Here is a 570,927-nt window from a genome sequence, read left to right as displayed (position 1 = left end):
TGAAGGGACTCAGCCATACATATACATGTATCCATTCTCCAGGCAGATGGATTCTTGACCACTGGACCACCTGGGAAGTCCCTGGAAGGCAATCTTATGAAAGAGATTGGATTTGTCATCTGGAGATGAACAAACTCTGTAGGTGTATTATCTCCTCTCCATCATCTTTAAAATAAAGATTTCACTCCACTGTCTCATATACTCCCCAGGCTACACCCTCAGATATCTGGTTAATAGAACTGAGTGATTTTTTTCTCTCTGCTTCTCTCTTTCCCCACACCACTCCCCACTTTGTGAAATGAATGTGCAATACTTTTGTAATTCAGACATCAACCTCCTTGCCTCTGAGGTGGAAGGAAGAATGGGTTGTGGAAGTCAAAGCCTTCCCTAAGATTTCTGCAAATTTCTCGGGGATTTATATTCTCATAAATCTTTCTGTCTCCAGGCTTCAGCTTCTGCGAGGCTGTTGCAGTCACAGTTCAGAAATGTAGAGATGAAACTCATCTCTTCCTGAGGACTGCCCAAACCTCTTCCCACACAAAACATTCATGGGTATAGATGGTATGATGCTCTGGGCCCTGGGGCAGGATCACATGACACATTGCAAATAGTTTAAACTCACACAGCTGACATTCTTCGTAAAGTTGAAGTTTTCTGATTGGCTCTTTTCCCCTTAGGGCCTGGCCTTTTCCCAAATTACTACCTCTCCTCCCTGCCCCACCATTCTCCCTTCTGCTCCACCATGTCCAGAGAAAAAAAACAAATCCCTCTGGCTTTCTAGGCACATCTCTTCATTGCTAGGGTTCCTGCCAACGTTCATGCCCTGAAGATCTCACTTCCTTCCTTTAAAAGACTCATTTCCCCTAAAGACAGCTCCTTCTCTAAAAGAAATTCTGGGAACACTGTTAAGATAGTACATTTTTTATTCCTTTTTTTTTTAACCTTGCCGTAAGTCATGTGGGATCCTGGTTCCCCCACCAGGGATCGAACCAGTATCCCTGACATTAAAAGCATGGAGTCCCAACCACTGGACCACCAGGGAAGTCCCAGAGATAGTACCTTTTAAACCTCACTTCATTTGTACTAAAAGGATGTGTATATATATATATATATATATATATATATATATATATATATGCTGCTGTCGCGTCAGTCGTGTCCGACTCTGTGCGACCCCATAGATGGCAGCCCACTAGGCTCCTCTGTCCCTGGGATTCTCCAGGCAAGAATACTGGAGTGGGTTGCCATTGCCTTCTCCATATATATGTATATATTCAACTAAATCAGTTAGCTTCTGTTGCTTGAGTCCAAAACAGACCAATATAGCTTCCCCAGATCTTCATTTTGACTAGATTTGCCCACAGGCACAGCTCAGAATGGGAAAATTTGGTTCCTGCCAAGCCTTTTCAGACCAGCCAGAGAGCTCAGCTACCAAAACCTGCTCTGATGCCCAGTTGCATTGTAACTAAATGGTAACTTACAGTGTGGAATAAGGCTAGACCTGCTTTGAATTGTTGGATCCGGTTGCCTCCACAGCCATTTCAAGATCCAGCCGGCAGGTGGAGTCCTCCTTGGCCTCCTGAAATTGGCCTCCTCAGCCCTTCTCTGTCCTTCTCAGCTACAGCAGGGGCCAGAGATGCATCACTGAGCTGGTGCCTCTTTGGCCCAGAGTGACACTGGGCTCGAGAAATTGGCGCTTTACATATCCTGACAACAGTTTGCAAAAAGCCTGTTACATTCCAGCCCTTCCAGTCCATTGCCCGACCTTCCTAACCCTCAGAGTGGTGATCTGGGGCAGCAATGACTGCACTTTGCGCGTGGCCCTGAGTTTATAGGTATCTTTGAAGGCATCAGAGATTGGATACACTCTCCTTTGTCCAGGATATTGGTAAGGTCAAGGGTGTTCTTTTCTAACCCTGCAATTAAAGACAGCAAAATATCTTAAAATATCCTAAAAATGTCCCTCAGGACTGACAGCTTCTCATGCCAGTCCCAGTTCAGGGTGGTCTTCTTTTCCCTGCCTCACCACAGCCAGCAACACCTCCTGTGTCCCATCATCAGGTCAGTTCAGTTCAGTTCAATTCGGTCCCTCAGTCATGTCCGACTCTTTGTGACCCCATGAATCACAGCACGCCAGGCCTCCCTGTCCATTACCAACTCCCGGAGTTCACTCAAACTCATGTCCATCAAGTCAGTGATGCCACCCAGCCATCTCATTCTCTGTCGTTCCCTTCTCCTCCTGCCCCCAGTCCCTCCCAGCATCAGAGTCTTTTCCAGTGAGTAAACTCTTCGCATGAGGTGGCCAAAGTATTGCAGTTTTAGCTTTAGCATCAGTCCTTCCAATGAACACCCAGGACTGATCTCCTTTAGAATGAACTGGTTGGATCCATCATAGAATGATGAAAAGCCAGGAATGGACTCTGTTTACAGGTGAGAAGACCGAGGTTTAGAGATTGTCCTGCCACCTCAAATCTAAACACTACCTGGCTTCCAAGAATGTCTAATCAGTTCCCATTCTCTTTCTAGTCACAGTCCTTCATAGTTAGTAGTCTTCATAATTTTTGCCCCTCTACCCCTAAAAGAATATATAAGAACTAATGCAGCTCCTTGCACATTCTTAAGGTGACAGCTAATGTTTTTCATATATGTTTCAAAGAGTTGCAGAGGATGGATGTAATTTCTACTAGTTTACAGACATTAACATTTTATTCTGAAACTACTATGTGCGGGCGTGTGTACTTAGTTGTGTCTGACTCTTTGCCGCCCCATGGACTGCAGGATATGAGGTTCTTCTGTCCATGGAATTTTCAAGAATATTGGAGTGGGTTTCCATTTCCTACTCCAGGGGATCTTCCCAACCCAAGGATCAAACAAGTGTCTCTTGTGTCTCCTGCATTGGCAGACGGGTTCTTTACCACTGTGCCACCTGGTGTACCCATAAAACTACGACATTACCCTTTTAAATGTGTTGAATTAGACTCAAATCCCATAGTGAACAAACAGATAAACAACAAGGACCTACGGTATAGCACAGGGAACTATATTCAATATCTTAACCTATAATGGAAAAGAATCTGAAAAAATATATATATATAATATATCTGAGTCACTTTGCTGTACACCTGAAATTAACACAACACTGTAAATGAACTGTACTTCAATTTCTTTAAATGGTAGAAAAAAGTATCAAGGTCAAGACGGTAAAAAAAAAAAAAAACAAACATGAACAAGCTCTTCTTCAGCAATCAAAAATTTTATATTGTCTCCTTTTCTCCTTATACTTGTATTTCCATTCCACTTTCCCATTAAAAATCTAACCTTAGGGAATTCCCTCGTGGTGCAGTGGTTAGGACCCTGCACGCTTACTGCCAAGGGCCCAGGTTCAATCCCAGGTGGAGGATACGAAGGCCTTAGCCATGGCAGTAACCATGGGGTTAGAGATGGAGGGATAAATATGAAACCATGAAGGAGACAGAATTGACTGGATTTGATGATGGATTTTTCATAAGGGGATGTCAGGGAAGGAGCAAGTTATCCTAGATTCCCAGATCTCTGTCTTAGGTAGTGAGGTAGGTAATCAGGCAATATGGGAAGGAACCAAGTCTGAGAGGTTTTAGGCAAGTTACCTGACCTCTCTGAGCCTCAATTTGCCCATGTGTAAAAAGAGAATAATAATATCCATCTCTCAGGGTTGCCGTGACAGATAACCTGATAAATTTCCAGACACAGAATATACGCTCGATAAACACTTTTGGGCTATATCAACAGTGGTGCTTTCTCATGTGCCAAACACTTAATCCTCAGAACAACCCTATAAGGGAAGCCCTATTATTTCCCCTATTTTATCAACATGGGAACTGAAGGACAGGGAAGTGAAGAAACTTGACCAAAGTCACCCAGTTGGTAAGTGGCAGAGTGGACTTTCCCAGCCACTGCATTATACCATATTCTTCCTGGGATCTATAACTGGACTTAAGAAGAGAGAAAATGGTAGGAGAGATAGACAACAAACCTGTTGCATAATTTATACCAACAGCAGTTTTTATTCAGAAATGTGCCTCCAAACTTGGTGGCAGTCGGGACAGGTGGTCCCTGGCTTGCTTGTTGACTCTCTTTCCCAGCCCAGGGCATAGGACCCTTGGAGTTAAGGCACAGGGTCAAGTTCTCAGGATCACCATCCCTGACAGCCTCAGTGGTCTGAGGCCTGGGGCTGGTGCAAAAATAAAAAACAAACCAGGTTCCAATCCGGGCTGTTTCATGGTCCGAGGGCCTGGGCCCTGGGCACCAGGGCTGCAGCTCCTTCTTCTGCAGAGGCTGGTGTCACCCACAGGCCAGCTGTGGCCAGGTCCTGGTAGGCATGAGATGGGGGTAAGAGGCTGGCAGAGGTTAGTTTTCTGGTGCTGGGTCCAGTTTATCTTCCTGAGGGGCAGAAGCTGAGCTGGGAACCTCTTCCCCACCATTGAGGGACTTCTGCTGGTCACTGCTGCTGGGTGAGGGGGTCTTGTTGTCGCGGGATCCCCAGCGAGTCAGGCGCTTTAGGGAGGAGTCGCGGCGGGCAAGTAGAGGGGCCTGAAAGCCTGTGAAGGAGCTGCTGGTGGTGGGACGTTTGTCTGGCAGAGAAAAGGCAGAGGAAGCAGCAAAGTGCGTGCAAAGGAGAGAAGTTGAGGGGCTTCACTTCAGCCCCCAGGGGAGAGGAGCACCCCCTGACCTGCAGTGCCCTGCTGGCTCTGCAGATGTGGGGATCTCCCCTCCTCCCTCCCTTGTCCCTCCCCATTCCATGGAAAGCTCCAAGGTCTAACCCTTCTCACCTCCAGGTTTAATTGGATGCATGAGCCGGTTCATCTGGACATTCCAGTGTTTCACGTTGGTACTAGCCTGGCGCAACTTCTGCTGAGCAGCCTGTGGGGACAGGACCAGTGGAGAGTGGTCAGAGCCACCCTCCAAGACAGCAAGTCTCAATCTTTTCAGGTTCACAGGCCCCTTAGCATCCGACAAAGAGTATTGATCATCTTCGCAGAAAAACTCATGTATGTTCATAAAGAGCTATGTGTATGAACAAAGTTGGCATCCAATTTCAGGGGACTCAAAGACCCTCAAATAGTCAAAAATAATCATAAGTATAGTTTCCCGGAGAAGGCAATGGCAAACCACTCCAGTACTCTTGCCTAGAAAATCCCATGGATGGAGGAACCTGGTAGGCTGCAGGCCATGGGATCGCTATGAGTCGCACATGACTGAGCGAATTCACTTTCACTTTTCACTTTCACACATTAGAGAAGGAAATGGCAACCCACTCCAGTGTTCTTGCCTGGAGAATCCCAGGGACAGGGGAGCCTGGTAGGCTGCCGTCTGTGGGGTCGCACAGAGTCGGACATGACTGAAGTGACTTAGCAGCAGCAGCAGTGGGGTGGGGAATCATAGAGGAATTTTCTCTTTTTATGATACTTATTTCTGTGTTTGAATTTTTTTTACAATGACCATGTATGCCAACAAAGCAAAATAAAATAATGAATACTAATAAAAATAAAACATCAAAAGTTTGTCTTTTTTTAAAAAAAATCTTCTATGGAGATTTGGGCTCCAAAGAGTGGAACCAAAGTGCAGGGATAGCAAAGTAGGGGCTGGAAGAGTAGGAGGAAAAAAATTTTGCCCAGATGAGTAACAATGATAAAAACAGCAGTTAATGTTTCTTCAGTGCTTACTGAATATTAAGTATCACGTGCTATCTTGCTTAATCTTCAGAGCAATGCAATTACCAGTCCCCTTTCTCAGATGAGGGACTTGGAGCTAAGAGAGGTTAGGCCATTTGTCAGAGGCCACACAGTCATGCGATAGTAGAGCCTGAGGGACAGAGCGCCAGGGAATGTTCCAGAGCCTGTGCCACATGCTCACCCTGCTGCCTGTGACCTGTTCCACCCCAGGCCTCACCTCCACATCCTCATCGGCCCTCTGCCGGTTCTGCCGCACCTCCTCCAGCTGCTGCTGGGCCTGCTGAAGAGAGCGGCTCTGCAGGGCCATCTCCTGCTGCAGCTCCTGCTTCTCCTGCTGCGCCCGCTCAATGTAGCGCTCCTGTTCCTCCTTCAGCTGCAGCAGCTGCTTCAGCTTCTCCTCCTCCTCCTCTAGCAGTCTGCGGGATGCCCAGTGTGTCACCTCTAGGGCCGAGGCACCTCACAGGTGCTTGACAGGTGGGAGAGTGGGGCATCAGGGAAGGGAAGCAGAAGGGGCTGCCTGGTCCTACCTGGTCTGGGCGAGGCGCACGGCCTCCTCATCCTGCCGAGCTTTCACCTCCAGCTGTAGGGCCTCCTGGAGCCTCTGCTGCATCTCTTCCAGCTCCTTGATGCGCTGCCGTTGCCGGGCAGCCTCCTCCTTCTTTAGCTCCATCTCAGCCTGCATGGAGGCCCGGGCCTGCACGGGGGACATGGAGCCAGGTCAGTGGGGGTCCGGTGGAGGAAAGCTGCGGGTGTGCTGCCCTTTCCCCAGGGCTTTGTTAGGCCAGCCCAGCTAGTTATCTCTGGATGAGGGGCTGGGGAGTTCCTTCATGTCAGGTTTTCCTGATCTGATCCCCTTCTGAAAACCTGACTAGGTCAGATAAGGATCAGTGAACCACACGGGGGAAAGGGGCTCAAGTCATCCCCTTTTTAGCACCAGCCTTAATAGTTATTATTATACGTTGTAATATAATGTTTTATAATTATAATTAGGCTAGTGCTAGCAAGGGAACGACTATAATTATAATTGTTAGAGCAATTATAACTCAAAAATATTTCCTTAGTTGATCCTTCTTTCCACACTCCTATAAACCAAGTTCTATTGGCATCAACATGTCACAGGTAACTGAGGCACAGAAAGGCCAAATGACTTACCTGAGATCACAAGGTTCCTAAGAGGCAGAGCCGGTATGGAACCCACAGTGTCTCGACTCCAGACCTAGATCTCTTAAATCTTAAATCTAATTGCCTCTACACCTCTAGTCCGTCTCCAGGTTCATCCCGTCTTCCTCCCATCCTACCTTCTCCAGACTGGCCTCATTATAAATTCAGATCAAGTCTAGTCCCACATAGTCCAACCTCGGTCCAAATTCATCCCCAGACACAAGGTCTTTAGCAGCTCCTCTGTCAAGGTCCCGCCCCCAGCCAGCCAAGGTCTCCCAACTTGGCTTCATTCTACACCTATCACTCCGCTCCATCCTTTCCCAATTCGTAGGCTCGGGCCCCGCCCCACACCATCTCTCCTCTCAAGCCACCCTTCTGCCAGGTCCCTTACCCCACAGGCCCTGTCCCCATCCCATACCTGTCCCCGCCAAAATCCCTCAAGACAAGCCCCACCTCCACGCTCATCCCTCAGTGCGTGGCCCCGCCCCGCGGCGCTCAGCACCCGGCGGGGCCCTCACCCCGCCGCCCCCCGCCTCCGCCCCGGTGCAGCCGCACCTGCTCCGCCTCGCGCAGCTGGACCTCGAGCGCCTGCTGGAGCTCCCGGTGCTGACTGCGGCGCCGCTCCTCCTCTTCCTGCATCAGGCGCTCCGCCTGCCGCTGCGCCTCCTGCAGCAGCTCCAGCTCCTGAAGCTTCCTCTCCTTCTCCTCCTGCAGCTGCTGCAGCCGCAGCATCTCCTCCTCCTTGGCAGCCCGGCGCCTCTCTCGCTGCTCCCGCTGCTCGCGCCGCTTCTGCTTCAGGTCCTTGTGTAGCGACGTCTTCCCCTCGGCCTGCAGCCGGATCGCCGTCTGGATGGCTGCGGAGGGAGCGGGAGGGGCCAGTCGGAGATGGGGGGCCGCGAGGGGGCCCACCTCCAGAAAGGGGCCTTTGGAGTGGCTCCTATCCAGCCTCCGGCCTACGGCCTCCTGCTGGGCAAAGGGCTCTCGCTCCCTTTTCACCGATGAGGCGACTGGGGCCCAGCCGGGTCCAGGCCACCCCGCGAGCACTCACCAGCTGTCCACTCCTGGCGCTGGCGCGTGTCGGAGGCGCTCATCTCATAGGTGCGGGAGGCAGTCTTCACACAGAACATGCAGCGCTTCCCCTCTCGGTCGGGCAGCACCTGGGAGAAGGCCCAGACAGGCTGGCTTCACTGGGGTCAAGGGCCACACCCTCCCCAGGGGGCTCCAGCTCCAACCCCTACCCCCTTGGCTGACCATCATCTCCTCCTGGCACCCCTTCCACCCAGTCTGCCAGGAGCCTGCGTGGCCTGGTTTGGAGGTTAGTGTCCCCACAACTCTTATAGCCTTTGCTCTTTGAAGATGGGACAGCTCTCCTATTACTCTCTCTCTGTGGGGCCTACACACAGTGACCACTCAGTGTTTATCCAGATCAGGGCTCAACATCTCTCATGACAGGGTCCTCACTACCTGCTGAGAAAGTTCTCCATTCATTCATCCCACAGATATTCTGTAGTGTCTGCAGGCCACTCATTGCTCTGGGCATATGGGATACTACTAAGATGTGCCTAACAGACCAAATCCCTGCCTTGCCTAAGCTTACATTCTAGTGGAAAATAATAGCTACCCACTGAGCTTCATGTGTTCTAGAGTCTGTACCAGGCATAGGTTATTAGCTCCATCTTAGAAAGAAACTGAGGCTTTAAGAGGTCCAAGAACCTGCCTGATTCATACTGCATGTTAGTGGTGGAGCTGGATTTCTGCCTAGATCTGTGCTCTTTGCACAATGATAGCTGTTTCCTTACATGACAAAGATGGACACAGCCTAGAATGGCTATAATAATGTTCTTCATGTAAAATAACAAGTGTTAGTGAGAAATTGGAGTTTTCATTTACTACTGGTAAGAATGTAAGATGGTGCAGCCACCATGGAAAAGAGTTTGGCTGCTCCTCAAAAATTAAACATAGAATTACTGTGTAATTCAGCAATTCTACTCCGAGGTATGTGCCTTGAGAAAAGAAAATATATATCCACCCAGAAACTTGTACATGGATATTCATAACAGCATTATGCATAATAGCAAAATGATGGAAACCACCCAACATCCACCAATGAATGAATAGATTAACAAAATATGGTCCATTCACACAGTGAAATATTATTCAGCCATTAAAAGGAATGAAGTCCTGATTCATGCCAAAACATGCTTGAAAATGTTATACTAAGTGAAAGAAGCCAGGCACAAAAGGACAAATGGTGTATGATTCCACTTATATGAGGCTCCTAGAATAGGCAAATTCCTAGAGATGGAAAGCAAAACAGAGGTTACCAGAGACTGGAGGGAAGGGAGAATGAGTTATTGCTTAATGGGTACGGAGCTGCTATTTAGGATGATAAAAAGAAAAAGCTTTGGAAATAGATAATTGGGATGGTTACATGTGAATGTACTTAATACTGCTGAATTGTAACACTTAAAATGGTTAAAATAGCAAATTTCATGTTATATATATATTTTTTTACTATAATTTTTTAAATTGTTGCTGTAAGCCTCTAAAATAATGGACAGAGTCAAAGCAGGAAAAGGAATAGAAAAGGAGAAAGAATAGGGAAATATAGAGTGGCCAAAGTAAAAGCGTTAGTCACTCAGTCACGTCTGCCTCTTTGCAACCCACAGACTGTCGCCAACAGGGTCTTCTGTCCATGGGATTCTCTGGGAAAGAATACTGGAGTGGGTTGCCATTTCCTTCTCCAGGGGCTCTTCCCAACCAGGGATCAAACTTGGGTCTCCTGCATTGCAGGCAGCTTCTTTACCATCTGAGCCACCAGGGAAGTCCCTATCTGGTTTGCTGCCAAAGGGAATAGAATTTGGGTGAAGGAGAAAGACCTTTAAAGAGGACTTTTAGAAAATTTTGCTGGATAGAGTAAGTCATAAGTTATCGCCTCTGAAATCTTTAGCAAAGTCCACATCATTCACCAATGACTTTAGTATTGGATTTGATTTGCAGTTGTTTTTTTTAAAGTGCTGACATAAGCAATCTAAAACAACAACAACAAATGAACAAACATAATGAAACCTAAATAGAGTTACAGTTTCAGAGAAAAAAACAGATTTGTTTGCCAGAGGGTAAGGGGTGTAGGAAGAGGGAAGAAAAAGTTGAGGGAGATGAAGTGGTGCAAACTTCCAGTTGCAAAATGTGAGTCATGGGTATAAAATGAATAGTGTGGGGAATATAGTCAATTATGATTACATAGTTATCTTTGCATGGTGACCTATCATAAGTAGAACTATCGTGGAGATCAGTTTGAAATACATAGAAATATTGAATTATTATGCTGTGTAACAGGAATTAACATAGTGTTGCAGGTCAATTATACTTCAAAAACGAACAAACATATCCATAGAAAGAGAGATCAGATTTGTGGTTACCGGAGAGGAGGGACGAGGGGGCTGTTGAGGAGATAGGGGAGGAGGAGTTGGATGAAGGCAGTCAAAAGGTACAAACTTCCAGATAGAAAATAAGAAAGTTTTACTAGGGATGTAACATGCAACATGAAAAATATAATTAACGCTGCTGTAGGTAACAGTAAAATACGAGGCTTCTCTGGTGGCTCAGTGGTAAAGAATCTGCCTGCCAATGCAGGAGACTCAGGTTCTGTCCCTGGGCTGGGAAGATCCCCTGGAGAAGGAAGTGGCAACCCAGTCCAGTATTCTTGCCTGGGAAATCCCATGGAGAGAGGAGCCTGGTGGGCTACAGTCCACGGGGCCACAAAAGAGTCAGACGCAACTTAGCGACTGCGTGTATGCTAAGTCACTTCAGTCGTGTCCCACTCTGTACGACGCTGTGGACTGTAGCCTGCCAGTATCTTCTGTCCATGGGGATTCTCAAGGCAAGAATACTGGAGTGGGTTGCCATGCCCTCCTCCAGAGGATCTTCCCAACCCAGAGACTGAACCTGCATCTCCCGTGGCTCCTGCATTGGGGGGTGAGTCCTTTATGGATAAGTCACCGGGGAAGCTTAAACAACAACAAATGTTATATATAAAAGTTGTTGAGAGAGTAAATCCTAAGATTACTCATCACAGAAAAAATGTTTTCTTCTATTTTATTTTGTACCTATATGAGGTGACAGATGTTCACTAAACTTACTGTGCTAATCAGTTTATGATATGTTTAAGTCAAATCACTATGCTGTACACCTTAAACTTACACAGTGCTGTATGTGAATAATATCTCAATGAAACTGGAAGGAAAAAATAAAGTGTGTTACTTTTCTAAAAGAAAAAAAAAGTGCGGACATGGCTGAGAATGGCCTTGAGGCATTCAGGTATACAGTTGACCCTTGAACAGCTCACGGGTTAGGGGTACCAAACCTCTGCCCAGTCGATAAGTTATCCACTTATAACTTTAAAGTCAGCCTGGTGGCTCAGACTGTAAAGAATCTGCCTGCAATGCAAGAGACCTGGGTTCGATCCCGGGGTTGGGAAGATCCCCTGGAGAAGGGAATGGCTACCCACTCCAGTATTCTTGCCTGGAGAATTCCAGGGACAGAGGAGCCTGGTAGGCTATAGTCCATGGGGCAAAGAGTCAGACACAACTGAGTGACTTTCAGTATCCCAGTTATCCCATTTGCAGTTTCAGCCAACTGTGGATGGTGCAGTACTGTACGTATTTATTGAAAAAAAAATCCACGTATAAGTAGACCCACCAAGTTCCAAGTCACCTAAGCAGAAATCTTAGGTGGGGAAGTCACTGGGGCTTCCCACCTTGCCCTCCTCCTGACCCCTTGCCCTCAGGCTACACCAGAGCCCCTCTGGGCCTCGCTCCAATACACGCTCCACCCCTTCACCTGCTGCCCTCACCTCCACGCAGCACTGCGCATCCAACGGGATCACACCCCTCTTCTCCTTGCACTCTTCACTCCCGAAATAGCAGAGGCAGCTGGGCTGCAGCTGGAACCAGCGTTCTGCCCAGTTCCTCCGCAGGTGCCCTCGCTTCCACAGGTAGCCCTGCCAGAGCCAGAGCCAAGTCAGAGGCGTCCTAGGCCCGGCCCCCACCCTCCTCGGGGTCCGCCCCTGGTCCCCAGCCAGGCCTGACCTGCTTCAGGACGTCTTGGATGAGCTCCTGGTAGACCTCGTGGATGGCCATGCTGAGTGCGTCCTGCCCCACGCCTCGCAGACAGCGGCCTGAGTTGAAGAGCTCCAGGAACTGCCAGACGCTGAGCCCCCCGCTGCTCTGGGCTGCCTGGGCCTCCTGAGCCAGCAGCTCCTCCAGCTCCCCCAAGCCCACCTCCAAGCTCATGCTGCTGAGCACCTTCTTCAGCAGGTATTCCACCTGGAGGGAAGGAGGGAAGGAGGGAAGGCTTGGTGGCCACAGTAGGTGGTGTTTCTGGTGTTGACACCAGGGGTCGCTACCATCAGTCTCCCAGAGCTAGGGCAGAAGTGACCACGGACGGGGGTTGGCAGGTTCAGGGGGTGGATGCGTATCAGAGGACTAAATGACTAAACACAGGTGGACTCCTGAGTTGAGATTTGGGAGGGGATCCTGGGGCCCCAACTTCAATTCAGACATCCTCTCCCCAAGCTCCAGTCCTTCCTGCCTTGAATTAAGGGCACGGTGAGGTGTGAGCTGAGGACTGGGGGCCAGGCAGAGACAGCAAGTCATAGAAAACGTCAGCGGGGGATAAGGGCCCTCTTGTTCAATCTCCTCACTCTGAAGATGACAAAACTGAGGTTCAAGCCGGGGGAAGGGGGAAGTGACTTGTTTTGAATTGCACAGCAAGTTGGTAGCAGGCAAAGCTCAATTCAGGTCGACACCCCATGAGTCCTTATTCCAAGCCCCCAGCCCCAGCCCTGGGGATCGTTCCCTTGTCAGCGGGCAAGGGGATGGGAGGTGGGAGCAAGCAGGGCAGGGACAGGAAACCTGTTGCAGAGGAACAGGAAGTGGTGGTTGGGGTACATCCTGCTGCAGTTTGTTCACACTGCGTGTTGATCACAAAAGCGAACAGCTTTCTGGCCTCAGAGAGGCCACCTCACCCTGCTGGCAGGGGTCTGACAAAGGTACCCAGCCAGGCGTCTGTGTCTGTGAAGACAGGCACACGTCCTTCTGCTGCCCCAACAGCTTCTTGGAAAACTCTCTGTAGGACTTTCACTCTTGGGGTTACTGGGTCTTGGTTGGGAGTGGGGTGGGGGCACCCTCACTCTTCCCAAAGACAGAAGCAAGGGCATGAACCTGAGTGCAGTTAGACAGACCAAGACCTCTCGTAAATACAGTGGACCCCCCACCACCACATTGTGCCCTACTTGAAAGACCTAAATTCGCCCTGGGATCTTTACCACCACCAGAGGGCAGAAAGGGTCAGGAGAAGGCTGAGTGGACAGCGGAGTGGGGAGTGGAGGAAGGGGGCAGGTTGGCTGCCAAAGGGGTCACCTGCCCCAGCTTCACCCATGAATTGAGAAGGTGGAAGCTGGGTTCTAGGCTGGTGTTCCCAATATGCCCTCTCTCTGGGGTCTGAGCTGAGTCCATCCTGGCTCCCTGCTATATTGTAGGAGACAGGAAGAGAAAATCTGGAACCAGGGCCAGACTTGGTTGCCCACTTGGGAGTGACTGGAGAGATGTCCCTGGGAGGTCTCCATTCCCCTAAAATAGCACCCTTCTCAGTTTGCCACAGTGCCTGAAATCCTGCCACTTAATTTTAAATGTTTTCATTTCAAAATGCTCAGCAATGTATCAGGCATTCACACCTCTGTGTAAACAGAGTTTGCAGAATCATTTCCCTGCTGTGAGAGCGAGCAGAGCCTTGAAGGAGGTGTAGTTTTGGACCTCCTGGGAGAAGGCATCATTGCTCTGACATGGGCAGTTCTAAGTGTCTGGAGATGAGTGGGTGTGACAGGTAGCCAGTGGAGAGATAAAGAAGACAGAGGATGTGGGGAAGTCGAGAGACAATTTGGCCTCCTTCATGGTTTTGTTGAGGCCTGTCCCTAAGTGATAAAGTCCCTGGGGCTCACCTCATCAGGAACCATGATCAGAGGGTACTTGTCCTCAGACAGGAAGTTGAAGAGGCACCAGAGGCGGAAGGCATCCTGATTGGAGAGCATGCTGTTCCCGTTGCTATCCACCTGATAGTTCTTCTTCGCAGTCAGGGTCCAGCACAGCTCATCAAAGTGCTCCTTAACAAAAGCCCCCTCTTCCACCTGCCACCAGGCCTGCAAGTCAGCTGCGAAGGCTGCCTCGCCCCAGCTCCACCACCCAACTAGGCTCCAGCTGGCTTCTCAGGGTCATCTGTTTCCCTGCTCCCCACCCTGCCACGCCGGGACTCTCACCTGAGTAATCCCTGAGCTGATGATCAGGGAGCTGTTTACCCAACCAGCCTGACCCCCAAACCCCCAGCCCTGCCACACGCATCACTTCCCTGCATCCACCTCCACCCAAGTTCCCGATCCATAGAGAAGCTCAGTCCCTCAGGCCGGGAAGAAAAAAGGGGAAGCTCAGGAGGAAATGAACAGTCAAGAAGAACCTGAGAAGACAGTGACAGCTAGGAGGAGTGGAGGGGACAGACTTAGCGGAGAGCTGGAAAGCACTTGTACAATGACAGCTGAAAGCTAGGCAGGAAGGGTGAAGATCATGGGGAAGGTGGAGGCTAGGATAGAGAGCAGGGAATTGGAGTGAGTTTTAAGGGGGGCAAAGAAGGGGCGAGTGACAGAGATGTGAAGGGTGGAGATGGGGGCATGGGTGGACAGAGGGGACAGACATGGGGTTCATGGAGGGAGGAGTTGGGGGGAAGGAATTAGGGTGCTGGCCAGGTTGGGAAGTGGAGAGAGGTGAAAGGGGCTTCACCTTGTCCAGGATGTACTTGTTGAGGTAGGGCATGTATCCCTGGCTGGACACAGGGCCATCGTCATCATCGCGGAAGTGCTCCTCCAGGGCCACAGGGTCATGAGGGATGTGCAGGACCGTGTACAGGTTGTGGGACAGCACCTGAGACAGAGGGGCGCTTACCTTCCTGAGCCCCAGCCTGAGCTGGGCCACAGGGCTGCTCCCGCCTGTTGTCCTCACCCCCATCCTGGCTGAGTCTTCTACACACACTATTTAGCTCAATCATAACTAAAACTTCTCTCTCTCCCCTCTCTCTTTATATATATACACACACACACATATGCATATATACACATATACACATACAATAAATAAAATTAAAAGTCCATCTAGTCAAGGCTATGGCTTTTCCAGTAGTCACATATGGATGTGAGAGTTGGACTATAAAGACAGCTGAGCACTGAAGAATTGATGCTTTTGACCTGCAGTGTTGGAGAAGACTCTTGAGAGTCCCTTGGACTGCAAGGAGATCCAACCAATCCATCCTAAAGGAAATCAGTCCTGAATAGTCACTGGAAGGACTGATGCTGAAGCTGAACTCCAATACTTTGGCCACCTGATGAGAAGACCTGACTCTTTTGAAAAGACCCTGATGCTGGGAAAGATTGAAGGCAGGAGGAGAAGGGGACGACAGAGAATGAGATGGCTGGATGGCATCGCCGACTCAATGGACATGAGTTTGAGTAAGCTCCGGGAGCTGGTGATGGACAGGGAAGCCTGGCGTGCTGCAGTCCATGGGGTCGCAAAGAGTCAGACATGACTGAGTGACTGAACTGAACTGAACACTTACAATGGAAGGCAATTCAGTTGTGAAAAACTGAATGAAATCTTGTGCAACAACATGAATGGACCTTGAGATCATTATGCCAGGTGAAATAATCTGACAGAGAAAGACAAATACAGTATGATCTCATTTATATGTAGAATTTTCTAAAAAGGGAAAAGAAGGGATTCACAGATACAGAGAACAGATTGGTGGTAGCAAGAGGTATGGGGTGGTGAGTGAAACAGGTGAAGGTGCTCGAAAGCTACAAACTTCCAGTTTTTAAATATGTCATGGGAACATAATATATAGCATGGTGACCATAATGAATAATACTGTATGCATCTGAAAGTAGCTAAGAGAGTAGGTCTTAAAAACTCTCATTGCAAGAAAAACAATTTTTTTAAACCATGCATGGCAATGGATGTTAACTAGGCTTCTCGTGACCATTTCACAATGTATACAAATAAAGAATCATTACATTGTACACCTGAAATTAAAATGTCAATTATACCTCAATAAAAAACAAAAAAGTAAAAACATATGCACTTGCTATGCAATAAGAATTGTGCTCAGTACTTTGCATATATTTCCCTCAACGCCCAGAACAAATGTTAACATCCTCATCTGACAGATGAAAAAACCCCCTAGACTCTGAGATGTTAAGTAATTCACCCAAAGGCACAGAGCTGGCAGGGCTGGGATTCAAACCCAGGCAGCCATGCTTTTTGGCACTCATTAGGCAGGTGTGTCCCCTTTCTGCAGATGGGGACACGGAGGTTCAAGGGACTCAGTTACTTGCGCGAGGACTCAGTGAACAACAGCCTAAGATTCCAATCCAGCTCAGCAGATCCCAAGACTCAGGAGCAGAAACCTGACATCTACCGTCAGAGACTCGGGGTCAGGCTGAATTGTGCCTGGAGCCCAGTGAGCCTGCTCCAGGAAAGGTGTGTTCAGTTTCAGTAATTTCCTTTCTAAAGGTGGAAGAGAGCTGGAGAGGGCGCAAAGAAGGGGCATAAGAAATGGTCCATGGGGTGCTGGATGGCCAAAAGGGATAATGACGGGAGAAACAGGTAGGTTAACAAACCCATCATATTAGCACAAAGAGGCTGAAGCTTGAACAAGGAGATCAGGGAAAAAAATAAAACTGTCTTGGTATAATTCTGTGATAGCACAGAAAGTGTGAATGAGGAAATAGTCACCTGCTCTGTGCCAGCCACTGTATGAGGTGCTTTCTATACCCTATATCTAATCTTGGTGACCATGATATACAGACCGCAGTGCCCCTGTTTTCCAGATGAAGATGCTTAGGCTTGGAGAAGTTGATAAGTGGCAGAGGGACTTCCCTGGGGGTCCAGAGGCTAAGACTAAGACTCCACAGTTCCAGCACAGGGGGCCTGGTCAGAGAAGTAGATCCTACATGCCACAACTAAGATCCAAGATCTCCTCACCCCATGCCACAACTAGGACTTGGCATAGCCAAATAAACAAATATTTTAAAAAAGTAAACAGCAGAGCTGAGGTTGGAAACAGGTGTTCCTGACTCTGAAGGCAGCTTCCCTATTAAAATATTGACCTCACCTTCATCCCCCAACTATATAGTAAACTCTGGAGACGAGGTCTCTGGGATCTTCCTGTCTCACAGCACCATGTCTAGTCTGCACACCCAAGGTAGTCAATCAACGCTGTATTCAAGGGCTGCTTCACCACCAGCAGTTCACCTTGGAACCAGCTCCTCTGAGGCAGGAGCTGGCAACACCTCTAAGCTGGCATGCCTACTGTCTTGATTTCTTTATTCTCTTTTGTGAGAGGAGAGGGACAAGGGTTTGAGATTTCTCTCCAATGTTTTCCTGAGCCTCGTGTTCAACTCAGCAAAGTGGGAAGTTGGGGGGCCCATTGAGGGGATCAGTATGTCTCTTTTCCCTCACCCCACCTGGGCAGTCATCTGTGGCCCCCACCCCAACCCTCATTCCCATGATCGTCAAATTATCTCATGTCTATAGTTTTATAGACATGAACTATAGCCGTCTATAGTTTTGCTTTTCTCTTATTCTAAAGGACATCCGGAGTTTCTTCCTGATGAACTCTGCCCTCTTTCCTTCTTTTGGTAATGGAGCCTTGATTTTCCTTTGAGAAATACGTCTCCATTTTCAGTATCTGTGGTATTAGCCATTTGCACCCCTACCCCATCTGGTTGCAGGGGTGGGCACTTTTAAGTCACGGTGTTTGGTTTGAGAATGCACATGACCAATTCCAGGCCACTGAGAAGCAGTCCTGGGATTTTTGCTTCCTCTAGTGGAGAAGAGGTATATTCTTTCTGTGGGTAAACCTGGAAAGAGTTAAGGTGCTAGATGACAGATGCAGCTGACATCTTGGTCCACCCTGAATATTCACTGGGAGCACTGACACTGAAGCTCCAAAACTTTGGACATCTGATGCATAGAGCTGACTCACTGGAAAAGACCCTGATGTCGGTAAGGACTGAGGGCATGAAGAGAATGGGGCGGCAGAGGATGAGGTGGTTGTATGGCATCACTGACTCAATGGACATGAGTTTGAGCAATCTCCGGAGACAGTGAAGGACAGGGAAGCCTGGCATGCTGCAGTCCATGGGATCACAGAGAATTGGACATGACTAAGCGACTGAACAACAATAACGACGACAGAGAATACTATCAAGCTGTCAAGTCAAGGAATAAAGAGAGTCACCATCTGAGGACCTAGATCCAGCCAAGCCTGAAGCCAATACTGTGCTTGGAGTCTAGTTTATGTGAGCCAAGATATAACATCTCCCTTAAGCTATTTAGAGTTTGGTTTCCACCACCTATAATCAGAGAAGACATGATTAACACGTCTATGGTCATAGGATACTAATCCACACTCCAAGAGGTGCCACTGCTAAATGCCAAGCACTTAAAATCCAGAGTGACCAACACGAGAGAAATACCCACTTCTGAAGAGACAGGTGTTATTCTAAGCTTCACACACTTCTACTCGCTGTCTCCTGGCCTCTTTTCAAATTACCCATGTCCTTATGTTTATTCGAGTTTCCTAGAGCACCTCTTTGAGGAAGCTTCCTGCACAGCCCAGCCAAATGCTACACTCCATTGAAGGGGGAAACATGGAAGGCCAGAGACCTTCACTTTCTAGTTATGAGGCCTTGAAGAAACTTCTTTGCTCCCTGAGCCTCAGTTTCATTGTCAGTAAAATGAGGTAATACCCACCACGCAGAAGGGCCGTGAGGGCAGAGTAAGATCATATATAGATACAGTGCCAGAGCAAATATAAGTTCCCTCCTGGTTATAGTAATTGTGATTTTTTTTTAACCTAACAAATTAGCAAAGATGCAAAAGGCTGATACTATCAAGTATTGAGGAGATTGTGGATAAACAGGGATTCAAATGCCCTACTGTCAAGTTGTGAATTGGTAGTCTTTCTGGAGGGCAAGACTCTATCGGATGTAAAATTGGGCATGACCCCAGCATTTTCAATCATCCAACCTACAGATGCTCAAGGGAACAGAGATACCTGTACAAGAATGCTCACTGAAGCATTGTTTAGAATATAAGGCATTGGGTAATGCCTGGCAGTTCAGTGACTGGGGCTCCGAGCTTCCAGTGAGTGGGGCACAGGTTTGACTCCTTATCAAAGAACTAAGATCTTACATGCCCTGGCACAATCTGCCAATGCCCCCCGCCAAAAAAAGAGTATATAAGACATTGGAGACAGCTTGGGTCTCCGTCGGGAGGGGACAGGTATACCACATCATGGACCTGTTGAAAAATTTTACTTCTGCCACATGTGTGCTTATGGGCAAGTGATTTTTAACTTCCCCAAGACTTTAGTCTCCTCTTTGAGGAAAATAAGGGGGCCTGCTCCACGGGGTGTTTTAGAACAAAGCGCTCAGCAAAGCACCTCGTACACAGTGCAATAAAAGGTATTGCTTAATAAAAGTTTTGAGCTATTTTTATTATTATGTTTGTGTGAACAGACATGGAAAGATATGTCTACTATACTGGCAGGTGGAAAAAAGCATGCTCTAGAATGAAATATCTCTAGAATAATATGTGTGCAAATATTAGGTGGAACCATTTTAAACTGCTATTTGAGTAGGCCAAAACAATCCAATGTCAGCAATTTCATATAGTTCAATCTAATGTGTTTATTTGTACATAGAAAAAAAATCTAGAAGACTCAGCAACTGTTAACAACTATCACCCTACCACACTCCCAAGGGAGGGGAGGGACTTTCACCTTCTTTAACACTATTTTTGAATTTTTTTTTTAACCAGTAAAACATATTTTACTTTTTTAACAAATTTCAACTTTTTAAAAAGCACAATTTTCTGTGCCGGGAGCATATATTGTTTTTATGACAAAAAATTTAAACTCTAGTGATAAAAAACAAAGGGTGCCATTAACCACTGTTATTAATGTACCCTGCTATTAAGTCGCTTTGTAATAATGTTCTTTTGCTGTTTCTTGTTTGTGTGAGCATTTCTGGCTGTTCTACATCCCTTGAGGGCAGCAAGGACTCTCATCTTAACCTTGACTCCAGAGCTCAGCACCATGACCCATACACGCTCAAGGTTTTTGATTAAACTCCCCTTAAGTCTAACGTAAGTGCTGCAGTGGTTTTCCAAGGTTCTCAGGGTGAACTCTTGGAGTCCTTCCAGAGATTTCATTCTATACCTTCTCTGACCTCATCCCTCCTGCTCCCTTCTGTCCAGCGACTCTGACCCCTTAGACGTTCCCCAGACATGCCAGGCATGCCCTTGTCTCAGGGCCCTGGCACTTGCTATTCCTTCAGCCTGAAACATTCTTCATCCTGGCCACGGCACAGCTCACACCCTCTCCACCTTCTCCGGCAAGGGGGTGGGGGTGGTGGTGCTTCTCCAACCACCTTAATTAAATCTGTGATGCCATCCCATCTACTCCCCACACTCCCTATCCTCACTTCTGCTTTATTTTCCCTCCATGTCACGTATCACGAGTTCTGACTTATTGTGTTTATTCATCTGCGTTCTCTGACTAGAATGGTCAACACAAGGGTAAGGGTTTTTTTGTCTGTTTTATTTTATTCACTGCTGTACTGCTGGGTCTGGCATAATGGATACTAAATAAATATCTATTGAATGAACTTAAGTGCTTCAAGAGAAGAAGTGGGAAAAACACAAAATTCAGATGGATGTGGACTGAATCTCTTTACACTAACCTCCCTGGGCTTTAGTTTTCACACCTCTAAAAATGGAGTTCAAGGAGACTTTGCAGAACTCCTCTCCCACCCCAGGACAGGAGCTGCCACCCGGCAGCACACAGCTGTCTGAACTGCTCCTCTCCTCAGTTCACTGGCCCACGCTGTCCTCTGTCACTTGTACCTTGTGCCAGGGGAATTTGAGGAGCCCCAGGCACTGGCTCTGACTCTTGCGAGCTATCAGGACAAAGGCTCCAGACTCTGAGGGTTCAGGGCCTCTCCCTGGAGAAATCAGCTGACCTTGGTTTGCCAGGCTTCCTGTGCCTGGGCGCGGTGGGGGGGGGGGGGTTGGGGGGGGTGAGGGAAGGGGCTGGGGGCGGGCAGAGGGCGTCACCAGAGGAGGGTACTGCTGGAAAGGAAACGGCTGGCTGCGGGAGAGTTCGCAGCAGTCACCTGCCGATTTCAATCACTCCTTAGCCCTGGAGGCGGGGACACTCCTTATCCTGCTTTTACAGAGGAGGAAACCGATGCTCAGAGAGGTGAAGTGTCTTCTTTAAAGTCAAGGTCTGACCCTAAAGCCCTACGCTAGATCTCTATGCTACGTGGGCTCAGATTAAGCATCAGAATCACCTGGGGAGCTGGTTGAAACTGAAATCTGCCAGGGCCCGCCCAGACCTACTGACTCAGAGTTTCCAGGGGTGGGGTCCAGGTGTCTGCAGTTTTCACAAGTTCTCATTCGGGCTCCCCCAGAGAGGGCTCTCTGTCTCCCCCACCCACCCAGGCAGCCCCTGACCTCTGGGTTGGCAGCCATTGACCTTTGAGAGACATCATTTATTCACTGTTTCCTCTGTAGGCGTGTGGGGGAGTGGTTCTCCCCTGGGGGCATTTTGTGTCTGTGTGGGGGGCAGTGGTTCTCCCCTGGGGGCATGTGTGTGTGTGTGTCTGTGTGTGTGTGTGGTGTGCAGCTCAGTCATGTCCGACTCTTTGTGACCCCATGGACTGTAGCCCACCAGGCTTCTCTGTCTATAGGATTTTCCAGGCAAGATACTAGAGTGGGTCGCCGTTTCCTTCTCCAGGGGATCTTCCCAATCCAGGGATCGAACTTGTGTCTCTTCAGTCTCCTGCATTGGCAGGCAGGTTCTTTACCACTGGCGCTACCTGGGAAGTTCCCTAAAAACTCAAGTGCAGCAATGCAATGGGTGTCAGGCCCATGATCCTGTAGTTCTTAGACTTCAGTAGTAGATGAGGATACAGAGCATTTGGACATCCTTAAAAGTACCAATCACTAACTGCAAAGAGAATGGCTAATTCCTCTCTTTTACACAGTCAGTAGTCTTTAAATGTATCCAGGTGCTAAGTGATCCTTTTAAACTTTATAGATTCTTTTTAAGAGTCACTGAATATATTTTTCTCAACCAGTGGGTACTAAAGCAAAACTACTATCATGAGGGAGGAGCACCAGGAATTTTAAAAGGGGAGAATCTCTGGATTGGCTGTGCGTCTGTTGAGAGCAAGAAGGGGCTGGAGAGATTGGTGTAGGCATCAAAGGGAAGATGGAGGCTCAGAGAAGGAAGCAGGGAGGAGAGGCTGTGTCAGGATCAGTCTCAACTACCTGATACACTTTGTTAAAATCTACTTTCCTAGGCTAGCGGGAGAGCTTGGTGATCCCCAGTTCAGCCCTTGGGCTTTATAGCTCAGAGCTGGTCAGTGACTTGCCTAAGGTCACCCTGCTGGGGAGCAATATAGGTATTGGCCTGTATGGCTCTGAGTCAAGGGCTCTGTATCACTGAATCATCCTTCCCTCCTTCACACTCTAGACTGAGAAGACCACAGCAGGCAGAGGTCAGGGCAAAGCTGAGGACCTGTCATCAGATTCCTGAACTGGAGTTGTTATTAACTTCCCTTCACCTAGAGGAGGGCTTCCCTGGTGGGCTCAGTGGTAGAGAATCTTGCCTGCGATGCAGGAGACCCGGGGTTGATCCCTGGGTCACGAAGTTCCCCTGGAGAAGGCAATGGCATCCCACTCCAGTAATATTGCCTGGAGAATCCTGGGGACAGAGGAGCCTGGCGGGCTGCAGTTCATAGGGTTGCACCGAGTTGGACATGCCTGTGGGGTCACACAGAGTCGGACACGACTGAAGTGACTTAGCAGCAGCAGCAGCAAAGCAGCAGCGGCACCTAGGGGAAGGCTGTTGTCCCTCTCCAGAGGAGGCAGAGCCCGAAACTCAGAGGATATCGGTGGGCACAACTCCTCCCTGGGCCCCGGGACTGCCCTGAGTGCCAACTAGAGGCTCAGGATTCTGGGACCCCACAGAGTCAAGTAGGAAAGGCCCTAGTTCACCCTCCCTGCCTTGCCTCTGCTCCTGCTGGTCAAGGGGAAGTGGTAGGCCTCCTAGGATTCTCATCGACACACACTGCTCTAACCATACACCCAGGTCAGGCCCCTCAGAGAAGACAATCCTGACTCTTTCGGGGTACTTCTCAGAGGACTTGCTGTTCTTCCTCCTCCTTCTGGCCCCATCTGGGCTCTGCCCAGGATGGCCGGTGGCAGCCTTTCTGCCAACATGTTGGAGAGAAGTGGGTGACTGTCCCAGCTTGCTCTGGGCTGGTGCAGGTCCCCCAGCCTTTTCCCAAGAGAGGACGCCAAGGCCAGGGACAGTTTTGGTAAGGACAGGCTGACCCCAAGGTCTTTTCCCTTCTCACCCAGTCTTTCCGGGGAGGGAGTGTGCCCTGCTGGTCTCTATTTGTCGTCTGCTTCTTCCTCTGCCTTCTGACCACTTCTCTATTGCTCTTTTGCCTTTCCGGCATCCCCGCCCCCAGCACTATTACTTCCTCCCCTCCCGGGCTCCAGTATCACAGGCTGGTGGGAGAACTGCCTTCCTCATCTTTCTCTCCTATGACGTGGGCCCTGCAGTTTCTGGTCCACCTGCTGCTGGGCCTGAGACTCCCACTGCTACTCGAGTTCCCAGACACGTTTTCTGTTGATGGGTTGAAATCTGCCACTAATCCTGTGTGACCGCAGAAGCTGCTGGCAGTAGGCTCATTGTGAGCTGTGAGGTGGTACAAAGACAGTGGATGGATGGTTCGATTATGCATCCTGCCCATGCAATCTTTCTTGTAAATACTCACCAGGTGGGGGTGGGGGCACAGGCATCTGCCCAGTCAGAGGCCAAGACAGAAGGTCCATCTAAGAAGCCTTACTGCCTGGTGGGCTCAGGAAATCTAAGTGCAGTACCTTCCATTTATGAGGGAAATAGAGAGCCTGGAGGTGTCACAGGAGCCACAACTAATGGAGCGGTGGTAAATGGAGACAACAAACTATGGAGGTTGGGATTTTTCCTGAAAGATAATAAACGGGCAACATGGGAGGCAGATATAGGACGTGGAGTTTCTGCAAGGATAGGGTTTGGATGATCTGCTTTTCCTCTGTCTGCCCTGCAGAGCTCACTACATAACCTGCAATAAGAGGATTTAAGTAGAATGTGAGGAAGAATCTGCCTCTTGGGAGATTCTCTCAGATGATCAAAGGTGGTTGTGGACTCTCTTTCCTGGGAGAGCCAAGAATCATTTACTAGATGCTCACAAGTCTGGCTAAGGGGTCAATTACGGGATAGGACCAGTTTGGGATGTCCAAGTTCAGCAAAGAGGGAGGGGAAACAATGCCTATCTTGTCCCATTCGTCTCTAGGGTTTCCAGGCACCTCCTGCTCAGTCATTTAGAATGGAGGTTTCCTTGAGATTATACTCCTCCTTTGGGGGTGGGGGGAGGGCGGCAGGAAAGGAAGTCTGTGGCCTAGCCTCGTGCCAGGCGCATACCTGGTGCTCAGTAATATTTGTAGAGTGAATGAATGAACCCCTAAGGCAGATCCCAGAGGGCTGAGGCCTCCCTCATCCTGTCTCCCTGTGTCCCCTGGCGCCAGTGGCCTAGGGCCTTGCTTCTTGCCCACTAACAAGGGTGAAGGCAGCACTAACCCAGGAGTGCAGGAGAGAAACTTTTTGGTCTCCCAGGAATTATCTAGGACCAAGCGATAAACTGCAGGGCAATCACTGATGGGGCTCTTCCTGGACTCAGATTCTATTCCTTCCCTGCTAGAGGTCTCAAGGCCTAAGGTAAGTTTCCCAACCTGGTGGGAGTGAGGGGGTTGGTGAATGGCAGTACGATGGGGTCTTTAGTCCTTACTCCTTCCCAGTTCTGTCCCACCTAGGAGGCAGGGTGCAGAGTAGATGCTCTCCGGCCAAGGGTGACTGAGCCGCCTGGTTTGGGGCCGCGAGAGGCTCTTGTACCCTCTCTCTCAGCTCCGGGAGGAAGTGACTGACAAGTACTAGCTAACTGTCTCTCTTCAAAGCCAGGAGGAAGCAGCAGGAAGGAGGAAGCAGCAGGAAGGAGTAAGGTGCATGCCCAAGCTTGACTCTGGGGAGACGTGTGCTCATCACATGGAATCTGGGATGTAGCTTGGCTCGTGGCCCTCAGAACCCCATGATGCCACCTCTGCTCTCCTGAGAGTTTGGGTCGGGGCTCTGGACCATGGCCCTGCACACACCTCACTGGGGCCTCTGGATGGTGGGCAGCAGCATCCACCAGGCCATGTCACCCCAGTTACCCAGCACCAGCCCCGCCACCCTCCCTGGGCCCCTGGCTAGCTGGGGTGCCCCTGGAGGAGCGCAGGGTTCGCGCCGAGCTCCCAGGAAGCAGGGGCTGCTGAGACGCTTCTGCCGGCCTCCGCTGTGCCCCGGGTGCCCCTCACCTTGAGCTGGGACTTGGAGACCTTGCCGCTCTTCTCCACGTCCAGTGCAGTGAACGCGTACCAGATGGACTTAAGCAGCTCCTTGCGCAGGGCCATGGCTGAGGCGCCCGCCAGGCCCAGGGGCGGCTCTGACACCAAGATCCGGTTTCAGGAAATGCAAACGGCAGCAGAGACCGCAGCAGGGCCGCAGCGCGGTCGGAGAGCTCCACCTGCCTGCTCTCGAGGGCTCCCGCGCTGGCAGGACCCAGCCTGTTGCTCAGCGGCCCCGCTCCCTGCTTGGAACAGGGGACCAAGCCCTGGGGAGCTATGGCCCCAGCTCTGTTCAACCTGGTTCCCTGGGCGTGAGGCCCTTTGGGAGCCGCAGCCCCCGAACCTCCTGGGCCCCCAGAGGCAGCTTGCTGAAGGAAAAGCGAGCCCATCCTGAGTTTGGAGCCAGACAGCAAGGGGCAGGTCTTGTACCAATCCCACACTTACCAGGTGGGAGGCTTTGGATGAACAATGTAACCTCTTCAAGCAGCTTCTCATTGGTAAAGCAGGAGAAATGCTCACCTCATAGGTTGTAAAGAGGTCTGAGGATGGATGTAAAGCTGGATTAGGCTCTGGATAAAGCATTTCTTTTAAGGCCATCTAAGAAGGCAATGGCAAGCCACTCCAGTACTCTTGCCTAGAAAATCGCATGGACAGAGGAGCCTGGTAGGCTGCAGTCCATGGGGTCGCTACTAGTCGGACATGACTGAGCGACTTCACTTTCACTTTTCACTTTCACACATTGGAGAAGGAAATGGCAACCCACTCCAGTGTTCTTGCCTGGAGAATTCCAGGGACGGTGGAGCCTGGTCGGCTGCCGTCTATGGGGTCACACAGAGTCGGACACGACTGAAGCGACTTAGCAGCAGCAGCAGCAGCAACACTACTGTTGTTTTCCTCTATTTCTTTGCATTGATCACTGAGGAAGGCTTTCTTATCTCTCCTTGCTATTCTTTGGAACTCTGCATTCAGATGCTTATATCTTTCCTTTGCTCCTTTGCTTTTCGCTTCTCTTCTTTTCACAGCTATTTGTAAGGCCTCCTCAGATAGCCATTTTGCTTTTTTGCATTTCTTTTCCATGGGGATGGTCTTGGTCCCTGTCTCCTGTACAATGTTACGAACCTCCATCCAGAGTTCATCAGGCACTCTATCTATCAGATCTAGACCCTTAAATCATTTCTTACTTCCACTGTATAATCATAAGGGATTTGATTTAGGTCATATCTGAATGGTCTAATGGTTTTCCCTACTTTCTTCAATTTAAGTCTGAATTTGGCAATAAGGAGTTCATGATCTGAGCCACAGTGAGCTCCTGGTCTTGTTTTTGCTAACTGTATAGAGCTTCTCCATCTTTGGCTGCAAAGAATATAATCAATCTGATTTCAGTGTTGACCATCTGGTGATGTCCATGTGTAGAGTTTCTCTTGTGTTGTTGGAAGAGGGTGTTTGCTATGACCAGTGCATTCTCTTGGCAAAACTCTATTAGCCTTTGCCCTGCTTCATTCCGTGCTCCAAGGCCAAATTTGCCTGTTACTCCAGGTGTTTCTTGACTTCCTACTTTTGCATTCCAGTCCCCTATGATGAAAAGGACATCTTTTTTGGGTGTTAGTTCTAAAAGGTCTTATAGGTCTTCATAGAACTGTTCAACTTCGGCTTCTTCAGCATCACTGGTTGGGGCATAGACTTGGATTACTGTAATATTGAATGGTTTGCCTTGGAAACGAGCAGAAATCATTCTGTCGTTTTTAAGATTGCATCCAAGTACTGCATTTCGGACTCTTGTTGACCATGATGGCTACTCCATTTCTTCTAAGGGATCCTGCCCACAATAGTAGACATAATGGTCATCTGAGTTAAATTCACCCATTCCAGTTCATTTTAGTTCACTGATTCCCAGAATGTCGATGTTCACTCTTGCCATCTCCTGTTTGACCACTTCCAATTTGCCTTGATTCATGGACCTAACATTCCAGGTTCCTATGCAGTATTGCTCTTTACAGCATCAGACCTTGCTTCTATCACCAGTCACATCCACAACTGGGTATTTGTTTCGCTTGGGCTCCATCCCTTCATACTGGGCAACTACCGACCTAGGGAATTCCTCATTCAGTATCCTATCATTTTGCCTTTTGATACTGTTCATGGGGTTCTCAAGGCAAGTATACTGAAGTGGTTTGCCATTCCCTTCTCCAGTGGACCACATTCTGTCAGACCTCTCCACCATGACCCGTCCGTCTTGGGTGGCCCCACACGGCATGGCTTAGTTTCATTGAGTTAGACAGGGCTGTGGTCCATATGATCAGATCAACTAGTTTTTTGTGATTATGATTTCAGTGTGTCTGCCCTCTAATACCCCCTCCCAATACCTACCGTCTTATTTGGGTTTCACTTACCTTGGTCGTGGAGTATCTCTTCACAGCTGCTCCAAGAAAGCGCAGCCGCTGTACGTTACCTTGGATGAGGGGTATCTCCTCAAGGCCGCCCCTCCTGACCTTGAATGTGAAAGTGCTGCACTCAATATGCCAGCAAATTTGGAAAACTCAGCAATGGCCACAGGACTGGAAAAGGTCAGTCTTCATTCCAATCCCAAAGAAAGGGAATGCCAAAGAATGCTCAAACTACCGCACAATTGCACTCATCTCACACGCTAGTAAAGTCATGCTCAAAATCCTCCAAGCTAGGCTTCAGCAATATGTGAATCATGAACTTCCAGATGTTCAAGCAGGTTTTAGAAAAGGCAGAGGAACCAGAGATCAAATTGCCAACATCCGCTGGATCATGAAGAAAGCAAGAGAGTTCCAGAAAAACATCTATTTCTCCTTTATTGACTATGCCAAAGCCTTTGACTGTGTGGATCACAATAAACTGTGGAACATTCTGAAAGAGATGGGAATACCAGACCACCTGACCTGCCTCTTGAGAAACCTGTATGCAGGTCAGGAAGCAACAGTTAGAACTGGACATGGAACAACAGACTGGTTCCAAATAGGAAAAGGAATACGTCAAGGTTGTATATTGTCACCCTGCTTATTTAACTTATATGCAGAGTACATCATGAGGAACGCTGGGCTGGAAGAAGCACAAGCTGGAATCAAGATTGTCGGGAGAAATATCAATAACCTCAGATATGCAGATGACACCACCCTTATGGCAGAAAGTGAAGAGGAACTCAAAGGCCTTTTGATGAAAGTGAAAGAGGAGAGTGAAAAGGTTGGCTTGAAGCTCAACATTCAGAAAACAAAGATCATGGCATCTGGTCCCATCACTTCATGGGAAATAGATGGGGAAACAGTGGAAACAGTGTCAGACTTTATGTTTTTGGGCTCCAAAATCACTTCGGATGCTGATTGCAGCCATGAAATTAAAAGATGCTTGCTCCTTGGAAGGAAAGTTATGACCAGCCTAGATAGCATATTAAAAAGCAGAGACATTACTTTGCCAACAAAGGTCCGTCTAGTCAAGGCTATGGTTTTTCCCGTGGTCATGTATGGATGTGAGAGTGGGACTGTGAAGAAAGCTGAGCGCCGAAGAATTGATGCTTTTGAACTGTGGTGCTGGAGAAGACTCTTGAGAGTCCCTTGGACTGCAAGGAAATCCAACCAGTCCATTCTAAAAGAGATCAATCCTGGGTGTTCATTGGAAGGACTTATGCTAAAGCTGAAACTCCAATACTTTGGCCACCTCATGCGACGAGGTGACTCACTGGAAAAGTCTGATGCTAGAAGGAATTGGGGGTAGGAGATGGGGACGGCAGAGAATGAGATGGCTGGATGGCATCACCGACTTGATGGATATGAGTTTGAGTGAACTCTGGGAGTTGGTGATGGACAGGGAGGCCTGGCGTGCTGTGGTTCACGGGGTCGCAAAGAGTCGGACACGACTAAGCGACTGAACTGAACACTATTGTGGTGGTGGGGCTCCTCCCACCACCACCAATACGAACTTGGAGGAACTGGGCCAGAGCACCTCTCTAGGTCGGGAGGACTTGGCACGTGATTGGCTACTTCCTTATCCCCTGGCCTTGGCTCTAACAAGGCACCCAGAGGACTGCCTGCTCTGGGGCCCAGTGGCTCTGACCCAGACTCTGACGCTCACGGGGTGAGCTCTGTGGTGGGGCCCAGCTGCCAGGGCGCTGGGAGCAGGAGGGTGGGGACCCAGGGCCCTCCACATCAGTGTTTCTGTTTCTTTAGACTCAGTACCTGTGAGAGCTGGCACATACTCTTGCCACTAACAGTGGCCTTGGATGTTGAAGGTAACTGAAGCACCCCTACCGGGGGCATGCCCCAGCACCTGTCCTTCCAAGGAGCAGGTGCAAAAGAGAGTTTGCTAGGCATCCTAGGAGAGGATGCCCGTGTTGGGGGAGAGGGGGGCACATCCGTGACAGTGGAGAAGAGAGGTAAAGAGACACCTCCACCTCCAATCCCTGTGATGCTCCCAAGCAGGAGGGGTCAAACCCACGAGTTCTTTCCATCACCTCCCTTTCCTGCATTCCATCCTTCCCGCCGGGGCTGGTCTGATCCTACCACATACTTTTCAGTAGACTCCAACTGTGTCTTCAGACTTCCACAGCATGATTTCAGGCACCTAGGTGGGTACCCCCAGAGTTGGGTATCGAAGCTGGCACTTCAGCACCAGGGCAGCTGAGTCATCAGAGATTTTGGGTGCCTTGGCAAGGGTACCCCTAGTCCGTGGGGCTTTGCTCACTTGGAGCAGTGGACTGTGTGCTTTGTGTAGAGAACCGGTTGGGTCTGGAGGGGCTGTGATGACGTATCACAAGGCAAGGTAGGAAAAAAAGAGTTCCTGCAGCCTACTCATCTTGAGGCTTGCGATCCAACCAGAGCATGGAAGCAGCGGTCACACTGGCCTTGTCTGGTTGCCTGGAGCCCTGCTCAGCTACGGGCAGGAAGCCACCAGCCACTCCTTGGGGCTTCTCATATTAGGGCCTCCTTCCCCGGGACCCCTGGGAGGGCAGGCCCTCCAGTCCGACACTGAGGCTGAGTGAGGTCTGTGCCTGGGATACAGGGCCAGGAGCCTGATATGACCAGCCCTGGTACCAGGGCCCAAAGCTGAAAGGAGGGAGGAAAGACCCTGGTGGAAACTGGCAACTTTTATTAAATACTCACTCACCCATTTGCCACCACCATCCAGAGCAGGAAACAAATATCAAAATGGAATTAAAAAAAATAAAACAAAGTACACCCGATCCCCAGTATGTACAGGTCGTTCCTGGCCTCTCTGCCACAGCTGCGGAGATGCTGGGGAGCGGCTGGGGTGGGCGTGGGGCTGCGCACCGTTCTCCAGCCATGGGCCCCTGAGCGATTCTGACTGTGGTGGCAGAAAGTCCCTGCTGCCAAGGGGCCAGACACCTCGGCTGGCCTCCGGGGAGGTGTTTATTGCTGGGAAGGGCAGGGCTGGGCCCGCTCTGCCCCTACTGGGCGGAAGAGCTGTCTGGCTGCTCCCGGGGTGGGCAAGGACCAGTTGGGAGTGAGGACCAGTCCCAACAGCAGCCCCAGTTGCCACCTGAGAGGGGATGGGCCGAGGGCAGGATGCATGTTTTGTGTTTCCAGAGAGGAGAGAGGGTGCTCAGCTGATTCCGGGGGGAGGACGCCCCGTGTAGCCTGCGGATCAAGCTTGTCCTCCTTAACTCCTGAGGATGGCGCACCCCCCGATTCCAGCTGCCTGGCCCTCCTCGGGGGCAGGGCTCCCGTGCCCTTCGGGCCGTTCTCCTGCTGCCTCCTTGCGCTGGAGGCCTGTGTGGCCACCTGCGCGCCAGCCACAGCCTGGGCCCTTGGAGGCAAGGATGCCTGTGCGGCCCGGCACCTCCTCCACCGCGGCGGGACCCAGCCCTCGGGCTCAGCAGCCGCTCTCTGACTCTGCGGTCTCCAGGGTCACCGCCCCCTGCTGCATGGCAGCGGTGGCCACGCTGATGGCTTCCTCTAAGGTCTGCTGCTCCTCCAGCTGTGGAGAAGGAAGGAGAGAGTGAGACCCTCCCTCCCAGGTCCCAGTGGTAGGGTATGTGGTCTACTTTTCTGAATGTCCTCCACCCACCCAGTGTCACACACACCTGAGCACTCAATAGGGCCCCAGTAAACAGGAAGTTCACTGATAGAACCCTATTAGGCTAGGCATGGTGAGGAGCCATGGAACGGTCCAGGGTCAGACAGAGCAGCTTGCTCATGGAAGGGGAATGGCGGGCTGGAATAATCATCCATTTCAGCCCCCTTATTTTCCAGATGAAGGAACAGGGCCATGAAGAAATGAAGGGTTGAGACTGCAAGGCAGACTGCCATGAAAGTTACCGTGAAGGTCAGAAGGGGTCCCCACTCTGCCTCAGTGAAGGAAGAGCCTAGGCCTGATACAGGTGTGTGGATGCGGGCAGAAAGGGATTTGTCCTCTGAAATGGGCACCATCAGACCCAAATGCTGTCCTCTTCTAGTCCTCCACCAAGTTCCCCTGCTCTTCATGCTTCTTTCTCCAGCCACCAGAGTCTCCTCACCTGCACCGCAATGTGAGTTCCGTTGGCTGTGGCCAGCAGTGCCACCTGTTGATGATGAAGGGATGCTACACTTGAGTCCTCAGCCACCACAGTCCCAGAGGTAATGATTGTGACCTGAAATATACATTAAGAATGAGGTTTTCCAACCTACCTACATTATTCTCCCAATCCCCAATCCAAAAAAATCCCTTCAAGCAAGGTGGCTGGGAACAACTCAGAAGAAAATGAATAAAATCATTATGAGTCAGGTTAATGAGCTAGCTTGGGGCTCAGAGCTAAGTGGGGGTTGTGGCGGTGGCAGTGGTGGTTTAGTTGCTAAGTTGTGTCCGACTTGAGACCCCATGCACTATAACCCACCAGGCTTCTCCTTCCATGGAATTTTCCAGGCAAGAATACTGGAGTGTGTTGCTATTTCCTTTTCCAGGGGATCTTCCCAACCCAGGAATTGAACCTGGGTCTTCTGCATTGCAGGCCGTTTTCTTTTACTGACTGAGCTACCAGGTAAGCCTGAAGTGGGGGCTGTATGTTTCTTTACCTTACAGCCAACTTAATTTATGAATTTTGAGCCACAGAAGAACAGAGCTGTAAAAGGCCCCACAGGTAATTTAATACCCTCATTTGAAAATGGACTAAAGCTCATGGAAAAGTAACATGCAACATTCCTATGGCAGCAAGCAAACTGCCTCTTGACTCTCAGAGCAATGCTTGTCAACAAAGGAGAGCTGCTGATGACCCAGAGGAGTTGTAGGGAAGACGCTTTATCTGTGGGAATCTTGGTCCTCCTAAGAAGGCTGGACTAATTTAGCCCACACTTTTAAGGCCCGATATCATAAGGCGGAGAAGGCAATGGCACCCCACTCCAGTACTCTTGCCTGGAGAATCCCATGGACGGAGGAGCCTGGTAGGCTGCAGTCCATGGGGTCGTGAAGAGTCGGACATGACTGAGCGACTTCACTTCACTTCACTTTAAGGCCCGTCCCACAGAAAGGAAGAACAAGAGAGGAAGAACCCCAAGCAAACCGCCTGGTCGTACGGGCTGCGTCTGGGTGCCGTCGGCGCTGACCATGGCTACTGTGTGTGTGCCAGAGGTGGCAAGGTCATCGTCATGACTGGGGATGGCGAGGGTGGTACTGCCATGCTGGGTCACCATACTGATGGCACTCCCCAGGGCCTGCAGGTCTTCTGGGGACAGGCTGACCTGCCAATAGGAAGGAGGAAGTTGAGCTAGGAGTGGAGGGGAGGGTTGTCTGAAAGCCCCTAGGCAGATGAACCTGCTCTTTCATGTTTGCTTATTGGTAGACTAGAGGATTAGCTTCTTGTCACAGGGTGGAGGGATCAGGACAAGCAAGTGAAATAGGCCCTGGTTGCAAAGAGAGGCTACACTGGAAGAACTCTGCTGACCATGTCTATTCACCACCACTGTGCCTCAGGGCTCTGTTCCATGCAATTCAGGGTCTCTACCCAATTTCATCCTCGTATCAACTCTAAAAGTCACAGGTGCACTTGACAGTGAGAGTGCAAAGGTCAGGTTATACTGCTGGCGAGAAAGCCCAGGTTTCCAGAGGCCACACCATGCTCTGGCCTGTACGCCAACATGCCTCTCTGGAGGAGGACATCCAAGTGTTTCACTCAAACAGGACCTGTCAGCCTTCAAATTAAAAAGGGAAACTACTAGCTGTGCTCCAGAAGCCCCAGAGACTGAGCTGGAAGCACGAGCAGGAGGACAGTATTATGGGGAGTTGGGAGCCTTGGCCTCAGCTCTTGAGATCCACAAGGGTAAAAGGAGAACCTGCATGAAGGTGGGGCTATTAGGACCTGGGGCTCCCCAGAGACGGCTCCCCAGAGAGGGAGGGAGGGGGCGCCAGCCAGAGGGGCCCATCCCACCCCTCGCCCCCTGGCCTGTACCTGCTGGGCACCATCCTGAGTGATCAGAGCCACCTGGGGGGCCCCGTCCTCCTCCGTCACCATAGCCACTTGGGTAGGGAGGTCATCGCCCTCTTCCTTCACCTCTGACACATAAGCAATGCGGGATCGCTTGGGTGGCGGGCTCTCCTCGACTGGAGAGGCAGCTGGGAAAGGAGAGTCCGGGCTGACACCTGCCCCCAGGTGGTCATGGGGAAGCCTGGCTTGTCCCCTCTCACCTCCTGCCCACACCTCTCACCCTCGAGCTGCTGCTGCTCGTAAAGGGCCTGCTCGCTCTCCTCTGTGGCCTCCAGCTCGCCGTGGGCGCTGCGCTTGTGCATGGCCAGGGTGGAGGTCTGCCGGTAGGTCTTGCCGCAGGTGCTGCAGGTGTAGGGCTTGCAGTGTGTGTGCACCACATGGTGCTTATATAGGCTTGAGTACTCGGTGAAGCGCTTCCCGCAGCCTGGCACCGTGCAAACGTATGGCTTCTCCCCTGGGGACACTGGGCTGTGAGGAGGGTGGGACCTGGGGCTGGCAAGGGGGAATCTAAGGGAGCAGGAGGGAGGGACAGGGTTGGCAGACAGGGCCAGAGGGAGGAAGGGGGACTGAGATCTGGGACTCTGAAGGGACAGAGCTGGGGAAGGTGGCCGGCGGCAGAGAGAGGAAGTGAGTGTGGGCCTGCAGACACGGTGGAGAGCTGACGGGGGTGTGGGCAAGGCTGAGGCTGGAGAAGGGGCTGGTGAGGGGCACCAGGGCCGTGTGAACAGAAGCAGCAGCAGACAGAGGGACGACTGACGGGGACGTGCCAGGGATGACAGCAGAGGGAGGGGACATGTGCGTCTGGGAGATGACACAGAAGCCGGACAGGGGCGTAACACTGGGGGAGGGGAGGGTACACGGGAGTCACATGGACAGTGGACGACGTGAGGAGCCGAAGACATTTTACCCTGCTTTCTCCCCGCTGTGCCTGACCCTGGCCTTTATATGGGAGCTCAGCTGGAGGGGGCAGATTTCAGGTGGGTATAGGTGGGGGCAGGGGGCTGATAAGGCCAGCAGTGCCCATCAGATCAGCCCCAACTGGGAATGGAGGAACTGCTTGCTCACTGCAAGTGAAAGAGCGGTTCTGGGGGCACAGCTGGAAGCTCGGGACCCTGTGCCCCGCCCGCGGACCAGCCTGCAATGACCCTCTGGGCTGGGTGTTGAGGTGTCTCAGGTCAGAAGCCTTCGGTAGAGGGGCTGGGGCCTCAGAGGGGGAGGCCCGCGCATGCCAGCTGGCCCACCTGTGTGGATGCGCACGTGATTCTTGTAGTTGGTGGCGCTGGTGAAGCCGCGGCCACAGTGGGGCTCGGGGCAGGTGTAGGGCCGCTCGCCTGTGTGGGTGCGCACATGTACCTTGCGGATGTTAGATGTAGTGAAGGAGCGGCCACAGCCCTCAAAGGGGCACCGGAAGGGGCGTTCACCTGTGGAGACCCGCTGTGTGAGGGCGGCTCAGCAAGGGGTCCCGCAGAGCGGGGTGAGCCCCAGGCTTTGGGCCAGGCCTTAACTGGGCTGGGCGGGCAGGGCCCGGCCTACCAGTGTGGGTCCGGACGTGCTTCTGCAAGTCTCCTGAAGTCTTGAAGGCCTTGCTGCACAGCTCCTCTGGGCACTTGTATGGCTTCTCACCAGTGTGGGTGCGCATGTGGCTCTTCAGCCCATATCCTGTCCCGGGGGAGGGGGAGGGGTGAGAAGAGCCCTGGGCGGGGCCTTGTCTTCACCAGCTGCCTTCCTAAGGCAGAGGTGCTCTCGCTTAAGGTGTGCCCCGTGAGGCTCTGGGCCTCCTTTGGCATAAAGCGCCCGTGTCTGCCTCCGTCCCACTGCTGCCTGGACAGAGAAGTGGGGCTGGGGCAGCAGTCCCTGCTCCCTGCCCTGTCCAGTGCCAGCTGGCGCCATTCCAGAACCCGTGGAAGAGGAGACCCAGAGAACCCATGACCTCAGGGCCTCAACTGAGAGGGAAACTGAAGTCCAGAGGGAGGCAACCCCTCCCACCACTGGCACCCCTGCTGGTCTGTGTCAGGGCTGCTTCTTGCCCCATGACAGGGTTTCCTCCAGTGACAGTGCCATGCAGCTGCAGCACTAAGACAGCAGTTTCTTCCAGAAGGCAGCCTGGTGCCTAGCTCCCTTGAGGGAACATTCAGAGCTAATCCAGAGCCCTCTACCCTCAACTGGAAGCAGTCCACCGTGGTCTCCATCCAGGCAGGTTACCTGTGGCAAAGGCCTTTCCGCAGCTGGGGAAATCACACCTGTATGGACGGTCACCGGTATGAGCTCTCTCGTGAACCTGTGAGGACAAGCAACCATGTCATTCAGAGGGGAGAGGGTATGAATGGGCTCTTTGGTTTCTTTAGGGCCCGGAGTATCAGCATTGGCCACCTCCTTTATTTTGTTTCCTCTTCAGCAGAGATGCCACCTCCAGGGAGCCTTCCCTGATTCTCTTCCCTCCTGCACTCTTCATGTGTGTCACAGCCCCCTGTGCTGACATTTCTGTACACTCATCTCTTCCTTCCAGGAGGCAATGAGCAACTTGAAGTCAGGGGCCAGTTCCAGTCAAAGCAGGAAGGCAGGATTACAGCCTGCTGGGAAGACGGCAAGGCTGAGAGCTCTTTGCAGCCACCTTACCTTTAAGTGATGCGCGGTGGTATAGAGACGCCCACAGCCCTTGTAGCCGCAGCGGAATGCTCTGTCCCCAACCTGTTGTCCTTTGCCATTATGAGGAGCCTGGCTCTCATGCAGAACCTGAGGGAAAAAAATCTTGGGGTCCCTATATATATTCTCCTCAAAGGAAGGAAGGGAAGAGGTGGGACACAGGGCCCAGCTGGCAGCTTAAGACCCAGTAAACAGGGTTAAACCTACTAAGGGGGAGAACAGACACTGAGCCTGCTCCAGAAGGAACAGGGCTGGCCAGTGGAGTCACCACCAGCTCTGATGGACAGAGAGATGACTAAACATCATTGGGGCTCTGACATCTTGGGAAGAGAGGGCATCTCTTAGGGGGCAGGAGTGGTCGCAACGGCCACACACAAGCTGGGCTGAGGGCCAGCTGCCCCCCTTCTGACCATGGAGGCTGCCGCTCTGGACATGTCTATCCTCTGATGTGAAGAGATCCCTTCCTCCCTGGGGAAACCTGTGTTCGGAAGGGGCAATGCCAAGGGGCTGGCTACGGGGACAAGCTCACCAGAAGCAAGGTGGCCACAACTGACAAAGCGCACAGGTGCCCAGGGCAGGGCCTGCGAGCCCCACCAGAGCCCAGCTCTGCCTGCAGCCCCTGGCTACTGACAGCCCTCCCTCACCTTCTCTCCGCCAAAACCGTTCCACACCAGCCTCTGCTTCAGGGATCCTTGCTGCTCTGCTTTCCCGGGCAGAGTCCTGCTAGGGTGTCCCTCAGCCTTTGTTTCTGGGACACTGGCCTTCCCAGGAGCTCTTGAAACTGAACTCTGGAAGGCGTGGTGAGCAGGAGTCAAAGGAGGGAGGCCAAATCCACAGTGGGTCTGTCTAGTCAGCTCCAGGTCAAGGGGTCAGGCAGCTGACAAAGTTTCCTGGACACTCGAGTAGCCGGGGGGTGGCAGGAGAGGGTCACAGGCAGCTGGGCCTGCTTGGCAGGTGAGCCTGGTCAGGCGTTCAGATCCACTCCCGTGTCCCACTGGTGCTTGAGGGAATCAAACACTTCAGGGCTGGAAGCAGCCCTCTGAGATCATCTGGCCCCAACTCATCATATGGGATGGGAACAAGTTGAGGCCTTGGAGGGAGTGACTGAGGCAGCACACGGCAGAGGCATAGCCCACACAGATGTCAGGGCTCACAATTAAAGCTTGGTTGTCTTTCCAACAGCATTAAGCTTCTAAAATACACCTTACAAAATGAGGGTGGGAATGAGCATAGCCCAGAGGGGCCTACTGCCAAGTTTTGTAGTGTCTTTTCAACTTGAAAAGACACAAGGACTTCCTCTTCTCTTCTATAATATAGCCATACTAGTTTAATTATAAAAACAACTCCCCCAGTCCCTGGGTAAAATGCGCGCTCCAGGAGGCCCTGCCACATCCACCCTGAGGCACTGCAGTTTGGCCTGGGGAGAGAGGACCCTGGTCTGGAAGGCTCTCAGATCTCTGAACCGGTTTCCCCTACAGGCAGGACCACGGCCCCGGCAGAGAGAGCCTAGACTGACTAATGTTTGGAAAGCCAAGATCCTTTTCCTTTGCAGCTGAGCTACCGTGCAAGCCCTGGGTTCCAAGAATTTCAGCTGCTCTGCTACATCTGCTCTCATCAGTGCCTACTGAGGTTATTTTCCCAAATGACTTAATGAGTCGCAGAGAAGAAATAAACACAAGAACATCTGACCTCAGTGGACTGTAAAACTAATAAAAGTCACTGGCAAAGGTTTTCTCAGACAGCGCAGCCAAAGTGAAGCTGGGCCTAAATTTCCACCGTACGGGTATCACTGTTTCTTACAGCTGTCTTCCCTCTGCAGAGACGCACAAACAAGCGCGAGTGTACACAGCTGTTGGCGGTCCCAGCCGGGCCATGATGCTTGCTCAAGAAGATGACACGTGAGAGAGGAGTCGGGGGAGCCAGGCTGGGGGTCACAGGGAGTAGCCCTGGTCATGTGCAGGCACAGGACTAACCCTGTCCTCTGGAGAGCTCACCTTGCTGGCGTACTGCTCCAGGGCCACCACTGTGTCTGCGCTGAAGCCCTCGTCATCCTCTGCGGCCGGGTCCTCCAGGCCCACCTCTGTCTGCACAGCCAGGATGGTGCCATCTGACGGCATGGCCACAGGGTGGTGAATGTAGGCAGTGGAGCCGTCTTCCAGCTGGACGGCTTCCAGGGCACTGGGGTCATAGCCCTCTGCAGGGAACATGCGGTTAGCCGAGACGCTGCACAAGGGCAAGAGACGCGGCTGGGACCTGGGCATTGAGGTAACGAGAGGTACATATACCGAGGAGGGTCTTAGCCTCGGGTTTCTCCTGCTCCGTCACCTTGGTGGCCCGCTCTGGCTGGCCCTCCCTCTGGGGCCACCTCTCCTAAGGATGAGGTCTCCTACGGAGTACTGACTGGAAACGCACAAACTCGGTGAGGACCTGAGAGGACCATCATCTTGGCCGAGATGACCATGAGAACCTCCTGACTAGCGGCCCCTCACCCTGTCTAGTTCCCTCCAGGCAGCACAGCATCCAGAGGGAGCTTTGCAGGACACACGTGCGGTCTTGTTACCTGACAGCCTAAGCAGTTCAACCGTGTCCATTGGCCTCAGGATAAAAACCCAAACCCTTATTCTGCAGCCCCAGTGCTCTGGCTCCTGTCCTCTCTGTTTGGCTTCACTTTACCCACTCTGCCTTCCCCTCCAAGACTCAAGCTCCTGGCAGTTCCCTGAATGTGCCCTTCTTTCTCCCTGCCCACGTCCACCCCCGTTTCCGGGTCACACATGCTGTTCCTTCCGTCTAGAGTACTGAACCCTTCTTGCCATTGCTCTTCCCCAGCTAGGCCCACTCCATCCTCCAGCTCCCAGCCCAAGCATCACTTTCTCAGAAAAGCCCTCCCTGAGTCTGAACCCCATCTGCAGTGATCAGTTCAGGATGGTTCACTTCAAGCCCTTTCCCCCACTGGATTCTAGGAGAGCAGGGACTCTGTCCGATCCTGTTCTCTTTTGTAGACTCCATACCTAGTGCCTGGCATGCAGTAATGGCTCAAAAAACTACTTGTGGAAGAAATAAACCATTATTCTTCAGTACCTTAAAAGCTTCATTCTTAAAAAATGTGACTTAAGTGTGTAGTCCTGGTCTTGGATGGTATTATTGGATCCTATTTAGAGCCTTAAGACTTTGTGGCTGTGCTGGAGCCAGAGCCGCCAGGCCCAGGCCATGCACTCCCATGCTCAGGCTCCTAGGGGCAGAAGCAGCTGCTCCTGTGGCCCACACCAGGAAAGGCAGGGGTGCCTGCCAATCTAGGTGAGCGTGGGGCCCACGGCTCCATGTCTCTGCCCCAGCTCCCAGGGCACACAACACTATCCCCCAACCACAGCCAGTTCTGCCTCCCTTCCTTCTCACCAGTCAAGAGGACTGTGACCCCACCTCTGGGTGTGCGGTGTATGTAGGCCATGCTGCCATCTTCCAGCTGCACGGGCTGTCCATCCTCAAAGGAAAGCGGTTCTGTAATGAGAGCAACGCCTGCCTGTCTCTGGAGCTTGGGGTCAGAGCGGGGCTCCTTCAGCGGAGGCTGCCTGGCCTCCCTCATATGGCAGGGGTGTCCTGGGATGCCCTCACCTTTCTGCACTGTCACTTGGTGAATGTATGCAGTGGTCCCATCCTCAAGCTGGATCACTTGCCCTTCAAGAAGCTTGTCTCCTGTCAGGGCAGAAATGGAGAGAAGTGGGCCAGGCCCATAAGAGGGCTGAGGAACACTTGCCTGCTTTAGTAGAGGCCTGTTGGAGGCACAGTCTGCGTGTCTAAGCACAGCTTAGCCACTCTCCATGTTACCTCACTCCCTGCCTCCCAGGTCTGGGCCTCAGAGGTACCGAGGTAGAGACATCCTGCCATGAAGAACCCTACAGCTCCCAGAAGACTCCCCTTCCGTCACTCACAGGAGGAGCAACTTCATTTGTTATTCTACCCATACCACACAAAGCAGGGACTTCCAACCTGGCAGTAAGTTGCTGAGATTGAGCTAAATGGCAAACAAAGGATTCCCTGAAATCTGGAAAGGCCCCAAATGGATCCAAATTCAGATCTGACTCAAATTAACTAAATCAAAATATGTTCCCTTGTCTCCCACTGTGGCAGTATGCCAAGACCGAGACCCTCTGATAAGGCAGTATAACTTACAGGTTAAAAGCAATGGGCTCTGGGGCTTCCCTGGTGGCTCAATGGTAAAGAATCCCTCTGCCAATGCAGGAGAAACAGGTTTGATCCCTGGTCCAAGAAGATCCCATATGCCATGGAGCAACTAGGCCCGTGTGTCACAACTACTGAGCCTGTGTTGTAGAGCCAGGAGCCGCAAATGAGCCCACATGCAGCAACTACTGAAGCCTGAGTGCCCTAGAGCCCTGCAACAAGAGAAGTTACTCCAACTAGAGAGTAGTCCCCACTCACTGCAACTAGAGAAAAGTCTGTGCGGCAGCCAAGACCCAGCACAGCACCCCCACCCACACAAGAAAGCAAATGGCTCTACAACCAGTCCAGACCGCCTGGGTTTGAACTTCAGCTCTACCTCTTACTAGCTGTGTGATCTTAGACAACTTATTTAACTTCTCTGTGCCTCCTCTAAGAGCAAAAGGCTCTTAGATTAAGAATTAGAATTATATAGGCCTCTCCTTTGTCCAGGGAGTTTGAGAGGGAGAAGGGGTAAAGGCAGTGAGAAAGGGAAGAAGGGAGACTGAAGACTCAATGACAAGTGGTTTCTTTGTTCATTTACTTACAAGTTTCAAGACCAGACAGTTACTTCTGGCTCACCTCTGCTGATGTCTACCCCTCAGAAGAATTTTCAAACTTGTTCCCAAACTGAGTTTTCTTGGGTCTGTAACTAGCAGTTCTACAACCCAGCCAGAGTAGGTAAGGTGGGGACAGAGGTAGGAAGTAGGAGAGAAACGCAGCTGAGACAAGGGGAGAGCTTCCTCTCTTCCCTCCTGCCCAGCAAGCAGAAGGCTACCCTGCCTTTTAACACTTTAGCTGCCCAGCCAAGGGCACTAGTACTCGGGGATCTGAAAGTGTCAGCAGAGCTTCTGCTAGGAGTGTGGGTACTGCTGCAAGACAGGAAACAAGATGCTGAGAAGAGTTATTAAGGGAACATTCTCAACCTAGAATTCTTCTAACAAGCAGAGACGACAATGGGGAGAGGCGCGGGGTGCTGGTGGTGGGGAGAAGAGCTGACTGTCAGGGCCCTCATACCCCTGCAGAGGTGACTGCAGGTTCTGTTTTGCCTGGAATGATCCCGGTGCCTTTATTCATAGCATGTTCTTCCACTCTCCAAAGTGTCAGCTTTGAATAACACATTTCATGCTTACCCTGTTTATAGGTAAGTCTCATAACATTTTAGGGCTTCCGGCTGGCTAAGCTGGGCCCAGACAAAGCTGCCTGCTGACAGAGATGAAAGTGCACTGGTTGAGAGCATCAAAGGAGCTCACCTGCAACAGGGCGGCCTTTCAGGACAGTGAAGTTCTTGTTCCTCAAGGCCAGCTCTACTCTAAGCAGTATAAAATCTGCTGGGTGTGAGTGTGTGTGTGCATGCATGTAAGGACACACTATAGCACCATGGAAGAAGAGAAGAGAGCCAGGAAGAGTGACAAGAGAAAGATATACATGGGGAGGTGGGGGAGGTAAAGAGATCATCAGACACAAGAAGGGAAGGCATAAGAAAAGAGAGTGGCTTTCCAAGGCCAATCATAGCCACTTTTTTTTTTTTTTCATTCATTCAACCATTAATTCGTAACAGAAGACTGAGGCAAGGGGAATACCCAGGTCCATAGAGAAACGCAGCCCAATCGACACGTCCTGAGTTCTTCCATCCCACTGAGACTGCTGTGAGAGGGCAAAGACCTCTGATGGGAAGGCTGCAGGCTTCACAAGTGTTCTAGAGAAGTCCATTCTCAAGAAAACAAAGCCAGCCAGCTCCACATGTCATCATATGGAAAGAGCCTATCGATGCTATTAAGGAGCCTCTTTGTTGTCATCAGGAAGCAGCCAATTTAAAATGAAATCAACAAACAGTTTATAAGCTTGGGACCTGAAATACATTTTGACAATGTGTTGAAATGAAGGAAGGCAATGTTGCAATGACAGTGGAGATGTGAGGATGCCGGTGCTCCCAGAGCGCAGAAAAGGCCAAATGAAGAGAAGGAACGAGGCAGTGTTTGGCCAGTGCCGCCCAAGAACGACAGCATGCCATTTGGCAGGCCTGTAAATGCTGGCGAAAAGAAGGCGCTTGTCAGGACAGTGAGTGTCCTAGCCAGAAGGCCCTGCTCTTCAACAATGCTCTCTTCTGACTCCCTGCCCCCTTGAATTTAAGCCCCTTGAGAATTTGAACTTCAGGTAAATCTGAATTGCAGATAAACAGTGAAGGCTTTTTTTTTTTTTAGTACTTGGTGTTACTATGTTATTGCTTTTAGTATTTAATCTTATGTTTATACATAGCTTTCTCATGCAGTATTTGGAACATACTTAAACTACAAAATTATTCATTGTTTATCTGTAATTAAAATTTAACTATGTGCCCTGTACATTTTTTCTGGTCACCCTAGTGGGGCCACCCACCCCAAACCTAAATAGTATGTTGTACATGCTCAGAAGATAGTTTGATTGCTTAAATTAAAATGAACTGCTTCTAGAAAGAACTGAGAAAACTGGATAGGGAATATTTGAAAAGCAGGAAGTCACAAGCAGCACTGTGTTCATCCATGCCAGAAATATTTATGAACTTCTTACCACACATAGGGGAATCTTGGCTCCTGTAGCTAGACTAATCTGATTTTCTAGCCTCCCTAGGTGGCATTATATTTTAGAGTTACTTTTTCATCAATCACCTTGAGATATTCTCATGCAGAGCAAGTTGTGGCAAGCAGGCAAGAGGGCAGGGTGGTCGTGAGACTCTTGGACCGGGACAGGGCAGGATTCTGCAGTCCGCGGAAATACCTTTGACAGCTTGCTGGACATAGGCCGTCGTCCCATCACTGAGGGTCACCGTCTGCAGCCCCAAGCTCTCCATGGCAAACTCCTGCCCGTGCACTCAGACATGAAGTTGGCTTCTTCCCAGCACTGGAGCCACAGCTGAGGTTAGAGATTTCCTTTTGCGTCACAAATCTGAGAAAATGGACAGTGTCATATTATGAGCTGCATGGCTTCCTTCTGCCGCAAGGACACACAGGGAGAGTGAATGAGGCCAGCCAAGAAGAAGAAAAAGAGATGAATTCTTCAAAGTAGAGAACTATGTTGGCTTTTATTAAAAGAGTTCGAAATACATGCATTTAAGAATTCTAAAGACTGAGCATTCAAGAGAAACATGCCAGCCAAATTGGTTGTAAAGTAAGATTTCATTAATCAAAACCCACTTTTAGGGACTTCCCTGGTGGGCCAGTGGCTAAGACTGTGCTCCCAAAGCAGAGGGCCGGGGTTTGAACCCTGGTCAGGGAACTAGAAACCACATGCCACAACTAAAGATCCTGCATACCACAACCAAGACCCAGTGCAGTCAAATAAATAAGTAAATAAACAAGTCAATTGTTTATAAAACCCACTTTTAAATTCACTGCCCCAGAAGGGAGACCCACTGAAGGCAGGAGGCCAACTCCGCTGTTGCTGGTTCTCTGTGACCATTCTGACGTCTCTCCTATGCTCAGATCCATCTGTTCACCCAGAATCAGTAGGGTCATTCTTTTTTCGGGGGCCATGCAGCTTGTAGGATCTTAGTTGCTTGACTGGGGATTGATCCTAGGCCCTTTGCTGTGAAAGTACAGAGTCCTAACCACTGGACCACCAGGGAATTCCCACTGGGGTCATTCTTGATTCCTCCTTTATCCTCAGAAGTCTAGGAATACCACCATCTTATACCATATACAAAATTAATTCAAATGGATTAAAGACTTGAATTTAAAACCAGAAACCATAAAGCTCCTAGAAGAAAACATAGGTGGTAAGCTCTTTGACATCAGTCTTGGCAATGATTTCTTTATGGAATCTGTGACCAAAAGCAGAGGAAACAAAAATAAACAATTGGGACTAAAAAACTAAAAAGTTTCTGCACAGCAAAGGATACCATCAATAAAATGAAAAAGCAACCTATTAAATGGGAAAAATATTTGCAAATCCTGTATTTGATAAGGGGCTAATATGCAAAATACACAAAGAACTCAAATGACTCAGTAGCAAAAAGCCAAATACTCCAACTGAAAAAACAGGCAGATGATATGAAGAGACAGCTTTCTATGGCCAGTAGGTACATGAAAAGATGCTCAACATCCCAAATCACCAGTGGAATGCAAGTCAAAACCATAATGAGATATCACCTCATATCTATCAGAATGTTTTATCACCAAAAAGAAAGAAAAAATAAGTTTTGGCAAGGATGTGGAGAAAAGGGAACCCTGTGTGCTACTGGTGGGAATGTAAACTGGTGTAGCTACTATAGAAAACAGAATGGAGATTCTTCAAAAAATTTAAAGTAGAATTACCATTTAGTCGAGCAATCCCACTTTCGTGCATTTATCCAAAGAAAACAAAAACCTTAACTTGAAAAGATACATGCACACACACAGGAATATTATTCAGCCACAAAAAGAATGGAATCTTGCCATTTCAACAACATGGATGCACCTTGAGGACATGACGCTAAGTGAAATAAGTCAGGCGGAGAAAAAATAAGCACCTTATGATCTCATTTATATGTGGAATCCTTAAATAGATTCATAGATACAGGAAACAGATTGGTGACTGCCAAAGGCAGGGGTTGGGGGTAGGTGAAAAGAGTAAAGGGAGTGAAAAGGTACACACTTCCAGTTATAAAATCAGTCCCGGGGGATGCAAGGTACAGCATGATGACTACAGTTAATAAAACTGTATTGCATATTTGAAAGTTGCCAAGAGAACAAAAGTTTTATCACAAGAAAAAAATTCCGTAAGTGCACATGGTGCTGGCTGTTAGCTGACTATGGTGATCATTTCACAATATGCAGATACTGCCTCGTGTTGTACACCTGAAACGAATATAATGTTGCATGTCAATTATACCTCAATTTAAATAATTAAAAGACAGACAAGAAAGTCAAGGTACCTAATTCCAGGTGAGTATCACCTCTCACCTGGTGACTAATTTAAGAACCTCCTAATATGTGTCAATAAATTCTTGCCTGTTTCTCACTCAAATTTTGTGTCAGAATGCCTTTTTTGTTTTTAAAGTACAAATCTAAACCTACTACTTCCTTGATTAAAACTCATCAGTGGCTTCCTATCACCCTAGGAGTTCATTCACCTTGCAGGCAAGGCTGGTCCCCTCAGAAGTCCCTGCAGCCCTGGCCACCATGTTTTCCTGGCACCCACAGTCCCAGGGTCACATGCCTATCTCTTCCTCTTTAGCACGTGTTGCCTGCACAAGACTTCAGGCTCCAAACCCAGATCCTGGTTCACTGCGGGCTCGCCACAAATCCTCGAGCTGTGACTTGCCGGTCCTTGTGCCAGTAGGGAAGCACGGACGCGTCCGACTGGCAGCACTCACTGTGCTTCTGCCGTGGGACGGAGTGTCCCGGAGCCCTGCTCCAGGGCAAGGTTCTCTTTGCCACCCATCCTTAGGATTCGCCTGGACTCACAGTCTGCACGGCCTACTGGATTCTTACTAGCTGCCAGCTCATCTTCTCAGTCAGTGCTGCCCCACCTGTTAGCAGATCAGGGCACCCAGAGAGGACATTCATCTGTCACTTTGGGTGCTGGTGCTGGAAGTCATGAGCAGCCAGCTGGAGCTCTGGCAGTTCACAGGGCTGAGTGGGTGAGTGCCCTGACATAGCTATAGCCCATGTGTGACACACTGGTGGGGACGTTCCATGCTAGACTTGGCCTCTCCCCTAGAATGATGTATTCCTTCTGTCCATAAACATTTACTGAATGGGCTAAGCTCTGGGACAGCAACGCTACCACCACTGATAGTGAATACAGCCAGAGAGCTAACCATGTACGAGGCATTTAAATGTGGTAACCTGTTTAATCCTCACAATGACCCTTTAACTAAACACTATTATTATCCTTATCTTACAGTTGAGGGAGTTGAAGCTCTACTCAAGGTTGCAGAGCTAGTAAGTGAAAGAAAAGGATCTGAATCCAGGCCACCTGGCACCAGAGCAGTGCTCCTAAGCAGTCTACTCTGCTGCCAAATACGGAGATTTTTAGCTGGAGTTTACGAACCCAGAAGCCACCTGATAACACGTTTTTGGTTTGTGAGCTTGCACATTTTTCTGAAGAGGGGAGAGTCATGACTGTCATCGGAGTTTTACAGGGATTGAAGGAGGTAAGGAACCATTAGTCTAGGTGGGAATTCAGATATATGACTCATCTTTTCTGGTCTACTCGGATCCTGGCAGTGACCCCAGTGTTGCCCAGAGTCCTGATGACCCCCAACATGGTCCCTACCTCATGAAAGCCCTGGGTCTGGCCTCTACTGGACTGCTCCAGGACCTTCGACTTTCATTCTCTTAACCAGGGAGAGAAGTTCTTTTGGTGAACTGATTTCATATTAACAGCACTGTATCAGAGATAATACACCTGAGAGACCTATGTCTGAAAACAAAGCAGACTACAGGTTGAAAAGGGATTACAAAACAGCCTCAGATCTTTATGGCTGGGCCCTGTGGCTGCTGAGGCAATGGTTGGTTTAACTTAGCTCATCTGCATTCTACTGAGATTTTCTGAGGAAAATCTGTGCCATGGTTAACAACACAGGCTCTGCTGTCAGTCTCGGTTCTAACTCAGACTTTGCCTCTTTCAAGCTGTGTGTCCTTGGAAAGTAACTGGACCTCTCTGAAATTTAGATGATACATCTTAAAAACAAAATGAGGATAACAGTGGCATCTTCGTCACATGTTGCTGTCAGGATGAAATGAGGTCACATATGTCAGCATTTAGCACAGTGAAGGCACACAGGAATTACTCGAGAAACGCTGGCTCTGGGGAAGGGGATGAAAGGGTAACCTAAAGGGATATGGTCTTGAAGCAATGAGTATTTCTGTAACAGCTAGGAGTACTGACAACAGCCTGGGATCTACAGAAAGGCTTGTAACCTCAATTTCACCTCCTGTTATTGCCTCTTAATCTGTAAAAATGAACTGTTGGCCCAAATGACCCTAAAATCCTTGCCACCATTCATGTAATTACATTAATTAAATATACAGATCTTAATACATGTCACCTGCTGTTTAAAGTACTCTCTCTATACTATCTCTTTTAATCTTAAAAACAATCCTATGAGGAAGTGAGTACACTATCCCCATTTTACAGCTGAGATGACTGAAGCTTATAGGTGGAGTAATTTGCTCAAGGTCCTAGAACAAGTTAGTGCTGAAGCCAGGATCTAAGCCAGGCTGGCCGGCCCCGGAGTCCATACCTCTTAATATTTGGTTTACTTCCTCCTTTTGCTAATCCACTGTAATACAACATCAGCTCTTAGAACACTTGAATACTGGTTTTTTAACTTTCATCTCACTCACTGCAACTTAATCCTGGTTCTTCTCGACCTGACCACATAGAAGGAGGGAACAGCTAGCAGCCACATTTCCCAAAATAACGCTTTTCAGACTCAAAGAAAACAAATCCCCACTCTTTTACATGTTCTCATGTCCAGGCTAAATATTCAGTTTTCCTCCTTAAGCCTCATAACATAAACCTTTAATAAAACAGTCCGCTCTTGCTCTCTAGCTCTTCTGGATCGCTGAACCCGCCTTCCAACAGTGCCTGACTGCGGATGGTGAGAAGTTGCTTCTTGGCTGCCAGGCACATACTAGTGTCTGATTGCCATTTTTCTCCCTTTCTTTTGTTAAATAATGGTCAACTCCAACGCCTCCTGTGCCAGTACTACGTCAACCGCAGGGACACTGGCAGAGCCGAAGAGGGCTTGTCACTGCCCGAGGATGGCTGGGTCTGAGCAGTTCCTGCCTGTACTGGACATTTCAGATTATTAACTGCCGTGGCCCTCTGACAAAGGGCAGGGGTGAGCTGGGGGTGGGGTAGGGGAGCAGGAGTAGCTGCTATGTTTTCTCTTTGGAGGGTGTAATTTTTACCAGCTCCCTAATGACCTGAGCTGAATGGAGAGCTAGTCTAGGGGGAGGAATAAGAGCCATGACAAAAGGTAGGGATGAAAAGGGAGACTGACACACCCAGAATTAGCAGCAAGTCCAGTTCCTGTTTGTTGCATTTTTAAATGAACTTTACCTATTGTTGGTTCCTGTGCAGGAAACAGCTCTATGACTTCATAATAAATACATGTGTTTCCTCTTGTAAACATAAGTTATAGTTACCAGCAAGATAGCATTTAGAAAAACTTTTGAGATACATTGAATCTTTCTCTGTGAAAAAAGATGGGCTTAAATTGTCTCCTCAAAGCAGAAAAATAAGAGGTATATCAGATGGGAAATGAAAGAGGAGCCACGTGCTTCTCCACTATGTCATGGTTCAGATTTAATCTGATCCACACCTAAGCAGGGCTTTGCCTGGACTGCAGGCACCTGTTTGCTAGTCTATCATTTCCTGCAAACCTGAATTCTGGGTACATTTAAAATAAGGGTTTCTGGACTCTGTCAGCCCAGAGGGTACTGAGGAGCCAAAAAAGAAAAAAAGAAAACGTTCGCTTGGAAACAGAGAAATGATCAACTTTGGGGAAAAAATGACAATTTTCACTCAGATAATTACTAACGTGGAAATTCAGAAAACTTCTCAGAAAGGACAAAGCGACATTAGGTCGGAAGGGACAAAGACTGAGGGAGTCAAGTGGCAAACAAATGAGAAGCAGACTTGGAAGGGCTGTAGTAAAATGATTCAGTGTTTGTTATTATAGAAAAAGACTCCAATGCACACACAAAACCCGTAGCGAAACAGGCTTGGTTCTGTGGGTTTCCAAAAACTAAAGAGAAAACAGGAAATTAATAACAGAAACACATTTAAGACACCAGCTAAACATCTCTTTCCAAAAGGCACACTGATGTTAAAAGCCCGAACTACTTTTTAGTATGGTTCCTATTTGGCTACTGAAATTTTACAGGTTTGAATTAGTCACAGAAAAGGGAGTAATTGGGGAAAATGGATTATTTTTAATTCCAAAAAAGTCAATGAAAATACAGTCTCCTTTACTGCAGAATGGCATTCATTTAAACTAAAACAGATAACTTAAAAACCTAATTTTCAGACAAATGTTTAAGTGAATTTAACAGCTCAGTTTGTAAACACTCAACAGAGCAATCATGGCTTAGTTTCAAACTCACCTTTAGTCCATGAAAAGAAAAGTCCAGAAAAAAAGGGAATTTGGAAGGAACTGAACTGAACTGATTCCAAAGATATCACTTTATATCAACAAACAAATTAATACAGATATGAGGAGGTTACATTTGAATTGTTACTGGAATTCAGCTTGGGGTCACCACGTGCTTGAGAAGGGCTATTTGACAGTTTCAGAAGGGACTGGATCATCACAGTTATTTGGAAACATCATATCATTTAAAACATCACTCTGGGACAAAAACGTTAAATTTATATTATCAGCTCATCAAAATGGAATAATATCCAGATCTCAAACAGGAAGAGAAGGTAGTTTTGGCCCTTTGAAGCATAAAAAATCTAAGTCAGAAGAGTTGGCTTTAAAAAAACCCTCAGCATTAGGGAGAAATATTAAAGAAATAATATATAAGGCATGATATTAAAAACACATGTAATTTATAAACAACTAATAAGGACCTATTGTATAGCATAGGGAACTAAATAATCTGTAATGACCTATGTGGGAAAAGAATCTAAAAAAGTGCGGACATATGCACATGTATAACTGATTCACTTTGTTGTTCGGCAGAAACTAACACAACATTGTAAATCAACTATACTCCAATAAAATTTAAAAAAAACCACACATGTAACTGAACTGTACACTTAAAAATGGTTAAGATGGCAAATTTTATGTTCTGTGTATTTTACCACAATAAAAAAAACTGGGCAGATAAAAAGCCACATGTAGACACTTACAAACCTCGAAGAATAACACCAAATTTCCCCTGGATAAATAAGGCTACGATATGAATTCACACAAGCAAAAAAACACTAATATTAAGTAAACAACACACAAAAAAGGTTCATTATCATTAATAATTAAAGAACAAGAAAGAATAATCATGATGATATGATACTTATTGAATTACCAAAAATCAAAGTGAAAGTATTCACAGCCAATAAACAATGACATACCACTACACACCGACTACAGGAGCTGAAAATTCAAAGACTGAAAACTCCAAATGCTGGTGGGGATGCAAAACGGCATAGCAAAATGGTACTCTGGAAGACAGTTTGGCAGGTTCTTACAAAGCTAAACATCTTCTTACAATAATACCCAGAAATCTTATTCCTAGGTATTTACCCAAATGAGTTGAAAACTTATGTCTACAGAAAAACCTGCACATGGATATTCAGAGCAGCTTTACTCATAATTGCCCCAAACTGGAAGCAATCAAGACACCCTTCAATAAACAAACTGTGATACATTCATACTATGGAACATTATTCAGCAATAAAAAGAAAAGTTATTAAGTCACGAAAAGACATAGAGGAACCTCAAAATGCACTTTGCTAAGTCAAAGAAGCCAATTTGAAAAGGTTACATACAGTATCATTCTGCTGCTGCTGCTAAGTCACTTCAGTCATGTCCGACTCTCTGCGACCCCATAGACGGTAGCCCACCAGGCTCCCCCGTCCCTGGGATTCTCCAGGCAAGAATACTGGAGTGGGTTGCCATTTCCTTCTCCAGTATCATTCTAATGAATGATATTCTGGAAAAGAAAAAACTTAAAGAGACAGTGAAATGATCAGTGGTTGTCAAAGGAGAAGGGGAAGGAGGGGAGTGATGAATAGGCAGAGCATAAGACGTTTTCAGAGTAGTGAGACTATTCTGCATAAGTCTATAATGGTGGATACTTGACATTGTATACCTGTCAAAATCCAGTGTACAACACAAAGAGTGAACCATAATGTAAACTATAGCCCTAATTAATATTAATGCCTCCACGTTGGTTCACCAATTGTAGCAGATACACCCCATCAATGTAAGATACTAACTGGGGGTAACTGGGAGGGTTAGGGTAGGGGGTGCATAAAAATACACAGGAACTCTCTGTACTTCCTGTTTTTCTGTAAATCTTAAACTGCTCTAAGATATAGTCTATTAATTAAAAAAAAAAGAAAGAAATATCCAAACATGGATGCTGGCAAGGCCAGGAGAGGTGGGCACAAGTGTGCACTGCTGTGGCACTGCAGGGGCTCCAGGCTCTCCCCCACCAGAAAAGGTTCAGGTGCTGAGGCCTAACATTCATCCCAGAAAAAGACAGGACAGAAAACAAGAGCTACTTGCACAAGATCCTGGTTACATACCCACTCTCATTTTCTGAGTGACTTGTTCATTGAAAGTTGAAAGTGTTAGTCCCTCAGTCGTGTCCGATTCTTTGGGACCCTATGGACTATAGCCCGCCAGGCTCCTCTGTCCATGGGATTCTCCAGGCAAGAATACTGGAGTGGGTTGCCACTCCCTTCTCCAGGGATCCTGTTCAATAAGATGGGCTATATCTTGTATTTTTTAAAAATATATTATTATTCACTGTGCCACAAGGTATACAGAATGCAGGATCTTAGTTCCCTGACCAGGGATTGAACCTGTGCCCCCTGCAACAGAAGCACAGAGTCCTAACCTGTCCTAACCAAAAAGTCCTTATATCTTATATTCTTGTTTAGTTGGTCAGAGACTCTCCTTAAATAGAAACATAAACATCTAAACCAGATGCAGTGAAGGGAATTACTCTGCCAGTTATATTATTTTTCCCTCAAACTTAACTCTTTGGGGATGAAAATAACACACTCCTACTGAACTTACTGTTAAACTGCTTATAATTCAGGTTCTTAGAGAGCAAGCATTTCGGCTTAATCAGCACCTTACAAAGAATGTGCCCACAAATACTAAATGAATAACACTCCTAGGTCACATAGCTAACTGAGCTCTTTAGCTCAAATTTGAATCCTGAATCGGCTCCACTTATTGTGAATCAGATCTGACTGAAACTTCTGAGATTGGCTTTGAAACCCTTCATCTACCGCAGAGACATAAATTCCCTAGAAGAAGTTCCTGGCAGAAGAGTAAATGCTGAGTGAAGTAATGAAAGAGGGAAGGAACTGAATCCCACCATCCCCGCTCTTTCTCCAGCCCCAGATAGGATGCCCACTTTTTCCTCACTTGCCTCATCTATGACAGCCACAAAGTTTTCTCCGAGACCCAGTTCAAGACCAAGATTTCCCTGGCCAACACCACACCAGACCGTCAGACCCCAGCCACTTCTTCCGCACTCAGGAATGAAGTTACTACACCAGGTGGCTCGTCTGCAGTGTTCCATGAGGGCACGGATATATCTCCCTGTCATTGGATCCTCTGTGTCCAGAGCCCAGAACATGGCAGGCATTCACTGGGTATTGCTTTAGTGAAGGAAGGGAGGACTCAGCACCAATAACATTACCCTGTGTAGAGCTCAGCAGTTTCCAACATGCTCTCAGATATACAGATACATTATCTTGCTTGCTCTAAGCACTGCTTCATCAGCTCTCACAGCGGGAGGGGCTGAGAAGACAGCTCATTTCTAGTCTAAAGCAGTCATTCTGCAGATGAAGAGACAGAGGCCAGAACTGCCAGAGAAGTCCCAAAGGATCACATGGCTACCTGGGGGCAGAGCTGAGTCTCACACCAGAGCCGTCAGTGTTCTTCCACTCTACTCCTTTGTCTCTGGCCCAGTAACAGTGCTCTTTCAGTTCCCAGAAGGGCAGACATTCACTAACAAGTCGAAGAGAGTTGTATATCTAGCTGCTTACTCAATATTTCCATGTCCCAAAACATCTCAAACTTGACATATTCAAAAGTGAATACCTTAGCTCCCTTTCTCACCATGTGCCCTTCTTCCAGGCTCCCCCATTTCAGTAAATGGGAACTCCACTGTTAAACTGCTCAGGCCAAAAATGAAGGAGCAATCCTCAACTTCTCTATTTCTTTCGCATGCCACTTCCAATCCTTCAGCAAATCCTACTGGCTCCTCTTTCAAAACATATCCAGAATTCAAGCACTTCTCACTCTTTGGCTTTTTACTTTGGGTCCAAGCTACCCACTTTTCTTGCCTGAACTATAGCAGTAGTTTCCTAATCAGTTTCCTTCCTTCCACTCTTGCCCACTACAACTTATTCTCAACACAGAAGCCAGAATGATCCTTTATGTCAGATCACGTCACTCATGTGCCTCGAACCCTCCAATGGCTCCCACCTCATTCACAAGTCACAAAAAATCCAGGGGCCTATAAGGCCTAATACAATTTACCACAAATCTACTCCCACCCACATCTCTTGCTATGTTTCTCCTCTCTCAACCTACTGCAGCCATAATGACTGGTGTCCTCACGTTTCTTGAACATATGAAGCATACTCTTGCCTCAGGGCCTTTGCACTTGCTCTCTGACAGCAGAGGGAATATACTTCCCTCAGATAAATGCCTGGCTCACCCCTTAACTTCCTTTGGGTCTTTGCTTAGATGTTACCCTTTCAGTGAGAACTTCCTTGATCACCCTAATAAAATTTTAATACCCTGACTTCTGGTACTCTTCATCTTCCTTCTCTGCTTAATTTTCTCAATATATATTTACTTGTTTATCATATGCTTCTGCTTCATCCCAACAGGTGAGCTCCTTAAATCCTGGAGCTTTGTTTTATTCACTACTCTAACCCCAGGCACTACAAAAGTACCTGGCTTCTAGCAGATATTCAGCAAACATTAGTGGAATGAATGAATGAGTAAATTAATGAATGAACATCCTCACCTTTAGAATCTCCCAGCAATCTAAAGGGTTCAGGCCAGAAGGGGAAGACCCTGGTTGAGCTCTGACCTCTCCCTCACTCCCTGCACAGCTTCTCCTTCTTCTTAGGTCCAGCCCAGTCCCTTACTACAAGAAACCACATCTGGGCTGGGAAGCAAGGCAGGACCAGGGCAACAGGTGCTTGTTGCCAGGATGGTACAATTCTACATAGTGCTAATTTTTGGCTTTGGCATCCTGATACCTCGTAAACAGAAGAGGTCAAAAATAGGTTGGGACTAGATAGTAGTACTGACTCAGTTTAATGGCAACTCATCTGCTTTGAGATGTCTTTCAAGGAACAGTGCTAAACTTGCACGTGTTCACCTAGCTGTCCTCTTTTTTCTCAAACTCTTTCTTATGGATTTCAAACATGCAGAATAGTAGAAAGAATACTATAGTGAACTCCATGACCACATTACCCAAAGCAACAATTACCAACATTATGTCAATTTGGTTTGTTCTATTCTCTGTCTCTGCAACCCCCACTAAATATTCCATGAAGCTGTTTTCTTGAGAACTGATCTACATATGACAGACTCTGGTCTTGTTAACATGGTATTTTAGCAACTATGTCAACCAATTTCTCTAGTCTTACCAGAAATACAGTTTAAAAAAAAAAAAAGCACTTACACCCATTCTCTCACCAAAGCAATGACTAAAAACGGAAGTATCTAAATTCCAGACTGTTTAAATCAAGGGACTTGCCAATTATTTGGAGGGATTTGGGGAGAAGGGTTTTGTAGCTACAAAATAGATGTAGACATGAGCTGTTTTCACTTGTTTGTATCTGAGGCAGAATTTCTGAATGAGCTTGTTCAATCCAGTAAGTATTTACTGACTACCTGCTACATATGAGGGACACGATTAAGATGACAGAAGATAAGAAAACCCAGCCTCTGTTCTTAAGGAAATCACAGTTGGCGGGTGGAGGATGGGTGTTGGGTGAGAAGAGTGTAGTAGTAATAACTAACATCCAAGGCAGAATACATTCTGTAGCCTGAGAGATGAACAAACCCAAGGTGAAAGTTCCTTTCAAAAATCAATCCACAGATTTTTCAGACCCCAAGATTTACCTCTTCCTTAACTCTAATTTTGCCTTCTGCTGAATTTATTGCTCTACAGCCAATACGTATATTATATGGGATCAGAGAATTCAGTGACCCACAGAACGGACTTTTGGAAGTGGATCTTTCATGTCACATGTTACCATCCAGTCTTACCATCCAGTCTTCTGGTGGCAGAGAACTGGAAAGTCCTCCCAGGGTTTGGAAAACAATGGGGCTACCTCAGGGCCGACACTCAAAGTGTTCTACTCTTTGAGAGCATATACTGCAAGCAGCTTCATAAACAGAAGAGACTGTGTCAAGGAGACATGGCTAGATGGATTCAGAAGGACTTCCAAGAACTCTCTCCCGGCTACCTAAAGGACTGTGATCTTAGTGATCCATTATCAGAAGAGTGCAGCTCTTTGGACAAACCGATGAGGTTTGGTTGGCCAGGTTGTGTAGGAAGGAGAAAGTGCATGGTCATTCATATGCCCCTGGAATTAGATGCACAGGAGAGTGGAAGAAGGGCAGAATTAAGATGGAAGAAAGGTTTACATCATAATCAATGTTACCAAGATTTATGAGGTGAGGATGCATGAGAGAAAAAGAGTAGGGTAGGAAACAGGCACTGTGGAATGGATGGGGCACAGGAACAGGGATAAGGAAAAGGACGATTCTGGTTTGAAAAGATCACTGATGGAAGTGAGAAAGATGCCGCGTGATCCAAGAATCATGAGAGGCAGGATCTCACAAGATACTGAAGAGCGTGTGACAAGGAGGGACCTTTGAATGGGAGGGTGTACAGATTATGAAGGATGGGTTCCCACTGGAATGGAAGGGGGTCACTTCACTGAAGCTGGGTGAAGTGGTCACTAGATAAAGGTTTTGGGTAATAGGATGTAGCTATGGATGGCAGAAGGGAGACAGCTGGAACACTCAGATTGGAAATCTCTTATTTATATGATTTCCTGGGAGTAAGAAGACTGAGGATGAGAGGATTTGGGGTAAAGTGCCAGTGAGATGGGAGACACCTTAGGATAAGCAGGAGTTCCAAGGACTCATGGGGTGAGAGGATATTTGGACAAAGGATAAAGAGAGGTACTAAGGTGCAGGGGTCTCAGGACACGTGGGGTCAGAAGTTATGAATAATGGGTTGAGGAAGACACCAAGCCATGTGGCAACGGTTAATATTAATAAAAACCTTGGAGGTCATAGCAAGTGTTGATGTTGGGCTTAGAAAATATTAGAAAATAGGGAACAAGGGGCTGAGGGTAACCTGGAAACCCAGGTAGGTTTAGGAGCAAGAGAAGCTATGGATCAAAAGAGTTTTGAAGATCGTGGGTTCAGATGACAGCTCTGCTACTCATCTGTGTAAGTTTCAGGTTCGTCACTTGTTTAAAACTAATTTGTTTAAAACCCAAACAAACAAAATATGGGAAATAGTGGTAGATATAGGAAGAATCACATCTTGGGTTTGTGAAGGGAAAACTTAATTCACACATACAAAGCGTGGTACACAGTAGGTGCTCAGCACTAAGTGCTAATCTTCATTAAGGAAATAGCAGAGTCAAGAGCCAAAGAAGTGAGGAGGCCATAGGAGACAAAAGAGAACAGGGATTCCAAGAGCTTAGGGGTACAAAGATAATGCAAAGTGTGGGCCCTGCATTCATTATCTGCTGACTCCCTAGCACCCAGGATGGAGTTAAGACCTGTAAGAGCTTCTCAGCATATACTTAAGGGCTCCCTTAGCTTGGTGCCAAGTGCTTGAATACATTACCTCAAGCACTACTATCATCCTCCAGGAGGAGAGGTGACAAGTGAAGCTAAAAGATATGCCCAAGGCACCATAGCTTAAGGGTCAGAGTCAAACCAGAGCAGGTCTCTAATCACATCAATACCCCAAGCTGAAGCACTCTTATCCTGCTTTGCAGACATGTTAACTGATGAGGCTTGATCAAGGGAAATGGGTACAGCCTATTGTGTAGGGAGTCACAGGAGTGAAGGAATAAGGTTAAGAAGTGAGTGGACCCTGGGGTGAGGTTACAACAGTAAACTTCTAGCTAGGAATACAAAAACGATTGCAAACAAATATTATCTTGATTGAGAATTGTGGAACTCCACAGCTGGAAGGAAACTGAGGTCATTTAACCCAACCTTATCATAATAGAGATGAGAAACTGAGGTCCAGAGAGAGGAGAGGACTTCTAGTGGCAGAGCTAGGACTTGAATCTGGGACCACATACTCAATCCAGATTCTCTGATGCCTCCAACTACATCTACTTCATATTCATCTCTATAATTTCCTGGGCACCAGCTCTGTGCTAGGGCACTTAAGTCATGTGCTGGTTGACACTGGGGGGCTGAAGTGCAGACAGGGACGTCAGTGGAGATGACTTTTGCACGGAGGGGGAACATGGAACGAGGATCATGAAGTTACAGGGTAAAGAATGGATTATCAGATATTGAGGGTTACCTAGAAGATGACTGAGAAACTATTTTAGACGGCTGAGTTTAGGAGTTAACCAGAAAAGGTTTGAGGGGAGTCACCAAGTTTGTGTGTGCGGGGGAATACAGGGTAGAACTTTGAGCGGATGTGGGGATGTCGGGTCGTCAGTCACTGGTTCAGAGCTGGGGGAGTCACTGTGTTGGTGGGCTCGCGGTGGGGAAGTTCCTGGATTGGCAGAGTCAATGAGTAAGAAGTGAGGATTATCTGGTGAGGTCTTAGGGTCAGTGTGTGTGGGGTCAGAGTTGGGGGCGGGCGCAGTCACACGGTGGGGTGTGGGAGTCACGGGGCAGGAGTCGCAGGGCGGAACTGGGGGGCAGGGAGGGGGGCCGGGACCCGAGGTGCGGGAGGGCCAGGCCGCCGACCAGCCGTCCGGCCCCCGAGCTACAGGGCCAGAGGGTGGGCACACCAGGCTCGGGACCTTCCCGGGACCCTGCGCCAGCCCGGCCTCCCACCTGGGCACGGTGGACCCACTCTTCCCGCAGCCACCAACCTGACAGCCCCCGAGGGCGACTCCGCCGACAGACCGCCAAGCACCGGGCCCCGCCACCAGCGCCGGCCCCGCAACCCGCCTGCGCCATAGCCCGCCCGCCCGCGAGCCGCTTGCCTCGCGCGATATCCAGGTTCCAGGGCCGCCGCACTTCTCCTCTCCTCTCGGCGGGCCTCCACCGGGCCCCGGAACCCGTATAGAAAGTACAGGGCAGGCTCCACCCCGCACCCCGAGGCGCGGCGGCCGCCGTCTCACGTATCCCGGTTCCCGGGCCGCCGGAGCCCGGGCGGCCGGGGTCTCGAACGGTGCCCCTCCGAACCCCGCCCCGCCCCCCGACCCGGGTGACGCACCGCCCGCCGGCCTGGGAGCCCGGGGAGGGCGTGATGACGTCACGACGCCCCGGTCAGGGCCTGGGCGCGGCTCGCGAGCCGGGTCGTCTCTATAGCAATGAGGAGCCGCCACCTGTTCCTGAAGAGGGGATTCGGTCACCTGAGGCCTGAGGCGGGCGCGGGGAGGAGTCCGAGGCCCCGCGGGCTCTGCGCCGTCTCGTCGGCCGCCTGCGGGCGAGAAGGTGCGCTCCTGGTGCCGGGGAGGGCCGGAGGGGCAGATTGCGAGGGAAGCCGTGCCTCCCCTCAGGGCTCAGAGCCGCCAGGCGGCCTCCTGCGCCTTTAGGGTCCTGAGGCGCTTTGCTGTGCGCAGTCCGCACGCACTGCCTGCGATCTTCGACCCACCCCCTGAAGGAAGCAACTGCAGGTATTACGAGCACCTTATTGAAAAGGACGACGTCGAGGAGCCGTGAGGGACTCGCCTGTTTACGAGTGCGCCCTGACGGTCCTCTCGGGTTCTCTCACTCTCATTCCCCCGTCAGTCCCACCCCCAGCCTCCAAACCGGCTACTACTGACCCTCGTAGGTTCGTTTCGGGGTGAACAAAGCCAGGTCCTTTTACGGTTTCCCCCTCTCACCAGGAGGGACTGTGATTGGAGGATTTTCAGACAAAGTAAAAGAGAGTGAGCTTTTGGTAAAAATAAATAAAAGAGAAGTTAGATGAGGAACTGGTAAAGGTTGCCTCTTAGAAGAGGAATTGGGTGACTGGAGGAATGAGGTGAGAAGCTTTACCCTCTCTGTCCTTTTAGACTTTAACTCCTTTCTTTCGTCTCCTCTCTCCCCTCCCCCCAAAAATAATTTAACTTAAAAAAATTTTTTTGAAGGGAGTATTCCAATAAACTAGAAACGTTTACAAAGTACTGTGTTTGGGGTCTGTGGTAGCTAAAGATGCCATAGGAGGCATGGGTGACTGCTTTCCTCCCTTGTCTATACAAAGCTTAACCACAAAGCCTCCCTTGCAGTTTTAGACATTCTCTGTTCCGTATCTTCCTAGTTTGGGCACCGCAGTTCCAGAGGTGGATCTGGGGCTATAGTTCCCATCAAGTTCTCAGCTTAGGGGGCAGTGAGTGAAATTGATGGCCTATTCTTGTGGTTAATAATTAATCCTTTCTATGTGCTGTGTGCTAAGTTGCTTCACTCGTATTCGACTCTCTGCGACCCTATGGGGGACAGAGGAGCCAGGCTCCTCTGTCCATGGGATTCTCCAGGCAAGAGTACTGGATTTGGTGGCTGTGGCCTCCTCCAGGGGATTTTCCCTTCCGGGGATCGAACACCCATCTCTTATCTCCTGCACTGGCATGCAGATTCTTTACCACCAGCACCACCTGGGAAGCCCCAATCCTTTCTATACCTCCTGGTACAGAAATAAGCAGCCTGACCTTTAAGGTGCCCCCTCCCTGTTCCTTTTTGGTGGAAGTTTAACAAGTTACTTTATTAATACCTAGATAGAGAATATAGTAGCTTGTCCTGTAGCATAAACTTCTGGATAGACATAGAGCAGAGACTAATACTCCGGTGTCCTAATTTGTACCCCCACCACCTTTTTCCATAATAAAAAATACATCTATCCTTTCTCATATTCCTTGCAGATCCTAATCTGTTTGGTAATCACCTCTCCTCTTACACAACAAAAACTGTGGGAAACCAGTGCCTGAATTTGAAGTATTAGTATTCTGATGATGGGTAATTTCAGGAACTCAGGAGAACTGGGGAGGGATATAATTTGGAATGCAGTATCGAAGATCATTTCTAGCAGCTTCTGTTCGACCTTTGAACCCCATCTCCACAATATACCCTATAGGCTGGTGGTCTTCAGACATTTTTTAAAATGGACTCTAAAAGAATTTTAAACAACTATGTATCTCCTTGTTCATTCCTAAGTTGACACCTAAATTTTCCATCATATAAATACTTGTAGAGGATATAATTTCTGACTTACTGCAAATTTTGATGTTTTAAACTAAAACCATTATATCATTCTTAAATGTATCTAGTGGACTCCAAATACCCTAAATATTTGATGCTCACCAGCATCCATTTAATAATATATGAACAAGTTCTTCTTTAACAGAAATTTTAGATGGTTCCCTTTATTTACAATTTATTTAAACTTTATATGGTTCCTTTTCTTGTTGAACTCCTAATTCACTTCTCCTAGAAATTTATCCTGATTAGTATATTTGTATGCTTTAAAGTCTTTTATTGATCACTGTTACCTTCTTTGCAACAAAATTGAGTGTATATTTAAGTTTGTTGCTTATGACATAGGCTTTGTTGTAAAGTCTCTTGTGAATCAAATTGTTAGTACACAATTTTTTAAGAAACATAAATGTATTACACATTTTTATAACTTGTGAAACTGAAAAAAGTACAATTTTTATTAAAAATGTGTCTCTTAATGAGAAATATGGTGTTTCTCCTCAATTAGTTCAGGAGTTCCTGGAATAATATTACCTAATGGTGGAGGGAGATAAAGTGCAATAACAGTTCTCTGTGTGTGCTCAGTCATGTCCAACTCTTTGAGAACCAATGGACTATAGCCTGCTAGGCTCCTCTGCCCATGGAATTTTCCAGGCAAGAATACTGTAGTAGATTGCCATTTTCTACTCCAGGGAATCATCCTGACCCAGGGATTGAACTCATATCTCTTGGGTCCCCTGCATTGGCAAGTGGATTCCTTAGTGCTGTGCCACCAGGGAAGCCCAACAATTCTCTACCTGTTTTTTATTTTTATAGACATAAATGTTGAGGAATGTTCACATTGGGAAAGGAAGAGACTGTTAAAATGATATCCCTAAAGCCTTTGAAGGAAATGGCAACCCACTCCAGTGTTCTTGCCTGGAGAATCCCAGGGACGGGGGAGCCTGGTGGGCTTCCGTCTATGGGGTCACACAGAGTCGGACATGACTGAAGTGACTTAGCAGCAGCAAAGCCTTTGAACTACTTCTAAATTACATGCCAACAATCACAATTCCTCAGAAGTGTCACATTACCAAATAGACTCCTCCTTTAATTTTATTAGATTTTTTATTTAATTAAAAGAATTGGAAACCACAGATCTTGCAAAAGGATTTGTTAGTCATTTGAGTATTGATTTCAGTCTTATCAAAATAATTATGTCATCTTTTCACTCAGGCAGCTAGTTAATCAGATACTGATTTTCATATTTCTTTGTCAATACAATTTTTTGGATAAAATTCTTTTTTTTTAAAGGTGTTTAAGTCTCAATTTTATTAAGATCCTCTATAAATACATTTATTCACTGCTGAAAATTGAAACAGCACATCAAAAATTTTTATTACATTTCAACATGCTAACAATGCTCTGGCCAAGCCAACCAATATTTTCTTTACATTCCTTCCACAAGTTAATTTGTTTCAAATTCTTGATACTGAGTTTCATCTTACAGCGAACTTCAGGCTTATGAAACAGACATTACCTGAGATTTACTCAGTTCAGTTCAGTCGCTCAGTCCTGTCCGACTCTTTGTGACCCCATGAACCGCAGCACTCCAGTCCTCCCTGTCCATCACCAACTCCTGGAGTCCACCCAAACCCATGTCCTTTGAGTCGGTGATGACATCCAATCATCTTATCCTCTGTCATCCCCTTCTCCTCCTGCCCTCAATCTTTCCCAGCATCAGGGTCTTTTCAAAAGAGTCAGCTCTTCACATCAGGTGGCCAAAGTATTGGAGTTTCAGCTTCAGCATCAGTCCTTCCAATGAACACCCAGGACTGATCTCCTTTAGGATGGACTGGTTGGATCTCCTTGCCACCCAAGGGACTCTCAAGAGTCTTCTCCAACACCACAGTTCAAAAGCATCAATTCTTCGGTGCTCAGCTTTCTTTATAGTCCAACTCTCACATCCATACATGACCACTGGAAAAACCATAGCCTTGACTAGACGGACCTTTGTTGGCAAAGTAATGTCTCTGCTTTTAATACGCTGTCTAGGTTGGTCATAACTTTCCTTCCAAGGAGTAAGCATCTTTTAATTTCATGGCTACAGTCACCATCTACTGTGATTTTGAAGCCCAGAAAAATAAAGTCAGCCACTGTTTCCACTGTTTCCCATCTATTTGCCATGAAGTGATGGGACCAGATGCCATGATCTTAGTTTTCTGAATGTTTAGCTTTAAGCCAACTTTTTCACTCTCCTCTTTCACTTTCATCAAGAGGCTCTTTAGTTCTTTGTTTTCTGCCATAAGGGTGGTATCATCTGCTTATCTGAGGTTATTGATATTTCTCCCAGCAATCTTGATTCCAGCTCGTGCTTCCTCCATTCCAGTGTTTCTCATGATGTACTCTGCATATAAGTTAAATAAGCAGGGTGACGATATACAGCCTTGACGTACTCCTTTTCCTATTTGAAACCAGTCTGTTGTTCCATGTCCAGTTCTAACTGTTGCTTCCTGACCTGCATACAGATTTCTCAGGAGGCAGGTCAGGTGGTCTGGTATTCCCATCTCTTTCAGAATTTTCCACAGTTTATTGTGATCCACACAGTCAAAGGCTTTGGCATAGTAAATAAAGCAGAAATAGATGTTTTTCTGGAACTCTTGTGCTTTTTCGATGATCCAGCAGATGTTGGCAATTTGATCTCTGGTTCCTCTTTCTAAAACTAGCTTGAACGTCTGAAAGTTCACAGTTCACATATTGTTGAAGCCTGACTTGGAGAATTTTGAGCATTATTTTGCTAGCGTGTGAGATGAGTACAATTGTGTGGTAGCTTGAGCATTCTTTGGCATTGCCCTTCTTAGGGATTGGAATGAAAACTGACCTTTTCCAGAAGAACTATAGAGCTGAGAAAGAGAAATAAAAATCCAGGCTGACACGCTGTGGTGAGAGAAGAATTCACCAGTAAATTCTTTTATCATTACATGCTTTCAGTATCGTTTTATTAAAATATTGAAGTGCAGATTCACATCCATATGGAAAATACCTAGCATTTGTAGAATCAGCAAAGCCAGTCTTCATTTCAAATCAATCTTACTTTCTGTTAGGAAAAGATCTGACTTTATTCTTCAATTTAAATAAATAATTAATACTTATTTTAAAAAATATAAAATCACCAGGAAATAAATTATTAACTGTAGTTTATAAAATAGGTTATTAAAAGTCAGTCATGATTAAAATTATATAGACCTAATATTAATATAAAAACTGTAAAACCAAAATGGTACTTGTTCTCATTGTATAATTTGTAATAATGCCATAAAATGTATAACTAAATCTATTAGTTAACTTATTAAATGAAAAGTAGGATAGAAGGTGTGTTAGTTCCTTGGCAAATATAGATGTGTTGAACTCTCATGTTTGGCTTTTGGGAACAATTAAAGAATCATGTAACAGAAGAAAGAAAGAACTCTAATAATTTTGTTACACTTCAAGATCAATCTTATGTATTTAATTAAAAAAAGGGTTTTGGTAGGAAATAATGGTTTGAACAGCTAACAGTTTCAATTTTTGTTAGCAGGTGGTAGAAAATAGGAAACATTTTCTAAGATGAAATAAGAGTACTGATTGTAATGGGAATATTTTGTTATGAAGGGAAAAAACAACTCCTTCCTTCTACTCCCTAGGTTTTTACACTCTGGGCCATGCGTCAAGATTGAGTGTAGGTGAGGGAAACACCTTTCTTTTGTAAAGTAAGACAAGGATTATGGTGAAAGAGGAGGTGGAATGGATATAACATGAATATATTTATATATGCTGGCTGGATCTCAAACAGATTAGTTTTAGGGAAGATCTCTTACAGAAGTTGAGAAACTGGAGTGTTTTTGCTTAAAACTCTCGTCAGATTGATTTCCTTCCCCAGGTATCCCTTGGAAAGTCTTCATATACTTTAGGAAGATTTCCTTGGAAAGTCTTCATGTGCCTCACTTTAAAGATTGCTTGATATAGACAGACCCATACCTCACTGGTCCTGAATATACATTATTCTAGGCCATAATTGCAAGTGTCCTAGAGAGGAGGAGTAGGCTTGGTGTGTTTGGAATAGTAGAGGGTTAGGAAAGAACTCAGAGGAGATGAACCCAAGTTGGTGTAGCCATTCACTATGATCCTGGATATAGTCCTCAGCTTTGCAATTTTAAAAATGTGATTTTTGTCAGTCACACAAAGGTATGAATCAAACTTACAGGAAGTTAACGTGTGAAATAGAATGCCATTGAATTAATTTGTACTCATAATCACCAAGTAGACTGGATTCTTTCTCCTGGTGGCAGATCCATGTGGAAAGGTCCGTTGTAATCAGTCTTACATGAGGAATGCAGATCTTGAGCATGGCTGTTATTATCCAGCTATGATAGCCTAATACTCGATAATAGGCAGATAATAGGACCTCAGTAACTGTGCAAGAGAATGCATCCATGTACTTTATTGATGTGTTTTTTTTAGATGCATAGTTTTTGATTGGGTTGATTTTTCCTTGTTCCTCTTAAATGGCTATATCACAGAACTGTTAAATCCAATAAAATTTCATGTCATGGAATTATATAATTGCAACAATCATCTCTGAGCCTAGAAATTGAGACTGTTCATTTTTAAGAGATTAGAGATTACTTTCCCATGACCTATGTACTAATGTTGGGAGTGGCCAAATGATCTGTATTTCCGAATATTGTTTGTGACCAAGAGTGTACTGCATAAAAAGAAAACCCTGGTGACTCTGTGTTGGTGCTTTGCTAGAGATGGGACATCTAAACTAGGAAGGTGAACCATGGTTAGATTTTTGTTGTTTTTAATGTGGTCAATGTTTAAAGTCTTTATTGAATTTGTTACAATATTGCTTTTGTTTTACATTTTGGGTTTTTGGCCCTTAGCTCCCTAACCAGGGATGGAACCTGCATTGCCTGCACTGAAAAGTGAAGCCATAACCACTGGATAGCTAGGGAAGTCTTATGGTTAGATTTTGGGTCCTGTACTATGATGAGCGATGATACTCCAAATTTCTTGCACTCAGGATAATTCTCAGTACTGCTTTTTAAAACAGACAAGCCTTTTCAGATTCTAAAATCATTATGAATAAGAAGGATAAATGAAAAATTGGGGTAAGTCCTGTCTGAAAGCCAGAAGACACATTTTTTCCTCAAAGTTTTTTTCAGCTCTAGGGTAAACTATTGAGACAGGAAAAGATGCCTGGCTGAGAAGTTTCATTTAGTATTTTAATAATAATTATAAAAAGGACAATACAAAATCCAAACATTTCTTTTTACAAGTTCAGATACATTTTTTTCCCCAAGTGCAAAATACTCTATGAACTGCATCATTTATTGTTGTGTAGGAGATGCTTACTATATTGGCAGCAGTGGAAGGTAGATATAAATACAAATATTTTGAGATTTCTTCTGCATTAAAAAACAAAGTCTCCCACATGGTAATGATTATTTTCTGTAACTGAAGTTCAGCTCACACAGAAGAATGTTTTCGGTTTGTCTAAATGGTTATAATCTGTGTTGTCTAGATAAGCTGATAACAGAACTGGGGGTTATAGTCCCTGTTATCATATATTTTTGTAGAGGGTTCCTAGTCCAAATAATGGCCCAAGGACAGAGTATGCTACCTCTGAGACAAGTCAAATTTAAGGATATCCTTGTGTTGTTTGCTTCCACTTTTCTCTTACAATGCTTAAGAAAGAAGCCAAGCAGGTTAACATTATTTTCTGCTTATGGTCAGTTATACTTTGTCTCCCTTTCTCTAGTTTGAGCCTGTTATATTGAGGTTAAGCAGCAAATACAGAAGTTTCAGCACTCTATGTTTTCTGACATTTTGAGATATGGCCCCCTAATCTCCAGTCACCTCAAACATGCGTATGGAGAGAACTTCTTAGATACAAACACTTTCATTAGGGCTAAAGACCAGGGCTATACTACTGAACTTTCAGCAATGAATTTGAACTTCCAGCACCTCAAACTAATCCAGTCCTGAGGGAGTCAGAACAGTCACAGCTTGATGTCAGCCTCTGCGAATTTGTAGGCCTGGGGCAGGGCAGTTCAAGTCCAGGCTCTGGTCAGTTTTCTCCTGACTTTGTTCCTCTAGGTTTCGGGAATGGGCCTGGCCCAATAATACAAAAAGATGGAGGAAGAGAAGTAAAAAGAGATTGCCATGTTGCTGAAGTCATAAGTGCCTTTCTGATATGCATCACTTGGTGCTTGGAGCCCTTGCAGGAATGGCTTCCCATTCCGAGACTCAAATCAGGACAGGTTTTGTACTAAGATAAATGAGGCCTCAGTTATGTAGGGTCAATACTGTGACCCTACAATACCTCTTGGCTTATTCATGAAGGGTTCCCATTTACACCGTCTTCCTACTTCCCTACACTGATAAAAACCTCTTTTTCTGACCTGTAAAGGCCTAGAGAGTCTCTGAATATGGACCCCTCAGTCTACTAACTCTTAGTTTAATGCCCCTGGGCCTACAGAAGCAACTTTGTCTGGATTCTTAACTCCCAACTTTGACAACCTAAATTAAAAATCAAATTTGGTGGACATTAGTAGGTCTTCATCTGGTCTCCAGGATCTGTCTTGACATTAGTTAAGAAGCTTGGTGGTCTGTACTTTCCATACTGTGGAAATCATTTGTAAGCCCCAGAAACCATGGAATAAATGGTTAGAGAAAGTGTGTTTCTGTGTATGGGGTGACAGGAAAGGAAAGAAGAGCAAGGAGCCAGGCCCTGAAGGCATGCATTGGGAAGCACTCTGGCTTTGAGAGAGATGCAAAATGTTAGGGAGAGAGGAATCAGAAAGTTATCCTAGCTTCCGGTGGAAAATGAGGATGGTCAAAGTTGGTTAAAGCAATTTTCATGGCATTTCCTGCAAAGTGTGGATCCTTCTACTAAATGACCATTTACCTGCTTGGAAGCAACCATTTTGTATCTCTATAGCAGAGCCTTCTTTGGCCCAGAGAGACAAAGGCAGCCAGATACTCCACCCCCAGGCCATGGTGTTGGCTAATGGATTTCAGTGGATCTAGCTGTGACATTGGTTACCTACTGCCTAAGGTTGGTGAATGCTACTAACTTGGGGCGGAAGTGGGGGTGGGGCAAAGGGGAGCGCATGCTGGTTCCTTTATTCATTGTTGAGCCTCTTTGAGGAACAAGTAGCTTGAGATAGTCATTAGAAGTGAGCCCTAGGAGTCAACTGTTAGCTTTTGATTGAATAGGGGTACAGCTTTGGGGGAACCTAGGAGGAGCAAATGGAAAATAATTTTACAGGCCGCACTGACTGAAGGTGGAGTATGTGAAGGATCTGGACTTGGGCATGGACTTGATTCTTCTTCCTTTTGAAAAGCAGTAGTTGAGGAAGCTAGGCTTGAAGTCAGCTCCAAGAGGAAATGGCAAACGGGTAGGCAGAATGGCCAAGGTCAGGCAGACATCTCCATGCCTGGATAACTGTCCTATTCTTGGCTCCCACAGCCTTGTCTCTGGCCTCAGGGCCCTGAGTCAGCCTATCCCCAGGGGGTTTGTCCTGGTCCTCTTCCACGTGCGCATCAGGGGAAAGCGGATGAGAGCAGGGAAAAGATGGAGGCTTTCCCTACGTGGGGTGGAGGATCACTAACCAGTTCCATCGGCCTCTACAGTCTTGAGGTCCATGCTGAATCCATGGAGGCATAGGGATGGTGGGATTGGTTTAGCAAACACAGGTCCCTCTCCTTACTGCTCCACCAAGTCCCCATAGTTACTGTCCTACACATCAGGTGTCTCTGCTGGCGGAGCAGAGACAGATCAGATGCTGCAGCACTCAAGGCTCATGAGATTCAAAACCTTTTTTCTTCCACTCCAAACATACACTCTTCTCTCTTGGGCAGCTATAAATAGGGTTGTTCTAATAGAGGAGAAACAAAAACAAAAAACAAGACCAGAAAACAAAAACCCCTCCCTCTAGTCAACATAGAAAGACTCAAAATGATTGCACTTATTAGATGTGGACAAGGTGGGCAGAAGGCTCGCCAAGTGCACACATTCCTCTTGCTGCCCATGGCCTGGGGCCAGAGGTAGGTGGCTCTGGGCTGGCTACAGAGCGGGGTCCTCTTTGGTGGAGCCCACAGGCCATCCAGGACTGCAGGGGAAAGACAACTCTGGGGGCAAGGCCCAGACTGGCTTTTGGTCAGCAGTCATGTTTCTTTAAGGGCAACACTTAGCATGGGGAGTGGGGCTCCCCCAGGGAGCACTCAGGTGGGAGTAAGGGAATGGCTGGGCCAGGGAAAACAAGTAAGAAAAGTGATTAGTGTTTGAAGCTGACTTCCAGTTCTGTAGTCTAGTCCTTTAAAGGACACATTTTCTTTTTGTTTTCTTTTTTGGGCTTGATGCTTGAAAACTTGGTTTCTGTCCTGCAGAGAGAGTCTTTGTCTTAGGGAGCAACAGCCGCATATTCAACATGGTAATTCCTGCTGCTCTTCTTCATTCAGTTGGTGTCCACTAGCCAGTGGTGTGGGCCTTTTGGAAGCCCTCATGGACTGGACCCCAGGCAGACTTGGGCCACGAAGGAGAGGAGCTGCACATAGACAGGAAAGTTGGCTGTGTGGGCAGTCCAGGGCTCAAACCAGGGGTCCCAGAGGATGAGTGCTGGTATTAAGCCTGTAAGTCAAAGGCTTCTTTGGCAGAACCCTGGGCTGTTAGAATATCCCTGGGGGGGCACAGTCAGGGGACATTTTGGCTCCTGACTAGCAAGGCACAGCCTCAAACAGCAGAAGCCCCTCCTCCCCCTCCCCCAGTAGACCCACCTCCTCCGCCCTTCCAAGCTGACAGGGCCGAGGATGTGGGCTGGTGAAATGGGCAGTGTGGCTAGGGAGGGGAGCCCAGTACCATCCCTCCCCCGCTCGGGAGAATGGAGCCAGCACTGAATGGCTTTTCCAGGAGCGCAGGAAGTGAGAAAGGAAAGAGAAGGAGCGAGGCCCAAGGAGACAGGAAAGGAAGCCGGAGGAACAGAAAGGGAGAGCGCGTCGTCCATGTGGAGATGTCCTTTCCTCTCCAGAAAGAGAGACCAGAAGGGGTCCCTCATCTGAGGGTGGGGCTGCTGGCTCTGAAGGCTAAAGAGTCTGGGGGCTTCAAAACCTGGGTCTTGGGCCTAGGGGCACTATTTGTAGGGCCTCAGGAAGCTGGAAACTTTGGAGCGGAGCAGCTTGATGAAGGATTTTGGCAGCATCTCCTTGTGCTTCTCTGTGTACTTAAAGTAGTTCTGGGGGTGGGCCAGCACCTCAAAGAAGGCCTTAATGAGCTTCTTGTCCTGCAGAGGATGGCAAGTGGCAATATCAGCATCAATGTCAGTGGTGGGAAAGAGTACCACCCAGTAGCAGCCCCTCTTGATGCCTAATAGGCATATCCAGAAGTAAACTAGGATCCCATCCCACCATCTGTTGCTCCTTAAAATTCTACGACTCAAGTCAGTGGCAGCTCCATCCTTCCGTTGCTTAGTCTCAGTCTTTAGAGCCATCCTTGACTCCTCTCTCTTACTCACAACAACAGCAAAACCTGTTGAGTCTACCTTTAAGATATATCTGGGGTCCGACCACTTCTCACTATTTCCACAGCTACCACCCTGTCCAAGACCATCATTTCATTTGGGAATGGCCTCCTAACTGGTCGCCATACTTCCACCTACCTTTGTTCTTCTACAGACTGTTCTTCCTCCCTATCCCCAGCAGCAGCAGAATGACTTTTGTTTTTTAATTAGATCCTGTCCTTTTTCTATTCTAAACACTTCTCTGGGTTCTTTATGACTCAGCAAAGCTGAATCCCTTGCATGCCCCATCGATGGGATGTGATCTGTGCCCTGTTGTCCTTCCCGTATCCCCCCTTGATTCTTCCTTGCTCTGCTGAGCCAGACTGGCCTCAAGGTTCTTGAACATGCTGTATGGCTGTATGCTGTATGGCTCCCATGCTCCTGAGTTTGGAATGATCCTCTCTTGATCTTCTGTGTAGCCTTTTACCTCATTTAGGTCTCTTCTCAGAGGCCTTTCCTGACCACCCTGTCTGAAAAAGCAATATGATGTGTGGAGAGCCTACTGGGTGCCAAGCACTGTGCATTAGGACTCAGCTCTTCTGGCTTTTGGGCTAGTGTTCTTCACATTGCATCAGGAGATTTTTTAAAACAGGAGGTGAAGCTTCTAGCCTTTTATCTCCACTTTAATCAAAATGGTACATTTTATGCATTGGAGTTCACAGCACATTTGAAATAAGGTTTCAGATGCTCTAAAAATTTTTGAGAAGCATTCCTGAGATATTCAGAGAAGGAAATGGCAACCCACTCCAGTACTCTTGCCTGGAGAATCCCAGGGATGGGAGAGCCTGGTGGGCTGCCGTCTATGGGGTCGCACAGAGTCGGACACGACTGAAGTGACTTAGCAGCAGCAGCAGCTGAGATATTCTTTGCAGTCAGCCAGTTCTAGGAGATTTTTGTTATTGTGTCTCATTTTGATAATAATAAAAAATTATTTTATCATAAAATAACATTTTTTGCATTGATAGTTTATGAAGGCTAATACTGTGACTAGGACTCTAGTTTTTTCAGTAAGATATTCTCAAACTGGGATCCATGAACCTGAGTATCCAGACCACCCTTCAATGTTGGAAACATTTCTTTTCCTTTAAAAGAGGTCTATACCTGGCACCCCCCTCCAGTACTCTTGCCTGGGAAATCCCATGGACGGAGGAGCCTGGTAGGCTGCAGTCCGTGGGGTCGCTGAGGGTTAGACACGACTGAGCAACTTCACTTTCACTTTTCACTTTCATGCATTGGAGAAGGAAATGGCAACCCACTCCAGTGTTCCTGCCTAATCCCAGGGATGGGGGAGCCTGGTGGGCTGCCGTCTAGGGGGTCGCACAGAATTGGACACGACTGAAGCGACTTAGCAGCAGCAGCATACTGAATTAACCCTGAGAAACACTGTACAGGAGCACTGTTTTTCTCTGGGAACTGAGGAAGGAGCTCCCTGCCAGGGAAATCCCAAAAGCGTCTTCCTAAACCTCATTTTCCATATATTTCATGGTGGAAGAGGCAGAGGACATTTCATCTCCTCATCTTCCCTTTCTCCTCCCCCAGAGTGTAAGATAGTATGGCTGACAGTGCAGTCAGAGGGGTTTGGGCTCAAATTCCAGCTTTACCACTGGGCCACGTTCTCTAATTCTCTGTGCCTCAGCTTTCTCACTGGTAAAGATGAAAGGCTTTTTATTAGGAATGATGAAAGTACCTACTCCATAGACCTGTTGTGTATTTCAAAGAGAATATTCAAGTAAGCACTTAGCATATTGCCTGCCCATTGTTACATGCTCATTAAACACTGGCTGTCATTATTGTTAATATTCACTCGCCTTTAAAATTTCCTGGTGGTTTTCAGATGCATAGAGCCGGCCGTCTCGAACAATGTCTTCTACCAGCTGTTCGTAGTCCTCTGTAAAGTCCATGAAGGGGAGGGGCTGATGAGTGAGAACTCTTCCTCCTCCCTTTGAGACCCTGGAGCCTCTCCTTCCTCACCCACCTCCCTGGTTCTCCTGCCTTTTCTCACCATCATAAGTAACATAGGGGATCTGGAAGCCACGGGCGCTGTTGGCTTCACTTGTCTTGAAGTTGATCCAGAGCTTCCTGGAGCGGGCTGTGAAGGCGATGGGGCGCTCGTAGGTCTGGCAGGTCTCATAGGTGGTAATGGAGGATGGGGAAGCTGGGAAGGTAAGCAGCAGGTCAGGAGAGAGCAGGGCAAGCTCCCCAAGTCCTCCTAGAGCGAGGACTCAGGCTGACAGAGGCCCTTCTCATATGTGTAGCTCCCCTAGCCCCCTCCATACACCCACACACATATCCTTTCTCACAGCCCTGGGCCTATTCTTTGACACCCAGGCACTCACACAGTGTGAAAAGTTTAACATTTAAATGAATGGAACTGTAAAAATACTAGAATAGGAAAGTAACACTTGGAATTCGACTCCCAAAGCTGGCTTTCTTAACTGCCCTCCATTGGACATGTAGCATTCATTGCTATTTTCCTTTGCTCCCAAGGCCTTACTCATCATTGCCCCAATTCTTCCACCACCAATTTGCTCTCTCTCTCCCCGCCCGCCCCCCCGACCAGATATGGATTGCCCTTCCCTGGCCCAGCTCTGCAGCCACCCACAGTTCTTTCTCATGACGAGGACATCCCCACACTCATCCTCAGATGGCAGGAAGATCTCGGGTACCACGATGAGAATCTTGCGCTTGGGTGGGGGGTTGATGTTCCAGATGCACTCCACACCAGCTGGGTAGTTGCCTGGGTAGTTGGGTGACTCGATATAGCCAGTGAACTCACCCAGCTCCCCACCACACTGGCGATCTGTAGCCAAGCCCAGTGGACAAAGCAAGAAAGAGAAGGGAAGTCAGTGGGTAAACAGGTTGGGGAAATGGAAGAGTTCTGAAGTGGAAGTCAGACACGTGGAGTTCATCTTCTCCTCCAAGTTCTGGGTTCCCCTTTCCTTCCTGCCCTTTTAGTGCCTCTTGCCTCACTTTACCTGTCTGTACCTCCCTCCTGACTGTCTCCTTCCCCTGCAGGGAGAGGGCGCTTCAGGGCCCAGCCCAATAACAGGCCGTGAGTGTAGGTGGGCTGGGGAGAGAGGGAGGGTGGGACTTGCCTGCCTAGCCACCCCCCAGCCCTGCTCCCTGCTGGTTCACTGCCTTGCCCACCTCCCACTTGGTCCCAGCCCACGGCTCCCGGGCCTCTCCACCCGTGTCCCACAGCCTGGCCTGCCACGTACTCTTGCACTGGGTCACACTGGTGGAGCCATCAAAGTCAGTGCTTGTGTTTCCTGGGCAGCGGGTGCAGAAGTTCTGACGGAAGTCAGGCTGATAGGAGCCCAGGGCACAGCGGATACAGCGGTGGATGCTGGTGTTGTAGTAGTGCCCAGGGGAGCACTGGACTGCAGGCAGGGGGGAGGAGCAGGAGGGGTTAAGATGGCAGGCAAGCAGGAATTCTGGGGCAGGGACACGTTCATCATAGAGAATAAACAAAAGACACCGGAGTTCCTTCTGGAGTCCCAGCCTACCCTAGGCACGCCAGAATTTAAGCCCAGGGGAAAACAAACTAGACAGAGTGGTTGGTTACAGTGTCAGTCCTGTTCTTTCAGGCACTGAGCACAGCCACACACCTATAGAGAAACTCATTTGTAGCTTTGAGGGGAATGTGGCACCACTTTTCCAAAGCAGAGGGTTAAGTGGAACTGTTACTTATTCCCCAGTTCCCAGGCTTAGGACTGGTGGAGAGTCAGGATGGGTCCTGTGAGTAGGATGGTGGGGTTGGTCATGCAGCTGGGCCTTTAGTGATGTGGGGAAGATGGTAGGCAGCATACTTAGATCTACTCTGGGGACCTGGAGAGAATTTGGGAGGTAGTTGGGGCTGGGGATCCTACCAGGGTGAGTAGCCCACTCACCTTTGGTGTCACAGTCTTGGAAGGAGATGGCTCCCTCATGCTTAGTGGTGAGGCCCCCACCGCATGGGAAGCACAGGGTCCGTCCTGCTTCAGGTTGGTAGGTGCCACGTGGGCATGGCTGGCAGGGCTTGAACCCATCTGCAGAGTGTTGGCCAGGTGAGCACTGACCTGCAATGAGCCAAGGGCCCGACTCTGATGGGGGTGGTCCTGGTTATCCCCACAGGGTCACCCAGTCTCGGGACAGAGGCACACACAGGATGTTGACGGGAGAGCGGCCTGGAGCCTGGGCCTGCCCTTGGGAAGCCCTGTGCCCCCGCCCTGCCCCACTCTGCACTGTTTGTTCCCCCGGCACCTGCACATGTGGTGACGTTGGTGGCTCCGAGAGGCCCGTGGGCATCACTCCCAGGGCAAAGGTCGCAGGAGAGCTGCCCTTCTCTCTCCTGGAAGGTGCCCGCTGGGCATGGCACACACTGCTCCGTCTGGCCGTGGTAATACGTTCCCTGCGGGCAGCTGACTGAGGGAGAGTCGGCCGCGCTAGCCACCCACCCCCACCTATTTCCCACCACCCGGGTCTGGGGCTCCCCTTCCCTCTCCCCCAGATTCAAGGAGAACCTCTTGGTGTGGGATCAGACAGAATCCTGCTGGGGAGACTCAGGGGCCAAAGCCATGTGCAGGAGGGTTGGTAGCTCCACATGATGGCCCTCTAGATCTCAGTCTGGGACCAAGGAGGGGAGGATGATGGGCAGGAGGGTCTTGGCTGCCTCACACCTTGAGAGATGTAAAGTGTCCTGCTCTGAACCAGACCCAAGCTGAGCCTTCCCTACTCCCCTGCTCCCCAGCAAGCTCCCTTACCACACTTGGCCCCAGAGCGGTGCTGCCCAGGCCTACAGGCCTCCACTGGTTCAACTCGCTCCCCAGCTACTGGGCCTGGCTTGTGGGCCAACTCATAATCAAGGCCTGCCAGGCGCAGTAGGAAGCGGTCCTGGTTGATGGACTTTCTAAGCATCTTCAGGGATCCTTTTAGCCGCCGTTCCATCCGCTGTCGGAGGCAGGACAGCCCACAGCCAGCTGGTGATGGATGGTGTTATGAGTTGGAGAAGAAAGAGAAAGAGAGTGGTTGTGAGCAGGAGGGCGAGGCAGCAAAGCGAGGAGCTAGGAGGGGCTTGGGGAGAGGGACCGGGTCCTCGACTTAGCTTTAGGCAGGCTCTGCCCTTTGACAGGCTCTGCCCTACCCTTCGCTGCCGAGACCTGCTGTTTGCCCACCTTTGCCCTCCCCTTTCCATCCTCCTCCCAACGGAGTCCCACCTGTGGTCTCTTCGGCCCTGACTTCTGCCTCCAGTTCCAGGGTGAGTCGAGTGACTTCCTTGCCTGGAGGGGTCCGGGCCCGCCGGCCCTTGCCCTTCCGAGAGGAGTCACATTTGAGGTGGATGAAGGTGACCTGGCAGTCAGAGCAGGGGGCGCCACCTAGGGAAGAGGTCTTGTCAACCTCAGGGGCACCCCCTGGAGACAGTGTTCTCACTCCTGGCTTTCATTTTTCCATCCCAAACCAGACAGATCTCACCAGATCTTTGACTGTCCTTTTAGTCTAGGATAGTAATTAGTTTGTGGGGAGTATCCTAGGACTTCCTTGGACCCTATGCCTGCAACCACGTCTTCCCCTGCTCTGTCCAGCGTTCAGGGTATCAGTGGGTTTTGGAGTTCTCACTAAGCTGAGGAGTTGAGGGGTGGGAAGGGTTTGGTGGCCAGATAGCCCACTGGAGTGGGGTCCCCAGTCCAGACCTGGCCCTGTGATTCTGCTGGTCTCTTCCGTTTTGCCTTTGTTTCGCAGGTGCAAATGGCATTTGGCATCTTTGATCTTGAAGGAAGCCCGCTGTTTAACCGTCAGCACTGTAGCCTCTAGAGGGATGGCAGAAGCTCAGCACAGCCTGGGGGCCCCGTGAGGGTGGGGCGGCTATAGAGGGTATTGGGAAGCTGGGGCCGGGGTCTTGGCTGGAGGAGAGTGGTTACAAAAGCCAAGAGCATCAGATATCAAGGGCAGAGGGAGCAAGGCAGCAGGGCTGGACAAATACAGAGTAAAGAAGGGGATCCAGGAAAAAATAAGGCCAGGAGGATTAATAAGGAAGGGAAATTGGGGTTAATAAGCCAGAGAGTAGCATGAGACAGGGGGTCTGGGCTGGTGCTCACCATGGCAGTGGTTGGAGTTTGTGCTGTTCCCGGCATGGCTAGCTCGGGCTGGAGCAGCCCTGGGGCTGGGGATGCCACAGCTCACGGTGAAGCCATTCTCAGACTCTGAGAGAAGGGGGCTGTCACAGCTCTGACCTGCCCCCTTCCCCTCACTGGTTTAAGGAACCCAAGGGGAACAGAGGAGCTGCCTAAACAGCCAGCCTTCCTCCCTGCCAGCCCTCCAGCAACCTCCTCTATGTACCTGGCAAAAACCGGGCCCGGGATGGGCAGGTCAGGGCACAGGTGTCCTTCTTCCCAGACCGGTTGCAGCTGAGCATGGCTTTTGAGGCACCAGGACTACTCTGACACTTCACTGGCTCTAGGAACGGGAGAGAAACCTGAGGAAGAGAGGCTCTTCCTCTCCTACCCGCTCTGGTCTGTCAGTCAGGTGTGTACTTGGAGGAAGAGAATGAGCTACGTGCAGAATTGCAGTTGTACATGGAAATGGACCAAGGAGTTATTTACCGGGAACTCCATGTCTCAAACGGCTACATTCTCCATCCCCTACTCCTTCATACCCTAACTCCAGGATTTCCAGGACCCCAGCGACCCCCTAACCTGAAACTGCAGTGCAAGCTTCTGCCAGCAGAGGGCGCCGCCCACCTGTACAGTCTTTCCCGTTCCAGTGCAGCCGGCCCTGGCCTGCTGGGCAGGTACACTGGTAGCTGCCAGGAGTGTTGACGCAGCCAAAGCGGCAGCCTCCCCGGTTGATGCTGCACTCATCCACATCTGGGGAAGGAGGCAGGAGACACAAACAATGGGGGGAGCAGGAGCCAGGACGTGGGCAGTGAATGGGGGACCTTTGGTTAGAGTTCCAGGTACCCTAAGATGATTCCCAGTCTGAGAAGAGGTCAAACCTAGGACCTCCTTCCCTGGTCTCTGTTCTCAGTCCAAAGAAGGATTGAGAAGGGACCAAGCTAACAAAGTTTTTAAAGCTTTCCATGCCTACCTAGCAGAGGAGTTGTAAGCTTGGGGCTAAGGATGGGAGTCAAGGGGCAGTGATGGGGATGGGAGATAGAAATTTTGGAAACAGGATGCTGTTCCCTGATACCCCAATGTCTCCACTGTCTTCATTTCTCCCATTTCCTTATGATGGATGTAGACATGCCACATGCACCTGGGGACCGCCCACAGACACAAGCCACCTCAGGGGCGTGTTCAGCTGAAAGGCGAGGAGGTGAGGGGCTGAGGGTCAAAGGTGCCGGCTTACCCCCACAGTGGGTGACGCCATACAGGAGGTAGCCATGACGGCAGAGGCACTGGAAGCTCCCTGGAGTGTTCACACAGATGTGGTCACAGGTCCGATCAAAGGAACACTCGTCTATATCTGGAAGAGCAAGGTTTCAAGCCACTGCATCTGTCTTGGGGCCACTTGACCCTGTGACTCCTTACTCAGGTGAAGGGCCCCAGGGCAGGGCCTTGGCTCTCTCCCTCAAACTGAAGAGGTCCTACCTCTGGCCCAGCCCTAAGATCAGTGACTCAGCAATGCCTACCCACCCGCCTAAGCCCCTCCACTTGGAGTCTTTGAAGTCAGGAACTTTGAGATCTGTGCCTGTGGATTAGGGCCGCCATGTGGGGTTAGGCTGGTCAGATCCTGCCAAGGATGTAAACTGGGGTGAAATCCACCCCTCCCTCCTTGTCAAGCCATGCACCCCAGAAGGGCTGGTTTGCCAAGAGGAAGAAGCATGTTTGCTCGGTCACAGCATGACACTGCCTATGGAGACTCCCCACAGTGTCCTTTGCGCTTCTCAGACTCTGGCCCTCTGGCCTCTTTGAAGCTCTCCTACCCTAGAAACTCTCCAGAAGCTTTTCCCTTGGCCCAGGTCTGCTCACCCTGGCAGTTCCTCTCGTTGATGAGAAGCTTATAGCCCTTCTTGCAGCTGCATTCGAAGCTGCCCACTGTGTTGCGGCAAATGTGGTCACAGCCCCCGTTGTTCAAGCGGCACTCATCTATGTCTTGAGAAGCAGGACAAAATAGAACGAAAGGTAATACTGAAGGCTAGGGACAAATAAGGAGACAAGACCCTCCCTCCTTCACAGAGACAGGGAACATCAAGGAGAGCCCTGGATCTGCCTCTGCTGACTTTTTTCTCTCTCCCATCTCTGTTTCTTCCCTCTTCAGGATATCTGTGGCCCTTAGGCACACCTTGTTTCTTGGATCTGAGTCCTCTTAGAACGGCAGAGATGGGAACCAGTGTCAGACCCTCAGGGATTGGCCTAGAAGTAGGTGGGCATCTGACCTACGGGGCTAGTCTCTGCCCCTCATTCTGCCACTGATGGCCCCTCTCCAAAAAAGCTGGTGGACAGGGTTTATCCCTTCACTCTCCCCCACCCCTGCCTGTTGTAAAAGCCTTCGGGGGTGGGGGCGGCAAAGAGGTGGAGACCCAAAGGGGCAGCGCGTCAGAGAGGAGGAACGGGAAGAGAGGCCAGGCAGGAGGACCTCCAGGAAAGCCAGTAAGGCTAGGGAGCTGCTGGGGGAGGGCGGAGGCCGGGCAGGGGCCTGGACTGGGGAGGTCTGGAGAGACTCAGGCCCGAGGCAGCTTTCAGCACTGGGAAGGGAAGGGAAGGAGGGGGTGCGTGAGTGGCTTCCTTCCTGAGGTCAAGTTCCCCAAGCTGGTGGCAGACAGGACCCAGGCTACTCACCCTGACTTGGGGGAGGGGGCCGAGAGGGCAGTCTTCCACTTTACTCTCAGCATACCTGTCAGCAGTCCTTCCTAGCAGCAAACTTCTCAACTCTGGCTGTCTGACCTGCTGCCCCAGCCACATACGCCCCCGCCCCAGCCCGGCCCCAACCTCCTCCCTGGTCTGTTTGCCAGCTGCTGGGCCGAGAGGCACAAAGAGCACGCCCGGCCTTCCTCCAGTCCCTGCACCTTGTGACCGAGGGACACAGATCTGATGAATCGTTTTCAGTATGGCCACCCTCCCGTTTTCCTCCCCTGTTGCACCTTTCCCCTAAACTGGGCTAATCAAAAGGAGAGGGAAATAGAATGGACAGTGTGGGAAATTCTATCATAACAGTAGCTAACACAGTGTTACCATTTGCCAGGCACTGTTCTAAGACTTTACATACAGTTTATATGTACTTTGTTTAATCCTTGTAGCGTTTCTGTGAGGCACTGAACCTTCATGGTGGTGAAACTGAGGCACAGAGCTACCAAAGAACTCGCCCAGGATCACAGAGCCAGTAAGAGGCCGAGCTGGAATCTGGACCCAGGGGCCCAGGCTCTAACGTCAGTGCTCCTACCTGCTCCCCTAATCTCCCTCTGAGCAGGAGAGCCTTTCCACGGGGAAGGTCTGGGGACTGTGGGCTGAGAAGGAACACACCTGTGACCTTGTGCATACATAATCAGGGTACAAACACCCTTCTAGACTCAGGAACAAACGTGAATGGCATGTTCATTAACTAAGAGGGTTAGGGACCCGCAGGGAGAATAGGAATGAGAGTAAGGAAAACAAAGCAGGGCAGGGGCACCAAGGAACTGGCTGGACTTTTGTGCCCCTTGGACTGAGATGGGGAAGGCGGACAGGAGACAAGCCTTCTTCACAGCCTCAGTTCTTTAGAGTCAGGATAACTTCTGGGGGTTGAGGAGGTCCCACAATGAGGTACCCTGTCTCTGGTCACAGTCTCGGCTCCTTATCTTTACGCTCCTGCCCTCTGAAAACGCTTACCTTTGCAGGTCTTCCTGTCTGGCTGCAGCATGAAGCCCACGGGGCAGCTGCAGTGGACGCCCGTCGCTGCATCGTGGCACTTGCTGTCGCAGCCCCCGTTGTTGACAGCACAGGTCTCTGTTTAGGAGGGAGGTGGGGGATGGTCACCTGGCTATCAGCATGGAGGAGTCCCAGAGGAGAGGGCAGAGAAGGGGCGCAGAGGCCCAAGAGGAGGCCCCGCTGCCTCCCTGTGCTTTGGAAGGAGCATCAAGTGGAGGCTCCCAGCCCCCTTCCTCCCATCACTCCCAGCCCCCAGCCCCTCACAAGTGCAGCCAAGCAGTCCACTTCCCTGCCCCCTACTTGATTGAAACAAGGTGGACAGCAGTGAGGCAGGTACAAGCCAGAGCTGTCAGGCAGGAATGTGCTGAGGGGGTGGAGGAGGTGGAGAGGGGAGGGTGCAGGGAGGGAAAGCTAAGTAAGGGTGGTTCTCACTGCCAGGGAGCAAACAAGAAGGGGCAACAGGAGTTTCCTTCTCTTTCCCCCAACTGTCTTGTTGGTGGGTGGGGTCACAGTGGGACAGTCTTGAGAAGAGTGAGCCTGTTGATTCCTAAGACAGCTGAGAGATGACCATCAATTCATCTTCCCCTTCCTCTCTGCTCAGCTATCTTAAGAAAGATCCCAGAGGAGACAGCTCCTACTCCATCATTCCCCAGCCCCTTCCTGGCTACCTCCAACTCCTCCCGACTCCTCTTAGTTCCAGATAGAGATAAGCTGGCTGTTCTGTTGTTATTTTACTTTCCTAATGGGGAGATACTGTCTAGGCAAGGGGAAGGGCAAAAGGAGAAGAATCCAGAGGGGAAGGAAGGACATAAGAAAGTAAGTGAGAGTTAGAGAACCTCAGAGCCTCTCTTCTGCTGCTCCCCTCTTGCCTGAAGCTTTCCCTTTGCTCAGAGGTTGGAGTTTGGGGGAATATAGATGGGCCACACTACCTATTTTCTGAATTCAAAGCAGGAGAAAAATAGGTTTAAACTGCAGCTCAGGAGAGTGAGATGAGCCCAGGAAAAAAAACATTAGCTCAAAAAGTGCAAGGCCCTGACACAGGGACTGTGAGGGAGGTGTGGGCCATCCTCTGGGGGGGGGGGGGGGCGCTTAGAATTCTCCCGTTAGAGAAAAGGCTTCTGCTGTTTAAGAGAGAAGAGAGGATCTCAGAATCGAGAACCGAGGGAGAAAAGCACTGGAGAGCGCCGTCATTCTGAATCTCTGACTCCCGAAACGCAGCCCAACCCGTGTCACCGAGGAGAAGAGCAAAGCCAGGGCTCAGAAGAAGCCCACCTCTATCTGTGGGTCCCGGCCACGCCCTGGTCCCAATGGGATCTCCTGTGTGCCACTCCCACCTCAGTCTCCTTAGGTTTCCAAGACCATGGGAGGAACCTGGGAGGGAACCCTGACTTCAGGTTCCAAGCCCAGCCACCCCCACAAGAGTGTTCTTAGCATGAGAAGCCCTCTAAGCCCTGGAGCCGGGAGAGGGGAACAGAGATCCTGCACCAAGTCTAGTCACTTCTGGGGGGGGTCCCCAGTGGGGAGCAGTAGAGCTGGCATGGGATCATCCCTGGACCAGGAAGCTGGGCAAACCTGCCTGCCACCCCAGGGCAGAGCTCTCCAGAGTGGCCTCTCTGGCTGCCTCAAACCTTTGCTCCTCAGGTCGTGTATTAAAATCATGGTTTAATCTGTGCTTACTCTGTGTCAGGCCCTTAGTAGGCGCTTTAGTGCGCTATCTGCATTATCACAGGAACACTAGGAGAGGACTCTCGCTCTCCTCTTTTATAGACGCGTAAACTGAGGACCAGAGAGGAAGGGAGCTTGCTTAAGGAGGCACACTTAGAAGGAGGCAGAGCCAGGACTCAAGCTCAGGCCCGTCTGAACTCAGATGTCGTGCACTGAAGCGTTATGGTGGGAGAGAAGGACATGAGGTGCTGGGACTGTGAGCTGACACGGGTGAGAACCCAAGAAAGAGACCCTAAGGAGGGGATGGCGCCTAACGCTATCCCACCCTGATCGCAGGTGGCACAGTGGGCATGCTGTCTGCGTGGAGCTGGCACGGTCTTCAGCTGTGTAGAAGGAGGGGTGGGAAATGGGGAGGTGTTAGAAGCTGGGTGAGGAAGAAGGTGGGACAAAGGAACGTGAGAGGAAGGAGAGAAGGAGAGTGACAGCATCACAGAAAGAAAACCAACACGGAGGCTTCTGGGCCAGCTCCTGGGGACTCAGGTTTCCTGTCACTCGATGGGCCCAGCGCTCAGGCTGCCGGGGAGCCCAGTCAGGCTGGGCCCAGTGGGCATGCAGTTAGTGGGAGCCCCAGCGGGTTAGCCCTTCCCCTAGCAAGCCAGTGAGAGCAAGCGGAGAGAGCAGACATATTTACCATTAGAAACGGCCTGAGGGGGGACGTGCTGCTCTAGCCGCCTTTCCCCTGTTTGACATTGTAAAAAAGCGTTTAGATGCTGGGCAGAGCTTCTGTGGCCCTCTGCGCCCCAAGCCCCTCCCACCCTCCTCCTCCGCCCTGCAGGCCCAAACCACTGGCCCCGAATGATGAGCTCTGAGACTCCTACACTTCATTCCCCAGCCTCGCCCTGCCTGTTACCCTCAAAGAAGCCAGGCTCCCACCAAGCAACTGGTGGGAAACGGAATCTCAGGGAGGGGCAGTCATGGTCCCAGCACTACACAGCATCCCAGAGGCAGAGCTGGGATGCAACCTCCAGCCTTACAAGCTGCCGAATCCCAAATCCCAGAGGGCGCCCACCCTTACTGCTAAACTACTGCCCTCTCAGTCTCCCCACTAAATCTGAACGCCCGATGGCCCCAAATGATGACGTTTCCTCCTACCAGGGCTGGGGAGAAAAATGAGATACAGGTCAAAGTAAAATAAGTTCTTCTGGAGAAGAGGGAGAGGAACTTGAAAAAGACATAGAACCTTAGAACAGCCTCATTTGCTCTCTTCTGCCTCCCTTGGCCATGGCCCAGAGGGTGGATGGGTCTTGCATTATAGCAGAGCTCAAGCTTAATGGGAGTATGTTCAAAGCAGCCATGCCCGGGACTATCTAAACAGAGAGAACATCAGAGAGGGACCGGCCTCCCATCCATGGCCCCGTCATGACACATGCAGCTTTTCTTTGGGGGCTGCATGCAGTTTCTTCTGGGAGTCTCTAAGGGTGTGTAAGTGCGTCCAGGGCACCGCAGGAGGTTTGGAAAGCAGAAGAATTAGACTTACGAGGGAAAAAATGAATGGAGCTGGAACAAACCAGCCTCGAGAAGGCAACATGAGGACCCGAAAATGTTCCAGGATTTAAGAGAGTTAGTTCGGAGGGAAACATGTAGCAAGAGAGAGTTTAATTAAAGAACTTTAGAACTGTGTGTGCAAGTCTCTGGAGCAGGTACCTGAGGGAGGCCTTGAAGAGCCCCACCTGCTCAGTCCTTGTGTCTGGGGGAAAGGCTGTGCTCTCTGCAGAGACAGAGGGGTTTCTGGAGTGAGTTGGGAGACAGTCTGGTTCTGAAACAGAATGTCTTGTCTCTGATAAACACACCCAATGACTCTGTTCACACCTTCCCATCCCTAGCATGTTGCATTCCATGAGATGAATGGCCATTCATGGACAAGCCCACAGGACAAGCTTGCCTCTGCCCGGCTCAAGACAAAGCCTTTCCCCTGCCCAGACTCCCTACTTTCATTTCCACTTTGCCAAGGGGACACCTTGTCCCATCATTTTTCTCAGCATTCTGTAAGCACATATCACACACACACAAAAACCCCTGAAGATTTAGGGAATTAGGAATCAAAGAACTGAACTCATCTATGGACCTAAAGATATGTGAGATAAAGCCTAGGAATTCAGGAAAAGGGGTCCAGGTATTAAGAAGACCCCAAGTCAGGGTGAAAGGGTGGGATTCTAGAGTTGGGGAAGAAATGGGAGGACCCCAGGCAGAGCTCCACTCGATTATGAAGGAGAGAGGAGAATTTGGGGGCCTGGTGGGGAGGACTGGAAAGGAGATTTGTAGGAGGAGAGCAAGGAGAGACAGAGGAAGATGCTGGAGCCAGGCCGCCACCCGTCTTGTCCCAGGAGAGGGCACTCTGTCCCACCCTTGAGTGTGGACCGTGGGCTGCGACAGCTCGCATCTCACCACCCTGCTCGACCAGGGCCTCTGGTCAGGCTTAATTCACCGACTGCCCCATCTTTTCTCCCCGTTCTCGACCACAGCCTGGGGTCAGCAAGCACCTCAGCTGACAGCTCCCAGCCTGTCAACACTTTATCCTGCGTTAGGAGGACGGCAAGGCTGGAGCAGAGTGGGGGCGGTGCAGAACCAAGGTGTGGGGACAGGAGGAAGGTGGGTGAGCCCTTCGCTCTCACTAGACCTGCCACCATCTGGGAGCTTCAGCCCACTCCCCAGTGCTTCTGTGCTCAGCACCTGAGCCCCACCTCGGTGCTCCCTGCTCCCCTGGTTCCCCAGGGCCCTCACCCCCACCCCCATCGCAAGTGGACTGAGTTCTCCACTGGCCTCACCCACCGATGCACGTCTTCCCGTCGGTGTGGAGCACAAACTTGACGTGGCAGCCGCACCGGGGACCCTGCTCCGTGTCATCGCACGTGTGCTGGCAGCCACCGTTGCCATAGTTGCACGTCACTGTGCAGAGAGGGCAGGAGGCCTGTCAGCTTGCCTCCCCCAGGCACTCCGGCTCTCCGTAAGGCAGAAACTGGCCCTCGAAGCTAGCTGCCTCTCCCGCACGCCCGTCTCTTCCCACTCCTGCTGCCGAGGCCCCCCACCCCTCCTCCCTCACTGCCATCCCAATCATCTCACATTTACAGTCCCGTTGGTTCTTGGTGAGCTCGAAGCCAGGGCGGCATTCACAGGCAATACCCCCTTTGGGTGTCTCCCGGCAGATGTGAGCACAGCCGTGGTTCTTGTTCATGCAGTTCATTCCTTCTAAAAGGGAAGAGGAGGGCGGGCTGAATGTGCTGTGCTCCTGGGCACCTAGAGGAAGAGAAACTAGAAGGGAAGCCGTGAGCCTCGGGAACTGGGACAGTTTCACAGAGGCTGCAGCAGAGAGACCGACTCTCCCCTTCACAGGTCCCTGGTCCTGGCCACCGAGCTGGTGCTAATGAGCAGAGCTCACAGCTATTCTGAATGATGCATCCAGGCCCCCTAAACTCTACATGATTACCCTCTCCTTCAAGCAACTAAAAAATAGTGTCTAATAGTTGCCCAGCACTGTGCTTATACTGGGTAGATGTAGGAGGGACCCAGAAATACATAAGACATGATCTCTTTTCTCAAAGAGTTTATAGTCAAACTGGGAAGAAGATACATTTATCATGTGAGTGAGGAGTAATTAGCACAGGTCATTATTATACATTTTATTCAACAAATATTTATTAAGCTCCTACTACAAGCAGGCAGTCTATTAGGTTTGGAGGACACAAAGATGCATTAGGCTTCGTCTTTGCCCTTGGGGGTGGGCAGGGTGGGAGGGCGATGGCGGAGTCACAGAAGCAGATAACATGTGCGCCAGCATTGCCGCCTGACGCTCCAGTCCAGCCCAGGTGATGAGGCACGGGTGAGGCCAGGCGACCTCGGTGTAGGGTTCGGCCATCTGTTGGGCTTGGCAGGAAAGTTCATTCGGGTCTTTCTGTAGCATCTTATGGAAAAGCCCAAGTGAACTTTCTGGTCAATGCTCTACAGTGAGGAGCAAACCCACCTTAGATCTGGACACAGAGGATGTCCCAGGGTAGCCTCTATCCCACCGTGACCCCCAGCGCCAGATGAATTCTCCCAGATTTCACTCTAACCCAGAATATCTGTCCACGGAACCCTCAGGATATGACTGGGTTCAGGGACAAAAAGAGCAGCGGAGGGTAGACCTGGGGGGACTGAGGGAGGGCTCCTGAGCAGACGGAGAGAGAAGCACGGGAGTTCGGGGCTGGGTCCTGCCCTGGCCACAGGCTGACCTTCTGGCCGCTGGATGCAGGTGTGCTGGTTGTCGCTGAGGAAGAAGCCTTCCCGGCAGTGGCACTCGTAGCTGCCCATCATGTTGACACAGCTTTGCTGACAGCCGCCGTTGCCCTCGGCACACTCGTCCACATCTGCGCAGGACAGGCAGGCCTTCCCTGAAACCCAGCACCCAGCCGGAAGCCAGGCAGTTCTCACATCCCACTGCCACCCTCAGGGGGTGGTGAGTGGGGAGGGGACATGTGAGAATGGCTCACTCAGGGGAAGACATGCCTCTCTCCCTCACCTGTTGAAACTGATTCTGAAGGCAGAGGAGATCAGGAAAGGAGGCAGAGCAAGAGGAGCAGAGATGAGGACAAGGATGAAGGTTGGTCAGGGGCAAGACCTGTGAGCAGCTGGTTGTGATGAGCAGCCAGGGAGTCAGGGTTCTGTGTGCAGGGAGAGCTCTGGCAATGGTGCTGAGGTTGGAGGGGCGGGTGGGGAAAGGTAGTGAGCCTCAACTCACTGCGGGGCAGGGACCATTCTGTGGAGGGACCATGGCCCTGTCCTTCCTCCCCTTCTCCCATGCCTGGGCTTGCTGCCACATTCCCTAGCCTTTCTCCTATTTTGGTTTAACAAAACAAAGTCTGGTAGCTTGGCGGAGAGGGATGGGGAAAGAGCTGCCAGACCACACCCTAATTACCAACCCCAAATCACCATCCCCAGGCTCATCCCGGGGCTCCTGCTTCAATGCCCTGACTCCATCTCATGCTCCTTACTACCCTCCCAAGTTCATAGTCCTCCGTTTTCCTTGGTGCAGGAGGCATCAGAGAGGGACCCAAATGGACCAATCTAGCTCCAAAGGAATCCGACTTCTTAGGGCCTTCTCTTCCCCTTCTCTCTGCTGAGCCCTGAAACCCTGTCCTTCACTCTTCTGGCCAAGGGCAGAGGGGCCCAGACCTAGCAGGCTCCTGAGAAGTGCACCTGGAGGAAAAGCCAAGGAGGTGTCCCTGGTTTTGCCTTGTTCCCGTCCCACCTCCTACACCCCTGACTTCTCCCCATCCCTGTCTTCCTACTGTTACCCTGTCCTACATTCCATCCTTCTGTTTGCTCCCTTCTAGTCCAACCTTGTGATTTTGTGACTGTAGCCAAGTTCTTTCCTACAATTTGCAGTGGAGAAACTGAGGCCCAGGGCACGGATGACTTAAAAGCTAAAGGTTAATAAGACTTGGAACCCTAACCCTAAGGTTAGGGAAGCAGCATCATCAATGACATTCCTCCTGTTTTCTGGGCACTTACCATGTCCTAAGGATGGCACAGGGCTCTTTACACACATTGTGTCATCACACTGCAGCCCTTTAGGTGGTTATTACCTTCCCTGTTTCCCAAGTCTGCACGGCGAGTAAGAAGCAGAGCCAGGATCTGTCTGGAGCCAAACCACCTTCCCACCATGCTCCACCCACTGTGACTAAGCCCACTGTTGTCGTCTCCTGGCCCTTCCCCTGAGAACACTTTCTAGCAGCATCTCTTTAATGTTTTTCATTCAGAAGGATTTTTTCATCCTCAGCATCTTGTCTCAAAGGGGAGGCTGACCTTGTTTTCTATTTTGTGGGAATGCAGCTTTTCGTTTACTTTTCCTCTCCGTGCCTGAGAATGGGAAATGCTGAAAACATCTCCTTCTCCACAAGACACCCCTGCCCACATCCCTGCAACCCTTGCTCACCCAGACAGTTGTGTCCGTCATGTGCCAGGTGGAATCCATCATAGCAGGTGCATCGGTAATTGCCAGGGATGTTGACACAGTCGTGCACACAACCTGCATTATCCTCCCGTTCGCACTCATCCACATCTGTGGGCAAATAGTTGAGGCAGCTGGACCCACCTGCGTGCCCCTGACTGTCCATCCCTGGGCTCAGCTTTATGGTGGTTTTTTAAAAAATATAAAACCTCTGTGTATGTGTGTGTGCTTGTGTGTATCTCTGTTTCCATAATTACTTTCATAGCCTACAAACCATTTTGCATTTAGCTGCTGCCGCTGCTAAGTCACTTCAGTCGTGTCCGACTCTGTGTGACCCCATAGACGGAAGCCCACCAGGCTCCCCCGTCCTTGGGGATTCTCCAGGCAAGAACACTGGAGTGCATTTAGCTATTGTCATCTAAACTTCAGTCACAAACATTTTTACACTTCCATCAGGTCTTTCCAATTATCACTGTACATGGTTGCAAAATATTCCATTATGTTGCTACATCATAATTTATTAATCCCTTTTTTCTATTGTTAGATTCCTTCCATTTCTTTTTCTCTCATAAATGCATCAAAAACATCTCTCATATATTGTTTCTTTGAATTTCCTTTAAATAAGTTCCTAAATATGAAATTCCTGAGTTGGTATAAATGACTTCAAGATTCCTGCTAGGAATGACAAAATCACTTTTCAATTTATGTCACCGGGAATTAATGAGTATACCTTGTCTATTGAAGTCTTAACCAACACAGAAGGTCATAAATTTAAAATAACATCTCAAGACTGCTTTAATTTGCATTGCTTTAATTATGAGGAGATGTGTTTGTTTATAGTATGAATTTGCCCTAGGGTAAATTGTCTGTTCTCATTCTATTTGGGCATGGTGTAAGGGTCTAAAGACAGAGGTTCCAATAGCAGGGAACCTGAGGCCTTAGTCCTGTGATCCTGATCCCCTCACCCAGTCGGGTTGTATGGCTGTGAACTATTCCCACCCGGGCCTGAACGTGTATATATGGTGTCTTTGTGCAAATTAGAAAACGATACCCTCTGTGGGAAGGAGCTGCTTTCCTCTAGCCCTGTCCCCACGCCAGCAGGGAGTGCAGGGCTTCGTGCACAGTGTGGCCAGCTGAGAGTGGGGGCACGGTTTCCGCCTCTGGGGAAACTCTTCTCCAGGTACCCTCCCAGCCTCACCTTTGCAGTGTTTACCATCCCCCGTGTAGCCAGACTTGCAGATGCACTTGTACGACCGTGGGGTGTTCTGGCAGATGGCGTCGATGTGGCAGTTGTCGGTCCCTTCCACACACTCGTCCACATCTGGCAGGGGCAGAAGGGACATGTGAGACCCTCTCTTGGTGCCTTCCAAGGGGTGTCTTGAAGGTGGTTCCTTGGAGCAAAATCCCCTCTCCTCTACAATAGACAGCAACCCCTCCAGAAGCAGGTGGCCTCCCACACCTCTCTGATTTCAGAGTGGGCTGACCCTGTAATTTCAGGAATTCAGAAAGAACCCCCACTCCCCTCAAAAATACTTAATCCACAATGACAGCTGAAATTCCATCATTTGAAACACTCCTCTTTGATTTAAAAACAAACAAAAAACCCTTGGACTGGTAGGTAGCACACTTAACTTGATTAGAAACTTTCAACCTAGGGTGAATTAGTTTGCCTTTCTGAGGAGCAGGCTTAGAGGGAGGGGAAGAGAGAGGCATGAGGACATGGCCTCTGGGCAAGTGGCAGTGTCCAGTGAGTGCAGGTGACTCGAGGAGGAGGGGAGGGAGACTGGCATCTGAGGAGTCTTCCTCTGCCTCACAGTTCTGTTTGAGACCAGGCCTGCTCCCACTTGCCCACCACGGCGCCAAGAATCTTTAAAGGAAAGAAGCTCCATCCCGGAAGATTTGCCGAGGCCCCTGTGCTGTCAACAGTGGAGGGACTAGGAGCTGGCAGGGGCTGGCACCAGCAACCCAAAGCCTGATAAGTGCAGTCTTTGCAGCTCTCCAGCTGACTCATCCAGGCCCATCCATCCCGCCACCCTGAGTGCTTTCATCTAACCCCAGGTGCCGCTCGCTCTGACACGAGGTGCTACTCACAGAGCTACGCTGAAGAAGGGGCCACCCAAGACCTGGCAGAAAAAGACGATGTTCAGGAAGGACACAGGAAAGAGAATAATTTATCACCTTTGGGCAAAAGACTGCAGCTTCTGGGGCAATGTTATGATGCCCATAAAGCTGAACTGAAATAGGGGGAAATGTTTCAGCTGAAATGCTTTATGACTAAAGGCTGTGGCGGTTCAGAGATGACTCAGCCCAGCCAAGAGGAGAAACACTTGAGTAACATGAAGCAGTATACGTTTGAGTGCCGCGAGGGCATTAGAATAAGGAAGGGGGCTCCTCAGCCAGGGCTGCGTATCAGTCAACTCCCCTGGGAGATGCCCAAGCACCACTCCCAGAAATGCTGGTTAGCTGGTCTGGGCGGAAACGTGGTCATCAGTAGGCTTCTAAAGCTACCCAGGTGAGTCTAATATGCAGCCAGGCTTGAGAATCTCCACTACAGAGAAGATCAGAAGAGGAAGAGGCCACTTCCAGCTGTGAACTGGAAAAACCCAGGATAGTGTAGCAACCTGCAAGAAAAAGAAATTTTTTTTTCTTTTACTTGCCAAAAATGATCATAACTTCCACAGAATTGCTTAGCTTTTGTTAAAATGCAGATTCTCAGGCTCGATTGCTGACCTACTGAATCTAAATCCTTAAGGTGCTTGATATTTTTACTGAATGAATGAATGGACCAGTAATTGCTTCAATGTGTAGACACCCATGAGTCCTAGCTTGAAACAGTTACCTGTTCTCTTTTATTTAAAGTACTTCAGGGGCAAGACTGAGGCTTCCTAGGGCTAAGAAGAGAACTGAAATTTGGAAGAGTGCTCTCAAATACCTGCCTCAAGTCTTCTGGGCTTCTGTTCAGCTGTGCACACTATCCTCCAACTCCCTTTGACCCCTCTGCACAGCCCACCATGCCCAGTGATTTAATTGCTGTAATTCACATTTATTTATTCTTTACCTCCCTCAGGCTCTGCAGTGATGGTGTCTGCCTGCTGGTCCACCCTAGGAAGTTGCCCCAAAGTGAGTGGATGGAGAGGAGGCGGGCACAGGGTTCTAGCTCATGGGAGAGGGCAAGAGGGGCCTCTGTAGACAGCAAGAGGCTGCACGGAGAATCAGTCTGCCCAGCTAATGAAGACAACATGGAACTAAGAAACACCGTATTGTAGAAAGAGCCTAAACTCTGGAATTAGTTGAGTCCCAAATTCAAATTCAGCCCTGCCACTCAATAGGGTTTTCCGATTCTCTTATTTCTTCATCTTTAATGTAGGGCTGCCTTCTCATGAGAGGCTGTGAAGAGTTGATGAGATAATTTGTATAAAGTACCTAATAAAGTATTTAGTAAATATTATGTTCCTAACACATGGAAGCTTGAGATGATAAGTATAAAATCACTGGTTCAGACAATAGGTGCTCTAAAACTATGTTGTCTCAGATAGCCACTAGGTACATGGGGATATTTTAAATTTAATTTAAAATTTGGCCGCAGGCCAAATGCTCAATAGCTATATATGGCTAAAGGCTACCCTAGTGGACAGCACAGGTATGGAACGTTTCCAACAGCACAGGAAGTTCTATTGGAACCTCATTCAGCTCTAGGAGTTCTGAATGAGAAATACCCTGGGCCAAAAAAACTCTTTGGAGTGGGACTCAAGTTTGAGTTTTGGAAGCTGGGTAAGTGTTAGAAGGGGAAATGAAATTTCCAGTGTAGTTAGATGTGTGAAGAAAGACAAGGCACTCTGAGGTCCAAGTCCTTATTCTCTGTCCCCACATTTATTTGCACGTGCCCCCATGGTGGGGAAAATATCTTTTAACAACTAATTCCAATCTTGAAATGGAATCCAGAGTTTGAGATGTTCTTGTCAGTCCCCTCTCTGTGGTGACCCCTGTGAGTCTCAGAGGCAGGTGCAGAGCACAGGGCAATCCCAGGGACTGATAACCATCCTGTTATCCTGCTTTGAGCCCTCTTCCCCTCGTGTGCCTCTCCATCCCTTCCCCAACAGCCAGCGGGGCACCTTGGAAACTCATGGGGACGCTCCTCCTCTGGGGCCATCTTAGAGGCGCCCGCCTGTCTCTGAATCGGGCTTTACAACAGTCCACATCCGCTCCTGGTTCTCTCCTCCGCTGCCGGTTCACTGCTCGCAGGTACTAGAGTGGATCCTGATGCTGACCGCAGCAAACCCGGGCCTCCTGGAAGCGCCTTTAGACCCTTCGGGCAGCTGGGCTTTTCCTGCCGTCTCAACCACCCCCACCCACTCTCGGCTCATGATACTTGCCCTCGCCAACACCAAACCTTTGGATTCCTTTCCACACATTGCACTTCTCATTTTTACATTTGCGATGCAGTCCTTTTTTTTTTTTTCTTGTAGACGCACTGTTCCCAACTTTCCAAACCTAGCTCAAAAATTGTCTTTCCAAAAGCTCTTCCTGCTGCTGTTGCTAAGTCACTTCAGTCGTGTCCGACTTTGTGCGACCCCATAGACGGCAGCCCACCAGGCTCCCCCGTCCCTGGGATTCTCCAGGCAAGAACACTGGAGTGGGTTGCCATTTCCTTCTCCAACGCATGAAAGTAAAAAGTGAAAGGGAAGTCGCTCAGTCATGTCCGACTCTTAGCGACCCCATGGACTGCAGCCCACCAGGCTCCTCTGTCCATGGGATTTTCCAGGCAAGAGTACTGGAGTGGGGTGCCATTGCTTTCTCCGAAAGCTCTTCCTAGTAAGCCCTATTCCCAGTGAGTCCTAGGTCTGAGGAGACTTGGTTTGCCTCAGCTCACTCATCTTGTGTGGCGTGTTCAGCTCTCCTCACTTGACTGGTTACTGACTAAGGAAGGTACCCTTCAACTATTTGGATGGAATCTTTTGCAGCAGAACAATCCTAAAACAGAGTTCTGAAGTAGGGCCCCAAATCATATCCAGTGTCTCCATTTGCCAGCCCATTCTTTCAAGGCTCCCTCCCCCACATCTACCCACTCATCACCTGTCCTGCAGGGATCCCTTCAGCAACCGTGGGCACAGTCTCATCTTAGTTCATCCTCTCAGGATGCCGGTGTTTATGAGCTGGCCTGACAAACCAGGGGATGCTGTCACGTGGGGATTGGTTTAGACCAGTGGCTGCACCCTGGGGTTCCCCTTTTAAAAATGTGGTCACTCTCTTAGACCAGTTGCATCGGGATCTCCAGGATGAGGCTGGACCACTGTCTGTCTTCCTTTCCCAACTCAGATAACGCGGTAGACTATTTGCCCAAGCCGGCAAGAGAGCAGGGGCAACAACACGGCAGGGTGTTTGAGAAACCGGGTTCTGGGGTGAGGCCGCGTCTGTTCAGGTGCCCACTGCATGCATATCTGTGTGGTCCTGGGCCAGCCCCTGAACTCACCTGCTCCTTCCTCTGGAGATGGGAGTAATGATGTAGCGTCTGGTCAGGGGCCACCAGGAACATCAAGGGAGTTAATACCTGACAAGTACTTAGTACTGCAGTGCAGTCATGCAGTAAGTGCTCAGGAAAGGCTTGTTATTTTTATTACTGCTCTCCAACCTTCCCCACAGTATCCTTTCTGAACCCTTGCCTCTCCCCCAGTCCCCTTATCAAAGCCCCATTGGAGGCCTGTTGTGGGGAGATGCAGCCCCAGGGGAACAGGAGATGGAACAGGGAATCTGGGGAGACATATCCTTGGGGGCAACTGCCTGCTCTGCCTGTGATGGTTTGGGAGTAGGGTGAAGTGGATGAGAGGCCATCTGGGAAGCACAAAGCTGTCCTCCACAGTCCTCTGTGAAGGTAATTCTTTTGTGCCCTTACCCCAACTTCAGGCACTGGGCTGGCTCACAAGCTGATTTAGGGGAGAAAGGCAGCTGCAGAGACACCATAGACGAGCCAAGACCTCCCTGTCTCACCCTCTCCCGGCATGAACGCACAGGTCTGTAACGGCAGCAGCTTTTCCCAGCACCATCTGACGTCTCTTCTGGATTTGCTTCAGCACCTAGCAGAGCACTCCATAAATTCTGATAAATGTAGGCAGGAGAGATGGGATGAGGCAGGGAATACGAGGGTTAGAGCAGACTAGAAAAGATGAAGTATTATGACACGGGCAGCCCTAAAATTCCCTTCTGAGGATGGGGAAATGTACCCTAAAAGGCAAGCAGGAGGACCCCAAGGAAACACTTTGTCTGCTTCAAAATTTTGCCCAGGTCCAGCTCTGGAATAACCACCACTGAAATAAGCAGGAATGCAGGCTGCAGATAAGCAGATGCCTGTAGGTAGAGCCTACCCCACCTTTAGGTTACTACCATGGTCACCTTGCTATACTCAGAGGGGCTGGGGTAGTTGTGGACAAATGTACTAGGCCCAGTGAGAAGGTTCAGAGCAGCTTGCTTGATGCCCTCAAGTGCTCACATGGCTGTGGCATCCTTCATGCCCAGCCAGGATAGCCCAAGATGTGTGCCGGGTCTTCCTCATCCCTCTATTTTCCTCTCCTGAGACGCCTTCGAACCTCACTCATCACTGAGGACCCAGTACAGGCGCCCCTGCTGGGAAGCCGCCTTTAACTGTGGTAGCCTTCTCTAATTTATCCTTTCTCTTAACTCCGGAGATTTTACTGTCTGGCTCTTGCATCCTCTGACCAATCGCTGTCTTGTACAGATACCTCTTATATGCTACTGCTGCTGCTGCTAAGTCGCTTCAGTCGTGTCCGACTCTGTGTGACCCCATAGACGGCAGCCCACCAGGCTGCCCAGTCCCTGGGATTCTCCAGGCAAGAACACTGGAGTGGGTTGCCATTGCCTTCTCCATCTTATATGCTACCATATACCATTATTTAACTTTTGGTTTCTGTATATTATCTTCCAAAGGAAGCTGTGAGCTCCCTGAGGCCATGGCTTCTGAATCTCTGAAACCTGTACAGCAGCTAGAACAGAGCTGAGCATATTCATGCAACAGTTCAACAAACAGTATTCGCAACATGCCAAGCACCGGTGCTGGGTGCTGGGCATTCAGCAGCGAACAAGACAAACTAATACATTGAAAGCACTTAGTGAATATTTGCTAAACAGATGTGTAGATGGATGGATAGATGAATGGGTTGTGGGTGAGTGGATGAGGTCTATATTTTGGCATATTTTCTGTTTCTGTAGAGAAAAAATTCATTTCTTTTTTCTTCTGTAACCCTGCAACTGTTCTGGGTAGAAGACAATCCCAAGGAATTTAGTCCTAAGTTAAGGGTAGGTAGACAGGAAACTCAGGGAAGGGAAGATACCCACTTAAAGGCATCTATGTGGTTGTGCTGAGGTAAGAAGAGATCGGGACTGACAAAGTTAAGAGGATTTCTAGGGAATCCTACAGAATTCACAGGACCGTAGGGTTTTCAGATGTTACCTGGGGCTTCTCAAACATCTCTTCAGTGCATCCCTGTTAGACAGATGTTCCCTAGCCTCCGTGCTAACACCCGATGACGGTACCAAGGGCCACGGTTCCACTGCTTCCTGTCATTTCTCTTACCCTTTCCTCCATGTTGCCTCCCATGTCCAAGTAACATTCAAAGTAGAACGAGCCGAGGTATCGCCCATGATACCCTAACCTGCGGCGTGTGCACATCTGCTCCACCTCTAGATCAGCTGGAAAAACTGGGCGAGCCCAGCTCCCCAGCTCTGGCTTATCAGGCCATCTTCCCAATTTGGAACTGGGATGTGACTACAGCTGGAGCCTGGGCCCATCCTCGGCCTGGAAAGAGCCCAGAAACCACACAGATGACCCCACGGGCAGAGAGGACAGAGCACTTTCTTCTTTTTAAAAAGTACACTTCCCTCTTATCCAAGCTCAGCCTGCTCAACTGAAGAGCCAGGAAAAGCAGTTGGTGCTTGGCAACTAGAGGGGTGCAGGGCTGAACCCGGCAGTGTCCTCCCTGATCCCCAACCCAGCTCCTTGCTTATCTGAATATGCCCCAAAATGGACAAGAATTTTCTCCCTTTCTGTGTGGACTAAGCCCACCACCCTGAGTCAGAGGTCTTTAGAGGATGTAGAGCAGAGGGGAGCGGGAGTGGAGAGGAAAGAACAGAACACTGGAGAGGGAGTCAGGCAGCGGGCAGAGTCCCTGTGTCATAACGATCTGTCTTATCTCTTCAGATTGATGTGGAAAATAACAAGATAAATGATGATGTCAGATGATGTTTAATTCCAGTAAAGGCTTTTCACTTAGGTCATTTCATGTGATCGTCAAAACAGTCCTGTCTGTCACTGGCTAGATGAGAAACAAGCCCAGAGATGATAACTTGGGGAAGAGAAAACAGCCAGTGTCAGAAAACCCAGGTTTCCTGGCCCCCAGTCTGGTGTTCTCTCACTGCACAGTGCCTTTCATAAACACATGAGAGAGACGCATGCCTTAGCTGTCACTGTGGCCTCCCCCACCGCCACTCCAACTCAGCACTTGGTTCAGCATGAAGCAAGCGTCCACTCCAGAAGCATGGAATGGCCTGGAACTGTTACTAGGATGCTCCTGGGGGAGGTCAGCAGTAGGCATGCAGGTCCCTCCCGGCTTTGGGCGCGGGGCAGCCGGGAGGAGGGCAGGGCTGAGTGCAGGCAGGGAGGGCACTGGCTGCAGTGTGGTGGGCGCAGACGGCGTTGCCGTGAAGAGGGGTGGGCGACACGGCCGTGGGCAGGTGTCTCCTGCCCTCGGAGTCACCAGACCCGGCCAAGCAGCTGGTTAGAAACAAAAACAAACAGCAGGGGTACAGGCTCCTGCTGTTAACAGCTTCAGACCGCCAGAGGAGAGCTCCAAATAAATACAATTAGAAACTTGTAAAACATCCTCTCTGTAAACCTGATCCCCAGGGTCTACGCTTTAAGCACCCTGCTTCTTCCCCCTCCCTGCCAAGCCCACATATCCTGACACTCCACCTTCTTCCAGGGATCCCTCAGATCTGTTTCCTTATTTTGGATCTCTTCTCCAGCCCAGCAGCTCCCGCTCAGGTCTGTCCTCAGCTTGTTACCATCAGTGACCGGATGCAGACAGCCCCTGGCCCGGGGCTCTGAAACCCAAACCCCACAGCTCTCTAGGGTCCTGGTTCCAGCCACAGGGAAAGCACAGGCAAGAGTGTGGGCCACAGTTCCCTATTTCAGGGGCATCCGTCCACCTGCAGAGCCAAAGTGCAAACCCAATGGCAACTACAAACAGTGCCGTGGCCTGAAAAGGGGAGATATCTAGGCTGGAGAAGTACAGAGGGGGCTAGTCTTGGAACTGAGAATACAGGGTGTGGGACCAAGGACTGGGGCGGCAGGGCCTTGCCCAGCTGGTCTTCAGTTCCCAGAACAGAAACATTTCAGCTCTACTTCCCAATGCTATTGGAGACACACACACATTTACACACAGAGAGGTGCACACTTGTGCTGCAGGGGCTGTTTCCAAGGGGAAGTACCCCACTTAAGGACACAGTAAGAACAGCAGGTACATGGGGCCCCAGGAAACTGGGCTGGAGGACACAGACTTGGCAGGGGACCATGAAGCAGGACTTGGGGAGAAAGCGGCATGAGGTTCAGGAGAGGAGCCTGGGGAGGCCTGGCTGCAGGACCGGGGCTTGCCATAGTGTCTTCTATCGTCAGCAGGAAGCATTTTGAAGAGATGCATAATCTCAGAGATGAAAAGAACCCTACTGATACTCTCGTCCATTTTATATGTGAGGAGGAGAATTTCAGTTATCTCCTAAAAGGGCCCAATTCCGGGCTCTGCATTTACCTAAACCCACTGGTATCTGCCATAGTCCCCACCCCGTGCCTTGTGGGGTTGGCAGTACGTGGGCATGAAACGAACAGAATGGGCAGTCTGGTGACAAGAGGGGCCAAAGGGGGCAAGGGGAGGGTCCACGTTCCCTTCTGGCACAGGCACCTATTTCCCCCACCCTTCAAACAGCTTCTGGGCTGGCAGCTGTATCACTCCCCCCAACAAGGATCGGGAGTCCCTCTGTTTCCAGACTCCTGTCTAATAGCCGAGCCCGAAGAAGTTGTCCCCAGGTCTGGGCCTCTTGCGGGCACTGCCAGCCTCAGAGCAGCTCCGCAGTTTCCAGCCCTGACAGGGACTCTTTCTTATTAGCGGTCATGTGCTAGGGGTATGGGCCGTCAACGGAGGCCCACACCCTGACACGAGGGGACTGGCGCCGGGGGCAGTGCCTGGGGTGAGTTCAGGCAGCAACTCTTCACCTCCATCTTCACAGGAGGGTCTGAAGCCATCTGCTCCCTTCCCCCACACCCAGTTCAAGGCACGGGACCAAGCCATTCCACTTCTTCACTTCTCCAATGAAAACAAAATGCACGTTGCCTGCTTCCTTTTTCCTCTCACTGGAGCACTGCGCGTGTGCACACACACACACACACACACACACACACACCCTGAGTCATGCACAGGCACACTCACACGCCCTAGTGAGTGCACACCATGCATTCTCAAACTCACACCCAGGGTTGGCTCCTTTTACAACAGGTCCCAGCCATTCACATCTCAAACCGGTTCTCATGCTCTCAGATTCCTGAAGGTTTCAGGAAACACTCACTGAGGGGTTGCCGATAACTTTCTTTCTCTGCCAGTAGAGATTCTGGCTTCTGTGTCTTCTTGTCCCCTCTCACTCTACCCCGCAGAGACTCGGGAGATGAGAGGAAGGAAGGGGAAAAGTTCTCCCCTGGCTGTGGGCTTTCCCCATCCCCCTAGGGGACATGTCACTGAGAGAAGAGAGGTCAAAGGGATTCCTGAGGAATTTCTAAGCAGTCCACCCCCCTTCTCCACCCTCTGGAAAAATGAGGGGTGGGGGTCAGGCTTAAAGGGACGATCAGGCTCCAAGGGCTGGGGCTGACTCTCCCTTTTTCTCCCCCGCATGGCCTGGCTGGGGCCCGGGCAACAGCCAGTGGCTCACGGGGCCACCCTCACCCCCTGACATGGTTATAGTTTTCATTTTGTATTTTGGAGGGAGGGGCTAGGAGGAACAGTCCCCTCACTGTGAGAGCCAGCCACAGGAGCCCAGGGAAGCAGGGAGGAGAGGAAACAGCCACATTAAAGAGGAAGAGCGGGGTGGGGGGAGGAAAGAGAGAGACACACTTACACCCCGACAGAGACTTGGAGAGACGCGCCGAGACAGAGAGACACTGTTTGCTGCCAGGTGAGCGCTCCCAGTCCCAGGGACGGTGTTACTTGGAAACTCTAAATATACGACTTTATCAAAATTCTGTCCCTAATGAGGAGAGAAAACAACCAGGTAAACTAAATGTCCAGGCTGGCGGGCCCTGCCGCCCTGGGGACAAGTCTTCCCCGGGAGACCTTTTCATTCAGCTGTAACCTGAGCCCCATGCAAGGATTAGGTCTTTTTTAACCACTGCTGCACACCACCCCCCTTAAAAAAAAAAAAAAAAAAAAAGCAAAGCAAATTAATGCTTTTAAGTTAACAATTATCCTGGTTATCCAGTCTGTCTACTTTAAAATACACAGACAGGCACTTGAAAAACACTCAAAACCATGTACCCTCATGTTCACTCATTCCTAGTCACAGAAGCTTACCCACCCACTCATCCATACCAGCTCTCAAAGACACTAAAACATCTGTATACATGCTTAAAAACGAAGTCACAGCGGACACATACACCCAACGATGTCACCTGTGGGTAATCGTGGTAAACCTCACACGCATGCACGCACGCACGCACACACGCACACACACACGTTCACCTGGACACTCAGGACTCCCTTCTGTGTCTCCCCTCCTTTCCAGTCCACGCCACTTTGGCTCTCCCCCTGGTGACTCTCTCAAGAATAGGGACAGAGGCCCAGATATCCCCAGTGCTACAGTAACTCTTGACAAGATACTTGCCAAGGTTATTTGTAGTTTAAAGACCCACTAGCACTTCATTTGAAAGCACGTGGCATTCAAGGCGTGCCTTCTGGCACTGGTGAGATCTTGGAGGTAGGTTTGAGAGCCGGGGATGGCCACAGCTCTGCCTATGGGTAAGGCTGCCCTGCCCGCCCAGTAACCGTCCTTCCTGCAACACTGGCGTGCAGATCTGGGACCAAAGATGTCCCACTAACCCAGCAAACCTGTCGTTAGGCAACTCTAGCAGACCAGGTTGACAAATGTCCTGAATAGTAAGGTTAAAGGTGACTGGCTTGGAATCTATGCCCAGCTAGACTCTGGGGTCAGGAGGAAGGAAGATGCCAAGCTAACTGCAGTGCAGACAGAGCAAGCGTGGCCGAATGTGAGCTCAGCAGTGGGCCACACTAGTCTCTAAGTCCCTTGAGGGCAGGGGTCTCCACCCTGGCTGCATTTCCCACTGCAGCAGCAGCCGGATAAAATCTCGGAGACATTCCGAGTCCCTCTGTCCCTAAAGGACAGTTGATCTCCCAGGCTTGAAAGCCTTGGCCTGAGGGCACCTGTTCCTTCTCAGACTCTCCATCTGCCCCAAGAACCCCCTTGAGGATACTGCTTGCTCCCCGTTTTGGCTCCAGTCTCACGAGGCCACTATAGACACTGGCTCTAACTTGAAAGAGGCCCTTATCTTGTCTCTAGATTACTGCATGAAATCTGTTTCTTCCTTCAGACTAAACTCCCTAGCTAGTTCCATGTTATGAGTAAGTCAGCATGCACTACAAAAGCCAGCTTTGTTTATGAAAACACAAGCAAATCCACAGTGGAAGAAGGGCTGCTCCCAGGCTGGGGGTGGCAGTGGTAGTGGGCTGTCTGGGACCAGGACTAGGGAAGAGAGGTAGTTTGGGGTTGGAAGGGGTGGGGATGGGGTCTGGTATTTGACAGCAGAGGGTCTCTCGTGTTTTGTTTCTGTTAAAGAACAGGTTGGAGGAGGAAAAGGGTAGTTGAAGAGGCAGTGCTTGGGGAGAAGAGGGTGCACTGATACAGCACCTTCCTTTCAATGGAGTAGGAGTCCATCCAGGACACAGAGCAGCCTAAGAGCCAAGTGCTCAGGCTCCAGGACGCAGCAACCCCACCGCCAGAGACTCAGGCTTCCCCAACTCCCAAGTTCAACTTTCCCTTCTGGCCCAGCCACCTCCACACCCCAGCCCGGCTTCAAGGAGCCCCTAGGACAATAGGCAGAATCATATCCTCCTGGGTGAAGCTTTGCTCGGAGGAATTTTCTTTTTGTCCATATAAATCTCTTCCTGGGTGAGGACTTGATGGGGGAAGGGTGCAGCAGGAGGTCAAGGGGGAGGGGAGGCTGTCCTGTAGCCCACCAGCCTGGTTTCTCCCAGCACAGCCTTGGGACTGACCAGGCAAGGAGCCTGGGGTCAGAGATGGGGGCGGGAGGGCCTCCCTCTCTCTCTTTCCCTAATTCCTAGAGGGATCTGTCAGAGCTCCCCAGCCTGGAATTTTACTTTGTTATTTTAATGCAATTCTGACCTGGATTTAAATGGAATTGGAAACCCGAGGCCTTAATAAATAAATATTATGATAAGAAATGAAAGCCATGCAAGACGAAAAAGATTTCCCCCAAAGAGGCAGAAATGCGACATTCTCTCTGGGAGCCAGAATCACAGAAATTTTCTTCACTTCTTCAGCCCTCTTCCATCCAGAGGGAGACAAGTTGATTTTTTTTTTTTTTAGTTTTCCATAAAAGATTCTATTTTTCCTTAATTTTTTTTTTCTGATAAGACAACTACGAAATTTCTAACTTTGAGGAGAATTGGGGGCAAGGGGAACAAATGTATGGCATAGCTGAAAAAGTTTTCATTCTTTCAGTCTCTCCAGGCCAAAACTTAAGGTTCTGGCAATGTTTGGGAGAAGAGAAGATTCTCTCTCATACTTTTGGAAGGCAGGAAGTCTTTGGAAGATGCTGGGGTGGCAGTGAAGTCGGGCAGCATTCGGAGGCGCGTGGTCACTTCTGCCCAGGGCGCCCCAAACTTCTTATTCATCCGTGCTGCCCCTGTCTCCTGCAGCCTTTCGCCCGGGCCGTAGTGCCCAGAGGTCAGGTTCCCTGCCGAGGAGGGTGGGTGCACGGTGCCCGGTCCTGACAGGAGCACGCTTCCCAGCACCTGCCCTGCCCCTCGGAAATCGCACCCCCGCCCTCGGACCCTGAAGCCCCGGCGGCCCCGCGCCCCTCCTTCCTTACCTTGCACGGCTTTGCTGTGCTGGGCGGCGCGGGCGTGGGCCAGCAGGACAAGTAGGCAGAGCCCGGGCACGCGCCCCGAGCCCATGGCTGGAGCTACGGGCGGCCGGGCGGCCGGGGCCGGTCTCGCAGCCCAGGGAGGGCGGAAGCGGGCCGGGCCCCCGCGAGCCGAAGGGGAAAGGGGCGGGGGCGCCCGGCCGGGGCCGGGCCGGGGTCTGTGGGCGCGGGGCGCGGACAGCGGCGCCCTCGGCGGGAGGCTCCCAATGCTGCCGGCTTCTCCCGGCGCGACGCCCGGGGGAGCGAGGCGGAGGAGGGCGCGACGGGGCTGGGGGCGCCCGGCGCCGCTGACGGAGGGGAGCCCCCGCCCTCTCCAAGGCCGGCTCCGCTAGCGGCGGCGGCGGGGCTGCGCCGTACAATCCCACCCAATTCCCAGCTCCGCCGGGAGAGAGCTGCGGCGGAGAGCGCGCAGAGCCCGGGCGAGGGACCTGGGAAAGGGGAGGAGAAACGCAGCGCCAGAAACACGCCCTTTCTGCCTCTCTTTCTTCCTCCCTCTCTCTTTCTCCGTCTCTCGGGCTCCGTCTCTTTTTCTTCGCCTCTCTCCTCCTCCTCTTTCTCCTCCTCTCCTCGCTCCTTTTCGTTTTCTTCCTCCTCCCCCCTCCTCCTCCTCCACCTCCTTTTCCGTGCCCTTTTTTCTTTCAAATGGGGCCTCGGCGCGGCGGCCGCTCCCCCTGCGCGCCCGGGCGCGGCGCCCCCTCCCCAGGCTGCCGGGCCGCTGCCTGCAGGAATTTACAATCCGGCGCTGGGGGAGCGGGCCCGGTCTCCATGGAGACGGCTTCCCCGGGAGCAGGGAGGTCAGGCGCAGACCGCGCACAATCAATGGATCAATGCAAGCCCCGCTCGGCTCCAGACCAAACAGCACCGGGCTCCGGCTAGTCCCGTCTACCGGCGGAAAGCGCGGGGGAGCCAGGGTGCGCCCCCGCGTTCGCACGCGACGAGGGCTGTGCGACGCAGGTTTACACGCACACCTACAGAGCAGACAAAGAGAGGGAAGGGTGTCGGGGAGGCCGGGGCAGACCGAATCGCACCGGCACTCCGGGACGCCCGCCGACACAGCCCTATACGCGGGGCACAACCACATAGGATCTCGGAAAGCCGAGAGCGGCTCCGACAGCGGCCGGGTTACTGCCCTCCTAACTCACCTCCACCACACCCCCCACGCCCTCGGGACTCAGTTCCCATTCCTAGTGCCTAGTCCACTTTAATCGAGGACCAAAGAGAAAGTAGCCTTTCCCCAGCTGAAACTGCTAGCTCTAGGGCAGACTGCCCTGCAGTTACTGTCTCGGAGGTAGCCCGCTCAGCATTCTCCCCGTAGAGACCTGGACTCATGTGTAAAAAACACTCTCACGCTCAGCACGAGGGCAAAAGCTAACCCGCAGAAACCTGACTATGTGTATAAACACAGAGATCCCCAAAATATGCGCAACTCTCTTCTCCAAACCTGCCCTCCCACCTTCAAGATGTGGTCCTCACCAGAACATTCTTAACCTTCATCCTTCCAACTTGCAGGGGCAGAAAAGGGAAGATAAAACGATATCTTAAAAAATAGGGGCAAAGTGTGCCGACGGAGCAGTGTCCCTGAAGCAGTGACAACACCACCTGATGCATGTACCAGCTCTGCCTCTTCTTCCATCCTAGGGGAAAGATGAAAGACTTCTGGATAGTGGTGAGAGCTTTTCTGAAGGTTGGAGCTTTGTTCTGTCGGAATAAGACTGCCAGGCCGTAGACAGTCATTTATGCTTCAGAGCCAAACTTCTGGAGGAAAGAGACCTTTGGGACCCAGACTAACCTTAAAGAGTCTGTCTTCAGGGTACCCTGGAGGAAGGGATAATGATCAGGGTCCCCCTGAAAATAACTCAGTTCTTAGACCCTTCACACTGGCAGCCCATATCAGCTCGGGTGACAGGTATGCTTTGTCAGAGGTTTCCTTAACCCCCAGGGAGAAGAAGGAAGGTGTTCCTCCCCTAGGGACTGAGTGGAAAAGTGGGAGGATGCGGACTCAGGCATCTGGGTTTCCTGTCCTGGCTCTATCCCGGGACGAAGATTACCTTTGGTCAAATCATACCTCAGTGTACCTCAGTGTCGCCACTGAAAAGGCTGGGTTAGCTCAGTGGTTGGAAGGAGTTAGTGCCCTTAGGAAGCCTAAGGGAGGAGGTCTTGAGAATTCCCTGCATGACATGAGAGATGGCGGTTGGGATGGGAGCACACAGAACATGGGAATGGAGTGAAGGCCACAAACGTTTGGGTCAGATGATCTCCAAGGTCCCTTTCAGCCCCATCACTCTAGGGCTCTCTCCCTCCTTCATTCCATTGGCAAACCCCTCCCCCTGAAACAGCTTTGCCTGCTGCCACCAATTATGTGTAGGACTAGAGGACAAGTGCAAACCTGCCATCCTCTCTGCCCCAAACAGGAGAGTGGTTTAAAAAAAAAAGAATCAGAAGTTGCCAGAGGGTGCCTATCCACTTGGGGGCACAGAGGGTTGATTAGCGCCCCCCAGGCAGGGAAGGGAGATTGCACTGTGCTTGCTTTGTCTCTGCCTTGATTTGGACACTGGTGTGAGCTCCTCTGGGTCTCTAGGGAGGAGGGCCCCCACCCACCCTCTAAAGCACAGGTGAGATGGGCACGGATGGTTCTGTATGAGCAGATTAAGAGGTTAGCTCAGACCGTTTCTCCAGGGCAGTGTGATTTCCTGATCCTCTGAGTGTGGACATTGCCCTGACTTTGCGGGGAGGGAAGAGTGGGTGGCCCCACCTTAGCTGCTATATCTCTGGGAAGCTCAGTGCCTTTTACTCATTTCCTTTTTTCCTCCTTACTTTCCTCTGTTTGTTCCTCTAGGAAGGTGAGCTTTCTCCACCTCTGGGCAGAAGAGGCAGTTCCCTGCCCTGCTCCCCACCTTCCATTCTAGTCCCCGCCTACCCTCAGCCCTTCAGAGGAGTCTGTAGGAGCGGGGTGTGGGTCACATTGCCCTCTGTCCTGTCCACTTCTGCAGGGACTCACAATGGGAGAGTTACTCAGGACGGTGACAAGGAAGGAATAAGGAGATGGCTCTTGCAAGTGCTTCTACAAAGCAGCAGCACATGCCATGCCCTCAAGGGGGCAGCGGGTGGGGGGTGCGGGGTGCGGTGCGGGTGGAGTGGGGTGGGTAAAATGTCCCTGCATTCTCTGGGGTCTCCTACACTCGCCTCAGGTGGCACTTTGCTTTTGGGTGCCTCTCTCCTTCAGGGATACTGACGCCTCTGACATTCACTTCTTTATAATTTCTCTTGCAAATGTCAAGGGAGAAGGGTGGGGCTGGGGGACCACAGCTAATACCTCTCAGTTCTCATCCTGCTTCCAAGGATACCTCTGCCAGGTCTCTGCCACCTTCAGGGACTTAACCTCCCCTGCCAAGTCTCTTTCCATGAGTTTTTGCTTTTTCTCTCTCTGCTCCTGAGCTACCCTATCTGTTAAATGAATCCGGTGCCTCTATCTTGACAGAAGATATAGTCTTAATGGAGAATATGCAGGTACTGAAACAACAGTACCCCAAGGTCAAAGTCAGGCCCTATCATTTCCCAGCCATCTATTTTGGGTAATTTATTTCATTTCGCTGAGCCTCGGCTTCCTCATTATAAAATGGTTATGCTCCTACAACTGCATAGCTGAGGCATATATCACACCAGCCCTAGAGTGAAATAAAACTGCAGTTCAGATCTCAGCTGTGTGACTCAGATAAATTAATTTCAGCAAGCTTCAGTTTTATGACAAAGAGAATAGAAACCTCATCGGGTTATGGTGTTAATTGAATGAGCTAATGAATGGAAAAACCCTGACACACAGTAGGCATTCAATAGGTGGTGGCTATTGCTGTTATTTCGACTACTTCTCAGAAGGAACAAGGACCACAAGTGTTTGATAGTAAAGGTATAGTAGTGCCTGGGAAGGAGCAGTCTTGTTGCAGGCCAGACTCTGACGCAGCTGAGTATGAGTGCACCCAACTGGGCTCAAGCCTCACCACCCTCCATAGATTCCTGTCTGTCACACATTCCTTCTGAGAAGGTTCCAAAAATGCCATGCATTCCAGCACACTGCCCTTTTCAGCAGCACTTCCAAATTGGAAGGTTGGAAGGAAACTTACCTACCAGGTAGAGTAGCTCTTTCCCCACCACCTTGTACCTCCTACCCAGCCTTCAGAAGGCACAGACACTCTAATGAGAGCTCATGGTAACCATCAACTCAGAGCTTTCCTGTGTGCCAGGCGCTCCACCACAGACTCATCAGGCAAGAACTGCTAGCCTCATTCTGCTGGTGGGAAAACCGAAGCAAAGAAACATCAGCCTGCCCAGATGACTGACTAAGAATGGATGAAGCCAGGATCTGGGACGCAGGCTTGACTCTGAAATGTGTATGGCCTCTCCATTCTCTTTTCTGCCTCCTCTGAAAACATAGCGACTCAACATCTTCCTGCCACTGTTACAATTTTATCACTCGGGGTAGATCAGCCCCTTTCCATACAAGAGATAGCAGGGCAGTACCCTTGTCCCAGAGGATCACACAGGGGTAGGATTTCAGAAGACTGAGTGGTCACATGACTGCCCTAGGTCACACGACATATTAAAGAGGCAAAGCTAGAAGCAAGATCCATGTCTCCCCTGACGTCTTTTTTTTTTTTTTATTGTTTTTCTTGTCTATTTGGCTGTGCCAGGTCTTAGCTGTGGCATGTGGGATCAGTGATCTTTGCTGTGGCATGGGGGAATCTTAGTTGGGGCACGTGAACTCTTAGTGGCATGTGGGATCTGGTTCCCTGACCAGGGATTGGACCAGGGCCCCCTGCCATGGGAGCATGGCGTCTTAGTCACTGAACCACTAAGGAAGTCCCTGCTCTGACTTCTGACTCCTGGATCAGTGCTCCTTAGTCTGTACCCTGAGAGCTGCCCATCTCCCCTCTTCCAGGTCTCACTTTTCCTTTTCCTCATGATCTGATCGGTCACAAATCCTTCTGTCAAGTGGCGTATGGTACTTATTGCTCATCCTTCTCCCCAGTACACACTGTCTGAGGCCCTCTAGAATGTACAAAAGAAATAGAAAATGTGATCCCCAATCAAAGAGGTGTATTAGGGACGTCCCTGGCAATCCAGTGGATGAGAGTCCACCTGCCAATGCAGGGGACACAGGTTCCACCCCTGGTCTGGGAATATCCCATGTGCCACGGAGCAACTGAGCCCGAGCCCCAACTGCGGAAGCCCCCGTGCCCTAGAGACTGTGCACCTCAGGGAAGAGTAGACACCCACTCGCTGCAACTAGAGAAAGCCCACACTGCAGCAACGAAGACCCAGCACAGCCAAAACTTAATTAAATTTAAAAAGAGGTGTGTCAGCACCAGTGTATGCTTTCAGACCCCTTTGCACCATAAGCCAAAACCCCAAATGCCCTGAGTCTCACCAGGAAGGCAAGGTTTGTATATGCAAAATAATATCTGAATGCAACATCAAGCAATCCAGACAGAGAGTGCCAGAGGAAATAGGAGTCGATCATCCAAGTAGGTTCCGTGGACATTAGGAGGGACTTGAGGTACATCTTAATGACACTTAGAAAGAGAGGGACAAGAGAGGAATATAAACAAAAGACTCAGGGACAGAGATAAAGAACAGTCAGAACAACAACAGTAAAAGAAATAGACAAAAGGAGTGGGGCGCATGCCGGGTCAGTGTACAGGTCGACCCTGGTCAGTCCTTGTTTCCCACCTGTCCAGGATGGCTGAGCAGCCGTTTGGACAGATAAGTAAAAGACTGGAGGTAATGCTCGCTCAAAATGTGTTCTGGCCCTGGGATTCTAGGAGTAACTTGTTCCCCAAGGCCCCTGGTCTTGTCTCTGTGCAGAGGTCTGCTGGCAATCCTGCCAAGACCTGCTGGGGCGGGGAGAGCCTGGTCTGAGCTGCTCACCCCTCCCCACTTGGGCAGCCTCCTTGGCCTCTCATCCCAGGGTCCCCTCCAGCCCTTCCTCCCTGCCCACCCCCACACCTGAGTCACTTTGCCACCTGCTTCCTCCCCACCTGCTCCCTGGTTGCTTTCATGAAGGAAGCAAAAATCTCCAACCTGCCAATTGGCATGAGCACTGATGTGTGGTTCCAGACTCCTCCACATCACAAGGCAAGTCTCCAAACTGCCCCAAGCCTTCGCCCAGTCACCTCCTACACAGCTGCTCTTCCACACTTCGGGCGCCCCTCCACCAGGCTCAGCCCCCTTACATCCCCAGTCAGTGCTCTCAACTCCTGTTTCCTTGAGAAGCCAGAAGCCACCTAGCATGCACTTCCTATCTCCCACCTCCCTCTCCCGCCACTGCTAGGAGAGGGTCCCTCCTTTTGACCAAGGCCAACCCCCACATGCATGTACAAGGATCCCACCCCCTCTTGCCTCGACAGGGAGCTGCTGCTGTTACCCCCTCCCTTTCCCGAATCCCTCACCTGGGCTCCTTCTCCTGTAAACACAGTGTAACCTGCAGCATCCCACAGGAGCAACCAGAAGCTCCCCTAGACCCTGACGCCTCTTGTCCTTCCAGTCTTCTGAACTTCTAGGTGGAGGGCTCCTGCTCTCCATCTCCCCTGCTTCCTTCACCCCCTGCCCTTGTACAATCCACCCCAGGCCCTCTCTAACCCCTCTGCCAGGCCTCCAACTTCCCCACCTCCATGTCTGAGGATGCCTGCTGGTCCTTACCTATCTTGACCTCTCTGTATCATCAGAAGCCTCTGAATGTTTTCCTTTCCCTTCCTGGGTCCTTTCTTTCCCCCGGTATCCTACCAGTCACTCCCCCTTCACTGGCCTCTTAAGTGCTTCTAGCTTGGCTCTTTTCACTCCTCACCCTAAGTGACCTCCTCGGGGACTCTAATCCAGGGACAGCAAGGGTGGAGGGAAGAATACTGGCTCTGAAGTCAGATGGTTCTAGGTTTCAATCCCAGTCCCAACAAAGGGTGAGTTTGAGCAAGTTTCTTTACCTCTCGGAGTGTAAACTTTCTCATCTAGAAAATGGGAGGATGAAATTCTGACCTTGCTGGTTGTTGGAGGGCACAGATAGATCATGTGGGAGGTCCAGCACAAGTGAGGGGGGCAGTCTGCCCCCCACTGTGGGACATTACGGCTCCAACTATCACCAGTGTGATGACCCCCAAATCTATATGTCTAGCCCCACTTTTCTTGTAACTCTAATTCTGTGTGTCCAGTTTTCAGGCCCGTATGTCTAGCTCTCTTCCCTCTTTTCTAACTTGCCCTATATTTTTGCCTGAGAGATATTTCCATTGGTATTTTTCAAGATCTCAAGCTGAACCGACCCCAGCTGAACGTTGTCCCTCTCCGCACTCACCCCTGACCTGTCCTCTTCTTGACCTCCATATGACCACTCAGCGGCCCCAGCTGGCTTTCTCAGAGTCTGAAAAGATTCTCTCTTCCTCTCCCATCTGAGAGGTCACTGTATCCTGAGGGTGAAACGTCCGAAACCTCCCTCAATTCTAGGCCTCCTCTCCACCTCCGTTGCTGCTGCCTTAGCCTCTAGGCACTCAGCATGTCTCCCATGGACACACGGACCTCTGTGCCAGCCCTGAGCCCTCTTCCCCAAAGACACTTGGTGTCTCTCTTCTGATCTCACCGTCAGTACACCCGAGCCACACCATGCCTGCCCCATACCATGGCCTTGACAGCTGGGAAACCGCAACTGACCTTCAAGATCTGGTTTAGATGTACCTTGTTTATGAGATTGTCTTACCGCCCCCGCAGGCGTGGTGCTCAGTGGTCCTTGAAACCTACCCTGATGGCCCTGGGTGTGCTGCGCTGTACTGGTTTCTCTTCAGTAGTCTGTCAGACGTTTGAGGGCAGGACCATTGTGTCCACAGCCCCGAACATATGCCTGGCACATAGTCATACTCAGCGAGTGTTTGCCAAGTGAATGGAGGAATGGCGAGCTCTTGGGAATCCTCAGGAGGGAGAACCCTCGTCGTCTCTACCCCTTCATCAGAGATCTTTCATACTGATGCTTCAAATGTCATCATTAGAAGATAACTCCTTTGAGCTAAACTTGTATTTCTTGGGTCCCAAATACAAATATCCCTGTGAGAGATCACTCCTTTGTGAGTTAAAGTGTTAGTTATCAGCTGAAGCTCTAACAATGCCGTGGCAAAGGAGGGGCTACAGGGACACTGGCTGGACTTCTGGACTGGGCTGAGCACTGGTTTGGCTTTTGCTCCGCCTGCCCCATTTCCTCATGGCTCTGCTCCCCCAGGTCTCCCCAGAGGAGAAGGTGGGGAGACAGAGGAGGACTTGCCACAGGTAACCTGGATTAAAGCAAGGATGAGTGCAGGTGGAGGTACTGGGGCAAAGTTCGAGATACTCACGAACCAGCTTATAAAGTGAATTGCTGTAAAGCAAAACTCGGTTCCCCCAGTAACTTCTATTGTTCTATTTCCCAAGAAGGGCCCTTAGAGGACTGAGAATCCGTTTAGAAGAAGCCGAAAACCCGTAGCGAGGAAGGGGTTGACATCTCTGCCGCCTGTGTGCTCATGCTGAGCATTGAGGCCCTCACAAAGGGCGCCTCCCATGTTTGGTGACAGGCTTTCCCTTCTTCATGCCACCGCTTCTCCTCTGTCCTGGGCATTTGGCGAGCTTGCAGCCAGGCTGGGATTCCTTGGTGTCTCACCCTGGGCCTGCAACAGTCAGTCTGCAGGAGCCTGAAGAATAAGTCTTGACCTTGACTTGGGCCTCAGGGCTCTTGAGGAGAGAGGGGAACTCATTCTAGTCCTCTCCTGCCCTTACCGGCCTGTCCCCACCCGGGTCAGGTCCTGCTGGGATTGACCGAACTCCCTTGCTTCTCTCTTCGCCAGACCCAAGCTGTAATGTTACTCTTCACCAGTAGGTGCCGCCGTCTAACATACCATCCTCCAGTCTTTGGTGAAGTCCCGAAGCCAAACCTTGAGGAGCCTACCCAAAGCACCCAGCGCTTCAGACAATCTGCAAATGAAATTTTTATAAATGAGATGCTCCCACATCAATGAAATTAAAATGTGGAGTTAATTGCTTTTCTGAATAACCACAGATTTCGATTTTTAATCAGTTTGACATTCATTGCACACTTGCTACGTGCCAGGAACTTAAAGGATACGGGCGTTCAAAGATGGCGTGGTTTTTCTTTAGTTCATAGTTACGTAGGAGAGAGAAATTTGCATCTAAATAAGTAGAATATAAGGTAGAATATGGGGCTTCCCTGGTGGTCCTTTGGTTAAGAATCTCCCTGTCAATGGAGGGGACGTGGGTTCGATCCCTGCTCTGGGAAGATTCCACATGCTGGCAACTGAGCCTGCGAGCCGCCACTACGGAGCTCATGTGCCCCAACCACTGAGCCCGCACCCTGGAGCCTGTGCTCTGCAACAAAAGAAGCCACTGCAGTGAGAAGCCCCCACTCCCCGCAACTAGAGAAAGCCCTTGCACGGCAACAAAAGACGGGCAGCCAGCACAAAATAGATTTTTTTTTTTAAAGGCAGAACATGGTAAATACCCAAATACGGAGGTGCCAACATAAAATTCTAATGAAAGCGCTAAAAGAGACAGATTAATTCCAGCTGGAAGCTTGGGAAACGACTCAGACGAGGAGAGGGTTTAAAGACGACCCCAAAGAATACTTGCTGCTGCTAAGTCACTTCAGTCGTGTCCGACTCTGTGTGACCCCATAGACGGAAGCCCACCAGGCTCCCCCGTCCCTGGGATTCTCCAGGCAAGAACACTGGAGTGGGTTGCCATTTCCTTCTCCAATGTGTGAAAGTGAAAAGTGAAAGTGAAGTCGCTCAGTCGTGTCCGACCTTTAGCGACCCCACGGACTGCAGCCTACCAGGCTCCTCCATCCATGGGATTTTCTAGGCAAGAGTACTGGAGTGGCTTGCCATTGCTATACAGGGAGTTGGGCGAAGACGGTGAGGGCTTTCCAGGTGGCGGGAAGAAGGTGAGCAAGGACTTGAGGGGGAATGTCTACCAGGAATTAATAATGTGGTTTGACAAGGGTTTAAGGGGCTGGAGGGGAAGATCTGAAAGGTGGGGTGGGGAAGAGCCTGTTCCCAGCGGTGCTAAGGGGTCAATCTTCTTGTCCTGGCTCGGGGAACCCGAAGGACTTTAAGCAAGGCAGCAGCAGGGCTGGCTCCTGTCATGAGCTACCTTTCCATACCCTGGACTTGATGTGCTCTGCGGGCCTTCTTCAGTGTTCAGCGACTTGATTTCATCAAGGATGCAGGAAGAGAACAGAGAGCAGAAAGGCAGAAAGGAGGCACAGAAAGGAGAGAAAGGGAGGGAAATGATGGGTAGAAGGGAAGAAAGGATGGAGGAGGACGGCAGCAGAGGAGGAGGAAGGCAGAGCCTGCCCTGGGAGGAGGCTCAGCCTGGTGCTGGGCTCAGGGAGCTGTCTGGGCTTTTCCAGGCCAGCGGCCTCTGGCTCCCAGCCCCGGCAACCACAGAGGACAATGTGAGGCGGGCTTGCTTGGTGATGTGTTTGCTGCTGGCCCTGTTTGTTTGTTTTCCATTATTATTATTTTTTTTTCCTGGCAGTGGACACATCTGGGGTGGAGAAGAAGGAGGAGATCAGCACCGCGGCTCACAGTGACAGTGGTCCCCAGGTCAGGCTCTGGGCCGCTGGGACTCTTCAAGTGGGGGCTGGTGGGCATTGGAGCTGGACTTTGGATGTTCCTGGGAGAGGCCTCTGTGTGGGCACCCAGAGCCAGGTGGTAGCTGGCCCAGGCTCAGAGACGGTTTGCATCCAGCTCTTTGTCCTTGTCTTTCTTTACCCCGACAGGAAAGAATTAAAAGTCCTTGAGGCCTGGGCTTCTTGCCTGTGTGGCCAGGATGTCGTGCTGGGCTGGGGAGCCTGTAGGGGTCCAAAGAGCAGCCACTTTCAGCTCGGCACTGGGGCCGAAGGGGGAGTCCACTCGAGCCCGCCTGCTCTCAAGCCCTGATGATGAGTCTGGCCTTCTCTCTCCTGTCCCACAGCCCTTGGAAGCCAACCTAACGAGCACTATTAAAGTTAATGAAACACAATGAGTCCTCCGTTTGCTCGGTTATGACTCTTTACGAGATTGCTCCCTCTTGCAGAGGAGATTCATTTGAGCTGCCAGGGCTTAGCCTTTGTCCCCCTAATTTTTATTGGCCCATTAACAAGATCAGTTGCCCTGGGCTGACCAGGAATATCTGGTGTGGGTTCCCAACAAGCCCCACTGGGTCCAGTCTCAGGTGGCCTTTGATTCCAAATTAGCTTAAGAACGGCCCCTGTTTCCCTTCTTCCCTCTGTTCCTTCTCCTCCTCCAAACCCAGTTTTCTATGTCGGTACAGCAGGGATTCGGGAAGAATTCAGAAGCTAGGAGATGCCTCCCATCTGCTTTAGAATGTGTCTCAACCCACTGATGGAGCAGCTCCCCTCGTAAGAAATCCAGTGTGGCTTAAGGGCTTTACTCCCCATTAAAATGGAAATATACTGAACCTTGTTAGTCATTTGCATTTTGGTGTGAATCAGTTCATAAGGTCATGGATTGGCTGCAAAGGGATCTGGGAATCTCCTGTACTGTACATGGGTTTTTATCCCCATTGTTCATTTTTCCAGAGAGAGGTTTTCTATAGCTTTCTTCAAAGTTTTCATGACACTCCCGCCCCCTCGCACAAGACAGAAAACCTCTCTGGAAGTGGGAGAAGAGTGGTTCATAACTGGGACCCAGAAGACAAACTCTCCTACCTGCTTGGCCAGTCCCATCCCTGAGGAGGAACTGTCCCCCCCACCCCCCGCCGCCCCGCTCTCTGGAGATACTTCTTCCACAGACCTCCCACGGTCACCACCGCTCAGTCATGCCTCTCTGAAATCTTAAAACCAACCTCAAACTGGGGGCAGGGGCAAGAGCAGAGCCCTTTAACTCTACTGATTTACATGGCAAGGCTGTAAATGATAGGTTCTCATGCCTGGTGTAAATACTCATAAACTTCACTGTAAGTGCTGGGCATCACATGTCTTGGGCACCCAGACCCTCTGCAAACCCCGTATAGGCCTGCCCGGCATTCAGGAGGTCAGGGAGGAGGGGAACGCTGAGCTGGCTGCGGCTGTCACGACAAGGTCACAGCTGGGGAGAGGGCGTGGAAGCTAGTCTCTGCGACGCCATGTCCTCCCAGACAGAGCAGACGGCCCCGCACAGTGATGCCTCAGAACGCTCCTCTCCTGCTCAGCTAAGGCTGACTGTTCTCACAGGTTATGGCATTGCCATCAGAAAGCCCCTGTTAAAATGCAAAGGGCCTTCTTGGGAAGATGAGTAGGGCTGGTTGGCTGGCCATCACCCAACAGAAAGCAGAGTCCCCAGACCCCAGAGGATGAGGTTTGGCATACATGGAGAGAAGTTTCCAGCAGATCAGTGCAATAGTTGTATGAAGTTAAGTGGCCTTTCAAGTAGTCTCTAATTCCACTCTTGGGGTCTGAGAGCCTGTTCTTCACATGGCAGCCAGAGTCAACTTAAAACAGAGTTTCACAACCTCAGCACTCTTGACATGTGTTGGGGGGGTTGTCCTGTGCATTGTTGGACATTCAGCAGTATCCTGGCCTCTACCTGCTGGATGCCAGGAGCACCTCGCCCAAGCTGTGACAACCAAAAACGTCTCCAGGTACTGTCAAGTGTCCCTCAGGAAAGGGGGTCGAGATTGCCCCTCCCCATCCCCATCCCATTGAGGATTTCTGTCATTAAGTATAAATCAGATCATGTCACTCCCTGCAATCCTGCAATGCCTTCCCACTGCTCTGAGAATGAAATCCAGCTACTCAGCATGGCCCTCAAGGCCTCCATGAGCTTGTCTTGCCTCAGATGTGCCTCTCTGCTCTTGGCCACCATCAATCACCCTCTAGCCAAGGGAAGCTTTTTTAAAAGATTTACTTTTATTTAGAACTTTTATTCAAACATATACACACTCAAGTGTGTGTGTATAGTAGAGTGAAAGAAAAACCAATTATTCTTAGTTTATAAGTTAAGTTGTAGAAAGAAACTCCAACTCAAACTGCATGAACCAATCTTAAGAGTTAGACCGTATTTATCATATATTTTCATTTTGTACTTTTTTGGTTTCACTAAAATGCTATTATTGTGCAAACCTGAGACTTTTCTTTCATGTTGTCTCTGATACATGGAGTTTTCTGATGTACCTAGATAAACCGAGCTTTTTCTTGGACACAACAGAAGATGGAGAGACACTGGCAAGTATTGGATATGTTTGGGAAGCCTTTTCATACACCCTTACGACAATTCATAAATGTTTGACGTACAGAGTTCCTGACTTTTGTCTGTGGCTTGCTCACTGTTGTATCTGCATTACCTCCCCTGGTGCCCACCACATATCAGGCTCTGAATAATTATCGGTAGAGTGAATAATAAGGATGGCAGGAGATCAGAGAGGGAGAGGGACCCCTCTGGAAAATCACAGGGAGTCTTCTTGGGTAGGAAGACTAGCAGGCAGGATGCGGGAAATGTCTTCTAGGACAGGGCTTAGAGGGTGGCAGAAGCAAAAGCCCGAAGAAAGCGCAGTGGGCAACAGGTACTGCAACTGACCCAAAGAACATGCAGCCCGCAGACATTGCACCAGGGGCAGAAGGACAAATGCAGTGTGACTACAATGTCTGGTTTGAATGGATCCAGGGGTAAAGTGTTTGTGTCCCTTGATGGAGAAGTCAGGAAAGAAGTCAGCTGAGTTGGAGCCTAGTGAAACTGGAGATAAACCAGGGAGGATTTTGATTGCTGAGCTTGGAGTCTAGACTTGGCTGAGCCTATGAAAAGTAATGGTTATTCCTCTTGTGGTATCTGATGTCCACGACTCCAATGGCTCTGATCCCCTACGACCCTGGAACCAGATCTGTGGCCACAAAGGAAGTCGAGGGGACTGACCAGACAAGGGAGCCTAGACCAGTGCAGAGAACCCTGGGACCCCAATGCAAGCGGCCTGGGGCCTGCTTCCTTTTTCCCTCCCTCTCTTGATGTGTGGCCTTGCTCAAGGCGTTGGACTGCAATGGACCTCCACATCCTCCTTTAGGAAAACAGAGTTAACAATACCTGCTCCATTCAGAGGAGAAATGAGGTCATGTTTGTGCAGTGTTATGAGCTCACTGGAGACAATGAGTGGATTCTTCTTAACAGTAACAATAATAATCATTACTGTAAATCTAACCAGTAAATATATCTCCTCAAAGCTGGAGTTGGGCCTCAGTAGGATAGCAATTAAAGCTTTAAAAAAAATCTCTAGATGGGGGCATTTTCTGGCCCACTTTGATTTTTGGGGTTTGCAGAGTTGATATCGTTGTGGGAGGGAGAGGGGCCTGCAGCAATCCTTCATTTCATTTCCATTCAGTTGCACATATTGCATCTCTCTTGTCCTTGAGTTATCCTCAGAGGGTTTTGTAACTTCTCACCCTCCTTCAGTTCAAGGAGGAAGAGGTTCCTTATGTTCTCCATCTCTGCCCACACGCAGTGCCCCATTCACTTCCAGAAACAGTCATTTGACTAGGAGAGGTCCTGGCCATTTGGGCATTGGACACAAACTAGCCTGCAAAGTAGGTGGCCTTTCTCCAGGATTTAAGCCTCGTTTCCACCCATCCCACTAAGTATGCTGAAGCTTCCCACTGTGAGCTATGCATTCAAATCCCCAAAGAGTGGGACCCACAGATTCTCAGGCGATTCTAATGCAACCAGCATCTGTCTGAATTTGGGAACCCCAAGTTTAGGGAAGTATTATTTATGAAATGGGTCTACAAAGAGCAAAATGATGCTGATACAAAGGCATTGTTAAAGTTTGGGTCAACCTGGCAGAAGACCCTTTCTCCTGCCCCAATCCACAGAACAACAGGAAGCTACAAGAAAACAAACAAACTATGTGATAGTGTGAGAAAACAAAAAGAGAACCCTCAGCCTATCAGACATGTTGGGTACCAGGAACATAAAGAACAAATAGCATCAAAGTATGAAGGAATAAAATTAGCTGGAGGAAGCCAAGCTAATATATATGAAGGAGAAGGCCATGAAGGAGGGAAAAGTGGTTTGGGAGACAGGGGTCAGAGAGGAGCTCTAAGCCTGAGACAACAGACTCAAAATAACCAGAGGAGGTCCCAGAAGTGTTCCTTGCTGCTCCCTGACCTGTGTTTAGTAGTTCGCAGTAGAGGATTTGCCCCAGGTTGCTGGGGTTAGAGAGGCAGAGCAACGTTTCAAGCAGCTACTGACACTCTGAAAGGGAAGTAGGGAGTCCTCATTCAGAAGAAAAGCTGTTGGCGGGCCACACCTCTCTCTCCCACCCTCAATAACAAGGCTATAGTGAACAAAAAACTGGCAAACAGATATTCTCAAACACAAAAATGAGCAAAACACCAAGAATCTCTAAGGGGAAAGGAAAACTAAAACCGTGGTACAGAGAATATTGCACAGCCAGTACTGCCCAACAGCACCTTCTGTCTTGATGCAAGTGTTCTGGATGTGGGCTGTCCAGCGTGTAGCTGTACACCACATGTGGCTAGTGACCACTTGAAATGTGGCTGCTTCAACTGAGGAACCGAATTCTTTGTTTAATTTTATCTTAATTTAAATTTAAATAGAAAGCAGATATTGGAGAAGGAAATGGCAACCCACTCCAGTACTCTTGCCTGGAGAACCCCAGGGATGGCAGAGCCTGGTGGGCTGCCATCTATGGGGTCACACAGAGTTGGACACGACTGAAGTGACTTAGTAGTAGAAAGCAGATACTGTATTGGATAGCAAAGCCCTGAACTCAACACATAGAAGAGTTAACACCCAAAGAAATAGAGATAACAGGACAAAAAACTGTGGGTTTTGCTTTTTTAACTGTCTTTGTTAAGATCACTTGAATTGAAGAATAGTTATTTTCAAGAGATGAAAAATAATAATAAAGTCCGTATTTTTTAGAAATTTTAAAACTGATCATCAGAATTTGAATCTCAGTAGATGGTGTGAGATAAATTTAATGATCTGATTATTAGAAAGACTGAGCTGAAGACGTCTTAAACACAGTGAAAAACATAAAGAGATGGAAACTCTGAGAGAAAAGTTAAGAGCCATTTGTCTAATAGGCATTACAAAAAGATATAACTTGAGAGAATAGAAGAGAGAAAGTAATTGAAGAACTAATAAAAGAAAATTTTCCGGTTGTTGAAGAAAGAAATTAATTACTTGATTGACTGTTCCTAAGGGGGTGGGGTGCGGGGGGAAGACTCATACCTAGACACATTTTGGTGAAATTTCAGATCACCAAAGATAAAGAAAAAATATCTGGAAGCTTCCAGAGAGGAAAAAGCAGGTCATTAACACAATAATATTATATTGGCATGAGGCTGGATGTTAAAAGACAATAGAGCACTATCTCCAAGTTCCAAAGGGAAATGAAGTATTCAAGTGGTAGGGAAGTTTAACACATTTTTTGTTTTATAAGGAGAAAGTTTGCCACCCTCAATTTTCTTTAAAGAATTCCTAGGGGAGATGCTTCAATTACGATAAGTGAACACAAGAAACAGGCAGACGTGGGATGCTGAAACTGTGGTGAGCAAAGAAATTAGTGAAATTTTTAGTGAAGTCTGAATTATTGAGGCATACTGTAAACATTTCAAAAACAACAATTTGGATCCATAATCTACCCGGAATATCTAAATATGGGGGAGGAAAAAGAATGTTAATGTGTATTAATGGGGAAAGAATCTCCTAATTATCTCTAGACATTGATAGAAAATTGTGAGTTAAAGAACATAGGATTTGGGACTTCCCTGGTGGTCCAGTGGTTAAGAATCTACCTTCCAATGCAGAGGACCCAGGTTCAATCTCTGGTTGGGGAGCCCTCACACAGCAATTACTGAGCCTGCACGCCCCAACTAAAAAGCCCCTGGGCCACAGCAAAGATTCTGTGTGCCACAGCTAACACCAAAAATTTAAAAAAAAAAAAATTTTTTAAGAATATAGGATTCAAATTCAAGAACAGAAAATGGGATATTGGAAAATCAACTTCCAAATCACAAGAGTGAATGAAAAGGGCAAAAAACTTAATCTAAGATAAATCATGAAGAAAAGATTTTTTAAAAATAAAAAGCATGGTAAAGGGGAAGCATAGAATGACAGGGTAAGTCTGCAACTATCATTAATATTACAAGAAAAAAGAGACAGTTCTATTAAAGGGCAAAATCCAGCTATATACTGTTTACACAGATGTGTTTGAAACCAAGTGGCAGAACATTTTGAATATGAACAGATGAGGGAAATATACCAAGCAAATGATCGCCAAAGTAGAACAAGTATAGTAGCATTAGATAATTTGGAATTCAAGGCAAAAAGCCCTAAAAGAAACAAGAGTCACTGAAAAAAATTAAAGTCTTAACAAAAATTTAAAGTCTATGATTTTTAACAATCAAGTTTAAAAATATATAAAGCAAATGTTACTGGAAATCAAGGATAAATGAATAAATCTATTGCCATGGATGAAATCTCCAAAATCGGCAATTGAAGTAGAAAAAAGTCATAATGAAAACAATAGAGGATTTGAGTGACAAAGTTAACAAGCTTTAACTAATATATGTTGTACCCTAAGGTTGGGGGCGGGAGGAGAAGGGGACGACCGAGAATGAGATGGCTGGATGGCATCACCGACTCTGTGGACATGAGTTTGAGTGAACTCCGGGAGTTGGTGATGGACAGGGAGGCCTGGCGTGCTGTGATTCATGGGGTTGCGGAGAGTCGGACACGACTGAGCGACTGAACTGAACTGAACACACTAAGAACACTTTTTTTTTCAAATACATGTTTAGAATTCACATACAGTAAACTCCCCCCAAATTCTAAACCACCCTCCATTGTACCAGCCATTTTCTCTGCACATCAGTTCAGTTCAGTTCAGTTCAGTAGCTCAGTCATGTCCGACTCTTTGCGACCCCGGCCTCCCTGTCCATCACCAACTCCCAGAGTTTACCCAAACCCATGTCCATTGAGTCAGTGATGCCATCCAGCCATCTCATCCTCTGTGGTCCCCTTCTCCCCCCACCCCCAATCCCTCTCAGCATCAGGGTCTTTTCCAATGAGTCAGCTCTTCGCATGAGGTGGCCAAAGTATTGGAGTTTCAGCTTCAGCATCAGTCCTTCCAATGAACACCCAGGACTGATCTCCTTTAGGATGGACTGGTTGGATCTCCTTGCAGTCCAAGGGACTCTCAAAGAGTCTTCTCCAGCACCACAGTTCAAAAGCATCAATTCTTCGGTGCTCAGCTTTCTTCACAGTCCAACTCTCACATCCATACATGACCACTGGAAAACCATAGCCTTGACTAGATGGACCTTTGTTGGCAAAGTAATGTCTCTGCTTTTTAATATGCTATCTAGGTTGGTCATAACTTTCCTTTTCAAGGAGTAAGCGTCTTTTAAATGTCATGACTGCAGTCACCATCTCCAGTGATTTTGGAGCCCCCCAAAATAAAGTCAGCCACTGTTTCCCCATCTATTTCCCATGAAGTGATAGGACTAGATGCCATGATCTTAGTTTTCTGAATGTTGAGCTTTAAGCTAACTTTTTCACTTTTATCAAGAGGCTCTTCAGTTCTTCACTTTCTGCCATAAGAGTGGTGTCATCTGCATATCTGAGGTTATTGATATTTCTCCCGGCAATCTTGATTCCAGCTTGTGCTTCTTCCAGCCCAGCATTTCTCATGATGTACTCTGCATATAAGTTAAATAAGCAGGGTGACAATATACAACCTTGACGTACTCCTTTTTCTATTTGGAACCAGTCTGTTGTTCCATGTCCAGTTCAAAACTGTTACTTCCTGACCTGCATACAGATTTCTCAAGAGGCAGGTCAGGTGGTCTGGTATTCCCATTTCTTTCAGAATTTTCCACAGTGTATTGTGATCCACACAGTCAAAGGCTTTGGCATAGTAAATAAAGCAGAAATAGATGTTTTTCTGGAACTCTTGTGCTTTTTCGATGATCCAGCAGATGTTGGCAATTTGATCTCTGGTTCCTCTGCCTTTTCTAAAACCAGCTAGAACATCTGGAAGTTCATGGTTCATGTATTACTGAAGCCTGGCTTGGAGAATTTTGAGCATTACTTTGTTAGCGTGTGAGATGAGTGCAACTGTGCGGTAGTTTGAGCATTCTTTGGCATTACCTTTCTTGGGGATTGGAATGAAAACTGACCTTTTCCAGTCCTGTGGCCACTGCTGAGTTTTCCAAATTTGCTGGCATATTGAGTGCAACACTTTCACCGCATCATCTTTCAGGATTTGAAATAGCTCAACTGGAATTCCATCACCTCCACTAGCTTTGTTTGTAGTGATGCTTCCTAAGGCCCACTTGACTTTGCATTCCAGGATGTCTATAACACATGAAAATAAGCAATTAACATTAAAATGGGGGGGTGGGATGAGGTGGGACTTTATATCTACTTGGAAATGTATACTCATTCACAGGGAATTCTTTGGAACTCAAAGCCTCCTTTTAAAGTCTCACATATGAAAGTCACCTATCATGCGATCCCAAAGTGGGGTATACTATTGTGAACCTCTGGTCCTGAGAGTAAAGTTTAAATAAAGTCAGATCAGGCTTCTAGAATCTAACCCTAGTCGGCCTTTCCTCTCTCATCCCTCACTCATCCTCAACACGCAAACGCCACAAACTCAGAATATTCACCACCTAATGAAAGCTCCTTAGTCTTGGACACTCATCCTGTTACTCAAGTCCTGTGACTTAATTGTTCCACCTGTTTAAATCTTACTTCCTCAACCTGATTGTGCACTTTAGCACACTCTTGCCTGGAAAATCCCATGGATGGAGGAGCCTGGTAGGCTGCAGTCCATGGGGTCGCTAAGAGTCGGACACAACTGAGTGACTTAACTTTCACTTTTCACTTTCATGCATTGGAGAAGGAAATGGCAACTCACTCCAGTGTTCTAGCCTGGAGAATCCCAGGGACGGGGGAGCCTGGTGGGCTGCCGTCTATGGGGTCGCACAGAGTTGGACACGACTGAAGCGACTTAGCAGCAGCAGCAGCAGCAGCAGCTCAGGCCATCATTTAGTAAATAGAGTTTTTTGCTTTTCACTTTTTTTCTGGGGTCAGCAAGTAATTGGGACTCACTCTACCCAAGTGAAGGAAATTGAAAGTGAAGTCGCTCAGTTGTGTCCCACTCTTTGCGACCCCATGGACTGTAGCCTACCAGGCTCCTCTGTCCATGGGGTTTTCCAGGCAAGAGTACCGGAGTGGGTTGCCATTTCCTTCTCCAGGGGATCTTCCCGACCAGGGGATCAAACCCAGGTCCTCCGCATTGCAGGCAGACGCTTTACCCTCTGAGCCACCAGGAAAGCCCCTTGGAGGGAGTGAAAATTATATTTGTCTTGTTTTTAAAAATATTGTGTTTATTTGGGTGTGATGCATCTTAGCAGTGGCATGCAGGATCTTTTAGTTATGGCTTGTGGTATCTAGTTCCCCAACCAGGGATCAAACCCAGGCCCCCTACATTGGGAGTGTGGAGTCGTAGCCATAGGACCACTAGGGAAGTTCCTACGTTTGTCTATAAAATGTGGAAATAGGAGCAAAGGAAGATTAAAATGTTTATCCAGTGTATACACTGGCAAAATTGGAATTAGTCAGCACTATCTCGTGATGTATGTCCTAATTGTTGCTGTTTTTTCTTTCTCTTGGATGTCTCCTTTATTTAACAGAAGTTTATAATGTGCTTCCCATGAGTCAGGCATTCTTTTATAAAATTTTCACTCAGCTGAGTCTCAGCCCAGGCTTAGGAGTTAGATTCTGCTGTTGTTATCCAATTGTATAGGTGAAGGAACTGAGAGAGGCGAAGTAACTTGTGTGAGGACACATTCTTAGTATGTGGCTCTGGAGTCTCTACTTAACCCCTGTCTTATACAGCCTTTCATCTTCAGATGTGACTTGCCTTTTCCCTCTAAGTCAAAAACACATCAAATAACGTCTAATATGTGCACTCTGTGATCTATGGAGATTCTACTCTATTTAACATTGGATCAGTCACCAAGCAGGCTACAAATAGAGAATCTGAAGCATTCCCATTGAAACCATTTACCTCAGACTGGGACTCAAACCCAGCCAAAACCCAGTTTGGCACTCGAACCCACATGGCTGGGACTCAAACACATGTGGCTAGGACTTGAACCTGGCCAAAACCTATAGTACCTGGTTTCAGGACCTAATAAAGTTCAGGTTCTTGATGTCTCATCGCAAAAAAAACTCAGTGAGAGACAAACTGATAGGTAAGAAGTGGATTTATTCAGATTCGTAGAGAAGCACACTCCACAGACAGTGTGTGGGCCATTACAGAGGGTGAGTGCGGCTGTGAAATGCGGCTGGTTAGTTTTTATAGGCGGGGTAATTTCGTATGCTAATGAGTGGGAGGATTATTCCAACTACTTTGGGGAAGGGGTGGAGATTTCCAGGATTTGGGCCACCGCCCCCTCCTTGGTCTTTCGACAGTGCCTTGGAACTGTCATGACGCCTCTGGCTGAGTCATTTCACTTGCTGATTGAGGATCAAGGTCTGGTCTTGTATGCCATCTTGGTCCCCTTTGATTCTGATCAGTTTATGTTGTGTCCTTGGGTTCCGTCATTCTTTCAAAAGTTGTGCCCTGCCCCTTTCCCTCCTGTTACACCATCACCTGGAATGGTGTCTGATACAAGAAAGTGCTCAACAAAAAAGAACAAATAAACGGTCAGATGAGTAGACTGAATAGATGGATAAATGTATGGATTACATATGTTTGTAAATGAGGTCTTATTGAAACACAGCCACACACAGTTATTTACATGTTTATGGCTCTCCAGAGGTCGAGTGGCCTGCAAAACCTGAAGTATTCACTATATGGCACTTCACAGAACAACTTTGCGGGGCCCTGCTCAGAGGTTAAAGCGTCTGCCTCCAATGCGGGAGACCCGGGTTCGATCCCTGGGTCGGGAAGATCCCCTAGAGAAGGAAACGGTAACCCACTCCAGTATTCTTGCCTGGAGAATCCCATGGACGGAGAAGCCTGGTAGGCTACAGTCCACAGGGTCGCAAAGAGTCGGACACGACTGAGTGACGGAATGGAACGGAACAGAGTGTAAAGACACTTTCTTCCTGGAAGCTGTCATCATCGAGGCAACTTCAAGTGCTGGAGAGGAAGCCCTATCACTACTTGTTGCATGAAAAATGGTCAAGAATGGTCTGTGCAGGCAATTGCCAGGATGCTCTTTGAGCCGAAAAAGTGCCCTTATGGGGAAGAGGAGGCAGTATTAGCAGATGACTGTTACCCTTGCAGAAGTGGTTGAAAGACAGGCTTTGGAGCCTGGGTTGACTTGGGTTTAATTCCGAGCTCTGAGGCTTACTAGCTGTGCGACTTTAGATAGGTTCCATGTTCTCTCTAAACTTTCATTGGCTTCTCTGTAAACTGGATGATAAGATCTGCCTCTAGGGTAGTTCAAGGCTCAAACAAGATATTACAAAGAAACTATCTAGGATCTAGGAGCCCTGGCAAATGGTCATTCTGTTTCAATGTGGATACCAAATGTGATTCAGGGTTCAATTCAGTTCAGTCACTCAGTCTTGTCTGACTCTTTGTGACCCCGTGGACTTCAGCACACCATGGACTTCAGCACACCAGGCCTCCCTGTCCATCGCCAACTCCCAGAGCTTGCTCAAACTCATGTCCATTGAGTCGGTGATGCCATCCAACCATCTCATCCTCTGTCATCCCCTTCTCCTGCCACCTTCAATCTTTCCTAGCATCAGGGCCTTTTCAAATGAGTCAGTTCTTTGCATCAGGTGGTCAGCCAAATTACTGGAGTTTCAGCTTCAGCATCAGACCTTCCAAATCAGGGTTGATTTCCTTAGGATGGACTGGTTGGATCTCCTTGCAGTCCAAGGGACTCTCAAGAGTCTTCTCCAACACCACAGTTCAAAAGCATCAATTCTTCAGCACTCAGCTTTCTTTATAGTCCAGCTCTCACATCCATACATGACTATTGGAAAAGCCATAGCTTTGACTAGACAGACCTTTGTTGGCAAAGTAATGTCTCTGCTTTTTAATATGCTGTCTAGGTTGGTCATAACTTTTCTTCTAAGGAGCAAGTGTCTTTTAATTTCATGGTTGCAGTCACCATCTGCAGTGATTTTGGAGCCCAAAATAAAGTCTGTCACTGTTTCTATTGTTTCCCCATCTATTTGCCATGAAGCGATGGGACCAGATGCCATGATCTTAGTTTTCTAAATGTTGAGTTTTAAGACAACTTTTTCCACTCTCCTCTTTCACTTTCATCATTAGGCTTTTTAGTTCTTCTTCATTTCCTGCCATAAGGGTGGTGTCATCTGCATATCTGAGGTTATTGATATTTCTCCCGGCAATCTTGTTTCCAGCTTGTGCTTCTTCTAGCCCAGTGTTTCACATGATGTACTTTGCATGTTAGTTAAATAAGCAGGGTGACAATATACAGCCTTAATGTACTCCTTCCCCAATTTGGAGCCAGTCTGTTGTTGCATGTCCAGTTCTAACTGTTGCTTCCTGACCTGCGTACAGATTTCTCAGGAGGCAGGTCAGGTGGTCTGGTATTCGCATCTCTTGAAGAATTTTCCACAGTTTGTTGTGATCCACACAGTCATAAGGCTTTGGCATAGTCAACAAATCATAAGTAGATGTTTTTCTGGAACTCTTTTGCTTTTTCAATGATCCAACAGATGTTGGCAATTTGATTCAGGGTTGGTCTCCAATTATTACTGGCCAATTTCAAATGTGTTTGTGTGCTCAGGTAGCCCTTTGTGGAGAAGACCACTGTCCCCACCCGCTTCTTCCTGCAGTTACCGTCTGTGGCCTTCCGAGTTCCACGCTGGCGCTCATCCTGTCCCAACCGTTCCCCATCCCAGCCCACCCTCTGCACTTACACTCTCCCTCCCTCTGTTTTTCGAGTCTTTGTTGTTTTCTGGGTGTCTCTTGTGAACCCAGACACCTGCCCAAATAGATCTGCCCCCACAAGGGGTCCAATGAACCGCTGAGGGCCTGTTGGGTGATTTGACAATAGCTCTGGGTTGAACGGGCACACACTGACCCATGGGTGGCCCCTTCATTTCCAGCCACACTAGACAGCATCACATGCCTGGCATCACAGGGTTTGACATTCCTGCCACTAGAGAGGCATTCCTTTGTGATTATTCTTACCCTCAGGACATTCCTCTGTTAAAATGCAGGTAATTCCTGGGAGGAGATCACCTGTGTCCAGGTTCTTATCTTGAGTCACTGCCTCTGAGGTCTTAACTTACCAATGGTCAACTAATTCCTGAACTGTTACAGTCCCAAGTGGGATCCTGTATCTGAAAATGATTTCAACTTTGTGAAGACAAATATGTAAGCAAAGCATCATTTTTAATGTTAAAAAGGGTTAGCAGCTATCCTCTCTATTTTACTGAAATGGGTGTTGCAATAAGCCCAGAGGAGTGAATCTCTAAGGGTGGAATTACAAACTACAAAATAAGTTTTAAAATATTTAAGGTGGGGACTTCCCTGGGGGTCCAGTGGCCAAGACTCCCAATGCAGAGACCTGGGTTCGATTCCTAGTTGGGGAACTAGATCCTACTTGCCACAGTTAAGAGTTCACCTGCCTCACACACCCTGAGACTAAAGATTTTGCATGTGCAACTAAAGATCCCGCCTGCCACAGCTCAAATCAGAGATCCTGAGGGCTGCAACCAAGACCTAGCGTGGTCAAATAAATAAATATTAGTGAAATAAAAAAACTTAGTGAAGATGCCAGGGGAACATCCTTTCCCTCCCTAAGCCCATTGCCCACGTGACCATCAACTCAGCCAAGGGGCCAGCTCCCACCCCTGGAATCTTGGAGTAGAGAAAGTACTGTTGGTATGACTGAGCTGTTGATGCTGAAGCTGAGAACCAGGAAGAATCTTAGAAGCCACTTAACATTGCACGCAAGGAAGTCGAGGCCCAGAGAGAGAGAAAGCTGCTCTCTCATCTCAATTGGGGAAGCCTAAGTAGAAAAGTCAGAGAAGGCAATAGCAAGCCACTCCAGTACTATTGCCTAGAAAATCCCATGGATGGAGGAGCCTGGTAGGCTGTAGTCCATGGGGTCGCTAAGGGTCGGACACGACTGAGCGACTTCACTTTCACTTTCACACATTGGAGAAGGAAATGGCAACCCACTCCAGTGTTCTTGCCTGGAGAATCCCAGGGACGGGGGAGCCTGGTGGACTTACGTCTATGGGGTCACACAGAGTCGAACATGGCTGAAGTGACTTAGCAGCAGCAGCAGCAAGTAGAAAAGTAAGCAAGGGCTAGTTTCTCGGGCAAGGAGAGGGGTGGCCAGGATGGGTCAAGAGGCATAGGAAGCAAAGCTGTGTTGGGGACTCTGCCCGCCTGGTGATGCTGGCCCCTCCTGGCCTTCCCTGTGCCCACACAGCACACAGAGATCAGTCCACTCAGCCCTGACTCAGGCCACCCCTCCTTGCCCGGGGCCAATCTGCGAAGGGGAGGCCTCCCATCCCTGCCTCGGCCTGCAGAGAGAAAGTCCGAAACAATGCCACTAAACTGAAAACATCTCTGTCTTTCTCACGGAACAATAGCCATTAATAACCATGGAACTGGAGCAGAAATGGAACGTGAACCCCAGGGGCCTGGGAGCCTGGAGGGTTGCGGGGGCGCAGATGAGGGACCAAGCCTCTCCCCACCGCCTCCTCCCACCACCCACCCGCAACTCTGAGGCACTCCTGGTGGCACCTGACTTTCCCACTTGGAACATTGCTGAAGCCCCCACCCACACCCCGCGCTCTGGTGGGGCTGAGGGGTTGCCCAGATGATCCTCCTACCCACTCCGGCAGCGCCCTGGATGCTCACCACACACCAGGAAACTGGGAACCGCACCCAGGGGATGGCTTAAATGCCCCCTCCAACACCCCAAACTGGGCATCCCCCTGTTCCCTGCGAAGCCCTGCAAGCCCCTAGCTGGGGAGTGGGCAGGGCTGCATGGGTGACCTGGAGGCCAGTGACCGCCCTGACCTCGGTTCCTCACTGCGGGCACCCCCAGCGTGGGCTCTTTTGGGGGTGGCTGAGGCAATGAGCCCCGCAGAGAGCAGGAGATGACGCATTTTTCTGAGGCCACAAGCCGCTTCTGACGGATCCACCCCATCGGGGAGCAACCGAATCCTCATCCCACCCAGCACGGCTTTTGTCTGCACCACATATTTGTCTTGTTTGGAAGATTTTTGTGGGTTTTCCCGTCTTTCTCCAGCACTCACTGCCTGAAGGGGATGGAGGCCATGGTGGGGCTGAGGGAAGGTGACCTGGGGGCTCTGTCTGGTGGTCTGCGGCACAGTTGGAGGTGGGGGAGCAGTGTGGTGCCCCCCACAACGTTCCCTGTGCCCCAAATGGGCACTCTGGGCCCAGGCTACACGTCTCTTCCCTGAGGGTGTGTGCCTCTCCTGGTCTGTCCCTGGATGCATCCTCTCTATCTTTTTTAGCCTCCTCAGTTCCAGGCCCAGCATCCCTTTTTAATCCCATCATGTCCCCTTCCACCAGCCAGCCTGACCCTCGAGATTTCCTGCCTTCTGGCAGCTGTGCATACCTTTCCTCCCCCTCAGAGCACCCTCCCCGTTTTTTCCTACCTGTCTGAATTCTGAAGTTGCCGTCTCTCCTCCTCCTTGGTGCCACCTGGACTACCTTACCCTGCAGCAGGTTCCCCTCCTTCTGAACTCCAGCAGTGTGTGTTTTTCATCCCTCTGGTGATGCGAACACACCCCCACCTCGATCCCATCAGCCACAGGGAAGACTGAGGGCCATGGCTTTCATGGTTTGGTTTGTCCCCATCATGCCTTGTATAAAGTGATTGCTCAGTTAATATGAGTTTGTGGCTTCTCAACAGTTGGCCATGGACTAAGTTAGAGAATCTCAGTGATGGAAGAGACCGAATCCAATGACCCACTCAGAACTCGAATTCCTGCCGAAAGGTGTCTGGCTTCAGCTCACACGCCTGTAGTGACAGAGATCTCACTATTTCCTGGGGTCACTCATTTCCTCTTCTGATAGCTCTGACCATAAGAAAGTTCTTTCTCATATTGAACTGATACCTGCCACCTCTGGCTTTCCTCACCCTATTCCAAGTTAGACTGCAAAAACCATTCCAGCCCTCTTGACTCACAGTTACCCTTCAGACATTTGAAGGCAGAAATCTCCTACCTCGGCAGTCTTTTCCATGGAGAAACACCTTTCGTCCTAACCCCTGGGGCCCCTATGCTTCGATGACCACAGACTTCAGCCTCAGGCTGAGCCTCTCCCCAAACCCTTGCTGAATTGTCATTCTCCTGACAAAATTTCCCCTCTTCCTAGATCAAAACGGATGTCCTAACCTTTCGGATGGGGCTTGACTCCATGTGGTAATTTGAGATGTCTGAAAGGAAGGAGTCCACTTTCTCACCAACTTAGAACCGCGATTAGAGGGAGCTGACCAGTTGCTTTGTCTGTTTCCCCATTTGTCTTGGCGCAGCCCTACCCACTCCTGAGGAGGTAACTGGAAAACCTGACAACTGTTTCCACGTGTCAGTGAAGGACTGGTTTTCCACACACCTCAAAGGCTGTCTCTTAGGTCATTTATATGCATTTTAATATAGGTATTTCAGAGGGAATACCAAATGTTCTAAACCAGAGAGGTGACTCACTTGTGGCATTTCAGGCCGTTGAGATATTTTGGGACAAGTGAGCCCTGTGGTGCCTGGCCTGCCTCTCCCTGATCCTCTGCGGGTGATGGAGAATCTCCAGGGCCCAAGGACATTTGCATCAGGACCAGGCACTTCCCAAGGGGTTGTTCCCTCCAGCCCCCAGCTCCCTTAACCTGAATCAATTATTAGAACTTATGCTTTGCTGCTTGTATGGTTCACATCTTTCTTAAGTATCTGTGTCTGGTAGCAAATGAAGGACTCCTCGAGGAAAACAACAGGGATCTTAACATATTTTTATCTGTGTTCCGTATCTTGATCGTAGTGATACGTACACAAATGTATGCATTTATTGAAACTCATCAAACTGAATACTTAAAATGGTTGCATCTTGTTGGTGAATTATACTTGGACAAAGGTGGTTTTTATGTTTTTATTTTGGCAGCGCTGGATCTCCATGGTGGGGCGTGGGCTTTCTCTAGTGGCAGTGTGTGGGCTTCTCTTGTGGCACATGGACTCTCTAGTTGCGGCACTCAGGCTTAGCTGCCCCAAGGCATGGGGAATCTTAGTTCCCTGGCCAGGGATCGAACCCACGTCCTATTGGAATGTGGATTCTTAACAACTGCACCACCAGGGAAGTCCCTGAAAGTGTTCATGTCCCTTACAGAGTCTAGAGTCACATCCTACTCATACCTCTATTCATGGGCATTTGTGTAGTGATTCACTAAGTTAGGCTGTACCTAGAGCTATAGCCAAAGAAGGCAATGGCAAGCCACTCCAGTACTCTTGCCTAGAAAATCCCATGGATGGAGGAGCCTGGTAGGCTGCAGTCCGTGGGGTCGCTAAGGGTCGGACACGACTGAGCGACTTCACTTTCACACATTGGAGAAGGAAATGGCAACCTACTCCAGTGTTCTTGCCTGGAGAATCCCAGGGATGGGGGAGCCTGGTGGGCTTCCATCTATGGGGTCACACAGAGTTGGACATGACTGAAGTGACTTAGCAGCAGCAGCAGCAGAGCTATAGCCAAGGGCCGTCTTAGCTTGCCTACCCAACCACCAGCTTTATGTGTCTCCTCAAACACTGTGACTGAAATAAAACTCTGCATTCTCTGGTCTTTCTTCCAACTGGTCCTTCCACCCAGTGACTCAGGCCCAAATTAAGGAGACACACCTAATTCCTCACCCAGCCTATCTTGCAGGATTGTTTCAATATGACTGTTACCATTACTGGTATGGCTATATTACAGGTCCTTTGTACACCAGATCCCTCACCAGTCTTGTCAATCACTCACTTTGAGAGTTTAAGGTTCCTCCCCGAACCCTTGAATGTGGGATCAGTCACCCAAGGTCGATTCACCAGACCATGGCTGTTGCTCAGAGCCTTCCAGCCACCCTGTTCTGGAAGTCAGGTGGCAGTGGTCCTGCCTAATGGGCTATTGCACCTGGGCCAGGGTTCTAGTTATCTTGCCTGAGTCAGGGCTTAAGGTGTCCAGGCACCTTGGATGCTGGGCCCTGTTTTACCCAAGTGCCTGGTTTCTTTGTGTTGTCCAGAGCTCATGAGCGTTTCCTTAGAAAGGAAGATAGCAGTCCCCTGTGGGTAGCAAGATGAGGTGATTTTTATTTGCCTCTTTATGTTTTCCAGTCTATTCTAATGATTCCCAAGTGTGTCTGTCTTGCCTACCAGACTGCAAGCTCCACGAGGGCAGGGTCTGAGTCCCTCTTCATTATCCTTCACTCTTAGCTGTGTACCTGGCATATATCTGGTGTTCAAGAAATATTTATGGGCTGACTAATGACTTCAGTTTCATGAAAACTATGTGGGAAGTGTTCTGCACTCATCACACAGTATCAGGTGTTGATGAGGCTGCAGAGAGGCCAGGAGGCTTCTGTGGAGCGTGACCTCATCCAGCCTTTTTGGAGGGCTATTTGGCAATATCCCGCTAAGTGGAAAAAGCCCTCCAAAGTCTTTACTCTGGAGATACTGTCGGTTGCTTGTGCCTCAGAATGTTCATGGCAGTGCTGTACAGAATCACAAAAAGCTAGAGATGACCTATATGTTCATCCACAATGGACATTGTGGGAGTCACACAATGGACTATATACAGCATGGAATCAAACACAGCTTCACACAATGTCATGGATTACTCTCAGAAACATAAAGTAGGCCAAAACAAGAAAATTGCAAATAGATATGTACAGTATATTAAAAAGCAGAGACATTACTTTGGCAACAAAGGTCCGTCTAGTCAAGGCTATGGTTTTTCCCGTGGTCATGTATGGATGTGAGAGTTGGACTGTGAAGAAAGCTGATCGCCGAAGAATTGATGCTTTTGAACTGTGGTGCTGGAGAAGACTCTTGAGAGTCCCTTGGACTGCAAGGAGATCCAACCAGTCCATTCTAAAGGAGATCAATCCTGGGTGTTCATTGGAAGGACTGATGCTAAAGCTGAAACTGCAATACTTTGGCCACCTCATGCGATGAGTTGACTCACTGGAAAAGACTCTGATGCTAGGAAAGTTTGGGGGCGGGAGGAGAAGGGGACGACAGAGAATGAGATGGCTGGATGGCATCACCGACTCTGTGGACATGAGTTTGAGTGAACTCCGGGAGTTGGTGATGGACAGGGAGGCCTGGTGTGCTGTGATTCATGGGGTCATGGAGAGTCGGACACGACTGAGCGACTGAACTGAACTGAACTGATGTACAGTATGATACCATTTATATGGCCTTTAAATAAATGTAAAACAACACTCTATGTTGTTAATTATATACAGAAGGTCTCAGGAAAGGCTGAGTGGAGACTCAGGGCCCAGTTCACCCCTCTGCAAAGGGAATATATAATATGAATATAGTAAGATACAGAGATATTTGATAAACATCGAATTCAGGAGAATCGTTACTGTGGTGGCAGGGAGCAGAGAGATGTACTTGTGTCAAGTACACAGAGGGTTTCACCAGTACTGGCAAAGTGGTATTTTCCAGGTTGGGTGGTGGTGGGCACATGGTGTTTGTGATGTAATTCTGTCTTTTGTGGTCAAATTATTGTTGTTCACCAGACATTTGTGGCTCCTTCTCTTCTGAGCACATAGTGGTTTGCACTTTCTGGTGCTCTGTGGTTGAGAGTGACCCCATGACCAGTTCTGGCCAAGGAGTTGTGAGCTAGACCATTAAATTGCTTTTTCAAGATCCTCCAGCTCTCTCTTTTGCTCCTGACAATGTCTGAGATGTTGGCTGTTCCATCCGCCTGAATTCCTGAGTGATTTCAGTGAGCAGAGCCCTCTGCTCACACTTGAAGGATGTGGAGAAGAAGCAGGAAGCAGCAAGTAGCAGAAGTGTGTTAAGCCCCTGAGATATGGGGGTTGTTTGTTACTGTAACATACTCTGTATTATTCTGACTGATACATACATTTTGGGTGCTTGAATGTTTCAATTAAAAAATGAAAGGAGGGCAAACATCCATGCCTTTTGGGCAAGCCCCAAAATTTGACAAGGAAAGGGAGCAGAGGAGAGAAGAAGGCCTGCAAGATTTCATTTCCATTTCTGTTTCCTTTAAAAAAAAAAGTCATTTCCTCATATCCTTTTGCCCCTTGAGTGGTAGCAATGGACAAGCTCATCAATGAATCAGGAAGGCTTCAGGCTGGAGTGCCCCTGGCATCTCCTTACACCTTCCTTAGAAACTCATTTAGCTGCCACTGTGCTTTCCCTTGGCCAGGCCTCAGCGTCAGGAAACAAGCCCAGCCGTCGCTGGGCATCAGACACCTGCAGGGCAGACTTGGCTTGGCATGTTCTCCAGGCTTCCAAGCGCCCTCCCCTCCCCGAAGCTGCGGGAACATCAGCCAGAGCAGATACCTGAGATCAGAGCAGACAGGATGTGAGGAAGTTCTTGCCTTAGGTGACTGGCAAGAGTGGGAGCCTGGGTTCCCAGGCGCGTGGGGCCGGATGGCTCCGTCACACAGTCTGGAGCCCACTGACACTTCAAACGGGAGCCTCCTGTCTTCTGGCCTCCGCCTCCGGAGGAAGTGTTCCTGGATTACCTTCACTAGAGGGAGAGGAGGAGCTGCAGGTAATACCTGGATTTCTATGGTGCTTTTCTTGCTGAAGCTTCAAAAGACTTCCCCTTCTCTGATCTCCCGTGACCTCCCCCAGCAACAGGGCAAGAGGAAGATTTCCCAGTTCAGGTGGGGAAATGGGGGGGGTGGTGGGCAGAGAGAGGAAGCAAACAGTCTGCAGTCACAGAGCAGGACAAGGATGTGATTCTGGTGGGCGAGGGTGTCATCCTCAGACCTCAAAACCCCAGCGCTGGTCCCAGGCCCGTCCTGCTGGGCGGCTGATCTGTGTGGGCGGCAGCCTCCATGCTCCCCAGCTGCCCTTGCAGAGGGGTGAGTTGGGCCCGGGGGTCCCCACTCAGCCTGTCCTGTGGTCTGAGCACAGAGGAGGAGGATCCCGGACAGGCTCAGGTCAGCCCCCCCCGCCCACAGAGCAGTGATGACAGGTTGGCCCTGAGCCCTGTGGTCCCGCCGCTGGGCGGTCAGGCTAGGGAGGCTGCCAGAACACCAGGGCTGAAGAAGGTCCAGATAACGCAACTGGGGCAGCCTCTGTGGGTGGAAATGACATTTCTTGGCTTTAAATAGCTCCATCTCCGGAGCCCCGGAGCCTCAGCGGGGCTATTAATTCCTGGACTCCCGGGGCTGCCCGGCCCCGTCATTCTGTTTGCACAAGTTGTGTAAGATCTCAGGCATTTTTCCTGCCACCCGTCTCCCCCACCTCCCTTCAGTTCTCCTGCGCGAATTCAACAAGGGGTTAGTTTATTTCTAGTAGCGGGCCTGGGTTTCAAGCTGACCACATACATATTTTGTCCCTCTTACAAGTGACGCGGCTCAAGTCAACAGCAAACTCTTGAGGGTTTTCTTTGTAACCTGGTGTCTCCATCATGAAAGGTAATGTGTATATACGTGAAAGGTGAAAGTAGAGGCCCTATCAACGCAGGTACGCATGTGTATGTCAAGTTAATTAATCATTTAACCCTTCACCATCATATCAATCCCCCAGCTATTTGTTTGAGTGCCTACTATGTGTCAGGCACTGGGCTAGTTCTGGATGCATAGGGCAAACCAGAGTCCTCCGTGATGAAACGGCTGTTAGCACCTCCACGCATGTTGCCAGGGGTGACTCCTGCCTAGTTAGGCGTCCCAGTCACGAGTCCTATGTGTCTCTGAATTCTCTGAATCCTGCTCGGCATCACCAGACCTCTAGCTTAGAACACATGCTGAGAAAGATGAAAAGAAAAAGACAGATAGATGCAGCAGGTACCCAGTGTAGAAAATTGGCAGGCCATGGTGGCTGGCTGGCTGGAGGTGTAGGAATTGATGACAGTTCCAAAGCATTCAGCCTAAGGACAGGGGAGACTTGGTAAAAGGCAAGGACAGATGCGTGGCCCTGGGGAGGGCCCTTTGCCTCAGTTAGGAATTGTATTTGATTGCTGATTAAAGTCCGTTCACAGTGGCCTAAGCACATGGAGTTTCTTCTCTCACATAGAAGTCCACAGCTCTAGGGCTGGTGCAGCAGCTCCAATCACTGGGATCCTTCTATCTTTCTGCTCTGGCATCCTCACATTCTCCTCATGGCCCCAAATAGCTACTGGAGTTCCACTCATTACATCTGAATTCCAGAAAGAGAGAAGGAAGGAGGACAGAAAGACAAAAAAGGTGTATGCCCTTCACCCTTCTAAGGAACCTACCTAGAAATCCTCTGTCACCCTCTGCTTGCCTCTCATTAACCAAAACTTAGTCACCTGGCTACATCAAGCATCAAGGGAGATGGAGAAATGTAATGTTTTAGCAGGGCGTGTTGCTCAGGGCTCTGTTACCAGTGAAGGAGGGAAGGACTGACATTGGGAAGCACCCAGCAGTTTAAGCAATGGCACTCAACAAATATGTGTTGACTTGAAATTGAGTTAGGAGGAAAGATAAGGAATTGTGTTTAGGGGCATGAAGAGTCTACAGTGAGGATGAAACATCCTATTCCAAACAGAGGACTGGAACATATATGAAGGGAGGACTGAATACACAGGTTCTCCAATCAGCCACAGAGAGAAAAGAAAACTGTGGCTCAGGTGAAAGCCCACAGCTGATCCTGGGTCAAGAATATAGCATGAGGGAAAGAGAACAAAGAGCAGCTTGCAAAAGAAAACAAATTACAGACCATCATTTGTCCATTCTCACCGCATGACGTCATCTAGGCTCCCCCAGTGTCCCAGTCAGTCTGGAGGGTCTTTGAGGGCACACACGGAAGTTCTGACCTTGGGGGAGCTTTGGGTACCTGTTAAATACAAATACAGCCTGGTTCTGTCCGGCGCCCAGGTTGAGCATTTCACGGACACCCACAGGGAAGACACCTCCATCTGCTCCTCTTCCCTCGGATGCACCCTGCTCAGACCTGGCTGACATTTAGACCCTATTTGGGGAGTTTTGCAACTGAAGAGTGGGGGGCTGCCCTGTGGCGAGGGAGCAGGGAAACAGGAGGTACCTCTCCTCATGCTATGTAAACCCTCAAGAAGTTTCTCCCAGAGGATTTAGATCCGTGGTTCTCAACCACATGGGCAATTTTTGCCCTGCAGGGGACATGTGACCAGGCCTGAGAACATTTTTGATTGTTATGACTGGGGGGGTAGGATGTGCTATTGACATTTAGTGGGTAGAGGCCACAGATACTGCTAAACATTCCGCAAAGCACAGGACAGCCCCCCACAACAAAGAATGATCCTATTCTTTGAGAATAGTGATGAGGCTGCAAAACCTCCGTTTATATGTGTCTGATTACTGGGCCCACAGGAAATTTAAATAATCCCAGTTTCACCCAGACCCACGCAATGTTGATTGACATTGAAGCTAAACCTAGGCCTCTGAAAGTCCTACTTAACCACTGGAGGAAAAATTAAAGTTATGCTTATCATAATTGACTACCATTTACTGACCATCCACTATGCCCCAGGTTCTTTAGATAAATTACTGTCAAGCTTTTCAACAATTATAAAAGAACCATCATTATCTCTGTTTCACAGATGAGCTAACTGAGGCTCAGGGGGGTTAGCTGACTTGTCAATAGCACACTGCTAGCAAGTGACCCCAAAGCCCACTCACTTTCCTTTCCCAGCATGCCTCTCATATTTGTTACCATCCTATTACTACATATGTCTGCTTATGGTCACATCTTATGGAAGCTCACAATTGGATGTGAGGGAACTGTCTACTAACTAGTACATTCATGCTCAGTCGCTCAGCTGTGTTTGACTCTGCGACCCAGTGGACTGTAGCCGATCAAGCTCCTCTGTCCATGGAATTTCTCAGGCAAGAATACCGGAGCGGGTTGCCGTTTGCTCCTCCAGGGGATCTTCCCCACCCAGCGATGGAACCCACATCTTTTGCATTGGCAGGCAGATTCTTCACCCCCGCGCCACCTGGGAAGCCCCTCTACTAACTAGACCATTCCATTAATCCTAGCACATCCTTCTCCAGCCTTTCCAGGCAAACGGGATTTTCTGTGCTTAAAGCATATCAAGATGTACCAAGAGGATGCAGTTCTTGGCAAAACAAAGCAAGTGGCTGCCAAGCAGCTGAAAATAAGCTCATTTTCAGCTCATTAAGGAGCTCATTAAGGAGCCAGGCAGGTAGAAATGAAAGTAACAGGCAGATACTTCAGGATGGTCCCAGGCAACTGAGGAAATCACCAGGAGCCATCCACCTATTACTGCTGGGTATGGGGAAAGGGCATCCTCATTCATTGTTGATGGGGATGCTGGGTGTTTGTTAGGCATTTTGCAAAAGCAGTCTTCCACATTTTCTAAAATTAAAACCAGGGGCACATCATTGCAGCAATCCCGCTTCTGGGCACATGCAGATATATAACATTAGTTTAAACACATCACCGCTCACAGCAGCAGAAAGCAGAAAACAGAGGATGACTGTCAGAAGGGGGTGGTCTGATACATTAGTAAAGGTGAGTTTTATTGTAGGTAAATAACAACAATAATAATTTAAAAAAAAAACTGCTGCAACCACTACAGCTCCTATGATATAGAAAAATATATTCAACAAGATGCTATTTACATGCATTCGTGTGCACATAAATATATATATATAGAGAGAGAGATATCTGCATAGGCTCCCTCGCTGAGGTCGCAGTTGTGTCTGCCACTTTGCGACCCCATGAATTGTAGCCTGCCAGGCTCCTCTGGCCATGGAATTTTCCAGGCAAGAATATTGGAGTGGGTTGCCCTCTCCTACTCCAGGGGATCTTCCCCAACCAGGGATGGAACCCAAGTCTGCTGCACTGACAGGCAGATTCTTTACCACTGAGCCACCTGGAAAGCCCGATGCTTATATGAACAGGGAGAAGACTATAGAAAGGTCCGTTTTAGGTTCTTGATACGGGTTTCCTGGGGATGAAGATGCTTCTAGGGTGGGGACCAATGAAGAGTCAAGAAAAAAAGGAAAAGAAAAAAAAAGCAGACTTGAACATAATGTGTGATACGACCAAACAGTATATGCACTTAATTGCAACATTCATAAATGTAGAGGTACGCGTCTGTTTAAATAAAACTTAAAAATGTTTAATTCTCCAGCGGGCTGAGCTGCGGAGGAGGCAGCGGACTTCCAGCCGCGGAGTTCTTGGCTCGGCTCCCCGCGGGCGGGCGGCGGAGGCTGCGCGCGCCCGGGCGGCGAGCGGCTGGCGGCCCGGCGGGTCCCGGCGCCTGCGGGCGCGCTGCCCCGGCCCCGCGTCGGGGACGCGGAATCCCTCACCTGGAGGCCGGCAGAGGCCGCCCGCCCCGGAGACCGCGCGGGGATTTTCCAGTGGGGGCAGAGGCTCCTGAAAGGCGCCTTGTCGGCCTGCGAGGGGCAGAGACGGTGCGGACAGCGAGGCCCGGGGGAGGGGGACCCCGGCTGGCCACCCCCAGGGCCGCGCCTCGGACCTCCCGGCCGCTCGTCCTCCCTCAAGGTCGGCAAGAGACGGGAAGCTGAGCGCTGGGGCGAGCGGTACCTGCAAGGGGGCTGGGAGCTTACGCCCAGCTCTCCGCAGAATTTGTGCACAGAATCGTGCGTTATTGTAGAGACCAAGAGTGGCTTGGACCCGCCCTGGGAGTTGTCCGTGTTCGTGGTGCCCCCTCCCTGGGGCCTAACACTGTGCCTGGCACTTTACATGGCGTGTAAAAAAGCACCGTTTGCACGGTGAACGACAGGGCCTCAGCAGGCACTGTTAGGAAGCGCCCCCCTGACTCAAACAGCCACGTACTTCCTCCAGAACCCTGGGGCTTTCCTGTTCTGGCGGCTGCTTCTCTCAGCCTGTGTCCTGCCCCTCCTCGCCCACCCCACCCTGGGGCTGCCCTGAGCACAGGGATCTAAGGGACAAGTTTGACCACTTGCTGTCCAACACCTGGTAGGTTATCTATCACCGAAATTTACTCAGCAGGGCAGAGGAAGGGGACATTTGGGTGAGTGGTTCTCCCCATGTCCTGTGAATGGAAAATCCGATTAGGTCTTAGATGTTCTGCTGTCCTTACCAGGAGAGGAACGAGAAATAGAGCCTGAGCTCTGGGCCTGGGGGCAGGATGTGATGTGACAAAACTTATAGCTTAAAAAAAAAAAACCCAAAAACTACAGAACAAAGTTTAAAGGTATTAGAGTCAAGGGGGCCAAGAAGCCTCTCCCATTCCCTTGCCCTGGGCTGTTTGCCAGGAGAAAGGAAAATGCTTCCAGAAAGCCCAACTTGGGGTTTAGCAGCTCCAAGGGAAAAATTTTCTACCTGGAAATAAAGCAAGAACTAGGCTGCAACTCAAAGTCTTCTAACTTCCAATGTAACTAGAGAATTGCAAGAGAGACACAACAGGAAGGTGTGTGGGAGGGTGGGGTGGGTGGGGGTAGGGATGGGAATAACACTGGACTTGGGGTCACGGTCTGGACTGAGCCCTGGTCTCAGCTACGTGGTGGCACAGTGGTAAAGAATCCACATGGCAATGCAGGGGATGCAAGAGACAGGTTGAATCCTTGGTTTTGGAAGATCTCCTGGAGGAGGAAATGGCAATCCACTCCAGTATTCTTGCCTGGAGAATTATATGGACAGAGGAGCCTGGCGGGCTGCAGTCCATGGGGTCGCATGGAGTTGGACACGACTCAGCGACTGAGCACACGTATGCACACACCCATTCAGCCACTTAGATTAGCCCCTTAGCCTTGGGAAAGGTCCTTGACTTCTCTGAACCTCAGTTTCCTCATCTCTAGCCTAAAAATAATAACCCATTTGATTCATGTGACAATCTACTATGGGATGGATGAGTACCCATTACAGTTCTCTGTATGCAGCAGGTCCTCAGCTAAAGGCTTCAGGTCAAAAAGATATTTGTATCGCAATGTTCATTGCAGCATTATTTACAACAGTCAAAGGTGGAAACAACCCAAATGTCTATCAACAGATGAATGTTTAAACAAAACGTGATATAGCCATACAATGGAATATTATTCAGTCATCAAAAGGAACACAATTCTGATCCGTACTGCAACACGGATGAACCTTGAAAAGATTATGCCAAGTAAAAGATGCCAGGCACAAAAGGATAAATCCTGTGTGATTCCACTTGTACGAGGCACCAAGGGGAGACAAATTCATAGAGACAAAAAGTATTAATAGAACAGAAGTTACCAGGGGCTGAGGGCAGGAGAAATGGATAGTTCTGTTCATGTTCAGGTGTATCTGACTCCCTATGGACTGTAGCCCTCCAGGCTCCTCTGTCCATGGAATTTTTGAGACAAGAATACTGGAGTGAGTTGCCATTTCCTCCTCCAGGGGATCTTCCCAACTTAGAGATCAAACCCACATCTCTTGCGTCTCCTACATTGGCAGGTGGATTCTTTACCTCTAGCGCCACCTGGAAAAAGTGAAAGTCACTCAGTCGTGTTGGATTCTTTGCGACCCCATGGACTATACAGTCCATGGAATTCTCCAGGCCAGAATACAGGAGTGGGTAGCCTTTCCCTTCTCCAGGGGATCTTCCTAACCCAGGGATCGAACCCAGGTCTCCCTCATGGCAGGTGGATTCTTTACCAGCTGAGCCACAAGGGAAGCCCAGTTATTGCTCTGGGTACAGATTTTCTGTTTGAGATGATGAAAACCTTTTGGAAACAGATAGTGGTGATGGTTGCACAGCAGTGTGATGATACTTCATGCCAATGAGTTGCTGCTGCTGCTGCTAAGTCACTTCAGTCGTGTCCGACTCTGTGTGACCCCATAGATGGAAGCCCACCAGGCTCCCCCATCCCTGGGACTCTCCAGGCAAGAACACTGGAGTGGGTTGCCATTTCCTTCTCCAATGTGTGAAAGTGAAAAGTGAAAGTGAAGTCACTCAGTCGTGTCCGACCCTTAGCGACCCCACGAACTGCAGCCTACCAGGCTCCTCCATCCATGGGATTTTCCAGGCAAGAGTACCGGAGTGGCTTGCCATTGCCTTCTCCGGGCCAATGAGTTATGCACTTAAAAATAGTTAAAATGGCAAATATTATACATATTTTACCACAGTAAAGATCTTTTTTTAAAAAGGGGGGATGAGGGGAACCTATTTGTGAAAATTCTGCTTTTAGCAGCACTTTTGAGATAGTTCCCAACTGGACACAGCTCAAATGTCCGTCTACAGAAGAATGGGTGAAGTATTGTCTGCTCACACACTGGTTCGCCAGGCAGTCTTCAGAATAAATGACAACCACTCACAACAGTCCGGGTGCATCTGACAGACGTGATGTTGAGTGCAAGAAGCCAGACACGAGAGAGAATGTCCTGCGTGATTCCATTCATGCAAAGTTCAAAAACAGGCAAAACGAATCTGTGGTGCTAGAGGTCAGGATAGGGTTCCCCTTGGGGAGCGATTATTGGAGAGGGCACAAGCGGGCTTCTGGGGGCTGGCAGTGAACTTGGTAACTGATCTAGATGCCTGATTGTGGTCACCTTGGGAAAATTCTCCAGGCTATTTTACACTTATCATGCATGTTCTTTTCTATGTATATTTACTTCAACAAAACATTAAAAAAAAAAAATCCTTGTTCATGTCCTGAATGGTGAATGGGAATGGTGAACCAGAAAGTCAAGCTACAGAAGCCTGATTTATACGCTTAATCTGTGCCAAGCCAGGGAGACTACGAAGCCAGATTTGTAATTCTCTACGCTGCTTGCAATTTGTACTGCTCCCACCTCCCCCTCCCCACCCCCAGGCCCCATGAGCTGTAACCAATTAGTTTTGAAATCTAAATAGCCGACTTTCCACAGCTCACACTGCCAGGGACCTGGAGGGGAAGGAGGTACACCCCAGCAACAAGGAGAGGCCCTGATCCTCAAGCTCACAGCCTGTGGAGCGGAACCCACCAGCCCCGCCCCGTCCTGGACTTGCAGGTATACAGTAGGCAGCCAGTAAATACTTGTGGATGGGCTGTGTGTCATCAGAATTCTTCAAGTGCACCCCTGAGATCTGACTGCCCCCAATATCAGGGAAGGGCAGTTGACAGTCCCTTGGGGAGTTGCCTGCGAGGACTTGGGGCCTGGGGGGTCTAGAGGAAAGGTTGCCCCTTCCTCCAGCATCGGGAGCCCACTGCCGAGCTGTCCTCCCGGACGCTGTAAGGAGAGCTGATACAAACGCCTGACTTGGCCCTGGCTGACCCGAGGTGACTCCCGACACCAAACAACATGGCAGTTGGGGTCTGGGGGAGGGGATAATTTATATTTATGCCTGGTGACAAATTGCTAAATAATAGATCTGACTGGGGTTTCGGTTTCTCTCCCCAGCAGCTTGACCAATGTGTTGGCCTGTTGACTCAATCAGCAAGCTATTTTGGCCCTGTGGGGACCCAGAACTTGGTTTCTGCTCCGGGAGGCCTTCCCCTTTCTCCCGTGTATTTGGGCTTCCCCCAGGTTCGTGTTTGTGTTTGTTTGTCTGCCTGTCTGGGGCCCTGAGGGTTGAAGGCAGCCTGGGCCTCTGCCAGACTCCAGGTTTTTCCATGGCCTGGGGCACGTGGCCCTGGGGAAGCAGACTCCTGCTTGCATGGTTGTATCTCCTCTGTGTTTGGTGAACAAAGCAGCTGCATCTCTTTCTCTTTGTCCCAGTAAATTCTGTCCTCCTGGTCCTTCCGGCCCCATCTGCCTTTCTCCCCACAGAAAACAGTCAGCCGCTCTTGGCATTAACGACAGCAGTAGCGGCAACATAAGTCCTCATGTGGGAATAGTGTTTATGGTTTATGAAACCCTTTCACAGCATCATATCATTTGACCCTCCCGTAGTCCTTGGTTTGGGGCTGAGGCTCAGGGAGGTTTGGGGATTTACCTAAGGTCATGTACTCATAAGAGTCTATGTGGCGCAATCGGTTAGCTTGTTCGGCTGTTAACCGAAAGGTTGGTGGTTGGAGCCCACCGAGGGATGACTGCCCCTGTGATCTTTTGGGCTATCCTGATAGCTCAGTTGGTAAAGAATCTGCCTGCTATGCAGGAGACCCTGGTTCAGTTCCTGGGTCGGGAAGACCTGCTGGAGAAGGGATAGGTAACCACTCTAGTATTCTTGGGCTTCCCTTGTGGCTCAGCTGGTAAAGAATCCACTTGCAATGTGGGAGACCTGGGTTTGATTCCTGGGTTGGGAAGATCCCCTGGAGAAGGGAAAGGCTACCCACTCCAGTATCTTGGCCTGGAGAATTCCATGGATTGCTTAGTCCACAGGGTCGCAAAGAGTCAGACACAACTGAGCAATTTTCACTCAAGGTCAGAGCATATCTTTTGATTTCTGGTCCCATCTTCTCTTTCTTGATCCAAGTGGCCCCCTTGCTTTTGGAGACTGGGGCAGAGGCTGCTAACTGCTACCATAAATCCATTCCCCCTTCTTCCTTAGCAAGAAAACCTCCATTTTATTCAAGGTAACATCGTGCTCAGGCAAAAGAAACATTCCTAGCCTCACTTACAGCTGTGGTTTGTAGGCAGGAACTTCAGGAAAACTCCTTAAAAAGGGGGCATGGGCCCTTTTTACCTTATCTCACTGCCTGGAATTCAGTGATAATGGCTGGAGCTCAGTGGCCATTCTGGACAATGAGGTGACCTGGAAGGTAAAAGCTATGTACTACGACAGTAAAGCAGAAATAGAGACGGGTCCTGGGTCTTAGATCACCAGAGAACTCCAGTGCCAACCCAGACTTCCTTCAGATTTATTTTACACAAGAGAAATTAGCTTCTATTTTGTTTAAGCCACTGCTGTAGGTTTTCTGTTTGCAGCCAAGTTGAATCACTCCAGATTCAGGGACCCCATTTCTGGTGATACACAGTCTCTCCTGCACCCTTTCCTGCTTACTCACTTGGAGTGTAGAGGGCTCTCTCTTCACGGCTCTCAGCTCTCATCGTTTGTATATGCTGGGCCTGGGTCATGAGAGCCACCCCAGGCAGGCACCTCTCTTGTCCCTTGAACCGGCTGAGAATCCTAGAGAACAAACACATTGCCAAGTTTCTTCTGTTAGTTCTATCGCTGAGTGAAACCACTGAAGGAGGAGAACCCCTGAAAATTCCGAGCGCCTGGCAAATTGCCTGGATTGGATTCTTCTGAGGGCCAGTTGACAAACATGCTTCCAACTACCCTTCATCCCTCCAGGCTTCCAGAGGGTGGAACAGAGAGTTCATCATTTGGCCCCTACTCCTCATCTGCACCCCTGCCCTCCGAGAACCATAGAGTGCACGCATGCATGGTCCCTGTCACGTGACTCTCTACCAGTAAAACGTTTTGAGTGTCCGCTCCTAGTAGATGAGTGTTTGTTGACTCAAGAATTACAGCCTCATGCCTATTAGTCTGCATGTGTGGAGCTGCGTGTAACTGAAAGCCTAGGCAGCAATGGCTGACTCGAGCACCTTGACTGGTTGGGGAGGGTGGGCTGAGCTTGATGCGGCAGATCCCGGATGTCATTAAGGGCTGGGCTCCGTCCGGCTTCCTGAAGTTCCACTATCCTTATTGTGTTGGCATTTGTCCTCAAGTCTGCCTCTTCAAGGTCATGTGTTAACATGGTGTCTGCCTTCTCAGTAGGACAAGGGGGGCAGGGGCAGTGCCAGCCTGCCACGCTCTGGCACCTTCCCCTTTCTAAGAAACAAAGTGTCTTTTCCAGAAACCTCTGGTGAAGGTGTCCTTACGCCTCCTTGTCCAGCATTGGGTCACATGGCTTCGTGGGTAACAGAGGAGTACGGGAAGTTATCAGGTGACAAGGGAAAAGGGAGGTGGGAATGGAATGGCTGATGGGTGGTCACCCCATAGGGTCTGCAACACATGTGTACTACTGGGTTAATGTATTAGCTATATGATAAGATCTACGTTAAAAACAGGGATTTTAAAAGCTTGAGATAGGGGCTTCCCTGGTTTTCCAGTGGTTAGGACTCTGCCTTCCACTGCAGGGTAAATGGGTTCAATCCCTGTTTGGGGAACTAAGATCCCGAAAGCTATGAAGCTCAGCCAAAAAAATTAAAAAAAAAAAAAAGAAGCATGAGATTAAAAAAATAGACATTCTAATGTTAATTCCCACACAATTCCTGGGGCACAAGCACCCACTTTGGAAACCGTCTCTGCAGCCAGAAAGACCTGAGTTAAATCCTGGCTCTGCTACTTATTAACTGCAACCTTGGCAAATTCCTTAATCTTGTTAAACCTCACTTTACCCACCTGTAAGATGGGGATAGTAATGGAACCCATCTGATAGGGTTTTGTAACAGTGCCGGGTACCTTTTAAGAAAACAGTATTAGAATAATAAGATGTCTTCCTTCGACATCAGCTTCCCGTTTATGGGCAAGGGATGGTGGTGGGGAGAGTTAAAATTCTGAAACTATTGAAAGCAACGGTGAGTCCTCAAAGAACATTTTGATTATGCCCATCATTTAAGTATCCAGGTGTTTTTCATTTCTAAAGCTTTGAGCCACATTCTGAGGATTCCTACCTACCAGGGCACAGGACCAGAGTCCTGCCAATATTTTCCTAGCATTGCCACTCCCTGCTTCAAGCCCCTGGTTTCTTGATTTCACTCTCTTGGCCTCAGTTTTCTCAGCTGCAGGCTGGGAAGATTGGGCTAGAGGTGTCACACCTGTGCCTTCTCCTTCAGTTTAGGGCATCCCCTTTGTCAGTTCTGGCTCCTGTGGCATCTCTCTGCCTGGTCTGCCCCACTCCCACTACAGTCCGAAGCCCCGAGGTCCTGCCTCTTGCGGCTTGCCCTCCCCTTCCCTGGCCTCTGGTAATTCTGCCCTTTTGAAAGTGCTCTCTATCCCAGCGTCCTATGAGATTCCAAGTCCCTCTAGGCAGAAGGCAGCATGAAGGTCTGGTCTCTGCTAGAGATGAGACCTGGTTTCGAGTTATTTTCTGCCCTAGATTCAGAGTACTTTCAGTGTGCAAGGTCATGTCCTAAGGTCTTATATGTGTTAACACACATAATGCTCGGAGGTGGCTACTCTCATCATCATCATCATCAGCAGCAGCAGCAGCAACCCCACTTTTAAAACGAGAATAATGTGGCACAGAGAGGTTAAATAACTTGCCCAAGGTTACCCAGCTGGCAGCGGGCACAGCTGCATGTTTCCCCAGGCACTCTGGCTCTGGAGCCCATGCTCTTAACCACTGTGTTAGACAATATCTGATTTCTTTGTCTCTTGTGATTTTGGGTTATTTAACCTTGTCATTTTTGTAAATGTGGAACCATTTGAGAGTATATTACAGACATCATGTCACTTCACCCTAAACATTTCAGTGTGTCTCTACCTGGCATTTTTCAGTATGACCTCAGCACCTCATCAATTTAGGAAATTTGACACTGATACAAAGCTATCATCTAATGTAATGTTTATCTTCAAATGTCCCTGTCTCAATAATGTCCTTTGTAGCTTTTCATTTTTTCAATCTAGAGTCCAGTCAGGACCACACACTGGGGGAATTCCCTGGCTGTCCAATAGGGTTAGGACACTGTACGTTTACTGCCGAGAGCATGGGTTCAATCCCTGGCCGGGGAACTAAGATCTCTCAAGTCACATGGCGCAGCCAAAACAAAACAAAACAAATCCAAAGACTTAGCATTGTATTCAGTTATACTGTTTTAAAAACTTTTTTTTTAATTGAGATAATTCATATGCCATAAAACTCACCCTTTTAAAAAGTGATTTTATTTGTTTGGCTGTGTTGGGTCTTTGTTTCTGTCATGGCTTTTACTTGTGGTGAGCAGGGGCTGTACTCTAGTTTTTGGGGGTGGGTTTCTCACTGCGATGGTTTCTCTTGCTCCAGAGCAGGGGCTCTAGGAGCACACGCTTCGGTAGTTACAGTGCGTGGGCCCATTATTTGCAGCTCCCGGGCTCTAGAGCACAGGCTCAGTAGTGTGGCTCATGGCTTAGTTGCTCCTTGGCATGTGGAATCTTCCTGGACCAGGGATTGAACCTGTGTCTCCTGCATTGGCAGGCAGATTCTTTACCACTGAGCCACCGGGTAAGCCCTAAAATTCACCCTTTTAAAGTGTACAACTCAGAGGGTTTTTTTTTTGTTTTTTTTAAAGTATATTCACCAAGTTGTGAAACTGTTACTATTTTCTAATTCCAAAAAATTTTCATCATTCCCCAAAGAAACTCTGTACCCACTAGCAGTCACTCCCCATTCCCCTGTAGCAACCACTAATCTATTTTATGTCTCTATGAATTTATCTATTCTGGACATTTCATATACATGGAATCATATCATCTGTAGCCTTTTGTGTCTTGTTTTTCTCAGCATGTTTTCAAGGTTCATTCATGTGATAGAATGGATCAGAACTTCCTTTTAAAGGCTGAATAATATTCCCTTGTATGGATATACCATATTTTGTTTATCCATTTATTTGTTGATGGACACTTGTGTTGTTTCTACTCGTTGGCTGTTATGAACGTTTTTGGGGTCCAGGCTGTTATTGTGCAGAATGTTCCTCCATTTGGATTGTCTGATTAGTTTCAGATTCACTGTATCTGTTTCCATAGCCTAACAAATGACTTTCTCTCTCTGCTGAGCTCAGCCAGGGCCTCCATCTCTGCCCAGCCATGTTGCTGGCAGGTGGAACAGCCTGTTGGAGGCAGAGTTCCTCGCCTCCCCAACAAAGTGGTGCTGTGCTCATGCCCACTGCCCACAGTCCCTGCCACTGCCCTCCCTGCCCTGTGGGCACAGAACCTCAGAGTTATTTCAGGCCCTTTCGTGGTAGACCTGGCCTGGGAAAATCTGAGGTCCTGGCGGCTGGACACAACTGCCTTCCTCAGAAGCGTGAAGGTCATTCCCTGGGCTTGGCTTCTTTGGTCTGGTGGCCCAGCCCCTTGCTTCTGGTTCCCACTGACCCCCAGCAGTCACCCCCTGGCAACCAGTGCGAGGGAGCAGAATACACATCACTGGGATGGGCTTCCTGTTGACAAACGCCGGCTTGTGGCATCGGGTGTGGTTAAGGCTCAAAAGAGCATCTATCTAAAAATGGGCCCTTTCTGCTCAATGGACTCAGAGCACGTGTGTCTTTGAGTCATTGCTGTTTCCTTCACACGGGCAAAAATGACCTTTCTTCCCCTGCTGGTTTCCTCTGTGCAGCCCCAGCAGTCCCACAGCTATGAAAATCTGGAGTCTCTTCCCTCCTGGACCTCTTCCCCAGATTAACAGCTCAGCTTTCCTGGCAGGATCCACAGGCTAGCTGGGTCTGGTGCTCTGTAGCTGTTTGTTTCTCTCTTTAAGGGCAGAATGAGGCGGGACTTCTGAGTCGCCTCCTGACTCGCTGTGTGGCTTTGAGCAAGCCACCTGATCGCTCTGTGCTCCTGTTTTCCCAGTTGGAAATGAGAGAATGGGCAATGCCCTTCTCTGCGGCGTGTGAACACAGACTGAGGTTTGTTTATGGGTGAGGCCATGGAGCAAGTGACCAGGATGGGGCGAACCTCCTTCCTTAGAGATGCAGATATTTAACAATAGGTCAGATCCCCATTTGGCCATCCTGGTAGATAAAGAGGTGGTTGTAGAAAGAGCATGAGCTTTAGGGACAGATATTCCCAAGGCCAAAACTTATCTCTTGGTATCCTGCTAGCTGTGTGGCCTCGAGCAAGTTAATCTCTCTGACCCTTTGTATCATAGGGATAATAGTAGCTTTACCCGGAGTTGATGGAGAGCTCAAGGGTGGTGACATCTGGAAAGTGCTAAGGACAGTTTCTAGTATGTTGCAGAAGCCCAATAAACCATTGATATTGAGAAAGTACAGTCAAATAGGTAGCAGTGCGGTAATTCCTTAGGATACATCCAAATCCTTAATCCTCTCTGTTGGCCAGTTTCTTATGCTGAGTTTTAAGGCAGGTTAGTTAGTGTTGTTGGACAAATACTGGGGTATCTTCCCTGAAAATTAAGGCCCCTTATCTCTCACCCTTTTTGCTCAGCCCAGTTTTCACCTGCTTGGAAAACAGAAGCAATCAGAAATGGGTGGCAGAAGGTCCAAAGTTATCTCAAGGAAAATCTTCCGGAGGGGGAGATACTGCAGGGCGAGGCTGTGAACCAAATTCCACCTGTGGGGTCCTGGCTCCCTGGGAGGCTCTTGGGTTCCAACCTCCCTGGTGGCCTAGCTCTGGGTGGACCACCCAGGGGGTGAGATTTAAGGGCTGTCCAGACGCAAATCCTCCCCATCTTGTGGGCTAATTCTTGATAGTCCTCTAAGCCCCATGGACTTAAAGCTTTGATCCCTGCTGGAGAGAGATCCACCTGGGAAAAGATATTATTTAATCCTCTTCAATCATGTGATCCTCAGTGTATGTGACTCCAGCAGAAATTGTAGGTTGTCCTCCTGTTTCATTGCCCTCCATCTCCATTTTGTAATAGAACCCCCAAGTTCTGGCCGTCCGGTCACAGCAGGGTTTCTCAGCTGTGGTGCTTTAATATTTTGGGCTGGATGATTCTTTCTTGTTGCGGGGGGGGAGGGGCAGGGTATTCTGTGCTTTGTAAGACATTTAGCAGCATCCGTGGCCTCTACCAATGATGCACCCCCAGACACTGACAAGTGTCCCCCTGGGAGTGGGGACAAAATCTCCTCTGTTGAGAATGCCTGAGCCATAGACTACATTTCCCAGCCTCCCTTGCAGCTAGGTGTGGCTATGTGATGCCATTCTGGCCAATGACACGTGACTTGACATAGATGCTGTATCCATGTGAGTAACTGCCAGTTTTTCTTAAAGGGGAGCATGCTAGAGTGAGAACACAGTGTTAGAAGCTGGGAGATGGAAGCTGAAGGTCAAGGGGGGCAGAGCAGCTACAGAGAAGGAACCGGGATGCCCAGCCTGGGAACTGTCATATCCACCCAGCTGCCTATGCTTAAACAGCCGTGTGAGAGAAAAATAACCTTCCGTCTTGTTGGCCATTGGAGCCACTGTGATTTTGACCTTTGTAACAACTCCTGAAACTACATGCCAATTGACATAAGGGATTTGTCGCCTCCTTTCCTGACTGCAGAGTGTGAGAGAGGAAGTGAGAACATGAACGCAGGAACAAAGGAATGAATGACTAAAGCTGCCTCTATGCTGCTGCTGCTGCTGCTGCTAAGTCACTTCAGTCGTGTCCGACTCTGTGTGACCCCATAGACGGAAGCCCACCAGGCTCCCCCGTCCCTGGGATTCTCCAGGCAAGAACACTGGAGTGGGTTGCCATTTCCTTCTCCAATGTGTGAAAGTGGAAAGTGAAAAGTGAAAGTGAAGTCGCTCAGTCGTGTCCGACCCTTAGCGACCCCACGGACTGCAGCCTACCAGGCTCCTCCATCCATGGGATTTCTAGGCAACAGTACTGGAGTGGCTTGCCATTGCTGCCTCTATGGAACCCCCTCTAAGTTCCAGGCACTGTGCCAGGGGTTTTCGTGAATGCTACTTTTATTTAGTTAGTTCTCCGGTGATTCTACAGGAGAGGCACTGTTATCCCTGTATTTCTGACAGAGGAGGCCAAGGCTCAGAGAGGTTGAATGACTTGTCCACATTACACAATCAGCCAGGGACACAACTAGGATTCAGCTCTGTTCCTGAAAGCCCCACCCCCACCCCCACCCTGGCCACATGCTGCTCCTTTGATTGAGAAACTCTGCAGACATGAGGCTCCAGTAAGGACGCCTAACCTTGTCACACAAAGCCTTGTTCCTGTCTCCACCCCAATACTTTGCCTACTCCTCTCACACACCTCACAGCCACGTTCAACGTTGCTCATCTCCAAGTAGACTTCAGGCTTGCCTGCCCTTTTCTGCTTCTCTACCTTTATTCAGGCCAAGCTTACTTAGCCCCCTTGGTCTAGGATGCTGTTAATACCCTTCCAAATCCCTACCCCCCAAATCTGCTGACTCAGAGCCCTTTGGCAGGACTCCGCTCAGACATTGCCTCCTACAAGAAGCCTTCCTTGACTACACCCTTCTCAGTCAGACGAAGTCCCTCTCTTGTGAGCTCCCTTCACACTGTACCCCCTATGATGGCACATACCATTGTGCAAAGTATAGACTTCTCCAGGGCCGAACTCTGTTTCCTCTGTCTCTTCACAGATCAACGTGATATCTGTGAAACTTAGTACTTGTTCAAGAATGGGGAGCGAGGGAGGTGTGCTAGAATACTAGAATGGTGCAAAACGAGGAATCCAGCCCACAGTTTCATCCCTGTGTGTGTCCACAATAAAAACCAGTTGCTGGTTACTGTGAGGAGTTTCAGAGAAAGGAAGTGTGTACTGAGAGCTCAGACTCTGAGAAGAAGCTGTGTGTATGTGTGTGCTCAGTCGTGTCTGACTCTTTGTGACCCCCTGGATGGTAGCCCACCAGGCTCCTCAGTCCATGGAATTTTCCAGGCATGAATACTGGAGCAGGTTGCCATTTCCTATTCTAGGGGAATCTTCCCAACACAGGAATTGAACCTGCGTCTCTCACATCTCCTTCATTGGGAGGTGGATTCTCTACCACTGCGTCAAAGAAATCAGAAAACATACAAAAGGGTAAACTATGGACACTGCACTTGTGCATCATCTGTGGGGCGGGTGCCTCGAGGCCCCCAGGAGAATCTTGGGCTCTCTCTCCACCCCATCAGTCTCTAGGAATGCCAGCTCCTTCTAACAGCAGTTAGACATCATTGGGAGGAACAATCTGCCACTCGAGAGCTGCACACTGAGAGTCCGAGGCTGTAAAGAAAGACTGCGTCTCCCTGCCTCCTGTCCTGACTCACCCAGCTCCTGGGAATCATGTCCTGTTGTCCTATTCTGGGAGCGTGGCTGGCAGTGAGGGCTGGGGGAGCCCTTCTCCAGGCCTTGGCTCCTGAGAAGCCTTCCCAGAGACCAGGAAGTGGGGATGCATAGTACAAGATCCCTTCCTCAGATGCTCTGAAAGCTGGGGGGTTGGAGGCAGCTGGAGAGCCGGAGGTCAGGCCGGACCCTGCAGAGCAGAGCATGCGGCCGGGCTTCCGCCATCGTGGGGGCCACTCACCCTCTCAGAGTTCCCCTGGGACGCTCCAGTGGCCTCCGGTCAGTGGGTTTGGAAGCGTGGGCCCAGCTACGAGTCCAGCCTTTGCCACAGGAGCCCTCCTTTTCTCTCCGGGAGAGGGAAGGGGAACCCGGCCCCACTGGGAGAATCAGCTCTGAGGGTGGATGGGAGTGGCAGACGTCCTGATGGTGGTGGTGAGCTTGATGAACACGTAGCGGCCGGGCGCTCTTCTAAGCTCCCATTTATTCCTCATAACCACCTCATGAGATCTGAGTCTCCTAGCTCTGCCCCTGTTCATCATCCAAGTGACCTTAAAGCCCTTTTCCAGGGCAATATGTCCCCTCAGCAGCGCCTGCCCTGTGCGGCCTTGAGCAGGTCCCTTCGCCTGTCAGCAAGATGCCAACCCAGACGAGACCAGCGTATGAGACCAACGATGCAGCCGTGCTTTGAAGAAGCTGTGGGTGTTAACCAGGCTTAGCTGTGATTCCTTCCAATGTCGGCCCGCCTGGCTGGCGTGCAGATGCCAGGGTCTGCCAGCCTTCCCCAGGGAGGGAGCCTGATCCTTCCCTACGTGCGTTGTCCTCTGCATTCTTTTTTGTCACTGACCACCCACCATTTTGAATAGCCCGAGGAAAGCCTGGCTGGTATGGACAAGGGTCCCAGCACTGACTCTGCCCCTCACCAGCTGTGTGACCTCAGGCAAGTCGCTTCTCCTCTCTGGGCCTCAGTTTCCCCATCTGGAAAACAAGGAGGTCAGAACTGAACTATTGCTTTGCGCACAAGTATCCTAATGTCCTGTGATCAAAGGCCAGGGGACGGGCTGGCGGACCCAGACGAAAAGTTCAGCCCCAGCTCAGCTTCCCATGTTAATGGCTTTGCCGAAAGGAGGCCCCTGGCCATGGAAACTGCTTTATCAAAACGGGTTCCAGCTCACTTAGATTACACTTCACTCCACTGAACTTCAAAAGGGGCACAAGGGCTCCTCTGTAGACAATTGCCGGCAGAACGTCGACACGGTTGGTCAGGCTTGAAGGGGTCACCTCGCTGGGCAGCTAGGCAGGCTTTTATGGACCCTTGATAGGAGAAAGAAAAACGGGGTGGGCTGGAGCCTCACGTGGTTGAGCCTTTGTGGTTTTCACAGGATTATCATCTTCCTCAGTCTCCAAATCTCAGATCCAGAGAGAGTCCTGATGGCCAGAAAGATAGGCAGCCTCTAATAGGATGAAATATAATCTGAGGAGCTGCAAGCCTCATGCTTGGAGGGAGGGAACAAAGCAAATTTGTGAGGGTGACAGTTTATGGGCAAAACGTGTTAGCAGTTTTGTGTGTGAAAAGGGCACCTGGGTATTAATTGATGATGAAAGTCATGCGATGTAGCTTCCAAAGGAACTAAAGCCTTGCCACTGCCTTTAGAGAAATGCAGTATGAAGTTGGAGAAAAACAAGAATATTGTTATCGTTTGTAAGTGCTGGCTGTGCTGGACGCAGGCCCTCATCAGTTATATGGATTATCTCACATATAATCGATCGTCACAGCTCCCAAAGAAGTAAATACTGCCATGATCTCTCTGTTTCCAGTGAGCAGATTGAAGTTCAGAGCGGTTAAGTGACTTGCCCATGGTCAACAGCAGATAAAAGGCAGAGGTGGGCTTCAGTGTTAGGTCTCTCCACCTATTTTGCCACCAAAACAACATCATGAGAGCAAACAATCCAAAGAGCAGCGGTTGTTGAGTCTTCAACTATTTTGAGAATGCGTGGGAGAAGGGGGCGTCAAACGTGCCTTGCAGCGGGGCGTTGGGAGGAACTAAGAGTGACGGGTGAACGAAACCATCTCCCACTGAGTGCAAAGATGACGTTTTCAGCAGCCAGCTGCCTGGAGACAGCAGGCAGTGTCAGGGGTGGCGATTTCTTTGATATTGGGGATGTTTGTGTATAACCACCAGGCAGGAAGGCAAGCAAATAGACTCAGTAGGTGGTTGAATGAAGGCCCTGCTACTAACCTTGAGTTTTGGCAGGTTCAAGGGTGGAGGGGCCGGGTCAAGCAGATGCACCTTGGCCTCTGGAGTCCAACAAGTCTCATCATGCAAAGGATTTCTCCAGGTGTTACTGGAAGTAACTCGCAACGGGCAACCTCAGGCTAAACTGAGAAAGAACCTGGCTTGAAAGAACCCTGACCTCAGGGTGAGGAGACCTGGTCTTTTGACTTCGGTTTTTAGCTCTGTGCCTTCGGGCAAGTTGCTTGACTTCGCTGGCCCTTGGTTTCCTCACTGGTACAAAGGAGCTTGGATTAGATCAGTTCTGAGGCCCTGAAACATAAATAGATATTACCTGTGAACCAGGGATGGCACAAACCCTCTGTGTCTGAGAGGTAGGGGTGGAGAAACACAGCAGTGGAAGGCAGGCTGAGGATGGCCCCAGTGGGCTGGGCTAGGCAATCCTCCCTTGGAGGTCAGGATGCGGGAGCTGGGCTAGTGGCCCAAACTTGAAGTCAGCTCTTGCATTTTTATCGTGGAGGAGGTGGGAGAAACGCACTCAGTAGACAAAACAAACACAGCGAGGGGGGTTGTTGGTGAAGGTGTATGTTTTGTCTGCTGGGCACTTTCCTGCCCAGAGGCCCATCAGACAGGCTCGGGGAGGCCCTGAGTGAGCGAGAGGAGCGGGTGCAGGCAGGCAGCTCCAAAAGGCTGTTTGTGCTCTGCAGTCGATGCCCCGACAGTCTTTGTTATTGTGAATGGGGGGGAACTCCCCCAGTGTCTGCTTTTTGAACTTAGAAAAACCTAGGTTCAAATCCCAACTCTGCCACTCACTAGCTGAGTGATTTGGAAGCAATTCATTTAACTTAGCGTGTCCATGTATGACTTGTTATCTAAATGGAGGCATCTTTGCGAATGGAGGGAAAAGCTATTATTAATTATGCTGGTTCAACTGCATGAACCGAGACTGTTTGGAGCGAAACCGGGACACCTTGTCTGACTTGCCCAGGCCCATTTCCACACTGAGAACACGGCCACTGTGCTACTCACGTGCTTCACGCGGCTGGACTGAAGCTGCGGTGAACAGACACAGCATTTACTGGGCACTCAGGGAGAGAAGGCTCCACGCTGCCCTTCCCTTCTTCTCGCATTCTGCGTGTCTAAAGAGGGCTCTGAACCTGGGGTCCCGGAGAAGCTGTGCCAGGGCCTCCTTCGAGTCTGTGTGTGCTTTCCTGGAGGGCCTGTGCCCAACACCAGCTAGAACGCGGGCCTCCCTTTGGGATCTGTTTGCCTTTTCATAAACACAGACACAGGGTTTTTCTTGGCCAGGCCCTTCTGCTCACAGCTCAGGGATTGTACCTTGAAGCGTTTGCTCCCAAGTGATTTGAATCAGGATCTACCAGGAAGTTTGTTTTCCAAGGCATTAGTCAACATGTGGGTGTGGAAACACCAACCAATTGCAATGTAGAGTCAACTTCTTTTTAAATAGGGACTTTCACATTAGTCAGACTTTTCAAAACAACATAATGTTTAAATAAAATTCCATTTCCATCTTTCCATCACTAGGAGCCATTGCTGAAGATATTTCTGTTCCGCCCAGAGGCTTCCCCAGCCCACGTCTTAGCTGCTTCTCTTACTGTGTCAGAGTCCAGGCTATGATGTCATGTGCTGGGGGCACGAAATTGTTTCTTCTTTGGGCCTCAGTTTTCTCTTCTGACTCTTCACATGGACTCGAACGGCTTGGGCCAGAATCTTATTTTGCTTCATTCTGATTCTTTGCTTTGTTATTGCCTGGACTAGCTGCAATTCAGCCCACACCTTCCAAGGTACCTCCTCCTTAAGCACCGGCACAATCCCAGGGGTTCCCACATTTTAGCGTTCGAAGCTCATAGCTCAGGCTACCAGGATTTGGTGTGAAATACTTTTGACAGAGTCTCATGGGTCCCAAATGTGATCACCCTGAGCAGGCCCAGACACACTCCTTACCAAACCTGCAGGTTGGCTGGGTGCACACACACCCAGCCTCTTCCCATAGCTCTGGGCCCCCATCAGGGTCATCTACACTGATCCCCTCCTTCCTGGCTCCTACATTCCCAGGACCTGGCTGAGTCACAACCCCATGGAGCTCTCTGCTGGTTTGGCAAATTAGGCAGAGTCTGAGAGTTCCTCAACCTGTTGGTTGTGGACTTACCATGTGTCCAGCACTCTGCTAAGGGTCATATGCAGTATTTCACTTCATGATCAATGCTCCAGCCTGTGTTTGGAACTTAGGGCTCATGTAAGCTACCAAGTAGCCCCTCTGTGCCCCAGTTTTTTCACCTGTAGAATGGGGATGATAACAGTAGCTCCTCCCTCACTGGGTTGGTGTGCAAATTCAGTAAGCTCAAGAGTATAAAGTGCTCAGAGCCTGGCTGACATGTAGCCAGTGCTCCATTGCTGCTGGCTATGTTTATGATAAATCCTCACCACCATCCTGTGAGAAGGGGGACTCTCATTATCCCCATGGGCAGACGAGGAACTGAGATTTGGAAAGGTTAAGTAACTGCCCAAGCCATGTGCTAGAAAGACAGGCAGTAAGCATGCTTTGCGAAGTCTGGGGCCCTCCTCTCTGTGACATGAGAATCTGGGTTAAATCCCAGTTCAGTTGCTTTTGCGTGTATTTATAGACACCAACGTGCCAGGCCCTGTGCCAGGAGCCAGGAAGCCAGCAGGGAGCTCCACCCTGTTTTCAGCCCAGCCTGAGCAGGCCAGCTCTGGACTAGGCACAGTTAATCTCCAGCCATCCCCTCTGGCTTCACCTGGCTCATTAAAACCAGACACATTACGAGTTTACTTAGCATCTGCAGAGAGCGTCTTTCATCTTCAAAGGTTTCCCGAAGCACCAACCAATTAATCCTTACAACACCCTCATCTTACGGACAAATATTTATCCTCACTTCATACCCAGGAAAACGAAGGCACGGAGAGGAGTACAGACTGGGCGGGAGGAGGAAGAATGAGTGGCAGAGCTAAGCAGAGAATTCCGGAGCGCCAGACCCTGCCTGCTGCCCCGTCCTTCCGAAGGCTGCAGGGAAATTCTTCCCGTAATGCCTTTTTTTTTTTTTTTAAATGGAAGCAGAACCTTTTGCAAGTTCAGAAGAATTAGATTTCTTTAATAGTAACCTGCAGGAAATACATTAAAAACACATTCTATCAGTTACAAATCTTAATGTCACCAGCCAAGGATGAGGGAATTAATGCTGGGCCCAAAAATACATATAGTCAGCAACTCCAGGGCAAGGGCAGAGACGATTTATAGAGTGCGAGGTCTGGATGTCTGGAGCAGGCAGGCTGAACTCAGTGGTGAAATTGAAACAGGGCTGTTCTCAGATGGGGTGGAGTGGGGGGAGGCTGCTGAGGGCGGCTTTGATTCAATCATTGTTCACCATTTCTTCTCAATGTAAAAAAAAAATATTTTTAATGCTATAAAGGCCGGGTTCTGATCTGTCATGAGAAAACTGCTTTCATTAACATAGGCTCCTGTCTTAACAGGAGCTGGCCCCTACAAGGTGCCCCCAACCAGAAAAATTGCAGCTCTGATCCTCTCGCCTGTCTACCTGAGTCAGACAAAGGGGGAATCCAAGCAGTGGTTCGACTGGAGAATCTATGCAACAAAGATAAAACCTATGTATAATTAATGTGGTTTTACTCTGTTAGCAGAGAGTATTTTTCTTTACCTTTATATTATAAAATAAAATACCATTATAGAAACCACAGCAAGAAAAGGTGTCGCTCAGTAAACCAGGGTAAGGGAAACAGCCCTGGTCTTTTAGATTGTTTTCGTTTTTGGACTCAGCGCTCCATTTCGCCAAACTTGAATCTTAACGTGACCTTGGAGAAAGTTTGAATCTCAGGGGTATAATGTGCTAAAGTGACCTAAAGAGCTATGTGGAGCTCTCAGCTGTTAGTTTAGGGCCGCCACATTCCCAGCCACGTGCTTGCTGCTCAGAGAAAGGGTATTAAAGGACTCCTAGTGAACATCAGGAGCTGAAAGCCACAGCAGAAGTGGACATGGGTCCCTGGCACATCCCCACCACGTGCCTTTCTTGTTGAAAACCACACAGCATCCCCTGTGGGGCTGGGCTAATTAGCGGGCAGGTGTCTGTGTCCTTTTCTCCTGGAGGAAAAGTTGAGAAGGAATTGCATCGTGTCCCCTCTCTTTACAGGTGAGGAAACTGAGGCCATAGCTCTGATCTGAGGTCGATGGGAGCAGAACCGGGTCGTAAGGTCCCAGGGCGCTTCTGCCCCGCGTGGCTGTGCTTCTTTTTCCATGATACGCTACGGTGGGGGTGGTGTTCAGTCGCCCAGTCGTGTCTAGCTCTTTGCGACCCCATGGACTGCAGCATGCCAGGCCTCCCTAATGAGTCAATAGCCTGGTTAGCATGCAATGCTGCTGCTGCTGCTAAGTCGCTTCAGTCGTGTCCAACTCTGTGCGACCCCATAGACGTTAGCCCAACAGGCTCCCCCGTCCCTGGGATTTTCCAGGCAAGAACACAGGAGTGGGTTGCCATTGCCTTCTCCGTAGCATGCCATAGTGAATCAATTGTCAGGAACTGGTAACCAGAACTTCCTAACCAGCCCGAGTTGCCAGTCGGATGACTGACCATCCTGGTTTGCCCAGGGTTGGGGGCAAGAATTCCAGTGCTGAACCTGGGACAGTCCCAGGCACACCAGGCCAGCTGGTCACCCTGTGGGCTGTGTCCATGTCACTGATGCCCGATCATCTTGACTAGTTAGTGGGCACTCAATCCGTGGGGGCAAATCAAAACTTAGAGAAGAGGAAGGGGTTTCTTACACTGAATGAGTTGACTTGGGGTACAATTATCCAAATTACTGAGATTTTTAAAAAGTTACTGAAGGAAATGTAGAGGTTTGTCCTGAATTATAGTAGCTAACACTTTGAGCATGCTTTATAAGTTTAATGCACTTTCACATTCCAAATCTTAATTATTTGGGCCCTTCAGGCAAGGATGTCTGATTAAAATCATTTTTATGGAGTAGGAGACTAAGCTGGCCCAGCAACCTAGGCCGGCACACCTAGCTGTGAGTGATGGAGCTCAAAAAGCCCCCTCGTTCTCTGACCCTTGGCCCATGCTCTTCACCGCCCCCTCTCTGGTCTGGAACCTTGGCTGGAGGCCAGATCTTGAGTTCTCTCTCTATTTAATTGTTGGGAAGCAGGAAGCCAGAAACTAGGGGTTTCTAAATTCAAAACCAAGGACCTTGGATTAACACCAAAATTATTCCCTTACTGGAGACTTGCTATTAGAAAAGAACCTTAGTGGGGCCAAAGAATGGTCTTGGTTTGATCAAGCAAGGCTATTTGTTTACCTTTACCTCCACTGAAAGCCGAGTGCCTTCTGAGACAGTATTAAGGCTCTCCTTTCCCAAATGCCAGTCACACGCCCCCAGCCCCGGACACTGCTTCCCACTCACGCTGGAGTGGCGGACTCTGGGCTTCTGAAATTAGAGCTGAAGGTGAAATGCTTTGCTGAGCTTTGCCTTTCAATGCTTTTCTTCTCTCTTGGGTTTTAACTGCTTTTTCTGACCTCAGGGAATCCCTTGGAAGTTAATAAAACTTACTACATCAAAGGGCTCTACAACCATTACCCTATTAAAACCTCACAGCCCTCCTGCAGCAGGTAAGCATTATTAACCCCATTTTACAGATCGGGAAACTGAGGTTAATTGGTTTGCCTCGGGCTACTGAGGAAATGAGGGTCTCAGCTGGCTTTAGAACTGGGTGGTTTGTTTGGATTACTCGGGGGGCGGGGGGAGGGGTGGGTTCTGCCAAAATCTGTTTTTCAAAGCACCTTGATTCTTAAAGATTTCTTTCTCTTTCATGAAACTGATGCCTCACTGGCTGCACTGGTGATGAGGAATTTCTCCAAAGCTGGCTCGTCAGAAAGCAGCAGCCCCTGCCTTCCACCAGGAGAGGTGCCATAAAAATAGATGAAAGCTAACAGTTCAGTGCAGCAATTTAGGAAACAATTTGGGCCTTTCAGAAATTAATGTTATTTAAAGATGCAGATTCATCCACCCCAGGGGCCTCCTGGGAGTGCTTGCTGAACCATCTGTTCAATCAGCTCATTTTCTTTCCCCCTAATCCTCCTGGCTCTCCTGTGTGTATGTACAGTGAAGGTTCCTGGGGAACTCGCAGCATGAATAAAAAGCAAAGACCTTTCTCTTTCACCAGCCACCTCTCCTCTTTTCCAAACAGCATTAAATTCCTAATCCTGTTTATTCTTAGTGGGGGTATAAAATTCATGTTCCAACAGACAATGAGGAGATCTGTAGAGGCCTTCACCCCAGGGCTCATGTCCTCTCAGTTTGGGTCCAGCCAAGATGGTTGAGGTGTCTTTACCCCATTCTCTGAGAGGAACTACAAAACCTGTTAATATTTGGGAATACATTTGCCCAGGCCTGCTGAAGGAAGAAGCCAAAAAAAAAAAAATAATAATCTGGGGGAGGGAGTGGTGGTGGTGTCTGGTTAAAGCTATCCATGAACCACAGGGAAGATTTCAAAGGCTCAGGTAAGTGTTTTCAAAAGGAGGGTTTCAGCACCATCCCAACTGTGTAAGTCCCCGCTTTTTGCCGTTCAAGTCCAATTATAATCCACAAAGGCAGGATGCTGTGTTTACATAAATAATTACCAGATTTCGGATAGCCAGACGTGTTGGAGCACACAGAAGACAAACCCATAAATTACATTTGGGGAATTAAGGGTCAGATTGATCTTATCTCTCTAAATCCGGCCAGATTCCGGCAAGCTATAGGCACATCCGGTTGCCTGAACCCTGGGAGGCATAGGCCCCAGAAATCAGTGATCCTGAGGATGTCACTCCTCTCAACCTCGTCCCCCAAACCTCCCTTTTCTGCTCTCCCTGCTCAACTTTGCTGACTGGCTCTGAGACTAGGGGGTGGCAGAAAGAACTGTCCCAACTTGCTCTTTTGCCCAACCTGCAAGGGAGGAAGGCAGGAGAGGGGTGTAGGCTCACTTCTCACTTCTCTCCTCTCTGTTTCCTTCTGGACCACACAGGATCTCATTCCTGAAACAGCAGCAGTGATGTGGGAGTAGTGATGGTAAACATTCAAGCGATGACAGTAATACAACAGGGCTCCTGGTGGAGATTTCCCTCCTGCACAGGCAGACCTCTGTGTTTTCATTCATTCAGCACCTACTGTACCGCCAGGGGCCATGCACTGTGCAGTGGTGAGGGGCTCTGGCTCGGAGTCACAATGCTAGATTTGAATCCTGGCTTTGCCAGCCACCCTGGGCAAGTGACCTAACCCTCCTGGCCTCAGCTTCTTTATCTAGAAAATGATGTAATGATAACACCACACCCTAAGAATAAGGTGAGGATTAACTAAGTCATTCATAAAGAGGTCTTAGAACAAGATCTGGCACACAGTCTGTTGTTTATTGCTATTATTATTATTATGACTCTGCTAAGCACATGTGGGCCTCTGTTCTGAAAGTGGTTACAAGCTGGTTGAGACAGAATTCCCACATAAACACAAAGGGTATGACAAGGCAGTATGGTTGATTAGGTACCAAGTGAATGGAAAAGACAATTAAGTTCTAGGGAGCAGGCTGAAGGGTGAGATCGCTGTGACACGAGACGGCTTCACGGAAGAAGGAAGGCTAAAACTGGGCAAGATTTGGCTGAGCCACAGAAGTGCATGACAGATGTGGGGAGGGCTCAAAGCACAGCGGGGTGATGGAGCCCCAAGAATCCACAAGAATTAAACTAGTAGAGTGTTATGCAAGTTTGATGCTTCTTAAGAGTTTAAGCCAAACCTCTTCAATTAAGATTTCCAAATCCAAATCCAAAGCCTCTCTTGTAGAGAAAGATATATCGATTTGTGTTAACTTCTTCTGACAAAACAATGTTATGAACTTGGGCAACAGAGTGTGTTGTGAAGAGACCAGAAGAGGCTTGGATAAATAGAGCCTAAATTTTTTAAATGGGGGGATAGGTATATTGCTAGAGTTGTTGTTGAAATAAAATAATATTGTTTGGTGAAGTAGAAAGTATTCTGTACAAAACAGTGTTCTATTCATTCCATCATTCTTTCAATATTGAGTGTTTACTATGTGCCATACATTCAGGGTAACTCTGGTAGTGAAAATAAATATGATTTCTGAGATCCATATGTATTGATCTCATCTCGTATTTGTCATTTTCTATAAGTTATAAAATAATTTAAAATAAATAAGTAAAAGCAGGTACATAGAAAACAAGCATCTAAAAAACATTTCTATATAGTGTGTTTCTAAAAAATTTTTTATCTGCCTCCATGCAGTTACTTAAATGAATTTGGTCTTCATTTGAGTAAGAATTATAATAATTTATTATTGAACATTTAAAAAATTAACCCAATCATTGACAATTGAATTTCTGAAAAACTTTTGCTTGGATGTCACTACTGACAAAGATGAATTAATTCAAGAAGCATTTAGTGAATGAACCAACCATGTGCCTAAAGCCGTTCTACCTGCAACAAAGGATAAGAAAGGATTTGAAGGGAAAGAAGGATTTTCATTTCCAGCCAAGGAGCAATAGGAACTGGATATACTTTCTTCTGTGAAACAACCAAAATGACAGACAGATAGACAGACACAATATACGAAACAGTGGTTTTCAAACCATTTCAGGCAATGAAAGACAGTTACTGAAAGCAAAACACACATACTCTTCCATTTCCCAAGCTTTCTGCCATACAAGGGCTTCCAGGCTGTAACACAGGAAGAGAAAACCCAGGCAGAGCTCAGCCAATTCTCTGGGTTGAGAATTCTCTGCCTGAGGACAGAGTTAAAAATCTGGGGAGAACAAGGTGGCCAGAATTTGCAGGACAGAGTACCAAAGGAGAGAGAGGCTACACACCGGATCTGGATATCTGCAGAAGGTCTCCCTCAAGTATGCAGCATAACTGACCTACGAGTGTGAGGAAACTAACCAAGGCCAGGGAAATAAACATCTGGAAAGATTAGAGAAGATAATAGGTGTTAACTCAGAGCTGGGAACAATGTCTATCACCACCAACCAGACTGGAAAACTTTGTAAGTCTTGGGGCTTTGGGTAGAATACTCAAAAGGGTACTGTTTCAGTTCAGTTCAGTTCAGTTCAGTTCAGTCGCTCAGTCGTGTCCGACTCTCTGCGACCCCATGAATCACAGCACGCCAGGCCTCCCTGTCCATCACCAACTCCCGGAGTTCACTCAAACTCATGTCCATCGAGTCGGTGATGCCATCCAGCCATCTCATTCTCCCTCGTCCCCGTCTCCTCCCGCCCCCAATCCTTCCCAGCATCAGAGTCTTTTCCAGTGAGTCAACTCGTCGCATGAGGTGGCCAAAGTATTGGAGTTTCAGCTTTAGCATCAGTCCTTCCAATGAACACCCAGGATTGATCTCCTTTAGAATGGACTGGTTGGATCTCCTTGCAGTCCAAGGGACTCTCAAGGGTCTTCTCCAGCACCACAGTTCAATGGGGGATAATTAACCCTATATTAAACATGGTTCTGTTCTTACCTAACAATTCTTAACAGTAAGACCAAAAGGATTGAACTCTGTCCGAGTAATCTAGCTCCCATACAAATCTCAAGAATATTTGTAGAAATATCAAAATATCCAGCACCCAGTGAGGTAAAATTCACAATGTCTGGCATGCAAACAAAGATTATCAGACATGTAAAATGTGACCCATAATGAGAAGGAAAGTAAATCTATCAAAATTGACCCAGAACTAAAATATACTGTAACTAGCCACCAAGGATGTTAAACCAGCTATTATAACTGTATTTCATTTGTTCAAAAACATGTATGTTATAAAAAAGATTTAAACCAAACTCTTAGAGGTGAAAACTAAGTGAGTGAGATAAAAACCACCCTGGCTAAGATTAATAGCAAATTAGACATTGCAGAAGAAAATTTTAGGAACAGGAAGACATAACAATGGAAATTATTCAAAGTTAAGCATACAGAAAAAAAGTTTATAAACAGCAAACAGTGTCCATGCACTATTAGACAACATCAAGCAGCCTAATGTACACAATTGGAGTCCTTGAAAAAGAGGTTAGAGGACGGAAAATTTACTTGAAAAAGTGATGGCCAAAATTTTTCTAAATTTGATGAAAACTAAACTCACAGATCCAAGAAGCTCAATGAGCCCCATGTACAAGAAACCCGAAAGAGAACTACACCAATGCATGTATGACCCAAATGCTCAAAACCTGTGATAAAGAGGACATCTTTGAAGCAACTGGAGGAAAAAAAACACATTATATAGAGAAAAACAAACATAAAGATAGCTGCAGATTTCTCACTGGAAACACTGCAAGTGAGAAGACAGTGGAGCAAAATATTTTAAGTCCTGAAAGAAAACAAAACTGTCAATCTAAATCCTATACGCAGAAAAAGTGTCTTCAGAAATGAAGATACTATACAGATCTTTTCAGACATACAAAAATGGAAAGAATGTATCACCAGCAGAAAAGAACTCAGAAATGTTAAAGGAAGTCCTTCAGGCTGAAGGAAATGATACCAGGTGGAAATATGGATCTAGCCAAAGGAATGAAGAGCACTGGAAAAGGTAACCATGTTGGTAAATGCATGTGTTTTTGGGGGTGGGAGGGTAGGGGAGGCCACACAGCCCTTGAAGCCCTTGGAGAAGCCCAGCCTTTAGAAACAATTTTTTTATTCAGTCACTGTTTTTGACTGCCCTGGGTCTTTGTTGCTACACGAGGGGTTTCTCTAGTTGTGGCAAGTAGGGGCGTCTCTCTAGTTGCTGTGTGCAAGCTTGTCATTGCAGTGGCTCCTTTTGCCGAAGAACATGGACTCTAGGGTGTGTGGGTTTCAGTAGTTGTGGCACATGGGCTCAGTAGTTGTGATGCATGGGCTTAGTTGCCTCGGAGCATGGAGAATCTTCCTGGAAAAAGAGTTGAACCCGTGACCCCAGTATTGACGAGTGGACTCTACCACTGGATCACTAGGGAAGTCCTAAATACATGTTTGTTTGTTTTTTAACCAAGTATATATCTTTCAAAGATAATTGCTTAAACAACAACAACAAAAATTATGATGTATTGTGTGGTTTATTTCACACGTATAAGTAAAAAGTGAGACAGTAAAAGCTTAAAGGCCAAGAAGGGAGAAATGGACATATTCCATAGTAGGTTTCTTGTACTACATGTGAAGTGGTATAATATCAATTAAAGGCAGACTGTATTAAGATATATATACCATAAACCTCAAAGTAGCCACTAAAATAAAACAAAAATTTACAGCCACTAAGCCAACAAAGGAAATAAAATGGAATCATAAAGAATACTTAATCCATGGGATTTCCCTGGTGGTCCAGTGGTTATGACTTCACTTTCCAATAGAAGGGGTGCAGGTTTGATCCCTGATCTGGGAGCTGAGACCCCACATGTCTCAGAACCAACAGAAGCAATTTATTGTAACAAATTCAATAAAAACTTAGAAAATTCAAAAAAACAAAAAGAGAAAAAAGGAACAAAAAAGAAATGGAACAACTGTAAAACACATTGCAAAATGGTAGACTTACACTTAACAATCTCAATAATCCCATTAAAAGTAAATGGTCTGTACTGTATAATTTCATTTACATGAGGTAACTAGAATAGCCAAACTCATCGAAACAGAAAGTAGAATGATTGTTACCAGGGACTGGGGAGGGGGACAAGGAGTTACTGTTTATAGGTATAGGGTTTCAGTTTCGCAAGATGAAAAAATCCTAAAGATTGTTTGTACAACAATGTGAATATGCTTAACACTACTAAACTGTATACTTAAAATGGTTAAGATGGTGATTTTTATGTTGTATGGTATATTTTATCACAATTAAAACCAAACCAAACAAAAATATTCACATATTTCTTTGAGGTTAAAAATGAAAAAAAGTAAATGGTCTAAATGCTCTAATTAGAAGGCAGAGATTGTTAGGCTGGATAAAAAAGAAAGACCAAATTATGTGGTGCTTATAAGAAATACACTTTAGTTATTTTTTCAGTTATATATATACATTTTTTATTTTTTATATTCTTTTCCATTATGGTTTATCACAGGACATTGAATATAGTTCTCTGTGCTGTACAGTAGCACCTTGTTATCCATTCTATACATAAAAGCTTATATCTGCTAACCCCAAACTCCCACTCCATCGTTCCCTCAACACCCCTTGGCAACCACCAGTCTGTTCTTTATATCCATGACTCTGCTTCTGTTTCATAGGTTCATTTGTGTCATATTTTAGATTCCACATATAAGTGATAGCATATGGTATTTGTCTTTCTCTTTCTGACTTTCTTAGTATTATCATCAATAGTTGCATTCATGTTGCTACAAATGGCATTGTTTCATTCTTTTGTTTGGCTGACTGGTATTCCATTGCATATACGTACTACATCTTCTTTATACATTCATCTGTCAGTGAACATTTAGGTTGCGTCCATGTCTTGGCTATTATGAATAATGCTGCTATGAACATAGAGGTACATGTATCTTTTTGAATAATAGTTTTGTCTGGATATACACCCAGGAGTGGGATTGCTCAATTGGATGGTAATTCAATTTTTAGTTTTCTGAGGAACCTCCATACTGTTTTCCACAGTGGAAAACTTTCCAACTTACATTCTCACCAACAGTGTAGAAGTGTTCCCTATTCTCCACATCATAAGATATGCACTTTAAATATAAAAACACAGATATGTCAAAATAAAAAAGTTCAAAAAGATATATCATGCTCAGTTCAGTTCAGTTCAGTCACTCAGTCGTGTCTGACTCTTTGCGACCCCATGAGTCACAGCACGCCAGACCTCCCTGTCCATCACCAACTCCCGGAGTTCACCCAAACTCATGTCCATTGAGTCAGTGATGCTAACACTAGTCAAAAGAAAGATGAACCTGGGGATGTGATGTGCATAATCAATAATACTGCATTGTATATTTGAAAGTTGATAAGAGAGTAGATCTTAAAAGTTATCATCATAAGAAAGAAAATTTATAACTATGTGTGGTAATGGATGTTAACTAGACTTATTGTGGTGATAATTTTGCCATAAATGTGTGTGCATGCTAAGTCACTTCAGTTATGTCCAACTGTTTGTGGACCAGAGCCCACCAGGTTCCTCTGTCCATGGGATTTTCCAGGCAAGAATACTGAAGTGGGTTGCCATGCCCTCCTCCAGGGAATCTTCCCGACCCAGGGGTTGAACTGGCATCTCTTACATATCCTACATTGGCAGGTACATTCTTTGCTACTACTGCCATATATTAAATTAAAATGTTGTATGCCTGAAACTAATATAATGTTATATGTCAATTATATCTTTAAAATGTCTATGTTTTGGAAAGGTGTCTATGATATATTATTAGATTGAAAATAGTTATGAAACAAACAAAGAAACCCATAGTAGCTGTATTAATGTCAAAGTAAATTTCAGGACAAAGAATGTTGTCAGGAATAAAGAAGATCATTTTATAATTATAAAGTGGCCAATTCATCAAGATAACCTCATTCTAAAAGTCTATTCACCTAGGGACTTCCCTGGTGGTCCAGTGGCTAAGACTCCACACTCCCAATGCAGGGGGCCCTCGTTCGATTCTTGGTCAGGAAACTAGATTCTGCATGCCACAACTAAGACCTGGAGCAGCCAAACACATAAATAAATGGAAGAATAAACAAATGAAGTCAAGTTTATGTACCTAATAACAGCTTCAAAATATATGACTCAAAAAACAGTAGAACTGCAAGGAGAATTAGCCAAGTCACAATTACAAAAGGAGACTTCAACGTTCTCTCATTAACTGATATACAAGTAGATAGAAAATAATCAAGGGTACAGAAGACTAGCACCATCAATCAACTTGATCTAATTGACATTTATAAATATTCCATCCAACAACAGCAGAATGTTTACATTCTTTTCAAATGTACATGGAACATTTACCAAAATAGGCCATATTCTGGACTATATAAGGCTCAATATATCTGAAAAGATTCGAGTTATAATGAAACATGTCCTCTCATCACAATGCAATTATAAGTCAATAACAGAAAGACTCTTGAAAAATCTCCAGATATTTGGAAACTAGATAACACACTAGTAAATCACTATGGGTCAAATAAAAAATACAAAAGGGAAGCTAGAATGTATTTTGAATGGAATGAAAAAAAAACAACATATCAAAATTTGTTGGCTGCTACTAATTTAGTACTTGAAAGATCTCAAAAGTCTCAGCTTCCACCTTGAGGACCTAGAAAAAGAAGAGCAATTGAAACTCACAATAAGCAGAAGAAAGGAAGTAATAAAGATCAGAGCAGAAATAAATGAAACAATACAGCCAAACAATGAAGGCAAAAGGAAGATCAATAATCTTGATAAACCTTTAACCACATAGATCTGGAAAAAAGAGAGGGGATACAAATTATTGATATCATCATGAGAGTGGTGATCTCACTACAGATTTTTACTACAGGTAAAAAAAGATAATAAAAGAATATTTTGAACAATTTTGCCAATGGCAACAATAAAGAATAAATTAGACAACTTACATGTAACAGAAAGAAATTGTCAGATGAACTATCAAAACTCAGTAAGAATAGGTAACCTGAAAAACCCAGTATCTATTAAAGAAATTGGGTTTGCAGCTTAACACCTTCCCAAAAAGAAATCTCCAAGCCTAACTAGCTTCACTGGACAATTCTGCGAATATTTAAAGGAGAAAATAAATACCAATTATATACAAACTCAGAAAACTGAAGAGGAGAAAAATTTTACAACTCATTCCGAGGCCAGTATTATCCTGATACTAAAACCAGACAAAAATTTATAAGAAAATAAAACTACAGACTAATATTCCTTATGAATGTAGATGCAAAACTTCCAAACAAAATTTTAGTAAATAAAATCAACATGTAGAGAGAACGCATCATGATCAAGTGAGATTTACTCCAGGAAGACAAGATTGACTTAACATTAGAAAATCAATATAATTCATGTTATTAATAAAGAAAGAAAGAAAAGCCATCAGTTCAGTTCAGTTAATAGGATCATCTTAATGGATGCAGAGAACAATTCTGACAAAAATATAACATCTATTCCTCATTAAAAACTCTAAGCAAACTAGTAGCAGAAAGGAGATTCTTCAACAGATAAAGAACATCTGTGAAAAACTTACAGCTAACATCATACTTAATGGTGAAACTGAATGCTTTCCCTCTCAGTTCAGTTGCTCAGTAGTGTCCAACTCTTTGCAACCCCATGGACCCCATGGACTGCCAGGCTTCCTTGTCCATCTCTTGGAGCGTATCCAAACTCATGTCCATCAAGTCAGTGATGCCATCCAACCATCTCATCCTCTGTCATCCCCTTTTCCTCCTGCCTTCAATCTTTCCCAGCATCAGCATCTTTTCCAAAGAGTCAGTTCTTCCCATCAGGTGGCCAAAGTATTGGAACTTCAGCTTCAACATCAGTCCTTCCAGTGAATATGCAGGACCAGTTTCCTTTAGGATGGACTGTTGGATCTCCTTGCAGTCCAAGGGACACTCAAGAGTCTTCTCCAACACCACTATTCAAAAGCATCAATTCTTCAGCGCTCAGCTTTCTTTATAGTCCAACTCTCACATCCATACATAACTACTGGAAAAACCATAGTTCTGATAAGATAGACCTTTGTTGGCAAAGTAATATCTCTGCTTTTCAATATGTTGTCTAAGTTGGCCATAGCTTTTCTTCCAAGAAGCAAGTGTCTTTTAATTTCATGGCTGCAGTTACCATCTGCAGTGATTTTGGAGTCCAAGAAAATAAAGTCTGTCACTGTTTCCACTGTTTTCCATCTCTTTGCCATGAAGAGATGGGGCCGGATGCCGTGATATTCATTTTCTGAATGTTGAGTTTTTAAGCCAACTTTTTCACTCTCCTCTTTTACTTTCATCAAGAGGCTCTTTAGTTCTTCGCTTTCTGCCATAAGGATGGTGTCATCTGCATATCTAAGGTTATTGATATTTCTCCCAGCAATCTTGATTCCATCTTGTGCTTTATCTAGCCTGGCATTTTGCATGGTGTACTCTGCATATAAGTTAAATAAGTAGGGTGACAACATACAGCCTTGATGTACTTCTTTCCCAATTTGGAACCGGTCTGTTGTTCCATGTCAGGTTCTAACTGTTGCTTCTTGACCTACATACAGATTTCTCAGGAGGCAGGTGAGGTGTTCTGGTATTTCCATCTCTAAGAATTTTCCAGTTTGTTGTGATCCACACAGTCAAAGACTTTTGTATAGTCAATAAAGCAGAAGTATTTCTGCTTTCCCTCTTAGATGAGCAAAACCAGGGATACTTCCTTTTACCACTTCTAGTTAATACTGTACTAAAGGTTTTAGCTAATGCAATAAGGCAAGAAAAAAATAGGCATCCATGTTGGTAAGGAAGAAGTAAGACTCTTTATTCAAGACAACATGAGAGTGACTTCCTCGGTTGTACAGTGGTTAAGAATCCTCCTGCCAGTGCAGGGGATACAGGTTTGACCCTTGGTCTGGGAAGAGTCCACATTCTGTGGAGCAACTAAGCTCATGTGCCACAGCCACTGAGCCTGTCTGCCTAGAGCCTGTGCTCTGCAACAAGAGAAGCCCCTGCAATGAGAAGCTGGTGCGCATCAGTGAAGAGCAGCCCCTGCTTGCTGCAACGAGAGAAAGCCTGTGTGCAACAACAAAGGCCCAGTGCAACCAAAAATAAAGAATGTATTAAAAAAGGTAACATGGTAGCAAAAGCATGACCCAGAAAGAAATAATACGAGACTAGACTTAAGGAAAAGGAAAAATTTCCACCGTATGAAAGACACTGTTAGGAGGATGAAAGTCTCAGAGTTGGAGAAAAATATTTGCAAAGCATATACCTGATAAAGGAGCTGTATTCAGAGCATGTAAAGAACTCTTACAACTCAGCAGTAAGAAAACCACCCAGGTTTTAAAATTAGCGAGAGATTTGAATTGATACTTCACCAGAGGAGGCATCTGCATGACAAATAGCACAAGAAAAGATCCTTAGTGTTATTAGTCATCAAGGAGATGCAAATTAAAACCACGGTGAGAAAACACTACATGGTTACTGGAACGGCTTATAGAAAAAGGAAAAAGACGGACAATACCACGCGTTGGTGAGTGTGTGGAACAACTGAAACTTCATAAACTATTGGTGAAACGTAAAATCAGACAACCCCTTTAGAGAAATATTTGACAGCTTCTTATAAAATTAAACATACCATATTGTCCAGCAGTTCACTCCTAGGTATTTACCCAAGAGAAATTAAAACATATGTCCACAAAAAGACACACTAGAATATTTATAGGAGTTTTGTTCATAAAGTGAAAGGCTAGAAATAACCCAAATATCCACCAATAGATACATGGATAAACAAACTGTAGTATATTCATAGAATGGACTAATACTCTGAAATAAAAAGGAAAAAACTGCTGATAAATGCCACAGAAGTGGATGACTCACACTGGCATTGTGCTGAGTCATAGACGTTAAATACAAAAGACCACTATTACAGACTGAATTGTGTCCCCAAATTCATATGTTGAAGCCCTAACCAATGTGACTTTATTTGGAGACTGGGCCTTTAAAGAGGCAATTAAGGTTAAATGAGGTCATAATGGTGGTGGGGCCCTAATCCAATAGGACTGGTGTCCTTGTAAAAAGTAGAGGAGACACAGGAGATGCATCCACAGAGAGAAAGGCCATGTCAGGACACAGAGAGAAGGAAGTTATCTGAATGTCAGAGAGGGTTTAGGAGAAACCAAGCCTGTCAACACCTTGATCTTGGTCTTCCAGCCTCTAGAACTATGAGAAAATAAATTTCTGTTGTTTTAGTAGCCTCCCAGTATGCAGTATTTTATGGGAGCCTTAGACAACTAATACAACTGTATATTGTATAACTCCATTTATATGAAATTTAGAACAAGTAAAATTAAGCTATAGTGACAGAAAGCAGATCCATGGTTGCCTGGGACCTGTTCTGGGATTAGGAGATGGGTATTGACTACAGAGTTGCACAAGTAAATTTTTGGATATGAGGGAAGTATTCTATTTAACTGTGGTGGTGGTTCCCTGGCATATATATCAAAGCTTATCAAAATGTATGCTTAAAATTGGTGAATTTCATTCACGGAAATGATACCTCAGTAACGTTGGTTTTAAAAGAAACAAAATATTATGTAAAAAGTATAGACAAGAATTCTGGAATGCTATGGAAGGGAGTTATGAAGTCCACCAATGCTTCATGGCTTTCATTTTGTTATTTTGAATTTTTAGAGTTGTCTCCCCAGCTGTGGGTAGATTCAGCCCTACATACAAAGAGGGATGCAGACGGAGTGCTCCATGTTGAAGTCCTGTAGAGTTATAACCATGCATTTCCTTTAATTTATTCATGACAAACAGCCAGCATTAAACATCAACCAACTATTACACTCGAAGGTATTTTGTACTTGAAAAATTCTTAATATAAAAATTTGTGAGCTTTTGCTTTCATTCGTTTGGGGCTTTTTTGGTTTTATTTTTTCCCTACCAAGTCCCCATTTCTATCCTCAACTGATGATGAAGTTTTGCTTAGCCTGGGGACCTATCTCTTCCTGGTCTAGTTCTCCAAATTGGACCGAGTAAAACATCAAAGCCCCTGCAGTGTGCTTGTCTCACAGGGACTGAAGATCCTCGCTATGGGTGCTAGAGTGCCTGTCCTAATTAGAGGGACAACTGTTAACCTTTCTAACACAGCAACTCTTGCTTTCCTCACCATAGAGAAGAAAAGAGAGAAGACTTGGATTAGATGATTTTAGAAGTGCTTGCCAGCTACATTATCCTCTGAGTCTTTATTTGGTTCATGTTTCTCTCACTCAACTATAATGAGTTCTCTCTTGGTGCTTAATTCTATATAGTCAGGGCTCGGGACACAGCAGAGAAGCAGACAGACATGGTTTGTGCCTTCATGCTGCTTGTATTCCAGTGGGAGTTTGGGGCTGCAAGCACTCCAAGTTGAACGGGCGTAAAGGATAAGGAATGTATTGACTTCATGCTTGGGAATCAGGCAGCAGACTGGGTTACAGGGGTACTTCGAGACTGTCTGTGCAGTGAGGCTGTCATTAAGATGGCCATCAGGGACAGTTCCTACCCTGGGAAGACAAAGTCAAAATCCAGGAGAGACAGGCTCTCTTCCCAAAGGGAGTGTGATGAAACAGACTGATGGGAAACTTGGCAAGAAACCTCTAGCCATGTCTCCTTGCGCTTTATTTAATCTGATTCGTGTCACATGCTCCCTCTGAACCAATCACTTTAATGGAGGTGGGATTTCCCATTAGACCAATCAGGCTTCTCCATGGAACTGGATGCTAGAAATGAAAGTGAAAGTGTTAATCACTCAATCCTTTTCGACTCTTTGCCACCGCATGCACTGTAGCATACTAGGCTCCTCTGTCCATGAAATTCTCCAGGCAAGAATACTGGAGTGGATTGCCATTCTTGTCTCCAGGAGAGCTTCCTTACCCAGGGATCTAACTGGGGTTTCCTGCATTGCAGGCAGATTCTTTACTGTCTGAGCCACCAGGGAAGACTAGGAATGAACTGGGTGTGTTTCAGAGACCAGAAATAAGAGGCAATGCTTCATTCTAGTTGGGTTGTATTAACTGGAATATTCACTTAGTAAATCTCAACATTGGTTCAAGGCAGCTGATAACCCTTTGGTAACTTCTGGAAGCACTGACTTCAAATACTGGTTTCAACTATTAACTGTTTCAAGGGAGTCACCTTATACAAAACATATCAGAACTATTCAGAGGTTTCACTGCGTGACTGTTGAGGGGCAATTGGGAAAGACTGCTTTGGGGAGGCAACTCTAGAGCCAGCTGCCTGCGCACACAGCTTGGCTTTGAGTTTCTGTCTCCGGTATTATAGCTGGATAAGTCCCTTAAGCTCTTGGAGCCTCAGTTTCTGTTCCTGTAGAATGGGCACCTTCTTTATAGGATTTGTGAGAGGACTAAATGAGAATGTATGTGATGCCCATTAGAACAGTGCCTGGCACATAGTTTTTATTTATTATTATTTATTATTAGTGTTATTATTGACATGTGCAGAGCCAGTCTAATCCACCACATTACTAGGTACACCTGGGTTGTTTGGTTTTTGATGCACCAGGTCTTTGTTGTGGCATGTGGGATCTTTAGTTGCAGCCCAAGAACTTTTAGTCAAGGTATGCGGGGTCTAGTTCCTTGACCAGGCATTGAACTGGGGCTCCCTGCACGGGGAGCAGAGTCTTAACCACTGGACCACCAGGGAAGCCCCACTTGGGTTGTTTTTGACCCACACCTTCATCTGCTCAGTCTGATTTTAGGTCCCAGCTGAATAGGAGCACCACTCACAGGCATCTGTCAAGGTTCTGTCCTCCATCTGCACTGCTTTTCTTGTGTGCTCCAATACCTCCACTTTTCTGGAGGTGATAAAAAAAAAGACTGATCAAAGGTTCTGAGGTCAGACTCCCTGGGTTCAAGTCCCTGCCTTACTGCTTATTCACTGTGTGACCCTGTGCAAGATACTTAGATTCTCATCTACTAAGTGGGTGTAAAAGCAACATCTTTGTCATGAGGGTGTTGTGAGGATGATGGCTGTGCATCTGTGTGAAGGGCTCCCTGAGGGCCTGACAACATCGTAAGAACTTGATATGTGTTGCCTCATTATTATGACTGTTTCATCTAGCAACTATAACTCCTGACACCATTCTTTTTTAAGCAATTTTTTTATGGCTGTGCAGGATATTTGTTGCTGCGTGAGCTTTTTTCTAGTTGCAGCGAGTGGTAGCTACTCTCTAGTTGTGGTGTATGGGCTTCTGATTGTGGTGGCATCTCTTGTTGCAGAGCACAGGGTCTACAGCCCGAGGGCTTAAGTGTCCCTCGGCAGGTGGGATCTTCCCAGATCAGGGATTGAACCCTTGCCTCTTGCATTGGCAGGCGGATTCTCCGCCACTGAGCCACCAGGGAAGCCCTCTGACGCCATTCTTGTTATCAGTTAGTCTCAATCTCTCTCCTTAATTCTGCCTGCTTATTTCCACCTGCCTGCTGAATATCTTCTCACCAAGATCCAACCAAAACTTCATTCTCAACCTGTCCCTAAATCTAAAATATACCATCGACTTCCTCCTTTCCCCAGATTTCCTCCTCTGCCTCTCTGCTGCCCTTCTTTTCATTAATATCAGCACCTATGGGAAACAAAGAGTCTTATTTCCTGTTTCAAGAATCCGAGCTATCAGAAAGCCTTGCTTCTCTTCCACTTGCTGCAAATTCTCATAACTGGGGGGCACTTCCACCCAGCTTCCAAGAAGTGAGGCCAGAGCTGTGAAGTGACCTGCCCAGGGTCACCAGAATGTGGGCAGCAGAAGGCCGCCTGCTTTTGTGGGGATTCCCCTTCCACCTCCTGGTGGCTCACTGTTCTCTGTGGCCATGGAACCACTTCTCCCCAGTTGTCCCAAGGACCTCTGGCAGGCTCTCAGTCCCAGGCTTGGTGAGGCAAGGCTCTGTGTAGTTCTTGAAACAATTAAAATCAGATTTCATAAATCAAGTCTCCTGTTATCCTGAGTTGTGCGCTGGGGAAGGGCAGGAGGTGGGGGGTGGGCAGTGGGCAGAGGTAAGGAGGCTCACTCCTTTGAGAGTTTCCAAGCCTCATGAGCAAAGGAGCACCCAAACTGGTGGATGTGAGTCATTCTGAGTGTGCCACTGTCAGTCACAGATGGGTACAAGAGATGTAGGGTCTGCAGGGGTTATGAGTGGTTTAGCCAGTGTTTTTCAGTTTGAGAAGTTTCATGGCATAGAATTTGAGGGTGTCTGAGGGAGCCCTCCGTGGCTCTTCTTGCATTTCCATCTCCCTGAGCCTGAGCTCTGAGGGATCTCAGGTACTAACTCTGTGGCTGACAGGCACTGAACGTGGCTGCATGCCGGCTCCAAGCAGGCTTCAGACACCAAAACAGCCGTCTACTTCCTCAGACTATTGAAGTCAGAAAATTCTTGCCATTCCTGAGCTTGTAACAGAGACTCAGACCCGGTGACCTCTTTTTGTTCCCACAGGGGGCTGCAGCCCCTTTGCAAGTTTAAACTGTTCAAATGAGCTCCGGCTTCATCTAGTAGACACTGTCGGTGGAGGAACAGCGAGGAGGGAGGCAGAGCTGGGAAGAGTCCCCAAGGTGAAAAAGAGGATGGCCATGGTTTCCCCATTTGCCCTGCCGGCCATGGGAAGAAAACACGTCCTGAAGTAAAACTGAAGATTAAAACTGTTCTGTTCCTAGAGACAAAAAGTAGGATACAGACTACCATGACCTGAGGGAGGGGGTTTTGGAGGAGAGAAGTTACTGTTTAATGGGTACAGAGTTTTTGTTGGGGATGATGAAAGTTTGGGGAGGTAATGGTGAAGGTTACACAACATTGTGGATCTAATTTATTTGATGCCACTGAATTGTACACATAACAAATGGTTAAAATAATAAATATTATGCTATGTATTCTACCACACACACAAACCCCCATGACAATAACTTAAAAAAAAAAAAAAGAAGCAAAACCTTGTTTTCTGCATTTCTTTTGAAACTGACTTCAAATAGACTGGCCTTCAAATCTGCAGCTGGATTCTTTGTCAAGAGATCATTATACTTTGCTTTAGGCTGGCGGTTCTAAAGAATTATGGATGACGGGAATGATTGAAACTGATTTATTTCTCAAGTGTTTGAGATTCCTTCATCCCGGTCCAATAACATCTACTCAGGAAGAGCTTGTCTTTAGCAAAGTCAGAAAAATAAAAGAAAATGCACAGGCCACCATCTAAAGACGGCCTGGTTTAAGAAAATCTCTTGTGTGAAATCTCAGATTTGGAGAACAAATTGGTGGCTGATGATTTGCTTTACAAAAGACTGATTCACTTAACAAAAGAGTTTTCCTCAAAGGTTCCTTTAAGGAGAGAGCCCCCTGGTGCATTTAATGATATTATTAGATTAAAAAAAAATCATCCTGACCGTTCAAGGACATTGCACTGTAAATATGTGAATGCATTGTATTGTGTTGTAAGAGTGGAAATAAAGAAGTCAGGACTCTTTGACAAATGGACCGTTTTTTGGCCCAAAGTAACACAAGGAGGAAGCAAGATGAGTGTTCTTGGCCTAAAATCCTGGCAGCTTTCTGGGAAGGCTTTGGAAGTTTGTGATTTATTTCAGACCAGCTAAGCCCGAGGCCCACGATATGTCCATTTTGAGAACTTAGGGTCCACGTTCTAACTCTGCTCACGCTGACCCCCATCACCTGCCCTAATCACAAAGGCCCTCAGACATGAGCTCAACTCTGTCCTGCGATGGCAGAAAAATATATCTGTTGCCAGAAAGTGGATTCTCTCCGGTGACGAAGAATGATCCTTATTTATGTCTGCATAGGTACATTCTGGGGCCCATAAAGGTTTAATTGTCCCTCTAACTAGTTTTTAAAAAAAACCCACAAAGAGGCTGCCAGCTTTCCCCAGAGTTTAAAACCCACTGAATGCGGTTCAGTGGAAACTGCTTTAAGTGTGTAACTCGCGCCGTGTCCCGGGCACAAGGCACGATTGTTGGGGGAGTCGAAAGATGCAGCTCTTAGGAGGGCTTTGAAAGTCAGTTTTTGTGGCTTTGGGCTGCTGCTGACCCTGGCTTACTCTAGAGAGAGAGAGAAGCCTGCCTCTGGAAGTTACTCCCAAGGTGCCACTGCCCCCTGCTGCCACCTCCCAGTTCAGGGGGATACCCCCACACACACCGTCACAGGACCCTCTTCTCTCTGATGTTGCCTTTGCTGGTTTAAAAGGCTCACAGGACCCTAAAGACAGAGGAGACACATAAAAAGAGGAAACATGTCTGTGAGACAAAAAGAGAAAGATGAGCACCGTTGACGAACCCACTGGACCCAGAGAGACACTCTGCCTGACCCCCCAGCACCGCTGCCTCCCCTGCTTGTGCCTGTGCGTTCTCAGAGAACTCAAAGTCTCCGGGTGGAGTTAGACAATCCATCAGGGTTCATCATGCACAACCGTGTAAGGACAAACTGCAGTGACTGCTATGCAGAAAAAGGAATAGGTGTTGACAGAAGCTAACAGAGTTTGACATATATACATACGTATATTGACATATATACAAATGTCTCTTTGCAAGACAATTATTATTAAGTTAACCTTAAAAATGCATTCCAGTATACAGGAGATGCAGTCAAATGCTGTTTGATTCCACTTATATGAGATACTTAGAATAGTCAAATTCATAGAGGCCAAAGGTCCATACATAGATGCCAGGGGCTAGGGGGTGGGGAGGGGCAATGGGGACTTAGTATTTAATGGTGACAGAGTTACGAAGGTGAAAAATATGGGAGATGGATGATGGTGAGGGTTGCACAATGCAAATGTGCTTAGTGCGTCTGTACTATACACATAAATATGGTTAAATGTGTTTTCTATTATGTGACTTTTACCACATTAAAAAAAGAGAAGAAACTAACGGAGGGCCATGGGAGGTTCTCTGAGAGAGTTATGCCTTGTGAGCTAGACCTGAAGAAGGAGAGGGAGTGGGCAGAGTGAACAGGGGTCAGAGGAAGTAGCGGGGTGTGCAAAGACCCTGGTGCAGGGAGGAACAGGACTGGAGAAGGAGGTCCCCAGCATGGCTGCTTTGTCTTCTCTTGGAACCCCTGTCCTGAAAAGATCTGTGATGAGTTCCCATCCATCACACTTCCATGTGAGTTTCGAAGGGCCTCGTCCAGACTCGCCCCAGATCACCTCGACCCTTCTCACACTCCTCCTGGGTTCTGTGAAGAAAACACATTTGTCAAGAGACTAACGCAAATAGTTTTGACGTGCGGTTCTGTACCATAAGGGAGGCTATAATGAAGTCGATCCCAGTTTACATGACTCCAAATGGTTCCATTTAAAAGTCCCACTCTGTATTTATGTGTCCCCACCACTTCAGTTGACTGTTTATCTTCTACTATACTCCACACTGCTTGCAGCCTGGGCCTCCAGTTGACATCATCCCTCACTATTTTCATTCCATGGCCTATCATTTACATTTTTCTTTAGAAAATGTCAATATTTATTTACCATATTAGCTTTTACTCTTACTTAGCTCTATATAGTATGGAATAAACAGACTGTGATATGGGTTCTAGTCCTAAATTTTCTGTAAACTGGTGGTGACCTTAGACGAGTCATTTAACCTCACTGAACCTAAGATGCTTTTTTGTAAAATGAGGCGTGTTTTGTTATTTTGTTTTAGCTAGCAGATCCAATATTCAGGATTCTTCTTAAATTCTGTGGTCCTCTACTTCTTACGGACATCCTTCTCTATACCACCCCTCTTTCAGAATGTCTTTGTGGTAGGATCAACTTTCTGTACAACTTGCTCTTGTGGGATAGTGTACCCAGGATCGTATTTAATGAATGAGGATAGGTCATACTCTTGGGCTTGTGTTAAAGCACACATATGGGGGGAAGTGGTTGAAAAGTAGGAAGATTCTAGCTGCTGGCCTGAAATTCCCTTAGGCTACTTCTCAAGCTGGGGTATCTGCACCCATAGGGGTACAAAGGTGCGCCTAAGTATAGGAAGCCCTTCCTCTTTGAACAAGAATTCTACTCAAAGATTTGCCAAGAACAAATAGTGTTAAAATAAACATATGACATCTTAGTTTAAAACGGCATCCCTAGGGTGGACAGCTTTGGGCACATTGCAGCGTGAGAGGAAACAGGGCTTCTACTTCTGTCTTTGGGCTGTGTGAGAAATATTTGCCTTATGGGTCTTTTGAAATATGTGCACTTTAATAGGGTAAAGGTGTTGAGTTACTCGGGAGGGGCACTCCCACCAAAGGACAGACATATATGGAAAATCCATTTTCACCCATTATGAGAATTTAAAGAGGGGTCCTGAGGTTGAAGGAGAGCCAGGCTGAACAAGAAACCCATTTCTAAAGACCAAATTGGTTACACAATCTTGCTTAGGATTCTGGCTCATGGCTGGGTTTGAACTGATCCCAACCTTTTTCTGACCTCCAATAGCAAATCTTCTACGCACTCCATTCTGGGACTTACCATACCATTACACGTTAGTTGTATTTTCTTGTTTATACAGCTTCTCAGCCAGAGTCAGGTGGCACGAATTATTAAAAAATATATGATCAAGAGTCAAGACCTTGCTTGCCGTGTGACTTTGGGAAACGCCCTGAAATCTCTCTGATCCGCAGTTTGCTCATCTATTAAATGGTCCAATATAACACCTACTGAACAGACAGAATTGTGTGCAGAGCACATGGATTTACAATGTAAAAGCATTTTGTAGATCATTAAACAAAAATCAGTTATTATTAACTAAGACCCCAAAGGGAAAGAGAGTTTATCTTTCACATCATCTTTCTATTCTCCTCAACTTCTAACTTTTGCCTAGTTGGTTCTGATAACTATTCAAGATAAGATCATGAAATGCTGTCCCCACGCTGACCCTGAGAAAACTCCAATTTGTCATCCTCTCCTACCTCCATCCTTTCTTTCTCTTCTAGCCAGGCTCCTCTCCCATCCACATGTTCCCCCACTGCTATTTCCTCCCACTGCCCCTTCCCGATAGCTTGGGTAAGAAGAGGATAAAAGGGGCCTCGTGATACATATAAATGTAATTTCAGGCATCACTAGGAAGAGTCATGGCAATACCATTTTTGTGGGAAAACAAACTGGTGTCATTCTGAAAACTTTCTCCCATAAATAAAAATGCACAAACAGAATTCTGGGGAAAAATTAAAAAAAAGGGAAATCAACAACCTAACCTCCTTATCTCCCTGTAATAATGAAAAATATTTTCATTGAACTTGGCTGAAATCATGCAACTTCCTCCCACTTCTCCAGGTTTTGGGGAGTAGGCCAGCCTGCTTCACAGTTGACATCCCGGAGGGAAACACCAGGAAAAGGTGATGAGGAGGAAGGGGCAGGTTTAGTATGTACTGGTTTGAGATACTCTGGCTAAACAGTAACTTTGCCAGGCCATTCCCCTCCTTTCTGCCTGGGCCTCAGAGCGAAGTGGATTTTCTTAAGCAGAAATGTTCTTGGATCTCTTCATAATTTTCCCCTTCAAAATGTAGGAGTTGTGCAAGAAAAATCCACATTCCACACTAACAAGGCAAGGGTTATAATGAGAACGTGGTTTCTTACAGGCAATACTTTCATGTTTTGTTTTATTTATTTATTTTCAAAGTAAGCTTTTGTGGTAAGAAATCAAGTCAGAGTAATAAAGAACGATGGGAGCGTGTGGAGTGGAAAATTTCCTTTTCATCCCCCGCCCCCAAAGTACAGGGAACTGGAGAAGAGGGGGAGGGGTCACCTCAGGTCCTCACATCACTTCAGGGGCAGCAGGAACCCAGAAAGGCTGGCGATGTGCTCCCTGGAGCTCAGGGATCCGACCCCAAGACCCACATGAGCCGCAGGGCACCGCCGTCCCAGTCCCCACGCCTGCTCCGACCAGCAGCCGGCAGGGTTCTCGGCTTCCACACCTGGAGAATGGGAGAAGGGCGCTCCTCTTGCAACGGGCCCAGGGCTAAGGAAACCACCTGCCTGGCTGTGGACCTCTGCGTCTCAAGCTTTCTGACCAGGCTGAAGAAACACAACAGTGCGCCTTCCCTTCCTCAGTCGTTCCAGGTGATCGTTTTCGTGGAGGGCGGGAAATGCCCGGCACGGACGTACCTGCTCAGTAGGCCTCAAGCCCTCAAGGACTGAGGCCCTGGGCCCGCGGCTTCAGCACGTGCCCGGCGCCGTTGCCCCGGAGACGGGCGGGGTTTGTGCTCAAAGCCCGGCCTGTGCCACCCTGACGCAGGCGCGGGGGGTGAGCCCGGGCTTGGCCCTCCTGCCTGCACGCCGCCTCTCGGACCCTGCCGGCTGCCGCCCCCCCGCCACCCTCCGCGGTGGTACGGCCCGCGCTTAGCTGAGGGCCTCCGCCCCACCGTCGCAAGAGTGGCTTCGGGCCTCGTGGGAGAGGTGAGGGCCCCGGAGCTGCCTGAGCCCTGGTGGGGGCCGGGGGCCGACGGGGAAGGCCGCCCCGCTCTGGCCGCAGTGTCCCGCTTGTGGAGGCAGCGGTCACTCCTCGGGTTCCCCTTCCTCCGGGCCCTTCTGCCCGCATCCCTCCCTGAAGCTGCCCGCCCAGCTCCCTCAGTGGGGTCCACTTCGGGCGCGACGGCCCGGCCCCCACCCCCCCCCCGCCCCGCGGTAGTTGAAGCGCCCTCTTCCCCGCCGCCCACAGCGCCCCCGTTTACTTCCCCACCCAGATTCCATCAGCAGGATGACGGACATGGAGGAAAACGTGCCCGGGAAGGACCCTGGCGACACAGAGAGCAGACCCTGTAAGCCCGAAAGCTCAGGACCGACCCGGGAAGACAAGAGCAGCCTCAAGGACCACCCTTCCCGTAGGTCCAGCTCCGGCCTCGGCCCTGGCCCTCCGGGTGTGCTCAGTGAGGGTCGGGTGGGAAGCGCCACACTCCTCTCGTCCCCTCTTTCCTTACCTCCTCCAACCCCAGCCTCTTCCTTTCAGGCCAGAGGCACCCTATTGAACCGAAGATCTGCAGAGAGTTTGGGGTCCTGGAGAAAAGACGTGTCCCAGGAGCGATTTCTTGAATCTGACAAGATTGAGGCTCAGTTCAGAGCCCTGTTTGTGTTCTGTTACCTTGAATTCGTAGGTGGAACATGGCAGACACCTGGGGTAGAGTTTAAAGACCCGAAATGATCCCAGAGGGGCCCTGTGTTCTCTCTATTTGGTGGACTGCATTAGCAGTGCTCCTCTGACCTCACTCTTCTAGAGAGGGCATGAGATGAGGATGACAGAGGATAAGACGGTTGGATAGCATCACCCAGTCGATGGACATGCTGCTGCTGCTGCTAAGTCGCTTCACTCGTCTCCAACTCTGTGTGACCCCGTAGACGGCAACCCACTAGGCTACCCGGTCCCTGGTATTCTCCAGGCAAGAACACTGGAGTGGGTTGCCATTTCCTTCTCCAATGCATGAAAGTGAAAAGTAAAAGTGAAGTCGCTCAGTCGTGTCTGACCCTCAGCGACCCCATGGACTGCAGCCTTCCAGGCTCCTCCGTCCATGGGATTTTCCAGCCAAGAGTACTGGAGTCTGAGCAAACTCCAGGAGATAGTGAAGGACTGGGAAGCCTGGTGTCCATGGGGTCGCAAAGAGTGACTCTACATTGAACAGCAACAATAGTACAGTGCTCTTTTATGTTCCTATTGGGTCACAAAGTCTCTTCCACTGTTTAGATCTGATCTCATTGGGATTCATCCAGCATTTCTTTTATAATAATCACCAGATAATTTAAGTAGTCCTCAATCTGAAGGCCTGCCCACGTGCCTTAACCTCCTGAGTTAAATTCTTCAAATTCAGTCCCATTTCTTTCTCTTGTAGCCACACGGGGTCGCTCCTGGTTAAGGAAAAGTAGCAAATTGGGTGCTTTGGAATCCTCCCTTGGCATAGGTACTTTTCAATAGATAAGAACATGATGTGGGGTGGCACTTCACGTTTTTGGTAGAAACAGTTTAGGCTATTTAAGTTCTTGAGGGTTTTTTTTAAATGAATCCATAGACAAGACAGCTCTAACCTGAATAACCAAATTCCTCTTTTTAAAAAATTTCAAAATTTTGTATATCAGGGTGACTTGGTTAAGTTACTTACAAGTTATTTTGAAAATGTCTTTGTCCTTGGGATCTGGATTTTAAAAATCTGTTAGTTTCTTTTTATGTCTAATTTCTCTTTGAGCCCTCCCCGTTCCTGAATTTTGCAGTTGTAGCAGTTGCATAGCACTGTGGTACTGTGGACAACAGACCAGTGTTGTTGAAGCAGGTTCTGAAGTTGGGAAGTGTTTCTGTGTATGTTTTCCTCGGTTCTTCAATATACTACTAGAAGCAGCTCAATCTCCCTCTGAAGATTTTCTTAGTTTTGATTTTGTGTTTGGTGAATTAGCAGCAAGTCTGTTTGCATATTTGACTGTATTTTGCCTGAAACTAAAGACTTTAAAGAGGCTGATGAAATAGAGACCTTCCTGTCACCCACGGTTAAGTTCACCTTTATGTTTGCCTAAACTGAAATGCCATCTGTGGCTTTTTGATAAATTTTACAGTCACCTTTTATCCTTATCTTTTTATTTTGAAGTATTTCAATCCTGTTGAAAAAACAATGAATGCCCGCATTGTTAATATTCTGCCATACTGGTTTTTTTCTCTTATACATAAGTATTATTTCTTGAAGTTATAGGGTCATGACTTTAAATACTTCATCTATCTGCTAAGAACAAAGGCATTCTCCTATGAAACCTTTTTTCTGAGATAATTTTATTTTTCCTTTTTATATTTTTAAACCTTTTTACTTATAGAAAACAAACATACACAGAAATACAGAGACTGGAATGATGAACCCCCATTTAGTCACCGCCCAATTTCAACAATTATCAACTAATGGTTAATCTTAGTGCTTTTATAACCCCTCCACATCTTGGAGCCAAATACTTTTCTGTGAACAAATTAAGAAGCTTTATTGAAAGATCGTGAGAAGATGATTTACTGTGTATGGCTCTTTTAATACCAAGTAATCATAATTACCATGTACGCCTGTTACATGAGAATGCTATCAACTAGGTCTGTACTAAGAACAGTGGTTCCCAAATGCTAGTGCTCAGTTCAGTTCAGTCACTCAGTTGTGTCCGACACTTTGCGACCCCATGGACTTCAGCACGCCAGGCCTCCCTGTCCATCACCAACTCCTGGAGTTTACCCAAACTCATGTCCATTGAGTCGGTGATGCCATCCAACCATCTCGTCCTCTGTTATCCCCTTCTTCTCCTGCTTTCAATCTTCCCCAGCATCAGGGTCTTTTCAAATGAGTCAGCTCTTCTCATCAGGTGGCCAAAGTATTGGAGTTTCAGCTTCAGCATCAGTCCTTCCAATGAACACCCAAGACTGATCTCCTTTAGGATGGACTGGTTGGATCTTCTTGCAGTCCAAGGGACTCAAGAGTCCTCTCCAACACCACAATTCAAAAGTGTCAATTCTTCAGCGTTCAGCTTTCTTTATAGTCCAACTCTTACATCCATACATGACTACTGGAAAAACCATAGCCTTGACTAGATGGACCTTTGTTGGCAAAATAATGTCTCTGCCTTTTAATATGCTGTCTAGGTTGGTCATAACTTTCCTTCCAAGGAGTAAGCGTCTTTTAATTTCATGGCTGCAGTCACCATCTGCAGTGATTTTGGAGCCCCCAAAAATAAAGTCAGCCACTGTTTCCACTGTTTCCCCATCTATTTCCAATGAAGTGATGGGACCGGATGCCATGATCTTAGTTTTCTGAATGTTGAGCTTCAAGCCAACTTTTTCACTCTCTTTCACTTTCATCAAGAGGCTCTCTAGTTCTTCTTCACTTTCTGGCATAGGGTGGTGTCATCTGCATATCTGAGGTTATTGATATTTCTCCTGGCAATCTTGATTCCACCTTGTGCTTCATCCAGCCCAGTGTTCCTCATGATGTACTCTGCATATAAGTTAAATAAGCAGGGTGACAATATACAGCCTTGATGTACTCCTTTTCTTGTTTGGAACCAGTCTGTTGTTCTATGTCCAGTTCTGACTGTTGCTTCCTGACCTGCATACAGGTTTCAAAGGAGGCAGGTCAGGTGGTCTGGTATTCCCATCTCTTTCAGAATGTTCCACAGTTTATTGTGATCCACACAGTCAAAGGCTTTGGCATAGTCAATGAAGCAGAAATAGATGTTTTTCTGGAACTCTCTTGCTTTCTCCATGATCCAGTGGATGTTGGCAATTTGATCTCTGGTTCCTCTGCCTTTTCTAAAACCTGCTTGAACATCTGGAAGTTCACGGTTCACGTATTGCTGAAGCCTGGCTTGGAGAATTTTGAGCATTACTTTGTTAGCGTGTGAGCTGAGTGCAATTGTGCAGTAGTTTGAGCATTATTTGGCATTGCCTTTCTTAGGTATTGGAATGAAAACTGACCTTTTCCAGTCCTGTGGCCACTGCTGAGTTTTCCAAATTTGCTGGCATATTGAGTGCAGCACTTTCACAGCATCATCTTTTAGGGTTTGAAATAGCTTAACTGGAATTCCATCACCTCCACTAGCTTTGTTGGTAGTGATGCTTCCTTTTGTGACAAAATTCCTAGCAAGATTTAGTGGAATGAATTAAAGATACCGGGAGAAGGAAATGGCAACCCACTCCAGTGTTCTTGCCTGGAGAATCCCAGGGATGGGGGAGCCTGATGGGCTGCCGTCTATGGGGTCACACAGAGTCGGACACGACTGAAGTGACTTAGCAGCAGCAATGAGTTTTTCCGAAAGCTAAAGTTGATTCTTTTTAATGACTAGTCTTTATTCCGACCCTTCCTGCATTTTTGGAGGTTAAACTTTTTCTTTTATGAAATGATGGTTTTGGTGGTAGAGTGGTTTCTTTATTTGCTGTTTTCATACTGTCCATACTTGACAAAACAGAAAGTTGGCAAGTTATTGTCCCTTGCTCAAAATCATTTTGGAAATTTACTAGTCTGTGAAATCCTAAATTCTAGAAACTGCTTTAGAAGACCAAGTGAAATTGACACCTTTCAGTACTTCTGTGTGGAGAATTTAACGTCCATCAAAGACAGGAAGAAGAGAGTGTAGTCATAATACCCTTAGATAAATGTTTATTTTTGAAAATTACTTTTGCTGCTTTATTATTTTACTTTGTAAGAGTTTCTTTTTAATTTAGTTTTTAAATTTTTTTGGCTATGCCACGCAGAAGGCATCTCATTGCCATGTCTGCGCTCTTAGTTGCAGCATATGGGATCTATCCCTGACCAGGGATGGAACCTGGGCTGCCTACTTTGGCAGCATGAAGTCTTAGCCACTGGACTGCCAGGGAAATCCCAGGAGAAAGGTTTTTAATCAGTTTCATTTTCTGTTTTTTTTTTTTAATAGTTTCTTTGTCTTCCCTTATCCCCACAGTGGGCTACTAAGAGGCTCTGTCATGTGGCCTCGAGTTCAGAAAACATAATTGGCTAGAATGGTTGAAGGAGTGTGTATTAGGTCACTGGGATGAATCTCAATTTGGAGCCTACTCACAGTGAATCTCTGAATAAAATAGCCATTCAGACTTGTGTGAGTTCACTGGTGTCCACCTTGCATTCTCTTTTTTCAGATGGGATATAATTAACATAGAACGTTAGTTTTTCGGGTGTACCTCATACCTTCTTTCTGTCACAGGCCTGAGAGATACAGTTAATGATGTTTCCAAGCTGAGCAGCGAGATTGTGGTGAATCGTGATTTCCGCATGGAAGAGAAGGTTTTGCCTCCTGGAAGGTATAGGTTCTTCTGATTTTCCCATTTTATTCATCCTGCTATGGGTATTTAGCACAAATGCCTTCTGACTAGACTTGAAGCATTTTTGTTTAAGAATACAATCTGTGTTTGCATCTAAGCCATAAGAGGTCTCAACAACTTGAACAGAAGAGTAGTAAATTATATTAGTACCAGAGGGTCATGAAGCAAATGTTATTTAACCAGGGACTAAACCCAAGCAGTTATTGGGATGTTCACTTTGCGTGCGTGCTAAGTCGAGCTTCAGTCATATCTGACTCCTTGTGACCCTGTGGACTGTAGTCCACCAGGCTCCTCTGTCCGTGGGATTCTCCAGGCAGGAATACTGGAGGGGACTTTCGAAGTGAAGTTGCTTAGTTGTGTGCAACTCTTTGTGATCCTATGGACTGTAGCCTACCAGGCTCCTCCATCCGTGGAATTTTCCAGCAAGAGTACTGGAGTGGGTTGTCATTTCCTTCAGGGGATCTTCCCGACCCGGGGATCGAACTCAGGTCTCCCGCATTGCAGGCAGACGCTTTACCCTCTGTGCTACCAGGGGACTTTAGGACCTCAATTAATAGTAAGAGTTGAGGTGCATTTCAGATCTTCTCTGACAGATGTGGAGGAATTAGCCTGTAGTAGCTGTCTATTGCTGCATGATAAATTACCCCAAAACTTAGCAGCTAAAACAGTGTTCTCTCCCAGTTTCTGTGTGGGTTGGGGATCTGGGCGTGGCTTCACTGACACAGCCTCTGTCAGGCTGTTGAGGTTGGCCTGAACCGCCCTCAGCTTCTTGCCTCCTGGGCTCCACCGTGGAGCAGCTCACAACATGGCAGCTGCCTTCCCTCACCTAGCATGAGAAAGTGGGTAGGTGGGTGAGAGACGGTGCCCATGACAGAAACCTAATCTCAGCAGAGATGTCCAAGGCCTCTGCTACATTTTGTTTTCTAAAAATGAACCCTCAAATCCAGGCGACACTTGAGGGTACAGGATCACACCAGAGTGTGAATACTGGGGATCTGGATCTTTGGAGTCTTATGGATATTGGTTGCCTACCACATGGCTTCTATTACTTTTATGTGGTCACAGATTTAAATAGGCAAAGATAAAAAGATTAATTTTTATAATCGTGGTGTTTTCAACTGTCCCCTCACCCCCACCCTGCTTCATAAATCAACTTAATTTGTGAATCAGGATCAGAATGCTGTTGATAAACAATGCTCCCCATCCCCATCAAGCTTTATTTTTCATTCTTCTTAGTAATATAGACATTGCAATAAATAAATAAGAACCATTGTAAGTATTAATATGACTTGCTAGTTTATTGGCAGTTCAGTGGGTAAATTCAGTGTCAGATTTTTACATTTTAAAACAGTTCTGATTTCCCACCAGTGGACAGATACACAATGGCAGCTTGTGACTCTTCAGTTTCCTTAAATGCTTTTGTTATTTGTCAGCTTCAGGAGATGTTCTACGCCCCAAGTTGCTGCCCTGGTTTTCATGCTCTGATCTGCTCTCACCAACAGGTGGCCACGCCAAGCACAGCTTCTCTGGGAACAGGTTTTCACCAAAGCCCAGATCTTCTCGCATCTCTCTCACTGCTTAGATATGTTTGTTGCTGTCAGGAGAGGAGAAAACAATGAGTAGAAGAAATGAAAGAGAGAAATGAAGCAGGGAAATAGTACTATTCAGAGCTGGGTTCTCAAGTAAGGTAGTACAAATTTATATCAGGAAAAAGGTTGAAATCAAGGGTGTTTTTTTTTTTTCATTTTCCACCATTTATTCTTGGTATCAAAACTAGTTCAACTCTTCTTACAAAACAAAATCAAAATACTGGAGACATATATCACATTTTTCTCCCTGTGGCTTTAGCCCATCCCTGAAACTGCAATACTTTGGCCACCTCATGTGACGAGTTGACTCACTGGAAAAGACTCTGATGCTGGGAAAGGTTGGGGGCGGGAGGAGAAGGGGACGACAGAGAGTGAGATGGCTAGATGGCATCGCCGATTCTATGGACATGAGTTTGAGTGAACTCCGGGAGTTGGTGATGGACAGGGAGGCCTGGCGTGCTGTGATTCATGTGGTCGCAGAGAGTCGGACACGACTGAGCGACTGAACTGAACTGAACCCCATCAAAAGAGATAAAAATAAAAAAAACCCAGAGCTCAACAACAAAACCAACTCTACCTGACTACATTCACAAAAAATGACACCAGGATACACTGCAAAACAGAAAGAGGTCATCTTCTGTGTGTCCAAAGGATTCTCCATCGTGTCTTGTGCTAGGTGAGAAACCATCATTGAACATGCTACGTGTCAAATGCAAACATACCTTCAACGTATGTCAGGTTTCAGGAGAGATGGTGAACATGGCAGAAGCTGAAACTCTCCCTGCAGTATTTATCTTTAAGCAGTGTCAAAGCAGCAACTCTTAAATCACAAGTTCATTTCTTTTCAACCTAGTCAGTTCTTGTTTTATTTGGGCTGTGTTCTTTCAAGCAACTGACTAGATTTCCCTTCAACAGAATGTGTTTGGCTCACTTATCTCTCCCATAAAAATTTCAGGGAAGAAGTGTGCTTTACGTGCAAAAGAGTATTCTAAACAAAATCCTCCTAGCTTCAAACCTTCCTAAGTGCACAGGCTTCATACAAATGTATTTTTATTAGGCCTCTAGGAAGAGGTCTCCATAATGAATAGCACCCCCCAAAGAAAAAGCATATTCAAAATAAAGACTCAGGCAAACTATTAGAGGAAACACAAAATCACTTTGAAGTGGCTAGTGGCAATAGATATAATGCATAAACCAAGTCACTCCTTATTGGCAGTTGACTTGACTTTGGTCAAATAGGATGATGTTACCTCAGTTCAGTTCAGTCGCTCAGTTGTGTCCAACTCTTTGCAACCCCATGTACTGCAGCACGCCAGGTTTCCCTGTCCATCACCAACTCCTGGAGTATACTCAAACTCATGTCCATTGAGTTGGTGATGCCATCCAACCATCTCATCTTCTGTTGTCCCCTTCTCCCATCTTCAATCTTTCCCAGCATCAGGGTCTTTTCAAATGAGTCAGTTCTTTGCATCAGGTGGCCAAATTATTGGGAGTTTCAGCTTCAGCATCAGACCTTCCAATGAATATTCAGGACTGATTTTCTTTAGGATGGACTGGTTGGATCTCCTTGCAGTCCAAGGGACTCTCAAGAGTCTTCTCCAACACCACAGTTCAAAAGCATCAGTTCTTTGGCTCTCAGCTTTCTTTATAGTCCAACTCTCACATCCATACATGACTACTAGAAAAACCATAGCTTTGACTAGACGGACCTTTGTTGGCCAAGTAATGTCTCTGCTTTTTAATATGCTGTCTAGGTTGTTCATAACTTTTCTTTGAAGGAGCAAGCGTTTTTTAATTTCATGGCTGCAGTCACTATCTGCAGTGATTTTGGAGTCCCAAAAATAAAGTCTGTCACTGTTTCCATTGTTTCCCCATCTATTTCCCATGAAGTGATGGGACTGGATGCCATGATCTAAGTTTTCTGAATGTTGAATTTTAAGCCAACTTTTTCACTCTCCTCTTTCACTCTCATCAAGAGGCTCTTTAGTTCTTCTTCACTTTCTGCCATAAGGGTGGTGTCATCTGCACATCTGAGGTTATTGATATTTCTCCCAGGAATCTTGATTCCAGCTTGTACTTCATCCAGTGTAGCATTTCTCATGATGTACTCTGCATCATTAAATAAGCAGGGTGACAATATACAGCCTTGATGTACTCCTTTCCCGATTTGGAACCAGTCCATTGTTCCATGCCCAGTTCTAACTGTTGCTTCATGACCTGCACACAGATTTCCCAGGAGGCAGGTCAGGTGATCTGTTATTCCCATCTCTGAGAATTTTCCACAGTTTATTGTGATCCACATAGTTGAAGGCTTTGGCATAGTCAATAAAGCAAGAGTAGAATGTTACCTACAGTTGTATTAATTGGGAAATCCCTTATTTGGGCCATTCATTCATCAGGCATTTGTTGAGTCCTTATTATGTGACAGGAAAAATTGCTGACTTCTGGAGATAGAGGTAACTATAGCTGTGAACAAGTAAGGCACTGTCTTTTCTGTCAAGATACTTTTGTAGGAGAGACAGTTGAATTAGAAAGTGACTGCTAAGTTCACTTAGAGCTGTGTATAGAGTTTAAAGTTCTCAGCTGCCTAAGAAACAAGGTTTACCTATGATGACTTGAGTCTCAGAGGTGGTCCGGGTGGGAAGGAATGCTCCTGGCAGAGGACACGGGTTGGAGGCACAGTGTAGTGAACTGAATGAGTGTCTTGGTGTGGTTGAGCCTGAAGTGTTATGAAGTAGGAGGAGAGAAGTTAGACAGGGAGGCAGAGCAGTATCAGGAGGGTCATATGGGCCGTTTGTGCTGCTGATGCTGAGAAGCCCCTAATGGACTCTGAGCATGACCTCATAATCAGGATTGCATCTTAGAAAAGTCATTGAGTTTAGAATGAATTTGTGGGGAGCAGATTAAAAGGGGCAAGACTGAGGCAGAGGGACCAGTTAATGGCCCTTTGTAGCAGTCTAGGTAAGAGATGATGGTAGGAGCAGATGATTTCAGAGACATCCAACAGTTTATGGAACTTGCAAGTGGATTGGATGAATGGGATGAGGAGAAAAGCTTTAAGACCAATTCCAGTGCACAATCGACTGTTAGATTATAGTTGGTTACCGTTGCTGATTGAGATTGCAATGTTGGGAGAGGAATTTTGATTTTTGTTTTATTCATCTTTGCATTGTTTCTTTTTTGTTTTACAAGGAGCATGCATTACTAAGAAGGGATGTTTGAGTCCAGAAAACCAATCACTATTGGCAATGACTAGGTGCAGCCTCAGAATTTTCAAATGGTTCTTTTTCTTCTTATTAGCCTAAGTGTATTGGTCAGAGGAGTCATTTAAATAAGCATTCAGAGGAAAGTAAATTCCTTTAAAAAAGTAATAGACAATTTTTTAGCATAGTTTTATTTTATGGACAATAGTTCTCACATTCCCTCCTTTCTCCTACATACAGTTTCCTTTGTTTACATCTTGTATTAGTGTGGTTTATTTGTTATAATTTATGATCCAGTATTAATACATTATTATTAATTCAAGTTTACAGGGGTATTCACTTTTTGTGACATGTATTCTGTGGGTTTTGGAAAATGTATGATGACGTTTATTCACCATTTCCATATCACACAGAGTAATTTCACTGCCCTAAAATTCCCTATGTTCTATCTATTCACTCTTCCCTCCCTCCCCCTGAAACCTTTGGCAACCACTGATCTTTTTACAATCTCTGTAGGTTTTCTGAATTTCTTACACTTGGAATCATACAGTATGTAGCCTTTTCAGATTGTATTCTTTCAATAGCAATATACACTTAAGGGACTTCCCTGGTGGTCCAGTTGTTAAGGTTCTGTGCTTCCAGTGCAGGGGGCATGGGTTTGATCCCTGATTGGGGAACTAAGATCCTACACGGTATGGCCAAAAAACAAAAGCAAAACAAAACATTTAAGTTTCCTCCATGTCTTTTGAGGGCTTGATAGTGCATTTCTTTTTTGTGTTGAATAATATTCTATTGGATTTCCTGGTGGCTCAGTGGAGAGAATCCTCCTGCCTGTGCAGGAGATGCAGGTTTGATCCCTGGGTCGGGAAAATCCCCTGGAGAAGGAAGTGGCAACCCACTCCAGTATTGTTGCCTGGGAAATCCCATAGACAGAGGAGCATGGCAGGCTACAGTCCATGGGGCCACAGAGAGTCAGACTCTACTTAGCAACTAAATAAAAACAAATACTCCATTGTCTGGATATACCACAGTTTATTTATCCATCATGTACAGAATGACATCTTGGTTGCTTCCAAGCTTTGGCAAAAAAATAAAGCTACGATAAATGTCCATGTTTAGGTTTTTGTGTGGATATAAGCTTTCAACTCCTTTGAGTAAGTCCCAGGGAGCACAATGGTTGGATTGTATGGAAAGAGTGTGTTTAGTTCTGTAGGAAACTGTGGAACTATCCTCCAGAGTGGTGGTCTTCCACTTTGCATTCCTACGAGCAGTGAATGAGAGTTCCTGTTGCTCCCTGTCCTTGTCAGCATTTGGTGTTGTCAGTGTTTTGGATTTTGGCCATTTTAATAGGTGTGTAGTGATATCTCATTGTGTAGTGATATCTCATTGTTATTTTACAATTCCCTACTGGTGACTTCAGCCATGAAATTAGAAGATGATTACTTCTTGGCAGGAAAGCTATGACAAACCTAGACAGTGTATTAAAAAGCAAAGGCATCATTTGCCGACAAAGGTTTGTATGGTCAAGGTTTTGGTCTTTCCAGTAGTCATGTACAGATGTGAGAGTTGGACCATAAAGAAGGCAGAGCACTGAAGAATTGATGCATTTGAAGTGAGGGGCTGGAGAAGACTCTGGAGAGGCCCTTGGACAGTAAGGAGATCAAACCAGTCAATCCTAAAAAGGAAATCAGCCCTGAATACTCACTGGAAGGACTTGATGCTGAAGCTTAAACTCCAGTAATTTGGCCACCTGATGTGAAGAGCTGACTCACTAGAAAAGACCCTGATGCTGGGAAAAATCGAAGGCAGGATGACAAGAAGGTGACAGAAGATGAGATGATCGAATGGTATCACTGATTCAATGGACATGAACTTGGGCAAACTCTGAGACATGGTGAGGGACAGGGAGGCCTGGCGTGCTGCAGTCCATGGGGTCTCAGTCACACAACTTGGCGACTGAAAACAGCAATGAGACACGAGGTTGAGCATGTGCTTATTTGCCATCTCTCTATATCCTTTGGTGAGGTGTCTGTTCAGACCTTTTCCTGTTTTAAAATTGGGTTGTTCTGTAATGACCTACATGGGAAAAGAATTTTTAAAAAAGAGCAGATATATGTAAATGTATAACTGACTCACTTTGCTGTATAGAAGAAACTAACACAGTGCTATAAACCAACTATACTCCAGTAGATTGATTTGAAAAAAACAAAATTGGGTTATTTTCTTATTCTTGAATTTTAAGAGTTCTTCGTATGTTTTGGATACTAGTTCTTTATCAGATATGTGCTTTGCAAAGATTGGAGCTTGTCTTTTCCTTCTCTTAATAGTGACTTTCACGGAGCAATTTTTAATTTTAATGAAGTCCAGTTTACCAGTTTTTTTTTCTTTCATGGATCTTGCTTTTGGTGGCATATCTAAAAGGTCATTGCCAAACCCAAGGTCACATAGATTTCTTCTGTTCCAGAAGTTTTAGAGTTTGTTTTTTACATTGAGGTCTATGTTCTATTTGTGGAAGGTATTGATTAAAAGTCTGTGTCTAGGTTCATTTTTCTTCCATGTGGATGTCCAGTTGTTCTAGCATCATTTGTTGACAAGATTATCCTTTTTAATTGAATTGCCTTTGCTGCTGCTTTTTTTTGGAAGGGGAAAAAAGACTGATATTCTGGCTTCCATGACTGGTTACATGGTAGTGACATTGAGATTAGGAATACAGGAGGAACAGGTTTGGATGGGAAAGATAGTGAATTCAGTTTTAGATGTGCTGATTTGGAAGTATCTATAGATAGTTCAGTCGCTCAGTCATGTCCGACTCTTTCCAACCCCATGAATCGCAGGACGCCAGGGCTCCCTGTCCATCACCAACTCCTGGAGTTCACTCAAACTCATGTCCATAGAGTCGGTGATGCCATCCAGCCATCTCACTCTCTGTAGTCCTCTTCTCCTCCCGCCCCCAATCTTTCCCAGCATCAGAGTCTTTTCCAGTAGTCAACTGTTCACATGAGGTGGCCAGAGTATTGGAGTTTCAGCTTCAGCATCAGTCCTTCCAATGAACACCCAGGACTGATCTCCTTTAGGATGGACTGGTTGGATCTCCTTGCAGTCCAAGGGACTCTCAAGAGTCTTCTCCAACACCACAGTTCAAAAGCATCAATTCTTCGGTGCTCAGTTTTCTTTATAGTCCAACTCTCACATCCATACATGACCACTGGAAAAACGATAGCCTTGACTAGATGGACCTTTGTTGGCAAAGTAATGTCTCTTTTTAATATGCCGTCTAGGTTGATCATAACTTTCCTTCCAAGGAGTAAGCGTCTTTTAATTTCATGGCTGCAGTCACCATCTGCAGTGATTTTGGAGCCCCAAAAAATAAAGTCAGCCACTGTTTCCACCGTTTCCCCATCTATTTCCCATGAAGTGATGGAATCAGATGCCATGATCTTAGTTTTCTGAATGTTGAGCTTTAAGCCAACTTTTTCACTCTTCTCTTTTACTTTCATCAAGAGGCTGTTTAGTTCCTCTTTACTTTTTGCCATAAGGGTGGTGTCATCTGCTTATCTGAGGTAATTGATATTTCTCCCAGCAATAGATAGTCAGATGTTGTTAAAGAAGGAAAATCCTTTTCTAGATTTAAGTCTATAAGAAAATGAAGGATCACTTAGTTCTTTGCTGTATGTTTACGCTAGGGAAACTAAGTCACATCTTTTCTATGCTAAATGCAGAATCAGTGTTAACGTTCAGCCTGACCTCTGTTCAGGGTTCTTCCTACTGCAGAGAGTGGCTGCACCAGACTGTGAGGAGCCCTTCTGAGAGGTTGTGCCGGTGCCCTTGACATCCAAGTCTAAAACCCCAGCTTGTTCAGCTCTGCTGCCCTCCATACTTAGTTCCTGGCCTTCCCTTGTCTGTATAATTTTTTTAAATCAAATATTGTTTGGGGCTTAGTAAATAATGACCTTATGGCAGTTTTTGAGTGGATAAAATAATTTGTTCATTTAATCCTCTTACAGTCTGGAAGGCAGGATCAGGGAGACCATGCATGATGCTTTTTGGGATCATCTGAAAGAGAGACTATCAGCTACTCCGCCAGACTTCAACTGTGCTCTTGAACTTCTAAAGGAAATCAAAGAGGTGAGTGATAAACCTTGCCTTTGCAGATGTAAAGTTTCTGGACAGCTCCTGCTCACTGGAATGTCAGTGGCCAGCAAATCCCAACTGAACATGGTCCATGAATCAGTCAGAGTCTATGATCAATAGGCAGAAATCACTCAGTAATTTCAACAAAGAAGTTTTAATATAAAAATTATTATAACAGGGAATTGGAGGAATGGAGGCTTTGGGCTAGTAAGAAGCAGAGAAAACTCTGCTGGAATATAAGATAAAAGGAGAGTCCTGTTTCAGCCCTAGGGTAGGGGGAACACCCAAGGACTCAGTTACTCATTTGAGGGCACGGCTGTGCCAGGGGAGCTCTCTGGCCTGTGTGTGCTGTTGACCACCATGCATGGCAGGAGCTGGTTGCCAGAGTGGTTGCCTGTGCCCCAGGAGCCTAGTCCTGGAGAAGCAGCCACTTGCTCTGCAGGAGTCCAGTACTCGAGAAACCTCTCAGCTGCAGGAACCAGCTGCCTGTAGAGCCACATGAACTATAGGAGCCTGCTGTGAGAGCTTCCAGAACCAGGAAGACTAATAGTACCTTCTGACATACACCCCAGTGTTCACAACAGCACTGTTTACAGTAGCCCAAATGTGGAAACAGCCTAAATGCCCATCAGCAGAGGAATGGGTAAAGAAGATGGGGCGTACGTATACATAGTGGAATATTACTCAGCCTCAAAGAGAATGAAATAATGCCATTTGCCACAGCATAGGGCGACCTAGAGGTTATCGTACTAAGCAAAGTGAGTGAGAAAGACAAATATGAGATCACTTATATGTGGAATCTGAAATATGCTACCCATGAATTTATTCACCAAACAAACTTATGATTACTAAAGGGGAAAGGGGAAGGGGATAAATTAGGAGTTTGGGATCAGCAGATACAAACTGCTATATATAAAATGGATAACAGGGTCCTATTGTATTGCACATGAACTATATTCAATATCCTGTTATAAATCATGTGTGTGCTTGTGCGCTAAGTCACTTCAGTCATGTCCAACTCTTTGCGACCCCATGGACTGTAGGCCACCAGACTCCTCTGTCCATGGGATTTCCCAGGCAAGAATCCTGGAGTGGGATGCCGTGCCTTCCTCCAGGGGATCTTCCTGACCCAGGGATCGAACCCATGTGTCTTACATCTCTTGCACTGGTAGGCAGGTTCTTTACCACTAGCACCATCTGGAAAGCCCAACATAATGGAGAAGAATATGAAAAAGAATTTTGTTATACGTGTATCTGTAGTCTGAATCACTTTGCTGTACAATGAGAATTAACACAACATTGTAAATCCAGAAAAAAATGTGCAATCTACAGATGAAACAAAATTGTTCCATCTGGTAAAGGAAAAATATTGAAAGGACTTCATTTTCTCAGAGCAGAGAAAGGAAGGGTGGATTTGGAGAGGATTTGAGTGGCAATAAATTGATAAATGTCACATTCCATTCCTTTGGTTACTCAGCTTCCATATATACCCTTCTGCTACTGCTGCTGCTGCTAAGTCACTTCAGTCGTGTCCGACTCTGTGCGACCCCATAGACGGCAGCCAACCAGGTTCCGCTGTCCCTGGAATTTTCCAGGCAAGAACACTGGAGTGGGTTGCCATTTCCATTAAAATTCCTGAAAACAATTCTGTTTTTACCTAATAAGACATAGCTATCCAGGGAATTTCCTGGTGGTCCAGTGGTTAGGACTTCTCATTTTCACTACCAAGGGCCCAGGTTCAATTTCTGGTTGGGTAACTAAGATCCCACAAGTTGCAAGGCAAGGCCAAAAAAAAAAAGACAAAAGACATAGCTGTGCCTTTTACAAGTTCTTATCCTTTTCCCCAAATGAAGAAACTCACAGTCCCAATGGTTGTTACGTCTATCGCTGTAGATATCTTCAGTCACTGTCCCACTGAATATTCTTTTCAGTTCAGTTGCTCAGTCATGTCCAGCTATTTGTGATCCCATGGACTGCAGCATGCCAGGCCTCACTGTCCAACACCAACTCCCGGAGCTTGGTCAAACTCATGTCTATAGAGTAGGTGATGCCATCCAACCGTCTCATTCTCTGTCGTCCCCTTCTCCTCCTGCCTTCTATCTTTCCCAGCATCAGCGAAGTGAGTGAGAAAGTTCTTCACAGGGAGATGAGTCAGTTCTTCACAGTATTGCAGCTTCAGCATCAGTTCTTCCAATGAATGTTCAGGACTGATCTCCTCTAGAATGGACTAGTTGGATCTCCTTGCAGTTCAAGGGACTCTCAATAGTTTTCACCAACACCACAGTTCAAAAGCATCAATTCTTTAGCACTCAGCTTTCTTTATGGTCTAACTCTCACATCCATACATGACTACTGGAAAAACAATATCTTTGACTAGATGGACCTTTGTTGGCAGAGTAATGTCTCTGCTTTTTAATATGCTGTCTAGGTTGGTCATAGCTTATCTTACAAGGAGCAAGCGCCTTTTAATTTCACGGCTGTAGTCACCATCTGCAGTGATTTTGGAGCCCAAGAAAATAAAATCTGTCACTGTTTCCATTGTTTCCCCATCTCTTTGCCGTGAAGTTATGGGATGAAGTGACGGGACCGGATGCTGTGATTGTTTTTTAAATGTTGAGTTTTAAGCCAGCTTTTCACTCTCCTCTTTCTCTTGCATCAAGAGGCTCTTTAGTTCTTCTTTGCTTTCTGCCATAAGATGGTGTCATCTGCATATCTGAGGCTGATATTTCTCCCAGCAATCTTGATTCCAGCTTGTGCTTTATCCAGCCTGGCTCTCATAATGTACTCTGCATATACAGTGAAATAAGCAGGGTGACAACATATAGCCTTGATGTACTCCTTTCCCAATTTGGAACCAGTCTGTTGTTCCATGTCTGGTTCTAACTGTTGCTTCTTGACCTGCATACAGATTTCTCAGGAGGTATGTCTGGTATTTCCATCTCTAAGAATTTTCTGCAGTTTGTTGTAATCCACACAGTCAAAGGCCTTAGTTTAGTCAATAAAGCAGAAGTAGATGTTTTTCTGGAACTCTCCTGCTTTTTCAACGATCCAGTGGATGTTGGCAGTTTGATCTCTGGTTCCTCTGCCTTTACTAAATCCAGCTTAAACATCTGGAAGTTCTCGGTTCATGTACTGATGAAGCCTGGCTTGGAGAATTTTGAGCATTACTTTGCTAGCGAGTGAGATGAGTGCAATTGTGCAGTAGTTTGAACATTTTTTGGCATGGCCTTTCTTTGGGATTGTAATAAAGGCTGACCTTTTCGAATCCTGTGGCCACTGCTGTGTTTTCGAAATTTGCTGACATATTGAGTTATTTTGGCATATTTTTATGTTGGCATATTGAGAACATTCTGTTACCTATAGGCTAAACCGTAAAATTTAACTTCCAACAACCTATCTATAAAATAATAATGAGGTTCCTTAAAAAACTAAAAACAGAGCTACTGTATGATCCAGCAATCCTACTTCTGGGCATATATCTAGAGAAAACCATAATTCAAAAGATACATGTGCCCCAGTATTCATTGCAGCACTACTTACTGCAGCTAAGACATGGAAGCACCCTAAATGTCCTTAGATGAATGGATAGAGAAGATATGGTACATATGCACAATGGGATATTACTCAGCCATAAAAAGAATGAAGTAATGCCATTTGCGGCAATATGTACGCACTACGGTGTATATAATCTGGGAGTTCCCTGGTGGTCCAGAGGCTGACACCGTGCTCCCAATGCAGGAGACCTGGGTTCGATTCCTGATCAGGGAACTAGGTCCCACATGCTGCATGCAACTAAGACCTGGCACAGCAAAATAAATAAATTAATAAATATGAAAAAGTAGATAATCAGTAAGGACTTACTGTAAAGCACAACAAACTACTCGATATTCTGTAATAACCTACATGGGAAAAGAATCTGAAAAGGATAACTGAAATCTCTTTGCTGTACACCTGAAACTAACACGACATTGTAAATCAATTATACTTCAATATGAAATAAAAATTAGTAATGGGAGAGAGAAGAAAGTGGTTAGCATATGCAAATAACCTGTGCTTACAAGAAGTGGAGAGAAACTGTATGGTCTTTGTTTCTGTAATGGTCACAGGGCTGTAGTTGGTATCTGCGGTTTCATTTTACTTTTCATTCCATATTTCCCTTGTCTTCGGGTGTTGGGGTTCTTTATCTGACAGAGTGACCCAAACCTTCATTGCCAAAGAGTCTGAGTGCTCAGGCATTGTTCTTTTGTTGTTTGTATGCTGTGGTTTCCCCTTGACCTTTATTATTGGGTATGGAAATACCAAGAAGTACCTCAGTACCTTCTAGATTCCAGACACAGTCCTTGCCCCCAGAGTGTAGCAGCAACCCAGCTTCCTCTTGGTACTCAGGATCAATTATTTTAGTCCAGAGAGGAACTCCTTTTTTACCTTGTTGGCTCAGTGATATTGTTGTTGTTCAGTTGCTAAGTTGTGTCCAGCTCTTTGTGACCCCATGGACTGTAGCACACCAGGCTCCTCTGTCCTTCACTGTCTCCTGGAATTCGCTCAAATTCATGTCCATTGAGTTGGTGATGCTATCTAACCATCTCATCCTCTGCCGCCCCTTCTTTTGTCTTCCATCTTTCCCAGCATCAGAGTCTTTTCCAATGAGTCAGCTCTTTGCATCAGGTGGCCAAAGTATTGGAGCTTCAGCATCAGTCCTTCCAATGAATATTCAGGGTTGATTTCCTTTAGGACTGACTGGTTTGATCTTCCTTGCAGTCCAAGGGACTCTCAAGAGTCTTCTCCAACACCACAGTTCAAAAGCATCAATTCTTCAGTACTCAGCCTTCTTTATGGTCCAACTCTCACATCCATACACAACTACTGGAAAAACCATAGCTTAGACTAGATGGACCTTTGTCAGCAAAGTGATGTCTCTGCTTTCTAATACACTGTCTAGGGGGCTGTCTTACCTTATAATTCAGTGGAACCAATGCAAGCATTCCTCCCAAATCTGCAGGGCCCGAAGTTGGCAGGATGGGAAACAAAAGTTCTGCAAGTAGGTTTTTAGATACAATAGTGAGAGCAACCAGTCTTGCTTCCATCCCCTGATTCTGGGACCATGCCTTGTCACTTTAGGGAACAGCACTGCATAATAGTTCTTTTTTAAAATTTTTATTTAATAAATGGTACAAAGCACAATGCCAAAAACATTAACAGTTAAAATTTCACCAAATGAAAAAATACTATAGAATACACAGTTGTAAAAAGCTACATTAAGTTATTTTACAACTGCCTCAAGCTGCAAAAAGAAAAAAAACCCAATACCATACCTAAGTTATCCCTCTCTCAAAATAATGCCATTTATGTTATAAACCATAAGCACCCCATCAAAAGATGGGAACTGCTTTTGTTAATTCATATATATATATATATATGACTGTATCACTTCACTATAAAATAAAAATAAGTAACAGACCTTTGGGGCTTTACAGTGAGTTAGAGTTCCTGTCAGAGGGATAACAGCACCACAGCCGTACTGAATCCCCATGAAGGAGGCACACGAATGACTGGATTACAAGAGTTACAGGAATGAAAGCTGCTCACTTCCGAGAAACTACAGCTCACAGAAAACCAACAAAGGCACGAGATACAGACCATTTACTTATGAATGTGTGAAACTCAAGAAAGTCCACATTATTCCTACAACATGATGAAAGTGCTTCAGAATTCACACAATACTAATTTTCTTATGGTTCTAGTTAAATTATATATACCAGTTTATAACAAATGGTAAAATCTGTAACTCTGTTCAAAGTTTTAAAAGATTACTTAAGAATAGTTTCTTGTATTTCTATGCCACCTTTATAGTTCTGGTTTCTCATTTCTTAATTAGTAAATTCAGCGTACAGGTTCTATCCCAGGCTAATTTATACACTTCCGGAAGGAACGGCCTCTTAAATCCACAGAGTGTTGAGGTGGGGAACCCCCAACCACGTCAGATTTGTTTCACATATGATAATATACATGTTTCAATCCATTCTCCCAAATTATCCCACCCTCGCCCTCTCCCACAGAGTCCAAAAGACTGCTCCACACATCCGTGTCTCTGCTGTTGTCTCGTATACAGGGTTATCGTTATCCTCTTGCTATATTCCATATATATGTGTTAATATACTATATACTATTTTGTTTCTGGCTTACTTCACTCTATATAATAGACTCCAGTTTCATCCACCTCATTAGAACTGATTCAAATGTATTCTTTTTAATTGCTGAGTAGTACTCCATTGTGTAAATGTACCACAGCTTTCTTATCCATTCATCTGCTGATGGACATCTAGGTTGCTTCCATGTCCTCGCTATTATAAACAGTGCTGCGGTGAACATTGGGGTACACGTGTCTCTTTCAATTCTGGTTTCCTCAGTGTGTATGCCCAGGAGTGTGATTGCTGGGTCATATGGCAGTTCTATTTCCAGTTTTTTAAGGAGTCTCCACACTGTTCTCCATAGTGGTTGTACTAGTTTGCATTCCCACCAATAGTGTAAGAGGGTTCCCTTTTCTCCACACCCTCTCCAGCATTTATTGCTTGTATACTTTTGGATAGCAGCCATTCTGACTGGCGTGAAATGGTACCTCACTGTGGTTTTGATTTGCATTTCTCTGATTATGAGTGATATTGAGCATCTTTTCATGTGTTTGTTAGCCATCTGTATGTCTTCTTTGGAGAAATGTCTGTTTAGTTCTTTGGCTCATTTTTTGATTGGGTCGTTTATTTTTCTGGAATTAAGCTGCAGGAGTTGCTTGTATATTTTTGAGATTAATCCTTTATCAGTTGCTTCATTTGCTATTATTTTCTCCCATTCTGAAGGCTGTCTTTTCACCTTGCTTATAGTTTCCTTTGCTGTGCAGAAGCTTTTAATTTTAATTAGGTCCCATTTGTTTATTTTTGCTTTTATTTCCAATATTCTGGGAGGTGGGTCAAGGAGGATCCTGCTGTGGGTCATGGAGGATCCTGCGGAGAATGTTTTGCCTATGTTCTCCTCTAGGAGTTTTATAGTTTCTGGTCTTACATTCAGATCTTTGATCCATTTTGAGTTAATTTTTGTGTATGGTGTTAGGGAGTGTTCTAGTTTCATTCTTTTACAAGTGGTTGACCAGTTTTCCCAGCACCACTTGTTAAAGAGATTGTCTTTTCTCCATTGAATATTCTTGCCTCCCTTGTCAAAGATAAGGTGTCCATAGGTACATGGATTTATCTCTGGGCTTTCTATTTTGTTCCATTGATCTATATTTCTGTCTTTATGCCAGTACCATACTGTCTTGATGACTGTGGCTTTGTAGTAGAGCCTGAAGTCCGGCAGGTTGATTCCCCCAGTTCCGTTCTTCTTTCTCAAGATTGCTTTGGATATGCGAGGTTTTTTGTATTTCCATACAAATTGTGAAATTATTTGTTCTAGCTCTGTGAAAAACACCATTGGTAGCTTGATAGGGATTGCATTGAACTTATAAATTACTTTGGGTAATATATTCATTTTCACAATATTTATTCTTCCAATCCATGAACATGGTATATTTCTCCATCTATTAGTGGCCTCTCTGATTTCTTTCACCAATGTTTTATAGTTTTCTATATATAGGTCTTTTGTTTCTTTAGGTAAATATATTCCTAAGTATTTTATTCTTTTCGTTGCAATGGTGAATGGAATTGTTTCCTTAATTTCTCTATTTTCTCATTATTAGTGTATAGGAATGCAAGGGATTTCTGTGTGTTGATTTTATATCCTGCAACTTTACTATATTCATTGATTAGCTCTAGTAATTTTCTGGTAGAGTCTTTAGGGTTTTCTGTGTAGAGGATCATGTCATCTGCAAACTGAGAGTTTTACTTCTTCTTTTCCAATTTGAATTCCTTTTATGTCTTTTTCTGCTCTGATTGCTATGGCCAAAACTTCCAAAACTATGTGGAATAGTAGTGGTGAGAGCAGGCACCCTTGTCTTGTTCCTGACTTTAGGGGAAACGCTTTCAATTTTTCACCATTGAAGATAATGTTTGCTGTGGGTTTGTCATATATAGCTTTTTTTACGTTGAGGAATGTTCCTTCTATTCCCGCCTTCTGGAGGGTTTTGATCATAAATGGATGTTGAATTTTGTCAAAGGCTTTCTCTGCATCTATTGAAATAATCATATGGTTTTTATTTTTCAATTTGTTAATGAGGTGTATTACATTGATTGATTTGCAGATATTGAAGAATCCTTGCATCCCTGGGATAAAGCCCACTTGGTCATGATGTATGATCTTTTTAATGTGTTGTTGGATTCTGATTGCTAGAATTTTGTTAAGGACTTTTGCATCTATGTTCACCAGTGATATTGGCCTCTTTTTTTGTGGCATCGTCAGGTTTTGGTATTAGGATAATGGTGGCCTCATAGAATGAGTTAGGAAGTTTACCTTCCTCTGCAATTTTCTGGAAGAGTTTGAGTAGGATAGATGTTAGCTCGTCTCTAAATTTTTGATAGAATTCAGCTGTGAAGCCATCTGGATCTAGGCTTTTGTTTGCTGGAAGATTTCTGATGACAGTTTCAATTTCCATGCTTGTGATGGGTCTATTAAGATTTTCTATATCTTCCTGGTTCAGTTTTGGAAAGTTATACTTTTGTAAGAATTTGTCCATTTCTTGCAAGTTGTCCATTTTATTGGCATATAATTGCTGATAGTCTCAGCAGTGGCCACAGGACTGGAAAAGGTCAGTCTTCATTCCAAGACTTCATGCCAAAGAATGCTCAAACTACCACACAATTGCACTCATCTCACACACTAGTAAAGTCATGCTCAAAATTCTCCAAGCCAGGCTTCAGCAATATGTGAACCGTGCACTTCCAGATGTTCAAGCAGGTTTTAGAAAAGGCAGAGGAACCAGAGATCAAATTGCCAATGTCTGCTGGATCATGGAGAAAGCAAGAGAGTTCCAGAAAAACATCTATTTCTGCTTCATTGACTATGCCAAACCTTTGACTGTGTGGATCACAATAAACTGTGGAACATTCTGAAAAAGATGGGAATACCAGACCACCTGACCTGCCTCTTGAGAAATCTGTATGCAGGTCAGGAGGCAACAGTTAGAACTGGACATGGAACAACAGACTGGTTCCAAATAGGAAAAGGAGTATGTCAAGGTTGTATATTGTCACCCTGATTATTTAACTTATATGCAGAGTACATCATGAGGAACGCTGGGCTGGAAGAAGCACAAGCTGGAATCAAGATTGCTGGGAGAAATATCAATAACCTCAGATCTGCAGATGACACTACCCTTATGGCAGAAAGTGAAGAGGAACTAAAAAGCCTCTTGAGGAAAGTGAAAGAGGAGAGTGAAAAGGTTGGCTTGAAGCTCAACACTCAGAAAACAAAGATCATGGCATCTGGTCCCATCACTTCATTGGAAATAGATGGGGTAACAGTGGAAACAGTGTCAGACTTTATTTTTTGGGGCTCCAAAATCACTGCAGATGCTGATTGCAGCCAGGAAATTAAAAGACGCTTACTCCTTGGAAGGAAAGTTATGACCAACCTAGACAGCATATTAAAAAGCAGAGACATTACTTTGCCAATCAAGGTCCGCCTAGTCAAGGCTATGGTTTTTCCCATGGTCATATATGGAAGTGAGAGTTGGACTGTGAAGAAAGCTGATCGCCGAAGAATTGATGCTTTTGAACTGTGGTGCTGGAGAAGACTCTTGAGAGTCCCTTGGACTGCAAGGAGATCCAATCAGTCCATTCTAAAGGAGATCAATCCTGGGTGTTCATTGGAAGGACTGATGCTAAAGCTGAAATTTGGCCACCTCATGCGACGAGTTGACTCACTGGAAAAGACCCTGATGCTGGGAGGGATTGGGGGTGGGAGGAGACGGGGACGACAGAGAATGAGATGGCTGGATGGCATCACCGACTCGATGGACATGAGTTTGCGTGAACTCCGGGAGTTGGTGATGGACAAGGTGGCCTGGCGTGCTGTGATTCATGGGGTCGCAGAGTCGGACACGACTGAGCGACTGAACGGAACTGAACTGAATAGTCTCTTATGATCCTTTGTATTTCTGTGTTGTCTGTTGTGATCTCTCCCTTTTCATGTCTAATTTTATTGATTTGGTTTTTCTTCCTTTGTTTCTTGATGAGTCTGGCTAGTGGTTTGTCAATTTTATTTACCCTCTCAAAGAACCAGCTTTTGGCTTTGTTGATTTTTGCTATGGTCTCTTTTGTTTCTTTTGTATTTATTTCTGCCCTAATTTTTAAGATCTCTTTCCTTCTACTGACCCTAGGGTTCTTCATTTCTTCCTTTTCTAGTTGCTTTAGGTATAGGGTTAGGTTATTTAGTTGGCTTTTTTCTTGTTTCTTGAGATATGCCTGTATTGCTATGAACCTTCCCCTTAGCACTGCTTTTACAGTGTCCCACAGGTTTTGGGTTGTTGTGTTTTCATTTTCATTTGTTTCAGTGCATATTTTGATTTATTTTTTGATTTGTTCAATGATTTGTTCGTTATTCAGCAGCGTGTTGTTCAGCCTCCATATGTTGGAATTTTTAATAGTTTTTCTCCTGTAATTGAGATCTAGTCTTACTGCATTGTGGTCAGAAAAGATGCTTGGAATGATTCCAATTTTTTTGAATTTACCAAGGCTAGATTTATGGCCCAGGATGTGATCTATCCTGGAGAAGGTTCCATGTGCGCTTGAGAAGAAGGTGAAATTCATTATTTTGGGGTGAAATGTCCTATAGATATCTATTAGGTCTAACTGGTCTATTGTATCGTTTAACGTTTGTGTTTCCTTATTAATTCTCTGTTTAGTTGATCTATCCATAGGCATGAGTGGGGTATTAAAATCTCCCACTATTATTGTGTTATTGTTGATTTCCCCTTTCATACTTGTTAGCATTAGTCTTACATATTGTGGTGCTCCTATGTTGGGTGCATATATATTTATAATTGTTATTTCTTCTTCTTGGATTGAGCCTTTGATCATTATGTAGTGTCCTTCATTGTCTCTTTTCACAGCCTTTGTCTTAAAGTCTATTTTATCTGAGTATTGCTACTCCTGCTTTCTTTTCGTCTCTATTTGTGTGCAATATCTTTTTCCAGCCCTTCACTTTCAGTCTCTATGTGTCCCTTGTTACGAGGTGGGTCTCTTGCAGACACATATATGGGGTCTTGTTTTTGTGTCCACTCAGCCAGTCTTTGTCTTTTGTTTGGGGCATTCAACCCATTTACATTTAAGGTGATTATTGATAAGTGTGATCCTAATGCCATTTTCTTTATTGTTTTGGGTTTGAGTTTATACACTCTTTCTGTGTTTCCTGTCTAGAGAAGGTCCATTAGCATTTGTTGGAGAGCTGGTTTGGTGATGCTGAATTCTCTCAGCTTTTGCCTGTCTGTAAAGCTTTTGATTTCGCCTTCATATTTGAATGAGATCCTTGCTGGGTACAGTAATCTGGGCTGTAGGTTATTTTCTTTCATCACTTTAAGTATGCCCTGCCATTCCCTCCTGGCCTGAAGAGTTTCTATTGAAAGATCAGCTGTTATCCTTATGGGGATCCCCTCATGTGTTATTTGTTGCTTTTCCCTTGCTGCTTTTAATATTTGTTCTTTGTGTTTGATCTTTGTTAATTTGATTAATACGTGTCTTGGGGTATTTCGCCTTGGGTTTATCCTGTTTGGGACTCTCTGGGATTCTTGGACTTGGGTGATTATTTCCTTCCCCATTTTAGGGAAATTTTCAACTATTACCTCCTCAAGTATTTTCTCATGGTCTTTCTTCTTGTCTTCTTCTTCTGGGACTCCTATGATTCGGATGTTGGGGCGTTTAACATTGTCCCAGAGGTCTCTGAGATTATCCTCATTTCTTTTAATTAGTTTTTCTTTTTTCCTCTCTGCTTCATTTATTACTACCATTCTATCTTCTAACTCACTTATTCTGTCTTCTGCCTCCGTTATTCTACTGTTGGTTCCCTCCAGAGTGTTTTTGATCTCATCTATTGCATTATTCATTGTATATTGACTCTTTTTTATTTCTTCTAGATCCTTATTAAACCTTTCTTGCATCTTCTCAATCCTCGTCTCCAGATTATTTATCTGTAGACTCCAATTTGCTGTCAAGATTTTGGATCAATTTCACTATCATTATTTGGAATTCTTCATCACGTAGATTCCCTATCTCTTCCTCTTTTGTTTGGGTTGGTGGGCATTTATCCTGTTCTTTATTTGCTGGGTATTTCTCTGCCTCTTCATCTTGCTTATATTGCTGTGTTTGGGGTGGCCTTTCCGTCTTCTGGCAGTTTGTGGAGTTCTCTTTATTGTGGAGTTTCCTTGCTATGGGTGAGGTTGGACGGGTGGCTTGTCAAGGTTCCCTGGTTAGGGAAGCTTGTGTCAGTGTTCTGGTGGGTAGAGCTGTATTTCTTCTCTCTGGAATGCAGTGAAGTGACCAGTAATGAGTTATGAGATGTCATTAGGTTTGGAGTGACTTTGGACAACCTGTATAGTCACTTCCAAGGTGGTTCCCTCTGTTTTAGCTTCTGTTTGCTGGTCTCTTCAGTGTCTAATTTCCTCCCTAACACTAGGGGGCGGTGTTGGACACTTTTTAAGGCTCACTTGTTCAGTCCTGTTCTGGGAAGGGAGGAACACTGCAGAGAAATATCTCTGGCGTCTGTGGGGAGTGCTCGCAGTGTCCCGGCCACACTGGGTTTGCCCCTGCTCACGGTGTGTGTGCTGTCCCAGTCTACACTGCACAGGCTCTAATTTGCTCTGCTGATAACTGTCTGAGGCCAGTGCTGGGTTGCATGCACGTCCCAGGTCTAAGCCACTCAGGTTCAGGTACTCGGGTACTCCACAAAGGCGCAGACTTGGTTGGGCCTGCATTTTGTGCCTTCCCCGGACCGAGCAGCTCAAGTGACCAGGTGTTTGGCGAGTGCAGTCACTGTGACTTATCACCTCTCTGGTCCCTCCCGCTCGGTTTTCTGTGTATACAACCGGCTCACCTTCTCAGGCGGATGTTAACCAGCCAGAAACCCAAAAAGTCTTGGTTAACACTGAAGCCTGCCTGCAGTTTGGTATCGGATGCCTCTCTGGGGCCGCGATTGCCCCCTTCCAGTTCTGGCTGCCCTCCCCTGCCTGTCTCGGTGGGGGATGGGCCATCCGCAGCCGGCTAGCTCTGCTCAGTCCTTTGTTCTGTGAGCGGGGCTGGCAGAGTCTTAAGTTAGGGCTTTTCGCCTTTTTGCGGGGTAGCTACCCCACAATCTGTTCTGCTATCTCCAGTCAGCTCCCCCAGACTGCCCTCGCGGCATTCAGGCCCAGTCCTCTCTCTAAGCAGTTCAGCCGGCTCCTCCCTGCCCAGGCCCTGCTTGCTAATGGCAGATGCAGGCGTCTGCACTGCTTCTCCACTGGGAGTTACCGTTGGACTCGTAATTAAACTATGAGGTTTAATTATTTATTTTTCTCCCGGTTGTGTTGCCCTCTGAGGTTCCAAGGCTCTCCACAGACTCGCCAGTGAGAGTGTTTCCTGGTTTCGGAAACTTCTCTCTTTTTTATGCCTCCCTTCCCGGGACGGAGCTCCGTCCCTACTTCTTTTGTCTCTCTTTTTATCTTTTATGTTTTTTCCTACCTCCTTTTGAAGACAATGGGCTGCTTTTCTGGGTGCCTGATGTCCTCTGCCAGCATTCAGAAGTTGTTTTATGGACTTTACTCAGTGTTCAAATGTTCTTTTGATGAATTTGTGGGGGAGAAAGTGGTCTCACCATCCTATTCCTCCACCATCTTGTTTCAGCCTCCTGCATAATAGTTTTGATTCAAAGCATATACTGCATCTTGCAAGACAGAACTTCTTCAGTTCAGGATATTATCTCTCAACTAATGCTATAACTGAGTCTTCAATAAGCCATTCCACTTTTCAGTTAAGATGAGTCAGCTTTCCATGAGGGGGCATGTGGGCATGAACCCATTGCTGTACTTTCTTGGCTGTAAAAGGAGTTCCTTGATCAGATGCAATGCTGTGGGCCATGCCAGAACCCAGACAGTGGATAAGGCCTTCTGTGAAATTCTGTGAGTACATGGGTGTTGGTGCTTAACAGAGGTAGAGAAGACAGCTTTATATTCAGAATGTGTTTGCTCCATTGAGGGTGAGTCTTTGCCCCCTCAATGAAGGAAGAGGTCCAGAAAGGTCCTAAACAAATCGTCTGCTACCAGGTGCCTAGCTGACCCTCCCTGGGGTAGCAGTGCCACATTACAGACTTAGTTGTTTGTGTTTTGGGGGATTTTTTTTATTATGATAAACATAAAATTTTTGCCATTTTAATAATGTTAAGGATTACAGTTCAGTGCCATTTACAATGTTATGCAACCATCACCATTATCCATTTCCAAAATGTTTCCATCTTCGCAAACAAAATTAAACAGTAACTCCTCATATACCTCTTCCCTCAGTGCCTGGTAGCTTCTGTTTTATCTTCGGTCTCTGTGAATTTGACTGCTGTAAGTACCTCATATAAGTGGAATCATACAATATTTGTCCTTATGCATATGGCAGGTTTTACTTAGCATAATGTTTTCAAGGTTGATCCTCATGGATCAGAGCTTCATCTCTTTTTGTGGCTGAAAATACTCCATTGTATGGATAATACTACATTTTGTTTATCCATGCATCTGTTGTTGGACATTTGTGTTGTTTTCACATTTTTGCTATTGTGAATAGTGCTGCTGGGGGAACATTTGTGTACAAGTCTTTGTTTGAGCATCTCTTTTCCAGTCTTTGGAATATATACCCAGGAGTGGAATTGCAGAGTCACATGATAATGCTATGTTTAATTTATTGAGAAACCACTAGACTGTTTTCCACGGTGGCTTTCCACCATTTTACATTCCCACCAGAAATGTAGGAGGGTTCCTATTTCTCAACATTCTCACTTACTTTTCAGCATGTATTTTTCCTTTTTAAAAACATTAGACATCTTCCCCTGGTGCAGCCACATCTGACGTGGAGTCTTGTTGTGGTTTTGACTTGCATTTCCCTTGTGGCCAGTGGTGATGAGCATCTCCCTGTGCTTGGTGCTGTCTTCTGCATTGTCTTTGGAGAAATGTTTACTCAGGTCCTTTGCCCATTTTAAAATTGAGTTGTCTTTTTGTTGTTGAGTTGTTAAAGTTCCTTAAACATTCTGCATCCTTGACCCTTGTCAGATAAATGATTTGCAGATATTTTTTTCCATTCTGTGGGTAGTTCCCCCCCCCCCGACTTTTCTTGATGTTTCCCTTGATGCACAAATGTTTTAATTTTAACGAAGCCCAATTCATCTAGTCTGTGGTAACTTCTGCTTTTGGTGTCATATCTTGTGAAATCCAAAATTGTGAAGATTTGCTCCTGTTTTCTTCTGAGAATTTCAGAACTTAAGCTCTATGTTTAAGTCTTCTACCCAGCTTGAGTTATATTTTATTTGGTGTAGGTACGGTTCAGCTGCACTCTTCTGTATGTGTATCCAGTTTTCCCCAGTACCATTTGTTGAAAAGACTGTCCTTTCCCCGTTGAATGGCCTTGGCATTGTTTTCAAACATCATTTGACCATACATCCAGGTTTTATTTCTGGGCTGTGTTCCAGTGTGCTTTGTGTGTCTCTCCTTACACCAGTATATGCTTGGTCTCTTATGGGCCATTTTCATCTGATGATAGGTGGCTGTGTGCATGTCCAGTCTTGTGCCTAAGTCAGTCAGGCAACGCCTAATGGGACACTCAGGCCTCATCTCAGCCATTGTCCTGTGTTAAGGTGTTTGCTTTCTCCCAAGGGTCAAGAGCGAGCCAGAAAGGATTTCTCCAAAGCAAATAGTTATCCCCAGAAGAGGGCATCGATTTGCTCCCAAATTCTAGAAGTCTGTGCTGTGCTGCTCCTGTCGGTACTTGCCCAGAGGGTGTGTACAGCATCCTCACCTCACCAGGGACACTTCAGGTATCATTGAGTCTCCTGGATTGGGCTGGGCTTGCTGCAGAGCCTAAGTTTTGCTTTGTTCCACTTGAAACTGGCAGCCTTGTGAGTGACTCTAAATGAATGTCACAGTAGCAGTCTCAAATGTGGTGTATGTTACCTTGAAAATCCACAAAGTTCGACAAGTGTTTTGCCTTTTTTCACGATGGGTTGTTTGATGTGCAGCAGCTTATCTTTCATCTTGGAGTGGATCGCTTGACAGGCTCAGATCACTGAAACTCTAAGTCACTTCCCTGAGGTCATGGGCTGCCCATTCTTACAGGGATTATCTGCCAGGCTCTAGCTTGCATGTTTTTTTGACATTTTAAGTACTTGCTGCTTTCTGCTCATCAGATACACTGGATGTGTGGCCATTTGAGCTCAAACCTCACTCATTGTGCAGATTTTGTATCAGTCAGGGTCCAGTCAGGCCAAAGAAACCACAGGGTGATTTGAACAAGGAGACGCTGCTGTGCTGCAGGAACTTGCTGGGAGGACCACCCGGAGCCAGGAAAGAGAGCCTCTGCCTCTTGCCGTGTCTCTTTAGCACCCTCTGCCGGCAGAACAGCCCGCAAAGGAAAACGAAAGGGCCCAGCGCGTTTTCCCAGAGTAGGCACTGATGGGCAGATTTGGAACTGAGAGGGTCCGGATGCATAACTGGCATAGTTTGTCATTTAAATGGACAGCGTGGAGCAAGTTTTACTTGTTCAAGATGAAGCTAAATAGTTGGGACCTTGCCGTGACAATACGGTATTCCATTAAATTATTAATAACTAACCCTATTCCTCACCATCACCAATATCTGTATGTTACCAAGGCACAGACAGTGCCTGTCCACAGGGAACTTATATATTTTTCTGTTAATAAGTTATTTTGAGGGACTTTTAACAGTTCCTTTGCCTATTTCATTCTTTGAGGTAAAATTTAAACCTCAAAAATGCTTGCTTTGGTAAATTAAGAGTACCTCATCAGATTTCCCTAGTGGTGCAGTGGATAGGAGTCCGCCTGCTGTGCAGGGGACACAGGTTCAATCCCTGGTCCAAAAAGATCCCACATGGTGCAGAGCAGCTAAGCCCATGTGCGACAACAGAGTGCACGCTCTGAAGCCCATGTGCTGCAGCTGCTGAAGCCTGCGCACCTAGAGCCTGTGCTCTGCAGCAGGGGAAGCCCCCGCAACGGAGCGTAGCTACCACTGGATGCAGCCAGAGAAAGCCTATGCAGAAGCAGCCAAGACTCAGTGCCCCAAAATAAGTAAATAAATAAAATAAAGATTAAAACAGATTTTTAGAGTCCTTTAGCACCAAGTGATGGTGTGTATTTTATATCTGTGCACCTTGCGTTTCTTTGTTACTATACCCCTTGATTTTACTTATCTCTTTATCTCAATCTGTGTATGTAGAAAATGATATACTGCTACTATCATTGATCCCCTAAACCCTTGAACTATCACTGGTCCCTAAACAAAGATAAATAATATTCTTCAGGAAACTGAAGGACATAACCTCTTTTTTTAAAAAAAAATTTTTTTTTGGATTATAGTTGATTTACAATATTGCGTTAATTTCTGCTGTGCAACAAAATATTCAGTTATACATATAACCACTCTTTTTTTAGATTATTTTTCTATATGGGTCATAGACTATTGAGAAGAGTTCCCTGTGCTATGAAGTAGGTCCTTATTAGTTATCTGTTTTATATGTAATAGTGTATATTGTCTATCCCAGTCTCCCAATTTATACCTTTCCTCTCCCCGCTGCTTTCCACCCTGGTAACCATAAGTTTGTTTTCTACATCTGTGGCTCTATTTCTGTTTTGTAAATAAATTCATTTGTACCATTGTTTTAGATTGCATATGTCAGTTCAGTTCAGTCATTCAGTCGTGTCTGACTCTTTTCGACCCCATGGACTGCAGCACAGCAGGCCTCCTTGTCCATCACCAACTCCGGGAGTTTACTCAAATTTGTGTCCATGGAGTCGGTGATGCCATCCAACCATCTCATCCTCTGTTGTCCCCTTCTCCTCCCACCTTCAGTCTTTCCCAGCATCAGGGTCTTTTTTAATGAATGAGTCAATTCTTCGCATCAGGTGGCCAAAGTATTGGAGTTTAAGCTTCAGCATCAGTCCTTCCAGTGAATATTTAGGACTGATCTCCTTTAGAATGGACTGGTTGGATCTCCTTGCAGTCCAAGGGACTCTCAAGAGTCACCTCCAACACCACAGTACAAAAGCATCAATTCTTCGATGCTCAGCTTTTTTTATAGTCCAACTCTCACATTCATACATGACTACAGGAAAAACCATAGCCTTGACTTGATGGACCTTTGTTGGCAAAGTAATGTCTCTGCTTTTAAATACGCTGTCTAGGTTGGTCATAACTTTTCTTTCAAGGAGCAAGCGTCTTTTAATTTCATGGCTGTAGTCACCATCTGCAGTGATTTGGAGCCCCCCAAAATAAAGTCAGCCACTGTTTCCCCATCTATTTGCCATGAAGTGATGGGAACAGATGCCATGATCTTAGTTTTCTGAATGTTGAGTTTTAAGCCAACTTTTTCACTCTTCTCTTTCACTTTCATCAAGAGGCTCTTTAGTTCCTCTTTGCTTTCTGCCATAGCGTGGTGTCATCTGCATATCTGAGGTTATTGATATTTCTCCCAGCAATCTTGATTCCAGCTTGTGCTTCACCCATTCCAGCGTTCCTCATGATGTACTCTGCATAGAAGTTAAATAAGCAGGGTGACAATATACAGCCTTCACATACTTCTTTCCCAATTTGGAACCAGTCTGTTGTTCCGTATCCGGTTCTAACTGTTGCTTCTTGACCTGCATACAGGTTTCTCAGACACCTTTCGCAGGTAAGATGTCTGATATTCCCATCTCTTGAAGAATTTTCCACAGTTTGTTGTGATCCACATAGTCAAAGTCTTTAGCAGAAGTCAATAAAGCAGAAGTAGATGTTTTTTTGGAACTCTCTTGCTTTTCGATGATCCAGCGGATGTTGGCAATTTGATCTCTGGTTCCTCTGCCTTTTTCTAAATCCAGCTGGAACATCTGGAAGTTCACAGTTCACGTACTATTGAAGCCTGGCGTGGAGAATTTTGAGCATTACTTTACTAGCGTGTGAGATGAGTGCAATTGTGCAGTAGTTTGAACCTTCTTTGGCACTGCCTTTCTTTGGGATCGGAATGAAAACTGACCTTTTCCAGTCCTGTGGCCACTGCTGAGTTTTCCAAATTTGCTGGCATACTGAGTGCAGCACTTTCACAGCATCATCTTTTAGGATTTAAAATAGCTCAACTGGAATTCCATCGTCTTCACTAGCTTTGTTCGTAGTGATGCTTCCTAAGGCCCACTTGACTTTGCATTCTAGGATGTCTGGCTCTGGGTGAATGATCACACCATCATGGTTATCTGGGTCATGAAGATCTTTTTTGTATAGTTCTTCTGTGTATTCTTGCCACCTCTTCTTAATATCTTTTGCTTCTGTTAGGTCCATACCATTTCTGTCCTTTATTGAGCCCATCTTTGCATGAAATATTCCCTTGGTATCTGTAATTTTCTTGAAGAGATCTCTATTCTTTCCCATTCTATTGTTTTCCTCTATTTCTTTGCACTGATTACCGAGGAAGGCTTTCTCATCTCTCCTTGCTATTCTTTGGAACTCTGCATTCAAATGGGTATATCTTTCCTTTTCTCCTTTGCCTTTTGCTTCTCTTCTTTTCAGAGATATTTGTAAGCCCTCTTCAGACAACCATTTTGCCTTTTTGCATTTCTTTTTCTTGGGGGTGGTCTCGATCACTGTATAGCGTCACAAACCTCCATCCATAGTTCTTCAGGCACTCTGATCAGATCTAATCCCTTGAATCTATATGTCACTTCCACTGTATAATCGTAAGGGATTTGCTTTAGGTCATATCTGAATGGTCTAGTGGTTTTCCCTACTTCTTTCAATTTAAGTCTGAACTTGGCAATAAGGAGTTCATGATCTGAGCCAGTGTCAGCTCCCAGTCTTGTTTTTGCTGACTGTATAGAGCTTGTCCATCTTTGCCGCAAAGAATATAATCAGTCTGATTTCTGTATTGACCATCTGGTGATGTCCATGTGTAGAGTCTTCTCTTGTGTTGTTGGAAGAGGATGTTTGCTATGACCAGTGCATTCTCTTTCAAAACTCTGTTAGCCTTTGGCCTGTTATTCCAGGTGTTTCTTGACTTCCTACTTTTGCATTCCAGTCCGCTATAATGAAAAGGATATCTGTTTTGGGTGTTAGTTCTAGAAGGTCTTGTAGGTCTTCCTAGAACTGTTCAACTTCAGCTTCTTCAGCATTACTGGTCAGAGCATAGACTTAGATTACTGTGATATTGAATGGTTTGCCTTGGAAACGAACAGAGATCATTCTATCATTTTTGAGATTGCATCCAAGTACTGCATTTCGAACTCTTTTGTTGATTATGAGGGCAACTCCATTTCTTCTAAGGGATTCTTGCCCACAGTAGTAGATATGATGGTCATCTGAGTTAAATTCGCCCATTCTGGTCCATTTTAGTTCACTGATTCCCAAAATGTCAATGTTCACTCTTGCCATCTCCTGTTTGACCATTTCCAATTTGCCTTGATTCATGGACCTAACATTCCAGGTTCCTATGCAAGATTGCTCTTTACAGCATTGGACTTTACTTCCATCACCAATCACATCCACAGCTGGGTATTGTTTTTGCTATGGCTCCATCTCTTCATTCTTTCTCGAGTTTCCATATGTAAGTGATAGCATATATTTGTGTTTCTCTGTCTGACTTCACTCAGTATGACAGTCTGTAGGTCCATCTATGCAAATGGCATTCTTTCTTTCTTTTTTATGACTAATATTCCATTGTATATATGTATGACATCATCTTTATCCATTCCTCTGTTGATGAACTTTAGGTTGTTTCCAATAGTCCCAGCTATTGTAAATAGTGTTGCAGTGAACACTGGAGTGCATGTATTATTTCAAATTATGGTGTTCTCTGGATATATGCCAAGGAATGGGAGTGTAGGGGTGTATTGTAGCCCTGTTTTTAGTTTTATATTGTTCTCCGCAGTGGACGTACCAGTTTATATGCCCACCAACCATATAGAGGGGTTTCCTTTTCTCCACACCTTCTCCAGCTTTTATTGTTTATAGATTTTTGATGGCCATTCTGACCATAGTTCTGATTTGCATTTCTCTAATAATAAGTGATTATTGAGCATCTTTTCATGTGCTTTTTGTAAGGGACCTAACTTCTTGATCCTTAAAAGACATAGGCTGGGATATCTCTGGCTGAAGCGATTGTCCATTAGAGAGAGTTGGGGGCTCTGAACAGAAAGCATCTCATCCTCTGACTTTCTTTCCTGGGCAGATCCTGCTGTCACTGCTATTACCACGCCAGAATCGCCTAAGAAATGAGATTGAAGAGGCCCTGGACATGGACCTCCTTAAGCAGGAAGCAGAATACGGGTCCCTGAATGTCCCTCATCTCTCTAAGTACATTCTCAACATGATGATTCTGCTGTGTGCACCGGTTCGCGATGAGGCAGTGCAGAAACTGGAGAACATCTCAGACCCTGTTCTGTTACTGAGGTGTGAAGCTTGACCACTGGGCCAGGCACAGCTGGGTGGGACACTGGCTCACAGCCGCTGTCTCTTCCCCACTGAAGACCTGACTGACTCCTCTTTTCTGTGGTCCATTAGCTTTTCTTTTCTGAAGATGGCCTTAGATTGATTTGGCCCCCTGTATACCATCCTACCATAGGTCACTGGAATATGTAATCCTTTCTTCCAAGGAACTCAGACACCCCTATGCCAGGTTTTCTCATTGCAGTTCACACAATGTGAAGATAGAGATTGGAGACTATCCCTTTTTCAGAGTTATAGAAACCAAGACCCAGAAAGTTAAAAAAAGTGAATTGTCCAAAAATAGCACCAGAAATAACAGCAGCTGTAATCTTACTGTTCAGAGAGATTTGTTGTCAATCTGATGTATTTCCTTCTACTGACTCCTTTTTTTTTTTTCAAAGAGACATAGAATGACTGGTGTGGAAAAGTCCAAAGGCTGTAACATCCAGAGACTTACTTGTTCCTAGTTCTGCCAGTCATTCACTCTGGGCCTTGGGCCCTGGGCCACAGTGCCATCTTTTGTAAATTTCAGAGGCGAGACCTAAAGCCCCTCCCACCTCTAGAATACAGTGATTTAATGATATCTTGTGTAGGTTCCCCCACCCCCCCAGGCCTGCCACCACTGGAGAAACGAAGGAAACATCCTTTCATAGTATAAATACTCTGTTTTCTCCTGTGTTAGAGGGATCTTCCAGGTTCTGGGTCTGATGAAAATGGACATGGTGAACTACACTATCCAGAGTGTTCAGCCCCAACTGCAGGAACATTCCATCCAGCACGAGCGAGCGAAATTTCAGGACCTGCTCAACAAGCAGCCCGGTAAGCATATGAACGTGAGGGAAAGCGGGGGCGGGGCGGTGGGGGGAAGTATGACCTTGGGTTTTGACTTTATGATGTGAGAGGGAACTCTGCCTCTGTTTAGGAACAGAAAGTTTCTCGCTCAAACTAGGGGCAGCAGAAGGCACAGTTATCTAAGCCAGAAAGACTCCCCCAGCCAAAACATTTCCCTACTGAGGGGGAGGAGATCTCGACCCGCGGTTCCGAGGCGCGGGGGTGGTGCTGAGGGTGCCTCTGCTCTGCGCAGGCTTCCTGGATCACACCACCCGGTGGCTGACCCGCGCGGCCACAGAGCTGTCCGCGCCGCTACCCAGCGGCCCCGACGCTGCCGATGCCACCAGCTTGGCCTGCTCCTCCCCCAGCGAGGCGGCCAACAGCCCGGAGCCCCTCAGCCCCACCATGGTGCTGTCCCAGGGCTTCCTGAACCTCCTCCTCTGGGACCCTGAAGACGACGAGTTCCCTGAGGTAGGAGGGGGCGCCTGGACCTGTGGTGCGGCCGCAGGGCCTTCCCGGGCCGCCCCCCTGACGGCCCACCCCGCCTGCTCCCCCAGACCCTGCTGACGGACAGAGCGCGGCTGCAGGAGCTGGAGGCACAGCTGCGCCAGCTAACCATCCTGGCCTCCGTCTTGCTGGTTTCCAGCAGCTTCTCTGGCAGTGTCCTGTTTGGCTCGCCTCAGTTTGTGGATAAGCTGAAACGTGTAACCAAAGCCCTGTTGGTGGTGGAATTCAAGTCCAGGTGAGCTGCAGAGTTCTATTTTAGACTGTAATGGTGTGAGGACACGGACACTGAGGCGAGATGCCTCACGTCCCGGCGAACCGGAGGGCCCTGTGGACTCAGCCAGAGATGTGGGCATCTTTCCTTAAGTGCTCTTGAGGCTTCTCTTTGTAAATTTTTATGGAGGTGTAACTGATTTACTGTTCATGGTGTTCTCAAGGCAAGTATACTGAAGTGGTTTGCCATTCCCTTCTCCAGTGGACCACATTCTGTCAGACCTCTCCACCATGACCCGCCCGTCTTGGGTGGCCCTACACGGCATGGCTTAGTTTCATTGAGTTAGACAAGGCTGTGGTCCGAGTGATCAGATCGACTAGCTTTCTGTGATTATGATTTCAGTGTGTCTGCCCTCTAATGCCCTCTTGCAATACCTACTGTCTTATTTGGGTTTCTCTTACCTTGGACGAGGGGTATCTCCTCACAGCCACCCCTCCTGACCTTAAACGTGGAGTAGCTCCTCTCGTTCCTTCTGCACCTGCACAACCCCTGCCACTTGGACGTGGGGTTGCTCCTCTCAGGGTAGCTCGGACTTGGGGTAGCAAGAGAGTTCCAGAAAAACATCTATTTCTGCTTTATTGACTGTGCCAAAGCCTTTGACTGTGGATCACAATAAGCTGTGGAAAATTCTGAAAGAGATGGGAATACCAGACCACCTGACCTGCCTCCTGAGAAACCTGTATGCAGGTCAGGAAGCAACAGTTAGAACTGGATATGGAACAACAGACTGGTTCCAAATAGGAAAAGGAGTACATAAAGGTTGTATATTGTCACCCTGCTTATTTAACTTATATGCAGAGTACATCCAGAGAAGGCAATGGCAAGCCACTCCAGTACTCTTGCCTAGAAAATCACATGGACAGAGGAGCCTGGTGGGCTGCAGTCCATTGGGTCGCTACTAGTCGGACACAACTGAGCGACTTCACTTTCACTTTTCACTTTCACACATTGGAGAAGGAAATGGCAACCCACTCCAGTGTTCTTGCCTGGAGAATCCCAGGGATGGCGGAGCCTGGTGGGCTGCCGTCTAGGGGGTCGCACAGAGTTGGACACTACTGAAGCGACTTAGCAGCAGTAGCAGCAGCAGAGTACATCATGAGGAACGCTGGGCTGGAAGAAGCACAAACTGGAATCAAGATTGCTGGGAGAAATATCAATAACCTCAGATAGGCAGATGACACCACCCTTATGGCAGAAAATGAAGAGGAACTAAAGAGCCTCTTGATGAAAGTGAAAGAGGAGAGTGAAAAAGTTGGCTTGAAGCTCAACATTCAGAAAACTAAGATCATGGCATGTGGTCCCATCACTTCATGGGAAATAGATGGGGAAAAAGTGGAAACAGTGTCAGACTTTATTTTTTTGGGCTCCAAAATCACTGCGGATGCTGATTGCAGCCATGAAATTAAAAGACGCTTACTCCTTGGAAGGAAAGTTATGACCAACCTAGATAGCGTATTAAAAAGCAGAGACATTACTTTGCCAACAAGGGTCTGTCTAGTCAAGGCTATGGTTTTTCCCGTGGTCATGTGTGGATGTGAGAGTTGGACTGTGAAGAGAGCTGATCTCCGAAGAATTGATGCTTTTGAACAGTGGTGCTGGAGAAGACTCTTGAGAGTCCCTTGGACTGCAAGGACATCCAACCAGTCCATTCTAAAGGAGATCAGTCCTGGGTGTTCATTGGAAGGACTGATGCTAAAGCTGAAACTCCAATACTTTGGCCACCTCATGCGACGAGTTGACTCACTGGCAAAGACCCTGATGCTGGGAGGGATTGGGGGCGGGAGGAGAAGGAGATGACAGAGAATGAGATGGCTGGATGGCATCACTGACTTGATGGAGATGAGTTTGAGTGAACTCAGGGAGTTGGTGATGGACAGGGAGGCCTGGCGTGCAGTGGTTCATGGGGTTCCAAAAAGTTGGACATGACTGAGCGACTGAACTGAACTGATTTACAGTGTTGTGTTAGTTTCGGATGCACAGCAGTGTAAATTGGTCATACAATGATCCTCTCTTTTTTATATTCTTTTCCCACACGGGCCATTACAGAGCATTGAGTAGAGTTCCCTGTGCCGCATCAGTTCAGTTCAGTCGCTCAGTCGTGACTGACTCTTTGTGACCCCATGAATCACAGCACACCAGGCCTCCCTGTCCATCACCAACTCCTGGAGTTCACTCAAACTCATGTCCATCGAGTCGATGATGCCATCCAGCCATCTCATTCTGTGTCATCCCCTTCTCCTTCCCCCAATCCTTCCCAGCATCAGAGTCTTTTCCAGTGAGTCCTTATTAGTGATCTGCTTTATATGCATCAATCTCAATCTTCCAATTTATCTCCCTCCTCTGCTTGAGACTTCTAACAAAGAAAAATAAAACTTTCTTCCAGCAGGGCAGTATGGAGGATTGTTTACTATAAAATGATTCATTGTGTTGTTGCTACAGAGGAATCTTTCTCTAGCTGTGTGGGCTGGTCTTACCTAACTCCAGGAGCCAGTCAGCAGTGTTGACTGAGCATCCACTGAGTGCAGGGTGACACACCCTGGAAAAGGAGAAAGTGAAATCAGAAGGCCAGGTTTGTCTTTGTAATTGGTGAGAGTAGGACAGATGGCCATGGAAAATGTCCAAGAAAGTCTTAAAAAAAGTGTACATATATAAATTACATGGAGTTGAAATGTACTGCGTGGATATGCAACCCCTGTCCAGAGTTGATTTTATAGTTTATATTGTTTTCCAAGAAGAACGTGGTATTGTACAGAGAAGACTGGAGGGTAATGGTGGAAACACTGCCCTGCCCACTGGGCTCAAGCTCCCAGGGTCTGGGGTGAGGGTGGCAGGGTGGCTGGGCGTTTCCCTGGCACAGGCCCGACTTAAGGTGTGGAGCTTTGGGGCTCGTGGCCACCCCCAGGTCCCAGCTCGCTATCCTCCATGGTCTAGGCCTGAGGAGGAGGCTATGCTGACTGTGAGCGAACAGGTGGCTCAGGAGATCCACCAGAGCCTCAAGAACATGGGCCTGGCTGCTCTGAGCAGCGACAACACGGCCTCTCTGATAGGGCAGCTCCAGAACGTCGCCAGGAAGGAGAACTGTGTCCGCAGTGTCATTGGTGAGTGTGCCCATCGGGGTGAGAATGGTGAGGGGAGAGGCTGATCCCGACCCTTGGACATTGCTCACTGAGCCATTTAACAATAAAAAGCATGATGACTGGGCAAGTCGCTGGGTCGACTTTAGTTTTTGCAAAATGCTGGGTTGAAAATATATCCCTTTTAGTTTAAAGATTGCCCCTATGAGGTTTCCCTGGTGGTCCAGTGGTTAAGAGCCCACGCTTCCACTGCAGGGGGCTTGGGTTTGATCCTTGGTCGGGGAAGTTCTGCATGCTGTGAGGTGCAACCAAAAATTTTTTAAAAAGACAAAAAATAAAGGCTGACTCTGTTGGTTCTAAGGGAGATTTGCACCAGCAATTCATGGCTTCTCAGTGTGGCATACTGTCCAACTTGGTTAAGTCATCCTTGGTTTTCTGTGTCATTTCTGATAGGGGCTTCCAGGTAGCTCAGTGGCAAAGAATCTGCCCACCAAAGCAAGAGCCACAGGAGCTGTGGGTTCGATCCCTGGGTCAGGAAAATCCCATGGACAGAGGAGCCTGGCAGGGCTCACAAAGATTCGGCATACTGTCCAACTTGGTTAAGTCATCCTTGACTTTCTGGGTCATTTCTGGCTACAGTCCAAGACATGTGACACCCACTCCCCTGCCAACAAGAAATTGATGCTGAATTAGGTTGGGGGACATGTCCCCAAAGCAGGGATTTCCCCTTTCCCATGTTGAATTGGCAGCTGTGAACTTGACTTTGCTCTTAACCTCAGCCAACTGAAGGGTCAGTCAAAGATCCTCCTATTGTATCAGACATTAGGATCTATCTGATGGATACTTAAGGAATCTTTTGAATAGAAATGTACTACTAGCCCAGTAGTTTTGGATCTTTGCTCTGTCCTTAGGAGCTGGGTCCCTTTCCAAACAAAACAGATGTTCTTCTTTCCAGATGAGTGAGTGGGTCAGTGCGTATCTCATTTAACTTTGAAGTTAGGAGTGTGGTGGGCAGTGTTTCTCCCTGAAGGTTATTTGCCTTCTCCCTTCTCACTGTCTTTCCCTGTTCACAGATCAGCGGATCCACTTGTTCCTCAAATGCTGTTTGGTTCTTGGTGTGCAGCGGTCTCTGCTGGACCTCCCTGGAGGCCTCACCCTTATTGAGGCAGAGCTGGCAGAACTGGGCCAGAAGTTCGTCAGCCTCACATACCACAATCAGCAGGTGTTCGGCCCCTACTACACGGAGATCTTAAAGAGCCTCCTCCCCCCAGCTCAGGTGCTGGAGACAGAAGTGGCGTCTCTCTGATGGCGCTGGCTCCAGGCCCTGGCTCCTTGGACCCAGCAGCGAAGCCTGCCACCAAGCAGCATGCCCTCTCCTCGTCTGCAGCCAGCACACGACGCTGCAGTGACCTAGTGTGTGAACTCAAGCTGGCCCAAATGCATCCACTAATAAACCTCTGAACTGCAAGCAAACCCCCTGCTTTGTGTGCTGCAGCCGTGGCCAGGCCCTGTGTCCTCAGCCGCCCACTAGTCGAGCAGCCAGCAGGCCCTGGTTTTTCTTCCAGGTGCCGCCTTAAGCACACGGAGTGGAGAAGCTAAGACACCCAGTACTAACACTGTTCTCTGAGGGTAAAGTTATTTCTCTAAGGGCTCTGAGAACTCTGTGGAATTACCTAAAATGTGAGTATATTTCTGGAATTTAGGAGTTTGTTTTGTCTAATTCAGTTCAGATTTGGGGATGATTGAAAAAAAATTACTGGAAACCTCATTTCCAGGACCAAATTCCCCTAAAGGTGTCATTCTTGTTTTTTTTTTAAAAAAAGTTTTATTTGGCTACACTGGGTCTTAGCTGTGGAATGTTTGGTTGTGGCAGGCTGACTCCCAGTTGTGGCATGTGGGATCTAGTTCCCTGACCAGAGATCAAACCTAGGCCCCCTGCTTTGGGAGCTGAGAGTCTTAGCCACCAGACCACCAGGAACGTTCCCCAGCTGAAGGTTTCAAATGACACAGTAAGGGGTCCGGAGGAGTAAGCGCCTCAGCTCCCTCTGCTGGGGCCTGTCCTGAAGCAGGGTGCCAGCTGGGGCCAGGCGAGCTTGGGTGTTGACTGCTCGAGGCGTCCTGTTGAGCACCCGTCTGATCATGGGATCTGCCTGGCCAATGTCCAGAGTCCAGCTTGGCCAGTTGGGGTGATGACTGGTCTGGTCAGGTTTATTCTTGGTCCTGTTCGCAGCTGAGGGGCGGAGCGAGTCTCCTGTCCCCTCCTCTCTAAGCTTAGACACCCCCTATTCTTCCCTGCAGAGGCCCCGTGGGCATCCTGGGTGGATGAACCTCCTCCCTTCTCCCCACTTGCAGGCTGGGACTCTCCCTGGCAGCTCTGCTGTTGACATCACAAACAAGAGCTGTTCTAGGAAGGACTTGGGCTTGTTGAGATCCAGCCCCTCATTGCCGTGCTGACTGTGGCTGGTCAGCCCTGACCTAGGATGGCTGGAATGAGGAACTGTTCCCTTCAGGTTTGGCCCTTTTCTTGGCAGAGGACAAGAGCGCAAACGGGGGTTTACCTGTGTGCTCTCAAGGTACTGTGACGACAGCCACTATTCTCACCGTTTTGGGAGACGGGGGGAGCTCAATATAGCACACTTAGAACATCCAAAGGGGCATTTGAGTTCCATTAGCCCAGGGTTTCTCCTGATTGACTTCTTAAAAACAATGGACTTACTGACTGAGCCGGGCCTTAGTTGCGGCACTCGGGGTCCTTGGTTGTAGTGTGCGAACTCTTCGTCTGGGCGTGGGGGATCTAATTTCCTGATCACGGCTCAAACTGGGACCCCTGTATTGGGAAGGTTAGCCCCTGGACCACCAGGGAAGTCCCTGATTGCCGTTTTAGAGTAGAGCCTAGTTAGTGACAGAACCAGGCCACCAGTGGACTCTTGCTGTGACCAGAAAAGCTGGAGGTCCTGGGTCGTTTCAGTTTCCAGTCTTGTAGCTAGACAGCCTCAGGATGGGGAAGCCCAGGCTCAGGGGTGTGTTTAAATAAACAGCCAGTCTTGCCTAGATAGCTTCTCTGATATGTAACTGTTACAGTTTGTTGAAAATCTGTATTTTGGAAGCCTCATTATCTTAGAGGCTGAAGTGCTCCGAAGGGGTTTCTGAGAAGAGGACTGCCTGATTGGTGGGCGCAGATGCTGGGCTGGCCGTGAGAACTGCTTTGTACTTAAGATCTAGAATGATCGATTTTTTAGAAATGTTGAGTTTATTTTCCTGTGCTTCCATGTGGAGGAGACAGGGATCCTGAACTCAGCAAGGACAGACAGCTCCATTCAACCCTGCCCACAGTTTGAGGACACATACTTCAGTTTCTCATTTCCCCTTCCCCAGCCCTGGTGGCACTAATCTGCTATTTCAGTGGATTTTCTGACTCCAGGCAAATGGAATCATAGTATGAGGTCTTTTGTGACAGACTTCTTTCACTTAGTGTGTTTTTAAGACTCATCATATTGTAGTGTATTTCAGAAGTTAATTCCTTTTAATGGCTAAATAGTATTCCATTATACAGATACATTGGGGGCTTCCCTGGTGACTCAGATGTGAATGCTTGTGTGCAAGTTTTTGTTTGGACACTTGTTTTCAACGCTTTTGAGGATATACCCATATATCCAAGCGTAGCATTGGTGGGCCACATGGTGATTCTGTAGAATTATTTAGAAACTACTAAACTGTTTCCACAGCAGCTGTGCCACTTTATATTCCCATGAGGGTTCTGATTTATCCACATTTTCACCAAAACTTGTTTGCTTTTTTCTTTTTTTAACTTATAGACATCTTAGTGGGTGTGAAGTAGAATCTCATTGTGGCTTTGACTTGCATTTCCCTAACAGCTAGTGATGTCGAGCATTTTTTCATGGTAATTGGGCGTTTGTATATCTTTGGAGAAACGTCCATTTTAGTCATTTGCCCATGTTTGAATTGGGTTGTTTTGTTATTGAGTTGTAAGAGTTCTTTATGTATTTTGGATACTAGACCGTTGTCAGATACGTAATTTGAAAATATCTTCTTTCATTCTGTGTGTAGTCTTTTCACTTTCTTCATCATATCCTTTGCACAGAATTTTTAAAATATTTATTTGGCTGCCCCAGGTTTTAGTTGCAGCATGTGGGATCTAGGTCCCTGACCAGGGATTGAACCTGGGCCCCCCCGCATTGGGAGTGTAGAGTCTTAGCCACTGGACCCCCAGTTTTAATTTTGATGAAGTCTAGTTTACCAGGTTTTCTTTTTATGAATTGTGCTTTGGGTGTCAAGTCTAAGAACTGTTTGTCCAGGCCTAGGTCCCAAAGATTTTCTCTTGTGTTTTTCTGCCAAAAGTGTTATAGTTTTATGTTTGAAGTTAATTTTTATGTAAGATGTGAGACTTAGGTTAAGATACTATTTTTTTCTTTTAATTATGGATATCCAATTGCTCCAGCATCATTTGTTGACAAGGCACTATTTTCCTACATTGAATTTCTTTTGCACCTTTGTTAAAAAAATATTAGGCATTTTTGCATGGGTCTCTCTTCTGTTCCATTGATCTGTGTATTTTTCCTTCTTCCATACCACACAATATTGATTGTTATAGCTATATAATAAGTCTTGAAAATTGGGTAGCCTGATTCCTCAGACTTTATTCTTTTTCAAAGTTATTTTGGCTCTTCTAATTCCTTTGCCTTCTATAGACTAATCTTGCCTATGTCTATTAAAAAAAAAACATGCTGGGGTTTTGATAGGTATTATGTTAACCTGTGTATCAGTTTCCAAAGACTTGACATCTTTACTCTGTTGACTGTTCCAATCCATGGATAGTGTCTGTCTCTCCAGTTACTTCAACTTTCTTTGAGTTCTTTAATTAGCATTCTGTAGTTTTCATCATACAGGTCCTGAACGTGTTATTAGATTTGTGCCTAATAATTTTATTTTGTTAAGTGATTATAAGTGGTGTCTTATTTTTAACTGTGGTATCCACATGTTCATTTCTAGTATACAGAAATACAACTGATTTGTTTGTTTTGGCTGCACCATCTATGGTTTGTGGGATCTTAGTTCCCTGACCAAGGGTTGAATTTTAAACCCAGGCCCTCAATGTGAAGTCCTAATCACTGGACTGCCAGGGCGTTCCCTTGAGTCACTTATTCCAACATTTTTTGGGGTAGGTTCCTTGGAATTTTCTTCATAGACAATCATGTGATCTGGAAATAGGCACAGTTTTATTTCTTCCTTTCTGTTAGGAATGCTTTTTATTTTCTTAGCTTATTGTACTGGTTAGAACTCTTATTTTAAGACTGGTAATAGTGGAGTCCTTTCCTTTTTCCCAGTCTTAGGGGGGAAACACTGTATTTCACCATTAAACACAAATGTTGTAGGTTTCTTTAAAAAATGTATTTATTTGGCTGTGCTGGGTCTTAGTTGTGGCATGTGGGGTCTAGTTCCATGACCAGGGGTTTAACCCAGGCCCCCCACATTGGACATACTGAGTCTTAGCCTCTGGACCATGAGGGAAATCCCCAGTGTGGTAGATTTTTGTGGATGTTCTTTATCAGGTTGAAAAAGTTCTCCTCTGTATTAGTTTTCTATTGCTACTGTAACAAAGTCCTACAAGTTTAGTGCCTTGGGACAATGCACATCTGTTATCCTACAGTTCTGAATGTGAGAAGTTCACAGTGGGCGTTAGGGACTAAAATGAAGGTGTAGGCAGAGCTGCATGAGGCTTAGGGACGTGTTGGTTTCCTGTGGCCACTACAGCAGATGACCACAAATGTATAGTCCATTCTAAAGGAGATCAGTCCTGGGTGTTCATTGGAAGGACTGATGCTAGAGGTGAAACTCCAATACTTTGGCCACCTCATGCGAAGAGTTGACTCACTGGAAAAGACTTTAATGCTGGGGGGGGATTGGGGGCAGGAGGAGAAGGGGATAATAGAGAATGAGATGGCTGGATGGCATCACCGACTCGATGGACATGAGTTTGAGTGAACTCCAGGAGTTGGTGATAGACAGGGAGGCCTGGCGTGCTGTGATTCATGGGGTCGCGAAGAGTCGGACACGACTGAGCGACTGAACTGAACTGAATAGCTTTGGGTCGCCATTATTTGGTCTCCCACCAAGGAAGAACTTATTTCCTTGACTTTTTCCAGTTCTAGAGACAGTGCACATTCCTTGGCTGGTAGCCGCTTCCTCCAGCTTCTAAGCAGTTGCTAAACCATCACTTCCATCGTATCACCTCTCTCACTTTGACCCTCCTCCCCTCTTTTTTAATAGTCCTGGTGATTACACTGGGCTGTTGTAGATAATCCAGGATAACCTCCCCATCTCACGACCCTTGATCTTGATCACATTAGCAAAGTATCTTCTGCTACATAAGGTAACATATTCACAAGTTCTGTTAATTAGGATGTGGGCATCTTTGTTGTTGTTGCTGAACCACTCAGTCTTATCCAACTCTCTTGTGACTCCATGGACTGTAGTCTTCCAGGCTCCTCTGTCCATGGAATCTCCTAGACAAGAATACTGGAGTGGGTTGCCATTTCCTTCTCCAGGAGATCTACCTGACTGAGGGATTGAACCTGAGTCTCCTGCATTGGGAAGAGGATTCTTTACCACTGAATAACCAGAGAAGCCTGGGGACATCTTTAGGGATCTCTTGTTCACCCTCTATTTCCATTTTTATAAACCTTTTAAAAATCGTGTATGGGTATTGAATTTTGTTAAGTATTTTTCTGCAACAATTGAAGTGATTTTTCTTCTTTAGCTCATTAATATGCCTTATTACATTGCTTGATCTTCAAATATTGATCAGCCTTGCACCCCTGGAATGAACATCATTTGGTTATGATGTAAAATTCTTTTTATATGTATCTCAATTCTATTGGCTAATATTTTGTTACCGATTTTTTTATGCCTCTATTCTTGAGAGTGGTATTAGTGTTATAGCTCTCTTTTTTGTATCTCTTTTGTTGGTTTTGGCATCAGGATAATATTAGCTCATAGAACGAATGAATTAGGAGCCATTCCTCCTCTTCTGTTTTCTGAAACAAATTGTGTAGAATTGGTATTAATTCTTCTTTAAACATTTGGTAGAATTCTTCAGTGAAATCATCTGGGCTTAGGTTTTTTTTAAATTATGGATTCAGTTTTTAATGATGATTAAAATTATTTGTTTCACATGGTGAGTTGTGATTGTTTTTTGAGGAATTGGTCTGTAGTCTGAGTGGTTAAATTTATGTGTTTAGAGTTATGATAACTTTCATTTATTATTCCTTCTGATGTCTGCAGGGTCTGTAGCAACAGCCATTGTTTCATCCCTGATGTTGGTAGTCTTTTTTTTTTTCTTTTTTCTCCTCTCTTAGTTTCTGCTACAAAACTACAGATTTGTCCATTTTATTGATCATTTCATAAAACAAGTTCTTTGTTTCATTGATACTTTCCTGTTTTCTGTTTTCATTTATTATTTCTTTCTTGCTTTAGGTTTATATTGTCTTATTTTTTTTATTTATTTATTTTTTGAGGTTCTTGAGGATAGAAGCGTAGATTATCAATTTAAGCCTTTTCCTTTTCCCCAGTGTATGCATTTACTGCTGTGAATGTCCTTTTCAGCACTTCATTATCTTCCCCACAAATTTGGATGTGTTGTATGGTCATATTCATTCAATTTAATTTTTATTTTGATTTCCCTGGAGATTTCTCTTTGACTCTTAGATTACTTAAATTGTGTTATTTCCAAGTGTTTTAGAGAATTTTCTGTTATCTTTCTGTTACTGATTTTCTATTTTGATTCTGTTGTGTTTCAGGAACACACTCTTTATTATTTTAGTTCTTTTAAATATGTTGAGCTTTATTTTATGGCCCAGGATATGGTCTGTCTTGGTATATGTTCCAAGAGCACTTGAAAAAAAAGTTCATCCTGCTGTTACTGGTCCGAATATTCTGTATTGTCAGTGAGATCCTGTTGGTTGATGGTGTTGTGTTCTGTATCATTGCTGATTTTCTCTCTAGTTGTTCTACCAGCTGTTGAGTTTCCAACTGAGTTGAGTCTTCAACTCTGTATTTGTTGTATTAGTCTGCTCAGGCTGCTATAACAATGTGCCATAGAAATTTAGTTTTCACAGTTCTAAAGGCTGCAGAGTTCCAGATCAAGGTCTGGAGGTCATTTTCTGGTGAGGACTCTCTTCCTGATTTGTAGACAGTCACCCTCTTGCTGTTTTCACATGGCCATTCCTTGGCGCCTGTGTGCATCTTTATGCTATGTTAGGGCTTAAGTCTGCCAGTTAATTTTTTATTTTTTAGTTATTCTGTTTTCCTTTTTCTGTTTTTTCCTATCTCCCTGTGAGTTTCTTGAAAACATTTAAAAATTCCATTTCTGTTTCTCTCTTTCTCTGTCTTCCTCTTCTTGTAAGGCCAGTAATCCTACTGAATTAAGATCCCACCCTTATGACCTAACTTAACTTTAATTACCTCCTAAAAGCCCTATCTCCAAATGCAGTAAATTGAGAGTTAAGGCTTCAACATACAAATTTTGGAGGGACACAGTTCAGCCCAGAGCATTTGTGAATTTGTTTCCCTTTTCAACTCGGTTTTTACTTCACATATTTTACTGCTATGTTGTTTGGTACACATACATTTAGGGTTGATATGTCTTCTTGGTGCACTGAGCTTTTATGATTATATAGTACCCTCTTCTCTCTTATGATTTTCTTTGCTCTTGAAAGGTTGTTGCTGAGCCGTGAAAAATGCCGGGATCCTTGGCCTCCAGGGGAGAGGAATTCAATCCAGGGGACTTCCCTGGTGGCTCAGACGGTAAAGTGTCTGCCTACAACGTGGGCGACCCGGGTTCGATCGCTGGGTCAGGAAGACCCCCTGCAGAAGGAAATGGCAACCCACTTCAGTATTCTTGCCTGGAAAATCCCATGGATGTAGTAACGTGATAGGCTACAGTCCATGGGGTCGCAAAGAGTCGGACACTACTGAGCGACTTTGCTTTTGTGTAGTTCATTAACATAGCTTAAGAAAAACATTTCCATAAGAAAAACCACATTGGTTAGCTCAAGGTTTGAGAAAAGTTAAGTTCAGGTGGAACCAGGTGTCATCATGGCAACACAGGATTTTAAAAGAAACCTTTTAATTTTGTATAGAGAAGGGAAAAAAACTCTGACACTTGTAGATTGTTTCCTCCTGCCGCTTAAGAGAGAGAGAAAAAAATGTCTGACACTTGCAGCCTGTTTCCTCAGTTTGGAGACCCCCTAGCCTTCCTGCCTGTTACCCTCTGTCTGAAGTCTACTTTATAAGATAGCAACATAGCCACTATTTTCTTTTGATTTAATGTTTGTATTATATATCTTTTTCTATCCTTTTTTGTTAACCTGACTATATTATTGTTATTTGAAGTGGGTTTCTTATGTAGTTGGTTCATTTTAAAAAATCTCCTCCAGTCTTTTAATTGATGTTTTTAGACCATTTAAATTTAGTGTAATTATGATATGTAAGGGCTTAAGTCTGCCAATTAATTTTTAATTTTATAGTTATTGTTTTCATTTTCTTGTTCTTTTTCCTATCTCCCTGTGAGTTTCTTGAAAACATTAGAAAAATTCCATTTCTGTTTCTCTTATAGTGTTTATGAGTTTATCTCCTTGAATAACTTTTTTAGTGTTTGCTCCAGCTATTATATATATACATAACTGTCCATAGTCTATTGGTGTCATTGTTTACCAGTTCAACTAAAGTACAGAAATCTTGTTTTATATCTCACCCTCATTTATAAAATTGTTTTAAATACTTCCTCTACTTGCATTTAGAACATTAAACAGTGCTAGGATTTTGCTTCAACCATCAAACATAATTTAGAAAGCTCAGTAGGAGAGGGAAAGTCCATTGTATTTACCCATATTTTTGCTTAATGTTTATCCTTCCTGATGTTTCAAGGTTCACTTTTTTTTTTTCCTTTTTCATTTCCTTTCTAATTAGAGAAGTTTCATCATTCTTTTAGGGTAGGTCTGCTGGTGAATAAGTTCCTCAGTTTTCCTTCATCTGAGAATGTCTTGATTTTTCTTCACTCCTGAAGGATATTTTTGCTGGGTATAGAATTCTGGGTTCACAGTTCTCTTCTTTCAGCACTGGAAAAATATACTACTTCCTCCTGGGCTCCACAGTCCTGCTGACAAGTCAGCTCTGTCATTCAAATTATTTTTCCCCAATAGGTAAGATGTCATTTTTCTCTTGCTGCTTTTAAGAATTTTTCTTTTGTCTTTCATATTCAGAAAATTGTGATGACATGGATTTCTTTTTGTCTGGTTTGGTGTGTGCTCAGCTTCTTGATTCTGTAGGTTTATGAGAAGTTTTCAGCCATTATGGCATGGAGGTCTCTTTCAGCCCCACCCACTTTCTCTCCTTCTGGGATTCTGCTGACATATGTGTTTGATCTTTTGTTAGGTCCCTGAGACTCGTTTGTTTTTTTTTAGTCTATTTTCTCTGTTCTTCTAATTGGGTAATTTCTATTGTTCTGTTCTCTAGTTTGTGGATTCTTCTCTTTCTTGTTTATTCTGCTCTTGATTCCCATCGACTGAGATCTTTATTTTGGTTCTTGTTGTTAAGAGCAACCACCTAATTGCTGGGTGATTGCAAGTTCCCAGCTAGGCCTCCTCTAATGCCACCCCAGTGGGTGTTAGGGCACCTTGATATGTGGTGAGGAGGGACGTCTGGGCTCACCACTTGGCCTTTGTTGGCCTGTGGAAGGAGGGGCCAATTTTTTTTCTGTGATGCTTGAATGAATTAGAGCAGTTCATGTCTAAAAGCTGTCTTGCCAAGCTGCCTTTTAATTATACTTGCAAGAAGAACAGGAGAAAGTTCGTCTACTTGATCTTCCTGGAAGTGGAAGTTGATTTACTTTTGATAGCTGTTGTCAAGTTGTCCTTCGTTACATGTGGTGCAAAGACTGTTCTCAGTTGTTTTTATAATGATGCATTGTGCTTTGCAGAAATGTTTGATTTTTATATAGTTGAATATATAAATCCTTAAGAAAGTGAACACAGTTATGTAACATGTTTGGAAAGACCTTTCTCATACCAAGATTATGAAAATAATCTTGAAAATAATCTCTTTTTCTTCTAGCTTTGTTGGGTTTTTGTTTTTAACATTTAAACATGAAAACCATCTGGGATTAATTTTGGTATAAGTAGCAATATAAATCTCCCTGCTCATTCCCACCACCCCCATGGCTACCCACTTGTCCCAGCTCCATTTATTAAATAATATTTTATGGTGTTAAGGAGATTCTTTAATTTGGTACATACTTGTTTGTAACTGCTTGTAATAGCCAGTCCTAAGAAAAGCAGTCACAGAGCTTCAGGGGCTGTGCTGGGCAGTGGAGTTGAGACCCCCGCGGCTGCTGGTTGTGATGGTCAATGCTGTGAGCTGAGAAGGTCCGCTGGCCCGCCCACTGGGTTTTGGGGGACCTGGACCCTTGTGGGGTTGGAGGCCAGAGGCACCGAGGCCAACAAGAGGGCGTCTAGACCAGCCCCCTGGTCACTGCACCTTCCGCCCCGCAGCCTGGGTCCACGCCACTTCTGTGAGAGGGGGAACCAGTGAGGATGGGGAGTGGGGCATGTGGAGGCCTGGTCTGGGGTCCACAATGCAAGCACGGGCATTGGAGGCAGTGCCCAATTCCTGGCCCCTGCTTCTGCTTCCAGGCCCTGAGGAGCAGGGGGTAGAGATGGGAGCATGAACCAATGCGTTGTGGGATGTGTCCCTCCACCCCCATTGTGAGGCCACCCCACCACCCTCCTGCCTCTCTCTGTAGTCCAGCTCTGGCTCCTCCTCTGTCAAGTGCAGTGTGGTCTGTGGCCTGGCAGGCCTGGGTGCCCGACACGAACTAGGACAGCTGGACATCACTGGACTAGAGGGTTTCTGGGCTCCTCTCTGGCTGGCCCTGGGTGGGCATTTGACCTCTCTGAGCTTCAGCTTCCTTTTCTGTAGAGATGGTGATACCCAGGCAGGGGTGAGGGCTGATGGGATGGTTGTTGGGGTCGTCAGTGTTGTCTGTGTCATTCCAATGCTCTCTAGATTGGCAGCCCAGGCGCCAGCTGGCTTGGTGAGTGTCCCTCCCATCCCCACAGCTCAGGACATCTGGAGAGCCTCAGCATGTGGCCTTGGGCCGGTAGCTAGTGTCTGTGTAAAACTTTGCCTCCACAATCGAATGTATTCCTGAAGGAGACTCTCCTTCCAGAGCTCTCGACTCCCATTGGCCTGATAACCCCGACATTCAGTCATGTCTGTGGGTGACCAGCCCAGGCCCTGCTCGGCATTCAGATCAGCCGAACCTGAGGAAGGGAAGGTGACCGCAGGGCCCTCACACCAGAGCAGGGTCAACACCCTTCCTGTTGGGAGAGTGCCGGGTGAAGCCGGTTCCCCAGATTGGTGCCAGCCAAGCAGAGTGGATCCTCGTTAGCACCCTGAGCCAGCGGCTGGCCTGTGTCCGCACTTCTGCTGGAAAACCGTCAGGAAACGTTCCAACTCAGACTCCACAACGTAAGGCTGGTTTCATGTCACTTCTCATTTATTAATTCAGTCTGTTCTAAGTTGTACAGTTACGAAAATAACAGAACCAAAGCCAAAAGCCCAGGAATATTTACACTCTCTCATGTAGTGAGGTCAGTCTATGCTGTCGCACAGGTTGGTTATGCTTGGTACCACAAGATGTTCGTAATTTAGACAAAATCGGACAGGTTAACAATTATATGTACAGTAAAATAGAAGGGGAAGTCATTCAAGTATCAAAATACAGAGACAAAGATTAAATAACATTTTATTACAATTCAGTCCCATTGCCACCCCATTAGCAACACTTTGTGAACTGCGTATGACAGTCATCCTGTAGGCCTGGGTCCCCCTACACAGGCTGAGGGGAGACCGGCCTGCTCAGCCCCAGGCTTCTCAAGGGACTCTCCAGAGCTGCAGCTGGAGGCCCTGGAGGGGTGTGAGCATCGCAGAGGCAGAGCCTGTCTGGAAGGAAGCCCTGCTCACTCGGAGCAGCTGCAAGGAGGAGGGTGGAGCAGAGAGCACCCCTATCTCGAGTCATGCCTGAAGGGCCTGCATGGTTCAAAACGGGGCTGCGCTCGCGTGCAGAAGCGAGGCTTCTCCGTGTGAAGCCTGTCCTCAATGTTATAATATTTCTTTCTAGGGAAGGGAGAGTACCTGTCCCAGAGGAGGAGTAAAAAGATCTAGCCCCTCCCTTTTTGACTACTGAGAAATAAACCAATCTCAAAATCCAGAGCAGATTAGCCAAGGCTTTCCAATATGAAACACCCTGAATAAATAAAGATATAGCAGCTTCAAGAGGAGGAGACACCTACCTAGGACATAAAAACAAAAACAGCTTGAGGAACTTACCGTAGTGTCTACAGTTTTCTTTGTGGATCCACCGCCCACCACGAGGGGCCTACTTAGAGGAGACCAGCCTTCTTCAGGAGGAAGAGGGCACAGCACGTGTGCTGTGGCTGGACCTGCAGTCTCCCCACCCAGCTTGGGCTCCTTGTCCATCCCTGGAAGGAGGGGCTGAATACTGCACAGTAGAACCGGCAGGCCCTGGGAGCAGCAGGCAAGAAGTCAGACTTCCGGTGTTGAGGTCCTTGTTTAGTACCGAAAGGGCAAGACTACCTGTCTCCATCCCAGAGTAAGGGCGACCCCCTGGGCCTGTGGTGTGGACAGTGCAGGGAACCCACCAGGGTCTCAGATCAGCAGAACACGTGGTCCCACTCCCCCCTCCCCCGCCGCCTGCAGCTCCTGACTGGGGGGTGGGGTGCTGCTACTTTGTCCTACTGACCCCAGGAACGACTGCACCATGCCAGCAAAGCAGGGGGGCCTGCTTGGGGAGGAAAGGCTCTGCTCTGGAAGCTGCTAGACAAGCAGCTGACCTTGTCCAGCCGCAAGGAACGAGACCCTCCCATTCTAACACCTCCAGGAGGAGCGATGCAACCAAAGGCGCCAAGCCAGCCAGCAGGATGGCTCGTGCGGCAGCACTGCCAGCCCTGGAGGCCACACTGGGGAAGCAAACTACCTCCGCTCAGCCTTTTCTGCCCTCAGAGCCTGGGGTGAGCCTAGAGCTGAAAGGACGACATTTAGACCAAAGAGGTCCTAATCACACACCCCCAATGAGATAAATCACACACCTGCAGGCAGCAGCCTCAGCTGACCTACTCGCTAATGCCCAAGACAAACACAGCTGCTTCCTCTCCTTTCTGATCAGACTGGGATGGCCTGAGGTCACTGGAGGGCCCGTGCCCTGCAGCCCAGGGTGGCAGTCTGACCACGGCAGCCCGGGGCTTGATCATCCTTTGCCCGGCCCGAACTCCACGCTCTGCCTGCCGGGGAAGAGTGGAAGCTCGGCTCCAGGCGGGGACAAGAAGCCGCCTGTGCGGCTCAGAAAGGAGCAGCGGCTGATGGGGGCGGCTGTTGGACCACTCGGTTCACCCAGCGCCTCCTCTCGGAGCTGCCCAAGCGCGCCCACGCCCCGGCCTGAGGACGGAGACCCGCTACCCTTTGTATGGCCACTGGTCTAAAGATTGGCAGTTTAACCTAGAGGTTTGAGCCAAGTGTTAAAAGTTGACTTTATAAAAAAATTTTTCCTATTAAAAAACGTTTTTTGGACAAGTCATTTCTAGGGCCTCTGGAGTCCCAGTCTCATCTGCTAGAGGCTGGTGGGCTGCTCGGCACCGGGGCAGGGCTCCCTCTACGAGGCCTGGCGGCAGGCCGGGCCCACAACCGGGAGGAGTCCTGCGGGCGGACGTGGGCCTGGGTCTCCAATGCAGGTGAGGCGGCGGTGGCAGCGGCGGTGGCGGGAGCCTGCGCTACGCACGGCTGTTTCTGCAGCACAGTCGGTTCCTCGGTGGCTCAGCTTGGCAGAAGCAAACACAACGAGGGAGGAAAAGGTTAACCACAGGGGCTGCACAGAGCGGAGAAGACGGAGAGGAAGCAGGGAGGCAGAACGGAAGGCCCCTCGCGGCCTCCCCGAGCACCCTCCGCGGCTCAGGCGTCTGCTCGGAAGGCACGAGGGCAGGAGGCAGGAGACCCACCTTGGCTTGTCCACTGCGTTTCGGCTCTGAAGGAAGAGCCGCCACTGAGCAGCGGTACTCCCGGGTCGCGCTCCGGGCTGTGCTTCCCCCACAGAACCGCGGCTCTCCTCCCGCCACCTGAGCTACCCGCTCCGCCTCCAAGGGCGCCGGGCCTCCACAGCCTCCGCGCTGCCTTCCCGCTGCCTACTGCCCTGATCCCCACACCACGGAGAAGCGTCACCAAGCACTGCCCGGCCCGGTCCCCGTCCTCGAGCGGCGCCGTCCTGAGGGGAGAAGGTGCAGGGCACTGACCCCCCTTCCTGCGGGTCCCACAGGGCGGCCTTCCTCTTCCGCCCGCCTGTCACCCCCCCGGCCAAGGCGTGAGGAGCCATCCCACTCCATGCAGCTCAAGACCCCCCGAGACAAAGACTCCAGGCGCGTGGAGCCAGCCTGTGGGTGTCTAGGCGCTCAGAGCCCCAGGCTTTGAAGCAAGACATGTGCCCTAGGGCCCTCAGAGGGCAGGCTGACCCCGGTCCAGCCGCATTGCTGAGCTGAGGGTCTCACGGCAGGAAGACAGGCGGCTGGCCAGCGTGAGCGGCGCGCAGGGGCTCTGGCCCCAGGCGGTCACAGTGGTTGGTTGTGTCGGGAGAGGCGTGGCGAGCAGCGTGTGACGCGGAAGCTGGCAGAGGAGCCGGCAGGAAGCCCCACCCCGTTGGGGGGGCGCTGCTTGGAGACGGCCTCCTTGGGGATCCAGCGTGCCCGCCTGCCGACGCCCTCCCTCCCCGCTGCCCCACCTCAAAGGCAACTCGCACCCCCGCCAAGCCGGCCTCGAACAAGGGGGGATTCACAGTGTCCGGTGGCGGGGGTGAGGCCTCGGCCTCAGCGGGCAGGAGAGCTGAGAAGAGCAGAGGCGGCCGGAAGGCACGTGAGACTAGTGGAGGCGGGGCGGGTGCTTAGAAGATAGTGGTCTCGTACTTGGTGCTGAGGCTCCGCTTAGAGTCTGGCTTGGGGTCCACGACCCAGGAGACGCTGGCGTGGGACTGGGCGTCGGGGTCCGTGTCAGGTGGTTCCAGCTGCCAAGGAGGAGGGGGCAGGGTCAGAGGGGCTGCACTGGCATCCGAGTCCCCGGGGGTGCCCTATTCTCCGCCAGAGAGCTGGCCCCCGGGGTGGGGAGCAGAGGGGCACCTTGCGGGAGCGTCCCAGGAGGCTGTCTCCTGGGGGCGTGGAACGGCTGGGGTCCCTGGGCCTGCCCGAGGATCGGGCCCTCGGTCCAGGGCGGTTCCTGGCGCAGGATGCGGGGAAGGGGTTTGGAAAACCCAAACCGTGGGGCCAGAGAGCTCCCCCGGGCAAGACCACAGCAGGGACCCCTGATCTCTGGAGAGAGGAGGACACACAGCAGAGAGGCCACAGCACAGAGGGGGCGGTGCGGGAGCAGCTCAGGAAAGATGGGCACGCGGGGGCGGGGTGCCAGAGTCTCCAGGAGCTCACAGTCACGCAGGGAGACTGACACACACAGCAGGTGTAGAGACCTTGACTCCAGGACTAACAGACGGCAGCGGGAGGTAAGAAGGACGGTGGGTGGGGCGGGTGTGACAGTGACAACAGCGACTATCGGGGGACGGCGGCACCTGGGGCGCAGAGCAAAGCAGACATACACGGGCAGGGTTATGGGGCTGCATCCTGCAGCGCCTGGAGCCGGAGGAGACCCTCCACACCCGATCCTCCCTGAGCCCTGGGCCCCGAGGCCCACGTACCGCTGACTTCCTCACGCCCACCCGGGGCTTTGGCACTGGCTTGGAAGATCTGGTCTCGATCACCTCAGTGGCAGAGGCCCCCATCGGCCTGGACTTCTGGGCCTGCAGGGCCAGCTGGTAGGCCACCTCGAACGCCTGGCCCAGCGTCAGGATGATCTCATAGGTCAGGTTCTGGGAGGAGGCAGGACACAGGGTGAGAGGAGGGAGGGGGCACCGCCCCGACGCCCCCGGGACCCCGCACAGGCTGGGCAGCAGCGCACACGGGCAGGGAACGATTGCCCCGAAAGCGAAGTGTGTCCCGGGGAACAGTCTGAACAAAGTGCACATTTTGTTTCCTTGTGGGGTGATTTCACTCGCGAGATGAGCCCTGGGGGTCCCTGTGGCTTCAGGGCGTGGTACCCAGAAATGACAGGGAAGGTGAGCTGTAGGAACTGGGACGGGCACCTTCTTGGGGGACTTCCTCTTCAGAACAAGCCCTGAAATAGTTACACTCTGTCCACTCCAGTACTCTTCAGAACAAGCCCTGAAATAGTTACACTCTGTCCACTCCAGTACTCTTGCCTAGAAAATCCCATGGATGGAGGAGCCTGGTAGGCTGCAGTCCGTGGGGTCGCTAAGGGTCGGACTCGACTGAGCGACTTCACTTTCACTTTTCACACAATGGAGAAGGAAATGGCAACCCACTCCAGTGTTCTTGCCTGGAGAATCCCAGGGACGGGGGAGCCTGGTGGGCTTCCGTCTGTGGGGTCACACAGAGTCGGACACGACTGAAGTGACTTAGCAGCAGCAGCAGTCCTGCTCTGCAGGTGAGGAGCAGGGAGGGGAGCTCCTAGCTCACAAGCCAGCGTGTGTCCAAGCCAAGAGGCCGTGGCCCGGCCCAGAGCACCGACGGAGGTCCCAGGCGGGGCCCTTAAAACCCAGGGGCAGCAGGGACCGGACACAGGCCCCGTCTCGTCGGGGCCACCAACGGGGTCATGCATCCACTCCCTGGGGGCAGCGCGCGAACACCTCCCATCAGCCCAGCGGCGCTAGGGCGCAGCCCAAGCTGGGCTCTGAGGGAAGGAGACTCACTGTCTCCAACAGGGAGGCGGAGGGCTTTTCAGGCAGATGGCCCTGCGGGAGGGTCAGCCACAGCCAGGGGAGGTGCAGCTCTGGCCCGGGAACACACACACGGCCAGAAGCAGGGAAACTGCTGTCGTTAGAACCCTGGTCGAGCCACTGAGCTCCTCTGTGCATTAGTCTCAGTGCCGGACAGAGGGGCGGTGCTGGGCGTTCACTCCTGAACAGACGCAGCTCAGTGCCCGCCAGGCGCCAGCACCCAATGCACGGGCCGCGTGGCCTTCACCTACCACGTCCACCGTGCTGAAGACGTGGCAATAGTGGTGGCTGGTCTGCAGGTCCTTAGTGATGTAGGCAAAGGTACATAGGTCCTCTGGGTCCTGGGCCGCACAGGAAATGTTGCGGATCTCGTGCTCTGCGATGACATTCTGCAGAGAAAGCGGCTCTGGAATGCCCCATCATCAGCACTACTTTTTTGTCCCAGCCCAGGGCATCGGCCAAACGCCACTTCCTTGTCTGTTCTCTAGGGGGAGGGGGTCTAAGGTGGTGCCTAATCTCGTCTGATTTAGGTTTAGGGTCTCCACCCCTGACCACAGCAGCTGAGGGAGTAAATGTTCACATCCAGCCCCCTCTGCCCTCCAGGGCCCGAGCACGGGGCCTGGGGTGTCTTGGGCTAAGCGCTTCACAGCCTTAAAGGCCTGTGAGCAGCGAAGTGGCCAGTGGAGCCCATGCTACGGAAGAGAAGCTGTCCCCTGGGACCCAGGTAAGGGGGTGCAGGAGAGACTGACCCGGCAGGGGGTGGAGGTGGTAACAGGCGGGGACGCTCTAAGGCGCCCCGCTGGCAGGGGGTAAGGGATGGGGATGGGGGACACACCTTGTTGGAGGCGTCGATGAACTTGACCCCTCTGTACGTGATGGACAGGATGATGGTGGGGATCTTCTTCATGTGCTCTGTGGATTTCTACAGCAAACGGGAGGCCTGTCAACACCGCTCCTCAGGGCAGGACCCCACAGCAGCAGCTGGTGCCACCATTTGCTGCCTGCCATCCTAGCCACGCCCAATACACCACTGCCTGTGACAGCCTACCCGCATCTTGGCACAGGCGTCCTGTGTGGATTCTGTCCCTCGCAGATCTTTGATCAACATGGAGCCCAGATACTGTGGGAGCAAGCAGTGGGCGCGTTCAGGTGTCCCGTGTCACCACTCAGGGATTGCCCAGCGAATCTGGGCCATCTCCCATGACTCCCCTCCCCGCAATGCCGGGACGGCTGAAGAGCTGAGAATAGCATGGGGGCCCTGGGCTGGAGGGAGGGGTTACTCGCATTGGCTTCATAACCGCAGGATTCGAAGATGAGCTTCTCCGGCTGGTGTTGCCAGCTCTGCACAGGGGCGCAGGGGGCGGCCAGGCTTGGGGGTCGGAGGGTCAGCTTGGCCTCTCGGTGTTCCTCCTGCAGAACATGTGGGGCCCCAGGTCAGCCTGCTGCTCGAGGGGCTCCCAAGCACCCTGCCGGGCTCTGGCTTGCCAGCCACCTCCGGGAACTACACGGCAGAGGTAGACTAGCCCTTCAGATGGGCTGGGGCAGAGGCGAGGCCTGTCCAGGCTGAGAACAGGTAGGGAAGCTGGGACCTCAGCCACCCATCCGTGAGCAGCTCTGCGTGGAAGGCTCTGTGGTGTTGGAGACGATCTGATCCTGGCATAATGGAGGGGCAAGGATGTCTCCATGGCCACAGATGTGCTTAATAGGGGTCCTCGTGACATGAGTCGGGGTGCGGGAGGAGGGTGGGAGGCCACCGCGGGCCAGATGACAGAATCCTCAACTAGGGCACGGGTAGAAGGCATGGGGACGAAGGGAAATTCAGGACTCCTAGCAATATGGAAAGTCTTGATACAGAGTCACCAAGACTGCCAGACAACGTGCTTTTTGAATCTTGTAAAATTCACAGCTGTGCCGGTGCAAAGGTGCGGGGACTCCCCAGAGGCCAAAACCAAGATGAGTGAGGTACAGAAGCAGCAGCGGGTCAGAGATGCGGAGCGAAGGCTCGCCTGTGGGGGATGAGGGCCAGGCCACAGCTGGGGGCGGGATGAAGCCTGCAGCCTGTGCCAGGCAGGGGGAGCCCTGTCCTGCCGGGAGGGGTGCAGGGACCCCGTCTGGACTCCCCGCCCACCTGGGTTCTGAAGCGCTCCGCCCGAGAGGGCGCGGCAGGCTCATGCAGGCTGTCGTGCGGCCTCCTGCCCGTGTCCCCAGGAGGCAGCAGCAGGTCAGCCGACCGCCCGGCGCAGGAGTCGTTCTGGCTCAGCGGGGAAGACGTCTGCGAGAACAGGTCCTGGCACTGCGGCGGGGAGAGCAGCGAGTCTGGGGGCTGCCCGACCGGGCCTCAGGCTGACGGTATCGGGGCCCAGCCCCGGGGGGATTGGTGAGAAACCGGTATTGGGGCCCAGCTCCGGGGGAGAGTCGGAGAGAAAGGGCAGGAGCTGGCGTCAGCAGCCGGACTCCTCCAGCCAGAAAACCCTGATAGCCAGGCCCTGCAGGTGGGTGGCTGGTCCCAAGCACAGCCTGCAGCCCAGAGCGCGCAGGGAGGAGGGGTAGTTGTAGGGCTGGGAAGCGCGCTCCACCTTCTCAAAGAGAAAACTGTCTGCCACCGCTGATCGCAGGTCCTGGGGACACGTGACTCAGTCTAAGGGTCCCTCCTGAGAAAACACTGTGCTCCCGATGGGCACCCTGTCTCCTCGGTTTCCTGTCTGAATGTCAGCGGAGCGTCTGGTCTCGGAACCAGCCTGGGCCCTGGCTTCCTCACGTGTGAAAGGGTGAAACCATGCCCACTTTGAGGCTGAGGCTCTAGCCCAGGGCCCACCCACTACCCACTGGCAGTCTTGCAGGTCTGGGGAGAATCATCCTGAACCACAGGCTCACAGTCTAACCTGCTTTTAAGTCAGAAATTACCTGCACTGAGCAACAAAACATCTGTGAGGTTTTAAAAATCACAGGGATCTCCTTCAAAAGCTGAGGACGGCCCAGCCCTGCCGTGTTCCAGGCTTTGTCTCTGGCTCATGTCAGGCTGCCCGAGGGGACTCCAATCCCCGGACAGCTGAACGTGACATTCAGACATGGCCCTAGCCGTTTGGGATTCGGTATTTGTTTTCCCACCTTTCCCAACACTCGACCCCAACACTGGGAGAGGGATCAGCTCAGCTGCTCCTTTCCTACAGAGGTGACACTGTCTCTGAGAAAAGGATTCTTTGCAATTCCTGACAACACAAAGCACACACACCTCCCTCTCTACCCACCCCACTCACTCTCAGCTGGGAGAACCGTGGGGGCTTCTGGGGCGGCTCCTCATAGGGTCTGTCCGCCAGGGAGGCGATGATGCGCTTGCGATGGCCGAGCAGGTGCACCTTCAGGACCTGGCGTGGGGGCGGGGAGCGGTCAGGGGACAACTGGGCCTCCAGTGCCCTGACAGGGGCAGCCAGGGACACTCACAGCTCAGGACTGACCAGCCGGGCCTGAGCAGAACTGTACTCACGTTGACAAGCTCCAGCTCCCAGAGGTTCTTCACAGTGTCAATGGAGCTGTAGCCACTCGACAGGAAGGAATGGACGTAGTCCTGAAGCCCCAATGAGTCCAGCCAGGAGGGCACTGATGGGGGGCTGTTCCCGTCACAGCCCAGCGCCTTCACCTGTGCAGCGAGGACAGGAGGAAGGCTGATGAGGACCTCGGACACCCCGGGGACACGGGGGGCGAGGCTGGAGGCTGGGGATGGAGTGGGATGGTGTCTGGGAGCTCAGCACCCGAGTCCCTCGGCTCACACAGCCGTCTCTGCCTCAGCTCTGGTCTCTGGCCTCACATGGGACCACCTGGGCACCCCAGGTCTGCCGAATCAGGGCCCAGCTGAGGCAGGAAGTCAGTGAGAAAGGCAGGTGCCCTGTCAGGTGAGGCTAGATGGGGAGGAGGGTCTGTGAGGCCCCTTCTATGCCCCACACGGTCATGGGCCTGGCGGGACAAGGAGATGATGTGTGTCCGTGGGGCAGGAGCTGGCCTCCCTGCTGGGACTCATCTGTGCGTCAGACCTTGGCGGTAGAAGGGACCAGAGACTCTGCTCCAGCAGAGCTGAGGAGAGGCTCAGGCCTACCGCCCACAACTCCCCAGGTGATGGGCCACACCTGCGGGCACCAGGCTCCATGCCAGACGACCTGTCCCTCGGGCTCTGCTGGCCTCGGAACGTGGCAGTGGTGAACATGACACTGAGCTCCCCGTGGGGCTCCCAGGATGGGGCAGACCCCCCTTGGTGGCCCCCAAGCCCGCCCTGCCCCTCGCTGAGGCCGAGGTGCTGCAGGTGGCACCTTGGGCAGGGACCGTGCGGCCTGGAGCAGCTTCCGCCTGTGCTGCGCGTCACTGATGCCGATTTCCCGCAGGTCCTGGTCTTCCATCACGTTAGGCCCCTGAGAGCAGAAAGGAGAACGTGAGGACCTCCCGTGAGGCCAGCCTGTTGTGGCCCCTTGCCACGTTCTTCTTCACCACCAGCACCATGGAGGCGTGAGCCCGGGCGCCCTGCCAGGCCAGGCTGGGCTGCACGGGGCCTCGAGTAGCAGGAAGACAAACCTGCCCGGCTGCCCACCTGTCCTGAGCGGCTCCAGGGCACTGACCCGGGCCACAGCAGGCAGCGCACAGGCCGTCGCCCACCTGAGCCCATGTGCGTTTACCCGGGGGTAGATCTGACAGCTCCCCAAGGTGAAGTGAAAGTCGCTCAGTCGTATCTGACTCTTTGCAACCCCATGGACCCAGGTCTCCCACACTGCAGGCGGATTCTTTACTAGCTGAGCTCCAAGGGAGGCCCTCCCACCAAGGTGAAGAACAAGATTAATTTCCAGGTTCCTTACAGACACGATTTTGTGATTTTTAAGTTAAAATGCCACCCTGGGTGGGTGGCAGGGGCAGGCACCCAAGGAGGAGTCTCAGCAGAGACCTGCCTGGGACAGGAGGGAGGGGCAGTGGGGGCGACGCAGAGGGTGGCTGGTGTTTGCCGTGTCCTTGCTGTGGGACAGGGACCGGAAGCTTTCACGTGCACCTGCCCACTTCAGGCTCACAACCCGGTTTTAGGTTCTGTTTGCATCCTCACTTTACAGAGAAGGAAACTGAGGCACATAGAGGTCAGAAACTCTTCCGAAGTCACACGTCTCATAGTGGAGCTAGGATCTGAGATGGTCTGACTGCACTCACCACTCCTAACCCCTATCATGCTGTCTTTAATTTTCACAGTGGTGTCACAAGGTAGGATTTTTTTGAAGATTGATACACGAAAAGTCATGGGTTCTGCCTGTCTCTCAGCTACAGAGCCCCAACCGCCAAAAGCAACGGTTCCCACTTTCCTGGATATCCCTCTAGACCCCAGACTTTATTCCTGCATAAATATGATTCTTGTACACACTGTTCAATACCTTATTCTTAACTACTTAGTATATATAGGAGATCACTCTGCATCAGTGTATGGAGACCTGTCCTTTCTTTGTAAGCTGCATAATCATCCAGGTCATGGATGATTATAAATTTATTAAACTGTGAATATTATAAATTTTTACACCAGTTCTGTGCTGAAGGATGACTGCTTCCAATTTCTGCTTTTACAAGCAGTGTGCACAAGCCCCCTCCATGTGCATCGTTCCATGGTGGTTATCAAGAAGAGAGATTGCTGCCAAACCATTCTTGAGAAAGAAGAACAAAGCTGGAGGTATCACTCCCTGTCTTCAGACCATACTACAAAGTTGCAGTAATCAAAACAGTATGGCACTGACACAAAAACAGACTCACACATCGATGGAACAGAATACCACACCCAGAAATAAACCCACACTTATATGGTCATGTAATCTATGGCAAAGGAGGCAAGAATATACAGTGGGGAAAAGACAGTCTCTTCAATAAATGGTCCAGAAAACTGGACAGCTACCTACAAAATAATCAAAACTGATGTTTTCTCATATCATATACAAAAATAAAATTTAAATGGATTAAAGACTCAAATATACGATCTGAAACCATAAAACTCCCAGAAGAAAACAGGGAGCACACTCTGACATCAGATTTAGCCATATTTTTTAGATCTGTCTTCTCAAAGTAAACAAAAGCAAAAATAAACAAATTGGACTATATCAAACTGAAAAACTTTCAGACAGTGAAAGAAACTATCAACAAAATGAAAGGGCAATCTACTGAATGGGAGAAGATATTTTCAAACAGTGTATCAGATAAAGGTTGTTAATATCCAAAATATACAAAGAACTCATATAATCAATATTTAAAAAGCCAAATAACCCGACTGGAAAATTTTCTATTCAGATCCTCTACTCATTTTTTAAAGACATACAGATGACCAAGAGACACATGAAAAGATGCTCAACATCACTAATTGTTCAGTTCAGTTCAGTTGCTCAGTCGTGTCTGACTCTTTGTGACCCCATGAATCACAGCACGCCAGGCCTCCCTGTCCATCACCAACTCCTGGAGTTCACTCGAACTCATGTCCATCAAGTCGGTGATGCCATCCAGCCATCTCATTCTCTGTCGTCCCCGTCTCCTCCCGCCCTCAATCCTTCCCAGCATCAGACTCTTTTCCAGTTGAGTCAGCTTGTCACATGAGGTGGCCAAAGTAATGGAGTTTCAGCTTTAGCATCAGTCTTTCCAATGAACACACAGGACTGATCTCGTTTAGGATGGACTGGTTGGATCTCCTTGCAGTCCAAGGGACTCTCAAGAGTCTTCTGCAGCACCACAGTTCAAAAGCATCAATTCTTCGGCGCTCAGCTTTCTTCACAGTCCAACTCTCACATCCATACATGACCACTAGCCTTGACTAGATGGACCTTGATTGGCAAAGTAATGTCTCTGCTTTTTAATATGCTATCTAGGTTGGTCATAACTTTCCTTCCAAGGAGTGTCTTTTAATTTCATGGCTGCAATCAGCATCCGCAGTGATTTTGGAGCCCCCCAAAATAAAATCTGACATTGTTTCCACTGTTACCCCATCTATTTCCCATGAAGTGATGGGACCAGATGCCATGATCTTCGTTTTCTGAATGTTGAGCTTCAAGCCAACCTTTTCACTCTCCTCTTTCACTCTCATCAAGAGGCTTTTTAGTTCCTCTTCACTTTCTGCCATAAGGGTGGTGTCATCTGCATATCTGAGGTTATTGATATTTCTCCCAGCAATCTTGATTCCAGCTTGTGCTTCTTCCAGCCCAGCATTCCTCATGATGTACTCTGCATATAAGTTAAATAAGCAGGGTGACAATATACAACCTTGACGTACTCCTTTTCCTATTTGGAACCAGTCTGTTGTTCCATGTACAGTTCTCACTGTTGCTTCCTGACCTGCATACAGGTTTCTCAATAGGCAGGTCAGGTGGTCTAGTATTCCCATTTCTTTCAGAATGTTCCACAGTTTATTGTGATCCACACAGTCAAAGGCTTTGGCATAGTCAATGAAGCAGAAATAGATGTTTTTCTGGAACTCTCTTGCTTTCTCCATGATCCAGCAGATGTTGGCAATTTGATCTCTGGTGCCTCTGCCTTTTCTAAAACCTGCTTGAACATCTGGGAGTTCACCGTTCACATATTGCTGAAGCTTGACTTGGAGAATTTTGAGCATGACTTTACTAGCGTGTGAGATGAGTGCAATTGTGCAGTAGTTTGAGCATTCTTTGGCATTGCCTTTGGGATTGGAATGAAGACTGACCTTCTGTTCCATCGATGTGTGAGTCTGTTTTTGTGTCAGTGCCATACTGTTTTGATTACTGCAACTTTGTAGTATGGTCTGAAGACAGGGAGTGATACCTCCAGCTTTGTTCTTCTTTCTCAAGAATGGTTTGGCAGCAATCTCTCTTCTTGATAACCACCATGGAACGATGCACATGGAGGGGGCTTGTGCACACTGCTTGTAAAAGCAGAAATTGGAAGCAGTCATCCTTCAGCACAGAACTGGTGTAAAAATTTATAATATTCACTAATTGTTAGGAAAATGCAAATTAAAACCACAATGAGATATCACTTTACACCTGTCAGAATGGCTGTTATCAAAAGACAACAAATAAGTATTGGCAAGGATGTGGACAAAAGGGAAATCTCATGCACTGCTGGTGAGACTGTAAATTGGTGCACTGACAGATGAATAGTGTGGTGTACACACACAGAGGACTACTACTCAGCCAAAAAAAGAATGGGACTTCCCTGGTGGTTCAGCGGGTAAACGAACTTGCCTGCAAATGCAGGGCACACAGGTTTGGTTCCTGGTCTGGGGAGATGCCACACGCCGCAGGGCAACTAAACCTGTGAGCCACAACTCCTGAGCCTGTGCTCTGGGGGCCTTGCACCACACCTCCTGCAGCCTGGGTGCCCCACAGGTCGGACCCCACATGGGGAGAGCAGCCCCCTCTCCACAACTGGGGAAAGCCTGTGCACCACAACCAACCAGCATGGCCAAAATAAATGAAACCACACTTTAAAAAAAGAATGATATCTTGGCATCTGTGACAGTGTGGATGGGGTCCAGAGTGCACTATGCTGAAACAGACAAACATGGTATGATCTCACTTATATGTGGAATCTAAAAAATGAACAAGCAAACCAAAACGGAGAGACACTCATGAAGCGAAAAAACAGGTGGTTGCCAGAGGGGAATCAGCTGAGGTGGAGGGGAACGGGTAAAGGGGATTAAGAGGTCCAGACCTCCAGTTACAAAATAAATAAGCCATGGGGATATAACACACAGCCTAAGGAATATGGTCAATAATATTGTAATAACTTTGCATGGTGACAGGCGGTTACTAGACTTACTGTGATCATTTCATAATGTATCAGATGTCAAATCATCATGCAGTACACCTGAAACTAATATAATATCACATGTCAACTATATTTCGATTTTAAATATTCAAAAAAGGGTGAAAGATAAATTGCTTGGGCAAGGGTATGTGTGTTTAGAAGGCTGACAGACAGGTACACTCTCGTCAATGCAACTGTTCAGAAATGGCTTCTCACTGCATGTCTTAACACAAGATCAGCCTACTTGTAGGTGAGCTCAAGCATCCTTTCACATTTTATCTGTCAAGTACATACGCAGCACTTACTGCCCCCCTCCATGTGAGACATGCTTTGCACTTGCTGAACTACCGAATAATGGGGACTACTGTTACCCCGTTTTACAGCTCAGGAAGCTAAGGCCCGGAGAGCACCGGTGACCTGTGGGGCAGAGTTCAGCCCAATGTTTGTGTCCATGCAGCTCTTGGCTGGGTGCTGGGAGCAGCCACTGCTGCTGCTTCTGAACTGTTGTCTCTGAACTGTTGTGCTGGCTTTGTTCAGGCAGAACCTGTCTGCTTGCACTGGAACACACCCACTTTTCTCATGGAGCTTCTCTAAAGTTCCATCAGGCTTAGAAAATCCTTTCCAGGATTTTAAAAACAATTCTTCCACAATTTTTTCCCTGTAACTTCACAGTTTCATTTTTTACAATCCAATCTTTAATCTACCTCAAATTTATTTTGACATAAGGTTTAAGGGTCCACTTAATATTTTTTTCCAGGCAGAAGATTGTCTATTTCTTGAATAAGTTATCTTTTCTCCACCAATCTGAAATGACTTCTGATGTGTCCTAAATTCCTCTTTCCAGGATTTTTTCTGGACTCTTTATTCTGTTGAGGTGGATATTATTTATGCCCGCTTTACAGAGAGAAAATTAGTAACTTGGGCCAGCTCATGCAGACCATTACCTGGTGGTTTCACCTATGTGCCCAAGCTGCAGTGACTGCTGGTGTGGGAGCCTCCCGAGAGCCTGTGCCTGGTGACAGAAATCTTGCCTCACAGAGGACAGGCCGTAAGCAAGACAGCTCTGAAGCTGGACTACCCTGCTCAGGCTGCAGGGCACACCCCTCTGCTGGGACCCTAGAGATCCCTGGGCCTGCAGACAATCCCCTGGGCCCTGGCACCACTCCAGGTCTGACCAGCTCCCAAGTCACCCCTGAATCCAAGAGGCGCCACGCTGAGTTCCTGTTGTCACTCTGGGCCCAAGTCTAGGGTGTGCTGGCAGGGGAAAAGCAGAGGCAGGCAGGCTTTCCGCGTGACGACGAGGGCCCCTCGGTGAGGACCTGACAGTGAGCCTCTGAGAGGGCGGTGCCGCAGCGACACTGTGAAAGCCCACTGCAACCCCCACGCTCCCTCAGAAGCCTTCACAAGTGTTTCAGTTCAGTTCAGTCGCTCAGTCATGTCCGACTCTCTGCAACCCCATGAATCACAGCACGCCAGGCCTCCCTGTCCATCACCAACTCCCGGAGTTCACTCAAACTCATGTCCACAGAGTCGCTGATGCCATCCAGCCATCTCATTCTCTGTCGTCCCCGTCTCCTCCCGCCCTCAACCTTTCCCAGCATCAGAGTCTTTTCCAGTGAGTCAACTCGTCGCATGAGGTGGCCAAAGTATTGCAGTTTCAGCTTTAGCATCAGTCCTTCCAATGAACACCCAGGCTTGATCTCCTTTAGAATAGACTGGTTGGATCTCCTTGCAGTCCAAGGGACTCTCAAGAGTCTTCTCCAGCACCACAGTTCAAAAGCATCAATTCTTTGGCGATCAGCTTTCTTCACAGTCCAACTATCACATCCATTCATGACCACTGGAAAAACCATAGCCTTGACTAGACGGACCTTTGTTGGCAAAGTAATGTCTCTGCTTTTTAATATACTATCAAGGTTGGTCGTAACTTTCCTTCCAAGGAGTAAGCGTCTTTTAATTTCATGGCTGCAATCAGCATCTGCAGTGATTTTGGAGCCCCCAAAATAAAGTCTGACACTGTTTCCACTGTTTTTCCATCTATTTCCCATGAAGTGACGGGACCAGATGCCATGATCTTTGTTTCCTGAGTGCTGAGCTTCAAGCCAACCTTTTCACTCTCCTCTTTCACTTTCATCACAAGTGTTTAGGGTACCGCTAATACTGGGGGTGGGAGGAGACGGGGATGACAGAGAATGAGATGGCTGGATGGCATCACCGACTCAATGGACATGAGCTTGAGTGAACTCCGGGAATTGGTGATGGACAGGGAGGCCTGGCGTGCTGTGATTCATGGGGTCGCAAAGAGTCGGACACGACTGAGCAACTGAACTGAACTGAATACTAAACTGAAGCCTGACCACCAGGAAACCAGATCCAACTGGAGACACCGCTGTCATGGCCTAAGGGAGAGGGGACAGGTGGGAGCGACGTCCCGGCGCCTCCTTGTGGAGAGGCGTGTGCACGCAGCGTGCCAGCGTGTCGAAAGGCAGGCTGGGAGGTGGCACACCTGGGCTCTGCCCCCCTTGCCCCACCATGGCCAGTGTCAGCCCTGGCAGGACTCAACCTCTGCTCCAACAATGGCCTGTGAGCTCTGATGGAAGAGGGCCCGCTGCGCAGAGCTGCCCTAGACTGGATTCCTCGGGAGGGGTTTTGTCCCTCAGCAGTGGTTCCAGACTCTCCACTCGGCCTGCCCCCTCCAGCCTAATTTCCATATTCTGAATGGCCTCTCTCTCTTCTCAGACAATCACTCAGCCATTTCTCCTGCCAGGAGTCATTAAAAAACAAACAAACAAACAAACAGGCTGAAACCCTCTCTCAGGGGAGAAAGAATGAGACCGAGCTACTGTCCCCAGCCTGACTGGGTCTCCGGGGAAAAGCCTGTCAATGATGCTTCTCCCCCTCCCTGCACCACCCCCCCAAGTCTTTCTTGGGCCTCGAGGAACAGGGATGGTGGGAAGAGCTGCTCCAGAAGGGTAAGTGTGCTGGGGTGAGGGGTGGGGGCTCGCCTTGATGCACACAGAATGCAGATGAAGACCTTAGGAGCAGATTTCTCAAGTTAGGGGAGGGTAGGGTGGAAGGATGAGGGAAGAGCCGGCTGAGTGTGCTGAGCGGCTGACAGTCACCACACCTCTGGCTGTACTGATCTGTGGGGCCTGCCTGAGCCGCTAAGAAGGCTCCTTAACACCTGAGCAGCTAGGTCAGCGACCACATCACCGGGGCCCCTGGCCTCCTCCAGAGCCGCTGGGCACCAAGAGGGTGGCTCAGCGCTTCCTTGGGCCGTGGCTGGTTCAATGTGACATTTATGCTCTCTCTGCCTTCCAGGATTTTGTAGATTTCCACTGGGTCCTGCTTCAATCTCTCCTTCATATTAAAGGAGAAAAAAATTTTTCTAAGTAGAAAAGTTATACAAGTTTATTTTTGAAAATTCTGAAAATAAAAAAGAAAAATGTAAAAGCCACTTATAAATCCATTGCCTTTGGTGGGGGTGGGGGACCATTTGGGTGAAGTCTTTTCAGTGACAATATTTTGGCAAAACTGGGACTGTGGTCTATATATTATTTACTTAACCTGCTTTTTCACATGCTGACACACTTTTACACACTTAACCGTCTTCATGGACTCCCAACAACGACTGCATGCTTTCCAGTTCGTGTGCATCCTGTAATTTCACCCGCCACTGGACATCTTGGCTCCTCCTCTGCACACAGTTTTCTGCAGTCCCCAGAATGTGTTAGGCCACAGCAACAGAGCTGTTGGGGGCACAGTCATCTGGGCGCAGGTCACTGAGCATGGAACAGGACAGGACCCTGGTCTGCGCCAGGACCGCCTTCCCCCGCCGAGTGACCACAGGCACGTGGTGGTGGGTGGGCTAGGAGGGAGAGGGAGGAGAGCACACGTCTCTCCCAAACCACAGCCCAGACCCAGGGTGCTCAGGGAGCGGGGGGCTGGCCCAGGGAGAGCGGGAAGGACCACTGGGAGAAGGAAGAGGAAGCAAAGAGAGGCAGGGCTCTGCTGCCCACCTCTGCGGCCTACAAGTCTGAACAATGATGGAAAATAGAAGCCATGCTCCCTGAGCATCATGTGTCCATTCATCCAGGGGTCAAGGGCTTTCTGTGCTCTGCCCACTGAGCGAGGCAGCCGTGGTATTAAAGAGGAAGACCTGGGTTCTGGGCTCCCCAGAGGTCCAGGTAGTTGGGAATCCACTGTGCGGAGCAGGGACACCAGTTCGATCCCTGGTCCAGGAATGACAATCCCACATGCTGCAGACAAACTAAACCTGTGTGCCACAACTGCGGAAGCCCACACGCCCTCGAGCCCAAGCTCCACAACAAGAGAGGCCACTGCAATGAGAGGCCCACACACCGGAACTCGAGAGAAGCCCCCTCTCACTGCTAGAAAAAGCCCACACGGAACAACAAGACCCAGTGCAGCCAAAGAAGTGGGTTCAAGTCCCTTACAGAGTCAGAACTTTATACAGGAACAAAGCCACCCGCCCGTGCAGGTTAAGCAACGAATCCCTGGCGCTGAGCGCCAACCTGCCGGCAGGAACCAGCACTCAGCAGCTCTTCCTGTGCGCACCTGCTTGCCACTGCCTGGCCTCCCCAACCCCTGCCTCCCTGGGGCGTGCTCACAGGACTTCCCAGACTGACGTCGTCCCCAGTTCACGGGTACCCTACGAAAAGCTCGGCATCCTCGGCAGCAGGAGCAGCTCAGCCTTGACTCCCATCCCACCCTGCCCAGCCCTGTCCTCACCTGGAGACACAGAATGCCGAGGGTGGCCGGGAGCAACCAGTTCTGAGATGAGGACGAAGCGCAACAGCTACCAGCTCCTAGACCTGGAGGCCAGAGCCCGTCTCCCCTGGCTGGTCTCCAGGGTGGGCTGGCAGGGATGGCTCTCCTCCCCAGTGGAGGGAAGCCACACCCCCTGATGGCCCCTGTTCTCCCAGGAAGGCCCACGGGGCCCCCCTTCTCTCTGTTCCAGGCACAGTATCCTCCTGCCCATCTGCTGCCCATCGCCCCTGAATGTCTGCCTTTCCGAGGCCTTATCTGATGTCAAGATGCCATAGTCACTCCAAGTCACCAGTGTAGGCCCAGGTCAGTGAGAATCAAGAGGCCTAGATCCAAGACCACCCAAAGCAGGTTTCACCTCACGTGTCTGACGACAAAGCTATCTCTGCTCCCACCACCTTCCCACCTCATGTTCTCACACTCGGCCATGGCCAGTCCCAGTGGCTGCTCTGGGTGACCACAGCTAACGCTGTGCGGTCTTCAGAGCTTATGTCCAGATGGAAGCAGTCAAATGAGATCCCGTGGGAAGGGATGGGGCAGGGATACAGAATAACCTGCGTGAAATCAAGCAGGGGACCTGGAGGAAACCCAAGTCTCCTAACTCCCAGCTACTTCTCAGGGCAGGTGATTCGGCGCCACGTTTTCTCCTAAGCTTTTCTCTGTCCAGTTTCCTCAACTGTGACCTCAGCCAGCTGCCCGAAGCCCTGGAGCTTCCCTGAGGGTGGAGGTCCAGAGGGCTAAGGTGGGCCTCAAGCCAGTGCCAAGAGGTTCCCAGGGCCTGAGCGCCACCAGCTCCTATCCCAGCCTTTTGCAGAATGGCCCCTGACACAGAGTGCGGATAGAATGGTCTGTCTGGCCCAGACAGGCGCCTCGCACTGGCCGAGCCTGCTGGCTCCACCTTTGGGGAATGTGCTGACCTGTGGTCCAGTCACAGCATCTGCCTGGGAGAGGGGCTGCACGGGACCAGAGTGGGAGGTGAGGGCACTGCTCTGGGCCCAGGAGACCTGGCTTCAGCACAGCTCAGCTGCTGCTTGAGGAGCAGCCTGGATCAAGTGACACTCCCGGGGTCCTGGGTGTGCAGTCCGTGGAGCCTGGAGTTGAGACGGGCCTCAGGGACACCTGACTCACAGCTGATGTCTGCCAGGGCACACGGGCCCTACTGCTCTGCCCGCTGCACTCCTGCACATGCACCCTAGGGGGTCGACTAACAGAACACAGAGACACGCTGAGATGCCAGACAGCCCCCAGTGGCTGCTCACCCCGAGATCCCGGACCCGGAAGCTACAGGACAGGATGTGTTCACCGCTCCAACTCCATCCTAAGTGCAGTTAGTTAAATTAACAGACATGAAAACAGCTCTCAAACTCCACTATGAAGGGGACGGGAGCAGGCCAGTGCCACACGGGGGCACGCGGAGCTGGATGCTAAGTAACTGCGATTGCTGGCCCTCTGGGTAACTCCAGGGGGAGCAAGAGAGCACACACGCTGGGAAGGGGCCCAAAGGGAGCCTGGCTCTGGTCTCAAGGCTCAAGGGCTCTGCAGAGACAAGGAAGCAGCAACCCCTGGGACACCGAGGAGCTAAGTTCTTAAGTGACCACAGAACTGAGTTAGCACAGGAGGCAGGATCCGCACTTGCCTAAGAATATTCCTTCCAAAGGAGTAAGCTCCAGGAGTTGGTAATGGACAGGGAGGCCTGGCGTGCTGCAGTAATGGCATCGCAGAGTTGGACAGGACTGAGCGACTGAACTGAACTGATTCCTTCCAAAACTTTAGCTCCACACCCCTCCAATGACCCAGGTGAGGAAACTCTCCCTCTCGGGCCCTGCTACACACGGGGGCACAGAAACGCCCCGCCCCGGAGCCGTCAGCTCCCCGAGTGCTCTGAGGAGACGAGCCAGGCTGGTTGGAGAGACATCGAGGCGGGGAGGCAGCCTAACAGCAGGGCAGGGAGAGGCAAAGGCAGGGATGTCAGATGTGGGGTGAGGAGCTGCGGGGGGAGTCTGGGTGGGAACCCAAGGGCACAGCCTGGCTTCCGGGGTGAACAGTGAGGCTGATTTGGGGGTACAGCAAGAAGGGGGGCTCGAGGGTCTGTGAACCTGGCTGGGAAGCTTCACAGAGGCCAGTACTGAAGGAGCCCCTGGCCAAGCTCATGCCTTGAGCGTTCAGAGGGGCTGGTCCTGTTCACCTGCCATCTCTCCCCTACACGTGGGACCAGCTGGCACATAAACAGAAAGCAAAACACGGGCAGAGGGGAGAAATAAACTGACGGGAGGCACACAAGGCCTCCCCAGCACTGCCCTGGAGAGGCACAGGCCTGCCGCTCAGCCTCCGTTTCCAGCCCAGCCTGAGCTGCTGCCAACTCCTTCCCGTTTTCTGCTTGTCCAAACTCCCTGCCTCAATCACCTGCCACATGCCCGCTCCCCACTCCACCATGCTGTCCAGTGGGCACCTTGACTCCCTGGTGCCCTGCCTGGTGAAGGCATACCCACAGGATCCCGCCCCCTATACCCAGAGCTCAGAGATCCTGGGGGCCGCCCAGAGCGTGGCTACTGAGGCCCCTCAACATCAGGCCCAGCCCCCCTCGCTGCCCTCTTTGGGCCCTGCCCGTCTCTGCCCTTGAGCTGGCCCCGAGCTCAGCACAGACAGTGGGGGCCTCTCCCTAGCTTCTTTCCAGCTCCTGCAGCCTCTACAAACCCCCCAGGACAGCACAGGGAATGTAGGGGTTGAAAGTCAGACAGCTCTGGGCAAGTGTCTCGGCTCTGCCACTTCCTGGCAGTGCCTCCACCCTCTGGGCCCAGGGCCCTGTTTGTGACTTGATGGGCACCTGCCTCAGGGCTGGGCGCCAGCTCGGTGCCCAGCAGGTGGTGAACCCTGGGTGAGCGAGGCGCCTCCTCCACACCCAGCACTTAGCACTTGCCGCTGCTACAAGGGCTCTGTGTGTGCGTTTCCCCCAGCTAGACGGTCAAACTCGTTAAGATGCCCACAGTATCTGCTTAGCTGATTGCAGGCCCATTCCTTGCAGGAAATGCAGAAAATCTATTTCACTCTCAAAAGGAAAACAAAGCCGTAATCCGCCTGAGAAAACGAACAGTGGAATAATACATTTTTGGCTTACTCCCTGCATTTCGAGAGGCTTCCTATTTTGAAATTAAGATCATGTTGCACAGTTTTTTGTGTCTCAGTTTCTTCACTCGGCACTTCAGGGTGAATGTTTCCGCACATCAGACAGTCTTGAGAACCTTTCTGAACGTCCACCTGACCCCAGCATGAGGTGCACCGCCGCTGACTCCACGACACTTAAGTGAGGGGAGGTCAGGCCGAGTCCCAGAAACCGGACCTGCACCAGCCTGCTTGAGCTGCACACTCGCCAACCACCAATTACCTTTCCGTGCTGATTAAATGCATTTCCTCCCTTCTCCTGAAAAAGCCCATTTCCTATGGGCAAGATTTGTGGTAAAACAAATGGAACTGTCTACGATGCAGGAGCCAGTGCGGTGGGCGGGCCGGCAGATGTGTGAGCTGGACTTTCCGCCCTGGCTCCAGCGTCGGAGTCAGCCCCGTCACCCTGGGGGCGCCTGGCAGCCCCGGCTGCCCTGCCACTGCCCGCTGTGGGCAAGAGAGAGTGAATCAAATTCAAATTGCAGCACTCAAGCGTCCCACTCAGGTCTCACAGCACAGGAGGAAGAGCCAAAACAAAGAGAGAGTTGGGCTTAGACAAGACAGGACCCAGGAGGCCGTGACAGAGCTCTTCCATTTTCTCACGGCCTAAGCATGCTCTGTGTGGCCCCCAAAAGTGAACCTGGGCCCAGGGACAGAAGTCACAAGGAAACAGATTTGGCTCAATATAAAGAATGGTCTAAACCAGCCTGAGTGATGCAGACCATGAAAGGGCTGTACCTCTGCAAGGTGGAGGGCCCGTCACTGGGAAAAGGGGAGAGCTCATTTGGAAGGACCTCGAGCACAGAGGAGAGGATGATACCACGTGGTGTTAAGGTCCCCTCTACCCTGAGAGGGAGCCGAGTGACTCTCACAAACGCCCTAGACTCCTCCCACAACTCAGAGGACCCCATCACAGGGAGATTCCATAGCAGCCCTTGGTCTCAGACATTCCTATTACATCTAGAGCCTGGCTGGCTTCCTGGGAGCCACTTGTGCATCTTGTAGAAGAGTCTCCAGGGCATTTCACAACAAAGGGAAACATTTACAACCTACTGAAAACCAAACCACATGGGGATAATGCCACCAGCTAACACGGTGTAAGTTGTACCGTATGCAACGAGGGAATGTTTCTAAACAAAACGCCCCCTTCTTATGTGTTCTCTTCCTCTCTTTTCTGGTTACTAAAACTTAATTAGCCTTGCAGCCCATCTGGCAACTTACATGCAATTACCCAGGATACTGTGCATGGCCACTCAGGCCACTGAAGGCCTGACAAGTGACACGCTAGATTGAGGTGCAATCAGCCTTCCTGCCTGCCAGCCGCCCCTCTGGAACCGAGAGGACAGAGGGGAACAGCTCGCCCCCAGGGCAGCAGGAGAGGCCTGGAAGGCCCTGGAAGAACTGAGTGAGCTGCGGGCCTCCCTCAATGAGCCCCTTCCCAAACAGAACGGACGCGTTCCAACAGAGGCCCTGCATAGTGCGTGGATGTCTGGCCCAGAGCCAGACCTTCCCCAGGTGCCCACCCAGCTACTTTCTGGTTGGAGAACAAGGAGGGGCAGAGAAGCAGTTTTGAAGGAGTCTTTATACTCAAGGAATGGGGACCTTAGCCTTTCCAGACCAGCAGAAGGAGGGGTGAGAAGTCAGGAGCTCAGCCTCCCAGCACAGGGAGGGGACACCCACGGCCACCCTCCCTCGCCCACCTGACGGCCAGTCTGAGGAAGGGCCGTGCTCAGAGGCGGAAGGCCCCTCACCGGCCGGCACCGAGGGCCCAGTGCCCTCACTCACTGGCTGAACACTCACCTCCGTTTTGGGTTTGCTGGCCTTCCCCAAGGAACCTGGTAAGTCAGGGATTAGGTTATAAGAACCATAAATATACTCAGTTCAATTTAAAAAAAAAAAACCTATTTTAAAACCCAGTATTTTTAAAAGCTGAAAAATCACTGGCCTCAAGTTGGCTTGGGAAGGGTGGCATGCAGCAGCCTTCGCTATCTGTCCTGGGACACAGACAGTCTGGTGAGGTAAGCTATCCCAGTCAGGGTCCCCCGCGGTGCCTTGGGCCAGCTCCCTGGGTGGCCCACTACTTGGGAGGTGCCCAATGCCACCCCGTCAGTGACAGCCCCACAGAGACCCACGCTGGACAGGAAAGGGCAGGGGGAGCCCTGGGTCCGCTGACCACCACCCTCAATCACAGCAGCCGAGAGGGCAGCATGGTCAGGGATCTGCTTCAGGGAGTGGAGGCACCTCAGTGTCCACTCGGGACTGCACCCCGGAAATCGTGAGAGGCGGGACAGGCCCACCAGGAAGGAAGGAACCTCAAACCAGCTCCCAACACAGAGTGGGCAAGAAGACAACTTCAAGCATATAAAAGGTACCACTCCTACTCCCCTCAGCCACCAGTAAGAAACAGGCTGTGTGCATGGCAGCGAAGCAGGACCCTCAGACCCGGAGTGCCAGGCTCGTGTCCTAGCCCCACCCAGTTCCCAGAGACGTGAGTGCACACCTCAGGGCTGCTGGGAGAGTCAGTGAGCGCCTGCCTGCACCCAGAGTGCTAACAGGATGCATCAGCTCTGTCCCCACCACTGTGCTCGACGGGCACGCCGAGGACCTGAGCCGAAGCCCCCACCCGACCCGCCTGTGAGCACATTTGGGGAGGGTTTCCCGAGGAGGGTCAGGCATGGGCAGCCCGCCCACAGCTGCTTCCTGGACCTACACAGGGAGCCCTGGTCTGGACCCAGGGTCCTGGTGGGCCCCTGCTCCACGGAGAGGACACTTGGCTTTTTCTTTCTTTCTGGGCTGTTGTGTTTTGCAAGAAGAGTGCAAAGTTATGCCTCAGTATAGCAGCCGATCCTTCCCACCCTGACTCAGCCTCCCGTCTGGGCCACCCATGAGGCCACCAGCCCGCCTCCAGGCCTTCCTGCCAGAGACCTTCTGACTTCAGTGACCACAGGCTTGACAGTAGTTTTAGGGAACAAAGGGAGCTTCTGGCGTCTGGCTGGGATCTGAGACCCGGGATCTGAGAGGGAGACAGGGGTGGACCAAGGGATGTGTCAGGACACTACTTCTCCGACATGAACTTGTAAAGAGCTCTCCCGACAGGGTGTGCCCAGAGCAGTGCGGACAATGCCGCGCCACGCTGGCCACTGCCGGGTCTCAGCCGCGCGGCCCCTCTTGCCTGGGACACAGGTCTACGTACAGTTGGGGTGCGGGAGCGGCCTCACCCGGGGCTGGGCACTCACCAGGAAGCGGACATCGTCAAAGCCATTGAGAAGCAGCCTGCTCTCATACTGCTGCAGCCCCACTGCCTCCAGCCACTCCCCGACGCTCTGTTCCAGCGGCCGCGCACCTGACGAGAGAGGAATCGGCAGACGCTTGAAAAGGGAAAAACCATTGAGGCGGTAGCAGCGGCACTCGGAGGAAGACAGATGGCACTGCCACACCATCGTCATTACCACGAAGCAGCCACACTCGGGACCGGCGGAAGGCGAGCGCCGGGCCCGCGGCCCCTCCTCCGCGGGTGGCGCAAGGGCACCGGGTGGCCGCCGCCCACTCCCACGCCCCCCGGGGTCTGGCTGCCCGGGGGGCCGCGCGGCACCTGCACGGCCGCAGCCCAGGGGCCAGGGGAGCCGCGCCCCCAGGCTCTCCGGGTCGGCGCTTGTCCGCCTGCACGCAGGAATTTCACAAAGTCCGTCCCCACGGGCCCCAGAAGGGGCGGGGGACGAGGGGCCAGTCCCACGACCTTGCAGCCCAGGCCAGTCAGGGGCGAGCGCGCCTCTTCATGCAGCGGATGGACACAGGCACAGCGAGGGCTCGGCGCCCGGCCCCGGGCAGCCAGCGCATGCAGCCCAAGAAGCAGGACCCCGGCCCGCGGAGAAAGGAGACTTTTACTTGTCTTCCCCCAGCAGTCCCGGAACAAGCAAACCATGGCCACCGGCCTTTCGTGTGCAGAGGCTCTGGGCAGCGCGGGACGGGCGGCGTATGGGCCAGGGCTGGGGGCCAGGACCCCACTACACTCTGGCCGCCGGCGAGCGGGCCGTCTCCCGGGCCAGGTCGCTGTCCGCAGGGCTGCCTTCCAGGGCGGGGCTGGGCGGCGGGGGGTGGGCGTTCATCTTCCTCTTCCGACGGAGGCTGTTCCCGTGACTAGCCTGCTTGGGTGGAAAGCAGCCGGGCAGATCCAGTTCTCAGCTAAAGAAGACAAAACCCAGCCCAACACAACAGAGAAAGGCAGCGGTCCTCTGTCATCTGAGTGGCTCGAGCCTATTTCCCGTTCGGCGCTGCTCTCTCTCTGGCCGAGTGATAAAGGCGGCAGCTGTCTTCCCAGCGTCTCTGGGGCTTGCCCCCCTCCTCTGAGGATGAACATGAAAGGGAGGACCTCATTTGCTCTGCTCCTCGGGTAGGACCGGGAGCCTGCGAGTGCAGGGAGGAAAAAAGTTCAGCCCTTCCTGGAAGACCGTGGATGCTGGGAGCTGATCACCTTAACCCCATCCACTTCGGTTCTCATGGGCAAGAGGAGATGCAAGAAGGAAAAAGAACCAACTACAAAAATGTCACCTCCGGAGAAGTCTTGACCCGGTGAAAGTCATTCTGGTGTTCCCAGCACTCTCTGCCCCTGCGGGCAGGCCAAGGGGCGTGGTTTAGGTAGGAGACCCTGGTGACCCACTGTCCCAGGCTCCCCCTCCTCTGTCCTCTGCAGAACAGATGGTGGTCAGGGCCCTGGCGGCCGGTCTCCCGATGCACACAGTAGCAGCTCTGCGAGATGCTGAGTCTGGGGGCAGCCTGGGCCCCCCTGCCCCAGAGAGGGGCCGTCTGCTCCAGGAACCTCAGCAGTGGGCTTCTGTGGCACGCAGAAATCAAGTGTCCCCTGGCCGGTGACTCATTCCTGCTCGTAATCCCCTGGACAGGCAGCCGTAGTCCCGCCTGCTGCTGGTGGCTGTGCACGCGTCCAGAACCGCAGCAGAATGCTTTGTCTAAAGGCTCCTGGGCTCCACGCTGCCCGCTGCCAGCTCCACAGTCCTTGCTCACTCTCCTAATGTCTGGCCCTCCCCCTCCTCCCCGCCCCTCCCCCCGCCCCGCCACGCTCAGGAAAATACATCAGGGATCGGACATCGCGGCAGACGCTGCTGCTGCTGCTGCCACCAAGGGAGAAGGAGACAGCAGCTACCAGCACGGGAGCAAAAGGACGGATTCTCCAACAGATTCTCCAGTATCGGCTGTTGGCCAACGTGCACAGGTACGAAAGCCAGAGACGGCCGAACTTTACCTCCAGCTCCAGGGGCTGCAGACAGCTGATCAGGGAGAACCGAGAAGAAACGTCCTACAGTTTTGGCCAACAGTTTCTAGGACAGCCAGACAGGGGACAGAGGAGTGACACTCTCCTGAGGGCACAGCCTATAGATGAAGTCACATCTCCCCCCCATCACTTCAGGAATGACTGTGCCTCTCTGCCAAGAAGATAAGCCATGAGGTATGACCGAAACAGGTGACAAAATAAGGACAGGACAACTGAGAGTTCTCAGGTGTGTGACCAAACAACTTAAAAAACCCAGCAGAGAAGCGCCAGGCCCACAGCGGGCTGGTCAAAGTCAGGGGGAGGAGGACCCGACACAGGGGCACCAAGGACAAGTGGAAACTGGGACCAAACCCCCAGTCCAGCCGCAGAGACAGAAACAGTAACATGGACGGAGACCCAAGCCCGGGGACCACACACCACCCTCTAAACGTGCTGGGAGACACCTGCCCCCCAGCAGGCTGGCCCACTGCTCTCCCGGGACACAGGGCCCCTGGAGCAGCCCGCCTTGAACACCTACTCAACCACTGAAACGGCTGACTGCAGCAGAAGAAAGTCAAGCGTTTTCTTTCACTGCCTGGACATCACAGGCCCTTGGTGAAAGCAGCCAGAGTGGGCTGGGCCGGGGAAAGGCCCGCCCTCCCTGGACTCCTGACAGTGGGACGAGCTGGCAAACAGGCCTATCAGGGATTCAGGTCACCAGCTCCAGTGCCAGCCACTCAGGGGCCCACGGCCCAAAATAAGAGTGAGATTCAAGCACCATCTTGGGGTCTCAGCTTTCAGGACTCGATCCCCTGCAAAACCAGTCACAGCGGGCAACGCCCTGCTCAGCTAAGGGCTGCCTGCCTGTGAGTCTGCTCCTCCTCCTGGAATGGAGACCCCTGAGCCCAGGTCTCCTCTCCTAGATCCAGAAACCAAGGACAGTTTGAAATCTGACGCTGACCATTCAAAATGAACAAGAAATCTACTTGGGGCTTAGCTGAAGGCTGGTGCTCCCTGAAGTCCTGGGGAAAGTTCCCCCCTGACACATCGGACAGAAGTTACAGGCAGGCCAGAGCCCCACTCCATCCTTCAGTCTGGCCACCCCATCCTTCAGTCTGGCCACCCCATGGACACTGCAAGCTGGGACTCTGCAGTGTGGGTGGATGCACCCTCTGCTCAGGTGGCCACCTTTGTGTACTCACCCTCAACTTTCCTAAGCTGGGGTCTGGAGGATGCTACTCAGTGCTACTAAAAACACTGTGTGTTGGGACCCAGAAACCTAGTGGGGTAGCCGGACCATCTCTTGCCATTCATGTGGGTTCATGGGGGGTGAGATTTGGAGGGTGGGGCCCACAGGGCAAGGAAAGGGCTCACTGTCACCAAGTCTAAGAAGAAGGTCTCTTCCAAAAGAGTGTTTTCCAGAAGGGCTGTCGCGTCTCCTGATTCACCAAAGCAAAGCCTGCTTCTGTGCCAACCTCTCGAGCACACACAACTGATGTAAGCTCCTCAGACGCAGAGGGGCACAGGGAAGCGGACAGCGGCCTCAACTGAACTGACTGCAGCCAAGCCATCCCCGCTGCCCCTAGAGCACAGATTTGAAAATGGCTACAGCATCTGTCTCAGTCCTAAACATTATCCCCAATAAACACTTGCTCCTGGCAAAGCCTGAAGACCACCGTTAAGCTCCCCGGACTGTATGTATTAAAGTGCCACGAAACAGAGCCACAAACTCTTAGCCAGAAGAGCCACGTGTGCAGACCTCCCGCATGACTGGTAATCATGACTGGTAAAGATGAACCCAACCCAATCAGGCCTTTTCTGCTAGAGCCCAGGGGAAACAGGGCTGCTGAACGGAGGGTGGCTCGAGGAACCCAATGGATTTCTCAATATGAGGAAGTAACTGTTTCATGGACAAAAACAAGCACCGCTTTACCTCAAGTATTTGTATGTATTGCTGCTGCTACTGCTAAGTCACTTCAGTCGTGTCCGACTCTGTGTGACCCCACAGACGGCAGCCCACCAGGCTCCCCCGTCCCTGGGATTCTCCAGGCAAGAACACTGGAGTGGGTTGCCATTTCCTTCTCCAATGTGTGAAAGTGAAAAGGGAAATTGTATGTATTACTTATCCTTAACAAATGAAAAGAGGTTAAGTACTACTATCCAAATGCCGTAGATAGGAAACTGTGGGCTCAGAGGGAGTGAGTACCTTGCCCTGGACACACATGCATCTGCAATCAGGCTTTGAGACAGGGCCGAGGCTCCCCACAAGGCCTGTGGCCTCAGCAGCAGCTTCCTCGCTGAGGGGCACGCTTGCCCCATCATCTACCAGACTTCCTGCCAGGGCCAGGGGCCCATGTGGGGACGGCCCATTCCACTCTGGGCTCACAGGTTAGTCTTGGATAGAGACTCCCGACTGAACAAGGAAGCCGCCCCTTAAGTGCAGAGGGAGCCTTCCCTGATCATGGGAAGGGGCCAGCTCCTAAGCTGCTGTCCGCCCAGGTGTCCTGGTGGCAAAAGCGCCTTCAGAGGCTTAAGGGGAGGCTGTGAGAGATGCTGAGAGGCACCGTCAGAATGCCACCTCACCTGAGCAAGCTGCGTAACCATAACTCCATCACCAGGAAAACAGCTCAGGTAGGGCCTCCCTAGTGCCTCTGTTTCAAACAAAGGAAACAGACGTAGAGCTCACCTGTAGGGCTTTGAAATGAAAAGAATACCCCAAGTAACAGTGCTCTGAAGTAAACATGACGAATAAATGGAAAAATGGAGAAACAGACACGAGGAGGGAGCAGCAAATCCAGCCCTTCCAGGCCATGTAGGTGAAGAGCCCACGCCAGGGCACTGCCACCATCATGGGTCAGGAGGGCCCGAGCCACGTTCCCGGGGAGAGGCAGAGCTGCCCGGGAGGCTGGGACCAACTCAAGGAGCACCCTCAGTGAGCCAACCAGAGAAAGCCCATGGTTAGAAAATAATAGTGACGGTCGTTCCCTTTTTAAAATTGAGCTTCCTCACAGACAGCCTAAGATGCCTCTGTCCACTCTCCCCTCCTCTATGCAAAAGGAGTCACGGCTCCTAAAATCACAGCTGGCTGGGTGGTGTAGACGCGAGCATGACGTGGTCTGGGCTGACCTCTCTCACCCCTAAACGTCTGTCCTCTGGGTCAGAGAAATGTCTGAGCCAGAAGGGGGTGAGAGGGCTGCATCCCGCGGGGGGAAGTGGCTGTGTGGTACGGTACCTGAGATCCTCTGCTGTTCCTGAGAAAAGTCGATCCCTTCTCCAATAGAGCTCATGATCTTTTCAATCTGAGATGGGAGAGAGAGGAACAAGACAGGCTGTGAGGCTCAAGTCAGACACTGCCAGCTCACCAGCAGCGTGCGCAGGGGCAGGCCTCCCGGACTCTTCAGATGATGCCAAGGTCCAGCACCGACCTGTGAGGTTTCAGAGCTCACACTCAGGTCAAGAAAGGCTCTTCTCTGGCCCCTGCCCCCGAGGGTCTAAAGACGTGCTCTGAAGGGAGTGAGAGGGTAACAATCCGGGCTCAGCTGCTGGAAACTCCCAAGAGCCTCCCTTCTGAGGCAATTTATACATCACTTCCCCCACCCTCCAGCCTTTCCAGACCCAGTGGAGACCGGGTAGAGGGTGCAAGAGCAGGCCAGGGCAGGCACCCCTCCACTGCTCCTGTTAGAATCTAAATTCCATGAAGACGAAGGCTGTGCCAGCTCTGTTCCGGGCTGTACCCCCAGCACCTGGGGCAGGGCCTGGCAATTCGTAAGCACCGAACAGATAATTGCTACTGTGTGACCACCAGCTCTGAGGTGTGGGGACATTTTCTAGAGCTCAGACCAGCAGACCCCTGGAATGGGCACATAACCCTGAACGGAGGAGCTTTTGCTCCCTGGAGGTGGGCAATCCTGCACACAGCTCCGTGCTAGGGGGAGAAGAGGGCAGACAGTTGTCCTTCCCCCGGACCACAGCACAGAGCTGGTCTCTGAGCAGCCAGATGTCTCTAGCATCGTTCCCCCATGCGGACCACCTGTCCCAGCCATCTGGCTTTGGTCACCCGGAGCCAGATCCAAGCCCCCTCCCAGCTCCGGGAAACCTGGCCAGGGGCAGGACCAGGCGGAGGAGCCCCCCCCACCGCCCCGCCCCCAGCATAGTGGTGATAATGAGCTCATTCACCACTCTTTTTCTAAAGAAAGGAAAAAAGACCTTCTGTACCAGGGTGTGGATGCTTTTTCCTCTAAGTGCAAGTAAAGAGCCTTAGGTCTGACAGTCAGAAAAATAACAACTCTCCAGCCAGCCTCCAGCTGGCAGACAAAGGCAGCACATTTGAGCCTGGCTGAACAACACGGGATAAGCACCTCCTCTACCGGGCAGCCAGAGAACAGGAAGGTCTTTCCTCCACCACAGAAACGCCTGCTGGCTCAGGCAGGCACGCAGTCCCCTGACTGCTTGTTAATGCGCACATGAACTCCAGCCACGAGCTCTACGAAAGCAGAGGAAACACTTCTCACCGGGGCGGCAAACCTCATCGACCGGGCGGCCCAGAGGCTGGCATGGGAAGCAGGTCTACCGCGCCCCTCCAAGAGAAGGCCCCTCCCACCCAGCGCTCCCCAGAGCACCCCTTTCTCTGGCCCTGCCTGTTCCAAGTGCATCTGGCTCAAGACCTGGCTCTCAGTAGACGCTCAATGAAAATTAGCTTGCTCTCCACTTCCTTCTGTTGTCCACAGCGCTCTGATCTAGCAAAGTTTTAAAACATAGTTTTACTTATTTTTGTACAAGTAATAATTTGCATGATTCAAAATTCAAAAGAAGCAAAAGGTTACTCAAAGAAAGGCTTCTTTCTGACCCCCGTGTCTGAGCTGCCTACAGTTCTCTCTGGAGGCAACCGGCATAACCAGCTTCTCAAGCATCTCCTAGGTCGACCCACAAGTAAGCAATTATGTGACTGTACTCCACACCAGCCCAACACTACAGAGCTGTTCCAAGTGTGCAGCTCCGCAGCTCGGTGTTTCCACTTAATAATACATTTTGGAATTCTTGCCACAGTTCAAAAAGAACACTTCTTTCGTTTTTTAAACAGATGCGGTATAGTCAGCCAGTGTTCACTAGTCTTCGGAGAGGAGGCACGCGTATGGCATTCCCAATTGTCTCTCTTTCTAAACAGGACAGCGCTACAATGAATACTGCTCCGCACACACCTTTGAACCCAAGCACGTCTGTAAGGTAATTCCTTGTTATTTCCTGAGAGCTCTTCCAGACACAGAATCTGGAGTTAGCCGCAGGGACCTCACAGCTCATACAATCCCAGCTCTAGTCTTTAGTCTAATGGGACCAAAGACCTCCCAGGGAGGGGCCCTGGCTAACTCTCCCAGTCAGTTTGCCCCTTTTGCAGAAAGCACCAAGATATATAACATTTGTCTTTCTACAGATTTAAACTTTTTTCCCTAATGTCATCTCCTCTTCCATAGAAAACGCTTAGGGATATGTGAAGACAGTTCTTACCTTCCAGATAAACTGCTCTCCTATTCCCAGGCGTTAAGGCCCAACCTGGCATTTAATGACACACCGATCATTAGACTGCAGAAGCCTCAAACCTGAGCAAAGAGCAGGCACTCAATAGAGATCTGCCAAGGTGCCTTCTTTTTCCTTTTCTGCATTTACAGGAGAAAAGGAGGCTGCTAAGGTGAGGAAACCTCCTTCCATGAGGTGTTGGGTCCTTATCTGTGGAATGGGCCTACCAGCCGGGATCCCTGAGCGGGTGAATGTGGGAGAACCACCACAGCAAACACCAGGTGGGATGGAATCCAGAGTGTTCTATCTGCCCTTCCACCCACCAGGCCCGGCTCATGGTGAGAGAGGCAACCGACTGTTGAGAAAAGCCAGGTGTCCACTTAGCTAATACCAACAATGAAAAGCTATTTTCCCAAGGCCACACAGTCAGGGCGGGAAAAACTCAAGTGGAAGGTGACTCCAAGGTGTCTTTTGAAATAAAGTCAAGTCACCTACATCACATATTTCATGATTATCATATAATCAATCACCTAACACCAAAGCCCCAACTGGCTTGTACAGTCAGTGTCTCCTGGTCGCCCAGTTCACGACATTCTGCCACAGGACCTTCTGAAGTCAGGGAGAGCAGAGCTGGATACCTCTCTGCTTTGTTTCCTCCTGCATGCCCCAGGGGTCGCCCTCAGGACAACTACATGTGGCCAGGAAAAGTCCAGCCTCCCCAGCTGCTGGGTGCTTCAGTCTGCAAGCAGGTGCACAGGGTACTCTCAGAACCACGCCATCCAACCTAGAAAGTGCGCTTTGTTTTTCGTGAACTGCGGTAGCTGAGGCCAGCTGAGAAGATTCCAGTTTACAGAGGATCTGAGAGTTCTCCCAACAACTTGCAGCCCAGGAGCCCTTCCAGCCTTGGTGAGAGCACAGGGCGAGGAGGGAAGTGGCCGTGACGTCCGTGCGGGCAGAGACTGGCACAGCCCTGCCCAGGCCCTCAGCCCGGGCTGTGAGGAGGAGCCGGACCTCATCACCTCCCCCTGCCATAGCCCCGGGGCCCCAGGACCAGCAAAGGGGGAATGTGGTCATTTCCAGACAAAGAGGAGCAGCCACAGAAGACAGATACCGCTCTGATCCTCACACTTTGGGTAGTTTAACTATTTAGGCTTGAGTTAAAAAACAATCTGATTAGAATGTTTTCCCAGAAACATTCTGCACCTCGGAGGAATGTCAGGGGAAGAGGCTGGCAGAGTAGAACAGAACAGTTCAACATTCTCTGGTTTTTTCTATTGCTTCGGATCCGTGACATTTTTGGAGAGAGGTGGGAAATGGCCACGCTTTAATAGTGCACTTCATGTCACCTCTATAAAGAGCTTGTATCTGTGTTTAGTAAAGCCTGAAAGTTATCACCATAACGGACTCATCTATTCAAAAATGCTTGCCAATTTTCTGAGGCTTTATTTTCCTCCTATCTGGGCTGTATGAAATATGTTCCCTGTATGTCTGCAAACAACCAAAACCACACACTAGGGACCCTGCTGCCAAGGCCGTCTCCCATCTGCTGGTTCAGAACACAGGACCCTGGTGCCCACAGGCTGGTAATAGGAAGACACACTCTATATACAGAGGTTCACTCTCCCGTCACCGCCACCATCGCCTGGCTGCCAGGAGCAACTCAGATCATGCCAGGCTTTTCCATGGACACTGGGAGTGAGGGGAGGGAGAAGACAGCGCTGGGAGGTGGGGGGTGGGAAAGGACTTCCTGGGCTTTGCTGGGTCTTCTATGCCCCAGAGGTGAGTTGGGCACAGGCAGTCCGAGGAGGACCACAGCCTCAGGACAGCGAGGCTCCCTTCTAGGAGGCGGCACAGGTGAGAAGCAAAGGCAATGTGTATGGGCTCCATGTGCAAAAACGTCGGGGCCCAGGAATCAGTCTGGTCATAAGATGAGCCTCACCGAGAGCGGGAAGGCAAAGGGATCGCCTTTCTTCTACCTTTTGGGGCAAACGGGAACATGACAGGAGGTGTTTCTGGAACTGAATTTGGCTCCTAATGTCAGACACATCCCCCCAACCCCCACTCCCGTCTATTGCCCAGGGAGCTGTCAGCTCCCAAGGACCCTCTCATGAGTGACAGCTCCTCAGGGCCCTCCAGTGAGATGGAAACACACAGTCCCGCTGGGCCTGTACCACCAGGACTGGGGACGCCGTCTCTCTCTTTTGCTGCCCCGAAGACTGACTCCTTTACTGGCCTGGAGACACCCCATGCTTGCACTGTAACTTCCCCACTAGCTGTTTTATGGTGTGTCCCGGGGACACAAGAGGCCCAATAAAGGCGAGGACCCTGGCTCTAACTGTTTCTTCTAGAGGCCACACGGCGCCTTGCCCAGAGCTGGTACACGAAGGCACCCGGTGACAAACAAGTTACCACTTGTTAAATGCCCAGGCCAGCCTCGTTGCCTCACTAACACGGTAAGAGGGGAAAGGCACCTGACACCTCTGGACCTCAGTCTGGATTCTCTAACTCCCCTCCGCATTTTTATCTTTTCCCCACCTCCCTGGGTCGCTGGCACAGGGACCTCACACCCCACGACTACCAGCTGGCCCCTTCCCTCAACAGTCCTGCCCAGCCTAGCTCACTGCCAAGTGGACTCGCCACCCCATTTCTCAGGGGAGGACGCTGCAGTTCTGCCCACAGGTCGACGCCGGCGCCCACCCCATCCCCCACCGACAGCACCACCCTGAGGGGCCGAGGCTGCTCTCTGTGGGAGGAACCAGGGGCAGACCCCCTCCCCAGGCCAGACGGCCCTGCCCCCCATTTCCAGCAGCACAGGCGGAGTCCTCCCCTCCCCGGACGCCCAAGCCCCTGCCACCAGATGACCAACGATGCCAGACTGAATGCTCCGCGGGGCGAGGTTCCCTGATGCTGCCGCCGCCGCCTCCCAGCCCAGAGAGCACATAAGAATTAATCGCCATCTCTTGTCTTCCGCCCTCAGCAGCAGACAGGGCTCCTCCGCCTGGAGCGGGCTTTGATTCGCCACATTTGATAAAGGGTCACCGACCAGGGTCTGAGTTATTTTTTCCCCTCTCCCCCCCAGACTGAATCACACCAGGCCTTGGAAAGACAAGGATGGACTGAAGTAAATTATTTGTCCTGATTTTCTAACTTTATCAACTGTGTTTAGGGAAGGGAGACAAGACTGGAGGGGGAGGGGAGCAGCGGCCGGCAGTGGATGAATGCGTATCTGCAGTGGCGGGGGGGGCGGGGCCCTGTCCCTCCCCAGGCAGCCCCACGAACAATGAGTCACTTCTTCTCCACGGACCACAGCTAGTCTCCTGCTCATGTGGGGGGTTTTGGACCTTTGCCGTATTTATAGTATCCCCATCTGAATCCCTTTTACATTGTCACCCCCTTCTTCAATCTCACTTTCCCTGTGAGGCTGAGACCACAGAGCTGTTACATTTCTGAAGTCCCTGTCCTTTGGTCTGGGACACAGGCTCAGATGAAAGCCTGTGTGTGTCTAACCCCCATCTAAGCCTCCAACTCCCCTTCCCCTTCTCATCTTTATTCTTTACACACCTCTTGGGTGGCTGATACCCACCTTGCTCCCCAAAGTATCGTGCACCCCGCAACTACCAGCTGGCCCTTTCCTTGACCAATGCCCATGCCCCAGACCGGCCACCTGGCGGAAAGTAAAGGAGACTTGCCAAGTGACCTTCTAGTGCTAGGACAGCCTCCTCTACAAGCACTCTTTCAACTAAAAAGCTCCAAGAAACTGCTGAAAGAAGAAAAAAGGTGGGAGACCTAGTTTCCAATTAACTTTATTATTGCTGCCACAGAACTCTGGGTTATGCGCCAACTACGGGCTTTAATAAGTGGGACAAGACTCTAAAAGATTAATGAGGATTATGTATTGAGTTCCTGTCCAATTTACGCAATCTACTTTCTATCCAGGAGCAGGAAGCCGCTCAGAGAGGCGCAGTCCTCTCAAGACAGCTGGAAACCTGTCTCTTGGCCCTTCTTTGGTTTTTCTTTTCCCACCAGCAACCTTCCCTTGTTGGTCCCGCTCTTCCACAGCTTGAATTCCACTGCAGCGCGCTGCACTGTGGGTCTGGCTACGAATTAAAGTGGCCCAAAGCAAACACCATACGCGCCCACTCAGGATTGATTTCCTCAGCACTGTGGCCAGGGAGAGAAAGGAGTTCTTCTGTATCCATCAGCTACTCAGACCCTGCAGGGGAACACTTGCTGTGTAACATCAGAGGAGACGAATGTGGAATTCTGAGCACCAAATTATATACACCGACAAAGTAAAAAAAAAAAAAATTATATATACTTAATACAAATATACTACCAATATCCATCAGATGCCCTGAGACCTCCTACAGTCTGCCACTCCTAGTTATCTCTGTGAAATAGAAGTTGAATGAAGTCAATAGAGTCTTCAAAATTCATTTTAAAGCACTAAGTAAAATCTTTCAGATAAGCTTTACACAAAAGAACACATACTGCATAATTCCATTTATATAATGTTCCAGAAAAGGCAGAATGAACATCCAATATTAGGAAGAGTAGTTGCTGGTGGGGTAGGAAAGGGTAAAGATTGACTGGGCAGGGACATGAGGGAACTTCCTGGTGAGATGGTAATATCCCATATCTTGAAAGGAATTTGGGTCACACAGATATATGTATTTATCAAAACTCAGGGAAAGGTGGACTCATGGTTTAAGTCTTTCGTTTGCATTAACCTCCCCTCAAATTGATAAATACCAAACTCTAGATAATGACATACATGTTAAAATGTTTAGTGATGACATGTACTGATGTCTGCAAGTTATTTTGAAATGCATCACAATATAACATCTATTTTTCAGTGGACTGAGGGCTTAACAGATAGGAGATAAAGCAAGAACAGCAAAATCTAATTGCAATCTAGGCTGTAGGTGGTGAATATACAGGCATCCACTCACTCTTCAAAAGTCTCTTTCAAGTTTTTTGTATGTTAGAAGTTTTTCAGAATAAAATACTGGGATAAAGATCTCTTTCAAGATCAAATCTTTCAGAGAATAATAAATGGTAAGACCAATGCTGGTCTGAGTTTCCTCATTTGTAATGAGCTCTGCTCAACATGCTAATGAGCAGAAACATGCCCAACAGGCAAAGGAAACAAAGAGAAAGAAATGTGGGAACTCCGACTGACTTCACCATTATTCCGAGTCACAAAGCTTCAGGGTTAAAGGCTGTCAGCCCTGCTCCTCTGCAGTGTGGCGTTCTCTCTTCTGGAACTCAGGCTAACCCCAGTCTTGCCGGACTAAAAACTCAATTATCAGCGTTCCCAGGGATGAACAGGCCCTGGGAAACTGGTTCTTATTAATCAGACTCAAAAGACACTGATCCCTCCTTTGGTGGGCTGCTTTAGCACGATAAGCAGCATGTTAGGATACTTAGCTAGGATCCTCTACTGCCTGAAATCAATCAAATGGGATCAAAGCCACCCTCAGAATACTGCACGGGCAAGAAGTGTGCACCATGCCAAGAGCTTGTTCAGTGACCCCCATCCTACTTCAGGAGGTCATCCTGGAAATCAGGACAGGTGCTCACAGCAAGCAAGGTACCCTTCTCCTTGGAAAGTACTTAGATCAACGCTGTTAACACTCCAGCTTTCCAGGGTGGACAGGTTCCAGGGCTAGGTTCCCTCAGGGGGGTGCTGTGCCCTCTGTGTTACCAGCTGGGGCAGGGGTGTGGGCAGGGGGAGTACAAGCCATCCCATTTAAAGCTTTTAAATTTTAATGTGTCTGTTTTTGGTTGCATTGGGTCTTTGTCGGGGTTCACAGGCGTTCTCTAGTTGCAGTGAGCGGGGGCTACCCCTAGTTGCTGTGTGCAGGCTTTTCCCTGCGGTGGCTTCTCTCGTTTCAGAGCACCAGCTTTAGGCGTGTGGGCTTCAGTAGTTGTAGCACACAGGCTTATTTGCCCTGTGGCCTGTGGAATGTTTCTGGATCAGGACAGGGATTGAACCAGGGTCCCCTGTCTTGTAAGGCACAGTCTTCACCACTGGTCCACCAGGGAAGTCCCCTCCCATTTTAATGATGAGGAAACCAAACATCAGAAAAGTTAAATAACTTTTAGCTTAAAGAACATGATCACAGAGCTAGAAATATGTGGCCAGTGCCTGATTATCTTTCTAATTCAACTTATTTAGGGCCTAGCTTCTACTCTAGGAAAACGCAAGAGTACAATTTTAAATACGTGGGACTGAGGACACTGTAACAAGAAACCTGAGTTCAAAATCCACTTAAGGGACTTCCCTGGTGGTCCAGTGGTTAAGATTCTGTGCCCCCATTGCAAACGGCATGGGTTCAATCCCTGGTTAGGGAACTAGAATCCCCTATGCTGCCCAGTGAAGCCAAAAAAAAAAAAAAAAAAAAATCCACTTATTTAGTTGTGGAATCTTGGATAAGTCATTTAACATTTCTTTCAATTTCTCTTTCTATAAAATATGAACAAAAAAATTCATCATCATTCAGGCAATCACTGTTACAGGCAAATTACTTGACTTCTCATCCTTACCCTGTGGCTCAGCTGGCAAAGAATCCGCCTGCAAGGCGGGAGACCTGGGTTCGATCTCTGTGTTGGAAAGATCCCCTGGAGAAGGGCATGGCTACCCACTCCAGTATTCTGGCCTGGAGAATTCCGTGGACTGTCCAGTCCATGGGGTTGCAAAGAGTCAGACAGGACTGAGCGACTTTCACTTTCTCATTCTTAAGCCTCAGTTTCCACAAAGGCAAATGGAGACCTCAATAAGAGACTGCTGTCAAGATCTGAGACAGCACATGAGGAGTCTTAGTCAAGTGTTTGGTTTCCAAACTGAGCTGCAATGCGGAGTTAATTTACCGTGACACGAGTCTGAGCAAGCTCTGCACTGCCTGAAAGATGTGGGCTTCCCTGGATGATGTCACCCTGGGAGGAAAGACAAGGTCCTCTCGGCTGCAAGCACAGATGGCGAGACCTGCTCCTGCTCCAGAGGCAGTGTTTGTCTATCCCGGTCCTGGGGAGACTCGGGGCCTGCCATGTCCCGGGGCCCCGGCAGGAGGTACTACAGTGCCTTCTTAAATTAAGTCCTTGGGAAAATAGGGTTGAGCCTAAGAGCCGTTTAGTTTTTGCTCTGTAACCCACTTGAGCAGATGTCAGCCTCCCTCATGCAGAGAAACATCTGCAGTCCTTGTGAAACCACAGAGGCTGGTGGAGAGTCCACGCAGGCCCTTCCTCACCCGCTTCAGCTTACAGAGCTTAGATGGTGCTTGTGCATGTGAGTCACAGTCATCTGGCTCCAGAGGAAACAGAATTCCACCTAAAAACAAGTTAATCAAAATCCAGATTCCTTTGTTTAAAAAAAAAACAAAAAAAAACGACTGACCAGCGGGAAAGGGGTTCTTCCTTCTGGCAGAAACTGTTTGGAACATGCTGCGTGAACAATAGCTCACATCCTGGACGCTCAGCTGGAGGCTGCTTCTCCATTCAGGACAAAATGTTTCATGTGAGGGAGGTGACGCCTTTCTACCAGGCAAGAGACGGAGGACCAGGGACAATACTCAGCAGAGGAGAGCGAGGAGAGGGAGAAGAGGGAGGAGGGCTACAGGCACCAACCCTTACCTCAGAGAAATCTGGGGGAAACAGGTGGACGTGGGGAAATCACATGGTCACCTGTGATGAGGTGACACCTACCCTGCAAGCCTGTTAATGATTTTGCTTAACCATCGGAGAAGGCAATGGCAAGCCACTCCAGTACTCTTGCCTAGAAAATCCCATGGATGGAGGAGCCTGGTAGGTTGTAGTCCGTGGGGTCGCTAAGGGTCGGACACGACTGAGCGACTTCACTTTCACTTTTCACTTTCACACATTGGAGAAGGAAATGGCAACCCACTCCAGTGTTCTTGCCTGGAGAATCCCAGGGACGGGGGGCTTCTGTCTATGGGGTCACACAGAGTCGGACATGACTGAAGTGACGCAGCAGCAGCATGGTTTTTCCAGTAGTCATGTATGGATGTGAGAGCTGGATCATAAAGAAGGCTGAGTGCTGAAGCATTCATACTTTCAAACTGTGGTGCTGGACAAAACTCTTGAGAGTCCCTTGGACTGCAAGGAGATCCAACCAGTCCATCCTAAAGGAAATCAACGTTGAATACGCACTGGAAGGACTGAAGGTGAAGCTCCAATACTTTGGCCACCTGACGCGAAGAGCTGACTCACTGGATAAGACCCTGACTCTGGGAAAGATTGAGGGCAGGGGGAGAAGGGGGAACTGAGGATGAGGAGGTTGGATGGCAGCACTGACAAAATGGACACGAATTTGAGAGAACTCTTGAGAGATGGTGGAGGACAGAGGAGCCTGGTTCGCTGCAGTCCGTGGGGTCACCAAGAGTCAGACATGACTTAGCAACTGAACACACACACAACTGAGCAACAAATTAGCAACTCATTAATCAACCAATGCTGCCCACAACCACAGGGGCAGGAGTCTCTCAAGCACATCTGGAGTCTTCTGCTTCCACTGGCTGAGGGTTCTGCTCACTAAGAACCAGTTGGGATCATTTCCAAAAATGTTTAAAATGGTTATATGTGTGGATGGAAATAGGCAATTAAATCAAGCGCTATAGAAATAATGAAACAAGTGCAAAAAGCTGTTTCAGTGATGACCAGGTAGATGTTTCCAAGAGACTCATTTTTTAAAATGTGTTCTTGAATTGTGTTGTTGGAGAAACAAACTGTAAAAATTTCTAAAAGGATTCTGTACTCAGAGGGTTTCACAAGTAGCTGAATGCTTGCCTCACTTTTGAGAAACTCAGTCTAAAGTCTGAATCAATCCTCTATTGTAGATGTGATCCATGTAATAAAGAGGACAGAGAATTCCAAATGAGCAGATCCACACAGAAAGAAAAAGCCCCAGCATCACAAAGACTAGTCTACACACCTATGCATTGGGGTTAAATTACAACATTTGTATTCTTTTTAAGATGACTTCCTCCTTTAACAGAGTTCTGTGATTAACCAAACAACCATCGTCCTGACTGGCCACACAAACAGCCTCCTGGGTGGAGCTGGCACCACTGTCTGATAGATTCTAGCCTCTGCTATCAATACCCTGAGCTCTGCACGTAGGAATTCTCAGACCACTGTCATTATCAAGTAAGCCTAGACTCCCACACAGAACCCTTCTCTGGCTGCTTCCTCCAAAAGGCTTCTCTGCAGAGGCCTAGGAAACAGTCCCAGGTGACTGGAGCATACTTCCAGCCCTTCCTTTTTCCGCACTGAGGTTCCTGTTTGAGCAGAGCCTTACCCACCGCCGTGGTTCAGGGCCAAGCAGCCTGGGCTGTATGACTGCATCTGGTTACAGATCAAAGTCCTGGGTTCTTACATACTACCAACTCAGAGACCACCTCACACAAGTCAAACTTCCAGCTTCTACTCATGGCATCGGGCACGTGGTGAATGTGAACCACCCTCGGGCCACCCGGATCTCCAGCTGGGAGCACAGGGACAGCAGGGCACTTTAACTGAGACAGGTCCCCTGATGTCCACCTGCTCCCCTTCCCTTCCCCCGGCAGACCATGGGACATGGAGGCAAAGCAACTAGAGTCCTCTAAATCTCAGAGACATGTTCTAAAGTTCAAGGGCATCCAAGGTCATCCTAAGCAAAAAACCTGTGCTAGGAACTAGTCTGTGTCCTGCCCCAACCCCAATCCCAAAAGGCAGTGCAAAAAAAAATCAGGAAAGTATCATCCTTATATCTCCTAAATATAATCAGGGAAGATAAGACACGTGGAAATCCTCCGCAGGAGGGACAGGTGCGTGGAGGATAACTGGCGTGCGGCTGGGAAGCAGCGCTCAGCGGCACGGACAACAGCGAACCTGAGATGCCTGGCCCTGGCTGGGGGCTGATGTGGGGCCTGCCTCTCAGCCCACTGTTCTCACCACCCCACGTCCCACTCAAGAACCCCACTGCGGGGCCCAGCCTCTGGCCGCTGCCGCCCCTGAATCTTCACCCTACTACTCCCTTCAGGTCCAGCTCGAGTCGCCTGGGCTCTTCCACGCCGTGTGGTCTAATAGAGCAAAGTATTCCGAATCAGAACAAGGCTTTATCCTTGGTCTGCGACTTTGGCAAAACACATGAACCTACCTGACCTTGTCTGTAAATGGAGAAACACCTGCTTCGAGGAACGAGATGGGGATTAGATGCGATAACAGAGGGAGGGTGCCCGGCACAGAGCAGGCATCTGATAGCTTTGCTGCTCTGCCAGCACCCTTTGGGGACTGAACGCATCTGAGGTTTCTGTCTTCAGATTCTTGTGGCAGAGGCAGCCTGGCCGTCCTTATGCAAATGTGTCCATGTAAATACAGTCCAAGGAGGTTCCTGGTCCTTTGACATAAGCCTACCACACCTCTTCCCCTTCTCTCGTATTTCGCACGGGTGCTCCTAGCAAGTACTGAGCGCTGGCCGGGCTGAGTCAATACCCCGTGGAAAACACACAAGGGATTTTAAAGTGGTTGCACCTTAACAGGTTCTTAGGAATTTGTTCAGGACATACATCTTTCTTCCACCTGAGACTTCCCCTGAAGAGGACTGAGAGGGGGAAAGCGACGGCATTCCCCACAGCCATGCGGCTTCTTGCCTCCTAATCCCTCCACTGCTTCCTCACTGCATCCCTGCAGGTTCCCGCCGACATCCTCTTGCATCTCAGCCCCGTGCTGACCTCAACCACAAGGGAATGTGACCGATCCTCTTCAAAAAAACAAAAACTGAACTATTTCTTAAATTCCAGACAGTATATTTTATAACACTGTAATTTCAACACTAATAATAAATGACCCACCCACAACCTCCCCACCTGGTTCAGGAAACAGAATACAGCCAATACAATACCGCCCTTCCCGGGTCCCAGCCGCCCTTCCCTGCCCCTGAGGCCACTAGCCTCCTGCAGTAAATGCGGTCATCCTCCTGCTTTTCCTTATTGTTGGTCATCCACATCTGTGCTCCTCAGGAACATGGGTTCCTGTCGCTCTTTCCTGACCACATGGACAGGAGCACAACTTGATGTCCCCAAAGGAGCACTTCAAGTTCTGGGACCAGAGCTCAGGCACAGGGCTCCCTCTGGCTGGTGAGGAAATGGGAGGCCATGGAAAGGCCCAGCATCTGAAGACACACCAACACGCCCCCGCTTCTCATCAGGCTGGCAGGGTGAAGTCACGTGCCTTCTGGGACTCCTGAGAAAACCCACTCCCTACATGGGCAGCAGCATGAAACGACTGTGGATTAAATGCCATGTTCAAGTACATAACCACACCGGCCAACCAGAAAGAACATTGCCTTTCCCAAGCATTCTCAGTGGGGACCGCCCGCCCTGGGAAAGCCCTGGGGACCTGTACTCTTGGGCCTGTTGGCATGGGACTCTGGTGCGTTGCGATGAGAGTACTGGACTTTCTCAGGAAGAACATGAAAGGCTGCACTTGGGAGAGGAAAGGCAGAAGTTACACTGCCTTCTCCACACTGTGAGGCACTGGGAGACCCCTGGGCCCCCCACTCTGCAAAGACCATCTCTCGCCTTGGCTCGCACCAAGATTCCAGAGCGAACACAACCCACCAGTCCCAACTGTTCCGCAAGTATTTATCAAGGCCAAGACAGTTCCCCAGGGGCTGGGGTGTGTGTCTAGGAGGGAGGGCCTTTGGAAAATGAGTGGGAGCTACAGCCTCAAGACAACACCACGAAGGAGAGGTTGTCAGAGGAGCCAAAGAAAGACCAAGTGTATTCCTGCTAGTGTGAGACCCAGGGCAGTCATTACTTAAAAATATTTCTCTACCGTCTCTACTGTTGGCTCTTTCTGCCAGTCTGTTTCCCATGCTCGTCTTGTTTGATAAGCAATAACAATTTAAAAGGGGGCTGCATGTAGAGTTCTGGAATAAGAGGAAAGAGGGAGGAGAAAGGATGGGGGGAAGGCTTGCCGATGCCCCCAAGGGTCCTGGATCAAAGGTCAGGGGTCCCAAGCTGGGCTTCCCAGCTCCACTGTTAACGAGTTACAGAACCTTGTCTAAGATTCTACCTCTTACAGAATCCAATGCTCGAGTGACAGATAACTCAGAGAGAGAGCGCAAGTTCAGGCTGAAGGAGTTTAGTGCGGCAACCGAGATCAACAAGATTTGTTTTTCTCAAGTATCTTTGAGCTCAGGCTGTGTGTGTGTGGTTGTACACACACACACCAGAATCTCAGATATGCTCTTACACTGTTGAAAATAAACAGGATAGCTTTAGTCAAAACTGTGAGTACGAAACCTCTAACTTCCTTTTTTTCTTTTTATACTTTGCTTCCAGAAGTGGGAATAAGTAAGTACAGCTGGTTTAGGGATTAACAAACTCAGCCCTTGGGCCCTCACCACTGTGTTGATGGCAACAGAGGCCAGGAAGGCTGGACCAGGTGAGGCAGGAAGCCACAGACCTGGCCAGCGGGGGCCTCAGAGAGGATCCAGATGAGCCCATTTTGCAGGTAAGGAAACTGAGGCTCAGAGTCATCCCAGTCTGACTTCACCAAGGCCATGAGAGAGGCTACACAAGGCTGATCCTTGCTTTCTGCCTCTCTATTGAGACGCCCCACTGACCTGGCAGTTGAGCAGGTGGCAGAATACAGAGTACCCCTTGGTGAATACACTTGAGCCTCCAGAGGGCTGAGTCCTGAAAGAAAAAGACCCAATGCAAAAATAAGCTTCTCTACATCCTGGGACACTTGCCTCTTTTTAGAAGGCTTCTGTGCAGAGCACCATGTTGTCTTGCTTCAACAGGGAGACACGGGGCAGTGGTCCTTAAACTCAGCAAACGTGTGGGCCATTTTCCCCTAAACTGGGATAATGGGAATATTACAAGGTTGCCTTTTCATCACGACACATAAGGACTTTAAAAACGAGCAGGATGGAAGTACGAAGGAGATTTGTGATGACAGGACAATTCGGCATCTTGACTACGGTGATGGCTATGCGAACCCACACACAAAAACTGCACAGAATCACAGCCCTCCCAGACTGGTGAAATGAGAACAGGGTCTGTGGACTGGATCAAAGTCAGCTTCCTGACTCTGACATTGTGCAAGAGTTATGTAACGCATTATACTATTGGCAGAAACTGGGTGACGAGTCCCAAATAAAGGACCGCTCTGTACTATTTCTGCAACTCTCTGTGAATCTATAATTATTTAAAAACAAAAAATATGAATAAAGGAAAAAAATCTTACCATGAAAATTTCCTTGTTTTATAAAAGGACACGTGAAGTACAAAGGATGAACATATTTAAAATAAAGGCAGCTGGCAAAAAAACTACCAGCAGCACCACCATGACACTCCTCACTGTTCCTCATTTTCTCCTTTTATCATGGACCAGTCAAAATTGGTGAGGACTATCTTAGTAAGAATGCAAGATTCCAGTCCTCCATCCTCACCAGCCTAACAAGCAAACTCACTGTGCCAGCAGACCCACTTGAAGGGAGGCCTGGTATTCCCAGCCCGTTCGGCTTCAGACAGTCCTCTGCAGCCGTGAGACCGGAACACAGAAGTGGGACAAGATGGGATGCGGTCTGAGGCTGAGGGGAAAGGGCACCAGGGGGCAGGCGGAGTTTCTGGCAACAAACTGAAGCTTCTCTTCTGCCTTCTCCTCTTCTGACCGGCACCCAGAACCTTCTGCCTTCCCTCCTCTTCTCCTCCACCAGAGCAGAGAGACTCACCGTCTACCATTCACAATGCCAGGACTTCATCATTTGCACCACCTGCCCCTCACTGGCTCAGACTCTGAGATCCAGGGTCCGTTCTCACAGCACACGCTCCTTTCCTCCTGCCGCCACCCTTGGCAGCTGCTCTTAGAGCCCTGAGGACTTGCCTGTCACATTCCCGGCAGCCCCAGACCCCAAGATAGGATCTGTCTGAGCACCACGGTGGGAGTCCCCACAGACTTCCAGGCTGGGGGAGGGGTGTAGCCAAGAGAGCTTGGGAAACCTTAGCCCTGGGCTACTGACAAGGTAGTATCAGCATTTATCATGTCTGTGCCCGACAAGCCTACAGTTTCCAACTACAAACACCTGCAGCTCTCTGCGGGTTCTTGCCGGCTGCCAGGGCCCTTGAGCCTGGACCCTGGCTGGACTGGAAGTGGGCTGGAAGTCAATGTCCTGCTCAGAGAGCAGCACGCACTTAGACTGAGGGGCTCCTTCCACCCAGGTGCTCTGGCAGGTCTGAGCCCAGGCCCAGGTAACAAACCCCTTAGTAGTTCCCTTTCTTTCTCACACTCTTGCTCCCCAAGGAGTGCTTCCTAGGATCCCCTCCCAGATAAATCTTTTGCATCTAGATACTGCTTTGGGGGAAATCTACCTAAGATAGATGATCACAGGGAAGACCAACAGTGGAGAGACGAGAGCCAAATTCCCGCCATGAACAAGCGTATCTCTGCGAGTGTCTCAAGGATGTATTTGGCATAAGGAGGGAAATTGCCAGCAGCGTGGCCACTATCAGATATGAGAAAGCTAATAAGGGGGAGAAAACGATAAAAACTTGATTTGCCTCAGTAATACTCATTACAGCCATTCATATAAACTGCTTTTCATTTGCCTAATTACCACTAGCATAATAATTATCATGGGTATATTAAACGTGCCCAATAAAACTGGTATTAAATTTTACTTTCTTTCTAGTGTTATGCATCCCTACATTTGGTTCTTCGATGTTCTTAACTGCGTGCTCTGTTCACTGTCTGTTCACAACTGGAGGAAACACGCCCGAGACTTACCTCCTACAACAGAGGCTGTCAGACTTCGGCATGCGTGGATCGCCCGGAGAGCAGAGCCTGTTACAACCTTGGTTGCTGGGCTTCCCGCAGAGCGGCTAATTCACCAGGTCTGGGGAGGAGCTAACAATTTGCATTCCAGCAAGTTCCCAGGTGAAGCTGCTGCTGCTGCTCTGAAATCATACTCTGAGACTCACTGCCTTAAAGTGCAATAAGGGAAACAGCGAACTATAAGGTCAAACTTTTCAGCTGGCATCTGCAACATGAAAGACTGGTAGTCTCTTTCAAGAAAACAAATGGAATTTTCTAACACTCTAGGTCAGTCACTCAACCAAAATCAGATTTGGTATGCTGGTACCGTTACCAAAAAGGGTAAAATTAACTCTGTTGTTCAAACAAGTCCCAGGAGATCTGGGTTTGCTCCTTTGTTCAACCAGTGGGAGTGCCCCTCTGTGCCAAAGATGTTGCTAAGCAACAGAGGCCTGGGTACTGTCAAAGGTCTCGTGAGACACTGGGTAGGTCACATTCTCTACGGGCCGAAGTCTACTAACCTGTAAAGGAGATAACTCATATTTACGGAACCTTCCAGCTCTGATATTTTACAATGAATCATAGTAGTATTGCGGCTCAGAGCAAAAATATCCTGCCTGGCTGTGTGGGCAGTGTGATGAGAAATGTGGATAAGATCTGAGCTGTTCCAACAGGGTGACTGTGAAAGAGCAGGTGACGCCCTGGCAGCAGTCCTGGCCCTGCTCAGTCCAATCTGAGTCAACGAAGACCCCCAGTTAAAGGCGCTGCCAAGGTAGGTCAGTGCTATGCCCAATACCAATCAAAGAATGTGAACGCAACCAGCATGAAATGCATGCTCATAACTGGCACTCCCCTGATATGTTATGACATTTAATCACTCCAACTGCTCAAGAGAAGGCTGGAGCCACTCGCTAGCATTAAGGATGCTATGCTAACCTCCTCAACTGGGATTTTAAATGAGCCTCGTGCTAACAGCTTTCCTGCTCTGAATGCAAAGCAGGCACCATGCAGAGAGGCGGGGCGGCCACCTGTGAAGGGCAGCCGCTCGTGACACTGCTTGGTGTTTCTAAGATGCCTGGCTTCCAAATAATCTCCTGATGCGTCCCAGGCGAGGGACTGACCTTCCAGATTTCACAGGGAACCTGTAGGAAACATTCTTGTTTTATGCTCCTTTACAGACAGAGAAACTCATACCCAGAGATGACCACAATTTGCTTGAAATCACCAAGGAATCAACCGTGGAACTGAGGAGAGGAGTGGGGCTGTCCGATTTCTGCCCAACCCAGGCTGGCAACATCCAATCAGCACAAGGCGAGGCGCGAGGGTGAAAGGAACTCAGTTAAAACAAACACCAGCCCTAAGACCCATATGACAAAGTGGCGTTAAGGTGAAAGAGGTGAAAAAAGAATCTGGCCACGACAGGATCAAGGAGGGGCACCATGGGCTGGGGCACACTCACTGCCGTCAAGCCAACCCAGAAAAACACACAGTTCTTTTACAGACAAACAGCTAACGTTTTCTTAGTCTCACATAAGGTATAAACCAAAGCATATTTAGGAAGCTGTTTTTGTTGAACACATAAAACTTAAGTAAAAACACTAAAGTGCATCATTAAGACCAGCCCCTAGCCCCTACTTTCAGTCAGACCACTGCCCTGAAACTCTCCTCACACAAAATCCAGGAGCCAGACTCCCTTCAGAAAAGCTCCCGAAGACAAGGAGCGAGGTCCTTTAGCTGTGTACCCTGCACTCAGAGCCGGCACCGAGTAAGTACCTGCTGGTACGGTGGACGGTGTCAGCTTGCCTGGACAGCCACTGACAGTAGACTCCAGGGAGACCAGCCAGCGCCTCTGCACCCACTACTCATGGCGAGACGGTTCCTGAGCCAATGTCTGCCACCGACTCATAGGACAAAGAGCCCCATGGGCTTACAATGGCTGTGTGAAGTGAGCTGCTCTCTTGATCTGGTCTAGTACAATACCTTTAAGTGTCTGTATCTTCGTTTCATCTCGTTACGCTGGGATTTCGGGGCAAGACTGTGCTCAGCCTATTTAGTCCTGCAGATTTCACAGGTGTCAATCATATTCTTGGCTCCGGCTTCGTTTCTTTGGACACGGAACCCTCACCCTTGGAGAGCTGACTGCCTCTAACCAAGGTGGCTTTGAATTTATGATGCTGTATTTCCTTTTGTAGCTCAAAACTGAGAAAATATAGACATAATTACCATATTACATAGAATTGAGCCAACAATGCAATGATACTGGCCTGAATAATGCTAAGCACACGAAGGCCTGGAAGTGTATTTTGATTAACACCAGTAGGAAGCATCTGTCTAAACTAAATCAAGGAAAGGGCACAGTGGCAAACTCGGTAGAGGTACACAAATGCTCCCCAAAGCAGCTCTTGATCGGCACGACTACAGAAGATATTCAGGGACTGTCAAATGAGATTCACTCTTCCCACTGTTGGAAATGTTACAGGGCAGGTGCACCTCATTTTCCACAAGCCAGGCTGAGACCCAGCAAATGCTGCTCTGTGTAATGACTTAGGTGTGACCACTAGTGATGATGTCACATAAAGTTCTCAGTGACACACGATGGAGCTCTTGTCCAGGAATGGGGCCCAAAGAGGCTGCAACATCCAGCCTGCTCGGGTCCATCTGGGCAGCTGAAACCCTTCTGAGACATGCCTGCATCTCTACATGAGGACCAACAGATGAGTTCTTCACTGAGATCAGTCTCTGGTGCCATCCTCAAGGGTCCGGGAGATTTGACATAGAAATCTCTATCAGCAGTGAAACAAATGCATCCATCACTGGGCTCTGGCCTTAGAAACTGGCAGCTCTCAAATGGCTGCCCAGGATGAAAACAGGCCAAACCTAATTGAACCTTCAGAAGAAATTCAGCCTAGAGAAACAGCATGATCTGAGCTGAAACACAGCCAGACCTCTGTGTTAACCCAACAGAGGAAACTCATCAAGGACCTTCATTCTGGATCAGCGGCAATATTGTTATTTTTTTAAAAAGGGCTTTGGAAAATTCCCTTTTCCGACAAATCAATTCTACCTGCACCACAGATGTCAGAGATGCGAACGCTTCCACTCTATCAAGTAAGTACCTGTGAAGCCTTTAAATACATGGAGGATTTCTTTGGTTCTGCGTTCACTCCACTACAAGTCCTTCTGGACACCGACAGGGATGGATGGAGCTACCTGGGCAGGAGCTGATATTTTAACTGAAATGGACCTGAAACATACCATATCTGGTTTGGTTCTTTTCTCCTCTCAATCTAATTGAACAGATTAGGGGCCAAGAACTGGCCAAACCTATTTCTAGTCTTTACTTCAACGTATGATGTGCTAAGTCGATTCAATCATGTCCAACTCTACGACCCTATGGACCCTCTGTCCGTGGGATTCTCCAGGCAAGAATACTGGAGTGGGCTGCCATTAAAGCAGAAAGAGTTATAACACCTACTGTGACATTTGCAAGGGGGGACTTTTATTTTCAAATCCTTTGTAACTCTTAACTATTTTATGTATGAGGGGCAAGCAGTAAATGGAGTCAGCTTAAAACTGATATCGGCATTTAAATGTAAAATTTAATGTTCCCTCTCCAAATTAGAATGTTTTCATAAAGCATTTTTGGCTTTAAAAAAAAATGGAGGGAGGGGAACTAATCTATCAAATTAAGTGAGAAATCCATAAAACACTGGCAATAAACCTCTTCTGAAATCCATAAATTTCTATGCTCCCATCTATAAAGCCAATTATTCTGCATATTCTCTAGAATCCCTTGTTGTGATATAAAAGAGCTATTACTTATTACTAGCGAATGAGTAAGAAAATAAAATTCAAGATTGAAGGGTGAAAAAAAAAAGATTGAAGGGTGAGCTGGAGAAGGACTTAATTATTCTATCTCCCTCAGGAACAAAAAGAAAGCTCTCTCTGCTCAAGCCTGGCAAGGTCCTCAGCCATCCAAGCCTTGAGTCCTTAGACTCAGGACCTCCACCATCCTTCTGAGGTCCTTAACCACTGACACATTTCTAAGTGTCCCTTTTGTAAAATGAACTGTGATTACTATCCTTGAAATGTCTCTAATCTTGTTAGGGAAACAGGCCATGCACAAAAAGACAAGATCAGCAATGTCCAGCGTGCCAAATTAGTGCCTAAGGAGAGAGTGCCCAGCGAGAGGTCTCTGCACCCCCGGGCTGCGAGGGGCAGGTCCTGGGGCCGACAGAGGCTTGGCCTCCTCTCCGTGACTGGGCTCCTGTCCTCACTGCGCCCTGCTCCCCACCTTCGACCTCCACAGTACTTTCTTCAAGAGCACTTATCTTTGTCTGTGAAGATTTTTGTACTTATTTAATATAATCTCTCCCTTTTGGCTGTAATCTCTCAAAAGATGGGTGTATCTATTCTGTTTACTATTTCACTTCTCTACTTTGCCCAGCACCTAGAACAATGAGCACATGGCAGGCTCGCAATGATTGTGAATGAAAGAGCAAGCTTTTGGCATTTCAACAAGAAGAAATGGAGAAAGGCACTCCAACAGGAACAAAGGGATAAACCAAAGTGTAGAGGAAAACAGTGGGTGAAGGAATTGACAGGAACCAGAAAAATGGAGGGCAAGATGAGACAGAAAGCCATGTGCAGAAGCTGGAATTGGGTTACTCTCTGCAGAACCATGAATCCAGGCCAAGAAATTTCAACTTTGTGCTATAGCAATAGGGCACTGGGGAGCTTCTCAGTCAGGGGAGATGATACAAAATATTTAGGACTATGTCAAGGCAGTCACAAGTAACACAGACTAGAGGAGAGGCCCTGGGGAAAGCAGAACACTGAGGTGGCGGCTGTCGAGCTGACACCAGGAGGGCAGGTGGGGACGGACAGCAAGGGGGAGATTCTGAGAGAAAACCTTGGTGACTGACACAGGATGGGGAGGAGAGGAAGCACTCGGGGTCAAGGGCACATGAGGGATGGAGACGCCTTTACAGAGCCAGCATGGGGTCATTTATACCACACAGGCTTCCCCAAATCTCATCCAGCCTACTGCTTAAAAAAAAAAAGAACTGCTACAGAATCATCTCTGCCTCTAAATAAGGCCACAGTGAGAGCCCTACAGATGCCACACACTGCCTGAGCAGGCCTGTCAGGAGGAGAGCAGATGTAGTCATACCTCCGTGCCAGGGGAAAGACCTACATTGATTTTGCCAAAAAGCACAACAGGGGAGAGGCTGAACTCTGCCTCAGGCGGGAAGCGCGGGCAGAAGCTTCACAAGGCAACCAGGAGCCATCAGTCACTTGACAGAGCAGCTCTCTGTATGGCCTCCTAAGGCGGAAGAAGGGGCTCTGGAAGGGTCACACACATGGCCCTGGATTTGGGTTCAATGATAAATGGGTTCCTGTGATTTTTCAGGAGAGTAGGAGGTTCATCAAACTCCTTGATGAGGTGTTACCGGGTGGTATGTGACAAGTAAAACTCCATCAGAATATATAATGCAATCTGTGGTGACATCCTACAGCTCTGAGAGGACCTGAAGACCTGAACGCAGCCAGGGAAGAGCTGGGGCAGAAGCGGTGTGAGAACAGCCACCCGAGTTGAGGGAGAAGGAGCTGGATTTCCTGGCAAGGAAATGAGAAGGTCTGAGGGTGGGAGGACAGACTCGCAGTGTCAAACATCTGCAGGACTGCTAGGCAGGACAGCATGCAGGGCCCAGAGCCGATGGGGTGGCAGTCACAGATCCCAACCGGAAATGAGGGGGGCGTGTTCGCAATTCCACACAGGTAACAGCGGGCGGGAGAGGGGGTCACTTTGGGTTTCCCAGCAAAAGCTTGATCACCACCTCAGGAAACGCGGAGGTGACTGTGTTCAGATTCCTTCTGATCTCCTGATTTAAAAATTTGCTAGAAATCATTGTATCAGTCTGTGAGTCACAAAAGAAAATACCCAACAGTCTTCTGTTTGGGACATCAATAGAGGGAGGAGACGCTCTGAACTGTAATAGTGAAAAGAGAAACTCATGAATTTTCCCAGGATTCCCTCTTCCAAATTACTTTCCTTTGTATACCTAGACAAAAAAACAATTCTTTTTCTGGAGTTGGGGAGAAAAGTAAAATAGGGCTGCAATAAATTGGGGTTAAATAAGAACTGAAAACTGCTAATTAATACCAAAATGACATTTCAACTCACCTATATGCTATTAATAACTACAATCTCATTAAGACTTAGAAGCTCCAATTGGTCTCCCTCATTTAACAACACCAACATCTTTGGCAAGTCATTTCAGCTTGCAAACTTTAGTTTCCTCATTTGGAAAACTGAATCAAATAGTGGACAAGATCAAATAGTTGCTATAAAAATCACCAGGATGCTTGGTCTTGGCAGCCATTTTCTGGATTTGACACCAAAAGCAAAAGCCAACAGAAGCAAAAATAAACAAGTAGGATTGCATCAAATTAAAAAGCATCTGCACAAGCAAAGGAAATGAGTAACAAAATGAAAAGGTAACCAGTGGAATGGGAGAAAACATTTGTAAACCACATATCCAAATAAGGAGTTAATATCCAAAACATACAAGGAATTCAACTCAGTATTTTTAAAAGTATGTATATATATCAAATAATTTTAAAATGGGCTGCTGCTGCTGCTAAGTCACTCCAGTCGTGTCCGACTCTGTGCGACCCCACAGACAGAAGCCCACTAGGCTCCCCCGTCCCTGGAATTCTCCAGGCAAGAACACTGGAGTCAAAGGACCTAAATTTTTAGACATTTTTCTAAATTAGACAATCAGGGCTTCCCTGGTGGTCCAGTGCTTTAGAATCCACCTTGCAATGCAGGGAACACCAGTTCAATCCCTGGTCCAAGATTCCACATGCCATGGGGCAACTAAGCCCGAGCGCCACAACTACTGAACCTAAGTGCCGCAATTACTGAAGCCTGCATGCCTAGAGTCTGGGCTGCACAAGAGAAGCTACTGCAATGAGAAAACCACACACTGCAGCGAGAGAGTAGCCCCTGCTCACTGCAACTAGAAAAAGCCCATGTGCAACAACGAAGACCCAGCAAGGCCAAAAATAAATAAAGAAGACAAACAAGTGGCCAACAGGTACATGAAAAGATGCTCAGCATTATTAAGCAACTTGGAAATGCAAATCAAAACCATAATGCGCTGTCACCTCACACCTGTCAGAATGGCTGTTCTCTCCGGTCCTACAAGCCAGCACAGAGCTATTCGCCCAGCAGCAGACCCCAGGACGGCATGCCCAAACGCACAGCAGATACAAGGCACCACCCTGGTTTTCTTTGGAGGGTCTGTTGAAAATAGCTCCAAAGCAGAAAGGAACTGGAACATTTATACAAACCACACCACTTCCACTGAGTTTACAATGGCTTCCTGGTTGTTTAAATCAGGGCAGGCAAGAACAGACTGTCAGACAAATTGTCATTTGTAGGCTCCTAGTGAGCTCAGGCAGTTTTCCACCTGTCCAGAGAGATAAACAGGCCGCTCTGAGTTATGGACAGGTGGGCCCTGTGGCGCGAAGACTGGCTCATTCGAGCTCCTGAGCAGGACAGAGCGGAATGCCTGGGGTAGAGTCCTCAGCATCGTGGCCCTGCCCAGAATCTTCAGGCCACAAGCACTCCTGTTCCCCACTGGCTATTCCCCTGGGGGCACCAACAAGGGACATCGCTGGGGAAGAAAGCAGGACAAAGGAAAGTAAAGGAGCCCCAGGCGGGTCGGGCAGTGTTCCATGAAAACAAAGAGCAGAGACAGCATCACATCTCTGAGGGCGAGAGCACAACACTGGCATCCAGAAAAGAGCTCTGTGTCATTGCTGAGGGTCATAGATTTCAAAGGAAGTCCACGTGCAGTCCACACTGTTTTCACAGGGTCTATATAAATAAAAAGCCCATACCACGAGTACTAAGATGTTCTGTAGAATATAAAAATATTTAACAAAAATTAGAAAACCCCTGGCAGAGAAGGCTGAGAATGAAAGGCTGTTGGCAAAGCCTCTCCTTGATTCTACCAGTAAAAATAAGAATGAAGAGAAAAAAAAAAAAGAGGAAAGAGGAAGAAAGTAAAAAGACAGGAAAGAGCACAGATGAAAATGAGAGAAAGAGCAAAGGGGTGAGAAAAAACAGAGAGAGAAAAATAAAGAAGCGGAGCTTCCCTGGTGGTCCAGTAGATAAGAATCTACCTGCCAATGCAGGGGTCACGGGTTTGATCCCTCGCTGGGAAACTAAGATCCCATATGTTGCGGGGCAACTAAGCCCATGAGCCACGACTCCTGAGCCCTCACACCAGAGTCCGTGCTCAGCAACGAGAGAGAGAAGCTTCCAGAGTGAGAAGCCCATGAACCCCAAGTAGAGAGTAGCCCCTGCTCACCGTAACTAGAGAACACCCACTCACAGCAACTAAGACCCAGGGAGGACAAAAGTAAGTAAGTAAATAAAAGAAAAGGACAGAATAAGTAAAAAGATAGAAAAAACACAATGAGGAAATCTGGAGATGCAGGCAGGGTCTCATCACTGGCCTACTGCAGAGCCAGGACCAGCTCTGGCTTATTCACAATGCACCAGGCCATGGAGATGCCCACATTTACATACATATTTAATCTGGACTAAGAAAATCACATGGATTTGTCAGACAAAAAGGCCAAAACTGGACTCTATACTCTGTAGCTCAGATGGTAAAGAATCTGCTCGCGATGCAGGAGACCCAGGTTCAATCCCTGGGTCGGAAAGATCTTCTGGAGAAGGGAATGGCAATCCACTCCAGTATTCTTGCCTGGAGAATCCCCATGGACAGAGGAGCCTGGCAGGCCACAGTCCATGGGGTCACAAAGAGTCAGACATGACTGAGCGACTAACACTAATACTACTATTCAGTAAATGAGCTTATTTTTAAAATAGGAAAACAAAAATACCCTCCACCCTACCAGACCACTTAAAACCAAAGGGGAATGTAGAGATTGTAGGATAAAAGTTGTGACTCCTGAATAAACCTAGAAGCAACGTAAATAGTCACTCGAGGCTCCAATCTGTCCCCAGAGGTAGGAGGGTCACATTCTTGCTTCAAGTGGGAGGGCTGTGCTCAGCAGAAAGGACTTGTTTACATAATAAAGAACAATACACACTGCAGAACAGTAGTGTGGGAAGTTCAGCCATGGTCAGCGGAAACTCAAGCCCAAATCTCTGGGTTTAAGATCTAAGGTATTTTCTTGCACACCTGACCCTCAAGGGTTAAAAGCAAGCACGGCCTCTGTGGAGTTGAACCAATCAGCATTTCTCTGGATGACATCATGCCTCCAACTGGACAGCCTGCTGGAAAAGCGTCTGGGACCTGGCTCGGGAGGGTGCCCTCCTGGCTGCTGCCCCTTCACTCCACGTGGACGGACTCAAGGTCCCTGCAGCTACCATTTCAGTCAAAACCAGGACACTCCCCAAACCCCTGGCCAGAGATTACTCTGTTTGCGCAAAATGTATGCAAAGCATGTCCCTATTCTTCACCCATCTCTCACTAGTTTAATATTGATGAAAGCTGATTATAAAACACGGATTCATCACTTAAGCCTTTAGCTAAGTTCTAAATGACTCCAATGTTTATGCTAAGTAGACAAGTGGCCTTCTGTGGCTTTTCCTTTCCAGAGCTTCAATCCCATTCAAAGGCAGGTATGAATGAGACCTATTTGATCCCTTAGGACTTTTTATATATTCAAACTACTATCTGACCAGACACCAACTGATGTTGTTGACACTGCCAACCACGTGGTAAGGAGAACAGGTTTCTTCCCTAGAGTTGGAAGCGGGAAAGGCTTCCAGTTGAACGATGAATTTCTCCTGCTTCCCAGCTCCCTGAACATCCACGCCTTCTGGTTCATCTGCAAATGAAGATTAATTTACAATTTACATGCAAGAGCCATGTTGACTGCTCCAGCACACAGCCACCTATGGTGGTTTAGACTTGACAGAAACCATGCTAGAAACGTTTGTATCACTCATGTCCCTGCAGGAAAAAGAAGGCACATTCGAACTGGGGAACTGAAGCAGCTAAATAAAGGGATTATTGGTACAGGTTTGTGTTGCGGACAGAGAAAGGAACAAGGGTGGAGCCCCAGACCTAGAGGGCCTGGGGGAGGAATGTTACCAAAATGCACACAGGACAGCTACTGAGACAGGGTCTCCCACAGCGCTGGGCAGGGCAGCCCAGCCAACCCAAGCTTTCCTCGGCCGAGTGATGCAGTTCACAAGGGTCGGCCTCCAGGGGCACACAGGCAGATAAGAGGGTGGAGAACACACTGAAGGGAAGATGGAAGATGCCATGCACCACGTCTAACAACCAGAGAACAGCCAGAAGAACAAACTAACTGACCTGATGATACAAGCAGAGAAAGGATACTGTGCTTTTCAGAATGAGGACCTGAATCCAGATCTTACTGACACGGCCACAGCAAGCCATCCCCAATATGCAATTAGGTAAGAAAAGCAAAATATAAACCAGCAAATGTACTAAGAGCTCAAATCTGGATATATATCAAACGTTAACAGAGACTAACTATGTAGAGAGCTGAAGGTGATCTTCCCAATCCTTATCTGTATCTTTTACAGTTTTATTCATGAGCAGCCTCTCAGTTTACCTTCTATAATGCCACAAGGGATTGTTAAGGCAAAGAAGGTGCTGATTTGACTGGAGAACACAGACAGTGTCTACTGAAGCTGCGATTTAGAGCGCCTCTCAGACTGAGCACTCTTAAAAGCAAACTCTTATTAGTTCTTTGTTACCAGAAACATAACAGAAAATAGGGAGAATACAAGCATCACTACTGTCCACTGTCTCAGAGGTTGCCCTTAACTAGGCTAACTTCCAGAATCCTCGGTCCAGGGCCATCAATAGGGCCCACAGTAACACTTGTGAGGAAGAGGCTGCATGTGAAAACAGTGACCGTCCACTGCGCATGTGCCCAACATACATCACCCCCACACCCAGCCAATCAAGTGGCCACACAGGCCCGGATGCAAAAGGGACATCGGAACAATAAAGGGGAGAGAGGCTGCGGGTTGCTCTCTAACCTCTTCCCTCTCAGGGAATCAGGCAGAAAAGCTCATTAATTTCTCAGAGAACAATGTGGGGCACCTGCCCTCTTCTCCGAGGCGGGGTGGGCTCTTCCGTCTTGGGTGGGGCAGAGTCAGGCAGGAGACTGAAGCACTTGAATTTCCCAGTTTCCACCAACCCTTCCCCCAAAGCTCTGCCTTTCTCAAATTCTGAAGACGCTCCAGGCTGCAGTTCTCTCCCTCCAAAGCTGTAGGCACAATAACAGTATTAACATCTATTGTTCACTCAACACCTTATGCCTACTGGGAACTGTGCTGAGTGCTGAAACATATCTAATTGGTAAAAACACTTCTGAAACACAGATTTGACCGCCTCTGTTCCACAAATGAGGGTAACCACTCAGGCTTCCTACAGCCTCCCACACGGAGGTGAAGCTGACGAAATCAGGTCTACTGACTCCGAAGCGGGGCCCCTGTGCTGCCCTGCGCTGCCTGCCAGGATCAGCCCGGCCGACCCACGGGCAACCCCATCTGCGCTGGGGTCGCAGCCGCCCTGCCCCAAAGCCTCCCTCTTCCTCCTGGTCCCCCTGGTGAAGAGCTGAGCTGGGCCCAAGCACCTTCAGGGCAGCCTTCCAGACCCCTTCGAGAGCTAAAGATGACAAAGAAAATAAAATTGTCAAGCACAGGATACAGGCAAAGCAGCCTTCAGGCAGGGGTCATGGTGGGTGGCGAGCAGCCATTACTTAATGCCCTGTTCTAGGGAAGTCTGCCAAGCCCTGCGTTTAGGGCCAAACAGGGTGGGAAACACTCCTCAAGTTTCTCTTTAGATAGAGATATCCCCTAAAACCAAGTATAATATGGCTCAAAACAATACTGAAGGGTTAAACGTAAAGCGCTCTGTTAATGTTTACTATGCAAGCACAGCTTCATCTTCTGAATGCTTTCCAACAAGACCTCAATTGCCTTTAGTTTTTTCACACTTAAAATCTAACAGTCCTTCTGGTGGTTAGCCTCACCACAGACTGGCCCAGGAGCCCCTGGGTTCCCTGTATCCACCTGCAATCTCCACCCAAGACAGCATCAGCATATGCACCTCCTTTCATTAGGATGTCAGGAGACCCAACAGGCAACTTCAGTTAAGCCTGGCTGTGCCTCGGTGATTTTATGTTTCTTTTCCAAGAGGAAATGGTGGAGCCCATAACACTGCCTGGCAGTGCTGTACACCAAGAGGGCCTGGACAGTCTGTGAAGAACCGTCCAGCACTGCTGACCGCTTGGCGTGGAGGATGTGCTCAGGGTGAGACATAAGAAGGGCTGATTCATCAGGCTGGTACAGCAGCCCATGCGAGGAATTCTGAGGCACGCGGTGATACCAAATCTCTCCCTCCCTTCTCAGCCTCACGTTCAAAGTCCTCTCACTCTCTGGTCCAGTCTCACCTTCTGCCCTCCCTTTTTCCTCTCCCTGTATACTCTGCCCTCTACAGGAGCCACGTGACCTGAGCTCCCGCAGACCCTCGCCCTCGCTGACCTGCTCTCTCCGCCTCGATGGGCTTTCTCCATCCCATGGCTCCAATCTGGTTCTAACCAGAACGCCTGGCTCTTGAATTCCATGTCCAACTCCACTTCTCTGTGATCTTTCCTGAAGCTCCCTTTCTGCCCTCTCATACGCCTCATCTCTGCCCACCCCACTGCCACTGATGTTTTTCTCTGTTGATTTCTCCTGCCACTTCAGAGAATATTGCCTCTTACTCTTAAACTGCCTTATCCTATACTGGACCATGAGTTAGAAAAACTCTGTTTTGGAAAACAAAGGTAGAGTACACATCCCTACAAACCCCTACTCTCCTGTGTGTCATCTCTTGGGCACAGGCGCTCTCGAATACCAACTACCTTTCCTTAAGTGGCCTGGCATCTAGCACAGGCTCACCACCAAATCCTGGTTTGCTAAACAGTAAAGATTTTCTCTGGCACAGTCAGTCCTGTCCTGACTAAATAGAGTCCTAAACCTCATCTTATCTGGAGATGAGTGCTGGAGGAATTGGCCCCGCCCTGTTCCCATACTGGGAATGGGATTAGCTTTGGTTTACATAACTTTTACAGCTGCAACCCGGATGGGCTGGGTAGGGCATTTAGTCTACAGAATGTACAAATGGACATGCCAGCTGCAGTGGTCCCCTCCTCTTCGAGAGCTAAATTCATCTCGTGAAAATGTTCTGGGGAGACAAATCCAGTCCGCTTCAAAGTCAGCTTCCTCCCAGCTAGAAGCCTGCGAGGGTAGTACTTGAACATTCCCTGCATGTTTACCAAGCTTTGAGAAACACATTCTTCTGCCCAGGAAGACATGTCACAGGTCACTGCAAAATACTTGGGCACATATTTCTATTCTATAACAATGGCTCTGAAAGGAACCTGGGCCCCAGATTCCAAATGTGTTCTCCTCACTAATCACTTTTGTTTCCTGAACCACCTAGCCCTCTGCCCTACCAACCCAGGAATGTGGGATGGGCAGAAGGTTCTGCCCGGAGAGCATGTGGTCTTCCTGGGAAAAACAGGAGATTCACACGTGGCGGAAAACAGAAAATCCCCCTCTAGTCTCCTTTCATCAGCTTCTCCCAAAGCCCCGTCCCCCCAGCCCTGCATGTCCCCTCTTCCTCCTGAAGGCTCACAGGAAGTCCTCTACTTCTTCCGCAGCATCTTTAGGGTGAGCCTAGCTCCCTCAGTTAGGCCGATGGGATCCAAATATTTCCAAACAGCATGTCACTTCTAGGAACCGCTTCTCCTCAGTCCTGCTCTGCTGGGCCTCCGCCCTGTAGATTAACCATAAGAGGACCTGTCCTCTGCCATGCAGGCACGAAGACCCCTGTCCTGGCTCCAGGGCACCTGCTCCCTCCCAGCTGTCAGAAACACTCTGGAGGAAGTGTGAAAGAAGCTGGCAGCCACAGCCCCATGCTGGTCCTGGGCATCGGCACCCGGGTGAGCACGGGGGGCTCGGCCAGCCTGGCTCTCTTCCCTGAGACAACACGCAGCCTTACCTCGTCCCACTCGGAGGCGAAGGAGGGCGACTTCTCCAGCCTCTTCTTCCCAATGCTGCAGTTGGACAGGGACTCACTCCGGCTCCCCATCGTGGTGTCCTCCGTCGGGGAGCAGGTCAGGAGATCAGAGTCAGACTTGGACAAGCTGCGGCTGAGTTTGAGCTCAGCCTTGGGTCTGCTGGTGGGAGGGGCTCGGCTCCTGGCCCCGCTCAGGTCACCTTCCTCCTCGGCACCCCCAGGGCGTGGAGAGGCCGTGCGTGTCAAAGTTTTGGGGTGCGTCTGGCTGTGGGCGGGGGGCAGGCTTGCCGGGTAGCCAGCTCTCCTACTCTGGTCCAGCATGCGGGGCAGGGAGGCTCCGGACGCACGCCTGCCTGTCTGCTCCAGCTGCATCTCCTCGGGGCAGGCGCCCTGCGCGGGGGACCCTTCTCGATGGTTCTGGCCAGGGGCAGGGAGCAGCTGGAGAGGGTCCTGCCCCGCCTCACACACTGGGGAGGAGCCGTGGAGGAGACCTGAGAACTGCTCCGGGACCTGCCCGTCCTGCTCCTCCGCAGAGTCCTGGCTCCGGCCGCCGCTGCTCCGCCTGTGGTCTTGGAGTGGACGGAGAGACAGAGAAATAACAAAATTAAACGCGGCAAAAACCAACAAAGTTCCAATGCAGCGAGCACACGGTCGAGCAGAGGAATTCAGAAGCAGGGGAAAAGGAGAGAAGCTGGATGGCTGGGGAGCAGGCAGAGGGACAGAAGAGGAGAGAGGAAGTCAGAAAACACAGTTTTGTATTGTTCTTAATGTCCAATTTGTACCCAAAGTCAGAGCATTTATGAAATTCCAAACACTGGCCTGATTAATGCTATCTGGCAGCCTTCCTTGTTGTCAGATTTCTGTTAACATTAACGACCAGACCTTGCTATATAAGGCGACAGGAGGTGCTAACTATATCCTACAGAAAGGACACAAGTTGAGGAGAGAACGAGTGAACGCAGAGTAAAAGTGAGGGCGGGAGAGAGCGCGCACCAACAAGCAAGCAGGAGCAAGCCAGACTCACTCCTGGAACATCTGATACATTTCCATAAAGGCCAAAGTGTTATTTAGAGCCACCCGCCCTCCCTTCCTCTGGCAAGCAGCAATAGTGGCGGGGGTTGGGGGGGGTTTATGGAGGTCATATCCACAACCTGCAACTTCTGGAATTCCTTAACTGAAAGTGCAAAACAAAACAGCAGAGAACTAACTGCTTCCTTCCTCGGATTTGGTGGGGGGGGCAGCGATTCAGAGTTCCACGCCTCATCCTTCCTTCCTCAGGGAACACAGATTTTCTTTTTTTTTTTCCTTTGAGAATGTGCACATCTCACTCCTTGCAAAGCCTCCCAGCTGCTCCTATTTGTTTAAGTTTAACCTTAGCTGATCCACTGAAATCAAAAGGGTCTGATTTGTCAGTGCCAAGAGACATGTGTCGTGCTCCTGAGACAGCCCTAACATCCCGGAAACCTGACACTACCAGGCACTACTGTGTGCTTCCCCGAGGGACCAAATACCTCTGCCCTGAGGTAGCCTAAATAATCGACCAAATCAGAGTCCAACATCAGTATCACGCCAGGACACTGAACAGCCTCTCCCTGCATGAACTCAGACCTATTAGCGATTTTAACCCACATTAGCAGGGCAGATGACAACCCTGTGCTGAGCACTAGTTCACACTCCATGGCTAATGTTCAACTTCACTTTCCTGTAAGTGGAAATGTTTGGCACCGACACCAAACGATTCCCTAGTCAGCACAAAGCTCTCCAAACTGTTCAGGAGATCAGAGGATCTTGGAACCCAAAGGGTCAAGCTCAACTATTTTTACAGATGAGAAATCTAAGGCCCTTAGGCCTCCGGTGGTTGGTCTGGAGAGGTTGGGGAGACCCAGGCATCAGCACACCTGGCTCTGGTCCTGCTATCTGCTCTCTCTCTGTGTGGCCTTGGCAGTGATCTCATCTTGCTGGGCTTCAAGATCTAAAATAAGCAGGTTGCCTGCATGGTCCTTAAAAATCCCTTTTATGTTCTGATAGTGATGAGAAGGCACGTCTTCCCCACACTGCGATGGCACACTTCCCCTCGGGGTTGGCAGAGCCCCACTGGGAGGCCTCTCCTGGGCCTGCCTGCACAGCACGCCCCCCTCATCAGCAGGCCTGCAGTCCCAAGGCTGTCAGGTGAGGAGGGCCGCATTACACACACACAACCCTGCACTGCTCAAGCCCAGCGCCAGGGTCCCACAAGCCTAGGTCCACGCTTCAGGAAGGACCCCGAAAACCAGCTCTCCAAACGTTGAGCCCGTCACCCTGAGGTCTGAGCAGGGATATGGCTCCAAGCACCCTGCCCCACCCGAAGGATGTTTTGGTCTCTACAGCCGGCTCAGCTTTTGGCAGGTCTGCAGAGGCCGTGGAGGGGTTGCCAAGGAGCTCCACTTCATGGATCTGATGACTGACCCACAGGAGCCCAGAAGCATGAACTCTGGCATCTCCTTCCTCTACTCTTGACTGCTTTGGGACTTTCACACCCCAACCCCCAAAGGTCAAGTCCAGAGCGCTGAACAAGCCCTGAACAGCCTGGATCGTATCTCCAGGGAAGAAGTGCTGCATATATGGAGTTCTGCATGGCTTCATTCAGGCCTCAGGAAGCCCTGACTTTTGGGGTATGAACACCACGTGAGTCAACTGCCAGTGTGCATGAAGCTGTCCATGAGGCTGATGGCAGGGCCAAATAAGCCTCTAATGGTGATTCGGGCCAATGGGACTTCCGAGGGAAGTGGGAGTCAACCAGAGTGGAAAACTGGCCATCTCCAGGACCATATCCTAATGGCCAGCTTCCTCTAGGTCCTGGCCCAGGGGGCAGTGACCCCTGACCGCATCTGAATGTGAAGGAGGGAGCTGGTAAAGGCTTCTCTTCCTTGGCACCAGCTTCTAGCTCCTTACTTAACAGCTCTTTTGAGGAGATGGAAGTCCAACAACTAAAGAAAAACACCAGTCCAGAACTGGGAGCCAGCCAGGTTCACGCTGCCTGGGTGGACCTTGGAACCCAGGCCATAGAGCATGTTTCTGACTGCTGCTGGCATCACCAACAATGAAGGCCCTGTCCAACAGCCATGCACTCATGCCGGCTATCAATGCAGAAAGAGAGACAGATGCCAAGAGCTCCCTAACAGACAGATGCTGGAGGAAGGAAGTGGGCGGAAAAAGGAATGGAACCTTATGGCAGGAGGAAATATGTGAAGAGTAAGCATTTCTGAGGGTCATAATCCCATTAGAGAAACCACAGTCCACCAGAGTAGGGGAAATCATGGGAAGGGATTCTTATGTGACACGACTCACCCAGGAATTCCCAAGGAAAGGCACTTTGGCATCTGAAAAGCTTGTCAAGATCTAAGAACCTGAGGATCTTAACAAGCTGGCATTCTCTTTCCCATAAAATTCTATATCCAAGGCTAAGCTAGATTTCCTGGCAAATCAATGAGTGGGAAAGACCTACTCAATGATCCCTTCCTTCAGTAAAGTCAGGATAATATTAGATCTCTTAGGGACAAGGTGTTAACAATATAATACACCGATCAAAAGCCAGATACCCTCCAAGCCCCAACACCAAAAGCCAGCTCTTAAAAAAATTACTGAACGTCTTTGTGCCTGGCAATCTCATCTATAATTCTGGGATCTTAATAGGGCTTATTTCATAGGATTGTTACGGGAATTTTATGTGCGGAGCATTTAGACCATGCCTGGCACATGCCAGCTCCAAACAGATGTTAACACCTGTTCTTTTTCATATTTTCTTCACAGATGAGACCTACTACTTCTCTGTCCCTCAAAGGTTGTCACAAGGCCTGTCAACACTGCACATGCAAGTACTAACATCATCCTTATATGTCTCGACATAGGAGGAGGTGATCAAAGGTAAGACAGTGAGAAGTGAGAAACTGAGCCCAGTGAGAAATAGGGCCCAGCACTGTCACTGTGATCCCTCCTTCCATCAATACACGTGTGCAAAATATCCATCTTCAGGGAGCACCCGAAGATATAAAGACGAAGACATGGCCTCTGCTCCATCAACCTACCAGCTATTGGAAGAGACCAGTATATAAAGAAATGACTAGAATTCAAAGCAAAGATTAAAGAAAAGTATAAACCAAATGCACAGTATAGTGAGTAGCAACGAGTGTGTGATAACTTTGAAACCAGAGGCTTCTCAGAGGAGGTAGATTTAGAGTTGGACATTGAAGGAGAAGAAAGGCCTTGACAGGCCTCAGAAAAAGTGGAAATACATTAGAAAAATCATAGACAGGACCCTTGTGCCCAGGGCTCATGGACTCCAGAAGAGAACCCTGGGGCCCAAGGCCTTCCTTTGACTGAGAATCACTGTGCTCCTGCCCTGGGAGCTCCACAGCTTCTCAAACACTTGTCCTCCACTGCCCACGGCATTCCTCCCACCTGCCCTTCCAGGAGAGGAACAGAGGGAACAGGACACGGGGAGGGCTGTGTCCTCACTCGCCCCATATATCAAGGCCCGCTGCTCCACTGAATAGCAGGACATACCAGCATGTTAATTTCCCAGTTCCTTCAACTTTCCATTTTTATTCATTCTGGGTGTGCATTTTCCTTTTGCCCTGTGAGCTGCTGAAGCAAGGGGTCTTCTCTGCTGCATTTTAATTACTATGATGATTCATGGGGATTCTCAAGAGTTTTTGACATTTTAACATTTACACATTTCCAGTCACCCTTGCCGGTTTAAATGAGGGATGAAAAACGCAGCGTGTGAGAGGACTTGCTATGTTAAAACAATCCTCAGGCTCAGAGGAGAAGGCTGGGGTACTCCAGTTTCCTGGGCTGTTCTACTTTCTTTGTGCCCTTAGGATTAGAACCTTCCAAACGCTTAGTCACAGTGGTGAGCGTCAGAAACTGTGTGTGTCCAGGGAACTCCCAAGTACATGGATGCTTTTGGAGGGTCACTGTGCTGCCCTCAGAAAGAAGGTACTGAGTAGGTTATCCAGACATTTGCTGGAGACCATGATCTGACAAGACAAACAGACTGAGAGTCCACACTGTTCCATGACAACCTGAGAAACAGAACAAGAGCTGGACTGGGATTCAGGAGGCCCAAGTTGGAGCTGCAGCCCTGTGCCTTTTCCTTTCTGGGTCTCTCTCAAAAATTAATGGCTGGGATGCATTCTCCAAAGCTTTGATATTTAGTATGGTTTGAATCTGTGATTAGATGACCTAAGTTCCCTTCCAGCTCTGTGACATTAAAACATGAATAGTAGCAGGGCTTCAGGGGAAATGATTTAACCTCATGGTTAAACAAGCTTTGGATTTGGCTATGTTAGGGTTTAAGGGCCAGTTCTAACACCTAACTTTTTCTTCCTCATCTATTAAACAGGGATAAAAATAGCCTCTACTTGGAAGATTTGTCTGGAGATATGCAATGACCTAATCAGTGTAAATGAACCCAGAGCACGGCTGGCCCATAAGAAGCGTTCAGTTAATGGAAGCTGCCATCATTTTTCATTTACAACGGTTTCCAAACTGTTCTTCATGCTAACACAGCGCCGAGTCTGGCTTCCTTTTTCCCCAGCTCAACAGAGAAGACTGGTTTCTTCTAAGTGGCCCTGTGAACCAGGCAGAATAAAACTCAAATGCCAGGGCAGGTCTGGCCGTCTTGCAAGTTTAGTACAGAGCTGTGTGTGACAGCACGGTGGAGAACACTCAGGTCAGGAACCACGTCCTCCCAAGACAGCGCCCACAGGCACAGCTCGGCTATGAGACTCAGGACCGTTCTGCTAAGCTTGGTCCTGATTACCTGACATCTCCCCGTTTCCCTGAACTCTTCCCTAAGAGTCTGTTCACGGGCTGTTGTTGGACCTCTGGCCCCTCACACTTCCCTGTCCAGCATCACCAGTTCTGCCTGGATCAGCTTCCACTCGGCCATGATATTTAACCAGGCCTGCTTTAATAGCACACTTGCCATCTCCGTTTCCCTTGATCTTCTGCCAGTTCCAATACTGGATATTCACAGCCATTTGCTTTCTCTTCTCCAGTTGCTGGAATGTTGAGCCCTGCTGAATACTCAAGAAACAACTGACTGAGTCCTCTACCAATTTAACTCAGCTGTCTTCCAACAGCTACCAAGTATTAGGTACTAGCTCTTCTGTGCCAGACACTGTGCTAAGCGTGTTCTCGTTTAATATTCACAACACCCATGAGGGAAGAAACTGTATCCCAACTTTACCCATAGAAACTGAGGCTTAAAGAGGTTACACGGCTTCCTCAAAGATGCCAACCAAGAAGTGGGAGAGAAGGAATTCAAATGCAAGCCTCACTACCAGGCTCAGTCATGCTTTTATTCACCTCGTGAAAACTATGATTTCGCCGTAAGATCAATTCCTCACCTCTTTCCTTGGTGCCTATACTCTTGGGAAGATAATTGCACCAATTTACTTAGATGATTTAGATCAAACCTTCTTATTTTCAACATCATGTCAAAATCTGGGGATAATTTCATCTCTTCCCACTTGAGAAGTATGTCTTCTCATCTAGGATTTACCAAAGGCCATCTCATTGCCCAGTGATTTTCCTAGTCTTTATCCTTCTAGCTCTTACTGTATTATGTGACACTGTTTACTAGTCGTCTCAGTTCTCTCCTCCTTCCTTGGTCACGGGACTTTTTTAGACTGGCTCACAGACACCTAGAATAAAGACATTTCTCATCTCAGTTGCTAGGTATAGCCACGTGACCAAGCTCTGGCCCATGGGTTATTAGTGAGAGTGGTTTGTGCAGCTTTTGAGAACTGCCTTTAAAGTGCTCTTCTTCTTTTCCTTCTGGCCTGTGTTGATAGCTTGAACTTGAATAGTTATCTTGAACTGTAAGATGGCAGAAGGAAACCGGGTCCTTGACCACCGTGAACTGCCATATACTGGCTCTAGACTTCTTACTTCTGGACTATCTTATTTAAGACAGACAGTTATCTGGGGGTTTTTGGAAGTTCAGCCTGGCTTCTAAGATACTGCATGATCCTGGCTATCTTCCCATGTTTTTCCTCTCTGCCGCTAAATGTAAGTTCTATTCTTGACATCTTCAATCTCTCTAATCTTTCCCTCAGCAATTGATTTTCTCTTACGTTATCTATCACTTCAACACGGATGATTCATGAATCTGTATTTTAATCATTACATCTTTCTTGAATATCAGACCCACATTTCCAAGAGTTTATGGAGTACTTCTAGCTGGATATTTTGGTAACTGAAACACCTCAAATTTAACATAATCCAGAATTGGACTTATTTCCTCAAATGTGACCCTCCTTCAATCCCGTTTCTGTTAGATGCACAATACTTCCCCAGTTCAGTTCAGTTCAGTTCAGTCGCTCAGTTGTGTCCAACTCTCCGCGAGCCCATGAATCACAGCACGCCAGGCCTCCCTGTCCATCACCAACTCCCGGAGTTCACTCAAACTCATGTCCACAGAGTCGGTGATGCCATCCAGCCATCTCATTCTCTGTCGTCGCCTTCTCCTCCCGCCCCCAACCTTTCCCAGCATCAGAGTCTTTTCCAGTGAGTCAACCTGTCGCACGAGGCGGCCAAACTTCCCCAGTTAACCAGGCTCAAAACCTTGGACTCATCCTCAATGCCTTCTCCTCCTCATTCATCCATATTTGGATGAATGAGATCCTGTTAATGCTGCCTGTTCAAAACCTCTGCTACCAAGTTCTCCTTCCAGTCCCTTCCCACCATCCCCCTAGCCTGAGCTCTAACTTCTTTTAAGAGATTCCTTGAGCTCTCTCGACTTCAAGGTATCCCTAACTCCAGTCTCTCCCAACCTCAATCTAAGATTCTACAATTACACATACACTCAGCCCTCCATATCCATGGGTTCTGCATTGGTGGATTCAACCAGTCACAGATCTAAAATACTCAGAAAGAAAAAAAAAATTCCAGAAAGTTCCAAAAAGCAAAATTTCTACTTACTATGGGCCAGCAACTACTTACCAGTATTTACATTGTATTAGGAATCAAAAGTAATTCAGATGATTTAAAGTATCTGGGAAGCTACATAGAGCTTATACACAGAAAACTATGCCCTTTTACATAAGGGACTTGAGCGTCCAGGGATTCTGCTGTGTGGGGGGAGGAGGGGGAGGGTATCCAGGGGGAGGGTATCCAGGAACAAATCCCCTGAGGACACCGAGTGATGACTGTTCTTTAAGTGTGGCTTCTATCCTGTCACCTCATTCAAAAGCTTCAACAACACGTCACTGTCTGAGGAACAGACCGCCATCGGAGATCCAGTATTCTGCAACCAGTCCTTGGTCCCAGCCACACTGGACTTTACCATTCTCCAAACATACTGTCGTGCCCACCATCTCACTGCTGCTGACGCCACACCCTCCGCCTGGGAAGGCCCTCTTCTTCCTCCCTTCTGCTCAGCAAGTACCATTCTCTATTTTGGGGTTCAGCTCAAATGCACTTCCTTCATAAAGTCACCTCTGATCTCTTACACTGACATAATTTATCCCTTTTTGAAGTCTAAAACTACTTTTACATCACTTTAACATATTTTGACCTTTTATGATTATTTTACATATGTCTCATGTATACATATGTATATAAATGGCTGTTGATACATTTGGTGGAAGAAAATAGAGATGCATAGCTTACAAAGCTCGAACTTATTCCATAATGGAAAGAAAAGTGAACTGCTCCAACTCAGAAATATAAATTGAAAAGATACAATAGGGCTCCTCTGATGTAAGGGGTGAGAGAAGAGGAAGCTGCTGAAGATGAGGCTGAACTGTTACACTCTCTCATTTACAATTTTTGCTTTTGGGAAAAGCACCCAAAAAAAGAAAAGCTGGCCTGGACTTCCATGTTAAGATGGCTGACTGAATACAGGTACTTACTTAAATCTTCTTCCCATAGTCTCGCTAAACTAAAAGTGGGCCTTCTACTAAAAGGTGTGCAAATGAAAGCACACCTGACAAAACTCAATCCCAGGCTGCCAAAAGGAAAAGCCAAACTTCACACTGTAGAATTCCCCAAAGGCTTGGAAATTGGCAGCACTTTGGACGTGTGAGTAGAGAGAGAAGCTAAAATAACATTTTTCCTCCACTTCAAAAAGATTAAGGTCTTCACGAACTTCACACAGACCAAAATGCACAGCTCTCAGGAGTAATGACTTAATTGCATCTTAAGACCTCAGAGGTGTAGCATGTGCCAAGGACTCCCCATGTATCACTGTCTTCTGGTAATCGTGCATCACTGTCCTAAGCTAAGTAACCACTTCACCTGGGCCGAAACACTATTAGTGGATGCTGCAGAAAAGCTCCACAGGGAACAATGACTTTTAGAGGTCCGCTACTATCCCATTTGCTAACAAACTTATCCACTGCTTCTCTGAGCAGGAGGATGCCCCCAGTGTTCAGGGGGCAGAGAGTTAAACTCTAGAGAGAAATAAATGACTGTGCTAAACAAAACAGGAAGCATTGTTCTGCTATGCCAGTCCTGTATAAAGATTTCAGAAGACGTTTTCTACATTTGAAACAACTGAAATAACAGAGGAATATCTAGTTGGATAAAACCGTCATAAAACCATCTGAGTCTAGTGCCTTTACTGGGGAGGGAGGATGGGCTTTCCACTTCATGGATCTATTAAAGTTTTCTCCTTCTGTCAGTTTTTGTCGTCTCTACAGACACAATTGCTTCCTTGGTGGCTCAGACGGTAAAGCGTCTGCCTCTAATGCGGGAGACCCAGGTTCGATCCCTGGGTCGGGAAGATCCCTGGAGAAGGAAATGGCACCCCACTCCAGTACTCTTGCTGGGAAAATCCCATGGACAGAGGAGCCTGGTATGCGACAGTCCATGGGGTCGCAAAGAGTCGGACACGACTGAGCAAGCAACTTCAGCTTCACAGACACAACTGGCATTTCTGGAGATTCTTCACTGTGAAGGTCTGTCCTGCATGCTTAGCATTCCTGGTCACTGGGCACCAAATGCCAGTATGAACCCCTCCTCAACTAGTCATCGTGATGAATCAATAACTCACCCAGACAACTCTTTCCAGGAGGATGGGAGCAACTCTAGCCAAATAAAATTTATTCTTATTAATTCTCTTTCTATTAATTTTTTAAATCTCTAAATTTGTGGTTACATATATTTCTTATATTTTTCCTAAATGCTGTGTTCCCCTTTTCTTGATCAGAAATGTTGAGATATTTTGAAAAACAGACAAGTTTTCATTCTAATTATCAAACCTATTGCTTTTTGCTTTGTTTTTAAAATTTCATTTCTGCTTTCCTTTTTTCTTTCTGTGTTTAACTGAAGTGTAAATGCACACCATAAAGTAGGTGACCTGTTGTATCTGCTTTTATCTTTATTAATTGCTCTCTGAAACTTTCTCCTGCTTAAGTTCTAGTCTTTCTTGTTTTTAACAAATGAATTTAAGAAGAAAAACTTTATGCTGACTACCACTTTGGCCAAATATTATCAGTGCTTAAACGAAGTATTTCTACTACCATTAATTTCTAAGTTGGAAAATGATAGAAAAGAAAAAAGATAGGCAACTCACAGACTAAACATATAATCCTAATCAATAAGATAAGATGCTCTGTTTCACTGGATCAGGGAAATGCCAAATTCAAAAGTAACTTCCTTTGCTTACTATGGGGAAAAACATTAAAAAGTGATAATATTCTGTGTTGGAAAAGGTATAGGGAAAAGAACACATTCATTCACTGTTAAGTAGGGGCCAAGTGGCTCCACTAACAGATCTAGACATGCATCTACATTCTGATCTGCTAATTCTACTTTCTGTCAATGTCTTTTAGAGAAACACTCTTATAAGCATGTAAGAATGTCTGTATGGAATGTTCACAGCAGCATAATTTATAACAGAGAAGTAATACTGAAGACAACTTAAAATCCATCAGTTAGTGAATAGAAAAATGAGTTATGGAAGGACTTCTCTGGTGGTTCAGTGGCTGAGACTCCGTGCTCCTCACGTGGGGGGCCCAGGCTGAGTCCCTGGTTGGAGAACTGGATCCTACACGCTGCAGCTAGGAGTTCTCACGTTGCAACTAAGACTTGGTACAGCCAAATATATACATATGATGAATTTCTAAATAAAATAAAACATTTTTTTAAATGAGTTATGGGCTGTTTAACAATTTTAAAATAATAAGGTAGACTTTTAGAACTGTGACAAAAGTTATTTATGATCTATGAACAAATTAAAAAAAAATTTACAAAATAGTTTGTAAAATATGATCCTATTTTAGGTTAAAAACAAACAAAACAATTTCATATGATCACTTTTATAAAAAGATAGCACATGGCCTGAAGTAAAAAATCAGATCAGATCAGATCAGTCGCTCAGTCGTGTCCGACTCTCCGCAACCCCATGAATCACAGCACGCCAGGCCTCCCTGTCCATCACCAACTCCCGGAGTACACTCAAACTCATGTCCACAGAGTCGGTGATGCCATCCAGCTATCTCATTCTCCATCGTCCCGTTCTCCTCCCGCCCCCAACCTTTCCCAGCATCAGAGTCTTTTCCAGTGAGTCAACTCGTCACATGAGGTGGCCAAAGTATTGCAGTTTCAGCTTTAGCATCAGTCCCTCCAATGAACATCCAGGATTGATCTCCTTTAGAATGGACTGGTTGGATCTCCTTGCAGTATAAGGGACTCTCAAGAGTCTTCTCCAACACCACAGTTCAAAAGCATCGATTCTTCGGCGATCAGCCTTCTTCACAGTCCAACTCTCACATCCATACATGACCACAGGAAAAACCATTGCCTTGACTAGACGGACCTTGGTTGGCAAAGTAATGTCTCTGCTTTTTAATATACTATCAAGGTTGGTCATAACTTTCCTTCCAAGGAGCAAGCGTCTTTTAATTTCATGGCTGCAATCAGCATCTGCAGTGATTTTGGAGCCCCAAAAAATAAAGTCTGACACTGTTTCCACTGCTTTTCCATCTATTTCCCATGAAGTGATGGGACCAGATGCCATGATCTTTGTTTTCTGAATGTTGAGCTTCAAGCCAACCTTTTCACTCTCCTCTTTCACTTTCATCAAGAGGCTTTTGAGTTCCCCTTCACTGTCTGCCATAAGGATGGTGTCATCTGCATATCTGAGGTTATTGATATTTCTCCCAGCAATCTTGATTCCAGCTTGTGCTTCTTCCAGCCCAATGTTCCTCATGATGTACTCTGCATATAAGTTAAATAAGCAAGGTGACAATATACAACCTTAATGTACACCTTTTCCTATTTGGAACCAGTCTGTTGTTCCATGTACAGTTCTAACTGTTGCTTCCTGACCTGCATACAGGTTTCTCAAGAGGCAGGTCAGGTTGTCTGGGATTCCCATCTCTTTCAGAATGTTCCACAGTTTATTGTGATCGACACAGTCAAAGGCTTTGGCATAGTCAATGAAGCAGAAATAGATGTTTTTCTGGAACTCTCTTGCTTTCTCCATGATCCAGCGGATGTTGGCAATTTGATCTCTGGTGCCTCTGCCTTTTCTAAAACCTGCTTGAACATCTGGGAGTTCACGGTTCACATACTGCTGAAGCCTGGCTTGGAGAATTTTGAGCATGACTTTACTAGCGTGTGAGATGAGTGCAATTGTGCGGTAGTTTGAGCATTCTTTGGCATTCCCTTTCTTTGGGATTGGAATGAAGACTGACCTCTTCCAGTCCTGTGGCCACTGCTGAGTTTTCCAAATCTGCTGGCATATTGAGTGCAGCACTTTCACAGCATCATCTTTCAAGACTTGAAATAGCTCAACTGGAATTCCATCACCTCCACTAGCTTTTTTCGTAGTGATGCTTTCTAAGGCCCACTTGACTTCACATTCCAAGATGTCTGGCTCTAGGTCAGTGAGCACGTTATCGTGACTATCTTGGTCATGAAGATCTTTTTTGTACAGTTCTTCTGTGTATTCCTGCCACCTCTTCTTAATATCTTCTGCTTCTGTTAGGTCCATACCATTTCTGTCCTTTATCGAGCCCATCTTTGCATGAAATGTTCCCTTGGAATCTCTAATTTTCTTGAAGGGGTCTCTTGTTTTTCCTATTCTGTTGTTTTTCTCTATTTCTTTGCATTGATCACTGAGGAAGTCTTTCTTATCTCTCCTTGCTATTCTTTGGAACTCTGCATTCAGATGCTTAAATCTTTCCTTTTCTCCTTTGCTTTTCGCCTCTCTTCTTTTCACAGCTATTTGTAAGGCCTCCTCAGACAGCCATTTCGCTCTTTTGCATTATGGTCATCTCTGGTAATGGAGTAGCAGGGAGGTGAGAAAAATCTGAGCATTTTATTCATATTCACTTTTATATTGTTTGAAATTTTTCCTTCCAGTGAGCTAAAATAAATGTAATTTTAAAATGTAATTAAAAGTAACTCCTACCCGACCCCTCACATTGTAGTTTCTAGCATTATAAAGGAGGAGCTGAAAGCTCTGGTAGTCTCATTAACACGGCCTTTTAAAAAACTGATGAATTAATTCATAAAAGCTGCCTAAGATAATGACATAAGTGGAAAAGCAGGGAAAATTTAATATGCAGTAACACACGACATCATCTGCTGACTTGCCTCACTCTGACCAATCCTAGCAGGCGTTTCTTCCAGGCTACTGAGAAATTGGCAGAGCCTATTTTCATATTTAATGTCGCCACTCCTTTGTCTGAAAGCTCTTTGAGTGATCTAAGCAGCTTGCCTGGAGGCAGGCACACTTCTCATGCTGCGGTTCAATTAAATCTGCTTCCAGCACCACCCACTCTCAACAGTTAGCCCAATATTGCAGAGCTGGAAGAAACCAAAGCAAAGGAGGATGAGATCAGAAGTCCTCCTGGGTAGCTCTCTCCTGAACCTAGAGATTTCTTAACCTGAGGGCAGAAATTTCCTATCAAGGTCACTTGGCCCCATTTGCGAAGTTCATCTGACTTTCCCCTTTCCTTCCTTTCAAAGGTTGAGTCAGCTGACCTTATAGTGGTTCCAGATCAGATCTTTGAAAGAAAGAATTGGAATCTCATTCCTCCATGATGCTAAAGATTCTTCCCTCACTAAGAACTCCTTTCAAGGGACTTTTCTGGTGGTCCAGTGGTTAAGACTTTCTATTTCCAATGCAGAGGGTTCCGGTTTAATCCCTGATCAAGGAACTAAAATTCTATGTACCTTGCGGCCAAAAACTTAAAAAATAAATTTGAAAAGTTAAAAAAAAAAAACAAACAACCCCACCCTTTTCAAACAGAGCGTTAAATTCATTAAGGGTTAGATTTCAGCATGATTTATTACTAGACAACTAGTAATTGGTGCTCCACCCACTCTGCAGCACTATTCACAATAGCCAAGACATGGAAGCAACCTAGATGTCCACTGCCAGATGAATGGATAAAGAAGATGTGGTATGTATATTCAATGGAATACTAGTCAGCCATAAAAAGGAAGAAAATAATATCACCTGCAGCAACATGGGTGCAACTAAAGATGCTCATACTAAGTGAAATAAGTCAGAATGAGAAAGACAAATACCATATATCACTTAGGTGGTGGTTGTTTAGTCACTAAGTCGTGTCCAGCTCTTTTGTAACCCCACGGGCTATAGCCTGCCAGTCTCCCCTGTCCATGAGACTTTCCAGGCAAGAATCCTGGAGTGGCTTGCCATTTCCTTCTCCAGGGAATCTTCCCAACCCAGGGACTGAACCTGAGTCTCTGCATTGGCAGGAAAATTCTATCACCGAGCCATCAAGGGAGGCCCACATTACTTACACATGAAATCTAAAATATGGCACAAATGAACCTACAAAACAGAGAGAGACTCGTGGACATACAGAACAGACTTGTAGCTGCCAAGAGGGAGCAGGGGAGGCAAGGGATCAGCTGGGAGTCTGGGGTAGGCAGATGCAAACTATTATAAACAAGGTCCTAATGTGCACCTCAGGGAACTATACTCAACATCCTGAACCATAACAGTCTTACATTAAAAAAGAATGCATATATATGCATAACTGAGTCACTTTGCTTACAGCAAAGACTGACACAACATTGTAAATCAACTATACTTCAGTCAAAAAATGTGAAGAAAAAAATAAATCCTAGGTCTAAATGTATACCAAAAGCTGTAACATTTCTAGAAGAAAATACAGGGAGAAAACATTAGTGGCCTTATCCATTAGAAAAATTAAAAAAAAAAAAAAAGGGTAAACTGAATTTTAGCAAAATCAAGAAACTTTTGTTCTTCAAACGACATGGTTAAGGGGATAAAAAGACAAGTTACAGACTAGGAGAAAGTAAGCTATTTGATAAAGAACTTAAATCCAAAATATATAAAAAATCCTTACAACTCAATAATAAGCAACAACCTAACTTTTTTTAATGAGCCAAAGATCCGAACAGACCATTCATTAGATACAAGGATGCCAAAGAATCTCATTAATAGATGTTCAATACCATTAGTCATTAGGGAAATGTAAATTAAAGCCAGAGTGAAATATCACTACATACCTATTTGAATGGCTAAAATTTTTAAAAACTAACAATATTAAATGCCAGGGAACAAACATAGCAATTGTAACTCTGATGGGACGTAAAATGGTAGAACCATTCTGGAAAATGGTTTGGCATTTCCTTATAAACTTAAGCATTTATTTATAAAGCACCCAGCAGTCTCATTTCTAGTGTTTACCTCAGAGAAATGAAAACTATGTTCACAGAAATGCCTTTATGCAAATGTTTACAGTAACTTTATTTGCAGCTGCCAAAAATTGAAAATGGCCCAAATGGCCCTCAACTGGAGAATGGATAAATTGTGATACATCCATTCAATGGAATACTACTCAGAGATGAAAAGGAACAGATTACTAATACATGCAACAACAAGGATGAGTCCCAGTGAATTATGGTAAGTGAAAGGGTCAGACTCAAAAGGGTACTGGAATATTGTGATTTATAGGAAATATATACTTGGTCATTGAGATGACCAAAATATATTTCTTAGCTATATTTGGCCTTTATTCATAGTTCCTGGCTCATATCTCCCAAAACAAAAGGAATTTTCTGATTAAGATATTAATGAAGGTGACTTCTGGATCCTACCCCAGGGTGGGGGATGGTTGCCAGGGGAACCAGTCATGTGTTGAGAGGGTTGAACGTCTGGTCCCATCCCCTGATTTCCTGAGGAAGGGAGAAGGGGTCTGAGGCTGAGCCAATGCCACTGGAGGATGATTCAGTTAATCATGACTAGGCAATGAAGCCTCCGTTAAAACCAAAAAGGACAGTTTTTCAGTCAGTCCCACTTTTTCCAACAGCTTCCATGCTAGGGAAACCAGAACACTTCTGCATGCCAACAGGCCGGGCCCCAAGCTCGAGGAGGACAGAAGCTCTGTTCACTGGGACCTTGCCCTATGTATCCCTTCATGTGGCTATTGCTTTGTATCCTTTAATATCCTTTTATGGTAAATTGGTAATCTGGTGAGTATGTGGGCTTCCCTCAGTTCTGTGAGGCATGAGGCATTTAATCTTTAATTTACAGCCAGTCAGTCAGAAGTCCAGGTAGAACTGGCATCCTGAGCTGGAGGGGGTCACTGGAGCCTCCAGTGTGTAGCCAGTTGGTCAGATGCACAAACCTGGGCTTATGACTGGTGTCTCAAATGGAGGACAGTCTCATGGGACTGAGCCCTTTATGGTGAAATCTGATTCTAGCCCTGGGCAGACAACCTCAGAGACAAGATTGAGTCTCAGAGACCCCAGTGACATCAGAGAATTGCTTCTTGGTGTGGGGAAGCCTACACACCTACACACACACACACACACAGGAACTGGGTCTGGGAACCCTTTGTAGGTATGTACTACAAGATTCCCTTTATACAATGTTCTGGAAAAGGCAAAAATCATAGGGACAGACACTGGAGCTAAGACTGTAAGGGAGGGGCAGGACTGACAACAGAGGGACACAGAAGAACCTTCTGGTGAGGAAACTGTGCTTTATCTTAATTGTGGTGGCAGCAGTCAAACAACTGTATTTGCCAAAACTCACAAAACTGTATACAGAAAGGCTGAAGTTTGCTGTTTCTGAATAACTTTTTAAAAAAAAAATCTCCAAATGGAAACCATAAAAACAAATCAAAACTACTATGAAAATAACCACAAACTTTACGCACTTAAGGAGAAACCTTTTACACAGGACTGTTAAAAATAAGGTCGGCAGTATCAGACACATCCACACACGTTCTCTTAGCCACCGCTACCCTGACAGGCCTCGTAGAGGGTACTTTCAAAGGCACCACTGCATCCCCCGCTCTTACCTGCACCCTGGGCTGTCAGAGGATGGAAGGAGGCACTAACGGCGCCTGTGAAGGGCCCCAGGCCGGTGGGCTATAGGGAGCTGGGAGAGGCCGTGGGGGTTCCTTCACCTGCAGTGGGAATTGCACCACCCTTCTTGTTCTTCCTTAGGAGACAGAGGTCGTCACAAACGCCCCAGAGGGGCACACTCACTCTGGTGGGGACCGCAAACACACCGCCTGGCCGGTTCTCAGTCCTGCAGCCCTCACCCTTCACAGAGGAAGCTGGATTTCGCAGAGGCAATGAAAGTAGGCCAAGGCAACTGAGCACTCCAGTTACCGGGTGGCAGCCAATCACGGGCCCCTCCCCAGGAGTGGCTCACTCTGAGGTCAGGCCTCAAAGCGGAGTCTGTGCCGTCAGCCTGAACCCAAGGGGAATGACTTGTTGGGCTTGTTTTTCCACCGCAGGAACTTGAGGGTTTGTGATTTGAGACCCCAAATCAATCCTGGCCATAAGGCTGCCAGCCTCCCCTCCCTCGGCACTCACCTAGTCTGACCTGACCTTTTCCTTGCTTCACATGCTCAAAGGTGACAAGTCCACTCCAGCCCAGGGTATTGAAAGTGAAAGGCCATAATACACCCACCAACCAGAATGCCCTGAAACCCAACTTGCCCAGTCCAAGGAACACCATCATCTCCTTCAGCCCTTCTGGAGCTGCTTCTGCCAGGAGCAGGGGTGGGAGCTCTACCTTTTGCCTTTCCATCCACAGACACCAGCTTCTTCGTCTCTGCTGTCAGCAGCAGCTCATAAGGGTGTTCATCCTCCTCCTTGGCTGCGCTCCCCTGAATCCAGGGTCTCATGGCCAAGACCTGAGAGAGAAAGCATGTACTTCTCAGGCGAGGGGCTAACACCCAGACAGGTTATGTCAAACAAATTTGAGATTATCGGCTCTTTTTTCTTCAGAGAGGAAGAGAGGAGGGGAAGAGAAGGTAAATAAGTCGAGTGTCACAGGGAATTACAACCGCTCTCCTGCCTATACCTCTGGGCCTCAAACCTCAATGGCCTTTTATTAAAACACTTCCCTTTCCTTCCCTCATTTCATCCTCCAAAATGCCATAAATAAAGTCCAAGCCACCCCCTCCGCTGACTCGCCCCTCTCTGTGTGGTCTCTTTTCCGCGGAGAGCACCCCCGAGTGGTTTTCAGTCACCATGCGCCATAAGACCTCTCTCTCCAAATCTCTTTTCTAGTATTTAACACTCACACGGCACCCCAAAGGTGGGAATCCTCCCCTCTTCTCAAGAGGGGTTTAAAACGATTTCTAACCAACCCTGACTGACATACATTTACGAGGAACAAAGCTGTCTGTAAATCCTCTATTTCTGTGAGCCCTTCTTCATAGGCCCCAGGGTTATAGATGAGGATTTTCCCAAAGCTGGCTTCCTACCACACTTAGGAGAACACGATCTTAAATCAATTCTACCAATCTCTGTTCTGAAGAGAGGCAAGGATGAATTTCAGTGGAGAAAAAGCGGCTCTGTCTCCTGAGAAACCCCTAATCCAGGCAGCCAAGTGTCTCTGATGAAATGACTGGCCGGAGCTGGCCCCGACATCTGCCAACTGGCTTGAGTCAGCTGGAGGCCTGTGGCCAGAGCCAGTCACTGTACCAGAGAAGCCAAGCATCTCTACACAAGCCAGAAACACGACGGTTCATGCCACAATCACACTGAAAGAGAGGATGGAGATTACTTGCTATAGAGGGTAATTCTGGCTCATCGGTGCTAAGAATCCAACATGTTTCACAGCCAAATTAAATATAATACTGGCTATTATGAAAGCAAACCAAAGCACAAAATCTCTGACTGAGGAGTTTGGCTGGAACAAGGGCTATATTACGAAGGAGGGTGTGAGAGGGATTCAAGAGTCAATCTCATAAACAAGGGGACCCTACACGTCAGGCGTTCTGGCGCACCCAGAAACCTCCTCCTTTATTGACATGTCCCACGGCTCACTGGAAACAAATCAGGTTTGTGATTCATCAGGATCTGGCTTCTTGGAGGCACAGCTCACAGCGTTACAGACTAATGAGATAACAGATCCTAGCAGCCTCAGATTCAACGAGAGACTGCAGCTTCCTGTCTGCTAACAAGGCTGCCACTCCAAAGACAGTGACGGTCTCTCCAAAGTTCTGCTGAGTGCAGCAGGCACCTCCACTTACTGAGGGCCACCTGATAGCTAAAAACTATTTCATCACAGGGAGCCATCTGCCTGGATTACTTATTCCTTTCGCCTCATCACAGGAACACAATTAAGGGAACAAAGAGGGGCCACGAAGCAGTTCAGACAGCGCCAACTTAACACCACAGGGTTCACAGACAGGAACATGTGTTCTGCAACTTTACACACCCAGGGCCATCATTTAGGCAGAGCCCTGGAAATCTGACTCTGTGAGTGTTCTGCACGCAGTCAGCGCTCTCACACAGCCCCAGGCAGTCTTCTCTGTGAGGTATTTGACAGCCTGGGTGCCTGGCCTATAATATCCTTTCTTCCCAAGCAGGACAGGGCTGATGACTTCCTTCTGGAAAATCAGGCCACTGGACCTGCATTCACTCCCTGCCTGGCTCCTGTGCAGGACAACCAGAAGCAGAGAACCAGCAATGGCAGAGCTGGAGGGGCCCGAACCATTACAGCCACAGCTAGGGAGCACCTGGTTCCAGCTCATTCCTTCAGCAAATGACAAAACCCAGTTCCCAGAGAGGTCCCGGGACTTGCTCAAGGTTACACAGAAAGCTTCCAGCAGAGCCAGGGCCAAAAAAATTCACCCCTCCTCCAGATTCTGGACTGAGTTGGACTCTATTTTTTTCTGTGAAGTATGGTTTCTCCACTCAACTCGAAACCCTCTCCCCACTTCAGATGTCTAATGAGGGTCCCTTGCTCAGACCCACACAATCGTAGGGTGATCTTTTCCTCTTGGTCCTGGCCTCTGCTAGCTATGGGATTAAAATCTCATGAAAAAGCAATAAACTGCTTTTCTGCAAGTCTTCCCAGTTCCCATTCAAGAAGCCCTGTGTCACAGAGAATAAGGCAATAACTGATTTTCAACAGAAAGGATTCCGCTTTTTACTAAATTATTCCTTAATCTTTTTTTCACCTTTCTTCCAGGGCTTGCAATAAATCAAAAACAACAACCAAAAAAACCCCACAAAAAACAAAAACGCATCCTCTGCTCTATAGAGAGTGACATTTTAGCTGCAGAGAAAAGCAACTACCAGTCGCCACCTAACTGTGACCATGGGATGGCCCACCCGGGTGTGGGCAGCTTTCTGGAAAGAGATATCACAAGAGCTGCAGCTTCCCATGAACGTTCAGCACATCTAAGCAGAGAGAAAACACACATCAGTCCGATGCAGTTGGCAGCCCATCTGGTGGGGTGAAAACATCTGAATAGCTGAATATATGTGTGTGTGTGTATGTTTGATTTTTTTTAAGGCAGTTTCATGATCTGGTCATTAGATCAGTTTTCCTGGAGTCAGGTACACTCAGTTTCTCTTAAAGGCTTCCATGGATGATCTGACACCTCAGGAACGGGAAACAAGTGCCAGGGCAGAGTGCTCACCTCCTACAACATGAGGTTTGGGGTAATAAAGCTTTGAGTGTATAAGAAATGAAGATGGTGAAGGCCAGAGTCCAAATTTTTCTCTTAAAGCCCACTGTTGGAGAAGATCCATCCACTCAAACTACAGTGAACAGAATCTGTCTGGATCATTAAAAGGATAATGACCGAGACCATATCATCTCTGTATTCATGCACTTATAATCATTGCTTCGGAAGCAAAGCCAGGGTTCTCAGGGTCTTCCAAATGTTGACTATGGTGGCCCAATGGATCCAGAATTTCAGGCTATTGGAATATGTATCTCAGTCTCCAATCCAGAAGAGTTGGGAGGGAAATTTCTCCTCCTACAATTTCTTGATACAGTATTATTATCAAACTGTATGCCCTAGAAAGTCCTGGGAGAAGAGAAAGTGCTGGTCATCCAATATTTCTTTAAGAGTCTTCCCCTTACCCCTGGACTTCAGAAACTTTACTCCAAGTCCTTATTAAGGAGGCAGCATAAGGCATTTACAGAGACCCAGCCCTGACTGAAGACCTATTGCTAGGTTTCTCCTTGTAAAAAGGGAGTAATAAAGCTAACCTCTACATAAAAACAAGTAGGGATTTACTACATGCACGTGTATCTGCTGGCAATGTATTATTACCCTAGAGCCTGTAATTCTAGAGACCCCTTAATCGAGACATAATAATAAGTATTTTGTAATTAAGGGATAGAAAAAAATAAGGACAGAATTTGTACCTAGCACGGAAATCAGCCTCTACCTCCAACACTGACTTATACATTCTTAAAAGGATTTCCTTGTATTTATACACATTGTTAAACTGAAGTCATCCTTATGGCTGCAGCTGTTTATATTAAAATAAAAGAACCTGTCTCACTGGATGGTCCATGGCAGTAAAAAAAAAAGTTAACTCTGACTTCTGGCAACTAAGTAATGAGATTTAATTGATTAATGTATGTTAGCTGCTTTTTAAGTTAAAGAATAATAGGGCATTGAATGAGCTATAAAAGGTTACTGAAATTATATAATATTTTGAATAAACAATAAATATATTCTCTGAATGATGGGAAGTGTTAAAGGAGCATTAGGAAGATGCAAGATTAAGGAAAATAGGATTTTCTTCATATACCTAAGTTAGAAGATTGAACTATTTGCCCATGACAATATTTCTTGATTTAAAAAGTGAACTATTCTTTCCAAATAGCCTTCTTTGATGTCCCCTACCTATCCCCTGACTCCTATTTCTCCTCTAGTTGAGTTTTCATGACATTTTCCATGTTTGCCCTGGTGCAAGATACTTCATGGGAAATGAAAAGGGAAAATGCAAAAATGGAAACAAGACCTTTGGGCCAGAAGCAAAGCTTGCTAATCTGGGCCTTCTTTGGTGGCTCAGTGGTAAAGAATCTGCCTGCCAATGCATAGGACACAGGTTCAATCCCTGGTCTGGGATGATCCCACATGCCACAGGGCAACTAAGCCTGTGCCCTAGAGCCATGAGCCACTACTACTGAAGCCCACGCACCTAGAGTACATGCTCTGAAACAAGAGAATCACGACAAAGAGAAGCATGCCCACTGCAACTAGAGAGTAGTCCCTGTAACTGAAGAAGGCCTGTGCACAGCAAGGAAGACCCAGTGCAGTCATAAATAAATAATATATTTTTTTAAAATGGTTGCCAATCTGTTCCAGTGTAGAAAACAGTGATTGGGGGGGGCATACTACACTTTGTATGAAAAGAAAACACAGGTACAAAAGCCAAAAGACAGACTGTTTAGCCTAATGGAATCAGGAGAAAATGTGGATGTTTGGCTTTCCATGTGGCATGGTAGATCAATAATTGCCCTGCCTGCTAGACAGCCCTGGTAAAATTCCTTGCTTAGTACTTTTGGGTGAGTTTGAAAGGTCTTGTTCTGGATTAATGATACAACAGAAATTTACTAACCCAAAGAGGTGAAAAGAAAATGAGATAGCAAAGTCTTAAGTACACACTGGATGCACTTAGCAAAAAATCATATTTCAAGGATGGGAATAAATCCTCAACTCTCTACCTCAGAAGCTGTCAAGGGAAAATACTTCTTATCTATATGGTCGTCTTCCTCTTCATCGGGTGGTGGTTTTGCTGGAGGCGGAGGACGTTCCCTCTGTAGAAAAGAAAAATAAGTATTTTACTATCTCTTTTTTCAAGAACCTAACTTTTTTGGTTTACTCTTATCTTAGCCTTTGGGAATGAAAAAGAATAATGTACAGAATTCCCCTGACAGACTAAACTCAAGGTTTAGTATCTGAACAGATGGAGAACTCTACACACACACACACACAATTCAATTACTGTTACTTTGTTTTTTGATCTTTATAGCAGAGATTACAAACACGTCTGTCATATCCTTGGCCACACTGAGAAATATCAGCACTAAAAACACAACTGCCTCATCAGAAAATGTCCTTCATGACAGCAATACACAAACTCCAGGGTAGGAGAACCAGTGGCTCAACCTCCAATCTACTGGAGAAAAGGAAACAGTAAATCAAAAGAACCAGATTGTCAGAGTTCTAACAAACCAAAGTTATTAAGGAAATACTGAGGAAAGCAATCCAGGACAACAAAAACATCAATTCTGCTCAAAGGGCAAGTGCTAGTCGCTCAGTCATGTCTGACTCTCTGCAACCACACGAACTGTAGCCCACCAGGTTCCTCTGTCCGCAAAATTCTCCAGGCAAGAATACTGGAGAGGCGCGCCATTCCTTTTTCCAGGAAATCTTCCTACTCCAGGGTTCAAACCAGGTCTTCTGCATTATAGGCAGATTCTTCACCAACTGAGCCACCAAACTTAATGCTACTCCTATTTATTAGCAGAGCTCAGAACTGGTCTCTTATCCTTGGTCACTTGAAAGTGCTGCACTCAATATGCCAGCTAATTTGGAAAACTCAGCAGTGGCCATAGGACTGGAAAAGGTCAGTCTTCATTCCAATCCCAAAGAAAGCTCAAACTACCGCACAATTGCACTCATCTCACACGCTAGTAAAGTCATGCTCAAAATTCTCCAAGCCAGGCTTCAGCAATACGTGAACCGTGAACTTCCAAATGGTCAAGCTAGTTTTAGAAAAGGCAGAGGAACCAGAGATCAAATTGCCAACATCTGCTGGATCATGGAAAAAGCAAGAGAGTTCCAGAAAAACATCTATTTCTGCTTCATTGACTATGCCAAAGCCTTTGACTGTGTGGATCATAATAAACTGTGGAACATTCTGAAAGAGATGGGAATACCAGACCATCTGACCTGCCTCTTGAGAAACCTGTATGCAGGTCAGGAAGCAACAGTTAGAACTGGACGTGGAACAACAGACTGGTTCCAAATAGGAAAAGGAGGACGTCAAGGTTGTACATTGTCACCCTGCTTATTTAACTTATATGCAGAGTACATCATGAGGAATGCTGGGCTGGAAGAAGCACAAGCTGGAATCAAGATTGCTGGGAGAAATATCAATAACCTCAGATATGCAGATGACACCACCTTTATGGCAGAAAGTGAAGAGGAACTAAAAAGCCTCTTGATGAAAGTGAAAAAGGAGAGTGAAAAAGTTGGCTTGAAGCTCAATATTCAGAAAATTAAGATCATGGCATCTGGTCCCATCACTTCATGGGAAACAGATGGGGAAACAGTGGAAACAGTGTCAGACTTTATTTTTTTGGGCTCCAAAATCACTGTGGATGCTGACTGCAGCCATGAAGTTAAGACGCTTACTCCTTGGAAGGAAAGTTATGACCAACCTAGATAGCATATTAAAAAGCAGAGACATTACTTTGCCAACCAAGGTCCGTCTAGTCAAGGCTACGGTTTTTCTAGTGGTCATGTATGGATGTGAGAGTTGGACTGTGAAGAAAGCTGATCGCCGAAGAATTGATGCTTTTGAACTATGGTGCTGGAGAAGACTCTTGAGAGTCCCTTGGACTGCAAGGAGATCCAACCAGTCCATTCTAAAGGAGATCAGTCCTGGGTGTTCATTGAAAGGACTGATGCTAAAGCCGAAGCTCCAATACTTTGGCCACCTCATGTGAAGAGTTGACTCACTGGAAAAGACTCTGATGCTGGGAGGGATTGGGAGCAGGAGGAGAAGGGGACGACAGAGAATGAGATGGCTGGATGGCATCACGGACTCAATAGAGATGAGTCTGAGTGAACTCCGGGAGTTGGTGATGGACAGGGAGGCCTGGCGTGCTATGACTCACGGGGTCACAAAGAGTTGGACACGACTGAGCAACTGAACTATTATGTATCATTAATATATGAAAATCCTATTTCATCTCAGACCACTTAAAAAAAGAAAAGAGTTGTTAGTTATCTGCCCTCCCAGGGGTTGGCCAGCTTTTTCTTAAAGGGCTACACAGTAAATATTTTAGGCTTTGCGGTCAGGTCTGCCACAGGGACATGTAAGCAGCCATAGAGGATATGTAAATGAGTGGGTGTGGTTATGTTCCAAATACAACTTTATTCCCAAAAACAGGCAGCTGTTTGTGGGCCTCAGTTCACCAGTCTCTACCCTCAAGCAAGAAACTTACTGAAGAAGGGATTATCAAGATCATGGTAGACAGTTTCAGGAACACACAGAACGATCATTGGTGAAAGAAAGCTGAAGAGAGTTCTGCCATTGTCCCTGCTGGACTCTCAGCGTCTTCATATCCCAAAGTCCTATTCATGCCTGAGAGCTCATGTTCCTTCAGGGAAGGAAGAAGCTGGCCTGCAGGCCCCTTCCTTGGCTTGTAGGTTAGCTCACTGTGTTGCTAGAACAAGAGTATTTCTAAATATCTGGGTGGAGGTGAATGTTGAATTAAGTGACAGCCTCCAAGAAACCTGCAAGGAAAGACACTTCTGTTTTAGGAGCCACCGCGTTAGTTAGCACTCGGCATCCGTGATCCCTCTGTTAAACACACTTTACTGGCTAGTATTATATCTTGATAATCTGGTCATTCCCATAGTCCCTGCCACCAGATGGGTGCCCAGTGGCAATAACTCCAATGTGGTCAAGCCAAGTAAAGCTATTTAGGTCACATTTCCCACTAAGTCCACTTTCCCCAGCCTTCTTGCTCCAGAAGTACAGGGACAGACCTGGTCCCAGTGACACCCTGTAAGGAGGGGAACAGCAAACGGAGCAGGCCCATCGTCTCACTAGTTATCCAACTGAAGGACACAATAACTGAGGAAAACCAGAATGCAGCTCGATAACAATGACTCATCCTAGATGCCTTTTCAAGGCGAGAGACACCTGGAAAGAACAGTGTGAAAGGTTTCTATGGAAGTGGTGATCAGCAGGGACCCTGGAAGGAAAGAAAAGCATGAGTCTCTCTTTTCTACCATGAAAACTTTGGCCAAGGGGCTACAAAACTGACTCATACATAACTACCCGCTGTGTTTACAAGATAGGGAACAGTCCCTTGGCCAGAGTTAATTATCAAGGGCCAGGAAGGCAGCACAGCGACAACATCCTCAAGTAAAACTGGCAAAGCACGCATCCCAAGATGCATCAGTTTCTACTTAGGAGGACCACAGGAGGCAAGATTCCTAGGGTGGGATGAACAAAGAGCCCATGTAAGTCAGTGGCTAAGCCCACAGGAACTTGGTCATTCAAAGCTGACTTCAGCAACCCTGTGTTCTTCTTGCAAAGCCTCCAGCTCCCTCTAATGGGCATCACTGGTAAGTGCCACAGATGGCAGTGTCTCCTCCACAGGTTGGATTGGCCTATTTGTACCTAACAGTGAAAGAAGTGAGAAAACAAACAAAAACAAACTAGCTCTGTCTGCAGAAGCACTTTGTGAGTGATGCCTGGCATACAAGCTTGCTTTCACCACCAACAAGGAGTTTATCACACTCCCTGATAACACCCACTCTGGGGGTGCTGCCACAAGGTCAGCAGGCCTTTCCAAAATCCATATGGAAATGCTGGGACAGGGCAGGGCCAGAAGTCTAACAAAAGAGAACACCAAAACCATCTGGCCATTCCCAGGGCACTAATGAAAAGTCCGAGGATCACCAGGCAGCCAAAGGATCATCAAAACGGTCATAAGCCATAAGGGAAGGGCCAGCCTCTCCAACAGGAAGATGTAATATACACCTGAAAATATGCCCCAAGGTGGGATTATCACTGGAATCCCATTAGAGCGGCGCCTGTTTATGAGGAGCACAATGCTCAAAGCCTCAAACTGCGGCGCTGCCAGAGCAGGGAGGAAGGGCCATGGGACCACTGACTCAGGCCTAGACTCACAGCAAAGCCCCAGGGGAGACAGTGCGGGTAAAGAGTCTGCAGAACAATGTTCAAGGCTAGGAGAAGCAAGTACTAGAGAAAGAACCAGTCAGATGGGAAGGTTGACCTTTTGAGGGAAAAATTCAGAGTTGTCCTCCTTCCACCATTTCAAAGCCTGGAGGGTTATAACTATGGGAAAAATGGGAAGGCATATGCTAACATATCCCCACATCTTGCTACAACCCTGCTGAACATAGACTCTGTCCAAATCCAAGGGGGTAACTTTTCAAGGGCAAATGGAAGGTCAACATGTACTCAGGGCAGACAGGTATTTAGTGAGCTCTTCCATTGATGGATCTGCTCTCTGGAAAGAAACAAACAATACATAGCAAAGAACCCAAACACAGAAGCAGCGCTGAGCTTAACACAAATAAAATGCTTCAATCTGCTCTAAGGACAACCAAGTAACAGAAAGATGCCAATGGGTTATACTGAAACTGAAAAACTAAAATTATACCTCAACATGACCTGCATAGTTAGACCACACTAAGCAAGAGGGAGAAAGGCAGAGGGGGAGTGCCAGGAGAATAGGTGGAGGTGGACTATGCCTCCGAGATGCAGCTGGCATAGGGGCCACACTTCCCCTCCCCCGTTCCCCAGCAGAGCAGAGGTGACAACGGAACCCCGGCCACATACAGGCCTCACTCCAGCAGCTTTCCCTCCGGCCGCCTCAGCCTCCTTGCTCACAGAGTCCCGGTCGGATGAGCGTCCGCTGGCCGTGCTGTCCAGGGACTGGCAGGAGACAGCGTTGTACAGCGCCTCATAGGGACCCTCCTCTTCTGTGCTGGTATTAAAATCGATGATCAGTTCAGTCACTGCTTTCTCCAGGTCACCTAAAGAGGGGTGGGAAGGCAAGAATAGGTGAGAGGAGGGCACAGTCTCAGACTTCCCACCATGGCAACAATCCAAAGCCCCTCCGGTCACCTGAACTTGACCAGTGTTAATCCAGAGCAGGAAAATAAATCACGGCTCTCTCCATGAACAAGACTAAATGCAGAGTTTCATCTGCACTACATACTCTGAGAACTGAACAAAAGTTTGTCTAGTTCAAGATGGAACATTTGACACCAATGAAAGACATCTCCCAAGACTGTCATAAATTCCGAAATACCTCAGTGTCATGACAGCATGAACATAAGCCAGAAGATATAGCAAAGTACAACTGAAAAAAGGTCAGTAATTCCTTTAAGTTCTTAACAAGAACCTCCATTTACTCAAGCAAAACAGAGGACGGTGAAGTCTCTCTGAGATGGGGATGCTGTGTGGCTGTGAGACTCACTTGCTAGGTAACCTCAAACCTCAGGGTGCCTGTGATCCAAATGTGTGACTCTGTCTGCAAAGTAACCAGGGATCTGGTTATAGACCGGAGATCTCTGGGTCACTTGCAAAGAGTCAAAACTTTAACTGTAAAATCCTCGAAAGCTAAGAGCTTAGTGAACTACTAATCCCATTACCAGCAGATTATAAGGTCAAGAAAAAAAATGTGACTGGGGAGGGGAACAGGGACTCCACAGTAAAGACAGGCTGGAAGCCCTGAACCCTTGCATTTCTGCAGTCCTCTGAAAAATCTCTATCTTTTTTTAGTATATGGCTTTGCTCTGTTTCTCTAGCCTTCCGCATTGTGATCTGCATCTGGGGGAGGTGTCAGCCCGTGTTCTGTCTTTCTCATCCATCGGACCTAGGACCCAAAAGGGCTGCTCAATCAATCTGAAGAGGTGGATCCTGGCTAGTGATGGAGAGGCTGGACTGCCCACGCTAGCAGCCAGACCACATTTGTTGGACAAATGATACATTACTGAAACCTGCCATATATACAGCTATCAGCCAGATGACACTCATTAAATGTTTACTGTGGGCCAGCTACGTTCAAGGCACTACAGTTTATGCTGGGGGAAAAAAAAGGTTTCACTGAGATTTGAGTTCATCCTGAGATCATCCTATCTGTCACACATCCCAGGATAGCTCTCAAAAGCCAACTCTAAAAGTAGAGAATAAAGTATGAAAGAAGACATCCACAGTTAAGGCCTAAGCTTTGCCCAAGAAAGCTTCATACAGTAGCTGGGAAAAAATGAATTTGAATATGAACTTATTAAGTACTCCCAATCCCCCAAATTATAATTTAAATGAAGGTTTTTCCATTCTGTCAAAGAATGTTCAATATTCAACCTTTTTCGAGCTGAGACCCCCTCCCTGTAGGCAGAGAAGGGCTGACTCACCCTGAGACTTCTGGGATATCGAGTCCAGGTTGGAGATGAGAAGTGGCTGGGGTGTAAGGGTTTTGTCTACCTCTTTTGCACTTCTTTTTCCAGTCATGTGATCTACATGGAAAGACCGAAAAAAAAAAAGCTGTACCAAATACCAACGTCTTGGTTCACCCAGCTGGTCCTCTGGTTGGCCAGGCAGGGAGATGGACCCATACCTTCGATAAGTGCCGCTATCTGCTGGCTCTTCTGAGACGGCAGCTCCCGGACGGTGTCCAGTGCAGTCAGTCCACGGTTATCCTTTATGTTGACATCAATTCCTAGAAAGGCACACCAGGTGGACCAGGGGAGTGAGAATTTTCAAGCAAGGGTCAAACTCCAGGACACCTAATGCTCCCAAGAGGCACAACCAACATTTTCATCCAAAGCCATTTTATCCAGCTATTCAAAGAAATTCATACATTTGCAATCAACCAGTGGAGATATACACATTGTGTTCAAAGGCAGCCAGCAAAAATCCCCCTCTGGAGATCCTAGCGGGGAGCAATCCCCACCCAGGCATGCTGTGTAGACAAGAGCGCTGCCGACCTCTCACCTGCAGCCAGCAGGATTTGCACCACATCGGTCTTGCCAAACAAAGCAGCCTCATGCAAAGCACTGCCCTTCTCCGTCTGGAAAGCAAACGAGAGCGCAGAGCAGGATGTCATCAGACAGTGACTCAGGTTTGGCGTGGCTTCACATGACAAACGGGACACAGACGAGAAGGGACGGGAAAATAAAATAAACCACACAAAGTTCTCTGTCATTATCTTTCCCACTTTTCGGGTCTGGATTCCAAAACCACGATCGTGGCCGACACTTGGTAGAGGGTGTTTGATGCACTACCAGGAGACCACACACAAATAATGGCATAGTCACCCTCGGAGCCACCCACAGGTGACACTCTCCAAAGCCCCACCTTCCTGGGGGAAACGAATGATGAGAAGCAAAGGACAAGGGGGTGAAAACGCCATAAATTCCATTGTGGTCTGGTGGCTGTCAAGCCTAAGGAATGGCTGTCCTGAGGGAGAAAGCTACCAGCAAAGGGGAAGGCTGTGTCCTGCCGGCAACACCAAGGTGATGGGACTTTGGAGGTGCGAATGGTGCAGCAGGAGCACAGGTAGAGGAAGGTAATGAAAGCTTTCTAATTTCAAGAGGGCGTCCGTAAGCACATCTTTTCAGGGTATAACGCCAGGTATTACCCCTGAAAAGAAACGAAAAATAACAGACTCACTGGAGGAGTTTGTCTCTAAAGTTTCGTGTTACAATGAGTCAGCAGCTGGAAGCATCTGACAAGGTGATATAAACCGTGCTAAACAGGAACACAGCCCAGCAGCACGGAGCTCGTGCCTTCTCCAACAGGACTAGGTCCCCAGCCCTGGGAGGTCTGTCCGCCCTGCTACCTGGTAGCTGCTATCCATGCCGGCGTCCAGGAGGACCTGTACCACGGCTTTGTGGCCGTTTCTTGCTGCCAGGTGCAGAGGGGTGTGCTTCTTAGTGTTGCAGCTCAGGAGGTTAGGGTGTGCATTGAGGAGCATCTTCACCACCTCCAGCCTCCCGTAGAGTGCGGCCAGGTCCAGAGGCGTCTCGAACTTGTTGTTGCGCATGGTGGGGTCAGTCAGCTCCTCTAAGAGAACCTTCACCACCTCAGTGTGGCCATACTGCGCTGCACAGTGCAGGGCCGTCTCGTTGTCATTGTTCTAAAGAGTTAACAGGCGGATGACCATCAGAAAGGTGACCAGGAGGCAGATGGGCACACACTGGGATAATCACATGTAAAACCATTGAATTTTAAATGAGAAAAATAGCAGCAATACTCAGGGACTAGTAGAACTACATCAGAATCCAGACAGACTCTGCTGCCAGCATGGCCAACTGCTTTATCAGCCTCAGTTACCGCCAGAGGGGAGCAGTCGGCTCCTTAGCCTTTGCAGTCTCCTCTATGCCATGTGAATGCGTCTCCAGACGGCATGGAGCGCCACCTTGGGAACACGGCACGCCGTGGGGAGCAGCCCTGGCACAGATGAACACCCATGATATCACTGCCATTGACTCATTTTAAACTTCGACTGGTTTTACAATTTCTATTGAGCCAACCCCATGGTCCTGATTTTGGATCTACTGACCATCCACTGCCTCGCACACAAGCTTTCTGGAAAGAGCTTGTCATCTGCATAGCTTCTTACATGCAAATCAATCGGCCAACAACGAAAGTAGCAGAGCAGAGCACCCAAGATCCCTTCCAACATATCAGCCAACAGCCACTGCCAAGGGACAGCAGCGCCCGAGCACAGTCTCAGAGAAATGCAGGACCCAAAGGCTGCCCCGAGCCTGCTCCGGAATTCTGCCCCAACCACTGCATGCAGGATCTGCAGCTGTGCCGGGGAGGATTTCTTAGATAGGAAAGATACAATCAGACACTGGAATATTTTGTGTGAGAGGTGCAAAATATTCAAGATTGGAACATTGCCATTAATTCAAATTCACAGCCCCATGGTCCTCTAATGCCAATTTTGTTTCAGACTAAAGGCAGAACCTGAGATAAAACAGGACAAGTGTGTGCTTTATCAACCATCAGAAGCAAAATGTTAATCACTGCTCTTTCTTTTACTACTATTGACAACGTATAACTAGCATAGACAGAGAGAAATTTCCATGACCTCTCCTTTCTTAGAGGCATGAACAAAAATGATAATTCTCTCACAGGATTTTGAGATTCCTGAATTTATCCAGGAGACTTCTGCCATTTGGGGGAAACAAAACTTCCAGGGGTGTGTGTCCTTCAGATCAATATTATGCACCTTTCAGTGGTCAAAAGGTAAAAATTAAATGTTTCCACAAAAGCTTTAAATCTATTAATATATTCAAAGTAATAAACTAGGAGTTACCCAAACATGCATGCAATTCCATCTGCTTTTGATCTGGCATTTGACTGCATCATTTTTTCCAGCTACTCCAAGTGTATCAGAAAGATCCAGGGCTACTAGGAGCAGGGCCCCCAAAGGCCAGAATGACAGCCAAGAAATTTTTAAAAATGAAACAAGGACAGAAAGGGTGGTAGCAGGAGCAACATGCAAAGACAAATGCACACAGATAAACACAGGGAGCAGCACTGAGCGGCAACACAGCTCTAGGAGCGCGGCCGCTGAGAAGGTAGACAGACAAGACTTCTCTGGCCACAGAATTCAGCCAGTTAGCAATGGTCTCCTGTGACACAACTGTGTCCAAGGGGCCAATCCATGTCAACCCGTAAGTCTAGAGAGCAGGAGAAACGCTGGGCCAGAGGTAAATCCTTGGGGCTCCTGTGTCAAACACACCATTCAGGCCACCCATGCGCCTATTTCCTATTAGGCTATGGCATGAATAAAACTTAGAGCTGTCACTTCACTTGCTAACTTGAAGCAAGGACAGCTACAGCAATGAAAACCCACAGGAGCTTCCTGTACAGGGATCCTGGGGCAGAGCTGCAACCCGAGTTTAAGAGGACTCTCCGCGTTTTATATCTCAAGCTTAGCATGACAGCAAGGGCCAAGAAACTCAGCTTATTCTTATTAAAACTCCAGTCCAGGAAAACTCATTTACTCTAAAGTAGACACTGCTGTCTCTTTTATATCCAAGTTGTCTCTCAACAACCAGAATAATCTGTAAAAAGTATGTCATTAGGGCCTGAAGAACCATAAAACTCTGAACTATCTAGCGGAGCGGGGAAAAAGCCTTTTCTGGGTTTCTGCAGAACTAAAGCAGCTACTACAAAGCTGTCTCACTAAAGGCACAGTCTTGATCCCCACCAGGCAAACTGTCTTGCCTGTCTATGTTAAACATGGCCTAACCACAGCTCTGCAGTTTACTTTCAGAGTGTAGGAAGCATCTTGTTTATGCTTCAGTCTTGCAGAAATGGTCTGGTAACGACAGTACTAGAGTTTATGTCTGTGGTGACCACATATCTTGACTATTGAACACAGGCCATACCGCTTCCCCTTGGAGCCTGACAATTTTCAGGGCAAGAAGTCACTAAGTTTTGGATTCACGGACCCACAGAAAGGGGTGGGGGGACTCCAAGGAGGGTACAGACTCCCAACCACCTGGAAGCTTTCTTTTTCACACCTTTCAAGCCACACTTTGGGTGGATACCCCAAGAAATCTGGACTAAGTAAGGGGACTGAGATGAAATACCCAACTTTTCCCCAAAGGCTTTGCACAAACTCTCCACTCCTGCTTATCTTGAGGTCCACTTTCATTTTTCCCTTGCTAGGTCATTACTTTAAAAAGTCCCAGTACCCTTTACACCTGGAGACCCCACTCAATGCATAAATCCATTACTTATGTGTTTTACACACACAATACAAGTGGCAGAAAACCATCTAGAAACATTTCCATGGCCTTTTCTCTCTGGGAACTATTCAAAACTATCACCTCTCAGTGCTTGGATCATAGTCCAACTGCACTCTTGTCCACTGAAGACAGATCTAAGTTAGAGACACTGGGGCCACAGCTCCCAGGTCTCACGATGGTACAGCCCCTGGAAATATACCCACATTGTAACAAAAGGATGAAGTGAGTCTACGGAGGTTTAGGAGACAGGGGAAAAGCATAAGGACGAAGCCCATCATGTGGACCATGGGAAGAGGAGTCAGACTTATTCTGCAAAGCTCTTAAGGCACTACTCTGACCAACAGATGGAAGGTTTAGGAAAACAGACATCAGCAAGCACAAAAAACCAAAATCAATGGAATCCAAAAGAAGGCTGCCAAGAGTGATTCTGTTTACTATAAAGAGAAACAAATAAGGCCCATTTTTTAGATGAGAAATGAGAAATCCTACTCTGGTGGGAAGGTAGCCTAGATCAGTGGTTCTTAAACAAGCTCTGTTTTAGAATTACGTGAAAGCTTAAAGGGAACTAATACTGAGCCCCACCCCAGGACTGCCAAGGTAGCACCTTGAGGGTGAAGCCCAGGAAAACTATTATTAAACAAGTGCCAACCTAGCAGACACCAAATTAACCAGGCAACCATTCATCGTGACCAAGAACAAAACACACTGACATCACATGCCCTGTGATGTGATACACTAAGAAGGAAGCACAGAACATCAGTCTTGTGGTGTTCCTGCCAAGAATGTACAACCTCAACCTAAGCACGAGGAACTACCAGCCAAACTCAGAGTGAGGGACATTCTACAAAACTACTTGCCTATGCTCTTCAAGAATGTCAATGTCATGAATGACTAGAAAAGGCTGAGGATAACTGTTCCAGATTATGTATGATCCTGGACTGTATTTTGGACCAGAAAAAGAAATCGCTCTAAAGGACATTATTGAGACACTTGGTGAAATCCAGATAATGGTATTGTATCAATGCTGAATTTTATGAATTTGATCATCGTATTCTGGTTATACCAAGTGAATGTCCTTATTGTTAGAGGAGATATATGCTGAAGAATTTGGGATTAAAGGGTCAGGAAATCTATGACTTAATCTCAAATGGAAGCTGGAAGTAAAGTCACTCAGTCATGTCCAACTTTTTGCGACCCCATAGATTGTAGCCTACCAGGCTCCTCCATCCATGGGATTTTCCAGGCAAGAATACTGGAGTGGGTTGTCATTTCCTTCTCCAGGAGATCTTCCCAACCCAGGGAATCTCAAATAATTCATCATCAACTACAACAATTACATATATTACACACATATATATGTGCACACACACACACGAGAGCACAGAAAGTGTGTACACGAGAAGAAAGATGGCACAAGCACGCACAGTGTCACAAAGTGTCAACAACTGGAGAACCTAGCAGAAGAGTACAATGCAGTTCAGGGCATTATTCTTGCGACTTTTTGTACGCTAGGAATTTTTTCAAAATAAAAAAATGTTATAAAAGCTTGCTGGTGATTCTGATGCAGCCAGACAAGCTGATGAACTGCTGGAGACAACTAGTCTAGAGAACGTCCAGATCTCTTCCAGCTCTAAAACCGTGGATTACTTTTAAGTGTCTGGAAAAAAACAGATCTTCCATAAAATTAATTTGACTAATGCTCATCTTATGCTATTTAGACAAAGTCAAAATTGTCTTAAAAGGGAGTAAGTAAACAACTTTAATAGCTTCACCTTTGCTAAGGATGATATACATTTGGACTGGTTTATGTTGACTTGACAAAACAGGAAAGGCTCTGTAGAGTGAAGAAGAAGATAAAAGCTCATGAAAACTACCTCTGCTCCCAGGAAGGGCATCTACAACTTCTTATGTCTACAGGTGCCTGACAGGACTCAGCATACAAATGGATTTTAGCAAAAACAATTCTTAGACACACCAGGTCAATAAAAACCCACTGAGTCAGGAATAAAACCTAGCGAGGTTAGAATCTTATCAGCCCAGGAAGAGTCTGCATTCCTAGCACAACCCAAACAGCTTTATCCTTTAATGGAGTTTACATCCTTTGGCCTTTGAGGGGTTGGTGGGTGGGGTAGAGGCCAAGGGTAACACAGCTGGCCCTCCCATCCATGAGTTCTTCATCGGAGGAGTTAACCAACAATGGGTCAAAAATATTCAGTGCATGTAAAGTAATTAGCCTCCAATTAAAATAAATAAATTTTTTAAAAAATTCAGGGCAGGGAGGGAGTCCAGAAAGTTCCAAAAAGCAAAACTTTACTTTTCCACATGGCAACTAGTCTTTTTTCAGCCACACCCCACAGCACATGGGATCTTTGTTCCCCAACTAGGGATCGACCCACACCCCTTGCATTGGAAAGGCAGAGTCTTAGCCAGTGGATTGCTAGCAAAGTCCCCATGTGGCAACTATTTACACAGCACTTACAGCATATTATTGTATTACACTGTAATGTTAGGTATCATAAGTAATCTAGAGAGGATTTAAGGTGTGCAGGACAGAAGCAGGTTACATGCAAACACTACACCATTTTATTATAAGGACTTGAGTACAGTATCCTCACGGGTCCTAGAACCAATATCCTCGTGAATACTGAAGGAAGACTACTTCCAAAGAGAGAAGTAGGTTCTTATTCCATTTAGACTAAGTTTCTTTTATGTGTGTAAAATCAAGGGATAGGAAAATCTGCTTTAAAGAACCAAAGTCTTACCCTTTAATCAGAGCTTTATAAGCTAACTAACCAGCCACCAAGTGGGAAACAATCACTTCAAGGTGCCTCCCTGCAAAACACGACCTTGAACGGACCAATGGAGCAATGTTGCATTAAGTGTCCCCCTCTAGTAACAGAGAACAAATTCCAAAATGGCCTTTCAGAAATGCCACATGATGTATACCTCTTAAAATCAGAAACTCAAATACTACTGCTGATCAGATATTTTTACTTCATGTACATGATCTTATTTGAACTCTAACCAGTCCATTCTAAAGGAGATCAATCCTGGGTGTTCATTGGAGGGACTGATGCTAAAGCTGAAACTGCAATACTTTGGCCACCTCATGCGACAAGTTGACTCACTGGAAAAGACTCTGATGCTGGGAAAGGTTGGGGGTGGGAGGAGAAGGGGACGACAGAGAATGAGATGGCTGGATGGCATCACCGACTCTGTGGACATGAGTTTGAGTGAACTCCGGGAGTTGGTGATGGACAGGGAGGCCTGGTGTGCGGTGATTCATGGGGTCGCGGAGAGTTGGACACGACTGAGCGACTGAACTGAACTGAACTGAATCCAGCCAATTAGATGATAAACCCCATTTTACAGAAGAGGAAACTAAAGCTCAGAGAAATAAAGTAACTTGTTCAAGTCAACACCAGTAAGTGGCACCACAGAATTCAAACTTGGATCTGACTTAAAAAGAAAGACCTTGATCAATGAGGGTTTTCCACTATGCCACACTACCTCCAAAAAAAAGAAGACAGAGTACCTTCCCCTCTGGAAGATCAGAAGACAGAATTGAAAGTGTGGGCAAGAACAAAAGCTACCATGTTTCACCACCCCAGATCAAACTGTTTCTCCACCATTAGGGCTCAAGAGCTGAGGGCAATCTCCCATAGAGTCTTCTGAGGTCCAGCCCATAGGGAGCTCATTTGCTAAATCAGTGTCTCTTAGTGAAAACCGTGAAATATCTGCCTTGCATTTGGAAACACACAGAAGGACCTCACGTATACCTTCCCAGCAGCTGCTGAACAAGCAAGTGAAAGGGAACTGATATGAACAATGCAGTGACTCAACCAGACTCCAGATTGTTGCCAAAATGCAAACCTCATCTGAACAAAAACTTGAGTCAAAAACAGCAGGTGAGAGCACAGAGAGGAGAGGCTAACATCATCACCCAACCCACCAGCTCTGCTTCCAGAGGCAGTAGAGGCCGGCGGCTGGATGTTCATCACTACATCAGCCCATTATCTGTCCCAGCCTCAGGGAGGGAGACTCAAGGCTAGTGCCCTGCTTGGCAGTGCAACTTCATTTCCTACTTCTGAGCTGTTCTAAGAGCCAAGAGTGTCCAAGCACAGAGAGAAGCTATGGCTAGGGGAAGAGACTGGGGCTTTAAATAAAGATTCAGGAGCAAACTCAAAGAAAAGAAAGGGAAACCACATCAGCAGCTTTTAACGGTAAGAGTCACCCATGCCCCTCTGCCACACCTTCACCACGAGCTACGGAAAATCAGGTTCCATGTCAAAAGAAATATAAAAAGCAAACTTTAAAAAAAGTTAATCTAGGAAGTACAATTAAATCATTTTCTGACATCTTTTAATTGCATTTTTCTTTTTTGAATTTAAATGATTTTAGAAATCATGGTAGTAAATTATGCCTATATACGGTCCCTTCTATTTCCCCATTTCTGCCACTTCGAAGCTTTTCAGACATTCCAGAAAAAACACCCAACCCTTCCAGAACTGGTATGGGTTTTAAAAACGAAAACAAAACCCACTGAAGCTGTGTTTTCCCATTCCCAGGCAAGCCAGAAGCAGATGGGCAGAAGCGGACAAACGTCAGGATGATGAAGAAGAGTCTGAGCGGACAAGAGTGGAAGCTAGAGAGGACCGAACAGAAAGTGCAGCTTGGAGAAATGATGCAGAGAAATCCTGGCAGCAAAGTACACACCTTGGCATTGATATAAGGGTCAAAGGGGCCGTACTTTTTGAGTTCTTTGATCTCAAGAGCATTCTATAAAAAGGAGAGGAAAAGAAAATGTGATGATAAAATGGATGAAATACATCAATGCAATGCACAGCCCTGAGGGGCCCCAATACTACACCAACTCGGATCTGTCCTCTGGGTGCCTCAAAAGGAAGTTAACGGAAGAAGACAACCTCCAGGTCATCTGTCATCACCCCTCTTGCCCAAGCTTCCAACTGGAGCAATATTAATGGTTTTTAATAAATCAGTGAAGTACTTGTAACCACTGCCTAGACATTAGTTTCTTCGAGCTCTTGCAGAGGTTGTGCCCAGCCCCTGCCCCACCCACCTGCCTGCCAGATATGCAAAGCACAGGGGCCAGGGCCCCACCTATCAACAGACACTCCAGGCGGGAGGTGGCTGTGAGCAGGACAAGCTAGCACACTCCAGTGGCTCAAAAACCCAAGCAGCTGTGTTCCAAGGCAAAAGTGAGCAAAGACAGGATTAGGAATGGTGGCTGAAAATTCCTTCAAAGAAGAGGACTTTAGTGTGTGATTTTTCAACTTTGAGGGATACTGGTTAATAGCAAACCTCTTTAAAATATTTCCTCCAAGTAAAAGCAATCACCATCATGTTAGCCAGGAGGAGTAAAACTGCATTTAGGTTAAGAGGCAGGCTTAAAGAGATGATTTTCCTTCCTAATGTTGTAAAGCAACCATCATCAACAATCTGGAATGTCTGTTGCTTACCTATCCAGAAAATATAGCCTGCAGGGGGAAGGGAAGCTGATGAACAGCTACACACATACTCTCTCTCCAAATGGAGGGCTGGGAGCACCGCAGTAGTCTTCTCGAACCTCTCAGTGACTCAAGCCCACTCTGCTCTCAACAGCTCACTGAGAATGCACGTGGTCCTGCTGCCGGAGGGACTTCAAGAACGGCTTCCTGGTTTTTTTGAGGAATAAGCCTGATCTAATCCCAGAGGCCACTGAACAACCTCCTCTCATCAACGTCATTAGGAAAAGAATCCTAAGTTTATCGAGAAAGGGCAGCATCTCTCTCATTCAAGCACCTACTTCAGTTCAGAGCAGAGAGAGAAAGAGGAGAATGGCTTTTCATAGAGAGAGGGCCCATCTCCTCTCAAATTGACACCATCTCAGACCCAAACTATAGGGAGTTACACTTCATGAGAGGCTGGTCTAGAACTTCATAATTCAAATATAACTTTCCCAAAGGACTACATATAAAGAAGAGGAGGTACAGTCAAAGGGCAACTGAATCCATGGCCAGTGTATGGGGTTTCTGCTCAAAAGCTGCCTTTTTTATTTTTTAAGAATATTCTCTGCTTTGTCAAAGAATGTGCTTTTATTTTTTACTTAAAAAAACCCATGTATTTGGAAATTAAATGTTCACTTTTAAATGATGGGTATATCTAAGATGCCACAACAAGAAAAATTAGAAAATATTTTTAACAGCATAAGAATGAAAAGAAAATCTACCAGCATTTGTTGCAGGCAGCTGAAGCTACTCGATGTAACGAAATACACTATGGAATCTTGAATAAGGTATGAAAACAAATAATGGACACTAGCATAAAATTTTGTGAAAACAAACAAAATCTATACTTTGGTTAATAATACTGGATCACATGTTAATTTAAGAATGGTCAGTCTTAAGTGAACATTAGAGGACACCATTGAAACGATCTTCATTCCGCTGTGTCACCTCTGGCCTCCACTTATGTGTCTTTGTGAGTTTGTTTTTCAGCTACAGCATGCATTCCTCCACTTCTGAGAGTTCTGATGCACACAAAACAATATGGTCTCCACAGCCCTCACACATGCTGGAGTGTTTTGGTTTACCAGCTCAAGCTGCACTGCCACGTTGATGGCGTGAACCCACCAGTTTAAAATGAGCCCTGGGCAATTGTGCAGGATGTGCGTTATTTACAGTCTTGTGCTCTGTTACAGTACGATTCCAAATCTGCATAATTCAAATGCATACGAAATACACCCTTCATGGTACAAGGTCTCTCTGATTCACTAAAAGGAGTGGCATTGGGAAAAGAGGAATTACTCTTAGGCCAGGGAGGAGCTGGTTCCCTTAGATCTGAGCTGTGGGCCTGAGGTGGCTGCCAAGGTCTGGCTGGAGCTGTGTGGAGAAAGCATCCCTTCCTTCCAACCTGTTCATTGACTTTGGTGTGTGAGGGCCCTTGATGGATGAGCAACCGCACTATCTGGGCGTCTCCTTTCCAGGCTGCCAAGTGCAGCGGATAACAGCCTTTAGAGTCAGCCACGTTGGTCAGCGCGTCGTTCCTCAGAAGAACCTCGACCACATCCCTAAAAGGCAAAAATCGACTGTGAGTTGCAGAACCCACAAGTCTTTCCTACCAACAGCTCTGCATGTCTGTGCAGCAGGAAGCCCTTTCACAGAGAGGAGCTCACCTGGCTCCCATCTCTACCTGAGCTTATCACCTGATTCTTCCTTTTAATTCCCTGACTACTTGAACAGCTGTTGACAAGTGGCTGAGTCATCTTGAACCACACCCTACTGACTCTTCACCTCCTGGTTTATGTATTTTCTAGATAATTCATTTATTTTCCAATATCTTGAAAAAGTCTGGTTTCCTTGTTTGTGATGTTGAAACAGCATTCAGGGACAGAATTTACATAAAAGTAGTCATGCAAAACAAATACCATTATTCACCACATTATTCAAAGCATTTGGTGAGGTGGGAGCTGGAAATAAGACAGGCAGAGCACACTTAGAGTGGTTACAAACATAAACCGTTATTAACCTTATGCAAACATAAACATAAACCTTCTGCAAGCAGAAGACACATATGGTATCACTTGATAGATCCAGAAAGGAAGACTTGGCTTCCTTCTTGGTGACACCACTAATTAAGCAGATAAAAATGTATAATTATCCCCATGCACACGAGGCCCAAGAAAATCCCCACTGCAAATAAAAACAGAATATGGAGGTGAACTTGGCTAACAAGCTACAGTCATTTAAGTCCAAGATCCACTTTAACTCCAGCTACCCCACTATTTAAGGGGGAGGGAGTCTCTATACAGATTATCTGTTAGCTTTTGTCTAAGATGGTTACAGAAAAGACCGCACTACAGAAAATGATCACATTCAACATATCTTAGGGCTCTCCTGATAGCTCAGCTGGTAAAGAATCCACCTGCATTGCAGGAGACCCCGGTTTGATTCCTGGGTTGGGAAGATCCCCTGCAGAAGGGAATGGCTACCTACTCCAGTATTCTGACCTGGAGAATTTCATAGACTGTATAGTCCATGGGGTCGCAAAGAGTTGGTCAGAACTGAGCGACTTTCACTTCACTTTAGAAAAACATACTGGAGTCATTTTGTTGCTGTCATTGTTTAGTCACTAAGTAATGTCTGACTCTTTTGTGACTCTGTGGACTGTAGCCACTGAGGCTTCTCTGTCCAGGGGATTTCCCAGGCAAGAATAGAGGAGTGGGTTGCCATTTCTTCCGCTAGGGGATGTTTCCCATTCAGGGATTGAATCCAAGTCTCCTGCATCAGCAGGTGGAATCTTTGCTACTGAGCCACCAGGGAAGCCCACTGGAGTCAGTTAGGCTGGGCCAAATATTGCCAAAGTGATACAGAATACCACAAGGTGGCAGGGCCCGGCTCCCTGCTCAGAAAAGTCTAAACGGTCCCAATAAACTGTCTCTTCTAAAAACTAAACTTCTACTGCTTATCTTCTCTAGTATTAGGTCTCAAACTCTCGCCAGCGCCCTCTCTTCTGTTACACTCTGGTTTTCATTCTTCCAGCAAATCTACCCACTGCACCTGCACTCCCCCACAGGGCCTGCCCCTGCTCTGGGCCTTCCCCTTCTCCTTCAGTGAAGGGCAGGGCCCGCTTCAGGCCGCTAGAGCACACCTCCAGAAAAGCTTCCACACAAATCCCACTAACAAATCCAAATAACTTCTCTACACTTAAGAGAATTAAATAGGCCATATTACTTGTGTATTTTTCCCTCAAGAATGGTTCTTGTTGTGTACAAGGCTACTTTTATGAGGAAAGAGTGGCAAGCAGAAAGATAAAGTAAACAGAAAGATTCTCCCGACCACTCGACCTCTTTTCAGCTTATAAAGAGGCTGGTTACCTGGTAGATTATCCAGCCCCATTACGATCTAGAGTCCCTGAATGTGAGCTTCTTATTCAGATCACTGTATGGCGCTGATCCACTTCAGAGGGGAAAAGAAGAAGCTTTCAACGTTATTTTGGAGCAAGGGTTAGGGAACGAGGTTTAAAGTATACACTAAACAGAGACTCAAGAATTCTGGACAGACTAAATTTAGTTTTTCTCTGGTTTTCAGCATCCCTGCTTAGTACATCTTGAAAGGAAGGAAAAAAAAGAAAAAAGACAACCTGAGGCCTGAGTTCTGAAGACTGGGGCAGGAAGATAGCACATTAATACTTACTTATGGCCATTCAAAGCAGCATGGTGCAGAGGTGTATACCCAGTGCTGTCAACACAGTTCACATTTGGCCCTCTCCAAATGCTACAAGAAAAAAAAAAAAAAAGACTGAAGTCACAAACCAAATCTGGAGACAGCTAGCTGCTTGGGAAAAAATTCAGTGTGGTGTTTAACCCAACAGGTTACTTCCATATGACTCCTGATACAGGACAGCAGCTGTGTCCTATAGAAACACAGAGCACTGAGGGCACACCAGTGGTTTCCTGAACAAGGAGTCAAGTGTCAAGACAACACTGTCATCATGTGAGAGTTTGTCTTCCTGCATCCTTCTCCCCACTGGTAACTTCTTTATTCATTCAGTCTGGGACGTGTGCCTCCAAAAACTGTCAGGCTTGTAAGAAATGGCCTCTTTGAAAGGTCATCAAAAATATCACTGAATCAAACCACTGGTCAGTTATAGGTACTGGGCACTCACCTCTAAGGCTGGTGACTGAAGGCTGGAGAGACCTCAGCATAGACCAGACAGATTATCAGGATCATTTGACCACAAGGACCAAAAACAAAGAACCCATGTTCAAAAAAGCACCCAGATACATGTGTTAAGATGCAAGGGACAATTTTGCCTTTCCTTTGTGAATATGTCTTATTGGTAATAAAAAGAATAACAACAGAATCTACAATGAGCACCTTATTTGAATCAAAAATACCATACTAAGAAGGTTGAAATGTCACCTCATTTAATCCTTAAAGTCTTAATTATGACTCCTGTTTCAGACCTTACTACACTGGCCGGAACTTCTAATATTAAGTACTAGAGGGCAGCCTTGTTTTGTCCTTGCTTTTGATGAGAACGCCTCTAATGTTGTTGACAGCTGACCTGAGGTAGACACTACATAACATGTAAAGGAAGTATCTTATTTTTTTTTCCTTTTAAAAATGTATTAGAAATACTGTTTCAATGTTTTTACCTTTATGGATAAAATCATAGTTTTTCACAATGAACCAACTAAAATGTTATCAATAGCTTCCTTAATACTGAGTCATTCTTTCATTCCTGAAATAAACCTTATTTGGCACTTATCCATTAGGGTCATGTCAATGAATTCTACTTGAGAGCATTTTACTTAGGATTAGGATGTTCACATTTGCATTCTTAAGTGAAGCTGGTCTAGTTTTTTATCTTTGTGCTCTCATTATTGGGTATATCAGTGTTAGATTTAAGTCACAGATCACCTGGGCAGCTATCTACCTGTTTCTATATTCAGGAATCTCTGACATAGAGCACTAAAATGATAAAGAATCACCAGTAAAACCATCTGGGCCCAGAGACTTGACACACAGATGTTGGAAGCAGCATTATTTATAACAATAAAATATTAGAAACAGTCCAAAAGTCCACCAATAGAGAAATAACTATAATAATTAAGGTGTAGACACATAGAATTAAGTACCATTTATACTGCTCTCAGGTAAGACAGAACAGAGATTACAATATAATGCTAAGGAGAAAAAAGAAACAACACTGTAAATACTACAGAGGAAAAATATATATGAGAGATTTATCAGGATAGTGGATTGGGTACACAAGCTCACTCCATGTCCCATCTAAAGTTGTGTGAAGTGAAACAATTTCTACCCTATACCACAGATAACTGACAGACATAAAATAGATAGATTCAACCCAAGAAAATTAAAAAAAAAATGTTATCAAGTAACTGGCAACACTGAGGGATTTCTAAAAGAAATCAGAAAGCCTAGATCTACAGAAACACAATGTAGAAGAATGCAAATTAAAATAATCACATACTTCTTTCTGCCTATCAGCCTGACAAAAATAATGAGATTATAAAACACTTGTAAAGATCAGGGAAACAAACTCTTAAATTCAACTAGTATGAGTTTAAACTGGTGAATTCCTCTGGGAATACAATTTGGCAGCATCCACCAAAGCCAAAAATAGGCATTCACTTTGGGCCAGCATCTCCACTTCAGGCAGCTATCCAACAGAAACACTTGTACACGTGCGCAAAGACACATCCTTCTACAGGACTGCTTCACTGGAGAGTAAGAACTACAGACTTAATGACCACCTACAGATGGGCAGTTAAACATCAGGTACACCCATAAAATAAATCATTACTTAACAGTTAACAACAACAAAGGAAAGACAAGAAAACAAGTTGGACTATGTGTCCTGGCAAGGAGAGATTTTGTAAGATGCACTGTGTTACTGTGAAGTGAAAAAAACAAGTCATTGTATAATATATAAAAGATGAGGCCTCATTTTATACACAGGCACAGACACACACACACCCACCCATGGATGGCAATGCAGAGAGTGCTCACCGAGTGTGGACAGTAGTTACACATACACACACCCATGCACACACACACACACCCCCATGCATGGCAATGCAAAGTGCTCACCGAGTGTGGACAGTGGCTGCCTCTGGGAAGGAGGTGTGTGCTGGGGAGGCACTGCAGCACAGTGAAGGGGGACTCAGATTCTACTCTATATTCTACCACAATATTGAGAGCACACTGATGAGAAGGCATTCACGTAGTGGTCTTTTTATAATGTTTTTTAAATGATGGGAAGGAACCCATGCACAGGGAAAAGAAGAGTAAAAAATCAAAATAGTAACAATAAATGGTTGTATATGTGTGACAGGAGTCACTTTAATAAGTACATAGGTATTTGGCTTAAAAGCTCAAGATAAATTTTAAGTGAAAAGAGAGGACATGTGTACTCTGATAGCTAAGTTATTTGTCACTGTCAGTTAAGGAAGCTCGTGACAAGGTCAGGAACTTGAGGGATTTCCTGGTGTCCTCATCCTCCATTAAGCTTGGATTCCTCTAGCATCTTCCAAACAAAGAGCTAAAAGCAATTATATCTCTTTGTCACATTTACATCTCATTTCCTAAACCAAAAATTATAAACCCATGCCTGACAATGAATAGAACGTTGGAAAGCGAAACAGATCTAGAAAGTTTAGGAGGTAGACTTTTCATATTTAGAGTCAATTTGCCCCACAAAACAAAACATCAATTTTCTATTACAAAATAGGTGACACTGAAATCCAAAAACAAATTATTTGCCCCAAATTATAAGCCAAATCAGTGGCTGATCCAAAACTCTCATTTAAGGCACTCTTGGTCTTTGGCTAACAGGGACTTTTGCCGTGATCGGACGGCAAGATGAAGTGAAATGTAGTCACACAAGGCTGCACACAACAGCAAGGTGACTGGAATAAAGAGGAGGAGCTGGGAAAGAGGAAATCCTCACACGGGTTAGAGCAGCTGGGACACCAGATTTGTAGGCTCCTGGTAGCATATTAGCATATTTTCAACTTTCTCAATTCAGGTCCCACAGTAACCTTAAAACTAAGGTTTAGGGACCTCCCTGGTGGTCCAATGGTTAAGAATGCGCCTTCCAATGCAGGGGATGTGGGTTCAACCCCTGGTCAGGTAACTAAGATCCCACATGCCACAGGGGCAACTAAGCCCATGCACCGTCCACATGCTGAAACAAAGATCCAGTGCAGCCAAAAAAAAAAACCCCAAAAAACAAAACAAAAAACCCCTGACATTTAAATGGCCCTTGCTTTTAATGACAAAGCAGAACTGAGCAATTCCTCTGTCATTTTCTAACTTTTCCCTCCATGTCTCTGGTTTAGAGGTGGTTAAGTCTGGATATCCCATTCCAGCACTAGAACTATCTCAAAACAATAAGAAAAGACAAGGCAGAGAGATAAGGAATTTCCTGCAAGAAGCTGCAGCTTTCCCAACTTGGTAAGACCTTTCTCCCTCCTTTTTCTCTAACCAGCATTTCCTCTAAATGCCTATCTAGAAGGAATGGGGAATATATTAAATAAAACCTAAATGAAAATGGAGAACTGTCAGCTCTCTGTTTGGAATCTTAGCTTCAGACAGGATGGTAGTAACATCCCCCTCCACCCAAGTTGCTTCCTTTTTGGAAGCCCAAGAAAAGAGTTATTTACAGTCTAGCTCTTCCTCTCTATCGCAGATGTTCTATTAGGTTTTTCTAAAGCAGCACCAAAGGGCCACTCACTAACAGACAAGAGCAGAACACAAGGCACTAAGAGAACCGAGGGAAAACAAAACCAGAACCTAAAACTGGTGCCGGAGACGCCTGAACTTCCAGCGCACCGTCACCACAGCACTGATCAGACCTGGCCTGAAACCACAGGGGAAATCTTTACCCTGTGCTTTCACGCCAAATACTTTATGCCCTATTTAAGGGGATCCTTCATGTTTCTGAGAGCACAGCAATGTCCAAGACCTGCCCAAGGGCCACCAGTTTGCAACTTCTAACATTTGGTTTTTCCTAACCTGCGACTGATGCTAAAGCTGAAACTGCAATACTTTGGCCACCTCATGCGACAAGTTGACTCACTGGAAAAAGACTCTGATGCTGGGAAAGGTTGGGGGTGGGAGGAGAAGGGGATGACAGAGAATGAGATGGCTGGATGGCATCACCGACTCAATGGACATGAGTTTGAGTGAACTCCGGGTGATGGACAGGGAGGCCTGGCGTGCTGTGATTCATGGGGTCGCGGAGAGTCGAACACGACTGAGCGACTGAACTGAACTGAACCTGCGACCCCAGTGTGACATGATTTCCATGCAACATAACAAACCTGCTGCTTCATATCCATTAAAAACGGCCACAATCTCTTGATGGGACATGTAAAAATTCTGCATTTGAGATGTTTTTACATAAAACAGAGACAGAAAAACTGTAAGTTGAAACCAAAGTGGCCAGACCACCTTCATCGGTGACTACTCTATGGGATCAGGATCAAATGGTGTCCCGTTCAGTGGCTCCTAGCTGACAGCAAGCTTGCTTCATGTGGTCCAGTCACCTAACTGCTTACTTTACAGAAACAAGTAATGGTATCTCAACAGGCTGGCAGGGTCCAATCCAGTTTAACCGAGTATATGTTCAGGCCCCATCCTGCATAGGCCAGAGTGCCACATAGTCTCCACCCTAGAGGAGAGTGAGGAAGTCCCACAAGTAAACAAATGACAACACCGTGCATGACATTCTGGAAAGTATGCAAAGTGCAGCTGATGGGGAAATGGAAATAAGGGGGGCCCTGCAGAAAAGGAAGACATCTGAGCTGAGCCTTTAGAGCTTAGACGGAATCAGCTCAGCAGAAGCAAAGAGGAAACAGCCATCAGGTACTAGAAATCCAAAAGAGGGGACACACACATATCTGATTCACTTTGCTGTACAGTAGAAACTAACACAACATTTTAAAGCAACTATACTCAAAACAAAAAAAAAAATTTTTTTTTTTTTTTTTTTAAGAGGAAACTCAAATTCAAGGTCTCCTTAGTAGTCCTAGCAAACTGGGGCAAATGCAATTATCAATACTTTTGAGTGGCTGGAGCATGATAGTGAATGTGTGGATGGACAGTTAGGAGGAGCCAGGTCATGAAGGCTCCTATGTGCCACTGGAAAGTTTCAAGCAGGGAATGATTAGATGTGTATTTTAGAAAAATCCTTCTGTTGACAGCTGGGAAGTAACCTAGATGGGAACCTAATAAATCTGTTATTCACCATACTGTTGTGATGGTCTGATATACATCACAATTGGGGAAAAAATCCTTATGCTAAGCATTTGCAGAGATGATGGAGTCCAGACTAACTTCCAAATTAGTGATTTGGGCATGAAGTGGGGACTTGAACAAAGGGCATGGTAGGGAAGATGGAGAAAAAAGAATAGATTCAATAGAAAAGACAGGATCTGGGGACTAAATGGGGAGGGGGCAGTAAACAATTCAGTGGCTAATGAGAGAGTAAATTAAGGAGGAAAAGTACTGTTGATGTGTTTTGTGATTGTGACAGGGTGTGCTGGGGGGCAGGCAGAGGGAGTTTTGTTTTGGGTTAGTTGAGGCTAAAATGAATCTGACTCCCACGTGTAGATGTCCAGTCAGTCAGTAGAAAGATATGATGGTCTAGGCTACCCACTCCAGTATTCTTGGGCTTACCTAGTGGCTCAGATGGGAAAGAATCTGTGTGCAGTGCAGGAGACCTGCGTTCGATCCCTGGGTCAGGGACATCCTCTGAAGGAGGGCATGGCAACCTACTCCAGTATTCTTGCCTGGAGAATCCCCACGGACAGAGGAGCCTGGTGGGCTACAGTTCATGGGATCGCAAAGAGCCAGACACGACTGTGAGACAAGGCACAGCAGAGCACATGATGGTAGGGAATGCTATGGTTACATGATTAGTTTAAATGACAACACTCAAATGCTGACAGGCCTGTGTGCTGCCCATGTTCAACCCTTATAACCATATTATGGCATAGGAAAGTATCAGCACATTATTTCCATCTTATAGGTAAGAAAACTGAAATCCAAATGCCTTAGTGATTGTCATACAGCTAATTAATGTGGAATGGAAAGAAAATCCCATGTCTGACTTCTAATGCATGTTCCTTCCAGTTTATTCAGGCTCTCGACCTTGACTGTTGAGACAAAACAACTTGGGCCATGATGCGTCTCCTCCTGCATTAGTTCTCAGGAAGTCGCAGACTCTCTGAGCACCAAGGCACAACAGGGCCTGCTCCATCACCGGTTCTTTGAAGAGGAAGCAATGGCAGTGAACTTGAGGGGGAAGAGAGGCTCTCAGCAGCTCTCCATCAGGTCTTCATTAAATCATTAAGGTCTAAACAGGAGTTTGTCTCATCAGTCTTTTTCTGCCAAAGGCGTTCGCTGTTTCCCTCTTTTGGTCATCCTTGCAAAGGCAAACTTATCTCTCTGAACCTCAGAAAGGACTGGCAGTTTTCCAACACAATGAAACACTGTCCAAAGTCCATTTAATTTTACAAAAACTTCATCTCACTCAAATGAATTTGACATATCCTTAATAAAATGCTTTCCACATACTTAACTCTTGAAAGGAAGCCACTCTCATTGTAAGAGAAGTTAGTGATCTTTGGAGAAAGACGAAACTTACACATATGAAACAATCATACAAAAAACCCAAAACAATTTTAGCTAACTGGGAAACACTGAGTGTATATTTTTATTTCTGCTCAATCCTCATTAAAATGAGGGTAAAAACAAAAAGAATAGGAGAAAAATAACAGTGAACATAAAATGGCAGTGTTTTTAGAAGATGAAAAGTAGAGAAATTAGCAAAGCTAAAATAATGACTCCCTGCAGCTTGAGAAGGAGAGGCCAACTGATAAGGGAAGGCTCAGAGATTAGAGGCCCCTGGTGGCACAGGAGCCCAGGGATGAGGAAGAGCTGGAAACGAGGACCCAATACAAATTCTATATAAGGCAGCGACAGGCCACCAGGTCCCCAGTCACAGCCAGGGCAGTCAGAAGACTATCATTTCTGCACCCAGGCAGGAGTGCTCGGATGCTCAGTCGTGTCCAGCTCTTTGTGACCCATGGACTGTAGCCCACCAGGCTCCTCTGTCCAAGGGATTCTCCAGGCAAGAATACTGGAGTGGGTTGCCATGCCCTCCTCCAGGGGACCTTCCCAACCCAGGGATCAAACCCAAGTCTCCTGCATTGCAGGCAGATTCTTTACCATCTGAGCCACAGGGAAGCTTAAATAAAAATGACAGCCAAGGATCCTGATACATTTGAGGAAAGCAAACATGAAAAGGGAGAACACAAAACAAACTAAAGGGACTCAAAGGAACAGAAATAAGAAACCAAATAAAACCGCAACCAAAAAAACTATCATCACACAAGAACAGGATTAGAAAAAATTACATCAGTGTCAAGCTTTTGGAAATTAAAAACATGATAGTAGAAATATAAATATAAACAAAGAGCTTGATGATAAAGCTGTGTAAATCTTTCAGAAAGTGGAACCAAAAGAAGAGATGGGGAAATTCCAGAGAAAAGGTAAGAAAATTAGAGAATCAAAAGTTTCAGAGAAAAGAAAAGAGGAGAAAATTATCAAAGAAATAACTTGAGAAGTATTCCTAGAACTGAAGAATGTGAACTTCCAGTTTAAATAGTTCATCCTATATTCAGTACAAAGAATAATTTTTAGAAAGACCCATTCCCCACAAGGCACACTGAAATTTTTAAACACATGGGATAAAAACAATAATATACTTTCCAGAGAGAAAAAATAGTTTGCATACAAAGGATTGAGGGCATCAAATTTTCAATAATTTCAAGATTTTCACAAAGTCTTACGGCTTTCATTTCTGGAAGCTATAAGACAGAAAAGCAGTGCTTTCAAAATTCAAAAGTGAAATGATTTCCAACCTAGAATTCTATAGCAGACCAAAAATCAGTCAAGTATAAAAAGAGAATAAAGATATTTTTAGACATGCAGAGTCTTAAATTTTACCTCCCACACACCCTTTTATCAGGAAGTGACTGGAGGATATGCACTACCAAATAAATGAGCAAATCAAGGAAGAGGAAGACAGGCATTCAGGAAACTGAACAACAACACAAAAAAGGCAAAGGGAATAAAGCATGGAGTGGAGTGAGTCTCAAGAATACCCAGCCATCCTGGAGGATGCGGGGCTTTGGGTATGCAGGGGAACGTGAAACTGATGAGACCAACTGGCGTGTCTGCGTGGGACTTGGAAAAGAATATTCAGGGATTTAACATTTACAGCTGTAGTTTAGGAATTAAGAGAGAGCTGGATAAGTATGGCTGAATGCCTTTACTGTTCACCTGAAATCATCAAAACATTGTTAAGCGGCTATACCCCAATATAAAATAAGAAGTTTTAAACAATCCCCTCTCAGCCCTCCCTTGCTGCATCCCACACATAGTGATAGCATTTTCATTTAGTTCAGTTATTTTTTTAATTTCCCTGAGACTTTTTAACTCATGGATTATTTAGAAGTGTGTCGTTTAGATTTTAAGCATTTGGAGATTTTCCTGTTGTCTAATGTTACTGATTTCTAGTTTGATTCCACTGTGATCAGAAAACACATACCAACTTTTCTCTTATGTAGCTTAGCATATGGTCTATCTTGGTATATGTTCTATAGGCAATTGAAAAAAATAATATGTATTCTGCCAGAGTTATATGGAATGTTTTATAAATGCCTACTAGATCTTACTAAAAAAAAAGAAGTGAGCTAGATATAGGAAACTCAGAAAACCACCAAGACAGGTAATACAAGAAAAAGAGAGAGAGACAGAGAGGCTTGTAGTGTACTAACTGGTTTGGCAGGTAAATAATACTAATAGCCATAATAATATAAACATTATAATAGCCACGACATGGAAACAACCTAGATGTCAATCTGCAGAAGAATGGATAAGAAAGCTGTGGTACATATACGCAATGGAATATTACTCAGCCATTAAAAGAATACATTTGAATCAGTTCTAAAGCGGTGGATGCAACTGGAGCCTATTATACAGAGTGAAGTAAGCCAAAAAGAAAAATACCAATACTACACTAACACATATACATGGAATTTAGAAAGATGGTAACAATAACCCTGTATGCGAGACAGCAAAAGAGACACAGATGTATTGAACAGTCTTTTGGATTCTGTGGGAGAGGGAAAGGGCAGGATGATATGGGAGAATGGCATTGAAACATGTATATTATCATATGTGAAACAAATCGCCAGTCCAGGTTCGATCCATGATACAGGGTGCTCGGGGCTGGTGCACTGGGATGACCCAGAGGGATGGGATGGGGAGGGAGGTGGGAGGGGGGTTCAGGATGGGGAATACATGTACACTCATGGCGGATTCAAGTCAATGTATATGGCAAAACCAATACAATATTGTAAAGTAAAATAAATTAATTAAATTTTTTAAAAAAGGGTTTATCTGTACCAAATATAAAGTCAATAAAGTTTATCTTTAACATAAAAAAAATAATAATAATATAAACATTAGATACTGGTGTAACTAAAAACTGTCATATATCTGAAGGATGAAGGGGGAGGCAGTGGACCTAGCGAGTGAAAGAAAGCTAAACCCTGCTCTTCCTTAACAAAGACAGATAAAAATTCTAAAATCAAGAAAGCAGCAAAAGCATAGTAATAAAAAATACAGAGCAAACACCTGAAACTCAGAGCCAAGAGCTGGAAGTGGCTGCTTTCCCAAAAAAGAACTCAAGTGGGCATAAATGGCTCCCTGTTAAGGATGGTGCAGAAACAATTCTGACAACACACGTCAAGGTGAACAAGTCCTTGTCAGCTGTGAAATGTATATTTCTGGTCACCTTGGCTTTTGTGGCCATGTGTTTTGTGTTCCAAATGTGTGATGAAAGGCAGTGACTTTGAAGGGTTTATTCCCTTGCGAGAGATAAACACAGTGGAAAGGCAACACCCCATTTTAAACTTACAGGTGATACAACTCACACAAACAACTTGGAAGGATGTTCCTGTTCCACAATGCCAGCAAGGAGCTCTCCCCTCTCCTGCCAAGGACAACAGTCTCCTGTTCTAGTGAGTTAATTGCGCACAGCCACATCACACCACACACACATCGGCAACTTTCCGGAGAGCAAGGGCTGTTAGAAACCTTATACATTCACTCCAGTAACTGCTAGTTTCAGTCACTGTACCCAGAAGGGGGAATGGGAATGGAGGCAGGAGGAAAGACAGAGTCTCTGCATGTCTGTGGACGTGAGCACCACTATGGGAGCGATCTGCTCTGACCACGACGAAGTCATGAGGAATAATGCAAATATAACCACTTTTTTACAAGCCATATTTCCCTTACCGTTTATGCAATTACTTTGGGGGCCCTTAATTTTTATTTGATTCAGTTGACTTTAGCCTGGCGTCTCAACACTTAAGCATACCATTTCTGTTCCACAACTGCAAGAAAGCACAGGAGTGCTGAACTGCATGAGAATGGTCTCTGGAGTTCAAAATCCTGATTGCTGCCACACTGCATCCTCTATGACAGTTGAGACTGTGCCACATTCCCAAGCAACAAGCACACAGGAAATATGCAAATATTTATGGGGAGGGGGAAAGAAGGGGAAAGCTGCTATGCTCTTCTAGGTTCCAAAACCAAGCCACTGCCCTAAAGAACCTCAATGGCACAGAAACAAAAAATTATAATGCAATGTTAAAGCAAAAGTGAAAGTCACTCCGACATCTCCGACTCTTTGCAACCCCATGGACTATCCAGTCCATGGAATTCTCCAGGCCAGAATACTGAAGTGGGTAAGCCTTTCCCTTCTCCAGAGGATCTTCCCAACCCAGGGATCTAATCCAGGTCTCCAGCATTGCGGGCAGATTCTTTACCAGCTGAGCCACGAGGGAAGCCTAAAAATACTGCAGTGGGTAACCTAGCCCTTCTCCAGCAGATCTTCCTGACCCAGGAATCGAACCAGGGTCTCCTGCATTGCAGGCAGACCAACTGAGCTATGAGGAAAGCTCATAATGCAATGCAGTTCATGCTATAAAAGAACTGTGCAGATGCTAAGGGAACACAGGGACCACCAGGATGAATGGCATCAGTTCTCAAGAAAAAAGGATGAAAAGGCTTTGCAACCAGGGAGAAAGGTACGCGATCACACTGCAGCCAAGGTGACCTTTTAAGGGCAAACGCTTCCTAGAAGGCCATGCCCCCACATCCTTCCTCCCCAAGCCCCCAGTCCATCCTGCCTCTTCAGCACTGAGCAAAGTTCTCAAAGAACTCCTTCTTTTTTTCCCTCAGCCAGGCAGGATTCTTCATGAGCTACTTTAGAGCTCCTTGTACTCTGCCCTGATGACAGTGAGCTCAGTTCAGAACTCTATGTTTGTCCCTATTTGACTGCCTTTCTTACTAGACCCCAAGCAACTTCCAGGCAGATCGGAGTATGTTATGTTTACCACCATATCCTCGCTGCCAAGAAAGCACTGCACCGGGCACATGGGGAGCTCCAGGAGTAAGAGACACCTACACATAAAGGCAAGAGGGGGCCTGCCTCTTTCAAGACAGCTATGGTAAATTACTTTAGATCATGAAAATTATTTCTAAGAACTCATATCCTCTAACTAGTAATTTCTTGAGTAAAATCTACTATACAAATATCTCTAAATATATGTGCAGATTCATTCTACCGTAAGGTAACATGTTACTCAAGAAGAAAAAGCAATGTTCCTTCTATTGTTTAGTGTGGCTATGGGGGGTGGGGGGAGGAGAACGTGTGAGTGTGTGTACAGAAAAGCTTTTAAGGATGGTTTGTTCCTTGGCTTGTCAAAGTCCACAGGCTGAACTGAGCTGGGCAGGAAGGCAAGATGCCTTTGTCAGTCACTTTTGGGAGCAAAGATTTCTCCACCTCAGGGAAGTCATAAATTCTGGCTTATATCTGTTGTCCCAGCATAATTATTAACAGCATCCTGGCCTGGACAATAAATTATATGGTCACTTTACTCCATCCAGACTTTGAGACCCTTTTCTTGAAATTTTGAGTCTAAAAGGTCTGAAAGTAACAGGCAGTATTAAATGTTTACTATGAGCCAAGTATACTTTCAGTGGATTAAATAACTCACTATTTACTTCCTATCAGAACCATATAAATGAACCCGAGGAAGCTGGCAGTATGGGGTGAATAATTTACCCACTGTCCCAGATCTGGAATGGGTGACACTGGGTTTAACTCTAAAATCTTATCACTGTGCTATATACAACTTCTTAAAAACCACTCTCTTGGCTGTTTTTCTCATTCCTGAGTGAGACAAACTCCCCACAGTTCATACACTTTCATTTCCGCCCAGCTTTACACTGCCCGATTCTCATTCATTCTGCCTTACTCTTTTTTTCTCTCTAAGGGTATAGGAAACCAATAAAGAGTCTTGAGAGAGGCACTATATCCTAGATAGGAACCAGACCCCAGAGGGAAATGATTAGAGGTAGTTAACCAAAAGACTACCATTAACATTTCCAGAAATCCAATTAGCTGACAAACCTTGTTACTTAGAGGTAACTATTGAGAGCATCATTATGAGAGCTACAAGCTGACTGAATTCATTTAATCTTAACGTATTTAAGATGATTATTTTGTTGTTTTGAGGAAATTAAAATGACCAAAAAATTTCAATATAGAAATTAATAATGCAAAAGTGTACATCTAATGTATACCTCAAATGAAATTTATTATCAGATTCTAGGTCCTACGTACACCACAAATATTTCCTAAACGTACCAAGCACCACAACACAGTGTTCTGAATGTTCCTAATTTGTAGGCTGAATGTCAAAGGTCTAAATTCTTTTTCACACAAGCAACTTAGCCATATGAGTGAATCCTGGACTTGACATGTTGGATCAGCTAAAGGACCTCTAGGAGATCACCTAAACTTTATGTAAAACAGAGATGTCACTTGTCCGACCCCTACCCTGAGAGAGCTATTTTATGGAATAAATAGGATAATGCATGTGAAAAAATACTGTAAACCGGAATCTAAAATATAGTTTGGCATCAATATCTGAAGTGAAGCAAAACATTCTAAAGAATGAGACCAGTGTGCTGACGTGAAACAACCTGTAAGATATATGAAGTGGGAAATACACCTGCATAACAGTATGTAGAGTATGATGTCATTTCAGTAAGAACAGTGCATTTTTCTACACCTACACTAACATATGGAAGGCTATATACCAAACTGTTAAGACTGATTGGTTCTAAGGGTGAAGCCTGAATTACTTTTGTAATAACACACACACACACACAGACTCTCTCCTTGACCAAACTTTATTATGGTTCCTCTGAACATTCTTTTCAACTAGGCCTTGATTTTGGTTCCCATCCTATCTTTGACTTCCCCAGCCCAGTTTTAGCAAGAATTCTGTTAAGTAAGTTTATCAAAAGTTCTCCCACCTTTGATATCTGATGAAGTTCCCCATCCCTCCTCTTTGATGTCTAAGAAGTCCTTCACCTGCCTTTAGCAAGAATCCTGTTGGGTCAGTTTAGCAAGAATCCCCCTACCCTTGATGTCTCCTCTGAATAATTTTCCATCCACTGACTCATTCATCCTTTTTGCCAAAAGTGGTCCTTGCTGTATCTGAAGACGAGCCTCTCTCCCCTGGGGCAGTACTCCTACTACAGCAGTCTCAAAGTCTTCCTTACTGTTTTACAAGTGTCAGAACAACTTTTTCTTTAACAACACACATACACCACTTTTTCTTTTTTAAGTGAAGCCAGATCTATTCCAGAGAGATGGGCTTCCAGTTATAAGATTCTCACTTAAAAGAGTTCTTTTAAGAAGGGGTTCTGGAGTAAATTTATTTCTGGGTTTGGCCTCCTTTTTAAAAAAACTCCCATGGTCTTTGATTTTTCCAGTCTCTGGAGGATGAAAATCAATTATTCCCATTTGCTTCTGAATGGAGCTCTTCAATCACAGAGTCTATGAATAAGCTTGGCAAACAACTGCAGTACCAGTCCCCAGGGGAGGGTACCAAATAGGTCAGTGATTTCAAAGGCTGGGGGATTTTAGAAGACATTATTGGAAATGTACAAAACGGTAACATGCTGCTGGTTTAGGTGACGGTGAGATAAGGGAGATGAAAGAGTCAACAGAGGGTTACCAAATCCCAGAGAGCCTACCTTCTAAAGCAGCTTACAAATTCATCCCCATCTCCCCATTTTCAACGAATTCCCTAACGTCTCAGATGGTAAAGAATCCACCTACAATGCAGGAGACCCAGATTTGATCCTGGATCAGGAAGATGCCCTGGAAAAGGGAATGGTTACCCACTCCGGTATTCTTCCCTGGAGACAGAGGAGCCTGGAGGAGGGCTAGCAGGTCACAAAGAGTAGGACACAACTGAGACTAACACTGTCACTTTCTTCGTTTCCAAAGTCACTGGTTTATGCCAGAAATAACTTCCCAAAAGATCTTCACTGCCTTAAGTCTCTCTATTGACAAAATCAAACATACTGTTTCCGAAATGCAGCACCCCAACCTGCTCAGGAGTGAGTCTATGGCAAAAGACTTCTGAGTCAAATATCATCATTTACTCTGAACCAAGAGAGCTATGACACAAGCTACCACCCCCTTCTCAGAATCATTGTATTAAGAATCTCTTCTTTGCTTTAGTTCTGTGTAGCCAAGGTGACTTCTGTAAGCTGATTATTTCCTTTATAACAATCACATCCTGTTCTTGAAAGACACATGGCAATTATTTCTGAAAATAATACTTACATTTTGCTGCCTTAAGCTTTTTTGCTTAAACTAAATTTTAAAGTTATTTTTCCATAATTTAGTAGCACTATAACCACTTCCATTAGTGAAAAAACAAGGCATATTACTTTGGAAAATTTAAGAAAAACACACATACAACAACAGAAAGTTGGTTTTAACTAAGTCCAGGTTTTCTCACTTTCTTTGTCCCTATTTGTAATGTTTAATTTAATTCCAGAGCCTGTCCCAGGGACTCTACTGAGGTCTGTATTTTAATCAGCCTCCCAAATCTGCTCTATTTGCCAAATTCCTTTTCTAGCGTTCCCAAAAGGCACTCAGTATCCTGTCCTTGGAGTCAATCCAAAAATAAGCACTCATTTTGGATGACTAAGAACCTTGGCAAACACCTGGCTAAAAAGCAAAGCCATGCTATGTGTAGCATTTACCAACTGAGGAATATGAGACTTGATCATGAAGGTTACAAAGAAAACACTTTCCAAGACTGGAAGGCTTTCCCATGAATAGCTTTTTGCTTCTCAAATTTTAAATGTACCTAAGTCAAGAGGCAGCCAATTACAACAACCAAACCTCCATATGGGAAGAAATACAGCTTCACATATCAAAGAACAAGAGGAAAGTCATATCATCTGCTGATGGCCAAGAAAATGAAGGTCCAAGAAGTCTTCACTGAGTCTAACAGATGAACTAAGTATCGTGCTAGACACCTAACATGTGTCCGCTCTATTTTTCATACTAAATAGTAAAATAAGAACCTGCATTTTATAAGCTTTAACATGCTCAGAGATGAAACTAGAGAGAGAGGTGAAGTCACTTGCCCCAGGACACAGGGAGCACGGGCAGCCAGCGTGCGGACTTGTCCTGTCTGACCCGTAAATCTATGTTACTCTATGTTGTTGCTGTTGCTGCTGTTTAGTTGTCGTGTCCAACTCTCTGTGACCCCATGGACTGCAGCACACCAGTGTTCCCCGTCCTTCACCATCTCCCGGAGTTTGCTCAAACTCATGACCATTGAGTCAGTGATGGCATCCAACCATCTCATCCTCTGCCACCCTCTGTCTTTTTGCCTTCGATCGTTCCCTGCATCTGGGTCTTTTCCACCCAGCTCTTCACATCAGATGGCCAAAGTACTGGAGCTTCAGCTTCAGCATCAGTCCTTTCAATGAATATTCAGGACTGATTTTCTTAAGTATTGACTGGTTTGATCTCCTTGCTGTCCAAGGGACTCTCAAGGGTCTTCTCCAACACCACAGTTCAAAAGCATCAATTCTTGGGTGTGTGGCCTTCCTTATGCTCCAACTGTCACAACCACACATGACTACTGGAAAAACCATGGCTTTGACTACACAGACCTTTGTCAGCAAAGTGATGTCTCCACTTTTTAATATGCTGTCTAGGTTTAATATGCTGTCATAGTTTTTCTTCCAAGGAGTGTCTTTTAATTTTATGGCTGCAGTCACCACTGACAGTGATTTTGGAGCCCAAAAAATAAAGTGTCACCGCTCCCATTTTTTCCCCATCTATTTGTCACGATGTGATGGGACTGGATACCGTGATCTTCATTTTTTGAATGCTGAGTTTTAAGCCAGTTTTTTCAGTCTCCTCTTTCACCTTCACCAAGAAGCTCTTTAGTTCCTCTTCACTTTCTGCCATTAGAGTGGTATCATCTGTATAAGTGAGGTTGCTGATATTTCTCCCAGCAGAGTTGATTCCAGTTTGTGATTCATCCAGCCTGGCTTTTCACATGATGTACTCTGCATATAAGTTAAATAAGCAGAGTGACATTATACAGCCTTGACGTACTCCATTTCCAATTTTGAACCAGTCTGTTGTTTCACGTCCAGTTCTGTTTCTTCTTGACTTATATACAGATTTTTCAGGAGATATGTAAGATGGTCTGATATTTCCATTTCTTTAAGAATTTTCCATAATTTGCTGTGATCTACACAAAGACTTCAGTGTAGTCAATGAAGCAGAAAGATGTTTTTCTGGACTTCTCTTGCTTTTTCTATGATCCAACAGATGTTGGTAATTTGATCTCTGGTTCCTCTGCTTTGTCTAAAGCCAGCTTTTACATCTGGAAGTTCTCTGTCCATGTACTTCTAAAGTCTAACTTAAAGAATGAACATAACCTAACTAGCATGTGAAATGAGGGAAATTGTATGGTAGTTTGAACATTCTTTGGCATTGCCCTTCTTTGAAACTGGAATGAAAACAGACCTTTTTCAGTCCTGTTGAAAGAACTGTTGAGCTTTCCAAATTTGCTAATACACTGAGTGTAGCACCTTCACAGCATCATCTTTGAGGATTTTAAATAGCTCAGCTGGAACTCCATCACCTTCAGTAGCTTTGTTCGGAGCAATGTTTCTTCCTAAGGCCCACTTGACTTCAAACTCCAGGACGTCTGGCTCTAGGTGAGTGGCCACACTATCGTGGTTATTCGGGTCATTAAGATCTTTTCATATAGTTCTTCTGTGTGTTCTTGTCACCTCTTAACCTCTTTGCCTCTGTTAGGTCCTTACCATTTCTGTCCTTCACTGTGCCCATTCTTGCATGAAATGTTCCCTTGATCTCTCAAATGTCCTTGAAGCTGAATTTGACCAATTCTATGAAGATCTACAAGACCTTTCTAGAACTGACACCCAAAAAAGATGTCCTTTTCATCATAGGGGACTGGAATGCAAAAGTAAAAAGTCAAGAGATACCTGGGGTAATAGGCAAGTTTGACCTTGGTGCACAAAACAAAGCAGCGCAAAGGCTAACAGTTTTGTCAAGAGCACACATTGGTCATGGCAAACACCCTCTTCCAACAACACAAGAGATGACTCGACACATGGACGTCACCATATGGTCAATAATGAAGTCAGACTGATTATATTCTTTGCAGCTGAAGATGGAGAAGCTCAACACAGTCAGCAACAACAAGACCCAGAGAAGACTGTGGCTCTGATCATTAGCTTCTTATTGCAAGATTCAAGCTTAAATAGAAGAAAGTAGGGAAAACCACTAGGTCATTCAAGTATGACCTAAAACAAATCCCTTATGATTATATAGTGGAGGTAACAAATAGATCGAAGGGATAAATCTGGTAGATAGAGTACCTGAAGAACTATGGATGGAGGCTTGTAACAGTGTACCAGAGGTGGTGACCAAAACCATACCAAAGAAAATGAAACGAAAGAAGGCAATTTACCACCTATCAAAATCAATAGTCTGATAGATTTAAACAGTTCATATAACCATTCTGTTAATAATGAAAGCCTTAGAAAGTCTATGGACTCCAAAAATTTCTAACACTATCTCTGGGTTGACTCCTAATACGTATGCCTTTGTGCACACACATGCTTAGCAATTACTGACTCAAAGCCAAGACTAATATGGCTCTAAACTTTAATATGAACTAAAAATACCACACTCTAAGCTGGTTCTTTGGAAACATTAACACAAATAATAAATGTCTAGCTAAGGGGGTGGGAGGAGAAGGGGACAACACAGAATGAGATGGCTGGATGGCATCACCGACTCGATGGACATGAGTTTGAGTGAACTCCGGGAGTTGGTGATGGACAGGGAGGCCTGGCGTGCTGTGATTCATGGGGTCACAAAGAGTCGGACACGACTGAGCGACTGAACTGAACTGAACTGATACACTAATAACAAACTATCAGAAAGAGAAATTAAGAAAACAATCTCATTTATAATTGCATCAAAAAGAATAAAATATCTAGGAATAAATTTAACCAAGGGAGTGAAAGACCCCTACACTGAAAGTTATTTTAAAACTCAATAGCAAAAAACCCCAAACAATCCAATTTAAAAATAAACAGACTTTCCTGGTGGTCCAGGGGCTAAGACAATGCACTTTCCCTGAGGTGGGGGGGGATATAGGGGGTGCCAAGGGGTGGCGTAGACCAAAAAGAAAAAAAAACACATAAGCTCTGAACAGACATTTTTTTCCAAAGAAGACATACAGATGGCCAACAGACAAATGGAAAGATGCTCAAATTACGAATCATGAGGGAAATGCAAATCAAAACCACAATGAGATACCAACCACCTCATATCTGTCAGAATGGTTATTACCAACAAGACAAAAAATATCAAATGCTGGCAAGGAAGCAGTGAAAAGGGAACCCTTGTGTACTGCTGGTGAGAATGGAAACTGATTCAGCCACCATGGAAAACAGTACAGAGGTTCCTCAAAACTCACCGTGGTGATCATTTCACAATGTATACAAGTATTGAATTATCGTGTGTACATACACCCAGGGCGGATTCATGTTAATGTATGGCAAAACCAACCAATATAATATTGTAAAATAATTAGCCTCCAATAAAAATTAAAAAATTTAATAAACAAAAGAGAGAACAAACAAAAAAAACCCTAATATTGAATATCAACTATATCTCAATTTAAAAACAAAGAAAGATGGACTTTTCTGCTGGAATATTGGCTAAGATTCCACACTCCCAATGCAGGGAGCTGGAGTTCAATCCCTAATCAGGGAACTGGATTCCACATGCTGCAACTAAAGACGGAAGAGCCTGAGTGCTGCGACTAAGACTGGTGCAGCCAAATAAATAACATTAAAGGAGATCGATCCTGGGTGTTCACTGGAAGGACTGATGCTAAAGCTGAAACTGCAATACTCTGGCCACCTCATGCGAAGAGTTGACTCACTGGAAAAGACTCTGATGCTGGAAGGGATTGGGGGCGGGAGGAGACGGGGACGACAGAGAATGAGATGGCTGGATGGCATCACCGACTCTATGGACATGAGTTTGAGTGAACTCCGGGAGTCGGTGATGGACAAGGAGGCCTGGCGTGCTGTGACTCATGGGGTCGCAAAGAGTCGGACACGACTGAGCAACTGAACTGAACTGAACTGACTGAAAAAAGAAACAAAACAAAAAGTCACAATTTACAAATGGGCAGAAGATCTGAACACCTTACCAAAGATTTACAGACAACAAAGAAGCATATGAAAAGTTGTTCGACATCCCGTCATTGCTGCTGCTGCTGCTAAATCGCTTCAGTCGTGTCCGACCCTGAGCGACCCCACAGACTGCAGCCTACCAGGCTCCTCCGTCCATGGGAGTTTCCAGGCAAGAGTACTGGAGTGGGCTGCTATTTCCTTCTCCGCATATGTCATTAGGGAAGTGCAAATTAAAACAGCAATGAGGAGTTCATGTCTTTCATGCATGATCTGCCCATTCTCCTCGAGGGGCCCCTGGAATAAACCTTTCTCTGCTCCAAGTAAATAAAATATAAAATAAAACAACAATGAAACACAAGTATGGACCAATTAGAATGGCTAAAATCCAAAACACAACACCAAGTGCTGGCAAGCATATGGAGCAATGAGACTCACTATTGGTAGAAACACAAAGTGAAAACAGCCAGTTTGAAATCTCACTTGGCAGCTTCCTTCAAAGCTAAATGTAAGTAATTTACCATGTGATCCAGTAAACAATCCTAGGAATTTACTCATGAGCTGAAAATTGATGTCCACACAAACACCTGCATGTGAAAGTCTATAGCAGCTTTACTCATAACTGCCAAAACTTGGAAGCCATCAAGACAACCTTCAGTAGGTGAATGAATAAACTGTGGTATATCCAGATAACGAAATATTCTTCTGCAACAAGAGGAAATGAGCTAACAAGACAAAAGACATGGAGGAACCTTAAACACGTATTACTAAATGAAAGAAAACAATTTGAAAAGGCTACGGACTGTATGATTCCAACAATATAACGTTCCCTTAAACTAGAGATAATAGAAAGATCAGCTGTCAGGGGTTTAGGAGGTTTCCAGAAAGGATGAACAGATGAAATACAGACGATTTTTAGGTCAGTGAAACTATCTTGTATGATACTGTAATGGTGGATGCATAACACTATGCATTTGTCAAAACTCCCAGAACTGCACAATACGAAGAGTGAACCCTAACAGATTTTCAGTTCAGTTCAGTCACTCAGTCGTGTCTGACTCTTTACGACCCCACAGACTGTAGTACATCAGGCTTCCCTTTCCATCACCAACTCCCGGAGCTTACTCAAACTCAGGTCCATTGGGTCAGTGATGCCACCCAACCATCTCATCCTCTGTTGTCCCCTTCTCCTCTCGCCTTCAATCATTCCCAGCATCAGTCTTTTCAAATGAGTCAGCTCTTCACATCAGGTGGCCAAAGTATTGGCGTTTCAGCTTCAGCATCAGTCCTTCCAGTGAATATTCAGGACTGATCTCCCCTAGGATGGACTGGTTGGATCTCCTTGCAGTCCAAGGGACTCTCAAGAGTCTTCTCCAACACCACAGTTCAAAAGCATCAATTCTTCAGCGCTCAGCTTTCTTTATAGTCCAACTCTCACATCTATACATGACCACTGGAAAAACCAAAGCTTTGACTAGATGGACCTTTGCTGGTAAAGTAATGTCTCTGTTTTTTAATATGCTGTCTAGGTTGGTCATAACTTTTCTTCCAAGGAGCAAGTGTCTTTTAATTTCATGGCTGCAATCATCATCTGCAGTGATTTTGGAGCCCCAGAAAATAAAGTCTGTCACTGTTTCCATTGTTTCCCCATCTATTAGCCATAAAGTGATGGGACCAGATGCCATGATCTTAGTTTTAACAGATATTAGTTAACAATAACATATCAATATTGGTTCCACTGGGGCTTCCCAGGTGGCACTAATGGTAAAGAACCCACCTGCCAGTGCAGGTAGATGTAAGGGACACAGGTTTGATCCCTGGGTTGGGAAGATCTCCTGGAGGAGGGCACAACAACCCACTCCAATAATCTTGCCTAGAGAATCCCATGGACAGAGGAGCCTAGTGGGCTATGGTCCACAGGTTCATAAAGAGTCGGACACGACTGAAGCGACTTAGCACACACACACACATCGGTTCCATTACAACAAATGTACCACACAGTAAAGATGTTAATACCACATACACACATGGTAACTGGGGAAACTGTGGGGGGTGGTGAGAGAGAGAAGGAGCATAGAACTGTCTGTACTTTCTATTTTTTTTCCTATAAACCTAAACCTGCTCTAAAAAATGAAGTCTATTAAAATATCCCCCACTCTCCAAAAATGAACACTCATGTCGGAAGTAATGATGTACAATGTATAATCCAAAACATGGGAAGAAAAGAATCAGTATCAGGATGAGTCAACAAGGGTGGCAAAATTTAAAAGCAAATCAGGATCCTAACTTTCCATCAGCTACCTGCAGGTTTCAGTTCTTAACTGAGAGATCAGTCTAAAAAACATAGATGCAATTACACAAAATCAAAATATTACAGAGAAACTGTAGAGATCACCTACCCCACTAACTCACTTTTTAGACTGAGAGCATGAAACCTAAATGTTTAAGTTCCTGTCTTAGCCCCCAGAAGCCATCAGATCTCATCTCTGTTAAGTGACTAACCTCAAATCTAGACCATAAACCCAGGAAGAGTATTTGAGCTCTGGCCACTTCTAACGACTGTTCACAGCAAATCTCCAATTACTGTGTCATGTGCCGCTAAGTCACGAGTGGTTCCAGAGAAAGCTGGTAGAGAAAAAAAAAAAAAAAATCTCCTTTGGAATTTAGTTCCTCAAAGTAATGAAAGATGGCCAAGTGTGGCCCAGTGCTCAGAAGACACCAAAATATTTTCACTGGAGGATGATGTGAAGAATTACACCTGACTACTAAGCTACTGCCAAAAGATTATGAAGGGAAATGAAACATAACATGTTCCAAAAACTGAAGGCAACCAAAGTGCTTCAAACCCCTCTGTATGAAAATTCCTCAAGGTTACAACTAGGACAGTGTCACTTAGAATCTAATGCAATGCTTTGTAGGCTAAGGATATTGTGAAGCTCTCATGCACTGTGTCTCTTTTAACACCACAGCAGCTACACTGAGAACAGCTCCTGGCAGAGCCAGCTCTCGAGTCCCTGACTCTGCAGTTTGTTGTCAGTCCACTCCCAGCACAGGCTGGCCACAGCCCCCTGAGGTGTCCTAGCGCAAGTCACACACTCTGCAGCTCCATGACATCTCTGAAACGTCTTTGAAGAATGAGTAGCTGCCAGTTTTAAAGACTGACTATAGTTGCACTAGGAATGTCAGGAGTATTGAACATCAGAGAATCTGACGTAGCCTTAACAGATTAAAGAAGAAAAATCATACGTTCGTTCCTCTCACTAGATTAAAAATATTTTACAATTCAACCCTCATTAATGATAAGAAAAAAACTTCGAATTAACTGTCAGTAATATATTAAATGGAAAAAAACAAGTTGCAGATTATGTATCACCATTAAAACAAAATGGAATCAATTTATCTAAGCATGTTAAAAAAATCTGAAAAACTATACATAAAACTGCTGGAAGGATTGAAGGAAGGAAGAGAAACAATGGATTGTTATGTTGTTTGACTTTTTCTGTCATAAGGATGTACTAGTCTAACAAATTTTAAATGGTATTTTTATTTTAGAAAATTTAGAATCAACAGCACTCCTAAACATGGCCCATTTAACTTTATATCACACATACAAAAAAGGCCATCTACTAAGAATCATCAGGAAAAAAATTATTTCTCAATTATACAGATCAGTGTAAATTAAATTCTCTCTCATTTCCATTTTTCCTCCAAATCCTTGTCATGTGTGTCACATGCAGACTCCCCACTGGTGACTCAAGGATAAAGGTCATACCATACCAAGTACATTGTCCTGAACACTGTGCATACGGATTCAATACATTTTTCAAGTGAAACAGCACATTCCAGACTTCTTGGATCTGTGTTAAGATCTATGAACTACACTGGACAACTCAGAGTGCTGAGCGAGGTTAGGAATGTATAATTAATCTTTCCATTATCTTCTAAATTTATGGGCAGTTGTTTTCCAGAACTCACTATGTAGAATCGCAACTTCAGAGACACAACGTACTCATCAGATGGTGCAAAACACACTCTGTCCTTAAAAAACACATAGCTGCTTATCTTACGACTATTCTTGGCTCGAAAGACCAGTGGAAAGTGCCTGCGAAGTCAAGTCTGGAAATGAGAGAGCATCAGTGGCCATCTAACCAGGACCCAGATGACTAAAACTCATGAAGTTGCACCACTGAATTTCCTCCAAAGCCCGTTCAAGTGGCCTCAGCCACTGCCCACAAGGGCTGGGAGTAGCAGTCATGTATCTTAGACGAGCAAGATGTGACAAGACCACAGAAACAGAAAATGCTCCTGACTCTTGAAGCTTGCTGTGCCTCATTTTTGCACTATCATCTACTTTGCAGATACTTCTAAGCAGACCGGGGAAACCAGTAACAAACACATGAAATGAAAAGCATTCAATATTCTTAGCATACTCCCCAATTTTTTTTTTATTTCTGATTACTTGAAAGCAAATATATTTCACCAGAGTGCATAATACTGTTCAGACAAAATGGACTAATTCTTTTTTTTAATTGTCTTTACCTTTATTAATGAAACAAAAGTCAGAGGAGAAATTTAAGTTTAAATTAAAACTTTAAGAAATACAAGAAACTATTCTTAAGTAATCTTTTAAAACTTTGAACAGAGTTACAGATTTTACCATTTGTTATAAACTGGTATATATAATTTAACCAGAACCATAAGAAAATTAGTATTGTGTGAATTCTGAAGCACTTTCATCATGTTGTAGGAATAATGTGGACTTTCTTGAGTTTCACACATTCATAAGTAAATGGTCTGTATCTCGTGCCTTTGTTGGTTTTCTGTGAGCTGTAGTTTCTGGGAAGTGAGCAGCTCTCATTCCTGTAACTCTTGTAATCCAGTCATTCGTGTGCCTCCTTCATGTGGATTCAGTACAGCTGTGGTGCTGTTATCCCTCTGACAGGAACTCTAACTCGCTGTAAAGCCCAAAGGTCTGTTACTTATTTTTATTTTATATTCTACTATATTTTATTCACAGTGTTGTGTTTGTTTCAGGTGTATAGCAAAGTGATACAGTCATATATATATATATATATATATATAATGAATTAACAAAAGCAGTTCCCGTCTTTTGATGGGGTGCTCATGGTTTATAACATAAATGGCATTATTTTGAGAGAGGGATAACTTAGGTATGGTATTGGGTTTTTTTTCTTTTTGCAGCTTGAGGCAGTTGTAAAATAACAATGTAGCTTTTCACAACTGTGTATTCTATAGTATTTTTTCATTTGGTGAAATTTTAACTGTTAATGTTTTTGGCATTGTGCTTTGTACCATTTATTTAAAAAAAAATTAAAACTTTAGATTTTCCCCAAAATTTAATAAGAAAACTACTCTGCCTTCTAAAAAGTATGTAGTGGAATCAAGGGTATCTTAAGTTTAGCTCAAATGATTACTAAATGGCCCTGGTAAATTCACTGAATTTTTTCCTCTGCAAACTGGACTAATTCTTTTTTTTTTAAATTTATCATTTTATTTTTAATTGGAGGATAACTCCTTTACAATATTGTTCTGGTTTCTTCCATATATCAACATGAATAAGCCATATGTATACACATGTCCCCTCCCTCTTGGACCTCCCTCCCACTCCATCCCACCCCTCTAAGTTGCTGGACTAATCCTTGATGAAAATATTTACCAAATGCAACCTATGGGTCCACTGAACCAACAAGACTGGCAAGCAAATTCCACAAACATAATGAAATGGATACTAGGATTAAATTAAGTTTGTGGAGGAGATGTGTGAAATCACTCCACAAAGCTGCTGAAGAGACATCCATTCCCTTGCCTGCAGGAGGCATCATGCATTCTGATCTGTTCCACCCCAAGAAGTACTGAGTAGGCTCTGAACCTGTCTGCTCCAGATGCAAAAGTTTGGGAACTTACTTGGCTGCAGATCAAGGCTACAATCCTCAAGCGCCAATAAAAGTGATATTTCTATCCACCTGTCTGACTGTGAATGTCACACTTTTTTCAGTTGTTTCAGAAACAACTATATTGTACTTTGCTATATTATGCTTCACAGACATTAGAATTTTTTCAAATTTTATTGAAGTATAGTTGATTTACAATGTTGTGGAGAGGTATTTTTTAATTGGCTCCACTATACCCCATTGCACTTCCCTGATGGCTCAGGTGTAAAGAATTCGCCTGCAATGCAAGAGACACAGGTTCAATCCCTGGGTTAGGAAGATCCCCTGAAGGAAGAAATGGCAATCCTCTCCAGTATTCTTGCCTGGAGAATCCCATGGACAGAGGAGCCTGGCTACATATAGTCCATAGGGTCACAAAGAGTCAGACACGACTGAGCACACATGCATACCTCATAAGACCTACCTCCAAAAGAACCTAAAATCAATGCTCCTAGCCCTTATGCAGTCCACGATCAAATGTTTATAGAATAATAATTCTTAGGAGAACCAGTTTATGGTCCTGTAATTATTATGAGATGAGTTTCAAAGACACACTGGTTTGTCAGGCTCTTAAAAATTCAGAGGGAAAAAAAAACAGCAATACAGGAATAAGTCAGAAAATAAATAAAACTGAGTAAAAATTAAAATTCAAATATGATAAACATCTGTCCACTGATTGGCAGGAGTAGAAGGGGATGACAGAGAATGAGATGGCTGGATGGCATCACTGACTTGATGGACATGAGTTTGGGTGAACTCCAGGAATTGGTGATGGACAGGGAAGCCTGGCGTGCTGTGATTCATGGGGTTGCAAAGAGTCGGATACGACTGAGCGACTGAACTGACCTGAACTGAACTGAAGGACAGGTGTCCGTGCGCAGGTGGAACAAGACAATTTGTGTCAGAGCAGGCCTTCACCACAGAACTATTTCACACCCTTCCTCAAGGGAGAGGACAGCTCTCTTTGGGGAAGATCCTAGAGACCTCCCCTGCCCCCAACTCTAAAAAAGCCTAACACCACTGATTTTTTTTCCCCAAGGCTCAGTTGAACAGACCTAAAAGCATTGTTCCCAAACTGCTTGATGCCTGAAATCCTTCCAAGAAAAAGAAAAGCCTTTTAAACTGCAATTAGAAATAAATGGCTTAAAATGTGCTTTAAAATGGTTGATAAGTAATGCATTTTCTATGACTATATTTTGTCCAATTATGAATAAATGACATCAGAGCCTTCCTGACTTAGATGGAGGGAAGGAGAAGAGAACACAAGGTCAACAGGCGCCTTTAATAAGAGAGAAAGGTCACTGCAGAGGGAGGTGGAGGTTGGTGGGAAAGAAGGACGTAGAACCATTATTTAAAACAATAATGTGCTAGAAAATTCAACAAGAAAGCCAAGTGTCCGTGACATATACTGGACCAAGTCATAGAAAGGCTCTAAGGTAACTTTAAGCCCTAGGACTCTGTCCTAAGTTTCCCCACAATGGACATCATAAAGACTGTCACCAGATTAATATTCCTAAAGCTGGAGTCATGCCTAGTCTACTCCAGAACCTTCAGTAGGAACACTCATCCTTCAAACTGAGGTCAAAATGACTCAGTGAAGGATTGATGGCTTGTGTGATCCAGCCACAACTTATTAATACTTTCCCAATCTTATTTTCTTCTTCACAACATTATACCCCATTGCTTCAGCAAAACTCAGCTTTTCTCCAAATATGCACAGTCTCCTCCACTTCAGTGCTTCCCTCTCCACATCTCTCCCAGTCTGACCTGTGCCTCAATCCTCCTCCTTCGAAACCTACAGCCCCAACTCTAGTTCCTCTCATCCTTCATCCACAAACTATACTGTTCGATCTTCACAAATACCCTGTAGGTACTGTAGGTACTTCCTACCCCTCAATAGCAGAAGAAGAAACTGAGTCTTAGTGAAACGAAGCACTGCAGTCTCCCCTCAGTTATGAGGGGTTCTTTTGAAGACCCCCAGGGAAGGCTTCCTGAAACGTCAGATCGCACCGAACCTCACGTGTACCATGTTTGTTCCCATACCCACATACCTAAGGTAGCGATTCATTTTCAAATCAGGCACTGTAAGAGAACAGCCAAATTGATAGCATCACTGCTCCTGCACTTTGGAGCCATCATTAAGTAAATAAGGGTTTATTGCGCAAACAATGCGATGCTGCAACACTCGATCTGATAAGCCAGACGGCTTCTAAGTGACTAACAGGCAGGTTGCCTATATGGCGTGGATACGCTGATGAAGAGGCGGTTCACATCCCAGGCAGGACAGAGCAGGACGGGGCAAGATTTCCTCACACTACCCAGAACAGTTTGCTACTTAAAACCTGGGGATTATTTACTTTTAGAAGTTTCTATTTAACATTTTTGGACAGCAGATAACCAGGGGTAATTAAAATCATAGAAAGCTTATCTGCAGATAACTTGTGCAGGGCTCCTATGATAAAAAGCACTAAAGCAGGATCTGAAATCAGGCACTCTGACTCCAGAGCCCAAAGCCATAACCACTGTGCCTTTCAGCACTACATATCCAGAAGGACTCTCTTTTTTCCTCTCAACTTCCATCATACTTTATCTGTTTATATGAGTTAATGAAGAGTAAAAAAGTGACGTGATATTATGTATCCATGTGCATTCTGCACATGTATGTGCAAAACATGTAGTATATACATCTCTTTCAAGACTTTAAGACACATGAAATCAAGGTCCATCTGTGTAAGATCCATTTTTGTATCTGCCTGGCATCCAGAAGAGTGCCCTGTTCATACTGGTAGGTACTGGGTACAATGTTTGATGAATAAATGAAGCTACATCATCAGTCCTATGCTTTGTTTTCCAAATGAGTAGTTTCTTACAAAAGTTGGGCTTCCAAGGAATTTATTTATCTAGCTGTTGGGAGGGATATGTGTGCTGTGCTTATGCTCAGTCATGTCTGACTCTCTGCGACCCCACCAGGCTCCTCTGTCCATGGGATTCTCCAGTCAAGTATACTGGAGTGGGTTGCCATTCCCTTCTCCAGGATCCTGGGGAGGAAGGAGGGATATACTTCACATCAATTGATAGCAATGAGCCCATTAGTCCTATACAAGTTGGGGATGGGGTGAATGAATAGTGAAGAAACTAAATCTTCTTAAGAGCTATCGCCTCTATTAAAATATATTAGAGACCTCTCATAGGAATTAGAAAATCTAAGTTGGTTTGAAATTATGGTAGTGCTTTGATCAGGAAGGAAACATATTCTTGGCACTGGGACAGTCTGACAATGGAAGCAAATGAACAGTTTAAGGAGGATTTGAATTTTTGTTCTCCTTGGCCTGGAAAGACTACAGAGAACTGGGTGTCAAGGTAATGACCTCAATTACTATTTCCCAAACCATCAACAGCCGGAGACCCTTCACCAGCCTCCACCAACAATCACAGACCTGTGTGCTCCCACCTGCTGCAGAAGCAACAGGGGTTCTTCAGAGGAAGGGCACAGTCAGTGTCTATATTATACTCTTCAGAACCTCTACCTCAATGGCAGTCTGCAGACACCCTGGCCTGAATTCTCCCCCTGGAGATAAGGGTTCACCAGCATGATGTGTGCTCTTTCAATGTACCCTACAGGTCAAGGGTGCTGAGCACTCTAAAATAAGCTCCTGAAGCCCCCTCACCAGTTGCTAGGGACATGCTAATCCCATCACCACTTCACCAGGGTGTATTTTAAATAAACACCTTGCACCTTCTTTCTTTCAAGTTTCCCCGTATGCCGCTGGTGGCCAGAGACATTTAAGAAGTATTAATGATGCTTTGGGATTGGAATGAAGACTGACCTTTTCCAGTCCTGTGGCCACTGCTGAGTTTTCCAAATTTGCTGGCATATTGAGTGCAGCACTTTCACAGCATCATCTTTCAGGATTTGAAATACCTCAACTGGAATTCCATCACCTCCACTAGCTTTGTTTGTAGTGATGCTTTCTAAGGCCCACTTGACTTCACATTCCAAGATGTCTGGCTCTAGGTCAGTGATCACACCATCGTGATTATCTTGGTTGTGAAGACCTTTTTTGTACAGTTCTTCTGTGTATTCTTGCCATCTCTTCTTAATATCTTCTGCTTCTGTCAGGTCCATACCATTTCTGTCCTTTATTGAGCCCATTTTGCATGAAATGTTCCCTTGGTATCTCTAATTTTCTTGAAGAGATCTCTAGTTTTTCCTATTCTGTTGTTTTCTTCTATTTCTTTGCATTGATCGTTCATGAAGGCTTTCTTATCTCTCCTTGCTATTCTTTGGAACTCTGCATTCAGATGCTTATATCTTTCCTTTCCTTTCCTCCTTTGCTTTTCACTTCTCTTCTTTTCACAGCTACTTGTAAGGCCTCCTCAGACAGCCATTTTGCTTTTTTGCATTTCTTTTCCATGGGGATGGTCTTGATCCCTGTCTCCTGTACAATGTCACAAACCTCTATCCATAGTTCATCAGGCACTCTATCAGATCTAGTCCCTTAAATCTATTTCTCACTTCCACTGTATAATCATAAGGGATTTGATTTAGGTCATATCTGAATGGTCTAGCGGTTTTCCTTACCTTCTTCAATTTAAGTCTGAATTTGGCAATAAGGAGTTCATGATCTGAGCTCAAAGAATGCTCAAACTACCACACATTGCACTCATCTCACACGCTAATAAAGTCATGCTCAAAATTCTCCAAGCCAGGCTTCAGCAATATGTGAACCGTGAACTCCCAGATGTTCAAGCAGGTTTTAGAAAAGGCAGAGGAACCAGAGATCAAATTGCCAACATCCGCTGGATCATGGAGAAAGCAAGACAGTTCCAGAAAAACATCTATTTCTGCTTCATTGACTATGCCAAAGCCTTTGACTGTGTGGATCACAATAAACTGCGGAAAATTCTGAAACAGATGGGAATACCAGACCACCTGACCTGCCTCTTGAGAAACCTGTATGCAGGTCAGGAAGCAACAGTTAGAACTGGACATGGAACAACAGACTGGTTCCAAATAGGAAAAGGAGTACGTCAAGGTTGTATATTGTCACCCTGCTTATTTAACTTCTATGCAGAGTACATCATGAGAACGCTGGGCTGGAAGAAGCACAAGCTGGAATCAAGAATGCCAGGAGAAATATCAATAACCTCAGATATGTAGATGACACCACCCTTATGGCAGAAAGTGAAGAGGAACTAAAAAGCCTCTTGATGAAAGTGAAAGAGGAGAGTGAAAAGGTTGGTTTGAAGCTCAACATTCAGAAAACAAAGATCATGGCATCTGGTCCCATCACTTCATGGGAAATAGATGGAAAAGCAGTGGAAACAGTGTCAGACTTTATTTTTTTGGGCTCCAAAATCCCTGTGGATGCTGATTGCAGCCAGGAAATTAAAGGACGCTTACTCCTTGGAAGGAAAAGTCATGACCAGCCTAGATAGCATATTAAAAAGCAGAGACATTACTTTGCAAACCAAGATCCGTCTAGTCAAGGCTATGGTTTTTCCAGTGGTCATGTATGGATGCGAGAGTTGGGCTGTGAAGAAAGCTGATCGCCGAAGAATTGATGCTTTTGAACTGTGGTGTTGGAGAAGACTCTTGAGAGTCCCTTGGCCTGCAAGGAGATCCAACCAGTCCATTCTAGAGGAGATCAATCCTGGGTGTTCATTGGAAGGACTGATGCTAAAGCTGAAACTCCAATACTTTGGCCACCTCATGAGACGAGTTGACTCACTGGAAAAGACTCTGATGCTGGGAGGGATTGGGGGCAGGAGGAGGAGGGGACAACAGAGAATGAGATGGCTGGATAACATCACCAACTCGATGGACATGAGTCTGAGTGAACTCCGGGAGTTGGTGATGGTCAGGGAGGCCTGGCGTGCTGTGATTCATGGGGTCAGAAAGAGTTGGACACGACTGAACTGAACTGAATGATGCTTTTAATATTGAAATACTGGTTTGTATTTAACCCAGCAGGGCTTTTAACAATATATATTAATTTAAATGTTTTCAGGATTTACTTTAAAGATAGTTGACAACTAAAGCCACAGGAAAGAGGAGCCCAAATAATAGAGTTCTCTCTCTCACACTCAGGTACAAACGACAAAGCCCAACAATGTCAGCAGGAGCTAATATTCATAGTTTTTAATACAAAGTAACATGAAGGTAGTCTTGCTTCTGATTCAGAAGATGGGGCATTAAAAAATGTAAACCAGCCCACCCCTATGCAGGGAAGCATGAAAATGGAGTCAGGACCAAAGAACAGAACCCCAAAGCTTTTCTTACATTAGAGCAAATGGGAACAGTCTCACGTGGCCAATCTTCTAAGAAGGAAAATAGATAAAAGAAGAAATATGAGCAGCCTGATGTTTGAAATACCTAGAAAAAGACTGATTCACAGCAGTCTTATCAAATAAGATGGGGAGAAAGAAGAGGTGAGAGGCTGGGAGAAGAGAGGGGAAGAAGACTGTTTTAGCCAAGATGTGGGCAGTATTTTCTTCAAATGACTTAGCCAAGAGAAACAGGTTTCACATGTGTAAGAGCAAGGGAAGCTTGGTTCACAGCCAACTTGTCACGAAGCCCAGTTTCCAACACTTACTAAGAGGCCGAGTCCCAAGGATGTTTTTTCTTGCATGAGGTTCCAGGGGAGGGGATGTAAGGAAGCCCCTTAAGCTACATGTAAATGCAAATGAGAAAATGAACAATAACTAGACAGGGTCCTTGAGTAAGGGCAAAATAATGTATAGCTAGCCAAGATCTAAGCAAGCTCCAAAGACTTCAGTGAACTTAAAAAAAAAAGCAATTTCATCCAGTGTTATAAGTATCCTGGGAGCTAAAATAAGGGCTTCTTTCCTCATCAACTCTGGAAAATGCTTCAATTTGTAAGGAGAGTAAAAGAAAAACCAAAGCTTTCAACTCTCTAACATAATTAGTTAGGGAGGTTCTTCCATTCTTCTCTCTTTCTTCAAGTCAGTTCCCTGAACACCATGGTATACTAGTCTAAGACCACAATTTCTGGAATAACAGTTATAAAATATCAGCTATTGGGTGCCTTAAAAAAACAATCTCCTCAAGTGAAACTAACGTTTAACTGCATTAATTTCCATCTATTAATAATGTGTTAATATTTTTAAAAAGCATTAGCCATGAAAGCTCTTTTGGAAGATGTCAGTCAAAGACACAAATGAGAAGGAAGAAACAAGACATTGGTATGACACCAAAGGAAGTCAAGTGTTGGAAGGAGGGGTAGCTGTTTCCAGAACACTGATAGTGTTTCCCGTGTATAAATGGAAAATAGCTTTCTTCCCATCACTCTATGCATGACCCCCCTGCCAACTTTTGCATCTAAAATCTTTTTAAGCCTCCATTTCCAATAGCTGACTTCAAAAAAATCCATTTAACCAATAACCTTTAGTCTGCAAAAGCAGTGATGGAATGATCAGTGACATAAATTTAAATTCCAGACGATCAAACAAAATTTTCAAACAGGAGCCACTCTTTTAACTCAATAATAAAAAAGATAAACAACGCAACTCAAATATGGCCAAAGGACCTGGAAAGATAGCTCTCCAAAAAGATATACAAATGGCTAATAAGTAACATGAAAATTCAGTCAATAAATTAGTCATGAGGAAAATGCAAATAAAAACACTTTATACTCAGTACGATGGCTAAAATAAAACAGACAAGAACAAGCATTAGCAAGGATGTGGAAAAACTGGCACCCTTATCCATTGCTGGTGGGATTGCAAAACAGTTCAGCCATGGAAAACAATTTGGCAGGTCCTCAAAAAGTTAAATTGAGTTAGCACATAACTCAGCAATTCACTCCAAGAGAAATGAAGGCATATGTACACACAAAAAACTCGTATGCAAATGTTCAATGTATCACTTATTCATAACAGCCAAAACATGGTAACGATCTAACTTTCCACCAACTGAGGAATGAATGAATAAAATGTGCCATACCACGCAGTGGAATATTATTTAGCAATTAAAAAGAAGGAAGGACTGATGGTTGCTACAATAGGTGAACCTTGAAAACATTATGCTAAGTAAAAGAACCCAGTCACAAAAGGCCACATAATGCATGATTCCACTTATGTGAAATGTCCATAATAGGCAAATCCATAGAGACAGAAAGGAGATTAGTTTAGCTTACCTGGGGAGATCAAAGGAAAATGAGAAATGAATTCTAATGTATATGGGGTTTCTTTTTGCAGTGATGAAAATGTTCTGAAATTAGACTGCAGTGATGTTTGCACAAACTACTATACACTCTAAATAGGTGAATTTTATAGCATTTTAAATGTATCTCAAAAAACCTTTAAAAAGAAAAAAAAGAACCTATTATTTAACTGGTAATTTTGATCAGGTTAAAGATAAGAAGAAAACACACACGCACATCACAGCTTATGAATCTCTATCTTGTCTGTTAAATCAGCAGAATGCCAGGAATCAGGAGTCAGAAGCTCTGGAGCTAGAAGAGATCTGAGAGACTATCATCTTATCTGTGGAAAAAAAACTAAGGTCAAAAGGGTGGAAATGACTCTAAGTGAGAGTTGGACTGTGAAGAAAGCTGACTGCCGAAGAATTGCTGCTTTTGAACTGTGTTGCTGGAGAAGACTCTTGAGAGCCCCTTGGACTGCAAGGAGATCCAACCAGTCCATTCTAAAGGAGATCAGTCCTGGGTGTTCATTAAAAGGACTGATGCTAAAGCTGAAATTCCAACACTTTGGCCACCTCATGCGAAGAGCTGACTCACTGGAAAAGACTCTGATGCTGGGAGTGATTGGGGGCAGGAGGAGACGGGGACGACAGAGAATGAGATGGCTGGATGGCATCACCGACTCGATGGACATGAGTTTGAGTGAACTCCAGGAGTTGGTGACGGACAGGGAGGCCTGGCATGCTGTGATTCATGGGGTCGCAAAGAGGCGGTCACGACTGAACTGAACTGAACTGAACTGAAGGCAGACTTGAGGTTAGAACTGAAGGCAAGGCCTTACCGGTGCCAGACCCTCCAGTTTCTCTCTGTATTGTAAATTTTGTCAGAACAACCCCCAAGGTCACCCAGCTGGCTTCTGGAGGCCTCGCCTCTATAGTAGCCCAGTCTTTCTCTAGAGTCCAGTAACTGCTTTGTTTTAAGGTAACCCTCCCTTGTATCTGCAAAATACATTCATTAAACTTTGTATATGGAGAAGGCCAGATACACACTTATCAATCTTTTACTATTTTGTGTTTCTTATTTTCCTGTATCTCTCTGGAAGTGTTCATAACAGAAAGAGATGTTATTTATTAAGCCATCTGAGTGTGGATTTTCCCCAGGCTTCAGCACAGATTACAGGGGACAGTCTTGGAAGAAAGAAAGGGGATCCAGCACGCTGGATTCATCCTTTGCCCTACACTGATTGAAAGAAAAGGTACAGCTAGGACTCTGGGGGCACAGTTTTGATCCTTGATCGGGGAACTAAGATCCCACATGCCCTGTGGCAAAAAAAAGAAAGAAAGAAAAGGTACAGCACTCTCCTCCTCTAACCATTCTGAGTCACTCAGTTTTTTATAAGATTTAAATGTCCCTTAAGACTTGGTGGCTCTTTGAAATGATGCCATTTGTAGGGAGTTTAAAAAGTAGAAGGGGAGCTCTTCTATACCAACATAAAACTTCCTTCTGAGAGCCCTCAAAACTAAGGTGTGATGGTCTGAGACTGAAAATAGTCTTTGAGATTATCATAAAACCCTTCCCTCAAAGTAATAAGGAAAAAGGGTCACTGCTAATGGGCAATTGATCAACTAGGAAAGGGACTCAGCTACATCTGGGACCACAATCAGGGGAATGAGGCAAAATGATACTCTGCAGGAGATACAACAGTTTGTAAATTTGCAAATTTGTGACTAATTTCCAAAAGAGGAAACTACGAAAAGGTAGAGAAACTGCCTTCCTCAGAGACTAGCAGAGCAAGGAAGAAAACTAAAGGAAGCGGGAGAAACGAGTTATAGCCCTCACCCCACCCCCATCATCTCCAACAATCCCGAGGCAATTAGGTATGTAAAAGTCAGCACCCCTATTTTACAAAAGGAGTCTGGGATTTAGAAGAATGCAGCAGTCTGTGCAAAGATCAATACTATGAATATTCCAACAGACTGGGAGAGTTCAGGATCCTTGGGAAACAATCCCTTCAGATGTGGAAACCAACTTCCTGTGCTGGAAACTACCCACTGATAGGCACGATAAGAAGACCAAAACCCTTCACTGAGCTAAAATTAGTCGTCTGAAATCCAAAGTGGGGAAGGAGGGTGGGGGAGACAGTTGTCGATGAAAAGAAACATCTCATTCATGAACTTCAAGAAGTCATACAGCAGGAACACGGAGATTAAGCCAGAACTACAGGGGAAACGACAGAATAAAAGAGACAAGCAGTTGTAGGGTTTGGGTCTCATAACTGAAAGGAATGGCTAACCACCATGATCATCACAATAAAAAGAGAGATTAAATATTCCAAAAGATAAAGAAATAAGACAAAAAATTTAAATCAAAGCGTGCATGCTCAGTCACTCAGTTGTATCTGACTCTTTGTGATCCTATGGACTGTAGCCCGCCAGGCTCCTCTGTCAGGCAAGAATACTGGAGTGGATTGCCATGTCCTCCTCCAGGGAATGCTTCCCACCCAGGGATCCAATCCTCCACTACAGGCAGATTCTTTATCGCTGAGCCACTAGGGATGCCCTAAAGCAAAGCAGATGGCAAATACAATGATGAAAGACTGCCTAATGACAAGGATGAAAACAGAACTGCCCCACCAGGATGGATAATCTGCATGGTAAGGCAAAATCACTGTGGACAGTGACTGCAGCCATGAAATTAAAAGATGCTTGCTCCTTGGAAGAAAAGCTATGACAAAGCTAGACAGAGTATTAAAAAGCAGAGGCATTACTTTGCTGACAAAGGTCCGTATAGTCAGAGCTATGGTTGTTCCAGCAGTCATGTATGGATGTGCACGCTGAAGGCTGAGTGCTGAAGAATTGATGCTTTCCAACTGTGGTGTTGAAGAAGGCTCTTGAGAGTCCCGTGGACTGCAAGGAGATCAAACCAATCAATCCTAAAGGAAATCAACCCTGAATATTCATTGGAAGGACTGATGCTGAAGCTGAAGCTCCAATACTTTGGCCACCTGATGTGAAGAGCCAACTCACTGGAAAAGACCCTAGTGCTAGGAAAGATTGAAGGCAGCAGGAGAAGTGGACGACAGAGGATGAAATGGTTGGATGGCATCACCGATTCAATGGACACGAGTTTGAGCAAGCTCCAGGAGATAGTGAAGGACAGGGAAGACTGGTATGCTGCAGTCCATGGGGCTGCAAAGAGTCAGACAAGACTGAGCGACTGAACAACACAGCAAGGCAAGTCACTCACAAATATATACATATATGAACAAAACCTAGAGAAAAATGGGACCTTTTCCCAGACAGATAGCTGTTATACAAGAAAATCAAACATGTGCAGAACACATTTATTCATCTATTACAATACTATAAAATCCCTACCACACAAGGTTCTTTTGCTTGGGAGAGTCAAAAGTACATGAAATTAGGCCAAAGAGGCCTAAATGAGACCACCACCACCATAACAACAAAAAGAGTACTGGCTATACACAGGGGTTACAAAATGTACTGAAGCATAAAAAATACTGAAAGCTGGACAGTACTAATGGTATTGAGTACTGCTGCTGCTGCTGCTAAGTCACTTCAGTCGTGTCCGACTCTGTGTGACCCCATAGACGGAAGCCCACCAGGCTCCCCCTTCCCTGGGATTCTCCAGGCAAGAACACTGGAGCGGGTTGCCATTTCCTTCTCCAATGTGTGAAAGTGAAAAGTGAAAGTGATGTCACTCAGTCGTGTCCGACTCCAGATATTATTTTAAGTGATTAACTGTAGAATCTTTACAGAGAAAGGAATTATTATCTTCATTTTACAGAGGAGGCTTAATAACTAGTCCCAGACCCAACAGCTACTAAATTCTGGGCACTTTTCAAAATGTGTCTCACTTCTTCATGATGAGTCTAATCTTCATTACACACATTCAGAAACTGAGGCTCAAAGAGGTTAAGTGACTTGCCGCACGTTACATAGCTAATAAGTGGGTACAGCCAGTGTTCAGACCAGGTCTGTAAGATTCAAAAAAGCATCTGTTCACTCTGATGTTACCATGTGACATTCCTAAAACAAATTCTTGAACTAAAAAAAGAGAACAGAAAATGCCGTCTTCAAAATGGTGGCTCCAGCCAAATAAAGGGAGACAGTGAAACAAGGCGATTAGGTGCCGGGACTCACTTCAGCGGCAAAACTCGGTGTGCAACTCTGGGCAAGCAGCCTAACCCTGCTGTCCCTCAGCCTCCTCACCTATAACATAAGCTTAACAACTGTATCTCCTCAGAGGGGTTGTTGTGAAGATTAAATCAGCCAGTATTTGGAAACTTGGAAAATACTGAACAGTGTCTGACACAAAGCAGTGGGGGGAGGTTGGGAAGGGTGGTAGGGGAGAAGGAAAGAAGGGGAAGAAAAAAAAAAAACTGCTCAGAATAACTGAAACAAAGCAAACATGGGTAAGGGCTCCAGCCCAATCCACCCTGCTGTGATAATGCTTTTACTTGAGCTTTTGGATTAAAACATGGCCAAGGGGAAGCCAGGGCTCCTCCTTACTGTAACACTGCAGCTGCCCTGTGACACAGTGCTCCTGACAGAGTGCTTCCAAGCATGAAAACCTGAGACCTTTCAGATGATCCTGGGACACCTGGGGTCCTAAAACGCTACTCTCTTCTTCCCAGTGCCACTTCCTTTGCAATCTCGAAAGCAATCACATCACTGGCAGTGCCTAACCGTGGTAGCTGAAAACTTTACAGGGATTTGAAATATCAGAAACATGTGGTTTGTGAATGGGAAGACAATATCCCCAACCTCCTTCCAAGTTCAGAGGGTCGCTAAAGGAAGACACCACCTGATGCTCCGAGAAGCCTGTGACTCAAGAGTGTCTGGGGAAACTGGCAGTACAATTGAGCAGGAGCCTCTAAGGAGCGTGGAGTCTGGGTCCTGCCTGCACACTGCCAGTGTGGAGCTGGATGCTCAGAGAAAGAATAGGGAACACAGCAGCCTCCCCTCTGGCTCCTGCATTCAAACTGCAGCCCAAGGGAAGCCATCTCAGCCTGGGGGCTGCTCTTGAAGCTCCTCTTGGGTGGAAAGGGCCACTACTTTCTTGCTCGTCACCAAACCGTCCTCTAACCTGCTCCTCCTCTCCACTCTCCTCTCTTTTTGGCACAGCCATTCAGACAGGACTGAACGGACAGGTCACCTTGCACCGTCTCTGCTGTGTCTGCATGAGCCATCGAATCCTGAGAGTCACAGTGAGCCCTCACTCACTACCTGTGCCACTCCCTCCTCCATTCCCACCGCCAGCACTCAGCCCCCACCCTAAAGCGGGGAACAATCAGACCAGCTTCCCAGCAGGCCCTCTGCCTCCTGTCACTCTCCTCACTGCAACCCACGCTGTCTGGCCCCCACTGACTCACTGGCCTGAGTTCCCAGTCGGGTCATCCCACAGCCCTGTCATCCTCTGGTGGCTTAAATGACCATGCTGCTCCTCTACAAAAACCAACCCTTAGATCTATGCCAAACTTAGTGATCACTCCCACCTCCCATGCCCCAAATCCATACCCCCACTGATTTCCCCTCGCCCTAACTAGTTTCCTTATAGCTTCCAGAACACATCAAGTCCCTTCCTACCTCTGTACTGTTACACACATTTCTTTCCCTGACTCAAGCTGTCAGCCAGTTAGTTTCAAGCCCCACCAAGGACGCCTCTCCCAACCACACCTCCCCCGACTTGCCCCCTCCTTCCCTGAATGCCTCCAGCCCAGACGTTCTGCACCACATCATCACAGGCACACCAACGCTGCTGGATACTTAGTGGGTGCCAGGCACCCTTCCAAATGGTCTATGTTCACTTCATCTTCACAAAAACTCGATGGAATCAATCTCATTTTACAAATGGACAAACTGAGGCACAGAATGTGGGCCCAGGGCCTACAGCGGAAGTCCTACAGTAAGGATTCAACCTGGCGCCAAATCCCACCCTCCTCACCATATTTAATCATCAGACTGCCTCACAGAGCGCCGTGGCGACGGTCACTCAGCAGCGCGGAGCCGCGCCTCTGCCCCCAGTGCGCCCTCAGAGCCGCACGTGAGCTCACGCCACGAGACTGAGGACAGGCAACAAGGCCGAGCCCTGAGCGGGGACCAGTTCTGGTGCCTCGCGGGACCTTAGAGAGACGTCTTCTCCCCCTGCGAGGCTGGGGGCACCTGGGTAAGGAGGCGGCAACGGAGCCTGAGTGTCCTTTAAACCACCACCCAATATTCACCAGAGTGGTGTTTCAATACAAAATTCACCTAGAGCACTGAGATGGGACACACTCTGTGTGCCTCTGCCTGCACACTGCACCTCAAAGTCTACATCTTTGGGGTCCAGGATTCCATAGTGAGCAACACTTGCTTTAAGGAATTCAAATAAGTTACATGACACAAATTAGAAGGGGTCACAGAACAATTCAAAAGGTTCCATTTTGGAAACTATGAACAAAATGATGATGTTTCCTTAGAGAAAGGGTCTTCGAATTCAGCAATACCCCTCCATCCCCCTACTTAGCACATCCAGAGACAGAGATCATTTCTCTCAAGTATTACTGTCTCCAAGAGAAATGACTCTAAGAGGCTGGGAACATCATGTTTTCAGAGGGCTCTAGAAGGTTCTCACTGTCTTTCTCCCTTATTGTTAGTTGCTCAGTTGTGTCTAATTCTTTGAGACCCCATGGACTGCAGCCCACCAAGCTCATTTGTCTGTGGAACTCTCCAAGCAAGAATATGGAGTGGGTAGCCATTCCCTTCTCCAAGGGATCTTCTCAACCTAGGGATTGAACCCAGGTCTCCTGCATTGTAGGCAGATTCTTTTTACTGAAAGGCATGGGTGGTCAAGGGAGGCCATGGGTGGTGCTCAAAGAAGTTTCCCAAGTACCACAGGTAAGCTTCCCATGCTGCCAGCATCTAAGGAAGAAGGATTTGCCCCAGAAAGCCAGAGACTCCCTCACCTGTGTCCCCTGCAGGGTAGCACACCAGTGACTGGGACTGTCAAAGCTTCTTTACTGACACGTGTGATCATCAGTATACACACACACACACATACACATATACTATATAAACTACATAAACACAACCTTAGCTTACTTCTTCTTCACGTTAGTCTAGGGCATGTTAATATAATTATCTGTCAGTATCCACAAGGGCCTGGCTCCAGGACCCCTGGATAGCAAAATCCATGGATGCTCAAGTCCTTTATATTTATAAAATGGTGATGTGTTACATAGCCTAAGGAAATCCTCCTGTAGACTTAAATCATCTGGATTACTTATAATACCTAATATAATGTAAATGCTATGGAAATAATTGTAAATACTATGTGAATAGTTGCTGGAGTGTAGCAAATTCCTGTTTTGCTTTTTAAGACCATTCTGGAATTTCTTCTCCCAAATATTTCCAGTGTGCGGTTGGTTGAATCAGCAGATGCGGAACCTGCAGATCTGTACCTTTTTTCTCACAGCCTCCTCTAGTTTCACTTTCTAATTCAAATCCACTCCTGGTGAAAATCCCACAAGGTTCTCCCTAAAGCAGGGGCTCTCACAGCACTACTGACATCTGGGGCCAGATGATTCCGGGCTTGGGGCGGCCATCTCATGCACTGGATGAGGTTTACAGCCTCTCTGGGCTGAGGCTGGCAGCACGACCCCCGCCAAGCTGTGACAACAGACTTGCCAATACGGGGGAGCCAGGAGGATGGCCCGTGGCTGATAATCACTGCTCTGCTAAGTCACTTCAGTCGTGTCCGACTCTGTGTGACCCCACAGACGGAAGCCCACCAGGCTCCCCTGTCCCTGGGATTCTCCAGGCAAGAACACTGGAGTGGGTTGCCATTTCCTTCTCCAAATCACTGCTCTAAAGAAACCCAATTTGGTCTGAATCTCAGACAGCACTCCCACCCACCCAGTTTCAAGTTGAAATTACTTTTCCCCCAGTTGCCCAAACCCCAGGTACTGCTCCCCAGAATTCTACTGATGAAAGTAACCCTGAATAAAATTCTTCAACTCTTTGCAAGAAGGATCTTTCTATCACTTAAGCCTCCTTCATGGTTTCTCAGCTATTAGTGTTTCTCTTGAAAGGCTGTAAGGTTCCTACTCAGTCACCCCTGGGCCCACCAGCTTACCCTTCTGTCACAGAGCGTGTGAAGGCCTTTGACCCAAGGCCCAATTACACGTTCATTATCCAGTCATAGCCAGGGGCAAACAAGCCTCTTTCTTGGCACCCTCAAAGTCATTTGTTACACAGAACTTCAGGGAAGCCATCCTGTGAGCAGAAACTAGAGGGAGAAAACTGTACTAAAAGAGGGTTTGTGAAAGGCCTCAAACAAATGGGTTCTATTAAAAAATAATCATTTACAGAAGGCAGGAAAGAAATTAAGAGTCTGCTAAGACAGTCAAGGCTTCTGAGAAAAAGAAAACGATAATGTGAAACTATAACTAATACAGACTCCACCCTCCCAAAAAAAGAGAGAGACAAATATATAGACCAGAAAGAGCCAAAGAGTTAAGTCTCCTTGCAAATACATCTAAGAGAAAAACATGAGAACACCTGAAAGTCCAAAAGAAATAAACACAATAAAGTAACTACTGAGTTGCCAATTTAAAAAAATGTCTTCGGCAACAAAAAGGCAAAATACATAATTAGGTAGAAAAAATAAAAATGATAGTACAGGCAATTAAGACTTCTAATAAATGTACTAACAGATTCATATGCTTTTGTCTCTCTAAACATTTTGCCTCCTCCACCTCCTTCATCATTTTAGACAGATTTTCCTGAAATGGCAGGAACCACCCATTTGGAAATTCAAAAGTCACAGTGCCAATGGCTGCCAAACCACACACAGAAACAGCAGTGTTGCAGAGAAACACGAAACTTAACAAATTATCCCCAAAGAATATCTCCTTTTAGAAAGGGTTAAAGGCTGAGAAAAATAGGAAACTACACTTGATGTTTCTTTGGAAGGTAACTCTGCTCACCACTGTAGAAGCTTTTTGGAGTACAAAATGTGTTCAAAGCTTAAAACGCTTTTTGAGGACTGCACAGAGGACTGAGGGCCCAGGTCTCCAGGACCATAAATAAAGACAGGAACCTGAAGCTTGAGGAAAGATAAGCTAGAAAAGTGTATCTAAAAACTAAACCCTGACCAGCTTCTATCAGACTTTACAGACCTGGCTGAATGGTTCATATTAACACCCATAAATACAGGAGAAAAGAAAAATATACACACCAAAAACCCCTCCACTCAATGCCAAGTACAAACAGATCCTTGGAGGCTGTGGGGCTGAGCCAACATTCCCAGTGCATTCACTGTTCACTGAGCTGCCTTTTTAAAAAATTTCCTCAAGAAGAAGCCCCTGCCTCTGCAAAAGAACTTAGGAGTAATAAAAAAAAAAAAAAGTTTAAACACGCAAATTCAAAAACAAAATCTTTCAAAGAGCTTGATGGAGTTGTAGGAGCAGTATGGAGTCCAACACTGGGTACAACACCGGCACTTAAACAGGGTCAAAGAGCTGATCCATCTTCCTCCCCATCTGAATTCAGGAATCCTTTCCTAGGGTCTCAGAAGAAAGGCTCCTCTCCTCAGACTGTGTCTCCCCTATAATCTGTTCACTCCATTGTACCCACGATGTAGCTTGACAGTTTAAAAGTATGTAACTTAGTAGCTGTCTGAGCTTGGCCAAGTGGCTTAAACTCTTATTTCCTCATCTGCAGAAGAGGAACTGACTCCATCTCTCAGGGTTGCTGTGTGAATAAGACATAACAAGAAATGTGCTTCCCCCAGTACCTGGACACAGCATTCAACCTGTGCTGTTAACATTACGCCAGTACCTTTGGTTCTTCCATGGCCTTCAAATACAGTCAGAACACAAGAAAAAGGCTTCACTGGGTCCCATTTCTCCCAAAGCCATCCAATTTCAGCTCTTCCTGGCCTTGCCAAACTCTGAAAAGTCAGTGATCTACACCCGCCGGCCTCACTACAGATTCCTGACTCATTCACTGCACAGCCCCTCAAGGCAGCCATCAGCTTTTCACCTCCTTAATGGAGCAGCAATGCACAGTCCCCAAATCAAATTTCTGTTTTCATTTTCCGTGATCTCTGAAACACTCGACAGTTGATCAAACTCTCCCTTACATTTTCTGTTCCCCTGATCATCATATCAGGCTTTCCAGACTTTCTTTCAGCTCTTGCTGGTTCCTCTGGCTCCTCCCCTTGGTCCTGGGTGTGGAAACCCTGGGGGCTCAGGGCTCTGTGTGCTCTATCTCTGCACATGCTTGGCCTCATCACCTTCTATCAGGATGAACCCCAGGGTTCCCAGGGAGCCTAGGCAGAGTCTTGCAAGCATGTGAAGGAAATCTTGCCAGGACAAATTTGATCCCAGCAAGATGCTAAAACAGAAAGCTAGGAGTGCTGATCAAGGTGGGAAGGCAATGTCTGTGGCCAAAATAATGTATGAAAAAAATAGCTTGAATTCACAGGCTGACAAAATGTCTCCATGTCTCATGACACCTTCAGCCCTGACAGGTACAGTGTGGCGGTCAAGAATGTGGGCTCTGGAAGCACACCAAATTCTGACTCGTCCACTAACTAGCTCTCTAACCTTGGTCATGTTATAGTCCCTCTGTATGTCAGTGTTCTCATCTGTAAAATGGGGATAACAATATCTATTCACACGGCTTTGTGAGGATTCAACGTAAAGCATTAGCACAGTATTTAGAATACAGTAAGTACACAGGAAATTTTAGCTGATATTGCCCTCTACTTTCTCTGTTCAATCTCAGTCTAAAAAACTGTCAGTTAGGATGTCCTGGGACTTCCCTGGCAGCCCAGTGGTTAGGAATCCACACTTTCAGTGCAAGGGGCACAGGTTCAATCTAAGAACCGGGAACAAAGTTCCCACTTGCCGAAAAAAAATGGATGTTCCATCACTGACAAGGGGGAATAATACACACAGGAAATAGAGTATGGAACAATGCTTTGAATTATTTGCATATAATAACCCAAAGGGGGTATCCATTTATTCAGAGTCTCCCCCAAAACCTCTAACGTTCTTAACATTTGTTTAACAAAAGTCTCTGCTAGCCATCAGCTGTTAACAACACTGAGTCCGCAAGTTAGACAAGACAGACCCACTGCCAGAAAGAACTTCAATTCTTTGTGGCTCGGGTTACTGTGAACTCCAAACATCCGCTGTTTTAATAAAAAAGTCATTACCTACACCATCTTCTGATCAGAAAGCTTCAAGTTATACTTTCTTGAATATAAGTCATCAAACTGGTGCCTACATTAGAAAAAAAATTTTTAATAACAACATTTTTTTTTAAATGTTAGCATTTCTGAAACAGTCTCTCTCCCTTCTGTTTTTTTCACAGTTTTTATAGAATTTCAGGGCTGGAAGGAGCCTGTGATATTTTTGAAGCCAAGGCTTTCATCGGCAGCTAGGTTTGGAAACTCCTCTGAATCCTCAGCTTGGGTGAGGTGCTGATGACAAACCAGAAAGAGAAGACTCCTCTGGGGCCACGCAAGTGTACGAGGCCAGTTGTACTGGAAACGGCTCAGCAGGTGGGTGATAATTAATCATATGAGAACATGCCAGTCCTGGGCTGGCTGTTTTTTTAAAACACACAAACAGAACATTTAAATGTGATGATGTTACAAAAGCTTGTACACTCTAATGATTCTCAGAGTGAAAAGCAGATGTTTTATTATTCAGATTCATTAGCTTTTCTTACTACTTTCAAGGCCAGTTCTAGTCCCAACAAAACTTAGTTTCCAAGCCCACCTGTGTCTTACTGTTTAAAAAGCCATATTCAGAAGAGAGGTGGAACCTATTCTTTGACAAACAGTTCTGATAGAGTCTCTGCATAAACTATCCTTTAAATATGCTGTGTTAAGTTTTTTGTACCAATCACAGACCCAGGTGGCCTAGAGGTCATGACTAGTTCTATTTTTAACTTTAGGACAAACTCAGAAATGAAACTATAAAAATAGATGTTTCCTTGCTCTCTCCTCCGCAGTGTTTCCAAGCTTGCTTTTGTCCGTAATCCTTATCTGCCTGCATGACAGTCTTATTGTTTTGTGCCATTAAAATATTACAGTTGCACAATATGAGATCACATCCAACGCAGCATCTTCCCAACAGAAAGAATCAACCCCTTTAATGACCGCTTTTGAGGTCTAATTGTACTACTCCCCAGAAAACAATGCAATATAGCCCTGGGATGGCAGACGTGGGCAGGAAATCAGCCAGCAAGTCCCCAGCAAGGCAGTGAACACAGGACAAAAACAGTAGGTGCCATGAAGCCAGGCAGGCCCAGGTTTAGAGTCCAGCACTGACATCTACTAAGCTGAATGACTCCGAACACCTTGCTGCTGCTGCTAAGTCACTTCAGTCGTGTCCAACTCTGTGTGACCCCATAGAGGGAAGCCCACCAGGCTCCCCCATCCCTGGGATTCTCCAGGCAAGAACACTGGAGTGGGTTGCCATTTCCTTCTCCAATGTGTGAAAGTGAAAAGTGAAAGTGAAGTCACTCAGTCGTGTCCGACCCTTAGCGACCCCACGGACTGCAGCCCACCAGGCTCCTCCATCCATGGGATTTTCTAGGCAAGAGTACTGGAGTGGCTTGCCACCTTACACAATTCTTAAATGGGTCTGTTTGCCACCCAACTCGGAACTGAGGGTGAATTCAACCAGAATATTTCTAAAGAGCCAACTGCTGTGCCTGGCACAAGGAAGCTTAAAGAATGTCTTTTTTCATCTTTTTTTCACCTCTAAATCATAGTGCATCTATAAAAACTGTCCTAGTGAGGAGAAAGGGAAACATTTGAAACTCTTGGTTCATGACAAAACAGGCAAGCAGACCCATTTATCAAAAAAATCAACAGCAGGGGCTTTGCTCGTGGTCCAGTGGTTAAGAATTCACCTGCCAATGCAGGGGGCATGCATTTGATCCCTGGTGCAGGAACTAAGATCACACATGTCTCAGGCCAATTAAGCCATGAGCCACAACTACTGAAGCCCGTACACCCTGGAGCCCCTGAGCAGCAACGAGAAGCCTAGGAGAATATGCTAAGTGCACTAGTGGATTATCTCCCATAATTATCAGAACAAAACTGCAAGACAGCTACTATTATTAATGCCATTTTAAAGGTGAAACAGAGAGGTTGAGAAACTTCCCCAAAGACATACCACTGGCAAGTGGAAGAGCTGGGATCTGAACCCACTGAGCCTGAACCCAGAGCCCAGGCACTTTACCACCGCAGACTGCCTTTTCTAAGATGAGGCAGAGGCTGTCTGATGTCAGAGCCTGGGAAGTTTTGTAGGTGCGGAGGTGTGTGGTATAGTTCCAGATACAAGTTAGAGCAGGGCCCAGGCTCCAGGGAGTTGCAAATGGGCACTTCATACTGAAGCTTCCCGTGCAAAGTGAACAGTGGTGAGCAATGAGGAAAGAGGAATGAGCCAGCCTGCAAAGCTTCAAACACACATCAGTGAGTTTGGACCCAAGGACAAACCATGATCCTACCAAGGTGCTCCAAGCCAATATTCAGTTTTCTCTTAGAAATAGCAGTTTCCTGGGGGAACCCTCCCAAGAGACTAACTTCAAACTTTTCCCATAAAGAACCAGGAACATCTTAGTTTACTAATCATAACTGATACTCATTCATGATTAAGGTTTTTAAGGAGCATATAACGTTCAAAATGTAACAGTAACTTGTCCAATTCACATTTAATGTTATAGTTACTCTGTTCTATTTTTTTTAAAAGGTGCTTTTTCATGCTTGCAGTCAACTTTTTCCTTCAACAAATCAGAAGGCAACAGAATACTTTTAATGACACTATAAAATTCAGTCAACAGATTTAGTGGCCCACTTTAAGGAGACCTTGAGACAATGAGCTAATAACGTGATGACTTTTTGTAAAACTGATCCAGAGCTACCTTTGTCGCCCTCTTCTCCTCACTGTGGTTTCCACACAGAAGCACAGAGGTGTGCTAAGGAGGAACTTGTTGGTGGCCATGTTATCAGCCCCACAGCTCCATCTGGTACGACAGACACAAAGCTCTTGTTTCATAAGCAGCACCATGTGCCGGGTGCTGCGCAAAACAAGTTATCCTCACAAAGGTCCCTGAGCTGCGAGGTACTATTGTTATTATTACCATTTTGGAATTAAGAACACAGAGGCACAGAGAGTTTAAATTAATTATGACCCAGCGAGTAAAGAATCCGCCTGCAGTGCAAGAGACACAGGAGATGTGAGTTCGATTCCTGGGTTGGGAAGGTCCCCTGGAGGAGGGCATGGCAACCCACTCCAGTATTCTGCCTGGAGAATCCCATGGACAGAGGAGCCTGGTGCGCTACCATCCAAAGAGTCGCAGAGAGTCAGATATGATTGAGCAACTAAGCACACACTGCTAAGGCGAAAGCTGGCATTTGGACTTAGGTCAACTGGCTCCAAAATCTATGTTCCTAAGCACCATGTACCCTGCTTCCCCCAAGTCCCTCCTGCCTTCAAATGGCATCACCAAACCTGGTCCACACTGGCAAAGAATTCAATATCCTTTGACTCTCAACCAGAAGGTGTTCCCACACCCACAAACTCAAGGCTTTGATTTCAAAGGCTAAACACAGCCTCTGGAAGGAACAAGTGGGGCAGGTTCTAGGGACAGGGCAGAGGATGGAATGAAAAACAGGAAAAACATTTCTGGAGTGAGCCCGAGGCAGCAAAACCAAGGAGTGGGGAACTATGTTGGGGGAGGGAGTTGATAACAAGAAGACAGCGTCTTCCTCTCCCCCAGGACTGTCCCGTCTGGGAGTTCTGGAAGCTGCTTCTCAGCACCCACCCACAGCTGCCCCCTCATGAGCTGCTGTGAGCCTGGCCAGAGCAGAAACACCTGGAATTCCCTAAGCAGGGCGGCCATGGAGTGGGGAGGTGGGGCCCATCCAGGCCCGGGGCCTCCTGACATGAGGTGTGGAGAAGGGGTAGGATAGAGCAGTCAGCGGTGGTTTCTGCAGGGACACAAGGGCTCCAGCAAACCGGGAGGAGGCAGACCCTCGACTCAGAAAAAGATCTTTACCTACAAGAAGATACCATTGCATTTGGCGGTTGAAGAGATAGGAGTGAGCCAGGACAGAAGGCCACTGCATTTGCATTTCTTACAAAAACTGACTTTCTAACATCAGGCTGAAACTAGCTACACAGTGGTTACAGGATTTCTGGTAGATACTTTGAAAAACTGGGGGTTGGGGGTGGGTGGGAGGGGTAGACAGGGAGCTTGGTTGGATGTGAAGAGAAGTCACGGAAATGAAAAGGTGCCAAAAAAGAAAGACCATCACTGACATCTCAGTGTACCTCAAAGGAAACCCTCCTCTCCACAAACCACACAGGAAGAGTCTTTCAGCCCTGCCAGCTCCCAGTCCTCCGTCCCCAGCGGCTCTGGCCGGCAGCCGGGCAGCGGGAAGGCGACTGGCAGGGCAGCAGGTGCCCACGGCCCCTTACGCACCGCCCCTGCCACGTCTCCCCCTGCACCCCCTCTGCCAGGGCACACAGGACACCTGGAGGGCCTGCTGGGACCAAATAAAGGAGGGCTTTGTGCTGCCCTTCCACCACCAAAAGACACCCATGAGAGGGACCTGAGTGTCTGACTGTAATTATCAGTCATCTGACCTGTTACTGCGACAGCGCAGGAGGGCAGGGGCACACCTCTAATGAGGGACAGGCACACTGCAGGCACCAGGGAGGGTGCCCCTGCCTGAGCCGACAGGGAGCAGAGCTTGTTTACAGCAGGTGCTTAATAAATGCTGAGACAAAGACCAAGATGGAATATACTCAATAACTTAAGAATGTTTTCCCAAACGCTGTTGTCCAGTAATGTGGGGGGTTTACTGCTTTTATTTTTATGCAGTGAATTCCCAGCTGAACTACGCAGAATTACAAGCCCTACACAGAGGGGATGTGTGGAACGCACTGAAACTTTTTTATTTTTAAGTTACTTGAGGGCAGAGCATATTTTCAGAGTCAGAAGGAGACCAAATGAGGAAAATTTTCTTTAAAATGAGACATCTGGCAAACCTGGCAATTCAGTTTTTATTTGTTGATGAAAATTTCTTGGACCTGTGCTCCTCTCTGAATCATTCTTCTTAAAATAGAGGCTTTAATAGAGAGCATTTTGTCTGATTTTTCTTCCACAGCAGGCTCCACTGAACACACAGAGGAAGCAGCAGCCTCAATCCAAAGTAATTGCATTTTCATATTAATTAACATTTTAACTCCAGTTTGGTAATATTTGTTGAAAAATGAACTGTGGCAGAGATGCTGGTCTCATCCTTTTGTGAAGCTCCACATTCAGATTTTCCTCAATGTGTTAACCAGTAAGAAGCAGACACGATCCTCTCAAAGGCTTTACACTGGTTGCAAGAAAAACATCGTTGACCTGGAACCAAATACTTTCTCTGAGAACATGGGAACAAAGAAAACTAGCTCTGCCATAAGCAAGGAGCAGACCCCAGAACAAAACAGAGCGGCTTGGAGACGCAGGGCTTCAGGAACGTGTCAGCCCACCACAGAGCAAAAACCAGCCAGTCTTTCCTTTCACTTCATTATTACATTCTCATCAATCAAGCTGAAGTAAAAAGGAAACCCTCTGGAAGGAAATCTTGGGAATATAAAAACCCAAACTGCACTTTATTAACAACAACCAAAAAAACATGCCCAGGCCTGAAGTTCCAAAATGCTAACCAATACCAGATCTATGCTTATAGGACGGGTGTCTGCATTTTCCCTGCTGTCTACAGCACGAACTATGGAGACCCCGTTAGTCATCAGGTGTCTGAATATCTAGTAAGCTCCAGCACTGCCACAGGGGCAGGGGACATATGTGAGCAGAAAGACGGACGTGGCCTTGGCCTCACGGTAGGTGACACAGACCTTGATGATCCCATAAGTCATTTTTACACAAATATACCTAAAAACAGCATCACCGATGCAATAGACATGAACTTGGGCAAACCTCAGGAGACACTGAGAGACAGAGAGGCCTGGCGTGCGGCAGTCCATGGGGTTGCAAAGAGTCGGACACGACTGGGTGACTAAACAACAACAACCACCTAAAGAGCTCGTTATTGCTTCCCACTACACAACATGAGAGCCCCAAATTCCCTTCTGGAGTAAAACATCACTCCATTTAACAGTTGATAAAAATGACATACATGAAACCATATGCCCAAGATCATACAACCTACAACCTCAGTTTGGTGAGGCCTCAGATCCACAGCCTCCTATCACACCAGGTCACCTCTGCCCTCTTCCTGCCGCTTCCAGAAGCCCCCAGTAAGACCCCCCAGGGAGAAACAACTCTACAAGCCGTCCTGCTCCCATACTCAGAGTCTTCGGAAAGTCCTGTGTTCAGTAAACACTGTTTGGGGTCCATGGTGCAATATTTCAGTGCTCTCCTCACTTCACTCATGGGGAAATTTTCTTTCTTCAGAAATGGCAGAGTCAATAACACAGAGAGCCCAAAGGTCTTTTTCACAGAATAAACCTAAAATGACTACGGGGCCCTGCAAAATTTCTGGCTGCCCAAGGAAATGGGCCAGCACATAACCTGAACTCTGTTTCCCGTCCTGGTCAACTCAATATTGTGTAACAGAATTTTCATAACCATTTCCTCCCCAATCTTAGAAAAATCTTACTACCTCCCAAACCGACTTAAATACACATTGAACAGTGCCTTCCTGAAAACACTGTAAAAATCAAATGGTGATGACTAAATCATTCTGGACCCACTACAGCGATTTACTAAGTGACAAATGCTATTGGTGAGCAGACTATGAGTCCTTAATTAATCCTATTTAAACTCTGGTGTTTTTAATTACCAAATTTTCATAAAGTAGCACAGTCTCAGAGACAATTGTATGAATTTTGTAAGTGTCCATTTAAATTTCTTTGAGAAGATGCCATCCTTCCTGGTTGACGAGTTTTCGATTCAAAGACTACTTTATGTGGCCTTTCCTAACTAGCGAATAGCCAGAAGCTCAGAGACCGAGGCTCAGTTCAGCCTCTATTTTGACAGTTCCTCTCTCTCTGGCTACTTACTGTATTGTTGGTATGTAAACAGTCTTTCTCATTTTACAGGGGTGTTGAGGCCAAATGAAATGAAACAGGTAAATGCAAAAGGTATTATTTAAAGTTGAGATATCTGATCATCTTTCTGTACCCGGCTCCTAGCGCCAGGCCTACCACAGGACAGAAACTCAGTAAATGTTTGAGGAAAGACCAAAGTTCACTTCTGCAGAAGCTGACGGCATTCATCGAGTACAGGAAAGGAAACCTAATCTTAGGGAACCAAATGGTGGGCCAGGTTAACCACAATAAAAATAGGCAATACACTCTCAGCCAGCAGGACCACAATAAGGTTCTGCATCTCATCGTCAAAAACGGAACCAGCTACCCCTATGTGACAAAAGCAGGTCAAACACATTACTCAGAGCGAATCTCTTTCTCAGTCCATCCAAAAATGTATTGTTTTCAATGATCCTCTAACCAAGATATCAAAGTATTCTTACGAGTATACCTCTTTCTAACCTAATAAACTTTGTAGTAGAATTAGGTATTAATTGTTCAAATGTCTAGTAAATCCTTACCATGTGTCAGGTCAGAGATTCTCAGTTATTTCAATTCTTACTCTTTAATAAAATGTGTTGCCAACTTCTCTCTGAGGTGAAGGGGACTCCCCTAGCCCTGGGCAAATACCCAGTTTCAGGGTCTGGAGCCCCACCTCCCTGAAGACCCCAGACTCCCAGAACACCTAGGATCAGGGAGAAATCACAGGAGCCGCTCTGAGGTTGAGATCGGTTGGCGAGAGAAAATAAGGCTGAGGACCACCCTCTCCCTCCAAGGGGCTCTGTGTTTAAACACAAGGGAACCAGAGCATGCCAGACTACACAAGCATCACCAGAAAATACTGACACTGATGCTGATTACAGATGCTGGGGAACCACAAATTAATAATCAAGAAACTGAAAATATGATTTGGCCATGTAAAAATTAATGCTAATTATAGTCACTTAATATGAATAGCTTACCTAATTACCAGGAAGCACAGTACTGAGCATGCACATCAATAAAGGTGTCAGATTAGCCCAAATGTCTGACTTCATCATGACACTGAAGTGAAGTCACACCTGGCTGACTTTCAGAAACTGTTGCTCAGGCGGCATGCTTTTTAACTCACAAATCAAAGCTGAACTGAACATCCTTGGGTGAACAAGAACTTGCACTGCTATAAAAGCATTAACAGTCCCTGGGCACAACCTGAACGCTGAAACAGCAGAGATTCTGTGGTGACTCAGAGCACTACACAAAGATTCCACGCGCGAGAAACAGATCCTGCATTTTATTACATATGACTCCGCAGCCAAGCTGCCACTTCTCTTCTACTCACTTGAATGAAGATCCTTCATCCCACATACCACCATCCTTCATTCCAAATTGTCAAGGGTTATTATAAAAGTAGCAGGAAATGTGGAGCTGGGGCCTGGCAGCTGACTGAATTTTGGCTGACTGGGGAGAAAAGCTTCCTCTGCGTGTAAAGGGTGTGGGTTTCTTAATGACCATTCAGGGTTAGGACTCCAGACACTGCCAATCACAAAGCACAGGGAGTGTGTTTGGCCACTTCTGGAACTTTCCAGGTCTGTGCACAGGTTCTCGAACTTCCCAAGATGCACTCTCACAGCTAAGGCCCAGGACTGTGAGTGAGGAAGAGCTGGGCCCTAAATAACAACCCTGAGGGCTAAGCAGCCTCGCTGCTGTCCCTTGCACACTGAAGGAGCTACTTCAGCATCTCGCAGGTCAAAGCAAAGAGAGTGGTTAACCTGCACCTTTAAAAAAAAAAACCTCAGAATCAAATCTACACAGCATTCCGCAAGATACACAGGTGGGGCTTTCTGTACATGTCTCAGGAAATAAACACCGTGGAGGGAGTAAGAAGTCTTTTTCTGCTTTTCCTAGCACTAGTTTCCCCTCAGTTCAAGGTTCTTGGGCCTTCTCTGTGGAAATAGCCATGTGGAGCTTGAGCTTCTACCAAAGGATGATTAAAACAAATCAAAGGGCTGATTTATCCGTGGAGTTTTAAAGCCTTTTAATATAAAGCCTTCATCTATAAACATCTGTGCACACTGAAACAAGTAACCGGGCTGTTCTAAAGCTAACACTCCCCTTCTGCTGAAAGGAGAAAAGTATTCCACTGCACTTATGACTCAGGACATCCAGTTCTTCTAAAAAGTCTCACTCTCACTTTCCATTGTGAAAACCCTGTTCAGTCACAAGAAATTTCAACCTCTTACTTATAAATCAACCAAGCCATTGCACCTCCTGAATGTCTTTCCAATCTGGCCCCTTTCCAGGCCAACTGTTACAAGTTCTAATAAGCTTTATAGTGAGTAGTAGTAGTCTTTCAGTCACGTCGTTCTCTCTGTGACCCCATGGGCTGTAGCCCACCAGGCTCCTCTGTCCATGGAATTCTCCAGGCAAGAATACTGGAGTAGGTTGCCATACCCTCCTCCAGGGGATCTTCCCAACCTAGGGATCCAACCCGGGTCTCCTACATTACAAGCGGATTCTTTACCATCTGAGTCATCAGGGCATAGCTTTATACGCCTAGTAAATTTCTAACCCTCTGAGCCACTTCCCCAAAATCTGAAGTGACCTTTCAAAAATGTAAACACATCATTACTTTCAGTGCGAAATCCAAGTCCTGACCGTGGGCCTGACGGTCTGGCCTCTGCCTGCCACTCCAGTCCCTCTCCCCCACTCCCAGCACCTCCTTCCCACCAGGCGACCATCGGCAGTTTCCTGCAGTCTTTGCACACACAATGCGCTCTCCCTCTCCAGCTTCGATGAGCCCTCACTTTCCCCATTCTTCACCTGCACAACTCCTACTCTCTAACACACCACTCAGACTTCACTTCAAGGAGGAGCACTTCCCTGACACACTTGGAGCACCCCTCCCCACCCCACCCCCCCCGGTTCTTCCCGACCCTCCAGCACCCCTGCTTCAGAGTACTCTCACACCCTGTCTCGCTCGTTAGAAGATTAGGAGGCTGCGATGGAGACTGCCTTTCTCTCTAACTCCACTGGCATACATAAGGCATCAGTTCAGTTCAGTTCAGTCGCTCAGTCGTGTCCGACTCTTTGCGACCCCATGAATCACAGCACGCCAGGCCTCCCTGTCCATCACCAACTCCCGGAGTTCACTCAAACTCATGTCCATCGAGTCGGTGATGCCATCCAGCCATCTCATTCTCTGTCACCCCCGTCTCCTCCCGCCCCCAATCCCTCCCAGCATCAGAGTCTTTTCCAGTGAGTCAATTCATCGCATGAGGTGGCCAAAGCCTAGTACTCATTAAATGAAGAAACTGCCTCATCCTTTCATTTCAAATCAATACAACTTCCTCTACTAGAGAATTACGCATGTAATCTACTGGGGAAAATCTACTAAGGTGACTTTTCATTAATGATGGAGATAATTATTATGGTGGGCTTCCCTGGGGGTAAAAAAATCCACCTGCCAATGCAGGAGACGTGGGTTTGATCCCTGGGTAGGGAAGATCCCCTGGAGAAAGTAATGGCAACCCACCCCAATATTCTTGTCTGGAAAAATTCCAATGACAGAGGGGCCTGGCAGGCTACAGTCCATGGGGTTGCAAAGAGTCGGGCACAACCTGGTGACTAAACAACAACAACAATTATTATGGTAAATGCCAGTTGAAGGCACAGAGTGTGGTGCAACGGGAAAAACACTGGGCAGTCAGTGAGGTATGAGATTGAATTTATACAAGAAGTAACATAAGTCCTGGTCTGTGGTTTTACAGGAGAAATTATGTAAGTCTGGGAATGTGTGAGTGTAGTGTTTGGCACATGTAGACGCATCCCTGATCCCAACCCACAGTACTTCATGGGCCTGGGTGTGTATGGTGGAGAAAAAGAAATACATTCCCAGCAAAAACCGATGGTGATAAAGGTCAAAACAGTGGGTATCTCAAGGAGGGGCATTTTTGACTGGGCGGGAACACGAGTGCCTTCTGGAGTGCTGGAAATGGTCTATGTCTTGATCTTGGTGACGACTACATAGATGTGTACATAAGGAAAACACTTTGCTCTTTACACTTAATATCCATGTATTCACTGGATGTAAATCATACTTCAAAAGATTTTGTAAGCTAATAAAGGAAGAACACTCTCCCCTATGAAGGAACACAGCCCTAGCAGTGAGGTTTGACGTCAAAACATTTTGCACACTGACAGCTCCTGGTTATGCACAGCTTATTCTTAGCCCCAGGTTGCAATATTATCATAAAGGGTCAGCAAATGCATTTGTACACCAGGCATGGGCAGCAGGCAGGATACATGACTCACGCACATGCATCATGATGTCCCACTTTATAAAAACATTTATTTCAGAATGATACTAACTTCAGAGTCACTCTATCATAACAGTTATAACAGTTTTTCAATCAACAGATACTCAAAGTACAGCCACAATCCAGCTGGAGCTAAAACAATTTTTGAAGCATTCTCTCTCACTCTCGCACTTCCTCGGTCTCTCATCCTTTCTCTCAGGTCTCAAGTCTAAAGTTCTTCAAGCCAGCATCCAGGCTGCTGCCCAGCCACCTGATCAGCCTCCTCTTCACTGACTCCACATGTAGCCCCCACTCCACCTGGACAGCTCAGCAGGCAGGTCTGCCCACTGCAGCTTCTCTACCTTTGCCCCTGGCTGATCCATCTCCTAGCGGCTATCTGAATCTTGGGCTTTCTTCCAGGGCAGAGCTCATGCCCCACTTCCTAGAGGTATACACGGTTGGGAGAAGGGTCTCCAGAACACCCTAGTCCATTACTATCTTCTCTCAACCTCCTTCAGCTCAGACTGTCTACATCCATGGCTAAATGTCCAGGCACCTAAAAGGTGGCTGGACTTCCTTTGTATAAATATTACTATTGGCAGCTGCCATTACTATGTTCCAGCCACTGTTCTAAGTACTTTACATACATTACTTCATTTAATCTTCAGTCTTATTATATAGAAGATACTATTATTACAGATGAGGAAACTCAGGCAAAGAAGTTAAAGTTGTCTATTAGCTCTCAATAGGTAGGTAGCAAAGGCAAAACTTGAACCCAGAGAACTTGACTCCAGAGCCACTAATATAGTGCATGTGTGTTCCCTTTTTATTTTGAAATAATTTCAGGCTCACAGAAGAGCTTCAGAGATAGTACAGAGCTCCTGTATATCTTTCACCCAGCTTCCCTTTATGTTATCATCTTACATAACCCTGGTACGTTGATCCAAACTTAAGTAACACTGGTATAATACTATTAACTAAACAACAAGACTTCCCTGGTGGCACAGTGGATAAGAATCCACCTGCCAATCCAGGGGACACAGGTTCGATCCTTGGTCCGGGAAGATGCCACATGCCGCGGAGCAACTACGTCCATAAGCCACAACTCCTGAAGCCTGTGCACCCAGACGCAGTGCTCCACAACAAGAGAAGCTGCTGCAGGGAGAGGCCCACGCAGCACAACAGAGGAGCCCCCGTTCCCCAAAGCTAGAGAAAGCCTGCACAGCAGCAAAGGCCCAGCACAGCCACGAAATAAAACCAAACTACAGACTTTACTCAGAGGTCCCCAGGTTTTTTTTTTTAGTTGAAATATAGTTGATTTACAATGTTTTTACACTTGCGGCCTTTTCCTGGCCCACTTTACATTTAGTGGACATAATCCCTTAGTCTCCGGTCTATGACAGTTCCTCGGTCTTTCCTTATCTTTCACAACCCTGTCGTTTTTAAAAACTACTAGTCAGGTATCTTCTGACTGTTCTTCAGTTTAAATTTGTCTTGTTTTCCCATGATTACACGGAGTGATGGATTTGGGGGAAAGAATGCAAGAGATGAAGTGCCCTTCTCATCCCATCCTATCAGGGGGTCAGTGATATCAATATGACTGATAATGTTAACACTGACCTCTTGCTTAATGTGGTATATGCCAAGTTCTTCCATTGTAAAATCACTGTTTCCCCTCTCCACACTCTATTATTTGGAAACCAGTCTCTAAGTCCAGCCCAAATCCAAGAGGAGCAGAATTAAACTCCCTCCTCGGGAAACAAGGCTTTCAAAGAATATGTGGACGTGGGTTGAAATCATCACAGTAATTTATAAATATTTTGGAAGATGCTTTAGGGTCATGCAAATATTCTGTTTCTCCCTAAACTTTCACCCATTAACGTTAACTTCACTGGTAGATCTTGCCTACAGCAATTATTACTGTGGTGTGCTAATGGTGATTTTCTATGCCTCTCATTACTTCTACATTTATTAATTGGAATTCTTCTGAAAAGAAGAACTCTCTGTCCCATTTATTTATTTATTCAATCATTTGTATCATAACTCATGGATGTCTATTTGATTCTTTGGTTCATAATCTATTACTACGGCTTTTGATTTTGTTGTTCAAATTGTTCCAGCTTTGGTCATTGAGAGCTCTTTCAGGTTGGCCTCTGTGTTCTCTTGACATACCAGTCTTTTTTATTTTCCCTGCCCCAGTCCTGGAGTCAACCATTTCTCCAAGGAGAACACAGGATCATTTTGTCATCACTCTAATCAAGTGAATTTCTTAGGAGAATCTGACAAATTTTGTATTTCTAAATACGTCCTACAGCAGCATGCCTGACATACAGGAATGAGTCTGTTTATGAAAGCTTCAAGGACAGAAAGAGCAGTAGCCATTGGCACATTCACATAGATGAGGCGACGGGCTTCCTCCTGACTCCCCCTGTGGGGCGTGGTACAGAAAAGGCTGCCCGAATCTAAAGAAGAAATTATACAAATGAACTTTATCTACACAGCAGAAACAGACTCATAGACTTACAGAACAAACTTATGGCTGACAAGGGGGAGGAAGGGGAAGGGATAGTTAGGGAGTTTGGTAAGGACATGCACAGATTGCTATATTTACAGTGGACAACCAACAAGGACCTATCATATAGCACACGGAACTCTGCTCAGTGTTAGGCGGCAGCCTGGACGGGAGGGGAGTTTGGAGGACAACGGACACATGTATATATGTATGGCTGAGTCCCTTTGCTGTTCACCTGAAACTATCAAAAGCTGTTTGTTAATCAGCTATACTTCAATACAAAATAAAAAGTTTAAAATAAAATAATAAAAAAAAAGGCTGCCCAGCTCCTGGCGCAGTAAGAGTACAGCAAGGCAGTAGGTCCTTTCCCCGGTCTGTCTCTGCAGCTGCTTTAAGATGTGCTGAGGCACCTTCCTTGGGACCTCTGCCAGGAAGCACTACAAACACTGCCTTCTCCCCACCCACCCCATGGATAGGAAACTGAGGTGTAAGAGAAGTAAAAAACGTTCCCAAGAGCATTCGGCAAGAGAATGGCTGAGGTGACCCTAGGCAGAAGGTCCCGAGAGGCCTGCTCTCCCGTGCCCCTCCCCAGAGGCAGAGTGCACTCTGAAAGAGGAAGGCTCCTGGCGACGACATTCCCTGAAGACTGATTTCTCTGTCTAACCTGGGTCCCCTTCCCTTCAGAGTTCAAGCATGGAGAGACTGACTAAAGGATAAAACTAAGGGAGCTATGTGCTTTCCAGACCCCAGGATTCTAGACAGACTTAGACAAGAACATAAGGCTTAAAGATTTTGTCTGGGTATCTACAGATCAAATATAAGGCTAACATCAAAATCAGTGAAGGAGGGAAAGACAAAGCTTAGATTTTGTTCCACTCAAACCCAGATGGCCACACTGAACCCAAAGACCAATCCTAGCTTATTAGTATAAATACAAAGTGAGCAATGAAAAACAAATTAAACACATTAAAACTAATGTGAATCGCAATCAAAATAATGTTAAAAAGCAGTAGGTTAAGCCCACGGGTGTCAAAATCTTACAAGTTAAAGCACCTGAAAATAAGGAAACCTGATGCCAGCCAGATGCATGTGAAGTCAAGACACTGACTTCATTATTTTATCACCAGAAAGAAATGAGATAATTTCTCATTTCCTCGGGCATAGGAAGTGTTTAAAAAAATATATACACACATACATATGGCGATAATGGTGATTATTACATTATTATATAATATTCACATTTGTTCAGATATATAGTTGACTCAAGAATCAATATTAAAGAGAGAGGTAAACAGAAATGATGGTCACTAAAGACAATGAGTCTAACAGATCATGATGGTTCAAGAAAAGACATCTGAAAAAAGCGCTAGCTGTCTGAAAAAACTTAAGTAAAAGTACTGGAACCTGATTTTGTATACACTCTTTCTTCAAGAAAGAAAAAACTGTTAAATTTGAAAAGGAAACACTAAACCCTTGATCATTCACTTTAAAACCTTTCTGAAAGTCTGCTTTGGGTCTGCTAAAGATGATATAAGGGCTGCTAATAAGAGTGACTACTGCTGCTGCTGCTAAGTCACTTCAGTCGTATCCCTCTGTGTGACCCCATAGACGGCAGCCCACCAGGCTCCCCGATCCCTGGGATTCTCCAGGCAAGAACACTGGAGTGGGTTGCCATTTCCTTCTCCAATGTGTGAAAGTGAAAAGTTTAAGAGTGACTAGCAAGACAAAAAAGGAAAAAAAAAAAAGTGACTAGCAAGAAAACTATTCTCCAGCGGAGGTCTTAAAACACATAATTATGGAGAGAGCAAGAGATTAAAAAGTAACAAATCTAGACTCTCTGCCAATTTCAACACCTGAGGCATTTTCATTTGTAACAGATAAAAAGTAATAAGAGTATTCTATTTACTGCTAAGCCCACAGGAACCACAGGTGTTTTCAGAACAACTTAGCTAGAAATACTCTTTTTCCTTCTACCTCTACAACCTGGAAACTCAGACCTGTTCTTGGCAGCCATGATCTCCACATAAAATATACTCTACAGGCCTTGAAAAAGGAAAATCTTGGCCTTAGGCAAGTCACTTAAAACTTTCTTATCAGAAAAATCACCACTGATACCAATATCACAGGATTGTGAAGATTAAAGCACCAAGGATTATGGAAGTGATATTACCTATCCCATAACCCCAGGCTTCAAGCTACTATCAAAAATCATTTGACCCAACCAGATAACACTCTCTGAAAATCATTTTATGGACAAACTAATTATTGTTTGGGAATGTAAAATCTGGTCAGAAATGGCAACCCACTCCAGTGTTCTTGCCTGGAGAATCCCAGGGACAGGGGAACCTGATAGGCTGCCGTCTGTGGGTTCGCACAGAGTCTGACACGACTGAAGCGACTTAGCAGCAGCAGCAGCAACAAAGGGGAAAGGGAAAGAATTGTTTTTGTTTTTGTTTTTTTTAAAAAATAGCAGAACAGGTAACCCACAGTTAAAACAATTTCAAATACACAGGCCTCTATAGTTTCTTGCCGATTAATATTTAGATTTACTTCTCTTGCATACACCATGGACTTAGTAGTACATCAGATACTCAGTGGTACTGATGTGTCCAAAACAATTTTTTATCACTTTAAAATTTGGTGGGGAAAGGGAGGATCCTGAATGTTCTCAGAGGTGAAATTCAGGAATGCATGAACCTGCTTGAGAGGAAGATGAGAATTTTCTAGAAGGAAAGTTTAAGGAAAGCAATATAGGAGGTTTTTTCCCTCTTCATGAGTTGCAGGGCTTCCCCTATATCTTCTAAACTAATATATTATTTGGTGTAAGTTTGAAGACATTCCCTTCATCTAACTTTCTTACATTCCAAGGAAACTGCCAACAACTTTATAATAACCATCTCATTTTATGTAGTCAAAGTGTTCAAAGGATTTTGTGTTACACTCTTAATAAAAGGAAGAAACTGCCCCAGTTGCATGAAGGCTAAAACTAAGGACTCCGCAGCCAGTCTGCCTGGGCTGGGAACTATCGTGGGCAAGTTACTTGACGGCTCCATACTTCAGTCTCCTCGTCAGTAAGATGGCAATATTTCTAGTGCCTTCCCCAAAGTGTTGCTATTAGGACAAAATGAGCTAATATCTGTAAAGTGCTTAAGAACTATGGATGACTACTAAATTAAAATAAATAAATCCTGAATTAACCTTTTTTGGTAAAACTTTACCTAAATAGAGTAAGGGGTGGTGTGAATCATATCCAAAGACATTCAAGTTCTCCAAGTGGTCAAACTCAGTGCTTTATCAGCAGCAGTCTGGGGAGTCAGACTCCTGGCTCTGCCCTCCTCTGTATGGCCCTGAGCAGGTCATTTTAACTTCTCCCGGAATCTCCGCTACTTCATCTGTAACAGGGGGATAATAACAATTATCCAGCAGATAAGCTGTGAAGATAGACTGAGAAAATAGAGATGTGAAGTTCCAGGCACAGGTAAAGCAAAGTATTAAGGGCTCAAGAAATGAAACCCTCTCCCGCATCATGTACAACCCCCCACCCCAGAGTCTAGAGCTACAGCTCTGAGCTGCTGTGAATTAACCTGTGAGTGAACTACCTCAAATCCTGCAATGTGGACTGGGCTTTCACTGGATTTTATCAGGGCTGTGGGGCAACCTGAAGAAGCAAGGATGGAACCACTGGATGGAATCAGGATCCAAAATCAAGCTGGATCAGAAGACAAGTAGGGAACATGACACTAACAGTAATCAACAAAGCCAGGGCTGGGCTCCAGCAAAGAGCTAAAGACAAACCCACAAATGTCTAGGAATCTTCCAGGTCAACAGTCTTAAAATGATCTATTTTGAAACCTCTTCTGGCCAGCGGACTTCTCAGAAGCTGGTCTATAATTCAAAAGGAAAAATAACTTGAGAAATGGATTGTTTAAAGGAGACTGAAAAGAAATCAGAATGAAGGCTTATTTCAGGTGAAAGGAAAACAAAGTCAACAAGTTGGTCCACTCAGACAAGAAGAGCTAGGGTACAGACAGAAACTCCCTTTAAGATGGGTCTTTCTGGAAACTCCCTGATGGTCAATGGCTAGGACTTGGCAGTCTCACTGCAGGGGCCTGGGTTCAATCCCTGGGCGAGGAATTAAGAGTCTACGTAAGCTGTGAGAAGCGGCCAAAAAAGAAGCATCCTCCTAAGGTTACAGAAAGCACCATCTCCAAATAAACTCACTTGTGTTTTCTAAATATCTGATATCTTAAGTAAAAGCACCACTGTTTCTATTTTTTCACAGGTGAGAAGAGTGAGTTTCCAATTTTTTTTTAATTAATGAAATTTAATTAAATTTAAATTAAATCTCAGGTTTAAACTCTGAGATTTTTAAGCTTTTGCTGTGGCTGAAAAGAATCCCAATTAGAAGATCTGACTTTACACACATAAAGCTGAAAGGTACAAGATAAACAAAAGGAGGGACAATAATAAAAAATTTTACTTTCTTAATCTTAGTAAGGATAAGCACTTATTAATGCCCTCCAAATTAATGCTACTAATCCAGTATCACTGACTGTTCAAGCAGTGCTGACACTGGCACTATTACTCACGGGACATACCCTTTGGAGCTGCTTCTCCAGGCACAGTAAAGGAAAAGACTGTTCTGCAGACACCACACCAAGCTCTCACTCAGCCCCAACAGAGGACAGACCCCATTCACGGAGGCAGAGCCACAGCTTCAGTCTTGTGAGAATTATACACTGCCTGACTCAGGTGCTAAACTCCTTGGCACTATGAAGCTCAAGTGTTTTAAGATAGATTTTCCTTTCTCAGTAAATGAAGTCCAATATATTTCTCCTCTTACTTCTGTTTTCATTTTTCATCTTAACTCATGACAATTCTCTTTAAAGAATCTGAGAGCCCAACATGAAAGTGCTGTGAAGCCAGTATGAAGAAGCTGGATGCTGTCACTGCCTAATAGAGGCCAAGATCTCTTTGACGTAGAACCCCTACTGTCCCAACAACTGTCAAAAAGAGAAACAAATAAGTGGTTCTATGTGCTGCTTTTATCACTTTTAAATTGAGGCAACACATGTAGCATTTGCATGGCTGGTCAAAGGGGTAATCTGCGCCAAAGCAGAAGCATCCTGACCCAGACCTCCCACCCCGACTCCAAACACATAATAATACCAAGGGATAAAATAAAACAAAGAAATGCTTGCATATACAGCTGAGCTCCAAACCAAAAAAAAAAAAAAAAGAATACAGATGGCAGTATAGGAACTCAAAATCAGACCTGAGTGGGAGCTCTAAATGCAATAACTAAGAAATCAATGTCGAGACCTGATTATTCAACACTTATACTAAAAAAGTGTGACACCATGAAACACATCCAGAGTAACATGAGACTGAATAAGTAACAACTCACCCTGACAAAGTCAGAGTCTTATCTAGAGTCACACCATAAAGCTGGCGGGAAAACAACACTCTTAGTGGGTCTTCCATAATTACAATCTAAAGAAATTTGGTTACTCAAGTCCCGAAGAGTATCTTTTTAAGGCTTTCTAACTTATAGGGCCAAGTATGACCAGTGGAAAACTTAAAAAAAAATTAAAAGTCAGATGAACTAATCCAGACTCGAAGATTATAATCCTTGATTTGCAAGTGACCAGAAGAACCAGCACAGCTGGGGGACTCTTAGTAGAAACAGCAATAAACTAAAATACACATACGCACACAACAAACACACCACTTCATTACAAACCAATTCAAGAGCTTTACTTGGTAAAATTGTCAAAATCTAAATGTCTCAGAGCACATTTTAGAAAGGTTATTACTGAAGCACAAATATGCTTAAGTGTGTGCATTCATAATGATTATTAACAAGAAACTCATTGGACACCTCTGAAGACTACTCGAAATGCAACCTGATCTGAAAACAGGTAAATAAGGGGAAAGAATGGAGCATTTAATCCATCTTTCCTGCACCAACTGTACCTCAGGGTAACAAAGCAGTTGATAACATGAGGTTTCTCTATAAAGTTTCTCTCCAGAAAGTATTTCAGTCAATAAATGAGGATGGTAACATAAAAATGAAAATACCACCACTCTGCAAATTCTAAATCAGGGCTATAGACCATGATTGCCAATGGCTGCCAACATCGCAAAAAAAGAAGCCTAAAGAGAGGGACATAAAACACGAAACCCACTAGGAAGAAGCCTAAAGAGAGGGACATAAAACACGAAACCCACTAGGAAGAAATCTTGCTAGAAAATCTGAACCTGATCAAACTAAACCAGGATCTGGTTTCCAGCTCATAGGAAACACAGGGAACAGATGAACACGCTGAACAATACCTCAGAGATGCAATCGGCAAAACCCAGGCTCTGGTAAACAGACAGATGAATTTTTTGTCAAAACCTGACAAAAACAATTTTTTTCTTCAACAAGTAAACTGGAATGAAAAAAATGATAGAGGTGAAACCCAAAGGTTTAAAGACAGTAATGAGACATTCCAACCAAATGCAATGCATAGTCCTTGTTTGAATGCAGATTTGAACACACCAACAATATAAAATAAAATATTTTCAGGAATTCCCTGGCAGTCCACTAGTTAGCACTCTGCACTCACTGTCAAGGGCCTAGGTTCAATCCCTGGTTGGGGAACTAAGATCCCATAAGCCTCAAGTCAAAATACATAAATAAGTCTCTGGACTTCTGTATGTCTAAAATGTCCCACAATAAAAGCTAGAACAACAAATGGCAGAAACAAAATGGATTTTGTCTCATTCTGCTTGGAGAGTATTAATGGCCCTCTTCTAAATATTTTGCCTCTGAGAAAGGACCCAAGAGGCCCCAACCTGACTATTAAAAATTCTATGCCTGCACAAAGGTAACTTTCTAAACATAACTAGCATTTAGGAGCCATAGATCAGTACATTACTTTCCAATCAGAAAGAGATGTAAAGAGCTTAAGAATTATTATGAGTCCTCAAATTCAACTGCACGTAAGTGATTTTTGCAGTGGTTAAATGCTCAAATTACATCTACTATCCTATTGAGAATATAAAATGTCATAAGCATGAGCATGCACAAAAACTTATCTGCAAGGATGTACGTCACAGTGTTATTCCAACAGCAAAAAACTAATAGCAAACTCGTACCTAATGGCAGAGAAGGGATTAAATAAATTACAGTTCATACACACTATGGAATACCACTTACCCATTTCAAATGAGGTTGAGGGGACTAGAAAATGATGGTAAATGTTCACAATATATTAAGGAGAAATCTGAGACAAAGTATGTACAGAACAATGTCTGTTTGGCGGGGGGGGGGGTGGGGGGGTGGGGGTGCATAGGAAAAAGACCAAAGTATGTTCATCAGAATTACAAGAGCTAATTTCTCTAGGTATTAGAACTACAGAGGATTTTCTTCTTTGTGCTTTTACTGTGGCTAGCAATTTTTCTGCAATAAAGGCAGAGATCATAATTCCTCATCTACAATTCAGAAAACCAAAAAGTTCTGAAAACACACTTTCCAAAGTTAGTGGCAAATTTGTTTACATACAAAACTGACATGGAGCAGCTTCACAGTTATCCCATTTAGTGTGACTATTAACAGGTTTCACTGCAAAAATATAACGTTTCAGAGTGCTGCCCCAGATTCCAGTAGGGGGTCAGTACCACCTTTCCACAACCCCAAAATTCTGGATTCTAAGCCCCAAGATTTCAGACAAGTGATTGTGAGTCTATATCAGTTTGTAACTTTGCCACCATTACCTCATATTTGAAAATGCTGGGAGCCTCTGCTATCAATTACTATAAATCTTTATATGGAAACATAAAAAACAAAACAAAACAGGATTATCATTCCAGATCTGTCAAAGGTGGCAAGCATTGGGCTCCCATCAAATGACTGTAGTAGCCCAGGTTTACCAAGCCCGTGGCAAGTGCCAGGCATCATGTGTCTTAATATCTTAGCTCAGGAGATGCTGCTTCAGAAAGTAGGTACTGTCCTGGGCCATTGTATTAGGTTGGCCAAAAGGTCTGTTTGAGTGTTTCAGTAACATCTTACAGAAAAACCCAAAGGAATCTTTTGGCCAACCCAATAAACATGGAGACACAGATGCTCAGAGAGGTTAAGTAAGCTGCCTGCCTCACAAGGCAGAGCTGGGTCTGAGCCTGGCCCCACAGCTGCTATGCCGAAACTCTCACCAGTTAAGTCAGTCAGAAGGCAGCTCTGCTTCTTGGAACATCTTCACAGTTTTCAATGGTGGTAATAACATCACAAGTAAAGCAGAGACAACTGTTTTAAAAACTTTTTTGATTTGTAAACTAAACAAACTTGATCTACAAATTACTGAGAAAGGATAAATATGAAGCCATACCATATAATTTCTAGTATTACTACCACTAACTCTAACCTCACCAAAGTTATGTGAAGATGTTCTATGAATACAACAACATAATTTTCTATACCACAAAAAAATCTCCCAGTAATCCTTTGGAAATCAATGTGGGGAACATTTCCTGAGGGCGCTCCAAGACAGACCCAGTTCCTGCCCACAGGAGAGCCTGACATTTCCAAGAACAAACTCTCCACCATCTACTTTTGGGGTTTCCTTAGTGTCTCTGGGCTATAAAACCTAGTAATTTACTTTCCCTCCTGAAGACTAGGGTAGAAATAGCTTAACTTCCTTTCAAAAACCAAAAGTCACAGCTGTTTGAGTGGACAAACCAAGGAGGGTGGGGTCCGGGGAAGAATCTTCTGAAGGGATTTTTCTGGCCAAAGACACAACTTTCACTGGGACCATAACCTCCCAGGACAAGCGAATATGCTGAAGTTGACTGGATACAAACCAAACTCTTCACCAGACTGTCTGACTGTTTCCGGTCTCTAATTTTTGTAACTAACACACTCAAAACAGAATTTCAACCAGAGAAGTAAGGAAAAGGGAGATCTCTGACTTACTAAACTTCTGTTAAATCCTTTTACACTACCAGGAGATGCCTTACTCAGTTTTAAGAATTAGGCATGCTTGAGATGTTTGTAACCACACTACAGTCATTCCCAGGCATGCCACCTTTTTTGTTTTGTTTTTTTAACAGGGGAACCACGTTCTGCTTTAGAGAAAGCAAAAATGTACAGTAATTTCAAAGAAAAGGAAAAAGGGCTGCCATGTGAATAAAATTAAACTTAAATAAGTATTTTAAGAAGTTCCTTAAAAACCTTTTTTTTTCCCATTTATGTTTAATTGGAGGATAACTGCTTTACAATGTTCTATTAGTTTCTGCTGCATGACAATGTGAATCAGCCGTAAGTATACATATGTCCCCTCCCTCTTGAACCTCGCTCCTACCTACTCCCATCTTGCCCCTCAAGGTGGTCACAGAGCACTGGGTTGAGCTCCCTGTGTAAAAAGTACATGCTCAGTTCCTAAGTCATGTCTGACTCTTTGTAACCCCATGGACTGTAGCCCACCAGGCTCCTCTGTCCATAGGATTTCCCAGGCAAGAATACTGGAGCAGGTTGCCATTTCCTTCTCCAGGGGATCTTCCTGACCCAGGGATGGAACCTATGTTTCCTGTGTCTCCTCCATTGACAGGTGGATTCTTTACTGGCTGAGCCACCTGGAAAGTCCCCACTGTAAAAACCATTTTTTAATTAATTAAGAGGTTTAGTAGAATATCTAGAAAACTGCTATAGCAGTAAACAGCTGTGGGGCTTTTGTTATTTTGTTTTTGCATTCTCTTAGAAGAGCAGGAACTTAGATCACACAAATCCATGAGTTCCTGCTTCTAAGCCCGCCCTTTCGACATCCTTAAGTGGTCAGCATTGCTCTCCTCCTCAGGATGTTAAAATCATCTAGCTCAAAATAGGCATATTCAAAAGAAATCTGGCACAGAGGAGGGCAAAAGTAAAAGGGTCAGCACGAAAAAAACTGTCATGTCACTGCAATTTCCAAACTACAGATCCATTCTCTGGTTGAAAGGGCCATTTCAATAGAACAGTTAGGGTAGCCACTCTTTTTTTTCAGTCTGAATTCCTCAAATAAATATCAAGAATCCTTTCTTAAAAGCAATAACTCTGTCATATCTTCTGACATTTGGGGAGAACCAAATCCCAAGCAAGAATACTGGAGTGGGTTGCCATTTCCTTCTCCAGGGGATCTTCCTGACCCAGGGATCGAACCTGCATCTCCTGCTTGGCAGGCAGATTCTTAACTGCTGAGCCACCGGGAAGCCCAAGGGTTACAATATGTAAAGCAATAAACTGTGAAATCCAGACAAGCAAAGTATGAGTGGATGCACTACCAGTCACTGCAGATAAGGGGTTCCAAAGTGGAAGCCTGAGAGATCCGTGTGTATTAGGGTCATTAGGGAGAGCTTTGAGAAGTTAAGACCTAAGCCCAAGCAGTATAAGAGAAAAGGGATGGGGTGAGAGAAGAGGCATTCTGTAGCTTAAGAATAAGCACAGAGCCTTTGTGGAATGAAGGTGGGGATGGGACTGCATCATAAACAGATGAGACAAACATACATGTGATCTGGAACATTTCTATCCACTGCAGCTCTAAGCTCCTATTCCCGCCAGCTTTCCTTGGTCACTCAAAACAGTTGGACAAATGTAGGTTGCCACTGACAGTACTGGGGGGCGGGGGATAGGATATGGCAGCTAACGCAAGGGCCAGACCTGAAGCTATGACTCCAAGGCTCTCATTAAGTAGCCCGGGGTCCTTGAGGTGGGGTATGTAGGCATAGGAGATCTACCCTCTACTATTCCAAAACCTAAAAAGGGAGGACATGCTGACCTAGGGATTTTCTAAATGCGTGGTTTCATTTTCTCAGAAATCCTTCACTAGGCTGAACCAGAGTCATGCCTAATTAATGACACACCTAGTCTAACTAGTGCCTGCAGGTCCTCCCTGCCGGCAGCAGTCACAGGGACAAGACGCCAGGGCAGCTCTGAGGCCATCTACCGCCTGGATAACAGATACAGGAGCAGGCCAGAAGAAGCAAGCTCGCTTACACAAGCCATCCACCCTTTACTATAGAAACTGGACATATTAGCATGAAGCCCAAAGTAAAAAAAAAAAAAAAGATTTTCTAGTCTTGCTTAACTATCGGGCGCTAAATTCTCAGAAAAACGTCAACAGTCCCTGAGTGAGAGAACTAAAAGTAACCTGACCTGTACTTGAAGGCAGGAGATATGTGAAAGTTTCTCACTTCAACAGGATATACTGGGGAATAATGTATCTCTGGCACACAGACAAATGCTGTAGCCTTCAATGCATAAAAGACAGGCACCTCTAAACCTGTATGGCCTTTCTCTCATCTCACAGATATCAGAAGTGCAGAAATATCTAAGTAATCCAGGTAAAATTCCAAACCCGAATTACGCATTCAAAGTACATTTATTGAACACCTGTGTTAGGCACTGATACAAGAATCAGAAAAATAAAGAAAGACTAAATCACTCTGAAAGACAGAAGTACAGCTGTCCATTATTTCCGTTTATCATACCCAAACACTCAAAGCTCCGGCAGAAAGCTCTTCTAGTGGCCCACTAGCACAAAGGAGACCTCAGTCCCTGACGCTGGTGGCCCACCTGGAACGCTCTCACAGTGCTTCACCTACCCAAATCCTCACACGCTTCACATCAGCTGAAGACCCCCTCCTCATCTCCACCTCATCCCATCCCAAAGTAATGTCTCATTTTTTTGAACTACCAACAGTGAGTACCACCATCAGTTTATTTAGAAATGTGTCATTCCCTAATTAATATTTGTATTTATTCAACAAATCCTGAGTACTAATTATGTGACAGCATTGTCCTAGGGAGCTGTAGAAATTGCCACAAATGGTACTGATTTTTGCCTCCCCAAAAGAAATCCCTGGGAGCATCCTTCTCTTACACTGCCCTTTTTAATATCTTCCTGTATATAGGCCTGGCTTTGTACTCAGTGCTTAATACCTAACAATTTAATAGAGCCTTAGGCTTCTTTGGTCCAAGCTCACTCAAACTGAAGTTACATAAACTAAAGGGGAACAAAAGCAAACGAAGCCATTTCTAAGTGAACTTCCACTTCTTAAAAACCTCAAAAGAACAAGGAAGGAAAAGAAAACCAGCTATGAAAGTGCTGCTGAAACATCACATTTTACTCACACTGACAAAGCACCTCCAATCCCCCCTCCAAGCCACACAAAAAACGATCTTTTCCCCTCAATCCTTACAGCTCCAGATTCAAGTGTTTAACAACAGACCTTGGAAAAGTTTAAAGCACTCCTCAGTGTCCTAGACAAGTCTTTCTAACGCTTTATTTTTTGATGAATAAATCCCCTGATGAACCCTGCATCTGCCACTTAACAGACTAATCCAGTGAGGTTCACTACAAGGAACTGGAATTTAACCTTCAAGCACAAGAGGGGTTCAAAGAAGAACACTTTGAACCTGATAAACCTAGAGACGATTTTAATATAAACAACAAAAGCCACGTCCTGCAGAGCCTGGTGGAAGGTTCCAAGTTCCCCAAAGAATGGATTCGACAGAATTTCCTTCAGGGGAACCGCGAGATTCTGCAAGGCGTGGGAGTTTCTGCAGGAGATGAGGGAGATTCAAAATATACATATTTTCCTCCCTAAAGTGGCTTGTGAGATACAACAGCTGGCACCCGACGGTTAAGCCCGGGCTATGCCATGCGGCGGAGGCTGCCACCTGGGCACTCCCACTATTCTTCGCCGCCCGGTCTGGACGCGAGACGGGGATAGCCCGACGCCGCGCGGACCCGCACCAGCTCCCCTCGCCCCTCGGGCCGCCTGCCCTCGCCCCGGGAAACCGAGCAAACCCAGCCCGCCAGGGTCTCCGGAGCCCCGATCTCTCCGGGGACCCGGGCGACGGGCGGGGGAAGGGGGTTCTCCAAGCATCTACCCGGACCCGGAGTGTTACCCACCTGAGCAGACTGGACAGGGCATGGCTCGAGGAGCCAAGACCGCCGCCGCCGCCTCCAGAGCCGCCGCCGCCGCCGCTACCGCCTCCAGAGCCGCCGCCGCCGCCGCCGCCCCCGAAGCCTGAGGAGAGCCGCTTCCCGGACAGCAGCTTCTCCACGGCCGGGAGGTGTCCGGTGCGGGCCGCCTCCAGCAGCTCCTGCTCTTTCCCCATCCCCAGGGCCGCCGCCCCCTGGACCCCGTTCCCTGGGCCGCCGCCGAACCCGTTCTGGCTCCCAAACTTTCCGTCTCCGGGCAACGCACCCCCCGAGCCGGCCGGGGACACCACCCCCCCTCCCCCCGCCTTGTCCCTCAGGGGCGCGTCACTTCCGGGATCCGGCGTCACGCGTCACCGCGCCCCCGCGCCCCGCCCCCGTGCCCACCTAGCTGGGCGGGGCCGCGCGGGCCGGCGCAGGTGGCTGAGGTCTGCGCCGAGTGGACCCGGCCGCGCCCTGATTAGCCTTCCCGGCCAAGAGGGCGGCATCGTGGGGTCACCCGCTGTACAAGTGGAAGGTGACGAGTGCGGTCCACCTGTCCGCGCCCCCCGAAGTGCGCTCCTTTTCCAGAGGTTTTGGGAACTCGCAGGACAGGAAATACGGTAATTCATCCAGGCAGTGTAGAAACAAAGAGAGAAGTGTGGTAACGCGCACCCACATTTGCAAGTCCATTCCCTCTGCACCATAAATATGTCATTGGTTTGGGAACCTAGAGATAAAAGATGTGAATAAAGTGCCCTCCTCCGCACCTCATGAGAAAAGAGAGGAGAATTTTAAAAGGGAAATAAACCCACTTCAAGCTCCCAATCCTTGAAATGGCTCGTTAAAGCGAAACGTTCAAAGGAAGGACTTCCCTCCCTTAAGGATTTGTTTCCTCTTAGTATTTTTTTTTAACGCCCTCCCCCTCGCTCCACCGTGGAGGACCTTAGCTCCCCAATCGAACCATCGCCCCTTGCAGTGGAAGCGCAGAGTTCTAACAACTGAACTGCCAGGGAAGCCTCTGTTTCCTCTTACTTTTGACGGATATTAACCAAACTGACATTAAAGGTCAGATTTGTAAAACCGACTCTGATCTTGAGTACTGGTGAATTGGGAAACATGCAATTCGGTAGAAACTGCCTGTTTTGTTTCTGGTACTAGGACTGTGTCTGGCTCGAAGTAGGCGCTCAGTAGTTGTGGAGTTAGAAATCAAATTGGATAAATTCAGTTAAGCTGTACGACTATTTTTTTTTAGGTGCTTGAGGAACAAAAGAGAAATGCTGACAATTCCACAATACTCTGAGGTCCAACTGAACGCGTACAAGGTTGAGTTCCTGTCTGTGTTTGCCCGGGAGCTGCTTCCCACAAGGGCAAACAACGGATGGCGTTTTCTCTCGTCCGCAAACTTTTCTCTGAGGAAAGCAGATTAGGAAGGCGTTAACAGGTTAAAAGGTTTCCGTCCTTCGAGAAGGACGGGAAGGAAAAAGGAACCCCTCAGTAAACAACAAAGCCCTCGTTACAAATGCTGGCTTCTCAAGGTGGAAAATCCACAAACTGATTTCCGTACCCTCAACTTTCCCTCTCCGCACCGCCACCAAATAAGAAGTAAACCGAATCCCTGCAACCCTCTGGGCGCGTCTGTAAATGACCCCTCGGAACAGCGGTCTTGGTGATGTCATCGCAGCGCGACGGCCGGAAGTAAGGTGCGGGGCCGCGGGGCTGCGCGGCGTCCTGAGCTCAGGAGTCTGACAGCGGCGCGATCTTCTCTCCCGGGTTCTAGCCGCGATGGATAGTGCCTGCGAATCGCCCATGGAAAAAGGTGGAGAGACTGGGGAATCAGACGAGACGGCGGCGGCTCCTGGGGGTCCCAGGGTTACAGATACGGACGGAATCCCGGAGGAAACGGACGGTGACGGAGACGGGGAATTGAAAGAGGCCGTCGCTGAAGAAGGCGAGGTAGGGAGAGATGTGTCGATGAGGCCGGAGTAGCTTGTGTCCCTGCCCTCCCGACAGCCCTCCTGTTTAGTCCCTCCCAAGCTAAGACAGTCGAGCTCACCATAACCCTTTAGATCTGCAGTCGCAGAGTTGGGGTAAGAAAGGAGAGGAAATCTTAGAGCCGTCTGAGTTCCAGTAACTCATTAGGTCAGTATTTTTAATCACTGCCCTTAGGCGTTAAAGCTGCTTCAAAGAGGGGACTTCCCTAGCGGTCCAGTGGTCAGGACTTCACCTTCCAATGCAGGCTGTGCGGGTTTCATCCCTGGTGGGGGAGCGAAGATCCCATATGCCTAGCAGTCAAAAAACCAAAACATTAAACAGAAGCAATAATGTAACAAGTTCAATGAAAACTTTAAAAAGCCACTGCTAAGGGAATTTCAAATAGCTTCTTGGTTTTCCTGGTGAGGAGATTGGGGTCGACGCCAATCGACATTGTAACGGAGAGCAAGCTAGAACCCAGGATTCCTAGTACCCCTTTCACCTCAATATGATTTCTGAGATATTGCTTAAGCATAAATTTGTCATTATAGACTGAGTTGTTAAAGGGAGACTTTGAGGTAGTAATTTAGTCATGTTCTCCTCCTCTTGAGACATTTAACTGCTACCAGCGACTTGGGTGCTAATGTCCAAGGGTTTCTATAGCACCAAACTGCTATCCCAAGTGTTCACCAGTGTTGCTTCTCTTGAGTATCAGTCAAAAGACCAGAACCTTAGGGCCTTAGGTAGGTTCCATTTCTAAAAATAGAGTCTTGAGGTTTTGGAACTGTAATTCCTGTTTGAAATTAAGTGTGAGCTCATGGGAGAAGACATTGGATTAAATGGAAACTGCCTTTCAGAGCATAAAGTTGCATCAAAATATATAAAATTAAGAACTTTAAGAAAAATGTGACAAAACTAAGAAGGAACTTAAAACAGATCTCAAGGACAGAAAGGATTTGAGTAATATTTAGCTTAGTTCAGTAAAGAGCTCACTGTATAAAGAAATGTGCACCTAGAAGATAAAAAATTTTTGATGCTTCTGAAACACTTTTTTAAATGGATCATATACCAGGCCACAGGAAAAGCATAAATTCTTAAAAGTAAAAATCATAACATCATATTCTGTTCAGTTCAGTTCAGTCGCTCAGTTGTGTCCGACTCTTTGCGACCCCATGAATCATAGCACGCCAGGCCTCCCTGTCCATCACTAACTCCCGGAGTTCACTCAAACTCATGTCCATCGAGTTGGTGATGCCATCCAGCCATCTCATTCTCTGTCGTCCCCTTCTCCTCCCACCCCCAATCCCTCCCAGCATCAGAGTCTTTTCCAGTGAGTCAACTTGACACATGAGGTGTGCAATAGAACCTGAAATTAACAACACAGAGTTTCTCCCACTCCCTCCAAAAAGCTAATACCTGGACATTTTTAACTAATTTCTAAATAGCTTTGGATTAAAGAAATTAACATCAAATCATATTGGATTTGACCAAAATTTTATTTAAAGAAAAAGTCATTGTCTTACATATTTTTTCAAACAGAGATACTGAAAATAAGCACCCACCTCAAGAAACCAGAAAAAGAACAAGATAAACCAGAAGAATGTAAAAGCAAGGAGTTAATAGGGATTAAAAATAGATATTAATGAGTTAGTGCTTTAAAAACTGTAAGAAACAATAAAATTAAGACCTGCTTATTTGCAGTGTTTATAGGCACTGATTTGGAGGTCTTTAAGCTTTAAGGTCCGTCTAGTCAAGGCTATGGTTTTTCCAGTGGTCATGTATGGATGTGAGAGTTAGACAATAAAGAAAGCTGAACGCCGAAGAATTGATGCTTTTGAATGTGGTGCTGGAGAAGACTCTTGAGAGTCCCTTGGACTGCAAGGAGATCCAACCAGTCCATTCTAAAGGAGATCAATCCTGGGTGTTCATTGGAAGGATTCATGCTAAAGCTGAAACTCCAATACTTTGGCCACCTCATGCGAAGAGTTGACTCACTGGAAAAGACTCTGATGCTGGGAGGGCTTGGGGGTGGGAGGAGAAGGGGACAACAGAGAATGAGATGGCTGGATGGCATCACTGACTCGATGGACATGAGTTTGAGTGAACTCCGGGAGTTGGTGATGGACAGGGAGGCCTGGCCTGCTGTGATTCATGGGGTCGCAAAGAGTCGGACACGACTGAGCGACTGAACTGAACTGAACTGAAGCTTTAAGAAAATTTAATGTTCAAGTTTAGACTAATTTTGAAAATTCAAGATAAATGGCTCATTTTAAAGGATAATGTAAATCATCAACATTGGAGCTCAAAATGGTTAGAAAATTCGTATATACCAGTAACCAGAGAAAAAGTTGAAAAAGTTGTTAAAAGATTTACTGCCTTCACTCTCACCTACTTCTCATATTCCCATATGAATTTAAATGTGAGTTTCTCTTTAAGAAAAACAGAAGTCAAATCTCATCAATGAGGTTCATCATATCCTTAGATTCTATGTTAAGTTGGAGGGGATGAAGTTTGGATTTTGAGGTATTTTTGCTGTCTTTATTAAACATATCATGTGAGTAAAACAATGTTAAATGTTTATACAAAGAGGGATAAATAATAAGAGACAAACCTTCAAAAAATTTTCAGTCTAGGGAATTCCAATGGTTAGGACTCTCCATTCACTGAAAGGGACCCAGGTTCAATCCCAAGTTGGGGAACTAAGATCCCACAAGCCACACAGCAAGGCCAAAAAAAAATGTTCTCAGTCTAGTAATGGGAAATAAATATTTGCTTGATACAGTAGAATTGGAAAGAAGAAAAGAGAAGTGTGGGAGAAGCTCACTTAAAAGTTCCAAATTCAAAGAAACACTGCTTTGATTAGAAGGTGCCCTTTTTAAAATACTCTTTCCACATGGACTCATCATCGTAGGTTTAGACGAAGAAGAGCTGGCTGTATGGAGAGGAGTTTTCTTATATCCCCTCTAAAGATTGAGGTCGGTGACTTCCCTAGTGGTCCAGTGGTTGAAAATCTGCCTTGCAACCCAGGAGATGTGGGTTCCATCCCTGGTTGGGGAATTAAGATCCCACATGTGTGGGAGCAACCAAGGCCGTGTGCCACAACTCCTGAAGCCTGCGTGCCCTGGAGCCCTTGCGCCACAACTAGGGAGTCCCCACCGCATGAAAGATTCCACAAGCCGCAACTAAGACCCGAGGCAGCCAAATAAATAAAGAATGAGGTCAGTAGAGTGGGCTCAAGGGGAGTGTGGTTTTCATGATCCTTGGCATTACTGTGCCTATGTAAACAGATACTGAAACTAGGATCATAGGTAACCTGGAAAACTGGATTATTTAGCAGCTTTTCTTTCCCCAGCTAGGCTGTAAACTCCTTTAGTAGAGATAGGATATCTTATCTTTGATGGTACAGCCAATGCCTGGAACCAAAAAACTACAGAAATAAGAGAATTTGTTGTGCTGTAATGAGATCGATGTCTTCTTACCTTACTCAAGTCTATAAAGTAGGCCGTATATATAAAGGGTTTCTTTTGTCTTCTTAGCTCAAGAGTCAGGATATCTCAGATTTAACAGCAGTTGAAAGGGAAGACTCATTACTTACTCCTGCAGCCAAAAAACTGAAAATAGATACCAAAGAGAAGAAAGAGAAGAAGCAGAAAGTGGATGAAGATGAGATTCAAAAGATGCAGTAAGTCAGTTTTCTGATCTCTCCCTTTTCAAGGCTTTACACTGATCACATAGTTAATACATTTTTCTTGGCCTTAAAATTAACTTTTTTAAACTCAAACTAAGATAATTAATATATCTATATTATGTCATGGTTAAGTAAAAAGAAAAATATCACTTTCAGTTCAGTTCAGTCGCTCAGTCGTGTCCGACTCTTTGCGACCCCATGAATCACAGCATGCCAGGCATCCCTGTCCATCACCAACTCCTGGAGTTTACTAAAACTCAATCCATTGAGTCGGTGATGCCATCCAACCGTCTCAGCCTCTGTCGTCCCCTTCTCCTCCTGCCTTCGATCTTTCACAGAATCAAGGTCTTTTCAAATGAGATAGTTCTTTACATCAGGTGGCCAAAGTATTGGAATTTAAGCTTCAGCATCAGTCCTTCCAATGAATATTCAGGACTGATCTCCTTTAGGATGGACTGGTTGGATCTCCTTGCAGTCCAAGGAACTCTCAAGAGAGTCTTCTGCAACACCACAGTTCAAAAGCATCAATTCTTCAGCACTCAGCTTTCCTTAATAGACCAACTCTCACATCTGTACATGACTAATGGAAAAACCATAGCCTTGACTAGACGTATTTTGTTGGCAAAGTAATGTCTCTGCTTTTGCTATCTAGGTTTGTCATAACTTTTCTTCCAAGGAGTAGGTCTTAATTTCATGGCTGCAGTCACCATCTGCAGTGATTTTGGAGCCCAAGAAAATAGTCTGTCACTGTTTCAATTGTTTCCCCATCTATTTGCCATGAAGTGATGGACCAGATGCCATGATGTTAGTTTTCTGAATGTTGAGCTTTAAGCCAACTTTTTCACTCTCTTCCACTTTCATCAGGAGGCTCTTTAGTTCTTCTTCGCTTTCTGCCATAGGGTGGTGTCATCTGCATATCTGAGGTTATTGATGTTTCTCCTGTCAATCTTGATTTCAGCTTGTGCTTCATCCAGCCCAGCATTTCTCATGACGTACTCTGCATATAAGTTAAATAAGCAGGGTGACAATAAACAGGCTTGACATACTCCTTTCCCTATTTGGAACCGGTCTGTTGTTCCATGTCAAGTTCTAACTATTACTTCCTGACCTGCATAGAGATATCTCAAGAGGCAGGTCAGGTGGTCTGGTATTCCCATCTCTTTAAGAATTTTCCACAATTTATGGTGATCCACACAGTCAAAGGCTTTGCCATAGTCAATAAAGCAGAAATAGATGTTTTTCTGGAACTCTTGCTTTTTCGATGATCCAGCGGATGTTGGCAATTTGATCTCTGGTTTCTCTGCCTTTTCTAAAACCAGCTTGAACATCTGGAAGTTCACAGTTCACGTACTGTTGAAGCCTGGCTTGGAGAATTTTGAGCATTACTTTACTATCATGTGAGATGAGTGCAATTGTGCAGTAGTTTGAGCATTCTTTGGCATTGCCTTTCTTTGGGATTGGAATGAAAACTGACCTTTTCCAGTCCTATGGCCACTGCTGAGTTTTCCAAATTTGCTGGCATACTGAGTGCAGCACTTTCACAGCATCATCTTTTAGGATTTGAAAGTATCACTTTACCACCAGAATAAGCACAGTTAACATTTTGACGTACATTCACCAAGATATTTTCTTTACATATATTTATCTGTAAATAAAATTAATTTCAAAGATGTTAAATACTGTTTGCAACCTGTTTTCAGATTGTAAAAATAGTATGAGTTTGCTGCAAATAATTCAGAAAATACAGAAAAATAGAAAAAATAATTACTTATAATCCCACCACCCAGAGTTTACTCAGGGCATATATTTGTGTATATACCTTTTCAGATATAGTTTAATGTTTGATATATATAAATATTTTCATGTCATTAAATATGCCCGTAAATTGTCATTTTTAAGGGCCGCATTGTATTCTATTATGTGGATGAACTATAATATAATGTAATCTATCTCTGCAGTTGTTTTGGTTTTCTTTTGACATTATGATCAACATCTTTGAGCATGTCTTTGCATACCTGTCCGTATACTTTCTAAAATAAACCCCTGGAAGTGTAATTGGTAGTTTAAACAATATGAACATTTTCAAAGGATTTTTATTTGTATTTTCAGATTCCCCAAAAAGGTTGTTCCACCCACACTTACCAGCATGTATGAATTTGTGTTTTCCCACCCTTACTAACACTGTGGTTTTTAATACTTCTTTATCAGTTTTTTGAAAAATCTTTATCATGTGAAATGTAGTGAGGTAGCATTATGGAAAGAGAGAGCCTACTGCTGAAAACATAATCTGTATACTGTGATTCAATAACCCAACATTGTTTTTGTTCTTAGTGAAGTAAGAAAGGAACTTATATTTCACCTGTTGTCGAGTAATAGAAATACTGTCTCTTCATTCCTTATAAATACTAAGCCTAATACTATTGGTCCCTTGAAAAATTTTTTAAATGTCTGAGACTTGGTTTTATTGACATAATAATATGTTTATCTTAAGTATTCATTGTTATAAGTGAACTTAATTACCTGAATCTTTGTCTAGAATCCTGGTTTCTTCTTTTTCTGAGGAGCAGCTGAACCGTTATGAAATGTATCGCCGGTCAGCTTTCCCTAAGGCAGCCATTAAAAGGGTAAGGATGGGTAAGGATGGACTATCACACTCATTTCCATGAGCCATGATAACTGAACAGGACTCAAGAGCTGTATCCATTGACATTTTGCAGTGAAGTGTTAGGCAAGTTGGTGGAACATTTAGGCAAGAAAATAAAAATACAAGCCCCTCAATAGTCTGACCAGTTGTAGTTTTATAGTCTCGACAAATAGGCCATTATACACCTGAAACCTTGTTTTACTGGTGTCAATTTCAGCATCAAGCCTTTAGTGAACTGTTTTAGTGCAGAGCTCTTATGGGTGTTATGTTCCAAAGCCAGTCCTTGACTACCTTAATCACAGTCTTTTGTCCTTCTTTCAAGCTGATCCAGTCCATCACAGGCACCTCTGTGTCTCAGAATGTTGTTATTGCTATGTCTGGTATTTCCAAAGTTTTCGTCGGGGAGGTGGTAGAAGAAGGTGAGTGGTACTGGTCTAAATACTGGATTGAACCTGTGGTGGTCTTATTTCCAAGGATATATATACTGAGGGACTTATGGGATCCCAGTGGTAGTTTCCATTTACACTAGAAGTTTACCAAGGCAAGAGCCTTATATTCAGGAGAGCATGTATTGAATACATTATTCCTTGAAAGTTTCAATACTAGGAGGTCTGGAAACACCTTGGAAGTCTCCCTTCCTGATTCTTGTCCTCAGCCCAGGGTGACAGAAGTAGACTGTATTTTTCTCCAATGGACTTTGTTCATTTCTACTCCCAAAAGTAGAGATACAAAGAAAGTCATCACTGGGGCTGCCCAGTGTGGTATGGTGAGTAGTTGTCCCTGATGTTATGATCCCTGGGAACTGCTCCCTGTCCATCAAGTAAAGAACCTGGCTGCTACTCACTGCTCATTTCTAGCTGGTGAAATATTCTTTCAAGAAGCTGTGTTTTAAACTGTTGCCTGTGAAAAAGCCTGATGTGGGATATCATGCTAAAGCTAAATGATACATTTTATAGCATTCTCTGAAGAAGGGAAAATATCTTGGTTTATTTCTTTAGCACCTTTAAGAGAAATTAATGAGAATTATAGGACTCGAAAGGATTGTGATGAGTAAGCTCTTGTGTGATAATGAAACTCTTCTCCTTGTCCTGTGTTTAGCACTGGATGTGTGTGAGAAGTGGGGAGAAATGCCACCGCTACAACCTAAACACATGAGGGAGGCTGTTCGGAGGTTAAAGTCGAAGGGGCAAATTCCCAACTCAAAGCACAAAAAAATCATCTTCTTCTAGACCAAAGTCTAGAAGGGCCTGGTACTGAAGAAAGAAGTCCTGCTTCCGGGCTTCCTATTGCATGAGATTCTCTGCACTGGTGCTTTGGTATCTCAGTCCTCCAAGGATTCCATGATGATTTTAATGTCTTTCTCAAAACTGATAATTCATTACACCTAGAAGAAGGCATGCACCCTGTTTCATACTTGCCTTGACTAAATGTCGGGACCTCTGAGGGCATCTGAGGCATTTAACTATTACTGGCTAGTTGGAAGAAGAAAGGTTGGTGTGCCTTAAGCATCTTCTGGACAGGAATGCCGCTTTCAGAAAGAAAACCTGTTCAAGATGGTTTGACGGTTTCACATTGAAGCCTGAAGTTGCTATGACTTAGGTTGTTTCTTTACATCTGGTTTTAAGTAAATGAAACAATCAGAAACTTGACCTGTGATACTCTACCATGAAGGACACGGTGACACAGAAGCAGTGGAACACTTTGTCCCTGTAAACATTTAAGATTCTTCTATGGATTTTGGTGAATGATTAATAAAACTTTTCCAATTTGCCATGTGTGTATTTTCTTTTTCTGTCTAGCTGGTTGGAATGGGAAGAAGTTTGCTGCTGTCCAAATAAAACTTGTCTTGGATTTTTTGTGAAAGTTGGAGCCCTCCCCATCCCTACTAGAACCATTAAGATTGTATCTCATAAAAGAATACTTAAAGCACTTAAAAACAATGTAAATGCACATGTGTTTCAATTCCTATAAACAGATATACCAGAACCAATACTGTTTAATAAGTTTAATTTGCTTTTTTCAGGTGGTTCACAGAACCAGTACACTCAAGGTTTGATTAGATATTGCAATATTAAAATTTCTCAATACTGACCAATATTCCAGTTCATTGGATACATTCTCATTGTTTTCCTCAAGAAGAGGGGAATGGAGTGACTTTTTATTGACAGTGATTAGCAGTAATAAGGCTACTGTAATATAATTGGCAATGAGCAATCCCCAAGAGTTCTTTCCTCTCTATCATTCAGTGCCATAAGGAGAGGGGTTCTGAAGCTTTTCGCTTTTGAAGCTTTCCTGAGCATGTCAGTAAAGATTCCAATTCTGGTTAGCACCCTGAGTAGGGGAAACAGCTTAAGACACACAAAGTTGGGCAAGTCTGGATTTTAGTGTCTAGCATTAAAAGTTGTGGCTTTAAACATGTACTTAGCTCGTGGAGAAGACACTTCAGTGGTGCATTCCACAAAGAAACACTGTAAGACTCAGGCTAAATCTTGACCAAAAAGTGCAGGGAAAACCAAATAAACAAAACTACATATCTCAGCTCCAGAGGAAGCTTTTTAAGTGGTTATAGGAGCTATACCCATTGCAAATTGAGATACTGGATAAGGTTGAAATTTACAGATAATAAGGAAGAAAGTTCACATCCCAAGTATAGCCACTTAGCAAAGCCTCACAGTTTAAGGTTATTGAAGAGTATTTCCCCTTGTATCTGTTGTAAGAGATGGAAAAAATAATCCCCATTCAACAACAGCAACTATATGTACCTACCCAGAGGTGAATGGGAATATTCCTACTCTAGCAGGAGGTAGGGGAAGATTCCAGGGAAGGTTATAGTCCCTGAAAGGAGAGGACATCACAATCACTCCAGAATCTCTTGAAGCACAATGATGACTGTGGTCAATCACAAAGCAATGGCACAGCTCTTGCAGCTCTCAGCTAACCAGATGTCATCCTACCAGCTTGTGTAGCAACGCTGCTTCCATCAGTTTGTGATATTACTATTAACTGTTTCTGAAGTTAAGGTAAATATTATATAAAGGAGGGAAAAAACAAACAAACCTTAGTTTAAAGGTTTGGAATGCAAAGTTCCTGTATCGCTATGTTCAAACTACACCTTCTTTCCACCACCCCCTAAACTCGCCTATGGGAAAACTGACCTAAGTGGACGAGATGGAAGAATTTCAGTTATGCGGTGTGTGAGGGCTGCCTTAAGCCTTGTATATTCCAAACACAGGAGCCATTCTTTCAGAACCATGAAAAAGTGTACATAAAGGTTGAGGCCCATGGCAAAATGAAAGGTCAGATTAAATACACAGCAAAAAGCAGCCATCATTAACTAGAGCCCATTCCTTCTGTCTTAGGTCTAATAAACTAGCTTAATGATTCCAGTGAGTTAAAAACAGAATTTGAGATTGATAACCATCCCTGCAGCTTAGCTAAGAGAGATTTAAACCAGTCCACGTGCACTAAAGCGTATCTCCAGTACCTCCATGTATACAGGAATCAAGGTGTAAACGCTTCACAGCTGGCATGGTGACTGCGGTGGTGGAAGTCCCTTGGATAGTGGTGTTTCACTCCAGATGTTTTCTTGAGGTATTATTTCGTGTTCACAGTCTTAAAGCTCCAAGGCAGAAACTGTCAGCAGTCCGAAGGAGCTGATACTATTTTTTCCTTCCATCCTTTTCATTTATCCTGAGGACTACCAACAAGGTCACATTTCTTCATTATGAAAGTTTTTCTTCCCCCAGTGAATAGGAGAACGAAGTTATACAAGATGACTTTTACTGAAATTCCATGGGATGCTGACCCTCTACTGTATTTCCTGAGGGAGGAACTTCAAGACAATGGCCAAAGCTGTCACATAAGGAAATTCAAATTCTAGGGCTACTTTGTCACATGGACAAGAGCGCCAGAGAGCCCAGAAACCTGAGTGAGCTCTGGTCATTAAAGGGGTGCGCCTCGGCACTTGCCAGATTTGTTTCTATTGCCTCCTACCAAGCGCACACTTAAAGAGAAAGTGTACCAGGCAACCCTCTGCATGGAGGGACAGGGAGGGCAGGAAAGCAGGGGAAGGGAAGAGAACCAGAATGTGATTTTAGACCAATGCAGGTGAACCCAAGGTTGGATAATTCTGTCTTCTGACTACTGGCTCTTCCTCTGTCCCCTCTAAGAACATGAGACATGCCACACTGGACAGGACCAGTGATCCTTTTTGTTCATCATTCTGCCTTTGACAGAAGCACTTAAAGGGGAGTCTGTGGAGGGATGCAGTGGGTAACCCCATTGTATATCACCAAATAACCCTAGTTTCCTATACTTCTTTTTGGAAAGTCATCATGCAAGGATTCCTCTTAAACCTTCTGCACCCATACAGTTTCTTACAGCACCACTTCTTAAACAGAGAGCCCTAGGAGTTTCTGATTTGCTACAAGAAGTGCTTGTAGGTGCTAAGGCTACAAGGGCCAGCCCTAGTGTTTTGGGACCCGAAGCACATGTCCTGGATCTTGACTGAATATTTGACCTACCGCTTACCTCAGCTTTCATCCTTTTCAGAACTGGAGCTCACATTTTAAAGACATGGGCCTCCACCCCTGATGATTTCTGCTGTTCTCTAGACCTTTTCCCCTTTCACCACATACTTTGTAAGTAAGGTCCCTAGAAGTGCACAGATCATTTAAGCCGTTACCACCGTCTTTTATAAGATGCTATTTTCTGTGTTGACTCCACACGCCCCACAGCAGCACTCTGACCCCTCTTCCCTTATGGCAATGCTTAGGTTTCCGCAGAGCTCAGTCTCAGTGGTTGCTGATTCTCCCCTAAGGGCACTGCTTCACACTAACCTACAGAGAATCTCACCTGACACCTTCCTGAGTACTCACAGCCCAGTCTGTGAATCTTCTGCAAAAGTATTTTTTAATCTCCTCTGGTTTATCTTCACTGCCTAGAAGTAGTGACATTTAATTGCATTGTAATATCCTACTTTCAGATTATTTATAAAATTCTTAAATAAGGTTAAACCAAGCATCAACTGATAGGGAACTTACCCTATTAACATTCTCTCAGAAAGATGTTTATTCTTAAGTCTCTCAGTTGTTTCCTAAGCATGAGAGGATATCCCCATAAACTCATAGTAATTGCTGTTTTTAAAATTGTCTTAGTGGAAAATCACAACAAAAAGTCTTTAAAAGTCTGAGCAAATTAGATCTTGTTCCTTCTTGAATGCATATTTCTTTTTATCATCAAAAAACTAGAATATATAAGTCAGGCATGATTCCCCATAAAGGAAACCATTTTATCTTTCCTCTAGTAGGTCATGTGTGATTAAGACTTTAGTGACACTACTAAATCATTATTTCACCATCTCGCCAATTCAAGGTGAATTCGCTGACGAACTTCAGAATTCAAGGTGAATTCTGCTGATGTCCAACCAACAGGGTTTGAAGTACAGCACAGAGCAGTATGGATCAAGATAGAGTGTTGGGGAGGAATTAGGCAGGGAAGAAAGAGGGGGAAATAGCTCTCTCAGCAGTCAGGGCAAAACCTAGCTAGGTTGAAAGTTTTTTTTTTTTTTACTTAAGTCAAAATAACATGATTTTAAAAAGCCACAGTGATAGAGGCAGGTGAGAGGCAACTGGCTGAGATGTTTATGTTACCGTATAAAACACATTTTCAGTTCCAACACCACCAAGGGCTAAGGAGAGTGCTGGTAGGAAGTCATAGTGCTGGGAAAGCTGAGGTGCCAGGGACCCCCAGGAGACAGGAAAAAACCTGTGAGGGGCAGCTGTGGAAGAGACAGGACACGGCTGGCGATAGTGGGTTCAGAAGGAACCAAGCTCCCCTGCGATCCCCACCAAGCCATGACCTCCACCCAGCCCAGAGTGAATCGTCTCTTGATTTAAATTTCAAACAAGCTGTGTTACAGAAGGGAGCAATGACACAAGTGAGCCGCTACTGTTGCTTACTTCCTGCCACAGCGTCACAGCGATGACAGGCATCACAGAGCAGAAGCTGAACCCGGAACAATCTGACTGTGACATCAGCCAAGACGACAGGAGCGTTAGTTTCTGTCCAAACAAGGCAGACTCGACGTCTCACTTACTCCTGTGCCTACCCGGGCTTCCGCCTTGCTGGCTACTTCCTGTTCCAGTCTACTGCCACAGCACTTCGCAGGTCCACTGCAGAAAGCAAGCACCGAGACCCAAACCTTCGGTGACACTGTGGGTGACCGACAGAGGAGATGGGGACTCTGCGCTGTTCACACAGGTTGTGGAGCAAGCAAAGGTCTCTGCCATGAAACCAGGTGGTGAAATGACCCTATAGTGTCGAGAAGCTTCCACCTAGCGTGCTGAGGGCCAAAAGGACAAGGCGAGATGTGATGCCTGAGCCACACACAAAGTGGCCCCCGACTTCCTGGGACATGGTCACGCTTTGCCCTGTCTTCCATCCAAGTCAGAACCACTAGTAGAAAGGACACCACAAGGAGTGGACTGCGTGTCCTCCGCCGACTTGTCCAGCACTGAACGGAGTCTGTCACAGGTGGTGCGACTGCTGGTGATCACCTCCTCTCTCCTCGGCAAAGATGGCTGAGCCACCTCTGTCAGAGCTCAAAGAGGGGGTTATATTTCCTAATCTCTTCAAGAAGTTTTTCTTTATCCTGGTTGGCTTGAGCCAATGCTTGTTTAGTTTCTATAAGTTCCTTTCGTAGGGTAGGCAGTTCATTCACCTGAGGAACAACAAAGAATTCATGATCAATCAATAAGGTAACACACCTTGCAAAAACATCCAGTAAGGGAACAAGGAGGCAGAATTCAAGCAGCACAATCCACAAGTTTGGTCAATGATCAAGAGAACCAGCAAGATCTTTTCTCAGAGGCTAATCCCCTCTTCAGAGCTCATCAGCTGCAGGGACAACAGCAGGTGGAAGATGCTATCAGCAGGCATTCATCTCTAGCTCCTGACTTCCAGCCTCTGTTCAGCACTTCCAGAAGCTGCTGCTAGGTGACAAGAGCCCAGACCGCCCAGCTGGACCAGCACAAGCAACCTTGTCAGCCCTCTGGGTTTTACCCACTTCTGTGATTACAGCCCCAAAGGGTTTATAGGAAAGGTACTGTTCAGTTAGGGTCTCACCTGTGGACCAAAAGCCTCCCCAGTGGGCACCAAAAACACCTGTTCTTTGGGGGGCTGCCTCTTCTCACTCTTAGGTGCTTTGGCTGATGGTCTGTCTTGAGCAGCAGCTGGAAAAAAGTAAAGGTTCTGAATGACAAACTGCCAGCAACAAGCGGACTGTTCCTGGTTGTCACCTATTTCCTTCCAGGAGCAAAAAGGTAGACAAGCCGGGAGGCTGACAAGTCCAACTCACCGCCTATGTGGAACACACCGTCGTCACTCCGACTCAGCACAGCGTGCTCCACGGACAGAGTGATGGGTATGGGGCCTGGCGAGGTGGGGTAGATGGGGGGGACATCATCCTGCAGGAAAGAGAGAAGCCGCGTGAGACTCCCAAAGAACTCAGAGCAGCTTAGGTAACAAGCCATGCTTCCAACAGTGGAGCTCGAAGCACTTTGCCATCACTGTTTGTCCATACACTCTAGCGAGGCATGAGAGGCATAATGAGTCTCTCGCATTCTAGACACAGTGAGACTGAGGATCTACTAACCTGTAGGCTTGCACAGTCATGCTGCATGCCAAAGGGCAGGGCTATAGACAAGGCCCCCCTCACTTGAACCTAGAACTTCTTGCTGGCACTACATACTTAGGTACTACTGTAGTACTGAATGCTAACATGCCTTTCCTCACTTGGTCTTCCCCACATTTCACAGGGACATGAGAAGAAGTTAACAGCTGTCACTGTTAACAGGGTCAAGGGTCAAGAATCCCTTGCTTGACCAAGTCGAGGGTCAACCCCAAAGTTCCTCTCACCTTTAGAGTGACCCTGGAGTTCAGGAGCTCAATCTGCATGGGAACCACCACTGGGATCTCCTCATCCTCCAAGAAGGGCCCCAGGCCACTGAGCACCGAAGTGAGTAGCTCAAGGTCACAGCCCTGAAGCAACAAATGCAGGAAGCCGTTCTGTGTGGCCAGAGGGGAATGAACAGCTGCACCAGGCCCCACCTCAAAGCGAAGGCCCACAGATGGCCTGATGTGGCCAGTCTTCAAAGTGGAGGAGTCCTGAAAGCTTGTGCCTTTGCAAAGCAAGACAGAAGGAAAATACATTAATTAATTACCAGCCAGTGATTGCTCTAAGCACTTTAATATATAGTTAATATTCATAACCATCGTGATTATCTGGGTCGTGAAGATCTTTTTTGTACAGTTCTTCTGTGTATTCTTGCCACCTCTTCTTAATATCTTCTGCTTCTGTTAGGTCCATACCGTTTCTGTCCTTTATTGAGCCCATCTTTGCATGAAATGGTTCCCTTGGTATCTCTAATTTTCTTGAAGAGATCTCTAGTCTTTCCCATTCTAATGTTTTCCTCTATTTCTTTGCACTGATCACAGAGGCAGGCTTTCTTATCTCTCCTTGCTATTTTCTGGAACTCTGCATTCAAATGGGTATATCTTTCCTTTTCTCCTTTCCTTTTTGCTTCTCTTCTTTTCACAGCTATTTGTAAGGCCTCCTCAGACAGCCATTTTGCCTTTTTGCATTTCTTTTTCTTGGGGATGGTCTTGATCCCTGTCTCCTGTACAATGTCATGAACCTCCATCCATAGTTCTTTAGGCACTTTGTCTATCAGATCTAGTCCCTTAAATCTATTTCTCACTTTCACTGTATAATCTTTCAGGATTTGATTTTTGTCATACTTGAATTGTCTAGTGGTTTTCCCTATTTTATTCAATTTAAGTCTGAATTTGGCAATAAGGAGGTCATGATCTGAGCCACAGTCTGCTCCCAGTCTTATTTTTGCTGACTGTATAGAGCTTCTCCATCTTCAGCAGCAAAGAATATAATCAATCTGATTTCAGTGTTGGTCATCTGGTGATGTCCATGTGTAGAATCTTCTCTTGTGTTGTTGGAAGAGAGTGTTTGCTATGACCAGTGCATTCTCTTGGCAAAACTCTATTAGCCTTTGGCCTGCTTCATTCTGTACTCCAAGGCCAAATCTGTTACTCCAGGTGTTTCCTGACTTCCTACTTTTGCATTCCAGTCCCCTATAATGAAAAGGACATCTTTTTTCAAGATGGTGTGATCACTCACCTAGAGCCAGGCATCCTGGAATGTGAAGGCAGGTGGGTCTTAAGAAGCATCACTATGAACAAAGCTAGTGGAGGTGATGGAATTCCAATTGAGCTATTTCAAAGCCTAAAACATGATGCTGTGAAAGTGCTGAACTCAATATGTGAGCAAATTTGGAAAATTCAGCAGTGGCCACAGGACTGGAAAAGGTCAGTTTTCATTCCAATCCCAAAGAAAGGCAATGCCAAAGAATGCTCAAACTATTGCACAATTGCACTCATCTCACACACTGGTAAAGTAATGCTCAAAATTCTCCAAGCCAGGCTTCAACAATAAGTGAACCATGAACTTCCAGATGTTCAAGCTGGAATTAGAAAAGGCAGAGGAAAGAGAGATTAAATTGCCAACATCCGGTGGATCACTGAAAATCAAGGAAGTTCCAGAAAAACATCTATTTCTGCTTTATTGACTATAACAAAGCCTTTGATTGTGTGGATCACAATAAACTGTGGAAAATTCTGAAAGAGATGGGAATACCAGACCACCTGACCTGACTCTTGAGAAATCTGTATGCAGGACAGGAAGCAACAGTTAGAACTGGACATGGAACAACAGAATGGTTCCAAACAGGGAAAGGAGTATGTCAAGGCTGTATATTGTCACCCTGTTTATTTAACTTATATGCAGAGTACATTATGAGAAATGCTGGGCTTGATGAAGCACAAGTCGGAATCAAGATTGCCGGCAGAAATATCAATAACCTCAGATATGGAGATAACACCACCCTTATGGCAGAAAGTGAAGAAGAACTAAAGAGCCTCTTGAAAGTGAAAGAGGAGAGTGAAAAAGTTGGCTTAAAGCTCAACATTCAGAAAACTAAGATCATGGCATCTGGTCCCATCACTTCATTGGAAATAGATGGGGAAACAATGGAAACAGTGGCAGACTTTATTTTTTAGGCTCCAAAATCACTGCAGATGGTGACTGCAGCCATGAAATTAAAAGACGCTTACTCCTTGGAAGAAAAGCTATGACCAACCTAGACAGCATATTAAAAAGCAGAGACATTACTTTGCCAACATAGATCCGTCTAGTCAAGGCTATAGTTTTTCCAGTAGTCATGTATGGATGTGAGAGTTGGACTATAAAAAGCTGAGCATCAAAGAATTGATGCTTTTGAACTATGGTCTTGGAGAAGACTCTTGAGAGTCCCTTGGGCTGCAAGGAGATCCAGCCAGTCCATCCTAAAGGAGATCAGTCCTGAATATTCATTGGAAGGACTGATGTTGAAGCTGAAACTCCAATTCTTTACCATCTGATGCAAAGAGCTGACTCATTTGAAAAGATCCTGATTCTGGGAAAGATTGAAGGCGGGAGAAGAAGGGGGCGACAGAGGCTGAGACAGTTGGATGGCATCACTGACTCAATGGACATGAGTTTGAGTAAACTCCAGGAGTTGGTGATGGACAGGGAGGCCTGGCATGCTGCAGTCCATGGGTTCGCAAAGAGCTGGACACGACTGAGTGAACTGAACTGAATATTCATAACAATCCTGTACCAGAAGTATTATCATCTTCCCATTTTACAGATGAAACAAATAAGGCACAGAGAGTAACTTGCCAAAGTAACAAAGCTTGTGGACTTCCCTGGTAGTCCAGTGATTCAGAGTCTGCCTGCCAAGGAAGGGGACACGGGTTCGATCCCTGTTCTGGGAAGATTCCACATGCTGCAGGGCAACAAAGCCCTTGCACACAACTACTGGAGCCCATGTTCTAGAGCCTGTGCTCTGGAACAACAGAACCCACTGCAAAAAGAAGCCCACATACTGCAACTAGAGAGTACTCCCCACTCACTGCAACTAGAGAAAGCCGACACACAGCAACAAAGACCCAGTATAGCCAAAAATAAATAAATCATTTTTTAAAAACCAACAAAGTAACACAGTTTGCAAGTAGCAAGGTAGGAGCTGCATGCAAACTGTCTGACTGCAAAGGCCATGGGCTTGGCCACTTTGCTCTAATGCCTCTCATGGTAGAAGGGACATTAAGGACCAATTAAAAAGCTGGTCTTGCTTAGAATCAGAGGCAGTGGGCTAATGGTCAAGGTGAAACTAAAACAGAGGACCCTTGGGAGTTCCCTGGTGGTCTAGTAGTTAGATCTCAACTCTTTCACTGCTAGGACCCAGGTTCATTCCCTGGTTGAGGAACTGAGATCTTACAAGCCATACAGCGCAGCCAAAAATGAATAAACAGTGGACCCTCAGCTCTGCTAAATTTGATCATCTCTTCCTTTCTCCAAGTCTTGATCTTCTCATCTTTCTCTCAGGAGGCCAAGCAGGATCTATGCTAATATACTCAAAAGTGCATGAAGAATAACCTCAGGTGCAGCCAAGGCTATGAAACAACTTACATACCTATATAACTGTAAATTGGTACAACCGTTCTGGGGAAAAAAATGGGCGTTATCTAGCAAAGTTAAAGCTATACCTACCCTAATGACCTAGCAATTATTCCTCAGGAATATAAACCTGGAGAAACTCTCCAACACCCATAACAGGAGACATATACAAGGATGGGCATGTCAAAACAATCCTATCTGAAACAGCAAAAAAAACTGGAAACAAACCACATGTCTGTTCAGAATAGAATGAAGAAGTAAACAGTAATGAGTACAAGAGAGATTTTGGGAGTGATGGAGATGGTTGCAGAACCCTGTAAGCTTACTAATATTTATCAACACACACACTTAACAAAGAGTAAATTCCATAGTATGCAATATTATACCTCATTAAAGCAGTTTTTTAAAAAGTCATACATTTCTACAATAGAATATTATAAAGTAGTGAAAATGAATGCATTATAGCTAACTCAACAACATAGAAGGATTTGAAGAATATCACAGTACTTGAAAAGAGAAAATCCCAAAGAATATAAACGATAATTCCAGTTAAAAAAAACTCGAAAGCTAAATAATACACTGATAAAAAAACATGTAGAAGAATTGTAAAGCAAGAAAATGAAAAATGCAAATTCAGGACAGTGATCCCCTATGACAGGTGAGAGGCATGAGGAAGGTTCTGGAGAGGGGCTCCCAGGGCTCAAACTTAATGGTACTGTTCTATTTATTAAACTAGGTAGTAGGTACATGCATTCATTGTATTATGATTATTTTATACCTTATATATATATTTTACAAGCATTCTACTTTATAAGCATATCTACGCAATATTTAAAAATATAATTTTTAAAAAACGAAGCATGTAGTTCCAGTCCAGATTTTTCCTGCCATCTTTTAAAGTATAAATAATAATTTACATCAAAGGACTGAATCAGAAGCTCCCTGATCAGATACAGCTTGGTGTTAGCAGCCCCACAAACAAAGAAGTGAACACTGTCCTCTCACATGAGGGTAAGGGGCACGTGGGAGGTGAGGATGGAGACCAGCCTAATGGGCACACAGCCTCAGTGAGAGCTCTGGGAGGCTCCCTGTGAGAAGGAGGCTTCACTAGACTGCTTCCTCCTCCTAACGGCTGCTGGAGAGAAGCACCAAGCACTTGGCACTGGGCTGGGTGCCCCTGGAGCACAGGACAGGAGCAACTTAAGCTCTGACTGTCCTCCTCCCCACCCCAGCTCAAATCCCACCAGCTCTCCTAGAATCCCACCATCCTCACCTGGGCACTGTCCATGCAGGAACTGCCAGAGTCCCACGGTGCCCGGCTGCTGGAGAGTCAGCTTCTCTCCTTGCAGGGCCACAGTCAGGTCCTCACCACGTACCTCAATCCCCAGAGACACCTCATTCACCTTCAGGACCAGAACTGACACCTGTAACGGGAGACTCACTTAGCTGCGTCCCAAGCTGCCAGCTGAGAGACCACCCTCTGCAGAGAAGAAACTAGAACAGCTGACCAGGTGAAGATTGAGGTCTTCCCCACTGTGTGAGACAGAACTGTTGGCCTCTGGTGATCCCTGGGCATAACTATCCACAACAGGGCTCTCTTGAACACCAGCACTGTCCACAGCACTGGGAAGAGATCCCGGTAGAAGAGATTCTGGACCAGACTCTGCAAAAGAAAGATAACAAGAGCTGGAGAGTCAAAAAATTTTACTCAAATCCAATCTCTAGTGACAACTGTAAAAACAAAAAATTTATGACATTCATGAGAAAACTGGAAATTTCAAGACTAACTGGATATTTAATGAATTTAGGGAATTATTGTTAATTTTTTAAAGTGTGACAATGGTATTTGGTCATGTTGAAAAAAGTCTGTAAATGGAAGCAACCCAAGTGTCCATGGACCAGAGAACGGTTAAACAAAGTGTGGTACAAACGAAAAATAGATACTAGCCTTAAAAAGGAAGGATATTCTGACACATGCTACATACAACATAAATGAGCCACAGAGACATCATGTTAAATGAAATAACCCAGTCATGTACAATTCCATTTACATGAGGTACCTAAAGTGGTCAAATTCATAGAGATAGAAAGTAGAATGGTGGATGCTAGGGGCTGGTGGAAGAGGGAATGAGGAGTTATTGTTTAATGGGTATAGACTTTCAGTTTTGCAAGATGAAAAGGTTCTAGAGATAGATAGTGGGTGATGGTTGTACAATGATCTGAAGGTACTTAATGCCACTAAATTATAGTTAAAAGTAGTTATGATGGTAAATTTTATGTTATGTACATTTTACCATAATTTTAAAAACTTTAAATTTGGTTAAAAATCTGTATTTTCTACAGATGTGTAATGAAAACATTTATATATTTATGGATAAAATGATATGGAGGGATTTGCTTCAAAGTAATATGGGAAGAAGGGAAGAGGGCAGAAGAATAAATGAAATAAGAATTGCCAAGACATCTGGTCCCATCACTTCATGGCAAATAGATGGGGAAACAGAGGAAATAGTGTCAGACTACTTTTTTGGGCTCCAAAATCACTGCAGATGGTGACTGCAGCCATGGAATTAAAAGATGCTTGCTCCTTGGAAGAAAAGTTATGACTAACCTGGACAGCATATTAAAAAGCAGAGACATTACTCTGCCAAAAAAGGTCCGTCTAGTCAAAGCCATGGTTTTTTCAGTAGTCATGTATAGATGTGAGAGTTGGACTATGAACAAAGCTGAATGCCAAAGCTGAATGCTTTTGAACTATGGTGTTGGAAAAGACTCTAAGAGTCCCTTGGACTGCAGGGAGATCCAACCAGTCCATCCTAAAGGAGATCAGTCCTGAATATCCACTGGAAGAACTGATGCTGAAGCTGAAACTCTAATACTGCGGCCACCTGATGCAAAGAGCTGACTCATTGGAAAAGACCCTGATGCTGGGAAGGATTGGGGGTGGGAGGAGAAGAGAATGACAGAGGATGAGCTGGTTGGATGGCATCACCAACTCGATGGACATGGGTTTGAGTAAACTCCGGGAATCGGTGATGGACAGGGAGGCCTGGTGTGCTATAGTCCATGGGGTTGCAAAGAGTCAGACACGACTGAGCAACTGAACTGAACTGAACTGGGACAGTAATAGTAGAGATTTTGTCCAAAATCTGTCATATGGCGGTTGTGATCATATTTGGAAATGGAAACCTTTCCAAATAAAAATAAAATTAATTCCAAAAAAAAAAGAATTGCCATGAGTTCTTAATATCCCAAGCTAGGTAATGGGTATATGAAGGTTCATTATTTGCTTCTATTTTTAAATATTTGGATTTTTCCACAAGAAATTAATAATAATAACAAAACAAACATGGATATGCCATCCAGTTTAAGAAACAGTATATTCTTTTTTCATTTTATTTTCATTTAGATACTCTTAAGTGACTGTTTTAGGCTTTCCTGGTTGCTCAGCGGTAAAGAATCCACCTGCAATGCAGGAGCCACAAGAGACGCGAGTTCGATCCTTGAATAGGGAAGATCCCCTGGAGGAGGGCATGGCAACCCACTCCAATATTCTTGCCTAGAGAATCCCATAGACAGAGAGCCTGGCGAGCTACAGTCCATAGGGTTGCAAAGAGTTGGACATAACTGAAGCGACTTAGCATGCACACAAGGGATGATTTTTAAAGTTTTCATTTTGATAACCTGAAAGAACTAGTCTAACTCCTAGTGGGGTTTAATCTAACTTCTGAAAGTTACTCATTTTACTATAGACAAAAAGCTCCTAGTTATTTTCCAACAATGAAATACATAGTCGAGCAAAAGATAGGAAACACACACACACCATTGATACAGCCGCAAAGTTAACCTACTGCCACTGCTCCATGGCTGTAAGACTAGTCCTCTCTTCTTTGAGTGTTGTTCTGGGATAAGGGTTAAATACCTGTCAATAACCTAAAAGATGTGAGGATAAATTTAGAGTCACAGATCCATTAAAATTTCACTCTTCTTTGGTTTTGATTAAGAAAATGTCTGCTTTATCAAAGCTCAGCTCCTTCTGCATTCTGCCGGTCTGAATACAGGCATCAGAAAAACCCTCTTGAGGCTCTGCAACTCTGCCTGGCTCTGCTTCCACTTACCAGACTCCAAGAGCATCACGAAGCTCTCACTGCCATCACTGTCCACTGAAATCCGGTCTTCAGGGCCACTGTTATCCAACGAGACACCATCAAATGACTGCTGGGACACTGTCCTCTTCATGGAGAAAAATCGGAGTCGGGCAGCACCTCCACTTACGGGGGCTGCCACCCCTTCATCTACCTTGGCCACAGGCTCCCTGTTTGAAAAACAAAAGCAGAAACCACAAATGTGGCTTAGGAGGCACGTTGTTTCATTCTCTTGCAATACCCATCCTTTTCGCCCAGACAGTTATTGTAAACATAAACTTTGAGGTCCACTATTACTTTCTGTAGAAGGGGGTCACACCATTTTTCAACTGCTGGGCCTTTCTGAACACTCCTATTCCAGCATTTCAAACTGCACAGGCAGTCCTCCCATGTCAAATGCCAAGGTTATTCAGGATTATCCTGTCTATAGCAGAGACTACTACCTACAGCCCTGGTGCTTATGAGTTGTACCCAAAGCCATTCCTCAAGCATTTACTGAATAACTTCTGCATACAAAGCACCACACATGACACAGGGCAGTGGTGGGCAGTGATGAATAAGACAGCCCCTGTCCTCAAAGAATGTGTATTCTATCAGGAGAGAGGGGACTATACATAAATAACACTATATGGTAGTAAGTCACACACTGTAAGAGGGACAGGGGTACAAGCCAAAGGCTCGACAACGCCAGAAAAGGGAAAGGATGAAAAGAAAGGGGTCGAGAGTGGCTCTGAGGAAAGAGACGGTGTGAGAGGGGGTCCGTGAGAGGCTGAAGGAGACAGCACAGAGGGCCTTCCATGTGGAAGAAACAGCCTGCACAAAGTTGTGGCACCAGAAAACAAAATGTACCTTGGAGACTAGCAAGCAGCTCAGCTCAGCTGGAGCACAGGGTTTGCTGGGGAAGAGCAACAGAAGATAAAGTTAGAAGGCTTCTTTAAAGAAACTTGTAAAGACCTTTTGAGTCCACCCTCCTATGTTATAGGTGAAGAAACTGACTCAGTTTCAGTTAAAGGTAGAATTAAGAAGAACCCAAGTCTCCTAACTTCTTGCTAAGTGCTTTTTTCACTTAACCACATGAGCTGAAGCCAGATCATAGGAAACCCTGGGTAAAAGACAATGCATGAAAGTGCTCTGAAAACTGTGACGTGTAGGAGACAGATGAGAAATCTCTGTACTGTCCACTCAATATTGCTATGATGCTAAAACTGCTCTAGAAAATAGTCTATTTAAAAAAAATAATAATGTGCCATATGGATATATCACAATAATTGATAATGCCACACTAAGAAGTTCAAACTCAACTCAGAAAAAAGAAAAGGCCAGAAGGGTTTAGAATAGGGAAATAATAGGATTACACCTGTGTTTTAGGAAGTTTGACCTGCCTTTTACAAATAAGCTAGAGACGGAAAGACAGCCAACAAGGAAATCAACTAATAGTTTACTAAAACACTCCATCTGTGGGAGCAGACAGGAAAAACTGATGTGAGACTCCCTAGAGCCCTATACTCAGTCACCCTCCTAGGGGTATTAGTATCTAAAGGAGAATTCATTAAAAAGTAACTTCTCAGGCTTCATCTCAGACCTACTGGAAGAGGAACTCTGGGGGTAGGGCTCAGCACTCTGTGTTTTAACAAGCCTCCATATGATTCTGAAGTATGCCTAAATTTAAAAGTATGGTCAGAACCTGACAAATGCCTGGAAAAGGCAGAGGTTGAATGAGCAGGAGAATGAGGCCACCCAAAAAAGAAAGAAAAAACGAGCTGGTCTGGGATAAGGAATTTAGTTTTACACATGTGAGGTTCAAGGCACCCCTGGAGATCCATGTGGAACTATGTGCAGTATAGTTTTAAAGGAACAGCAGGGGAGGGAAGGAAGTCAGGACTGAAAATAAGGACTCTTGCAGAAGTGAGGCAATGGACAAAATAACCAAGAGAAGAAGTACAGCTGACCCTTGATCATCACAGGTTTGAACTGCACGGGTTCACTTACATGTACTCTGTTCTCAACAGTGCATACTAGAGTACTACAGGGCTTCCCAGGTTGCTCAGTGGGGAAGAATCCACCGGCAATGAAAGAGATGCAGGTTCAGTCCCTGAGTCAGGAAGATCCTCTGGAGAAGGAAATTGCAACCCGCTCCAGTACCCTTGCCTGGGAAATCCCATGGACAGAGGAGCCTGGCAGGCTGCAGTCCATGGGGTCACAAAGCTTTGGGCACGACTTACTGGCTGAACATGCGCACATAGTGCTACATGATCTCCAGTCAGTTGAATCTACAGATGTGCTGAAACCACAGATATGCAGGAACCATTTCATAGGTAAGGCCAACTACAAGTTACATGCAGAGTTTCAACTGCACAGAGATTCAGTGCCCCTAACTCCCATACTGTTCAAGAGTGAACAAAATGTATTCAAAAATGCAAAGTATCTGAAAGTTTGGCAAATTCATCAAGAACCTTAAAATGTTTGTAGTGTGTGACCCAATAATTCCACTTCCTAGGTTTTATTCTAATAAAATAATTAGTAAAAAATAATAATAATAAATAATAATAAAAATAATAATCCTCTTTATTCTAAAGATTTTATTTTATTCTAAAATAAATAAAAGATTTAGATATGAATAAAGAGTCATGTTCACAAAAATAAGAACATTTAACACAGCATTGGTTTCACCTGAGAAAAAAGTAGAACCAGACTAAATGATCCCCACCCCCGCCTAGACTGTGAATTTGGATGAATAAATTATGATACATCTATTTGCAAGAATACAATAGACCAATTTGCCAAAGAACTGATGCTTTTGAACTGTGGTGTTAGAGAAGACTCTTGAGAGTCCCTTAGACTGCAAGGAGATCAAACCAGTCAATCCTAAAGGAGATCAGTCCTGAATATTCATTGGAAGGACTAATGTTGAAGCTGAAGCTCCAATACTTTGGTCACCTGATAAGAAGAACTGACTCACTGGAAAAGCCCCTGATGCTGGGAAAGACTGAAGGCAGGGGGAGAAGGGGACAACCGAGGATGAGATGGTTAGATAGCATCACCTGACTCAATGGACATGAGTTTGAGCAAGCTCCAGGAGTTGGTGAAGGACAGGGAAGCCTGGCATGCTGCAGTTCATGGGGTTGCAAAGAGTCGGACACAACTGAGCAACTAAACAACAAAAATAGAGCAATTAAAAATTATATATTCAAATACTTCATGAATGGGAATCTGTTCACAATTAAACAAAGTGAATAAAACTGGAAATTTTCTATATTCTATAGAAATAACATAATCCTATTAAAAAATTTGTGTACTTCACATATGTAAACATGTACAAGCATTCACATGGATACATAAATATATGTATAAAATCTAGAAGATCCAAAAGTCAATAAGGGCTATCTCTGGATAGTGTTGGGCTTTCCAGATGGAGCTAGTGGTAAAGAACTTGCCCGCCAATGCAGAAGACATAAGAGACACGGGTTCGATCCCTGGGTTGGGAAGATCCCCTGAAGGAGGGCATGGCAACTCACTCCAGTACTGTTGCCTGGAGAATTCCACGGACAGAGGAGCCTTTGCAGGTCACAAAGAGTCGGGCATGACTGCAGCAACTGAGCATGCCATGCACGCATTGGATAGTGTCATTACAGTGACTTTTATGTTTTCTTCTTTAGTCTTTTATTTTCTACATTGTCAACAAAATGAACACAAATTATTCTGATCAATTTTTTGTGGGCTGGGCACCATGCCACGTGGCATGCAGGATCTTAGTTCCCCAACCACAGACTGAACCCAGGCCCTTTATGGTGGAAACATGCAGCCTTAATCACTGGACTGCCAGGGAAGATCCCATTTTTATAATTTAAAAAACAAAACGATGATAAAAGGAAGAAGAGAGCAGCCAAGGAAAAAGATGACTACTTCAGAGAAGTGTGAGTAACTGCGCAGGGTTACAAATGCTCAGGACGGACTGACTGGCAGGGCTGACTGCACAGGGAGTCCTGGAGAAAGAAGACTGAGAAAAGGCCACCAGCCTGGCCAGTGGGGAAGTCGGTGTTGGTGTTTGAACGAGTCTGTATCACACACACTTTTCTTTTCTCCTTTTGCCTCTCCTCTGTTCCCAATCCTCACTCATCTCCATTTGGAAAAGGCAGCACATTTGGTGACTCTGAGTTCAGGCTCTCAATCCTCACCCCAACACGCACAAGCTGTGTGATCCTGAGTAAGTTTCTTACCTCTCTGAGCCTGTTTCCTCATCTATAAAATGGGGAGTGATACTAGTTCCTTCCTTATGGGGCTCTTATAATTTATTGGGTTACTACTGTAATATTTAGGACAGTTTCTGACACATAGAAAGCAGTCAATAAGTGTTGACTAGTATTATTATATAATTTATCTTCTCTTTCATCCTAGGCTATCTTGGCCAAGCAGGTAGTAGCCCACTTGCAGGCTTTGCTTTGAGACCGATTTAAGAAAATCCTCTTAAACAAAAGCTCTAAAGCTATTGATCGTCCCAGCAAAGATTTTCCATAGTTCTCATTATCCTTTCTGAAAGCACAGACACTCGTGGAAAAAATCTATGCCTTCCCTTCCTTCTGATTGCTCATTTCTGTATTTTCTGCTTACTCCCTGCTGCAGCCCCAATGCCTAACACAGGGCCTCGTGCACAGTAAGGGCTCAGAAAACATTTGTTCCATGAATGGATGAAAGTCTCCCTTCTTTACTACCCTAGCAGATACTGAATCAGGTGTACCAGAAAGAGCAAATCCAAAGCTCCAGCTTTTCCATGTATAAAAGACCGAATCCATGAGCTCTGGGCTCTGAAGCCTCCATTTCCTCAGCTATAAATTGGATCACGAACATCTGCAGCGAACTCCTCAGGTTGTTGTGGGATTACGTCAAACAAAATATTACGCAAGAGCCCACAGAAAAGAATAAAACATCATACTGGCATTATTATTCTGATATAGTATATCTGTATCAACAATAGGGAATCAGTGAAAGAGATAACTTGATGCTACGAAGCAATAAATGCTGACTTGAAAACTGCCCAAGACCAGACTAAGATACATGGAGGCATGTGAAAATTCATGGGATTATGTTATTTTATTGTATTTCTGGGTTCTCCCCCATCACAGGATTAGATGTAGTCCTGAAAATAAAATCTCTCTGACTGAAATACTTATTATCCTCTAAATACCTGAAAGTTCCTCTGCTGCTCTCCAGGCAACTCTGAAAACTAAAGCCTCTGCCACATTAACTAGCCCATTTTACACACACTCCTGGACTACAGGCGCTTCCCAGTCTACAAGTGTGCATGGCAGGAGGCCTGAGCCCCGTGCCCAGAGCTAGAAAGAAAAGATGAAGTGACTGAGGGAGGCAGAGAACCACTCACTTGGTCGGGGGCAGAGACAGCATCTTGTGCATGGTGGAGGTCATTCGGTCTCTGCCCAGACTGAAGGCATCCTTGGTCAGGGACATAGCTTCCTTGGTGAGGTCCATGGTGGCATGCAGTGCCTCCTTGGTGGCATCCTTGGTCATGTGAATAGCACTTGATAATTCTCCCTCTATGTTCTTCAAGGGGATGAGCTCGCCCTGTCCGTTCACAGCAGAATCCCTGCTCCCTGGGGGCTTCAGTGCAGCTGGTGAATCAGATGCTTGGGCTCTGCTCGGTGTCTTGACCTGTAAGGAATCAACTGCCTCTTGGCCCTTCCCTGCCTCCTGCTGGGCAAGAGAACCTGTATCCTGTACTTCTCCATTGCTGTGGAGAGGCAATGGCCTGTCCTGGGATGCATCCAGATGTTCAATGCCACTGTCTTCCAGAACTTTCTCAGGGCTTGCTGGGCCCTGTTCTGAGGAGGCATCAGACTTCAGCTCCCGGTCCTCTGAAGGAGACAGCTCTGAATCTATGAGGCTGGTAGTATCTGAACCCTCAGAGTCAGCCTCATCAGCCCCAGGGGGAGGATGCATGAGCAGAGCCACCTCCGCACTGGGGAAGAGGACACCAATGCAGGCTGTCTGGTTCTGCAGGGGAGCCCCAGTCATGGCCTCTGTATCCTTAGTCAGCTGCTCCTGAAGACCCTGCAGCACCTCCTTCAGACGAAGGAGAGCCAGGTACTGGTAGTGGTCGAGCCGCAGGCGGACATGCGCAGGGGAGTGCACAAGCGCGTGCACGCCCGCCGTGTCCTCCAGCTCCATCAGAGGCCCTTTGCTGTCCACACCGCTGCTGCCTTCTTGCAGGATCTCCATGACTTCCGGAAGGCCTGACAGGCTTTTCAAATCATGCTCAGTCTTTGACCTTTGATGGCACACAGTGTCAGGGGCCAGGGCCTCAGAATGGACAGGACTGCCAAAGCTGGCGGATGGTTTCAGCCTCCCTTCTGTGGCTGTACGGAGCTTTCGTGCCTGCACTTGTTGCCAGCGGAGGGGTAGGCAGGCCCAAATGGACAAGGGGAAGGAGGCCACAAAATTCAAGGTGTGGCCTTTGAAGTTCTCTGTTCCCTCAAAGTCCAAGGAGATCTGGGTAAAGTGGATGGACCAGAGGTCCTGGGAAGCCTTAAGCCTCTGAGGGGGAAGAACACTAGACTGAGGGAGGCAGGAATCCATCTGGAAGGCGTGATCCATAAAAAACATGTGTAAAAGGCTGAAGCCGCCTGGCACCTTGGGAAACTGAACGTAATTGGAATGAAAGAACTCAGTAGCAGCAAAACCCCGGAAGAGACTCTGGAGGTCTGGACAGCTACAGTATGGAGCGTGACGTGTATTGGTGGCAGTCATGCCTGACGAACAGAGGACAAGGGACTGGGGGCGGTGCAGCGCAGCCCGCTCTCTCTTCTCCAGCGGGAAGCTCACCTTCAGAGAGAAAATGAAACCCAGTTCAGAATGGCCAGCAGAGCATCTCTGCAACCCACCATTAATACAAGCGTGACGGACCATTTGGGCTGTAAAACTGCTTTCCTTCTTTCTATCCCATGGGCAGAGCAGAACCTTGAATTACAGTCATGGTAGAAATGCAACTATGGCTGCCCATAGGGAACAGAAATACCACTCTCTACCCTACCTTCAACCAGAAGGCATCCAGGCGGATGTCCAGATGTTCATCTTTCTGGCTGGAATCTTCCAGCTTGTAGATAGCTTTGAACTGCTCCAAGCTGCGATACAAATCCAGGCAGAAGAGGTTTCCCCAGAGTAAGCTGACAGGATCCATAGTAAATGTCAGACCATTTAACTGAATGTAAAGATTGGGACAGGGAACTGGAAAGCAGAGAAAAAAGAATTACCATGAATGAAGTAATAGCTTGACTCTTACTTACCAGCTAATACTCATTTTATTATCAAGAGAACAAAGGTATCGACTTCGCTGGTGGTCCAGTGGTTAAGAGTCCACCTGCCAATGTAGGGGACACAGGTTTGATCCCCGGTGCCAGAAGATCCCACATGCCAGAGGGCAACTAAGCCCGTGTGCCACAGCTACTGAGCCATGCACCTAGAACCTGTGCTCCGCAACGAGAGAAGCCAACAATGAGAAGTACATGCACTGCAATCAGAGAGCAGCCTCTGCTCGCCACTAGAGGAAGCCCACACGCAGCCACAAAGACCTAGCACAGCCAAAAATAAATACATTTTAAAAATGAGAGAGAAGGAATCTTCTGGGCAGAGTTTTCAACAAAATTGTGGCACACTACCTCAAACGCCTAAAACTCCTAACAGAATAGGAACAGAGACTCCAAGGCTGACTAATGTGAACAAGGCAAGTTAGACTGGAGGAAATGACCAGGGCAGATGCTTACCTGGCAGCTCCTGATTATCAGGGAAGTAATACTCTGTGAACTCAATATGAATGGCAGAGACCTGAGTAGGGAGGTTGTGAAGCTTCCGACTGCAGGACAGGAGTGTCGATGGCTTCTTACTTGGCTGTCCAGCTGTTGAAACCTAGGCAACCACAAGTGGCTGTTAGCATCTGTACCGCACCCCGAACAGAATTTCCTCAGTTTCCTCTGAGGTAGGATAAAGCCTCTATAATTAATTCTTCCAGTGTCTGTCACGGGGAGTAGAGTGATTTTCACATGGATGCCAGGCATTCTCACGCCTAACAAACACAATCTATGAGTTCATCATTTCCATGAAAGGTTTGAAGTGGGGTATTCAGAGGAATTAAATCAGACCATTATATCTACTGTGGGCAAGAATCTCTTAAAAGAAATGGAGTAGCCCTCATAGTTAACAAGAGTCAGAAATGCAGTAATTAGGTACAATATCAAAAATGACAGAATGATCTCTGTTCATTTCCAAGTCAAACCATTCAATATCACAGTAATTTAAGTCTATGCCGCAACCACTAATGCCAAAGAAGCTGAACAGTTCTATGAAGACCTACAAGACCTTCTAGAACTAACACCAAAATTAGATGTCCTTTTCATCATAAGAGGACTAGAATACAAAAGTAGGAAGTCAAGAAATACTTGGAGTAACAGGCAAGTTTGACCTTGGAGTATAGAATGAAGCAGGGCAAAGGCTAAGAGAGTTTTGCCAAAGAACGCATTGGTCATAGCAAACACCCTCTTCCAATAACACAAGAGAAGACTCTGCACATGGACATCACCAGATGGTCAGCACCAAAATCAGATTGATTATATTCTTTGCAGCCGAAGATGGAGAAGCTGTATACACAGTCAGCAGAAACAAGACTGGGAGCTAACTGTGGCTCAGATCATGAACTCCTTATTGCCAAGTTCAGACTTAAATTGAAAAAAGTAGGGAAAACCACTAGACCATTCAGGTATGACTTAAATCAAATCCCTTACAATTATACAGAGGAAATGACAGATAGATTCAAGGGATTAGATCTGATAGAGTGCCTGAAGAACTATGGACGGAGGTTCATAAAACCGTACAGGAAGCAGTGATCAAAACCATCCCCAAGAAGAAGAAATGCAAAAAGGCAAAACAGTTGTCTGAGGAGGCCTTACAAATAGCCAAGAAAAGAAGAGAAGTGAAAGGCAAAGGAGAAAAGGAAAGATACATCCATCTAAATGCAGAGTTCCAAAGAATAGCAAGGAGAGATAAAAAAGCCTTCCTAAGTGCTGGATGGCATCACCGATTCGGTGGACATGAGTTTGAGTGAACTCCGGGAGTTAGTGATGGACAGGGAGGCCTGGCGTGCTGTGGTTCATGGGGTCGCTAAGAGTCGGACACGACTGAGCGACTGAACTGAACTGAAGTGCTCAATGCAAAGAAACAGAGGAAAACAACAGAATGGGAAAGACCAGAGATCTCTTCAAGAAAATTAGAGATACCAAGGGAACATTTCATGCAAAGATGGGCTCAATAAAGGACAGAAACAGTATGGACCTAACAGAAGCAGAAGATATTAAGAAGAGGTGGCAAGAATACACATAAAAACTATACAAAAAAAGATCTCAATGACCCAGATAACCACAATGGTGTGATCACTCATGTAGAGCCAGACATCCTGGAATGTGAAGTCAAGTGGGCCTTAGGAAGCATCATGATGAACAAAGCTAGTGGAGGTGATGGAATTCCAGTTGAGCTATTTCAAATCCTGAAAGATGATGCTGTGAAAGCACTGCATTCAATATGCCAGCAAATTTGGATAACTCAGCAGTGGCCACGGAACTGGAAAAAGTCGGTTTTCTTTCAAATCCCAAAGAAAGGCAATGCCAAAGAATGCTCAAACTACCACACAATTGCATTCATCTCACACGCTAGTAAAGTAATGGTCAAAATTCTCCAAGCTGGGCTTCAACAGTATGTGAACCAAGAACTTCTAGATGTTCAAGCTGGATTTAGATAATGCAGAGGAACCAGAGATCAAATTGCTAACATCTGTTGGATCACAGAAAAAGCAAGAGACTTCCAGAAAAACATCTACTTCTGCTTTATTGACTGTGCTAAAGCTTTTGACTGTGTGGATCACAACAAACTGTGGAAAATTCTGAAAGAGATGGGAATACCAGACCACCTGACCTGCCTCCTGAGAAATCTGTATGCAGGTCAAGAAGCAATAGTTAGAAGCAGATATGGAACAATGGACTGGCTCCTAATTGGGAAAGGAGTACGTCAAGGCTGTATATTGTCACCTGCTTATTTAACTTATAGGTAGAGTACATCATGCAAAATGCTGGACTAGATGAAGCACAAGCTGGAATCAAGATTGCAGGGAGAAATATCTATAAACTCAAATATGTAGATGATACCAGCCTTATGGGAGAAAGCAAAGAGACACTAAAGAGCCTCTTGATGAAAGTGAAAGAAGAGAGTGAAAAAGCTGGCTTAAAACTCAACATTCGAAAAACTAAGATCAAAACAAAAAGGAAAAAAATGAAAAAAAAAACAAAAAGAAATAAATAAAAAATGAAAAAACAGAAAAATGAAAAATAAAAAAAAAAAGATCATGGCATCTGGTCCCATCACTTCTCACTTCATGACAAAGAGATGGGGAAAAAATGGAAACAGTGACAGACTATTTCCTTGGGCTCCAAAGTCATTGCATATGGTGACTGCAGTCATGAAATGAAAAGATGCTTGCTCCCTGGAAGAAAAGCTATGACAAACCTACACAACATATTAAAAGCAGAGACATGAATGAATGAACTGCTTCCCCACCTCTCTGCAGCCCTGTTTCCCCATATCATGGGCTCCTCCTTACCTGGTGGATGTCCAAGTCATCCACCCTTATGACCAAACAGCTAGAGCGCAGGCGATTCCATGCTGGAGGCCGAAAGACTATCTGCCGGCCCTGAGAAGGGCTTCTTTCTAGGGGGCTCTTTCGAGGACTGGAGAAAGAATCTAAGTAAAAATAAGAAGGTGGGAAAGAGATTGAGATACACCCAATTCTCATTATTAACAGGATTCAGAAAGTAAAAACTCTTAAGATCATTAGTGGCACGTGTAGAAAAGAGCTTGTCAACACTGGCAAGCTTCTGGAGGGAACTCAAAAATCATCTTCTCCTTCAGACCAAAGCAACAGAGATGAATACTGATGAGAGATGCTAACAACTGCTCTTCCACATTGCAGATCTGCCTGGAGACAAACAGGACCCATAAAGAAAAAAAGTCATGAATGTCTCTTGGTGCAATAAAGTTAGCATAATTAGCCAGGCCAGTGCTTTATTGCCACTGGATACTCAAAGGCAAATGTCAAGTGACAAAGTTAAGGGATTCCTCCAGCTCCTCATAACCTACCTGCTTTCCTCCGGAAGGAAGAGTCTACCCCCAGGTGCCAGGGTGGTTTCAGATCTGTCTCCTCATACCACTTCTCCATCTTACTCTGAAATTCTGTCACCAGCTTCTGGGCCCACTGGCCTCGGGTCTCCATAGCCTCACAGTGACGCACCCAGTGTTTACAGCTATCACCTGTGCAATAAGGCAAAAAGATTTTAGTCTAAGATCATGATCCAATGTCTTAATTTTTCTTTTCCATTGGTATATCTTTCCACAGTTCAGAATCTGATCCCTCACCACCAATCCAAAATTCTCTAAGAAAAAATTATCTAGTGAGAGCACTCAAGTTCTTCTGGACTCTGTATGTAATTTTTCCTAAGGCTCCCTAAGGGCCAGCTGCATCTTTGACCATGGACCACTGGAGAGACTCTAAAATGAGTGGAAGTAAGGGGCAGAGCACAGAATCAAATGCTACATCTCAGGCACTGCCTCCCCTCCTACTTCTCATCAATGATAAAGAGTCATCAACAGCAGACCCTGTAAGTTTCCAGAGATGTCCTCTTGAAAAAAGAACATAGCCAACGCCTCTCTGAGCCTGTGCTGCAATCCCAGGCAACCTTCTGCTGGACAATCAGGGGTGAAGTCAGGCATCAGTCTTCAACACCTCAGCCACACTAAAACTGCACACATTCAGCATTCTCCTACCTGCCCAGTGGAAGGGGTAATAGTCGAATGCCATCTTGCGAAAGGTTAGCTGCATTGCACCACCCATGAGTCTGTTTGCAGAGACACCTACAAAGACAAATAATGGTGAAAAGAAGCATAAGAAACAAAGAGGCCTAAACACCACTTCAAGCACTGAAAAGTCCTCCTGAGGGTAGGCTCCCAGGCCTGGCTGATTCATAAGTGCAGCCAGCAGGCTATGATGGCAGGTGATTTGCAAGGCCGAGGCTATCCTCTTTTGAACTGCAAAGGATATACTCTAAAAGTTTGTGTTTGTTTTTTTTAGAAAAGCATATTTCCATTGTCTCTGTAAATGGCTCCCCGATATCCAGAGAGACAAAAGAAGCAGCAAAGCTCAGGATTCCAGAGTTCCAATCTTAGGACTCCCACAGGTACACCTGACAACGTTGACTGACTGGTTCCCCCAAAACCAGCAATACCAGTACTGCTGCCTCTCAACACAACACCTGGAGAGGCGTGAGCCGAACTCTCCAACAAACAGGGACCAATACTATTTCCTTTCATATCTTAGCTAAAACTGTGATATCAGTCATTACACACTGCACATACAAAGAACGATGGAACACAAGAACACTGCACTAACAAGGACATTATAAACAGACAAAAGAGTGTCCACAAATTGAAGCTTGTCTGCAATGAGTCAAATATTCTATTGTTTATCCTGAATTCAATTCTGACTAAATGAATGAACTTTCCATGTTTCTATCTTATCTCTACAGCTATCTTATCTTCTCTCTAAGCACGATAAGAACAGGGACTATCTCTTCTCCATATGTGTAATGAAGAACACTTGTCCTGTTCTGCACTTCCATCCTATCCCTTCCACCTTATTTCCAGGAAAGGGAAATACCGTGGGACCTTCTAGCTGTCAGCCGGTGCACCTACAATCAGGGAGTCATTTCCATCCAGTCTAGGTACCACCACCCCAAGTTCTGGACTATTCACCATCCTACCAAGAGGTAAACCTACACCAGTTACTGCTGCTCAACCTTTTTGTCATAATTAGTACCTCTTAGGAGCCTGTTTTGGAGACGGAAATGGCAACCCACTCCAGTGTTCTTGCCTGGAGAATCCCAGGGACAGGGGAGCCTGGTAGGCTGCCGTCTATGGGGTCGCACAGAGTCGGACACGATTGAAGTGACTTAGCAGCAGCAGCAGCAGCAACAGAAGCCTGTTTAGATGTTTTTTACCTAACTGCCCCTTCTCCATGAAATGTAATACCACAGATATACTGTATATCATATGTACTAAAGCTTATTCCTTTTATTCAATGCAAGGTTAAGAAAGACTAAACAATTTTTTTAAGTTAAAAGTTAAAAGATTTGGGACTTTCCTGGTGGTCCAGTGGTTAAGGCTCCACACTACCAGTACAGGGGGCATGGGCTCAGTCCCTGGTTGGGAAAGATCCTGCATGCCATGTGGATAAATAAATAAATAATTTTTTTAAAGTTAAATTAAAGATTTAAAGCTATTAATATTAAACTTAATTTTATATTTACTGAGTAACTTTTAATGTAATTTCTTATATAAATTATAATGTATAGAATCATGTATGCATTTTAGCAATTTATATAAATACATAAGTGATACAATCAAATTTTCAGTTATTCAAAATTATTTTTGAAATAAACAAAAATTTTAAATTAATTTCTTAAAATTATTTTTCATTAACCTTTAACTTTCACTTAATATGAGAAAATAACTTTTAGCTTAACTTTGTTGTTATTTGAGTCACTAAGTTGTGTCCGACTCTTTGCTTAACTAGGTGCTAGATATTCATTCAGATGGTGTCAATATTTTCTCAACACAGTTAAATTACTGACTGGTTGAACAATTTGTGGAATTAAATAATAAAATATAAACTATTTTTATTTAATTCTCAAAGTTCAAATTACAAAAGTACTGAGCATTAATGGGAATTCCCTGGCAGTCCAATGGTTAAGACTCTACATTTCCATTGCAGGGGGCACATGTTCAATTCCTGGACAGGGAACTAAGATCTTACACACCACATGGCATGGCCAAAAAAAAACAAATACCCTAAAGATTAAATATAAACAGCACTGATGAGGTAGCCAATGGCAACTAAGAAGTATATACAAGCCATCTGACTCACCATCTGACTTTGAGATCAAGGACTTTCAAGACTTAAAAGTCCTCTAATCACAGCCATATATTTGCCATAGTTTATAGCCCTAATCTTCCATGAACTCAATATCAACGTTGTTCATATGATACCCAAGCAAACTCAATAAGAGAAATTAAATACCAGGGAATAAAATTTTGTGAAATAGAGTTAAGCACTGTTATAGCTAAGATTTTTTTTCATCCCTCAGTTTGGTTCAGTTCAGTTCAGTCGCTCAGTCGTGTCCGACTCTTTGCGACCCCATGAACCACAGCACACCAGGCCTCCCTGTCCATCACCAACTCCCGGAGTTCACTCAAACTCATGTCCATCGAGTCGGTGATGCCATCCAGCCATCTCATTCTGTGTCATCCCCATTTCCTCCTACCCCCAATCGTTCCCAGCATCAGAGTCTTTTCCAGTGAGTCAACTCTTCGCATGAGGTGGCCAAAGTATTGGAGTTTCAGTTTTAGCATCAGTCCTTCCAATGAACACCCAGGATTGATCTCCTTTAGAATGGACTGGTGAGATCTCCTTGCAGTCCAAGGGACTCTCAAGAGTCTTCTCCAGCACCACAGTTCAAAAGCATCAATTCTTCGGCGATCAGCTTTCTTCACAGTCCAACTCTCACATCCATACATGACCACTGGAAAAACCATAGCCTTGACTAGACGGACCTTGGTTGGCAAAGTAATGTCTCTGCTTTTTAATATGCTATCTAGGTTGGTCATAACTTTCCTTCCAAGGAGTAAGCGTCTTTTAATTTCCTGGCTGCAATCAGCATCTGCAGTGATTTTGGAGCCCAAAAAAATAAAGTCTGACACTGTTTCTACTGTTTCCCTGCTCCTCACCAAAAAACCGATTTTCAATGTCCAGAACAGGCACGCATCAAGACAGAAAGCTCAGTGGTTGTTAAGAGCTGCAAAATGGGGACTGGCAGCTAGTGGGTACAGAGTTTCTTTTAGAGATGACAAAAATGTTCTCAAATTAGACTGCAGTGATGATCACACAACCCTATGACTACACTTTAAAACAATGAGTTGTATATTCTAAATGGGTGAATGGTATGGTATGTGAATTATTTATCCATAAATATTGTGTGTGTGCTCAGTCATTTTTGACTCTTTGCAACCCTATGGACTACAGCACTGCAGGCCCTTCTGTCCATTGAATGTTTCCAGCAAGAATATTGCAGTGAGTTGCCATTTCCTTCTCCAAGCTATCTTCCCAACCTTCTCCAAGCTATCTTCCCAACGTGTGTCTCCTGCATCTCCTGCATGGCAGGCAGATTTTTTTACCATTGAGCCACTGAGGAACCCCATCAATAAATATATATCTGTTTAAAAGAAAAGAGTTGAATTTTTACCTACTGAGGGTGATAGCATCCCGGTTGAAAATGTATGACCTAGGCTACTGGAGGGAGTGTGTTTCACAGCCATGCTCCTATTGGATTTATTTGGAACTAAAAGAACAATCGACTACACAGACTGAACATATTAAAATATGATCTAGAATCAAAAAATCAACATATATAATTATAAACATATAATCATATGTGACAAATAAATAGTAAATAGTGTATATAAATGACTAAAATTCTCCAGTGAGATGGTGGGAAGAGGATAGCCTACCCTGAAGAGAGATAAAGAAAGCTTTGGCTCACAGTCCTTAACCTGAGGGAAATACTAAAGAGGCAGATGACACTCTTTTCCCCATCAACCACTCACCTCCACCCGGAAGCAGCTCCAATTTGATTTTAAGAGAGAGTGCTGCCCCACCCCAAGCCACCCTGTCCTCAATGACCTACAAAGTTTCCAACAACATCACCTCCAATACCAAGGGATAGGAAAGTGTATTAGTCAGAGGCCCCAACATCCAGGCTATAGTGTCCTCAAAGAAAAAGCTGATAGTTATAGCCTTCAAGGACTCCCTAAAGCAGCACTGTACAAAAGAACTTTCTGTGATGATGGACATCTTCTATGGTCAATCAGTCAGTTCAGTCGCTCAGTCGTGTCCGACTCTTTGAGACCCCATCTAGGGTCCACAGATTACTTGTAATGTGACTGATGCAAATGAGGAACTGGATTTTTAACTTTATTTAATTTTGATTTTAATTTAAATAGCCACATGTCTCTCTCTATTTGCTACCATATTGGACAGACAGTTCTAGAGCAATGTTATCCAATAGAAATGTAACATAAGCCACATAAATACTTTAAAATTTTCTAGTAGCTACATTAAAAAAGGTTTTCTTTCAAAAAGTAAAATTAATTTTATTATTACAATTTAAACCAATATACTCCAAATATTATTATTTAACATGCAATCAATAAGAAAATAATTATCAAGGTATTCTGAGTCTTTTTTTGTACTGTGTCTTCAAAATCCCACAGGTATGTTACACTTGTGGGGTTTGGATCAGCAGGACTTCCCTGGTGGTCCAGTGGTTAAGACTCCATGTTTCCAGTGCAGGGGGCATGGGTTTGATCCTTGGTTGGAGAACTAAGATGCCACACGCTGTATGGCATGGCAAAACAAAACAAAACTTCACTCAATTTGGATCAGCCCATATTTCAAGTGCCCATTAGTGGCTAGTGGCTGCCATATTGACCAGGACAACTGCAGACAATCTTGGAGTCCTTCCTATAATACAGAGTTCTTCCTTCACCTTTCTTCCCAAATCCAAGGGGAAGAATCAAAGTCACAAGAACTCCTTGTGTACCTTGGCCTTTCACACAGTCATATGCCACACCTGGGTATGATTGGATGGGCGTTTTCCCTCTGTCTCATCGAAAATGCCCCTAAAATCCACCGAGTAGATTAATTCAGCTTCATAAATAAATGGGGGCTTCAGGGAGGGCTAGCCATTCACATCTTAGTGTGGATTACAGAACCCTGCTACGTGATGAAGACAGGGCTCTACACCCTCATCTAGCAAGAGGATGAAACTCTCCACATGTATTTTTAATGACAAAACAAAACTCCAAAGTCTTCATAGTAACACTTAGAAGAAATAACCGAACAAAATAATAACTGGTTTAGCAAAGAACTTTCAAAATGAGTGGGTAGCAAACCAGTGAGTGGCAGAAGCCATCTTTACCCTGTCACTGCTCCTTCCAGCTCTGTCATCTTGGGAGTGCAGAGAGGCTAAGTCCTTTCAACACCAAGGCAGAGCAAAGCAAGAGGCAATGGAGCTTGGTGACCCAGGAATAAAAGGTAGGCTCCCCCAAGGAAGATGACTCTAAGTCTCATTAAGAGGCAAACACAACCTCCAGAGACAATAAGGCAGCAAGAGAACACGCTACCACACGACGGCATCTAAACCCAGAGCTGGCAGCAAAGGGGAGCCGAGGGAGAGCAAAGAGAATTGAAGGAACCAGCAGCAGAGAAATAATAATCCAAACACTGGCCTATGATTAAGGTCCCCCAAGTTCAGTATATTAACTCATTCAAGCCTGATAACAACCTGTGAGTAAGAAATGATTTAATTCAAGTTCACAAATGAAGAAACTCAGAGAGGTGAAGTGATTTCCCTAAGACTTATACAGGAAAGAAATGAATCAATTACTTTTCATTCTGAATAAATGTGTATGTATATTTAATAACAATTGCTCTAATGAATGAAAAAGTATGATAAGAACACACTGTAACCTCTCTGCTTGGGAAGAACACATTTATATATAAATTGACTCAAAGATCTGAAAATTCTGAGGTTTCCAATAGTTGAATTTACCCTCTGGAAAGCTTATAACAGTGGTCAGCAATGCCCACTAGGGAGGAAAAAAAGTATACACTGCTTGGGCTCTGTCCCTAAGGATTCCGATTTAGTGAGGTCTGGGAAGAGGCCCAGCCCCTGTATTTTACTGTCCCACAGGTGGTTCTGTTGTACCCTAAAGGCTGACAAGCAGTAACAGAGAGACGCCCCAGGAGCACTGAGACTGAGGAAGGCTGTGGTGTGGGAAGCCAATAAGATACCCCAACAGAGTCTTGAAAAGAGCCTTCCATCCCCCAGAGCTGCAGCCAGTGATGGACCACCCACCCAGGCTCGGGCCTCGCGGGATACCTGGCTCTCGGGACTGGCTATCATCACAAACGTGCAGGTCCAGGCGCGAGATGAGCAGATGGTAGGAGGACTCTTTCACATCAAATTTCTCAAAGTACTGGCTGAGGCGGCTGCTGCTGCTACTGCTGCTGCCCTGGCTGCCACCAAACGCCTGGGCCCAGGACTGCTGGGCGCTGGGAGCAGGTGGAGTGATCTATGTGTGACAGAGAAAAACAAGAAGTCCAGACCTAGACAGCTTCCTTGCTGGCTTTCTTTAAGCTTTAGTTTAGCCTGAAGAAAACCACAATGTGATAAGATGTCCCTTCCCTCTCATAATCATTCTTTTTAATCATATACACTTTATCATACACTGAACAGTAATATTTCCTAAGTTTTCATTTTTATAGCCTTGAAGAATTTTACACTTTTTTCTTTATGTGGTTGAACTTCATTTGCTTTTCTATGTGATAATGATAACAATTACATATGGTATTACATTCATATAAATAAACACACATCTTTTTACTTCTAGCCCATTAAGTCTTTCCTAAGGTACAGTGATGCCCCTCATAACGGTACGTCTGATAGCTCACATAGGTCTGTCCCCTCTAAACAATCCAAAGAAGCCAAATTATAATTAATCTAGTAACTGTCAGAGTCCTGTTCTGACATTTTAACTGCTTTCTAAGCTTCCCTCCTACCCAGAACTTATCTGACTGATGCTAAAACACCTCCTTCAGGAAGTCTTCCCGAAGTGCCCTCTTTCAGCCCAGGATCCCTCTTCTTTGTGCTCTCGTGGCACAGTTTTTACCTCTATTATAGCACTTATCACATCATATAGTAATAACCTGTTTAGGGTCCATATTTTAAGACACAAAGAGTTCCAGGGTCAGGAACAAAAGGCTTTCCAGTGGCCAGCACTGTACACCTAACACACTGCTGCTGCTGCTAAGTCGCTTCAGTCGCGTCTGACTCTGTGCGACCCCATAGACGGCAGCCCACCAGGCTCCCCTGTCCCTGGGATTCTCCAGGCAAGAACACTGGAGTGGGTACCTAACACACTAGAGGCACCAAATGAACAGAGTAACTGGATAAAGGCACTGGCAGAGCCTATGCACACACAGAAGTGAGTGACACATTCTCCCAAATAAGCGGAACAAAATTTAGGCTCCACCTATGCTGGTGTGCATTAGGTCTGGCCTGCCATCTCCCCACCACCACTGAGGGTCTCTGTTTCACCTCTAACCTGTACAGGTTCAGGGGCCAGGCTCTTTCTCTGCTGGGCGGCCTTCTCCATGGCCTCACTCAGTGACTCTGCATATTTCATCATAGCCTTGAGCTGCGAGTCCGTTAGCACCCAGAGCAGGTCATCCAACAGGAACATCAGCTTGGAGGCGATCACATTGCAATCTTTGGTCTGGAGGGGTCACAGAGAACACAGGCTTCCACATCTGGTACCATCCCAACTCCTTACAGTAAGTACTGCCCAAACAATTTCAAAGATGGCTTTTCAATCCTCAATTACAAGAAAGGAAAATATCAAGTACTTTGGAGTCAACTTCTTACCAAACTACAAAAGTTTTCTGTGATTAACAAAAAGCAGTAATAATCAACTGCCTATGTCCCCATATACAGGTAAAAATTGCTATTTGCAAAATTAAAATGATGGAAGTACACATGTTCCCTCAATAGTAGATTCAGTGCAACAATGAACTGCAGGTCCTCCCCTTTCATACGTCGTTTCAGGGGCCAATAACACACAAAAAGGAGGAAACACCAACTCCAGAGCTGTCTGGGAGAACAAAAGATGGACGTTTTCGTGAGGACAGAGAACACACTTACTCTTCTCTTGAGGGCTATCTGGATCCTGCCTTGGTTGGTAATCAGCCTCAATGGAGTGGTGACTGGGTCCTGATCACCATTGTCTGTAGCATCTGCCTCAATTCGAAGTGTTTGCCAAGTTATTTCCTTAAATGTTAAAACCTAGAAGGAAAAAAAGTAAATATCCCTTAATATTGTGGATGAAATTAATCAAGAGGCAGGAAGTCCAAGGGGAAAAGACTAGCAAGGCAGAGACTCCCACCATTCTTAGCTGGGATCCTACTCACAGAAGACAGTGGATCACAAATTCTTTTTTTTTTTTATTTATTTTTTTTAATTGGAGGCTAATTATTTTACAATATTATATTGGTTGGTTTTGCCATACATTGACATGAATCTGCCCTGGGTGTACATGAGTTCCCCTTCCCGAACCCCCCTCCCACCTCCTTCCTCCCCTTATCCTCCCTCTGGGTTATCCCCGCATACCAGCCCCGAGCATCCTGTAATATGCATCGAACCTGAACTGGTGATTTGTTTCACATATGATAATATACATGTTTCAATGCCATTCTCCCAAATCATCCCACCCTCACCCTCTCCCACAGAGTCCCAAAGACTGTTCTATACATCTGTGTCTCTTTTGTTGTCTCGTATACAGGGTTATCATTTGCATCTTTCTAAATTCCATATATATGCGTTAGTATATTGTATTGGTGTTTTTCTTTCTGGCAGATCACAAATTCTTAACTGAGGAAAAGTAACACTAGACAGAAGGGATTCTTGGGTTCCCAAGAATGGGGAAGCCTTTGACCCAAGACAGGAATATAGTCATTGGGAATTTGTTTTATGACACAGGGAGCTCAAACTGTGACCACCGAGAAGGGTGGGATGGAGTGGAAGGTGGGAGGGAGGTAAAGGGAGGGGACATGTGTATACCTCTGGCTGATTCACAGTGATGTATGGCAGAAACCAACACATATTGTAGAACAATTATTCCCCAATTAAAATAAATAAAAATTTTAAAAGAATGAATCCTTTGAACCCTCCCATTCTCCCCCCTGCAATGGTGGGCTGTCACCTCTCCTCGGTGTGGGTCAGTGATGCGGGTGAGGCGGAGGTCACTCTGCTGCCAACTGGGGTTGACACTATAGCCCTGGAGCTGCCACAGTTCAAAAGAAGCATGGAAGGCCTTGGAGTGAATCTTGATGGTGATGGAGTTGACGATGATGAACATCCCCTCCACCACCTTCTCAGCAAAACCATACTCACTACGACAAACAAGGTAGATCAATATTCAAGATCATGTGAGATTTTGGCATTAGCATACTCTTTTTTCTTTTTTGGTTGTGCTATGCCTTGCAGGATCCTAGTTTCCTAACAAGGGGTTTGAACCCAGGCCCAGGCAGTTAAAATGGTGAGTCCTAACCACTGGACCACCAGGGAATTCCCTATGCATACTCTTTAAAATTGAAGACTTAAGACTTTTAATAATGCCTGTCTTTAGATGCTAGAACTGTGGATGCTTTTTTTAAAGTTCTCTCCTCCCACTTCTGCTTTATATTTTTTTAATTTCTAAAATTTTTATGATGATGCAGTACTCTTTCTGATGAGCTTTTTCTTTTTTAAGCATGGAATAAAAGAAAGAATTGACCTGGAAACAATCTCCTTATGGTTAGAAAGAATAAGTTGAAAAAAATATTTTCCAAGTCCACAAACTACCTGAATAAATATTTTATTGTCTGTGAGGAGAGATATTATCACTGCAGAAAGGAAACAGTCGGTTTCAATAACGTCTTCAAAGACAGAACATGCTCTGTAAAAGCGGTGAAAGAGGAAAGAAGTACAGCCAGGTGAGCATGAGGTTTAACCCTGTGAAATCGAGTCAAGAACAGACCCACCTCTGCCTGTCAAATACACCCCAGAGAGCACAGCTTACATCATAGAGAGGCCAAAACAGCAGGTAGAGAAATGAAGGCCATCCTTAAAGTCCTTCTAGACATGGAAAACACAGACATTCTTGACATGCAGGTGACACAGTTCTCATTGTAACAGATAAAAAGGTCTGGGAATTATAAACTGAATATATACACATATACACACACACACATCTTTGCAATTTATATCACAAAGGGCTAATATCTCTAATGTATAAAGAGTTTCACAAAACTGAAAAGAAAAAGACCCACAGCCAATGGGACAAAGTAGGGACAGTTCACAGAAAAATAAATGCAAATAGACATTAAATATAAAAAGATGTTCCAGCTCACTCATATGAAAACTGCACTGAGAATCATTTGATTCAGGACAAAAATGACAGTGAAGTAGGGAAAATTCAATAACGGTGCATGGTCAGTTTGAGGCTACCCATAAAAAGAAAAAATAATGTTGACCTTCATCTTACATCAAACAAACAAAAAACCAGTTTCAAGATTGACTGTAGATCTAAATGTGAAAGGTCAAATGATAAAGCTAGAAGAAAACATAGGAGAATATCTTCATGCCTTGAGATAGGAAAAGATTCCTTAAATAAAACACAAAAAGCACTAACCATAAAGGGAAATAAAGATATATAGGACCACAGTAGAATTAATAATGACTGATCAATAAAAAAAATAACATTAGGAGTGACAACAAACCTACAGTAGGAGAAGATATGTGTAATACATGTATGTAACTAAGGACTTGTTTCCAGAATATAAAAATAACTTCTACAAATTAAAGAGAAAAACACAAGTAACCCCCAAAATAAATGGGAGAAAACATCAATGCTTTATGAAAGAAGATATTTGAAAGTCTAACAACTCATGAAAAAATGCAAACTAAAATCAAAATGTGACACAACTATTAGGTGGTTAGAATAAAAAGAAAGACAATACCAAGTGCTAACAAATGGAACGCTTATGTACTGCTGGGGCAAAACTGGTGCGAGTTCTTTGGAAAACTGTTCAGCAGTATGAACTAAAGCAGAACATATGCACAGCCTATGACCCTGCAACTCTACTGTAGATACATACAAATCAGAAATGTGTTCATATGTTCACCAAGAAGTGTGTACAAGAATGTTGACAGCATTACTATTCTTTTTTCTTTAGTTAAAAATTAAATTTTTAACTTACGATTAGAAAAGATAATTCTTTGCAGGATACACATACAAGGTTTTGACAAATACATAAAGTCATGTATTAATCACCACACTCACAAAAAAGGACAGTCCCATGTAGCAACATTATGCAAAACAGCCAGAAAGTAGAAACAAACCAAATGTCCATCTACAACAGAATAGATAATTGTGGCATGTAATGGAATATCATATAGTAATAAGGATTAATGAAAAACAATTACATGTAACCACATGGATGACTTTCAAAAACATCATGCTGAGCTAAAAGTATGTAGATACAAATGACAATGTATTATATGATTACATTTATATAAATTTAAAAATAGGGAAACTAATGTATGGTATTAAAAATGAGGATAAAGTTATCCTTGAGGGTGGGAATGAATAGGCAGGGCACAGGAGGCTTTTGGGATTCTGAAGGTGGTCTATTTTTGATGTGTTAACTGTAAAGAATTACTAAGCTACACATTTATGATTTATGTACCTCAATCAGTTCAGTTCAGTCGCTCAGTCGAATCCAACTCTTGGTCTACAGCACGCCAGGCTTCCCTGTACATGTACCTCAATATACTTGGCAAAAAAACCACACAGAAATACCATGTGTCATCTTTAGATTAGTCAAAAATCCTAAAGTTTGACAATACTGTCCATTAGTAAGGTTCCTGGACCTTTCAAGAAAGCTCCAGAAAAACATGTATTTCTGCTTCATTGATACTAAAGCCTTTAACTGTGTGGATCACAACAAACTGGAAAATTCTTAGAGAGATGGGAATACCAGACTACCTTACTTGCCTCCTGAGAAACCTGTATGCAGGTCAGGAAGCGACAGTAAGAAGCAGACATAGAACAGCAGAACAGACTGGTTCAAAATTGGGAAAGGAGTACCTCAAGGCTGCATATTGTCACCCTGCTTATTTAACTTCTATGCAGATTACATCATGCAAAATGCCAGGCTGGATAAAGCACAAGCCGGAATCAAGATTGCTGGGAGAAATATCAACAACCTCAGATATGCAGATGACACCACCCTTATGGCAGAAAGCGAAATCGAACTAAAAAGCCTCCTGATGAAGGTGAAAGAAGACAGTGAAATAACTGGCTCAAAAGTCAACATTCAAAAAACTAAGATCATGGCATCTGGTTTCATCACTTCAAGGTAAAGAGATGCGGAGAAAATGGAAACAGTGAGAGACTTTATTTTCTTGGACTCCAAAATCCCTGCGGATGGTGGGTACAACCATGAAATTAAAAGACACTTGCTCCTTGGAAAAAAGCTATGACAAACCTAGACAGAGTATTAAAAAGCAGAGACATCACTTTGCCAACAAAGGTCTATTTAGTCAAAGCTACAGTTTTTCCAGTAGTCACGTACAGATGTAAGAGTTGGACCATAAAGAAAGCTGAGCGCCAAAGAACTGATGCTTTCCAACTGTGGTGTTGGAGAAGACTCTTGGACTGCAAGGATATCAAAAAAGCTAATCCTAAATGACATCAATCCTGAATATTCATTGGAGGGACTGAGGCTGAAGCTGAAGCTCCAATACTTTGGCCACCTGATGGGAAGAACCAACTCATTGGAAAAGACCCTAGTGCTAGGAAAGATTGAGGACAGGAGGAGAAAGGGACGACAGAGGATGAGATGGTTGGATGGCATCACCAACTCAATGGACATGAGTTTGAGCAAACTCCAGGAGATGGTGAAGGACAGGGAAGCCTGGTGTGCTGCGGTCCATGGGGTCACAAAGAGTCGGACACGACTGAGTGATTGAACAATAACAACAAAAGGTTTCCAGAAAACAAGAACTCAAAACATTGCTGGTGGTTACACAAAACTATAAAATCCTTACAAAGGGAAATTTAGCAATGTCTATCAAATGCATTTTTCCTTTGACCTAGCAGTCCCTCTCTCAGGAGTATATTCCAAAATATGTTAGCAAAAAAAAGTGGAAACAAACCAAATGTCTATCAACTGATGAATGGATAAGTGTGGTATATCTAAACAATAGAATGTTGTTCAGCCATAAAAGGAATAAAGTACTGATACATGCTACAACATAGCTGAACCTTGAAAACATTATGGTAAGAGAAAGACACCAATCTCAAATGACCACATAATGTACTATTCCATCTATACAAAATGATCAGAATAAATGCAGAAAGTACATTTACGGTTCATGGGGTTGCAAAGAGTCGGACACGACTGAGCAACTGAACTGAACTGAAGGCTAAAAACAGTATGGAAAGGCAAAAAGATAGAACACTGAAAGATGAACTCCCCAAGTCGGTGGGTATCCAATATGCTACTGGAGATCAGTGGAGAAATAACTCCAGAAAGAATGAAGAGACGGAGCCAAAGCAAAAACAACACTCAGCTGTGAACAGGACTGGTGATAGAAGCAAGGGCTGATGCTGTAAAGAGCAATACTGCATAGGAACCTGGAATGTTAGGTCCATGAATCAAGGCAAATTGGAAGTGGTCAAACAGGAGATGGCAAGAGTGAACGTCAACATTTTAGGAATTAGTGAACTAAAATGGACTGGAATGGGTGCATTTAACTCAGATGACCATTATATCTACTACTGTGGGCAAGAATCCTTTAGAATGGAGTAGCCATCACAGTCAACAAGAGTTTGAAATGCAATACTTGGATGCAATCTCAAAAATGACAGAATGATCTCTGTTCGTTTCCAAGGCAAACCACTCAATATCATGGTAATCCAAGCCTATGCCCCAACCAGGAACACTGAAGAAGCTGAAGTTAAATGGTTCTATGAAGACCTACAAGACCTTTTAGAACTAACACCCAAAAAAGATGTCTTTTTCATTATAGGGGACTGGAATGCAAAAGTAGGAAGTCAAGAAACATCTGGAAAAACAGGCAAATTTGGCCTTGGAGTACAGAATGAAGCAAGCCAAAAACTATTGAGTTTTGCCAAGAGAACACACTGGTCATAGCAAACACCCTCTTCCAACAACACAAGAGAAGACTCTATACATGGATATCACCAGATGGCCAACACTGAAATCATATTGATTATATTCTTTGCAGCCAAAGATGGAGAAGCTCTATACAGTCAGCAAAAACAAGACCTGAAGCTGACTGTGGCTCAGATCATCAATTCGTTATTGCCAAATTCAGACTTAAATTGAAGAAAGTAGGGAAAACTACTAGACCGTTCAGTTCAGTTCAGTTCAGGCGCTCAGTTGTGACCGACTCTTTGCGACCCCATGAATCACAGCACGCCAGGCCTCCCTGTCCATCACCAACTCCCGGAGTTCACTCAAACTCATGTCCATCAAGTCGGTGATGCCATCCAGCCATCTCATTCTCTGTCGTCCCCTTCGCCTCCTGCCCCCAATCCTTCCCAGCATCAGAGTCTTTTCCAGTGAGTCAACTCTTCGCATGAGGTGGCCAAAGTATTGGAGTTTGAGCTTTAGCATCAGTCCTTCCAGTGAACACCCAGGATCGATCTCCTTTAGAATGGACTGGTGAGATCTCCTTGCAGTCCAAGGGACTCTGAAGAGTCTTCTCCAGCACCACAGTTCAAAAGCATCAATTCTTCGGCAATCAGCTTTCTTCACAGTCCAACTCTCACATCCATACATGACCACGGGAAAAACCATAGCCTTGACTAGACTAGACGGACCTTTGTTGGCAAAGTAATGTCTCTGCTTTTTAATATACTATCTAGGTTGGTCATAACTTTCCTTCCAAGGAGTAAGCGTCTTTTAATTTCCTGGCTGCAATCACCATCCGGAGTGATTTTGGAGCCCAAAAAAACAAAGTCTGACACTGTTTCCACTGTTTCCCCATCTATTTCCCATGAAGTGATGGGACCAGATGCCATGATCTTTGTTTTCTGAATGTTGAGCTTCAAGCCAACCTTTTCACTCTCCTCTTAAACTTTCATCAAGAAGCTTTTTAGTTCCTCTTCACTTTCTGCTATAAGGGTGGTGTCATCTGCATATCTGAGGTTATTGATATTTCTCCCAGCAATCTTGATTCCAGCTTGTGCTTCTTCCAGCCCAGCGTTCCTCATGATGTACTCTGCATAGAAGTTAAATAAGCAGGGTGACAATATACAACCTTGACGTACTCCTTTTCCTATTTGGAACCAGTCTGTTGTTCCATGTCAAGTTCTAACTATTGCTTCCTAACCTGAATACAGGTTTCTCAAGAGGCAGGTCAGGTGGTCTGGTATTCCCATCTCTTTCAGAATTTTCTACAGTTGATTGTGATCCACACAGTCAAAGGCTTTGGCATAGTCAATGAAGCAGAAATAGATGTTTTTCTGGAACTCTCTTGCTTTCTCCATGATACAGCGGATGTTGACAATTTGGTCTCTGGTGCCTCTGCCTTTTCTAAAACCTGCTTGAACATCTGGAAGTTCACAGTTCACATATTGCTGAAGCCTGGCTTGGAGGATCTTGAGCATGACTTTACTAGTGTGTGAGATGAGTCCAATTGTGTATGACCTAAATCAAATCCCTTATGATTATACAGTGGAAGTGAGAAATAGATTTAAGGAACTAGATCTGATAGACAGAGTGCCTGATGAACTATGGATGGAGGTTCATGACACTGTACAGGAGACAGGGATCAAGACAATCCCCAAAAAAAGAAATGCAAAAAAGCAAAATGGCTATCTGGGGAGGCCTTACAAATAGCCGTGAAAAGAAGAGAAGCGAAAAGCAAAGGAGAAAAGGAAAGATATATCCATTTGAATGCAGAGTTCCAAAGAACAGCAAGAAGAGATAAGAAAGCCTTCCTCAGAGATCAATGCAAAGAAATAGAGGAATACAACAGAATGGGAAAGACCAGAGATCTCTTCAAGAAAATTAGAGATACCAAGGGAACATTTCATGCAAAGATGGGCTCAATAAAGGACAGAAACAGTATGGACCTAACAGAAGCAGAAGATATTAAGAGGAGGTGGCAAGAATACACATAAAAACTATACAAAAAAAGATTTCAATGACCCAGATAACCACAATGGTGTGATCACTCATGTAGAGCCAGACATCCTGGAATGTGAAGTCAAGTGGGCCTTAGGAAGCATCATGATGAACAAAGCTAGTGGAGGTGATGGAATTCCAGTTGAGCTATTTCAAATCCTGAAAGATGATGCTGTGAAAGCGCTGCACTCAATATGCCAGCAAATTTGGATAACTCAGCAGTGGCCACATGACTGGAAAAAGTTGGTTTTCTTTCAAATCCCAAAGAAAGGCAATGCCAAAGAATGCTCAAACTACCGCACAATTGCATTCATCTCACACACTAGTAAAGTAATGCTCAAAATTCTCCAAGCTAGGCTTCAGCAATACGTGAACCGTGAACTTCCATATATGTTCAAGCTGGTTTTAGAAAAGGCTGAGAAACCAGAGATCAAATTGCCAACATCCACTGTATCATCGAAAAAGCAAGAGAGTTCCAGAAAAACATCTGCTTCTGCTTTATTGACTGTGCCAAAGCCTTTGACTGTGTATATCACAACAAACTGGAAAATTCTGAAAAAGATGGGAATTACAGACTACCTGACCTGCCTCTTGAGAAACCTGTATGCAGGTCAGGAAGCAACAGTTAGAACTGGACATGGATCAACAGACTGGTTCCAAATAGGAAAAGGAGTTCGTCAAGGCTGTATATTGTTACCGCGCTTATTTAACTTATATGCAGAGTACATTATGAGAAACATGATTGGATGAAGCACAAGCTGGAATCAAGATTGCTGGGAGAAATATCAATAACCGCAGATATGCAGATGACACCACCTTTACGGCAGAAAGTGAAGAAGAACTAAAGAGCCTCTTGATGAAAGTGAAAGAGGAGAGTGAAAAGGTTGGCTTAAAGATCAACATTCAGAAAACAAAGATCATGGCATCCAGTCCATCACCACACGGCAAATAGATGGGAAAACAGTGAAAACAGTGACAGACTTTATTTTCTTGGGCTCCAAAATCACTGCAGATGGTGACTGCAGCTATGAAATTAAAAGACACTTACTCCTTGGAAGGAAAGTTATGACCAACCTAGATAGCACATTAAAAAGCAGAGACATTACTTTGCCAACAAAGATCCGTCTAGTCAAGGCTATGGTTTTTCCAACAGTCATGTATGGATGTGAGAGTTGGACTATAAAGAAAGCTGAACGCCAAAGAATTGATGCTTTTGAACTGTGGTGGTGGAGAAGACTCTTGAGAGTTCCTTGTACTGCAAGGAGATCCAACCAGTTCATCTTAAAGGAGATCAGTCCTGAGTGTTCATTGGAAGGACTGATGTTGAAGCTGGAACTCCAGTACTTTGGCCACCTGATGCAAAGAACTGACTCATTGGGAAAGACCCTGATGCTGGGAAAGATTGAAGGCAGGAGAAGAAGGGGATGACAGAGAATGAGACGGCTGGATGGCATCACCAACTCAATGGATGTGAATCTGAATAAGCTCCAGGAGTTGGTGATAGTCAGGGAAGCCTGGCGTGCTGCAGTCCATGGGGTCGCAAAGAGTCAGACACGACCGAGTGACTGAACTGAACTGATTAATAGAGAACTGGCTATATAAACTATGACGCCTCTATAAAATATATTGAGTATTTTACAGGTGCAAAAGGAATAAGAAGCATCTCCTTATATTCATCTATGAAGTGATCTCCAGGATATACTTTTAAAAGAAAAAGGCAATGTGGAAAGTGTTTATGGTATGTTACATTTTGTGTAAAAAATGGAGTAGGAACAATACAAACATACGTACATATAACATACTTTGTTTTATAGTTTTAACTTTGGAACTGTGTAATTTTACATAGTTTAAAAACTAAATTAAAAAGATGTAAAAATTTAAAACAAACTGCTATAAAATTAGAAGATAGCATAAGAGAAAACCTAGGTGACACTGGGTACAGCAATTAGATTTTAGATACAATACCAAAGGCACAATTCATGAAAGAAATAACAGCTACACTGGACTTCATTAAAGTTTCAAAATCTGCTCTGTGAAAGACAATGTCAAGAGAATAAGACCACTCATAGACTAGAATATATCTGCAAAAAGACACATCTGATAAGACTGTTATCCAAAATATACAAAGAACTGTTAAAACTCAACCATAAGAAGACAAACAACCCAATTAAAAAATGGGCCAAAGACCTTCACAGATACCTTATGAAAGACGACACACAAATGTCAAACAAGCGTATGTCTTATAAGCTCTACATCATATGTTATCAGGGAAATGGAAATTAGAACAACAGTGAGATTCCACTACACACCTATTAGAATGACCAAAATCCAAATTGCCGACAACACCAAATGCAGGGAATTCCATGGACAGAGAGGCCTAGCAAGCTACTGTCCATGGCATTACAAAGAGTCAGACACGAATGAGCGACTTTCATTAATTACTAATCCAAATGCTGACAAGGACACAGACCGGCAGGAACTCTCATTCACTGCTAGCACTAATGTAAAATGGTAAGTCACTGTGGAAGACAGTTCTGCGGTTTCTTCCAAAACTGAACATACTCTTACCATATGATCCAGCAATCATGCTCCTTTATATACACTCAAAGGAATTTAAAAGTTAAAGTTCACACATGGACATTTATAGAAGCTTTATTCATAATTGCCCAAATTTGGAAACAAACAACCAAGATGCTGTAACTATTAAATGGATAAACTGTGGTACATCCAGACAATGAAATATTTTTCAGCACTAAAAAGAAATGAGCCACAGAGTCATAAAAAGACATGGAGTACTCTTAAATGCATATTATTAAGTGACAGAAGGCAATCTAAAGAGATGGAATCATTATGGAAAAGGAAAAACTACGGAACAGTGAAAGACCAGTGGTTGCCAGGGGTTGGGCAGGGAGGAGGAGGAGTAAGTGGAGCACAGAGGAGTTTTAGGGCAGTGAAAATACACTGTATGACACTATAAGAGTGAATGTATGTCATTATACATCTGTCCAAACCTATAGAATGTCCCACCAAGGGTGAACCTCAGTGTAAAGTATGAATTTTCTGTGATTACGATGTGTCAATGTGAGTTCATCTATCATAATAAATATACCATTCTGGTTGGCAGATGTCAATAAGGGGGGAGGCTCTGTGTGTGTTGAGAGCAGGGGGTATACGGGAAATCTCTGTTCCTTCCTCTAAGTACTACTGTTTACACCTAAAATTGCTCTAAAATATCTGTCCTAAAGAAATGAACTCCTCTCTATGTCAAGTTGGTACCCAACCATACAAAGAATGACTTCAAGTAATTTTATTTTTTTAAGATTTTTTTTAATGTGGATCATTTTTTAAGTCTTTATTGAATTTGTTACAACATTGCTTCTGTTTTATATTTTGGTTTTTGGGCTGTGAGGCATGAGGGATCTTAGCTCCCCCACCAGGGGTCACACCCACACCCCCTGCGCTGGAAGCACCACCAGGGAAGTCCCTCAGGTAATTTTAAAACACAGTATTTTGATTATATATCTCTAATGGAATATATCATAAGGTTAAAGCAAATACATGGGAATTCCCTGGCGATCCAGTGGTTAGGATTCTGCACTCTTAATGCCAAAGGCCGGAGTTTGATCCCTGGTTGGGGAACTGAGATCCCATAACCCATGCAGTGTGGCCAAAAACGAAAAACACATATACACACACACAAAAAGCTACTGTATTCAGTAGTTTTACTGGTAGTTACATTAGTCTTTGTTATTTCTGAAACTATTAAAAAGTGAATTATTTATTATAAAATGTTGTTAGGAACCAAAATATAGCATATGAACAAAAACGCAAATATTTCTGGTTCAAGATGGCAGAGTAGAAGGACGTGTGTTCATCTCCTCTTGTGAGGGCACCAAAATCACAACCAGCTGTTGAGTAACTATCAACAGGACACTGGAACCTACCAAAAAAGATACCCCACATTCAAAGACAAGAAGCCACAGCGAGATGGTAGGAGGGGCACAATCATGATGATCAAATCCCATACCCTCTCGGTAGATGACCCACACACTGGAGAACAATAACACCAAAGAAGTTCTCCCACTGTTGTGAACCCCATGTCAGGCTTCCCAGCCTGGGGATCCAACAAAGAGACTGCCAATTCCCAGATTACCCAGGGAATCTAACCTTGAAGGCCAGCAGGATTGGATTACAAGACTTTCACAAGACTGGGGGAAACAAGAGACTCCAGTCTTAGAGGGCACAAACAAAATTTTCCACATACCAAGACTCAAAGGAAAGGAGCTAGTGTTGGAGGGTCTCCTGTGGAGGAGGTATGGGTCGGGAGGGGCTCACCACAGGGATGGGGGCAGCCAGCCTGGAAGGTTCTCCTTGGGGTATACCCTCTTGGAGGTCGCCAGCACCCAACCATAGACCTAGAGGGTTGGGTCACCTTAGGCCAAAAAAATACTAGGGAGGGAGCATAATCCCACCCACCAGCAGAAAATTGGGTCAAAGCTTTACTGAGCAAGGCCCTGCTCACCAAAGCAAGATCCAGTTTCTCCTACCACCAATCCCTCCCCCAAGGAAGCTTACATAAGCCTTTTAGCCTCCTCCATCAGAAGCCAGACAGAAGTAAGAAGAACCAGAGTCCCACAGCGACTAAAACAAAAATCACATTACAGAAACATAACCACCACGAAAAAGCAGAAAGTTTTGTCCCAAATGAAGGGACAAGATAAAACCCCAGAAAAACAACTAAATGAAGTGAAGATAGGCAACCTTCCAGAAAAAGAATTCAGAAAAATGATAGTGAAGATCATTCAAGACAAAGATTGAGAAGATGCAAGAAATGTTTACCAAAGACTCAGAAGAACTAAAGAACAAACAAACAGAGATAAATAATACACTAGAAGGAATCCATAGCAGAATAACTGGGACAGGAGAAGGGATAGGGCTTCCCTGATAGCTCAGTTGGTGAAGAATCCACCTTCAATGCAGGAGATCCCAGTTCGATTCCTGGGTTGGAGAGATCTGCTGGAGAAGGGATAGGCTACCCACTCCAGTATTCTTGGGCTTCCTTTATGGCTCAGCTGGTAAAGAATCTGCCTGCAATGCAGGAGGACCTGGGTTCAATCCCTGGGTTGGGAAGATCCCCTAGAGAAAAGAAAGGCTACCCACTCCAGTATTCTGGCCTGGAGAATTCCATGGACTGTAAAGTCCATGGTGTCGCAAAGAGCTGGACACAACTGGGTGATTTCAACTTTCACTTTCAAGAACAGATAAATGACCTGGGGGACAGAATGGTGAAAACCACTGCTACAGAACAGAATATAGAAAAAAGAATGAAAAGAAATGAAGACAGCCTAAGAGACCTCTGCAACAACAATAAACACACTAACATTTGCATTGTAGGGGTCCCAGAAGGAGAAGAGAGAAAGGACCTGAGAAAATATTTGAAGAGATAATAGCTGAAAACTTCCCTAACATGGGAAAGGAAATAGTCAACCAAGTCCAGGAAGCACAGACAGTCTCAGGCAGGATAAACCCAAGAAGGAACACACTGAGAAACATAATAATCAAACTTACAAACAATTAAAGACAGAGCTGTGCTTAGTCGCTCAGTCGTGTTCAACTCTTTGCTACCCCATGGACTGTAGCCAGTGAGGCTCCTCTGACCAAGGGGATTCTCCAGGCAAGAATACTGGAATGGGTTGCCATGCCCTCCTCCAGGGGATCTTCCCAACCCAGGGATCGAACCCTGGTCTCCCACATTGCAGGCGGATCCTTCATATCTGAGCCACCAGAGAAACCCTAAAAAATATTAAAAGCAAGAAGGGAAAAGGAAGGGAACTCCCATCAAGCTATAAGCTGATTTCTCAACAGAAACTCTACAAGCAAGAGAATGGCATGATATATTAAAAGTGACGAAAGGGAAGAACCTAAACCAAGAATACTTTATGAAGTAAGAATCTCCTTCAGATTTGATGGAGAAATCAAATGCTTTCTAGACAAGCAAAAGTTAAGAGAATTTAGCACCACCAAACCAGCTTTACAACAAATGCTAAAGGAACTTCTCTAAGCAGGAAACAAGAGAAAATAAACCCAAAACAATTAAGAAAATGGTAATAGGATCACATAGATGGATAATTACCTTAAATGTAAATGGATTAAATGCCCTAATCAAAAGACATAGACAGGCTGAGCAAATGAAAACAGGTGGATGTATGCATTTTCATGTACCACATCACTCTGCTTGATCCCCCAAATTGTATGTAATTGTGTTATATTGTTAGGTTAATCATGTTGCCATTAAGGCTTGCAATTGTAATTGTCTTTTATTTTTTTGTCAAGCTATTGATTATGAAAATAAACATCTTTCACTACTGTGATTACTCACAATACCATTGTATCATGATTGGTCAACAGAAAAATAACAGAATTCTTTATCACCAAAACTACCATTTAATAGAAGATACTGGAATACTTTTTCAAATTCATATGCATACCAGAATTATCTTGGAATTTTTTGAAAAATACAAATGTCCAGGTATTGCTTTTTTTTCACCAGAGTTCCAGATATGTTTCTAATAAGCAGCCATATTTAAAAACAACTGGATTATAAGAGGAACTTTTATTTTTATCTAGTTTGTTTCACTTTTCTATTTCATATTCAGTGCTCCCATTTTATTTAGTTTGTTTTCTAATGTCTTCACCTCTCCTTTTTTTTTTTTGATATTCTTTCTCAAGCCTTTATCAAGCATAGCAGAAAAGTTCCTGTATACCTTTATATATATAATATGAATAACATATATATTTTAGAAAACTTATAAATTTTTGCCTAACTAAAAAATTTAAGACATTTTGATTCCACTTGTTTGACTTAGTATGAATAAAATGCTATTATTCTCATCTGAAAAAACAGATATGTAACAAGCAACAAAGGTTACTGTATAGCACAGGTAACTATAGTCAATATCTTGTAATAACCTATAATGGAAAATAATTTCAAAAGTAATATATGTGTATATGTGTAACAGAATCACACAAAAAAGAATTTTACTGTTTGAAATTTAGCAACATTTATTTTTTTGCCAGCTTTTCTAAATGTCCTATGGACATCTAATAATGAAATATGAGATATAAAATTTTAAATATATTTGTATAGGATGTAGAAATAATATAAATTAATATAATATAAATCTATTATATTTAATTATTAATGACATCATTCAAGATGTTCCTATTCTTATTTTTTATGCACTTGATAAAATATTCTCAGAAAAATGTTAACATGTCTCACTATGATTATATATTTTTTCTTTCCCTTATATTTCTTCTGATTTTTGCCTTGTTTCTTTGTTGTTAGGTGTCTAATGGTTTATGATGTCTACCTTCTTTGTCATTAAAAATATTCATCTTTGTTTCACTTAATTTAAAAAATTCAAATAGTAAATCTAAATAGTTACTCAAAATCCTCTTTTTTCAATTTAAGAAATTCAAGATATTATCATGAATTATTTTTATCTTTCTTAAAAAATACTTTTTCCCTAGAACTGAAAATGCTTTAAAGCAGTGACAACCCAATGAATACAATTCTGCCCAGACTATTGTCTCTAACTAAATATTAATAACATTTCTCACTAAAAAGAATCAGGTTCCTTGGAGAAATGCCTAATTCCAGGTCTGAGGTAAGGATAAAAGAGAAGAGAATAAGAGGAGCCTGATTTGTTCTATATAAAAACAGAAAGATTATTGGGATCTTGTCCAAAGGATATAGGTGATATTGAAAGGCTCTCATTCACCAAAGATGGGGACAACCGAACATCAAAAAGAATAATGACTGTAATGGTATTGTGTAAAGGTGTCGAGTACTGTCAAGTACACAACAAATATATCTTATAAGAAAATATAAACATAGGATGTAAAAAATGTAAAAGCACATAAAAAATGAAAAATGAATGTAAAATCGTAAATCAACAAGGAAATATAAACAGTTTGTTAAACAGTTAAATCCTCACCTACCATTCCATCCAACTATTTCATTCCTAGGCATTTAGCCAAGATAGAGACAAGCACACGACCTCACAATAACTTGCATATGAATTTTTATAGCAGCATTATTTGCAATAGCCAAAAACTGGAAATAAAATGAACATTAACAAGTGAATAGATAACAAGTTGTGATCTACTTACACTTGGAATATTACTCAATAACGAAAAGAATGAACTAGGCTTCCCTGGTGGCTCAGTGGTAAGGAATCTTCCTGCCAGTGCAGGAGACAGGGTTTGACCCCTGATCCGGGAAGATCCGACATGCCGCAGAGCACAGCAATAAAGACCCACCACAGCCATAACTACTAAATGCTGCTGCTGCTGCTGCTGCTGCTAAGTCACTTTAGTCGTGTCCGACTCTGTGTGACCCCATAGACGGTAGCCCACCAGGCTCCCCAGTCCCTGGGATTCTCCAGGCAAGAACACTGGAGTGGGTTGCCATTTCCTTCTCCAATGTGTGAAAGTAAAAAGTGAAAGTGAAGTCGCTCAGTCATGTCCGACCCTTAGCGACCCCACGGACTGCAGCCTACCAGGCTGCTCCATCCATGGGATTTTCCAGGCAAGAGTACTGGAGTGGCTTGCCATTGCCTTCTCCGAACTACTAAATAAATAAACTAAATAGAATAAATAAAAGGAATGAACTATCGATAACTCAACAGCATGGATGAATCTCAAAATAATTATGCTGTATAAAAGAAGCCAGTAAAAACTAGTACATACTTCATGATTTCACTTAGAAAACATTATAGAAAATGCAAACCAATCTATACTGACAGAAAGTCATTGCCTGGGGACGGAAGGGGAAAGGGCAGGGAGATCCACAAGGTTTGAGGGAATGGATGTGTTATCTTCACTGTGCCAATGGTTACATGGACAAATACAGACACCCAGACTTATCAAATTGTAGACTTTATATAAGAACAGTCTATTCTCCCTCAATGACACCTTAATAACGATGCAAAAAATACATGGGTTCGAAATGATGAACCGCCTTCACTTTTCTCCACCCAAAAGAAATCTCTTCAGAGATTATTAGGGTGTCAACTCATAACTCTTAAATTTGCTAAATAAAGGTAAAGAATTCCGTATTTATCCTGACATTCCTGTACAAACTGTATTTCAAAGTAATCAAATATTAATAGTTAGTGAAAGAAAGTTCTCTGTAAAGTTTTCTCTACAGAAAATCACAACTAATAAATGCAACAGGAAAAAAGAGCCATAAAATCTCTATTTTCCATCTTACCCTGAAATAATAGATCTACAGACAACTATCATCAATGGTTCCTAAACCACGAGGTGAGAGGTAGATGAGGAACTTATCACAATTGACAAGTCAAGCCAACATCACCTGACTCCACTGGTTAATCTTATCCAAAGGAATATTACGCGCCTCCCATTATTTACAGTAGGAAATGCACGGAAATTTCCTGTTCATGAAAAGGAACAAATGAATCAAATCAAGTCTTTAACTACCAAATTAAACGAAACATCTTAAATAATACCTCGAGGATCCAATCAGCCAAAATACAAAATATGGGAAATTCTTTAGAAGAAATAATCCAGTTTCTACAAAGAATAAATTACATATAAAAAAGTGTGGGATTGGGGATTGTTTAAAATTAGAGAGCCTTATTTTTTAAAAAATGCTATTTATTTATTTGTGGGTTTTTTTGGCTATGCTGGGTCTCTGCTACTGCGCATGGACTTTCTCTAGCTGCAGTGGGCAGGAGCTACTCTCCAGTTGCAGTGCACAAGCTTCTCATTACTGGCTTCTATTACTGCACAGCAAGGGCTCTAGGCTCATGCGCTTCAGTAGTGATGGTGCAGGGGCTAAGTTGCCCCGTGTCATATAGAATCTTCCTGGACCAGGGATCAAACCTGTGTCCACTGCATTGGCAGGTAGATTCTTAACCACCGGACCACCAGGGAAACCCTTAAAGAGCTTTAAAAGGCAATATCCCTAAATATAAAGTGTGGAGCTCTTTGCAGCCAAACTGACTGTCAAAAAAAATATTTTAGAGACAACTCAGGAAAATCAAATATGAAATAAGTGTTACATGATATTAAGGAATTCCTATGAATTCTATTAATTGTGATAATAGTATTGTAGAGTCTTTTTCTTTCTTCTCAATCTTCGTTAATGACACATAATACAGAAGTATTTACAGATGGAATCATATGGTATCTGGGATTTGCTTTCAAGTATTACAGCATGTGCATACACACACACACACACACACTCACAAAGTGGCAGAAGAAAGGTAGAAAAAGAACAGTAAATTGTTGATAATTGTGAAAGTTAGATCTTGGGTGGATGGGGGCTCATTACACTATTCTCTCATTACACTATTTAGTGCATGTCTGAAAATTTCCATAATGAAAAGTTTCTAATTTTTAATTAAAAGGTAATCTGGACCCATTGATACATTGGAAATAATAGGACCCAAAGCAACTAACCTCTGTCCTGAAGCGAGGGCAATGGGAGACTGTCCATTGGGCGGCCGAGGCTCCTCACAGGTCTTCATCTCCACCTCTACCTTATCCAGACACTGAAATAAAAGCCATGGAGACCTAAGTATCTGCATGAAGCCCCACACAGCACAGACTGTCTTATCTGTCTCTGGGCTCCAGCACCAGCTGAGTGCTGTGTCCACGGTGGACCAACAATAAATGTTAGTCGAATGAATGAACAAACAAACTAAAATACAAAGAGAGGCCTCATCTTCCCCCTTCCATTTCTATTAACAGCAGAACTCCATGATAAGCATGGGATTAGCTCACAACAGAAAACGAAAACATAAAGTCCAAGTTATAGAGATATTACTATTCCTGGGGATTCCAGTCCTTGGGATATATCAGTTCCCGAAGGGCTTTTAGCTGAGAATCACCCAACAGTCAACGGGAATAAATTTCTAATAATTCCTCCAACAGGCATCCAAAGGAAATGTAAAGATAGAAACTGGACAGCAAAACTTGTTATAAAAAACAGAATTCAAAGCAAAACCAACTCAGGACTTGTGTCTCAGAGCTACTTGCTCTACTGCACAGCAGTTCTAGAAAAAACCCAGACAACAGTCACCCCATCTCACAGAGGAACTCACAAGCCAGATGGAAGCACCCACACTCCCAGAAGGGACAGCCTATCAAACTCCTCCCCATCTTCTCTCAGCTCCTTTAAAACCTTACCCCCACCTCCCCCATTTGATTACTTGCAATCAAGAAAGGCCATTACCAGGCAAATTGGGTGGGTCTTCAACTTTGTCCACTGGATCTGAAAGAGGAAAGCAAAGACTCAGGGCTATGGGAGGCAGCCCTCAAGAGGGCAGGCCTGCCGGCCAAAGACAGCAGCAGCCCTCTGACCACATTCTCACCCGGATCGAGGCCCTGTTGCAGTAGACCCGAGTGATGGCTAGCCAGGTGGGGAGCTCCAGCACATTCTGCAGAACCTCTTCATCCAGCTCCAGGTTGGTCAGCTGACCCTCCCCTTTTAGGGTGCTCAAATTGATTTTGTCCGGGGAAAGATTCTTAGTGAATCTGAAAAGAGTGATGGTAAGCAGCTATTATTTCCATGCAAATCTGCAAATGAGCATTATAACAAAATAACATGTCTCAATATGGAGAAATGAGAAAGTTAAAGAACAAATGTGGACTAACAACCACACTATCTCCAGACAGTGTAAGATGTTAGGTGAGACATATTCTGTCACAATCGCATCATCTTTCTACTCAAGAACCTACAATAACAATTCTGGAGAAACGGTTATAGCAGCAGCAATACAGCCTTTGATATAATTTCCATATAAAACCAGAACAACCAGATAGCAACTTAAATCTCATGGTTTAGTTGATAAGTTGTGTCTGACTCTTCTTGCAACCCCATGGACTGCAGCGTGCCAGGCTCCTCTGTCCACAGAACTTCCCAGGCAAGAATACTGGCGTGGATTGCCATTTCCTTCTCCAGGGGATCTTCCTAACCCAGGGATCAAACCTGGGCCTCCGGGATTGCAGGCATTCTTTACCAACTGAGCCACCAAGGAAGCCCTTGAATAACATTAAAAACAAAACTATAAGATAAAGCACCCTCATAAACCCCCATATACAAGCAGGAGAGGAAAAAACATTAACAGCCACAAGACATGAGTGCTATAAGCAGTTGTGCAGATCAACAAAGAGGAAACCACCAGGGCATCAGAGAAATCAGAGAACAGAAGGACCCCAAGATGACCAAGTACTCAGTGAAGAGCAATGTGGACCAATTTGAGAAAAGCAACAGAAACTGGAGGGGTTTTGGGCAAAAGGCCCAAATGAGCTGAAGCAATCTAACCCTATAAACACATGGAATTCACCAAGGCTCCTTCCTAAAATGGGTCCCCACACTGAGAAAAACTTCTGGGAGAGGAATCCAAACTGAGAAGACAGAAATGAAGAAAACAGATAATCCAAATGAAAGTTGGGCAGGGGGCCGGTGAGTTGGGTGTGGTTAACAGACCAGGACGTATCAGAAAGCAAGCCATTCTATTTTTAAACACTATTTGAAACAACAGAAGAGGGAATTCTATGAGGTTAGGATATAAAACAGTAACAGATTAATTACTGGCTTGTTAAGTAGGGTAAAGCAAAACCCCAGATCCTTACATATACCTCCACTGATGTGAAAAAAGAACACAACCACTTAAGGCCTTGCCAAAGGGACTGAACCGGAATGTCATCACACTACTGGGTCCTGTTGCTCATTTGCAGGAAATCCAAAGGAAAACTGCTGAACGGTACCCTACGTGTGCAATCAGCAGAGTTCAGGCCACGGGAAACTCTACACGTCAAGGGGCCTGGACATAAACAGTCCACACAGGCCTGTCCTCTCACTGCCTCACACTGTATCCCTTCACATCCTGCCGATGACACCAACTGTACTGCCAATCCTGTTCCTGATGCCAACTGTCTTGCTGTTCACACTGTTTGCTGAACCCAGGGCAGGCAAGGCACAAGTTAAGAGGCTGGAAGAAGACTCAAGGAGCTGTAGGAACTGCAGACACATTTATTCTCTCCTGACTGGCATGGCAGCCATAACACAGCCTCTCTCCTGGCTGACGCAGCAGCAGTAGCAGCAGCCATAACATAACCATAACATAGCCATAACATAACTTCATATAATGTAACTACGATGCCACTCCAATGTAGAACCAATGCAGCGGAAGCCAGGGCTTTCACGGTGAGGCTCATACAGGCTACTGCATGAAGTAGCCCATGACCAGGCGAGGACCTCGTGACACATATGCGCTGTGCCGTAAGTGACCCCAGCTATTACACAGCCATGCAAAGTCACTGTTTATAGCATGGGGTGAGAGGGTGTGAGAGCGTGAGCCAGAGAGCCTGGCTGGTGCCATCTTGTTAATTTCCCAAAAAAACCTGTCTCCAGCCCTTGTGCCTATGCTCTTGCCACCCACCCCTCTTCCTGGAGCACCTTCATCATGATTTGCCATTGAAGACTCAACTCTGACTTTTCACTGAGACTTTCTTTCCTTAACTGCTTCAATGTTAAACTTCATGTTAAACTCGGACCGCTTCAATGTTAAACTTCATGTTAAACCGCTTCAATGTTAAACTTCATGTTAAACTCAGACCGCTTCAATGTTAAACTTCATGTTAAACTCGGACTGCTTCAATGTTAAACTTCCTTAACTGCTTCAATGTTTAAACTTCATGTTAAACTTGTACCTTCTCCATCCCTGGAATGTGTAACACACATTTAGGTCATCATCAGAGAGGGTTTTGAGGGTTCTCTAATTTTCCCATATGTAACCACTGCTATGCAATTACTGTGTTAAGCCCTGTGAGGTCAGGGGCTGAGGGTTAGCCACCCCTCCTGATAACACGGTTACCTGACAGAATACCAGCTTTCCTACATACCTTGTAGCCAACTGCCCTGCTGACTGACTACTCCCAGCTCCCTTCTCTCATCGGCTGGCTGGATCAACGTCAGGCCAGTTCCTCACAGCATAACCCCGGCTCCTGTACGACAAACTGTCCGATGAATCTCACCTGTGTAAGTTCTCACTGCTGTTGCCTCTCACAGTCACTCTTTTCTCCCCAGTAATGAATTCCACGTCTCCCTCCATCTGTAACTACACTTAGCCCTTGCACATATTAGATGCTAATAGTTGAATTTATAGAGTTATATGTTGTTTACCAACTTTTTTTCCCACACATATCCTTTCCTTTTTACTAAGCTGTGTTTCAGTGTTTTGGGTTTCCCTTGAACCCTAAAATCATGACTGGCAAGTTTTATCTCTACATTTCTCTTCTACGGTGACTAACATGGTGCTATGTAAAAGGGCTCTGTAACAATTTTTTAAATGATAGTAAAAAAACAATTAGAAGTTTTAAAACACACAGTACTGTATGATATTAAGAGATACATAGAAATGTGCTGGCATGATAACAAATTCTGGAAAGTGCTTGCCTGTGGGACATGGGGAGGGGTCCACAGGAAGTGTCACCTGTATGGTCAATGCTCATTTCTCAAGTTGGGAGGTAACTGCATGGCTCTTCATTATATTACTCTTTATACCTTTCTATATGGCAAATATTTTACAGTAATCTACCTGAGATTTCTATCAGTGACCTACTGTATATATGCACTGTTGGGAGAGCTACTCCTCCATGGGTCTCTCACATTCCTACATGTCTTGTTGGGTAAGAAAAACACAAAACACATGACCTTGACCACTCCTTACCCAAGCCACTTCTCTGGGCTGTGATAGGAAAGAGCAGCTTTGAGGGATGAAGCAATGTTCCTCTCCAGTACAAAGAACGAACTTGCTTACTATGTACTATGAAAGCAATGGATTCCCCAAACTCAGTGTCCCACTCCCATAGCACATGGACAGGCATCCATCTGGGCCCGTTCATACCACTCCCGTGGGACCTGCGGGGCGCAAGGGGAACCAGAGCAAACCTATGTTTACACTGCTTGCAGGGCCATGACTAATAAAGTCCTTTCTCTCTGACCCAGGAGGCTTGTGCTCTGCCAGCAACCACGAACCGCAGTGGGCTATTAGCATCTAAACAGGGTGAAATAAAATCCTAGACCTTTACACATACTTTTACTGATTTTAATTCATAAAAAAATTTAATCAACAGTCACTGAGAATGAATCTATATTATTCTCTGAACTAAAAAAGTAAGTTTTCTACAATGACTCCTGTTCTCTGAAAACTAACTTGCCACAGAGGAAAAGAGAATTCCTCTTTTCCTATAAAGCATGGCCACCTACAAGGAAACAGGACTAGGTATGAAAGAGAAAATGAGAGCAACTTAAAACACTTTCACTAAGTAAAACTACTGAAAGTAAAGGAAAATACACAGCACAAACCCCGAGGAACCGAGAGGGAACACAGTCTTGAAAGAGGGAAAGAAAAGCAGAAAACAGAACTCAACCTTATTTACACAGAATCACTAGGTACCAGGTGGCTTTCTTTTCCAAGCCCCTTTTGTATTTAAATAAGACATTACAATTATTCCCTTCCAGCACCCTTCCTCTACTCTTAGTATTCAGGGAAGCCACCTCAGCTTAAAATGGGGGTGGGAAACCCTTCAGAAGAATTAATCTTAAAGATAATTTTTGAAGACATAAAATTAATTTTGAGGGCTGTATGTCTCCTCTCTCCTCTGCACAGACTCTGCTAAGACCCCACCTCCCCAAAGAATCATGGTAGGAGCAAGACAGGGTAAGGATCCCTTTAATATACAGGAGCAGGGAGGAAAGGCTGAGAATCACTAAGATAAGCTAATTTTGCATCTGATAAAAAGCTATTTTCAAGAAAAGTGACAAACTTTTTCAAGTATTTTTCTCTCTGAAAAGAGGAACATACTTCAAATAAAACAAAACAAACATAGACAAGAATAAGTTATACTGATCATTAGCACTGACATTCTCAGAGTGCCTATACTAAACAGGTACCAATATCTATGCAAAACCTAATCTTATTTGTGTGCTCAGCTGCTCAGTCATGTTTGATTTTTTGTGACTCCCTGACTGTAGCCTGCCAGGCTCCTGTGTCCACGGAATTTCCCAGGCAAGAATACTGGAGTGAGTTGCCATTTCCTACTCCCAAGGCTCTTCCCGACCCAGGGACTGAACCCATGTCTCTGGTGTTTCTGCATTGGTTAGGCAGATTCTTTACCACCAAAGCACCTGGGATGCCCAACCTTATCTACAGCTCCATAAAAAATAAATGTCATTTTTCATTTTCTCAAGTCTTAAAACATTTTTTAAAGTACATTTTACTTTGTACCAAGCACTCTAAAAAGGAACATTATCTCAATTAGTCTTCACAATACCCCATATGAAATATGCATCATTATCCCCATTTTAAAGAAAAAGAACATGAGGTTCAGATATAAAGTCATCCGCCCAAGGTGAACAGGGCAGGAAGAGGCAGAGCAGGAACCCAGCTCTGCTCACTGGACTTTCTTCTACTAACATCTTCGCTTAGTAATATATTCCTTCAAAATACATCTGGCACAGAATAAATTTACAAGCTATCTCAGAAATGGTAAGAGGACATCCTTTCCCTTTTTACAAACTACCATGGCTGTTTAGCTGCTTAACCTGTATAAGAAGAAAAAATAAATTTTGTGGGGGGAAAGGGGATAAAGTTACAGTGTAGCTCCATCAAAGACCTTTCTGCACTTCACCAACTCAATCAGATTAATAAAATCTTTCTTAGGTATACCCAGAGCTAAGTCACCAGCATTCTAGCATTAACGCCCGTCTCTACCAAGACACTGACAAGTGACCACAGAGGTTACTGTGCTATCAGCTCTGTGATCAAATATGCAAGGAATAAATAATCATCAAAAACTGAGCAAACAAAATGACCAAGAGTTCTTTAATTATGCTCTAAGGACTGCTGACGGTACAGGCAGGTTTGCTGGACCACCATGGGCTGTTCTCCTGTAATAGTAATAATGACATACATTTGTTTTGTTTTTTTATCAATTAACTTTTGCTAAGTCACTTCAGTCGTGTCCGACTCTGTGCGACCCCATAGACGGAAGCCCACCAGGCTCCCCCGTCCCTGGGATTCTCCAGGCAAGAACACTGGAGTGGGTTGCCATTTCCTTCTCCAATGTGTGAAAGTGAAAAGTGAAAGTGAAGTCAGTCAGTCATGTCTGACCCTTAGCGACCCCACAGACTGCAGCCTACCAGGCTCCTCCATCCATGGGATTTTCTAGGCAAGAGTACTGGAGTGGCTTGCCATTGCCTTCTCCGAAATTAACTTTTAGGAGACAACAAAAAAAAAAGATATTACCTAACTGCTTCTCATGGAGAAGGCAATGGCACCCCACTCCAGTACTCTTGCCTGGAAAATCCCAAGGATGGAGGAGCCTGGTAGGCTGCAGTCCATGGGGCTGCTAAGAGTCGGACATGACTGAGTGACTCCACTTTCACTTTTCACTTTCATGCACTGGAGAAGGCAATGGTACCCCACTCCAGTGTTCTTGCCTGGAGAATCCCAGGGATGGGGGGAGCCTGGCGGGCTTCCGTCTATGGGGCCGCACAGAGTCGGACACGACTGAAGTGACTTAGCAGCAGCAGCAGCAACTGCTTCTCAAAAATGCAGTAAGACTTTCTCACTGATTTTGCCTGTATTTTATCATAACAACAAAGAATAGGTAAAAAGATGACCCGTGGGCCCAGTCACTATCAGGGAGGCTTGTGGAGGTCTGCTCAACCAAGGAACACCACTGACCTGAGCTCTAGTCTCAAACTATCCAGCAGTCTCTGGCACAGACTTCATTCACTATTGTGCTCCTTACCAGAATGATATCACTGAGTCCAAGGGTGGCTGAAAAGGCTAATGGAAGCCTGCTATTTGTTGTACTTCAAGAATGTGGGAAAACATTTTTCTGGCCATCTGTTACTGTTACAAAGCATAGAGAATAAGATGAAATCAAGATGGAAAAACAGACTTGGGTCAAGTTTCATTTCTCCCAGAGCACTGCAATTTGCTGAAGAGACAGGAGACAAATGCTCCCAGACATCTTTGTGAAAATGGACCACAATGTTGGGAAGTGACAATTCTTAGATTTGGAGAATTGCAGAATTTCAGAGCTAGAAAGGCATCTTACTCTCTTAGTCCAAGCCTACAATTTGCAAGTGGCAAAAAAAAAAAAAAAACACTGCAGTATCTATTTAAAATGTACTTTTTTAAATTATATTCACATAGATGCAAAATCATAAGCTTAATCAATTTTAGAACATTTTCACTACCCCCCAAGGAAAAACAAAAACATACGCTGCAGCTAGCATTCCTAATCTCCCCTTGCCTCCCAAAGCTAGACAACTGTCATTCTATTTTCTATCTCTATAAATTTGGCTATTCTGGACACTTAATATAAATGGAATCGTAAAATATGTGGTCTCTTATGACTAGCTTCTTTCACTTAGTGTATTGCTTTCAAAGTTCACCCATGTTGTAACAGGAATCAGCATTTTGTCCTTTTTTTTCAATAGAGCCAAGAATATTCCATTGTTTGAATATATCACATTTTGTTTCTCCATTATCAGTTGATAGACATGTGGGTTATTTCCACTTATGGAATATTATGAATAATGCTACTAAAGAACTGTACAAAAAGATCTTCACAACCAAGATAGTCACGATAACATGATCACTGACCTAGAGCCAGACATCTTAGAAGGTGAAGTCAAGTGGGCCTTAGAAAGCATCATTACGAACAAAGCTAGTGGAGGTGATGGAATTCCAGTTGAGCTATTTCAAATCTTGAAAGATGATGCTGTGAAAGTGCTGCACTCAATATGCCAGCAAATTTGGAAAACTCAGCAGTGGCCACAGGACTGGAAAAGGTCAGTTTTCATTCCAATCCCAAAGAAAGGCAATGCCAAAGAATGCTCAAACTACCGCACAATTGCACTCATCTCACACGCTAGTAAAGTCATGCTCAAAATTCTCCAAGCCAGGCTTCAGCAATATGTGAACCGTGAACTCCCAAATGTTCAAGCAGGTTTTAGAAAAGGCAGAGGCACCAGAGATCAAACTGCCAACATCCGCTGGATCATGGAGAAAGCAAGAGAGTTCCAGAAAAACATCTATTTCTGCTTCATTGACTATGCCAAAGCCTTTGACTGTGTGGATCACAATCAACTGTGGAAAATTCTGAAAGAGATGGGAATACCAGACCACCTGACCTGCCTCTTGAGAAACCTGTATGCAGGTCAAGAAGCAACAGTCAGAACTGGACATGGAACAACAGACTGGTTCCAAATAGGAAAAGGAGTACGTCAAGGTTGTATATTGTCACCCTGCTTATTTAACTTCTATGCAGAGTACATCATGTGGAACGCTGGGCTGGAAGAAGCACAAGCTGGAATCAAGATTGCTGGGAGAAATATCAATAACCTCAGATATGCAGATGACACTACCCTTACGGCAGAAAGTGAAGAGGAACTCAAAAGCCTCTTGATGAAAGTTTAAGAGGAGAGTGCAAAGGTTGGCTTGAAGCTCAACATTCAGAAAACAAAGATCATGGCATCTGGTCCCATCACTTCATGGGAAATAGATGGAAAAACAGTAGAAACAGTGTCAGACTTTATTTTTGGGGGCTCCAAAATCACTGCAGATGCCGATTACAGCCATGAAATTAAAAGACGCTTACTCCTTGGAAGGAAAGTTATGACCAACCTTGATAGTATATTAAAAAGCAGAGACATTACTTTGCCAACAAAGGTCCATCTAATCAAGGCTATGGTTTTTCTCGTGGTCATGTATGGATGTGAGAGTTGGACTGTGAAGAAAGCTGATCGCCAAAGAATTGATGCTTTTGAACTGTGGTGTTGAAGAAGACTCTTGAGAGTCCCTTGGACTGCAAGGAGATCCAACCAGTCCATTCTAAAGGAGATCAATCCTGGGTGTTCATTGGAAGGACTGATGCTAAAGCTGAAACTGCAATACTTTGGCCACCTCACGCGACGAGTTGACTCACTGGAAAAGACTCTGATGCTGGGAAAGGTTGGGGGCGGGAGGAGAAGGGGACGACAGAGAATGAGATAGCTGGATGGCATCACCGACTCTGTGAACATGAGTTTGAGTGAACTCCAGGAGTTGGTGATGGACAGGGAGGCCTGGCGTGCTGTGATTCATGGGGTTGTGGAGAGTCGGACATGACTGAGCGACTGAACTGAACTATGAAAATGCAAGTACGAGTTTTTGTGTGTACTTAACAACTTTACTTCTTTTATATATACACTTAGAATTGCTGGGTCAAATGGTAACTGTTTTACTTTTCAAGGAACTTCTACACTGTTTTTCAAAGTGGATTCACAATTTTGCAATCCTATCAGCAGTATTTGAGAGTTCTAACTTCCCCACATCCTCATCATCACTTGTTATTATCTTCTTTTTATTATAGCCATCCTAGTAGCCATTGTGGTTCTGATTTCCATTTCCTTGATGGTCTCATGATGTTGAATATCTTTTCGTGTGTTTTTGTGGCCATTTGCATATCTTAAAAGAAATATCTATTCAGACACTTTGCCCATTTTTAACTTGGTTACTTGTTCTTTTATTTAGTTGTCAGCCATTATTTCTTCAAAGAAAACTTGTCTTGTTTTAGTTATCTACTGCAGCATAATAAATCACTCAGTGTTATAAAACAGAAAGCATTTTACTAAGTTCACATATTCTGCACACTAGAAATCTATTCATGAAATAACTGGGATTGCTTTTCTCTGATTCATGTATCAGAACAACTGGGGAGCCCCTGGACTCCAAGTACATATATTTTAATATTGTTCCATAGTCACCAAGGCTCTGTTTTTGTTTTTCAATCTTTTCTGTTCTTCAGAGTAGATAATTTCTATTCCTCTATTTTCAAGTTCACTGACCATTTCTTTAGCCACCTCCAACCTGCTGCTGAGAATAAACTTTTCATTCCAGATATTGTACTTTTAAGTCCTAGATTTTATATGTTTTTTTTGGTTTTATTTATATTATCCATTTCTCTGGGGAGAGTCTCTAGTTGTTCATTTATTACTACCAAGTTGACTTTAAAGTCCTTATGTAGTAATTTCAACATCTGAGTCACCTTGGGGTAATTTCTATTGACTGTCATTCTCTGGACAATGAGTCACAGAGCCATTCAGTTATTACTGTATACTGAGATCCAACCAGTCCATTCTAAGGGAGATCAGTCCTCGGTGTTCACTGGAGGGACTGATGTTGAAACTGAAACTCCAATACTTTGGCCACCTCATGCGAAGAGTTGACTCACTGGAAAAGACTCTGATGCTGGGAAGGATTGGGGGCAGGAGGAGAAGGGGACGACAGAGAATAAGGCTGGATGGCATCACCGACTCGATGGACATGAGTTTGAGCGACCTCCAGGAGTTGGTGATGGACAGGGAGACCTAGCGTGCTGTGATTCATGGGGTCGCAAAGAGTCAGACACAACTGAGCGACTGAACTGAACTGAGACATTACGGAGATTCTGGATTCTTCCAATTTCCCTCCGAAGAATTTTGTTTTGTTGGGCAATCAACTTGGGCTAGATTCATACTCCAAACTCTGTCCTTTCCGTAGTGGCTGAAGCTGAATTTCAGCTCAATTCTTTCAGCTTTCAACCATCGCCTTTTCCAAGCTCCACAGAGTCTTCCCTCATGCATGTCAAGGATTAAAGCAGATTTTAGGGCTTCTCCTTCTTTGTTCCCTCCTTTCTAACATGTATCCTTTCATTTTCCAGACTCTCTTTTGGCCCTGAATTCCATCCTCTGATTCCCCAAGTAAGACTGTAAGACTGCAGACTTTTGCTTGAGTGCTAACCATCACCCACCAGAGTGTCCTCAGGTAAAAAAGCTATAGAAATGAGAATCTTACCTAGTGCGATCCATATCTGTCTAGTTTCCTGTCAGTTTCTGCCTCATTTTGTCCCTCTCCAAGGTCTTCGAGTACTTGTTTTTTAAATACTACCTTGAGTTCATAATTGTTACAGGAGGGAGGCTTTGGTGGATATAGGATACTCCTATATTGTTAGAAGTAGCTTTCCTGCTAGCTTTCATCATTTTCTCCCCAAGAGGCAACCATGATGTGAGCCACCAAAAATACACACGACTGGATGTGCACAAACACACCGTCTCAGAGCAGGGCAGGAAAGAGTAATAGATAAGTTACCCTCTCGGTCTGCTGCTGAAGTGCTTGTCATAAAAGTGCAAAGCAATATAAAAAAGTATAAGGAAAAAATAACAGTTTCCACTACACAGAAGTAACTATATATGTATATAGACAGTAGCTGGGCTTTCTTAGAGACTAAACAACAACAGATAGTAGTTATATATGCAGTTAGACAATTACTATATATATATATATATATTCTACTAAAATTGCTTCTTTCTTCAGTGAATACCTTGGGCATTTTATAATGTCAGATTTTTAAATTCTTTTTAATAATTAGAGAGTAAATCTATAAAGAATACCTCTGTATATACTACAATTTACTTAATAAAATCCCTACTGATTTATATTCATTTCATTAAATAGCCTTTTTCACTTGTTTGATTCCTTCTGTAGCACGAATTCATAGACATGAAACTGCAGAGTCTACATTTTGACAGATATTGCCAAATTTCCTATCACAGACATGTTACTGAGTCATACGGTCAACAATTATAACCAATAGTCCAAATCTCCCCATACCAAGGGTAGCTTGGTCATTTGAAGCACTCCTATTTACCCTAACCCCCATCCCAGAATTCTGGACATTCTAGAGAGGCTCTCCTTCCTTAATTCCTAACAACAGTCCTGATGAACATTCTAATTCCCTCCTCTAAACCTGGAGCCTTGCTAGTCTTGTATAGCTGAAACACTAATAACTGGATCTGGTTTGATCCACTTTTCTTCTAGAATTGAATATCTGTAAATTGGCCTACTGGGGATTCCCTGGTGGCTCAGATGGTAAAGAATCTGCCGGCAATGCAGAAGACCTGGGTTCGACCCCTGGGTTGGGAAGATCCCCTGGAGAAGGGAATGGTAATCCCCTTCAGTATTCTTGCCTGGAGAATCCAGTGGAAAGATGCGTCTAGTGGGCTTCAGTCCGTGGGGTCTCAAGAGTGGGATACGACTGAGTGACCAACACGACAACAAACTGGCCCACTAGCAAAGTAAGATGTTACCTATCGATTCCTCGTCTAACCACTGTTAACATATTTGACCACCACCTAGAACGTGGCTGCAGTTTCTTATTCATCATCTTTTCTACACACCTTTTTTAAAAAAAACACTCTCTTTAGGCCATGTTATGTGCATGCAGGATCGCAGTTCCCCGATGAGGGATCAAACTCACACCCCCTGCATTGAAAGCATGCAGTCTTAACCACTGGACCATCATGGAAGTCCCAACATACTCCAACTGATCATTCTAGAATTAGGACTGAGATGGGGGGAACTTCATCAACTGTAACTCAGAGATAGCTGCCCTCTGCCTTCTCAGTTCTTCAACCACTCAGTTCTCATAGAGACTGGGTCCCAGCTTCTTTCCTCTACACTGGTCTTGAAGATATTACACTTCATGACTCAAGTCTTGGCATGTCTCACCTTGTTAGAAACATTTGTCATCCTAACATATTCCCCTTAATTTCCTTTACTTCCATGTCATGACAATTTTCAAACTTAAATCATGAATATTGTATTTCTAATTTCAAAACCTACACAGGCTCTTGGTTTAACCAAAGTGATCAGAAAAGGAAGGCCTATTCCTTAAACACCTTTTTAGAGAAGTATAGCAGGCAGATTATCTAAGATTTTTAAACTGCTCAAGGAGAAACTAAGGAAAAAGGAAAATCATACCATACACTGAAGGTATCCTTACTGTTTAAGCACAACTGGCCCTAATTTGACCAAAATATATGCTTATTTTAACAGGCATAGACTGCTCAAAGTGATTTCTTTCACATCTGATAGTGGAAGAAAAGCCCTGTCAAAACCTGTGAATAGTTTCCCCTACAGAGATAGCTTCCCAGGCAGCGTGAGTGGTAAAGAATCCGCCTGCCAGTGCAGGAGATGCAAGAGATGCGGGTTCGATCCCTGGGGCGGGAAGATCCCCTGGAGTAGGAGATGGAAGCTCACTGTAGTATTCTTGCTTGGAAAATCCCACAGATGGAGGAGCCTGTTGGGCTACAGTCCAGGAGTCACAAAGAGTTGGACACGACTGAGTGACGACGTGCACGCGCACACACACACATCACCACACCTAAGGTAGCAGCACACTCAACTAAAGGTTAGTAGGTTCAAACCAAATAAAGTAACTGTGGAAGACACAATGAAGAGGTTAAAATACAAAGGTCTCTAGGGAGGACTATGAGCTCCTCAAGAGCTGGAACTGTATCATTTAGACCTCTGTCTAACTCAAAACCCAGGATAAGGATGTTCAATTAATGTCTACTGATATTAACAAGAAGCAAATAAATGACAATTGCCAAATAAGTGACATGAACTAAGGGGTACATCCAACAATCTATCCATATTCTTTCACACATTGCAAATCAACTATATGTGTGATTATCCAAACATGTTAAACCAGGTTTAAGAGTGTCATCTGTAAACACAAAAATAAATAAAAGCTGTGAAGCTGAGGTTAGAAGGTACACACTTCCCATCTGCAATAATTAGTAAGTGCCAGGTTTTTTAAAAGGAGAGAGGGAAAGAAAGAGATTAAGTATATTCTGAAAGCTCTATCTAAAAGCTGTTATAATAAAATATAGTATCAGAAAATAAAAAAGAAAGAAGATATTTCTCTGAGAACAAAAATTATTTTTAAAGTAATAGCTAACATGTAATTGCTTACTCTTTTCCAGGCATTGTCCTAAGCACTATCTTATACATTTTTAATTAATTTCTCTCAATGAGCTCATGACATAAAAGACAGCCACTGTCTCCAATTTATACATGAGGAAACCTAAATGTGGAAAGGTTAAATAATTTGTCCAAGGTCACAGAGCTAGCGAGCTAGGATTCAAGATCAGGCAGTCTGGCTCAAAAACTTGCAGTCTTGCCCACACTAAACCATCTCTGTGACTTTACACAAAGTCAAGAGTTAGAGAAGTTTGGAGAAGAGAAACTCCAGGTCCCTCAGACCCAGGTCAACAGCAACAGAGAACATGATGAGCCCTGTCCAGACGCTTTGGCATAGTATTCAGGCCTCTATGACCTAGCCAGTATCCTTCTAGCTGTATCCCTTTAACCCACACTGCATGATGCAGAACCACATGTAGTCTCCTAAAACCACCTGTTGTCTCTCAGCCTCTGCCTGGCATCACCCTTCTGCCCCAGACTGTCTGTGCCCTGCTGGCTCCACGGATACTTCTGAAGGCTTTACTGGGCCCAGTGTTTACAGGCCTATTTGTCTCTATAGGCAGGTAAGACTCTGAGCAGGAATCTTGTCTCATTTGTCTCTGAGTTCCTGGTGCCTGGCATACAATGCAGTTGATCAAAAAGTTTCTGGAAAGAATTAATGAATAAATGGTTTCAGAATCAGAGTCCTCAAAGACAGCCCAGGGTCTGGGGCTAGCCGAAGGAGAGACCAGGCTCCATATCTAAGAGTGGCTGAGGCACCACCTGCAGCTGAATATCCAACTTTCCTGCAACAAACCTTCCTCACAGAGGCAGAGGAACCTCTCTTGAGGGTTCCGAGGACCTACGAGCCACAGCCAGCTCCATCTGCAAGGAAGGGATATCCTTCAGTACATTGCCAGGCCTCTCATTTCGTATCAACCTCTGTCGAGACATTTCCTCAAATAAAATGAGCTCCTGAACACTGCAGCCCCTTCTTTCACACAGGTTTGGGGAAAAAAAGAAAGATTAAAAAAAAAAAAAAAGAGCAAGAAGAAAGAGAAAGAAAGAAAAACAGATTTCTCTTAGAAAAGGGAAACATATGTTTTCAGCTCTGCCTGGGAAAGCACTACACCAGATGGTAGGAGGAAGTTCAGCTAGAATGAACTGAGCCATCCCCAGCTGGACTGTCCACATTTCAGAACACCTCGACTTTCAAATGACTCATAAACCGCTGCCCGGACCCCTGCCCCATCCTCACTGCCATGGCAACAGAAACCGATTTCGGAAAGTAAAAAACACACTTGGAGCTTCCAGAGTGTCTGCGGACTGAGGAGCTATGAAAGTAAGAGTGGCTTAGAGGAGCTGACCCTGTAGGACACACCATGAACTGGCACTGAGCTAACTAGAATAGCATTCCTGCTCCCAAATATGTTCTCTATTCCTCCCCCTGACTTAGCTGAAATCATACATCCTAAAGAACAGGGAATTTTGGTGACAGAGTAAGGGAAGCAGAGAATACAGGCCTGGGGGTAGCAGGGTAAGGCAGCAGAGGACTGAGGGGAGAATCGGGGCAGTGGGTCATGACAGATGGGCCTCGGGAGGTGGGGAAGAGACTTAAAGGAGAGAAGAGAGGGTGGATCAAGAGCAAACCAGCTGTTTCAGACTTTGGCCTAAGTTGGTGGTTCTCGGCCCTGACAGATTCAACTCTACAAGGGGTCTTGCCAACAGTGACAACCTTCTCTAAAATAATGTTCAAAACAATCTTTCCCAAACGTAGTTGCAGTCCTGAAACTTTCACTGTAGTTTAAAGCTGTGCAGGGAATTCCCTGGTGGTCCCTTCCTTCCACTGGTTAGGTCAGGACTCCATGCTTCCTTCCACTGCAGAGGGCATGGATTTGACTTTTGATGATGGAGGAACTAAGTTCCCACAAACTGCATGGAGCAGAAAAAAAAAAAAAAAAAGTTATGCAGTACTTTGTGTTTACATGTAAGCAATGGCAAGCCACTCCAGTACTACTGTCTAGAAAATCCCATGGATGGAGGAGCCTGGTAGGCTGCAGTCCCTGAGGTCGCTAAGGGTTGGACACGACTGAGCGACTTCACTTTCCCTTTTCACTTTCACAAACTGGAGAAGGAAATGGCAACCTACTCCAGTGTTCTTGCCTGGAGAATCCCAGGGATGGGGGAGACTGGTGGGCTTCCGTCTATGGGGTCACACAGAGTCGGACACGACTGAAGTGACTTAGCAGCAGGCTTATATAATCTAAACAAGCAATTCACCTCTGTAAGCATCGAACAAACGTTCAGAAGTCAAAAAGGACAAAGGACAAGGAGTTCCCTGGTGGCCTAGTGGTTAGAATTCTGGGATTTCACTGCTGTGGCCGGGGTTCAGTCCCTGGTCAGGGAACTGAGATCGAGTAAAGTGTATGTTGTGGCCAAAAATAAATAAATAAATAAATAAAAAGACAAAGGATTATCCTTCTTTGTGTGAAACGATTCCACACACTGCATGACATCAGCATCTCCAGCCCACTCATTGAATGCTGATCATATCCCTCAATCAGAACCAGAAAAAATGGCCTTAGGCCTTGCTGAGAAACAATGATCTCAACGATCTAAAAGATCTTACTCTGAACTTTTTCTTCTCCTTCTTCTCTCCTCCCCTTTCACATGGTTCCCAAACAACCAAGACCCAGATCTCCATCTAGTGAGCTTATATTATATATAATTAACATACTGTGGCTTTTGTGGGATGAGAACCTATTCAACAGTTACAACACTATTTCTACTACTCAACCACACACTCCAAATTTCAAACTTAGAAATAAAATTTGAGAATATAACACTTCCATAAGTCAGAGACTTAAATACACTGACATCTCACCATCAAAGTTCTCATTCTTTAAATGATGGGTTGACATCTAAGCTATGTATCTCCAAGGCACTATAAAGACTCAGTATCCGTGTAAAATGATCATTGCTGTTGGCAAATAAAAACAACATCAATCCAGCACATCATTTATGATACATCTAGTCTTTACTTTGTGGCAAGAAGGTACAAACTACCTATCCTTTACCTAGACTGCTAATGTGTACTATTTTTACACTTTAGTTTTTCCCCTTTACTATAGATATTGATTGATTGATTATACATATTGGGAAATGTTCCTTAGCATCCATAATCAGCACCAGCAGCACTGTCTTCATCACACAAAGATAAAGGTCCCTTAGTGATACTGGGTGAATTAGACTCCCGCATCTCCTGCTCCCCTAACCTCACCCAGTCTGAGGCTCCCTGAGTTCCAACCATGCATTCTCACTCGGCATACCTTCTCCTGCACCTACTTCACACACTCAAAACATCCTAAGACCCTCTGGTTTTCAAAGCAGTCAAGGGTCATAATCCCTGCCACATGAAGGTCACACCCCAGTAATCACAGAGAATTAAGCTGCCAGAAAAAAAAAAAAAGAACTTTTTTTTCCCCCAGTGATTCATGTCATACTTACAGATTATTTTCCAACCAGGCTTTGTAACTAAATGGCGCCTATTTTTTTTTCACTCTGAAAATACAGTATATAATTGTGCTATATTCTTAAACTCCAGATAAGTAAATCCTCTAAGGACCCAACCCAGTATATACATCGCAGGTATCTCACCTATTCGGAGGCCCAAATTTACCTTATAGTATGCCTCGGCAAGAAAAAAGTGTCAAACAGGACCAGCCCTGGTTTCCTTCTCTCCTTAAGCAATGACACAGAGCATTCATCTCTACTTCTCTGCATTAAAATGTTAAGAAACATAATTCTTACGTGTTGAAAGAATTATTCATGTGGATAAGTTAGACACTGTTAGCGATCTCTCTTGAACAACTTTAATAAGTAGTAATCGTCACTGTTCACTGAATACTTTTTCAGTACCAGGCACTTTTATACATGATTTCTAATCCTTAAGACAAGTGTGTATTATTATCCCCTATTTAACAGATAAGGAAACCAAAACTTCAAGAAACTAAAAGACTTGCTGAACACCAGCTTACAAGTAGCAGAGTCAGAACGCACAGCCACCTTTTAGAATTCAAAGTCCTGGGTCTTTCTACTACACTAACATGCTGCTCAATCAGCTTCTCAAAGCAACCGATTTCATTATTTGTGAACCATACGTTAAGCTTTTTATGTCAGATGCATATGACCACATTACTTTGAAATTTGTATTGCTTATAAATGCTGCTTTTTTTAAGACACAAGACAACCACTTTAGTGTAAAAGAGAATCACCCCTGGAAAGGTATAAAGATCCTAATACAAAAACTATTAATTCAAATTTTAGTTTATTTTTAAAAATTTTTATTTATTCATTTACTTTTAGTTTCTTTAGTAAAGATAAAAATCTTTGCCAGGGCTTTCACTGCTGGGGCCTGAGTTTAACAGCTGGTCGGGGACCTGAGATCCCACAAGCCACATGGCACATCTTTAAAAAAACAAAAGTCATGCCAATGGGGTACTAAACTTATAGAACAGAAAGAAATTATTTAATAGCCAGGGTAGTCTGAATGCCAAATATTTAACAAAAACTCAAACACCTAAAGAAAAATCCCTCCTTTCTCTTAAGGTAAATGACTATTACTTTGACAGGGAGCAAAGCATCATATCCATTCCAAATAAGAAATGTTACGGGTTAATGGTTACAAATTACCCTAATTATTTCCACTGAACCTGCCCAATTGGAACATTTCTTCAAAAAGTTCTTATGTTTCCAAGGCTCTGACATTTGCTTGTGACTAAAATTCACAAACAAATCAGAATTTGAAAATTAAACAAAGGCAAAAATAAAGGGGCCATCTGGTTTATCACAGATGAAGTAAAAATATTTCAAAACATACCCACCAGAATGGCTAAAATGGAAAAGATGAAAAATACCAAGTGTTAGCAAGGATGGAGAACAACCAGAATTCTTATACACTTTCAGGGGAAGTGCAAACTGATACAGCCAGTTAGGAAAACTGTTTAGCAATATCTATTAAAATTTAACATACACATATCCCATCACCCAGAAATTCCACTCCTAGGTATATCCACAACAGACACACTTATTCACCAAAGGATATGTACTAGACTCTTCCTAATAGCACTATTCAGCACAGCTCTGAATTGAGAAACTATACAAATGTCCATCAACAGAAAAATGTACAAATAAATTTAAGTATATTCATATAATAGAATAACAGCAATGAAAACAGAAAATCTCCAAAATGATACAACAGAGATTAACCTCACAAAAACAATGTTGAGCTAAAGAAGCCGGGCATGAAAGTATACATTCTGTGATTCCCTTTATATAAAGTACAAAGAAAGACAAAACTAATCTTTGCTGTTAGAAGTCAGGGCAGTGGCTAGCCCTTGGTAGAGGCAGTGATGGGGGAGGCTCAGGAAGCTCCTTGGTGCTGGTTAGTATTCTCCTCCTTCACATGATGCCGGTTGTTCAATCTGAAATACTCAGTAGAGGAGATGCATTAGAGCAGCAGAGAGATGAAGGAGCCTGGCTCTGGAACGGGAGTGACTGTTAGGATCTCAGTCCCACCACTTACTGATATAGGGCAAGTTATTTAACTTGTGTCTCATTTCTTTCTTTTTTTTTTTTGGATTTTCCTGATGAGTTTATCTGGGAGCCCTCTTTTGCTCAGAAACCCACACCACTCAACACCTCCCCTCCTGAGGCAACCTGAGGCTGGCTCTTAGGTGCAGCTAAAAGCCCCTCCCTTCCAGGAAGCCCTCCCAGCCCCTAGGACCCTCGAGAACTTCGAATTCCTCTCCCAACAGCCTATGTGCCCTATAGGAGTCTCCTTTACCTAGGCTAATTCCTACTCCTACCAGCCCACAGGAAGGTCTTATAATATCTCACCATCCACTATATAGATATATGTGTCAAGTGAGCAGTCACAGTGTCCCCTGCCATCAAGGACACAGTCTTAGAAGCACCTTCTTCCCTTCTATTGTTAAGCACTGGGTGGGTTTGATTGCCCAGAAAGGGCTCTGCCTTCCCCCAAGGTCACACAACCAGGAAGGGTGATGGGTAGAGGAAGGGGACCTAGATGGGCAGGCAGCCCCGCACGGTCTCCTTGGAGTCCTGTGGAGCCCGGGCCTCAGCTGCGTGGGAGAACTGCTCCTCACTGCTGGGCCAGTAGGTGCCCTCCGTTTGCCTCTTCTCCCTTGGCTTCCGCACCAGCAGGTCCAGACCCACAGCCAGGAGCAGGGCAGCCAGGAGTGAGAAAACCATGATGGCAGTGGTGGCCTCCTGTGACAGGGCTCCCTTGGAGCCAGGGCTAGGGCCAGAGGGTTCACACTTGCAGAGGTCGTAGAAACTGCTTGCCCCCCGACCCGGCCCCAGCAGGCCAGCAGTAGTGGCAGGCCGAGCGCCAGGAGCGGCTCCAGGCTCGGGCTCGCCACGGGCCGGGTGACGGGCTAGTGGTACAGGGAAGGGGCTTGTCGTAGGCGCCGCTCCTACTGCATCTCCGGCCGGAGGTACCTTCGACCCCGCACCTGGGAGCTGAAGGAGAAAGGCCAGGGCGTGGGGGAGGGGGCCGGATCCAGTCACAGGCCCCTGGGAGGGGCGACCCGTGCCGGTCACCCACGAGTCCCGCCCCTCATTTATTTCTTCATCTATAAAATGGGCCTAATGTCTCCTTCACAAGGTTCAGTTCAGTTCAGTCGCTCAGTCTTGTCCGACTCTTTGCGACCCCATGAATCACAGCACTCCAGACCTCCCTGTCCATCACCAACTCCTGAGGATTAAATCATCATAAGACATATAAAGTGCTTATTCTAACAATTGGCTATTACTATTAAATATTTGCTAAGTCAATAAAAGCGCTTCTTCAGAAGCAAGACAAGATGAGGAAGAAAAAACAGATGTATATGATTGCACTATTACCAGAAAATGTACAAATAATTACTCAGGAAATAAAGATGATAATAAGTAAGGCCTAATCCAAAGGAGCTCGGAGAAGGCAATGGCAAGCCACTCCAGTACTCTTGCCTAGAAAATCCCATGGATGGAGGAGCCTGGTGGGCTGCAGTCCGTGGGGTCACTAAGGGTTGGACACAACTGAGCGACTTCACTTTCACTTTTCACTTTCACACATTGGAGAAGGAAATGGCAACCCACTCCAGCGTTCTAGCCTGGAGAATCCCAGGGACAGGGGAGCCTGGTGGGCTTCCGTCTGTGGGGTCACACACAGTCGGACACGACTGAAGTGATTTAGCAGCAGCAGCAGTAATCCAAAGGAGTGTGACTTGGAAGCCGAGACAAGCCCTACCCACACAAACCTTTACCTAAACAGACCCTGGCCAGGCAGTCAGCCTCTGAGTGGGCAACTCCAGCAGTCCACCAAGGACTGGCCACGGGATCTCTCCAAGATGAGGGGGCACTGATCAGAATCTAAGAAAGCTGAGCTCACGGTCAGGTTCTCTTATTCTCCGAAAGGACTCTGAACTCTTCTGTGTCTCTGATTTCACCTAACACTTATGTTTTTTAAAATACCTATCATGTTATCAGCCATGTCTTTGTCACTTGGAGTCACATTTCCTGCAGCCATTTAGAGTAAATAATTAAGACTTCTGCTGGCTTTCTAAAAGAGCCAGTTGAATGAGTTGCAGTCACCTATACCATGGATGGGTCCTTAACTTCTCTGACCATGTTATGACAGCTACTCTTCATTAAACTCTACTTTCATGCCAGGCACTATAATAAATGCTTTATCCCCAATTTCTCAAAAAAATTGTACTAGGCATGTAGTACTCTCTCTTATTCTCATCTTTTACAGATAAGAAAACTAAGGCTCAGAAAGGCTGCCCTATATTATTAAGTGGCAGAGTAGGAAGGTGAATCTAGCTTGTCTGGCCCCAGAGAAAACTCCCTTTCCATGAGCCATAGTGCTTCAACTTACTTTACAATCCATCATATTTCTTCCTATTTGTACAACAAAAGGTCAATAGCTAAGGGGATCTAAAACAAGAATAATCTAATTCAGTGAAAAATCAATTTGGGGTATTTTTTAAATTATTGTTTTTGTTCTAAGTAAAAATATCCTCCTGGGTTTATTTAAATAAACACTGAACACAGAAGCTATTTGTATTATGTAGCAGTCATCCAAACCATAGGTTAAAGCCCTTAAAAGAGAATTGTACTTCTTCCCTGCTGAATCCCCAGCACCCAGCTCAGTGCCTGGCCTAGAGTAGGATCTGGAAAATCACCTCCTTCAAATCTTGTTTACCAAAATAGTCTGCTGATAAGTAGGATACATTCCAACAAGACACTTTAATATGCAAAACTTCATGAGCAAAATGAAACATAATAGAGGAGTCACTGGGATATCCTTCCTGCTGTAGGATACTCCTCCAGGTCAAGCAGTACTGTCATCATTAGCAACAAGTAATTATTAAATACCTACAAATATTTATTTAATATAGTAACGCAGTATCCCAACTCTCCTCTCTCTTTCTTCATCAGATTTGGGAAGCCACAGAAACTATAGTCCTCTCCAAGCATGCCAGCCTCTGGATGTGTAGTAGAGACCATACAGAGACACAAATGTCTTGTGTGATTAAGGAAGCTTTCCCAAGTTGAATCAACAGGAAGGCCTCAGAAGTTTGACCTGTCCCCCAGTCAGACCTACATCCTAGCAAAAAAGGCAGCCCTGAATAACCTTCCACCCTACTCCTCAGTAAACCACACAACCCTGAGGAAACAAGAAATTTCTACCAATGTCTAACACCTATTCCTACTTCATCTAAAAGAGATATTTTGTTCACTAAGGAGTCACTGAATATGTCAGCATATACTATTAAATTTTTTCTTTAAAAATTTCTATCTTCTTAGAGACAGCGCAGAATATGAGTGTACCATATTACAGCAGAAGTGTACCAGAATCAGGAAGCAGAAGTGTACCAGGTTCTATTTCTCTACCCATTTTTTGGCCACTCCATGGGGCTTGCGGGGTCCTAGTTCCCTGACTGGGGGTTGAACCCACACCCTTGGCAGTGAAAGCACAGAGTCCTAACCACTGGATCCCCAGGGAACTCCCTCTATTTCTCTACTGTACCTTCCACTGCAACTTAAGCAAGTCACTTATCCTTCTAGGCTTTAGCTTCCTCAGTCATAAAATGAGAGGCTGAACTACCTGGGGGTTCTTCAGGGCATTAATTCAAGATGCCTTAAGAGGTTAAGGCATGAGTTTTAAGGGATTTTGAACTTTCCCCACCATGGGAACTTACATAAAAAATTATCTGTTTGCATATGTGGGTTTTTCTGGAAAAGTCTGTGGCTTATATCAAATCATCACACAAGTTGTGGCCTCCCAAATAACCACATCACATGCTTTATTGCACACTTACTATGCACTAGGCACTGCACTAAGCCCTTGTGTATTAACTCATGTAACCCTTACAATAACCCTTTGAGTTAGATACTACTATTATCCTCATTTTATAGTTAAAGAAAGTAAACCAAAATTAGCCTGACCTCTTAAACACAAGGCTATGTTAGGTAAGATCATCTCTAAACCCAAAAATTGTCTGATTCTGTATTCATTCAAATTAATGCTTTTCCTTTAGTTAAATTTTCTGCCTCATTTCACAATCATTAGTTGTACACATGTCTTTACACAGAGCAAGCAAATTCATGGCACACCCAAATGAATGTTACCTGAGAAAGAATATACTAGGGAATTAACCCAAGTAGAGGATCCAAAGTCACTTTCCAACTCCAGCCTCTAATCCGCTTTACTTTAAAATATGGTGTGGTGATTAGCCAAGAGATGAATCTGAATCTAATTACTAATTAAAGTCTAAAATCAAAATAACAGTAAATTGGCCAAAGTGTCTGCCAGAAGAGAGGACGCAGTGCCAGCGACAGTGTCTCACACGGCACTTACCAAGGCAATGAGAAGCCCAGAAAAGAAAGGAGAACAAGGCCTGGGGTCCCATGGAGACTGGCTTCTCCCCTACTCCCTCCTCCTCAAAACCACTGACCACTGTGGAGGCAAGGACTGGATCACCCTCCACGTGAGAGGCAACGGCTGTCTAAAGGTATCGCTAAGCCCTGCCCGGAATAAGGAGTGAAAACGAAGCGAAAGGTTAGCTTCTGAATTTTCTGTACACCAGTTATGACAAGCTGCAATCCTAACTCAGGGGTCAGCAGTCACCCAGTTACAAGCGAACAGTTTCGCGTGCCACCCAGCTCGGGTCCAAATGACTTGGCGGACATAACATTGTTTATCTGATGGCTGCAAAGCAGAAGTGGGCGTTGTTAGTTCTTTTCACAGGCTGTCCAAATATCCTCATATCTTAAAGAGAAGGCTGTCGAAACTTTATGCCCAACTCTCATGCCCTTTTTCCACTTAGTCTGTGTTAAAAGAAAAGAGAAGCCCCGGGAGGGGAAAAGGAGATTCGAGGAACGGTCAGGCTGCAAGGATTAGATCTTTTTCGAGAGTGATGCAACAGGGTCGGCCAGACGACGAAGACAAGGAGCTGGGAGCTTCCGGGAGAAAGAAAAACCAGTATCGCGGGTGGGAATCTGAGCGGAGGATGTGTTCTGAAGGACTGGGGGTCGGGGTCATTTTTAAGTGAGTGAGCGGGGTTGAGGGATCTAGTCCGGGGCAGGAGGAGGAAGACGAAGACCGAGGAGCGGGCAGGTGGGCGGGTAAAGAGGCGGGCAGACGGCCCCGAGGGAGGGGCAGCAGCGCGGAGAAGACGCCGCGGGGCGGGCAGGAAAGAGTGGGAACCGCGGGGGCCACCGGGGGCCGGGCAGAGGGCCCGGGGCGGGGCGGGGGGCATGCAAGGGGGAGCGGGGTGACCTGCCCGGCGGCCTGGGGACTGAGGTGCGCGCGGCCGGTCAGGAGATCCTTGCGGTCGGGAGGGCCAAGGGGCTCTTCCGATGGGAAGGAGGGCCTGGGCACCCGCGCCGGGGCAGGGGCGCCGGCCCCCAGGGCCAGGGCAGAGCAGCGCCTGACAACGGTCGCGGCCCCCGGAGCGGGCTGTCCGGCTCGAGCCGAGGCGGAGATCGCCGCCGAGTCCCGGCCCCGGGGCTGAAGAGAGGGAGGCCGGCCCGGAGTACGGCTTTTAGGGAGGAGGGTCGAAGGGGACGAGGACGGGCCCGGGACGGCCGGGGCGGGCGCTGGCGCTCTCACCGGGACAGGTGCTTCAGGATCTGCTTCTTAATGAGCCCGGCCATGCCGGAGCCGCGGCCCGCGCGGAAGGCGGGCGGGCGGGCGGCTGTGGCCTCCTCAGCCGGAGGGAGACGCGCGGCCCCTCACCTCGCCGCGGCGCGGGGACCGGATGCCGCCGCCGCTGCCGCCGCCATGGCGCTCTCCAGCCCCTGCCCCGGCGCCGGGAGCTCCGCCGCGATCCCACCCACCCGCGCGGCGACGCGGAGACCGCGCGCCGCCAGGCCGGCTCCGCCGCGGTCCTGGGCGCGCGCAGCGGGACGAGGGGCGCGCGCGGCGGGACGAGGGGCGCGCGCACGACGGGACGAGGGGCGCGCGCACGACGGGAGGCGGGGCGGGCGGGCTCCAGGCTCGCTCTCTCCCTCAGCCCCGCCTGCCGCCTCTCAGCCAAGCGAGATCTGAAAGGCTTCGCCTGTCAGCTGCCGGAGTTTCACACCTCGGCTGTCGCCTTGAAGAATCGGGGAAAGGCGGCGTTGTCTCTTATTTTTTTTCGCGGGAATTCACTAGATAATTGCACACTTCGCGGTCCACCTCTCTCATTCATTTCACTCACGCGTTCACTCATTAGTTGAGCACCAACTGTACTCCAGGAATCGAGCTGGGGAGTGAAGAGTAGTTTCAAGACCCTCGCAGGCCCATAGTACCACGGCACTCTGCTGCTTTGTGCTGAAGAGTGCCAGGGGGACGCCTCGTCATCCGCTTTGTGCCCCTTAGCCTCCATCCAGTTAACCAGCGGATAAATGTTTACTCAGCCCGTACGAGGTGCACTGCAGAGGCCCCCATTCCCAAATGCTGGGGGCAGCAGAAAAGGAGGGGCAACTTTAAATGACCAAGGACTTCAGAGGTTGCCTTTTTTTTTTTTTTTTACAAAGAAGGAAACCGAAGCCCAGGGAAATAGCTGAAAGAGCTTATTTAAGGTCACAGCTGCTTAGTGAGAGACAAGAGGCTAAAACCCAAGTGTTCACTCAGTCCAGAGCTACTTCCACCCTATTTCACCCATACACCCAGATTCTGGCAAAGGTGACAGGGTGGCAGTTTTCAGGACTTAAACCTTCAAGCAAAAATCTGAACGAAATACTCTCCGAGACAGGCTTATAGGAAATCTGGCCACCAGTTAAGTTTATTCGTTCTTGTAAACACATAGTACATGAACATAATGAAAAAGGCAAGATGTCTCCTCTCTCCCTTGTTTCTCAGCCATTCAATTCTCTTCCCCTAATAACTGTTACCTGATTCCAAAGATAGTCTGAGTATATGGTGAAGCATATAAATGTTAGGTTTTTAATATAGATAATGCATTCCTGTGCCTCTTAGTCATAATAAGTTCAGATTTCCCAGAAGCGCCCCGCCATTACCTTTTTAAAAGGGAACATATCTTCCTCAGCCTGGGTTCTCTACTATCCACTTCTTTCCATCAGGACTGCATAATCTATCATTTCTCCATCTGCCCTCCTCTCACCAGAATACATACTAGGAACCAATAGATCCCACAGAAGAGATTTCTTGCAGGGATATTGATCATAATCCCTCCTTCTGATTTGACTGTCAGATGTAGGGGCCTCTGGGCAAGTTTTTGCATTTCATGTTCCTTTTCCTAGAGAATCCTAGCAGCTGACTGGATATCTGACATCAGCGATATAAAATAAAACTCACCTCAAGGTCAAAGACTCATCATCCTTGCTGGATGATTCACCATGCCTGATGAATGAGTTATTTTTCACAGAAAGCAAAAACTTATGCTCTAAAAGAAACACATGGAACAGAACCATTCCTACTCGCACCAATAGCACACTTTCCCTGCAATGCTAAGAATGCAAAGCATATAAAAGCAAAAGAGAATTGGGGCCAATCCATATTTTTTCTTTAAGGTTAATCCTTTCAAGATGATTGTAGATAAACATTCAGTTGTAAGAAATAATAGCGATCCCTGTATACTTTACACAGTTCCCCCAATGGTTTTTTGTTGTTGTTCAGTCGCTCAGTCGTGTCCCACTCTTTGCAACCCCAAACACTGCAGCATACCAGGCTTCCTTGTCCTTCACCATCTTCTGGAGCTTGACAAAATTCACGTCCATTGAGTTGGTGATGCCATCCAACCAGCTCATCCTCTCTTGTCCCCTTCTCCTCCTGCCTTCAATCTTTTCCAACATCAGGGTCTTTTCTCTTTGCATCAGATGACCAAATCACTGGAGCTTCAGCATCAGTCCTTCCAATGAATATTCAGGACTGATTTCCTTTAGGATTGACTGGTTTGATCTCCTTGCAGTCCAAGGGACTCTCAAGAGTCTTCTCCAACACCACAGTTAGAAAGCATCAGTTCTTTGGTGCTCAGCCTTCTTTATGCTCCAACTCTCACATCCATACATGACTACTGGAAAAACCTAGCTTTGACTAGACAGACCTTTGTTGGCAAAGTAAAATGTCTCTGCTTTTTAATACTCTGTATAGTTTGGTCGTGGGTTTCCTTCCAAGGAGCAAGCGTCTTTTAATTTCACGGCTGCAGTCACCATCTGCTGTGATTTTGGAGCCCAAGCAAATAAAGCCTGCCAGTTTCCACTGTTTCCCTGTGTATTTGTCATGAAGCGATGGGACTGGATGCCATGATCTTAGTTTCTTCAATGCTGTTTTAAGACAGTTTTTCACTCTCTTTTAACTTCATCAAGAGGCTCTTTAGTTCTTCTTCACTTCCTGCCATAAGAGTGGTGTCATCTGCTTATCTGAGGTTATTGGTATTTCTCCTGGCAATCTTGATTCCAGTTTGTGCTTCATCCAGCCCAGCATTTCTCATGATGTACTCTGCATATAAGTTAAATAAGCAGGGTGACAACATACAACCTTGACTTACTTCTTTCCCAATTTTGAACCAGTCTTGTTCCTTGCCCCACTGGTAACATCTTGCAAAACTTTAGTACCATATCACAATCAGAATGTTGACATTGATATGTTCAATGAACATTTCTTCCTGATATGAATGCCTTTTATTTTTTCCTTTTCTTGCCTTAATAGTGTGGGCTACCAATCCTGGCACTTTGTTTAATAAGACTGCTGAGGGCAGACATCCTTTCTTTGTTCCTAAAGCAGTCCTTAAGCCTTTTACCAATAAGTGTAATATTAACTGTAGATTTTTGGTAGGTGCTCTTCCCAATTTAATGAAGTTCTCCTCTATTTCTATTTTTCCTGAGTCTTTATCAAGAATAAATGCTTAACTTTTTTCAAAGGCTTTTTCTGCTTAAATGCTATGTGATTTTTTTTTTAATGCTGTTAACATGATGTGTTACCTTGACTGATTTTTCAAATACTGAACCAGCCTGCATCCCTAGAGTAAACCTCACTTGGACATGATGTATAATTACTTTTATATATTGCTGCACTCTTTTTGCTAATATTTGCTTAAGAATCTGTGTATATTTGCTTAAGAATTTGAGTATATTTTTTTGATGGCTAATGATGAGCATCTTCTTATGTGCTTACAGGTCATTTGTGTAACTTCTTTGGAGAAATGTCTATCCAGATACCTTGTCCATTTTTTAATTGGGTTATTTGTCTTTTTATTATCAAATGCAATCATCCTTTCTATATTCTAGATTACAAGTCATTATCAGATATATTATTTGCAAAACTTTTTCCTATTGTCATTTTCCTGATTATAATCTTTGAAACAAAATTTTTAATTTTGGTATCATTTATCTTTTTTATTCACTTATTTCTGTGTTTTTGGTATTGTATCTAAGAAATCACTGCATAATCCAAGGTCATGAAGATTTACATGTATGTTTTCATAAAAAATTTGTATAGTTTTAGATCTTACATTTACTTGAAATGACCCATTTCAAGATAATTTTTGTATATGGGGACCAACTGCATTATTTTGCACATGAACATCTAGTCTTAGCATCATTTATTGAAAAGAAATTTTTCAATAAATTTCTTTTCATTATTGAAAAGAATATTCTTTCCCCATTGAGTTATCTTGGTGAAAATAAACTCCCATGCACCAGGAACTAATATCGGTTGTATGTCAGTTATACTTCAAAAACAAACTAAAAGAAATCTGATTTGTGGTTACCAGAGGTGGGGAGGAGAGGGTGTGGGGAATTGCACGAAGGCAGTCAAAGGTATAAACTTCCAGTTACCAGATAAGTACTAGGGGTGAAATGTACAAAATGATTAAAATCATTAACATTGCTGTAAGTTTTATATAAAAGGTAACAGTAAATCCTGTGTTCTTATCACAAGGAAAAAATTTTCTTTTTTTTGGGCTGGGTGGGGTCATCACTGCAGTGCTCAGGCTTTCTCTAATTACACCACACAGGCTTAGTTGCCCGGTGGCATGTGGGATCTTAGTTCCCCAACCAGGGATCAAATCTATGCCCCCTGCATTGGAAGGTGGATATTTATCCAGGGAATTCCCCCTCAAATTTTTTCTATTTCTTCAATTTTATATCTGTATGAGATGATGGATGTTCACTAAACTTACTACAATCATGATTTCAATATGTAAGTCAAATCATTACGCTTTATACTGTAAACTTACACGGTGCTGTATGTCAATTATCACAAAACTGGAAGTAAAATAATAAAATTAGTTGCCAATGAAAGTATGGATCTATTTTTGAAATCTTAATTCTATTTCATTCATCTATATGTCTAATCTTATGCTAGTAACACAGTGTCTTGATTAGTGTAGTTCTGTAGTAAGTTTTGAAGTAAGACATCTATAGTGGTTTTGAGTGTATAGCTTTTATAAATTTTAGTTGTATGTTTTTTTCTCTAGTTATTACATTATTTATGCATACCTTATCACAGTCTACTGGTATTGCCATTTACCAGTCTAGTGAAGTATAGAAAGCTTACCTTTGATGTTCCTTTTTTCTCTGGGAGATCTAGTTGTCTTAAATATTTCCTCTATGTACATTTATAGCTGCATTAATCAGTATTATGATTTTTGCATCAACCATTGAACATAATTTAGAAAATTCAGGAAAAGGACAATCTCTTGTACTTACCTGTATCTTTGCTTACCATATTTTTCCATCCTGGTAAGATTCATTTATTGTTTTTCTGTTTGGAGAACTTCTAGTCATTCTTTTACAGTGTATCTGCTGGCAACAAATTCTCTTACTTTTCTCTCACTGGAGAACATCTTAATTTCCCATTTGCCCCTGAAACATTGTTTTCACAGGGTATAGAATTCTGGACTGGTAATTCTTTTTTTTCAGCACTTGAAAACTGTTTGCCACTTCCTTCTGGCGTCCATGGTTTCTGATGGTAAGTCTGCTGTCCTTCAAATTGTTTCCTGTTTTCAAATGTTTTGTTTTCAGTTTTCATAACTATGTAGATTTCTTTGAGTTAACCTGATTGAGTTTTATTAAGCTTCTTGAAAATGTGTGTTTATGACTCTTGCAAGTCCTTGGGAAGTTTTCAACCATTATTTGTTGCAGTACCTTTTTTGGCTCTTTCCCTTTTTCCTCTCCTGGAAATATGATAACATGAATATTAGATCTTCCGGGACCCACAGGTCCTTAAAATTCAGTTCATTTTTCTTTTAAAGTCTATTTCCTGTTGTTCAGATTGGGTATTTTTTATTGTTCTATCTTCAGGTTCTCTGATTGTTTCTGATTACTGTTTCTTGTTGAGACCATTCATGAATTTTTTTAATTATTTGGGGGTTCCAAAATTTCCATTTGGTTCTTTATATCTTTTTGCTCACTAGCGCATTTTCATGACGCCTGCTCTAAAATCTTTGTCTAATAATTCTAGGAGCGCTATCAGCTTACTGCTGACAGGTATTAATTGCATTTGAAATGTAGTTTGAGATCTTCCTTGATCTTGGTACAATGAGTGATCTTAGATAGAAATCTGGATAGTTTCATATTATGTTCTGAGATTCTGGACCTTATTTAAACACTCTATTCTGCTAACTTATCCTTGCGATGCAGAAGTGGGGAGGTACTCTTTTATTACTATCAGGTAGAAACAGAAGTCCAGGTTGCCCAGTTAGCCCCTTTGGACACCTAAGGAAAGAGTTCCTCATTACTGCTGGGCTAAAGTGAAAGTTCTGGCTCGTCAGCAAGCTTCAGCTAATACTTCTCTAGCTGGAAAGTGGCAGAGTGCCTTGTTACTGCCCCCAACAAGGCCTCCCCTGACATGTTATGACAGCCTCATCACCACTGGACATTGATAAAAGTCCTTAAAAGTTCTGACTCAGTGTCTTCTGACATCTCAGTCAAGAGGGGGCAATGCCCTGCTACTGCCAGATGGGAATAATAATCCAAGCTCTTTTCTCACCATCCTGGCAGGAGTTTGGGGCACTTCATTATAACCTCACAAGGGTGGAACTCTTAACTCCCCACTTGGTCTTTGTGGCATGGGTTGGGGTAGGGTGAGTTTCTGTGGTGTCTGGCTGGAATAGAGTGGTTATTGTCTAAAAGTTTTCTGTCTTGCTAAGCTACCTCTTTTCTGTTTGGCTACAGGAAGCAGACTTTTCGTGGCGTGTATTTTTATCTGTTACCCATTGTAGTTTCCTGGTTCCAACTTCTCCAGCTCCAAGTCTGGCACCTTTGAGAGAAACAGAAAATCCGGAGAGCTCATTATATTGCTCTTTGGGTCACAATTCCCTAGCAGGTCAGCCTTCTTCTCTCCAACTTTCAGAGTTTCTTATGCCTGTCTGTTGTTGTTTTCCTTTTTTTTGGCTGCACTGGGTCTTTGTTGTAGCACATGGGCTCTTCGCTGCAGCAAGCAGGCTTTTCCTAGCTGAGATGTGTGGGGGCTTTTCTAGTTGTGAGTTTGTGAGTACAGGCTCTAGAGTATGCAGGCTGAGTAGCTGTAGCATAAGGGCTCACTAGTTAGGGTGCATGGGCTTACATGTTCTGCAACATGTGGGATTTTAGTTTGCTAAACAGCCATTGAAACCACATCCCCTACATTGGAAGGCAGATTCTTAACCACTGGACTACCAGGAAAGTCCCTCTTATGCTTGCTTTTTATGTATATAATGTGAAGAGCTTTAGTTGTACTCAGTAGCAATAGAGAAATGTACACCTATTCTGTATTTCTGGAAGCAGAAGTCCATATTTTTTTTAACTTATTTTGAAATAATTATAGATTTACAGGAAGCCATTAAGATAATACAGAGAAGCCCCATGTGGACCCTTCACCCACTTTCCTACAATGGTTATATCTTACACAACTACAGTTCAATATAAAACCCAGGAAACTGATACTGGGGATGCACATGTATAACTGTCATTTATGATGTGTAGCCTTGTGTAGCCACTACAATAAAGATACAGGATTATTTCATCACCACAAAGCTTTCCCATGATACCCCTTTACAGTCATTCCCGACTGCCCCACTTCCACTCCCAGCACCATCCCTAACCCTTTGCAACTACTGCTTTGTTCTTCATCTCAATAATTTTTGTTATTTATACAGATGGAATCATGCAGTAGATGCCCCTTTGAGACTGGCTTTTTTCACTCAGCATACTGCCCTTGCTGCTGCTGCTGCTAAGTCACTTCAGTCATGTCCGACTCTGTGCGACCCCATAGACGGAAGCCCACCAGGCTCCTCCGTCCCTGGGATTTTCCAGGCAAGAGTACTGGAGTGGGCTGCCATTGCCTTCTCCATACTGCCCTTGAGATACATCCAAATTGTTATATCAAAGTCCATTCGTTTTTATTGCTGAGCCATATTCCACAACCCATACATTTTAAAAACACCTAAGTAATCACTGTATTTCAGAGACAGTAGCTTTCCTCACCTGCCTGGCAGGATAGCCACATCTCTAAATTCATAATTGGGGATCTCCCCTGGTGGTGGTCCAGTGGCTAAGAATCTGCCTTGCGATGCAAGGAACACAGGGTTGATCCCTGGTCAGGGAACTAACATCCCACATGCCTAAGCCTGTGTGGTCTGGAGCCTGTGCACCAAATGAAAGATCCCACATGCTGCAACTAAGACCTGATGCAGCCAAATAAATAAATTATTTTTTAAAAATTAATTAATGATTAGTGGGTTCCCTGGGGGTCTAGTAGTTAGGATTAGCTCTTTCACTGCTGGGGCCTGGGTTCATTCCTTGTTCGGGAAATTGAGATCCCATAAGCCATGCAGCGCAGTCCAAAAAAAAAAAAAAATCATTCATTTGTACATAGTGTGCTTTGTATGGGACAAAAAAGGACATACACAATGGCCAAAGAAAAATAACACTATACAAACAAGGAAAAGTAGTTTTATAGAAAACTCAAGAACAAAAGTGTTGAATAGCAAAGAGCTGGTATTGCTGTCTATAAAGATTCTTAAGAGCAGTTTCTAGTTTGTGGTAGTTATAACTTTTAAAAACAAGTTGAGGCGTGACTGACATAGAACACATATTATTTAAAGTATATAATTTTTAAAGTTTTGACATGCATATACACCTGTAACTGGAAAAGGAAATGGCAACCCACTCCAGTAGGCTTGCCTGGGAAATCCCATGGATAGAGGAGCCTGGCGGACTAAGTCCAAGGGTTCACAGGAGTCAGACACGACTTAACAACTATACAGCAACATGAAAACCTCAGAGTCCCCAAACATTAACTTTTATACTCAGCATCTGCATCAGTTCAGTTCAGTTCAGTCGCTCAGTCGTGTCCGACTCTCTGCGACCCCATGAATCACAGCACGCCAGGCCTCCCTGTCCATCACCAACTCCTGGAATTCACTCAAAATCATGTCCATCAAGCTGGTGATGCCATCCAGGAACCTCATTTTCTGTCGTCCCCATCTCCTCCTGCACCCAATCCCTCCCAGCATCAGAGTCTTTTCCAGTGAGTCAACTCTTCGCATGAGGTGGCCAAAGTATTGGAGTTTCAGCTTTAGCATCAGTCCTTCCAATGAACACCCAGGATTGATCTCCTCTAGAATGGACTGGTTGGATCTCCTTGCAGTCCAAGGGACTCTCAAGAGTCTTCTCCAGCACCACAGTTCAAAAGCATCAATTCTTCGGCGATCAGCTTTCTTCACAGTCCAACTCTCACATCCATACATGATCACGGGAAAAACCATTGCCTTGACTAGACGGACCTTTGTTGGCAAAGTAATGTCTCTGCTTTTTAATATGCTATCTAGGTTGGTCATGACTTTCCTTCCAAGGAGTAAGCGTCTTTTAATTTCATGGCTGCTATCAGCATCTGCAGTGATTTTGGAGCCCCCAAAAATAAAGTCTGACACTGCTTCCACTGTTTCCCATCTATTTCCCATGAAGTGATGGGACCAGATGCCATGATCTTTGTTTTCTGAATGTTGAGCTTCAAGCCAACCTTTTCACTCTCCTCTTAAACTTTCATCAAGAGGCTTTTGAGTTCCTTTCACTTTCTGCCATAAGGGTAGTGTCATCTGCATATCTGAGGTTATTGATATTTCTCCCAGCAATCTTGATTCCAGCTTGTGCTTCTTCCAGCCCAGCGTTCCTCATGATGTACTCTGCATAGAAGTTAAATAAGCAGGAAGTTAAATATACAACCTTGACGCACTCCTTTTCCTATTTGGAACCAGTCTGTTGTTCCATGTCAAGTTCTAACTGTTGCTTCCTGACCTGCATACAGGTTTCTCAAGAGGCAGGTCAGGTGGTCTGGTATTCCCATCTCTTTCAGAATTTTCCACAGTTGATTGTGATCCACACAGTCAAAGGCTTTGGCATAGTCGATGAAGCAGAAATAGATGTTTTTCTGGAACTCTCTTGCTTTCTCCATGATCCAGCGGATGTTGGCAATTTGATCTCTGGTGCCTCTGCCTTTTCTAAAACCTGCTTGAACATCTGGAAGTTCACATATTGCTGAAGCCTGGCCTGGAGAATTTTGAGCATGACTTTACTAGCGTGTGAGATGAGTGCAATTGTGCGGTAGTTTGAGCATTCTTTGGCATTGCCTTTCTTTGGGATTGGAATGAAGACTGACCTTTTCCAGTCCTGTGGCCACTGCTGAGTTTTCCAAATTTGCTGGCATATGGAGAGCAGCACTTTCACAGCATCATCTTTCAGGATTTGAAATAGCTCAATTGGAATTCCATCACCTCCACTAGCTTTGTTCGTAGTGATGCTCTCCAAGGCCCACTTGACTTCACATTCCAAGATGCCTGGCTCCAGGTGAGTGATCACACCATCATGATTATCTTCGTCGTGAAGATCTTTTTTGTACAGTCCTTCTGTGTATTCTTGCCACCTCTTCTTAATATCTTCTGCTTCTGTTAGGTCCATACCATTTCTGTCCTTTATTGAGCCTATCTTTGCATGAAATGTTCCCTTGATATCTCTAATTTTCTTGAAAAGATTTTTTGTTTTTCCTATTCTGTTGTTTTCCTCTATTTCTTTGCATTGATCGTTCATGAAGGCTTTCTTATCTTTCCTTGCTATTCTTTGGAACTCTGCATTCAGATGCTTATATCTTTCCTTTTCGCTTCTCTTCTTTTCACAGCTGTTTGTAAGGCCTCCTCAGACAGCCATTTTGCTTTTTTGCATTTCTTTTCCATGGGGATGGTCTTGGTTCCTGTCTCCTGTACATCTGCATCTGCATAGACTTACTTAAAACACTTGGTTGCCTTATGACCATCAGAATTTTTTCATGCCCACGTGTCTTTCGTTTGCTTCCTGATATTTGTGGCTTGCCTCAGCAATTCCCAACTTACTGTGACATTAGAACATGATTTCAGCGGCTTAATTCTACTTTATTAAAATTCAATGGGGGTAAATAGCATACTTACGTAATACATTATCGGGCTTCCCTGCAATGCAGGAGACCTGGGTTCGATCTCTGGGTTGGGAAGATCCCCTGGAAAAGGAAAAGGATACCCACTCCAGTATTCTGGCCTGGAGAATTCCATGGACTGTGTAGTCCATGGGGTTGCAAAGAGTTGGACACAACTGAGTGACTTTCACTATACACCTGTAAAGTCGTTACCACAATTGAGATAATAAAACATCCATCACTGTCAACAGTTTTAGCTGTTTGCTGCTGTTCCTCCAAAAGAATAAGCAGACTCTGCTTCAGGGTCTCGGTACTTACTGGAAAGCCTGTGCCCTAAACATCTGCACAGCTTTCTACCAACCACCACTCCCTTCATGTCTTTCCCATGTCAAGACCCATCCCGTGCCTGCCATTCCCTATGCCCCTTACCTATGCCCCTTTTTCTTCATGGCACATACCACCTAACATTGGTATTTTTGTTTATTGTTTGACTCCTCCTTTAGAACATAAGCTCCAAAAGAGTAAGAACTTTCTTTTACCATTGTCTTCCTACCACTGAGAACAGTGTCCAAACTCAGAGCAGTATTAGAGTGGCACACCCTAGGCAGGGTTTTCTAGCAGGAGTGCAATTTTTGTAGGGGGGTGGGTCAGGAGGGAGACTGTGCTGCAAAGTGTGACATGTGGGATCTTAGCTTCCTGACCAGGAATCAAACCTGCACCCCTTATACTGGACGCACAGAGCCTTAACCACTGGACTGCTAGGGAAGTCGCCTAAGCCCATCAATACTACTTTCCTCTGAGTCTCTTCTTATCAGTCAGGTGGGTTCAGCTGCATGTGACAGAAAACTCAAGATAATACATGACTTCAATATTTACTTCTCTTTGACGTAAAAGAAGTCTGAGGTAGGCAGAACATGGCAGCTCTTCAATCATTTAGGGACCTATGCTCCTTGTACCTTGCTAATACCATCTTTAGTTGCCAATTCATGGTCCAAGATATTGCCTGCATTTAAAGCAAACATCATATCCACATTCCTGTCAGCAGAAAAGGACAGAAAAAAAGGCATGTTCTCTCTTGCCACATGGCCTTACCTAGTTACAAGCTATGGGGAATGTGCTACTCATTGCAGATGGCCATGCATCTAGATAAAAATTCAATGTTCTCTTGTTAAGGATAGTAAGAGGTACCAGGGTGAGCAATCAGTAATGTCTAACTGCCACCCTAGGCTCCACTGTTTTTCTTCTTTTTGACCTCTTTACATGCTTCTCTCTCCAGCAGAGGTCTGAGACTTAAAGAGGGTGAAAAGGAGGGAAATACAGCATTTGAATGTAGAGGTAAAATTCTTTGTCCTACCTTTTACTTCTATATTCTTTCAACAACCATCCCCCAAAAGTGGATGTGATGTACGGGCAAAGAGGAGGCGGGCAGGATTAAGACTTTCTAAGGGTCATTGTGAAAGCTAAGTACTTATAAACGGCTTTGAGATCTTGGCCTTCTGTGCTGAGTTCAAAGTCTCATCATTAGATAAGGACGTAAGTCATCTTGTGGGCTTTTCTTAACTGACAGCCAGGGAAAGATACTTACTCAAAAGGAACAGGTATGGAGAAACTGGACAATCACCTGGTAGGTGATCAAAATTACTATCATCAACAAGAGGAGATGCCTGTGTGCCTGCCTACAGATATGATACCCCAACTGAGGACGTGTACCCAAATGCAATCATAAGGAAACATCAGGCAAACCCAAAGTGAGGAGTGAGGAACATTCTATTCAACAAAAGATGGTGAGATAAAGAAAAGATGGTCATAAAAGAAAAGAGAGGCTGAGGAACTCTTCTAGATTAAAAGGAGACTAAAGAGATGTGACCCAAAAAAAGTACATGATTCCAGAAAGGATTCTGTACAGGAAAGGGGAAAAAAATACAAGGACAAATATGAAACATGGGTGGTAGATTAAATTATTGAATCAAGGTTGATAACTAAAACCACAGTGTGTAAGAGAATATATTTATTCCTAGGAAATACACACTTAAGTATTTACGGTAAAGGGCATGATATAAACAGTTTATTCTCCAATGGTTCCAAATGAGAGAGAGAGGGAGCAAAGGGCAAATAATAAGGTGAATGAGGTGAAATGCTAACAGCTAACAAGAGGTGATGGGTGATGCTGGTCAAAGGGTATATTAATGTTGCTTGTGTAGTTCAACTTTTCTGTAAGTGTGAAATCTACCATCCTGGCCCTTAAGGATTTCCCAAGTGGATCAGCGATAAAGAACCTGCAGGAGACAAGAATTCTATCCCTGTGTCTGGAAGATCCCCTGGAGGAAGAAATGGCAACCCACTCCACTATTCTTGCCTGGAGAATCCCAAGGACAGAGGAGCCTGGTGGGTTACAGTCTATGGAGTCGCAAAGAGTGGGACATTACTGAGTGACTGAGCACACACCCTGACCCTTAAAGAGGAAGAACAATAAGCAACATGGTTTATTTTATTCCTGCACTTGTCTGATGAACTATTCTAGATGCTGTATTTGATCCTGTGCCAGAAAGACTAACCTGCATGTTTTTAATTAGGAGAGAAAGCAACGTCTTCAATTAATGTTTAAGGTTTTCATGTAAACAATATACTGGGCAAGTCTTCGGGACACTTCTGCCATGGAAACCTAAGGTCAGCCAAGCTTTTTCCTTCTGTTCACCTAATGAAAGGAACCATCTGACTGAAGTTATGTAAATGGGACACACTTAATCACCACTGGACTTCTTCCACACAGAATGACCAAGTTAGCCTGCAGCTCTGTGCAAGGATCCCATTTCTCATGCAGCCTGAAATTAAGGGGCCTGGCATTCTGACAAACCATTAAAGCCAGACAGCAGACATGATGACAGCTTGGACTTTAACTGCCCTCCTCATAGCTGTGGCTCTGCCCATAGAGAAAGAAGCAAGTATGTTATCCCACATTGACCCTAATTTCTTCAGTTCTTGATATCTAGTAGATTCTGGTTTGCACTTATACAGATGCTCACATTACAGCCGACTCATATTTTAGAATTAAAACCAGATGTCTAAAGGCATAAAGCAATAGCACTAAGTTTAAGCCTCTTACAAGGAAACATCTGATAATCATTCATTATAATAATAGTTTGCCCTAGAAGGAGTTAATAAAATTTAAAAAAACCTTCTTTAGAATTACTTATTCCCACTTTTGTTCACTGTTAAAACTTCTAAGTCATCATATTATTTTCCTGAAACTTTGTAAAACACTTTTTTCAAAGACTCTATAGAAATGTTTCTAGAGCGGATATTCAACCCTAAAAACATACTGTGGAAAAATCTTCCTTTTAGGAAAACCTGGGTTGTTCCTAGTATCTGAGGCTATTTTAAAAAACCTAAATAGATACCTGTGGGCTTCCTGTGTATCCCCAGGCTCTTTACCCTGCACCTGACAGAGCCATCCAAACCAGAAACTTGCTGAGTCACATATAAGCTCAGCTGGCATGGTTTTCCCTAACAAACCCTTAAGTCTGCAGAAGATTTTAAAAACAAATGTTAAGCTATAAAAGACACACAAACTATCAATTTCTGAGACTTAAGTCCTCCTTAAAAAGATGTGACAATAAAAAAATCTAAAAAGCAACAAGTAGTCCTGGCAAAAGCTCAGACTAAGAAGCTGACTTAGTTTCTACGGAGGCTGAGTATAAAGATCATCTTGCTGTAAGAATCTAATCTCTTGTTTACCTAGATATGGATTATTTGCCTAGATTAGCTTTTCTTCAAAATATTCACAAGTTTCTAGGAAAAAAAGCAATCAACCTATCATCATTTAAATTTCTAGCTACAAATCTTTTAAAAATTATAAACACACGCATATATACAGTTGTATTCTTGAGTATAATAAATCCTAAGATAGAACTTGCCAAACCCACTGAATAATCAAAATTTCTAAAGGAGCTTTCTCAAAACACAAATTTCCAAAGCCCAAACCAGATATGTAGAATCAAAATCTGAGATCTTTTTTTAAATCTTTATTGAATGTTACAATATTTCTTCTGTTTTATGTTTTGATTTTTTGGCCTCAAGGCATGTGGATCTTACCTCCCTGACCAGGGATTCAACCTGCGCCCCTGCACTGGAAGGGGAAGTCCACTGGGCCACCAGGGAAGTCCCCAAATTTGCAATCTTTACTTTGGGAAAGGTCTTGCATAATTCTGATCACCAGCCAGTTTGTAAACTGTTGGTTTAGGGTACTCTCTGCCATAGCATCACATTTAACAATAACCTCAGATTGCAAAGGTGGCTTGTTTTGTTTTTTCAATAATGATTCAAAATCCAACAGATACAAAAAAGCGGCAAATTTTTCTTATTCATCCTTGTCCCCTAGCCATTCTTTTACTTTTTACAGTCAACCAGTATTTCCAGTTGCTGAACTGTCCTTCCAGGGATCCTTTAAGCACACACAGGCATATACAGGTATTTCCTTTACAAAAGGACAGCAGCAAACAAGACATTGTTATGTGAACAAACCAAGATTTGGGACCATGTGTATCTTGGAAATCTTTCCCCGTCAGTTCAGAACTTCCTTATTCTGTTTCAACATGCATGGCATGTGCCACGATGTGGATGGAGCGTCTTTGATCAGTCCCGTTTCATCAGACATCTATGTGATTTCCAGTTTTTTGCTATAATCGTGTAAACACGTCATTTCATACACGTCTATCTATAGGCTAAATCTGTTCCCTGGACTTGGAAACACTAAGTCAAAGGACACAAGTACTGTAATTCTGAGTGATACTGCCAAACTGCCCTCCCCAGAGGTTATAGCAATGTTTACTCCCACTTGTAATACGAAACAGGAGTTTAGATTTTACACTAAGCTGAACAGTGGCAATGGCTTACTTTCTAGATGCCTCCCTGAAAATATCCTCCTTTGATAGCCTGGTGACATAACAAATGACATTCTCAAGATACCTTCTTCACCATGAAAATCTGCCTAATTTTTCTATTACTAATAGAGAATTTTCTATATGAAGCCCAAGAAAAAGAGGAGCTGAGTGAAAGGAGAAGCTGAGGTTAAGGCAATTCTTGTCAAGCTGACATGCACTCTCTGTGAAGCCTTTTGCCTACTTCAGCATAAAAGAAGTTTATGCTTTTAAATTAAAATTGTCCACTTACTACACAAAGTATTATTAATGTGAAAAATTAACCAGGTGCTCTTTATTATTTCAATCAACAAAAGCTCTACAAATGTTGGATTTACCAGTTTTTGCACAAGCGAACTTTACTAAATAAAGACAAGGCACCCACAGGGACCCCACTCTATAGCTAAGGGAAAACAACATCAGGCAGAGGGCATGCTGAAGGGAGAATGAGCTAGAGAAAGACAACAGGAATCTCTGTTATAATACAAAAAGAACACAGAAGGGAGAAAAAAGGGAACACATTTTTAACTAAAAGAGTTGACAATTTTATTTTCACATTTCACAATACAAATGAAAATTGTTTTTTCTGTCCCACTACTTCCCTCCAAAACTACTCTCTCTGATAGCAAGGGGGAACAAGTTTTCCTTGTCATGCTGTTAGAAAACACCCCAAGTCACAGCACCATGATCTCCTGGTGAAGTACAAGTAATATAAAACTGATAGAAAGAGGCTCCCCAATCTCCTTATCTGTCTGGTCGGGTCATTCCTGGCCGGGTGGGCACCATCATGGGACGGGCAGGAGGTCTCATCATTGGGGGCCCGGGCATCATTGGCATGTGGCCTCCCATAGGCGGCCTCATTCCAGGAGCTGCAGGCAAAACAAAAAAGAAAAAAAGAGAGTCAAAAATACTGCTTAGGAGAGCTTGATGGGACTTCATTTAAAGACAAAAAAGGAGCCCCCCCCTGCAAAATGCTGGAAAAAAGACATACTTGACAGAAGAAATGCAACAAATCCATCACATCTGTAAATTACTTAGACATTCTCAAACAAAAAACAAAAAGGTCAACACAAGAACCATATGGGAATCATGATCTAATGATAGTAAGGGGGAAACTATTAATAGATTGTTTTCCAGAAATCACCAGGGACCAGTTCCCTAAACTGACCTTTTTTCTCACTCAGGGAAATTCACAGCTAAGTCACATGTTACTCAGTCAGCTCTTTTAATCACTTCTATGCACCATATAACCAGGAGCTAGTTCATGAATGTACACAGGCACAGAGGACAATCTTACCACTAAGCGTTTGTTCGGAGTTGTAGGAAAGGTGAGCAGGAGGCCCATGCTGAGAACCTGTTAGTAACCATACTTAGCTCAAGTCAAGAAAAATAATAGGCAATAATGTGATTTATAAAAATTAGCACACACACACAAATCTGATTTTTCTAATGCATTTAAGAAACTATAAATGAATTTTTTTTTTACATGTCCCATCAATATAATACCAGCCAAATAAATGAGCCAGGGAAGGGAGGGCAAGCAGACAGGTGAGGGTTGGGAAGGAATACAGGCAGCTTCATGGGACTGGAAATGTTCCACTTTCTCAGCTGGGTGTTGGGTTCACGATATTAATTATATTATTATGCCTCATAATTTTCATGTTATATAGCTTCTTTCTAAATATCAGATTTTACCTATGTATTTTCAACTAAATCATTTTGATTATAATGGTTCAAGAGAAAACTATATTTAAAGTTGAATATAGCCGTATCACAAAAAGCAAAACACAAATATATGCAAAAACACGAAATCCAACAGGTACAAAATTTATTTTAAGATAAATTTCAGCAGAAACAGAAAATATTAAACTTCTAAATATCTTATTAAAACTCCCTCCATGACATAACCTGTATTCAGCATTTTCTTACAAGAAACTGACCTAGACCAAAGACTAAAAATGAGGCCCCTGAAAACTTGTTTTCTTTGGTCTCCATAGTGAATTAAACCTTAATTAGTTGTCAGCACTGGCAACTAATATGTCTTGTAACTAGTAAGTATTCCTTTTTACATCTTTTTATTGTGGAAATGTTCAAACATATACAAGCACAGTAAAAAGAATATAATGAACATCCATGTACCCATCAACCAGCTTCAACAGTTATCCACCCATGGTCAACTTTGTTTTATCTTATGCCCACCCATTCTTACCCCTGCCCACTCCCCAACTACTCAATTATTTTTAATGAAATCCCATAACTTTATTATTTTATCCTGGCTAAAAATAACAACAAAATACTCAGACAAACTAGCAACACCAAGCCTGTATTCTCAAATGTCAAGCACATGTTGACATTGAGTTCTAGAAGCTTTCTTTACGTGAGTCAAAGCACTTCCCAATTCACATCCCTAATCCCTCTAGGAATCTGAATTTGTGAACCCGATTTAAGAATGTAAAAGACATCTGAATCACCTAGACTGTGTTCTGGATTTACAAGCCAGCAAGGCAGGAATTTTCCTTATCTAAACTTGCCCCCACAAATGACACCCACATGAAGCATACTGATCACTTCTGACCAGGAAGCTACTATATTGTCTTACCAGTTGGGGTGTAGGCTTCTTATGTCAGTTCTATGTACTCTAATTAAATAATTTATTCTGCAAACCAACGAAATATGAATACAGAAAAAGAACTGTTTCTGTTAAAAACTATGCTGATTACTAAGAAAGACTCAGGCAAATTATCCCCGCAATGTACTCACAAATTTGGCAGGCGAGAAGATCATAAAAAATAGGAACTAAACTGCCTCACAAGGTCTCTAACCACTTCAAAGAAAAATGAAACTAAAGTTGGTAAAGGATGCATTATGAGTGTGGCTTACTGGTTTATGCAAGAAACATATGGTGTTCCAGTCAGTAGATTCATTCTCAAAGCAAAGGCCCTGACTGCGTATCAGAAAACTACAAATCAAAGTACATTTATGTTTATATTAAAATCAAATGCTTGAGGTATAAGGTTTTTTTCCCTTTCTGAATAAAAAACTACCAGGCCTAAGACCTTTTTCATAAATACTAATTAACCGAGTTAACCTGAAAGATTAAATTAGCAACAGGGGAGCAGTTCTGCTCCAAACCAAAACTGAGGAAAGCAGCAGCCTAAGTATGTATCTACCCTTCTCCTCATCATAAAGCCAAATGTCAGGAGCGGGCAAGGAGACAGAAGGGTCAGAGGAGAATAAAAAAGAGGCAGTCTTATCTTCCTTTCATTTGCACAAGGTCTTTGGATACCATCCAGTTACACTGATAAACCAAGAACTTCTTTTTACTATTATAGATTCACCAAATGTAATTTGTTGCAGTGCATTTAGACAGCTAGTTAAGAATGCTATTTAAATCGAAAGCTAGAACACAATGGAGCATCCAAGAAAAGAGACCCAAACTTACCAGGTCCCACTGGCATCATCCCAGGAGGAGGGGGGCCCATCATTGGCATCATGGGAGGGCCCCCCATGTGAGGTGCAGGCATCATCCCAGGGCGAGGCGGACCCGCTGAAATAAAAAATGGGCATCAGACTGAGATATTCTTGTATATTAACAATTTCTCTTTTTAATGAAACAGGGCTTCATGATCTGGCCCAAATTCTGCAATAATTTTGTAACTTTTTATGATTTGTTTTATAATAGATCGACAAAAACCAGCTGGCTACAAAACTTTAATTACTTTATGACTAAAAACAAGCCTGCCCAGACAGAAGTGTAAAGTGAAGATAAGTTTCCCAAGCTAAATTCCGACAGTTTTAAATTTTAAACTCTATCCTTTGTTTAAAAAAAAACAAACTGATTATCTTAAGCTACCAGTATCTAATTGCAATTTCAGGTCTTTTTTTTTTTTAATCAAAACCTAGGTTTAAGAGAGTCTTTGGAAATATGATAATATATATGCAAAGATATTTCTGACAGTATCATATACAACAGCAACAATCTGGAATAACTTAGGTATCCAACAATAAGAAAATGGTGAGATTAATTATGTACATTCATACCACTGTCTATTCTACTATTAAAAATAATGGAGTTGAGTAGCAGCCAGTCGGGACAGACTAGGGAAGAGAGATGCCCTTAAGTTGCTGTAAGCCTGATCAAGTCCCAGGATGGCAAGATTCCAAGAAGAGACTGGTGGGTCACTAGCGGTCTAGCCTGCTTCTCTGGGTTTATATCCATCATCACTTACAGGACTGAATTTAGGTCTCTGAGTTCAATTTCAATCTGAACCCTTACAAGAGGGACAAAGAACAAAGGTCTAGTTATTCTATCTCCACCTGTCTGTTCTGCACAAACAAACCTTCCCAAACAGAAGAGTCCTTTGACCCACTCCTAACTATGCAATTTTTGTCTTTATCAAGGTATATATATTGGTGTTGGATGGGTTACAAATTTGGGAGAGACTGAGGAGTTTATCAGCTGTTTCAGTCCTCCAGTGTTGCATTCATAGCAGTAAATAATTTAATACCTTAGCAATACCTCTTTATACATCAGCTCATAATCACAGGTACATTTGGAGCTGTCCGTTGTATCTGTCTCAGACCCACCTGAGACCTAGTAATAGTGCAATAACAATGTAACTCTAAAGATATTTCAGAAATTATACCACTAAAGCTGTCATCTATTACTGTCTATATATTCACCAAGGCAACGGACATGAACTTGGGCAAACTCCGGGAGACGGTGAAGGACAGGGAAGCCTGGCTTGCTGCAGTCCACAGGGTCACAAAGGGTCGGACATGACTGGGTGACTGAACAACAACAACAACATTCATCTGATGAGCAACTGAAAGCCTACTGTGAGAAAATCTAACAAAATCAAGGATAATCTTCCCAGTTACACCTATTAAGGTAAAAACTTTATAAACTTACGGAGACTGGGGGGAGGTGGGATCATTGCCCCTGCAGGAGGAGGAGCAGAAAATGGAGTAGGAGGTATCTTTCCTTGTTGAAATGCAGCAGCTTTGAAGAGTAAGCAAAAACAACAGTGAATAAGAATTCAACAACCCATTTAATTACTAAAATAACCACTTTCTTTTCAATCTTTAATGGTTCCATTATTTCACTCTAAAAATCTTTCATCTAACATTACAACACCATGGTCAAAATCAACTTTAAGTACTCACCAGCTAAAAGTGCAATTAACTGGTTTACTGATCTGGGTTTTTTAACCAAGTTTTATTTCATCAGTATTCCTATGGCTAAACAACTATGAGAGACTAGTTAACTATGAGCGAAAACCTCCCACCTATAAATGTTTTACCGAAGAGAAGCAGTCATCTTTAATCTGAAGATGTAGTTTATACTCAATTTAAGCTGCTCACAGTTTTAATTGAAAAATGTGTGATAAGTGCCCAGAGGCCAGGCTGTGTAAAATTTCCGTCCTTCCTATATATGCTTTCCTGCATCAAAACAATATACCGTTCTGGTTCACCAGTTTTGAAATTAATGCACTGAGCTAAGAGATGTTAAAGAAACAAAGATTTCAAATTCAAAGCCAAGAGCCTGCTCTGAAGGAGATTATGATCTTTAAAAAAATGTCCAATACAATTACCGTTTAATTTTTCTTTCAGATAACATGAGGCGGAAATGAAAACAAAAGAAACTGAAGACTCTTTATATTTGTCTTGGGGAAACAGTCATAAATAAACACTAAAATACACATGCATAAAGTCTATTCCTGAATATGCCTTTCTCAAGTCAGTGCAGTCTGCAGTCCAGACATTCCCCCACTCCACTTCCCCCTCACTAGTGCAAAGGAGGTCAAATCAATCAAGATCACTGATAATTCATGAAGACCAGACGCAAAAAATGAGCCAGAGTAGAGATTTATGAATGGCTAATCACAAGCCCCCAAAGAGCCTGTTCTCTCTAAGGGATCATATCCCCCCAGTAAAGGCCTTTCCAATCAGGACACCTCCCACATCCTTTGCTGGACAGCTTGCAAAGACTGAAGAGGAAGTGGCAATGCCACTGGCTCAGTAGCAGACTCAACACAACCGTGAACATCATCAAGTCCATCCCCAAGGGCTCACTTCTCCTCTAAAAGTTTTTCATCCAAAAACATTTACTCATCCTTACATTTTTTTCCCAGATGAGATAATTTCTGAGATTTGCCCCTTAATAATCCAGGAGGGGAAAGGAAGTAGATGAAGGTATCTGGTGGCTCTCAACAAGGGGCAGTTTTGTCCCTGTAGGGACACCAGGCAGTGCATGGAGATATTGGGAACTGCTACAGGCATCTAGTGGGTATAGGTCAGAGTTGCTGTTCAACAGCCTATAGCGCATGAACAGACCCTAACAAAGAATTATCAGGCCCCAAATATCAACAGTGCTAAGTTAGAGAACTTTGGTATAAACAAGACAATGCTGCAGCTGAATGATACAGGTGCGGCAGTCACAGGAGGTTCTTTCTTTAAAGTTCTCCCACTGAGCTTAAAATTTTTCATGACAGCCTTGCTTGAAAAACACACACACACACACGTGATCAAAGTCCACATTTGCCTGCCAGCTGTGGGTACAATGAACAATTAGAAAAGGCCATGTTTCAGATACATTAGGATGATCAAACATAAAAATACAGTATCTCTTTCTGACAGTGCTTTGTACCTTACCACCCCAAACAATAAAAATGTTCCTAATTAAACAAAACAAGTACAGCATGTACGGCAAGAGTCCAAAACATACCCAGACTATTCTGTCAGATCAGTTACTGCCTTTGTGACCAGTTATCTTTGTTAGGACGGGAAGAATAAGTCTCTCAAACGCTTCAAAGAGAACTACAAACTCACCTCTACCTTTTCCTACTGTAACAGGAAAACCAATCTAAAAATTATGAATCACAATAAAGGAGGCTATAAATTTGCTACAAAGTCTGGTCCACATCAAGAGAAACATTAGACAACTCATTCTTGTCTACCCAACTTCCTAGTCTAACCAATATCTGATTGCTCTAACCTCAAAAGTTAACGTTTTCCTATATCCCCAAGAAACCAATGACTTTCTACTTCTTCCATGCAGCACATCAGAATGATCCTGTTTATCATTCAGCATGAGCTGCTTCCCTGAAAAGCAACAGAGACACAGGACGAGAAAGAGCAGGACCGCTCTACCCCACCAGAGCAGGAGACGGCAACGTACTTGTTTTGTCAATCAGGCTCTGAGCCTGCTCTTCCATCCACTTCTGATAGTAGTCCTTCACATTCTCTTTGTGCTTCCTACCACTGCAGTGTGTCTTTCTCACAGACGGCTGCAAGACAAAAAGGCAGTTATCAGTCAAAAAAGCAAGTAATCCGAAACCAGAAATTTTCTGAAGCCTTACCTTTTTGTAGGTAGCCTCGCTACCTTTAGCAGCTTTAGCTTGGTGCCAAAGCATAACTAAAAACATTTTCCAGCGATGTACTGTGGTAATTTACCTACTGTATTTATTATCTAAATCAGGGGTCAGACAACTATGGCCCACAGGCCAGCCGCCTGATTTTGTGGAAAAGGAGCACTGAAACAGCAGTGTTCGCTTACGCATAGTCTACGTCCTCTCTACAACAGCAGAATCGAGTAACTGCAACAAAGACTGCATGGCCCACAGACCTAAAATAATCACAATCCGGCACGCGAAGAAAAAGCTTGCAATCCACTGATCTAAAACACAGTATCAGGTTAGTGCCCTTTCTTAGTTTATTATATGGAAAAACAATATAGCTTACATACATTTAAATAGAAGTTTATGGAAATATGGTCTTTTAAATGACCACAGGTCTAGAATATAGACTCTATGTGAATCCCTTACAGACCTTCAGCTCATCCAACAGTTTTATTGAGATGAAACTGACATAAGATAAACTTCACACACTTAACCTTTTGTCTTAAGTTAACATTTATTTAACTTTTACTACATGCCAGACACCATGCTACGTACTTTATAAGTAGTGCCTCAATCTCCATGAGACCACATGTGTACGATACAGTGAAACACTAATCAGAAAGAATGAATTGCTGATATATGCAATACAAATCTCAAAACCACGCTGAGCAAAAGAAATCAAACATACAGAGTATATAAGCCTCCATTCATATAAAGTTTAAAATCAGTAATAATGATCTTTAGTCATAAAAGCCAGATCAGTCAGGGTTGGGGTGCACAGGGACTCACTACAAAAAAGCACAGGAGAACCCCCTGGAGTGACGGAAACGTTCTATGTCTTGATGTATACAGCAAGCTGTAATCATCTGACAAATCATCAAACTTTACACTTAAAATATATGCATTTAACTGAATACATGTAATTCAATAAAATTGATTTTTAAAATCACAAGGTTATCATCTTCTATTTATGCCTAAAGATGTGTCTCAAAACACATGGTAAGTAGCAAACCAAGGCCTGGAATCCAGATCGCATTCAGATGCACCTCGTGACTGCCTTCCTCCCTCTTGCCTCTCTTCACACAATGGCTTCAGCCATGGCAGATATGACCACTGTCCTGTGAGCAGAAGCTGTGTGTATCTCAGAAACTGGTGTACATCTCAAAATATTAATATCATTCCCTGTCTCCCAGTCACTGCTTACACTAATACCACAATGATGTCTTAAGCCTAATAACAAAATCATGCCTAAGAATCAGCAAAAAGTTAGAGCACTGAATCTTCTATACATTTCAAAGTCCACCACAGGGACTGCTTCAGTCACCGTGGAAACTTATTTTCACACAGTATCTTGTTAGAAAAACAGTATTATAGGGATTCCTGACATGTCTTATAAAGAGATATTTATTATTAAAAGAGACTTTTCCAGTCTCTGAAATCTAGCATTAGCAAGCAGAGTGAGTATATGACAAAATAGCACTGGAAAAGGGTAGAAAGGCATAGCCTCCCACACAAACTTCAGAAAATTACAACGAAGAGTTTGACCTAGAGAGGGGGTTAGGGACACAAAAACAAAACAAAAAAGACAGAGCGCTGTAGGCAAACTACTACTAATACCAAATGACTGAGAGGTCTCCTAATCTGTAATAATATAATATTTACAACTATTATTTCTTTAGGAGGAAGAAATACATATTCCACAAATCTGTTAATGCTGAATTGTTAGTATTCCAAATGAAGTGACAACAGAGAAATCAGTTAACTTCTTGCAGCTGCTATTCATGATGATATCATGATTGAATTTTGGTTTAATCAGGTCTCTGATTAAAAGAGTTGAGAGCTGCAGTTCTCAACATGTGGCTCACAGACACCATTCAAAGTGCAAGACAGACCAGTGAGTTTTAACGTTAAGAGCAATTGACATGGTTTCGATTCCACACTGCAACTGTGTGTTGAGTTTAGGTACAGTAATACAAGAAAATTAAAGAATATCCATAAACGTCTCAAAACGATATTAAAGTACTCCTAGATCCTACATACATGTGAGGTTGGAGTCTTCATATACTTCAACCAAAACAAAGTGTGACAGATTTAGATTTAAAGTAGAAGACAATTAAGGCAGATGTTACAGAAGAGTCCAAAGAGTTTATGCCATTTTTCACACTAAATTTTTTGTTTTGGAAAATAGCTATTTTTCACTTTTAAAGTGTTATTTCTGTTATCATTTCCTTAAATGAATTAATATTTTTAAGTAACTTCAAATACAGAAAATTTTAATGGAGAAAACCTACCATCCAGTAATTTCTAAGAGTGTAAAGGGATCCTAAACAAAAACTTGGAAAACTGCTGGCACAGAAGCTTTGGAGTTAGACTGCTTGGCTCATCTTCCACCTCTACACAACTTAATGGTTTTGCAACAACCAGTTATTTATCCACACTACCTCAGTTTCCCTCTCTGTAAAATGGGAGATAATACTAACTTCACAGGATTATCATGAGCATTAATCAAAATGATGCTGTAAAGCATTTGGAACACTGCCTGACACACAATATTCAATCTTAGTTGTTGTTATTAGCTGTTAATTATTGTTTAATCAAAATACTCTCGTCAAAATGTAGGCATTTCTTTCCAATTTAGTCAAACATTTGAGAGCCTTGACGCAAACAAATATTAGAACCTCAGGACATTTTCCTAGAGGTTTTACTTGTCACAGACTTTTTTCTTCATCTTTAAACTTGCTAAAGCTTTTATTATTTTGGGTCTCCAATGAAAACACTGACGGAAGATTAACTTTGAATTATAAATACAGTCACAGGAAGGGTGGAAAAACAAACACCCCAAGTAGTTTCTTCAAGCAGTAGCCCTTAAACCTTAGCGAGATCAAAAGCAGAAATTACAAAATTTTTTAAAAATCTAATTTAATACATACAAGGCTTTGCTTAGGTTTTCTTTTACTAAAAAAAAAAAAAAAAAGTAACAGTTTTATTGAGCTACAATTCACAGGCCATACAATTTACAAATAAATTTCAAGTTACAAAATAATGGCGATATTTCCCTTGAGTCGTACAGTTATCTATTTTATACATAGTAGTTTAAAACTCTTAATCCCTTATCCTTATCCAGCTTGTCCCCACTTTGCTCTCCTTACTGGTAACCACTAGTTTTTCTCTATATCAGTGAGTATGTTTGTTTTGTTATATACGTCCGTTTTGCTTCATTTTTTTGGTTCCACGTGTAAGTGATAAAAGAGAGTATGTTTCTTTGATAACCTTATTTCACTAAGCATAAAACTTTCTAAGCCCATCCACGTTGTTGCAAATGGCAGGCATACGGTTTTCTGAAACTGAAAAGAAACACTACTTACAGAATCATGGGTGAGGTATGTGTCGCAGTAGTCACAATAAAATCTGGAAAAAGAAGGGGGAAAGAGAAGATGACAACCAGTTAATAGATGCCCAACCGAGCTGCTATTCACTGAAGCTGAAATATAAAATAAAGTAAAAGACCTATTCACGATATAAAGACATCAAACAAAACGTCCTGACACAAGTGAAGCTTTTTCGCTGCCTCTGCAGAGTCGACCTCCGCACTGGAAAAGGGGTAAGGAGAAATCCGGGTCGTCCCTGACCCGCTCTCTCCCCCAGAGACTACCAGAGCCAGAACCCGCTCTGCGTTCTCCCGCAGGGAGACCATTAGTAACCGTGGCCGCGAACACCCAAGTATAGGCCCCGACTCACTTAGGCATGTTGCTCCACAGGCCGTTGGCAACTCCGTTCCGCGCCGCCTGGAAGTGACGCGCTCAGTCAGCGCCGACGCAGCGGAAGTGACGCGTCAAACGCGACTTCAGAAATCCAATCCCAGTCATCCAATCCCCCAGCCGCGTTGCTCAGGCGGTAACCGCGTCATGGGCGGGGCGAGGGGCGGGGCGAGGGCGGGGCGAGGGGCGGGGCTCGTCCTGCTCGACTCTTCGACCAAGATTAGGGCGGGAAGGAGGAGTATGGAGACTCCCGGCGAGGTTCAATCGTCGATTTCAAAGCCGAGATTCTCCCATCCAAGTACTAACCAGGCCCGACCCTGCTTAGCTTCCGAGATCGGGCGCGTTCAGGGTGGTATGGCCGTAGACTAAGCCGAGATTCTGGATCCTCCCGGAAGTATGTTCATTCGGGTATAAAGGCTGAGAAGACAGCAGTGAACAAAACAGGCAAATATCCTTGCCCTTGTGGAGTTGATGTTCGTGTTGCGGAAGACAATGAAGTTAGTAGGTAGTGGGTTAGATGGGGCCAAGTTGCAATAATGGGGAAGGGAATGAAGCATGAAAGAGTCCAATTTGGAATAAGACAGAAAGCTTCCTGACGAAGTGACAACTGACAAATGATAGGTTTCTTAAAGCAAGAAACCCAGGCGCAAGCCGGTTTACACACCGTCTCTTTGTGAGCTCATTAACCCCTGGAGGAGGCAGAATCCCCAGTCCGGTCGCTGCTTCTTAGCTGTGCTGCATATGCTACTTACAATGCAGTAGCATATAAGTATACTTACTATACTTTCTGAACCTCAATTTGCTCATCTGCAAAATATGGATAATAGTTCTTACTTGTGGAGTCATGATGAATTAGATGTGGAAATGTTTGTACAGAATTCACTACAGTGTGCGTACTACTGCTACTGCTGCTGCTAAGTCACTTCAGTCGTGTCCGACACTGTGTGACCCCATAGACGGAAGCCCACCAGGCTCCCCCATCCCTGGGATTCTCCAGGCAAGAACACTGGAGTAGGTTGCCATTTCCTTCTCCAATGTGTGAAAGTGAAAAGTGAAAGTAAAGTCGCTCAGTCGTGTCCGACCCTTAGTGACCCCACGGACTGCAGCCTACCAGGCTCCTCCATCCATGGGATTTTCTAGGCAAGAGTACTGGAGTGGCTTGCTATTGCCTTCTCCGACAGTGTGCGTACTAAGCCCCCAACAAATGAAAGTTATCTTTACATAGGAGGAAACTATTAGACGTCACTTGTCCAGTGTCACAACTCTTTTAGAAATTGTCTAGCAGGTTTTTCTGGTACGCACTGGAAAACCAAAAAAAAAAAAAAAACAGTCCTTTGTCCAGGGAATTCCCTGGTGGCCTAGTGGTTAGGATTCTGGGTTTTCACTGCCATGGCCCAGGTTCAATTCGTGGTAGGGGAACTGAGCCAAGCATCTGGCAAAAAAAAAAAGCTTGTCCATAGGTATAACCTGTTCTAGTAACAAGGCCAAACTTTCTGCCTGGTGTATCAGACTCAGAAATGACCTGACCCCTCTTTCAGAAAAGGGATATAGTGTTGAGAACTGGAAGAAGAAGCTCTTGCTTCTTTTGCTCCATGTTCATCAATGGTGCAGTTGAAACCAAAATAAAAATAATTGTTGCTTTATTTGAAAGTTGACTATGTCCTAGGTGCTTTTGTTGACTGAAAAAAAAAGCACAGCCTTAAAGTTGATAATTATGTTTTATTTATTGGACAAAACTGAGAGCTTAAACCCAGAAGACAGCCTCTGAAGGACTGCTTGGAAGAGGTAAGGAAGAAGACAGAATATGTAGTTTTGCAAAGAAAAAAAAAATCAGAATTAATTAAAACCAGACATCTCAAGTTAATGAATTTATCACTTTTCTTTGTATGGGAAGAGGCAAGAGTCTGCACATATTGAAATTATTCCTCTGATATGCATCTTTAACTATCTAGGGCCAGTAGCCTGCCTTTATCCACCTGAATCCACTCAGTGTGGACACTGAGAGTGCCTGCAGTGGCTGCTGGCTTGGTGGCACAAGCCATCTTTTGTTTGTTGATACGGCAAGCAACATTTATCATTCACAGTTTAAATGCACTACTTATTTAATATATTCAACAACACTGTTATTCATATTTCAGACGAGGAAATTGAGCTTTAACAAGGTTAAATATACCACAAAAATTATTTTCTGGTCTTTAAAGTTAACTGCTCAGTGAAGTTGTCAGCCTTTCACCGCCCCTAGTACAGTGCTTCATTTTACCGTCATTAGTGTGGAACGATCAACTATTATGTGTTTCCTGATCAGAGGCTAACATTAAGAGACACCATCAACTATGATATATTTTTACCAAAAATACTTAACCTGGATCTAATAAAGTATGGTAGGACAGGCAAGAGGATCTAAAGGAAAGCAAAAGGCAGTCAACTAATTCAGAAGGTATACATTCTATAAAACAACTGGCCTTTTTAAGTTTAAAAAAAAAGAAGTGTCTTTCTACATTAAAATATTTTTGAGAGACATAGCAACGAGATGTAGTGTGTGGTCCAGGGTTAGATCTTAGTTTGGACAAACCGGCTATAAAGAACATTTTGGGGAAACTGTCTGGGCCTTAATGTTACAGTGCTACTAACCCACCTTCATCCAGACAGCCTGAGTTGATTATTGAAGGGAAAGATTCGTGAGTTATGTTTTGATTTTTTTCCTCCTTCCTGTCTGTCCTGATCCTGGGCCAGTTTTACCCTCAAATCCATTCCTCATCTTCCTCAGCTCTTTTCAGTATGGCAGCGGCGGGCTGACCGCATAAGGAAAGGCTACATGTCCTGGACTCCTGGGCTGCATGGGCACCACACTGAGTTGCTGGGCCCCATTAATGGTAGACACTTCTGGAGACTGGACGGATCAAGGAAGAAGCCAGAGTATCCCCACCCTCATCTTGTCTGCAAACAAAGGATCCATCCCCACCCCCAAACCTCAAGCTCTCTCCTCCTATCTCTCTGGCTCCAACTTTTAGCAGATGATCCCAGCCCTATGGTGATGCCATGACCTTCTTCTGCCTCTCAGTTTAAGGGTGGCAGTAACTGCTTGCTATTGCTCATCTTTGGGTTACTTCACTGTTCTCTGTTTCACTTTTTATCCCTGCCAACATCTACATAAACTAATTCTCAGTTTTAAATACTTTGAGTTGGGACTTCCCCGGTGTTCCAGTGGTTAAGAATCCACCTTCCAATGCAGAAGGCACGGGTTCGATCCCTGGTTGGGGAACTAAGGTTCCACATGCAATGAAGCCTGCATGCCCCAACTAGAGATCTCGGGTGCCGCAGCTGCCGGGCCCCCATGCTCTAGAACCCGCACACCGGAACCAAGACCTGACCCAGCAAACAAGTCAATATACGAAAGAGAAATACTGAGAGTGATCTCTTTCAGAACTCAGAGGATGACCTTACTGTGGAGTCCTATCCCAAGGTCACAGGTTCGAGGCCTTGTACCAAAGCCACAGATCTGGGCCCCATCTCCAAGGTCATTTACGGAACTGACTGAACCCCACTGTAACCATTGCCAAAAGTACCCCTGATCCTTAATGGCCAGCTCCTTGACCCCATATTAGGCAAAAATGGCTATCCCAGTACTCACCCTGTGGCACCCTAACCTAATGCCACCCTTCCAGTCGGAATATTCTGTCTTGAGACTATAAAAATGGGCTACCAACCCAAGAAAAGTGTCGACTCTCCCTTGAGCCGGCCCACTATTATAACAGTGTCCCTTCGACTCTCCCTGGTCTGTCAGGAGGTCGGCCTACTGTGCTCAAAGTACCCATGTTATCTCCACTCTTTGCTCTCAATAAGCTCACTCCTTTCTGAAATACTCTGTGTCTGGAAATTCTTTTCCAACTATCGACTCTTAGTTCCAAGGGGTTATCTCCCTCACAGCTTGCCTATGGCCCTATCATCTTGTAAAGGATTGCTTTTCACACTTTTCCTCTGTGTGTCACAGGCAACTAAGATAACTCATTTGTCACCCTCATTCCCCCAGATCTTTGGTGAAAATCCCAAGTGAGCTTGAAATGCCCTAGAAATCTTTATAGGATAATCTAAAAACTCACAGTGTTTGCAATCTACTTTATAATGCATCCATGTTTTTCAATTTTTCTTAAGGTTATTTAACACTTCAAATGAATTTTACTTATTTAATTTTGAATAGGTAATAATATGAAAGTTAAAGTTAGTCACTTAGTCGTGTTTGATTCTTTGCAATTCCATGAACTATAGCCTGCCATGCTCCTCTGTCCACGGAATTCTCCAAGCAAGAATACTGGAGTGGGTTCCCATTTCCTTCTCCAGGGGATCTTCCCGACCCAGGGATTGAACCTGGGTCTCCTGCATTGCAGACAGATTATTTATTGTTTGAGCCACCATATGGTGCAAAATTAGAAAACCACAGAAGAGTATACTCCCCAGGCACACCCCTCTTACTAGTTTCTTGCACGTCCTTCAGAGATAGACTATGCATGTGCAAACATAAAGTATGTTTCCTGTTTCTGTTTTTAAAATGCACAATATTTCATTGGGAAGAGGACATGGCATCCACTCCGGTATTCTTACCTGGAGAATCACATGTACAGAGGAGCCTAGTGGGGCTTCAAAGAGTTGAACACGAATGAACTGACTGAGCACAGACGTAATATTTCATTGCATGAATGTACCTCAATTTATTAAATCCTCTGTTGATGAACATTTTATTTTCTTGGGCCCCAAAATCACTGCGGACAGTGACTGCAGCCATGAAATTAAAAGACACTTCCTCCTTGGAAGGAAAGGTGTGACAAACCTAGACAGCATATTAAAAAGCAGACATCACTTTGCCAACAAAAGTCCATATAGTCAAAGCTATGGTTTCTCCAGTGGTCAGGTACGGATGTGAGAGCGGGACCATAAAGAAGGCTGAGCACCGAAGAATGGATGCTTTCGAATTGCAGTGCAGGAGAAGACTCTTGAGAATCCCTTGGACTGCAGGGAGATCAAACCAGTCAATCCTAAAGGAAATCAACCCTGAATATGCATTGGAAAGACTGATGCTGAAGCTGAAGCTCCAATACTTTGAACACCTGATGCGAAGAACTGTCTCACTGGAAATGACCCTAATGCTGGGAGAGATTGTAGGCAGTAGGTGAAGGGGGACGGCAGAGGATGAGATGGTTAAATAGCGTCACCGACTCAGTGGACAGGATTTTGAGCAAACTCCAGGAGTCAGTGAAGGACAGAGGAACCTGGCATACTGCAGTCCATGCGGTCACAAAGAGTCATATATAACTTTGTGACTGAACAACAACAGCAAATCAATGAACATAAATTGTTTCCTGTCCGGCTATTACAGGATGCTGCCGTGCATGGTTAAATGCCACATATCCAAATATATTTGTAGGATAAATTTTTCAAACTGGAATTACTGGGCTAAGGAGCTTTGCTTTTATAAGTTTGAACTACTAAAGCCCACATGTTCTAGAGCCTGTGCTCTACAACAAGAGTAGCCACCATGAAGAGACTCCTACAGACCACAACGAAAGGTAGCCCCCACTCGCCACAACTAGAGAAAGCCCTTATGCGGCATCCAAGACCCAGCGCAGCCATGAATAAATGAATAACAGTGCCACTCAAACTTCAGGGAGTGAGGGAGGAAGAGTCAAGCGTTGGGGAAATACTCTTTTTGAAGGAGTACGAGGAAGCATTCTGGGCCAAGAATGGTATGTACAGCTGCCACTGTTAGTCATAGCTAGGCCAGTTTGCAAAGCCCACATCAAAGAAAATGCCAGTTTAAGGTGGTAATTTTCACTTTCACTACCAGAGGACTAGAGTCATTAGGGCCTGTGCCTCCCCTCCCCACTCTCCCACTCCCCATGCTAAGGCACACTAGGTAATATTCAGTTATTAAATAGTGTATTCAAGAAACATTTAGTGAGCACTCACTTGGTGTTCAGGTCTGTATTGTCCACTATCAATGAGAAAATAAATGACACACTGTGCCACCATCAAGTTTAAAGTAGGAGATAAGATTTCAACATAATTATAGCATTATATGGTATATGAATATTCACGAAGTAGTATGGTGTAGTGGTAATGAACACAGCTTCTAAATCCAAATCGCTTATTGCTTTGACTTTGGGGAAGTTGCTTGACCTTTCTTTGTCTCCCCTTCCTCGTCTGTAAAATGAAGACAGTAATAGTACCTATTTCATAGGGTTGTAGCTATGAGGAGTGAATGAGATAATTTTCGTAAAGTACTCAGTATGTGGTAAGCCTCCAGCAGTTGATGGATAGTGTTGGTGCTGTCAGTAATAAGAAAGGGTACTAAAAGTTCAGATCTCATGAATTCCACATCCAGAAATCCTTCCGGGCCACTTCTAAGCCACGTAAGAGATGATCTGTGGAACTCAGAGGCATTTTCCCTCTCCTTCAACCTTCCCTTCCCTCAACCTTCCCTGGCAACCCTCACTGGCTGCTGAGTCTCCTACTAGGTACCCTTTACAACCTACAATTCCTCGTTCCACTGCCAGACCTCAGGGCCCCGAAGTGCAGGGGAACGGCTGAACCCGGGAGGTGGACTTGCCTGTGCACTTTGAGCTGGACGTTCATATATGCCTCACTGGGGAAGGCCTACCCTTGTGACCTTGCCGCTTAACTTCTCTTTGAACTGAGACCTCATTACGGTTAAGTGGACTCAGAAAGCTACAACTTGATTTCTTTTTTTGGACAGGAAAGTAGGATTTATTGGTGGGCATGAGTAAGGAGGGGTCAGCACCAAGGTTATCAGGAGTGCAGGGCCCCCCATCCTTCCAGGGGGCCATGATTAGGGATGTATTTGACCCCACAGCCATCTGGGATGAGCCACTTTTCTGCCATGTTTTCAAATTCATCCCCATTAAATTTAGTAAGTCCCCACTTAGAGATTCAGGTCTTCTGGCAGTCAGGGAATTTGAATGTGGCCTGTGGAGATCAAACCAGTCAATCCTAAAGGAAATTAGTCCTGAATATTCATTGGAAGGACTGATGCTAAAGCTGAAACTCCAATACTTTGGCCACCTGATGCAAAGAACTGACTCTTTGGGAAAGACCCCGATGTTGGGAAAGATTGAAGGGAGGAGGAGAAGGGGACGACAGAGCTTGGATGGCATCACTGACTCAATGAACATGAGTCTGAGCAAGCTGTGGGAGTTGGTGATGGACAGGGAAGCCTAGCTTGCTGCAGTCCATGGGGCCTCAAAGAGTTGGACACGACTGAGCAACTGAACTGACTGTGGAGGGCGTCAGTCACACGCTCCTTTGTTCTGCAGCTTGGTGGGGATGGATATTATGATTTGGCCAATATGGACCCTGGCCACTGTGCCCTAAGCTTTCCAAAGACACCACACTTACCTTCCTGGACCCTGATTACAGACAGCAGCTAATCATGAATGGCAACCCATACAGGCAACAGACTACATACACTGCCAAAGAGGCTGGCGTTTGCAGCCATTGCACACCAGGACCCCATGGAGAAAAGAGCACAGTCAGCTTAACTGGCTGCAATAAAACTTGATCTTTTATTTGGAAACAATAGCAAAACATAGGGCCCCAGTTACAGAAGTTCACAGCAGTCTCCCTGCTGCTGCTGCTGCTGCTGCTAAGTCACTTCAGTCGTGTCTGACTCTGTGTGACCCCATAGACTGAAGCCCACCAGGCTCCCCTGTCCCTGGGATTCTCCAGGCTGCCTAAACTGGTGTAAATACAGCTGGTGGGAGGGGCGGTTTCTGAGGATCTCACCCTATCTTTAGCCCACTCTACTCTGAAAATGAAATTGTTGCAGGAAGGGAGCTCTTGTCTAACACTCAGAAATGAATTGTCCAAGGGGACACACAGGCTGACAAAGAAGAGACTTTTTTGGAAAGGGGCGCCCAAGCGGAGAGCAGGAGGGTGTGGGGACCCAGAGGCCTGCCCTGCCACGTGGCTCGCAACCTCGGGTTTTGTGGTGATTGGATCAGTTTCCAGTCACTCCGCCTCAGGGTCCTCTCTGGTGGTGCACGCATTGCTCAGCCAGGGCGATTCTGGGAGGTGGCAGGACACGTGGCGTCTCCTTTTGACCTTTCCCAAATTCTTCTGGTTGGTGGTGGCTTGTTAGTTTCATGTTCCTTAACGGGACCTTCTATCATAAAATAACTGACACAAATGGTTACTATAGCACCTGGACACGGCGGGCAGTTTCAGTCAGTGTGTTTCCCCTAACAAAATCAACTGGAGGTGAGCAAGACCTTGGAAAGCGATGCTTCTTTCCAAGGTCGATTAGTGGAGACAAGGTTCTTGCCACCTGTCCTGGACAAGTGAGACCAACACTTGGACGACAGTGAGGGTGCCCACCTGCCGCCTACAGGGTGATGGCAGCAGACCCCATCCATCCATTGTCATCTGGTGGAGTGAGATGGAAATAATTACTAATTCTTCCGTGATTGTCTTGTTTCCCTCACGGTAAACACAGAGGGCTTTTCTGGAACTAGAAAAGCCCAAAGTCCTAGGGCCCAAGAGACATATTATTTTTTTAAACCTCTTCATTAATTGAAGGCTGTTGGACCAACGAGCCGTGGTATCAGCAGGGAGCTGGGTCAGGCTCTAACCACCAAGGCAGAAGAACGGGTTTGGCTGGGGCGTTCTGAGTAGCTCCATGTTACGCTGGGGTTATTACTCACTCGGGGAATGTCCTCCCTCAGACAAATGTGATGTTTCCCCTGTGAGCCTGTTTTATTAGTACGGGAAGCCTTCACACTGACTCTAAGGGTACCAAACTGGAAACCTGGAAACAGAAACATAAGTGGCCTCTTTGTGGCTTAATACCCCAGCAGAACCTAAGGTCATGGTTCAGAGTCTCACACACACACACACACACTCCATTCTGCCACCCCTGGGCATGTTGTTTTTAGACTTGGCTTTTACTGGAGGAAGGGGAAGCTAATATTTACTAAGCACCTAGACTCTGTCATCACTAAACAATGTGCTTCCATTATATTATCTGATGGGATCTGATTTTGAAGATTTTTGGTATTAAGGAAACTAATACCCAAAGAGGTGATGTTTTCCAAACAAATCCCCTACTTAATATGTGGCAAAGACAGGGTTTGAATCTTAATAGTCGGAGTCCACTGCTTCCACTCTTTCCATTGAGCACACTGCTTGTGTGTGCTGATTTATTCAAAAAGTCCTTCAAAGCAACAAGTATGTCAAACCCCCAGCTAGAAGGCCTTCCACATAAAAGGGACAGCTCTACTAAAAGGTGAACCTTATTGTATGTAATTTATACTTCAGTTGCCAACAAAAGTCCGTCTAGTCAAGGCTATGGTTTTTCCTGTAGTCATGTATGGATGTGAGAGTTGGACTGTGAAGAAAGCTGATCGCCGAAGAATCGATGCTTTTGAACTGTGGTGTTGGAGAAGACTCTTGAGAGTCCCTTATACTGCAAGGAGATCCAACCAGTCCATTCTAAAGGAGATCAATCCTGGGTGTTCATTGGAAGGACTGATGCTAAAGCTGAAACTCCAATACTTTGGCCACCTCACGCGTCGAGTTGACTCACTGGAAAAGAGTCTGATGCTGGGAAGAATTGGGTGTGGGAGGAGACGGGGATGACAGAGAATGAGATGGCTGGATGGCATCACCGACTCTATGGACATGAGTTTGAGTGAACTCCGGGAGTTGGTGATGGACAGGGAGGCCTGGCGTGCTGTGATTCATGGGGTCGCGGAGAGTCGGACACGACTGAGCGACTGAACTGAACTGAACTGAACTGAAACCTGATTTTTAAAAAGGTGTTGAGTATAATATAGAGAAAGCTCCTATAGAACAGTAATAAAATGGCCATCAACTCAATAGAAAAGTGCAAATAGAAATGAAATATAAATATTCTGTAAACATAAGAAAAAATACTCATCCTCATTCATAATAAAATTAATTCAGGGCTTCCGTGGTGGCTCATGGTAAAGAATTCGCCTGCCAGTGCAGGAGCCATGGGTTCAATATCTCTGGGAAGGTCCCACATGCTGCGGAGCAACGAAGCCCATGTACCATAACTACTGAGCCAGTGCTGTAGAGCCTGGGAGCCACAGCTGCTGAAGCCCGGGCAGCCTAGAGCCTGTGCTCCACAACAGGAGAAGCTACTGCAGCGAGAAGCCGGTGCACCCCAACTAGAGAGTAGCCCCTGCTCACTGCAGGTAGATAAAAGCCCACACAGCAAAGAAGACCAAGCACAACCCAAAATAAAGAAGGAAAAATAAAGTTATAGAAACGTAATCCACTGGAGGAAGGAGGAATGGCAAACCACCCCAGTATACTTGCTGTGAGAACTACATGAACTGTATAAATGGACAAAGAGATATGACACCAAAAGATGAGTCCCCCAGGTCTGAAGGTGTCTGATAAGCTACTGGGGAATAGCAAAGCAGAACTACTAACAGTCCCAGAGAGAATGAAGCGGCTGATCAAAGAGGAAATGACTTTCAGGTGTGGTTGTGTCGGGTGATGAAAGTAAACTCCGATGCTGCAAAGAACAGTATTGCATAGGAACCTGGAATGCCGGGTCCGTTAATCAAGGTAAATTGGACATGGTCAAACAGGAGATGGTAAGAATAAACATTGACATCTTAGGAATCAGTGAATTAAAATGGATGGGAATGTGCATATTTAATTCTACTGTTAAATATATTTAATATCTACAACTGTGGGCAAGAATCCCATAGAAGAAATGGAGTAACCCTCATAATCAACAAAAGAGTGAAATGCAGTACTTGGATGCAACCTCAAAAATGACACAATGATCTTGATTCGTTTCCAAGGCAAGCCATTCAACATCACAGGAATCCAAGTCTATGCCCCTACCACTGATGCTGAAGAAACTGAAGTTGATCAGTTCTATGAAGACCTAGAAGACCTCCTAAAACTAACACCAAAAAAAGGATGTTCTATTCATCACTGGGGATTGAAATGCAAAAGTAGGAAGTCAAGAGATACCTAGAGGAACAGGCCAAGTTTGACCTTGGCAAACAAAATGAAGCAGGGCAAAGGTTAACTGAATTCTGCCAAGAGAATGCGCTGGTCATAGCAAATACACTTTTTCAACAACACAAGACGACTTTACAAATGGACATTACCAAATGGCCAATACCGAAATCAAATTGATTACATTCTTTGTAGCCGAAGATGGAGAAGCTCTATACAGTCAGGAAAAACAAGACCTAGGGCTGACTGTGGCTCAGATCATCAGCTTCTCATAGCAAAATTCAGGATTAAACTAAAGAAAGCAGGGAAAACCATTAGGCCAGTCAGGTATGACTTAAATCAAATCCTCTATGAATATTCAGTGCAGGTAATGAATACAGATTAAAGGGATTAGAACTTGTAAACAGTGTGCCTGAAGAACTATGGCTGGAGGTACATAATATTGTAAAGAAAGCAGTGAACAAAGTCATCCCAAAGAAAAAGAAAAGCAAGAAGGCAAAGTGGTTTTCTGAGGAGACCTTACAAATAGCTAAAGAAAGAAGAGAAGCGAAAAGCAAAGGAGAAAGGGAAAGGTGTATCTAACTAAAAGCAGATTTCCAAAAAACAGCATGGAGAGACAAAAAGGTCTCTTCAGTTAACAGTGTAAAATACTAGAAGAAAACAACAGAAGGGGAAAGACTAGAGATCTCTTCAGGAAAATTGGAGATATCAAGGGAACATTTTGCCTAAAGATGGGCACAATAAGGGACATAAATGGTAGGGAGTAGATATTGGAGAGATCAGGAAGAGATGGAAAGAATACATGGAATAACTGTCCAAAAAAATCCAGATGAACTGTATGACTCCAATGGTGTGGTCAGCCACCCAGAGCCAGATTTTGGGGAGAACGAAGTCAAGTGAGCCTTAGGAAGCACTGCTGTTAATAAAGTTAGTGGATGTGGTGGAATTCCAGTAAAACTATTCAAAACCCTAAAGGATAATGCCATCAATGTGTTACATTCAATATGTCAGCAAATCTGCAAGACCCAGCAGTGGCCACAGGACTGGAAAATGTCAATCCTCATCCTAATTTCCAAGAAGGGTAGTACTACAGAATGTGCTAACCATCAGACAGTTGCCCTCATCTCCTGTGCTAGTAAGGTCATGCTTAAAATCTTGCTTGCTAGGCTTCAGCATTATGCGAACCAATAACTTCTAGATGTCCAAGCTGAATTTAGAAAAGGAAGAGGAATCAGAGAGCAAATTGCCAACGTTCATTGGATCATAGAGAAAGCTGCTGCTGCTGCTAAGTCACTTCAGTCGTGTCCGACTCTGTGCGACCCCATAGAGGGCAGCCCACCAGGCTTCCCTGTCCCTGGGATTCTCCAGGCAAGAACACTGGAGTGGGTTGCCATTGCCTTCTCCAATGCATGAAAGTGAAAAGTGAAAGTGAAGTCACTCAGTCGTGTCCGACTCTACATGACCCCATGGACTGCAGCCCACCAGGCTCCTCCGCCCATAGGATTTTCCAGGCAAGAGTACTGGAGTGGGGTGCCATTGCCTTCTCCTAGCTAGGGAATTCCAACAAAAGCATCTACCTCTGTTTCATTGACTACACCAAAGCCTTTGACTTTGTAGAACATCATAAACTGTGGAAAAGTCTTAAAGAGATGGGAATACAAGACCATCTTACCTGTCCCCTGAGGAATCTGTATGTGGGTCAAGTAGCAACAGTGAGAACCCTGCATGGAACAACTGATTGGTTCAAGATTGAGAGAGGAGTACAACAGGGCTGTCTGCTGTCACCATGTTTGCTTAATCTGCAAGCTGAGCACATCATGAGAAATGCTGGGCTGGATGAGTTACATGTTGGAATCAAGATAAGTGGGAGAAACATCAACAACCTTAGATATGCAGATGATACCACTCTAATGGAAGAAAGTGAAGAGAAACTGAAGAGCCTCTTGATGAGGGTGAAGAAAGAGAGTGAAAGAGCCAGCTTAAAACTGAATGTTTAAAAAACTAAGATCATGGCATCTGGTCCCATTACTTCATGGCAAATAGAGGGGGAAAAGGTGGAAGTAGTGACAGATTTCCTGTTCTTGGGCTTTGAAATCACTGTGGATAGTGACTGCAGCCATGAAATCAGAAGATGTTTGCTTCTGGGCAGGAAAGCTTTAGCAAACCTAGACAGTGTGATGAAAAGCCGAGATATTACTCTGCTGACAAGTGTCCATATAATAAAGGCTATGATTTTCCCAGTGGTCACATAAACAGTTGTGAAAGCTGGACCATAAAGAAGGCGGTCTTGAAGAATTGATGCCTCCGAACTATGGTGCTGGAGAAGACTCCTGAGAATCCAGGAGATCAAACCAGTCAATTTTAAGAGAAATCAACCCTGACTACTCATTGGAAGGACTGATGCTGAAGTTGAAACGCCAGTATTTTGGTAATCTGATGCAAATAGCTGACTCACTGGAAAAGTCCCTGATGCTGGGAAAGATCGAGGGAAGTAGGAGAAGAGGGTGTCAGAAGATGAGAAGGCATCACCAAAGTAATGGTCATGAACTTGGGCAAACTTTGGGAGATGGTGAAGGACAGTGAAGCCTGGAGTCCTGCAATCCATGGGGTTGCAGAGTCAGACATGACTGGGCAACTGAACACCAACAACAAAATTATATAAAATTTTTTAATTAATTCAAATCAAGTGTCACTCTGATACCTTTTATTACTTATTGATTTGTAAAAACCCAAGTAATGGAAAACTCTTAGCTTAGGCATGAATATGGATAAATCAGATCAGATCAGATCAGTCGCTCAGTCGTGTCCGACTCTCCGCGACCCCATGAATCACAGCACGCCAGGCCTCCCTATCCATCACCAACTCCCGGAGTACACTCAAACTCATGTCCACAGAGTCGGTGATGCCATCCAGCCATCTCATTCTCTGTCATCCCCGTCTCCTCCCACCCCCAACCTTTCCCAGCATCAGAGTCTTTTCCAGTGAGTCAACTCGTCGCATGAGGTGGCCAAAGTATTGGAGTTTCAGCTTTAGCATCAGTCCTTCCAATGAACACCCAGGATTGATCTCCTTTAGAATGGACTGGTTGGATCTCCTTGCAGTATAAGGGACTCTCAAGAGTCTTCTCCAACACCACAGTTCAAAAGCATCGATTCTTCGGCGATCAGCTTTCTTCACAGTCCAACTCTCACATCCATACATGACCACGGGAAAAACCATTGCCTTGACTAGACGGACCTTGGTTGGCAAAGTAATGTCTCTGCTTTTCAATATACTATCAAGGTTGGTCATAGCTTTCCTTCCAAGGATCAAGCGTCTTTTAATTTCATGGCTGCAATCAGCATCTGCATTGATTTTGGAGCCCAAAAATATAAAGTCTGACACTGTTTCCACTGTTTCGCCATCTATTTCCCATGAAGTGATGGGACCAGATGCCATGATCTTTGTTTTCTGAATGTTGAGCTTCAAGCCAACCTTTTCACTCTCCTCTTTCACCTTCATCAAGAAGCTTTTGAGTTCCTCTTCACCTTCTGCCATAAGGGTAATGTCATCTGCATATCTGAGGTTATTGATATTTCTCCCGGCAATCTTGATTCCAGCCTGTGATTCTTCCAGCCCAGCGTTCCTCATGATGTACTCTGCATATAAGTTAAATAAGCAAGGTGACAATATACAACCTTGACGTACACCTTTTCCTATTTGGAACCAGTCTGTTGTTCCATGTCCAGTTCTGACTGTTGCTTCCTGACCTGCATACAGGTTTCTCAAGAGGCAGGTCAGGTGGTCTGGGATTCCCATCTCTTTCAGAATTTTCCACAGTTGATTGTGATCCACACAGTCAAAGGCTTTGGCATAGTCAATGAAGCAGAAATAGATGTTTTTCTGGAACTCTCTTGCTTTCTCCATGATCCAGCGGATGTTGGCAATTTGATCTCTGGTGCCTCTGCCTTTTCTAAAACCTGCTTGAACATCTGGGAGTTCACGGTTCACATATTGCTGAAGCCTGGCTTGGAGAGTTTTGAGCATGACTTTACTAGCGTGTGAGATGAGTGCAATTGTGCGGTAGTTTGAGCATTCTTTGGCATTGCCTTTCTTTGGGATTGGAATGAAGACTGACCTCTTCCAGTCCTGTGGCCACTGCTGAGTTTTCCAAATCTGCTGGCATATTGAGTGCAGCACTTTCACAGCATCATCTTTCAAGACTTGAAATAGCTCAACTGGAATTCCATCACCTCCACTAGCTTTGTTCGTAGTGATGCTTTCTAAGGCCCACTTGACTTCACATTCCAAGATGTCTGGCTCTAGGTCAGTGATCACGTTATCGTGACTATCTTGGTCGTGAAGATCTTTTTTGTACAGTTCTTCTGTGTATTCCTGCCACCTCTTCTTAATATCTTCTGCTTCTGTTAGGTCCATACCATTTCTGTCCTTTATCGAGCCCATCTTTGCATGAAATGTTCCCTTGGAATCTCTAATTTTCTTGAAGAGGTCTCTTGTTTTTCCTATTCTGTTGTTTTCCTCTATTTCTTTGCATTGATCACTGAGGAAGTCTTTCTTATCTCTCCTTGCTATTCTTTGGAACTCTGCGTTCAGATGCTTATATCTTTCCTTTTCTCCTTTGCTTTTCGCCTCTCTTCTTTTCACAGCTATTTGTAAATAGGAACTATCATACCTTGTGCTGTGCTTAGTCACACAGTTGTGTCCAACTGTTTACAACCCCACGGACTGTAGCCTGCCAGGCTCCTCTGTCCCTTGGGATTCTCCAGACAAGAATACTGGACTGGGTTGCATGCCCTCCTAAAGCGGATCTTCCCAACCAGTATATGTAAATTGGACAATAGCTACTGAGGGCGATTTGGCAGTGTCTACCACAATCCCATATGTATATACTCTTACATACAGCATAGGAATTTATTCAACAGTTATAGTTACAGGTGTGGAGAAAGATGTATATACAAGGTTTTTCACTGAAGCAGTATTTGAAAGAAAGAGCAAAAATCTGAAAAGTTAAATGTCCATCAACAAGGCCCTGGTTAGATAAATTGTTGGACATCATAGTGGAATACTATGCAGCTATAGAAAAGAATGAGAAGTATCTTTGTGTGATATGAAAAGAAGTGATATGGAAAACTCTCCAAGACATACTATTGTTTGAAAAAAAGCAAGATACTGAACCGTGTTTGTAGTAGGTAGAGCCTGTTGGGCTGCCATCTATGGGGTCACACAGAGTCAGACACAACATTTCAAGTCTGACATGATTTAGCAGCAGCAGCAGCAGCATTTCTATAAAAAAGGAGAGAGAGCCTGTGTATTTATATTATCTTATAAATGCATTTTAAAAATCTCTTAAAGGACAGGCAAGAAACTAGTAAGAGTGGTTATCTGTTGTGAAAGGTAAAGGTGGGAAAGATAATTTCACTATACTTTTTCAAAATTTTGAAGTTTGAAACTTAATGAATTTTTAAAATTAAATATGCTTTTTAAAAAGAAAACAGTGTAGTGGGAGAACCACACCACATGTACTGGCTGCCCCTGGGACCGTCTCCAGAACCACGCCCTCGAAACTGCTTTCTTCAGCAGACTCTTCATTTGAAGAAGTGACTCATAACATGCAGCCTCCAGAATTGGCTCACCAATGAACTCACTCCCCTAAATCCTCTCAACTGTGAGAAGGGGTGGATCTGCTCAGATCTCAAAGTGATTCAATCTGGTTGACTCTAACCTAGGTTCCATTCTCTAACCTAAACTCTATAATCTACACATGAAACTCATTCAACTTGAGAAAATAACTTTTAGTCCTGAGATTTTAGTCCCAAGAAATCCTCTTCTTCCTTACCCCTTGGAAGTCCTTTAAAATCCTTCATTTGCTCACCAAAGAAATGTTTGGCAACCGACCTTGTGAGTTTAAAGAAGGAAGAAAATGTTTTCATCTGATTCCAGCGCTAATTTAAAGTACCTAAGATTCACAACCTAGAAATAGGCAGAGATTTCTTCAGACACGAAAAACAAATAGCCCAGGACTTCCTTGGTGGCGCAGTGGGTAAGAATCAGCCTGCCAATGCAGGGGACATGGATTTGACCCGTGGTCTAGGAAGAGTCCACATCCCATGGGGCAACTAACCCCGTATGCCCCAACTTCTGAGCCCACGTTCTACAGCCTGCACACCCAGCTACTGAGCCTGAGCACTGCAACGACCGAAGCCCTTGCACCAAGAGCCTATGCTCCGCAATAAGAGGAGCCACTGTGATGAGAAGCCTGCACACCTCAGTGAAGAGTAGCCCCTGCTTGCCGCAACCAGAGAAAGCCCTCGCACAGTAATAAAGATCCAGTGCAACTAAAAACAATAAATTAATGAAGAGAAAACAAATATCCATTTAAAAACTGGATAGGAAATTCCCTGGAGGGCCAATGGAGACTTTGCTCTCACTGCCAAGGGCCTGGGTTCAATCCCCATCCCCCGACTGGAGAACTAAACTCTCACCTGCCTTGGGGTGTGGCCACAAAATGGATAGACTTCATCAGAATTTAAAACTTCTGCTCTTGATAAGACACAGTTAAGAAAATGAATAGGAAATCCATAGACTAGGAGGATATATTCATAAAATGTTTATTTCACAAATGACTAGTATCAAGAAAGTATTTTAAAACTCTTACATGAGTGGAGAGAGTAACATGGAAACTTACATTACCATTTGTAGAATAGATATTGGGATATATTGAATATTGAAGTCACTCAGTCGTGTCCGACTCTCTGTGTTGTAACCCTATGGACTATATATATAGCCCACCAGGCTCCTCCATCCATGGGATTCTCCAGGCAGGAATACTGGAGTGGGGTTGCCATGACCTTCTCCAGGGGATCTTCCCGACCCAGGGATCGAACCCGGGTCTCCCACATTACAGGCAGATGCTTTACCCTCTGAGCCACCAGCCAACGGGAATTTGCTGTATGGCTCAGGAAACTCAAACAGGGGCTCTGTATCAACCTAGAGGGCTGGGATGAGGAGGGAGATGGGAGGGAGGTTCAAGAGGGAGAGAATATATGTATACCTATGGCTGATTCATGTTGAGGTTTGACAGAAAACAACAAAATTCTGTAAAGCAATTATCCTTTAATTAAACAAAAAAACTCTTACAAATCAATAAGAAAAAGACCAAAACTTTTTTTAATGAGCAAAAAACTTGGACACTCACAAAAGAAAATATACAAAATGCTGATAATGTCATTAAAAAGTACTAAAAAATTTACTCATTAGAGAAATGCGATTTAAAACTATGAGATACCATCAAGACCCCACTATAATGGTTAAAATTAAAAAGACTGAGAATACCAAATGTTGACTAGGATGGAGTGACTAGAACTCTTAAATATTGATGGCAGGAGTGAGAAATGGTCCAACTACTCTGGAAAAATATTCAATGGTTTCTTATTAACATACATCTACTCTATGACCCAAGAGTTCCAATCCTAAGCAATCACTCAAGAGAAATGAAACCTATGTCCATACAAAGACTTGACCAAGAGTATTCAAAGACATTTTAATTCATAATAACCTCAAGTTGAAAATAACCCAAACATCCATCCCAGTAGAATAGTTAAATTCATACCATGGAAAGTTAGTCAATAATAAAAAGGAACTAACTACTGAAATGCACAACAATGTAAATGAACTTCACAGATACAAACTTTATGTTGAACAAAAGAAACCAGACCCAACAGAGTGTGTGCAGTTTGTTTCAATTATAGGAAGATCTAGAACAGGCAAAACTAATTTATGTTGGTTAAAATGAGAAGTGTGGTTGTGTCTGGAGATGTCAGATTGCTAAGGCAATGGAAATGTTCTATATTTTGGTAGGAGTGCAAGTTACATAAATGTACATATTTGTCAAAATTCATCAAATTTTGCATTTCAGATTTGTGTGTCTCATTGTCCCGCCCTCCCCCAAAAAACCCTATAAATAAATATTGACCTATACTTGGTAGATTGTCGAAAAGAGTAGGACACGACTGAGCGACTGAACTGAACTGAACATAAATATATGGGCTTCTCTGGTGGCTCAGATGGTAAAGAATCTGCCTGCAGTGAAGGAGACCTGGGTTCAATCCCTGGGTTGGGAAGATCCCCTGGAGGAGGGAATGGCTACCCACTCCAGTATTCTTGCCTGAAAAAAACCCACGATGGGGGAGCCTGACGGCCTATAGTCCATGGGGTCACAAAGAGTCAGACACGACTGAGTGACTAAGCACAGCACAGCACTATACACTGCCCCACCCTCTGTGGCACATGAAGCTTGCGCCCCTCAAATTGGTACAAAATAGAAACAATAGACCAGAAACTTCCTCTTTAAAGGTAAGATTGTGCCCCCAAAGAAGAGCCAGACTGGATTGAGCAATTCACTAATCAATGAAATGTTGTTCTTCCCTAGGGGAGGAGACAAAGAGGCCGGTGCCACAGGCCAGATGCTACTATAATGGAGCACTTTCTGTATGAAAACATGAAGCCAAGGAGGAGGGAAATTCACTACCCAAAACAGTTAGAATCTTGGGTTAATTTAGAGTGTTTTTAAAGAAATTAAGAAATTACAGAGGGGTATCCAACCAGTCCATTCTAGAGGAGATCGATCCTGTGTGTTCATTGGAAGGACTGATGCTAAAGCTGAAACTCCAATACTTTGGCCATCTCATGCGACGAGTTGACTCACTGGAAAAGACTCTGATGCTAGGAGGGATTGGGGGTGGGAGGAGACGGGGACGACAGAGAATGAGATGGCTGGATGGCATCACCGACTCGATGGACATGAGTTTGAGTGAACTCCGGGAGTTGGTGATGGACAGGGAGGCCTGGCGTGCTGTGATTCATGGGGTCGCGGAGAGTCGGACACGACTGAGCGACTGAACTGAACTGAACTGAATATATAATATGCCATATATACTATATGAAGGTAGTGGGAGCCATTTATTTCACAGTTGGGCAAAGGGAGTTACAAAAATGGAAAGGGAGAACATTCTGTGTGAAGGTCGGTTAAATTTGGAGATATCAGTATGAACTCACAGTTTCAAATAAACGTCCTGACTTTGTCCACTGAGAAAGCCTAGAGAAGGAATGACATACCAGTGTTATAAGCACACACAGCAACCGGACCTTTGGTTCCGAATACCATGCTCCAACGAGGGGCACCAGGATTTCTTGGTCAACAGACTTCTGCAAAGAATGCATAAGATAAACCTAAAATATCTTCTTGTGCCAGAAAGTGAGAAAGCATTCAAAGAACATTGGGAGTTTATCAAAAGATTTTATCAAATCTATCCAATTTACCAAAAATTTATCAAATCTATCTGATTTTATCAAATGTATTGAAAGAACACAGAAGCCAAACTTCAAGACCTCCCATTGGCTAAATTGAGAACAATCTGAGCATCAGAAATCTCTCATTTATTATTATTACTTTAAGGGACTTCCCTGGTGTGATTCGGTCCCTGGGTCAGGAAGAGCCTCTGGAGAAGAGAATGGGGACCCATTCCAGTATTCTTGCCTGGAAAACCCCATGGATAGAGGAGCCTGGAAAGCTACCGTCCATGGGGTCACAAGGGTCGGATATGACTTAGCGACTAAACCACCACCAGTGGTTAAGAATCTGCCTTCCAAAAAAATAAAAAAAGAATCTGCCTTCCAATGCAGGGGATGGTGGTTTGATCGCTGATCAGGGAGCAAAGGTCTCACACGCCATGGGGCAATTAAACCCTCAGCAATTAAACCCACAACTGCACCCAGCTCTGACTCTGCCATACTGACCATGTAAACTTGAGCAGCTTATTTAAAATCATAGGTTTCCTCATTCGTCAAAAAGAGACAGCCATGCCACCTAGGGCTGTTGTAGTAAATGAAGCACACAATGTACAAGACGTGTGCAGCACAGTGCCCGGCACATGGTAAACCATAAATGCTTATTCTTCATAGCAGTTAACTTCCCATGTCTCTAATCCTGCTAGTTCTATTAATTCCCTGGCTAGTGGTGGGGATTATTCATGCCAAACCTTTCCACATGCTGCCCGTTTGCCCTTTGCTCTCTGCCCTAAGTGTAAGGTAGATTTGTTTCATCAGAAAGATCAAGGCCTTGGAGCCGGGCCCAGTAGTCAGGATGTAACATGAAGAGCAAGGGGTTACAAAGTGTCGTTTTGCAAAATATGCCTCAAGGCAGAGGCCTGGGGCAGTGCTGGCACCCTGAGCCCCCTGGGGTTGCCCTGAGCCCCCCAGAGATGGCCCTCTCATGACAACAGGTGCTGGTACACTTCCAAAAAAGCGGGCTAAGAAGTCTATTCTCTACTCCGGGATTTAGAGGATGAAGAAGTGGTGTCCAGGGGAGGTCAGATATAACAGCTGTCCAGAGCTCACAACTGCTGCCACACTCTAGGCCACGTTATTTTAAGGTGGTCCAACTAAGGCCTGTCCAAAAAGGCCAGATAGGGGACGCTCCGGGCCTCCTGGTGACATGGGAAACAGAACACTGTGACTATGAACAGGTGTAGGGTGGACTCCTCCACAGAATCAGACATGACCCTTTCTTTTCTGTTCAAAAGAAACAGTCTGAAAGTGGACGTCTGGCCCCCAAATTTGGGACATGCCGCTTGCACAGACCTTACTCCATTTCCTACACGCAACCAAATCATCCTTTGTCCCACCAGCACAGAGGGTGGTTTCATCTTCCAGTCTGTGACCAGAGTCAGGAAATTTAGAAAGTCTAGTTAACAAAATAATTCATGATGGTGTAGGGAAATTAATCTTCTTTTTTTGGTTTTTACAAACTAGTAGATTGAAACACAGTAAAAACTCAAGACTCCAGATCAAAATTTGAACCCACTTGAAACAGATGGCAACTTTTACTGACACCTTCAGTCCACCTTGCAACTTTTGTTCCTTCTTGTGAGAGGTCATCCCAGCATTTCTGGTGGTGATGCGTAAGCCCTGGACTTCTCTGTGGCTCAACTCATGGTTAGTGGATTCAGAGCTCCTCTCTTCTCCACGCCAGACCAAAGTCCAATCGGCCTGCTCCTAGGATCAATGTTAGGCTCTGCGTAATTGTGCTGTTTGCTGACTAACTCCCGAACTCTGAACTTTACCTGTCTCAATCTACAGTCTGGGTCCATTTCCCTGTTACATTAGTCATCTCTAACTTGGCTCCTTTCTGCTGGTAACTGTCAGATCTTGGAATGTCCTATTTTCTTACCACTTATCATCCTTCAGTGGCCCCAGAATTTCTGTAATAGGAGTTCTTAGAAGTAGCAGTCTCTTTCAAAGATTGTTAGGCAAGTCTCTGTTCTTGTACAATTCTAGGGGCATTCCCTTACTCTATATTTCACATAAATGATACTTCAGAGAGATGAAACTCGAGGACTCTGATGTTAGGAAATTGCTGCGAAGTTGCATTTCCCTAGAACTCTTTTTTCTTATGTTTGTGTGCTAAGTTGCTTCAATTACACCCAACTCTTTACTACCTTATGGACTGTAGCCCGCCAGGCTCCTCTGTCCATGGGATTCTCCAGGCAAGAATACTGAGGTGGGTTGCCCCCTTCCAGGGGATCTTCCTGACCCAGGGATTGAACCCACGTCTCCCGCAGCTCCTGCATTGCAGGCGGATTCTCTACTGCTGAGCCACTGGAGAAGCCTAAATTGTGTGTTTATTTGGAGAGGTTGATGGGTGGGGAGGTTAAAATTCTCCCCAAGTCACCTCTTGGTGCTGCCACTGCCACCCATGGCCAGATAGGAAAATAAATGTGGGAAGAAAATTTGAAATCAAAGGTTGTGGTAGAAGTTTGCATTACCACCAACACTTTCACAAGGGTCATAAAGTGACAATGCAGAAGTGAGATTTAAGTGAAAACAGAAATGGTAAGAAGGGAATTCCCTGGTGGTGGTCCAGCAGTTAGAACTTGGTGTTTCACGCTGAGGGCCAGGGGTTCAGTCCCTGGTTGGGGAACTAAGATCCCAGGAGTCGTGCAGCTTGGGAAAAAAAGGAAAGGAAAAGGAAAAGAAAGGGAAAGAATTTGCCAGAAGCAAACCTACCTGTAAAGACTCTTAATGCCCTCTGTTGATTAGGAGGATGGCTCATGAAAGTCTGTTAAAGGCTTTTCTGGAAGAAGGAATCAACTTCCAGTTACTGAGGCCTGTGGGAATTGCTTCCCTTTCCCGGGGGTCTCCTGGTCTGGGGAAGAGAATCAGTGACCAGCCCACCTCACAGGTTGTTGTGAAGCTCAAGGCTCAGGTAAGATAACGGTGTGAGAGTGTAGTGAAGGGTTTGGTTTGCTTCACATTGTAAGTTTCGGTTTACCTAAAAACTTCTAGGCTTCTTGAAAGTTCCTTTAGAAAGTTTAGGGAACCTGACAGTCATTTCAAATACAAATTGTTTTTGTAAACTCCCCTTCTTCCCAGATATAGCTGTGTCCAGAATGACCTTAAAGTCCCCCTTTATAATGCAAATAACTCTTAGGGTATTTCCAGGTAGCACTTTGGAGAGAAAATAAAGTATTAGTCGCTCAGTCTTGTCTGACTCTTTGCAACCCCACGGGCAATAGCCTGCCAGGCTCCTCTGTCATGGGATTCTCCAGGCAAGAATACTGGAGTGGGTAGCCATTCCCTTCTCCCGGGGATCTTCCCAACCCAGCGATCAAACCTAGGTCTCCTGCATGGCAGGCAGATTCTTTACCATCTGAGCCATCAGGGAAGCCCAATTGTCCATAAAAGCTTCAGCTCAGCACAGGATTGAGGTGTGGGATGTTTCCCTAGAAGGAAGGCAGGACCACTTAGAGGTTCAGAGATCCGATAGCAGATGAAGTGCAGGGCTGGCCATCCTTCAACCATTTTGTTAAATGTGATGATTCCTATCGAAAGGGTTGAAATCATTTATTTTTCTCTCTGTACTATGTCTCTATTTGTAAATGTACATGTATAAATTATACTTAGTCCAGTCCCTTAACGGGCAAACCACAGATGGCTAGATTGGAGTTGGAGTCTGAGGTTTGCCAAGGGGAGAGTGGCGGTTAGTGCTATGTCAGCCCCTAGTTCAGTTATGAGAAATAAAATATAAAAGGACAAGGAAAACACTGAATGTTTTCAGGAGAAAAGTTCAGAATTCTCCTTCATTGTCCTTCTCTACTGGACAGTAAGCCTGGCCGGGTTTTTTTTGGTCACGCCTTTGGCAACATGCAGAATCTTAGTTCTCTGACAAGGGATGGAATCTGTGCCCCCATGCAGTGGCAGGATAGAGTCTTAACTGCTGGACCACCAGGGAAGTCCCTGGTCATCTTTTATGGACTGACTTTTCAAGTTCTTAATATTTGCCATCTAAACACTGGATGTATAGCTTTCTTCTTGTTGCTCTGATAATCTGGCGTGGTTGTTTTTGGCTGTGCCATGTTGTTGTTCAGTCGCTCAGTCATGTCCGACTCTTTGTGATCCCCCCTTGGACTGCAGCACTCCAGGCTTCCCTGTCCTTCACCATCTCCCGGAATTTGATCAAGCTCATGTCCATTGAGTCATTGATGCCATCCAACCATCTGGTCTTCTGTCATCCATCCCTTTCTCCTCCTGTCTTCAATCTTTCCCAGAATCAGGATCTTTTCCAGTGAGTCGGTTCTTTACATTAGGTGGCCAAAATATTAGAGCTTCGACTTCAGCATCAGTCCTTCCAATGAATATCCACGGTTGATTTCCCTTAGGATTGATTGGTTTGATCTCCTTGCTGTCCAAGGGAGTCTCAAGAGTGTTCTCCAGCACCACAGTTTGAAGGCATTTATTTATGGCTGCATCATGCCACTCACCAAATCTCAGTTCCCTGACCAGCGATCAAACCCATGCCCCTGCAGTGAAAGCATGGAGTCCTAACCACTGTACTGCCAGGGAAGTCCCATGACACTTTATACATATATGTATAAAGTGTCATATATATATATGTTGTTGTTTAGTTGTTAACTCATGTTCGACTCTTTTGCCACCTCAGGGACTGTAGCCCACCAGGCTCCTCCGTCCATGGGATTTTCCAGGCAAGAATACTGGACTACCATTTCTTCCCTAGGGCATCTTCCCAACCCAGAAATCAAACCTGTGTCTCCTGCATTGCAGGAGCTGGCTCAGTGGTAAAGAATCCTCCTGCAACTTAGGAGTCACAGGGGATGTGGGTTTGATCCCTGGGTTGGGAAGATCTTCTAGAGGAGGGCATGGCAACTCACTCCAGTATTCTTGCCTGAAGAATCCCATGGACAGAGGAGCTTGGTGGGCTCTCTTCTTGCAGAGCACAGGCTCTAGGGCAAGTGGGCTTCCGCACTTGTGGCACCTGGACTTAGCTGCTCTGTGGCATGTAGGATCTTCCCAGATCAGGGATAAAACTTGTGTCCTGCAGTAGCAGCCAGATTCTTTATCACTAAGCCACCAGGGAAGCCCTAAATTTAAATTTTATATAAATATCAGTTTCTTTTGATTGCGACTCTTTTGAGAAATCTGCCATAGTTTTAGGATTTTAGGCTCCAGTCTGCTCCGAACTCCATGGCCATAGGAAAGTCACTCCAGCTCTCTCTGCCCTTGAATTCTGAATGTCTGAGGATAACAGAGACAGTTGCTATGAGTCTTTTCCTTCTCAAGAGGAAGGAAAGTGAGTCAGTCAGTTTTGACTGACTCACTTGTCATCCAACTGACCTCTTAGGTCAGAGTAAACAAAAACACTTGGGGAGCTGTCCTGTGGAAGGGTAACCATGTCCTTGAAGCAGGATGAGTGTAAAAGGGAGAGACGTCACAGCTTTGCTTAAATCGACTGTGGTTGTGTGACCCTGAGGGACTTCCCTGGAGAGGAGCTAAGAAATGAAACTTTGCTTTTTATCAGAAGGAAGGTGGTTTAGAGAGTTAAGGACTTTCAGGGGAAATCAATGCTACGTTTAATTCTCAAAAACTTGGGAGGACGAACCGCAAATTTTTAAAAAGCACCATAAGAGGTAAAAGCAAAAAGCACTGCAAAGATCTGTCCCTTAGTGGAATAGACGAAATACCATCAACTGAGTTACATTCAGAGATATCTTCATGAATTTCTGAGTGACAGTTAAAGGTCTAATTTGGAAAGTGAGGGTCAGAAATCTGAATTTTGGTCGGTTCTTATGTGTTTGCCACATTATTGTGAAGTAATGCTCTCTCCAAGCCTCTATCCTCATCTATAAAATGAGGATCTTGTAAGCCTGTTGAGATGATTAGGAGAGATGATTAGGCAAAGCTCTTGGCCTGACTTAGCTGTGGTAAGCACTTTTGTGATTTAGAAAAATCAAGAGAAAAATCACATCCCATAAAGTTTACCGTTTTAAAGTGCACAATTCAGTGGCTTTTTCATGCATTCACAAGACTGTGCAACTAGAACTTTTTCATCACCCCAAAAGGAACCCTGTACACATCAGCACTCACTCTCCATTACCTCTTCCTCCCAACCTCTGGCAACCTCTAATCTACTCTATTTTTATTTTATTTATTTGTATTTTTTTTGCCAAACCACGGGATCTTAGTTCCCTGACCAGGAATCAAACCAGTATGCCCTGCAGTGGCAGTGTGGAGTTCTAACCGCTGAACCACCAGGGAGTCCCTAATCTACTTTATATTCCTATGGATTTTCACAGCACAATCCCCCCGCCATAGATTTGCCTATGCTGGATATTTCCTATAAATGAAATCTACACTATGTGATGTTTTGTGACCGGGTTCTTTCATTCAACAATATCAAATATGCTATTGTTATTGCCATTGTTCCTATCCCTGATGACTCAAATAGCAGGAGAACAAATGACATATTGGATATGGAACCTCTTTGTGAAGAAGAAATTGCTCTAGAAATGCAAAAATGGTTTTATCCCTTGGGGTGTTCACTCTTTCGTGGGAACGGTGAGCCACCCACAAGAACTTGCTAAAGGAAATGAAATTGTAGGATTCAGAAATGTGATAGGACTGAAAACATCCTCCATTATTCAAAAATACATTACCCATTTGAAAAATGTTCAGCGGACGTTTCTAAAGATTTTCGCTTTCTCAGTGAAGCTTGTCAGTTTCCCCAACCCTTTGAGCCATGCTCTGCCTCAATGCAGAACATGGAGGCAGGGCTGCAGAGGATCTCAGGAGGTGGCATCAGCGATCACTCACAAACCCAACTATGCACCATGGCCTTTGACCAACCCCAGAGAGGTGGTGGAGGCTGTCAACAGGTCTGGAGGCAAACAATATACCTGATTTCTATCTACTCTTAATGTTGATCTTGTGTAACACAAAAGAGTTGGGAGTTACTTTTTATTTCAATTATGTGAGATGATGACTCATTTGGGAATTTCCCCATTCAAATGGGCCTGCTCAAATGCAGATAATAATTCAGCAACAATCAGAATTCATGAGATTATTAGCTAGACTCTAATGAAAAGCCCTCTTCACTCATAGAACTAATTATTCTGCTTTGTGTTGCCTTCTAGAGAATTTCTTGGAGACTTGAGGCCTCAGAAGAATCTTCTCAGGGACTTCCCTGGTGGTCCACTGATTAAGAATCTGCCCCCCAACGCAGGGAACACAGGTTCAGTCCCTGGTCCATGAGCTAAGATCCCACATGCCACAGGGTGGCTAAGCCTGGGCAGCTGCAACTACTAAGCTACAGCTTCTGAACCCCATGCACCCTAGAGCCTGTGCTCCGCAGCAAGAGAAGCTGCCGCAATGAGAAGCCCACACACAACTAGAGAGTAGGCCTGCTTGCTGCAACTCGAGAAAACTGTGTGCTCAGTGTGTGCAGAGCCTGTGCAAAGGCACAGCACACATAGCACACCCCAAAATAAAATAATTTTTAAATGTCAATGACCTTTTAAAAAAAAAGGAATCCTCTAAGAATTTGCTATTTGATTTATCTTCTTCATTCCGGGTCCCAGATAACGTGGCCTTTACTCTAGTGTTACCACTGTGTAGTGATGGTGTATGGTTTCTAGGCTTGGGCAGGACTCTCTGCCTTAGGCCATGTGATCTGGTGGGAAATTGAAGCATTTCCTCTCAGTAGCAAAAGAAGGTCAGGAAAGAGTGTTGAACTGCTTTTTCACTGACCTGTGTGATGTGGATTTACCTCTCTGCTTGGTCCCATCTCCCTTTTATTAAAAAAAAAAAAATGAAGTGTTTCAAGAGGCAGTAGGGTTTGGTTGCTAAGAGATGAAACCAGACTCCCTTAAAAACCCAGTATCACCATATTGTCACCAAATATGTAGCATCTGTCAAGTTTCTAATCTCTGTGCCTTAGTGTTCTCATCTATAAAGTGGGGGTAATCATACTATAGATTGGCCAAAAAAGTTTGTTTGGGTTTTTCTTTTGGTCAACCCAATTATTACCTCGTAAGTTCAGTTCAGTTCAGTTCAGTTGCTCAGTCATGTCCGACTCTTTGCAACCCCATGAATCACAGCACGCCAGGCCTCCCTGTCCATCACCAACTCCCGGAGTTTACTCAAACTCATGTCCATTGAGTTGGTGATGCCATCCAGCCATCTCATTCTCTGTCTTCCCCTTCTCCTCCTGCCCCCAATCCCTCCCAGCATCAGGGTCTTTTCCAACGAGTCAACTCTTTGCATGAGGTGGCCAAACTATTGGAGTTTCAGCTTTAGCATCAGTCCTTCCAGTGAACACCCAGGACTGATCTCCTTTAGAATGGACTGGCTGGATCTCCTTGCAGTCCAAGGGACTCTCAAGAGTCTTCTCCAACACCACAATTCAAAAGCATCAATTTTTCGGTGCTCAGCTTTCTTCACAGTCCAGCTCTCACATCCATACATGACCACTGGAAAAACCATGCTGCTGCTGCTGCTAAGTCACTTCAGTCGTGTCCGACTCTGTGCGACCCCATAGACGGCAGCCGACCAGGCTCCGATGTCCCTAGGATTCTCCAGGCAAGAACACTGGAGTTGGGGAAAAACCATAGCCTTGACTAATTACCTCGCAGGGTTGTTAAAATGGTTAAGTTAGCTACTACAGGTAAAGAACTTAACAGTATCACTGCCTGTGACATAGTAAAGCATTTTACCAGTGTTTTCTGCTTGCAAACATATGTACATACAAGTGTAAAGAAAAACATAACGAACATCCACGTCCTTATACAAAAATCCTAACGCTATACCATACTTGCTTTAGATATTTTTAAAGAAGTAAAATATTACAGAAACAATTATACACACAGACACCTGGGTATCCCTCCCCTATTTATATTTCTTTCTCTTTCTTTCTTGAGATAACTATTATCCTAAATTTACTACTTATTATCTTTTAAAGCTGATATGTATGAATCCATAAAAAGTATATGCCATTGTTTCACATGTTTGTAAACCTTATAAAAATGATATGATATTATATGAATCATTCTGCCACTACTTTTTCCATTGGGCTTCATGGTTTTGAGATTTACCTGTGTTGCTACATATGGCTAGTTCAGTCAACTTAATTACTGTAGGTGTTTGATTTCATGACTGTATCGCAATTGATCAATCCATTTTCCTGAGGTTGCTTCCAGATTTTTGCTGTCACATGTGTTGTTCTAAAGAATATCATTGTGTCTTTGTACCACACATGCAAGAATTTTCTAGGGCACATACCTAGAAATGGACTTGCTGGAACATAGGGGAAATCACCTCTTCAGCTTTCCTAGACATAGGTCTTGGTGGTGCCAAGTGGTTGTCCCAGTTTCACTTTCCCAGGACAGAATGAGCAGTCCTCTGGTTCCACGCCCTCAACCATGCTCATTAAGCTTGTCAGTTTCTTCATCCATTAAAGGGAAAACCATACCTATGATAATGGATCCAAAAGGTCTTCTGTAGGTGCAGAGATAGCCTTGTGAGGTGTTACGGTAACCCACTATGTGCTGGACAGCGTCCCGAGCGCCCCATTTCCCTTGACTTATTTCCGTCTGTTACTGACTGTGAGGGCGGTGCTAGAGTACAGGTTTGTTTATTTCAGGATAGCTTGAAACAACTTTTAGTTGCGGTGTTGAATTTCTGGTAGAATGCCTTCTGGGCGTGAGCAATCTGGAGAAATAATGTGTTTGGACACTGCTTTTGTTTTCTACAATTAAGTGGTATATATGATGAATCATAGAAGATTTTCACATACATTTTTAATGTAATGAATGATGTAAGGTTTTCATGTAAATTGAGGGGAGAAATGTCATCCACATTCCAATGACTATACTTGACACACTATTGTCACTGTTAACCCTCCAGTGCTTTTCCTAGTGAGTGCTTTGTGTTGTTTTAAGGAGAGTTTGTAGCCATTTTAGAGCTTGAAGTCATGACGACAACATGGATGAGAATTTACCCATGATGCAATTTCTGAATGCCATTTATGCTGTGTCGTATATAAGTTAATTCCTGTCTTTTTAAAAAATTGAAATGCATTTCAAACACCATAACATTCGATCTGTCTTTTAAAGTGTACAGCTCTTTCTTCTCAGATGAGGAATTAAGAACTGAAATATTCTTTTATGTCTATGAAAATTATATAGGCCCAATGCCAGTTCAATGTCTAGTACTATGTTAGTATAAGAGCGGGTAGGCAGGTAGAGCTAAAACAAATTGCCTCTTAAGTTGATAATAATGAAGCTGGGTGATGTACACATGGTAGGTCATTATATTATTCTACCTTCTTTTGTCATGTGATTCATAACTTCCATAATAAACAGTAAAAAGCAGTTAAAAAAGTGTCTACCTTTATGCTTTAATAACCAATCTTTGCATACCTGAATTTGTGTCTCTTATGTGAAAATCAAGACTTAGTAATACACTACTTTATAAAACACTGTATAGTTTACAAAACATCTCCACATTTTATCTCACAACTACCCTCTGAGGTAGACAAGGAAGGTAGTGCCATCTCCATTTTATTTATTCGTTTTTTGACCTCGAGGATTTTGAAGAACATAAGTTTTTTGACCAGGGATCAAACCCAGGCCCTCAGCATGGAGTCCTAACCACTGGACTGCCAGGAAATTCACCTAACCATCCCTATTTTAGAGAAAATAGTAGATCTGGGACTTCATCCCATTCCTCAGACACGGAATTCAGTGGCCTCCCCACTTTTATTCAAAATGAATACAGCCCTAGGGGTAGGGGATTAAGGGATACAAAACATTATGTATAAAATAAATAAGCAACAAAGATGCATTGTGTAGCACATGGAAAAATAACCATTATTTTATATAACTTTTAAATGTAGCATAATCTATAAAATTATTGAATCATTGCTACTGCTGCTGCTGCAAGTCGCTTCAGTCATGTCCAACTCTGTGCGACCCCATAGACGGCAGCCTACCAGGCTCCCCTGTCCCTGAGATTCTCCAGGCAAGAACACTGGAATGGGTTGCCATTGCCTTCTCCAATGCATGAAAGTGAAAAGGGAAAGTGAAGTCGCTCAGTTGTGTCCGACTCTTAGTGACCCCATGGACTGCGGCCCACCAGGCTCCTCTGTCCATGGGATTTTCCAGGCAAGAGTACTGGAGTGGGTTGCCATTGCATTCTCCATTGAATCATTGTGTTATACTAACACAATATTATAAATAAATAACAAAAGAAATACAGACTTATTGCTTTTTTTCTAATTATAAAAATAATGTGTATTATTTTAAAACAATTTAGAAACATTTCTTCTTTGTAGAAGAAAAAAGTATGTGACCTGTAACCATTACCAACCAAAGAAAATTTCTCTTAACATTTTAAAAATTTTATCCTTCCAAACTTTTTGTTTGCAAAAATGCTAAAATGTTTCATAATCTTTCTCAATGATATACTATAAACATGTTTGTGTGTCAGTAAGTATCGATCTGCATTTACCACATGGCACTATGGTAACTTATTTAACAATCTCCTGTTGTGAGACATTTAAATGGTTTCCATTTTCTATTGTTATGAACAATGGCAAAATAAACATTCTTATACATAGTTCTTGGCTTTCTCTTTAAATTATTTCCCTTAGATGCACCTGACTAGAATTGGAAAATAGGAATCAAAGCATTTAGAAAGATTTTTACGTACATGCCTGACAATTTCAGAAAGGTTGTATGGATTTACATTCTCAGTCATCCAGTGTTTTTGCTTGTTTGCTTCTTCGTTAATTTCCTATTGTTTTTCTTGAGATAGATATAATTCAGATATACCAGTGAAAATGTAGAGGTTAATTTGTTAACCTATAATCAAGTTAAACTATTGAGCAAACCATTAATAAACAACTCACTGTGTTTGTTTAAAGTAATAATCGTCAAGCATTAGTACATAAGAATCACCTGGTGATCCCTGGGCTCCATCCCACACAAATGACTTAAATTCCAGAGGTCTGGAAAGATTGAAGGCAAAAGAAGAAGAGGGCAGGAGAGGATGAGATAGTTAGACAGCATCACTGACTCAATGGGCATGAATACGAGCAAACTCTGGGAGATTGTGAAGGACAGGGAAGCCTGGTGTGCTGCAGTCCATAGGGTTGCAAAGAGTCAGACACAACTTAGTGACTGAACAACAGAACCTAGCAACTGACATTTTTAACACGAACTCCCTTGCCTCAGGTGCCTCTAATGTAAGTAGTCTAGGGAATTAGAGAAACACTGGTTTAAGAATATACACAGGTGTAGATTGAGGGTTTGCTGCTTATGGGCCCTACTACCTTTTGGGGAAGTCAAGTCTGGTAAGAAATGGAATATTCACTTGCTCTTTCTTCTCTTGGCCTCATCCGTATCATTCACTCAGCCTCTATCTCTCCCTCTGTCACACACAGGCACATTTCTGTAGAAAAGAAACAAGTATTTTGAATTTTTGGAGATGCCTTTATTATAGGCTGCCATAAGTGGTTACAGACAAGTATTTGATTTATTCAGGCTCCTCTACAGGGTTTTCAGTTTTGTTTCATGATGTCCTGTTTTGCAAGCAGCCGTCTCTGGCATTCCTAATAATCTGAGCATCTGAGTCACTTTTCTGAAGAAGCTGAGATGGTTTTTAAAGTGGTCTCAGAGGCTCTGTGGTAGGAAGACAGACTGAAAGTGAACGAGGCAGTCAAATTCTATTGCACCTCTGAGGCAGGGAGCCCTGGAGTCCTTCTCAGGCTTTTGAAGTCCAAACTAGATTTTCCAGAATCTACCGTTCCAAGAATGGCTCCCCGCTGCCTCATTTAGGAAACAGCCTTTATTTTTCTCCTTGAAAGTCTAACTTTGCCACAAAGTTTCCTTTCTCAGGGAGCCGTTCAGCTTTCATACAGGTGGTGGTGGGGCGAAGCCTTCAGACACGTGGCCTGCACAGACTGGTCTGCTCGTGAGCAACGTGTGAGGAGAGCAGGGTCTCGCTGGTCTCTTTTCAACAGTACAGCTTAGTGTGCCTGTCGAACTTCATATGAGTGTAATCGTGCAGTACATATTCCTTTGGATGTGGCTGGTTTTGCTCAATATATTTTCAAGACTCATCCGTGTTGTATGTATCAATAGTTCATTCTTCTTGGTTGCTGAGTAGTATTCCATTGAATGGCTATATCACACTTTGTTTATCCTTTTTCCTGTTGATGAACATCTAGGTTGTTTCCATTATTTGAATACTACAAATAAAGCTACTGTGAGGGCTTCCCTGGTGGTCCAGAGGTTAAGAATCCTCCTTGCAATGCAAAGGACACCGGTTTGATCTCTGGTCTGGGAAGATCCCACATGCTGTGGAGCAACTAAGGCCATGCACCACAGCTGAGCCAGTGCTCTAGAACCTGCAAACCACAACTCCTGGGTCCATGTGCCACAACTGCTGAAGCCTGCTCACCTAGAGCCTGTACTCCACAACAAGAGAATCCCCTGCAATGAGAAGCCTGAACACCGCAATGAAGAGGAGCCCTCACTCACTGCAACGGAGAAAGCCTGCTTACAGCAATTAAGACCCACCACAGCCAATAAAATAAAATAAATAAATAAATCTTTAAAAAAAAAAACCCTGCTATGAGCATTCATGTACAAGTATCTGTATGGACGTAAAGGTTTTTCCAGGGGTCATGTATGGATGTGAGAGTTGGACTGTGAAGAAAGCTGAGCACTGAAAAATGGATGCTTTTGAATTGTGGTGTTGAAGAAGACTCTTGAGAGTCCCTAGGACTGCAAGGAGATCCAACCAGTCCATCCTAAAGGAAACCAGTCCTGGGTGTTCATTAAAAGGACTGATGCTGAGGCTGAAACTCCAATACTTTGGCCACCTCATGCGAAGAGTTGACTCATTTGAAAAGACCCTGATGCTGGGAGGGATTGGGGACAGGAGGAGAAGGGGACGACAGAAGATGAGATGGCTGGATGGCATCACTGACTCGATGTACATGAGTTTGGGTGGACTCCGGGAGTTGGTGATGGACAGGGAGGCCTGGCGTGCTGCGATTCGTGGGGTCACAAAGAGTCAGACACAACTGAGCGACTGAACTGAACTGACTGAACTGAAACTTTCATTTCTTTGGGGTAAGTACATTGGAGTGGGATGGCTGGGTTTTGTGGCAAGTATATGCTTAATTTCTTTTTTTCCCCCTTTGGCCACTTCATGGCTTGTGAGATCTTAGCTCCCTGACCAGGGATCGAACCCATGTCCCCTGCAGTGGAAGCATGGAGTCTTAACCACTAGATAGCCAGGGAAGTCCTCATGCTTAACTTTTTGAGAAATGGGGCAGTTAAAGAAGAAATTTTCACTTTTAGTTGTCAAGTACATATCCTATGTTAGTAATTCCAGCTTCTTGTCCCTGTGGTTTAGTTGGAAAGAATATTGTTTTAACAGTCAGAAGTCTGGGGTTTGGCCTGAGCAGCTTAGTTCTAGACTTGGATTTTGAAAAAAGGGATCTTTTAACTTCTTGGAGCTTCAGTTCCCTAATCTTTAAATTGGAGTTAATTTTCCCTTTTTGTTTTTTTTTTTTTTTTTGACTGCATTGTGAAGCTTATGGGATTTTAGTTCTCCGACTAGGGATTAAACCCTGGGCCTTCCACAATGAGACCACAGAGTCCTGATCACTGGACCACCAGGGAAGTCCCAATAATTTCTATAACAATAAAAAATTTGAAGTAGTTTCAGAATCCATCAACAGGAAACTGGTCAAGTAAAATAAATTCCTAAATTAGAATACTATATAGCCAGCGGGGTGGGGGATTTTGGGATGAGCAGATGCAAACTGGTGTATATATATATATATATATCTATGGTTGCACTGGGTCTTCATTGCTGTGTACAGGTTTTCTCTAGTTGTGGTGAGCAGGGACTACTCTTCGTTGCAGTGCATGAATTCTCACTGTGGTGTTTTCTCTCGTTTCGGAGCACAGGCTCCAGGCACATGGGCTCCAGTATTAGCAGCACGTGGGCTCAGTAGTTGTGGCACACGGGCTTAGTTGCCCTGTGGTGTGTGGAATCTTCCTGGATCAGGGATTTAACCTGTTTTCAAGACTCTAAGCTCCCAGTGCAGGGAACCCAGGTTAGGTCTCCGGATGGGGAACATGCTGCAATTGGGAACTGGTACAGCCAAATACTGTGAAGAAAGCTGATCGCCGAAGAATTGATGCTTTTGAACTGTGGTGCTGGAGAAGACTCTTGAGAGTCCCTTGGACTGCAAGGAGATCCAACCAGTCCATTCTAAAGGAGATCAATCCCGGGTGTTCATTGGAAGGACTGATGCTAAAGCTGAAACTGCAATACTTTGGCCACCTCATGCGATGAGTTGACTCACTGGAAAAGAGTCTGATGCTGGGAAAGGTTGGGGGCGGGAGGAGAAGGGGACGACAGAGAATGAGATGGCTGGATGGCATCACCGACTCTGTGGACATGAGTTTGAGTGAACTCTGGGAGTTGGTGATGGACAGGGAGGCCTGGTGTGCGCGGAGAGTCGGACACGACTGAGCGACTGAACTGAACTGAATAGCCAAATACATAAATATTAACAATATAACCTAACACCTGTGCTATTTCTGAGAATGAGATGAGGGAATGTGTTAAAAAATTATAAGGTGTTATTATATAAATATGAGATATTGTATTAATATTGATCAGTTTAGTTCAGTCGCTCAGTCGTGTCCAACTCTTGGACACCCCATGGACTGCAGCACGCCAGGCCTCCCTGTCCATCACTAACTCCTGGAGTTTACTCAAACTCATGTCCATTGCGTCGGTGATGCCATGCAACCATCTCATCCTCTATCCTCTCCTCCCGCCTTCAATCTTTCCCAGCATCAGGGTCTTTTCCAATGAGTCAGTTCTTCACATCAGGTGGCCAAAGTATTGGAGTTTCAGCTTCAGCATCAGTCCTTTCAATGAATATTCAGGACTGATTTCCTTTAGGATGAACTGGTTGGATCTCCTTGCAGTCCAAGGGACTCTCAAGAGTCTTCTTCAACACCACAGTTCAAAAGCATCAATTCTTCGGCACTCAGCTTTCTTTCTTAATTAATCAAATTATCAAAGTAAGAGAAATAAGAGACAGCAATGACAGCTCCATAGAAACACAATCAATTTGAACGTGAGGAAGAGGTAAATTCCATAGAAATGAAAGAAATCTGGAGTGACTAAAAAGCCACAGTTTTCTTTCTGAGCTTTGGGGTTAAATTCTGGCTTTCTCAATATTCGTGTCTCCTTGAACCATCTCTCTCCATTTCCTTATCTGCAAAATGGTAATAACAATAGTACTGATCTCATTTTGTGATGAGAACTAAATAGTCAAAGCATTTAAAGTGATGGTCATTTGGCACCTTGTAGGGGTTCATTATGTATTTGTTCCCCTTTTCCTCCTTTTCTGTCTTACTTCTGCTTAGGTGCAGATAGCAAGATCCTTTACATATTGTGACCCAGTTGGAAGAAGAGTAAAAAGAATGATTATAATGAACAAGAGGAGTTGTGAGGGTTTTTTTAAACAAGGGGGAGAGGTAAGAAATTGGTGTGTTCTTAGAAGATGCTTTGGCTCTGATAAACTAAAGGGGCCAAGAAAAGAATAAAGAAGAAAAGAATGTACTATTTCTGGATGCATCTAGGTCAAGGGACCAAGGGACATGAGATAAAGACAGGTTTTCTTTTCCATTGTCCCATTCACCACATTAGGAAAAAAAAAGACCCAGGGTATCAGATGCTCTGTCCAGAAGAAAAAATAGCATAACTGGTTGGTTCCTTCTGTTTTTGTAGCTCTTGAGTAGTAGCATAATAGGGTAGAGGAACTGAAAAGCCCCCAAAGGTGGGGGATCTGGTCCTTTCCCATCATGCTCTGGATGAATGTTGGAAGCAGAGTTACTGCTCACCGCAGTAGGCTGTTCTTCAACCTCACCTATTCACTTCCCAGAAAGAATGCTCCCTCTAGGACACACAGAAGTGCAAATCAAAACAGAAATTGGGTATCACCTCACACCCATAAGATGGTTACTATCAAAAAACAGAAAATAACCAGTGTCGGCGAGGATATGGAGAAACTGGAACACCTGTGAACTGCTGGTGACATTGTTTTTTTAAGATTTTTGTTGCAAATTATCTTTTATTAATTTATCTTAGCTAAATTTATTTTTGGCTACGCTGGGTCTTCGTTGCAGCGCACAGGTTTTCTCAAGTAGCAGTGAGTGGAGGCTGCTCTCTAGTTGCAGTGCTGTGGCTTTTCACTGCAGCAGCTTCTCTTGCTGAGCAGGAGATTTAGGCCTGGTGCTCAGTAGTTGTAGCCCACAGGCTTAGTTGAAATATAGTAGTGAAAAAACAAAGTACGGACTTTGTCCATCCCTGCCCACATGTTTCTTTTGGAACAGTTTTCTTACTGGTGGACACGGGCTATTTTCAGCCTTTTAACTTTTCATTATTACATGTATTATAATGCCTCTATGAAAAGTTCATTTATAAACCTAGGATTTGGGGATCAGAGTGTATGAATATTTCAAAGGTTCTTCATACCAATTTATCTAAATTCACATCTACTCACCTTTAAGAAAAAATATATAAATTTCCATTCCCAGAAGCAGTGATATTTGAAAGTACCCATTTCCTTACAATCTTGCCAACAAAAGCTAGTGCATATTTTTCAAAGCTTTGCCACTCTGATTAGGCAAATGTAATGCCTTATTGTCGTTTTAATCCATTTCCTTATCTTTGGGTGGTATGCATCTTTCAGTGTTTGTTGGCTAAGTCAATATTCCTTCTTTTGTGAACTATCCGTTTGTGTCCTCATTTTTCTTTTATTTTCCCCCCTGTGGTGTTTCCATTATAGTTAAGAGTAGGATGTCCATGTCTATCTAGAAATCAAATATTCAATTTATTCTTTTTCTCCTCCTTCTTTTTGAAATGACTTGATCCTTTCTTTGACTTCATCCAGGAGATAATGTATTTTTTTTTAAGGGGAGCATATATTTTTTAAAGTCTTTATTGAACTTGTCACACTATCACTTCTGTTTTATGTTTTCTGTTTCCTGGCCCTGAGGCATGAGGAATCTTAGCTCCCTGACCAGTGATCAAACCAGCATGCCCTGCACTGGAAGGCAAAGTCTCAACCACTCAACCTCCGGGGAAGTCCTGAGATAATGTATTTTGAATGGAGCTTGGAGTTTTTGGTGGGAACGGCCATCTTCCAGTAATTCGCCAAAATGACCAACACAAAGGGAAAGAGGAGGGGCACCCGCTACATGTTTTCCAGGCCCTTTAGAAAACACGGAGTTGTTCCTTTGGCCACATACATGCAAATCTACAAGAGGGGTGATACTGCAGATATCAAGGGAATGGGTACTGTTCAAACAGCAGTGCCCCACAAATGTTACCATGGCAAAACTGGCAGAGTCTACAATGGCACCCAGCATGCTGTTGGCATCATTGTAAACCAACAAGTTAAGGGCAAGATTCTTGCCAAGAGAATTAATGTGCGTATCGAGCATATTAAGCACGCTAAGAGCGGAGATAGCTTCCTGAAGGAAAATAATCAGAAAAAGAAGGAAGCCAAAGAGAAAGGGACCCGGGTTCCGCTGAAGCGCCAGCCTGCTCCACCCAGAGCAGCACACTTTGTGAGGACCAATGGAAAGGAACCCGAACTGTTGGAGCCCATTCCCTATGAATTCATGGCCTGATAGGTGTAAAAATAAAGACCTGGACTGTAAAAAAAAAAAAAAAAATGAATGGAGCTTGGAGAATTCCAGGGAATATAAGGAAAACTGAACAACTAGGATGACTCAGGATGACAGAAACCACTTTCTCCCATGCCTTCAGGCCTCTTATCTTTGCCTCTCTCTGCTTTATGGTCCACTTACTACAGATGGGCATCATCTCTTTCTCATGAGTGCCCCAAAAAGGTCGACTCTTTTTGTGTATTTCTATTATTCACTTTCAAGTACACAGCTTAGGTCTTGTCAACTGAAAAAAAAAAAAAAAAAAGTGCAATGTGAGAGTTGTGAGTTAAGTTTTATTTGGCCCAGGAGACAGCATCTCAGATAGCTCTGAGAAACTGCTCCAAAGAGGTGGAGGGAAGACGAGTGTTACTTATGATTTTAGTGAGGTGGGGTGCATGAAGTTAAGCACACATTTTTCTCAGAGGCTTGCTGCTAGTCACGAGGAGCAGATGTCACCATAATGATTTTAGTGCTTTCCTAGACATGAGGGAATGCAAGACTTGGGCTCATAAAATTTCTCGAGAAGATCCAACAATCGGAAGATCAGTTCCTCCAGTTTTCCCCAGAGGACAGAGTGCCTCATTCCTGAGCTCCCCCTGAACTCCTTTCAGCAGGTGTTGAAGCTCAGCAGCTGCTCATCTCACCCTTGTAGAGGTAGATGGCAAGCGCCAATGGCAGTTGGCAGCCTATTCCACCAACTCATGCATCAGTTGTACATGCTCAACTGTGTCAGCTCAGTTGTGTCCTACTCTATGTGACCCTATGAACTGTAGTTCGCCAGGCTCCTCTGTCCATGGGATTTCCCAGGCAAGAATACTGAAGTGGGTTGCCATTGCCTCCTCCAAGGAATCTTCCGGACCTAGGAATCAAACCCAAGTCTCCTGCATTCCATGCATTGGCAGGTGGATTTTTTTTTTTTTTTTAACACTGAGCCACCTGGTAAGCCCTTTCCACCAACTCGCAGAGTTCCAATTTCAAATTCCTGATAGAGAGAATCTGATTGGCTGATCCTGCTCCAGTGTCTCCCTCTTGTCCCATCAGTGAGGTGTGAGGGCTAAGGGACATGGTTATGTGGGGAAGAAATGGCTGCTGGGGGCCAGCTAGAATGTTGCTAATGGTTTGTAGAAAGCTGTTGGATGTGCATGCAAACTGTCATGACCTCCTTTCTCTACAATTTGGACTCTGTTTATTCTCTGAATTGGTTATGTTACTAAAAGCTCAGCCTCTCTGTACACCGGTGCTGAATCTCAGAGACAGTTTTTGCTGAAGTAGAAAAGGATAACTTTATTACTGGGTCTGGCAAAGGGAGACACCCCAGGCTTCTGCCTTAAAAAACCATGTATACCAACCTGGGAGAATCTGTTGAAGGGTTTTCTGACAAGATTATGGTGTGAGCAGGGTTTGTACCCTAGAGAAGGAAATGGCAACCCACCCCAGTATTCTTGCCTAGAAAATCCCATGGATGGAAAAGCCTGGCAGGCTACAGTCCATGGGGTCTGAGTCACTTCACTAATCTTGTCTCGGGGGGCCTCCTAATCTTGATGAGCCTCTCTAATCACTTTAATCTTGCTTCAGGTGGTTTCTTGGCTGCCCCTCCCTTGAATCCACCCTTTGGAATTCAGGGAAGGTCATGGAGGCTAAAGTCTTGACTACAAGGAGTGGAGGACGGAAAGGGCTCCTTACCTGGGAGCCCCCCAGGACCCTGATTGGTTTCTTATGTGGTGGCATAATCTTGCCACTTGATGGCCCTGGGAATTCTGAATCTCAAGAACTTGGATACCTGGAGGCAATCTAAGATGCTCTGGTGAAACTGTTAGGGGAACCACTGACTGATACATTAGGAGGTTCTGGTAAGGAATGCAGAACTAACAAGCTACCAACTGAATGAGTTCAGGAAAAGTCAAAGGAGAAAAATACGCCAGTCCATATTTCTACCAACATCCCAGAATTCTTCCTGTTGGAATCCATCTTGGCTGAAAGATGCTTAAGTCACCAGGTAGGATCCTGAGTCAGAATGATTGGCCAGAGACAACCCACAAACAAACTCTATTACCATAAGCCTGAGACTGCTACAGAGCAGTTCTGAGTTTTCTAACCCTCCTGCTGTCCACCCAATAGCCCCTCCCCAATAAAGTCTTTTGCCTTGTCAATATCTATGTCTCCTTTCCTGGTGGCTCAGTTGGTAAAGAATTGCAGGCTCAGTTGGCCTGCAATGTGGAAAACCTAGGTTTGATCCCTGGGTTGGGAAGATCCCCTGGAGGAGGGCATGGCAATTTTCTCCAGTATTCTTGCCTGGGGATTCTCCATGGACTGAGGAGTCTGGCCCGTTACAGTCCACGGGGTCACAAAGAGTCAGACATGACCGAGCGACTAAGCATAGCACAGCACATGTCTCTTTGGACAATTTATTTTCAAGTATTAGACAAGAAACCCTGAAACTAGGACTTCCTTGGTGGTCCAGTGGTTAAGAGTCTGCCCGCCAACGCAGGAGACACGGGTTCGATCCCTAGTCCCATATGCCGAAGGGCAACTAAGCCCATGTGCCACAATTACTGAGCCTGCATGCCTAGAACCTATGCTCTGCAGCAAGAGAAACCCTCAGAATGAAAAGCCTGCACACCACAATGAGGAGTAGCTCCCACTCGCTGCAGCTAGAGAAAGGGCACGGACAGCAGCAAAGACCCAACCAGCCAAAAATAAATAAATATTGAAAAAAAAAGAAACTCTGAAATTGACCTGGTCTGGGGATCTGGGATTAGTCTAAATTTTTTACATAAGATCACCAGCCCAAGAAATTTAGAAAGTGGCAGGTCTTGGGCATATTCCAGGCAGTGACATATTCAAGCATAGCCCCTGACATGGTCCTGAGATGGTACCTAGAAGCCCCTTTGGAATACTGCTTCTCAGTTTTTCTTTCTTAGGGCGGCTCAGCAATTTATCCTTTTGCCTCTCAACCAGCCCTTCTTCAGGCCCTCTTCCTAACAGAACAAAACAAAGCCGCACAGCCATCAGGGCAGGACCATAGATGTTTTTATATAACCACTCAGACTCAAGTGGAGATTCACATGTCTGAGAATCTCCTGATTGGGTCACACTTCATTTCCTTCATCTCATATCCCACCCTACAAAAGAATCTTTCCTTGGGGTGATGGGGTGGGCTGGTTCTTCATATCTAATATGCCAGCCACCTTGGTCAGTGTACACAGTGGTTAGAGATAGGACAATATTTATTGGGCATCACTGTCCCAAGAATTGTAGATGTTTAGCATCCCTGGTCTTCAGGGAATTAATGTTCAGGGTACAACCTCCAATCTCGTGAGAACCAGAAATGTCCCCATAAAGTTTCAGAATTCACTTAAGGAGTAGTTATATTGCTTTGAGATAGCTCCCATCATGAACTGAGGCTCTGAGCCATTTGGGTCTCTTGCAAATAAGGATCTTTTTGTATTATGTGGACTGTTTAGGTGTGAGCTGAGACCCTAGTACTGACTGACATTGGCAAAGAATTTTAATTTCCTTTGGGTCAGCATTCTAATAGAATCATCAGGTTTCAGTAACATTCTCTTCTTTAGATCCTTGGTCAACACAACTTTATGAATGTGCAAGTTAAAACAGTTCCTGGGAAAGTGTATACATTTTGAATTATTTTGTAATTTAAGGCCACATTGAACTCAAAAGGGAACTGTAGCAGGATGTAGTGGATAGAGTGCTAGACTGAGAATTTGTGTAATTACTAGCTGTGTCATTTCGGGTTAATCAATTCTCTAAGTTTCAATTCCTTTGCTTGTAGACAGTCTCAGTTCCTTTCAGCTCTAAAGTTGGGATTTTTATAATCTTTATGTGTTCTTGTTCCATCATCCATAAGATTCAGACAGTAGGAGAAAAAAAATCATTGGAGAAAGGGTGGCCCCTTATTAAGAAAAGAGCAAGGACACATCATATTTTAACAGAGGACAAGTAGGAGAAGTGAAGTAGAAGAGGGACCAGGGGAAGAAGTAACCCGTCTTGCATTACTTGTATTACTACTATCTAACCCCACAGTCGGGAGAAGGAAATGGCAACCCACTCCAGTATTCTTGCCTGGAGAATCGCAGGGACGGGGGAGCCTGGTGGGCTGCTGTCTATGGGGTCGCACAGAGTCGGCCACGACTGAAGCAACTTAGCAGCAGCAGCAGCAACCCCACAGTCATCTCCTCAAGTTTACGGTCACAATATTAGTTACCGTTTCTTGAGTGCTTCTTAGGGAGCAGGCAGGGTACTGCGTTTATATATTGTTAACTCTTTAATCCTTACAACAAACCAATCTGGACAAGCAGCATGATTACCGATAACTGGTAGAATGAGAATTTTTCCCAAACGTGTGCGACCTCAGACGCTTTTAAAACCTTTTAGTCTCATTTGGTAGTATTCAGAAGGAAGTAGAGTCTTTTTGCCTTTCCAAAATCTCACGGCACCCCAGATGCTGCTGGTCTCTTATTCTGTCTACTTGTTGAAATTGTTATGGAAAACATAGGAATGAAATAAGTTTCTAGTTTTGCGGTTCTGTGTTTTCGGACAAGGCATACAAACTTTCTGGATCTTACTTTCCTTA

The 570,927-nt window shown here is 45.7% G+C and overlaps 8 protein-coding genes, 1 long non-coding RNA gene, 1 other non-coding gene and 2 pseudogenes across 30 annotated transcripts; 4 read left to right on the top strand and 8 right to left on the bottom strand.

Annotated features, from left to right (window-relative positions):
* Positions 1-4,015: 4,015 nt before the first annotated feature.
* On the bottom strand, positions 4,016-25,595 carry DEF6 (DEF6 guanine nucleotide exchange factor). Of its 2 annotated transcripts, none has more exons than XM_055407054.2 (11): positions 25,442-25,595; positions 14,702-14,842; positions 13,873-14,058; positions 11,963-12,199; positions 11,728-11,874; positions 7,921-8,029; positions 7,428-7,726; positions 6,239-6,405; positions 5,929-6,127; positions 4,809-4,899; positions 4,016-4,610 (listed from the first exon to the last, which is right to left on the bottom strand). In XM_055407054.2, exons 1-11 carry the CDS (start codon positions 25,535-25,537, stop codon positions 4,387-4,389), a joined length of 1,896 nt encoding a protein of 631 aa, XP_055263029.2. In that variant the 5' UTR covers positions 25,538-25,595; the 3' UTR covers positions 4,016-4,386. The 2 variants fall into 2 exon arrangements, with proteins under 2 accessions (XP_055263029.2, XP_088687272.1); XM_088831146.1 differs by having other exon boundaries at positions 13,873-13,947.
* A 4,965-nt stretch (positions 25,596-30,560) lies between these two features.
* On the bottom strand, positions 30,561-58,788 carry ZNF76 (zinc finger protein 76). Of its 10 annotated transcripts, none has more exons than XM_055406106.2 (15): positions 58,650-58,788; positions 43,518-43,685; positions 40,158-40,238; positions 39,942-40,043; positions 38,543-38,742; positions 37,193-37,336; positions 36,522-36,638; positions 36,108-36,183; positions 35,439-35,564; positions 35,147-35,326; positions 34,126-34,743; positions 33,870-34,033; positions 32,998-33,162; positions 31,965-32,078; positions 30,561-31,426 (listed from the first exon to the last, which is right to left on the bottom strand). In XM_055406106.2, the coding sequence occupies exons 2-15, from the start codon at positions 43,588-43,590 to the stop codon at positions 31,322-31,324; spliced, it is 2,265 nt and encodes a 754-aa protein (XP_055262081.2). In that variant the 5' UTR covers positions 43,591-43,685; positions 58,650-58,788; the 3' UTR covers positions 30,561-31,321. The 10 variants fall into 10 exon arrangements, with proteins under 10 accessions (XP_055262081.2, XP_055262086.2, XP_055262083.2 ...); XM_055406111.2 differs by having other exon boundaries at positions 34,126-34,359; XM_055406108.2 differs by having other exon boundaries at positions 39,966-40,043.
* Positions 58,789-58,925: 137 nt separating this feature from the next.
* On the top strand, positions 58,926-113,448 carry LOC129543164 (uncharacterized). 2 transcript variants are annotated; one of them, XR_008683256.2, is made up of 3 exons: positions 58,926-59,103; positions 112,675-112,742; positions 112,919-113,448. It is a non-coding gene; the product is annotated as an uncharacterized LOC129543164 (long non-coding RNA). The 2 variants fall into 2 exon arrangements; XR_016036086.1 differs by lacking the exons at positions 112,675-112,742; positions 112,919-113,448 and adding exons at positions 84,427-84,553; positions 90,958-94,617.
* Positions 69,606-102,605, bottom strand: SCUBE3 (signal peptide, CUB domain and EGF like domain containing 3). The gene is made up of 23 exons (XM_055406102.2): positions 102,067-102,605; positions 89,089-89,211; positions 87,876-88,001; positions 86,173-86,307; positions 85,025-85,150; positions 84,734-84,850; positions 82,596-82,643; positions 80,201-80,317; positions 78,365-78,487; positions 77,742-77,858; positions 77,135-77,260; positions 76,734-76,850; positions 76,493-76,597; positions 76,088-76,204; positions 75,614-75,772; positions 75,161-75,376; positions 74,661-74,822; positions 74,309-74,476; positions 73,637-73,798; positions 73,021-73,218; positions 72,421-72,573; positions 72,227-72,306; positions 69,606-70,142 (listed from the first exon to the last, which is right to left on the bottom strand). Exons 1-23 carry the CDS (start codon positions 102,149-102,151, stop codon positions 69,993-69,995), a joined length of 3,030 nt encoding a protein of 1,009 aa, XP_055262077.1. The 5' UTR covers positions 102,152-102,605; the 3' UTR covers positions 69,606-69,992.
* A 69,246-nt stretch (positions 113,449-182,694) lies between the features above and the next one.
* TCP11 (t-complex 11) lies at positions 182,695-225,395 on the top strand. Of its 2 annotated transcripts, XM_055406385.2 has the most exons (10): positions 182,695-182,821; positions 187,659-187,755; positions 196,573-196,693; positions 218,050-218,270; positions 218,989-219,125; positions 219,391-219,608; positions 219,695-219,879; positions 222,847-223,013; positions 224,063-224,669; positions 225,342-225,395. In XM_055406385.2, exons 1-9 carry the CDS (start codon positions 182,698-182,700, stop codon positions 224,293-224,295), a joined length of 1,503 nt encoding a protein of 500 aa, XP_055262360.2. In that variant the 5' UTR covers positions 182,695-182,697; the 3' UTR covers positions 224,296-224,669; positions 225,342-225,395. The 2 variants fall into 2 exon arrangements, with proteins under 2 accessions (XP_055262360.2, XP_088687472.1); XM_088831346.1 differs by lacking the exons at positions 182,695-182,821; positions 187,659-187,755; positions 196,573-196,693; positions 225,342-225,395 and having other exon boundaries at positions 218,080-218,270; positions 224,044-224,295.
* Positions 225,396-235,541: 10,146 nt separating this feature from the next.
* ANKS1A (ankyrin repeat and sterile alpha motif domain containing 1A) lies at positions 235,542-412,618 on the bottom strand. Of its 7 annotated transcripts, none has more exons than XM_088831379.1 (25): positions 412,305-412,618; positions 340,286-340,366; positions 338,004-338,160; positions 335,808-335,870; positions 328,163-328,459; positions 327,316-327,391; positions 326,939-327,040; positions 326,736-326,837; positions 325,156-325,352; positions 320,270-320,362; positions 315,356-315,476; positions 297,310-297,896; positions 266,130-266,196; positions 260,868-260,974; positions 245,211-245,309; positions 244,394-244,546; positions 244,167-244,274; positions 243,038-243,202; positions 242,194-242,319; positions 241,958-242,029; positions 241,745-241,831; positions 241,161-241,298; positions 239,812-239,982; positions 239,033-239,130; positions 235,542-238,341 (listed from the first exon to the last, which is right to left on the bottom strand). In XM_088831379.1, exons 1-25 carry the CDS (start codon positions 412,511-412,513, stop codon positions 238,032-238,034), a joined length of 3,786 nt encoding a protein of 1,261 aa, XP_088687505.1. In that variant the 5' UTR covers positions 412,514-412,618; the 3' UTR covers positions 235,542-238,031. The 7 variants fall into 7 exon arrangements, with proteins under 7 accessions (XP_088687505.1, XP_055263036.2, XP_088687506.1 ...); XM_055407061.2 differs by having other exon boundaries at positions 235,542-237,900; positions 412,305-412,617; XM_088831383.1 differs by adding an exon at positions 239,587-239,685 and having other exon boundaries at positions 238,199-239,130.
* Positions 412,619-412,792: 174 nt separating this feature from the next.
* On the top strand, positions 412,793-421,848 carry TAF11 (TATA-box binding protein associated factor 11). Its single transcript, XM_055407068.2, has 6 exons — positions 412,793-412,936; positions 413,569-414,269; positions 417,824-417,969; positions 420,512-420,599; positions 420,942-421,038; positions 421,718-421,848. The coding sequence occupies exons 2-6, from the start codon at positions 414,099-414,101 to the stop codon at positions 421,846-421,848; spliced, it is 633 nt and encodes a 210-aa protein (XP_055263043.1). The 5' UTR covers positions 412,793-412,936; positions 413,569-414,098.
* Positions 421,849-423,374: 1,526 nt separating this feature from the next.
* On the bottom strand, positions 423,375-500,659 carry BLTP3A (bridge-like lipid transfer protein family member 3A). 3 transcript variants are annotated; one of them, XM_055407055.2, is made up of 21 exons: positions 500,373-500,659; positions 475,715-475,877; positions 475,576-475,614; positions 474,801-474,892; positions 457,310-457,499; positions 456,253-456,393; positions 455,657-455,827; positions 454,432-454,624; positions 448,205-448,291; positions 447,521-447,691; positions 446,985-447,124; positions 444,106-444,247; positions 443,376-443,569; positions 441,711-443,167; positions 436,307-436,503; positions 433,697-433,851; positions 433,462-433,612; positions 428,537-428,799; positions 427,977-428,085; positions 427,745-427,851; positions 423,375-427,340 (listed from the first exon to the last, which is right to left on the bottom strand). In XM_055407055.2, the coding sequence occupies exons 1-21, from the start codon at positions 500,414-500,416 to the stop codon at positions 427,215-427,217; spliced, it is 4,332 nt and encodes a 1,443-aa protein (XP_055263030.2). In that variant the 5' UTR covers positions 500,417-500,659; the 3' UTR covers positions 423,375-427,214. The 3 variants fall into 3 exon arrangements, 2 of the variants coding, with proteins under 2 accessions (XP_055263030.2, XP_055263031.2); XM_055407056.2 differs by lacking the exon at positions 500,373-500,659 and having other exon boundaries at positions 475,576-475,641; positions 475,715-475,827; XR_016036094.1 differs by lacking the exons at positions 423,375-427,340; positions 427,745-427,851; positions 427,977-428,085 and adding an exon at positions 429,813-430,155 and having other exon boundaries at positions 428,669-428,799.
* LOC148774099 (protein crumbs homolog 3 pseudogene) lies at positions 483,218-496,781 on the bottom strand (annotated as a pseudogene).
* A 15,908-nt stretch (positions 500,660-516,567) lies between the features above and the next one.
* SNRPC (small nuclear ribonucleoprotein polypeptide C) lies at positions 516,568-527,291 on the bottom strand. The gene is made up of 6 exons (XM_055407069.2): positions 527,185-527,291; positions 526,812-526,854; positions 523,227-523,335; positions 520,959-521,048; positions 519,489-519,593; positions 516,568-516,915 (listed from the first exon to the last, which is right to left on the bottom strand). The coding sequence occupies exons 1-6, from the start codon at positions 527,190-527,192 to the stop codon at positions 516,791-516,793; spliced, it is 480 nt and encodes a 159-aa protein (XP_055263044.1). The 5' UTR covers positions 527,193-527,291; the 3' UTR covers positions 516,568-516,790.
* A 1,164-nt stretch (positions 527,292-528,455) lies between these two features.
* LOC129543940 (U7 small nuclear RNA) lies at positions 528,456-528,518 on the top strand. Its single transcript, XR_008683391.1, has one exon. It is a non-coding gene; the product is annotated as a U7 small nuclear RNA (small nuclear RNA).
* Positions 528,519-534,605: 6,087 nt separating this feature from the next.
* On the bottom strand, positions 534,606-534,764 carry LOC129543896 (small nucleolar RNA SNORA70; annotated as a pseudogene).
* Between the last annotated feature and the right edge of the window lie 36,163 nt (positions 534,765-570,927).

The sequence above is a fragment of the Moschus berezovskii genome, chromosome 23 (genome assembly GCF_049115385.1).
Source record: "Moschus berezovskii isolate FMDL1 chromosome 23, NW_MosBer_1.0, whole genome shotgun sequence".
Classification (NCBI taxonomy): Eukaryota; Metazoa; Chordata; class Mammalia; order Artiodactyla; family Moschidae; genus Moschus; species Moschus berezovskii.
This window is presented reverse-complemented; position numbering and strand designations above follow the sequence as displayed.

What these genes read in the sequence shown, in the direction of transcription:
- ZNF76 (XM_055406106.2), bottom strand. Translation starts at nt 43,590, where the DNA reads ATGGAGAGCTTGGGGCTGCAGACGGTGACCCTCAGTGATGGGACGACG. An exon ending in TGTCCAGCAAGCTGTCAAAG is followed by an intron (nt 40,239 to 43,517) that starts GTATTTCCGCGG and finishes CTGCCCTGACAG; the next exon opens with GAGACAAGCTTCTTGAAGGG. An exon ending in TGGAGCAGTACGCCAGCAAG is followed by an intron (nt 37,337 to 38,542) that starts GTGAGCTCTCCA and finishes CACGCCTTCCAG; the next exon opens with AGTTCAGTTTCAAGAGCTCC.
- DEF6 (XM_055407054.2), bottom strand. Translation starts at nt 25,537, where the DNA reads ATGGCCCTGCGCAAGGAGCTGCTTAAGTCCATCTGGTACGCGTTCACT. An exon ending in TCTCCAAGTCCCAGCTCAAG is followed by an intron (nt 14,843 to 25,441) that starts GTGAGGGGCACC and finishes CCTCTGTCTCAG; the next exon opens with GTGCTGTCCCACAACCTGTA. An exon ending in TGATCATGGTTCCTGATGAG is followed by an intron (nt 12,200 to 13,872) that starts GTGAGCCCCAGG and finishes CCTTCCCTCCAG; the next exon opens with GTGGAATACCTGCTGAAGAA.
- TAF11 (XM_055407068.2), top strand. Translation starts at nt 414,099, where the DNA reads ATGGATAGTGCCTGCGAATCGCCCATGGAAAAAGGTGGAGAGACTGGG. An exon ending in CTAAGGCAGCCATTAAAAGG is followed by an intron (nt 420,600 to 420,941) that starts GTAAGGATGGGT and finishes CCTTCTTTCAAG; the next exon opens with CTGATCCAGTCCATCACAGG. An exon ending in CGGGGAGGTGGTAGAAGAAG is followed by an intron (nt 421,039 to 421,717) that starts GTGAGTGGTACT and finishes TCCTGTGTTTAG; the next exon opens with CACTGGATGTGTGTGAGAAG.
- TCP11 (XM_055406385.2), top strand. Translation starts at nt 182,698, where the DNA reads ATGACGGACATGGAGGAAAACGTGCCCGGGAAGGACCCTGGCGACACA. An exon ending in CCTCAAGGACCACCCTTCCC is followed by an intron (nt 182,822 to 187,658) that starts GTAGGTCCAGCT and finishes TTTCTGTCACAG; the next exon opens with GCCTGAGAGATACAGTTAAT. An exon ending in GACCCTGTTCTGTTACTGAG is followed by an intron (nt 218,271 to 218,988) that starts GTGTGAAGCTTG and finishes CTCCTGTGTTAG; the next exon opens with AGGGATCTTCCAGGTTCTGG.
- ANKS1A (XM_088831379.1), bottom strand. Translation starts at nt 412,513, where the DNA reads ATGGGGAAAGAGCAGGAGCTGCTGGAGGCGGCCCGCACCGGACACCTC. An exon ending in GGAACAGCAGAGGATCTCAG is followed by an intron (nt 260,975 to 266,129) that starts GTACCGTACCAC and finishes CTCTCTCGTCAG; the next exon opens with GTGCGCGGCCGCTGGAACAG. An exon ending in TTGACGATGTCCGCTTCCTG is followed by an intron (nt 245,310 to 260,867) that starts GTGAGTGCCCAG and finishes TTCTGCTCTCAG; the next exon opens with GGGCCTAACGTGATGGAAGA.
- BLTP3A (XM_055407055.2), bottom strand. Translation starts at nt 500,416, where the DNA reads ATGGCCGGGCTCATTAAGAAGCAGATCCTGAAGCACCTGTCCCG. An exon ending in AGACCCACCCAATTTGCCTG is followed by an intron (nt 474,893 to 475,575) that starts GTAATGGCCTTT and finishes CTTTTATTTCAG; the next exon opens with TGTCTGGATAAGGTAGAGGT. An exon ending in TTCCTTCCGGAGGAAAGCAG is followed by an intron (nt 447,125 to 447,520) that starts GTAGGTTATGAG and finishes ATTTTTACTTAG; the next exon opens with ATTCTTTCTCCAGTCCTCGA.
- SCUBE3 (XM_055406102.2), bottom strand. Translation starts at nt 102,151, where the DNA reads ATGGGCTCGGGGCGCGTGCCCGGGCTCTGCCTACTTGTCCTGCTGGCC. An exon ending in AGACAGGAAGACCTGCAAAG is followed by an intron (nt 78,488 to 80,200) that starts GTAAGCGTTTTC and finishes CTGCTTCTCAAG; the next exon opens with ACATAGATGAGTGCCGCTTG. An exon ending in CAGTGTGACCCAGTGCAAGA is followed by an intron (nt 73,219 to 73,636) that starts GTACGTGGCAGG and finishes GCTTGGCTACAG; the next exon opens with ATCGCCAGTGTGGTGGGGAG.
- SNRPC (XM_055407069.2), bottom strand. An exon ending in CATACCTCACCCATGATTCT is followed by an intron (nt 523,336 to 526,811) that starts GTAAGTAGTGTT and finishes TTTGTCTTGCAG; the next exon opens with CCGTCTGTGAGAAAGACACA. An exon ending in GAGCCTGATTGACAAAACAA is followed by an intron (nt 521,049 to 523,226) that starts GTACGTTGCCGT and finishes TACTCTTCAAAG; the next exon opens with CTGCTGCATTTCAACAAGGA.